The sequence below is a fragment of the Diabrotica virgifera genome, chromosome 1 (genome assembly GCF_917563875.1).
Source record: "Diabrotica virgifera virgifera chromosome 1, PGI_DIABVI_V3a".
NCBI classification, from domain to species: domain Eukaryota; kingdom Metazoa; phylum Arthropoda; class Insecta; order Coleoptera; family Chrysomelidae; genus Diabrotica; species Diabrotica virgifera.
Window position 1 is genome coordinate 36,880,482 of NC_065443.1, and position 542,686 is coordinate 37,423,167.

The window sequence follows — 542,686 nt, forward strand, 5'->3', positions numbered from 1 at the left end:
AAAAAAATAAATGCTTAATACTCCACAAAAAAAAAATAGAGAAAGTTGTATGCATGCATTGTACGCATGCATATTGTATATATACATTGGCTGGTTATTACTTTACCTTGGTTAGGTGTATTAAAAATATTTTTATTCTTCTTCATGTGCCTTGTCCGTTGTGGACGTTGGCTATCATCATGGCAATTTTAATTTCATTTGAGTCGTTTCTGAATAACTCGATCGATTTTTGTCCAAATCATTGGCGTAAGTTTTTAAGTCATGAGTGTTTTTTCTTCCGGGTCCGCGTTTGCTCTCTATTTTACCTTGCGTTATAAGTTGGAGTATACGATATTTATCATGCCTCATGATATGACCGAAATATTTAAGATTTCGTTTCTTAATTGTAAAAGAGATTTCTTTTTGTTTTCCCATTCGACGCAATACCTGTATGTTGGTGTGGGTCGCCCAGGATATTTTGAGGATACGTGGGTACACCCACATCTCGAATGCCTCTAGCTTTTTCATTAATGTTTCCATTATTGTCCAGGCCTCTGCGCCATATAGCAAGACCGGAAATAATAACATTTTAGCAGCCGCATTTTTAGTGGGAGAGATATTATGTCGCAATGGGTGAAAATATTTCTCATGCATGTTGTTAAATGTTGCTATGTCCTTTTCAACTCTAGATCTTATCTCGGTTGTTTCGTATTTCGAGTTGACAACTGTTCCAAGGTAAAAAATATTTTTGAACTTGGGTATTATACATTTTCATTTCAACAAATCTTTTCACTAAATTATTAATGATTTTAATATAATATAAAGTCATACCTACATCCACATGTAGTTATTTCAAGGTTTACTTTTACTGTATGTATTATTAGAATCCCGTTTTTAGGAATATTCCAGTTAAGGGATACAAATTTGAGGTCCCGAAACTTTTTCATTTACTCTTTAAGGGGGTAGGTGCAAAATCTTGGTCCAATGCTATTTAAATTCATTCATTTTTTTCGAATCCTGAAAAAACTAATAAGTATTTTTGAAAAATGTAAATGCAGAAAGAACAATTACATTATTACCAAGGGCCGAAAGTCTCTGGAAAACTTCTATAATGTTTATTTTATTAAGTTAGTTCTTTAAGTTAGTTATTTTAAGTTCTAGCTGCAACAAACCATTTCTTTTTCTGTTTTAAATTGGCTGGAACGGTAATAAAAATCTTGTCAGAACTGTTTTTTGATGTATTTACACACCCAGAAACAAAACACCACTTATTTGGCTTTATTTTTAATAATTAAATACGTAAAAAACTGCGCACATTCAAATACACTAGGCTTGTTCCAACTCGACACAAAACCATTCTTGAACGGTTCGTGAACCGCGCAGTAACGAAAAATGTGTTACTGCGCATAATTGTTCGTTATTGCGCATGAGCATGGCGGTTCAAGAACGGTTTTGTGTCGAGTTGGAACAAGCCTACTGAGTAAATAAGTATACAAAATCAAAGACGTTACGACTGCTGACGTCACAGACCGTAGCCTCGCTGCAGGGTACCGTTTTTCTAGCCTCCAAGAAAATCAACATTATGAACTCATTTATCTTAAAAAATATACATTTTTAAACAGTTTTATGATTGTTACGTTTTTATATACCTTGTAATGTATTGAATTTAACTATATTTAAAAATTAGTGAACATCCCTATTGTGTCATTAGGTAGTTGTAGTTGAGGACTGGATATCCACTATTCCCTAATAATATATTCTCCAGAGATTCCCCATTTTATATACCCATAATGCAAAAGTATTTAAAAACTCCTAAAATAGTATTTCCAATTGCACTTCCATATTATTGAAGGATGAGTATTATGGGATATATTATGTTGTTCTCTAAATATCTTTAAATGACAAAATAATTAAATTTAACGTTTTACTCTTTTCAATTATCTTATTTTAATTTTTATCAACAAATGGAATTTTATAGGTTATTTTTATATTTACAAAAATATTTCATGTCATTTGTCAAAATAAAAGATTCTTTAACTGCGTTTGCAATACCACTCTTTTAGACCCGTCCTGTATTTGTCCTTTATTAAAGTATTCTGCAATAAAGGATCCTTTATTTGCCGGTGGCAATAACTCTCTACTAACACGAGAATTTTACTGTCATCATTGCATGTGGTTGTCTTTTTAAAGACAAATCACATGCTATGATTTTTCTGACGGATATTCTTTATATTCTTTATAGTTAAAGTTGATTTCTTGTAATCGAATGAACTATTTTCCAACAAAGTCGTCCCAGGAACGCAACTCACATATATGACAATATCATTTTGAAGTCTTCTTTAAAATGTATAATATGTCTGAATTGTCAATATGAATGAGTCAGATAAAATTAAATTATTAGAAGAATTTGTTTGGCGCAACAAAAACAATATCTGTAATTTATTATGTTTTGTATTTTGACAACGATTTCCGAAGTGGAGGTCGAAACGTCAAATAAATTTAATTTCAAACTTAAATTGTGGTTCATTCCCAGTAAATTTCATAATACTTATGCCACAAGGAAATAGCTTTAAAACAATTTTAATAAGGTCTTGAATTAAAATATACTCAGTGACATTAGAAGTGTTACACCCAGAAGGAATCATTTCTGGAACTTAATTTGTTGGCAACATGGTACATTTTAATCAAGAATTAAACGATAACATTGGCAACACTTTTTATTGACATGTAATCAAAAAAAAATTAATAATGTGTTTGGAGACCCCCTAGCTGAAAGCACCCCTTTATACGTCTAGGCATTGACAAAATGAGATGATCTATGTCTGCTTGAGGCACCTGGTTCCAAACAACTTGAATTTCATGGATTAACTGTGCCAGAGTCTGTGGAGGATGGTGCAAAATGGACAGTGTCCTCCCCATCATATCCCACACATGTTCGAGAGGATTTAAACCCAGTAAAAATCCAGAAAACCAAGAGCAAAAAAGCGCCAGCTTCTTGGAGAAAGTCCAGAGTTCGACGAGCAATATGAGGACGCGCCTTGTCTTCCCGAAAAAGGGCGTTTCGACGGCCGACTAGATAAGGCAGTAAAGTGGTTTGTAAGATGTCATCAACAAATCAACATAACGCGCATCTGTCATACTGCCTCGAATAAACAAAAGTGGTGATCCGCTACCATAGGCAATAACCCCCCAAGTCATTACTCCCACTGTCCTGTGTAGATGCCTCTCAACAGCAAACCCGATATCTCGTCGGTCTCCACGGCGGCGTCTTATCATCTTATTGTAAAGAGAGAGTGTATACGTGAGCAAATTCTGAATCCAAGACAACTTACTGAAAAGACGAGTGAGTTTCAAATACCCAGGATAATATGCTTCGTTTACCAGAAGGCATTCCATTGTGCAAGCTGGGTAAATCTTTGGTCCATTTTAATAGAGATGAGTACACGGATACACCTGGTGGTACGGGTAAGAATCTGTCCCAGTCCAATATGGCAACATTACGACCATATCAGAAGTTCTCAAGCAAGTTCAGAGCAGAGAGCGGGGTTAGAGAAGGATGCGTTTTGTCATCTGACAATATTTATGGAAAACATGTAATAATGATGGCTTTAGAAGGATGGTTCATTGGAGTAACGGTGGCTAGCAGAATAATCTTTAATTTAAGATTTTCTGATGGTACTACACTTATAGCAGCAAATGAACAAGAAATGCTAGATCTCTTGCGAGGAGTTATCATTATTTCTATACGCGGCAGAAACTTGGACTCTGAGTGCACAATAACGCCAAATAATTGATGCCCTTGATATGTGGTGTTGGAGAAGAATGCTGCGCTTACATAGGACAGCTCATCGGGATAATGTTTCCATTTTTAATTAACTTAACATTAAAAAAGGCTCTCCAAAATATGTCAGGTCAGCAGCCAATTCTATAATTCTTTAGTCACGTGGTCCGCAGAGGTGACAATAATTTAGACAAATTAATCGTTTCTAGAGAAAATTAATCTTTCGTTTCTTTTTGTTTAATCAGTTTCTTATTCATAATTCGCTTAATTACTTTAGAGACTTTAGGTATCTTGCTGCATTACTATGATATTAACGCCTACATAAGGTTATTCAATTCGGCAACATTGTATATTTAGATAAAAAGCATCTGCGTTTTTCTACAACTTCTGTACACTTACCTGTAAAGAGGTTGCTGAAAATAATCCCAAACACCTGTCCCTAATTGAAAATTACCTGGGTAATACTAATCTGTATCTTTGTTTAACGAAATAGATGTCCTTTTCTTCGAACGAGCACACACCTGTACGGTCAAAATCGTTATATACGTACTATAATATATAATATACGTCTATGTAATTATAGTGATATTTTGTAATAAATTACCTGTAGTTCCAACATTGTAGATGACACGTAGTAGACTATTATAAGAAAGAAAAAAAAACAAGAAATATGAATTAAGGTAATACCTTATAATTTGGTTGATGGTTATGGAATTACAAAGTTAAAAGAAAGAGTTTTTCTTCAAAATGTATCGTGCTGTTAATGTTACGATTAGTAAAATATGGGTTTGTCTATTAATATGGGTATTTTTATTGATAGCCCAATAAATGACCGTTTTGGAGTGTAATTTTCAGGGGCAACTCCGAATTGCATGAAAATTTGGATTTAGGTTCTACTTACCCTCCACTTCAAAGTTGAATTTGTGCCGTTGGTTGCTTTTACTTGGGGGGTGACAGTCACCCCTTCTCGGTGGGTGAAAAACGCGTGTTTAAAATAAGCCCGGAAATGGATAAATTGACGGATTATAAGCAAATTTCGTTCCATAAAGTTTTTTACGTAAGTCAATACATTTCGAGTTATTCGTGATTGAAAATGTTGATTTTTCGACAAAAAAAAACTACGTTTTCAGACCGTTTTTCGCAAATAACTCAAAAAGTAAATATTTTATTGAAAAAAATATTCTTAGCAAAAGTGTAGCTTATAAAAAAGCGAAAACAATGGTGTATCAGTAAAGTCTATAAATTAAGTAATGGCAAAGTTGTAGCTCATGAAAAATACGTTCTTAGTCGTCTAATTCCAAATCGAATAATTCAACGCAAAATCACCGAAAAATTAAGCACTTTTCGGGAAAAGCTTATTAACATTTTTAAAGTATCTAAAAAAAGTTTTATATTTGTTTTTTACAAAAGTTTCTAGCAACAAAAATAAACGAGTTACACTGAAAAAAAAGTTGGCCCCTTTTTTCTGGTAAAAAAAATCGTGAAAACCTCCCTCTATTTAGTACCATAAATAAAATTAATCGTTACCCCTTTACCATGTATTTTAACTGTATGTGTATTGTTTATATGATCTGTAAGTTTGACTGGTTTGAAGTGTTTATTTAAAAAAAAAATAGGGTTTTATAGTAAAAAAAACATCCAAAAATTTTTGAAAAGTTTCATTTTTTCAAAATAACTTAAAAAGTATTAGTGATAAGAAAAATCTTAAACAGTAAAAAATGTAGGTTTTGCTATTTTAAATATGCTAGTTTCATGTTGTTTTTCCGTAAGACAAAAATTGGTTAAGATATAGCTGTTCAAAATTTGCATACACTCGTGATTAGTGACCCGTTCAAGCTTCTTCAAGTATAACCCTTTCAAAAATAAGCACTTTAAACCGTTGAGACTAACAGATCATATAAAAAATAGATAAGTAAGTAAATTGTTTGTAAAGCGGTAGCGATTAATTTCATTTGGGGAGCTAAACAAGGGGAGATTTTCATGATTTTTTTACCAAAAAAAAGAGGGCCAACTTTATTTTGAGCGTAACTCGCTTATTTTTAATGCTAAAACTTTTGTTAACAATTAAAACAAAGCTTTTTATGAACACTTTAAAAAAGTTTGAATGGGTTTTTCCCGAAAATTGCTTAATTTTTCCTATGATTTCACCTTGAAATATTCGATTTGGAATTAGACGAATAAGAACGTATTTTTCATGAGCTACAACTTTGTTTTTACTCTATTGATAGACTTTACTGATACACTATTTTTTTCGGTTTTTTATAAGCTACACTTTTACTAAGAATATTTTTTTCGATCAAATATTTACTTTTTGAGTTATTTGCGAAAAACTGTCTGAAAACGTAGTTTTTTTGTCGAAAAATAAACATTTTCAATCGCAAATAACTCGAAAAGTATTCACTTACGTAAAAAACTCTATAGAACCAAAGTTACTTAAAATCAGTCAATTTATCCATTTCCGGTCTTATATTGAACGTATGTTTTTTCACCCCCGAGAAGGGGTGACTGTCACCCCCCAAGTAAAAGCAACCAACGGCACAATTTCAACTTTGAAGTGAAGGGTAAGTAGAACCTAAATCCAAATTTTCATGCAATTCGGAGTTGCCCCTGAAAATTGCACAGTAATTTAATAGTTGTTTTTATTATTATAGTTATGAGTCCTGATTAGACGTAGTAAAGTTAGACGGCAGTAGAAAAATCAGCGTGTAGTTTGTGAACACAAAAAATATTTTTTTGTTATCAGTATTACTGATAGAGATGCATCATGTCAAACTAATTATCAAAAGACGTCCGAGGTGGAAGTTGAAAAGGGGACATCCATAAACTACGTCGTTGAGAAGAGGGGGGCTTGCTTATTTCGACGAAATACAACAGGGGGTGGGGGGTATGAGTGCACATTCGACGTCGTTTAATATATTGGTATATTTAAATTTGTCGCTATTGTCTCTATAAATATAATTTTTTACTATCTTTTACCAGCATTAAAGTATCAGATATTCATATAAAAACGTATAGTTGTTGAAATGAAATTGAAAATAAAACAAAACGTTTACGAATAAATACACCTTTGTTAAAATTAAAAAGAATTCTCTTATAAATACTTTTATCGCATACATTTCGTTTTTATCAGTCACAGCCTTAAAATAATATTAGGTAGTACTTTTGTACAGGACAACAAACAATAAGACATTGTTCTTTGGGTTTAAACAAGCGCTTCTATATATACAGAACAACGTCTGGAAGCAAACAATATTAAATTGTTAATTCATTTATGTGCTGCATACTGTGTGTGAAAAAATAGTTCTGAAAGAATGAATGGAAATAAAATGTTGTGTTCTATTTAGTTAATAAGTCGTATTTATACTTTTTAACTATTTAAGAGAAGATTTATAGGCAAAATCTTAATCCAATGCTATTTAAATGCATTCATTTTTTCGAATACTCAGAAAACGAATAAAAATTTTTGAAAAATTTAAACGCAGATTGAGAGATTACATTATTACCGAGGGCCAAAAGTTTCTGAAAACATCTATAATGTTTATTTTAATAAGTTACAGGGATAAAAAAAGAGAATATTTAGTCTGATTTTTAAGTTCAAAAATTTCATTCAAAAGAAACCTTTTGTTTATTCTAAGGGACTTTCAGCCCTCGGTAATAATGTAATCTTTCATTCTGCGTTTATATTTTTCAAATATATTTATTAGTTTTCTCAGGATTCGAAAAAATAATGCATTTAAATAGCATTGGACCAAGATTTTGCGCCTACCCCCTTAATTGTTCTTGTTATGATACATTCGCAAATAAAGTTTCAAGGTTGATTAAAAAAAACAGAAATAACATTGATTTTTTTTAAATCACTGAAAGGGGGGTCGTGAACTGCAATGACGACGTCGACATGGGGGGGGGGGTTCGTCTGTAAACGACGAATTACGACGGAGGGGGGAGGGTATTAAAAAGTTCAAATTTTTTACGACGTAGTTTATGGATGCCCCCAAAGTCAGTAAAATCATTTTTTAAGTTAAATTGTGCCTTATTTCCCATTTAGAATAATAAATTACATAAATACCACAAATAAATAGCTTCAGAACAATATTGTAGAAGTAATTGTTGAAAAAATTAAATTTTTAATTTGGTCCTTGGTTTTGTTGTGTGTTGCATATGTATTGTGTATGATATTTTCGATGGTTCGAACTTCGACTTCCTTTATTCCGCTATTGTTGGTAGGTTCTTGTTATTGACTTCTATTAGTATTTTTTTTATTGGCTTTAGGGTAAGACCATGCGGACAGAAACAAAGTAAGTAGTACATAATATAAACATAATACAAACAAAACAATTATACATAATATAAACAAAACATCAGGGTGGAGAGCAGGCTCCGACTATAAGCGAAATTCAGAATATCATCGATAAATTAAAAATGAACAAAAGCCCAGGAAGCGACGGCATAACGGCTGAAATGATTAAGTTTGGAGGAAATCAGTTAGTAGAGAAAATCCATAAACTAATTAATAATATATGGGAACAAGAAATACTACCTGAGGAATGGACAGAAGCAATACTGTGTCCTATTCACAAAAAAGGAAATATGGCTGATTGTCAGAATTATCGAAGCATAGCGCTGCTAAACATAACGTATAAAATATTCTTCTTCTTCTACGGCACTACAGCCCAAATTGAGCCTTGGCCTCCTTTATTTTTTGCCTCCACCCTTGCCTGTCTGTGGCTGCTCTTCTCCATACACGGACTCCTAAAAGGGCTTGTGCGTCGCTGTTTACTGTGTCTTCCCAGCGCTTTCGTGGCTTCCCAACCGGTCTCTTTCCTTGCATTCTAGCATTCAGTGCTCGTTTTGGTAGCCTATCCTCTCCCTGGTATAAAATATTGGCTATGCATATTAAAAACAGATTAACAACGAAGGTTGATAAAAGGAGAATATCAAAGTGGGTTCAGAAAAGGCAGAAGTACTGTCGATCAGGTCTTCACACTACGAGAAATACAGGCTGAAAGTTACGAATATAATAAAGACACCATGGTTCTTTTCATTGACTTTAAACAGGCTTTCGATCGAGTGAAAAGAAGCGAGTTATTCACAGCATTGCAAGACATGGACGTTTCTCCAAAGCTTATTAGAATTATAAAATTAACTCTCCAAAGAACAATGGATAAAGTCAAGATAAACAATACTATAACAGAAAGCTTTGAGGTCAAACAAGGAGTGCGGCAGGGTGATCCATTACCGTCTATAATGTTTAGCATATTACTAGAAAAGGTTATACAGGAAGCAAACATTAATAGAACAGGTCTGATCTACCACAAAAACATCAGTGCTTGGCATTCGCAGACGATTTGGTAATCTTGGCTAGGAGCAAAGTAGAACTTATCGAAACAGTCATGAAACTCGAGGAGAGGGCAGCAACCAAAGGATTGTATATAAATGAAGCAAAAACAAAGTATATGGAATGGACAAATAAGCAATTCGTTCGGGGGCAATACATAACAATGACAACAGCGAAGGGAACACAGTATAAATTCGAAGAAGTTGAGAGATTTGAGTACTTAGGAACTGTCTTCACAAGAGATCCTAACTGTGAAGAAGAAATACAAAAGAGAATTATGTCGGGCAACCGCGCTATATTTGCTCTTAATGGGTTGTTAAGAAGTAAAAATATATCACGAAGAGCAAAACTAAGAACTTACAAGACCGTAATAAGGCCGATAGTAACGTATGCTTCTGAAACATGGGTCACAACAAAAAAAACATCAAGAGTTGTTATTAGTTTGGGAGAGGAAAATACTGCGCAAAATCTTCGGTGGGAAAAACTTAAATGGACAATGGGTAAGAAGAACAAATAAGGAACTAACTGAGCTCTATCAAGATCCTAACATACTAGCAGTAATTAAGGCGCAAAGACTTAGATGGTTGGGCCATGTGGAGAGGATGATTCCATCTAGAATTCCCAGAATGGTACTATCTAGTGCATTGGCAGGGAAAAGACGAAGAGGAAGACCGAGGTCACGATGGAGTAATGGAGTTAGAGAAGATATGAGAAGAATTAACGTAAGGAACTGGGAAAGAAAAGCGACTGACAAAAGGGAGTGGAAAAGAATAGTACATCAAGCCATGGGCCTACTAGGCTCGTAGTGCTTACATATTATTATTATAAACAAAACATAAATAAACATAATATATAGTCGGTTCACTAAACTCAGACGCAACTGGCTAGATATTTTAGTGGATAATTTTTTTGTTTTTTGCCAATTTTGCAAAAATTGGCAAAATTACTAACTATTTAGTGATTATTAACTATTTAGTAATTATTTTTTGCCAATTTTACTAAAATTGGCAAAATTACCGACTAAAATATCTAAAAAGTTGCGTCTGAGTTTAGCGAACAGACTATATCTTATCTAAATTATCTAAATAGTAATCTAAGTAAAGGTTATCTAAGTCTGACCGACCTTTTTGTTAAGAATAGATATATTAATCTTAATAAACATTTTGGGATAAGGACAAGGGTTACACTTTTCTTATCCAAGGGTTTTTCTTATCATTTTTTATTAATTATTGATTACCTACATACCCACCCCACACGGTAAGGTATTTTAGTATTGGTAACCAAAGCCTGCTGCATTCTGCTGATGGGTTTGCTACACATTTTTCTTCGTTCAATAGGATGAGGACGGCTTCTTTGACTTTTCTCTTTTTTATGTCTGTTTCTTTCATGATTATTGATGCATCTTTCCATTGGACTTTGTGCTCCTTGTCCGAGGCATGTTTGCATGTCTGGGATTTCTCGAAGTCTCTGTTCTTGATGTATGTTTCATCCTCCTTTACCCTTACCTGATATTTATGTTGTTCTGAAGCTATTTTCTTGTGGCATTTTTACAATTTTAACTATTTATAATGGGAAATAAGCCACAATATTATTAAAAAATGATTTTTATTAACGTTTCGACGCCCAAATCGGGTGCCGTTGTCAAAATACAAAATACTGCTAATATAAACAAAAATGTTGTTGCTTAGTAAAAAAATTCTTCTAATAATTTATTTAATTTGACTCATTTATATCGGCAATTCAGATACATATGATACATTTTAAAGTAGAAGACTTTAAAATGATATTGCCAATATTTATGAGTTGCGTTCCTGGGACGACTTTACTGAAAGATAGTTCATTCGATTACATGAAATCAACCCCAACTCAAGAATATCCGTCACAAAAAAATCATAGAATGTGATCTGTCTTTAAAAAGACAACCACATGCAACGGTGACATTAAAATTCTCGCGTTAGAGATCTCATAGTAAATCACGAGGGAAAACCAGGAAAAACCTCGTGATACTATCCCGACATCGTAAGTATTTGGTCTTACATTTAATTTACTCTCAAAACTAATACCAAATTCTGACTTTACTATAATTTTGTTTAAATTATAAATAATATCAATAATACATGGATATATAAGTAATACTAAAATATAAATTATGTACTAACTCGACTATTGACTTACTAATTGTGGAATTTTCTTTCTATTGACTTCCTCTTTCAGTATGGGTATCCACATCCTACTGCATTCCACCGAGGAATTTGCGACACAATTGGTTTCGTTTAGCATAATTAGAGCCGCTTCTTTGATTTTTCTCTTTTTACTATCTGTTTCTTTCAGGACTATACTTGAATCTCTCCACTGAACTCTATGTTCATTATCCCATGCGTGTTGACATATTTGAGATCTATCAAATTCTCTATTTTTAATATAAGATTGATGTTCACTTATTCTAACGTTTAATGGTCTTGATGTTTCACCTATATAAAACTGTTCGCATTCACAAGGTATTTTATAAATACAATTTTTTGTCCTTTCTTGTTCATTGTTAGGTTTAGTTTTAGATAGAATAGATCTCAATGTGTTGGTTGTTTTGTATCCTTCTTTGAGACTAAAACATCGAGGAAAGGCAGGGTGTTATTATTTTCCTTTTCCATTGTAAATTTTATTGTCTCTTCTTGATCGTTTATAATATTCAGGAATGTATCCAACAATTGTGATCTATGAGGCCATATTGAAAACACATCATCTACATATCTCCACCATACAGTGGGTTTTAAATTTTGTTTAGTTTAGAAATGATATTAGTTTCGAAATCCTCCATAAATATATCAGCCAATAATGGAGATAAAGAGGAGCCCATTGTTAGACCAAAATTTTGTTTATAAAATTCATTATTTAGTTGAAAATAGGTATTATTAGTACATAATGTCAATAACTCCATTATAGCTGATACATTTAGTTTTGTCCTAGTTGTCAATGTATCATCATTCTCTAATTTCGTTTTGATTATGTTTAAAGTTTTATCTAATGGCACATTTGTAATGATTTAATCACATGGTTGATTTCATGTAATCGAATGAACTATCTTTCAGTAAAGTCGTCCCAGGAACGCAACTCATAAATATTGGCAATATCATTTTAAAGTCTTCTACTTTAAAATGTATCATATGTATCTGAATTGCCGATATAAATGAGTCAAATTAAATAAATTATTAGAAGAATTTTTTTACTAAGCAACAACATTTTTGTTTATATTAGTAGTATTTTGTATTTTGACAACGGCACCCGATTTGGGCGTCGAAACGTTAATAAAAATCATTTTTTAATAATATTGTGGCTTATTTCCCATTATAAATAGTTAAAACCTGATATTTAGTTGTCTTGCAGACGAAAGATTTTCGGAGTGTAAGTCGAAACGTCAAACATTAGTTAAATAAAAATACAATATTCATTACTAGTGTGACCAACTCCAATTTAGTCGAATCCGGGACAAAACTGAAAAACTACCTAAAATCCGGGACTTTTCAATGAAAATCGGGCTATTTTTTTTTAAATATAAAACGTTAATATCATCATTTTATTGATTTATTTAACATTTTTATGTTGAGAAAAATTTTTTTGATGGAATGGGTTGTAATGGTAATTACATTTTTGTTAGTTTTTTGACGTTTCGACTTCCAATCCGGAAATCGTTCTCAAAAAACGAAAAATTAGAAAATCAACTAATGTTGGATTTCCATGTAAATTAAACCTTGGGTTAAAATATAATTATGCCAATGGGATGATAGAGTGTCATGGAAATTAGGCATCGGACAACGTCGCAAGACGTTTTAAAACCGATTGATAGATAGATAAAATATAATTATCATTATTTGATATTCATGTTTTTTATCGTCTTTTCAGAAGACGATAATTAAAATACAGAAACTGGAAAAGGTCTAGAGTTTGAGTTTTCGTAGAACTATAATACGACGATATAAAATGCATACGTTTTGGATGTGGTATTAGTATAACAGTGTAGAAATTGTCGACTTTTTTTCGTCCCACCAATTCAATTTGATGTGAATTCTTAGAAGAATGATGTATTAAAAAATGGAATTTTATCGAAACGTTGAAAATTCGGATGGTCCGGAAGCCTTATCCGGGACGCCGGGACACGACTTCGTAATTCGAGCCATGTCCCGGATTTTTCGGGCTAGTTGGTCACACCAATAATTGTGGCTCAATACAATATAAACATAATAAACATAGTTTCAAAAGTTATGAAGGATCTAAAATTATGCTCATTTTTATAGTTGATTTTTTCATGAAAAGAGTAACGGATTCCACTAAATTTTTTTTATTATTTTAGATTTTTTTGGTATTTACACACTTGGGAAAATGTTTACTCAAACTTCTTTTTTGTACTTATACCCGGTGGAAGAAGAGAAATGTTTTTCTTATGTTAAATTTGAGATACCCTGTAAGGTGGACAAGGTAAAAGTGTGAGTATACTAGTATACATACATCGAAATCGTATATTAGTTTTATGTTTGTTTAACATTTTGTTTTTTGAATGTCCCTGATATATTTAGAAACAAAGAAAATAGACGGTTTCATTCTTTAATATGTATTTTAAATGAAACAAAAGTTTGTGACTCCCTATAAGAAGGAAATGCTACAAAGGTGGGTGGGTATACATCGAAATTATGTTGTAGTCTCATATTTTGTGAACATCTTATTTTTTTAGTTTCTCTGATATCTTAACTAGACGGTTTTACACTGTTATCAGTGTTTTAACAGACGACATGCGATACGTGAGGATGTCTTATCATATACTAAGATGAAATTATTTCCTGTATATAGTGCGAAAGGAACACAGTGTTCAAAGAAAAAAAATATGTGTAATGTACCTCTCGTTATTTAAAGAGCATCCACGTAGACACCAAATCCTTACTTACTCTCAAGAAAATTCCACCCGAAAACGCCACAGAGCCTCCATTAACCAATCTCGGCTCTATTATGTTGCGCTGTGCATACCGCTGACTTTGTCGACAAATAATTGTTAAGGTGTCGACTAGAATTGTTAAGGTGTCGACTAGAATTGTAAACGTCATGTGCTTTTCCGTTTTTAAAGTTTTGTTAACCGTTTTTTATAGTTAATTTAGTTTTGTTTCAGTTAAAACACGTCATGTTAAAGAATAAAAGCCTCTATTTTATTTGTTTCTAAAGATATCAGAGACATTCAAAAAACAAAATGTTCACAAAACACAAGGCTACAATACGATTTCGATGTATACCCATACTTATACCTTGTCCTCCCTACAGGGTGTCTCAAATTTAGCATAAGAAAAACATTTCTTTTCTGCCACCCGCTATAAGTTAAAAAAAAAGTTTGAGTAAACCTTTGCCCAACTGTGTAAATACCAAAAAAAAATCGAAAATAATAAAACAAAAATAGCGGAATCCGTTAATCTGTTCACGAAAAAATCAAGTACGAAAATGACCATAATTTTAGGTGATGCATAACTTTTGAAACTATATGTAGGTACTTAAATTATTAGATATGCCACAAGAAAACAATTTCTGAAAGGTGTAAGTGTGAGTAAAAATGTAAGTTATTGTCGGAGTTGTTTTTTATCTATTTTTTTTTTATCTACATACACCATTAATATCATCCCACCGGTTATATTAATAGACCAGGGCGCATCTGTAAAAATATTAGTACATTTGGACGTAGAGAGGTGACTCATATTTTTTTACAGAAATTGCTTGGAAATAACTCATATAATAATAATTGAGTTATCCTCCCACTCAAAAAGGTCCGGAACATTGTTTAAATAATGAAAATGTCAAAAAATTAAGGAAAAACTCGATTTTTTTTCGTCGTTTTTTGATTATAACTTTAAAAGTATTCATTTCTGAGAAAAGTTGTACTTACATAAAAGTTGCGTAATTAAATTTCCGACAATACAGCATTAGTTAAAAATTTTAAAAACCGTCACCCTTGTTGTAAAATAGCAATAATTGCGAAAAAAAAAACATAAAAAAACAAGTATTCGCATTTTACGTTTTTCAACCATTTATGCTACACATAGGACCTTCATGTTTTAACCAGAAAAACTATATGATATAATAAAACAATACTGTAAATTTCATTAAGATCGGTTCAATAGATTTTGCATATTAAATTTTGCAATCCAGCTTTCGCAAAAAATATTCATTTTTTCAAAATGTTGCAGGACTGAAAATAAAGCAGACAGCAAATTGATTTTTTTACATATAGAAGAATACTGTTCCTTTCATTTGTAATTTGCAGAATTAAAATCGGTTAACTATCGCGGCGTCAGGAATTTTTTTAAATAAACATTAATTTTTGGTGCTATGCGCAGGATAGCGGATAGTTTGCTCTGATTGGGCATTCCAATGACCTTTGATAATGATTGAAATTTTAATTTTTAGTACATTTCGATATAAATAAATAAATTTGTTTATTGCAAAATAAAAATACGTACTATGTCCTTTGAAATATTTAATTATTATAACAAAATATAGAGTAAGAAAATAATAAATTAGGTAAGGATTGGCAAAAATTTTGGTGGAAATCAACTTGTGTGAATCAAACACCGCTGTCCTGCGCATAGCACCAAAAATTAATGTTTATTTAAAAAAATTCCTGACGCCGTGGTAATTAATCGATTTTAATTTTGCAAATTGCAAATGAAAGGTACTGTATTCTTCTATATGTAAAAAAAATTCAACTTGATGTCTGCTTTATTTTCAGTCCTCCAACATTTTGAAAAAATGAATTTTTTTTGCGAAAGCTGGATTGCAAAATTTATTTTGCAAAATCTATTAAATCGATCTTAACGAAATTTACAGTATTGTTTTATTATGTCATAAAGTTTTTCTGGGTAAAATATGAAGATCCTAAGTGTAGCATAAATGGTTGAAAAGCGTAAAATGCGAATACTTGTTTTTTTATGGTTTTTTTCGCAATTATTGCTATTTTGCAACAAGGGTGACAATTTTTAAAATTGTTAACTAAGCCTATATTGTAGGAAATTTAATTACGCAACTTTTATGTCAGTACAACTTTTCTCGGAAATGAATACTTTAAAAGTTATAATCAAAGAAACGAAGAAAAAAATCGAATTTGTCCTTCATTTTTTGACATTTTGATTATTTAAACAATGTTCCGGACCTTTTTGAGTGGGAGGATAACTCTATTATTATATGAGTTAATTCCAAGCAATTTCTGCAAAAAAATATGAGTCACCTCTCAACGTCCCTCTCAAAACAGATGTGCCCTGGACTATAAGTAAATAGTTTATTTTGAACGTGTCGTAGTGTAATGGATATAATATATCTCACTTTAACATTTTGCTGCGATTTATATTACCTTTAAAGACTATAACTTAGTGCTCCCTTTATAATCAAATGTAGAAATTATACCCGCAGACCACATTTTAGTATCTTAAAAATGTTCTCTCCTTATACTTCGTACAAAAAACTCACCGAGCGGAGGTGGATAAACAAAGGACTGTGTTCGCCTCCTTGGACTTATATTACCCAAGACATGTTCAAACAACTAAATAAAAGAACTTGTACGAGTAAATGTAAATTAAATAGTTGTAAAGCATATTGCGGTTATTACTGTTGTAAATAATGTAAGCGTTATACGAATATTACAGGTTGCTGTGTTATATTTTATTCCCACGATAGCTGAAATTATTCACCTTCATATTCTTAGCTTTATCTTTCCAGCTCTTTAAAACTTTACAACTTTTTGAAGTAATACAACATCTCTCTCTTCAGTCCTGGCCCCCGGATGGAGTGTAGTGTTCATGGTGATGTCGTGTATTTTCCGTCTCTAAAGATCAAAAATCTTTGGAGAAAGACATTGGATTATTGATCTTTGGTGATTTCTTGTAAGGCGCATTTAAATCAAAGCGAACACGAACGAACGAACGAATTCGTTCGTTAACTTTATTGTATTTGTACAGCGAATCGAGCACGACCGAACGGATTCGTTCGCATTCACACATGTTCCAATCAATGTCGGTAAGTTAGCGAATCATCAAAGGAAATCGTTGTTCAATGTGGACAGTGGATAGACGGTAGCGAACGAATTCGTTTAGAAGTACTGATTTAATTTTTTATCTTTACAAACATTAGTTTGAGAGGGTTGTTTATTGTGTAGTCGTGAAAACATAATTTTGCAATATGGAATGGACCAATGAAAAGATACTTCAATTAATTGAGTTATATAGAAATGAAGAATGGCTATGAAACCCGAAATCGAAGCTATATAAAATAATAAAGAAAAACTGATGCTTGATATAACATAGAAGGAATATAACATTCTATAGGAATAATGGGTTGTGATGTCTCTGAACTAAAAAAATGAATTAGCATCTGGCATAAGCGGGTTCAAAGCATGAAGAGGGTTCGAAGTGGTTTGCTTTTAAAATCCTAATGTTTTTATTGGATAAATTTCAACCCAGAAAGACTAATGAGGTTAGCAAATCAAATTAATTGCTAAAATTAATTAAAAGCAAATTTATTTTGATACACCAATTTGACAATTTATTATTTGAACATAATATAGTTATAATACCAAGACCAAGCAACTTTTTCGAAGAATAATTTTAAGAAAGCTGGTTCTTTAATTATATTCTCTATGCTCCCTCAAACAGCGTATAATACCTGCTACCTGGCTGCTGATACAGATTGCGTTCATTAGTTCGAAGCACATTACAGGTACCTACCTACCTAAATATATTGAATTCAAAATTATTTTAAGAAGATAATTTTTTGTCATTATCTTATTGATAATGACAAAATGAATGTCTTATGAATTACTTTTGTCATTATTAGAAATATGAATAAAAATATTTTGTCAGTAATTTATATGCTAAAAAGTATTACGTTTGACCTGTGCTCTTGTGCGGAATGGAAGCATGGACGTTAAAGGCCAGTTCCATTAACAAATTTAAAGTGTTTAAAATGTGGTGCCTACGTCGAATGCTTAGAATGTCATGGACGGACAGACTCAGAAATGATTAAGTACTAAGAAGAGCGGGTTTACAGGATAGGGAACTTTTTAATTATGTTCAAAGTAAGAAGACTGCATACTTGGGGCATATATTACGAGGGGAACGATACACTTTTCAGCAACTAATACACAAATATAGAGGGTAAGAGGGGTCTGGGGAAAAGATGCCATGGCTGCGTAATCGCCACCGCCAGTGGACAAGAATCCACGGCTATGAAATGCTTTGCAATGCTGCTAAAAACAATAATTTTTTATAAACAAGACAATGTACGGTGGACGCCTACGCAGAAATGGATGGCATCTTAAGAAGAAGAAGAAATATGAATTTATAATTGCTAGACATTTGTGGACGTTTTATTTATCTCAAACTTTAGTTGATAATGCCAGATTTAAATAAAATATTAATAAATAAAACTATCATCAAAATTTTCAACAAAATAATAAAAAATACATGAATAAATTATTTTTGCGTGGGGAAATAATTTTTATTTTATTTTAATTAATAAAATCAAATTTTTAAATTAAATAATTATAGAATAGAGACAGGACAAAATGAAATTATTGAAGTCGTATCAAAATTTATACTTATATTATTTATGAAGATGACATATTTTTTTTCTTACAGAACACACATTTCATTTTATAAGTTATTATTGTACTAAAATTTACCCAACAAGAAACACGACAATAAACTTAAACACAATGTGTGGACTGGCCGATCTTAAATACATCTGCGGGCAATAGGGCTTTTCATCGATTGTCATTTGTTTCGAGCTTCTGTCATGTGTCACATAAAATTAATATATCTACGGCATACGTCTTTGGTTTGTATCATTGGTATATGTCAATAACGTATGACGTAGATATATTAATATTATGTGACACATGACAGAAGCTCGAAACAAATGACTGTGAATGAAAAGCCCTATATGCACTCCCGATCATCAACGAATGCGAACGTTCGCTTCAATGTAAAGCCGGGTGCAGACACGTGTAATGTAATGCGTAACGTAACGTGTAATGAAACGCGAATTCTGCGTTTGGACGGCACTGCGAGCATTACATGTACCATTCGCGCTGGCGCTCGCCGGGACCCGGCGCCAGTCGGTTTTTTCGTGAACACAAAGGCGCTCGCAGTACCAGTTTGGACGGCATTGGTGAAAATTGTACCGTTTGGACGTGAGGCGAGCAATCGCTTGACGAATCTACCTGCTTATATGATTATACCAACAAAACACCGGTATTTGGGATCCAAAAAAATTTTTCGAGAGTAAATAACTAATTCTGCTGTATGTATTTTAATAGGAAAATATGTACCTACATAAAATGCTTCATATCTACATATCGTATGCATTTCATGTTTATTAATAGATGCGTGCACAGAAAACTTAATTTGGTTTTATAATAAAATAGGTTACATTGCTGTATCATTGACATAAAAAGGCCTAAAACCATATAAATATATGTATGTAATATGTACACATTATAGTATGTACATCGTATGTACTATTATCATTATTATAATTATATTTAGTACATTTATTTCTGCTAGCCACCAATGATCGGTTATTAGAATATCCCAGTTATGGTATTATTTTTGATTGGCACGAAGGCTATAAAACAGTATTGCTACCACTGAGAACTTTTATAAATGAGCAGTGGAGCAATGTACAGGAAATAAAGTGCCGCATAGTAAAGGCAAGAACGGTGTTTAACGAAATGAGCTCCATCTTCAAAAGCCACAACATATCCCTAAATACAAAAATGAGACATTTGAGATGTTACGTTTTCGCTGTATTATTGTATGGAGCGGAGGTATGGATGCTTACAGACACCACTATTAAAAAACTTAAAGCATTTGAGATGTGGCTTTATAGATTACAGTATCTGGGACACTTTATGAGAAATCAGTATCGTTACTCCCTGATGCAGTCCATATTGCAAAGTAAAGTCAAAGGTAAGCGAGGACCCGGTAGAAGGAAAATATCATGGCTGAGGAATTTGGGAACATGGTTTCGAACCGCAGCGAGCAAGGTTATGATTGCCAATATGATTTCTTTCATAATAGGAACCAGAAGAAGAAGAATATGAATCTCTTGTTGTCAAAAATCTTAATGTTAGTGCCAGTCTATCTTGTTGTGAAATTGCAGATTTCATGACAGTATCTTGTCTTAATATTTTAGATGCAATCTACCTATGTTAATAAATATTCAAAATCAGTAAGCGGCATCCGGGGAAAGTTTTAATATTGGCCACTCATTTGCTGAGATTTTAGTTCATCAAGTAAACTAGATCTTTTCTGATACAGATAAAATACAAATCAGTTTTCCACCATTGGCGCACCGAACGTTATTTCCGGTCTTCAGTTAGTAAATATATACAAATAAAAGCAGTACCTACCTGCTGTCACGACATCCCTATTCGGCTGTTCGTAGCAACTGAGTGGAAACCAAGATTCGTTAAACGATTCGTATGGACGTTCGTGTGACGTCCACACTGTTGATGCTAAATTACACGTAATCTTACATTACACGTTACACGTGTCTGGACCCGGCTTAACACTCTTGGAACGTATTTGTGTACCATTTTGTGTGCCACTAGTGGTTTGCTAGATGTTTCGAAATTATCATTTCTTTTATGAAATATATCATTTCAACTTAAAAATCTTCCTCAGAATCGATATTTGACATAACATCGCTCTCTTCTATGAAAAAAAAATTATCCACATTTTTAAGATTAATTTGAAAAAAAAGAATTAATAATTATTTAAACGAAAATAAAGATTCGCAGGTACAATACACAGGTACACAGGTACAACATTAATAGCGTGGATTGTGGATTATTCTATTATTGAATCATCAGCTGATCTATAGCAGTGCCCAGTAAAATTGAAAACAATCCTAACTGCGCAAGTCAGTACAAATAGATTCTGCTTTGAAGCGATGGCCCTACTTTGTAGCGAACGAATGACCGAGCGAACACCTACGAATTCGTTCCTTCGTTCGTTCGTTCGTGTTCGCTTTGATTTAAATGCGCCTTAACTCATGCATGGTCATGGATATTCCTGTAATTTGGTCAATACATCTTGTTGCAGATCTTCCTCGTAATCTTCGGCCTTCTACTTTTCTTTCTTTCCATGCTTTCTGTGTCTGTTCTCATGACATGTCCAAAGTATTTTGATTGTTGGAGATGGACTTTGTTGGAGAGCCGTTTCCTGACCTTTAGCTCATTTAAAATTGAGTGATTTGTGCTTTGGTCGGTCCACGGAATTCGTAACATTCTTCTTCAACAGAACATTTCAGTTGCATCTATCTTTCTTCTTCCCACTTGTCTTAGTTTTCACGATTCACATCGGTATGTCAGTATTGTGAAGAGTAAGCAGTTGACCAACTTAATTTTTAGAGTTCGTGAAATTTGAGAGTCGTTCCATATGTTTCTTACAGCGACTTTTGCTAGTTTTATTTCATCCTCTAATTATCCTGTGTTTGTAATCAATGTTCTCAGATATGTGACCCCAATGAACTATGAGCTCAGAACTTCAAATCCTTCAATATCGGTTGTGTGTATTAGATGGTTGTTATTATTCTCTATCATGATTTTTGTTTTTAACCAGTCAAACTGCAGATCAAACATTTGACTTTTGTTTTTAACCAGTCATATGAAATCAATTAACTCTCCTTGATTGACTATTTTCAGGAAGGGCTGTGTCCTGTATGTGTATAAAAGGGGAAATTATAATAAAAAAAGTTGTAAGAATGTAATAAATAATGCAGTTGTAATAAATGCTGTGTGCACATGCTCCTCAAACAGAGTTTGGTGATGATAAAGGAAACGCTTTCTATGATCAATCAAGTAGGACTCACTCACATGTGAGACTCCATCAGACGAGAAATTCAGTATAAGAGGTGATTTTAATGCACATGTGGGCCAATCCAAGACATATTGTGAAGTAATATGGAGGACTGGACCTTGAAACTTAAAATGAAGCTAAAGATGATATATGTATATTTTGAATTAGCGACACCATTAGATTGTGGTGATTGTTACGAATTGTCAAAACTAGAAATGACTTTTTATTTGCAATATTCAGTGCAAAATATGTCACAAGATAATAGTTTTAGAATCATAACAAGTAGAAATTTTGAAACATTTTACTAAATATATTTATCAGAAATTAAATAATTCGAAATTGACTACAGTAATATTAAATTAGAACCATTTTGTTACTCATTTGGTATAATGAATGAAATGTAACTGAAATATTAACTTCTGCAGGACCTTGTATACTGCATACTAATACTTTGTAGGCGCTAAGTGGGTCAGAGAAGTAATAAGTAGAAGAGTGCCTTCTGGGCGTTAAAAGCTTTTGTTTCTGTGTTGAATTCGTTGGTGGGAAATTAATATCTCCTTTTTTCTTACGAGAAATTAAAAAAGATACCAATTCCAGAGCAAAAATGTGGGTTTGTAAAATGAGTAAGTGACTAGTGTAGTAAATAAGTAGGTATTTGTGCTTGCAAAAAAAGGAAAATGAGGATTTAAACTTGGAAGATATTTTAATTAAACTGCTCTAAGCTATATCAGGGATGCACAGACAAACTAGACAATTAAGGTAACTCTTCAGGTGACGGGTATAACTTTGACTTTTTTAAATGGGAAAGTACAGCATGTGACACCTACATTTTTTACCTGATACATTTTTTTAAACGCATTCATTTTTTTCGAATTCTGAGAAAAATAATTATTTTTGAAAAATTTAAACTCAGAATGAAAGATTAGGATATATTAGGATAATTATTACGGAGGGCTGAAAGACTAAACAAAAAGTTTCTTTTGAATGATATATTTGAAATTAAAATTCAGACTAAATTTTCTCTATTTTCACCCCTGTGACTTATTAAAATAAACATTAGAGAAGTTCTTAGGGACTCTCGACCCTTGATAATACTGTAATATTTCATTCTGAGTTTAAATTTTTCAAAAATAATTATTAGTTTTCTCAGCATTCGAAAAAAATTAATACATTTAAATATAAGTCGACCGAAATTTTGCGCCTACGCTCTCAAATAGATTTAGAGTATAGTAAAACCTCGATAGAACGGACCTCTATTTAACGGACTTCGGATATAACGGACAAAAAATTCGATCGAATGAAAAAAAAAATTTGAATGCAAAAAAATATGAAAATTCGAATTCTGGAAGAAAAATTAGCAAGGGCAAGGAAAGGATCGCGGCACTAGTTTGTACTCAAGCCGATGGATCGCATGGATTGACTGTTATAATTATTGGCAAATCCCGTAAATCTATGTAGAGTTGTCAAAGATATAATGCATCATCTGCCTGTTTCATATTATCGCGCTAATGGTAATCGCATCTAAGGCATGGTTCACCACAGATATTTTCAAAAATTGTTTTTTTTTTAGAATTTGTAACTGCAGTGAGAAAATTTCAAGAGAAGAAATTGGAAATACCGCCGAAAGAGGTGACTGAGGCCGAAAGAGGTTATTGATTTTAGTAACATTCCTGCTTATCCCCCTGAAAATATTCGTAATTCAGAAGATGATAACTTTAATTGAATCGTTTTTTTTTTAAATACATAGCTTATTCAACGCATGGATCAGTGAATAATGTTGGCAACCAAACGAGTATATTATAAAAAGTTTTGAGATGAAGTCGAGAAGTAAAAAAGTACCAAACAAAACTTAATTTCTTTCGTAACTTAGAGATTTGTACACTGTATCTAAAGTACTGCGGCATTTATTTTCAAAAAAAAAATTTTTGATTGATTTGAATCCTATTTTTATATAACGGACTTTAGGCTTTACCGGACATACCGTCCCCCCAATTTCAACCAAGATTTTATCCGTAATGCCTGTTTGTGTACTATATCGTTTGTGTCCGTAATATCGAGGTTTTACTTATACATTTTTGTAATCAGTATTTCAAAAGCTTTTAATACTTTCCCATTTAAAAAAATCAAAGTTATACCTGTCACTAGAAGAGGAATCGCGTAAAGTTCGAAACATTGATGTTATAATATACTTTGATTATTTTTTAAAAATCGACCTGTAGTCCAAGTAATGAAGCTTAAAATAGGACAAAACCTCGCAATTTTTACAGAATGGATCGATTTGCTTGAAAATTTGAGAATAAGTAGTGGATAGTCCAAGGATCAAAATCTATATCATGTCTAAAGGCGCTTTTACCATGGGGGTGGTTGCCACCCCATCTCAGGGGTAGAAATTTTTTATTATATTTTAATCGCAATAGTTGGTTAAAACGTTCATTCTAAGCAAAAAACATTCTATACATTTTTTTGATGAAATTGATAGATAGTTTTCGATTTATTCGCTTTCGAAAGTGTTAGTTTTTTATCGAAAAAATCAATATTTTTAATAAGTTTTCTGCTAATAACTCCAAAAGTTTTCGTTATATCTAAAAAACTTTACTTAACAAGAATGTACCTTTTAAAAAATTAAACAAAACCGTTTTTTTAAGTTTTGTTTAAGACCAATAGTAATCGAACTATACTTTATTATATGTTGGCTCTTCTTCGTCAAATGTTAAATATGGTAGTTTCAAAGTCAAAAGACGGGAAACTATGCATTTTTCAAGGACAACTTGTTGAAACTAATTTAAAGTACTTAAAAATATCTATCTCCAGAAATAAAAAAAGTCTCTAGCTCAAAAATTAAGTGACTTATAATGAAAAGAATGTCAGTCCCTATTTTTTTCAGCGAAAAAGTGATCGCAAGCAACCCCCCAATCACCACCCTAATTAAAATTAGTCATTGACCCTATTTGCTCTTTTTATTTATGTATTATTAATAGGTTCTAGAAATTTGACCGGCTTAGAATGATTAGTTTTAAAAAAAAATTGAGTTAAAAGCGAATAACGAATTTTTGTAGTTTGGAAAAAAGTTGCCTTTTCTTCAGAATACCAAGATTAGCATCAGAGATACGAAAAAATGTTTAAATATTAAAGTATAGCTGATTTAATTTCCAAGAACCTGGTTTGCAATTTTCTACGGCAAAAATTGAGTGAGCTATTGTCAATTAAAACTTGTAATAACATGAAAAAACCACCTTTACAAAACCTTTCAAAGTCACCTCTTTTTGCGACTGAGGATTTTAAAAAGAATTAATATTAATAAGCTTATAGATCTTGTAAAAACCTACAAAATTATTTCTCAGCCAACTTTCTAGGATAAAAAGTAAAAAAGTTACGGTTAAAAAATCAATATATTTTTTGAAAAAAAAAAAGGAGAAATCCAATTGGAAGCATAATAATGTAAGTTAGCGGTGTTTTTGGTCATTGGCCAAAAACATTAATTCCTTCTTATTTATTTAGGTATTATTAATAGATTCTAGAAGTTTGACGGGCTTAGAATGATTAGTTTTAAAAAAACTGGAGTTAAAAGCGAATAACGAATTTTTGTAGTTCGGTAAAAAATGCCATTTTCTTCAGAATAGAAAGATGAGCATCAGAGATACGTAAAAATGTTTTTCTATAAAATATAGGTTATTTAATTCCTAAGAACCTGGTTTGAAAAAAATTTTCTATGGCAAAAATTGAGTGAATCGTAATGAGTACGTATATCGAAAAACGTTGATTGTTTCTATACAAAACTTTCGATAGCGAATAAATCGAAGACTATTAATTTTATCAAAAAAATGTATTGAACATTTTTTGCTTATAATGAATTTTTTTATCAACTTTTGTGGTCAAAATATAATAAACAATTTTCACCTTCGAGATGGGGTGGCAACCACCCTCATGGTAAGAGCGCCTTTCGGCATCATATAGATTTTGATCCTTAAACTAGCCACTACTTATTCTCAAATTTTCAGGCAAATCGATCCATTCTGTAAGAATGGCGAGGTGAAAAACTTCGGTTCCTGGCCTACTGTCCGAGCGTTTTGCTTATGTGCTAAAAATAAATAAGTTAATAAGGGGCGCGGGGGGGGGGGGGGTAACACTTATTCCAGCGCACTGTATAAACTGTTCTTGTAGTACTGGTACTAGTTCATTATTTTCTGGAACATAGAAAAGATGTGTTTAATATGATCGCTCATGGGTAAGCTTTCATTTTTCCTACTATATCTAAAATAAAAAATTTGGAAAACATGTAAACTAGACTAATTAACAAAAGTGATGACAAATCAAAATATCACAATTGACTTAATGTACGATTCCGACATCGACTGCAGGCGGCAGACGGCAACTGCAGACGGCAGTTACAGTTGTTCCCATGACATACGTATTTACTTTGCACTATTAATTTGTATCATTATTAGCAACTGACGTTCTGCCGGACAGCAATTGCAGTTAGATGTCGGAATCAGTCTCATACAAATTAATAGTGCAAAGTAGTGACGTCTGTCACGGCGACAACTGCAACTGTCGTCTGCAGTTGCTGTCTGCCGCCTACAGTCGATGTCGGAATCGTACTTTTATTAGATGGAAGTAAGATCGTAATAGTGTCAAAGAGTATATTATATACCTAGGTCAGGGGTCGGCAACCTGCGGCTCGCGAGGCGCATGCTGCTCTTTGGATGTGAAGCTGCGGCTCTTTAGTTCCACACGCAAATATTATTTACTTTACCAAAATAAATAAATACCAAAATATCGCGATAAAACCAGTGCAACTGTTGATACGAATTACTTAAGCGCAGTTACAAAAAAAAAATTAAAGATGAATTTGCCGGCAGATTTGAACAATTCAAAACTAACAGAACCACTCTAGCATTCATAGTAAATCCTCGTCAACACAAATAGTAACGAAATCCACGTTGAGCCATTTGGAATAATTATTGATACTGGATCTTTAGAAATGCAATTGATCGATTAAAATAGTAAATCTTTGTGGAGTGGAAAATTTACAGAATTGAAAAGTACGTTGGAAGAGTTGGAGGTCCAGAAATGTATGTACGTAATGCAATAAAAGTAGACAGCTTTGAAAGAAATGCCGCGAATTGAGGGACCTATATTCGACGCATGGAATAGTCTTCCAGATTGCTAGTGCTACAGTGAGGTAAAGAAGTTTGGCATTTGGAGTGCTAACTATCTTTGGATCGACATATTTTTGCGAGAAAGCGTTCTCTTGCATGAATATAATTAAAAGTAAACTAAAAAGCCAACTAACAAATGAAAAGTTAGAGTCGTGTTTGGAACTTAAAACAACAAGTTATGAGCCAGATTTATTCAAACTTTTTAAAACCATGCAAAGCCGACGCTCCCATTGAGATTATTTGCTCAATTGTTTGTCATTGAAGTACAAGTTAGTGTAGTAAGTGAATATTTTTGTTTTAATTTTTTACTTGAATAAATGAAATGTAAGAAAATATATACATATGTGAAATACACTATATATATATACAGAGAGAGTCTGTAATTTGGAATAAATTCAATATCTCAAATACTAATTGTTTTTTTGAAAAATTCTCAGACCCGTCGATTAGTATTTCAAATTGTCCTTTTTGACATACAATAATAATGTATACAGGGTGTCCCAATTTAGAGATATGACGTCATCGTTGATTTTCTTAAATGGCAACACTATCAGTTTGATAGCTATTTTGATAGGGTGTGTAAAGGTATACACAACTGCAAAATATCAAATTTTTATTCTCTACCATTTACAAAATAATAGAAAATAACAAAGGTATGTCTGTAATTTGGAATAAATTCAATAATTAAAATACTAATTGTTTTTTGAAAAATTCTCAGACCTGTCGATTAGTATTTCAAATTGTCATTTTTGACATACAATAATAATGTATACAGGGTGTCCCAATTTAGAGATATGACGTCATCGTTAATTTTCTTAAATGGCAATACTATCATTTTCATAGCTATTTTGATAGGGTGTGTAAAGTTATACACAACTGCAAAATTTCTAATTTTTATTCCCTACCATTTACAAGATAATAAAAAATAACAAAGTTATGAAAAACAAGTAATCAAATAATAATTGAATTTAGTTATTTCAAATAAGCAAATACTCATATGTTGCCCTCAATTATTGTCAAATTGTCAATGGGCAACGTTATGAGCATTTGCTTATTTGAAATAATTAAATTCAATTATTAATTGATTACTTCTTTTTCTTAACTTTGTTATTTTTTATTATCTTGTAAATGGTAGGGAATAAAAATTTGAAATTTTGCAGTTGTGTATAACTTTACACACCCTATGAAAATAGCTATCAAAATGACAGTGTTGCCATTTAAGAAAATTAATGATGACGTCATATCTCTAAATTGGGACACCCTGTATACATTATTATTATATGTCAAAAATGACAATTTGAAATACTAATCGACGGGTCTGAGCATTTTTCAAAAAAAACAGTTAGTTTTTTAAATATTGAATTTATTCCAAATTACAGACTCTCTCTGTATACATATTATGAATAAATAGATTAATTTTTTTATCAAATAACTTTATTTATGCGAGTACTATTTATCGTTGAAAAAAAATGTGGCTCTTTAAAAACTTTGAAATTTTGTAAATTGTAAGTTTTGGCTCTTCCGACTCAAAAGGTTGCCGACCCCTGACCTAGGTCACACGATCAAACTAGGCAACAGAAACAAACTACAGACGTAACTAGTAGAATCCGACTGTCTTGGGCAGCAGTAGGAAAACTAAGTGATGTGTTGAAAAACAAAAAGATAACAATAAATCTAAAGAATAGGGTATTCAACAGTTATATTCTACCAGTTATGACATACGGAATGGAGACCGTGACACTTACAGAGTTGTCAGCCAATAGATTAAGAAAAACACAGATGACCATCGAGCTAGCTATGCTAGGAGTATCTCTGAGAGAACATAATACGAAACGAGGGCGTGCGAAGCAGGACGAAAGTGGAAGATGTAATTGGAAGAATTACACAAATGAAATGGAACTGAGTAGAGTCGGACACGTGGCACATCAAGACAACGAAAAGTAGAGGAGAAACATTGTAGCAACATAAAGTTCAACCACGACTTTATCCCTTATGCATTTGAGAGTAGATACTGAAAGATGAAATCAAAGATAATAAATTATGGGAAAACTGTGGGGTATTCTATTTTCAATTTTCATAGCAAAATTGAATTTTCTTTTGTAAATAAAATTGCATGTTCTGCGACGATTTTGTCCCTTGTGTCATTTTACGAATTGGTAAGAAGTATTGATTCTATTTTTAAAAACTTTGGCAAAAGGGATACTGGTACCGGGTCTAGGACATTTCGCCGTCGCCGTTTCGCCGTCGCCATTTCGCCGTCGCCGTTTCGCCGTCGAGCCATTTCGCCGTCGCCATTTCGCCGTCGAGCCATTTCGCCGTCGTCATTTCGTTGTTAGCATTCGTACTTATAATTTCGGGATGATTATTACTTGTATATAAGTTTTGAATGGTTTTCGAACGATTATATACTATTACTTTTGCATAATGAAGTTTTTTATTTTTGATACAGTAAAAACAATTGAAATTGAAATCCATTTTTTCAATATTCTTCATCACATCAGCATTTTATTTACACTGACATTTAGTATCAAAAAAAGTTAGTATGTTATCACGTTCTTGCGACATTTAGTATAAAAAAAGTTAGTATGTTATCACGTTCTTGTAAACTTAACCAATGCCTGGATGGCAACGGCGAAACGGCCGACGGCGAACTGGCTCGACGGCGAAACGGCCGACGGCGAAGTGGCTCGAAGGCGAAACGGCGACGGCGAAATGGCGACGGCGAAACGGCGACGGCGAAACGTCCCAGTCCGACTGGTACCATAGGGGTGTTAATTATGACCTAAACATGTAATTTTAATAGGTCAGTATCCTTGATTTTCTCCTTCACGCCACTTGCAAGTTTGTTAGTTTGCATGATAAGGAACCTGTTAAAAAAAACATAAGGCAAATGTTGCGGAAATTAAGAAAAATTCGATTTTTAGAAAAACGCAACCTGGTTCGACTCAATTTTTCTGCTTATCTCATATGACATTTTCAGTACACAAACAGTGCACAGGAATACAAGTGCACAGGAAGTACGAAAAACACTCGAAAAGCTGAAGAACAGAAAAGCTGTAGGTAAGGATGGAATACCAAACGAAGTACTGAAATATTGTGGAGCAGCAATGACAGAACAATTAACAACATTAATTAACAAAATCATAAAACACAATAAAATACCGGAAGAATGGAGAACGAGCGAACTAATTCTACTATTCAAAGAAGGAGATAAAATGCAGCCAGAAAACTACAGAGGTATCAACTTGTTAAATACTACCCTAAAACTAACAACTAAAATCTTACAAGACGTAATGAATCAGAGGATAAGTATAGCAGATGAACAACAGGGTTTTCGTACTGGAAGATCGTGTACAGATGCAATATTCGTCATAAAGCAAATTACTGAGAAATCACTAGAGTATAATAAACCAGCATTTCTATGTCTGATTGACTTAAAGAAAGCATTTGACAGAGTAAGACTCAAAAGATGTTATCCATCTTCTGTATAATAGAGAAGTCCCTCTAGATATCATAAAAACTATTGTGAACATCTACCAAAACAACAAAGTGGAAGTCAGAATAGATGGACAACTTACAGAACCTATAGATATAGGCAGCGGAATAAGACAGGGAGACTCATTGAGTCCTATGCTTTTCAATTTAATCATGGATGCAATCATCAAAAACGTCAACAAAGGAAGAGGATATAGAATGGGAAACAAAGAAGTAAAAATATTCTGCTACGCAGACGACGCAATATTGATAGTCCAAGATGAAGATAGTCTGCAAAGATTAGTCCACAGATTTAACATAAGAGCAAAAGAATTCAATATGACAATTTCATCTCAGAAAACCAAAACAATAGTAATCAATCGGTAAAGATCCAATCAAATGCAAAATAGAAATTGATGGTATCAGTATTGAACAAGTAATGGAAGTAAAATACCTTGGAATTATATTGTCTAGTTACGGAGACCTAGACAAAGAAGTGAGAAATCAAGTAAAAAAGCAAATAGATTGCCAGGATGCCTTAATAACACTATATGGCGAAACCTACATATTAACACTGAGATGAAGTCAAGAATTTATAAAGCCAGTGTAAGACCAATAATGACATATGCATCAGAAACAAGACCCGATACAGCCACAACACAAAGACTACTGGAAACGGCAGAGATGAGAGTACTGAGAAGAATTACAGAAAATACACTGAGAGATCGAAAGAGGAGCGAAGATATTAGAAGACAATGTAACGTACAGTGTATAAACGAATGGACACTAAATAGAAAAAAAGAATGGAACAACCACATAACCAGAATGGGGGAGACACGTGTGGTTAAAATAGCAAGAGATAAATCACCAATCGGTAGAAGAAGTATCGGCCGACCGCGCAAAAGATGGAGTGACAACCTTCCATAGAGGTATCAATCCGCCAATGAACAAGCAGAATTGCTTACAAAGAGGAAGAAGAAGAAGATATGACATTTTCAGTACACAAACAGGCATTATGGATAAAATCTTGGTTGAAATTCGTATTGAAATCGGACGGTCTATTAATGTAATTGGATAAAGCGATGTGCATAAATAAGAGTTTATTTCTTAATCAACCTAAAACGACATTTTAATGTTCTTTATATATCATATAAGAGGAAGTGTTTAGTAATATATAGCACTCTCGAGAGAAGCGCTATTCTCGGTATTTTTATTCCATTCTTCCTCTAACAACGCTATAAATACTTTTACTTCGAGTCGTTTGGGGTAGCTGCAGATAAATTTCCGAAAATAGCCATTCCATGCATACATGTCGATGTCGGGAAGGTCTACTCTACTATATCGTCGGGGAGTAAAATAACTTAATTATATCCCTCGTGTCCGTCTTAATGGATTTCACAGAGAGCGTTTGGTTTTGGGTAATATACGCTCAATGTACTGTCCTCCTTTAGATTGGATTGGATGAACTTAAAAGGGAAAATGTTATTTCTGTGGATTTTTTATTGTGGATAGTCTGGTTTCTGGTTTCAGTTTGTTGTTGGATAATACTCGTATTCTTTTAAATGTAGTTTCTTCTTCTATTACCTTAATAAACTTTAAAAGAATAGTTTTTTTATAACCCCTAATGGATTCTGCAATCTGCTGGAAGGGTAATAAGCGTTTGCTATGACAAAAGTGAGACTGACATGTAGAGTATTCCTCTAATAAGTGAAATCCTTTAAAACTAACTAAACTAGCTAAGACTGCCATGTAGAGTATTCCCCTAATAAGTTCCATTCACGAACATGAAGAGTACGATGTTATGATCTAGGCGAGGATACGATACGATGGTCTCCGTTATGAACGTAACATTCATAAGTCTACGCACTTCGTTGTCATCGCGTCATCGGGAACATTTGGAACGGTTGACCAACACGTTAGGGTTTGCTCACTACGGAGAACAATGGATTGTATCCTCGCTCCGACCCTTGCTCCCTGGTATTTATATTCGTGAATTCTCGCATTTAAAATAATGTATTTATTTTACATAGCGATCGAAACTATATTATCGATCGCTATGTAAAATAAATTCTATTCTTTTTCTATTAGCCTTGCGACATCCAATATTGGACATAGGCCTCCCCTTCGCTCCTCCATCTTTCTCTATCCTGAGCCATGTGCATCCATGTAAAATAAATAATACATTATTTTAAATGCGAGAATTCACGAATATAACGAATATAAATACCAGGGAGTAAGGGTCGGAGCGAGGATACAATCCATTGCTCTCCGTAGTGAGCACAACTTTAGGGTGCACTGACACTCTTTCAGTGTAACGACCACTAAATTGGTGTAGAATGACCCTATTAGGGATATAGAATGGTGTATCAACGATGGCTCGCAACTCGTAACACTTTGTTTTGAAATCGGTGAAGGATGTCAATTTTGGAGTTACTGGCGGTTCCCCAAAGTTTTATACCATAGGTCCACACAGGTTAGATTGGTTAGAAAATAGCCTTATACAACAGTAGTTAGTTGTCTAATAATAATTAAGATTAGCGCCAAATAGGCCAATACATTTTGCTAAAAAGACCTAGCTGTTTCTTTTGGTTAATATTATGCTTCTTTCTAGTCAGCCGTCTCGTCGGCGTCTCGCGTCGGTCCAAATGCATGCCAAGATATTTAGCATCATCAGCTTGTGGGAGTGGGCAGTAGTAGTTGATGTGTACTGGTGGACTTATTTATCTGTGTAACGGGAATGAAATGTGTAGATTTCCTTTCATTAACCCTGATACGCCACGTTTTTAGCCACTTTTGGTTTTTGTTTGAAGGTTCTTTGAGGTTAAAGCTCGGTCGTTATGAGATGTCACGACCGCCGCGCCGCCGCGTCAAGTGGTGGTTCTTGTTCTTGACAGATCAGCTGTATAAAGGCGCATTCTCACATTTCGATTTTAGTTGATCAACTATAGTGGATCAACTAAAATCGGTCAAGTTTTTGTACATACATTTCAAACAAAATTGAAGCAATTAGTTTAAATAAAATGGCGCAAACGGTATTTATACACAAAAGTATAAAATTATTAGTAGTTTACTGATTCAGCAGCTCACGAAAATTATATTAAGACGGAATAAAGAACATAAAAACGTCGTTTCTGGATACGAAATTGGATTAAAAGAAGAAATGAATGTGGTATTTCAGAAACTTTGCTGAAATAACTTGCTTTGGAAGATAGAGAAGGATATAAAAATCTGAACATAACACTCTCTGGCCACTTTAAACTCATTTTGTTGATTTGAAGGATAACTTTTTACGCAAACTGACGAGATAATAGTGATTCAAGTCGGCCAACAAACGTTCATACGCTGCAAAAGTGATTCAACTTGTCTGAAAAATGTCAAGTTGGACGATAAAGTTTGACTGGATCAATCTTTTGTCGAATCAGTAGAAGTTGATCGATTAAAATTGAAACATATGTTCTCACAGCTATTATCATTCGGGTTCAGTTGATCCACTAAAGTTAATCAACTAAAATCGAACCGTGAGAATGCGCCTTAAAGGAGGAATACTATTGGGACCGTGCAAGTTCGGCAAAGCGACACCTGGTTTCTACGCTCAGCAACATTATTCGCACTTTTAATTATATTTGCCAATTCTATTAGTCCTGTCTGCTGGATAATTTTCAAGGCCATAGTCCGAAAAAATAATAAGAAGAAAAAATAATATTCAGGTTATGTTATTAAAAGGTAAACAATTGTATGTAGTAAATAAAATAAGTTATTAAAATGCAGTACTGCAAGCAAAATACAATTAATTAAATTTGCCTTTATATAATAATTGCATACCATATCAATATTGTGGAACAATATTTAATTTTTCTTCTTCAATGACAGTAGGTATGAAATATACGTCAATTTGACAATTTCAATTGACAATATGAATTATTTAAGAAAGTTACAATATTTCTCCGCTATTCTCGCACGATCGTTTCTCGTATCCCCTCCAAGTACTTGCACATCGCGAATAGGTCCCAAGATGCTAATTTGAGGAACGCCAAAATATATTGGACGTAATTCAGTAATTTCACTCCGTTGTTTCACGAAGAAATATCTGTTTGATAGATAAGATTTTAATAGTAGATAGTAAGGATAGCGAGATAGAATAGTTCTTGGCAGATCAGCTGGATAAAGGAGGAACAAGATATGTCCCAAGACGCTACCTTGAGGAACGCCAGAATATATTAGATATAATTCAGTAAGTTCACTCCATTGTTTCACGAAGAAATTTCTTTCTGATAGGTAAGGATTTTAGTAGTGGATAGTGACGATAGGAAGATAGAACATTGGGAGCAGGCTTATTGGCCTGTATGCGGAAACGGCCTCCGGTTTTTTCCGGCCTTGGCGATTAAAGGACTTCGAGATTAACGAACCTCGTGTGGTTTGGGGTAGCTGCAGATAAATTTTCGAAAATAGCCATTCCATGCATACATGTCGATGTCGGGAAGGTCTACTATATCGTCGGGGAGTAAAATAACTTAAGTAATTATATTCCTCGTGTCCGTCTTAATGGATTTACAGAGAGCGTTTGGTTTTGGGTAATATACGCCGAATGTACTATGCTCCTTTAGACTGGATTGGATAAACTTAAAAGGGAAAATGCTATTTCTGCGGATGCTTATTTTTTTATTGTGGGTCGTGGGTAGTCTGGTTTTAGTTTTGTTTTTGGCAATACTCGTATTTTTTTAGATGTAGTTTCTTCTTCTATTACCTTAATAAAATTAAAGGAATAGTCTGTCTGAATTCTATATTTACCCATAGTATTTATTCCCCTTACTTGACACTATTACAGACAAGACAAGTTACTAACTTGACAGATTTCTTCTTTGCACGATATCTATTTGTTTCGTAATAAAATAAACATTACTTCTTCTTCTTCCTTCTTGTATTTAGGCTTTAGTGCCTGTTTCTTCTTCAATATTAGCCTCTTAAATTGTTTAAATTATCACACTATCTCTTTCTTGGTCTGCCAATACTTCTTCGTCTATTTGGTAACTTATCTCGTGCTATTCGTACTATCCTATCCTCTGCCATTCTACTAATGTGTTTTTTCCACTCCTGTTTCCGTTTTGTCACCCATCCATTTATGTCTTCTACATTGCATGATATTCTTATGTTTTCGCTTCTCTCCCTATCCAACAGACTTTTCCCTGATATTCGTCGAAGTATTTTCACCTCTGTTGTTTCTAGTGGTCGTCCCGTTTTAGATGTGTCAGGTCTTGTCTCCGCCGTGTATGTCAATATAGGTCTAATTGCTGCTTTATAGATTCTTACTTTTGTATCTTGTTAGGTGTTTGTTCTTCCAGATTGTGTCTTTATAAGATCCCGCCGCTTTACTTGCTAGAGGTAACGCTACTTATAGTACAGTTACAAATTATATGTATTGTAATTAAAATTACATGTTTCCGGACGCGAATTTACATATACTAATTCAGTCATGGGGGCGACTGAATTCGAGTAGGTTTTGTATGCAGAATATTAGTTACATATATTCTATACTATTACGGTCCACAAATTAACTGTATTGGTGTAGGATTTGTAAGCAAAATTTTTGAATATTATTGAGTAAATGTCTATACTGTTTCAGTCATGTAAGTAAAACTAATCAAGTATTTACTTAAGTGGATTTATTATATCATAAAATTTAGATATATTTTGATAAGTAAAATGAATAATATATATTTGGATATGATTAAAAATTAAAAACAAATGAATAATTACTGTACGAGTATATACAGTATGTCCGTGTAAGTTGGAACCATATGGAAAACTTTTTTATTACTGATTTTTATTACGAGAAAAAGGTATTCTTCGTAAAAAGTTCTGCGTGGTCTAAAACCTAAGATGCAATCATCTGATATCAATTTTTATCAATAGGATACGAGGAATGTCAAAAAATATGAATTATGAATTTATCTCAAGAGTAAAGTACCTTTATAAATATATGTCACAAATTTGAAAATTGTTATTACGAAAATTTGTTCGGACTTAAAAATAATGTTCTAATATGCAATTACATTCTTCTAATTGAAAGAAAAATTTAAATTTTCTCTCAAATTACAGATACCCAACATCATTTTTATTTATAATAACTCCGATATTATTAGTTTTACGAAAAAAAATGATTCTTTATAAAAAGTTTTGTATGGTCGGGAAACTAAGATACAACCATAATTTATCAAATTGTATCAATTTTATACTAGGTTTGTCAAAAAATATGAATATCGTTCAAGAGTAAAGTACCTTTATAGTTCACATTATTTCAATTTAAGAGATGTAATTGTATACTCATACATGTTTTTTAATTCTGATCAACTTTTTATAATAAAATTTTTCAATATTGTGCAAAATAAAGGTACTTTACTCTTGAGCGAAATTCATTGTTTGACATACTTCGTATAAAATTGATAAAATGTGAAATAGTATGATTGACGTTTATTTTGTAGAACATGCAAAACTTTTTATAAAGAATAACTTTTTTTGGTAAAATTAATAATTTCGGAGTTATTATACTTGAAATAAAATGATGTTTTGTATCTCCAAATTTCTTTTTTTCAATTAGAAGAATGTAATTGCGCATTAGAACATAATTTTTAATTCCAAACAACTTTCGATAATAACAATTTTTTAATATTGTGGAATATAAAGGTGCTTTACTATTGAGAGAAAATCATATTTTTTGACATATCTGACAAAATTTGATATCTGATGATTGTATTTTAGTCTTTATATAAACGAATACATCTTTATTTATATGTCCATGGCTGAAACAGTATAGACATTTACTCAATAATAATCAAAAATTTCGCTTACAAATCCTACACCAATACAGTTAATTTGTGGACCGTAATAGTATAGAATATGTAACTAATATTCTGCATATAAAACCTACTCGAATTCAGTCGCCCCCATGACTGAATTAGTATAGCTTTAGTAAATTCGCTTTCCGGACTGGGAACATGATAAGTCTGAGGCCGGCCACTCACGATATTGTGCCGTTGTTCAATTTTGTCGAATTTGACTAATTGACAAAAATTTTGACAATTTTAGTGCATCCAATAAAATCGTTACAATTTTACCACAGAGAAACGGGTTGCTATGCTGCAGTACTGCAGAATTGATATCATCGACGATTTTGTTGAACGACACCGCAGTATCGTGAGTGGCCGGCTTTACATATTTAATTTTTTTTATTTATTTAGCTAATGCCTCGACAACTATTGGCCATTGGCATGGTAGGTACGGTGAATTTTTGCAGTCAGGTATCCAGTGTCATGTGTAGTGTGTGTGTGTTGAGTAAGTGTCTTGTTACGTTGCAAAGTCGACGTCATTGTGTTTGCAAAGAGACGCTAATTGTATCCGAACGTCTGCGGTCCCTTCGGTGAGTACCGATCCCACAAGGACATAAACTATTTTCATTTATTAATTTATAATAAACGAAAAATTTCTGACCCTGGTGAGATTCGAACTCACGACCATTCGGACCTTTCGATCCAAAGGTAGGCGCTCTTATCACTGAGCTACAGAGGGGGTACATCTAATTTTAATCACAATAGTTATGGTGGATTATCAAAACTAAAATATTTAGTATGAAACATTCCACAAGAAAACAGTTCCAGAAAGGAATTAGATCTGACATTCTAAAATGGTTAAGATAACTTCAACTTTACACATATCTTAGCCTTAGCTGTGTTCTTTAATATTCTGCTACGAACAATAAATAAATAACTAGTTTGATTTTTTTGGGAGGTCCTACATCAAAAAATATTGTTGTAAGTTTGGCTATAACGTTTTAACTTCAAGATTGTAAATCGTTTTCAAGCAATTTCCAAGTAAATTTTCAATCGCTTCCAGTAAAGTGATATTAAAGAGTTAAGTGTATAATTTTGGCTACTTCTGAAGAAATATTTTAAAATACTTGTAAAATGGGTAGAATAACAATTAACGACGCTATTATTGGAAAATCTCCCAACGATTACTTTGAGTAATTATAGTAATTTGTTGTTCCACGTTCCACGACTCTTCCAACTGCTAATTCGGAGACAAATTGTGTAATCAAAAGGGGAACCGATCGATCATATTGAATCGTTTATTATTCTGACAGAGAAAATTTATAAATAGCCAACGGAAGTCAAATGCGGAAGCTAGCAAATCACTAACAGCAGTAATACAGCTATTCGTTTGCAATTGGTCGAGGAGCTGGTCCTTAGTTATATTTATTATTGCCTATAGTCATTGGGGATTTATTAGTATTTTTAAAATTAATGACACACTGATGTCAGGTGCTCTAATTCAAATTTATTAACAAATACATCAGCACCACGTAATTTGTCTGGCCAACTTGACAATACATTACACTATCATGTATTATTTTTTATCTTCATTATTCATTAACCTTAAGATTGTTAGTGTTTTTTGACTTCTATCTTGAAGGCAGGCTTCAGAAACATCCTGTTTTTGTTAAATCGATTCAAAACATACATAGATTCCTATCATTTTAAGGAAAAAAGCTATTGAATTTGGTGTCAGTAGTTCCTCTTCTTCTTCTCATCCTTTTATTGTCCTTGGAGAAACAGTCATACAGTCTTGAATCGTAGGTTACACTCTCTCTGTGTAAGGAAGAACCCTATTGAACTTGAACCAATTCCAGTCTTCTTTTCCTATTTTTAAGTCTTTTTTTTTAAGAAAAACCCTAGAATTTTGAAAGTTGGTACATTGGTTACAATTGTCAACTTTTGAGATTCCTCTTAGTATAAGGAGAAACCCTATTTAATTGGTGGTCTCTTTTCCTATGTAAGGAAGCAACAGCAGTCAATTTGGATCAAAAGGTATTATTAGGCCGTCCGCACATGGGGCGACGCTCAAACTACTCGACTCGATTCCAGTCACGTAGGTCTCTCCCCGCCAGTAAAGGTTCTTCGTTGTGGCATTGAACTCCGTACACGGAGCGTTTAGGATTGCAAATCTCCTCGTCTTGTACGATTCTCGTCGCTTGCGATCCGTAGTGCACGAGAAAGTTCGAGTGAGACGCACGTTTCTAGTCATATAGGTAGTTTATTTTATTTGTTTCCTTCGATTTTTGTTGTTTTTTGCGCTGAATGAAATTTTACTTTTATTTAAAGATCGGTGCATGTTATGTTCGTTGATTGTAGTACTACCTACTAACTTTGTGGAAATATATTGTTTGTAGTATAAAATTCTGAAAACATTGAACTTCTGCTTCTAGGTGTTTAATATAAAAATTCGTTGTGTAACGAAATGAGGCTCGATGTGGCAGAATAGATATAGCTTTAAAGGGGTAGTTACTTAGTTATGGAAGTTTCCTCAAACTAGGCTAGCTGGAAATTTAAGAGACTAAACAGTAGGGCTCAGGGGAGGATTAGGCCAATTTGCATGCCCTAGTAAGACGGTACCTTATGAAATACTGGAATGATAAAGAAAATAAATGAATATAAGGAGTAATGAAAAGAAAGGGAACTACTGACCAAGAAGATATTCAGAAGTAGTGTTGAGCGCCAGGGAAGGATTTTATAAATTCTTCTCCACGTGACCTATATTGCTGTACCTAACTAATACTATTAAAATGGTACTATTAAAATGGTAGGATAATAAAACATATAAGTATGTACAACCAACAAATTTAATGAAAAAAACCTATAACCCCTATATACAATTTTATACAAACTAGCTAATCAGTACCTGTTGTACTAGAAAAGTACGCTCCTGTCGACAATGAGATTACAATAAAAATTAAAACAAAGAACTTAATTAGTTAGATCAAGACAGTTATTGGGAATCACAAGTTATTTACCTAAACAAAAATGTAATACGGATATTGGTTACAGTATTGGTTGACAATCTCGTATCGGACCTAAGGGATAACCCTGAGTACAATACCTGTTAACTGAAATAAGGTTATTAAATAGGAATTAAAACCGTAGATATTGTATACAACACCTTAACATATAGTTTATAATTCCCGGACTATTTTAAATGAATGGTACGAACAGTGAATGATAAAACTTATTGGAAAAAAATGATTGAATATTACAAAATGGTGATTTTAGACAAAATGAGTTTATATGATTATTAAGGTTATTTCTAATTTATTGAAAAAAAATATTAATATTGCAAGGAGTTATTTAAAGAATTGAAAATGTATATTTTATAATAAAAACCTGTCGCTTCTACAAAAGTAGGGACGGAGGCTTCTCCAAACTCCTTGAGAGGTTGATGATGGGAGAGCCAGGTAGGTATCCTCCGGTTTCCAATCCTGGGGAGATACTCAACAACAATACGGATGGTCCGATGAGGAGGTACTTACTAGTACCGGTAAAAATCAATGTTGTTTCCAAAAAAAAAACAGAAAAATCCCAATCCAAACCAAAAGAAACCCCAAACTGATTGCTTATTCCATATCCAACAAAAACAAAACGGTGACTTAATTTCATTTTTCTCCAGTGGCTAAAATAATAAAAAAAACCTTGATCAGCTGATTGTCCTTGAGTATACAAGAAACAGGGTCTCGACAAAAAAGGTGTATCACCTTATCAGAACTTGACAGAGAAAAAATCTAAGTAAAAAATGAAGTTTGATGTCCATGCTTGAAGTTCATTGACCTTGATTATCCTTGAATGGAAAAAGCTTTTTAAACGAATATAAGAAAGTATTTGGACAAGTAAATGTGGATCTTGTAATCAAAGATTACTATATGGAGTTATATAAAGGAGAAAAGGAAAACGATCATTGATTCCAAACTTACTTTGAACCGGAAATATAATGAAAGATTTTTTTTTCTGTAGAAATATAAGTGCGATGGTATTGAAGTATTGCAAATATGATGATTGAAGAGTAATAATTCATATAAAGATAATATATGTAAGATATTGACAGTGAATAAAGGGCTATTTTTTTTTTCAAGGAAAAACCATAGCTACGAGACATTTATCTAATACATACCCATTGCTCTTCAAAAAGTATTGGAAACAAAAAACTCTTCTCCTCAAACTCTTCACAAAACCCAAAACAAAATAAAAACTTCCTCCAACGTAAATTAATCTTATAACTTTTTCAACTAAAAGGTAAATTCTTGCAATGGCCACCGGAGATTAGGAGATTAGATGTCTTCTGTACAAGAGTTGAAAATTAAGTGACGGCCTGCTCTCCCCGAAGCAATGACAAACACGTCAGCCGGAAGCCGTATCGACACACGGACCAACTTCTAGATTACGAATTCCCCTAAAAATCACCAACTTTGTCCAAATACTTATTAAAAATCTAGGCAATACCTACTACACGCTGAAGTATATTTGGTTGCATACTTATTGGGAGTTGCTTTTCCTAATAAATATTTTGAAATGCGTATTATAAAGTGACGATGAGTATCACTCAACGTTACAGTTGGGGAAATAGAAAAATGTCCTCAGTATAATGCTCATTGTATTCAAATTATAATAAAAATGTAACAATACCGTACTTTTCATAGTCATTTTGGTTGATATATAAAAAATGCGTTCTTCCTAGTCCTAGTTGGAAGATGTGAGCAAACTGAATCGACTAGTTTGCGGAGAACAATCGCTTGTGCCGCAGAGTTCGTACAAGACGAGCAAGACGCGCGAACTTCGAGACGTGTCTTCGATTGACCCATGTGCGGACGGCCTTATTCTTCCAAAAACTTATGACATTTCAGTTGTAGGACTGAGCTTCCAGGCCCCTTTTTACTTACTTCTTCGGATTTTGTTTAAATTAATTATTAATAGAAATATTTACATTGTTGAGTAAACTTCGTGATTGTAAGCCAAATGGACCAGCTACGTACTCTGTAATAAACTACTCATTCATAATCATTTTCTCGCATCTCGCAAGCTTAAACCAAAAAACGACGAGGTAAAATAATTTTTGACAGACCAAATGAACAACTGGACAAAGTCCAACAAAATACGCACCGTTGAAAGTTCACAGAACTTTTGAAAAAAAAATATTGATGACGCACTGATGTAGCCTCTTAACAACATGAAACAAACAATGTGAAGTCGAAGCATAAACTTGAAATATTGAATAAATTGGAAATACCTACAGATGCATAGCCATTATTTTCTCGGTCATGTTGTACAGAAGTACTCCAAAGGGTGTACAAATAAAAAGAACTAACATTGTCAATTACAACAAGGAACTTATGTTTGTTTTTGACACGTGAATATTGTTACAATTCATTATTCAAGAAAATCTGCGGGATATGAACTACTTTAGGAAGAGAAGTATGTTCTTTATGTCGTGAGAAAGTTCAGGAAATATCGCCGCTCCGGAATAAGAATGACGTAACTGCAAATTTTGCCAATCCCTGTTTATTGCGTAATTACTTAACTTCTAAAATACTGTATACAGATGATACAAAAGCGACAGAACTGTAACTAAGTGCTGAGCCACTTCAGGGTAGTTGCGTCGTTATTGAAATACGCACCATTTTAGACCTTGTTTAAGATGAACAATGACGCAACTGTAAATAGGGTTGAAAATAGGGGCAATAATTTAAGATAACGAAATTCGGACAAATAAGAATGAAAATAAGAGCCATCGATGTAACAATAAACGGTGTAATAAATATTTAAAAATAGTTTTTTTTGTACAGAAAAACGTTCAGATCAAGAATGATGCAACTGTAGATAGGGCTGAAAATGGAGGGATTAAATTGAGATAATGAAATTCGAACCAATGGGGATTAAACTAAAAGCCATCATTGTAAGAATAAACGCCATACCGATGATCCGGACGGTTGCTCTTTATTTAATCGCTATTTTATAATCTTTTTAAATATTTAAAAATTTTAGATGAAGAATGACGCAACTGTAAAAAGGGTTGAAATGGGGGGATTAAATTAAGATATTGAAATTCCAACCGTCTGGGATAAAAATAAAAGCCATCATTCTAACAATAAACGCCATACCGATGCTCCTGGACCATTACTCCTAATTTAATCCCTATTTTAAATATTATATATATATATATATATATATATATATATATATATATATATATATATATATATATATATATATATATATATATATATATATATATATATATATATATAATGGATTTCTACGGCTGTCGCCGCCTCTCTATACCCAGCTTCCAACTTTTTCTATCGTAACACATATCTTCATCAATTACCTCGAATCCATTGCCTCCTGAATATTGTCCCTCCAGCTTCTCCGTGGTCGTCCTCTTTTTCTTCTCTCCGGTGGGACCCACTCTAATATTTTTCTCGGCCAGCGAGTCTCATTCATTCTTTTAACGTGACCGAACCATGTCAGCTGTCTCCTTTCAATATCGTCTATTATAGTTTTTTCCACCTTCATATGTTCTCTAATTGTTTCATTTCTTACATGTTCTAATCTTGAGACCTGACAACTTCTCCTCAAAAAGTCAATTTCTGTGCTAAGTAGCTTCTTTTTCCTTCTTGCACTTATGTCCCAAACTTCTGCACCGTAGATTGTAGCGCTCTTCATTATACTTTCATATATTCTTCTCTTTGTTTCCTTCCTGATGTCTTTATCCCATAAAATTGAATTGAGGGATCTAGTGATGCTTCCACCTTTATTGATTCTGTGTTGTATTTCATCTTCACTATTTACTCGTTTGTTAAATATAGCTCCCAAATATTTGCATTGTTTCATACCAACAATATGTCCTTGTTCCAATGGTAGGTTTTCAATGTCTTCGTTTCCCACTATGAAGTATTCTGACTTGTCCATATTTATTACTAATCCTGCCTGTTGGTAATGTTCATTTAGCTTCCGTATCATATAGCTTACATAAGTCATCTTGATCTTGGGCTATAACAACTTGGTTCGTCCGCAAAGTATAATGTAAATAGGGAGTCGTCTCCCACTTTCAGTCCCATCGGTTTTACTGCTTTTGTCCACCTCTGTAAGGATTGGTCAAGATATATTTTAAAGAGAGTGGGAGATAGACAACATCCTTGTCGGAGGCCTTTTAAAGTACTAAATGCCTCAGTGAAATTTTTGCCGTTTTTGATTCTGGTGTTAGTGGTCTCATATAACATTTTAGTTTCTTGTATGAGTTTTCCCTCGCTACCGATGTCTTTCATTGACTTCCATAGTTCTATTATGGGGACACTATCGTAGGCTTTTTCTAGGTCGATAAGAGCGATGTGGGTTTCCTGATTTCTCTCAGGGTATTTTAAATATTAAAAATTCGTTTTTTTGCTCTCCCGAGAAATTTGGCTTTTTGCCGTTACGTCATTCTTATTCCGAACCGGCGATATGTAGTTCGTTTGCACTTCTATTCATGCATTAAGGAATCTCCAATATTCAAGTTGTCATAGTGATTAGCCCACTTTCATACCGAAAATATCATTTTAAGAAGAAAAAAGAGTCATGATAATAAAGTATAAAAGATCCACTATATTTAATACATTTTTTAAAATCGTATATTATTTTAAATACCGCGTACTGTACTGAATCTGTCTATTAGGGTAGAGGACTTCAATGTTGATGGTTCTATTATCCATCTCAGTCGGTAAACTAACGTTGTTAAAAGTTTCTGATTTGATTAACCTATACGAAAATACAGATTATCACTGGACACCAAATTGTTATGGCACCCAAACTAAACTCGAAAATGCTCGTTAATAAATCATAGTGCGTGCATGCAAGAAGTTCAAAAAGAATTGATGGTTGGATTGGTCGGTCTGACGTATGTTTCGATATTTTTATGGTCAGGATGTTTGTTGTTTGTTTGTTGTGCATTATGTAAGAGGGGGATTAAAATAATTAATCATATTAATGATTTTATTTACTTTAGATTACATAAATAATGGTGTGTCTGGAATTGTTTGATATCAGGGATTTTTTTAAATATCAAAAATGAAAACTGAGTGCGACAAGCCGCCTAATTAATTTTATTGTTAACACATCCCTAGAGTAAACAACAAGAATGTTTTAATCACAGGAATTATAAAAAATAATGTCATACAAATAAAAATAAGATATGCGGATGTACTAACCATAGTAAAAAACGGAAAAAAAAAACATTAAAAAAAGAATTTGACGAAAGATCAAGCGGAAAAGAATATCTTATCTACAGGGTTGGGATAAAGTATAGAACCAAAACCAACTACCTAAATCTCTTTAAAACAAAAAAAGGCGCTATTTTGCTATTAGTATCGGTGCTGATAGTATCCATCCATTATCTTTAAATTCAGATGATCGCAAAATTTATTAATCTTTCACTGTTTTTAATAACTTTTTTTTCTTCAAATGGACCGCTATTTACTTTCTTTTCGGTTCTATCATGTCACCTATACTACGGTCGTTCCCAAGATAAACTAGGACGCCTGTTTCAGACACCTCTTCGATGTGTGTGTTTGTAGAAATTAATTTCTAACCAATGGCAACTATGGTCTGAAACTAGTGGATTAGCTTACCTTGGAAATGAACGTAATATAGTAGAATTACTTTCTTACTATACTAAATTTACAATCAAGATGCAGTAGAAATAATCAAACCAAGACACGTTAAATGCTACTAGGAGCACTCCCGATTCATAATTTACAATGTATAAACTTTGGAAATCATGATTTGGGATTTACAATGTATATACATTGTAAATTATGATTCGGGAGTGCTCCTAGTAGCATTTAAAGTGTCTTGGTTTGTTTATTGATTTGACATTTTGAACAGCTAATAAGAACAGCTGAAGACAGAGAAGAGTTTGCAATTGTAGTAGCCAACCTCCATTGAGGAGACGGCACTTTAAGAAGAAGGTTTGTTTATTTCTTCTGGCATTCTTATTATTGGCGCACTAGTATCACAATACTGATTTTTAAGAAAGGACAAAGATCATGTCCGGACAACTACAGAGGAATAACTCTCTTAAATACGAAAATGAAGTTATTCACAGGCATACTCAAGGATAAATTGGAATCACAGATAAAGAACAGAGAAGAACAGCAAGGATTCAGAAAAGACAGGTCGACAACGGACGCAATATTTGTCATGAAACAAGTGAAAGGTGAAAAGAAGTCGATAGAATATAACAAACCTGCGTATATTTGCTTCGTAGACCTAACGAAAGCATTTGATAGAGTCAGACTTAGCGATATAATAAAGAAAATTAAGCAAAAAAGGATACCGGCAAACATTGTTGAAGTCATAAAACAAATGAACAATAACAACACGACAAAAATTAAAACAAACGACACCACTGCGGGCAACATACCAACACCAGGAGGAATCAGACAGGGAGACAGCCTCAGTCCATTTCTATTCAATATGCTAATGGATGAAATAATAGAAGATGTGGAATCGCTACAACTAGGATACAGACTCGGCCACAGTAGAATCAGTATAATGTGCTATGTAGATGATGCAGCCCTGATTGCAGAGGACAAGGATGACCTACAAAGACAACTTTATCGATTCTATCAAGCATGTAGACGACTCAACATGAGCATATCCGCGCAGAAAACAAAATGCATTACCATTGCGAAAGACCCAATTAGATGCAAGCTCGTGGTAGAGGGGAAACCCATAGAACAGCTAAACCCGTTCATATATCTAGGTTCAAATATCTAGTTATCAAGTTATCATGACCCAGCCAGAGACCTAAGAGGACAAATTAACAAGGCCGCTGTCTTGTCCGGATGTTTGAGAGATGTGATCTGGAATAACCCATATATGAGAATGTACAGCAAAGTTAGAATTTATAAAACTTTCATCAGACCTGTTATGGCCTACGGCATTGAATCAAGAGAAGACACCAATAAAAACAAAAGCATGCTACGAACAGCCGAAATGAAGACACTAAGAGCAATAGCAGGGAAGACAAGAAGAGATAGAATACGAAAAAACATCATCAGGGAACAATGTGGCGTGCAAGATGTAGTCAGATGGGGCAGGCAAAGATGAAGAGAATGGTTTAGTCATGTAAAAAGAATGGAGGAGCACAGACTACCTAAAATTGCGCTAGAAGGAAAACCAGCAGGCAAGCGTTCACCGGGGAGACCACCAAAAAGATGGAGAGATAGCTTGCAGCGTACCTGTCAAGAAATACTTCAACGTCGGAATTAACAGATCGACAGATCTACAACAAGTATAAGAAGTACAACAAGAAACTGGCGTGTTCTCGGTCCACGCGGCTTGTACGTCGCGGTTCAGCTCGAGTGTGCAGTTGCCTGATTATCATGTACTGCCGAACCGCCAGCGATAGCACACAGTTTGCTCGCAGCGTGCACGTGGCTTGAAATGGCGCAAATGTGCATCGAACCTTAGGCTTCATGCACGTGCATCGAGCCTTAGGCTCCATGCACACTTGCGTGTTTTCAAGTTGCGGGCACGCTGCAGTCGCTTGCCTTGTTTTTAAGCCAAGTTTCCCGTCAATACACTTTTGAACGGTTTCTCGGCGTCAATACACGCCAGAAATAAGCAGCTCTGTATCTATATTGAAATCCATCGCGTGGTCAACGCAACGTGTACTCACCGATTGTCTAGCACAGACTGCCAAGCTGCCGACTTGTTTGCAAGCCGCGTGCACGTGGCGGCGTAGCAGAAACTGGCTTGTGAATTGGGATCAGTAAGTTTTCTTCCCACTCTCTCGGCATTTTGTTTGTTCTCCATGTTTCTCTCATTATTTCCAGCAACCACTTCTTTCCTTCTTTTCCTATCCGTTTTATCATTTCGAGATCAATTTTATTTGCTCCTCTCGCTTTTCCTATTTTTATTCTACTTATCGCTTCTTCCATTTCTTCTGTACTTATTTCTTCCATTTGGTTTTCGTCTGCTGCTGTCTGTGCTATGGTTCCCTCTGTCTCTATTTCTTCTCTTTCATCGCCCATATATTTCTCTTCATAATACTCTCTCCACAGCTCTAGTATCTCTGTTGTATTTGTCTTTAGTTTGTTGTGTTTGTCTTTTACTCCTCAGGGTTCTTTTCTTTTCTTTCCTCTTAGACTACTTTATTCCAGAAGCATCTGTTGTTATCTCTGTAATTTTGGTTTAGTGATTCACCGAACTTCTGCCAACTCTCTTTTTTCCTTTTCTTATTAGTTCTTTCACTGTGTTTCTGTGCTTTTGGTATTCTTTTTTATCTTGTTTCTCTCTTGTACTATTGTATTTTTTCCATGCCTTTTTCTTTTTCCTCACTTCTTCCTGTATATCTGCATTCCACCATTCCCTTGTTTTGTTTAATTTTCTGACTGTTAGATTTCCGCATATCTCTTGTGCCTTCTTCATTATTACTTCTTTAAATTTTCCCCATTTTTCCTCCATACCCATTTCTATTTTCTTTCTCTCCTCCATTTTGAACTCATCAGTTTCTTCTCGATATCTCCTTTTCTTTTGTTCATCTTTTAGCTTCTTATTGCTATTCTGCTGTATTCTATCTGTTCTTGGTGTACCGGTTTTCGCCATGTCATCTCTGCCATTACCAGTCTGTGATGAGTTCCTATCTCTGCTCTCTGTTCTGTCCAGACTTGTTTTATATTTTGTTTCATTTCTTGCGTGTAGACTACATAATGCTTTTTGCATATCTGCCTTCTGCTACAAATGTATACTTATCTTGTAGTACTTGCTGTGTAAACGAGTTTCCTATTAATAGGTCATTTGTCTGGCAGAATCTGATCATTTTAATTCCGTTTCTGTTTAGTATCTCTTCACCATGTCTTCCCATGCACCCAAGTCCTTTGTTTTCATCTTTCCCTATCCTTGCGTTCCAATCACCCTATTACTATTCTTTCACATTTTTCTCTTATCTCGTCTAGGGTATTCTGTAGTTCATTGTAGAAATCTTCCATTTTTTCTTCTTCTGTTCCTTCTGTTGGTGCATATATTTGCACTATGTACCATTCCTCTTCCATTTCTATTTTTATGTACATTATTCTCGTCGATATAGGTTTGAAATCTGATATTATTTTTTCTATTGTCTCTGTGACTACTATGCCTACTCCTTCTTTTGCTCCAAGTTCTTTGTCTACCCCGGAGTGATACATGGTATAATTTTCTGATATATTTTCTTTTCCTCTTCCACATTTCTTTGTTTCGCTTATACCTATTATTTGCATTTTAAATTCTTCCATTTCTTGCACTAATTCGCATTCCTTTCCTCTAAGTGATGTTAAATTCCATGTACCAATTTTCAAGTTGTTATTTTCGTTTAATCTAGTTTTTGCGTCTTGTCCTTGTTTCATTTCCACGTCAATCGTGCTAGCTGTTTTTTCAATGTCCTTTTTCTTTTGTCCATTTTCTTGTTGATTGTCCTTTCCTTCTATATGTTTTTCTTTATCCAAATTCCATTCCGTTGTCTTTGCGTTGTCGTCATCATCTTTACTATCCCTCGTTTGTTGTTTCCTTAGTTTTTTGGAACAGATTTTTCTATTTTTTCGTTTACTCTATTCCATCTCCACTCGTCCCCATTTATTGTAACTTTCTTGTAACCTATTTTTACTTCTTTTCCCTTTTCTTTTTCGTCTTTAGCTAGTTCTCGGAGCTGTTTTTGTATTTTCCTCTCTTGTTTCGTCATGTCGTTGTTTAGGAAGATTTTTTGATTTCTTATGTTTTTTAGTTTATATTTGTTTTCCATGACTGTTTGCTTGTCTTCACCATTATATAGTTGGATGAGATAGTGGGATTCTCCTATTTTTATTACAGTTCTGATGTTTATTCCTAGCTGTAGATTGGTTTGTAAAAAGTTCTCCATGGCTATTTTGAGGTCTGTTTGATTTTTTGAATCAATATTTAGGCCGCTTAAAACAATATTATTTTTTCTTTTTTCTTTATCTATCCATTCCATATTCTGTTTTATTTGTTTTAATTCTGCTTTTATATCTTCATTTTCTTTTCTGAGCTCCTCGTTCTCTTCTTTTAACTTTTTCATTTCCATTGCATATGATTTTTGGTCTTCTCTTATTAATTTCATCTCATCTTTTATTTCTGCTTTCATCTCTTGCATCAGATATAGTATTTTCTCGAGTTTTTCATCACTTGTTTTGGTGGGTGTTCGATGCGTTTTCTTACTGTTTTGAAATATCTCGAAGTTTTCAGCCGGTCTTTTCTTGTTCTGATCGTCTGGATAGTCGTCTGAGCTCATGGTTTTCTCGAGAAATCCCTTGCAGATCTTGGGCAATATTGGGCGTCTCAGGGAAACCAGTCGAGAAGCTACTCCACCCCCGATCAGTCACCTAAGCTACCCTTTTATATACATGTCTCTAAAATTTTATTATCTTTCGTGAAAATATTTGTTTTTATTTCGGTTAAAATTTTCTGATGCCGCCTCTGTCTTCTACAATTAAATTTAAATTTTCAACTATCAAGAGCTCTGGGTGGCAGCTTGAACATTGAAATTAAGCGAAAAGCAATGTTTATTTATCAGAAAAACATTTTTTTCTGTTTTGTGACAGCAGTAGAATGTATTTTGAATTAAATAAATTACATACATTCTTCTTTTTGTGCTACTTAATTTAATTTAAAATTTTTTTTCTTTGACACCCTGTATAAATAATAATGTTAATGTTTATATTACTGGATAGTTAATTGAATAACCTTTCAAATGAGCTAGCAGATGACCCCTATTCCCTATTTAAAAATAAGGGGAGAGGGAAGTGGAAGGGAAAGGGTTGACAAATGACAGATATATGTACCGTAAAAATGTGTCCCCCTTAGATTAAAAATCGACCTGTTTTGTCATTTCTTGAAAATCTAATAAATACTGCCAAATATCGAGGTGGACTGTTTTCTTTGGCCCATCCTGTATAAAGAAGGAATGGTTCAAATCCCGTGATCCTTGCATCAAAAACAACCACGCTCACAAGAAAAGGGGAAGAACAACTAAAAATTTTCGAAATATGTAAACACAAACTGGAGGTGATGTAGGAGCAAAGATAAAACAACAAAGACGGGGTAAGTCGTATGACATCAAAGAACCTTAAAAAAATATTTAATTCTTTGCCCACATTACAACCAGTAATTTTCCAGTTCTTATAATCCTTTTCTGGTAACTAGCTTAAGCACCAATAACTCGCTTGTTAATTTCACTACAAAAAAAACAAAGAAGAATAAATTAGAAACGAAATTATCTTTGTCGCTGGCTAACCGTTTACAAGTGGCAGATGCTTACGACCTCACCCGCATGACCGTGACTGTATACGTAAATAATGAAATAATTTTCACAATTATTTACATCTAATAGAAAAATAACGAGTTCATAGGGTACATCGTTATTTTAATAACTTTAAAAGATGCGTAGTTGTGGATGTGGGAGTACCGTATAGGTACTTTACATTCGAACGTGTATTTATAAGGAAGTGGTACCTACAGGTCGCTGGTTATTACTTCAGGTAAAGAATATGTACACTGGTGAAAAGTACGTACGAGCTGTAAAATTTTGATTCACCAAATAGAGTTTTCAGTGAGGATCTCGAACTTTGAGTTGTTTACCTTCAACAAACATTTTCGTTCAAAACGTCTGATCTTTTCTTCGTTTGATTTGGTCATGGTCCACGTTTCGCAACCATATGTTAGTACAGGTCTGACGATGGATTTATAGATTTTGATCTTGGAACTTCCTGTAAGATTTTTTGATTTTATAAGCTTATCCAGTGCGAATAGACAGCGATTTGCTGATTGGATTCTGTCTTTTATTTCTTCAGCAACATCGTTATCAGCTGTGATTACGGCCCCCAGATACTTAAAACGTTGTACTCTTTCGAAATTGAAGATGTTGACCCTCATATTTTGTCCTATCCTGCCTCTTCGTGTCGTTCTATTTATACACATATAAATATTTCGTCTTCTCTTCATTAATCCTCAGCCCTACTTCGCTTGTTGCTTCTTCCACCTTGTTGAAAATGGCTTTTGTGGATAGGATGGAGTCTCCAACGAGATCAATGTCATCTGCATATGCTAGTAATAGCTTGGGACCTTGAACCGATAGCAGTTCTGTTTTTATTTCGGCCGACCTCATGGCTTTCTCTAATACAAGGTTAAAAAGTAGTGGAGATAACGCATCACCCTGTTTGAGTCCACTGTTGATTTCGAAGCTGTCAGACAGTTTATTATTTACACGTAGGATTTTGAGGATTTGAGGATTTTATATACCGTGTTTAAGAGTGAAATTCCTCTGTAATTCGTGCATTTTGTTTTGTCCTCTTTTTTGTGGATGGGTACTATGATGTTTTCCTTCCATCTTGCTGGTATCCTTTCTTTTAACCATATCTGTGTTATTAATTGGTGGATTTGTAGTGTTTCTCCACCATATTTCAGAAATTTTGCTGGTATCTCGTCCGTGCCCGGCGCTTTGTGATTTTTCAGCTTATTTAAGTAATTGCGGACTAGAATTAAAGATTTTTTCATGCCAGAGGCAGTGACGGATCAAGAAATTTGGCTTGAGAGGGGAAATTTGCCTTAGGGGGAACTTCCAATGAAAAACCAACCAAAAGACGTAAAAAATATAAAGTCAGATTACATAAAAGACACAAATAATAACTTGTAGGCAATAAGTCCCCTTAATTTTCCTAACTAGCATGTTTATTGGGTTGAATTTGTCTTTCTGTGGTTTAGGATGTCAGCTAATATCTTTTTATGTTTGAACAAATTTTTTTCTTTAATTTTGGATCGTGTTGGGGGGGGGGGGGAATTTCCTCATTTTTCCTCCCCGTAGATCCGCCACTGACTAGAGGGCATATTTAACATCTGTTTTATTGGGAATGTGCATGGTCGTGAATAATGTTTGCACGGCTGTATCATACTAGTGGTAGGGGAGCCCAAGCGGGGATTTTTGCAGTTACTCGAGCGCGTCAGATAATCATATGGGGAGAAATCTGATACCCTGAAGATGTGCCTCTACCATAGTATTGGCTCTAAACACAGAGAACTTAGTTAAGGGGGCCTTTCAAAATACTCGAAATTGTCAGATTAAGACAAGGTAAGTTAAGTACATGCAAAAGAGTGTATATTTCAAAAATCTGACGATTTAAGCGGGCGTAAGGGAATGGGTGAGTCAAAAAGTTTCACAAAAAAGCGAATATTTCGCGAAATGATCATCAGATCGAAAAACTAAAAAATACGTCTTCAATATTTTTCAAAAATCTACCGAATTTTACTAAACCTGACCCCTCGCGGAGAGGGGGCGGGGGAGGAATTGTGGCTTATTTCCCATTGAAAATAGTTGATTATAAAAATGCCACAAGGAAATAGCTTCAGAACAAAATCACAAAATATTATTAAAAATACGTAGTATAATATAATATAATAATTATTCGTTTCAACATTTAAAGGGTTTTTACCCAAAACATGTTGGTGGCTCAGACTCAGGCATGCACATTATTGGCCTTTTTAACACTGATGATGTAATGTAACCGTTCTGTGATGTAATGTAACTCTTATTTAGGGACTTTTAAATACACCTTTTACAAAGGATCTAGTATTTTTTAAAAATATATCGTTTTCTAATTTAGGTTTATGTACATGTCCCATTTAAACGTAAAATAGCTAATAATACCTTCAATACTAATAAATTATACTTACTCTAATCTGCGTATTGTAAATTATGCCATTTTATTAATATTATTCATCTTTTTGTTGAAGAATTTCACGTCAAATTAAGCAGACAATTATATTTGCAGAATATTCTGAATAAAATTATACAAATAACGACCAACGTTTGATATCTCGCTGAAGTAGGCGTCTCCATCGTAGATAGTCGCTAAAGAGATCTAAAGATATGAATATTGCATAAAACATATCGCTGCATATACATAGAACAGCCTTAACGCCTCTTAACTCTTTTCATAACTAATTTGCCGTAAAATCGCGAGATAAAGGCTCTGTATAAGACGATAAGAATCTCACATCACAATAACACCACTAGAAACAAGTTATTATCTCATGGAGCTCCGTCGAGCGTAGAATCATCTTTATTTTCGGAAAATTAGGCGTGAGACAATGTTTTGCTTTGTTTATGTACGCAATTATAAGGAACGAGAGCACATTTTTTAATTTATTGCGTTCAATTGGATAATGAGTGTGATGTGGATACTGCGTGCCGCAAGTATTTGCACACAAAATAATGAAGTGGATATCGACACATGCGTCATAAACATTTTCTGAAATAAATATGTTGAACAGTTTCACAGCACCAATAATTCATTGAATGCCCAAGTTGACTTCTATACCGAAAACCAAATTTTAATGTGTGAACAAAGTATTTCTTCTTCCTAAAAATAAAAAAGTATTTCTTCCAAAGTATTGTTATACTCTGTATTTCTCTCTTTTATGAGATTGATGAGCAAATTCTTAATTTAATTAATTACTCAGTTATTTTAATTACTCCTTATGTAAAACAACCAGATTTAAATTAAATTTTCTAATAAACTTTATTCTCAGGGCTATTTTATTTTTGATGCTTTACCTTTGGTTTGTAGCTTCTGGTATCTCTAGTTGCTTACTCCATCCAGGAAAAAACAGGGAAATTAAACACGCTCAATGTTATATAAATGTTAAAAAATATTATTACCATAAACATAAGATTTTAAAATATGCTAAAAATTTAGATTTGTTGCAACTATTTCTCCTCTAATAAATTAAGCTTTAATCCTGATATCTCCTCTGTTTTAACAAAAAAAAAAAATATTTAAATATTTCGTTATTTATTCTTACAAATTTTAATAAATTTTACTTTTTTCCTTTTGAATTGATTACTTATTTCTTCTTTAAAATTTGGAATGACTAATTATGTTATAGAACTGTTCAATACAAAAATTAAGCAAATATGGTGTGGATATAAACAAACTCTCTCCGTTTCACAAATGATTTGACTAACCTTTTTGTTTCTTCTCTACTTCTTTTCCCGGATTGCGTCGTCCTCGATTCTCCCACACGTACTCTTAGGATGTTGCGAAAGGTCCCTCTCGTCCAAACTGCTTCACAAACAAACAAACAGGACTCGCTCGAATTCTCGACTCAGTTTTCTTTCTGCTCGATATTTTGTGCAAATATATACCAATCGGCTACTAGCTCTAGACAGAAACAGGAATCTTCCTCGGACACAGGAAAATTAACTTCTCAAACCGGTCAACGATTTCGTTTCAACTTGATTCTGCTCGCAAAGGCCAACTTCACCACTTTACACTGACTTCTCACTTTTCAAAAACTGGACTGCTGTCTTCAGATATTAATTTCACAGTGCCTATTTTTTCTCTCGTCAAAATCAGACTCAACACTCTCATCCCTTCCATCCATCCTTTTCCACCAATCACCAAACATCCTTTCTACCCAATACACCCATATTATCATTTCTTGAAACGATTTAATTTGTATACAACTTTCCAATTTGTTAAATTCTGGGAGACGTCAAATTACTCTCGTTGCTAAACAAAAAGCCTTACATTCTAAAATCAATAAATTTGTTTACCGCTTAACCTTCTTCGAATTTTTTTATAAAATGTCTTATTGTCCATTGCAAAGCGAAATAAAACTGTATTGTCTACTCTGACCGCACCATTGTTTTAGTCCGTTTCAAAAACCCATTAAGAAAAACCACCTTCTTAACGATTTCACTATTCCGCGAAAACACTGATTACTCACGAAATTATCCTATTACAATTTTTGGTCATATACAGGGCGATGAAAATCTATAATTTCGTGGTCTTTGATATAAATTTATTTACTACATTTTTCCCACAAAAAAATTATACAACAGTATATAAGCAATATTGCTTGTTTATTGTAATCTTCCTCTATGGAAGATTATCACTCGATATCTTGCGAGGTCGGCCGATACTTCTTCTACCACTTGGTTGATTTGTCATTTTAACAACTCTTGTGCCCGCCATTTTAGTTAATATGATTGTTCCATTCTTTTGTTCTGTTTAGTGTTCACTCGTTTATACCCTGTACATTACATTTTTTTCCTATATTGTCACACCTTATTAGTAGTCCTGTCGCCAGTGGGGGTACAACGGCCTCCTTAATTCAGATGGACTTACCCAAGTTTTGTTTATGTATTTTGACCCGTAGAACACGAATTTTTTGGGTAACAGTCGATCCGGATGTCGATAAGATTGTTATAAACAACGAACTTGAGGAATCACATAACAGCGATTTTTTGCAAAACAAAACATTTTTTTGTATTTTTTGGGTCATTCTAAGCAAAAAATTGTTTTTACAAGTGTTTTCGTAGGATGCATAGTTTTCGACATAAACGCGGTTGAACTTTCAAAAAATCGAAAAATTGCAATTTTTAACCCGAATAACTTTTGATTGAAAAATAAAATAGCAATTCTGCTTAGCGCATTTGAAAGTTCAAGTAAAAATTCTATCGGTTTTGATTACTTTCATTGCTAAAAATTAATTTTTTTATTGTTAAACAAAGCTATAAACACATAGTGATTGAATCATGTTTTCAATGCATTTCTCATTTGAAATCGAACGAGTAGGCGCGCATACAGACAATTTCTACGTATATTACGTACATTAAAACGCATGCATTGGGCACGGGAAATACTATGTGTTTATGGCCTTGTTTAACAAATAAAAACTTAATGTTTAGCAATGCAAATAATCAAAACCGATAGAATTTGACTGAACTTTGAAATGCAGAAAGCAGAATTGCTATTTTATTTTTTAATCAAAAGTTATTCGGGTTCAAAAATTGCACTTTTTCGATTTTTTGAAAGTTCAACTGCGTTTATCTCGAAAACTATGCATCTTACGAAAAAACTTGTAAGACCATTTTTTGGTGAGAATCGCCCAAAAAATACAAAAAAATGTTTTGTTTTGCGAAAAATCGCTGTTATGTAACTCCTCAAGTTCTTTGTTTATAACAATCTTATTGACATCCGGATCAACTGTTACCCAAAAAATTCGTGTTCTACGGGTCAAAATACATAAAAAAACTTTGTTAGTCCATCTGAATTAAGGAGGCCGTTGTACCCCCCCCCCCTGGCGACAGGACTATAGGTTTCTCAGCGTGTTTTATGTAATTTCTGAGTATCCTTATTTCTGCTGTTTCCAGTATTCTCTGTGTTTTAGCTGTGTCGGATTTTGTTTCTGATGTGTACGTTATTATTGGTCTTATACGGGTGTGATAGATTCTTAATTAAACATTCGAAACGGATAGAAACTACAAGAAGAAAGTTTTAACTTTTCTAGGGACCATTTTCACAAACTCCACCAAATATTCCTATTATTTCCTTCCTTTGTAGTTTGTAGACTTCCAGAACGGTCTTACGGACCCGTATGAGCATTGTAACCCTCCTCTCACACTCTAAGAATTTGAACGTGCGAGCGCCATAACGCACGATGACATTCCAATGGTGGCTGGAGCAATCCCATGGTACATTTCACATTACACCGAACGTTCCAACCGCCGTGTAATGAGAAAGGTTCCGTATGATTGCTCAAGCCACCATTGGAATGACACCGTGCGTTCTAACCCTCACACGTTTCAAATTCTAATGTGTGAAAGGAGCGTTAAAGTAAGGGTTTCATTTATTTATTTATTTATTTATACAAACTGTTTCACAAATAAACAACACCACTCGCTCGTAATCTCTCCTCAATTTTCTCTCTGCTTGATATCTTATGCAAACTGATATAACCCAGCTACTCGTTCCAGACAGAAAACTGGAATCCCTTCGGACACGAGGAGATTGAATTTCTCAACTCGATCAACGATTTGTTTCAACACGATTCTGCTTATCACGGCCATCAACTTCACCACTTTACACAAACTTACTACTTTTCAAAAACTGGACTGGTCTCTTCAGATCTTCTTTACACAGTGAAACCTTTTTTCTCCTCAAACTCAGACTCATTACTCTCATTCCCACCATCCGTCTTTCCCGCCAATCACCAAAACATCCTTTCTACCCATTACATCCATACTTTCATTTCTTCAGAACAATTATCTTTGTATATAACTTCTCCGTTTTGTCAAAATTCCAGGAGACACCATCATGCTAAACAAAAAACTTTATATTCTAAAACTCAATAATTTTGTTTACTGTCTATCCTTCTAAGAATCATTTATAAACGTCCTATTGTCCATTCCAAAGCGAAATAAATGTACTTTCTAATCCTCCCGCATAATTGTATACGTCAGTTCAGAGAACGATTAATAAACCACGTAACGATTTTCACTTTCCGCGAAAACACTGCTTACTAACTAAATTATACTATTTACAATTTTTGGTCATATACAGGGTGATGAAAATCTATGATCTTGTGGTCTCTGACATAAATTAATTTTCTAAATTTTTCCTATAAAAATTATAGAACAATACATATTATTAACTTTTAGTTCTACATCTAATGTCAAATTATCACCAGGACAATATATATCGGCAATTTTAACCGCTCGAATGTAATTCGGTAAGATTATTTCATGAAAAAAACAGTACTTTTATAAATAATTTTAACTAATATTTTATTGATATCTTCATCTTACAATTTGCTAAGCTGTGCTGTTCACTTTGACAAGTTGAAAAACATTAGATGTGATAAATGTCACTGAATGTTTATTTAGGTACAAAGACTTGATTTTTTTTCACGAATAAATAAGAAAGTAATGCTCCAATTTGTTTTTCTTAAACCTGTTTCCATTCGGCAAGAGCCCTGCGGACTCTCGTATCTATTGCCAGGCAACAAGTTTTCCAAAAATTGACGCATTATTTTTAATTTATTCTCACTCTCTTGTGATATTAATGTTGAGAAGGTATCTCACAGAAAGTACATATTTAATGCTCAATGATAGTCTGGGCAAGTTATCGAAAAAAAGACAATTTTTGGGAAAAGTTGTTTAGTAGATAGTTATTTTACTGCTGGAATTGAATCTTACTGAATCTTAAAATTCGATTCCAGCAGTAAAATAACTGCTAAATCACTTTTCCCAAAAATTGTCTTTTATTTTCGATAACTTGCCCAGACTATAATTGAGCATTAAATCTGTAGGTACTTTCTCAACAATAATATCACAAAAGAGTGAGAATAAATTGAAAATAATGCGACAATTTTTGGAAAATTTGTTGCCTGGCAATAGACACGAGAGCCCGCCTGGCTCGAGTGACTATTGCCGAATGGAAACAAGTTTCAGAAAAACAAATTGGAGAATTATTTTCTTATTTATTCTTACTATCGTGTGATATTCGTAACATTATTTTTTAATACTTACATAAGAAATTCAAGTCTCTACCTAAATAAACATTTAGTGAAATTTATCACATTTGAAAATCACATTTAATGTTTTTCAACTTGTCAAAGTGAACATCACTTTGACAGTTTAGTTTAGCAAATATTCCGACGAAGATATCAATAAAATATTAGTTAGAATTATCTATAAAAGTACAGTTTTATTCATGAAATAATCTTACCGAATTACATTCGGGCGGTTAAAATTGCCGATATGTATTGTTCTCGTGACAATTTGACATTAGATGCATAACTAAAAGTTTGTTATGGTTCATTTTTGAAGTTATACGTCTTTAGGCGCGATTGGGAGTGAATTTTCATTATACTGCCCGCATGGGCACACATACAGTATGGCGTTTAGTTGATAAATCTTTCAAGTTATGTATAAATATATCAGTGCAAAAAAAGGTGTGAAAAGAATATATATATATATATATATATATATATATATATATATATATATATATATATTCTTTTCACACCTTTTTTTGCACTGATATATTTATACATAACTTGAAAGATTATATATATATATATATATATATATATATATATATATATATATTAGTGTTTTTAGTAAATATATTTATTATAATTTTTGTCTTTGGATTTGTCTTCCTCAAGAGTAAGATAAGTATTATTAAAACATTTATATTTATTCACGATGAAAAACAAAGTATCTGACCTCTGGTGGAATAAATTTAAACTACTATAAGTGGTATAAACAAACCAAAAATTGTTGATTTGAATAAAATTTGGTCACTATTAAGAAATTTTTAGTAAATTTCAGCATTATGAGTACATTAAAATATTTTAAATCAAATCGGTATTGTTCTGTTCCTCAATTGAATGTTTGTTTTTACCATTTATATCGGCCATTTTCCTGCATTCGACCTGCCCTCTATATTCCGTTTCAATCGCGAATCATACTTCACTTCGTCTGTTTGTTAAAGTGAATTGTCATTATGTCCGAGACGATACATACACAATACACATACCTCGTAGCGTGATTGGTATAGCATTCGGCTAGAGATCGAGAGGTCTTGAGTTCAAATCCGGACCATTCGTAGTCTTTTTTTTTAATTTTGGAAAAAAATTAGTTTAGTATTTAAATAAAATTAAAATAAACTGTTTAAAGTATATTTATTTCATTGAAATCATATAATAGAAGTATAACTTCTTACGTGCGTATAAAGTACACACACATTCTTTTTTTTTTTTAAGTTGTACTTTTTAGGCGCGATATGAGGGTGAATTTTAATATGATTGAAACCTTCAATGTGGGCGCAGTCGCATTATAACTTTGTTCTGATTAGATGTTCAAATGGCATGTCAAAAATTATTCAATATGGCGGCTGTGGCACAGCTGTGGTTTGATTATTTATGGTTGTTGCGTTTTGAAATTTGTGGGAAGAGAAATAACAAACAAAAGTTAGTTAATAGTTATACTGCCTTTTTAAATAGTTTTCATATATATTTTTGGACTTTTGGACTATTGTGGACAAGGAAAACACATTCTAATTTGGTAAGTAGTTTTTATTATAATCATATTGTAATTATACATTACATTTGGATTAGGTTGGAATAAATTTATTTTCTCAAGAATGGGGATTTTAGAGAGAAATCCGAAATTAGGCCCGATTTTTATTTTTAAATTATGATTTTTTGGCGTAGATTTATTTATCAAGTAGGTATGTAATGCTTTGATTTACATACTTAATTTGATTACCAACAAAAGTTCTACCAATCTTCATCTAATATCTAATATATTGTTTTCTTACTGTTTTGTTATATTTTAATTTAAACTACATAATTTGATTAAATTCAAAACAACTATCAAACAGTAAAACGTTCAGTTGCCCTATTTTTCCACATGACAAATAATGTGTGATTGGATGAGTGAGTCTAGGCTTCGATTACGAATCAAAGCGCCCCCAAATTCGCGGGTTCGAATCCCGATGCAAGTTTTTATTTTTTTTATACATTTTATGATTGTAAGTATATTTGTTATATAATTTTTTTTCAGAAAATGCGTATTTAAAATTTTTGCCAACAATTATTATCGTTCAGAAATCATTTTTTCTTTGTGACATTTTGCAGTGTGTTTGTGTGCGTTTTATTCTTTTATTTTTTAAAATTTTTGATATTGCCTTAATAAAAATTTTTGGAAAGTAGTACCTAAGTATTAAAATTAGTTTAATATTTAAATAAAATATAAATAAACTGTTTAAAGTACATTATATCAATTTCGTTAAAATCACATAATATGTAATAGAAGTATAACTTCTTACGTGCGTACAAAGTACACACACATTCTTTTTTTTTTTATTTAACAGTTGTCAAAACTGTAAAACTCGTTGTAATTAACAGAATACCTAAAAATTATTTCCACTATAATAACGTAAGTAGAAAATTCTCACTATAATAATAATCTGCTTGGACAGAATTAAACACGTGATGAAAAATCTTACTACACGATTGCAAATTAAAATCATTAAAAAATAACCTTAGATAAAAGTTCTGAACACTGGAAATTTACCGGAAAATTATTTTCGTATGAAGACATTCTTAGCACATATCCCATTAAAACAAACGTTTTACGGTATCTACAATGGTATGACAACTCTCTCACAACTTATTATGTAACTGTCCCGTAATTTGTGGTCATTAGTCATAAATTTCTATTGTTTTTATTTGTAAATAACATATTGTACAAAATTATCTAATTTTGTTGCAAATAACAACAAAACACAACCTGCCCCAATTTCCCAAATTGGCAGTCCTTATGTAACGCCCGGAAACAAAAAAAGTATAACAAGGACACGCTTGTAATAATATTTAATTCGAACAAAAGCAAGGAGAACATTTCACCTTCGTCTTTTATACAGTTTTACGGACTGTGGCTTTGTAATTACAGCGTATCATAGAAAATTATGCATAGAAAAATGAAAAAAAAACATATGCAGAAAATAATGTCTACTTCAAGCTGGTTTTATAGGTTTTTATTTGAAATTCGCAGTATTAAAATCACATTATTTTTATCAAGGTAGGTACTACTCAAAAAGGCAAGTATTTTGTTGCTGCTTTAAGATATCAGACTAGAGAATAAAAAACGACAGATTTGAGATCAGCTTCGATTGTGGCTTATCTGATTTCCTGTTTCTTTCGAATTCGAAATAAAATACATGGCGGTATTCTTGATACCACCTTATTTCCATAATAATGTCATTACATATTTCTATAGTTGACAACTATTTCAAAATCCGATACATTAAGACATACACATACAAGGTGCCCCAAAAGTAGCGGAACGGTCGAATATCCCAGGTGGGAAAAGCATTGATATAAATGATACTTTGCTATTTGATCAACTGGCACTATTAGCGGATTTTGTAAGTGAAAAAATTAAAGAATGAATTGATGAAGATAAAAAAAAACAACATCAGTGTTACGAAAAATGGGTTTGTCTTTTTAAAACGCATACCAGGCCAGATGAGAATTCTGAATTTTTGAAGATGCCAGTATGTGTTTGCGACCCCTGCCCCTAATGGTATTACTGAAAGAATATTTTCGCTTTTGAACATTCAATGGACGGAGGAAAGGAACAAGATGGGAATGGATACCCTTTCTGCAATCTTGCAGGTACTCAGACAATTTAAAGACTGTTGAGAGTTTTACAACTTTCTATTGGAAAAGAAACAGGCTTTAAAATTGGCTGGAAATAAAGAAAAATATCCCCAATTCAAATCCTAAAGATTTTTACTTTGACTAACAATTTCAGTCATCTTGATTAATGATGTTTTGAAGTATGTTATAATTAATACGTATTCAATGCAAAATTGTTGTTTTTATTTATCATACTCCTCACAATTTACATTACCGCCTCTGTGGCTTAGTGGTAAGAGCGCCTACCTTTGGATCGAAAGGTCCGAATGGTCGTGAGTTCGAATCTCACCAGGGTCAGAAATTTTTCGTTTATTATAAATTAATAAATGAAAAATAGTTTCTGTCCTTGTGGGATCGGTACTCACCGGAGGGACCGCAGACGTTCGGATACAATTAGCGTCTCTTTGCAAAGACAATGACGTTGACTTTGCAAAGTAACAAGACACTTACTCAACACACACACACTACACATGACTCCCCTGAGTTAGTGATAAGTTATAGTCTAAAAAATCATTATGAAATTGACTGGCCAGTTGGTTGTGAAAACCAGTGCCAATAAAACACAAAACACGCACATACACAATTTAAATTAAATTACATATTCATAGGTAAATTGAAAAAATTTATAGGTCTCAAATTAGCTAAGACTTTGTTAATATAAGAGCGGTTTGGCAACGTCGACGCCGCGATTTGCCTGTTTCCCCTATTTTACTTGATCTCACCCGAATGCCGCCTTTGAAGTCACCAAGAAAAACAGGGGGGAAACAGATAAACCGCGACGTCGACGTTGGCAAACCGCCCTATATGAGCAAGCCCTAAAAAGAGCATGTTTCAATGATTACGTCCCGATAGATCCCACGGACCCCCTTTTAGTTGGAGGGTATCGGCCCCAAACCCTCCCTGGATGTGTCCCGTTTTTTCAAGTTTATGGTTTGGTCACCCTAAGCTAAACACACTGTACTTATACCAAGGAGGAAAATTGAGCGTTCACGTACACTCCCTCAGAGTCGTCTCAAAGCACACAGGATAGGGGGTTGTTTTCTGTAGTTTCCTACCTTCATTGCACCTATACCTAGGTGAGGATCTAGTCACAGCTAACCTCCACACGATTGCCAAAACACAAAAAAAATCCAAAATTTGAAAAGAACCGTTTGTTTCTCCAGCTTGGGTTTTCGTTGCAGGCTTGGTACCGACACTAGGGGAAAAAGAAGAAAGAAAACCCAACGAAAAAGCTCGTCTAGGGGTTAGCAGGGGAGCGGCTGTCGTTTGCTCTTTGGCTGTCTTTAACTGTATCCCAAAATTTTTAACCACCATTCCGTGAAGAGGTGAGAAAGCCTAAACGCAGATTAAATAACGAGTCTTGCTTGCGACAAGAAGAAATGGCAATTATTGGGATGTGGTAAACGACAAACAGAATATGCTGTGTAAAGTCAGAGACAGATAAGTAAGAAATATGAGAACAATTCCTAAAAAAAAAAATAATATTCATCACTTTTTATTGTCATATTTTTTATCCACCACATACAATTAGTCTAAGAGCTGGGAGCGGATTTTGTGCGTGATAAGTAATATGAAAAAACTATACGGGGATATGTTGAATTAGTTGTGTACATGACCTTCACCAACGGTCGGAAACCAGAGTTGGAGCCGAGGGTGGTTATAAGGGGTCAAAGTCGCGGATTTTATTATTTCTTTTATGACGCTCATGATCGAGATAGTGCACCAAAATTTGGGAATAAGTAGGTCATCACGTACCTAAGTAAAATCTCTAGGGGATCAACGCTGCGTGGCCTACAAAGGGGTGGGGGTAGGGGTGAATATAAAAAATATAACGGGTTTTTTGCGACGTTCGTGATTGAGATAGTGCACCAAAATTTGGATGTAAGTAGACCATGACATAAATAATTAAAATCCCCAGAGCCGGAAACCAGAGTGGGGGAGGAAGGTAGTTATAAGGGGTCAAAATTCGGTTTTTTATTATTTTTTTTGTGACGCTCATGATCGACATAGCTCGCCAAAATTTGGGAATAAGTAGGTCATGACGTAACTAAGTAAAATATCCAGGAGTGGAATGCTGCGTGGTCGACAAAGGGGTGGGGCAGGGGTGAATATAAAAAAATGTAAGGGGTTTTTTGCGACGTTCGTGATTGAGATAGTGCACCAAAATTTGGAAATAAGTAGACCATGACATAACTAAGTAATATCCCCAGAGACGGAAACCAGAGTGGCAGACGAGGGTAGTTATAAGGGGTAAAAGTCGCGGTTTTCATTATTTTTTTTTGTGGCGCTCATGATGGAGATAGTGCACCAAAATTTGGGAGTAAGTAGGTTATGACGTAACTAAGTAAAATGTTCAGGGGCGGAACGCTGCTTGGGGTACAAAGGGGTGATAGGCAGGGGTGAGTATAAAAATATACGGGGGTTTTTTTGCCGTTCGTGATCGAGATAGTGCACCAAAATTTGGGAATAAGTAGATCATTACATTACTAAGTAAAACCTCCAGGGGCGGAACGCTGAGTGGGGGACAAATGTTGTGCCGGGTCACAAAAAAAATAATACACACTGTGACTTTGACCCCTTAAAACTACCCTCATCCCCAACTCTGGTTTCCGGCTCTGGGGATTTTACTTAGCTAAGTCATGGTCTACTTATTCCCAAATTTTGGAGCACTATCTCAATCTAGCACGTCGCAAAAAACCCCTTACATTTTTTATATTCACACCTACCCCCACCCCTTTATCGGCCAAGCAGCGTTCCACCCCTGGAGATTGTACTTAGTTACCTCATGATCTACTTATTCCCAAATTTTGGTGCACTATCTCGATCATGAGCGTCACAAAAAAAATAATAAAAACGGCGATTTTGACCCCTTATAACTACCCTCATGCCCAACTCTGGTATCCGGCTCCAAGGATTTTACTTAGTTATGTCTTGTTCTACTTATTCCCAAATTTTGGTGCACTCTGTCAATCACGAACGTCGCAAAAAACCCCTTATATTTTTTGTATTCACCCCTGCTCCACCCCTTTGTCGGCCAGGCAGAGTGCCACCCCTGGAGATTTTACTTAGTTACCTCATGACCTACTTATTCCCAAATTTTGGTGCACTCTCTCGTCATGAGCGTCACAAAAAAAAATAATAAAAACGGCGAATTTGACCCCTTATAACTACCCTCATCCCCAACTCTGGTTTCCGGCTCTGGGGATTTTACTTAGTACTGTCATGGTCTACTTATTTCCAAATTTTGGTCTACTATCTCAATCAAGAACGTCGCAAAAAACCCTTTATATTTTTTATATTCACCCCTACCCCCACCCCTTTGTCGGCCACGCAGCGTTCCGCCCCTAGAGATTTTACTTAGTTACGTCATGACCTACTTATTCCCAAATTTTGGTGCACTATCTCGATCATAAGCGTCATAAAAAAAATAATAAAATCCGCGACTTTGACCCCTCCTCGGCCCCAACTCTGGTTTCCGGCCGTTGGTGAAAGTTATGTACACAACTAATTCAACATATCCCCGTATAGTTTTTCCATATTACTTATCACGCACAAAATCCGCTTCTATCTCTCCGACTAAATATCTTACACTCTGTGTTAAATATCACTTTATACAAAACCATATTACAAACCATACGATTCATAAGTAGTGTTAAATTTGGCAAGGAAGAGTTTACATCAATCTTCATACCAACTATAGATATTATACACAACCTCAACGCAAAAACCTCATAGGCATGGTCTCATCGTTTGAAAGTGATTATTATTTTAATGGATATAGCGTGTAATAAACCCTTTTCGCGATTGGCCATTATACCATCGTGGGTTTGTTGTCCTTTTTCCACGCATCATATGCTCTTTGTTATCGCGGTATATTGACTAGGGGAGAGTGAAGATTTTTGGTCAACATTCGCTAAAAACATCTTAGAAGTGTTGTCATGGGAGGTTTCATAGAAGTGTTGGAATTATATAGTCCGGGAGTAATTTGAGATAATTTGAAAATTATTATAATAATAGACTAGATCAAAATAGGTCTAACTTACAATTTTATGTAAGGAAATCGTAGGTAATGTTAAATTTCAAGATAAATAAAACAAAATAAGCAGTTTGTTTTCGAAAAAAATACTTTGCAAAAGAAGTTGAATTTAGAGAGTTTACTATAAAACAATAATTTATTACAAGGCGGCTGCAGAGATCAAAAAAAAGATAAGCCGTCGCGCGTCGCGGGATGCCTGGAAGATATAAATATCGAAAATAACTGGATAGACTAGAAGAGACATGGAGTGTGAAAACATATTACTTCGAATACAAAAAAATAAAGAGATACAGGGTTACAGGATATTATTAATTATCCTTTCTCTGATCCAATTTTTCCTCAGTTGCCTGTCTTGCTTAAATATCTGGGAGTTGAGAACGATTATTGCAACGATATCGTTTAGGGAGTTATAGGAGATCTAACTTCGCTCGTTTACACTTTTCATTTTCATCTTATCTTTTATTAATTTATGCAAGATTTTAAGTTTCGCGATACTCATTTTATCGTTTTAATATACGTTTTAATATTAATATACGTTTTCTTAAAAAGCAGCTTACTATTGTAACATCAAGACTTTAAAATGCATGAATGCAAATTAACGCTATGAGGTGCAAAGTGGCCTAGCCCACAACCCACAATTTTTACCAAAACGCTTTTATTACATTAAAGGACATCGCACACATCTTATGGAAAATATAATGTCACCCAAATTCAATAAAATTTATACGAATAGATTCGTTTTAAATCAACGGTCAAATCTTATCATTGCGCCAACTCTATATTTTCAATAATAAGAGCAGAAATTGATATAAATAAATCTGAAATCAAATGGATACGTACCTAAGTTAGAGAGAGAAAAAATATTTTAAAACACCCAAATTGTCGGTACTCCATAAATCAGAGGATTAGTTTCACTAATTCGCTTAGGCCCAGCGGGGGGTTTAAGCTCTTTTGAATAGCACCCAGAGCAATAATGATGGTAACTGACACTTTTACTGACTCAAAAAATGTGATTTCGATAAACTTTAATTGCAATTTGCGCCGTAATTAATCATAATTAAGAGTTGGCGCAATGATAAGATTTGACCGTTAATTTAAAACGAATCTATTCGTATAAATTTTATTGAATTTGAGTGACATTATATTTTCCATAAGATGTGTGCGATGTCCTTTAATGTAATAAAAGCGTTTTGGTAAAATTGTGGGTTGTGGGCTAGGCCACTTTGCACCTCATAGCGTTAATTTGCATTCATGCATTTTAAAGTCTTGATGTTACAATAGTAAGCTGCTTTTTAAGAAAACGTATATTAATATTAAAACGTATATTAAAACGATCCATTATTTAAGTCAACGTTGAATGAAGTAAACACTTCTGTTGTATATAGGTATATGAATTTTACGACAAACAACAGAAGTGTTTACTTCATTCTACGTTGTCTAATCGAAGGTATACAGCCAACTACAGGGTTTACCCTTTTTAAAGCCTTATTTAAGTATTTTCAGGTGCAGAGTGCCTCAAGCAACCAATGCTCAACAATTTCATGCGTGTGTTCAACAACTTTCCAATGACTGTATAAATGGGCACATATCTGATATTGGCCCGGAGCTCAAAGTGTTAAGAAAGATCTACATACAGAGGAGAGCTATGCAGTATTGATTTGACCAAAAAATGACATGGAGAAGTGTACTTAGAGAAGCCGACCCTGTATAAAAACAAAAAGAAAGATAATGATGATAAACGGCATCCAGTGTTTTCTAAAGAAATCCGAATAGGGGAAAGGAAGGTAAGATGGAAGGATAGGGCAAAATGGAAATTACCTATAAAACCCGAACTGCGCAATGAAGCGCCCGGATCCACACTCACACAGATGCAGGTGAACCTCTTCCATTTACAAACGACGGCTCAATCAGTTCAGGTCAGCTAATGAGTGTAGACGCTTTCTTCTTATTTTCGCAGTTAAATATTACGCAATTATTGAATTTTTGTGATACGATTATTTAAACAAGGTGTATAATATTATTATTATGCATTTATACAAAGTATCTATTAGGTACAGGTTATCTGAATTGATATTTAAATAAGAGAAATAATAAAGCATTTTTAAAATATCGATATTATTATTGGAAAGCGGCATATGGACAAGATGGAAAATTACAACTTAGGGCAAGTTGGAAGATAATAGTTAGGCAAAAATAAAAGCAAGGAAATAGGAACTTGCGAGAATAAAAGAAAAGAGGAAAAGGGACAAAAACAGAAAAATTTAAAAATATTGTTAAACATTTAGAACAGTCTTCACAAAATGATGTGTTCTGTGTATGTGGTGAACGTTATGTGAAACCGCCCACAGAGGACTGGGTACAATATCCTGTATATAATGGTTGAGCACATGAATTGTGTACCGACACAGAAGATGGCAGTTTTATGTGTGTAAACTGTAAAATGTAGTGCTTTCCTCTACATTCCATCTTGCCCGAACAAGCTTTCCATCCTGCCCTCAGGGTAAGGGCAAGATGGAATTTTTGACATTATTTTTTAATTACTCATAAAAAAAATTCTACTTATTATTAATAATATTTAATGGCTGACTTTTGTAACTGTATAAGGTCTCTTTCAAGAATGATTAAAATGAAAGTTTTGTATTACGTTGTTTTATTTTTTTACACATTATAAAGTTAAGCCTTCCGTCTTGCCCTCCCTTCCCCTAATTTGAAATACATACACACACCCCAACTTATATGGAATCACCATGTATTTCAAAGCAATATTTATTTCTTTTGAAAAAACTTGTTATTGTTGCGAAGAATAACGGTTTTTTATTGAAAATAAATGGGTATTCTTTCATTTTTCCTACTGTATATTTCAATAATCACTATAAAATTTTATATTTCAGGATCTCTATTAGTCCCAATCATTGCAGCAGTAGGGCCACGTTTTTATTTTCACGGTACCAGTAAATGGAGCATAAATCGTTCAATTTTAAATGTTCAACGAAAACTTTTCGTTTATAAATTCGCAAAAGTGTGTGTGTTATTGCGTTGCCGCTCCTGAAATATCTAGAGGCCACCTAGCGATGGATTCCTATGTAGTTTTGTCTTCTGAATCCAAATCTGAAAACGGCATTTCTCTATCTCTAACCATCTTCGAGATAGCCGACCTCAAAGTCGTCATTGTGACGTCACAAGCCTCCTTTAAATTGTCATTTTCTTCCGACATAGAAACGTCAACTCTACTTTGTTTTCGTTTGACGCAACTAAACGTCAACATAAAATTGAAATGTCAGATAAACAAATTTTATTTATTTATGTTAATGTAATGTTAAATTACAGTTCACTATTTTCAAGAAAAACTGTTTATTTTATATTTATTTATTTTTATTAGATATCAAATCTATATTATACGAGGTATGTCAAAAAATATGAAGTTATCAAGATTAAAGTATCTTTATTTTTCACAATATTGAAAAGTGTTATTATAAAAAGTTGTTTGGAGTTAAAAACTATGTTCTAATATGCAATTATTACTTGTACATCCTTTATCCTAACGATAAAAAAATATTTGAACATTTTTCTCAAATCACGGATACCAATATCATTTTCATTCATAACTCTTTTATTATTAATTTTACGAAGAAAAGTTATTCTTCATAAAAAGATCTGCATGGTCTAAAATCTAAGATGCAATCATCATATATCAAATTTTATCAATTTTATTCGAGCTTTGTAAAAAAATACGAATTTCGTTCGAGAGTAGAGTACCTTTATAGTTCACAATATTTAAATTAGGATATAATTGCATATTAAAACATAGCATTTAATACTAAACAACTTTTCATAATAGAAATGTTCCACATTATGAATTTAAATACGTAAATAAACAAAGTTTTCGTTATGATAATTCTCGCATTTTCAGCTTGTTTTTTATAAAATTTGTTTTACATGTACTTCTTTTTATAATAAATGCTCATACAAATTTTCAAAACAATTGGTACAGTTATTTTTATTTTAGAAATTCCCAAAAAAGTTAATGGATTTCGTAATTTTAACTGGGATAGCTCCTTAAATTGCTTTTAAAATAAATAGTGTTTGACTTCGTGTGTTTGTTTTTTTAAATTCGCGCGAAGTAATAAGAAATATCAGATGATTCCATATAACTTTGGGTGTGTGTGTGTATATCTTTGAAACATTTACCCAAAACGTTTATCAAGTTTATCGACCTGCTCTTTGTATAGCTCTAGCTAAACGCAGGTTCCGTGTTAAATGGCCAATAATATACCGTCCCAATATTAGTTATTCCAGGTAGCTGATTCTTAAAAATCTTGTACTAATACTGATTTTACTCTGATTAGCACCTTTCTGCTAACTACAATGTATATGTAAGTAATTATCACGACGATAATAATTTACTTGGATGCCATATGTTTCTACTTTTTATTGCATAATGATCATTAATAATTAAAATATATCTAGTCTGAAATTGTTCGAAGATATATTGGTTAAATTTTATTAAGTACTGATTTGTTATAAAATAGATTTTTTATAACTTGAAAAAGGAATTTTTTATTGTTGTATATTATTCTATCATGTAATTGATGGATTCGACCGTTACTTGATGGAAGTTCATTTTATCTCACAATAAAACACTGAAAACTTTTGTTTTCTATACTTCCACAAAATTTATTATTTACAACTATGTGACTACAGCTGTTTCGGCAGAGTGCCTTTCTCAAGTGATATAATTTACAATGTGTTTGCCTTTTTAAGTCTCTAACTGAAGAGGTTGAGGAGTGGGGAGCTGTTTGTCTCGAGTTGGTCATTCAGAATTATATCTGTATTTTTCAGTTTATTAATTTCCATAGATTCTAAAAAAGATAGCTTAAGGCCTTTATTTTGGATATGCAGGATTTGAAACTCTTCATTGAAAGAATGATTATGATCTAGAAGGTGAAGTGCGTATGTAGAAGTGTCTGTTTTTCTATTGTTGAAAGCCCTTTTGTGTTCTGCTATCCGTTTGTCAAAAGTTCTGCCAGTTTGACCGATGTACGTTTTCGGACAGTCACCACAAGTTAGTTTGTACACACCACTCTGTAGTTGCTTTCTCTTTCGGCTTTTATTTTTAGTTTTTTTACTGTAGCATAGGCGGTTCAGATGGTATAAAAAGGGTTTTTTTAAATGCATCATCCTGTAATTAAAAAATTTGAAATTACCCTTAAATGAAACCTATACCAAAAAATCAGCCACTTATTTGTGACTAATTGCCGCAGGGTTTCATCTTAATTTTCATTACAGTTAGGGAAAAATATTTTTTTGAAACATCTTTTTTAAACATTTGTCAACTTTGGGGCGTCACCCCCGCTAAACGGTGGGTGATAGGAATATGCTGTCGGGAAATAAATAGTAGGAAATATAGTCTTCTTCATTTTACTATGAAGTAAATTTTTTGTAAAACGTACAGGAAGCGCTACGTTTCGCAAAAACCACAAATTACCTTCTTTAAAGGGATGAAAAGGGGGGTTCCGGGGAGAAATTTTTAAAGAAAATGTTGGTCTCATAATAAGCACCCCTTGATATAACAGAACAGGGTAGCGGATAGGAACTCCTTTGGACAGTCCTACCAGGGAAAGTGAATCAATCCCTGCCCTCCGCAGATTCCAGGAGTTTCCTGACCCGGGAAACTAGTACCTGCTTAGGGCCCCTTGTCCAGGGTCACGGATGAAGACCACAACGGTATCCACGGCGGAGAAGAACATCTTCGGTACGGTGTGTATGGCGGAAGTGGCGACCCCCGTTTTAGGGTTCGTATAAAATTAAAGGGCAGGCGATACTCTTAAGCTGCAGTGAAAGCAAACCGTCTAGGAGAAGGAACACTCCAAAATCAAACCCTGGCCCTCCAAGTTGGGGGTTGAGGCATTGGGCTAACCCCTCGGTACTCGTCAAAAATCTTAAAGGTTAAAAAATCCAAAATCCGGCCTCGGAACAGGACTGATATACGACGACGAAAAATGCTACGGAAAAGGACAATGATTTTTGCGACATGGAACGTCCAAGGGATCTCAAAGAAAACTCAAGAAGTCTTAGAAGAACTGAACAATATGAAGATAGACATAGCTGTTATTACGGAAACCAAACGGAAAGGTCAAGGATCGGAAAATCTAGGTAAATACGACCATTTCTACATCGGAGTAACAAAAGAACGTAGAGCTCAACAAGGAGTCTCAATTATGGTACACCGTCGCTTCAGAAAATACATAACATCATGGGAAGGCATCAATGAAAGAATGATAAAAATGAATATGTGTATAAAAGGATACAGAATGACGATTCTGGGAGTATATGCAATCAACGACGATGCTATTGTAAATGTGAAAGATAACTTTTTCGAACACCTGAGTGAAGAAATCACAAAGGTGGGAAACACCAGAGAAATAATAATCCTAGGAGACCTCAACAGCAGAGTAGGGAACAAGAACAACGACAAAGTAGTTGGCAGATATGGCGAAGATAACACAAACAATAACGGAGAAAGGTTAATAGATATCTGCGACCAGAATGGACTTAGAATAATGAATGGATATTTCCAGCATAGAAATATTCATAAATATACGTGGACTCAGGAAACACGCAACTTAAAATCAATTATAGACTATGTCATTCTTAAACAAAAAAGTCGACTGAAAACAACAGATGTGAGAGCATGTAGAGGACCAATTTGCGGCAGTGACCACTTTCAGATATTTCATTTCCACCGAAAATAGAAAAAGAAACGCAGCAAGGTAATAATTCAAATGAACAGCTCCAAGAAGTACGATACAATTTGAATAGTTTACACCAAGAAAGTGTTAAAAACCTATATAAACGTAGACTGGAAGAAAAACTAATTGAAACGGAAGATAATACCAGAAATGTGAATCAGTCATACGAAAACATCAAAGAATGTATACACGCCGCTGCCTTAGAAGCACTAGGGCGATATGAAAAAACCGTACATCGAAAACCGTATTGGTGGGATCAAGATATTTCGCAGGAAATAACAAAGAAAAGAGAATTGTATCAAAAATATCTGAACACAAAAAACGTGGAAGACAGAATACATTATAAAAGAATGCAAGCGAGGGTCAGGAGAAAAATATGTCAAAAGAAAAACGAACTCTGGACAAAAAAGTGTACCATGCTAAATACATACATAGGTGGAAGCCAAAGTTCAGAAAGTTGGAAACTATTAAAAAATTTAAGAAACGACTGAAAGAAAGACATTATTCAGTCCATATCACCACAAACTTGGGAAAGATACTTTGAAGATTTACTAACAGAGACAAGAGAGCCCTTCGAACAGATACAATCCAACGGTATACAAAGCGTCAGGTTGATAGGATCACCAATCAGAGTAAATGAGAGAGAAGTCGAAACCATATGTAAACAGTTGAAGAATGGCAAATCACCGGGCCCAGGAAATATAGCTCCGGAACTCATCAAATATGGACCTAAAGTTTTAATTAAGCGGCTAAGACAACTTTTCCAGCAATGCTTGAATAACCATGAAATACCTAAAGAATGGAAAGAGTCACATCTGAGTACTATCCACAAAAAGGGAGATAAATCAAAACCTGAAAACTATAGAGGAATTGCAGTCACTAGTAGTATCAGCAGAATATATGGAAAACTTATTAAAAATCGAATAGAAGAAGAATACCAAAATATGGAAGCCGAAGAACAGGCTGGTTTTCGCGCAGGTCGATCTACAATAGATCATGTTTTCTCCATTACTCAGATAATTGAAAAGAAAGTTGCTCGTGGCCAAGAAGTCTATCTGATGTTTGTAGACCTTAGAAAAGCGTATGATAGTGTCCCGCTGGTTAAATTATGGGAGGCACTGGAGAAAACAAATGTAAATATAGAATTGGTTGAAGCCGTAAAAACGTTGTACTACCAACAAACAACAAGAATTAAAACGGGAAATCTCATAACACCTTGATTCACAGTAACTAAAGGACTAAGGCAAGGATGCTGTATCTCACCAACACTATTCAAAATATACCTCGAAGCAGCACTCAACAAATGGAAGAAAAAATGTACGAATATGGGCATACCACTAACGGACTCAACTTTGTACACGCTGTGCTTTGCGGATGACCAGGTGATCATCGCACAGGACTCTGAAGATCTTAGTTACATGATGCGAAAACTATGAACAGAGAAAATGCTTAGAGCAACAGAAATGGACTTCTGGCGCCGTTCAGCGGGAATGTCTAGACGCGACAGAATAACAAACGAGAGAGTCCGAGAAATCATGGGGGTTACACATACTATTGTTGACGACATCAGGACGAAACAACTCAGCTGGTACGGACACGTAAGGAGAATGCCGGAGAATAGAATACCAAGACAAATCCTCGAATGGCAACCAAGAGGAAGGCGCAGACCAGGAAGACCTAGAAGAAGTTGGAGAGAAGGAGTTGATAGAGAAATCAGGCACAGAGAACTCGAGGACGATCTATGGAATGACAGAGCGAGATGGAGATTGGAAATCGGAAGACGTCGAAGAACGTTGTAAACCGATATTATATATATGATATAACAGAAAAAAATAAAACCGGACTTGTGTCCATTTTGCGAGGTTCAACCTCTGTTTCCTACATTACTTATATGGCATTTTCTAAATTATTGTGACTTTTTAAAAAAGAGAAAAAGTCAAAAAACAGTAGTTATAATTTGAAAATTTTTTGTCATATTTTACTTTTAAAACAAAATAATCTTCAAAGTCGAAATGAATATTTAAATGGCAAAAAGGACTCATTAACATAAAATATGTTTTTTGATATTATGGTTAGTTAGTTTGTTTTTTTCTTTTCCTGAAAAGCTATGAAAATTATTTAGTGTCCTTTGGTCATCTCCACAATAATTATTGTATATTTGCTCCAACCTAAGTGGTCACATTGCGCGACTCTCCCCTATGCATATTAACTACAGAACAGGTAAGTAAAGGTGTGGATCGCTCGATGTTGTAAAAGATTTCAGTCCATTGCAGTTCATCAGTGGGCAGCTGTGTAAAGAAACAGTACGGTTGTTCAGTTGTTTCGATTTTGTTTACACAGAAAATGAGGTTAATTTGATTTGTCGAAAACGAACAGTTATTCTTCTGTATCAAAGTTTGTGTCAATCTTCACTTTTCTGTCATGTTTTGCGGCGGTAGTTTTCGATCAAAGAGTGTTGTGGAAAATGATGAATACCGCGTGGTTAAGATCGATAAGAAAACAATCAAAATATTGAGAAGTGCGAGTTTTTGTGGTGCTAATAATGGTTTCGGGCGCAATGTTTATATTTCTCCACCAAGACTTACTTCTGGGGCAAAAACGGTAAGATTAGAAAAATTGTAACCAATAAATACAATAACTATGTACATATAGGTACTTACTCATTCCTTATAATGCGCAATCTACGTTTAGATAAGTTTATAATGTTCTATTAGAGATCTTTTACTGATTGCCACGTCTGGTCTCTACTTATATACGTAACTTCATAAAAGATGCTGCATTTGGCATAAATTCCTAGGACCTTAATATCAACATGTGTCATAAACTGATTGGCAAATTTACAAACATAAAATTGTTCTCAAGGTGTATTATAGAAAGAATCTTACATTTGATTATGCTTTTCGCCATATCTAACGTTTTACGTCTACTTTAGCAATAGTGTAAAGTATACTTAACAGAAATTTGTATAAAATCTACTAGGGCTTAATCTCTAGACAAAGAGTGAAAGACAATCACGTTTTTTAATAACGTATGTGTTCCAACATAAGATTATTAAGATTGGATCAATTATCTGATTTAAAAGATCCATCAGTATCTAGATTTGATTTGATATGTGGATAGACCTGGTTTAAAGAGGTCAAAATACCTATTATTCGTTTAAAAATTTTAATTATCAAAATACACTTAAATTATTTCTAGAAAAATCTCAATTCATATTTAGCAAACTTTAATAATTATGTATATAGAAAAAGAAACAATAAGTTTAATAAAATTAGAATAAATAGCTTTTCAACACCTTACATGATCCTGAAGCATAGCTCTAACCTAACCTAATTAACCTCTAAAATACCTCTAAATAGATAACTTTTAGCAAAGATCAGTTTTTGGATCAGTCATATAATAATAATATGTTCTTCAGGTTGTTTTTTTTATTTTGGTAGAAAGAGCAATATTCACTGTTTTGATTCGTCCAAGAATATACACTCAGAAGTTAGTATCAAGTATGGTTTGTTCAACAGTAAATGGTTGAGTGCAATTAGTGCGGTCGTAAATATTATTAAATTTATCTGACCTGACCCATTGTTAAGACCCACCCGGAGCGATAAGCAATCGAGGTAGACAGAGTTGGTCTTTTGACAATTAACACTGACTAGACGGTACTTCCATAATAAAGCAAAAGAAATTTTACCAGAAAACATATTTAAATTTTACCTGAAACCGGGCCTTTTATACTATTATCGGTTAATCCAAGATGTTTATAGTGGTAACTAATTGAACTCAACCATTTACTGTTAAACATACCATAAGAAAACCTATTGCTAACTTATTATCTTTTTTGCTCAGGTTGAAAATGCACTTTTGTTTGTCATTTCAGCTTCTTCATTTCTATCCAATCTGTTTATGAGCTAGCATTCATATCAAGATTATATTGTTGCTTGCTATCAGCTTCTATATCAAGTGTCTAGTCCCAAACCAGCTTTGACTCAAATTAAAAAACTTCTTGGGCTTTTAAAGCAGCTTGCCCCTCAAAATTTACACTTTTGCTATGTAGATATTTCTAGACACTCTTTTGCGCTGATGTATGACTGCATGATAGTTGAGGTGTCTATACAACATTTTGATGGGGATTTGCTAACCTATATTTAACCAAATCGAAATCAATAATTATTCTTCTGACGTTCTTTGTGTAGTGAGTAGCCTGTATTTGTGCACTCTTCCTACATGGATATCTCTTCTACTTTTCCTGACTTATACTATGGATTGTCTTCCAGATTTTTTTAACCTCTATATATTTCCTCTTCAAAATTTTCTTTTTTTTATCTACTAACTTCTGCTTAGCAACCAAGAAGCTCTAAAAAGCTTTACCTTCTGATTAGTTATGAAATCAAAAGAAACACTTGTTAATCTGCTGAGAGAACTTTTTAATAGATACCTAAACGGAGATAATATACCTGAATGCTGGATAGAAGGATGGATTACACCGATCCATAAAAAGGGGATAAGACAGACTGCAAAAACTACCGCTTCATCTCAGATACCAGCACTCTCAGTAGATTGTACGGAAAGCTTATAAAAACTTAAATCGAAAATTAATATGAACCACTTGAGCTGGAGCAGCAAGCAGGAGTTCGAGGTGGACGATGTTGCATCGACCACATCTATACTTTAAGGCAACTAATGCCAAAATGGCCTGGTTGCACCAACAAATCTTAAGCTCCAGCTTAGCCCAGCTCAGCTTATAAATAGAGCCGCTGTAAGTTTAACTTACATTGCACCATAATTTTCGATTCTTATTGATCCAATCTACGTGGCAATCCATTGTGGCAAGCTGAAAGTTGATCTAAGACTCAATGGTGTAACACGTATGTTTCGTAAGCTGAGCTTCCCATACGTAGTCATCCCATATAATCAGGAAGATTTATAATGAAAGGGTTTACGTACTTATATACGTGGATGATATTTTAATAGCAGCAAAGGATACACAGGTAATTGATACATTTGAAGAGAATCTAAAATGTAATTTTGAAATAACGAGTTCGGGATTATTACAAAATTATCTAGGTATGAAGATTGAAAGGTGCGATCAAGGGATATATAGTTTAAATCAAGCCAGTTATATTGACAAATTGCTGAACAAGTTTATGATGAAAGATGCAAAAGAGTCGAATATACCGCTGGATGTTGGATACTATAAGCTTAGCAGAGGAAAGCCGATGAAAAACAGTGAAATATAACAATAATTGATTGGTGGTTTATTAAATATTGCGGTAAATACTAGACCGGATATATTGGCAAGCGTCACCATACAAGTTAACAGAATAAAAATCCAAAAGAAGTTGATTGGAACGAAGCAAAGACAGTATAAAAATATTTAAAGAAGAATAATATTTTAGGACAAGGAACAGATAGTGCATTATACAGCTATGCAGACGCTGACTGGGCAGAAGACAAGGGGAACAGAAAATCAAATAGCGGGTAAATATTTTTATTACGGGGTTCGCCTATAAATTGGGGATGTAGAAAACAGAATTGCGTGTCTCTATCATCAACTGAAGCAGAGTACATAGCATTGGCTGAAGGATGTCAGGAAGCAATTTGGTTAAAACAGGTTATAAAGGAATTTGTGGGTTTAGAGCCGGAATTAGTTATAAACGAAGACAATCAAAGCTGTCTAAAACTTTTAGCAAATCACAAATTCAGTAATCGGATAAAACATATCGATACAAAGTACCATTTCGTAAAGGAATTGCATGAAAAGGCGTTGTTAACTTTAAGTATTGTCCTACCGAAGATATGATAGCTGATATGTTGACTAAGCCGCTGAATAGGGTCAAGTTAGAGTACTTAAGTAGTAAAGGGGGTCTGTTTGACTAATTCAAAAATAATTTTAGTTGCGAGGGGATCTTGGAATTCAACTTTTTCAACTCAACTCAATTCAACTCAAGGGAATTATTGGAGTCTTTCTTCGTGGGCGGGCTATTCTCCGAACTATTAGGTCGTATACACTCTTACGTAAAGATTGCATAAAAGTATCATGTTACAAGGGATGTGAATGCGAGAAATGTGTTTTAGTTCGGTTTGAGTTTGGTATTTTAGTCTGTAAGAATATTTTGTAGAACACACATCTTAATTTCTTTCTTTGTATATTATTGTTATAATACGGTTCGGTTAAAATAAATAGTTTTTACTTTTATTTGTACCTTTTATTATCTTCTATTTCTAATGTTTTTTCTCTCTAACGTTCTGTTGCACTTCATTATTCCACTATCAAGTTTCTTTGTACCTACGAGGCCCTTGACCAGATGTTTTTCCTAGTACTTCCTGCCCCACTCGTACAACTTTGCTGTTGGCTTACCCCTAGTTATGTTATTTATCGTATCTTTTCCCTCAAGTAGTTCTAGCATTCTACTCCTAAACACTCTTTCTAATTCCTTATCCTTTAACTTCCAGTTCTTTACTTTCTGGTGTCCTACTTGCATGCCTTTTCGCCTCACCTTTGTTTTCATATCCACTATCACCGGTCAGTGTTGACTAGCTACACACTCGCCTTTTTCATCACTTTACAGTTGGTAACCTCTTTTAGCTGACTCCTACACAGCACAAACTCTATTTGACTTTCCCTTCCCCCGCTGCTCTAGATAATGTATCCCGCTGATATGGTGTTACATCTAACGTAATTAGAACACAGACCAAAACAACTCTTGAAGTAAAAGATTTAAAGCTTTCTTCTTCTACAGCACTACAGCCCAAATTGAACCTTGGCCTCCTTTATTTTTTGCCTCCAACCTTGCTTGTCTGTGGCTGCTCTTCTCCATACACGGACTCCTAAAAGAGCTTGTGCGTCGCTGTTTACTGTGTCTTCCCAGCGCTTTCTTGGCTTTCCAGCCGGTCTCTTTCCCTACATTCTAGCATTCAGTGCTCTTTTTGGTAGCCTATCCTTTCCCATTCTTATCACATATCTGGCCCATTGCAATCTTTGTATTCTAATGACGTCTGACAGATTCTAGTATTCTCCTCAGTACTTTCCTTTCGAATGTGTCGATTTTTTTTTGGGATGTTTCTTTCAGGACCCAGGATTCACTGCCATAGCATGCTATTGGTCGAATTAAGGTTTTATAGATTCTCATCTTTGTCTTTCGGTGGACCCTTTTAGACCGAAATATATAGGAGAGGGCAAAATAAGCTCTGTTTGCCTGCGTTATTCTCTTCCGTATTTCTCCATCTTCTGATCCGTCGGCATATATTTCTCCTCCCAGATATGTAAACTTTCCAATAGTGTCAATGTCTTCTTCATAAAAGATTTAAAGCTACATAGGACAAACCATTGACGAGTGAGTTACTATTATAGATCAGATATTTTCGGATGATGAAATTATTGCTTTAAGTATCAAGTATCGCATTAGAGGACAAAGGAGAAAGAGATGTATGCATGCATTAGAACTAAAAGAAGGATGGATGACATGGAAAGGGACGAGTGGTGTGTTGTACCTATAAATTAAGGCCCTTTGGGTAGTTAACAAAACGGAAGAACAACGAATGTAGGTTGCAAAACAGTTTCATGGATGAATAGATCGATAATAAAAAATAAAATTAAAAATTAATTTATTAGGAGAAGTCTAGGTGTGACACCGATTGATAAGAATAATAGCTGAGTTTAAAGTTATTTCTAAAGAATAGGAAAGAAAGATAAAAAAATATTAGGTTGAAGCTGATAAATTTCTTACAAATTCACATAGTTCTCATCTCCACATTCCATTTGCGAAGTATATGTATTATTAATGTTACTAGTAATTTATTTACTTCTTTTAGTTAAATAATGACCCGTCGAAGACAATAATACAGCTGCCGTTCAGGCTCTCCATAAATGTAAATAGATCGCCTGTTTATGATACTAAAACATCCTGTTCATTTACGTAACACGGTACTTAGTTGACGTATATGCAGGTAATTCAAATTACACTTTTTATGAACCAGGTTAAAAACCGATCGAGGCAATACATGCAAATGTAATGCTCCAGTTTAGTGAAGAAATGGCTAAATATACGTGAGTTGTTCGACGTTAGTCTCACTGATCAACATCATTATTTAATAGTATAGTACTTTTTCTTCTTCTTTTCTTGGTGCCAATTCGTTACGAATATTAGTGATCATTCTGGTCTTAATTATTTTTTTGACTGATGTTTAAATATATTAGTTCTTGTTGTAGATAACCATTTCTTCAGGCTTTTTAACCATGATATTCTTCTTCTCCCAATTCCTCGCTTTCCCCAATTTCGCAATTTTAGTAATGTATATTTAGTACCGTTTATCTTTGTGTCCAAGATACTTTAACTTTTTCCTTTTAATCGTGTACATCGATTATTTTTATTTCCACCTTCCTCGTAGTGCCGTGTTGTTGACTATCTTATCTATTCGCCTGTATAGCTATATCTGGAAGGCTTCAAGTTTCTTCTCTATCGCTTCACTAAGTGTCCAGGTTTCAATTCCATAGTATAGTGTAATAAATAGGGTCATAGATATTATTGAAGATTTTGCACAGTACTCTTAAAGATTGATCATCAAAAAGTGTACGAAATTCAGACTGTACTCCGTCTGGTCCTGGAGCTTTCTTTTCTTTTAGCGATATTATGGCTGCTGTTCTTATTTCTGTCACCCGTATAGTTGGTCCGGTTTCCGTAGATATTGGGGACAATTCGTTTTTTTTGCTCTGGTGATAAAATATGGTAAAAGATAAAAACGGTAAAAATGGTAAAAGATAGTGAAAACGTTATCCAACTAACTAACTTGAGAATACCAGCAACCTCTTGAAACTTGTACTTTGTGGTTTTTCTTAATAATTTGCAGCATTTTTTCGACGTCGCGTCGCCGTTGTCGGGAATAACTGCCTCATTTATGATGATGGTACCTCGTTTGAATTCAGCAAACCAAAGTGTAATGGTTGTAATAGATTCAGCAGGGTCCCGGTAACACTTTTTGAGCCTTTGCTCAGTTTGAACGCTATATATGTTTGCTAATAACAATAATAAATCAACACACGGAATTGCTTTGAATCCATTGTTTATAAAAATCAGAAGAGGAACTCCACGTCAAGCACTGTAACTCGGTAAATAATAATCCGAATGATTTTAATAGTATGCTTTTGAAGTTAAATTTAAAAATAACATAATCAACGCAGCAACAGAATCAATTGTAGAGAGGACAGTAACGAATATCAACGTATCAAAAAAGAAAACCCCATGGTTTAGAGAGGTAGTGAATAAAATATGAAGAAAAGAAGAAAGGCTTTTTACAATACAGGACACAACAAACACAAAAGGCATACAACCACTTCAATCGAATCCGAAACGAAACAAATAGGTACTTTAGTCAGGCCGAGTTTCTCAAAACAGATGGAACACGACTTCTACGGAACACAAAAAAGTATGAAGAATGATCAGAGGACAAAAAAAGGAGATGAACGAATTAATAAAACCGAACACATTTAGAAGGAAATATGGGCAGACTACTTCTGATCTATATTTGCTAAATAGCCAAGTTCAAGGAACACAAAATTTTACGAAACCTCCAAAAAAATAAAGGAAGGATGAAAATTTGGGATAGGTAGTTGAAATTGTCTATTATTGTATAAAAAAAAGTTTACAATTCTACATCCCCTCCATTTTACAAAAATTGGAAAATAAGGGGTGAAAAAATTTTTCTCGGGGGTGAAAAAAAAATACGTTCAAAATAAGTCCGGAATTGGATATAGTAGAGAGTTATCAAGTAACCCTAGGAGAATACGGTAACGCTATTTTACTGTATACTTTACATGTTATTTATAACGTTACCGTATTCTCATAGAGTTACTTGATAACTCTCGAATGACTAATTCTAAGCAAATTTTGTTCTATAGAGTTTTTTTACAAAGTCAATACTTTTCGAGCTAGTGAATATGTTCATTTTTAACAAAAAAAACATGTTTTTGGACGGTTTTTCGGAGATAACTCAAAAAGTAAGTACTTTAGTGAAAAAAATATTGTATAAATATGTAGTAAAATTATAGCCTATAAAAAATTGAAAAAAAAATGGGTGTATGCGTGAGGTCTGCAGACACAGTAGAAGCAGAGTTGCAGCTAATGAAAAGTAGGTTCTTCTTCGTCAAATTCCAAATCGGATATTTTAATGTGAAATAACCAAAAAACTGAGCAATTTTCTGGGAAAATTCATTACAACTTTTTTAAAGTGTTTAAAAAAAGGTTTATTTTTGTTTTTTAAAAAAACTTCTAATATTAAAAGTAAGTGATTTACTCAAAATATTGTTGGTCCCTTTTATTTTTTTGGTAAAAAAATGGCGAAAATCACCCCCTAATTAGCTTCTCAAATAAAATTAATCGTTACCGCTTCACAAGTTACTTTATTTATGTATTATTTATATTATCTATAAGTTTCATTGGTTTAAAGTGCTCAGTTTTGAAAAAAATGGGGTTTAAAATAAAACATTTTCTTTTACTTTGAAAAAAATCGGAATTGTTTATGGAATTAACTTAAAAATTATTAGTAATACCAAAAATCTCAAAAAGTAATAAAATGTACCTTTTGCTTTTCTGAATATTTTTGATTTTTTGTTTTCTTGTTAGACAAAAATTGGTTATGCTAGGGCTGTTCCAAATTTGGCTAAACTCGTGATTAGTTACTCGCTCAACCCATTTTAACAACATCTTTTTCAAAAAGAAGCACTTTGAACCGATGAAACTTACAGGTCATATAAATAATACATAGGCAAAGTAACTTGTGAAGTGGTAATGATAAATTTTATTTGTGATGCTAATTAGGGGGTGATTTTCGTGATTTTTTTACCAAAAAATAAAAGGGACCAACAATATTTTGAGCCTAACTCACTTACTTTTAACGTTACAATTTTTTTTTTAAAAACAAAAATTAATCTTTTTTTAAACACTTTAAAAAAGTTAAAATGAATTTTCTCCGAAAAGTGCTTCGTATTTGGGTTATTTCACATTGAAATATTCGATTTGGAATTTGACGAAGAAGAACCTACTTTTCATTAGCTGTAACTCTGCTTCTACTGGGTCTACAGACCTCATGTATACATAATTTTTTTCAATTTTTTATGAGCTTTATTTTTGCTAAGAATATTTTTTTCGCTAAAATACTTAATTTTTGAGTTATCTCCGAAAAACCGTTCAAAAACATGTTTTATTTTGTTAAACATGAACATATTCACTCGCAAATAACTCGAAAAGTATTGACTATAGAGTGAAAAAACTCTATAGAACAAAAGTTGATTAGAATAAGTCATTTTATCAAATTCCGGTCTTATTTTGAATGTATTTTTTTACCTTCAAGAGGGGGGCATTCCCCTCCATTTTTGTAAAATGGAGGGGATGTAGGTAAACTTTTTCTTATATAATAATAGACAATAATTTCAACTAACTATTCCCAAATTTTCATCCTTCCTTTATTTTTTTTTTGGTCAGATTGTTCTTTGATCGGGCTAAAAGGGGCCGATAATAAATTACCAACACCTGAAGTTACGACAAACGGAGAAATAAACATCGAGGAAGGAGAAGTAAAGGAAGCATTAAGAACACTAAAAAAAGAAAATCTGCAGGAGAGGACAGAATATCGAACGAACTCCTAAAGTATGGAGGACAAGATCTGACTAAACAACTTTTAAAACTAATAAAAAAAATAATACAACAAAACAGAATACCACAAGAATGGCGATCAAGCATCATAATACCTCTCTTCAAAAAAGGAGACAAATTGGACACGGAGAATTACAGAGGAATTAACTTAATTAACTTTAAACACAACATTAAAATTAACAACCAAAGTGATCTTTGGTTTCTGAAAAACAAACTGAATGAAATTATAGCATTAGCAGAAGAACAAGGTTTTAGGTCGGGAAGATTATGCACCGACTCTATATTTATAACGACAACTTACTGGAGGTACATTGAAAAAAACAGTCATGTTTAAACAAAAAGAAGAAGAAGCTTTGGAATTTAAATATTTTATTTTTATGCGATTGGGCCATAATGGCTTGTAATAAAAATTGCATTTTAAATTTATATGATGGCGAAATGCTTTTCGATGAAGATAACTTCCATCGTAAAGTGTGTTTTGAAACAATACCTCGTTTGCGAGTTTGAGTTTCGTTTAATTTCAAGGTATTTGCTGCTGCAAAATATATTTGGGGACATGGATTAATCACCTTACAATAAAGATATTGCTAATTTGTAATATTGCTGGATTACTCATGTCCACTCTAGAAGGGACTAGATTAAAAACTAAATTGTTTTTGTTGAAAAAGGTTGTGTTTTCTCTGTTAGGTTACGTTGTTATCATACAGTTCTAGTATTCTCAAACTCTGTAAAATATAATATATTATAAGATATGTATTATCAAATATGTATTTCTAAGTTAAAATTTACCATAATACAGGGGTGGCCAAATTGTGGCTCGCGAGCCACATGTGGCTCTTTAAAGGATTATTTGTGGCTCTCAATAAATGTACCCAAATTAATTTTAATTTTTGTGTATATATATTTTTAATTTTTTTAAATATCTTAAATTACTGACAACAAATTAATATAAAAGACTAACTGTAACATCAGGACTTAGACAAGAAGACCCCTTATCAATGAATGTTGCTATTCAATTTGGCCTTAAAATATGTAATAAGTAAAATATCATCTGAGCTGACAGGCGGATTTGCGAATCGAGGATCAAAACTATTGTTGTCTTGTTGGCCTTTGCTGATGATCTAGATCTAGGTGCAGTCGCTCAATCTACAAGAGACATGACAGAGGTGTTTTTACAACTCAAGAAAGAAGCAGTTAGTCTGGGCCTTAGAATAAATGAAGAGAAAACTAAATACATGTTAGTAACCCAAAATCCAAGACCAAGAGTTAGGTAGAGCATAACTATTAATGATCACAACTTCGAAGTAGAAAAAGAGTTTAAATATCTAGGGGCGGTAATCACACATGACAACCACATATAGAGGTCAACCACATATAGAGGTCAACCACATAGAGGTCTTGGCAAGGATAGCTGCGTGGAACAGGGCATTGTACTCCCTATCATCATTATTAAGATATAAGCTGCTGAAATAATAATCTAAATTAAGATTGTGAATGTCAATTATTCGCCCACTTTATAATATGGAAGTGAAAAATGGACTCTATATCAGCAAGAAATAAATATACTGCTAGTTTGTGAAAGAAAAGTTCTCAGAACGATAATTGGCCTTCAAAGAGATGAATTGACAGGAGAGTGGAAGAGGTGCTGCACAGCTGAATTGGTGACTGTGTATAGTACTGAAAACATCACTAGACATATGAAAGCTAACCGGATAAGATGTGCAGGTCATGTGGTAAAATCAGAGTAAGGCAGAATGTTATTAATACAAAGAGTGTTTTTTTTATAAACCAGACTGTAGAAGATCAGTAGGTCGCCCCAGACAAAAATGGAAGGATGATGAAGAATCGAAGTATCCTGAAATAGTGAAGGCTGCTTATAGAATTATTTTCATATTTGAAACAACGATGTGAACACTTTTATTTCACTTTAAAATTTGTAAAATCCAAACACTGAGAGAAAAATTGAATACCTTTTTTATATATGTATATACATATTTACAAAAAACCTTTTTACCACATAGTACACAAAGTGTACCTTTTTTACACTTTTTAAATAATTTTTTAATTGCGGCTCGCGAAAAATTTTAAATTTTGAAAAATGGCTCGGACTATCAAGGAGCTTGGCCACCCCTGCCATAATACATAATACCCTGTATACATTTTGTCATTCTTTCCAACCATATTTCGTACATCGGCACCCATTCTCATCGCTTGCGACAGTCTTCTTGTGCTTTCTGCATCGTAAGTTTAGACACTGCCATTTATTATTGATAGCCTGCATTCGTAATCTTTCATTTTTGTATGCAGAAACCGGCAGTTCAAAGAAGAAAGAGAACGTGTACCGTTAATTCGCTAGATACAATCGATGTCTTGCTAGGCTAGAGAGGTTGTTGAATACTGGCGGGATGGACGGAACAATGATAGGCCCATTGGACGGAACATGACATTTACAAGACCCAGTTTTATTTATTTATTTGCCTACGGCCCGCCGGCAAGGGGGGTCAGGGAGGGTCCTGACCCCCCTTGCCGGCGAAAATTACAGCTTAAGATAAAACAAGGTTATTGATTTGGTCAAGATCGAAGGAGATTACAGTTTTTATTTACCGATTAATCTTTTTTTGTATTATAAGATTATGATTTGCCATAATGTCATCTGATTTATGGCCACTGGGAACTAACATAAACCATTTTCTCCATGTTCAACGCCCTCGATCCTCAGTGAATCCGCTGAAGAAAACCGTGGTGCAGTAGGGGATGGCCCGTTTCGGCGCCGGCGATTCGGCGCCAGCGATTCGGCGTCGGCGTTTCGGCGCCTGCCGGTTCGGCGCCCGCCGATTCGGCGCCCGCCGATTCGGCGCCGGCTGATTCGGCGACAGATACTTTGGCAAAGTGAGAGAGAAAAAAAATAGTTGTTAATGTATGATAGTCTGAAATTTTCTTTAACAAAAAATGTAGAGTCAGGAGAACAATTTTCGACATTTTAATTTTAGAAGATGTAAAATAATACCCGAAAGTTAGGTTTGGACCGAAGGGTTAGGTCTTCCTCCTTTGAAAATTGTACTGTATAATATATAATATATATAATATATTAATTTTTTAATTAATTATGTGCAATTAAATAGCTTACATTTACAAAAGTTGGAAAAAATAACATTTAATATATTTTTTTAGTGTGGTATAGATATAAATCAAGAGCCTCTTAAATTTCTAAAAAAGTAACGTAGGTATAATCTGGCGCCAAAACAGCCGACGCCGAATCCGCCGGCGCCGAACCGGCCGGCGCCGAACCGGCCGAAGCCGAATCGGCGGCGCCGAACCGGCCGCGCCGAACCGGCGGCGCCGAATAGTACTAGACCCGGTGCAGTAAATGTTCCTGTACATAATAATAATAATAATAAAGGTATTTTAGGAAATTTTAAGAAAGCACAAAAAACTATTTTACACTGTAATATACAATGTTTGCGTACCTCCTTCTTAGATCTGGAGGTCCTCCTCAATGAAGTATCAGCAGATTGCTTATGTATAAATGAACACTGGCTAGTATCTGAGGAACTATTTTCAATTAAAATTAAGAACTACAGAATGATTTCTGGCTTTGCAAGGACTGTGGGCTCTCATGGGGGTGTAAGTATATATATTAAAGAAACCTTTGATTCTGTTTCATTAAATCTTGAAAGTTTGTCTCTTGAAAAACATTGTGAAATAACAGGTGTACATTTGGTAAAATTTGATATTCAACTTGTCACTGTGTATCGTACCCCAGATGGTGATTTAAATCAATTCTTCAATACAATGTCAAAAGTTTTCAAAAAGTTAAATACAAATAAACCTCTTATTATAACAGGGGATTTCAATGTGCACTTCAATGAAAGGGATATTGCAGCCCTGGATCTGTGCAATTTCTTTAGATCCTATAACCTCAAAAAATCAATAAAATTTAACACCCGTTATAATAGATGTCTTGATAACATATTTACAAATATTAATAGTACCATGTTGCAATCCGAAGCTGTTGATCTTTCACACACTTCAGACCACAAAGGCATATTGTTTAAATGTGAAGTGTCCCAAACTACTTCTAAATCTAGAATAAGCTACAGGCCCATTACAGAGATGGGACTGGCCTCTTTAAATAACAATCTTTGCTTACAAAATTTTGAATTTATTGATAATGAATGTATTGATGTGGACTCAAGGTTTAAAATGTTTATCGATATTTTAACGCAGGCAATAAATCTGTCTTTTCCTGAAAAATCTAGGCTTGTTGAGCAAGGTAAACAATGTAAAAAAAATTCTTGGTTTAATGATGATTTGAAACTTATGAGGGAGAAACTACAATTTTTGACATCTTTAAATAAAAGTGACCCCGTTTTAGTGACAAAGAAAACACTCTCAGAATATAGGAAAAAATACAGACATGCTATACATAAGGCAAAGATTAAATCTAATGATGATTTTATATTAAACTCTAACAACCGTCAACAGGCTATGTGGTCCCTAATAAACTCAAGATGTAAGAATTTACCAATAAAAAATTCATCACTCAATGCAAATAGTTTTAATGATTTCTTCTGTGGTATTGCTGAAAATGTAATAAATACACTTAATCATACTGACCAATCATTCAATACATACCTTAGTTTTATACCTCATGCTCCTTCATTCGCCTCTAATCACTGCTCCTTCAGTTTGAGCCAACAAATTTGGAGGAAGTTGTAAAAGCAATTGAAGAATTAAAAAATAGCCAGAGCAAGGACCCGGATGGAATGAACACAAAAATAATCAAGGCAATTAAACACAACATTAGCTTACCTTTAACTAAAGTAATAAACTACTCAATTTCATCCTGCATTTTTCCTTCAGTGTTTAAAACTGCGAAAGTCATACCTCTCTTTAAACGTAAAGGTTCGGCTGATGATCATAATAACTTTCGTCCAATTTCTCTTTTGCCAATTCTTTCCAAAGTGTTTGAGAGAATCCTAAAGAAGCAGATCAATGACTATTTTGAATCTAATCGGCTTTTTGCAGTGCAGCAATTTGGATTTAGAAAAAACAAAACAACAACACTTGCTATCGATCATTTTACAGGCAGTATTTTGGAAGGATTTGAAAACTTTCTTGATACCCTTGCCTCGTTCCTTGATCTTACTAAAGCTTTTGATTGTGTCACTCATAGTATTCTTCTTAAAAAATTACATGCCTATAATTTTCATCCTATGTCTATTCAATTGATTGAGTCTTATCTATCAGATAGATTTCAATATGTGTTTTTTAACCAGCTTAAATCTGATAAAAAACCTTTGATGTATGGAGTGCCTCAAGGGTCAGTTCTAGGTCCAATATTATTTCTCATTTATATAAATGACTTGGGATTTTCACAAGAGGGCCCGGTAAGCACAGTCCTATTTGCTGATGATACTACATGCTATCAAAGTTACCACCCTTCCCAAATCAGTGATATTGATCTTGAGACCACAGAGAGCAATTTGTTCCAATGGTTTTTGGCAAATCGTCTCTCTCTCAATAACTCAAAATCACAAACAGTGAACTTTACCCTAAGACATAACACCATTACACATCCCATTTTAACAGATTGTTCACAGGAAGCTAAATTTCTTGGTGTTTATCTTGATCAGGGACTCACTTGGGAACGGCACATACTGAAACTTTCCCAAAAGCTCTCAAGCCAACTCTTTTTATTTAGAAACCCATCTAAGGTTACCTCCCTTCAAACCCTTCTTACATCATATCACAGCAACTTTCACTCACGACTAACTTACGCAATCCTTTCCTGGGGACACTATTGCCATATAGATAAGGTGTTTGGTCAGCAGAGAAAGTGTATTCGCATAATCACAGGTCAGGGTTATCGGGACGATTGTAGGCAGTCTTTCAGAAACCTGAGGATTCTCACACTACCTTCTGTGTACATTATGCAGTGCCTGTTGTATGTTCATCAAAATGTAGATCTGTATAAAACACAACAGCATACTTATCAGACTAGAAATCATGATGCCCTTGTACCAGACTTCAGTCGACTTGAGAGGACCAGAAATGGAACCAGATACCTAGCATTGAAATTTTATAACTGTATACCAATATCTATTAAAAGTCTTGATTTTAACCAATTTAAGAGACAAATTAAAAATTATCTTCTGATGGGTGCTTTCTACTCATTTGAGGAGTACTTCAGATCTAAATTTTGTTTTGTCCTGTAATTTAATTAGTGTTTAGTTTTTAAATTTTAGTAATAGGTTTTTTTACTGAAGTACTGTCAACTTTTAATGTAATTTTAGACAATTTTAATTATTGCTGACCTGTAAAAGTACATTTGTACATTATTACCAATAAATACTCTACTCTACTCTATGATTATTAAATAATAAATTTTTCTTGTTGTTTCATTCATTTCTAGATTAGAAAAGCGACTTAAAGATTTTGACCCTCCCTAAATTTTTTTCTGGTGGCCGCCTTGTTTTCCTATCCATGTTTTAAAAGAAACTTTTCAAGGAATTTTAAGATTGTAAACATTTTAGAGTGGTCTCTTTTTCACAAGCATAAATAATAGGTTTTAAGAAATGTACCAAATTGCGACAGTTTATGATCACTGTATTGTATAAGAATGATAAGTCATACTTTAAGGCGATCGGTACATAATTCGCAAATATTTTACGGGTATCCCTACTTTTTCTGTCTTTACACGGCAAATTAGGTGTAGTAAAATTCACACTGGTATGGATATGTAAACATTACTAGAATGTCATTCTACTTGAAAATGTCATCATTAATTTAAAGAGATGGCTTTTGAATGTTCTTGGATAACTGTTATTTTTATAATTGCCAATTATTAATTCAGTTAATAAATGTGATATTTTTTTCACTACCTATGTATTCAGTGATTGTAATAATTTATATGTACAACAAAAACTAATACTCAATCGAGAAAAGAGGAAAAGTGTTTAAGTGATTTTTTAATAATATATTGTTACTATGGAACCCTTACACTTGCATTTTGAACATCTTTAACAACAAAATACTTGGATCACAAAATAATATTATCCTGATGTATTCTCTGCTTGGATCTTCCACAAATAATACACAATAAATAACTTCTTATTAAGTTCACGTCTTAAGAGGAAACAGTAGCGATCAACAGGTAGCAACAAACGCGTTCCAAGATTGCGGCTCTAATTTTGAATATTTTGTCGAGATATTTGGCACACATATTCGTAATATAATAAAGAATGGCGGTACAGAGCCCAATTTCAGAAATATGTTAGTATGTGCAAATTACTATAACTAAATAAAATATTGAAAAAAGGAGCCTGTACCGCCATTAAGAAAGACAAAAAAATAAACTTTCTTCAAATAAACTTTTTTATCCCATGCCTAGATTTTGTGTAATCTTGGAACTACTAAAAATCGATTTTTTTATAACAAGAAATCGAACGTCACTGACTTGGCAATATTTCGCGCCTATGTGTATAAAAATTATTGTTTTTGATAGTATAAACGTCACTGTCAGTGTCGAATTACCGACGAATTGTTGCCTCACTTTTGAAGGTTCTCAGAACTTTCGCAATCGTGGACCGCGTTTGTTGCTATCTGTTGATCGCTACTGTATCACCTTAAATCAATTATTTATCAAATACACTATATATCAATATTATTTAATCAACAACTCAAAATATTCCCGATGATATGTCAAATATTTAAAATTGTCACTGATTGTCACTGTCTGACTGACAGTATGCTGACAATATTCTATTCGACTGAGTGCGTGGTATGACAAAGATAGATTTGGAAATATTACCAGAGAACAACAACCACATGTGGTTGTTCTTCTCTGATATTACCACGGACATTGTGTTCATTTTTTTCGAATCCTGAACAAACCAATAAATATTTTTGAAAAATTTAAAGCAGAATGAAAGAATATATTATTACCGAGGGCCGAAAGTCCCTTAGAATAAATAAAAAGTTTATTTTGAATGAGATATTTTATATTAAATATCACACTAAATTTTCTCTTAGATTTTCACCCCTGTAACTTATTAAAATAAACATTATAGAAGTTCTCAGGGACTTTCGGGCCTCGCCAATAACGTCAATCTTTTTAAAAAATTTTCAATTTTTCAATTTTTTAAAAATACTTTTTAGTTTTCTCAGGATTCGAAAAAAATTAATCCCCGTTTGAATAGTATTGCAGCCGAAAATACGTACCCATCCTCTTAAAGAGTAGCAATAAAATTTGTGGTACAGTAGTACGTTCTTTAAAGGTGAAGTATTGCAAAACCTCTAAATTTTAAAGAACCGCTTGGATTGACATGAAATTTGGCATACACATAGCTAACAAGTCAAAGAAGAAAAGTGATATTGTGCCGATATGTGCTTTTACCCTAGGGGTGAGTTTCACCCCTTGTTGGGGGTGAGTTTCACCCCTTGTTGGGGGTGAAAAATATTTGTTCGAAATAAATCCGGAAATGGATAAAATGACAAATTCTAAGCAACTTTTGTTTTATAAAGTTTCTTCACAAGTTAATACTTTTCGAGTTATTTGCAAGTGAATATGTTAATTTTTCTAAAAAAAACACGTTTTCAGACGGTTTTTCGCAAATAACTCAAAAAGTAAGTATTTGGTCGAAAAAAAATTCTTATCAAAAATATAGCAAGTTACAAAATTGAAAAACACAGTGTATATATTGGGTCACTATACCCAGTAGAAGCAGAGTTATAGCTAATGAAAAATAGGTTCATATTCGTCAAATTCCAAATCGAATATTTTAACGTGCCATAACCAAAAAAATTATGCGCTTTTTTGGAGAAAACTCATTTTAACTTTTTTAAAGTGTTTAAAAAATGCTTATTTCTGTTCAAAAAAAAATGTTTAGCATCAAAAGTAAACAAGTTACACTCAAAATAAAGTTGATCCTTTTTTTTGGTAAGAAATCGGGAAAATCACCCCCTTATTAACATTTCAAATGAATTTAATTGTTACCACTTCACAAGTTTTTTACTCGCTATCTATTGATCATATGATCTGTAAGTTTCATCGGTTCAAAGTCCTTATTTTTGAAAGAGCTGTAGTTAAAAGGGCTTGAACGAGTCACTTATCACGAGTGTATGCAAATTTAGAAACACCGAATCTTAACCAATTTTTGTGTTACAGAAAAACAAAAAAAAACAAAATATTTAGAAAAGTAAAGCCGACTTTTTTTATTGTTTAAGATTTTTGTTATCTCTAACAATTTTTAAGTTATTTTGAAAAAAAAAAGCATTTTTTTCAAAATTTGAATTTTAAAAAATTTTACTTTAAAACCAAATTTTTTCAAAAATAAGCACTGTGGACCGATGAAACCATTATGAATCATATAAACACAAAATAAGTAAAGTAAATTTTGTGAAGCGGTAACGATTAATTTCATTTAAGTTGCTAATTGGGGGGTAATCTTCCTGATTTTTTTTGCCAAAACAAAAGGGACCAACTTAATTTGAGCGTAACTTACATTTGATGCTAGAATTTTTTTTTAATTAAAAACAGAAATAAAGCTTTTTTTAAACACTTTAAAAAAGCTGTAATTTGTTTTCCCCAAGAATGCTTCATTATTTGGATATTTCACATTGAATTATTATATTTGGATTTTTTCGAATATGAACCTATTTTTCATTAGCTATAACTCTGTTTTCGCTAGGTATAGAGACCTAATATAAATAAACCATTTTTTTCACTTTTTTATAGGCTATAGTTTTGCTAAGAATATTTTCTTCGACAAAATGCTTACGTTTGAGTTATTTGAGTTATTAAAAGCCGTCCAAAAACGTGGTTATTTTGTTGAAAAATGAACATATTCACTTGCAAATAACTCGAAATATATTGATTTGTTAAAAAAACTCTATAAATCAAAAGTTACTTAAAATTAGTCAATTTATCCATTTCGGGACCTTTCTTGGACATATATTTTTTCACCCCCGAGATGGGGTGAAACACCCCCAGGTCAAAAGCACACATCGGCACTATATCACTTTTTTCTTTGACATGTTAGCTACGCGTAGGCCAAATGTCATGTCAATCCAAGCGGTTCTTTAAAATTTTTAGCAAAAACCGTGAAAGAATGTACTAATATGACTAGGGTTACCATAATTTATTAAGGCCAAATCCGGACAGGGGTAGTCCAAGGGGTTGAAGAAAATGTAAAATGTGAATTTGACTGTGTTGCTTCCTCTACATTGTACCTACATATATGCGAAATGCTTAGTTTGTACTGGGCTCAGAGATAGGATGTTGTTCATCTGTTCTTCTTTCGTACTTTTCAGAAGACATAATTTTTCTCAAAAGTGGCTTGTCATTTTTTATTTTATCATGGAATTCGGAACATGACATTATAGAATTTGCTTTAATATTGAGAAGCTCCTTTACAACAGGCAGAGATAATCTTCCTCTTTTAGCCGTCCATATAAAATTCATCATCAAAAAGATACGTTTAGTAAGAGGCGAAGTATCAGGCAGACAAAAGATGAATTCTCCTATTTTAAAAATATTCTTAAAGGAAACGTTGCTTTTAGAAAATGTTTCGAATATATCTAGCCATTTGTCATGAGTGTTTGGGGTTTCTTCTTTAGGTAGTAAAGTACATTTAGATTTCAGCTTTTTTAGAACTTAAAGAAGTGACTAGCGCTCATCAAATAATTCATCCACATCGACAGAATTCGGTACAACGCTGACTAAAGTTAAAGCGCTGTCTTCCATCTCTTTCCAGGTAGCCTTAACCATTTGATTTAGCGCAGAATGAAATTTCCCACCGTTGGGCCAAGTGTTTTCCATTTTTTTAGTAAAGAAAACAATCCGGACATTTCTCATATCCGGACGCCAATCCGGACATGTCTTTCAAATCCGGACTGTCCGGACGAAATCAGGACGTATGGTAACCCTAAGTATAACAGATCTAACATCAGAAATAAAAGGAGAGCGCTGCAAGTACGCATTGTACGTAATCTACTAATTTAAATTTTATAACTAGACCAGGGCGCATCTGTAAAAATATTAGTACATTTTGACGTTGAGAGGTGACCCAAATTTTTTTTGCAGAAATTGCTTGAAAATAACTCAAATAATAATATTTGAGTTATCCTCCCTCTCAAAAAGGTCCGGAACATTGTTTAAATAATCAAAATGTCAAAAAATAAAGGAAAAATTCCATTGTTTTCTTCGTTTTTTGATTATAACTTTAAAAGTATTCATTTTCGAGAAAAGTTTTACTGACATAAAAGTTGCGTAATTAAATTTCCTACAATATAAAATTGGTTAAAAATTTAAAAAATAGTCACCCTTGTTGCAAAATAGCAATAATTGCGAAAAAACCATACAAAAACAAGTATTGGCATTTTACGTTTTTCAACCATTTATGCTACACTTAGGACCTTCATATTTCACCCACAAAAACTTTATGATACAGTAAAACAATACTGTAAATTTCATTAAGATCGGTTCAATAGATTTTGCAATCCAGTTTTCGCAAAAAAAATTCATTTTTTCAAAATGTTACAGGATTGAAAATAAAGCAGATAGCAAGTTGAATTTTTGTTGCGTATAGAAGTGTATAGTATTTTTACTACAAAAACGTTATTACGTAGGTCAAAATTTTTGACGTAAGAGAACTGTCAAAACATTAGAATGTGACTTTTATAAAAACATGGCAATAATGAAAAGTCACATTCTAATGTTTTGACAGTTCTCTTACGTCAAAAATTTTGACCTACGTAATAACGTTTTTGTAGTAAAAATACTATACTGTACATTTCATTTGCAATTTGCAAAATTAAAATCGATTAACTACCACGGCGTCAGGAATTTTTTTAAATAAACATTAATTATTGGTGTTACGCGCAGGACAGCTGATAGTTTGCTCTGATTGGGCATTCCAATGACCTTTGATAATGATTAATACATTTTAATTTTTATTACATTTCGATATAAATAAATAAATTTTGTTTATTGCAAAATAAAAACACATACTCTATCCTTTGAAATAACACTTTTTTTAGCAAAAACTTTCTTTGTTCATATATTTTCACTTAGACACTAAAAATTTATTATTTTTAAACATATGCCACTAAGTCCGGTTGTTCCGTAAGTTCTCTTCCTGGGCTGAAATCATTTTAGAACATTTCTAATAAAACACTCTGTATCTCGGTAAAGAAAAATATTTTATTTAAGTGTTTTGGGTTAAATCTTCGTATTTTGTGTTAAGGTTTCTCCAGTTACGGTACAGACAATTCTTAATGAAACACCCCGTATAATAGTGCAAAGGAAAGAGAACACGGTTAGCACCTCTTGTTACTATGCAATGAATAAATATTTATTTTTTGATAAAATCGGTCGGACTCGGAGTAAGGACTGTACACCACCAATGTGGGCGGTAAAAATTTTATTAAGTTATGTAACTGATAAAACTCGTAACTGGTAAAACTGTGTAACTGATAACACAACGTGGTTAGACCACTACATAGTAAAATTACCACGGTACTGATCATAGCTCCATTAAAAGGGTGGACGCTTTAGCACCTGTGTGTTAAATTCCTTTGGACCGTGTCATTGCACCGACAATTCACGAGAAAAAACGCGCCGCTCCATAGGACAATTGAATTAGGGTACAGAGGTCATAAATTAGGACTCGGTGTTAGCTTAAGGATCATAAATATCAAATTTTGAGAGAAATTTCGCTATTTTACGTTGCGTTGAATCCCGTCTTCAGTTTTTATCTTTTTCTTTTACATTTTTCTATTCCGCAAAGTGCGCATGCACACGATTCGTCGAAATTCTTTTTAAGACTTTACCCTGTAACTGTATATTGATTAGTGCCCTAATTAATTCTTTTCAAACAGTTAAAATTTTACGAAAACATAGAGATTCTCTATTTATACCGCATAATTTAATTTTGATTATTCATATCGTGATTCCTCTACCAAATATAAATTAATGTTGGAAACTTTCACCCTATTAAACGGACCTAACCAAACAGTCACTGAACCGTATAGTTCCCAAACTAATTTTTTCAGTGTAGGGCTCTATTTATCGTACACTCCGTTTTCATTATCTAACTTTATTTTCTATGAGTCATGAATCAGTGCGATTCCCAGTTTTCCCTAGATGGGAAAACTATGACGTGGTGACAGTTGCTTTCTGCTTTCGAGGGTGTATCTCTTCCCCTTGTTTTCGAACACAGTTCCGATTGTATTTGCTTACATAAAAGGCCGAAACGGAACGCGGTGATTGTTCTGAAGTTTGCACAGAGGAGACAAGTTCTTTCTTTGTGATGTGTGGGCATATTGTTAAATTTAGCCAGTGAGGAATAAAAAGTTTTGTATATTACATCACCATAACGTCACACGAATAGATACGGTTACAAAGTTTTTTAAATTTTGTTTAACTGATCACTTCATCGTAAAGGATTCTAAAATTGAAAGAGCTCCTGTTCATATTTGATCATTGAGCATACTGGTTTCAAGGAAAACAATATCGCAATCGTCACAGTATAAAGAGGGACAGTAAAACCTCTTCCATGTCGGCACTTTGATCTCAAGAAGTAATACCGGCAGTACGCAATTGGTAATTCACCAGTGGTGGATGCGGGTTGTCCCTGTTAAAACTCGTACGTTTCTACGCGACTAGCAATGTAAGAGTGGTGGTCTAGCGACTGGGAACCTTGCGCAGTCGCCATGCGCGACTAAAGATTTTACTTCTAATTTTTCAGAGAGTGGTTCTACTGTCCCTCTTTATACTGTGCTATCGTTGAATCGTTTTTCTACATTATTCGGCTATCTCTTTTATGCCGTAGGTCCCATGTATGTACTACTCTTAGCACTTTGACTGCACGTAGAAAGAACACTACAAAGTCTAAAAAAACTTACAATACAAATACAGAATGCAGGTACATTTTTTTCGAAAAAGATTAAGACGTTTTCATCTAATGACCATCTGTAAAAAGCGAGTTCCCTCTGTACTCTGTACTCGTTGATAATAACAACTAAATTATTGTAAATGAGAACGAAATCAGAAAAAATATTAGCTGTACATTATATCAAAGTTGTTTGAAGATGACAGAAATAATAAATTACCGAATTCTACCGAATTTGTACTGGCGGCCCAGAAATTATGAAACGCGAGGTAAAACACACTCTAAAAAATGCTAAAATTAGAAAAGCTTCTGGTCCAGATGATACACCAACTGGAAACTGAGTTGCTGAAGCTAATATATGATGATAACATAAAAGTAGTAAGTCTTTTTAATGCGATATATAACACCGGAGTGATTCTCCACAGATTTGCTCAAATCCATCTTTGTCGCAATTCCTAAAAAACACGATGCGAGAAAATGCTTAGAATATCGATTAATTAGCCTAATGAGCCACACTATTAAGATTGTCCTAAGAATACTTCACAACAGAATTAGACGCAAACGCGAAGACATTCTATAAGTGCAGCATGTAAAATTTATGTAGATGCTGAAAAATATAGGAAGAGATGACAAAGATATTCGTGTCATTAAAAATTTGTACTGGAATTAAACTGCTATCGTAAAAATTGGAGATAACTACACCGATAAAATCTCCATACAGCTGGGAGTCAGACAAGGTTACATTTTGTCGCCAACATTATTCAACTCTGACCAGTTATTTAAAAGGCACTTGAGAGACAGCCATATGGAATAAAAAGCAACCGGATTAGATACGGAAACGATACAATAAGTCAGATAATATTGAAGGTCTCCAAATTCTGCTTGACCGTATTCACCAGGTAGGAGAGAAAATGGGCAAAAATAAACTCAAACAAAACTAAATTTTTAATTTTCAGTGGTGACCCACGTCCAGATGCAGAGCTTCAATTAAACGGAGTGAACGTTGAGAAAGTTCACAAAATGACATATTAATTTGGGAACTGTGATAACGGACCGACTAGTTCCAGACATAGAAATAGAAATAAAACGTAGAATAGCAATGACTAAAACTACTTTTATGAAAATTAAGTTATCTGACTTCGAACAAATGAATGTTCCGGTCATTTTTGAGAGGAAGCATAAGTGTAACGAGGTCGTTGCGTTTGTTGCTCCAGGTAACAAAAATTCAGCCGATGACAGAAGGTTCGCTTTTTAAGACATTTATTTAGAATCCAAACATTATAAATGATAAGATAATTAGTCTTAAATCTTAGTAACTACACGTTAATTTCGTTACTAAAATATATTTTAAACCTACTTATCGAACATTAGGTTCGGGTTGATGCGACGATATCTGGTACATGAATGAATACAACCGACGATCGCGTGGATTAGGAATAATTACATTTATTAATATGAAACGGACATATAAGGAGAGGAAAGCTCGCTCAGCTCGCCAGCGGAAAAGGCATGTAGGAAAATACGATAAACGCTCGTAAAAGGATAGGTAAAGTAGTAGTAGTAGGTTATGTTCAATGCCCTGAAATAATAATTGCTCCATTCTTCTTTAAGTACCGTCTCCCAATCGGAGGTTGGATATCATCGTCACTATCTTTACTTTATTTACCGCTGCTCTGAATAGTTCTGTGGAACTGAATTTAAACCAGTTCCTTAAATTTTTCAACCATGACACTGCTTTTGCCAATACTCCTTTCTCCTCCATCTTTCTCTGTCTTATCAGTCTTAGCGGTTCATATGGCTATCCGCTCATTACGTGTCCCAGATATAACTTCCTTTTATTTTGTTTATTCTTTCGTTTTCTTTGCTCATTTCTCGCAATACTTCCGTGTTATTTTTTTCTGTATTCATGCTATTCTAAGCATCCTTCTGTAACACCACATTTCAAATAAGTAGCTTCAATTTGTGTTCTTGCTTCAATATCCAGCTTTCAAGTCTATATTTCAGTATCGAAAACACGTAAAATCTCAGATCTCTTACTCTCAGTAGTTGTAATCTTTTTTTTTTTTTGGGTGAGAATCTTCAAAAGACCGTCTGGGAAGGTGTCCCAGGTGTGTCGGATTCAGTCCGTCACGCTTCACCGTGCCGAAACCGCCTACCGACTAAACTCACCTCCTCTTCCTCCAGCCGACAGGTCTGGAACCGCTCTTGGCGAGCATGTCTGACCCGTCGACCTTACTCATAACTCCCCCGGGCACTCTCTGCGTGCGCTCCGTAGATTAACTGGCCTCCCGTCCGCCCCGCCCCGCACAAAGACCGGCCGGTGAAGACGACCGTCCCGTGCAGCCCATGTGCAGGTGGGGCAACCGGGGTGCCCCCAATCCAACACGAACTAGCAAAAGGATACCAGTCGAAAGTTACGAGCAACTCCAAGTATTCGTGCTTTCATCAATTCGTACTCACACCCATACCCATTCATTCTACAGTTAAAAGTAAGCAGTCAGTGAGGTTGGGTGTAAAGGTCCTCCCCCACTACCTGAGACAAGACAAAAACAGACTAAATAACAAGACAAAACAGAAGGTAACATAACAGAAACAATACAAGGCGATCAGCATGGATCAGATGTAAAAAGTCCTCCCCCTGCTGACTACCGCTTACAACACGCAACACACTTGAGTAATAAAATTTGAGTAATTGAGTATAAAAATAAAAAATAAGTAAAAACAAGATAAAATAAATAAATAATAAAACTAATTAAAATAAGACAGACAGCGTAGGTTGGATGTAAAGGATCCTCCCCCCACTGGCTGCCCTCTACGACACAAAAAATAAAACGATAAAAAATAAATAAATAGACGGTCATCCCGCTTGCAGTCGCCTCTCTTTCTCCTATTTGTGCTTCATTGTCATCGTGACGAAAGCAATGATCAGGTCGAAGTCTCTCTTGCTATTGATAGCTTTATCAATTAGCTCGTGAGGCCCGCCTAGAGGGGATCCCAGTTCCAGCTGCAGCTCGGCACGCCCCGCCTGGTATGCAGGGCACACGAAGATGACATGCTGCGCATCATCCACTACTCCACACTCAGGGCATAGATCGTCCACGGTTTTCCCTATACGATGAGTAAATTTCCTGAACGATCCATATCCCGTCAAAAATTTTGTGAAATAGTAGCTGACGCGCCGATGCCGACACTCGTACCACCTCACCACATCTGGAATCAGGGATCTCGTCCAGGCCGCCTTCTCGACTACGGCTGCCCATTCCCTCTGCCACATCTCTAGACTTCTTTTCCTTTCTTGTGGACCTGAACCTATTGCCCCGTTGCCCCTCTGGTACATTCGGACTCTTTCTCTGGCCAGGATGTGCACCGGGACAGACCCAGCCACCACCTGTAAGGCAATTGTTGATACGGTTCTGTACGCGCTGCACACCCTGATTAGAGGTTTCCTCTGTGTCCTTAGAAGCACGTCTTTATATTTTTTCATTCGAAGGACCTGGTGCCACACTGGGGCTCCGTATAAAACTATGGATAAGACGGATTGTGCCATTACCATTCTCTTCTGAGATCCAGGACCCCCTATATTTGGCATAAATTTATTTAGTGTAGAGGTCCTTTCTTCTGCCTTCCGACATGCTTCTTGTACGTGCTGTCCGAATTTAATCTTGTCGTCGAAAATAATTCCAAGGTACTTAACCGTCTTTTGGGGTCTTATTACGGAGCCTTTGTATTCGAATATTATGTCATCTCTCTTTCTTGGTCCCCTCAAGATAATGGCTTCTGTTTTCTCTACTGCTAGCTTTAGATCATTTCTCTCTATCCAATCCGCGGTCTTCTGTATTGCTTCATTTACTTTTTGCATTATTCCCCTATTCATGTCGTCTTCGACTAGTAAGGCTAGATCGTCCGCGTATGCAATCGCTCTTACTCGCTTAGTAGTTGTAATCTAAGGTCTTTGTTGCAGAGAAGTGTTTTCATTTTTTACAAACGCATTTCTTGCTATTTCTATCCTGGCCCTTATTTCTATTGTTTGATCATTATTTTCTGAAATCCAGGTTACCAGGTATTTATATTTGTCAACCCTTTCTATTAGTACATTTCCCATGTATATGTTGGTATATTTGTTTTGTTACTTATTATCACATATTTAGTCTTTTTATATTCCTTTTTAATCCATATTTTTCACAGAAACTGTTTGTTTTGTTAGTAGTAGCTGCAGTTGTTCAGCAGAGCTTGCCATAATTACGGTCTCATCTGCATATCTTATGTTGTTAATAATTCTTCCGCTAATTATTATTCCTTTACTTTAAGAAACTAAATCTTCTTCAATAATGGATTTACTATATACACTGAATAGTAATGGAGCCATTATACATCCCTGTCTAACTCATCTCCTGATTTCATTTTCTGGACTGGGTTCGTTATCTATGACAATTTGTGCTCTTTGATTCCAGTAAAGGTTCATTATTATTCGTAAGTCCCTTTTGTCTATGTTTTTGTCTTTAGAATTTGGACTAATTTTTGATGTCATACTTTGTCAAATGCTTTTTCATAATCAACGTAACAAACTACTGTTTTGCCATTTTTGTCGTTAATTAATGCCATTTGAATTTCCTCTAATTGTCCTATACAAAACATAAAAGAGATCTTAACTAATCCTAAACTCTCTTTGCAACAGATTGTGTTGAAAATAAAAAGGCATACAATCAAATGAGATAATTTAGTTAAATACCTAGAAAGAACACAAAATTTATCGTGTATATATAGTTCATTTATTGTTTAGTTATACGTGTGTCTGCGTAACTTGGAACCATATGAGAAACTTTTTTAATATCCATTTTACGAAAAAAGTTATTCTTTATAAAGTGCTCTGCATAGTCTAAAATCTAAGACGCAATCATCAGATACCAAATTTTATCAACATTATACGAGGTATGTCAAAAAATATGAATTTCGCTCAAGAGTAAAGTGTCTTTATGTTTCACAATATCGAAAATTGTCATTGAGAAAAGTTGTTTGTAATTAAAAATTATATTATAATCTCCATTTACACTCTTCTAATTGAAACATTTTTTTAAAAATTTTCCTCAAATCACGGACGCTCAACATCATTTTTATTTCTGATAGCTCCGTTATTATTAATTTTACGAAAAATAATTATTCTTTATAAAACGTTCTGCATAGTCTAACAACTAAGATAAAATTATAAGATATTAAATTTGGTCAATTTTATACGAGGTATGTCAAAAAATATGAATATCGCTGTAGAGTAAAGTACCTACCTTTATTTTTCACAATATTGAAATTTGTTATTATAAAAAGTTATTCAGAATTGAATCGTTTATTTCAGAAAGGGGTCAAGTCACAAAAACCTGCTTTTGAGAAAAACAAAAAAAAACGTGTTTACATTCAACAAAAATTTTATTTATATAAAATAAAAATTCTCACTAATAAACTGTAGTGTTTGTCAAAAAGTATTGTATTTTTCAAAAATTGTATCTTGTTAATTTGTTTAAGAAAAAAATAAATAATTTTTTGCACTTGGCCCCTTTCTGAAATAAAGTTGGTGGTTACACAATTTTTGAGCAAGGAGTCATGCGTTGCATGGCCCCTTTCTGCACTAAACGCTAATTTCTCTGCGCTGCCAAAGCAACACTATGGCAGCAATTGATTCCTTTCTGCAACAAAAGCTGTATTTACGTTTAAATTAAAAAATTTCACCAAAAACTCATTTTGTCAAAATTAGTCACTTGACCCCTTTCTGAAATAAACGATTCAATTAAAAACTATGTTTTAATATGCAATTACATCCCTCTAGTTGCAATATTGTGAACTATAAAGGTATTTTACTCTTAAGCGAAATTCATATATTTTGACATACCTCATATAAAATTGAAAAAAATTGATATCTTATGATTGCATCTTAGTTTTTTGACTATTCTGACATTTTTATAACGAGTAACTTTTTTCGCAAAATTAATAATAACGGAGTTATCATAAATAAAAATGATGTTGGGTATCCGTAATTTGAGGAAAATTTTAATTTTTTTTAATTAGAAGAGTGTAAATGCATATTATAACATAATTTTTAATTAAAACAACTCTTCTTAATAACAATTTTTGATATTGTGAAATATAAATGCATTTTACTCTTGAGCGAAATTCATATTTTTGGACATACCTCGTATATTATTGATAAAATTTGATATCTAATGATTGCATCTTAGGTTTTAGACTACGCAGAGCACTTTATGAATAATAACTTTTTTTCGTAAAATTGATATCAAAAAAGTTTCCCATATGGTTCCAAGTTACGCAGACACACTGTATTAAAATAAAGTAAATTTCCCATTTATTCTTTCAAGCACGTATTCGTATCCGTAAAATTCTAATTAGACGCCCCTGGAAAAACTTTTAAACCGTTCATAACAAAGTTTTATGAAAGTACTTGTTTTATGAATGTACTTTTATTTACATTATTTGTTTTCTTAGTTGGTTATACACTTCCAATACCAGGAAAGGTAATAAATCCCAGTTCTATTGTCTGGTTCTCGAGTTGTTTGGGTGGCAAACCATGAGGTGTGATCGTCCATTGATGTTATTTTTGTACGTAGTTGAACTCTCTTTACAGTCTCTTCAAAGAAGATGTATTTACAGAAATCATAAACACGGGATGGCTTTCATATTTAAGCATAGATAGAACATTAATATTAGTAAACAATCGTAGTAGTAAAAGAAAACAAAAGATAATTAAATATACGGCCGAATAAAAAATTCTAGGCACTTCAATAATAATAATTGTCTGTAATTTTTAATAGCAATCGTTGAAATAACAATAGTGGTCAATCGTTAACGATTTTAAAGAAAAAAAATTAATAGACACATAAAAATCTCTAAGGAATACAAAGACTTTTTCTCGTATAGACATCAATTTTAATTGGATTTGAAAGAGTTAACTACCGTTTAATAAGTTCGTAATCGTATTAACACCTTGTACGGCAGTATTTAAAAAAAATCGAAATTTGTTTTTTGGAGAAAATAGGATATACAGTATTAGAATAATTCATATTTATAAGTAGGCACTAGCTTTTTAGTTCTAAAAATATATTTTTTCTCCTCTTCTACCATTCCATCTCTTTCTAGGCTGCCTTGTTCTTCTTCTGATAGGTAATTTCTCTTGGGCTATTCTAACTAATCTGCTTCCTGTCATTCTAATAATGTATTTCATGCTTGCTTTCTACCTTGTACCCACTCTTTTTTTGGTCCATCCTGTATATTTTTGATCTCAGTACAACTATAATGTTAAATATTTGTGCAGTTGCAGTCTTCTTCTTTGTCTTATTTTTCGTCTTCTTCGTAATATAAGATTCGTCTTCTTATATTACGCCTTAGATTTCTTCTTATCCGATCTTAAGACTAGTAGTAATTGTGACTGTGGACTGTGGAACTGGGCTGGACACATAGCTAGAATGTCGGATAACAGATGGACACAGCGAATAATATACTGGAGACCAAGACAAGAAGCATATCGAAGTAGAGGTCGTCCGCCAACCAGATGGTCTGATGACATCAAACGGATCGACAGAAACTGGATGCAGACAGCACAGGACCGAAATGCATGGAGAAGACTGAGGGAGACCTATATCCAGCAGTGGATAGATCCGTTTTGAATGATGATGATGATGATGAGTAATTGTGAAATTGACATTAACAGCAATTTTTGAGCTTATATGGACTGACGCCTGATGGTCTTCCTGCTGTCTTCCTCATCGATTCATTATGGTTTCAAGTTTATTTTTCGGATATAACTACAATGATATTATGCAAAAATTTATGTTGCATCGCAGATTTAAAATGCGTTTATTTCGAAAACGGTTGAGTTTAGCGAGATGAATGAGTATGCTTCATCTAATTTACTTACCGTTGCACGTCATCCGCGTCATAGCCCGTGACGTCACATGATACCAACACGAGATATTTAGGCGGTAGGTATGTTCTTTTTTAGAATCACTTTGCCGAGTACACTGGCATTACAGCCACTAGACATATTTTATTATATACGCGTAGAAATAATATTTAAAGATTTCTATTAATGTTAACTTAAAGAAATACACAATACATAATTATGTTTCATTTAATTTGTATAAATGGATTATAAAGCGTTTTTATGAAGCAAATTTGTTCGGAATACACTGTAGCTGTAATCGAACGAAGGTGATATTTTGGCATAAATTGGTAACATTTATTTTACAGTTGCGGTGATGACACTTCATATTTGTTTATATTCTTTACTGTAAGTATTTATTTCATCATATTTACTGTTTTTATTATGTACTTTAACGTAAGATTATAACTTAATTCTTGTTTTCTATTTCTAAAGTTTTTATTTATTTACATTGAATATTAATTTGTTTTGCTGTATAATCAATCCACTTTCGCAAAAATTATGTGATGTATTTGATTTAAAATGAATTCAAGAATTTTTTGTAATTGGGCAACAATGTCAACTTAGATCTCTAACGTAGATAATGACGTGCAACGGTAAGTAAATTAGACTTTATATCTTTTTTAAGCAAAAATATTAAGACAATGTAAGTTTGGATTCAAAAAATATGTAGAGTGGAGAATGAAAAAAATTGAACCTATTAAATGAGCGCTGAAAGAAGTATGTGGCGCCCTCTGGGTAATACATTATTTTTGGTGGAGAATTTAGATTTCTCGTTCCAAAAAACACCCGCTTACAAAAATTCGTGTTGTTACCCCATGTCTGCCGGAAAATATTCAAGAATGAATAAAATAAAAGTTTAACGCCCGGTTTCATAATCAGTTGTGGACTTTAAATTTTAAGTTGGTACTTTTATCAATGCAATTCATATGGGTAAATATCAACTTTAAAGTGAACTATAGTTAATGTTGATTATGAAACCGGACGTAACTTTGACACCCTGTATTTTAGTTATTAACTTTCGTACAAAGATAAGTTAGTTTAAATCGACCTATTTTAAGCTCAGGAATAAAAGGTTAAGCTATGTCCCATTCGTTACCAAACACCCTGTATATATGGACCCATCTAATATAATATTCTTATTCATCTGGTTGACAACTCATAAACATCCTGATATGCATCCCGCTCGATTTTCTTGTTTTTTTACACTATATTTAAGATTTTCCAGAAACTGATTCTTCCTGAATGGGAGTAGAGACTAATCCTAGAAAGAAAAGACCACTATTAGTAAGTCAATGACTTGTTTGTTTTAAAACATTTAAATTTTACATAAACAAAACAATAACATGTATATTTTAAAATAGCATAGGTACAATCGGAGTTTGGTGTTAATATTGAGAGTAAACTAAATGTAAAACCAAATACTTAGAATGCAAGGATAACTTCATTGGCTTAAAGTATCATGAAGTACATATTTCCTCACGATTTACTACTTATGCGATCACTACCAGGAAAGTTTTACTGTCATCATGACATGTGGTTATATTTTTAAAGACAAATCACATGCTATGATGTTTCTGACGGGTCTTTAGTCATCTAAAATAAAATGTAGAATACTGAGTTGTCAATATTTATGATTCAGATAAAATCAAATTATTGGAAGAAATTTTTTCCAAGTAACGAAAACAAAAAAAGTTTTTTAATTTCGTTGCATTTAAAAAAATTTATCTAGTAAATAAATTTTCATTCCTTCCAAGGAGCTTTGTCATTTCGGTACAAGTCTGTATGTATTAATAAATGGTGTCTTTCTGTTTGATTGTTCATTTTTTATCAAACTTTTTTTGTTACTAGTTATTTTATGGATACAAAACTTAATAGGTATACACCTAAACACGGCGCTTTAATTATAAATGTTTTGTCAACATATTTTGATTATAGTAGGGGAGGAAAGCGTTATGCTAAATGTGCAGTCACTCGAGCGTTATGGGAACCTATTGGGTTGTGAAGATTAGGTCCTAAAACCAAAAAAAGTTAAGTAAAGTTTTCCATTTTAGTGGGGACTTTCCATTTTTTAATTTAATTTTTCTTTTCCAACAATCGTTTTTTCCGATTATAGCGCCATATATCCTGAATTCGAAAAAATGTCTTCAATAAAAGTTGCTTATTTTTACGTAAGGAATCCAAATCTGCAATAAAAAATGGGAGCTCCTATTTAAGATTTTAAAGTAACCTCCACCCTTCCTTCGTGGGGGGTCGTTTTTGGTGCCATTCGCTAGATTTCTCAAAAATATTGAATAAGTGTATGTTGCAGTTTTTCGATCTGATGTTCATTTCGCGAAATATCGCGAGATTCGTATTTAAAATTTAAAATTTACCACCGACCCCTCTCCGTGGGAAGTCGTTTTTGGTATCATTTGATATATTTTTGAAAAATATTGAGCACATATGTTTCAGTTTTTCGATTTGTCGTTTATTTCGCCAAATATTCGCTTTTTTGTGAAACTTTATTACTCACCCATTTCCTTACACCCCGCTCAAATCGTCAGATTTTTGAAATATACACTGTTTTGCATTTCCTTAACTTACCTTATCTTAATCTGATGATTTTTTCTAGGGATGTATTTTTTTCACCACCTCCCCCCCCCCTAACTAACTCCCCTGTATTAAGAGCCATACGGCAGAGGTACATTTCCAGGGTACAAGGTTTCTCCCCATGTGATAATCTGACGCGCTCGAGTAACTGCAAAAATCCCCGCTTGGGCTCCCCTACCATTAGTATTCTACTGATTATTGATTCCACAATTTTTGTAAAGAAACAAAACACAATGATAATAAAAAATAGTTATTTATCTACTCTATGTCATATTATGTATAAGTTTTTAGTTTGTGAAAACTGTCATTATAGATAGCACTGCGTGAAGGATTTAAAGTGTGCGTGAAGTAACAATGTATTTTAAATGCGATTTACTTTTTCGCACTGTTTTAACCTTCGCGTTGTCATGGTGACAATCCTTAACTTTCGCGTTGTCATGGTGATGACAATATGAGCAATGAATTACAACAAAAGTTTTGACAGTTTTGTGGTTTGAAAGTAGTTAGAATTTTTAAATGTCAAAGTTCTAAAAATTGTAGAATAGAAATGAATTCCAGTGACGAAGAGGTACAGTTTTTTTATTTGCTTATGGTAGAGTAGATAAAATATTGTATGAAACTGTGCGTGAAGTACTTTTTGCGAAGTTACGCGATGTATGCGTGCATTCGCAAAATCGCGTGCGTTCGCAAAAAGCATACTTCACGAACTGTTTCATAAATTTCACGCACAGTTTCATACAATATTTTATCTACTCTACCATAAGCAAATAAAAAAACTGTAACTCTTCGTCACTGGAATTCATTTCTATTCTACAATTTTTAGAACTTTGACATTTAAAAATTCTAACTTCTTTCAAACCACAAAACTGTCAAAACTTTTGTCGTAATTTATTGCTCATTATGTCATCACCATGACAACGCGAAAGTTAAGGATATTTGAAAACAGTGCGAAAAAGTAAGTCCCATTTAAAATACATTGTTACTTCACGCACACTTTAAACACTTCACGCACTGCTATCTATAATGACAGTTTTCACAAACTAAAAACTTACACATAATATGACATAGAGTAGATAAAAACTATTTTGCAACGTATTTACGAGCTTTTATATTTTTCTTAGAGACAATCACGTTAACTTGATTTACTTTTTTGTAACGCTTTTAGCTGTAATTAGCTGTTAGTCTTTTTATTTTAGTCTATGTTGTCTATTATGGTCTTCGATGACACTTCTACGAAATCATAAGGCTCGAGTTAATAATGTTCAAATGTATTGAGCCTTATCTTTAAGAGCCTTATTATTAAATATGTATGAAAGTGTTCTATCGTCTCGTCTTGTGCCCAACTAAATCTGCAATCCGCAGATAGAAGTTAGAGTATCCAACAAATTATGTTATTTCTTGGGTAAATTTTTGGCTACCGTGTTCTTGGGTTTTATTAGAGTGTGGTCTACTCTAAGTTACTGTTATAATCTATAGAGAATGATTGTTAGCATTCTGCTAGTTCTTCCAGTGCAGTCGACAATTGACTTTATACTTCTTCAAAACATCTCTCCTGACCATCCAACTTGTTCTTCGTCAACAATTTTCCATCCACTCCTAAATGTAGATATCTTCCAATTGTTTCCATCTTTCTGTGTCTTTCCCCAAACATGCACTTATGCCTTATGTATCTACCCATCTCTTTTGAGGCCTTCCCAAGCTTCTTGTTATCCTTCTTGGTCTTCTTTCTAGAATTCTCCGTGTTCATCTGTTGTCATTCAACGCCATATGATCAATATAAACAAAAGGTCATTGTTCAAGGTATTAGGCAAGTCGTTGATGCAAATACAGTTGATGCAATACAGTATGCGGCAAAATAAACAGTACCTACTGAAATAAGTATTGAAATGTTTATGATTATTTATATATCTATAATACATGATATAGCCTTGCAAATATTATTCACGACGACAAACGATCCCGATAAAAGAGATGTTAAAGATGCCCTTTGGCCAGTGGCGGATCTACAGGGAGGAAAAATGAGTAAATTTCCCCCCTAACAAAGTCCAAAATAAAGGAAAAAAACTTGTCCAAACGTAAAAATATATTAGCTCGCATGAAATTGAAACTACAGAAAGACAACTTCAACCCAATAAACACGCTAGTTAGGAAAATTAAGGGAACATAATGCCTATAAGTTATTATTTATATCTTTTATGTAATCTGAGTTTATCTTTTTTATGTTTTTTGGTTGGTTTTTCATTGGAAGTTCCCTCCTAAGGCGAATTTCCCCTTCCAAGGAAAATTTCTAGATCCGCCACTGCCTCTGGCATGAAAAAATCTTTAATTCTAGTCCGCAATTCCGAAATTGCAGACGGTGGATTTGTCTGACTCCTTCAGCATTCCCCATATGTACGCATCTGGTGGCGTTAGTTCTGGTGAGTGGCAACTCCCAAAATGATCGCGGGTATTCGAAGAGACTCCCTGGCAGTGTGACAGGTTGTTTCGTCCTGCTAAAACCATTGTTAATTTTAAGTTTTGACCATTTTTGTGACTTTTTCCGTATTGCCGAAAATAGTACTCTAAAAATTTTTTCTGCAAAACTGAGAACCATCCTGAAATACCTAACATTAACATGATCTTCACAAACGTTATAACAACGTCCAGAAATCACTCAATACGCTTCGGCACATGACACATACAAATTTGAGGCATACGAATTTCAGTACTGTTTATTTTGCCGCATACCGTATTAGTTATATTTCACTTCCTCGAGATTGGTCATATTTTTTCTTCGGAGTTCTTCAGCGAATTTTCTTGCATTGCATGATTGATATTAAGTAAATTTACTATCTGCTATCTGTTATAATGCATTGAGTAAGTCAAAAGTAAAATACAATTTTCTAGATTTAAATAAAAATTCGTGAAGAAGATCCAAAAGTTCGAGGGGAAGAATGCATTCTTTCACTCTTAATTATCTCCAATAAAAGTCAATACGCCACTGCCACTGCTATATGATTCTCCCTTCCTGCAGGATGTTACTGTCATTGCTTGATTATTCTTTAGTTATTGGATTTATCTTTCTAATATTCTTCCTAATTCGGAAGAGCTTAATTTTCGTTAACTCCCTCATGATTCAACCTACATCGACCCCTCATGTCGTAGCCGTTGATACCCTGTTATAGGATTTGTGTGCCATATTGGAAGTCATGGGAGCAGGGTCGATAAACCGTATAAAGATTTGCCAGATGTTACAATGGCACGAGGCACGGGCGACAATAAATATGTTAAATAGGTTAATAGAAATGTTAATAAATTCGTGAATTTTGTCCTCATCATTTAACGCTTACTGAAAATTATACTCTTGAGAGCTCTAATTCCAAAATAAATTTTGATGGAGAGTTTTCTAAAATTCACTAATTTCTTGTTAAACAAAAAATTTGAAATGCTAGAAAAATTCAGAGATTAGCATAAAATTGTCCTTTGTTGACCATTTCAGCGCTGTTGATTTAGTAAACTGAAGGAACACGTGGCAAATTTTCTCCAAAAAAATAGTGACTCATGATTTGATTCTATTATTAGAAATGTATATGTTACAGTTCAAGTTGATTCTCAGTTAGAGTTGACTCCAACTAGTTGGAGTCAACTCCAACTGAAACGAGCAGTAAAAGTTGATTTTAAAAATTTAAATCAACTTTTACTAGTTGGAGTTGACTCTTCCTGGATCGATTCAGTAAATGTTGATTATACGAGAATCTCAAGTGCATTTTTGATGAGTGTGCGTTTCTTTGTTTTGACCGTTTCAACTACGTATTAGTATGGTCTGTAACGTCGCCCCCGTTAGGTAAATTATTCTAATTCGATTTTTTGCACAAACTTACTCAAAGAAATATATCCGTATAACAATCCTTATAACAAATACACAGGGTGTCACGCGGTACCGCAGTCGAAAAATTGTTTAACCAATTTTTGTTAACCAAATTCACAAAAATAATTTTTATCTACTCTATCTCATATTATGTAAAATGTAAAGGTTTTATTGTGTGAAAATTGTAAATATAGATAGCAGTACATGAAGAGTTTAAAGTGTGTCTGAAGTAACAATGTATTTTAAATGGGTTTTACTTTTTCGCACTGTATTTTAGCACACTTTCATATAATTAAACATCCTTAACTTTCGCCTTCGGGAGGAAATCAGACACGCCCTTGCAACGGCAACTGAAATGCTCACAAAACAGCGACCACGGAAGCAAAGATGGATGACAGAGGAAATATTGGATTTAATGGATGAAAGAAGAAAATGCAAACAGCACAAAGCAATGTACAAAGCATTAAATAGAACCATTAATCAAAAAATAAAAATTGCAAAAGAAAAATGGATAACAGAACAATGTGAAGAAATCGAAAACTTATATAAAAAACATGATGACTTCCATCTGTATAAGAAACTCAAAGAATTCGCAGGCACGACATACTCACAAGGACCAAATAATCTAATTAACGCAGAAGGCAAACTGATTTCAAGGCCTGAAGAACAAATAAACATGTGGGAAGACTATATAAACGAACTCTACTATGACATCAGAGAACCTCCTACATTAAATACCGAAAACGACGAAGGTCTTCCAATACTGAAGTCCGAACTGGAATATGCTCTACGTCAACTAAAAAACAACAAATCTGTAGAAAAAGATGAAATACCAGCTGAGCTATTGAAGTTAATCAACGAGGAAAACTTAGAATACCTTGAATAGAAAGATTGAACGACATCGGAGTCGACAAAAGAGATTCTAAAATTATAGAGGCTATTTATTGGAATCAGACAGCAATCATAAAGACCAATGGTAATACGACAATGCCAATTGAAAAACAACGAGGTGTTAGACAGGGTTGTGTGCTATCACCCGTACTTTTAACGTTATAGTTATACTCTGAGGTAATATTTGCGAACTCTTTATCGCACCCTTCAGAAGGAATCAGGATAAACGGTCAGAGAGTAAATAACATCCGCTATGCAGATGACACAGTATTAATGACTGATTCGGACCATAGTCTGCAGATACTGATGGATAGGGTTACTGAGAGTTGTGAAAAAATGGGGATGAAGATCAATACTGCGAAAACCAAAGTTATAAGAATATCAAGGAACAAAAATTTACCTCTTCCAATAAATATGTGAAACACCAACAGCTTGAATACGTAAGCCAGTACAAATATCTTGGTTGCTGGTTCAACAATCAACTTGATTATAAACAAGAAGTCAAGAGCGAGAATAGAGGTAGCCCGACAGAGGTTTATCAAAATGAAAAGCTTATTTTGTAACAGTAGCATTATCAGCCTTAGATGTCGTTTTCTGCATTGCTATGTGTGGTCAATACTTTTGTATGGAACGGAGGCCTGGTCACAACACAACACTGATGAACAAGTTGGACGCCTTTGAACTCTGGCTTTATAGAAGAGACTTGAAAATACCTTGGACAACCCACACCACCAACGAATATGTTCTGAGGAGAATAGGTACAGATAGGGAACTGCTAAAAATCATTAAAGTCAAAAAAGTTAGCTATCTGGGACACATAATGAGAAACGAAAAGTACCGCCTCACGCAACTGATCATCCAGGGTAGGATTGAAGGAAAACGGGGTCCCGGTAGGCGCCAGATTTCATGGATTAGAAATATCAGAGACTGGACCGGCCTTGATTCAACATCTTTGTTTAGAGCCGCATTGGACAGAGACAGATTTACCAGTGTAGTCGCTAACCTCCACTAAAGGAGAAAGCACCACAAGAAGAAGAACTTTCGCCTTGTCATGGTGATGACATGTGAGCAATAAATTACAAAAAAAGTTTTGACACTTTTGTGGTTTGACAGAAGATTGAATTTTTAAATGTCAAAATGGTGCAATGATGCATCTCACTCGCACTCACATTTATAGCTGCGTCAATACGCTCCTAGCGCTCATTGTTAATAATTAAAAATACATAACCGCTTAGTAATAAAATAATAACAAAAATTTCTTCAGTATCTTGTAGGGGGGTCGTTAAAATTTTATTTGGTGACTTTTGGACTTTCATAATAAAAATTTTTAACTGAGTTATTAAGCCTTGAAAATGGTCATTTTCGTATTTTGCAAATTTTAAATCGCGTATAACTCGAGAACAATAAATTTTACAGAAAAATCACAAAAGACCTCTTTTGCTCCGAATGACCCAAATGATGTAAAGAAAATTGTCGTAACTGAATTTTTTTGTGAGTTTGTTTAAAAAAATTGTTTAAACAATTTTTCGACCACAGTACCATCTGACACCCTGTGGATTCGTTATAAGGACCTCTTTTTGAGTAAGTTTGTGCAAAAAAATCGAACTGGAATAATTTACCTAACGGGGGCGACGATACAGCCTAGACTAATTTGAACATATTCAGTAACATTTAATTTCTAGAATCGGCTGTTTGTGTGAATCAGAATCAACTTTTACTAAATGGCATTGTGAAGAGTATACTTTTCCTAGTTGGAGTCTACTTTTACTAGTAAATGTTGAATATAAATCTTCATTTTATATTTATAATCAACTTTTACTGAAACCAGCCGTTAGAGTTGACTCCAACTAGTTGGAGTCAACTCCAACTGGATAATCAACTTGAACTGTAACATATACATATAATGATTCTATTATTAGAAATGTATATATGTAATAACTTTTTTAATAGTACGGGATCCGAATCTAGGTCAACCTTCACCCATATGTTTACCGGGTGAAACATTTTTTTATTATACTTCATACATAGACAAATACGAATTGCATGGGTTGCCTCTCAAAATATGGTCATAGCTATCCTTGTTAGCGTAGGGTTTGCGGTTGTAAACCTTGTATTTTGTGCGGCTCTAAATAAGACAATGATTGTTAAGGGCTTGTCCATATGTGGGCGGTTTACCTGTTTTACTTGATCTCACCCTAATGCTGCATTTGAAGTTTCACCCTAATACCAAGAAAAACAGGGGGAAAACAGGTAAACCACGAAGTCGACGTTGGCAAACCACCCGTATATGGACAAGCCCTAATATGTTGGGCAACATGAAACCCAACGATCAACAAGCGGTCTTGGCACCCTAAGAAACAGAAGGGTTTGAAATCAATATTTCAAGTTGTGAATTTTTTTTTGAGAGTAGGGTAGAATTATTATTTTATTTTTAAAAATTAGCGTATTCAGTATAATTCATAGAATATTAGAAAAAATAATTCAAGGAAAAATATTGACAAAAAGCCCACGTTGGCCAATTTTTAAAAGACACCTCAAAAAAATTGATTTTGCGGTGGACTTTAGAACTCATCATTAGATAATGTGAAAGAAGAAATTAAAAAAGATTTTATTAGCTCATGAGTTTCTCGAGGTAACGCTGTCAAGTTTATTAGTTTTAACCATTTTTGACTTTTTGATATCACTCAGAAGTCAAAACAACGAATTTTTTGCAAAGAAATTGTGAAAATCAACATATTTATTACTGTTAAACAAAAAATATGCATAAAACAATAAATTTCTCGACAGCGTTACCTCACGGAATGTCTAAAAGAAATAATATATACAAAATTTCAGGTAGATCGGTCAAGTAGTTTTTGAGTTACAATGTTCACCGCCGTAAAAAAAAAGAGTGTTTCAATTTCTTTAATGTCTGTCAAATCGTAAAGTGATGCACATCGGAATATGTTTTTGAATCGCGGAATAATTAACAAAAGAGGATGGGAACAGCTGTTGACAGTTGCTCACTACGTTCAAGCGCGCTGGCGCAAAGCTGCTGCAATTTAAGTCAAAGGTAGGCTGCAAACGAAGATTTATTTAACACTATATTATCGCGTTTGTTATTAAAATTCAATTATATAATATTAATTAAGATTATTTAATAATCTTTATTTTGATATATATTTTGATTGGTAAACAGATCAGTACAGTCACCTACATTTGCTTAGCTGTTAACACCGCTTGCCCGGTAGCCATGAACGTTAACACGTAGCCAATACCTCATACCCCTATTTTATATCTTTTAAACTTTTAGTTTCAGTAAAATTTGATTCCTAAACAAATGGGTGAAATTTGCTAAGCAAAGTTTTTTCAACTAAAGAAGGGGTATCGTTTGAAAATTTTGAAATTTTCTATTTCTTTTTACTTTAAATAAAAGTATATCGCTGGTACCTATGATTAATGTGATTCCTAATACATTTCCAGCGAAAATAATAACTCTTTGATAAGTATTGGCGATTACAATTTTTTTTATATGCGTGTCCGCGAAGATTATAACTGCCAAAATATTTATAACGAAAATATTTAGTTCATAATAGATGCCGACGAAAACAATTATTTCCCTTTCTGTTTCTGTGTTTGCCGACGAAAACAATTATTTCTGAGAACTTTTTACTAATTATAATTTTCGTGGACCCACAAACAGAAATGTTTTTTGCCGATACTCCTCAAAAAATAAATTTTTCCACCTACCTCTACCGAAAGTATACTTTTCCGGACCTGATTGTAGGGAGCAAAGTTGTACTTTTCCTCCCTAGGGAGGAAAAGTAAAAGTGACGTCATTCATGAAATATAACTTATTGACGCCCTGTACAATATCTATTTTCTATTACGTAAGTATCTATACATTTTAACGTTTATTTAAAAACACTGTATTTTGCAGAATGGTAAAAAACAGTAAATTGTTATTCTGATTTAACAATGTTTACATTAATAATTTGACTTATATTTGACAATTGACAGTTATATTGTACCTACTTGTTAGTTTTAGTTCTAATAAATTTTGTTGGTTAGTTACATAAATAAATTAAGTAAAAATGAAAAATGACTTATTATTTGAGGAAGGTGGAAAAACCATATGTATAACATGGGAGTAAAGTGCCTTTTCCTCCCTTGAATGATTACTGCCCTCCGCTACGCGTCGGACAGTAAACTTCATTCTCGGGAGGAAAACTAGCACTTTCCTCCCTTGTTATACAAATAGATCATTCCAGGGAGGAAAAGGCACTTTACTCCCATGTTATACATATGGTTTTTCCACCTTCCTCAAATTAATAACAAGTCATTTTTCATTTTTACTTAATTTATTTATGTAACTAACCAACAAAATTTATTAAAACTAAAACTAACAAGTAGGTACAATATAACTGTCAACTGTCAAATATAAGTCAAATTATTAATGTAAACATTGTTAAATCAAAATAACAATTTACTGTTTTTTACCATTCTGCAAAATACTGGGTGTTTTATAAATAAACGTTAAAATGTATAGATACTTACGTAATAGAAAATAGATATTGTACAGGGCGTCAATAAGTTATATTTCATGAATGACGTCACTTTTACTTTTCCTCCCTAGGGAGGAAAAGTACAACTTTGCTCCCTACAATCAGGTCCGGAAAATTATACTTTCGGTAGAGGTAGGTGGAAATAGCTATATTAGGGATTATAATTTTCACAATCATATAATCGAAAATAATGTTTTTCGCGGCATTCATTGAAAGTTCTATTCTTAACGGCATTTTTCGGAGTTATACTTTTCGTAGGCGGCGGCGATATGGCTTCAAGAATACTCTCTGAAAATGTCAGGTTCTTTGGAGTAAAATTACCGGAAATACAGCATGTTGAATATCACTACCTTCGATGAGGGGATAAAAAAGGAATTAGAATATTATTTAACAAGTTAAGACCTGAAAAAAACTTTTACAAAGCCAGAGAAAACATTTACAATGCCAGAAGAAAACAGTAACCACCTTTACCAAAGGATATAGTAGAAACTCAACAATACCTTAATAGACCTTGTAAATACATACTTGCATCTGTAAAAATATTAGTACCTACATTTGGATGTTGAGAGGTGACTCATATTTTTTTGCAGAAATTGCTTGAAAATAACTCATATAATAATATTTGAGTTATCCTCCCACTCAAAAAGGTCCGGAACATTGTTTCATCATCATCATCAGTAGCTCGACAACCCTTTTTGGGTCCTGGCTTGTTCTAGGATTTTCCGCCATTCTGTTCTGTTCCTTGCTTTGTTCTTCCAGTGGGTAATCTCAAGTGTTTTCAGATCTTGTTCCACTTGTTCCATGTATCTAAGTTTGAGTCTTCCCTTTGACCTTCTCCCTACTGGTGTTTGCTTCATTATGTGTTTCATTATGTGTTTTGGTGTTTCCCGGAACATTGTTTAAATAATCAAAATGTCAAAAAACGAAGGAAAAATTCGATTTTTTTCGTTTTTTTTTATTATAACTTTAAAAGTATTCATTTTCGAGAAAAGTTGCACCGACATAAAAGTTGCGTAATTAAATTTCCTACAATATAGGATTAACTGAAAATTTTAAAAATTGTCAACCTTGTTGCAAAATAGCAATAATATCGAAAAAACCATAAAAAACAAGTATTCGCATTTTACATTGTTTCAACCATTTATGCTACACTTAGGACCTTCATATCTCACCCAGAAAAACTTTATGATGTGATAAAACAATACTGTAAATTTCATTAAGATCGGTTTAATAGATTTTGCAAAATAAATTTTGCAATCCAGCTTTCGCAAAAAAAATTCATTTTTACAAAATGTTGCAGCAATAAAAATAAAGCAGACATTAAGTTGAATTTTTTTTACATATAAAAGAATACTTTACCTTTCATTTGCAATTTGCAAAATTAAAATCGGTTAACTACCACGGCGTCAGAAATTTTTTTAAATAAACATTAATTTTTGGTGCTACGCGCAGGACAACGGATACGTTCGCTCTGATTGGGCATTCCAATGACCTTTGATAATGATTGATAAATTTTAATTTTTAGTACATTTCGAAATAAATAAATAAATTTGTTTATTGCAAAATAAAAACGCATACTCTGTCCTTTGGAATAACACTTTTTTTAGCATAAACTTTCTTTGTTCATATATTTTAACTTAGAAAATAAAAGTGTATTATTTTTAAACATATGCAATTGTTTAAATAATTTTTAACAAACAATAATCAAATTAGTTTGATTTTTGTGGAATTAAAATATGAACATACAACAAAATATAGAGTAAGAAAATAATATATTAGATAAAGACTGGAAGAAATTTTGGTGGAAATCAACTTGTGTGAATCGAACACCGCTGTCCTGCGCGTAGCACCAAAAATTAATGTTTATTTAAAAAAAAATTCCTGACGCCGTGGTAGTCAACCAATTTTAATTTTGCAAATTGCAAATGAATGATACAGTATTCTTCTATTTGTAAAAAAAAATTAACTTGCTATCTGCTTTATTTTCAGTCCTGCAATATTTTGAAAAAATAATTTTTTTTTGCGAAAGCTGAATTGCAAAATTTATTTTGCAAAATCTATTAAACCGATCTTAACTAAATTTACAGCATTGTTTTATCATATCATAAAGTTTTTCTGGGTGAAATATGAAGGTCCTAGGTGTAGCAGAAATGGTTGAAAAACGTAAAATGCGAATACTTGTTTTTCTTTGTTTTTTTTTCGCAATTATTGCTATTTTGCAACAAAGGTAACAATTTTAAAAATTTTTAACCAATCTTATATTGTAGTAAATTTAATTACGCAACTTTTATTTTAGTGCAACTTTTCTCGTAAATGAATACTTTTAGGTATAATCAAAAAACGAAGAAAAAAATCGAATTTTTCCTTCATTTTTTGACATTTTGATTATTTAAACAATGTTCCGGACCTTTTTGAGTGGGAGGATAACTCAATTATTATTATATGGGTTAATTCCAAGCAATTTCTGCAAAAAAATTAGAGTCACCTCTCAACGTCCATCTCAAAACAGATCCGCCCTGGACTATGAAGACACTAGTATAATACTAAATAATACATTACAATGTGTTAGGAATAGGCGGACGAATGTCATGGTCATAAAATGAAGAATTATTAACCTAAACCGAAGGTTTAACTCAATCGGACGAATTTCATTGCAAGTCGCATTAATTTCATTACGCTATCACCGAATAGCTAACGTTTAGCCATTAGGTAGTTAAGAAGAAATCCGTGTATTAGCATAGTGAAGAGATAACGCTTTTGAATAAAGAACTGCTCAGTAAAACTTTATTATACCAACACCAACATACTTTTACCTAGTTTAAATATGACCTTGTAAATAATAACACAATGACCTTATTGTGTAATAGTTAATTATCTTGATAGTAAGACAAATTGCTGTTGAAGTTGATGTCTCTTTAATTTACTTTTATTGTTTCAGGTAAGCGAATGATCCAGTGTGGTACCAATCTTCGTAAGTAAAGATAATGAAAATGTCTAAATAAATTTTGAATATATAGGTTGGAAACCACTTATGGAATAAAAGTACTTTTCTACAACCGTGTTAAAAATGCAATTTTTAGCACTCCATACGAGCGTTAAAAATGCTACTTTAAGGCACTAGTGCTTTAAAATATTTTTAAGGCACTGCAGTTCGTATTGACCGTATAGACAATTTTGATGTAATGTCAAAAAAATATAAAAATGGAATGTCAGTCAAGTTCAAGTAAAAGTTTTTGTAGATATTGTACTGTAATTACGTTTGTAGAAAAAATATTGTATGATATGCGTGTTAAAAAGTACATTTTTAAGGCACTCATGTGAATTCAAACTTTCACATGCGTACCTTAAACGTGTACTTTTAACACTTGTATCATAAATAACTATTATGTCCTTGTTTTACATAATTATAAAAAACACTGAGACACGCCGATTTTTATATATAAATGTACGGTATGTACACGGTGATGCACGCAAGCCTTGCATAATCCATAAGCTTTATTATGAATGAAACACTGTGTATATTATATTTTTTAAAAGCTCCTTAACAACTTGATCTAAGGAAACTATATTATGAAGGGTCAACTCGTATTATGAGTATTACACAGTGAAATTTTGAAAATATACTGTGTGAAAACCACTTATGGAATAAATTGTTCACTTCCTTTACTCCGCTATTGTTAGTATCTTTGACTTCTTCCTTTAGTATTGTCAACCAAAATCTGCAGCATTCTGCTAATGAGTTTGCTACAAAGTTTTCTTCGTTAAGTGTAAAGAAGAAATCGAAGTGTTAAGTGTTCTTACGAAGAAAAATGTGTAGCAAACCCATCAGCAGAATGCAGCAGACTTTGGTTGTCAGTACTAAAATAAGAGGTCAACAACAACGACACACCAACGAGAGCGGAGTAAAGGAAGTAGAAGAACTAATCATCATACACAATTTATATTCAACACACAATACCTACACGAATACACACCAATGTACGAAATTTAAAAAAAACTTAATTTACACAATCACATCTATGATACGCAAACAAATTTACACAAAATTTTTTACTTACAACTTTCCAAAAATTTTTACTAAAACAATACTAAAAATAAAAAAAAACGTAGATAACACACGGAATTGAACCAGGGACCTCTCGATCTCCGGTCGAACGCGCTACCGCCGAGCCAAACTCCCTTTGCTTTGACAGCTTACAAGATTTCTCATACATACTGACAAATTCAATACATCAAGTGAAAAAATACTTTAAAATGTAAAGTAAATATACTTACTATTATTATAAAATATTTTATTCCCGAGGAAGACAAATCCAAAGACACAAAAATTATAATAAATAATAAATTTACTAAAAACACTAATATATTCTTTTAATTACTTATTTGCGCTGATACATACCTACATAATTTGAAAGATTAGCAACGAACTACATACTGTCTGTCTGTGCATGCGCCAGGCAAGTATAAAATTTCACCCTCGATCGTAAAGAAGTATAACTTCAAAAATAGTAATCAGAATCTGATATCTCTAGGTAGTCCAGGTTGTAGCTTTGCATTTGTTCGGAAAAATATTGCTTAAAAAGACAACATTATTGCAAATTACAACAAATTTGCAAGTTGCCAGGGTCAAAAAATTTTTTCCTAAAATTATTTTTTGCATCGAAATTTTTTAGGTTTCTTGGGTCATTCCAAATAGAAAAGGTCTTTAGTGACTTTTCTCTAAAGTTGATATTTTTGACATATAAGCGATTAAAAATTTAAAAATTGCGAAATCGGCCATTTTATACTTCGAAAACTATGTGAGCAACTGAAAATTTCAATGTTGCAAAGGTAGGTAGATATTCTTTAATCATCAATTGATGAAATGTATATGTAACAGGCGGAAATCATTTTAAGTTTAAAAAATTTTTGACCCATTTTGATCTTGGCAACATGCAAATTTGTTAATAGGGTACCTTTTCAAATAACATGGTAAAAAAATTGAATCAGAATATTTTTAACCACATATATTCACTCATATTACATATTACATGCATGGCACAATACTGAAAACCATTATTTGCGAAGAATATCACCCTACGAATCCGAAGCACAGTGTGGTTTCAGGGCCGGTCGATCTACGATTGATAATATATTCTGTCTAATACAGGTTATGGAAAAAGCCTAGAACGTGGACAAGACACATATACCTTTTGTCGACCTAACGAAGGCACACGACACAGTGCCCGTTGCCCGTGGAAAAATTGTGCGAGGTTTTGGACAATACACACATATCTGCAACTGTCATCAAAGCCATACAGTGACTCTATAAAGACTCTATGTCAAGGGTGGAGAGAGGTAACCATCTGTCAACTAGCTTCCAGGTAACAAAAGGTCTTTAACAAGGGTGCTGTTTATCTCTCATTCTTTTCAATGTATATACCGACGCCGACGGTGCTCTCAGATTTTGCACAGAAATGCAGTGGTATGGGTATACCAATTGGAGACATAACACTATACACTTTGAACTACGCAGACGACCAGGTGGCAGTTGCCCAAGATAAGGAAGAGAATATATGACGCGAAAATTGATGGGAGAATCTATGAAATGGGGTTTAGAGGTAAACATAAAGAAAACACAATATCTATACATCGGTAACCAAATACAACAGGAAGACCTAGATCTTGACGGAAGTGACTACATCAGGGGGTGTACAAAGTATATAGGGTGAGGCAGATAAAGGGCCTATTAGAAATATCTCGAGAACTAAAGGTAAGAGAATCATGAAAATTGGAATACAGGGGTTTTCAGGTATGAACTATTTAATGAAAATATTTTGGGCTCTTTGTTACTTCCGGTTATACCGGAAGTTGATTGTAACTTCGTTTTTTCAAATGGGACACCCTATATATTTTTACATTTTTGGATTCTGCTCGATGTCTTCTTTCTTAAAATATAGGTTTTGTAATATTATACAGGGAAGTTTAAAGGATAATTACGGTTTTTTATAAATTTTGTAGCAAACTTCACACCCTGTAGAATTGTACTCATTTGATATCAAAAACTCCATTTATGTTAAAGTAATTTTCAATATAGTCTATTACTATTAAAAATTATTAATATAGCGAAATGTTTAATTTTAGTATACAGGGTTGGTCGAAACTCGGAATGAGTATTATCTGAGTTTTCTTAAATGGAACACCCCGTATTTTAGTATTGTAATGAAATGATATTTTATAGTACTTTTTTATTTCTTATACCTAACTGCTTTAATTTGTAAGGTATTCGTAGTTCTTTAAGCCAAACATTAATTTCAACAAAAATTACGTGAAATTTTATTAGGTTTGCCGTGAAAATATTCAATCATAAATATTTTTTTGATAATAAGTACATGTTAATCTAGAATGATCCTTAATTTATTAATACTGGATGAGATACCAAAATGCCTACGTTGTTAAGATTGTTGGCGCATAAAATATTAATAAAAACAAACCATATTCTACCCAGTTGGCTATGGCCTGGACACTAAAGTTGATTAAACATTAGACATTATATTATTTTTATAGTTCCAGTTGCTTTGTTACCATTACTAATATAAATTTTTGTAATGGGGAAATGATTAGTAAAGTTTTTGTTCTAGGAGAGTAAGTATAATAAAAATGTACTACTAGCAATAAGAATTTATCATCTGCAACTCCCTGATACACGACAGCCAAGAAGAATACTTTTCAAAGTTTAAAGAGAAACTTTTCAAAGTTTGCTAGAGTAGTTTCGACGTACTAGACACTTTACGAGAACGTTCATACTAATATGCAGATTCTCAGTGACACTAACATTTAATTCATTTTAATATTTAAAATAATTTTTCTTCGATCAGATTTCTCGTAATCTAAATTTCCAGTTCGTTGAAACCGCTCTAGTAAATTTTGAAAAGTTTCTGTTTTTGGTGGTCATCTATCATGGAATTGCTGATGATAAACTCTTATTGCTAGTAGCACAATTTTATTTGTTATACTCTCCTAGAACAAAAAAACATCTGAATCAGTTCCTCATTAGAAAAATTCATATTAGCAATGGTAGCAAAGCAACTGGAACTTCAAAAATGGTAGAATGTTTAAGCTTATATTTAGTGTCAGTCATAGCCAACTAGATAGAATATTGTATGTTTTTATTAATATTAAACACACCAACAATATTAACTACGTAGGTATTTTGATATATCAACCAGTATTAATAAATTAAGGGTCAGTCGAGATTAATATGTGTTTATTTTCGAAAAATTATTTGTGATTGAATATTTTCACGGCAAACCTAATAAAATTTCACGTAATATTTGTTGCAATTATTGTTAGGCTTAAAAAAACTACGAATAACTTACAAATTAAAGCAGTTAGGTATAGGGAATGCTTAAGAAATAAAAAGTACTATAAAATATCATTTCACTACAATACAAAAATACAGGGTGTTCCATTTAAGAAAACTCAGAAAATACTCATTCCGAGTTTCGACCAACCCTGTACACTAAAATTAAACATTTCGCCATATTAATAATTTTTAGTAATAATAAACTATACTAAAAATCACTTTAACATAAATGGAGTTTTTGATATCAAATCAGTACAATTCTACAGGGTGTGAAGTTTGCTACAAAATTTATAAAAAATCGTAATTATCTTTTAAACTACCCTGTATAATATTACAAACCTATATTTTAAGAAAGAAGACATCGAGCAGAATCCAAAAATGTAAAAATATATAGGGTGTCCCATTTGAAAAAACGAAGTTACAATCAACTTCCGGTATAACCGGAAGTAGTAAAGAGACCAAAATATTTTCATTAAATAGTTCATACTTCAAAACCCCTGCATTCCAATTTTCATGATTCTCTTACCTTTAGTTCTCGAGATATTTCTAATAGGCCCTTTATCTGCCTCACCCTGTATATCTAGAGATTAAATTAACAAATAGTGAAAGAACGGAACCCAGTATAAATGATAGAGTAACGAAGGCTAGAAAGGTTACTAGAGCCCTAAACACTGTCTTGTTGCAACATAACATAACTTTAAATTCAAAAATGAGGATGTACGACGCTATTCTGAAACCAATTTTAACGTATGGCTAGGAAGTGTGGCAAATAACAAAAAGATCCGAAAATAAGCTGCTTACTACCGAAATGGATTTTTTTAGAAGAGCTGCCAGAATATCGAAATGTGACCATGTTCGAAATGAAAAGATCAGAGAAAAAGTAGGTAAGCAGGAAACAATAGTGGAAGAGGTATAACGAAACCAACTCACTTGGTATGGACACGTTCAACGAATGGGAGATGAAAGACTACCAAAAATTAAAATGAGATGGATACCGCCAGAAAAACGAAATAGAGGAAGGCCACCGACCTCCTGGAAACAAGGAATTACAAAAGCCATGTCAGAAAGAAATCTACAAGAAAGAGACTGGCTAGATCGACAGGCTTGGCGATTGAGTACCGGAAGGCGTAGAACGCTATAGATTACACATATACACACACATTATACATGCAATGCAACGGTTGAAAATTGTGTCGCGCCCGCTTGATAAGCAATTAAAAAACAAAGGGGTTTCCGATATTATATTGCAAAATACTCTTCGGGATTTCATCAATCGATGTTTAAGTAACATCAGCCTTGGTAACATTGAAATTTTCACTTTTTCACATAGTTTTTGAGGGTTAAAAATGGCCGATTCCGCAATTTTTAAATTTTTATTCGCTTATATGTCAAAAACTACCAAGTTTAGATAAAAATCACTAAAGACCTTTTCTGTTTGGAATGATCCAAAAAACCTAAAAAAACTTTATTCGATGCAAAAAAAAATTTAGGAAAATAACAAAAAAACGTTTAACAAATTTTTGACCACTTTTTGACACTGGCAACATGCAAATTTGTTAAAAGGGGACCTTTTCAAGCAAGATGGTGAAAAAAAAAATTAATCCGAATATTTTTCCGAACAAATGCGAAGCTACAACCTGGAATAAGGGTTATCACACTGAAATAATTTTTTCAGCCACAGCCACACTTTTTCTCTAGAGAAAAGTGACCTAAATATTGTCATTGAAGGTATAGAATTATTATTGAAATGGCAAAAATTAAGTGTGTAATATACAACATATACAGGGTGTTTGGTAAAGAAGGGGCCATGGCTTAAGCTCAGATTTTTGAGCTTAAAATAGATCGATTCAAGCTAACCTACCTTAGTACAAAAGTTGATAATAACCGAAATACAGGGTGGCAAAGTTAAACTTTTATTTTATTTATTCTTGAATATTTCCTGACAGGCATGATATAACAACACGAAATTTGGTAGAGGGAGGTTTTAAGGGACGAGAAATCTAAATTCGGCACCAAAAATGATGTATTACCCAGAGGGCGCCACATACGTCTTTCAGCGCTCAATTAATACGTTCAATTTTTTTTATCCCCCACTCTACATACTTTTTGAATCAAAACTTGTATTCTCTTAATATTTTTACTTAAAAAAGGTATACTACATTCATCTCGCTAAACTCAATCGTTTTCGAGATAAACGCAGTTTAAACTGCGACGCAACATAATTTTTTGCATATCATTGTAGTTACACCCGAAAAATAAACTTAAAGCCATATAATTTCCAAAAATGTATCGAAAATTCCTTTAAATGGAATTTGCGATGCAATGACATAAATATGAGAACTTGCACAATTATTATGGTTTCAAGTTTATTTTTCGGGTGTAACTTCAGTGATATTATGCAAAAAAATATGTTGCACCGCAGAATTAAAATGCGTTTATCTCGAAAACAGTTTAGCGAGATGAAAAATACTAAGTGAATAAAAATTTTGATTTAAAGAGTATATGGAGTAAGGATTAAAAAAATTAAACGTATTAAATGAGCGCTTAAAGACGTATGTGGCGCCTTCTGGATAATACGTCATTTTTGGTAGCGAATTTAGATTTCTCGTCCCAAAAAACCCCCGCCTACCAAATTGTGTGTTGTTTTCCCATGCCTCTCAGGAAATATTCAAGAATAAATGAAATAAAAGATTAACTTTGACACCCTGTATTTCGGTTATTATCAACTTTCGTACTAAGGTAAGTTAGCTTAAATCGACTTATTTTAAGCTCACGAATCTAAGGTTAAGCTATGGCCTATTCTTTACCAAACACCCTATATACATAAACAATACCAGTATTACTTTTGTCATTCTGAACTATACAAAACCGTGATACGCGAAAATGAAACAACTTCCCTTTTTCCATATTGTAAAGCTGAGTAAAGATAAACACATTCATGAGGTCTTTGTGCAGATCCTTAAATCTAAAACGCGAAATACAGAGGGATTCGAGGGATTAGGTCATAAATTTATTCCGAATGAAAGGGCTATTGAGGTTATGAGGTGTAAGTGCACAGATAGCGCCGGCAAGTGGTCGAGGGCCTTTTGTGACCCCTTAGGGTCATCAGTCGGTCATCAAGGAAGTGAGCAAGAGAAACTGCTGACACACAATTTATCTAATGGGGACATCAGATGAAGCATCAACAAGATATGATCTGGTATTAATTTTGGGTCTTGACTTAAAGACATATTTTTTTATGTATAGGTACTCAGCATCAAATAAATTACAACATAGTAATGAAATGCTTGTTTAAACAGATTTGATATAATCCAATAGATTTATTTCGGTAACTCCGCCTCCGGTAAGTGCTGGGTGGATTGAGTAGCTCAGTAAATGCCGGTGCCGGTCCCAAGCCCGGATAAAGGAGGAGGGTTGAGGCGATGGGCTAGCAACTCGTCCCTTGTCAAAAGAAATAAATGCTACAAATTTCGACAAAACGCCTCGGAATGCGGACGGATCAAAACAAAGACGACTAATGCAACGGAAAAGGAAAATGATATTGGCTACATGGAATGTGCAAGGACTTAAAACCAAACAAGCAGAAGTATTCAAAGAATTAGCGGAAAGAAAAATAGATGTATGTGTTCTTACCGAAACCAAGAAAAAGGGAAAAGGAAATGAAGAGATAGGAGAGTATATACATATCTTCAGTGGAGTGAGCAAAGATAACAGAGCTAAGAGAGGAGTCTCTATTGCTATTCGAAAAAATCTTAAAAATAATATTAAATCGTGGACTGAAGTAAATGAACAACTGCTGATGCTGGAAATGACAAAGAATGGGCACAATATCGTAATTGTCGGAGTGTATGCCCCAAATGAAGATGCAGATCCAGAAAGTAAAGACGATTTCTACGACAAGATGAATGAAATAATCTCTCAAGTTAAAGATAACTGTGAAATCTATGTACTAGGAGATTTAAACGGCAGAGTAGGTAGAGAAGAAAATAATAGAGTCGTAGGAAGATATGGGGAACAAATAACCAATGACAACGGAATGCGTCTTAGAGATTTTTGTGAAACAATGTCTCTCAAGATTATGAATGGATTTTTTCAACATAGAGACATCCACAAATTTACATGGATACAACCTACTAGGAATCTGCGCTCGATAATCGACTATGTAATTCAACGTCAAACTTCCCAGCTGAAAACCACTGACGTAAGGGTATACCGTGGATCAGAATGTGGATCCGATCATCGTTTACTTATGGCCAACGTGATAGTTAACTATCGCAAAAACAATAATACTCAGGTACAGAATATAGAAAAGGGACAAGAAGTAAGATCTCATAAATATAACCTAGAAAGCTTGAAAGAAGACTCAACGAAATTTCTATATAAATTACGACTGGCCACAAAATTACAAAATGTGGGACGAGAAAATATAACAGCGGAAGAATTATACCAGCAAATTAAAAAATACATTCATGAGGCTGCAAGTGAAGCTTTGGGGTATAAATACAAACATGAAATAAAAAATACAGAATGGTGGTCGGAGAATATGCAAACGTTAGTAAACAAGAAGAAAACTGCTTATCAGAAATGGATGTCAACAAGAAAGGAGGAAGATCACAAGAGATATGCAGCATTAAATCGAGATGTAAAAAGAGAAGTAGTGAAAAGTAAAAATGAGATGTGGGACCGAAAATGCGCAGAAGTGGATAGGTATATGGGTGGAACAAGAGTTGGGCAAGCGTGGAAGGTAATAAAGTCTCTCCAGAGGGAAGGAAAGGAAAAATCTAACATAAAGTTAATAGATCTTAAACAGTGGAAACACCATTATGAGATTTTACTGACAGAAGATAGATGTAAATTCCAAGAGATCGAAATGGAAGATTTAGTCGAACATACACAAATAGTTGAGATAACAACCGGAGAGTTAAGCGAAGTCCTCAAAAGATCTAAAAACGGTAAAGCAGCAGGACCTGGAGACATCCCAATTGAGTTGGTAAAGTACGGACCAAACATATTACATGAGATGTTGGTTCAATTATTTAATAAATGCTTAAAAGGACAAAATATCCCTGATGATTGGAATGTTGGATACATCAGCTCAGTATTCAAGAAAGGGGATAAACGCATATGCTCTAATTATAGAGGAATAACTGTTACCAGCTCAGTAGGGAGGTTGTACGGTCGAATAATAAAGAAAAGAATAGAATCAGAATACGAAGACATGGAAGAACAAAGTGGATTTCGTGCAGGAAGATCGTGCACTGATAATATATTCGTTCTGCAGCAGGTAATAGAAAAACGGAAGGCAAGGAATCTATCTACCCACCTATTGTTTGTAGATTTGGAGAAGGCATACGATACGGTACCTTTGAAAAAACTGTTTCAAACATTGACGAAGGTAGGTCTCAGTAGAGAGTATGTGGATGCTATCGCAAATATATACAAAAATGCAAGAAGTGTCGTTAAAGAAGGAAACTTTATATCTGACTCATTCCCTATATCAAAGGGACTTAAACAAGGATGTTGTCTGTCTCCGACTTTATTTAAAATATATATTCAATCATCGCTAGAGCAGTGGAGGAAACAAGTATCCGGAATGGGAATAGACATAGGCGGTGGTAAATGTCTAACAACTTTGTTTTTTGCAGATGATCAGGTAGTCGTAGCGAATGATGAGGAAGACATGGACTACATGTTTAGAAAACTAAAGAAAGAATATGAAAAATGGGGCCTCAATATGAATATGTCAAAGACAGAGTATCTTAAAATAGGGGATGATGAAGAAGATCCAGAGTTAGAAATTAGAACCACGAAAAGATGTAATGAATATAAATATCTCGGATCTATAATATCTAAAGAAGGCACTACCAAAAGAGACATCGAAAAGAGAACGCAGCAGGGCAAAAAAGCGGTAAACATTCTGAGCTCTCTACTGTGGTCTAAAGATATAAGGCAAGAAACGAAATTGACAATCTATCGTACCTTGGTAGAGCCTATTATGACTTATGGGGCAGAAGTTTGGCAGATGACAAAAAAAAGATAGGAAAAGAATAGAAGTAGTAGAAATGGATTATCTAAGGAGAGCGTGTGGTATATCTAAAAAAGATCACATCAGGAATGAAGATATTAGAAGGAGGACACATACTGTATATTCCAGTGTAGATAAAATTGAAACTAGACAACTAGTGTGGTATGGTCACGTGAAACGAATGAATGAAGATAGATGGCCAAAGAAAGCTTTAAATTACATACCACACCAAAGAAGAAGAAGGGGAAGACCTTCAGTTGCCTGGGAAGAAAATGTACGGCACATCATGAAAGATAGAGCCATCAAAGAAGACGAATGGATGGACAGAAAACGATGGCGGTCGAAATGCGAGAAGCGGCAGAGGCTGTAGGAACCTCGCTGATAGAGATAGAGAGAGATTTATTTCGAGTTATTTAGAATTTAGTTAAGTGATTGATCTGTTTTAACGTAGACATTATTCGTTACACTTTTCATTTATCATCAGTTTTCTCAATATTATGGTAAAATATACGAATTAATTTAAAATGACAACAATACTATATGTAAAGGGCTTGGCGGAAAAATTAACCCGGGAACAGTCGCGCTCTCTTCTGTCACATAAGCAGGAGCGCGTTAGATTTTATCTAACAATACGAATTTAAATAAGAATTGAAAACAAATTTTTATTTTATAATATTTTTATTTACTTGTGTTAAAAATATCTATTTCTAACAATTTTAAAACTAATTGGTTCTCACCAAAGCCATAAATTCCACAAAAAAAAAATAAAAAAAGTACACGCATTACTACAATCTTCCTCGAGGCACTTACGAGTGGAAAGCAATGTTGCAACATTATTGTTCATGAAGTTATCACGGAAAATGATAAAATGTTAGATTTTTTCTAACGGCGTGACTGTTCCCGTGTTGAAAAGGGTAGGAAATAAATACAAGATAACAGCAATATTTAAAACAACTAATACATGTGATCTGTCCTGTCCAAAAACAAACCTAACAACACGGAAAAGAGATCAAACAACCGCATAGGTATATAAAATACTCTGTGAATGCAACAATTTCTATGTGGAAGAAACGGCAAGAATACTAAGTATCAGGTTACACCGAAATATCTGGGACAATGAGCACCGAGTACAATGGCAAGATGCATTAATAATCATGAGAGAAAATCATACATGAAAAAAATCAAAGAAGCAGCTCTAATCAGCAGAATGTATCAAGCTCTGATTGCCAATACTAAAAAAGTTAGCGACAGGAATAGACCGACATTAGTGGGTTAACAAAGAGTCAAAGACACATCATCTACGAGTATACTGTTATGATCTACTTTTTATTACTTTAATATCACTTAATCTTTATTTGATTACTCCAATTAATTATTTAATCACTTATCCAATTGTCGCAAATCATACAAAAAAATTAATAAAAAATCTCAGGGTGCCTTTTTATAATACAAAAAAATATCTAAATTATCTTATGTTATACTTATCTTCTCTCGTGGTTTCAGTATCTCTTAGTTGGTTCTAATCGGGAAAAAATATTAGGAAAAGGAATTAAATAGAAATATAAAATAAGCATACAGAATTTTATTATCAAAATCAATACTCTAAAAATCGATCAAATTTAAAACCTGTGGACACAGCTGTCCGAATGAAATTTTTACCACTTAAATTTATTCTAGTTAAAAAAACAATTTATCGGTTTGTTCCCGATGACTTTGACAAAACAAACTAAACAAACAAATTTAGGTATTCGCAAATTACCTATACTTCCTATTTACTTTTTGAAATATTGGAATCTTAAATCATATGCTTTTACTCAAAATTTTAGTTTCCGAACATAAAAATATCTTTCACATAAATTGACTGACCTTTTGCTTCACTCACTCTGATGTCTTCTCTTGACCCAAAACAGCTCTCCCTCGTTGACTATGTTAGGCTACCCATCAAAGCCCTCTCCGTTCTCAAGCTTCAAATCTATCAGCATACCAGCACCAATTCTCCAACAAAACACAAACTCCAAAAATTCTCTCCTCTCCTTCTCACAATAATACAGAATCAAAGAGGTATTTCGTCTCAATTTGATCTGTCCCTCGTTCCACTTTTCAGCTCTATTCTCCACTATCAAAACACCCACTGGTACTTGCTATCTAACTATCCACGAAAACGTTGACTGCTCTTCAGCGATGCCAATCACATAATGAGTTCCTCTTTCCAAAACTATCTCAACATTCAAAACAAAACTTTCCCCATTCCAAAGTGCCTAGCCAATCAGAAACATTTATCTCCCCACCTTCTTTTTTTTATTTGAAAACAAAGAGTCATTCTCTCAAAAATATTCCTACCCAAACTTACGACCTTCCGGAAATTATCTAAATATTCCTATCATTAAACAAACATATTTAAAATTCCAAACTTTCTTTACATTAATTTCCTAAGAACTAATTAATGTGGCCTTGCCCTCGTGCATAACAAAACATCGTTATAATCTCCAAATACCCTGAACAATTATGGTCTATTCATATCACTTTCTTTCCTAATGTGTTCTATTTTTCAGGGAAAAAGCTTACTAACGATAAATCACTTCTTAAAAACTACTTATAATAAATAGTTACAAATCAATGTACAGGGTGGATCAAATTTATGTGCCCGCGTTATATTAAAAAAAAATTAAAAATTTTATTCTATCTTTGATTGATAGATTGATCCACAATAATACATACCTTATAAACCACTCATTTCCGAGGTGATATGATCCTTGATCCTTGCCTGGTATGGTGCTTTGCCTAATTTTAGTCTTTCTATGGCTTTCTCTAATTCCTTTCTTGTTCTGGGTTTCACTGGATATTCTTACGTTAGCTCTTTAAAATGTTCTATCTACCTTTTTATCATTTGTCTTTCTTAGTATTCTTTGTTAGTACGTTTCCATTCTTGTCTTTTATATTTGGCATCATTGACCCTCCCTATAGATTAGAAAAATAAAATTTTGATCAGCTCGTCCATGTAAGGTTAGGCCTGTTATTAGTCTAACCCGACTGGACTATCCCTGATATCTTTATTATCTACCACATACGGAAATTGTAGTAAGGAAAAAAGTTGGGCGTCTCACCAAAATGAAGCTACTCACGAAAAATTAGCTTGTTAGTAGTAAATGGTGAAAATAGGCCTGAGATCCCTGACTATTAGGTATCTCTTCCATTTGTCTTTTTTGTTCTTTATTTTCTCTCGTATTTCGTCCGTCCACCATTCCGTTTTCCTGATGTTAGTATTTGCTATTTTTGCCTTCCCGTTAGTTTCCTCAGCTGCTTTGGTTAGGCTGGTTTTGAGATATTCTCATTTTTCTTCTATATTTGTATTTTTTGCCCTACCTTATTCAAAATAATTATTATCTAATTTTTCTCGAAATTTCTTTTTATATCTTTCCTCTTTTAATTTATAACTTTTTATTTTTTCGATTACTATCCTTCGTTTCTTTTCTTCCTTTTCCTCTGTTGTTCTCATTCTCATTATTACTATTTAATGGTCACTACCAATCTCTGAGCCTCTTTTCCATTTGTTGCTGCTTACCAAAAAGTAATCTATGATTAATTTTTCGTTTCTGCTGTTTCGTACTCTCGTGTATTTGTGTACTACTACTACTACTATCGGTTTACAGTGTTTTACGATGCCTTCCGACTCCTAACCGTCATTGTTCTCTGTTTAACCATAGACCTGGAGGGATTTCTCTTTCCTCTAGTTCTTTTTCAATTCCCTCCCTCCAGTTTCTTCTCGGCCTTCCTCTTTTTCTTCTCCCTTGTGGTGTCCATTCCAAAATCTGCTTAGGGATCCTGTCATCTGGCATTCTCTGTACATGACCGTACCATACTAGTTGTTTTGTTTTTATTTTATCAATTATTGTATGTGTGACTCCCATCATTTCTCGTATTCTCTTATTTGGTATCCGATCTCTTCTTGATTTGCCTGCTGCTCTTCTTCAGAAGTCCATTTCTGTTACTAGTAACATTTTCTCCGTTCTTTGCTTCAGTGGCCAAACTTCACTGCCATATGTGATTATGCTTTTAAGTATGCTATTGTATATGAGCTGTTTGTTCGCTTTAGATATTGTCTGGTCCCACAGAATGCCGTTCATCATGGATATGGCTTTTCTACCCTGTATGTTTCTGTCTTTTATAGCAGCATCGAGTGTTCCTTCCATCGAGCATTTGTGTACTTCTTTATGTTTAAATTTTGTATTTGTTATAACCAGTTTATTGTCCATACATATTTCTATTATTCTTTCATAATTTCTGTATAGTATTTCTTCCCCTTCTTTTCTCATGAACTCCTCTATTCCGCTGTTGTTATTTCCGACTCTACCGTTAAGATCTCCCGTTACAATTATATTTTCTTTCCCATTATCAACTTGCATTTGGAGCTCCTCGAAAAATTCATCTTTCTCTTCCTTTCTTGCATCTCCATTTACTCAGTAGGCTGTTATTATTGTCCATATTTCCTCGTCCATCTGTGTTATAGTCTTTTCTTGGGCTTGGTCCCACATAAACATGTAACCTTCTGTAAAATTAATCGTTCTGTATGTTCATTGATCGTAGTAGATTTAGGTGACGACGACATCTGATCACAGTCCAAAATTTGTTAATTCTCAAATATTTAATTGCTACTCTATATACAAGAATTTTCAAATTCTGTGTTGATATTTTGATAAAATTTTTGTAACTGCTTAACTGGTTTCAAATATGAATAAGTAAGAATAGCTCTTTTTTGTTGACACCTTATCTGTATACTATTTATCTGTATACAACTATCTGCATATTATTTGCTAGCTACTTATGTTATCACTTTTTTCGGTTCCTGATTGGCAATATCATATTTTTCCGTTGTAATTTAATTTTAACATTGCAGTATTTTCAATAATATCAGTTCGGTTAGATGTGCTTCTATTTGGATGTGAATAATAACGCTTTTACAAAAACCTTTTAAAATAATGAAAAATTGTGTCAATGAGGCGGTCTAATATGTTCGGTAAGTGTTCTATGCTTTACAAAAATGCCTCTTTGTGTATTTATGTAAAAATCGAGTGATATTGAAAAATGTAAGTCATACATGCAGCTTTAAAAGCTATAAAATTATTTATTTGTTTTCCGAGTGACACTTTAAGACTTTTAATTTCACGACCCGATGAGGAGTTAAATTATGTCAAAGTGTCACGAGGGCATCAAGTCGATAATAATTTTAGAGAACGAGTGTAAATTGTCTGAGAATAAAACTGTCTTTTTAAATAATTTTAACTAATAGGTATTTTATTGATATCTTCACCTGAATATTTTGCTAAACCTGTTTCTTGGTGTTCTCTGTGACAAGTTGTAAAAAAATTAATTGTAATTAATGTCACTGGATGTTCATTTTTGCGTAGTAACGAAGTGCATCTAACGTAATGCTTGACGACGGGATGTTATCAAAAATTATCGGGTATAATATCATAAGAGAGTGAGAATAAATTGAAAATAATGCTAACGTAATGCTTGACGACGGGATATTATCAAACATTATCGGGTATAATATCACAAGAGAGTGAGAATAAATTGAGTAAAAATGAAGCATTATTTGCTAATTTATTCTTACTGTCGTGTGATATTCGTAAGATTATTTCATTCGTAGGAGGTTCTGACCAATAGAAAGCTACATAAATCTAAATTAAATCGATAATTTTTGATAATTTTCCGTCGTCAAGTATATTACGTCAGATGCCCTTCGTTGCTACGAAAAAATACATTCAGTGACATTAATGACAATTAATGTTTTAAAAATTATAAAAGTGATGACTTTCAACCGTCAAATTAATATTTATAACAACTGTGTGTTTAATTGTACTAATTTGTACTTACATAAATAAATTACACTAAAATTTTGGTGTTGAACACATTGAACAGTTTTATTCATGAAATAATCGCAACAAATTGCACTCGATCTCTAAAATTAATATAGAATTTTAGAGCTCTTGTGCAATTACTACTGATTATTTTTTAATAGGTACGTATATTATGGATATTTTCTTAAATGTGACAGTTGTCAAAACTAGGAAACTGGTTGCCATTAAACAGAAACAATCTACTTATACCCCAGGCTGTGGGTGAAAAAACGTGATATAATTCAGGAATTTTTGAAATTGATCAGGTGTTGTAAAGGACGATGCCAGGAATAACTTATTACTAAAATGTAACCAAAAATTTTGTGCAATTTTTTATTTGACGATTTTCATTTGTTAAATTTGCAATTTTTAAAGATTTTTAATTTTGCAGCTTAGGATATTCATTTTAGAGAAAAACATTTTAATAGAAAATTGTAGTACATTAAAAAACCTACAATTTGAGCTATGGTACGTTTAATTTCGTTAATACGTTATTGCAAAACAGCCTACCAAAGGTCCAAAATGGCCGTTTTTTGCAATTGCCTCATTTATTGTAAAAATAACTTATATGTATTTTTTTAGGCTTTAAAATGAAGATATTTCAATACTAAATATAAAAAAAATTGTAGTGCCCGATTGGGGAACTTGTTGCTTAGATATTATAATTTGTTTATCCCAAGAGGTCAAATGTCCAAGGCTATAAATTTTTGAAAAAAAAAATCGTACAGAGTTAATCCAAGATCCACTCTCCTTCTAAAGACTTATATTTTCATATTATGATATAAATAAATGCGTATAACATTTTTTAACCTCTTATTTCGGGTTTGAAAATAAGGGGGCAAATTTCGTTATAAACATTTAGAGCTGAAGCCGCCCCTGTACATCCTATGAGTTTCTAACTTGCAGTATATTGTTGCTGAAGACAAAATAAAGATAAAAACCGAATAAAAATTTTCTACGACCAACTGAAGCTGAGATAATTGTTTTTGTTTTCTTAAATCTTAGTGACTTTATTTATAATAATTAAGAAATTATTTCACAGTCATTCGCTAAAGAAAGACTTATATTATCTTAAAATAAAAATTATTTTAACGAAAAATTACATTTAATCATTAAAAATTAATTTTAAAATGCAGTGGAGATTTATTTATCGTTACGAATGTGATTTATTGCGTCGGTTGCCCTTAGCAACGGCTAGCAACTTATAATACACTGAATCACGGTTTTTGCTTTAAATTTTAAAGCACCGCTTGGATTGACACCGCTTTGTGATTTTTGGTCACACTAATAAATTTTAAGTTATTTAAAAAAAAAACATTTTTTCAAAATTAAAAATTAAAACAGATTTAGTTTAAAACCAAATTTTTTTAAAAGCCCTTTGAACCGATGATACTTACATATCATATAAATAATACATGAGCAAAGTAACTTGTGAAGCGGTAATGATTAATTTGATTTAAGATGGTAATTAGGGGGTGACTTTCCCGAGTTTTTTGACCAAAAATAAAAAGAGATCAACTTTATTTTCAGCGTAACTTGGTTACTTTTGATGCTATAGATTAAAAAAAACAGATATACATATTTTTTTAAACACTTTAAAAAAGTTGTAATGATTTTTCTCCAAAAAGTGCATGATTTTTTGGTTATTTCACGTTGAAATAATTCACTTTGAAATTTGACAGATATGAACCTATTTTTCATTAGCTAGAACTTTGTTTCTACTGGTCTAGAAATTTCATGCATACATCAATTTTTTTCAATTTTTAATTTGCTATATTTTTGTTAAAACTCTTTTTTTCAATAAAATACTTACTTTTTGAGTTATTTGTTAAAAACCGCCTAAAAACATGTTTTTTTTGTTGTTGAAAAATGAAGGTATTTACTCGAAAATAACTCGAAAGGTATTAACTTGGTGAAAAAATGTTATACAACAAAAGGTGCTAAGAATTGGACGTTTTATCCATGTTTGAACTTATTTTGAACATATATTTTTTCACCCCTTATAAGGGGTGAAACTCACCTCCAGGACAAAAACACACAGAGGCCCAATATCATTTTTATTCTTTATCATATTATCTATGTGTTTACCAAATTTCATGTCAATCCAAGCGGTGCTTTAAAATTTTAAGCAAAAACCGTGATTCAATGTATTATAAGTTGCTAGCCGTTGCTAAGGGCAACCGACACAATAAATCACATTCGTAACGATAAATAAATCTCCACTGCACTATTAAATTCATTTTTAATGATTAAATGTAATTTTTCGTTAAAATAATTTTTATTTTAAGATAATATAAGTCTTTTCTTTAGTGAATGACTGTGAAATAATTTCTTAATTGTTATAAATAAAGTCACTACGATTTAAGAAAACAAAAAAAATTATCTCGGCTTCAGTTGGTCGTAGAAATTTTTTTTTGGTTTTTAATCTTTATTTTGTCTTCAGAAACAATATCCTGCAAGTTAGAAACTCATATGATGTACAGGGGCGGCTTCAGTTCTAAATGTTTATAACGAAATTTGCCCCCTTATTTTCAAACCCTAAATAAGAGGTTAAAAAATGTTATAAGCATTTATTTACATCAGAAATTTACATTTATTTACATATAAAAATATATATATATAGAATATTGGATTAACACTGTACGCTTTTTTTTTCAAAAAGTTATAGCCTTGGACATTTGACCTCTTAGGATAAACAAATTATAATATCTAAGAAACAAGTTCACCAATCGGGCACTACAAATTTTTTTTATTTTTAGTATTCAAAGATCTTCATTTTAAAGTCTTAAAAAATACATAAAAGTTATTTTTACAATAAATAAGGCAATTGCAAAAAACGGCCATTTTGGACCGTTCGTAGGCTGTTTTGCAATAACGTATTAACGAAATAGGGATGTTCACTAATTTTTAAATATAGTTAAATTCAATAGATTACAAGGTATATAAAAACGTAACAATCATAAAACTGTTTAAAAACGTATATTTTTTAAGATAAATGAGTTCATAATGTTGATTTTCTTGGAGGCTAGAAAAACGGTACCCTGCAGCGAGGCTGCGGTCTGTGACGTCAGCAGTCGTAACGTCTTTGATCGACGACTAGTTTTGTATACTTATTTACTCAGTGTATTTGAATGTGCGCAGTTTTTTACGTATTTAATTATTAAAAATAAAGCCAAATAAGTGGTGTTTTGTTCCTGGGTGTGTAAATACATCAAAAAACAGTTCTGACAAGATTTTTATTACCGTTCCAGCCAATTTAAAACAGAAAAAGAAATGGTTTGTTGCAGCTAGAACTTAAAATAACTAACTTAAAGAACTAACTTAATAAAATAAATATTATAGAAGTTTTCCAGAGACTTTCGGCCCTTGGTAATAATGTAATTGTTCTTTCTGCATTTACATTTTTCAAAAATACTTATTAGTTTTCTCAGGATTCGAAAAAAATTAATGAATTTAAATAGCATTGGACCAAGATTTTGCACCTACCCCCTTAAAGAGTAAATGAAAAAGTTTCGGGACCTCAAATTTGTATTCCTTAAACTGGGACATTCCTAAAAACGGGATTCTAATAATACATACAGTAAAAGTAAACCTTGAAATAACTACATGTGGATGTAGGTATGACTTTATATTATATTAAAATCATTAATAATTTAGTGAAAAGATTGGTTGAAATGAAAATGTATAATACCCAAGTTCAAAATATTTTTTACCTTGGAACAGTTGTCAACTCGAAATACGAAACAACCGAAATAAGATCTAGAGTTGAAAAGGGCATAGCAACATTTAACAACATGCATGAGAAATATTTTCACCCATTGCGACATAATATCTCTCCGACTAAAAATGCGGCTGCTAAAATGTTATTATTTCCGGTCTTGCTATATGGCGCAGAGGCCTTGACAATAATGGAAACATTAATGAAAAAGCTGGAGGCATTCGAGATGTGGGTGTACCCACGTATCCTCAAAATATCCTGGGCGACCCACACCAACGTACAGGTATTGCGTTGAATGGGAAAACAAAAAGAAATCTCTTTTACAATTAAGAAACGAAATCTTAAATATTTCGGTCATATCATGAGGCATGATAAATATCGTATACTCCAACTGATAACGCAAGGTAAAATAGAGAGCAAACGCGGACCCGGAAAAAAAGAGACTCATGACTTAAAAACTTACGCCAATGATTTGGACAAAAATCGATCGAGTTATTCAGAAACGCCTCAAATGAAATTAAAATTGCCATGATGATAGCCAACGTCCACAACGGACAAGGCACATGAAGAAGAATAAAAATATTTTTAATACACCTAACCAAGGTAAAGTAATAACCAGCCAATGAATGTATACAATATGCATGCGTACAATGCATGCATACAACTTTCTCTACTTTTTTTTGTGGAGTATTAAGCATTTATTTTTTTAGCTTAAAGAAGACATGGAAAATTATATGGAATATACACTCAGTAAAGCTGTGGTAGATTTATTTTTTTACAAGATGCCAATAAATCATACACCATTGTTACATCTACACTACAGTCGGTAGTTTATACGAATCGGCTTTCTGAAAACCTTCTTCCGTTTTATTTGTTTATTTTTGTAAAACCCAAAATATGTCCTTACAAACAGTCTATCCACTTTAAACTAAACAAATTCACTATAAAACTCCACTTTAACCCTGATAAAACAAGAAGAGAACAAAATAAAATGACCTGAAACGTCAAACAGGTAAACAGTAACACTATGAGAATGGCGCGCGCTTGGGGTATGCAACTAGTGACGTCAGGCCAATAGAGAAGCGTTCTTGAAATTTAAAATAATGCTAGATTTCTAATAAAGATTTTTTATAGAAAGGCTTTTTCAATTTTGTTGAAATTTTGGACAATTATTCCTAGGGTGTTTCTTAATCGTTTTACATGTTTGAAATGACTTTTTAATTTTTTGTGAACATCCCTATTAAACTTGCTATAGCTCAAATTGTAGGTTTTTTAATTTACTATAATTTTCTATTTAAAAGTTTTTCTCTAAAATGAATATTCTAAGCTGCAAAATTAAAAATCTTTAAAAATTGCAAATTTAACAAATGAAAATCGTCATAAATAAAAAACCGCACAAAATTTTTGGTTACATTTTAATATAAGTTATTCCTGGCATCGTACTTTACAACACTTGATAGGTTTTAAAAATTCCTGAATTATATCCTGGAATCGACCTATTTTTCACCCACAGCTTGGACTATTAAAAAATTCTATCGGTAATTTTCTACAGCAGATAATTCTCAGTATAATTTTAATCTGATTGGACAGAATTAAACACGTGATCAAATATCTTACTATACGATTGGAAGTTAAAATCATCAAAAAATAATCGGGTATAATATCACAAGAGAGTGAGAATAAATTGAAAATAATGCGACACAGTTTTTCGAAAATTTGTTGTCTGGCAATAGACACGAGAGCCCGCAGGGCTCGAGTGGCGTCTTGTATGATGTATGATGTATGAGTGCGTCTTGTATGATGTCCTCAAACTCTAGGACTCTATCCTCTATATCCTGTGGGTTGTTTATCCTATGTTGGTTCCTGAGCATACCTGAACAATAGTTCATTTACTACTTTATTTACCCACCCTCAACGTTTACTCTTCACGTTTCAGCAATTATATTATCAAAAATATCATTTGTGTTGTTTTTGTTGTAAGTTTAGCTACATTTTTTAAGAAGTGAACTTTAGTCTAGTATTGATTTTCCCCATATATTCCGAAGCTTGAGAAAGGATCATTGACCGCACACCAAACCAACTATTGGCAAGTTTCAACTTGAACTTTCGTTTTTAAACAAAATCAAATCAAAGTATGCACCGATTGACTCCGATCTCGTCTCTTAGTGCCCTATTTGGACTGAAATTCGCGTTAGTGCCCCTGTCCCTTTACCTGCATTCCACCGAGAGTCTTCTTGAATTATTGATGGAGCTCGGCACCTTACCAAAAATAGAAATACCTGTTCTGAATCTCTTTTTTTACCAATTACTCCCGAACGAAATTTCGCTACAAACTATGGCAGGAATTCCTGTCTCGCCGCGTCCGACGTATAATTTTTCGATAAATCTACACTGGGAAAAATATTTGAAGATCAGATTTAACAATTTATTTTTATTCAGACTTTTTGCTTATTTCAGTCCTTTTAATTTTAGTCCGTCTAGAAAGTATCCGGAATTTTATATTTTTCTTATTTTTAATAGATTTCCTTTTCGTAACATTTTAAGACAAAAGTAATGCACCAAGTAGGTTGTGCCGATAGTAGGTTATGTCAACATCATCTGTCAAATATTGTTGTTTGTAAACAGACTTAAGATTTGTGAAATAATGTCGCAAGTTGAAAAAAGAAAAGTGGTGGAATATTTGTAAAGAAAGGGTGTCAGAAGCGTTAAAAAATTAGTGCAATTGACTGAACTCGGAAAAAGTGCCTAGGGTTTCGAAAATTAGCGAACAGATTTGGAAATCAACGAAGAATAAAAGTGTGCCCAGAAACTGTCCGCATGTCACTGAAAAGGAAAGGCTACATATCAAGAGATCCAAAAAAATCCCTACAATGACACCTCTGCAAAGGCAACGAAGAATAGATTTTTGTCAACGTTTTCGAGAAGATAATTTTAATAATGTCTTTATATCTGATGAAAGTTGTTTCCAGCTTGGTGCAAATCATCTAAAAGTCCTATCAAGGGAAAATGTTACCGTTAAAATTTTGAAATTTCCAAATACACCTCTCTGTATAATTAATGGTACTGTTGATAGTGCGAAATATTGTGACATCCTAAATGGTTTTCTTCTTGAAACGGCTCATGTTTTATATCCAGAGGGGTGGCGTTTTCAGCAAGATAATGCAAGATGCCATACTTCTGCTTATACTCAAGCTTGGATGCAAGAACACGAATTAGCAACAATTCCGTGGCCAGCAGCATCTCCAGATCTTAGCCCCATTGAAAACATATAGGGACTGATGAAGATTGAAGAAGGTTTGATTCGGTCAATTTTACAGGCCTGGAACACCATTACCGAAAATTATGGCCTTGACCTAGTTTCAGGTGTACCTGGACGTTTAGTTAAGTGTTTACATTTAAAAGGAGGTGGTATAAGTAAATGAGGTGAATTATTTGTTGAAATTTTTTATTTCATGTGATAGAAATAAATACCGTAAAATTATAATTTTGCTTTCTTTTTTCCGGATACTTTCTAGACGGACTATATTATATTTGATTTAAGTATGATTTGCCCTTTTTTATACACATGATCAAAAAGTTTTCTTACCAACAATTTTGGAGCTTATCGCATAGATGCTGCGATAGGTGATAGTTGAACTGTCCAACTTGTTAATGATCTTCTTGGTCTGCGGTCATCAATTGTTTCAATTTTTTTATTGTATCGTTTTGTTAAGTAATATACTAGAATGGGAAACAAAAGAAGTAAAAATACTCTGTTATGCAGACGACACAATATTAATATCCCAAGATAAAGATAGTATGTGAAGATTAGTCCACAATTTTAACATAAGAGCAAAAGAATTCAATCTGAAAATTTCGTCCCAGAAAACTAAAACAATAGTCATAAGTAAAGAACCAATCAGATGTAAAATAGAAATTGATGGCATCAGTTTTGAACAAGTGGAAATAAAATACCTTGGAATTACACTGTCCAGCTACGGAGACCTGGACAAAGAGCTGAGAAATCAAGTACAAAAGGCAAGTAGACTGGCAGGATGCCTGGATAACACTATATGGCGAAACCGACATCATTGAGATGAAGTCAAGAATTTATAAAGCCATTGTAAGACCAATAATGACATATTATGAATCATAAACAATATCCGATACAGCCACAACAGAAAGACTACTAGAAACGGCAGAAATGAGAGTGCTGAGAAGAATTACAGGAAATTACGCTTAGAGATCGAAAGGGGAGTGAAGACATTAAAAGAAAATGTAACGTACCTACAGTACACTTACAGTGTATAAACATATGGGCATCAAACAGAAAAAAGACTACCATATAAGTAGAATGGAGGAGACACGTGTAGTCAAAATAGCAAAAGATAAATCATCAATCGCTAGAAGTATCTGTTAACCGCGCAAAAGATGGAGTGACCACCTTCCATAGAGGTATCAATCCGCCAATGAATAAGTAGAATATATAAAGAGGAGGAGAAAGAAGAAGAAGAAGAAGAAGAATGCACTAGATTGCCGTGAAAGATCACGTAATATAATTGTAATTATAAATTGTAATAATCTAAATATTGTAACTCCTGTTACTTTGAGAAGGTTTCAGTGTACCATTTCTGTATAAGAACCAAGTAAATAAATTTCTTTGAAACGAAACAGACCATATTTTATCACTTATAACTTTGCATGCAGGTAGACATATCGCGTATGCACACATAACGCATCTTAATGCCATATTTTGATTTTACCCTTTGTCTCTCATCTTCTATTTCTTTTTTACTTTGTCTGAGTTCTCTTTTTATTATCTTTAAACCTTTGATTTCTTCTACTGTGTGAGTAATAACATTAGTATTATATATTTTCTTAGATCTTTTCCAATTTCTGCTGAAATTCTTTTATTTAGTTTTCTATATCATTCTTTATTTAACTGTAACCTTGTCGCTTACTTTTCATCGTATTTCCATTAGAGGTTTTTGTCTTCTTTAGCTGCCTGTTCTGGCCCACACCTGGACATAGACCTCTTCTTATGTTTTCAATATTCGCCTATATTCTTCGCTTTCTCTATTCATCTTGAGATCTCGGATGCCTTTTCTTTAATGTCGTCGGTCCATCTTTTTTGCGCTCTTCCTATGCCTTGTTTATGTGGTCTTGGTCGCCATTGGATTATTCTCTTTTCTCTGCCCATTTCCATTTAGATTTCGCGATAGCTTCGATAACATCTTTTACTTTGGTTCTTCTTCTTATATCTTTATTTCTCATATCAACTCTTTTGTAATTGTGCTAGTCTTTTTGCCTTTTGTGTCATTTTTCTTGCAAAACTTGAGTTGTGCTATTTTAACCGAATCTATTATTAATTTATTGTGATCGTCGATATTTAGGGATCTGAGATTATTACTCTGTAAAGTTTAGGCTATATTTTTTGTGTATGAATCTGGCTGCTATGACTATTCCAAAGTATGCGTTTGTAACTGCTTATCATCTTTGCTCTTTCTTTTTGTAAGTTTATCGTCACTTTGGCTCTTACTGGTCTTCCTACTGATAGTTTTGAGCACAGTTATATCTTGAGCTGTTCGTTTTTTGTATATAATAAAATAAGTAATTACCTTGGGTAAAACCAGAAATACTAATTGATCCGAGGCCGTTGAAGCATAACACTGATCCTGTTACTTTAGTGTTATACAGTAGGCCCAACAAATCAGAGCTAAGCCTACAATACTTCTAAAACTACCCTCCTAAAATATATTAGATATTTCAAGCGTTGTATATAGTTTAAAAGTATCAAGTGTCACTTGAAGAAAGTTTTCTAACGAGTTTTTAACAAGACCCAGTATATAAATCGCCTGAAGTGGTAATGCTTGCTCGAATAACTTTTGGAGTTACAAAGTATCGTAACGGAATCGATAAAAATACCCCGTTGAAGTTGTTCAGGGACCGAAAAAGTTTTTGTCTGATAAGATTCGTGGTTTTTAGAAAGTTACAGGAAATAAAAGTCTGTATTGTTTTTATACACTCACCGGCAAAATTAACCGCCTACCCTGTATTTCTTTCAATTTGCAGAAATTCAATTTTAGACCACATTTTATGAAAGTTACGGTTATTATTTCATTCATAGGAGATTCTGACCAATAGCTATAAAAATAAAAATTACAGCGATAATTTTTGATAATATCCCGTCTTCAAGCATTATGTCAGATGCCCTTCGTTACTACGCAAAAATGAACATTCAGTGACATTAATGACAGTTAATGTTTTACAATTTGTCACAGAGAACACCAAGAAACAGGTTTAGCAAATATTCAGGTGAAGATATCAATAAAATATTAGTTAAAATGATTTAAGAAGACAGTTTTATTCATAAAATAATATGTCACGAGTGCTCTCGTGACATTTTGACATAATTAAAACTGCTAAATTGTCACTCGGGAAACAAATCGATAATTTTAGATCTCTCGTGCAATTACTACTGAAAACCACCTTTGAGGAAAACAAAACAGTAAAATTTTTGAAAACAAAAGTTGTTAATCAAGGGATGCTAAGGAAAAATCCAAGTTTAAAAATCTTCGAAGAAAATTCAAACAAATATAATTTTATAAATCATAGTCTAATTAAAAAAATATAAGTATTAATAATAATTGCTGCCGCCTCTGGCCATTGAGACTTCTTGGAGACGGTTTGACAACCCATTCATGTTATCCAGGATATCCGATTGGGGGTGCCACTCCTCTAACGCAGCTGTCTTGAGCTCTCCGAAGGATGTACTCTTGCTCTTACCGGTTTTTTGAAGTTGTCCCAAATGTGTTCAATTGGGTTAAGATCGGAACTGAGTGCAGCCGTGGTAAAACTTAAATCTTGACCTCATTAAGGACACAGGTGAATCTTGCGGTATGGCAACGGCATTTTCATGCATTAGGCCCGGCGCAAATTGAACCTAAGCGAGACACAACCTGCACCGGCGAACTGCGTAGATAGTTCTGCGCATACCACTATCAGTTCATGCGTTCGCAGGTCTCGCTTGGGAACGTTTGTCATCGGCGTACAGTTTTCTTGGGTCGTGGGACGCGTGACTCAATTCTCAGTTGTGTTTTTGTTTCCGAGATGGACGTAGAAAAGCTGATAGAACTCGTTCGGAATTATCCCATGGTATATGATAACAGCCACGAGGATTATATGAGGACGAAATTGAAAGACGAGGTATGGGAGAAAATAGAAAACGAACTGAATACGAATGGTAAGTACAACTTACTGTGATAAATAAAAACATTAGTACATATAATCAAAACCCAACACCGCTTTATCATTAAAATTATGATAGCTTTACTAGGTACTCGTAGACAAAATAAACGGCGATACCAGATATGCCTGTACAAGAACACATTATTAGAAAAAAAGGTTACTTAAAACGAATAGGCCTGGATCCCGCGTAACAAAAAAAAGTTGATTAATAGCAAGCTGAAAATTTGTTAATAGCGTAACGGTTAGTCCTGTCGCCAGGGGGGGTACAACGGCCTTCTTAATTCAGATGGACTTACCCAAGTTTTTTTATGTATTTTGACCCGTAGAACACGAATTTTTTGGGTAACAGTTGATCCGGATGTCGATAAGATTGTTATAAACAAAGAAGTTGAGGAATTACATAACAGCGATTTCTCGCAAAACAAAACATTTTTCTGTATTTTTTGGGTCATTCTAACCAAAAAATGTTCCTACAAGTTTTTTCGTAGGATGCATAGTTTTCGAGATAAACGCGGTTGAACTTTCAAAAAATCGAAAAATTGCAATTTTTGAACCCGAATAACCTTTGAACAAGAAATAAAATAGCAATTCTGCTTACCGCCTTTAAAAGTTTGAGTCAAATTATACAGGGTGTCCCGAAAAGAATGGTCATAAATTATACCACACATTCTGGGGTCAAAAGTAGTTCGGTTGAACCTAACTTACCTTGGTACAAATGTGCTCATAAAAAAAGTTACAGCCCTTTGAAGTTACAAAATGAAAATCGATTTTTTTCAATATATCGAAAACTCTCAAAGATTTTTTATTGAAAACTGGTATGTATCATTCTTATGGCAGGTCCACCTTAAAACCAAATTATAGTGAAATTTGTCCACCCCATAAAAAATTTATGGGGATTTTGTTCCCTTGAACCCCTCCCAAACTTTTGTGTACGTTCCAATTAATTCATTATTGTGGTACCATTAGTTGAACACAACGTTTTTAAAACTTTTTTGCCTCTTAGTATTTTTTCGATAAGCCAGTTTTTATCGAGATGCGGCTACTTTTTTACTATATTTACATAAAAAAATTATGGGGGTTTTGTTCCTTTAAACCCCCCAAATGTTTGTGTACGTTCCAATTAAACTATTATTGTGGTACCATTAGTTAAACACAGTGTGTTTAAAACTTTTTTATCTCTTAGTCTTTTTTTGATAAGTCAACTTTTATCGAGATGCGGCTTCTTTTTCAAAATATACCAAAAAATTTAAGTTATAAATAAATTTTCAGATTATTAACAGGTGTCTATAATCATACTTAAATATATACAAATAGGTGGTGGATTCGACAAATATTCAAAATATCTCGATAAACACTGGCTTAACAAAAAAGTACTAAGAGGCAAAAAAGTTTTAAAAATATTGTGTTTAACTAATGGTGCCACAATAATAATTTAATTGGAACGTACATAAAAGTTTGGGGGGGGAGAGGGGGGGTTTAAGGGAACAAAACTCCCATAAAATTTTTATGGGGTACACAAATTTCACTATAATTTTTTTTTAAGATGTTGCTACGATAAAGATTCCTTATGTCCATTTTCAATAAAAAATCTCTAGGAGTTTCCGATATATTAAAAAAAATCGATTTTCATTTTGTAACTTCAAAGGGCTGTAACTTTTTTTGTGTGCACTATTGTATATAGGTAAGTGAGGTTTAATCAACCTATTTTTGACCCCAGAATCTGTGGTATAATTTATGACCAATCTTTTCGGGACACCCTGTATATGTTTTGAATATTTGCATTGCTAAAAATTTATTTTTTGATTGTTAAACACATAGTGTTTCCCGTGCCTAATACATGCGTTTTAATGCATGCTACGTAGAAATAGCCTCGCTTGCACTTTTTTTACCTCTTCTACCTACTCGTTCGATTTTAAATGAGAAATCATTAAAAACATCACTCAAGCACCAGGTGTTTATAGCTTTTTTTAACAATAAAATAATAAATTTTTAGCAATACAAATAATTAAAACCGATATAATTTGACTTGAACTTTCAAATGCGGTAAGCAGAATTGCTATTTTATTTTTTAATCAAAAGTTATTCGGGTTCAAAAATTGCAATTTTTCGATTTTTTGAAAGTTCAACCGCGTTTGTCTCGAAAACTATGCATCCTACGAAAAAATTTGTAGGAACATTTTTTGGTTAGAATGGCCCAAAAAATACAAAAAAATGTTTTGTTTTGCGAGAAATCGCTGTTATGTGATTCCTCAACTTCTTGGTTTATAACAATCTTATCGACATCCGGATCAACTGTTACCCAAAAAATTCGTGTTCTACAGGTCAAAATACATAAAAAAAACTTGGGTAAGTCCATCTGAATACAGGAGGCCGTTGTACCCCCCCCCCTGGCGACAGGACTAGGTGTCTGGTCGGACAAACTTTAATGTATGGGAACACCGGAACAGAGGAAGTTTTAATTGTGGAACAGCTTAAATATTTGGAACGTCAGACTACAAAAACTTCCCAAATGTATTTTATCGGACAGCAGTTCCAATTAATTTCTTACCCGTTCATTAAACGCTCATGCAAAAATTAGACTGCTATTTATCACTTGTCATAATTCCTGTCATTTCACTTGTTCTACGTGTCGGACTTATTAAATTGCCTAGTTGGTGATAAATACCAGTCTGATTTCTGCATGAGAGTTTAATGAAAGGATAACAAATCAATTGGAAGTTCTGTCCGACAAAATACATGGCACGTTTTCGTAGTATGACATTCCAGATTTTTAACCTGTTTCAAAATTAAAACTTTCCCTGTTCCAGTTAGTGTTGCCCAAAATCGGTCTTGGTCTTGCAGTCTTGGTCTTGTTCTTGCGTTTTCGCAAGACCAAGACCAAGACCAAGACCGCCTAATTTTAGCAAGACCAAGACCAAGACTTACCGTGCAAGACTTGAGCAAGAACAAGACTAAGCCTGCGAGACTCTTGCGTGTTGCAGTTAGAACTGAGGGTCGTTTTAGGGAGTATATAAGTTCGGCTATATTCTTAGATACTCTATGAGAAACAAAAAAATTGTATCAAAAATTTTGAAAATTGGACTTATGCGCATTACGAACAATACCATAAACAGACATAGCGAATCAAAATATCCATTAAAAGAACACTCGACACATTTGACATGTACTGAGAGGTCATTATTATAATGTAAAAATAAAATTTTTTAGTCATACATTCTTTCACAGCAGCAGTGGCGTAGCTAGCCCCACAGGGGCCCCGTATCAAAGATTTTCGCGGTGCCCTTTTCAAGAACTGATATAAGGTAGTGCTAGAAAATGTTCGATGGAACACCGTACTGTGAATGTGTACTCTTTTGTATGGTGTCTAAGGTTAGACTTTAACGGATACCCTTCTCAAAAACCTGGAAGCCTTTGAAACCTTGGTGTATCGGAGGATCCTACGAATAAGTTGGGTGGATAGAGTTCGTAACGAAGTTGTTATACATTGGAGGGGAAAAATTACGGGAAGTCATCAGAACAGTAAAAACTCGCTAACTTGAATATTTTTTGGCCATGCTATGAGGTGCTATGTGCTATCCGTATTATACTACGGGATGGAAGCGTGGACACTGAAGAAAATTGACGTGAGAAGACCGGAGACATTCGAGATGTGGATGTACCGAAGAGTGCTGAAGATCTCATGGGTAAATAGAATAACCAACGTAGAGGTAATGATACAGACGTATGCATAAGGAAAGAGAAGTACTTCTAACAATTAAGAGAAGAAAACTGAGACATATGCGACATGTGATGAGAGGAGATAAATATCTAATACTCCACTTCATTATGTAAGTAAAATCCAGGAAAAAGATTTATAGGAAGCTGATAGCTAATTTAACTCATGGCTGAAGAATCTTAGGGCATAGTTTGGATGTAGTAACAACGAATTACTTAGAGCCGCACTCTCAAAAGTAAAAATCGCTTTGATGATTGCCAACCTTCGAAGCGGAGACGGCACCTAGAGAAGAAGAATGCGCCACCCAAAGAATTATAATATACTCCATTTAAAATAAAAGGCAAAGGAGACGGAAGAAAAGGGTCAGGTCGAAGAAAAACGCCATGGCTTAGTTAAGAGAGTGGTTTGAGAAACTCCAGCTTCCATTTTCCGAGCTGCCGCCAACAAAATTACTATAGTCAATTTGATAGCCAACACTCGATAATCGAGCACGGCACATGAAGAAGAAGACATGTGTGAATAATTTTATTCCACTTTAAAATTCCTGAAATTCAATTACTCATCAGTACCAACTAACCAGCATCTGAAAGAATTACTAAGAAGTGCTGTCACCATTTATTCACTAAGATTTAAAGAATTATCAAAAGAAGTAAAATAAATTTATAATATCTAAAATTAGTACAAATAGGTTGTACTTTTATTTACACGTGTTCAATAAATATTCTGTACAAAATTCTGTAAAAAAATTTTTAACACCTCTTTTGCATAACTTTTTAATACGCATTTAATGACGGCTTCTAAAAAATTTCAAATTTCTATCGAAGAATATCAAGGAACTTGGCCACCCCTGTTACAGACGACAATTAGATAAGAATTAATTATTGTTTCATTAGTAGATAGAGATCTAGATCTAGTACTTACCTTTGCAATCTAAATCACTTTGAGAATCTGGTTGATGGAAAAATGAAGAAATTTTGGGTATTATCTTCTTCAAAACTTCTTCCTTTTTTTGTTTCATTTTTCTTTTCATCGCTCCACTCAGCTACACTCTTTTTATTTCACTAATTTTTTTCACTTCACAATATTTTCAGAATTTAAAATTTAAACTTTCTGAATCGACTGCACAAATTGAACCTAATAAACCTAATAAACTCTAATAAACCAAACTGAAAAAATAGATTTGAAAACAGATTCAGTTTTTTCAACAACACTTGTTATATATAAGCCAAGGGTGACTGGACAATGAAAAATGGGCTAAACAATAAATAGATTAAGTACACGAAAATATACCCAAAACAATACATATACACACTGTTCCAAATTGTCAAGGATTAAGCGATAACAAAAATTGCAATTTGGCCATTTTACAGTGTGTCACCGCCAACGGTAAATGAACCATGAAAAGTACCTAACTTGAAAACAAAAACAAAGCTTATTTGTTGTTATGGAATACGGCGGCAAATGATACAATATTAGAGATATCTATTACACGAAAAGGTCGACATCCAAACAATACACTGTTTCAAAGCGTTTTATTAGGGAAATTGTAGAATATTTTGTTCAATTTTTTAAATGGAAGTTTTGTTTCGACGAGCAGCGCCAATGCCCCGTATAATATGCCGGATATCGTGTAGACATAATACCGAAATATTATTTTAACGATATAGGACACTTCTCCAAGAAATTAACGCACTACCCATCTTTATTTATACGTCCATGGCACCACCTTTTAAAATGGGTCATTTTTAATGTCTCAAATTTCCTAAACCTGTTGTTATTTAAATTTAAGTGATTTTTTTTAATATTTGGTCTTATTCTATTCTTTATAAATATCGCAGTAATAATAGATATTTTTGCTAGACAGGTCAATTTTGTCAGTGTATACCGGGTGTACCAATCAAACTGTGTTTTTTCTCACTCTGTGGAATATTCTAGCATTATGCTAACTTATTATTCTAGCATGCAATAATAGCATACTGAAATTAAAGCCCAACTAAAGCCTCATATTTTCTTAACATTATGTTTTTTTATTCATTCACTTGTATTGGATAATAAAAAAGTTAGGTACTTTTTTAACTATCCATGTTTTTCATCAATACATAATGTTTTTAAATAAGTATGGCAAACTTTAATGGGTAATTCTGCACGAAAAACTAATGACAGTTTACTTCATAAACGTTTACTTTATAAATGCTTTGTTTACCAAATAGGGAGGGGTTGAAATTTTTCTTACAAACTGACGATTTATTTATTGCTCTAAAATCGGCTGAGATACGCAAATGAAATTTTGTGGGTTTTAAGAGGTAGTTTTAACTTTAGTTAGTTAGAACATAACAGCGATCACTTTAGATCGTGGGTTCAAACCCAACCCGGTGTCAGTTGTTTAGATATTTATTAATTTGGCTAGTCTTTACTATGGCTATGATATTCAAGCTTAAAATGTACCTCTCTGTTACGTTGTTCTAAGATATGCAATAGGATAATGGGCAACTGCGAGACTTGCAAGACTCTTGCTGCAAGACCAAGACCAAGACCAAGACTGGGAGCGCAATACCAAGACCAAGACCAATACCAGGTGTACTGGCGCAAGACCAAGACCAAGACTGTCTAAGTCTCGTCTTGGTCTTGTATTTGGGCAACACTAGTTCCAGTGTTCCCATACATTAAAGTTTGTCTGACGAGACACCGTTAATATATTAACAAATTTTCAGCTTGCTATTAATCAACTTTTTTTTGGTATGCGGGATCCAGGCCTATATTATTATTAAAAGAAAACAATTATTGTTAAAATACCTGAGAGCGGAAGAAATAGAGGATGAAGAAATGTTAGAAATGTTAAATGCTATAAGATTAGAAAAAGATGCAATATTTAAAAGAAGACAAGAAGAAGGACACTTTCAAATTTTTATAGTTTTAAGCAACTTTTGTTTTATAGCGTTTTTTCAATAAGTTAATACTTTTCCAGTTATTTGAGAGTAAATAATATGTTAATTTTTAAACAAAAAAAAACACGTTTTTAGACGGTTTTTCGCAAATAACTCAAAAAGTAGACATTAGATATATTCTTAAAAGAGCAGTTGATAATACTCATATTTCTTTCAAAGTGCCCAACAATCTGGGACAGTGTCTTACCATTTCCAAAGACCCTATCAACTACATGGATCGTAGTGGTGTGTATAGATTACAATGTTCTGATTGTGACGCTACATATATAGGTAGGACCTGTAGATCCTTATCTTCACGCTCCTTAGAGCACACCAAAAGAGAAAACACTTCTACTTTCTCTCAACATCTGGTAAAAAACAAACATACCCTTAATATCCCAGAAGATGTCTCGTTATTACATAATATTTCACAAAAAAACTTCCTAAAATTGGACCTGTATGAAGACTTAGAAATAGTTAAAGAGAAGCAGAGAAGTCCTAATTGTGTCAATCGCCATGTGTCATTTAACCGAGATTTTCAACCCCTACACCGTCAACTTTTTTCATAAACCACATCAGATACAATTTCCTCTTCTCTGCTACACCATTCATGACGACCACATACATCTATTTCACTCCCAGTTGTCGATAAGCAACATCTTACTTTAACTCTTTAATATTCATTTGTACCTCATCCTCTTACATCCTCATTATTTCACACCAGCTTTAATTTTCCAAAATTTAGCTCCTACATCACATATACAACCACATCCATCAGAATTGCGTCTCATTCCAGCCACCTGTCTTCTTAGCCTCATCTCATAGCTTATAGATTAGATAACTATTATTTCATAACAACACACTACACATCTTCCATGGTCCAATATCACAACATACTCTGTCAGACTTCTCATACCGTCCTACTCCCCCCCATATTTTACAACCATTTCATTTTTAACCAATTTGATGTCAGGTCTCTGGAGGACTCAGTTTCATCAAGTTACTTTAGTCTCATTTTCAGATAAAAATCAGATAAAAACAAAACAGTATTTTTACAATTATCATATCACTTTTTCTATCATTATACAATTTATGTGGGGTCGACTACCAAGAAAGTTATCAGTCATTAAACAATTATCATTTCATCAATACTCTTAAAATCGTACACATATGTACACATTACATACTATTTTGTGTTCCTAGTATAAGGCCTCTACCATTATTTGTCTAATCGTATTGACAATTTTATACCACTAATACAACACCTATTGGTATTGTTGACTGCACAACTTCCTGTAACGTAAACATTTCATTTCCCTATTTTGAATACTTAATTAATGCATTATTTTTAGGAAAAAAAATCTTTCATATTTTGTGAACATCTTTTATTTTTACTATTTGTAAATTTGATACTGTTTTTTATCTTAAAACATTTAAATTAATCTTTAATGTTGTGGCTGAAGTAATATTACAACTAGGTTACATTGACAGTTCTTGATGTCATTTTGGGTTGCTCTTGAATTCACTTGTCAGTTGGCCATTGAAATCCAATATGTGAGGTTTTCTCCAAAAAAAGTTCCAACCACGTGGGGAGAGTCCTTTGTTGCCCTGGGTAACATCCAGGTTTATCTATATCATCCAATGAATTTTATATAAATATGTAAAACATCCTTATTATTTACATTTAAAGGGTTTTTACCCGATACATTTTGGTGGCTCAGGCATGCAAATTTTCTAAGTATGACCTCTTGTTCTTGAAAACCTCTGTCAATTTTAACTTTTATCTCATTTAATTAGGTTATACTTAATTTTAGGGCTTTTAAACACTGATGATGGATTCCTTAATCCGAAAACGTTTTGTATTGTGACCCTTATTTAGGGTATTTTAATATATACCTTTTACAAGAAACTTGGTATTTTTCAAAAAGTAAGTATTTTACCAAAAAAAACAACTTTGGCAAAAATTTTGCTCATAAAAAGTGAAAAAAAAAGGTGTATCTATCTCTAGAATCAGTAAAAGAGGAGTTGTAGTTAATGAAAAATAGGTTCATACTCGCCAAATTCCAAATCGAATATTTCAACGTGAAATAACCAAAAAATTAAGCACTTTTTGGGGAAAATACAACGTCACAAATGATGGCGCATAGAGGCGGCTCTAGCCCATGTAGCGCCCGTGTGCAGTCAATGCCCAGGCGCCCTTTGGTAGACGCGCAGTCAAAATGGAATAGTCGAATAGGTACCTACGTTTTTTTCCTCATCTTTAAAGAGGGAGGGTCTGGAATCTTCATCTCAGACATGGGAAGACATATTAGTCCAGAACGTCGCCTGACTGACCTTAGTGCAGGATTCACTCTTCGTAGCCCTTGCAATAGTCCCTGAGGTAATTTAAAACGCCCTCTCGTCGCCGAGGCTATGCCGAATGCCTACCTGCCAAACCAGACCCTCCTCTGTCATCCAGCGCTCGACCGCTGCAAGGTCGACGTCACTTCCGAAGCACTTTACCTTCATTACTGTCATAAAATTTACACCTGTCTCTCTTTCCATTCTGTTCCTTTCTACTATCTATCTGTTGCACTCTAGCATCGTATGTGTAACAGTGTCCTTGTTTCTACAGTATAGGCATTCATCAGTGTCAGCCTTTCCGAACCTAGAGAGGTAGGCTCTAAAACATCCGTGTCCTGTGAGCACCTGCGTTAGGAAATACTCCAGGCGCCTGTGACTACAGTCCACCCAATTTTTTAGGTTCGGGAGTAGCATCATTGTCCACTGTGCCACATGCTCCGTGTTGTTCAATTCTTCTTGCCATCTTTCAATTGTCCTTTCTCTTTCCTGTCTTCTCTCGGCCATAGTGAGCTCTAGGTCTCTTCTCTCATATAGTTCTTTTCTTTTCACTACCAACACATGCACTGGAACACATCCAGTGATGGCCCACAAGACTGCGGCAGACACAGTCCTGTCCACTCGTGTCATGAGCCCCCTGTAGGCCTATATCTCTACCGCCTCATTCCAGACTGGTTCCGCGTAGAGGATGATCGACTGCACAACACCGTGCAAGGTCCTCCTCCTTTCGGATTTGGGCTCCCCAATGTTGGGCATCACCATTTCCAACGCAGCCGCACTGTTTGCAGCCTTCTGGGTCACCACACGCACGTGCTCCTCCCACTTTCCGTTCTGGTCCAACGTCACTCCTAGGTATTTTACGTGTTTCTTGGATATTAGACACGCCCCTGCACATTTTAGTTCCACACTTTGCCTGTTTCTTTTCCCTGTCAGAATGATGGCTTCGGTCATCTCTGCTGTGAGTTTCAGTCCGTGCTGTATCATCCATTTCTTCACAACGCCGCCTGCGTTCCGTACCCGGTATTTAAGATCTGGCTCGTCCCCCGCCACTACCAGCGAGGTCGTCCGCGAATGCGAAGGGAGTCGTACCCTCTCCATTTCCACAGTTCATCATCCCGTCATATGCCAGGTTCCATAGCGTCGGGCCCAAGGCAGATCCTTTCTCCACCATAATTCTTCTCTTTGAAAGATAGTCCGCTACTACGTTCATCAGGTATCCAGGAAATTCTCTCTTCTCCATTACCTTCATTACCTCGTTCCATTGCAGCGTATTGAATGCATTCCTAACATCGAACAACAACAGGGCCACCCAACGGTGTTCATCCCCTCTATTGCACAAAGTGTCGAATACACTCACCGTGCTTTTCCCTTTACAAAAACCAAATTGCCTCTGGAATAAGCCTCCCGACCTCCCAATCTTGCCAATGCTACGTCCCCGCAACATTCTTTCATCGCGCATAAGCGCCATAACAGACGGCGACTGTGGCCGGCCACTCTGTGGATCCACAAAAGTAGTTTCCGATGATTGACCGTGAGTTCTTATGTGGAGTGGACGTTGCATCACAGACGAGCGACTGTGGCCGGCCACAGTTGCCCGTCTGTTATGGCGCTAAGTGCCAATGTAATTTTTCATTAATCGTTTTAAAGCATATTTTATGTTGAAACAAAGTAAATGACCCGCTCTTTGGCGCTCGGCGCCCCCAACATCCCGGCGCATGTGTGCACCGCACACCCTGCACAATAGGTACAGCCGCCTCTGATGGCGCAATCCCTTTATATAGGTATAAAATTTTTTTATCATTCATTTCTTAAATCTACATAACATTATCATTGAAAAATGATTCAATATTTAAAAACCGTTAAGGATATCTGTGAATATCGCATTACCCTCAAATAAAATTTGTCATCATATTACATTTTAAAGCTTAAAAACAAAATATGTAGACGAGATATAAATATAATAGGTAAGCAGTTTTTGCAACGACAATCACAATCAGTGTTGTTTATGATATAGTATTGGCTGATAAAATAATTAGTTTTTAGCATAGTTCGCACCTTTGGGGAAACACTGCCGTACATCAATGCAAATTTGTTAATTGTTGATAATTTGAGAAAACGTATTTAAAGTTCTGAAAGTTAGTTGAAGCCAAAAATGAGATGCAAATTACAAGAGGAAGTAGAAGTTTATTGTCCACAGTCTTAGTTATTAGGATTTTAGGATTAGAATTTTTCTTAAACATCACTTCAAAGCCGCGTGCCTGAAAGGGGATAAAATTAGCAAATATCTCATTGTTTCTTAAAAAATTAGCAAATAGGTATTTCATTGTTCCCCGAAAAATTTCATAATTTTACCATTGCATACTAAAGTTGTGTCACGCACAACTGACAATCTGACTTTGTTTGATATACATACATAGGTTAATACACTTCATCTAGCGCAATAGGGAAGAGTTATAATTCTTTGTTTCTCCAGACAAATACGAATATTAGGAATGTCGTAGTGTTGATAAATATTTTTTTGTGAAAAAGTTGCAATTACGTCAGTGTTTCTCCAAAGGTGCGAGTTGTTACAGTAAACTGGTTTTGACTATAGAAAAATTCACTCATGCAAATAATGCGTTGTTGGTGTGGTAGTAATTTATTACACAGGTAAAATCATAATTGGAGATGTTACTAATATTTTAAATACATCAGATACATCAGTATTTTGTAATCAGTATTAATTTGTACTCAGTAGCACTGAGAACCGGTATCAAAAGTAACCGTTACACGCCCGCACTGATTTTGCCCATCTCTATTCGTTACAGCGACAGCCAACGGTTGGGTTGGGTTGTGATCAATATGCGGTGCGCTAGAAAAATAACTGCACGGGTCACCCGTCCCGCCGACGCAGGTTGTGTCTCGCTTAGGTTCAATTTGCGCCGGGCCTTAATCTAAAGTTTTCACCAATGAACGGTACGAAGGGTATGACATGGTCTTGGAGAACTTCTTCTACGTATCTTTGAGCATTCACACTGCCTCTATCGAAAGTGGATATTATCAAAATAAGATCCGTACAATCTTAGTAACAGATACCTCCCCAAATCATTATTTACCCTCCTCGGTAAGACACTGTTTCGGTTATAGTGCATGCATGGTATGAAAGGGAAACATTTCATTTTGACGCCTGTAGACAAGCTCTCTTCCGTTCTGATCTGAGAACCGTATGTTTTTCGATTCCGACACAGTCCAGTTAGCATATTCTCGCGCAAAATTAAGTCTAGCTTTACGGTGTTGTGGGAGCAGCTGTAAGGGCCAGCCGGACGGAAAGCACAACGCACTCAAATTTCTTTCTGTTAGTCTTCTTATACTGGTACATTCACTCACACTAACATTTCTCACCTCAAAAAGACGCGTACGAGCTTCAGGAGCAGTACAAAAGCGATATCTCAACACGTTGCCGACAATAAAGCGACCATCTCGAATGGCAGCTATGTCAGTGGCGGCTTTTGGGGGTAGGCAGGATAGGCCGGGCCTACCCAATAATTTTAAGAGCTTTGAAATAGAAAAAGACATATTCAAAAATTATGTTAAAGCATGTAAATAACTTTTAAATGTATTAAATCACTCAATACATTAGCGTCCGTTAAGACAACTTTGTTATTACCACATTCACAGAAAGCATCGAATTGTATTTTACGCTTTGTTTACATGGGCGGTTTGCCAACGTTTGACGCCGCGGTTTACCTGAAAAACCCAACCGCCGCGGTTCAAGTTTAACATAGAAACAAATGCAACCGCTCAACATCGTACACATGCAACCTTTCCGTCGTCAAATCGCGGCGGTTGTAAGTTTACTAGGGAGGAATGAGACCGCCAGTCAATCGCTCTCATGTGTACGAACCGCGGCGGTTGGGTTTTTCAGGTAAACCGCGGCGTCAAACGTTGGCAAACCGCCCATGTAAACAAGCTGTTAAATATCATAGGCCCGCTCGGAGCTGGCCGACTCCGCTCACATAAGATCTCCGTACAAAAAGCGTTCCAAGTGAAGTAGCTTGCCGGACAACGATTTTTATATTGTCGTGTTATGCCTGGTGTATAGGCCCGATTCAAACTGGCCTTCGCCCACTTCACACTTCGCCGGGCTTCGTTGCCGATAACAGAATTATCGAATTGTAACTGACAAATTTGCACAAAGCAAAGAGAGAAGAATAAACCTGCTCTATAAATAATAAAATATGTAAACTATTTGTATATTTTAGTTCATAATTTGATTTAGTTTTTAAAATATAATTAAATGTAAATCTGTTACAGTTACCTTCTAAGTATTTTTATAGTGTGGGAAATAGAGGTTGAACCTCGCAAAATGGACACAAGTCCGGTTTTATTTTATTTCTGGTATATCAAGGGGAGCTTATTGTGAGGCTAACTTTTTCTTAAAAAATTTCTCCGCGGAACCCCCATTTCATCCCTTTAAAGGGGATAATTTGGGGTTTTTGCGAAACGTAGCCCTAATTATAGTAAAATGAAGGGGACTATATTTCCTACCATTTATTTCCCGACAGCATATGTCTATCACCCACCGTTTAGCGGGGGTGGCGCCCCAAAGTTGACAAATTTTTAAAAAAGATATTTAAAAAAATTATGTTTCCCTAACTGTAATGAAAATTAAGAAGAAACCCTAGGGAAATTAATCACAAGTAAGTGGCTGATTTTTTGGTATAGGTTTCATTTAAGGGGAATTGCCCATTTTTTAATTACGGGGTGTTACATTTTAAAAACCCCCTTTTTCTCATTACCTATGCATTTTTTTTAAAACAAACTTATACAGAATTAAAGACCACTATTTTCTCAACAAATAAGGTCCTATGCATTTTTTTCGTATCAGCAAACGTTACGGCACAGCAAACGGCGCCGCAAACCTCAGAAATGCTTTGGCGTGCTCCAGTTTTTGTTTTTTTTTTCGTCACCTATTCATTTTATGGATAACGTACTTATGGAAAATAAAAGAACACACTGTCTGATACACATTATGACTTATGCATATTTTATTTTCTTTGCACCTTAAAACCACAGTGGTGGCACAAAATCAATTTTTTATTATTTTCTTAATTAATTCTCCTTTTTTTGGGTGGTTCCGGGAAAAATATGGGGGTGCATTATACAAATTTGTAAATAACACTAGTACATCGATAATCGCTGAAAGTTTTTTTTACTCTAGCATAGGCAGTTCAAATTGTATAAAAAGGGGTTTTTTTAAAATGTAACACCCTGTAATTAAAAAATTTGCAATTGCCCTTAAATGAAACCTATATTAAAAAATCAGCCACTTATTTGTGATTAATTGCCGCAGGGTTTCTTCTTAATTTTCATTACAGTTAGGGAAAAATATTTTTTTAAAACATCTTTTTTAAAAATTTGTCAACGTTGGGGTGCCACCCCCGCTAAACGGTGGGTGATAGACATATGCTGTCGGAAAATAAATAGTAGGAAATATAGTCCTCTTCATTTTACTATTAAGTAATTTTTTTGCAAAACGTACAGGAAGGGCTACGTTTCGCAAAAACCACAAATTACTCCCTTTAAAGGGATGAAAAGAGGGTTCCGGGGCGAAATTGTTTAAGAAAAAATTAGTTGCATAACGACACCCCTTGATATACCAGAAAAAAACCGGACTTGTGTCCATTTTGCGAGGTTCAACCGCTGTTTCCTACACCTACACTATTATACATAAAAATAAATTTATATTTGCATATTATGTATTATTATACATAGCTATATGTAATTTGCTGGCTTGGCCTACCCAAAATTTTACCCCACCAGCCGCCACTGAGCTATGTACGCATTTGATCCCGCTTGGCGGCGCTAGTGTAGTTGGAGGTCAACGTTTTGACAATTCGTGAAGTTTGTATATGGTGTTTTTGATTACTATTTAACAAATAATAAATTATGGCCGATAAATACGGATCTTGGGCTGTTTGTGCGTTGAAAAACGAATTGAGGAGAAGGCATACGAGAGTTACTGGAAAAAAGGAAGCCCTTATCGAATGATAAACTATATTAATCATCGTCTCAATGTTTGATTTCTATAGCTTAGAGGGTATAGATCTGAGGGTATTTATTTGGTATTGACTCACTCTCCCCACGAGTCTAGTGTGTATATGTATATGATATCTGCCTTACTTTTTTATCAATTTAAAATTCCCAAATAAGTGCGCTCAGCATTAATTTTTGTGTCTATCTCATTTAAAAATGTGATATTTTCAAAATATCGCCGCCATGACAGTTGCGCATTTGGGGTAAATTTGGTTTAAGGATGGGTTGAGCGCAGATGATTCTGCAATGTTGCCTTATTTAAAAAAATATATAATTCCTTATAGAAATATAGAATGTGTTAATTTAATTAAGTATAATTATTTGGGTGTTCGTCTAGGTAAAAGGCGACCTTAAATTTAAGGTGAAATTAGAAAAAATTAGGGTTAGTTTGATCAGGTTTTAGTCATTAAAGAATATTTGAATGGTACTAGGTCACTTTAATTTTCAGTTAGTAACTTGTTTATATTATTTTTGATTAGGTTAGGTTTGATCAGGTTATGTTTTAGTCATTTTAAAGCATATTTTAAAGATAATATGTCACTTAAATTTTCAGTTATTAACTTGTTTATATTATTTTCGATGACGCTAGCTTAGGTTTGGTCAGGATATGTTTTAGTCACTAAAAAATATTGAGAACTTGAGAATTATTTCAAATTATTATTTCATATTTTTCTATATTATTATTTCAAATATTTTTTTTTATATTGTCACTTCATAAAAAGCGATTTTAGATGTGGCAACAGTGTGATGTGAATGTATATAAAATTGCATACCTTAATCCATGCGTTTATAATAAATTTTGATCTGAATTTTATAGTGAAGTATTCTATTTTTTACAGTCGAATCTAGGGGCAATATATAATCTGTTTCAACAATTTTTTTTGCAAATACGTGCATTTATTTCCGCACATATTTATCGCTTCTTATTGCTACAATCCACTTTTTCTGATCAGAATATCTTTGGGAAACCTGTGTCCTGATGTTCTTGATGAGCACAACTGCACAAGCATAACATTGAGGGATTTTATGCTCTTAAGTTTAATTCACACAGCGAAACAAATATGCAATATTTACTTAGAAATAGATTGATTTAAAGTGTTGACGTAAGTTGAGGTGACCTCCAACTACACGAGCGCCACCTACGTTGAGCTTTCCAGATTAGCTGCCATGTAGTGCATCGATGTTGGTCTTGACCTTGCTTGCGGGTGTATCAACATGTCTCCCGAAATCGTATGAGAGCATCCTGTACCATATTTTCAGACCCTACATCCTTGGGAGAGCCCAGACGGCTGCACAATATCCCCAACCTGATATCCAGGATATCATGAATGGATTGCCGAACCTCCTCCAAGAAATCATAATGCAAGAGGCGGCAACATCCATTATTAGGGAGCGGATTTATATGCTATCAATTTTGATGAAATATGCGCATATATATGCGATAAAAAATTACGAAATATGCGCAAGATACGCACAAAAATTCAAAAAATGTGCATTTCGAGAAACCACAAATTTTCTGTTTTATTCTATTCTAGGGGGTTCTTTTATAGGGGGAGCGGCAATCTTATTAATTATCTTTCAAATAAAATCATTTTTTTATATATGCAATTTATTCACATATTTTACAAAAACTGCTACCAATAGTTATCTATTTAAAATAAAACAACAATATCACTATAAATATATCTTCGACTATAATTCACTACAATATGTGTTTTTCCAAATTCTTTACGAGGAAACATATTGATCAGATAAAATATTTTTATAACTTGAAAAACTCCTTTCAACATCAATAGAAGTATTTGGGGCGTATTTAAAATAACTTGTTAATTTCCGTTAGAAAATCGTAAAACTATGGTTAAATTGTAAATTCTCTTAACAATAGAGGATTTAAAAGAATCACCAGAATTATAGGTACCTACTAAATATAATAAAAGTTAGTAAAATTCGGATTTCCGGGTAAACGATCCTTCATCACTTTAACGTCCTACAATCATTTTATAACGGCGTACTATAAGCACTATAAGTACTTTGTGTAAAGATCGGGTATTTTCTTCGTCTTCTTCTTTTTGTATAGACATGACTCTGTCTGTTATTTCAATGTGCCTCTAGTAAGTTGTCGTTCCATCGTTTTCGTGGTCTTCCCACTGATCGTCTTCCTACTGGGGAGCCGTCTCTGGCTGTCCTGACTACCCTATTTGTTGTCATTCGGCTTATGTGGTCATTCCATTCTATTCTTCTGTTTCTTACCCAGTTATTAATGTTATCCACCTTGCATCTCCGTCGTATATCTGTACTTCTAGCTCTGTCCCATAGAGTATAGAGTCTTACCATCGATTTTTCGAAGGGTTTTCATCTCCGCTGTTTCGAGCAATCTTTTTGTCCTCTCTGTGTCGGGTCGGTTTCTGCCGCGTATGTCATTATTGGTCTGATGACTGTTTTGTAAATTCTGCCTTTCATTTCTTTTCAGTTATTTTTATTTCTCCTTATTGTGTCATTCAGGCAACCTGCGGCTCTGTTTGCTCTATTCACTTGTCTTACTTCTGTTTCGAGCCTTCCGTAGCTAGATAGTGTGATGCCTAGATATTTAAACTCCATCACTTGTTCTATTATCTGACCTTCAAGCTCCAATTTACATTTTATTGGATCTGCTGTTATAACCATGCATTTTGTTTTTTTATGAGGAAATTAACATGTTAAATTTTCTGGCGATTATGTTGAATTGGTGCAGCATACGTTGTAAATCAGATTAGTATTGCATCGTCCTTTGTACTGCTTGCTACTACTTGCAAAGTACTTTGTGTAAAGATCGGGTATTTTCTAAGAAAAAATGAAAGGCAGTGAATGAGCCGTCTCTCTTCAGGTAGTTTTCGAATTGATAGATACGACAGCCTGTGCGGGGAAATATTTTGTGTCGAATTAAACAATTTAAAATTTTTTTGGACTTAAATGTTTTTAAATAGGCACAAAATATGCATGTTTCTTTAAAAGTATGCACCATTTAGTAAAGTTCTCAAATATGCGAAATATGCATGCAATATGCATTTAGCATAAAATCCGCTCCCTATTTATAAATACTCATATTTTTTTTTAATTGGACTACGATTTTCAAAATTTGGTTTCTTTGAAATATTTTTGAATCATTGTATACCTCGTTGTGGTTGAAATAGCCGTTGTTAATTCTTAACTGAAGTTGGTCGCACAAGTCTATAAGTTTATAAGTCTATAAGTCTTTCGCCATTGCCGTTTACTATTTCTTCGCCCAAAGGTCCTATTATGTTGTTGTTTTCCATTTTCCCGTTCGACTATTGATGTCTCCTAATATAATTATTTCTCTAGTGTCATTAATTTTCGATATCTCTTGATGTAACATTCAAAGGAACATTTATTTTTCACTGACGTGAGAATATACCTATTTGACACACCATATACTGCAAAAACAGTGAGTTTATGTTGTAAGATGTTTATGTTTACTCGTATGATATTTTCATTTATTGCATCCCAATCTGTTATTGTATTCTTTAGTGTCTTTCTAATTAATACCGATACACATCTAACTTGCATGTTTATCTTTTGTGACGCCACTGTAAAGATGAAGGTAACTGCCAATTATTTCGATACCGCTTCCTTTCTTCTTTGTTTCAGTTTGTGATACTATTTCTAACTTGTGTTTATCCAATTTAACATCCATTATCAATACTCATATTTTTTTTAATTAGACTATGATTTTCAAAATTTGGTTTGTTTGAAATTTTTTTGAATCGTTGGATTTTTGCTAAGCATCCCTTGATAAGCGACTTTTTTTTCAAAAATGTTACTGTTTTGTTTTCCTCAAAGATGGTTTTCACCGTATCTTTCATAAAATGTGGTTCAAGATTGATACGCTCTGCAAATTTAAAGAAATACAAGGTGGGCGGTTAATTTTGCCGGTGAATGTATTTTTAGTTGGTGCTTAGGAAATTTAGTGGAACTGAAGTGGTTAATTGTGAAATTTAATATTTTTGTAGTACATAAATAAGGATTGTTATTAATTTTTATGATAATTATTGTGTGATAAGTAGATGAGTTGTTTGTTTTAACCTTGGCACAGTGATAATTTGATTACTGTTATGTTTTCCGTGGTTGTTGATTTAGTTTTATATTATCTCCCACTGCTTCCTATAAACTTAGTAATTTCAATTAGATAATTGTCATAGGCGCTTTCGCGTAATTTTAATGAATTAATTATTTAAACTTATTTTGTAATACATATACTGCGTGCACTTATTCTTATTCTTGGAGCGAAAGTATACTTATAGTTCAGAGAAATAAGGTTTTTGTCTGGACACTTGAGTTTGAGCAGCCAGGTTGTAAATGGGGTTTTTGGGTACTATATAACTAATAGATTATACATACAAAAATGCCCGTCACAATTCGAACGAGAATTTTAGTTATTAACAAATAAGGGTCAAAAATGGCAGTTTTTTCGTTTAAATAGCTACAGGTAAAAATAGGGTTATTAAATATCTTATTCGGAGTATTCATCATTTATTAGGTGAGCAAAGGTTTAAAATGTCAGTTTTTGAATTTTGGTCCGATTATTTGTTGCTTCGATAATTGCAAGATAAGACTAAAATTATGAAAATAAAAAATTTGCTATAACTTTTCCGAAAAGGAATTTAAGAGTTTCATATTGCATGAAAAGTTGAGACAACCAGTACATATCATGCCCAAAAAATTTCAGGACGATTCGTCAATTAGTTTAAATTTTATTCAATTTGTTTATCCCAAAGAGCTTTTTTTGCAACGTTATTGTTCAGAAAATAATAATGATAGAGTAATTCTGTGGAAATCACATGAAAAAAGAACACTTATATTTTCAAAGTATTTAAAAAAATCAATAAAAAGTCATTTTTATCATTTCGAAATTTTTTTACTAAAGTAGAGTCATTTTTTGCTTAAAAACAATTTGAATAGCTTTGTTAATATTGACAGTAGAGTACATCGTACTTCTACTATGGTATTTCAAAAGCTGGTATTTTTACACGAATTTCCAAAAAAAACTTTTGGCCTAGGTTAATTGTGGTCAAAGTTTGGCACTTTGATTATTTAATTCTCAGTTACTTCTATATACCTAAAATTCTCCTGTAACAGTGTTAGTTACGATACTCCTCCGAAACGGCTTGACCGATTTTTATGAAATTTTACACGTATATCCTGTAGGACTGAGAATATGTTTTAATCTATTTTTCATACCCATAAATTATAATGGGAGGGGTTGCCACTCTGATTTTTTTTTATTTTCTTGTCAAAATATTCGCGGTTGAACTTTCAAAAATTCGAGAAATTGCAATTTTTGAACCCGAATAACTTTTGATTGAAAAATAAAATAGCAATTCTGCTTACCGCATGTGAAAGTTCAAGTCAAATTCTATCGGTTTTGATTACTTTCATTGCTAAAAATAATAAATTTTTTTATTGTTAAACAAAGCTATAAACACATAGTGATTGAATGATGTTTTCAATGCATTTCTCATTTGAAACTGGCTTTATAAATTCTTGACTTCATCTCAGTGTTAATATGTCGGTTTTGCCATATAGTGTAAAATATTCGTATTCTGTTCAATTAGTTTTTGGATTGGTTGTTTTTGTTGAATGTTTTTTTATTTTTGTTCCGATTATTTTCATGATTTCAATAGATTCCATTGATTTCCTGTTTTCTGCCTTTAAAAATTTTCTTTTTCTTTATCAACGTTTTTATCAAAAGTAAGAGTTTTAAATGCCTAGGATCGGTGTTGCCGAGTAATGGGGAAATAGATGCAGATACATACAATAGAAAATTCTATAAAACAGCCATCAGACCGGCTATGATGTACGGAACCGAATGCTGGGCAGTTAAAAAGAAAGAGGAATGCGAATGCATGTGGCGAAAATGAGAATTCTTAGATGGATGAGTGGAGTAACAAAAAAACGATATATAAATAAGGAATCAGTATATTAAGGGAAGTCTTGGGGCGGTACCAATTGATGCCAAAATAAGGGAGCATAAGTTAAGATGGTTTGGTCATGTTCAACGTCGAGACAGTAATCCTCCAATACGAAGAAATGTTGAACTGCGAATTCCTGGAACAAGCAGGAAAGAAAGACCAAAGAAGATTGGGGGGGAGAGGGGACGCTTAGCCAGTCCATGTCGGTATGGTATAAGGGATTGATGTTGATATGACCCAAGATAGAAAGTTATGGAGAAATGCAATTAGGGAATTTAGGACTCCGCATAGGGATAATGGCTAAGAGAATGACGATACTAAGAGCAATAATAAACAAATATAAAAGAGCAGTATACTTATCTTATTAAATTTATTAGTTGCTAAGGTTGGTTATGCAATTTATTTAAATGTTGTTATACATTTTTTCTGTTATATTTCTTTATTTTTTATTTATATTGACGATTTATATAATTTCAGTAAATTATATTTTTTTTCCTTGTGATATTTTTAAATTATATTTATTATTGTTTTTTTTACCTCTTTGTAAGCTTTGTCTATAAAATTGTACAATTTTCAATGACAATAAAGCATATTTCTGTTCTATATAATATTGCCTTTATGTTGACCATACCAGTCTTTATACTTCTTACTTTTAATTTAACGGCAATAAATTGTCTTTGAATATTTGTTTAATGTTATCTATTTTATAGGAACTGATATCGCATTGAATTATTTTTTTCTTATCACTCCCCGTCATGAGATATTTGAATAAAACGGTGGTATAATAATATCCCAGTCCAGAAAGAATGATTGTATCGATTTATTAAAGTAGTCTCGTAAATAAACATGTCAGTCTGATAAACTTTTGATATAAATTGACTAGAGTAACAATAAAATTATTTAAAGAGAAGATCAAAGCGCCCGCTGGCGTCTAGACGTACCTTTCCCAGTGCCACGCCTATGTCTAATCTCGTCAAATTTGAACTCTGCACGACCATGGGACCATGGTGACTAATTCTATTTCATTACTCTCTGTGGTTCGTGGTTTACTGTTTCTGTGTCGTGTTCAGCGTGAACCTCGTTGTATGTTTTGGTCCAGAAAGCGACCGGATTCCGAATAAGTCAATTATAGTCAACCAGTTTAGTAATCGGCTTAGTATTTGGTAAAAAACCGCATTTATAATTTATGAAAAAAACGTAGTAGGGGGATTGAAATAATAATATACTTACCAGCAAAATTAACCACCCATCTGGTATTTCTTTCAATTTGCAGAAATTATCATTCTTGGACCTCATTTTATGAAAGATATGGTGAAAACCTTCTTCTTCTTGTAGTGCCTATCCGTTTCGGATGTTGGCGACCATCATGGCAATCTGTACTTTGCACACTGCTGCTCTGAAAAGATTTGTAGTGGTTGTGTTGAACCACGTACGTAGATTTTTCAGGCACGGAATCCTTCGCCTTCCTGCTCCTCGCTTTCCCTCTACTTTTCGCTGTAAGACCAGTTGGTGAAAACCACCTTTCAGGAAAACAAAGCAGTAAAATTTTTGAAAAAAAAAGTCTGAAGGGATGCTTGTCAAAAATCCAGTGTTTAAAAATCTTCGAAGAAAATTCAAAAAAAACAATTTTGAAAATCATAGTCTAAAAAAATATGAGTGTTAATAATCGGTGTTGCGGTCTCTGGCCCTTAGGTCTTCTTGGAGACGGTTTAGCAATCAATTCATGATATCCTGGATAACCGATTGGGGAATATTGTGCCACTCCTTCACCGCAACCGAATTGAGCTCTTCGAAGGATGTAGGGGCTGGTGCTCTTGTTCTTACCCGTTTTTTGAGGTTGTCTCAAATATGTTCAGTTGGGTTAATATCGGAAATGCATGCCGGTCATGGTAAAACTTAATTTCCGACCTCATTAAGGTACTCACGGGTAGGGATGGCAACGATGTATCGATAAATTAAATTTATCGATATATTTTAAAATTTTATCGATAGTTTTATATCGATATTCAACTTTCGATTTATCGGAAAATATATCGATATTTGAGATTCAATATATCGCCCACACAAGATTAATATGCCATATCGGCAAGATATAAAATTATAATAAAATCTTATAATATAAATCATATCCTTATTTTTTTGAGACGCTAGTATGTTATAGGTACTAAAGAAACAAGTAATTGGACTTCGTAAGTCCTAGGTTTTCACCCAAAGTAATCGAAAGTAGAACTGGAAGACGATATTTGAATTTTACGTGTAACTTTGCGTGGATTGATATACGAATTTACTAATTTTGAGTCATTTTTACTAAACTTTGACATTTGTCACCTCATTTGTAATTCTACCCGGTATAATGGCGGAGGAGTTATATTGGCGGTCGTACAGACCGACAGAAAGATTGCCTAGGTCAAATATCTCACCTTTAGTACCATCCTTGGATTATAAGCTTTCATTTGACACCTCATTTATCATTCTAGCTGGTATAATGATGGAGGAGTTATATTCGCGGTCGGACGGACCGACGGACAGACCGCCTAGGTCAAATATCTCACCTTTAGTACCATCCTTGGATTATCAGCTTTCATTTGACACCTCATTTGTCATTCTACCTGGTATAATGACGGAGAAGTTATATTCGCGGTCGTACGGACCGACGGAAAGACAGGCTAGGTCAAATATCTCACCTTTAGTACCATCCTTGGATCATAAGCTTTCATTTGACACCTCATTTATCATTCAAGCTGGTATAATGATGGAGGAGTTATATTCGCGGTCGTACGGACCGACGGAAAGACAGCCTAGGTCAAATATCTCACCTTTGGTACCATCCTTGGATTATAAGCTTTCATTTGACACCTCATTTTTCATTCTACCTGGTATAATGATGGAGGAGTTATATTCGCGGTCGGACAGACCGACGGACAGACCGCCAAGGTCAAATATCTCACCTTAAGTACCATTCTTGGATTATCAGCTTTCATTTGACACCTCATTTGTCATTCTACCTGGTATAATGACGGAGGAGTTATATTCCCGGTCGTACGGACCGACGGAAAGACAGCCTGGGTCAAATATCTCACCTTTAGTACCATCCTTGGATTATAAGCTTTTATTTGACACCTCATTTATCATTCAAGCTGGTATAATAATGGAGGAGTTATATTCGCGGTCGTACGGACCGACGGAAAGACAGCCTACGTCAAATACCTCACCTTTAGTACCATCATTGGATTATAAGCTTTCATTTGACACCTCATTTGTCATTCTACCTGGTATAATGATGGAGGAGTTATATTCGCGGTCGGACAGACCGACGGACAGACCGCCAAGGTCGAATATCTCACCTTTAGTACCATCCTTGGATTATCAGCTTTCAGTTGACACCTCATTTGTCATTCTAGCTGGTATATTGACGGAGGAGTTGTGATTACAGACAGACGGACGGACAGACGGACGTGGATAATACAAAGTTTTCACATTTTTTCAAAATTGGGTGAAAACAATATTCTACTACACTACTACACTATTAGACCAGTAAGCATCTGTGAAAAAACGTCTATTTTTGGATGTGAAAGGTGGCATTCGGATTTTTGCAGATAAAGTTAGGTGACACCTTCAGTAATAATAATTGACTTATGCTCCTTCTCAAATATGCCCGGAACATTAATAAAAAAATTAAAATATTTAAAAATTTCGAAAAACGTCGATTTTTTCTGCTTTCTTTGCTTATAACTTTAAAACGATTCGTTTTGGAACAAAGTCGTACAGAAATAAAATAAAGATAATTGAATTTTGTATGATATACGACTGGTCAAAAATGTCTGAACGTATTACCTTTTCTGCAATATAGCAATAAATACAAAATAAGGGGGCAAAATACGCCTGTTGTTATTCAATGTTTTTAACCACTTTGGTGGCGCTTAGTAGAACCTTAGTAATTCGCTTAGGAAATTCTTTGTATAGTCTGTTCGCTAAACTCAGACGCAACTTTCTAGATATTTTAGTCGGTAATTTTGCCAATTTTAGTAAAATTGGCAAAAAATAATTACTAAATAGTTAATAATTACTAAATAGTTAGTAATTTTGCAAATTTTTGCAAAATTGGCAAAAAACAAAAAAATTATTGACTAAAATATCTAGCCAGTTGCGTCTGAGCTTAGCGAACCGACTATAACATACTTAAACCGTGTACCAAATTTCATTAAAATCGACCTAATCGATTTTGCATAATAAATTTGCAATCTAAATGTTTTTAAAAAAGTTCAAATTTTTTAAAATCTTTCTGAACAAAAAGTAGACCATTTAGAAGTTGTCTAATTTTTTACATATAAAGAGGTGCTCTACCTATCTAATACACTTTACAGAATTAAAATCGGATTATTTAAGGGGCCACAGCAATGTTTTAAACTTACAAACAATTTTTTGGCTTATAAACAAATAGCTTGGTTTAATAATAAAGAAATTAATTTTTAGCAATGCAAATAATTAAAACCGGTATAATTTGACTTAAACTTTCAAATGCTGTCAGCAGAATTGCTATTTTATTTTTTAATCAAAAGTTATTCGCGTTCAAAAATTGCAATTTTTCGAATTTTTGAAAGTTCCACTGCGTTTATCTCGAAAACTATGCATCCTACGAAAAAACTTGTAAGAACATTTTTTGCTTAGAATTACCCAAGAAATACAAAAAAAATGTTTTATTTTGCGAAAAATCGATGTTATGTAATTCCTCAAGTTCTTTGTTTATAACAATCTTATCGACATCCGGATCAACTGTTACCCAAAAAAATCGTGTTCTACGAGTCAAAAAATACATAAAAATCTTGGGTAAGTCCATCTAAATAAAGGAGCCCGTAGCACCCCCTCCTGGTCACAGGACTAATTTGTTTGTAAGCCAAAAAATTGTTTATAACTTTAAAACATTGCTGAGGCTGCTTAAATAATCCGATTTCAATTCTGTAAAGTGCATTAGATAGGTGGAGTGCTTCTTTATATGTAAAAAAATTGACAAATCTTTGTATGTTCTAGTTTTTGTTGTGCAAGATTTTAAAAAATTTTAATTTTTTAAAAAAGTTTAGATTGCAAAATTATTATTCAAAATCTAGTAAGTCAATTTTAATGAAATTTGGTGTACGGTTTTAGCACATTACAAAAATTTTCTAAGCGAATTAGGAAGGTTCCAAGTGTAACCTATATAAGTGATGGAAAATCATTGAATAAGGACAGGCTTGTTTTGCCCCCTTATTTTATATTTATTGCTATTTTGCAGCAAGGGTGATAAATTAAGACATTTTTAACCAATCGCATCTGATAGAAAATTTAATTATCTTTGTTTTATTCCTATACGACTTTGTTCCAAAATGAATCGTTTTAAAGTTATAAGCAAAAAAGTAGAAAAAAACGAAATTTTTTGAAATTTTTAAATATTTTATTTTTTTTTTTGTTAATTTTCCGGGCATTTGAGAAGGAGCATAAATCAATTATTATTAACGAAGTTATCACCTAACTTTATCCGCAAAAATCTGAATGCCACCTCTCACATCCACCTAAAAACAGATCCTTGGTCTATATAGAAATATCATAAATCAAGATTTTCGACCAGTATTATTTTATTTGAATGTCGTATACCCACCCTTGCCCTTGTTGTCCAAGTTGCAGGTAGTACAATATTTTTTAAAACTTTTAACAATGTTTTTCAAGAGGACAGGCTATGTAAACCCTAATAAAACGATCTCAAATTTACCATTTGTCACGTTCACGTAGTACGTTCTTTAAAGTTTTAAAATAATTGTATTGTATTGACAAAAACCCTAAAACTCAAGATGTCAATATTACTGGTGTTGGAAGGAGCAACTGCTACCAAAACAAGGAACCGCTTAGCAGGCAAACGGTTGTCAAAATTAATATTTTTGAATTCACTGCCACAAGAATTAAACTTATTTTGAATATATATATTCATAAATACATAACATAAGACATAAATTTAAATAAACATACATATAATTATAATTTAAGTAATTTTTAATATAATAGTTTTAAAAATTCTGTATTGATACTGTATGTAGGTACTTCTTTACTGATACTCTGTATGTATTAAAAATATTAAAGGATTTTATACGTAAGTGCATCTTTACTTTTAAATTTTGAAGAAAATCTCATCCTTTTGTTTATTATTTTGTATAATTTACTTTTTTAGTAGTATATTTTAGTAATTCTTTTATTTTATTTAATTATATAAGAATATATCGATATATCGCACCTAACGATATTTTTTCTCTGATATATATCGATATCTTCATTCGATGTATTATATTTATGATACAATATATCGATCTACAATTTGTTTTTGCCATCCCTACTCACGGGTGAATCTCGCGGTATGGCAACGGCATTGTCATAATGTAAAGTTTTCACCAATTAACGGTGCGAAAGGCATGACATGGTCTTGGAAAACTTCTTCCACGTATCTTTGAGCATTCACACTGCCTCTATCGAGCCCAATTGGATTCGTACGAGCTTCATGAGAGATACTTCCCCAAATAATTATTGACCCTCCTCGTAGTAAGCCACTGTTTCGGTTATAGTGCATGGAGCAAACCATTTATTTTGACGCCTTTAACCAAGCTGACGTACATATGGACCTCTTAGGTCTATTCTGTTCTGATCTGAGAACTGTATGTTCTTCCATTTAGCCACAGTCCAGTTAGCATATTCTTGCGCAAAACCAAGTATGTGGCGTTGTGGGAGTAGTTTGAAACAGTCCCACGAAAGGGCGTCATTTGTATAACATGAAAAGGTAATAGAACTTTGACAAGATGTTGATATGTCATATAAGGGGATGTTACACAATGAAGGCCACGGTCGCTCAAGTCTCAGAGATCTAATGGGGTGTGGATTCTTAAGGGATGTTATAGTATACTCGTATTAGCTTAGAAAAAAAATAAAAGAAAAATCGAAATAAGGATGTTAAATTAAAATAAAATAAAATATTGGGCGCCACTGGTTACTTAAAGGGAACCAAAAATTATACAAAAAATAGAAATAAAGCAAAGAAAGATAAATCAAAATAAAACAAAAAACATAGTCAAATAAAAAATATATAAAATACTTTAAAACAGCAAATATGGTGTGACTTACCTTGTCTACTCTATACTATACTCAGCAAATTCTTTATTGTTCTTACGATTCAAGAGAGAAGGAAAAGAGAAATAATAAGATTGTATTTAGCAAATAAAACATTACTTATTAAGACAAAAAAAAAATAAATTTTCGAATCTGTGATCTCACGGTGTTACAACTGAGATCGAGATTACCAATTTAATAAATGAAAGAAAAGTTCTACATAAAAAAAATACCTTGTAATCATTGTCCTTGAATCTTCCTGTGGTTGTCCAAGGCGCGATTTCACATCACAAAAGTCACTCCACAATATTAATAGATACAGCAACAGTACATATTTGATGAACCATAGTTCGTAAAAAAAATTTATATAGAAAATTAGCACTTAGGTACTCGAACAAAAATATTTAAAACAATCTTGTTATCTAGTTCAGCGGTTCTCAATCTTTTTGAGTCATGTACCACCAAATATTTTTTTAATATTTTTGGCACCACCTAACTGAAATACCTATCTACCATGGTGATCTAATTAACTATAATATTGGTGCTGATTTTGGCTATTTTTGCGTTTTGTGTACCACCTCAAATAATGATATGTACCACCAGTGGTACATGTACCACAGATTGAGAACCGCTGATCTAGTTCATTAAACTGGATCAAAAATACTAAAATGAAAGCAAACTTCGCTTTAACTAGGGTATTTGAACACGAAAAGAATTCTGCATAATCCCTGGATCTGACTGCATAAAAAAAGGAATACCAAAAATGGTATTTATAAATTATCGACAATTCGCTTGACAGCAACGAAAATTGCCGGAGTTCCATTTATCACACCACACTGCATCGCCGCGCTGAGTTCTCCGCCGGCCTGAGAACTGGTAACTACATTTTAACGTCACTGCAACTCCAAACTAGACTTTAGAACTCTTCTTGGTGACGGACCCAACAGAACTCCCTAACTTGATCTTCTCAAACTCTAACCAAAATGCCCTTTGCAAAATCATCACAGGATCCATCCCATCGACCAATTACAGATTCAAAACGCTCATAATCCAATCTCAACCAATAAGGAAACCAAAATCATACTACGCCAAACCCCTAATTTGACGCCATGCAAAATTTCTCCACCAATAAGAAACCTTCCATAATCGGTAAGCGATTTTTTCTGGGCTCTAATAGAGAATGTTATTCCCACGAAAAACACTTAAGTCAGCAATTTCGCACGTGTGCTCAATGGGTAACACTTGTTGTTTACTCAAAGCTATTATCTCTATAATATAAACACTTTTCAGTCTCAAAGCCGGCAGAAATACATTATTAGAGAATTTATGATCTCCTCCGAAAACCATCAAAACCTGTTTGAAGCATTGTCGCCTCCTCTGTAGAATATAAACAATTTGGGGTACTTTAGATATCTACGCCAAATTTCAGAGAATCGTACGATCAACGAAACAAACATCCAACATCGTGAGAAGTGAATCAAGTCATACGAAAGATCTGTTAGGAACTACGATTCTTCGATTCAATATACAGGGCGTAGCGAAAGTGTTACAAATGTAAACTAGATTGAAATTTCAAATAACTTTGGTATACAGGGTTGGAGCAGAAATACAACGAATTTCGGACCGTTATAAGTTGTGTGGCGCGAGCTGGACGGAAAGCCCTCAAATATCTTTCTGCCAGTCTTCTTCTAATGGTACGTTCACTCACACTATTTATCACCTCAAAAAGACGCGCACGAGCTTTAGGAGCAGTGCAAAGGGGATTTCTTAACATGTTGCTGACAATAAAGCGGTCATCTTGAATTGTAGTGCATCTATGTCGGCCTTATCCTGGCTTGCAGGTGTATGAACCCTGTCTCCCAAAATCCTATGAGAACATCCCAAACCATATTTCAGCCCCTACATCCTTCGAAGAGCCGAAGACGGCTGCGGTAGAGGAGTGGCACAATATTCCCCAATCTGATATCCAGGATGTCATTGATGGATAGCCGAACCTGCTCCAAAAAGTCTTAAATGCAAGAGGCAACAACACCCATTATTAATAGTCATATATTTTTTAGACTATCATTTTCAAAATTATTTTTGTTTGAATTTTCTTCAAAGATTTTTAAACATTGGGTTTTTGCTAAGCATTCCCTGATTAACGACTTCTTTTTTCAAAAATGTTACTGTTTTGTTTTCCTCAAAGCTAATTTTCACCATATCTTTCATAAAATGTGGTCCAAGATTGATGATTTCTGCAAATTGAAAGAAATACAAGGTGGGCGGTTTTGCTGGTGAGTGTATGTTGTGTCAAAATAAGTTATTTTGACACCAAAATATTTCCTTACTTATACTACCTCGGCTTAATAAGAATGTCTTCTTCTTCTATACGTGCCATTTCCGCGACGAAGGTTGGCAATCATCACTGCTATTCTTACTTTTGACACTACAGCCCGAAAGAGTTCAGTTGAGCTGCTCATACCATTCTCTGAGATTTCTCAGCCAGGACATTTTTCTCCTACCTATGCTGCGCCTTCCTTGAATATTTCCCTGCATAATTAATTTTAGGAGTTCATATCTGTCACCACGTGTTATATGACCCAAGTATTGAAGTTTTCTTATTTTGATGGAATTCAGTATCTGCCTGCTGTTCTGTATTCTCCTTAGTACTTCCTCATTGGTTATTCTGTCTGTCCAGGAGATTCTTAGTATTCTTCGATACGTCCACATCTCAAATGCTTCCAATCTATTGAGGCATTGTTTATTGAGAGTCCATGTCTCCACACCATACAAAAGAACAGAAAATACATAATATTTTAGTACTCGCTTTCTAAGATTTAGGCTGAGGTCTCTACTACATAATATTTGTTTCATATTAGTGAATGCACTTCTATCCTTTTCTATTCTAATTCGGATTTCTTTGGTATAATCGTTTATTGTTTCACTAATGTTTGTCCCTAAATAGTTATAATTCTGAACTCGTTCTATCGTTTTATTATTTACGTGTAGATTGATGTTTCTAATATTTTTCTTCGATATAACCATGAATTTCGTCTTCTTTATGTTTAGTGACAGACCAAATTTCTTCACTCGTCGCAACAACCTTATCTAAAATTTTTTGTAGATCTGTATATAGTTTCTGCTATCAGTATTGTGTCATCGGCGTATCTAATTTCACATATGGGTAGGCCATTTATTTTTATGCCTGCTACTTCATCTCCTAATGCTTTTTTAAATATTTCTTCTGAGTATGCATTAAACAGTGATGGCGACAAGACACAGCCCTGTCTAACGCCTCTTTTGATTTTTAGTTTATTGGTGTTTAAATTATTTAATCGTATGACAGCTTCTTGTTCATAATACTAATACAGATTATTTATTATTCTTACATCCCGTGTCTCGATGTTCGTTGTTCTCAGTAGTTTTATTAACGGATTATGTTTCACCGTATCGAATGCCTTGTTATAATCTAGGAAGCAGACATAGATGTCCTGGTTTACTAATTAGCACATTTACTGCAAATAATGCTTCTCTGGTTCTTTGCGCATTTCTAAAACCGAACTGAGTTTTGTCAGTTTGTCTAACTTTTTGTATATTCTACGATGCATAATCTTTAGAAATACATACTTTGAATATGTGTGGCACATTAAACTGATGGTAGGGTGTTCGGAACATTGTCTGGCGTTTCTCTTTTTCGGTATAGTCACGAATGTATAATGGTGTAAATAATTAGCTATGTTATCTAATACCAACAATTAAATACAAAAGTATCATTTACGTCGTTTATGGTTGAAGGTCAAGATGTTCCTTATTGGGACCGTTTGCATCTTCTTGGCCAAACAAAAAATTCTCACAGTAATTAATTATATTAAGAAAGTAGTAAATTTTGTATACTCCTTATCTGATTTTGAAAACACAGATAATCTTCTAGCACAGAGTTTCCCAAACTTTTATCTCTCGTAGACCTCTTGTCGTGTTTTCAATTTTAGATCGACCCCTTGATATTCACTTTGAAAGATTAAAATTTCTAACAGTAGTGAAGTACTTATAGTGTGAAAAAGTAAAAAAAACACATTTTTACACATTTATTAATGAAATTTGAATCAGATTATAGTAACAATTAATCGAAAAAAAAAATAAGCAAAAAATAAATTCATTTAATGGGCAGGATGAACTTGATGGTTTAATAATAAAGTATCAACATTTGGCATTAATGTAGTTAGATTTAATCCCCAATCTGATCGGTTAATGATGTCCAGTTTCTATATCTAAAACCAGAGGTGTAACCAGGATGATCCTAAGGGGGGTTACATCTACCTTGAAGGTATCTGGGGGATATGGAATAATAATGGTGTTAAGCATATAGAGCTCAAAGTACATCCAAAAGGGGGGTTATAACCCCCAAAACCAACCCGTGGTTACGCCTATGTCTAAAACCCCTTTCTACTCAGTGGCGGATCTAGACATTTGTCTTGGGAGGGGATATTTCCCTTAGAGGGGAACTTCCAATGAAACACCTACCAAAAGACGTAAAAAAATATCCCAACCTACATAAAAGACATAAATAATAACTTATATGCATAAAGTTCCCTTAATTTTCCTAAATAGCGTGTTTATTGGGTTGAATTTGTCTATTTCTGGTTTAAGTTTCATGTCAGCTAATATATTTTTATGTATCAACAGTTTTTTTATTTCCAAGAAAATTCATGAGAGCCTATATTAACAGTTCCATTAATTTTTAGACGCTTTGTCTTGTTACCTTGTTTGCTGACATATCTAGTTATGAGGTTGTTTTAAATCTCAAACCAGTTTTGATTTTTAATCAAAAAGATTAAGAGCTTGGATGTCTGAAAAATTATAGATATTTATCTACTGATTCCTGTTCTGAGACATGCCTGGTACTATAGCTTCCGTGATGTCTATTTCCGCCTCATCCAATGCGGTCTGAAATTTGGTTTTGCTACTACTACAGCTTTTCATATTATTATATTTTAGATCCATTTCATATAAGACTTAAAAGATACAGACATAATTCCTAATATCGTAAGTTACCAGTAAGTACGTTTTCATCACCATTATTCCATAATTAAATTATATCGTATTGAAAATCGTAATCATCTCCTTGAAATAATAATAGTACATTATATACCGCGGGACTGAAGTAGTACATTTAATCCTGAAGGTAAAGTTTATGGCCCGACCGCAGGGAGGGCCATAATTTACCTGAAGGATTAAATGTACTTCAGTCGCAAGGTATATACGATACTTTTCGTACTTCCGGTATGATTTTATTAATTATTTCAATAATTTCAATCAGTTTTTTCTCTCTTCAACTCATTTAATAAACTGTCTTTAAAATAAGTTACCATAGTAACATTGCGTTGTGACAGTTATAATTTAGAAACATTGTCATTACTAGTGTCATTGTAAAGAAACATTGTTATTGATAATTATTGGTATCATGAGTGAAGAAGGTGTATCTGATATTGATAAAAGAGCAGCCGAAGTAGGTGAAGAATTGTTACCACCGAAATCTAGAAAACTATACGAGCAGCAGTACGATGCTTTTAAAAAGTGGTGCCGCTTAAAAAATGTGAGACAACCTACTGAAAATGCGCTGTTAGTCTACTTCGATGATAAATCAAAAGCGGTTTGTGCCTCAACTCTTTGAATTACTCAATGCTGAAATCGGTTATTAACATTAGAGAAGATATTGATATAAGTAAATTTCCAAAATTATTAGCTTTTTTGAAGAGAAGAAATGAGGGATTTAAGCCAAAGAAGTCAAGAATTCTCACGTCTGAGCAGGTTAAATTCGTTTGTTTGTGATTTAATCGTTCCGGGAGTTTCGTCAATATTTAATCCCGGAGGGATTAAATGTGACACTTTAGTACCTGTCACAAGGGAGTGAAGTTGTCACTTTAGGCCCGGAAGTACGAAAAAACTATTTTATAGAACTATATAGGTTCTACTTACCGTCCACTTCAAAGTTGAACTTGTGCCGTTGGTTGCTTTTATGTGCTTAGGGGGTGACAGTCACCCCTTCTCGAGAATGAAAAAGCGCGCATTTAAAATAAGAATACAGAATAATAGAATAAAGTACGGAACTAGATAAATCGACTAATTCCAAACAAGTTTCGTTCTATAGAGTTTTTTAAGTAAGTTAATACTTTTCAAGTTATTTGCGATTCGCAATGTTTATTTTTCGACAAAAAAAAAACACGTTTTCAGGCGTTATAATACAAAAACTAAGTATTTTATCAAAAAATTTTTTTTTCAGCATAAAAATGTAGCATATAACCAAACGAAAAAAGGTGTGTATTCGTGAAGTCCATAGATCCAACACAAGCAAAGTTGTAGCTCATGAAAAATACGTTTTTATTCGTCAAATTCCAAATCGAATATTTCAACGTCAAGCAACCAAAAAATTAAGCACTCTTTGAGATTTTTCGTATCACTAATACATACTTTTTGAAGTTTTTCCAAAATTTTTAGAAATTTTTTTTTACTATAACACCAAATTTCTTCAAAAATAAGCACTTCAAACCGGTCAAACTTACAGATCGTATAAACAGTACACATACATAAGTAAAAGGTAAAGCGGTAACGTTTAATTTTATTTAGGGTGCTAAAAAGGAGGAGAATTTCACGATTTTTTTAACCAAAAAAGGGACCAAAAAAAACTTTATTTTGAGCGTAGCTCATTTAGTTTTGTTGCTTTATAAAAAATAAACATTTTAAAAAATTTTAATAGATTTTTCCCGAAAATTGCTCAATTTTTTGGTTATTTCACGTTGAAATATTCGATCTGGAATTTGACGGATATGAACGTATTTTTCATGAGCTACAACTTTGCTTTTACTGGGTTTATAGACTTCATTAATACACGACTTTTTCGTTTTTTTATAAGCTACACTTTTGCTAGGAATATTTTGACTAGGAGAAAAATAAACATTTTTAATCGCAAATAACTCGAAAACTATTGACTTACGTAAAAAACGCTATAGAACGAAAGTTGTTTAGAATTAGTCAATTGATACATTTCCGAACTTACTTTAAATTAAACGTGCGTTTTTGCACCACCGAGAAGAGTAATGTCGCCCCCTCCCCAATTAAAAGCAATAAACGGCACAAATTCAACTTTTAAGTGGAGGGTAAGTGGAAACATAATCCAAATTTTCATGCAATTTGCAGTTCACCCTGAAAATTACACTCCAAAGAAAGCGGTCATTTACTGAGCTAATTCCAAATATCAAAGAAACAATAATTAGTAAATAAATCTATTTGTCGGCCCTTAATCATTAATTTTACAGTTCTAAGATTAGTGATAAATACGAGTAATTTTATTACACCACCATAAAAATATTAATGTTCGTAACTAAACAGGTCGACTGTATTCTCTAAGTGGAATCGGCGATTCTTCATGAACGAAAACAAGCGTTCGCACTGTTGTGTTTGTTATGCATCAAGCATCAAGTTCAGTCGCTTCGAGTTTGGAAGACTGAGTGCAACGAAAACGCACCCGACAAACAACAAATTCCCGTCATTTAGAAAACGGCGTGAGATGGAGATGGTGCCTGCCCTCACATGCCTCGGCTAAAAGATAAAGATGGTGCGATCGTCTTTCTTTTCAAGTCGTTAAGAATTCTCACCTGAGTGTTATTTTTGTGTGAAAAAGTGCGTGAATTTGTGTAAACATGTCTTGGATTAGGAGATCTAATTCTAAAGTGGCTGCTAAAAAGGGAAACGAAAACGATGATGATAGCAGCTCAACGTACTCAGACGATTCGGTATGTAATTTAACGATATAAGAAATAAAAGATGCTTAATGACATAATTAAAAAAGCTTTACTACATTATCTTCAATGAATGATTCCAGTGAATATGATTTATTCTAACCTACAAATCTCTCCTAAATAACTTGTGCAAGCATTACTGCTAAACAGTCCAAAGGTTAAGGCATTTATTGTAGTCGTACTTAGTCCGTAGTGAAAAGAAAAACAATTTGAAAAGTTATTGGTATAATAAAATTAGTTTAGGTTATTAGGTTCAATGTCATAAATCAAAATTGATAATTTGTAAAAATCTGTGAGTACAATAATATTTTTTTTATTTAGCTTAATCCCTTGACAATTAATTGGCCATTGGCATGGTACCTACAGTTGAGTATTAAGTTTGTAATCAGATAGTGTAATGTGTAGTGTGTGTTGAGTAAATGTCTTGTTACTTAGGAAAATTGACTTCATTGTCTTTACAAAGAGACGCTAATTGTATCCGAACGTCTGCCGTACCTCCAGTGAGTACCAATCCCACAAGGATAAAAACTATTTTCATTTAAAAATTTTCAATAAATTAAAAATTTGCTCTCCGGCTGAGATTCGAACACACAAACGTTGGATCCAAAGGTAGGCTCTTTTACCACTGAACCGCAGAGGGGATTAATAATCTATTATAATACTTAATAATAAATAATTACTAATGATCTCTCAGTCTCCAGACCAATCGATTCAATTCATTGTAACATAACCTTTATATACAGGGTGTCCCAAAAGTAGTGGAACGGTCGAATATTTCGCGAACTAAACATCGGATCGAAAAACTGAAAAATGCGTGTTCAATCATTTTCAAAAATCTATCCAATGACACCAAACACCAACCCCCACTACACCCCCTGGAGGTGGGGTGGAGGGTAACTGTAAAATCTCAAATGGAAACCCCTAGTTTTTCTTGCAGACTTGGATTCGTTACGTAAAAGTAAGCAACTTTTATTCAAGACATTTTTTCGAACTGTTAATAGATGGCGCTATAATTGAGAAAAACGATTTATCCTGATACCATAGGTAAATTATAGAAACGGTCTAATATCTCGCGAAATACACTTCCAAATGAGAAACCAAAAAAGAGGTTTTTAATACTTTTCGAAAACCTATCGAATAACACTAAACATGACCCTCCAACCCACCCCCTGGAGGTGGGGTGGGGGTAACTTTAAAATCTTAAATAGCAACCCCCACTTTTTATTACAGATTCGGATTCGTCATGAAAAATTAAGCAACATTTATTCGAAACATTTTTTAGAATTGTTGATAGATGGCGCTTTAATTGGAAAAATACGATTTATTAGCGCCATCTATCAGCAATTTTAAAAAAGGTTTTCGAAAAATATTAAAAATCTGTTTTTTGGTTTCTCATTTGGAAGTGTATACAGTGGAACCTCGATTATCCTTCTCTCCATTAACCGTCACCTCTGTTAACCGTCAGGGTCCGTACATCATCAATATTATTCATTTTGTTAGCATTGAGTTTTGAGCATTGCGATGAGCCAAACGAAATTCCTTGAAATGTACAGTGATGCTACCATTGGATTTGCACAAACAAAGATTTGTGTAAAGAAGCCAGAGAAGGTGCATCGCACATGCAACAATTCATTGAGTTGAATTCTCGACAAGAAGAAGACTATAAAATAGATTTTATGATCTTACGCGGATTAAGAAATTCTTCGTTGCAAAATTTGAATTAACAGTAAAACAAACAAGATTTCAGAATATTCTAAACCAAATTAATTGGATTGGACGAACACAAATCCCTCTTATATTATTAAACACAACATACAAATAAAATTTGAGAGTTGTACTATGAATGTGTTTCAACGTTCTGTTAACCGTTTTTTCGATTATCCGTCATACCCTTGGTCCGGTGCCCTGACGGATAATCGAGGTTCCACTGTATATCTTTATATAATACTATATCTATAATTTACCTATGGTATCAGGATAAATCATTTTTCCCAATTATAGCGCCATCTATCCACAGTTCGAAAAAATGTCTTTAATAAAAGTTGCTTACTTTTACGTAACGAATCCAAATCTGCAAGAAAAACTATGGGTTTCCATTTGAGATTTTAAAGTTACCCCCACCCCACCTCCAGGGGGTGTAGTGGGGGATGGTGTTTGGTGCCATTGGATAGATTTTTGAAAATGATTGAACAGTATTTTTCAGTTTTTCGATCCGATGTTTAGTTCGCGAAATATTCGACCGTTCCACTACTTTTGGGACACCCTATATATGTTTTTAAGAAATTAGATAAAAAATATAAAACAGAAAATATGAGGTTTATAATGGAGAATAATATTCTCCATGTTGTGAACCTCACACATGTTTTGAAATCCTATAATATAATAATTCTTCATTATGTTTATAATTTCTTGACTTCCATTTATTGTAGATTAAAGAACCTTTTAAATTCTGGTGATAACCAGAGCAGCTTCCATGGCTCATCTGATCTGATTCTAACGTCGAAAGTTTTTGACAATGTCAAAATGGAAAAATAAAATCAATTTTTGTAGCAGTTCATCGACCAGTAAAAGTTGAATACAAATATAACATTCTTTAATTGCAATGTTTGAAAGATATGTGTAATACAGTTTGTATTTTATATAAAGACATTTTTGACATTTTTGGAACTAGCTTCGAATGTTCTTTTTCAGTAGCTGTTTACAACAACGGTTCGGTGTAACCAGGATGATCCTAAGGGGGGGAGGGGTTACGACTACTGGAGGGTCTCTAGCTAGGGGATATGGAATAGTAATTATGTTAAGCGTATAGAGCTCAAAGTACATCCCAATGGGGGGTGGTCACAACCCCCCAAAATCCCTCCTGGTTACGCCCCTGGTTTACAAATCCCAAACTCAGATTTGTCATGGTTATTTGTTTGCACTTTCTACACATTAAAGATTTTATGTTTGGTATGCCACGATTTTAGGTTTTTTATACTAATGTCCGTTCCACCTTGACTTTACAGTATAGGGAATATAGGCAATTTATGAGAGTTTTTAGCGCGGTGATGCTGATTTTATCAAAAAGAATTTGTAATCGAATATTAGAGAGATTAAATTCAAACTTTTTAGAAAGACAATCTACAATTTTAGGATTCGTATGTGTTTAAGTTTATTTGATATACTATAGTTATTACGCACATGAATCCTAAAATTGTAGATTGCCTTTCTAAAACAGTTTTAATTTAATCTCTCTAATGTTCGAGTTCTTAAGACGGCCCTGGTTCGAATACAAATTATTTAGGATAAAATCGGTAGCACAGCGCTCAAAACTCTCATAAGGTCTGTGGTGCCTATGTTCCCTATACTGTAAAGTCAAGGTGGGACGGACATTAGTATTCTACTGCCTTTTTACTAAGTATAGTCGGATTCATTGTATGTAATACAAACAATCGCTAATTATATCCTATCGCTTTTATTACTTATAGAGAAGAGATTACTTAGCTTGTACACTCAATAATTTGACGCTCTTACTACTGCGCCAGCAAGGCGTTAGAAAGTTTTAACTTTTAGTATACTATATACAACGTCTAGTTATCTCCAAAGGCGAACGGCAAATCATTCATAATCAAATGCTCCAATGTGTTGAGCAATATTGGAAGCTGCTCTTTATTTCTCTATCTATCTCAGATTTGAGGAAACCAAAGGTACCAAGAGGTACTTGCTCCACTTGGTACACTTTTGGAGTGTTATTTATGTGTGAAAAAGTGCGTGAATTTGTGTAAACATGTCTTGGATTAGGAGATCTAACTCTAAAGTAGCTACTAAAAAGGAAAATGAAAACGCTGATGATAAGGTAATTTAATGATATAAGAAATAGAAGATACATACAAGATATAGTACGGTGGGGAAGACAGAGACGACGAGAGTGAAAGAGACCAATACGAAGGCCATTTAAAACGTGGCGAGATAGCTGGCAGTCAACATCACAGCTACGAATACAAGCTCAAAATCGGTTAAAAACAGGCCAAGAGGCCTAATATAAGAAGAAGAAGAAATAAAAGATGCTTAACGACATAATTAAAATAGCTTTTACACTACATTATCTTCAATGAATGATTCCATTGAATATTATTTATTCTAACCTACAAACCTCTTCTAAGTAACTTATCAGCTCCATAAATTTATATGTGCAAGCATTACTGCTAAGAGTCCAAAGGTTAAGGCATTTATTGCAGTCGTTAATGAAAAGAAAAACAATTGAAAATTTATTAATACATGTAATAAAAGTATGTAGTGTAAGTTATTAGATTCAATGGTAATCAAAATTGATAATTTGTAAAAAAATCTGTGAGTAGGTACATAATACTTAAATAATAATATTAATGATCTTTCAGTCTTCAGACCAATCAATTCAACTCATTGTAACAATTAGGTACACAAAAAATTAAAACTTTCTTCATTGTTATTTTTGAGTTTGTGTATGTGTGATTGTATTTCTTCTTTGGATGATGGGGGAATTTTTCTTCTATATTTCTATATTTAAGAGTTTGAATTTTTTGAAACCGTTCTTTTGGTTCTGGGCAGTTTAATACACTAAGCACCAAAATTAACGCACCACCTTAAAAATGGGACATTTTTGATGTCTTGTATTTCCTAAACCTGTTGTCCAGGGCACAAAATATCCATGATATTTATATAAATATCAAAATATCGGATATATATGATATATATCCAATATATATCCAAAATGTGATATTTATATGATATTTATGATATTTTGGAAAACATTTCAATAGAGAAACTAAATTGACCAAAATAAGACTCTAAATGTAGAATGTAACAATATAGAAGATATATTTTTACTTTAAATAAAAAATACAAAAATATAAACGTACGTATGGTAGTATGTTACATAAACAGAAAACAAAATGATACGAGTATCCAAATAACAACTAAACTATTAAGGTGAAACAGTAGCGATCAACAGGTAGCGAAAACGCGTTCCAAGATTGCGGCTGTAATTTTGAATATTTTTTCGAGATATTTGGCACACGTATTCGTAATATAATAAAGAATGACGGTACAGAGCCCAATTTGAAAAATATATTAATATGTGGAAATTACTCTGTAATTAAATACAATATTAAAAAAACGAGCCTGTACCGCCATTAAGAAGAACAAAAAAATACAGTTTCTTCAAATAAACTTTTTTATCCGATGCCTAGATTTTGTGTCATTTTGGAACTACTAAAATTTTTTATTTCATTAGTATGTAGTTCCAAAATGACACAAACTCTAGGCATCGGATAAAAAAGTTTATTTGAAGAAACTGTATTTTTTTGTTCTTCTTAATGGCGGTACAGGCTCGTTTTTTTAATATTGTATTTAATTACAGAGTAATTTCCACATATTAATATATTTTTCAAATTGGGCTCTGTATCGCCATTCTTTATTATATTACGAATGCGTGTGCCAAATATCTCGAAAAAATATTCAAAATTACAGCCGCAATCTTGGAACGCGTTTTTGCTACCTGTTGATCGCTACTGTTTCCTCTTAAAAACATTAACTTAAACATACAGGGTGAGTTTTTAGTGCGGGATCGGTCGATAACTCCATTATGGTATAAAATATCGAGAAAAGTTATTTAAAAAAATGTAGGCAATGATATTCTCCACGCTTGGAAAATATGTCCATTTCTACAGGGTGATCAGTATATCAAACATGCGTGGTATATCAAACATAATTTTTTAAATGGGACACCCTATATATTTTTTCATATTTATATTCCCCTTATGATTCTTGTTCATATAATATATGGTTTTGTATTACCATACAGAGTATTTAGCAAGTTATGACCATTTTTATTTCGAAATCACTATGAGATTAACACCCTATATATAAAGAAGTAATTCGTAGACAAGAATTTGTTTTATGTAATAAGATAAACAATATACTGTAGTTTTTAAATTAAGTCCAATTCACATCATTGACGAATATTTGTATACAGGGTGAACTACAAAACCAAATTACGATTTTCTCTATTTTTTTAAATGGATCACCCTATATTTTATTTTTCAAAATTATTGTATTTAATATACTCTTTCATTTTTATATAGCATTCCCTATATCTAAACTGATTACTTTCCAATATATTTTTACTTTTCTTCAAATTTCGGGAATACATTCAATTTTTCTAGTAGAAATAAGTTAGTATTGAGTGATAATTAAACAAAATTATTTTTATTAGATAAATAACTAACACAAAATATAAACCATAGCAATATGCAGTGCATATACCAATAAATGTGATATTAAGAAATTATCATATTTCCCTAATATACAAGAATCGTAAAATTCCTACAAAAAAAAACTGTGTATTGTATATAATAATATAACAAGATTATTTTTATTCAATAAATAACTTATATGAAAAATAAATCAAAACAATATACAACTGATGTAACAGTTTTTAGATTGGTATATCAACAGCATTCTAAGCCAAGAATTTTTTAGTAGAACATTCATTTTTATAAGCACTTTTAAACTACAAAACAAAATCACGATTTTCTCAGTTTTTTTAATAGAACACCGTATATTTTATTTTTTTTTTGAAATATTGTATTTATCATACTCTTTCATTTTTATATAGCATCTCCTATACCTAAACTTATTAGTTTCTGAGATATTTTTAGTTTTCTTCATTTGCCGGGAATACATTCAATTCTTATAAATATAAATAACTTGCCAAATAAGTATTATGTAATAATATAACAAATATTTTCATTCAATAAATAACTAACAAAAAAATAATAAACCATAACAAAATTTAATGAATGTACCAATTAATGTGATGTTAAGGATATAAGTCTAAAGTAAATGTTGAAAATGACTACTTTCAACGTCTATGCAATTGTGTAACCGATATTCAAATGACCGAGCCACATTTCTAACATTTTTGTAAGTCAATATTATTAAAAGCTTCTTTTATTCTATTTTTCATATCATCAAGCGTTGTTGGATGCTTCTGGTATACAAGGTTTTTTATATAGCCCCACTTGAAAAAAATCAATTTTGGAAGAACTGAAGCACCGTCGGTCGTATAAAAACCTCAACCGTCAAAAAATGTGGACCAATCACATAATCTCTAACAATATCACCTTAAACATTTATAGATCACCTAGTTTGAGTGTTAACACATTTCTAACATTTTTGTAAGTCAATATTATTAAAAGCTTCTTTTATTCTATTTTTCATATCATCAAGCGTTGTTGGATGCTTCTGGTATACAAGGTTTTTTATATAGCCCCACTTGAAAAAAATCAATTTTGGAAGAACTGAAACACCGTCGGTCGTATAAAAACCTCAACCGTCAAAAAATGTGGACCAATCACATAATCTCTAACAATATCACCTTAAACATTTATAGATCACCTAGTTTGAGTGTTAACAAAGTAGGGATTTCTTGATGCATATTAATGAAATTTAATATGAAAATTATATTATTAATAACTGCGGGTCACAATCTGCAATTAGGAATCAAGTAAAACCGTAAAGATATTAAGTATCAAGTTCAGAACTCCAAATTATTTTTAGAGTATTGAGTCTAAGATTTTTCCAAAAGTACTGAAAAGAAATATAAGGTATGTGGTATTTTTGAAAAGGTAATTGAATTACCTTTAAAATAAGGTATCACTCAACCCCCCTTTCCACTAAAGATTTTAGGGGTAGTGTCCACTAAAACATTCCACAGTTCTACTGTCGCCAATAACCACTTATCGAAGAATTTATAGCTAAAGATCCCTTTGGCGGTTCAAAATAATATAAACATATCGAGGTCCCTCAGATAAAAGAGATATGAATATCCATGAGAATCGAGAACGAATTACGTAATACACATTTCATCTCTACAGATTTGTGAGAATTCAACAATCTGAAACACAAACATGATTTTAACGAATTTAGAATACAGGGTGAAGCAAAATGTTACAAATGATTTTCGCACCGTTACAGATGGAACCTTAAGAAGAACAAGAGTGTTTGCTTCGCTTATTCGATTCTTCATAGAATTTTGTTTTTTTTTTTGTTACACTGGCTATTAATATTTGCTACCAAATATTTTATATTATTTGTCTCTTGGCATAAAAATGTACGTTAATTGGTATCTTTAAAAATACTAGAATTGAGTGACTTGAAATCCTCTTAATATTTCGTAATTATTCGGTGTTTAAATGCTTTTTTTCTATTATATTTTGATGCATGTAAAAAATACACAGAAAGCAGAGGTCGATGAGAGAAAAAAAACTCAAATTAAAAACACAAACATGGTGTTATTTTCAATTATACTTTAAACAAACCGATCCAAATATACTTTTATACGAAGTGAATAGGTACCCCGTATTAAAAAATAAATAAAACATTTTACCACTTCGGAGAAATATTCGGAACAAAGAATTGTACGATTTTGAGATAAAAATCCTTCGAACAAATAAAGCTGTAATTAATAACCCGTCTTTATTGTTTTAACCGAATGCCTCGGAACATCTTCACTTGATTAAATATACTTTGAGTTTCATATTTTTAAGGTCAACATCTCTTAAATTGAAAGCAACTGGGAGTGTAATCAATTTCCGCTATAAAATAAAAGAAGAGCCCACACCCGACACAATAAAAAGGGTTATTTCGAAAACAGTTACAGATAGTAATCCTGAAAATACTAATTTTAAACATACCAAATTGTGTATTGCTTTTCTCTTCCTCATCGCCTTCTTGTATGGCTATCCATAACATTGCTTACAGCTAGTCCTTAATTCACTTCACATAGTATATCAAATATATATATATATATATATATATATATATATATATATATATATATATATATATATATATATATATATAACGTATCTCCTAAAAGATTTGGCACAAAATATTTATGGGATATTTTTTAATAAAGAAATTTATTTAAATACTATAACTACTTAGTTATAGTATACTATAGTTAACTAAACTATACTATCAAATTATGTAGAGTGACCCGTTCTGCTCTACTAGAGGCAAATTTTTCTTCTAATGTTGAAAAATTATGAAATAACAGTGATAAGATGAAATTCTTCGAATGTCTCACTAAAAAGCAAAAAATAAAAAAAATTTAAAAAATATTCGTCATGTTCGTCAAAGAAAAGCGTGGCGCGTCTTCATCGAATAAACGGTTTTCGCACCATGCTTTTCTTTAACGAATGTTTTAGATTTTGTCAATTTTTTTTATTTTTTGCTTTTTAGTTGATTTTTTTTATATGTTTAATTTTAGTCACTCGTAACTAAAGAAAAGCGTTTCTTAAAAATATTTTTTCCATATTTTTTTATTTTTTACTTTTTAGTCTTACACTTTTCAAACATTAAAATATAGCGTCGTCATGTTTATTAAAATATGTATAAAATATATTTATGATGTACAAACATGAAAAGTAGCCGGAATCGGCAAATAATTTGAAACTTTATTGTTTACCTATTTATGAAGCATAACGTAAACAATTAACGTAAAAAGTGAAATTATGTATAGTTCATATAATTAGCTACAATCTAAAAAGTTTCAAGTTTCTTCATTTAAGTTTCAAGCGTTTAATTAATTAATACGACAAAACGATTTCAAATGTTAATTGTAGCACAAAACGTCTCTACCGGTGGTTTTTCTAAGACTACGATAAAAACACGAATTTTTGAATTCGAGTTTTGGTTGAAGTTTTGTTTCGTATCGTATTGAAAATTGACATGAAAAAACGCCGATTTATACAGGGTGTAACAAAAATACAGGTCATAAATTTAATCACATATTCTGGGACCAAAAATAGTTCGATTGAGCCTAACTTACCTTAGTACAAATGTGCACATAAAAAAAGTTACAGCCCTTTGAAGTTACAAAATGAAAATCGATTTTTCCAATATATCGAAAACTATTAGAGATCTTTTAGTGAAAATAGACATGTGGCATTCTTATGGTAGTAGTATCTTAAGAAAAAATTATAGTAAAATTTGGACACCCCATAAAAATTTTATGGGGGTTTTGTTCCTTTAACCCCCCCCCCAAACTTTTGTGTACGTTCCAATTTAATTATTATTGTAGTACCATTAGTTAAACACAATATTTCAAAAACTTTTTTGCCTCTCAGTACTTTTTCGAAAAGTCAGTTTTTATCCAGATATTTTGAATATTTATCAAATCCACTACATATTTGTATATGGCTAAGTACGATTATGGAGACTTGGTAATAATATGAGAATTTATTTATGATTTACATTTTTAGGTATATTTTGAACCATATTAAAAAAGAAGTAATATCTCGATAAAAAGTGCCTTTTTAAAAAAATACAAAGAGGCAAAAAAGTTTTACAAACACTGTGTTTAACTAATGGTATCGCATTAAAAGTTTAATTGGAACATACACAAACATTTGGGGGGTTTAAAGGAACAAAACCCCCATAAAATTTTTATGTAAACATATTAAAAAAGAAGACGCAACTCGATAAAAACTGCCTTATCGAAAAAATACAAAGAGGCAAAAAAGTTTTAGAAATATTGAATTTAACTAATGGTACCACAATAATAATTTAATTGGAACGTACACAAAAGTTTGGGGGGGTTTAAGGGAACAAAACCCCCATAAAATTTTTATGGGGTGCACAAATTTCACTATAATTCTTTTTTAAGATGTTCCTGCCATAAGAATGCCACATGTCCATTTTCAACAAAAAATCTCTAATAGTTTTCGATATATTCGAAAAAATTGATTTTTATTTTGTAACTTCAAAGGGCTGTAACTTTTTTTATGTGCATATTTGTACCAAGGTAAATTAGGTTCATTCGAACTATTTTTGGTCTCAGAAAAAGTGATTTAATTTATGACCTGTATTTTCGTTACACCCTGTATATAAACAAATATATGAGCGTTCAAAATTTGAAACTTTATTGTTTATTTATGAAACATAACGTAAACAATTAACGTAAAAAGTGAAATGATGTATAGTTCATATCATTAGCTACAATCCGTAAAAGTTTCAAGGTTCTACATTGTAAAAAACAAGAGAATTTAAGCATTTTCCATTAAAATCGTTTTTTTTTATTTAAACAATAATTGTTAATTATTGTTAATTATAACGTTTTACGTTAATTGTTTACGTTATGTTTCATAAATAAACAATAAAGTTTCAAATTTTGAACGCTCATATATTTGTGTATATATAAATCGGCCTTTTTTCCTGTCAATTTTCAATACGATACGAAACAAAACTTCAACCAAAACTCGAATTCAAAAATTCGTGTTTTTATCGTAGTCTTAGAAAAACCACCGGTAGAGACGTTTTGTGCTACAGACATTTGTGCTACAGACAAAATTTGCAGACATATGCATTAGCGGGAACAATACACGAATAGTCAATAAAAATTTTATGTTTATTAATTATTAATAAACATAAAAAAATGTTTATTGACTATTCGTGTATTGTTCCCGCTAATGCATATGTCTGCAAATTTTCATTCATTTGCATCGAAAAAAGGCAGTCAAATTAAGGTCTAAAGATTTGATGCCAACTATTGAAGTAAAGAAAAGCGTTTAATAAGTACCTGAATTTACACAAGAACAATGAGTTAATTTTATATCTTTTGATTGAAGAAGATCACAATGATTTTTAGATTTTGCATTATAAAAAAAAATAAAGTCAACTAGGGCTCTATTTAAAAATAGACAATTTAAAGGAAATTATTTAATACTCATTAAAAATCATCTAATGGACAATGAAGTTGTGAAAAGCTCATTTGGAAACAGCAAAATACGTGCTGTCGCTTTGCGGTCGGCGACACTACTGGTTCTGGTGCAGTAGTACTGCGGCACAGTATAAAGAGGGACAGTAAAACCTCTTCTATGTCGGCACATTAACGAATGTGATTTTTTGGAAAGAAAAAAATGATAAGCAGTTCAAATTTGTTATCAATCTAACAAGGATTAAACATTACATACAAAAAATATAAAAATTTTCGCATTTGTCAATGCGCTGATTTAGGAATTTCTAAAAAAGAGTTATTTGGCTCTCCTGAAAACTACCACTTTTTACATTCAATAGTTGGAAATGGCAGGGACGATATCTAAACTACTTGTGCCACATAGCCAGAAGAACGAGGGCCATGGAACTACTGGTGGTAGAAGGCTGAATACGAAGAAAAAGATTCCCAATGGGTGGGAAAAACCGACATGGAGCCATCCATCTGACACAGGATCGTAACCAATGGGACAAAAAGTTAACAATATTATTCAGAGTGTCACCACGCCCTAAAAAGGGCTCAAGGAATGAGGAGGATATAATAATTATTAATTTAGCTCTATAGCGAGATCGATGCGGGAGATAGAAATGTCCAGAATATTTAATAGATTGGATATATTATGTAACAAGCATTGTGTACGGATGACAAGGTGGGATGTGGGATCAATGTATTCGATAAAATGGAATCTAGCTTTAATTAAATGGATTGGTTGGTTAATTCTAAATTTTATTATGAAATCGAATCTATAATATAAAGGAGTCAATGGCAAAATATAAGCCTGTAGAAAATCTTGGAAGATCTTTTAACAAATTAGACAGAAAATCTAACTGTCGCCAAAATTCATCAAAGCTACCAAGAATTTTTTACAGAAGAAGGAACACAGTAAGAGTAGATTTTATATTATATAAATTCGGGTTCAAAACGTCCTCCGACGTTGTCCGATGCCTTGTTGCCAATATCTTGTATCATTGCAGTTTTCATCTTCTAATCCTCGTACACTCATTGATCGTCTTACTCCTTGTATCCACGTCGTTCTTGGCCTTCCTCTTTTCCTGTTGTCTGTAGGTATCCACTTCATAATTTTCTTGGGCAGTCTCTCCTCCTCCATCTCAGTAGCTTATATTTTTCTTTTTTGGTGTTCCTTTATTCTCTTTATTCTGTTTCGGATCCGTATACCAATGTGTTCTTAATCATGGTGTTGTATATTCTCATTTTTCTTTATTTTTTCCCTATCTCGGTACTCCACAAAACTCCGTTCGATGATTTAATTATCGTTCTTGCTTTATTTATTCTGCTCTTAATTTCTGCATCGTCCGTACCTTCCTTGTTGAAATTAATTCCCAAATACTTGTATTTATCACATCTAGTTATTTTCTGATTATTGTCCAATATCATATCAGTTGAATCCTCACCTAGGCATAAATATTGTGTTTTTTCTACATTCATCTGCAGTCCCCATTTTTCGTATTCTTCCTTCAGTTTGCGAGTCATATATTCCAAATCTTCTTTATCGTTTTCACATATTATCTGATCGTCTGCAAACTGAAGGGTGTACAGGCAGGTGTTGTATTCGATTTGGATGCCCATTCCACTGTATTTTCTTTTCCATATTGTAAGGGTTTTGGCGACATAAATCTTAAACAGACTCGGTGATATGCAACATCCTTGTCGTAGACCTTTGTTGACTGTAAAAAATTCTGTTATTTTGTTTCCTAATTTTACTGCTGATTTCATGTCACTATAAAAATTTTGGACAGCTTTTATGAGAGTAAAGTTTATGTTGGAGTTTTGCAGTACTACTACGAGTAGATTTTCAAATAGAAATTATCTAGTAAATGGAAGAAACACATTTTAGAGGACAGGGAGCATTATTAAATTACGTGATCCATCCATCTCGGTACGGATTCCTTAAAATCGTTTTGGTATAACATTGTACTCTATGACAGCGGTTCTCAATCTTTTTGTGTCATGTACCACCAAATACTTTTTATTATTTTTTGGTACCACCTAACTGAAATACATATCTAACTAGGTGATCTATAATAGTGGTGCTGATTTTGGCTGTTTTTGCGTTTTGTGTACCACCTCAAAAAATTAAATGTACCACCAGTGGTACATGTACCACAGATTGAGAACCGCTGCTCTATGATAAAGCGTACTATACCAAGTTTTCAACTATAATATGTGATGATTCATTAAAAAGAGCAGCGATATCAATGCTTAAAACAAGCATGAGCATGAAGTTTAGTTGGAAGTAAAAGGTTTTTCTGTATCGACGAATTAGTCCAGGGTAATAAGGTTTTTTCCATGACACTCGAGCAGCCAGGGTACTGAAGCGTTTTTTCGACAGGTAATACCTATAAGAGCAAATTGTAACTATTTCCTGCGTAGGATCTGGCGGCCATTTTTATTTATAAACAAGTGTCAAAAATGGCATTTTTCCCTTTTTTTTCAAATCAATGAAAACAGTGAAACTTATGGCTTTTTAGTACAAATATCTTTGAGATTATGGAAAAAGCTTTAAAATGACGTATTACACAGTTTGATATATTGATTTATTGTTAATATAATTGCGAAAAAAGGTCGGTATTGCAAAAAAAAAATTAATTTCGCAATATCTATTGTAAAAATTAGTGTACAGCTTTGAAATTTTTGTCATATAAGGGTTCTTTGGTGCTTAATATGTGATAAAAATTTCAATGCGATTTATTAAATTGTTTAAATTTTATTCAAATTGTTTATCCCAGAGAGCATTTTTTTTTGAAATAACATAAGTCAGAAAAAAATGACGTTAGGACCATTCTACAGGTGTCAAATGAAAGAGCATGAGCTGTTTTTAACTTGGTTTAAAAAAAGCAAATAAAAAATGCATTTATTAGTAATAAATAATTATGCAAAAGTATCGTAAATCTTTCCTTATAAACTTTTTATTTTGTTATATAAGAAATTATATATATTTATTACAATTTTTTATCAATTATGATATAAATAACATTACTTAGTAGTTGTGCACTTAAAACAGGGTAAAAAAGTAAATTTTTTTGGAAAAAGTTATTCAAAAAGTTTATAAGGACCGATTTACGATACTTTTGCATAATTATTTATTACTAATAAATGCATTTTTTATTCACTTTTTTTAAACCAAGTTGAAAACATAGCTCATGCTCTTCCATTTAACACCTGTGGAATGGTTCTAACGTCATTTTTTTCTGACTTATGTTATTGCAAAAAAAATGCTCTCTGAGATAAACAATTCGAATAAAATTTAAACAATTGAACGGATCGCTTTGAAATTTTTATCTCATATTAAGCACCAAAGAACAATCATTTGACAAAAATTTCAAACCTGTACACTAATTTTTACAGCAGTTATTGCAAAAATATTTTTTTTTGCAATTCCGACTTTTTTGGCAATTATATTAACAATAAATGAGTATATCAAACTTTGTAATATGTCATTTTAAAGCTTTTTCCATAGTCTCAAAGATATTTGTACTAAAAACATCATAAGTTTCACTGTTTTCTATTGATTTGAAAAAGAAGGGAAAAATGCCATTTTTTGACAGTTAATTGTTTATAAATAAATATGGCTGCCAGATCCTACGCAGGAAATAGTTACAATTTGTTCCTATAGGTATTACTTGTCGAAAAAAACGCTTCAGTACCCTGGCTGCTGAAGTGTCACGAACAGGGTATATTTTTGTCTTATTACCCTGGCCTAAATATGTACAGAAGATCCAGGTATTGCATTTTCAATTGCATGCTCGTGTTGTAAATGTAAAGTCCGAAGCAACGAAGGGTGCATTTGGTACAACAGTTCATGGGTCCTGAGTCATGGTCTACTAAAGAGTTGGGAAGTGATTTCAGGGATGTTCCATAATTCTTCTCCTTTCCATAAATTACCAAACTTTTTGGACTCATCTCAGATGACCTTTAGATGAATAGCTCATATGAGGCACATAATGCCTCATTATACATAAGTTACATTTACCAGTTTCAGTGGTCAAATGGTGCCTGGTGCTAAATTTACGATTATTTAAAACATCCATGTTATTTAAAACTAATTATGTCAATGTTTCCATTTCTCTAACATTTTTGAAGGGTTTTTACCCATATATTTTCAATTTTGGTGGCTAGCATGTGAACATCTTGTTCAGCACTGATGATGATCTGTAATATGTACAGTGGTACCTCGACATACGAGGGTAATTCGTTCCGTAACCTTGCTCGTATGTCAAATTGCTCGTATGTCAAAGCAATTTTCCCCATTGAAATTAACTGAAATGTCATTAATCCGTTCCAGTACCAAAAAAACACTTTATTGTATTTGTTAAGTGTTTTTAAATAAGAAAAATGTCAAGCGCTTAATTTTCGTTATTTGTCTTCGCTTTTTTCGTCACACTTTGCTCATTTTCATCTGCAGCTCGTTTAAAAAAACTGTCCAAAAAGGTTTGTTCTCTTTCATAAATCGCTCGTGCCTTCTCACATATGATGCTTTTTGTTAAGGTTCCTCCTTGATGCTGCTTCTCTGTCACCCACACCATCAGTAGTTTCTCCATCTTTTCGTGGAGAGAGGTCCGGAGCTTGGAAATTATTGTAACGCCCTTAGCTGGCATTATACCCTTTATCACCTCCTTCAAGTTAGAAGTAGGTAGTCAAAAACAGGCGAATTTTAATAAAAAGCGGTTCCTCGTATCTCAAATTTTGCTCTCATCTCAAAGCAAAACATCGCTCGCTCGGCGGCTCGTATCTCAAAACACTCGTATATTAGGGCGCTCGTATATCGAGGTACCACTGTATATCGAAAACGTTCTGCATTTGTGATGTAGCCATTTAAGGGAATTTTTAATAAATTATATACCTTTTACAAAGGACTTTAATTAACAAAAATTTATGTAATAAAAAAATGAGTAAGTACAAATTGTAAAGTAAAAGTGCAATGTAAATTTAGTGTGTTCTTACATTATATCTATCAAATAATCTATATTATTCTTTCATTTTGGGTTTTTATTAGTATCTCAACAGGTACATAAATAAAACTTCCAATAAAACCTTCGTCTAAATATCTCCAGATAAACATCTTTGTCCCCAAGAAGTGACAACTGGTGGATTCTAGCATATACACAAAGATGAGAAAAGGGGCAGCTATTCTAATTTCGTCGCGTACACCACAGCGGGTACACACTGTTGCCATATGTGATGTATTCTTAATATTGTAAAAAGCTATTCTGATGTTTACAAAAACCCCAAGTAGGATTGTAGCATAAATTAAGAAATTCAACACTGTTGTGTTGACTAAAAATAGTATCTTTTGAATGTTGTTTATTCTTTTCTACCTAATGACGGTGCAAATATTATACAGTTTTTATAATATTTTCTAAAAGAACCCCGCTCCCCCCCAAGTTTTGTCCCCATTTTTTGTCATTTTTAATGCATTTTGATTAATATTAGTCTCCCCAAAATATTGACAGTATGATGGATAGTCAAAGCAGCTTGAGCTTGTTCTATTCGGGACCTTAGCTATGGTCTTAATAATGAAAACAAGAAAGTCTGGTTTGAAAATACCGATTTTATTTTATATCTATCCAAAATTATCCTATCTTTGTTTGATTTTCCATATGCACATATATGGCTCACGTCCAAATCTGCAGCAACTTGTCTTAAAAACCAACCTTCTTCGAGTTTGGCAATTGCTCTTGCTTTTGTGCATCATTCAAATTCATTATAACCATTTTGGAGAAGTTTAATAATTGGTTTGTTCTAGCAAACAGTCAAACTGGTCAGAAACCGTCAGCAAACAGTTGGTCAGTGAGAGAACATAATACAGTCACCAGTGCTATCCCCTCTACTCGCGCTGGTCGACTATTCGCTGATGGTTTCAAACCGTTTGAAACTGATGCTAGAACAAACCTGATAGGTTATTTTATGTTTCAACACACGCGAAATTTTTGACAAGCATTGTCTTTTTGACTTTGACATTTATGAAATCCGTACGACACTGCAATTTTACAGTATTACAATATAAAAATTACGGTGTAAACTATTCAGTGATCGTAACTGTACATTGTTACATCATGTATATCACTTTTCAATTCTTATTGAATTGTGTAAACAAAAATTCCGGAGTATTCCTTTAATTCTGTTTCCAACTAAATCTGGCAACGTCGTTTAACATATGTCTTTTCTATTCGAATCCATTGGAGTCTTTGAGGTGCCTTGCTTAACTGTGATAAGTTATTTATAGCATAGTATTTGATAAAATACATTCAAGCTTATAAAAAACTCATTGTTAAGCTATAAAACCAACAGTTAATTACGATATTATAAATGATATTTATTACAGATAATTTTAAGTGTTTTGTAGAAATATTATGTTGTTTAGTCATTATTCTTTCCTGTCTTAAATATGCAACAAAGTCGGAAAATTTGTCCTATTCACATTCGCATACTAATACTCCAAAGGGTGTCCCAAAATGCATCCAAATTTAACTTTTTTTATAAGTATGTAATCAAAAATTTTTGTTGATTCATATACTGTAGAACGTAGAACATAGCCGTTGCTGGTAAATAACCATTCCATTTTCTTAGCCAAGCCGTTCCGGCACTGTTTAGGTTTTGTAAACAAAAATTAGCAGTGCGTTCCGACACTGCTAATTTTGCCATAACACCACTGGGCTCAATGTCATCCGAAGTCTATGAATTTTGATGACAAAACTATAGATTTCAAAACTTTTCAAAAATTTCCAACGGCACTAAATCGCGTGATCTGGTTGGCCACTTCTAATTACTAAAATAAGAAAGTCAAAGTTTTAAGTGTTCTAAGTGAAAAATAAGACAGTTGTGCCTTCGCATTGCAACTGAATAAAAATGTATACATTTTTATTTCACCAAAATAACAAATTACCAAACCCTGAAATGAAATATGCAATACCTACTTAATTGAATTGTTTTTTATCTTCAAGTTTTATCGTTCCTATCGGATATTGGCAATAATAAAGGGTATTTTGGCCTCATTTACCGATAGTCTAAATTCAAAGATTGGTTAATTCTCTCAAATTACTTTTCTACAGCTTTAGCTCCTTTTTATTCAATTTTTTTTGTATTGTTATTTCAAGTTTCTTTCATAAGGTGCTTCAAATTTTCTTCTTTTCAAGTTTAGATCATTTTTGATTCATTCCATATTTTTAATATCCGACAGTGGCATTAAATTCCAAAATTTACAATTTTTGTATGCTGATCTGTTGGGAAGAATCATAATGTGATGCTAAAAACGTCTCAATATTCTTAATCTTTGGGGAATATTTGCTTCTCGGTTGTGAAAATGTCTTTATAATTTCCATACTTATTTCATTGTTTTGGTTGTAGTTTTCTCTTATACATCTTCATATCTTTTAATATGGGCACAAATATTGCATTTTCGTAACAGTCAGTGACATAAGATATTGATTTCTCAGTCGCATTTTCAAAAAATTGTCCGATATTGGCTACAACCCAAAATATTAACAAACAAGGCGATGACGATTGTGTTTTGTCCCTCCGTCTGTTCTATATTTTTTCCCCAATTCATTTCTTAATCATACTGAAAAATGTTGCAAGCCTTTGCATCATCACTCTGAGAGAGAAGAGAAATATCATAAGAACACTAACGCAAGTCAAGAACACTCTTTTATTTTGTATTATTTGTTATTAAGCTATTCTATTGTGATATCTTAGCATACTTCAAAAATTGACAAAATAGCGTCATTTTTATTTTATTGAAAATATTTCTCAATATGTGGTAGGATATCCGGGCGTTGAGATAGTTATTGTAAATATTGTTAATGGAAAATAATTTTGAACTTTGACCACAAATATAACGAGTTATAAATATCTTTACACAATATACACATTTTGTTTGTTGTTACTGTATCGATTTAGGACTGACTCTATTTTTCTATTGCTTCTTTATTATAGTGCCTTTTACAATACTGTATTATACATTGTTGGCTAACTAATGTCCGAGCAATTTAGAAAATAGTACATTGTTTACCGGGTAGGAAAAGCTTAACATTCCTGGACGACTGTGAAGATTGCTAAGTCGAGGCGTAAGCCGAGACTTAGCAACACAGAGTCCAGGAATGTGGCTTTTCCTACGAGGTAAACATACTATTTTTCCGCAAATCGTTTAAAATTCGACAGATATTGATTGATTTAAAAAAAACGCGATAATTTTATTCCCAAATAAATGGTGCTTTGAAATTCCTAATAAAATTACTTGGGTTACTATGGAAACGTATTGAGGTTGAATTGTCAAACTTGACGCTTATAAATTTAATTGCTGGTGTTCTCGAAAGTAAAATGATAAGTGATGATGAAATTTCCATTCCTGGGACTCCTCCAGAGCTGGTTGAGGCAGTGAATACTGCTTCATTAGAATTATTGCCAAAGAAATCAAGAGAAAAGTACGAAAATGCATACAGACGTTTTATGGATTATCGCATGAGTAAAAATACGAGTTCTTTCTCAGAAAATGTTGTAATGGCATACTTCCTAGACCTTTGTTTAAAGATGAAATGTTCAACATTATGGGCCAATTATTCAATGCTGAAGTCAACCCTTGCACTTAAACACAATGTAGATATATCTACATACTCAAAACTTCGTTCTTTATTGAAACGGCAAGCTCAAGGTTATAGGGCAAAGAAATCTAAGATTTTAACGAAGGAAGAAATTGAAAAATTTATCCAGGAAGCTCCAGATAAAGAAAATTTAATGATTAAGGTAATTTACAAGGTTTTAATAGCAATGTGTTTTCTATCATTTATGTAGAACACTAACAACTGTACGGAAATATCATTTCCTTACAGTAAGGAAATGACATTTCCTTACAGTAAGGAAGTCCTGACTTTTTCTTCAAGAAATTTTGACAGGAATGTCAAAATTTCCTGGCGATTTGCGGAAAAAATCTTTTTTTAGACATCTGAGTCATATATATAGCTCATGCATGCACCTATGAATGACTTGCTTAATTACTGACATAAACATTTTTATACATAAAAATTATTATCACAAAGAAGAACTGTTTACCAAACTTATTTTTATAGCTGTTTGTTTGAATTTACGATTTTTCGTTTGTTTGAATTTACGATTTTTCTAGTAAATTTTCAGTCGTTGCAGTTTGACTCATATGCGACACTTCACTATAGTTTGTCATCAGATGCATTGATTCGATTCCATATTTTTTATTCCGAATATTAAAAATGTTTACTAAATAGTTTGTTATTGTACAGAGAACATTCACTGTTTCATGATCTCAGCAACTTGTCATTTTAGTCCAAGTAATGAAGCTTAAAATAGGCCAAAACCTCGCAATTTTTACAGAATAGATCGATTTGCTTGAAAATTTGAGAACAAGTAGTGGATAGTCCAAGGATCAAAATCTAGATGATGCCGAAAGGCGCTTTTACCATGGGGGTGGTTGCCACCCCATCTCAGGGGTGAAAATTTTTTATTTTATTTTGACCGCAAAAGTTGGTAAAAACATTCATTCTAAGCAAAAAACGTTCTATACATTTTTTTTATAAAATTTATAGTTTTCGATTTATTCGCTATCGAAAGTGTTAATTTTCTATCGAAAAAATCAATGTTTTTAATCAGTTTTTTGCTAATAACTCAAGTTTTCGTTTTATCAAAACAACTTTGCTTAACAAAAATGTACCTTTTGACAAAATAAACAAAACAGTTTTTTTTTATTTTCTTTAAGACCAATAGTAATCGAGCTATATTTTATTATATGTTAGCTCTTCTTCGTCAAATGCTAAATATTGTAGTTTCAAACTAAAAAGACGGGAAAACTGCATTTTTCGAGGATAACTTGTTCAAACTAATTTAAAGTATTTAAAAATATCTATCTACAGAAATAAAAAAGTCTCTAGCTCAAAAATTAAGTGAGTTATTATGAAAAGAATGTCAGTCCCTATTTTTTTCATCGAAAAAATGATCGGAAACTTCCCCCTAATTACCACCCTGATTAAAATTAGTCATTGACCGTATTTGGTTTTCTGTATTTATGTATTATTAATAGGTTCTAGAGGTTTGACCGGCTTAGAATGATTAGTTTAAAAAAAAATGGAGTCAAAAGCGAATAACGAATTTTTGTAGTTTGGTAAAAAATGCCCTTTTCTTAAGAATAGAAAGATTAGCATCAGAGATACGAAAAATATGTAAATCTAAAGTTGTCGCTTATTTAATTCCCAAGAACGGGGTTAGCAAAAAATTTTTCTATGGCAAAAACTGAGTGAGCTATTGGCAATTAAAACTTGTAATAACATGAAAAAACCACCTATACCAACCCTTTTACAGTCACCTCTTTTGGCGACTGAGGGTTTTAAAAGGATTTAATATCAATAGCCTTAAGTATAGATCTTGTAGAAACCTACAAAATTCTTTTTTACCAAACTTTCTAGGCTAAAAAATAAAAAAGGTACGTTTAAAAAATCAGTATATTTTTTTGAAAAAAAAAAGAGAAATCCAATTGGAAGCTTAATAATATAAGTTAGCGGTGTTTTTAGTCATTGGCCTTATTCATACTTCTTTATTTATGTATTAGTAATAGATTCCAGAAGTTTGACTGGCTTAGAATGATTAGTTTTTGAAAAAATGGAGTCAAAAGCGAATAACGAATTTTTGTAGTTTTGTAAAAAATGCCATTTTCTTCAGAATAGAAAGATTACCATCAGAGATACAAAAAATGTTTAAATATTAAATTGTAGGTTATTTAATTCCCAAGAACTTGGTTCGAAAAAAATTTTTCTACGGCAAAAATTGAGCGACTCGTAAATGAGTAGAATATCGAAAAACATTGATTTTTTCGATATAAAACTAACACTTTCGATAGCGAATAAATCGAAAAATATTAATTTTATCAAAAAAATTTATAGAACATTTTTTTGCTTAAAATTAATGTTTTTATCAACTTTTGCGGTCAAAATATAATAACAAATTTCCACCCCCATGGTAAAAGCGCATTTCCACCCATTTTTGTGGATTGTAGACTTTTTCCTGGCTTCATCACCAACACATTGCAAAAAGTTACATTTGCTGTATTTAAAAATGGATTTATGTTTTTCTAAATGCCCTGGTCTAATAAAAATCAAAGCTGTTGTTTGTAACCGCTGCTTTGAATTCTATAGTATAATAAATTTCTGAATATACACTTTCGTGGGTTTCTCTCTGTAAAATTATTTTATTAATTATTACTGAGTTAATTGAAATACGAGTAAAAGACCATGCCCCCATAGCTTCAACGACATTTATTTCCTTCCCTTTTCAAAAAGTTTGTTGTTAACATTTATAAATGTTGGTCGATATTTCAACGGCGACAAAAAGGAGCAAAAAACCTGCTACCATCTTCTATCCATCATAAACAGGATGTAGATACGTTTCGTTATCATATCGCGGGGACGCCTCTTCACGCTTTTCAATTGTTTGAGTTATCACCAAAGTTTCAAACACGCAGGAGAACTTTTTGTCGATAGATTTTCGCATCTCGCCAAAATCTCCTTTCTATCGATCCCCAAATTTTAATCAAATAAAGTGGTATTTTTGTTCCCGGTCCACAAGAAATGTATTATGGCATTTTAATATAATAAATTTGAATTAGCAAATTAATATTGCTGGATAGCGGTTTATCTGTGAGACCTAATTTTTTTTAAATATCTTTGAAAAAATACGAGTCTAGCAACATAGGTATTTTTTTATATAAGTATTTTAAATTATAAAAATTTCAAATGGTATTGTTGATGTATGTATATATGTATTTGTGAATTGCATTCCTGAGATGACTTTAGTTTGGGATAGCATATTTGCAGATACAAATATGTATATCTAAAAATGGTTCAAATAAAAGTTGTATATCATAAAAAGTTCTTTAAGAGGAAACAGTAGCGATCAACAGGTAGCCAAAACGCGTTCCAAGATTGCGGCTGTACTTTTGAATATTTTTTCGAGATATTTGGCACACTTATTCGTAATGTAATAAAGAATGGCGGTACAGAGCCCAATTTGAAAAATATATTAATATGTGGAAATTACTCTGTAATTAAATACAATATTAAAAAAACGAGCCTGTACCGCCATTAAGAAAAACAAAAAAATACACTTTCTTCAAATAAACTTTTTTATCCGATGCCTAGATTTTGTGTCATTTTGGAACTACTAAAATTTTTTATTTCATTAGTAGTTCCAAAATGACACAAAATCTAGGCATCGGATAAAAAAGTTTATTTGAAGAAAGTGTATTTTTTTGTTCTTCTTAATGGCGGTACAGGCTCGTTTTTTTAATATTGTATTTAATTACAGAGTAATTTCCACATATTAATATATTTTTTAAATTGGGCTATGTACCGCCATTCTTTATTATATTACGAATACGTGTGCCAAATATCTCGAAAAAATATTCAAAATTACAGCCGCAATCTTGGAACGCGTTTTGGCTACCTGTTGATCGCTACTGTGTCACCTTAAGGGCATAGGTGGAAAAGTCGCCCGTCAAAATGTTCAACGTGTTTCAGATATATTCAATTTTTTTTCGAATCCTGAGAAAACTAATAAATATTTTTAAAAAATTGAAACGCAGAATGAAAGATTGCATTATTACCGAGGGCCGAAAGTCCTTTAGAATATCCAAAAAGTTTCTGTTGAATGAGATATTTGAAATAAGTCACACTTAATTTTCTCTTTTTTCACCCCTGTAACTATACTTATGTAAAATAAACACTATAGAAGTTTTCAGGGACTTTCGGCCCTCGGTAATAACGTAATATATCATTTTGCGTTTAAATTTTTCAAAAATTCTTATTAGTTTTCTCAGGATTCGAAAACAATTAATACATTTAAAACACATTGAAAGTTTTGACAGGCGTCATTTTGCGCCTATACCCTTAAAATAGTTTCAAAAATTAAAATACATAAACAACTGACCAAGATAACTGCAAAAAGACCCTTATTTTTGTCGTAATTAAATTATTTTATATAAATTTTATATAATTATTATACAGGGTGTCCCGAAAAGATTGGTCATAAATTATACCACAGATTCTGGAGTCAAAAATAGGTTGATTGAACCTCACTTACCTATATACAATAGTGCACACAAAAAGAGTTACAGCCCTTTGAAGTTACAAAATGAAAATCGATTTTTTTTCATATATCGAAAACTCTCAGAGATTTTTTATTGAAAATGGACATGTGACATTCTTATGGCAGCAACATCTTAAAAAAAAAATTAAAATGAAATTTGTGCACCCCATAAAAATTTTATGGGGGTTTTGTTCCCTTAAACCCCCAAACTTTTGTGTACGTTCCAATTAATTCATTATTGTGGCACCATTAGTTAAAAACAATCTTTTTAAAACTTTTGTGTCTCTTAGTACTTTTTCGATAAGCCAGTGTTTATCGAGATATTTTGAATATTTTTCGAATCCACCACATATTTGTATATGGTTAAGTACGATTATAGAGACCTGTTAATAATCTGAAAATTTATTTATAATTTACATTTTTAGGTGTATTTTGAAAAAGAAGCCACATCTCGATAAAAGGTGACTTATCAAAAAAAGACTAAGAGGCAAAAAAGTTTTAAAATCACTCTGTTTAATTAATGGTACCACAATAATAGTTTAGTTGAAACGTATACATACATTTGGGGGGTTTAAAGGAACAAAACCCCCATAAAATTTTTATGTAAATATGTTAAAAAAGAAGCTGCATCTCGATAAAAACTGGCTTATCGAAAAAATATTCAGAGGCAAAAAAGTTTTCAAAATGTTGTGTTTAACTAATGGTATCACAATAATGAATTAATTGGAACGTACACAAAAGTTTGGGGGGGTTTAAGGGAACACAACCCCCATAAAATTTTTATGGGGTAGGACAAATTTCACTATAATTTTATTTTAAGATGTTCCTGCCATAAGAATGAGCCATGTCCGTTTTCAATAAGAAATCTCTAATAGTTTTCGATATACTGAAAAAAATCGATTTTCATTTTGTAATTTCAAAGAGCTGTAACTTTTTTTATGATCACATTTGTACTAAGGTAAGTTAGGTTCAATCGAACTATTTTTGACACCAGAATGTGTGGTATAATTTATGACCATTCTTTTCGGGACACCCTGTATAAATATTATTTTATAATAATTATTTTATTGTATATACATTTTATAAATCATATTAACTTTGTTTTTTGCCTAATGACGTGTAACATAACCATTCAAAATTGTAGAAGTTAATGAGTTATTAAAGTGGGCTAAATTTCAAACAGATCAACCGGATAGTTTATTAGTTATTCAATTTGTTTATCCCGGAGAGGGATTATTTAAACAACTGTACTTGCCCAAACAGTCGCTCTTGAGGTATTTTGTAAATCGCAGTCGATTCTTTGTGGTTTCGTTTTTAAGGTATATTAAAAAACTTCAACTTCAACATTTTATTAAATTTGCGGATTTAAATTAAATTAAATAAATCAATAAAAAACAGTGCAAGTTCTTTAACTTATAAACATTTATAATAACTATAACATTTTCTGTGTTGAAACGCTTGTAAGTAGTGTTATATTTTTTATTTCGAAATTACTGATTCTATTATTATTATTTCTATTTTTTAACAACACTTATATTTATTTTAATAAAAACACTTACTGTTATATTATTTTATTTACAAACACTTTACTTAATAAACACTTAATATTTATAATTAATAAACTTAGTTATTTGACGAAATTATTATTGACGAAAAAAGAAGAAAGTATGTAATTTATTTAACTCAAAACACATTATATTGCTGTCAGAAAATAGAAAAATTAAATGTTCAAACTGCCACGGGGAGGTGGGAGGCTGTTTGTCATTATTTAATTTAAGCCAAAAGAAATGTTTATTTGTGAAATAAACATTTTTGTTTATTTTCTGACAGCAGTACAATGTATTTTGAATTAAATAAATTACATACCGTTTTCTTTTTTCGTCAATTAATTTAATTCAAAAATTATTTTTTTTGGTCACCCTGTATAAATAATGATATTAATGTTTATATTACTCAATAGAGAATAGAACACCCTTTCAAATGAACTACCACACGACCCCTATTCCCTTTTAAAAAAATATTGATTACGACATCACGCCCAGATGGATGACGTCACTAGTATGATATAGTGATGGATAGTCACTATATATCAAAAAATTGTAATTTCAAAATAAAAATCTACCTGTTTCGGCATTTCCTTAAAATCTAATAACTACTGCCAAATATCGAGGTGGACTATTTTCTTTGGCCCACCCTTTAAGTAGGTATACATACATAGTTATCTATTTACAAATACTTGTATGATTCAAAAGTCCCGCGAAAAATTGAAAAATGTACATTCAAAAATATGACATGCAAAATTACGCGGACGATTTTATAAATGACTGAAGAACTAATTCAAAATCTTCTCTATTTATACCATATTTACAGTTTTCTAGAACAATGCGAATACAATGATTGATACGGAATAAATTAAATACAGATAAAAACGAAGGTCCCCTTTGAATTTTAGAAAGGTGTGTCCAGCTCGTAAACAAATTCGGAGAGTCGGATGAATTAGGCAGGTCGGTAACAGTAGACTCAATGAAAAGCTGGTAAAAAAACGCTTTCAAAAAAAAAACAACCAGCTCAGACCCTTTAACCCGTTAAAGTGGTCGTATTACTCGTAAAATACCGCCCCGGAAAAGTGGAGGGGAGGTCCGCAATAATATCTCGGCTTGTTACTGGTCATGTAAGGTTATGTTTCTTTGGAAAGTGTGTTTTTCATCAGCTTTTCATTGAGTCATACTCCTCTAGAGTGACTGTTTGGGCAAGTACAGTCGCAAGCCCATGGGTTTCCTGAATAAACAAATTGAATAAATTATAAACTTTTTGGTGGATCTGTTTCAAATTTAGCACGCTCTAAAAACTCATCATCTGTCACAATTTTGGGTGATTATGTTACATGCCATTATGCAAAAAACAGAGTTATTAAGATTCATATATTAGTGCCAATATAAGAGTTTGTCGCAATTATCTCGGTAAATTATTTATCTGTTTTAATTTGGAAACTCCATAAATGAAAGAACTTTTTAAGATCTACAACTTTTATTTGAACCATTTTTGTCTGAAATGTATAATGGTAGGGGAGCAAAGTATGCTAAATGTGCAGTCACTCGAGCGCTTTGGTGACCTATTGGGTTGTGAAGAATAGGTCCTAAAACCAAAAAAAGTTAAGTAAAGTTTTCCATTTTAGTGGGCGCTTGCCATTTTTTAATTTAATTTTCCATTTTCAACAATGGTTTTTTTCGATTATAACGCCATCTATCCATAATTCGAAAAATTGTTTCGAATAAAAGTTACTTATTTTTACGTAAGGAATCCAAATCGGCAATAAAAAATGAGGGCCCCTATTTAAGATTTTAAAGTAACCCCCCACCCCACCTCCGCGGGGGGTCGTGTTTGGTGCCATTCGCTAGATTTTAAAAAAATATTGAACAAGTATATTTTACAGTTTTTCGATCTGATGTTCCTTTCGCGAAATATCGCGGGATTCGTATTTAAAATATTAAATTTACCCCCCACCCCTCTCCGTGGGAAGTCGTGTTTGGTATCATTCGATAGATTTTAAAAAATATTGAGCACATATATTTTAGTTTTTCGATCTGTCATTCATTTCGCGAAATATTCGCTTTTTTCTTGTGAAACTTTGGGACCCACCCATTTCCTTACGCCCCGCCCAAATCGTCAGATTTTTAAAATATACACTCTTTTGCATGTACTTAATTTACCTTATCTTAATCTGACAATTTTGAGTTTTTTTAAGGATAGATTTTTTATTTCGGGCCCCCGTTAACGAACTCCCCTGTGTTAAGAGCCAATATATGGTAGAGGTACATCTGCAGGGTACCAGGTTTCTCCCCATATGATAATCTGACGCGCTCGAGTAACTGCAAAAATCCCCGCTTGGGCTCCCCTACCATAAGAAACCTTTTATAGGGAAACATGATGTGTTCACGGAATTGTTATTAGCTACCCCGCAAATAGTTTTTAAAACCTTCAATTACCTGTATAACATTTTTTCTCTATTGGCTGACGTAGGTATATTTAAGTCTTACTATATAGTATAGTTATCATAAGCTTATGCGTATAGGTATTTGACATAATACAGGGTGTCCCGGAAAATAGTGCGTTCCTTAAAGGTATAGGTAGAAGGCACCATGTAGAACAAAAAACTCTTATAACATTTTTTTCTAAATGCAACCGTTTGACCAAAAAATTAAAATGTATTTTGGTATCCAAATTTAAATCTGACAACTATGTGCGGTAGGTACGCAAATTTAAGCATAGACAGTCCCATGTAAATAGATAGAAGATGATAGTAAACAGATAGTTTTAAAGAATCCTGTTTAGTGTCAATGCCGAAAATGTTTTCGAATAGTGAGTGTATTACCTATTATGTTATTACCTATGAATGGTGTTTGTGAAAGGTTACTTGAAACATCTATTCGGTATATTAATTATTTTCAAGTAAGTACAACTTAGTTATTTCAGTTCACAAGTAAACAAATTACTGAGACATTATCTGGTGTATTTAAGTTCCACTATAAACTATTAAAACTATGTAATTCAGTTAAAGCCCTCAGCAATACTCAGCATTCAACCCATTTAAACCTTACTAAATACATAATACTAGTTTAGTTAAAAGATGTGTTTTTATGTTAAAAGATGTGTAATTCGTTTAAAATTATGCAATAGGTATTTCAATACATTTCAAAAGAAAATAATTTTAGTAAACAAATAGTAAATACATAAGTAGTATTACCTACTATTAGGTTGGATTATTTTAAATACTGTTAATCACAATCACAAACGAGTTCTTATTATGTTATTATGCCGTAGTGCGTACGATGTTGCCAGTTTATTAAAATTTCCAAACATTAAAATACAGGTATATGGAAAACAATGTTAACTTTTTTTTGGAAACGCTTAACTTTAGAAAAAAAATGGTATAGGACTTTTTTGTTCCAAATTGTGTATTCTCTCCATACCTTAAAGGAACGCACTATTTTCCGGGACACCCTGTAGAATGACATAAACTAAGAATAGTAAGGGTTTTCATTTCAATTAAAATAGTTTTGAATTAACGACAGACTTCCACCAACACCGCGATTTATGATTTATAAACTAAAATTAGTGCACTGCATATATTCACGTTTGACGCATTGGACAAATTAAAATTTCCGTATTTCATAGAACTATATGCAATAAAATCGCCATAAAGGTTTAAATATATCATGGTAACAGGAAGTTTCAACAGTTTCTCGTTTTCACAATGTACATACTGACTGATATACTTACACTCGGTGACTGTTCTCTGGCGTCTAATTGCATTAAAAATGATATGTTAGAGACGGTTGGTAATACCAGTGTCGGACTGATTACAGTTTTTCCACCAACATAGATTTTCATTAATTTGATACAAAGTTATCAATCTTAACAGGGATTACAATGTGTTTTATTGTACAACAATAAGTTCAAATTGCAAAGGTGCGTAATCCTGAGGTTAGTTTCGTAACGTAAACCAACGCAACTGATGCAATGGGTGGGGGAGAATAAGTTCATAATCAAAATCTAAATAAGAGAATCCAAAAATAATATATTTAGGGTGATGCTTTAGATATAATTTGTTACTCACAGAATAGTGGGAAGTATTTAGATACGTTTTAAAGTTTTATTGTGGTTTTGATATTTTCTCTTCTGTAAATAGTATATAAATAACAATGCTTTTGTTTGTTTATTGATATTTCAATATCAGATTTTATTAAACTAGCTAATAGTTTTAAAGTTTATTTTATTACTGTTTTTGTTGAGTATTTTCTTTTATTTTCTTCCTCCTACTTTTGCACCTCGACTGACCTGTTCTTTATGTTTTTCTTTTTTTCTCTGTTTTTTTATGTTATTTTCTCTAGATTGTGTATAAATAGACCGTTTGGTATATTTATAAAAGATAAATAAAATATCTTTTGTGTCTACCTTATATCTAATATCCATATTTCAAGTTTTCGGATAGACTTTAGAGCTTTCTGTTGAGCCTCTTTTGAGTCGAAACCTACTAATTTTGCCGACCACGCTCTTTCGATGAGTCAGTCCCTTTTAGTCCTTGCAAAGCACCATCTCGGTTTTTATTTGTTTGTTCGAGGTTCATTCTTGTTTCATAATAAGCTACAAAATGAATAGTCGCTAATGGAAGAGCCCCGCATGTGTTTAAGAAGTAAATACAGCTTGGGTGTAAAATAAAGTGTAAAATTCTTATTTGTATTTCCGCTATTCTATTGCTCATCTTTTAGTTATGTCGGTTAGTGATCGATAATGTATAAGATTTGTGTATTACCGTTAGCAAACATTCAAATTCTAAAGCAATACTTTCATAGTTTTAGAATTTAGAACATAGTTTGTAGGGGATTGCAATTAGAACGAAAATATGCATTGTTTCGGAAAAATTCAAACAAGCCTATATTTTTCTAAAACTTTTTTTGTTAGTTTATATACATGTTATAGTAAAAAGTTCTACTCGCGAATTTGGCCGCTAATTGTTTATTAATTGTTTAAACAATAACAATTGTTTTGTATTAACAATTTTAAAAATATCGTTAAGTTCATCATTTTACTTTGATCAAATATGTTTCTATTTTGTTTGTGATTATACTGAATCCGAATATGGCATTGCAATTTGAAAATTCTTATACAGAAGCTCTTATACAGTATGTCTGCGTAGCTAGGAACCACATGGAAAACTTTATTATCAATTTTACGAAAAAAAGTTATTCTTCATAAAATGCTTTGGATAGTCAAAAATCTAAAACTCAACCATCAGATATCAAATTTTATCAATTTTATACGAGTCATGTCAAAAATATGAATTTCGTTAAAGAGTAAAGTACCTTTATATTTCAGAATATCAAAAAATGCTATTATGAAAAGTTGTGTGAAATTAAAAACTATGTTTAAATATACAATTACATTATTCTAATCGAAAAATTTTTTTCAATTTTTTCTCAAATTACGGATACTCATCATCATTTTATTACAATTATGATAACTATGTTATTATCACTTTTACGAAAAAAAACTTATTCTTCATAAAATGCTCTCCCTGGTCTAAAATCTAAGATACAGCCATCAGATATTAAACTTTTTTAATTTTATACGAGGTATGTAAAAAATATGAATTTTTCTTAAGAGTTAAGTGCCTTTATTATTCACAATATTTTAATTAGAAGGATATAATTGAACACTAAAACAAATTTTTTAATTCCAAACAACTTTTCTTAATAACAATTTTCGAATTGTGAAATTTAACGATACTTTACTCTTGAGTGAAATTCATATTTTTTAACATACCTCGTATAAAATTCATTAAATTTGATATTTGATGATTGCATCTTAGATTATATACGATGCAGAGTATTTTATAAAGAATAACTTTTTTTCGTGAAACTCATAATAAAAAAGTTATTAATAGGTTCCAAGTTATGCAGACATACTGTATAAGAGCTAAAAAAAATTTTTGTGCTAAACATTTATTATTGTTGAAGTTTATTATTAAATGTATTTTAGGTAAGTTTTACAGAAAAAAGTTTTGATCACTTTATATAAACATTTTTTTAGCTGGTAATTTTCGGTTTTTGTATTACATTTTTGTTATCTTTCTTAATTTTCTCAAAAACAAATAGTCTATTTCATTACGAAAGTAAAATAATTTAGTGCATTTTAAAGATTACATCCTAAGCTTTAAAAAAGCACTTATAAAACTGTAATAGATCTGTTAAAACTTGAGTAATACCGTCTTAAGGTGGTGGTAATTCTATAAAACTACGAAGATTTCAAAAATTACATTTTTTAAGACGTCATATCATTTGAATTAAATTTTTGAAATTTTTTTTGAATGAAACATCATTTAATAAGATGCTTGAAAGGTAAGTTGTGCAAAATTGAGAGTTTTATAAGAAAAATTGTATTAGTTACACATTTTTAAATCATTTTTAAACAAAATTCATGTAAGGCTTACTTTCCGCCCCCACCGTACTTATGCCCATACATTTTATTTCTTTTTATTATAACCATAAGATAGCTTAATTATTCTTCTTTTAGGTTCAATTTGTAAAATTTCATTTGATCCATTAGTTAAAGAATTACATTAAAATAACTCAAACGTGCACTTCGCCGTACGCTAATTTACAGTGCGCCAATGTTTGTGAGAAGGTGACTAGCGTTATAAATAAAAAATTATAGAAGATACAGATTTAATTTTAGAAAATTCTTTATACAGGGTGTCCAGAAACTCTACCGACAAACGAAGACAGGAGATTCCTCAGATAATTTTAAGATAATTTAACCCAATTCACCTAGTCCGAAAATGCTTCCTAAGGGAGCTAGAGCTCTTTGAAGATGGCGTCATGTAATTAGTTTTTCTTAAATACCTCCAGAACGCTTCTATTTAGAAAAACGAAAATTGGTATACATATTTACTTTCCAGAAATGAATCGATTTCATCCATTGCGAATTTCAAGTACAGGCCATAGGCGTCCGTTTTGGGTAGGGCAACCGTTATTTTATCGCCTAACTTTTTTGTCTTTAATTTTTAAGCATTTTTGACTCTGAATTATTTAATTCTGAGTTATTCTAGTACTAAAAGGTACTCTTAGTTTAAGTCGATAGGATACACCGTTTTCTAGAAAAATCGATTTGAAAATTTTTCGTTCCTTGAATTAAAAAAAAAGATTAAAAAAAAACTATTTAGAAAGATGAAAACTGCTACATTTATTTATATTCCAGAGATTAATCGATTTCATTAATGGCGAATTTACAGTACCGGTCATAGGCGTCCGTTTTGGGTAGGTCAACAGTTCTTTTATAGCATACCTTTATTGTCTTTAATTTTTAAGTATTTTTGACACTAGATTATTCAATTATAAGATATTCGAGTACTAAAAGTTACTCTTGCTTTAAGTTGGTAAAATACATCGTTTTTTTTTTAATTTTTTTAACTTTTTTTTTCAAATTCCCAAAACTAAAAACTTTCAAATCGATTTTTCTAGAAAACGGTGTATCCTATCGACTTAAAGTAAGAGTACCTTTTAGTACTAGAAGACCTCACAATTTATTAATCCAGTATCAAAAATGCTTAAAAGTTGAAGACAAAAAAGTTATGCGATAAAATAACCGTTGCCCTACCCAAAACGTACGCCTATGACCGGTACTAGAAATTCGCAATGGATGGAATCGATTCATTTCAGGAAAGTAAATATGTATACCAATTTTAGTTTTTCTAAATAGAAGCATTCTGGAGGTATTTAAGAAAAACTAATTACATGGCGCCATCTTCAAAGAGCTCTAGCTCCTTTAGGAAGCATTTTCGGACTAGGTGAATTGGGTTAAATTGTCATAAAATTATCTGAGGAATCTCCTGTCTTCGTTTGTCGGTAGTTTCTGGACACCCTTGTATAAGGTTTTTTTTTGTAAAATTTTCTGAATTTTTCAATGGTCAAGTCAGTTTTGTTCTAAAATTTATATTTTCGGAGTTATTTAAAAAAAACATCAAACTTCGTAGTTCATTTGTTTAATAAAAAATGAAGCACCCACTTCTCGAGTAGAACTTTTTGATAAGTTGTTTATTAAACATTTCTAAATGAAATTACAAAAAGTTCTATCTTGTTTGATTTTTTCCGAAGTGAAAATCTATATATTATAGTTAAAACATTTTACTACTTTTGACTTTTTATAATAATTTTTTATTTTTTTTGCAGGTAAGTCACACTGTTGCGGGCTTCACGTAAATATCTGACTGTTGACTGCTTCAATGTTCGCGTAAGTGTATGTATTTTTTTGCAAAAAAAGAATTATTTAATATATTGGAAACATTTTCCAATGTTTATTTAATTTAAATTAATCTATTTGTGCTGATGTGGTATTATTTCCTGCATTTTATAAACAATTCATTTTCCTTCAGATCGTTTCCGGCAATTATTTATGCAAAATTTGTGAAATAAATTGATTACTAGACCATAATTTGTTCGATGATAATAATAATATGGTTCATAATAATGCAGATAATTTTAGGTAATAATATGAATTTAATCTAGTTTTGTTTAAACGCAGATAAACTAATTAGAGTATTATAATAAAAACCAATTGATTGATTTCAAGTTTCATAACGAACATATTCCCGTAATAGTGCGCTGCAAACTTATTTTTATATGATCAAGCCAATATAAATGTTTACTTATACAGGGTGGGCCAAAGAAAACAGTCCACCTCGATATTTTGCAATAGTTATTAAATTTTAAGTTAAATGACGAAACAGGTCGATTTTAGTTCTAAGGGGGACACATTTTTAGGACATATACATCTGTCATTTGTCAACCCCCTCTCTTCCAGTTCCCCAACCCCTTATTTTTAAATAGGGAATACACCATGTGCCGCACATCATTAAAAAGGCATTGAGATGGAGGATTCAGACATAATGATCGTTCACGATTTTTTTTCGATATTAGCACCTTCTTTGCAAAAAACTGGCAATATATTTGAAGAATAACACCTATTAAAAAAGTAACGTAACGTCTATGGTTTGCTAACATGTAATTTTTCCTTTCACGTCACATTTACTTTTGATCTGACAGAAAAAATGACATATATATTAGCAAACCATAGGCGTTACGTTTCATTTTAAGAGGTGTTGTACTTCAAATTATTATTATTATTATTATTACATAGAAATAAGGGCTGGGGTCATGGAGACCCATAAGCCCATTTACAAGAAAAATGAAATAGTACCTACATAACAAAAATTAGCTTCGCAAATAAACTATAGACTAATAGATTGTGCACAGCACTGATCAGTTTACAAACAAATAACTGTCTAGTTGGTTTTTGAAAACAGTAATAGATGGAGAATTTATAATTTCCGTTGGGAGACTGTTCCATATACTAAAAATGCGATTACACAGAAAATGTTGGCGCTTTATCGACGAAAAGGGTTCCTTCTTCACTTTCAAACTATGTCCACGTAGTCTGCTGTGATCGTCTAAAATAAACAAGTGTTGCAAATCTCCATATCCATACTTTAAAATTCGGAAGGTGATAATTAAGTCACCACGGAGTCGACGAGCTTCAAAAGTTGATAACCCGGCTAAAGAAAGTCTTTGTTGGTAATCTGGCCTTCTTCGTTTGAAACATAGTCTGGTGGCCTTCTTTTGAATATTTTAAATGAATTAACAATTTTTTGCAAAGACGGTGCAAATAGCGAAAAAAATCTTGGACGGTCATTATGTCTGAATACTCCATCGAAATGCCTTTCTAATGATGTGCTGCACATTGTATATTCCTTATTTAAAAATAAGGGGTTGGGGAAGTGGAACGGAGGGGGTTGACAGATGTATGTATCGTAAAAATTTGTCCCCCTTAGGAGAAAAATCGACCTGTTTCGTCATTTCCTTAAGAGGCAATAGTAGCGATCAACAGGTAGCAACAAACGCGGTCCAAGATTGCGGCCGCAATTTTGAATATTTTGTCGAGATATTTGGCACACATATTCGTAATATAATAAAGAATGGCGGTACAGAGCCCAATTTTAGAAATATGTTAGTATGTGGAAATTACTCTATAACTAAATAAAATATAAATCAAAACGGGAACTGGTGTATGTTTTCAAAGACTGATAGTGTGTAAATAAATTTATTAAAATCAGCTAAGTACTTTCAGCATTTTTAATGCCATCATCAGAGCTATCGTCTTATAGTTGTAAATACCTCAAATGAAGAGAAAACTTCGAACAAACACATTCTACTATTAAAAATTAACCCAGGGATCTAACCACTGGTCAGGGTTAAAACCCTTGTATGTATAAAATATCACATTTAATGTGTTTTTTTAAAAATGGCTACCATTTTTACAATCAACAGCTGTTACTGACATTGTCAGTAACAGCTGTTGATTGTGAAAATGGTAGCCATTTAAAAAAAAAACACATTAAGTGTGATATTTTATACATTATACATTATACATTACCACTGTTGCCAAAGTTTCGCAGACCTTACGAAAAAAGGTATGGTACTATCTCCAGAAGTTATATTCATGACGCGCTACTGAATGCTCTTAATCTAGTAACTAGGTACACTGCCAAATATCGAGGTGGACTGTTTTCTTTGGCCCAACCTGTATATTTGAGTACTGCACATTTTAAAAACAATAGTTTACATATCTTTATTTTATTTTATTTATAAAATAAATGTAATTTATTTTATTTATAAAATATTAAAATTATATTTTGATCCGTACGGGCCAGTCCCTTTCTGGTTGGTTATTAACGCTAAATAGTAGACGATTAATACGCATTTTTCCACATTCCTCTGCACTTACACTGGTGTAATTATCTCGCAATGGGCTTCGTATATGCGAACTATTCATTACTTTGAGCTGTTTTTTCAAAAGCTGAAAAACTGGTAAATAAAACTTGTTTATTATAGTTGTAAAAGTGTCACGAGATGTTGATATTGAGAAAAATGAAAAAAAAAAAATACCAAATACCCTAACATTTCGATACACCAGTTCTAAAGAGTAAGTCTGAATTTTAGTGATTTGAAGTTAAGTATTGGAAAGTACTTCAATAACCAATATTATGAGTTCCAAAGGGTAACAACTCTATATGGTAGGGGAGCACAAGCGGGGATTTTTGCAGTTACTCGAGCGCGTCAGATTATTACATGGTGAGAAACCTTGTACCCTGAAAATGTACCTCTACCATATATTGGTTCTTAATGCAGGGGAGTTCGTTATCTATTCTTAGAAAAACTCGAAATCGTCAGATTAAGATAAGGTAAGTTAAGTACATGCAAAACAGTGTATATTTCAAAAATCTGACGATTTGAGTAAGGAAATGGGCGAGTCCCAAAGTTTCACAAGAAAAAAGCGAATATTTCGCGAAATGAATGATAGATCGAAAAACTAAAAAATGCGTGCTCAATATTTTTCAAAAATCTATCGAATGATACCAAACACGACTTCCCATGGGGAGGGATGGGGGTAAATTTAAAATTTTAAATACGAATCCCGCGATATTTCGCGAAATGAACATCAGATCGAAAAACTGCAAAATACACTTATTCAATATTTTTGAAAAATCTATCGAATGACACCAAACACGTCCCCCCACGGAGGTGGGGTGGGGGTTACGTTAAAATCTTAAATGGGAGCCCCCAGTTTTTGTTGCAGATTTGGATTCCTTGCGTAAATAAGTAACTTTTATGGGAGCGTTCAAGTATTACGTAACGCGATTTTTGAATATTTTTGACCCCTCCTCCCACCCTACGTAACGCACTGTAATGGGCGTTTAACTATTACGTAACGCAATTTTTGAAGATTTTTGACCCCATCCCCCTAACCCGCGTTACGTAATACTTGAACGATCCCTATTCGAGACATTTTTTCGAATTATGGATAGATGGCGCTATAATCTAAAAAACGATTTTTGGAAATGGAAAATTAAATTAAAAAGTGGACAGTCCCCACTAAAATAGAAAACTTTACTTAACTTTTTTTGGTTTTAGGACCTACTCCTCACAACCCAATAGGTCCCCATAACGCTCGAGTGACTGCACATTTAGCATACTTTGCTTCCCTACCAATAATAACGTTCTGTGAAAATGTCACACATAATATATTGTGTCATAAAATGGTAATTATTTTAGTTCCAAAGTGTAACAATTCGAGTTGTTACCCTGTTTTCTCGTAACTAATAATTTTCGGTTTATGTACACTTTTCGAACTGGTGTATCGATATGTTTTATTCTTTTAAATTTTCCAAACGTGTACACAATCTATAGAATTTTGATCTAAAAAAGAGATCATCATCATCGGCTCTACAACTCTATACTAAAATCACAATAAATATGCACTAGAAATAAATGAACAAATACACGTTGAAGGTTACGAGGAGTACTCCCAAATCATAATTTACAAAACATATGTTACAGTTCAAGTTGATTCTCAGTTAGAGTTGACTCCAACTAGTTGGAGTCAACTCCAACTGAAACGAGCAGTAAAAGTTGATTTTAAAAATTTAAATCAACTTTTACTAGTTGGAGTTGACTCTTCCTGGATCGATTCAGTAAATGTTGATTATACGAGAATCTCAAGTGCATTTTTGATGAATGTGCGTTTCTTTGTTTTGACCGTTTCAACTACTTATTAGTATAGTCTGTAACGTCGCCCCCGTTAGGTAAATTATTCTGATTCGATTTTTTGCACAAACTTACTCAAAGAAATACATCCGTATAACAATCCTTATAACAAATACACAGGGTGTCACGCGGTACCGCGGTCGAAAAATTGTTTAACCAATTTCAGTAAAGTCAGTCAGTAAAGTGACTCTTTATCGAACGAGTCTGATATTACGAGCACAGGAACAGACGCGTTCGATAAAGAGTATTGAGGTGGTGCGTACAAAATTGTATCGTTAATCATAAAAAACATTAACACTTACTTACAACTTTAAGGAATTTTTTTTAATTTTAGACGAAATAAAAAATTAGTTTGACAGTAATGACAGTAATGACAGATAACTTTTGCATGATGGCCGGTTTTGATGTTTAATCGATAGTTATCAATATTGTATACCTACCTAATTTCTAAATCTGTAAAGTTTTGATTTATTTTGTATGAATATAATTGCGAAACACTACAGAATTTTACTTTTTGACATAAATTTTATTAATAATAAGATAAATTTTGTACAATATTTTTAATAATTAAAGTAAATAAATTTTAATTTCACTCAAATAAATAATCGATTGCTGCCATTGATCACTTACATTCAATCTCGGTTAATTTGATTAATTATCGCGGCAGGTAAAGTAACATTCTTCTTTCAATACAACAAAGTGTTACTTTACTGCCGAAAATGAGGGCAAATGAGTACAATAATGAATGATTTTAGTGAAGTTTGGCGATAAACAATGATTTTAAACAAATTCGCAAAAATACATAGTTTTTTCACTTCGTACAATTTTTTTTTAGATCCGTTGGCCTTTTTTTCTCTAAAATTGACTGTTGTCGAGTTATTAGCGACTTAAAATTTGAAAAACGCCAAAATAACCATTTTCAAGGTTTAATAACTCGGTTAAAGATAATTACTGTGAAAGTCGAGCGAGCGGCCGTGGAGTAACGACATAATCGCTGGCCTCATATGCCAGTGCACGTGGGTTCAAGCCCTGCTAAAGACAAACCATTTTCATTTTCAATAATGACACGAGCCGTCTCACCGTGCCTCGGAGAGCACGTTAAGCAGTCGGTCTCCCTGGGCTAGTGTACATCGACACTAGTTACTTGAAACAGGGTTAAAGATGTAATTGGCGCCGGAACTGTCCGAAAGGCAAAAATGCCATACGATATTATTATATTATGAAAGTCAGAAACTAAAAAAAACAAAGATTAAAGCTACCTCTATAAGATCCAGAAGAAATTTTTGTCATTATTTCATTAATAAGATATTATTTTTAATTATCAACAATGAGCGCTAACCGTGTATTGAGGCGGCCGTCAATGTGAGTGCGAGTGAGATTCACCATTGGATGGCTGGAATGGTGCATCTCTTTAGCACTCACCATTGACGGCCGCCTAATACGCACTTAGCGCTCATTGTTAATAATTAAATATAAAGCTTAGTAATAAAATAGTGACAAAAATTTCTGCTGGATCTTGTAGAGGGGGCTATAAACTTTGATTTGGTCACTTTCTGACTTTCATAATAATGGATTTTAACCGAGTTATTAAGCCTTGAAAATGGCTATTTTCGCATTTTTCAAATTTTAAATCGCGTATAACTCGACAACAATCAATTTTAGAGAAAAATCACAAAATACCTTTTTTGCTCAGAATAACCCAAATGATCTAAAAAAAAATTGTTCGAGGTGAAAAAATTATTTTTGTGAATTTGTCTAAAAAAAATTGTTTAAAAAACAATTTATCGATCAAGGTACTGCCTGGCACCCAGTAGATTTGTTATAAGGACCTCTTTTTGAGTAAGTTTGCGCAAAAAATTCGAATCGGAGTAATTTACCTAACGGGGGCGACGATACAGCCTAGACTAATTTGAACATATTCAGTAACATTTAATTTCTAGAATCGGCTGTTTGTGTGAATCAGAATCAACTTTTACTAAATGGCATTGGGAAGAGTATACTTTTCCTAGTTGGAGTCTACTTTTACTAGTAAATGTTGAATATAAATCTTCATTTTATATTTATAATCAACTTTTACTGAAACCAGCCGTTAGAGTTGACTCCAACTAGTTGAAGTCAACTCCAACTGGATAATCAACTTGAACTGTAACATATACATTGTAAATCCCAAATCATGATTTACAAAGTTTATACATTGTAAATCATGATTCGGGAGTGCTCCCCATAATATTCAACGTGTCTTAGTTTGTTTATTTCTAGTGCAGCTTTATTATGATTTTAGTATAGGTGAGGTTTAGCCGCCTTTACAATTACTCCACTGTTACCCGTCTTGTGCTGATATCTCCCATTGTTGTACTCCCACATCCTTCCATCTTTTCTTGGGCAACCAACTAACCTTTTACCATCGAGCCTTTCCCAAAATGTTCTATGGAGCAGTCTTTGATGAGTCATTTTTGTACATGTCCCGATCATCTTGTTCACGGTAAAAAAGAGATTCTCAATAACATTAACAGGAGTTCTTCATGATTGTTTATTCTATAGTTTAATTAACCCATTTTTAATTACCCATAAACAATTATATTATGTACATTTTTTTATATGTTACGGTTAAAACGCGAATATCGGGTAATACTAGAATTATCCAGATAGAGTTAGTGTTATCCAAGCATAGTGGGTAAAGCTACATATTTGTGAATATTTCGTTATATTCTGAACTTATCCGGTTAATCTTCTTCTTCTTGTGGTGCTTTCTCCTTTAGTGGAGGTTAGCGCCTACACTGGCAAATCTGCCTCTGTCTAAACTAAGATGTTGAATCAAAGGCCGGTCCAGTCTCTGATATTTCTAATGCTGGCCACTCACTTACGGATATCGAAGAGGCCGGGCGACTGACAGGCGGTTAATTGAAGCCAAAATCACCACATACACGCAGTTTTCGTAAAGGTGTTGGCACGCTCGATCACAAAACTGCATGTGTGTGGCATCTCAACAGCAGTTCATTAACTTAACTACTCAAATAACGGCCTTCAGTCCTGGCCTGCATGCCATGGCCTCTTCGATATCCGTAAGTGAGTGGCCAGCATTAGCCATGAAATCCGGCGCCTACCGGGACCCTGTTTTCCTTCAATCCTACCCTTGATGATCAGTTGCGCGAGGCGGTACTTTTCGTTTCTCATTACGTGTCCGTCCAGCTGGTTAATACTGGGATATCCCGTTAATACTATACTATATTCCTGTTCAAATAAATAACCGTTTCTAATTTGGAGTGTAAATGATAATATGATTTTTATCGCTGTTAGTTGTATCAAGTTCTTAATGGTTAGTTATATTATCTTTTGGACAATAATTCCGCAGTAGATTCTTAATGAAGAAAAGAAAGCAACTAAAATTTAAACGTAAGTAGTGTATAGTACTTTGGTATAACTATGCTTTATCTATTTGATATTGGATTTGGATATACTATCTAGAAACACCCGGATAAATCAAGAAGTTATCAATCTCCTTTGCCTTTTATCCAGCCAATTTCGGGGTTTACCCGTAACCCATATAATATACTGGTTGAAATAAAAAAAAGCAAAAAATATTAGAGAAACATAGGTAGAGCCCGAAGTTTATTCGTTTACAGTTATACTAAACTGATCAACGTTCGTCCGTACATTGACTTCGATAAAAAGAATAATTAAAATTTATGTATATTAATATCTACAGACACTTCCTCGTATATAATAATAGTAGCGTATTCAGATGATGTAAAAATGTCCCTTATATATGCTTAAAGTACCGATAACAACTCCGGTTCATTACCACACAAAGAACCTTTGTAGCTCCTAAAATGGTAACCTTTATTCATATGTTTCCGATGACTCTTGCATCCTATACAGGGTATCACAAAGAACAACACTTTTTTGCAGTTATTACTGTACTCTAATGCAAGTTATTTGCCTTTCGTTGATGAGAAAAAATGTATTACTGTACTCTAATGAGATATTTGCGTTTCCTTGATGAGAAAAAATAGATTGATCTTGAAGACGTTAGTTATGCAAAACTGAAAATATTGTAGAATTATTTTAGGATCACTGGTGTTCAGTTGACAACAAAAAGTGAGTTTTAGTTATGCCTTTTTGTGAGATACTGTCAGACAAGAAAATGGTAAAAATGTTAATATAGGAATAGGAAAGGAAGAAACCCCGAAACAAAATTCTATTCTGTAGGATAAAACACTGGAAAATGAACCAAAAGGATATAGAAAAGACATCGGACTCTTTTCAACGATCAAATAAAGTACAAACAAGAAAAAGTAATATAAAATTGTTAAATCTTAAACTGCAAAAAGGCCTGCTACATTGTACTCTGTGCTCCGTGTTCCAAGCATGTCTATAAATATCTGCGATTTGTCGAAGTCGTATGTTCTTGATATATGTTTCATGCTCGTTTATCCTGACACTTAGTGGTCTGACGGTTTCTCCCACGTAGAAATTCTTGCATTCACAGGCTATTTTATAGATGCAGTTTTTTATCTTTCTTGTATGTTGTTGAGTTTGGTTTGGGTCAGGATAGAGCTCAGTGTGTTGGTTCTTTTGAATATTGTTGTGATGTTGTACTTGTTTCCTATCTTTTCAATTTTTCTGACGACTTCTTTATGTATGGTATTTTTGTCATCCCTTCTTGTGTTTCTTGAGTGGTTGTAATGTTTTGTTTTTTCCTCAAACTTTTGGAATTCCTTGTTTATTAATGACAAGGGTAGTAATTTTTTCGCAAAACCTTTGATAGGATTCACCTCCACCATATTATGGACCGTTTTTCTTGTTTGTGTACAATGTTTTGTTCGAAATCCTCCATGAATATAATATCTACTAATAATGGAGATAAGGATGACCCCATAACCAATCCGAAATTTTGCTTATAGAAATCGTCTTATCACTATTTTTAAGATATTTTATATATCTTGAAAATCAGTGTTACTAGCTCCATTATAGCTGATATATTCAGTTTTGTTTTTGTTGTCAGTGTATCGTCCCTTTGTAGTTTGCCTCTTATTATTTTTAAAGTTTTCTCCATTGGTCATCATCATTCTCTTTGCCTTATCCCTATGCGGGGTCGGCTTCCCTAATTGCATTTCTCCACACAATTCTATCTTGGGTCATATCAATGTTAATCCCCTTTACCAACATGTCCTGCCTTATCGTCTCACCCCAGGTCTTCTTTGGTATTCCTCTCTCCTTCCAGGAATCTGCACTTCAGCTATTCTTCGTATTGGGTAATTAACGTCTCGACATTGAACATGACCAAACCATCTTAACCTATGCTCTCTCATTTTGGCATCAATTGGTGCCACACCTAGACTTCCCCTAATATACTCATTTCTAATTTTATCCTTCTTTGTCACTCCACTCATCCATCTAAGCATTCTCATTTCCACCACATGCATTATTATGGTCTTATGGCTGTTTTATAGAATTTTCCCTTCAGCTTCATTGGAATTTTTCTGTCACACAACACACCACTTGCTTCTTTCCACTTCATCCATCCAGCCCTAATTCTACTGCACGCATCTCTATCTATTTCTCCATTACTCTGTAATACCCATCCTAGGTACTTAAAACTATTGCTTTTCACAATCATTTCACCATCCAAAGATACCATTTTATTTGTAGTAACTCCATCTTTAAATGAACATTCCAAATACTCTGTTTTTGTCCTACTAAGTTTTAAACCTTTTTCCTCCAGAGCTTGTCTCCACTGTTCCAGATTTTGTTCTAAGTCTCTTTCACTATTTCCTATTAAAGTTTTCTCCATTGGTACGTTGGTGAAAAGACTGGTAATGTCAAAACTGACTTTAGCATATTATTGGTATTGTTATCTATTTCTGCTAGTTTTTGCAAAAATTTCTGTGAGCTTTTGATAAAAGATGTTATGTCGCTAAAGGCTGTACTACACCAAGAAGGAACTTTGGTGTTCTGCTGCAAGGATAATCCATGCTGCTACAAATTGGTCTGAGGTGACATTTTCTTTGTGAATTTCTTTGTAGAACTCCGTATAAGTGTGGTGTCCTGCTGTAGTGTGGTGTTAATGCTATTTTTTGGTGAATTCCTTAAAGTGCAGTGTCTTATATTATATTTTGTTTTCCAGTGATTTGGTTGAGATCTTTGAAAGTTTGGGATAAGGTCCATTTTTGACCAATTCTTGAATTTTCTCTTGGTATTCACTTTTGTTCATAATTACAGTTACGTTGCCCATGTCATCTGGTAATATTATTATGGATTCATATTATTTTAGATCTTTGATTTTTTTTGAGTTCCTCTGTACTAAAATTTGCTTGTGATTTTGTGTTTTTTTCAGTTTCTTTTGCATACTATTGTATATTCTTCGTTTTCTTGTGTTGGTAGTAATTGACAGAGTTATTCAACTGCACTGATTATCTCTAGTTCAGGAACTGCTGGGAACAGCATAATTTAGAACTTTTGAGAGCATCAGATTCTCTGTTGCGTTCAACTGTCTTTTAGACAAATTGACAACTTTTGTACTGTTTGCATTGTGTCCTATTAGTTTATTGTGTTAGTTGTTAGTGATGTTTTGTGCGAAAAGATTGTTTTTGTTAATATGTGTGTAAGGTTACGTTCACTACGGAGACCATCGTGTGGTATCCTAGCCTAGAGCATAGTATCCTACTCTTCATATTCGTGAATTCTGGCATTCAAACATTTATTTTACATAGCGATCGATAATATAGTTTCGATCGCCAGGTAAAATAAATGCATTATTTTATATGCGAGAATTCACGAATATGAAGAGTAGGATACTATGCTCTAGGCTAGGATACCATGCGATGGTCTCCGTAGTGAACGTAACCTAAGTAATGTGTTATTCTATTAAAATCAGAATTTAATATTTTATAATAGAGAGAGTTTTTAACACTTATGTACAACTAACTTCCTATTTTAAAGGAATATAAATTGTGTAAATATACTTGTGATATTGAATTAAATGAAAACATTATAATATAATATTTGATTTAAGGGGGTAGGCGCAAAGTCTTGGTCCAATGCTATTTAAATGCATTCACTGTTTTCGAATTCTGAGAAAACTAATAAATATTTTTGAAAAATTTAAACGCAGAATGAAAGATTACATATGATTACCCAGGGCCGAAAGTTCCTTAGAATAAACAAAAAGTTTCTTTTGAATGAAATATTTCAAATTAAAAATCACACTAAATTTTCTCTTCTTGTTTCACCCCTGTAACTTATATAAATATTATAGAAATTTTCAGGGACCTTCGGCCCTCGGTAATAATGTATCTTTCATTCTGCGTTTAAATTTTTCAAAAATACTTATTAGTTTTCTCAGGATTAGAAAAAAAGGAATGCATTGAAATAGCATTGGACCAAGACTTTGTGAGTATTCCCTTAAAATTTCGTTTTCTATTTCTTTATTAAACAACTTAGATTTTTGATATTGTATGTTAAATCATCCTGTAAGTGATAATCAAAGACTAAAATTTCTAGGCGTCTTGCTATCAAAGAAGTTATAGATAGGTAGTTACGAAATAACATGAAATAACATGTGGTCCTGCTTTCAATAACAAACGTCTAACGAAGTTATTTTGGTATAATACGCCTTTTGGCCTAAGTGTATTTATATCAGCTTTGGGAGCGCATTAGGCCAGACATCAGTAACAACTGGTTTTCTTGTGTAAGAGAGTGTGTCTTTACGAAAATTGTGATTATTTATGCTTTGTACTTGTCAAGATAGTGTGCTATATATTACGGCATTTTTAACACAATACATGAGAGTACGAGAGTGATGTACTGTCAGAGGAGTGCCTCACATTCTCACATAACCTATATATTTTTCCGATCAAGAAGCAAACTATATGTTATGTTAATGAGTCAGGCTACAAATTTTTTCAGAGGAATTCTTAAAAAAATGTCGAGTAGATGTATCGTATACCTAAAAAAATATGACATTTTGGCTTCAGAAAGGAAGAAAAATAATACAAACATTATAGTCCTGTCGCCAGGGGGGGTACAACGGCCTTCTTAATTCAGATGGACTTACCCAAGTTTTTTTTATGTATTTTGGCCCGTAGAATACGAATTTTTTGGGTAACAGTTGATCCGGATGTCGATAAGATTGTTATAAACAAAGAAGTTGAGGAATTACATGACAGCGATTTCTCGCAAAACAAAACATTTTTTTGTATTTTTTGGGTCATTCTAACCAAAAAATGTTCCTACAAGTTTTTTCGTAGGATGCATAGTTTTCGAGATAAACGCGGCTAAACTTTCAAAAAATCGAAAAATTGCAATTTTTGAACCCGAATAACCTTTGAATAAAAAATAAAATAGCAATTCTGCTCACCAGCTTTAAAAGTTTGAGTCAAATTATATCTGTTTTGAATATTTGCATTGCTACAAATTTATTTTTTGATTGTTAAAAAAAGCTATAAACACATAGTGTTTCCCGTGCCTAATACATGCGTTTTAATGCATGCTACGTAGAAATAGCCCCGCTTGCACTCTTATCTCCTCTACCTACTCGTTTGATTTTAAATGAGAAATCATTGAAAACATCACTCAAGCACTAGGTGTTTATAGCTTTGTTTTAACAATAAAATAATAAATTTTTAGCAATACAAATAATTAAAACCGATATAATTTGACTTGAACTTTCAAATGCGGTAAGCAGAATTGCTATTTTATTTTTTAATCAAAAGTTATTCGGGTTCAAAAATTGCAATTTTTCGATTTTTTGAAAGTTCAACCCCGTTTATCTCGAAAACTATGCATCCTACGAAAAAAATTGTAGGAACTTTTTTTTGGTTAGAATGGCCCAAAAAATACAAAAAAATGTTTTGTTTTGCGAGAAATCGCTGTTATGTGATTCCTCAACTTCTTGGTTTATAACAATCTTATCGACATCCGGATCAACTATTACCCAAAAAATTCGTGTTCTACAAGTCAAAATACATAAAAAAACTTGGGTAAGTCCATCTGAATACAGGAGGCCGTTGTACCCCCCCTGGCGACAGGACTATTACCAGATTTAATCTAGAAGAAAGTTTATATTGATTTCCCACAAAATGTGAAAAAAAGATAGGAGGAACACGCTGGAAACAAAGCACAAAACAGAAGCGAATGGAGGAAACTGGGAGAAGCCTATGTTCAAAATTGGACGAATTGAAGGGTAGAAAGAAGTCAAAAATTCACAAGGAAAGATTTTTCCTGTAGCTGGCTGTATACAACGTATATAAACGTATATAATTTTTATTAAAATCCTTTCAGGGGCTACATCAAATCACATAACGTTTTCGATATAAAAAATCATCATCAGTGCTAGTATAGCATAATCATATACTGAGCCACCAAAAATACTTTGGTACAAACCCTTTAAATGTTGTAAAAATGTGTTAATTTTACATTGTTAATTAAAATTTCAAACGATGGATGAAATTGTTAAAGACATCCCCACATCACGTGGTTTGCTGATCAGATGGATCTATCCTTACATTAGGAACGTTAGATGGCAACTACGGTAGGTACCTACTAATATTGTAAATATTTGATCTTAGTCTAACTTCATACAAATAAGAAAATAAGGATAGTTGTGAAGAAACGAAGATAGTTTGAATATACAAAAGCATGTTAACGTCTTTTGTATTCGATAATCTCGTGAATTATTTCTACAAATAGAAAGAACTTTTATTCTGGAACTCAAAACTAAAACTGAAAAAATATAGTGTTCCAGACTGAAATGTTGCCCTCTCTATCTATGCGACAAAGTTGTCGGAATCAAAAATTCCCCTCCCAAATCTAAATTATTAAGAAATTGTAAAGAATTATTTTCAATGGGAAATAAGCCACAATTTTACCAAAAACAATGATTTTATTAACGTTTCGACGCCCAAGTCGGGTGTCGTTGTCAAAATACAAAATAATACTAAATTAAACAAAAATGTTGTTGCTTCGTAAAAAATTCTTCTAATAATTTATTTAACTCATTTATATCGGCAATTCAAATAATATTTTAGTAAGTTTTTACATAAACAGTTTATTTACAAATGTGCCATTAGATAAAACTTTAAACATAATCAAAACGAAATTAGAGAATGATAATACATTGACAACTAGGACAAGACTAAATGTATCAGCTATAATGGAGTTATTGACATTATGTACCAATAATACCTATTTTCAACTAAATAATGAATACTGTAAACAAAATTTTGGTCTGGCAATGGGCTCTTCTTTATCTCCATTATTGGCTAATATATTTATAGAGGATTTCGAAACTAATATCATTTCTAAACAAAATTTAAAACCCACAGTATGGTGGAGATATGTAGATGATGTGTTTTCAATATGGCCTCATAGATCAGAATTGTTGGATACATTCCTAAATATTATAAACGATCAAGAAGAGACAATAAAATTTACAATGGAAAAGGAATATAATAACACTCTGTTTTAGTCTCAAAGAAGGATACTGGATATGAGACTCAAGTGTATAGAAAACCAACACACACCAACAGATATCTCAATTACAAATCAAATCACAACATCAACGTTAAAAAGGTAATCATTAAATCCTTATACGATAGAGCCAAAATTACTACTTGTTCTAACGAAATTTCGTTGTTAGAAGAAAAACGATTGTTAACATATGTTTTATTAAAAAATGATTATCCTTTATGGTTTATAAATAAGGAATTGTCAAGATTGGATCGAATAGAACAGAACAACGTAGAGCGGGATCCTATAACAGCCACAAGAAATAATACGAGGAAAATATCAATACCATAAAAGGACTATCCGAGAAACTTAAAACAATAGGAAATAAATTCAACATTTCAACAACATTCAAAACAACAAACACGTTGACATCTATTCTATCTAAAACTACACCTAACAATGAACAAGAAAGAACAAAGAATTGTATTTATAAAATACCTTGTGAATGCGAACAATTTTATTTAGGTGAAACATCAAGACCATTAAACGTTAGAATAAGTGAACATCAGTCTTATATTAAAAATAGAGAATTTGGTAGATCTCAAATATGTCAACACGCATGGGATAATGAACATATAGTTGAGTGGAGAAATTCAAGTATAGTCCTGAAAGAAACAGATAGTAAAATGAGAAAAATCAAAGAAGCGGCTCTAATTATGCTAAATGAAACCAATTGTGTCGCAAATTCCTCGGTAGAATGCAGTAGGATGTGGTTACCCATACTGAAAGAGGAAGTCAATAGAAAGAAAATACCACGATTAGTAAGTCAGTAACATATCGAGTTAGTACAAATAGCATATATTTATATTAAAGTAGGAATTTGGTATTAGATTTGAGAGTAAACTAAATGTAAGCCCAAATACTTACGATGTCGCGATAGTATCACGAGGTTTTTCCTGGCTTTCCCTTGTGATTTACTATGGAGTCTCTAGCACGAGAATTTTACTGCTACTGTTGCATTTGGTTGTCTTTTTAAAGAAAGATCACATGCTATGATTTTTGTGACGGATATTCTTGAGTTGGGTTGATTTCATGTAATCAAATGAACTATCTTTTAGTAAAGTCGTCCCAGGAACGCAACTCATAAATATTGGCAATATCATTTTAAACTCTTCTACTTTAAAATGTATAATACATGTCTGAATTGCCGATATAACTGAGTCAGATTAAATAAATTATTAGAAGAATTTTTTACTAAGCAACAACATTTTTGTTTAATTTAGTATTATTTTGTATTTTGACAACGACACCCGACTTGGGCGTCGAAACGTTAATAAAATCTTTTTTTTTTGGTAAAATTGTGGCTTGTTTCTCATTGAAAATAGTTGATTATAAAAATGCCACAAGGAAATAGCTTCAGGACAAAATTGTAATGATCTTAATAAACTAAGACAATAGGGAGCTTCTGCAAAGAGTCATACTAGCAACAAATTTTCATCTTCAAGTGACATCTCCGCGACGGAGTTTGGCAATCATCATCAACAAATGGACAAGGGCAAATCCTTATGAAGGAAACTGCTAGCAACACTGGCTCGAGGCTAGTGATTAGTCCGGTGAACTTCAGCAGACAAGTGCTGAAAAGGGTCACAGATATGCTGACTCGACGCTGTCAATTGAAAAAACATATCTACAACAATAAGTTAATGGTGCAGGTTTATGCAAGGTGACAAAAAAACCTGCTCTATCGATTAGTATACACAGCTAAAAGAAATTCATAAATAATGAGAATCTTTAAACTCTCTGTTAGAGAGTTGGCTGCTTTTATTAAGTACAGAACTCCTTTTAGTGAAGTTTAGTGAAAGAAAATTGTTAAACTAAGGAACACGCAAAATGTCTGGACAAGTAGTGTCAGGGTTCATGTAAGAAGAAGAAGAATACGCACTGATATAAAATTTGATAACATATTTATATTTTCAGATCAATATGCTTCATATAATTATGTAAATAAAATATGCGTCTTGGATAGTTGCCGTCGTTTTCTGTATAGGATAGCAAGGATGTTGTCCTTGACCAACCAAACACACAAAAAACATTACGTTTACACAAAAAGTTTATTGGCTGAAGGAGTAATAACCTTTTGCATGTCGTCACCAAGATATAACATTCATAAAAAGCAATTATCTACCAATGTCGTAACGAGGATGACAAAAAATGGGGTTACACCAGTTCTTACAAGAGATTATCAGTGTGGGATAAACAACGCCAACTTTAAGTTGGCGTTATTTAATTATTTTGACCGGCCTACGAGATATAAGCGTATTAATATCGTCATTTAAACCATCGTGTAGATTCAATCTTAATCTGAAATAATTTAATATGGAAGTTAAATGAGACAGGCGCTATTTCGTGTACGCTATTCTTGTACTAATATATCTTTTTTCATCTACATCGAAAGTTCAAGAGAAGTATTCGAATGTTGTGTTAGTAATCAGTAATAATTTCGTTATTTTTTGTTGATTTTGTGATTTCCAGTATATTCTTCCACCTTTATGTTTTTTTCTTCGTGAGGATGTAGTGGCTTCATGTATGTAGTTTGTTTGACTATTTCTGTCCAGTTATCTTTCTCATATGCTTGTTGTTTTGCTTTCGAGAATGACTAACCAGTCATGCTTATTTGAACAGACCACAGACCATCATACTGGAGATCTTTTTCTGGATCTTTTGCCCGCTAAGTTGCATTAAATTAAACTATAATTCGCTCGATGCCTTCTCTTATTGTTGCTAGTAATGCGTCTGAAATATCTCGACCAAAATATATCAAGTATATTTTGGTTGATAATAATTATTGATAATAATTATTATCAACCAAAATATACTTGATATATTTTGGTCGAGATATTTCAATTACAATTATTGTGAGTCTGGTTTTTATTTTATTTGAAGTTCTTCTATTATTGAATTATTTGTACGATGTGTATTGTCTATAGTCTATAGCAGTGATACTCAACCAGCGGCCCTCTTGCGTTTTTTATGTGGCCCGAATGCTAACTTAAGGGTTCTGTAAACGATCAAATTATTTTGAACTTAAGTAAGATAGTTGATGGTGGCTTCTAGCATTTATTTGCGCCACATCAGGAAAACTTGGCGAACTTAATAGTCGTTTATAAATTAAAAGGTAAACATAAAATTATTTCGCAGTTGAAGAATAAAGTATTTGTTTTCGAGCACAAGCTAAAGATGTAGGTACATCGAGGAAATTAATATAAAAAGTCTGTATAACTTTTTGACATTGGTAAAAGGTCAACAAGATGGAATTGATGTCTCTCCAGGAAACTTTGCTACTATTTCTAATTACTTAGTTTTCTTGAGCGGTGAATTTCAAGAAAGATTTATTGATTTGCGAAAAATTAGGAAATAAAATATCTTCTATTAGTGGAAAATCCCTGGCACTTAGAGGTAGCCGATACTTCACAATTTGCGGCATTGGAATTTAATAGCGCAATGTTGTCAGATGAACTAATTGATTTTAAAGATGATACAAATCTGGAGGCAATTTTTAATGAAAAAAGAGACGCAAATCAATATTGAGAATGCTGGAAATTAGTACCGAATAACTTTAAAACTCTCAAAAGTTGCGCTTACGTATTTTTCACGTTGTTTGCTTGATCATACCTGTGCGAATCTTCATATTCAAAAATGAAATATGCAAAAAAATGTTTCAATTGCTGAATAGAGCATTGAATAACCTTCCAAATGAGCTAGCACACGACCTTTATTCTTATTTAAAAAATCATCGATTACGTCATCACACTCGGATGGATGACGTCACTAGTATAACATATATGTCAAAAAATTATAATTTAAAAATAAAAATCGACCTGTTTCAAGATTTTTCCTTATAGTCGCCAATTTACGAAATAACAAATTTATTCCTTTCATTTGTATCATACTGTATATTACTTCACCTAGATTGTGGCCCGCAAGCTGTGGCAATAGCTACTATGTGGCCCAGGAAAAAAATGGTTAAGTATCTCTGGTCTATAGTATGCGCAACAATCTACGGTAGACCCAAATTTCAAATGCCATATTACGCTTCGAATAGGCTTTTTTGATGGCCATGTTTCGAACTAGGTGGCGATATGCAACATGAATGCTCGAACAAGGCATAATTCTGTGTTTGTTGTAATGTCAGTTTTCTTCCATATTTTTGTGAGTTTGACTGTTGCCGATCTGGACATTGTGATGTGTCGATGAATCTTCTCTTCGCATCTTCCACAGCACTCGTGATACCGGAGCCTAAGGGTACGGCCACAAAGGCGCACGGCACTTCGCACCGCACAACGCACAGCACAATACCAGGGGTCGTATTTTCTAATTCAATCGAATTTGTTCGCATACGAGTTAACTCGAATGAAAAATTTCGTATACGAATATGAATCTGTATTTTTGAACGTCCTTCGAAATTTTATACGTATACGAGAAGAATTTGCACCTGCAACACTGCAAATTCGAACAACATTGGGCTTAACCTTCATCTGAATAGTCACAGTGTTGCCATACTTTTTTTGTTTATTTCTTATATAATTTCAATCAATGGTATAATCACATTATTAAAAAAAAATAGCCAAAATATTAGCTGGAATCGAATCTTAAGCTTGCATAATATTAGTAATATCGGTTTGCAAAGTCCACTATTCTGTTTATTATTATTTTTGTATCCAGTATTTACACTGATATTTTAATAGTTTTTTGGTGTTTCGAAACGATTTTTTAAATGCCCGTTTATGCAATGTGATAGTATGAAAAAATTAAGAATTTACACTGATATTTTACTATTTACCTTTCAAAACTTTACTTTTTTGGGTGTTTCAACTATTTGTTAAATAACTTTATACAATAATGGGACAGTATGAAAAAATTGTGGATATGGCAACGGTGTCATATGTCAAGCTTAGAGCTTAGATCCAATGCTAGAATACGTACATAAAGTTAGGTTAGGTTATATTATTCAATGCATTATCGTACAGTATGTCTTTTCTTTCTATTAAAAAATTATTTTAAACCTGCCATTGAAAGAAAGTTCAATGTAATAATATTGTATACAACAACGATTAAAAGGACATCGCACACATCTTATGGAAAATATCATGTCACTCAAATTCAATAAAATTTATATGAATATATTCGTTTCAATTTAAGTCAATTCTTATCATTGCGCCAACTCTTAATTTTCAATAATAAGAGCAGAAATTGATATAAATCATTCTGAAATCAAATGGGTAGGTACATAAGTTAGAGAGAGAAAAAATATTTTAAAATACCCAAATTATAGGTACTTCATAAATCTTCTTGGGCTATTAAGCATCTTATTATAATAGTTTCACTAATCCGCTTAGGCCCAGCGGTGTTTAAGCTGTTTTGAATAGCACCCAGAGCAATAGTGATTATAACTGACACGTTTATAGACTCCAAAAATGTGATTTCGATAAACTTTAATTGCAATTTGTGCCGTAATTAATCATAATTAAGAGTTGGCGCAATGATAAGAATTGACCGATAATTTAAAACGAATCTATTCGTATAAATTTTATTGAATTTAAGTGACTTTATATTTTCCATAAGATGTGTGCGATGTCCTTTATCAATGACAACTGAAATGACCTTGAAATGACAACAACAAAACAATTCGTATACGAGCATCCAAATTCGAATGGTTCATACCCATCGTATACGAAAAAATTCGTACACGAAGTATTCGAAAATACAAGAAACTGGATTTCGAGCGAAATTCTTCTAATTTCGTATGCGAAATATGCTCGAATGAATTCGAAAATGGGACCCCTGGCACCTAGCCTCACGGTTATTAGACTTTATTACGGTTGCCTTGACCGACGGTGGTGGGGAGACTTATATTTTTGACTTTACGTCACAAGAGTTCCCATTCTCATATTTTAAATGATTTTCGATCATTGAATGTGTGTTATTGTGTATATATGTGTATTTTTTGTGTTATTATGAAATAATACGACAAATAGTACAAAAAAAAAACACATTTTATCTTATACCGGGTGGTGAATCGTAAAAAGGACCATAGGAAACTCAATGTAAAATTCTAAATTGTTGAATTCCTGCTTCCCTAATTATTTTACATCAAAAGTCATGAGAGAATACTTGTAGAGAATTAAAATCTGTATTAAAATCAAAAGTTAAAATTGTTCTACGATTTAAATGCATTCCAAAATTTTGAAAAATATGATACATTTGCCACAATAGGTATGCGTGTAAAAGTTAGGCCACACGTTACTATTTAACTGACAGTGCTCACACCATTGACTGAATAAAAAATCTTTATTATTAATACTTTCTCCGCAACTGAGGGTATCTTATCAACTGTATTGTTTTTAAACAATAGATGATAAAATAAAAATACATATTGACAGTTCAAAAATGTGAACATTATTGCATTGTGTGTGGCCTAAGTTTGGGCTGAAAACTAAAATGTATTACATTTTTACAAAATTTTGGAATGTTTAATTACGTAGACCAATTTTAACAGTTGTTTTCAATACAGATTTCAATCCTCTACAAATAGTTTCTAATGTCTTTTGATGTAAAATAATTAGGGAAGCTGGAATTCAACAGTTTAGAATTTTACATTGAGTTAATGCAAAATTTTGACGCATGTCAAAATTCTCAATGTGTTTTAATTGTATTCATTTTTTTCGAATCCTGAGAAAACTAATAAATATTTTTGAAAATTTTAAACAGAATGAAAGACTACATTATTACCGAGGGAGGAAAGGCTCTGAAAACTTCTATAATGTTTATTTTAATAAGTTACAGGGCTGAAAATAAAAGAGAAGTGTGATATTTAATTTCAAATATTTCATTCAATAGAAACTGCTTGTTTATTCTAAGGAATAAAGTAATCTTTCATCCTGCGTTTAAATGTTTCTAAAATACTTGGTTTTCTCAGGATTCAAAAAAATCATATTACGATTCAAATGACAGTACACTCTCGTGACGTAATCGCACCCTTAATGTTCATTGGTTAGTCGATTTAGGCAACCGTAGTAATGTCTAAGAACCGTGACCTAGCCTAACCTTTGCTTTCTTTGCACATTAATGGCCGTATTGACGCACCGTGCACCGCACATTTATTCTATTTTTTTAATCATGTCGTCGTTATACTTTACATCGTCGTTACATCGGACGTAGAAAGCCTTGTTTTAAATTTCAATTTTAAGACAAGGTGTTTTTGAAAAGAACAAACAAAAATGGCGGTGCATCATCTAAATAAGAACCTAATTTACTATGGCGAATTCATTTCTTTCCTTCTTTCCTTTCCACAGTTTTGTTAAAACCAAACTATTGTGGCGACATTTGCTTTTTCTGCTCCAAATTGGTATTTGGAGATTATGAGATTACAACTATTAGACAACTAGTTAATTTGTGAGAAATGAAAATTTACAGATCTAAACAATAAAGCTGAACATTCTCGTGGAACCATTTTCTGGTAACATTCTTAATTTCAGCCTTTTACAATTTATAAGGCAATGAGACGACGAATAAAGGAGACGAAAGGGACACTACAATATGCAGTCATATCCGTCTATTCGTTTAGGAGAAATTCCAACAAAAGTTGAGTCCGTGTACTTAAAATATGAGTACAATGAAAAATTAAAAACAGCTTATGTTTCATTTCGCTTCAGAGATGATCCACCATCCCCATCCGTCCGTTTCGATCTCTCCAGACCTCTTGAGCGGGGCTATATGAACACCTCTGAATCGAAACGAAACCAAGCTGCCTATTTAAGCAGAATTATAAAAATAGTTCTGCGTATCGGACGCTGCAGCGGTAGCGACATCTATTAGAGAGAAATGAGAAGTCCCAGATATAAACAATAAATTTGAAAATTTTCGTGGAACCACTTTTTGGTATTATACAGTATTCGACAAAATAAACAGTACTGAAATGAACATTGAAATAAAAAGAAAATAATCGTTTCGTTTTGATTCAATTCGAGTCTCTTGCCATCCTCTGACATCTGATGTTTCGGAATCTATTCCTTGTCAAAGAGGCTTTACAAGAAGACTGAATTGAACCATAACGAAACGAAGAGGAAGTGCAAATATGTATTAAAATATTTGCACCGGAGTATAGTTAGACTGTCCTCTAACGGGAAATAATGAAATGAGTGAAAAATAATTTCGACCGCGTCCAAGTAATCTGTTAACCGAGATACACTAGTACCAAGAGGCGCCGTTAGGAGAACACTCCAATAATGCGTCGCAGATTACTTTTATGAAACGTTGTCATTTTGTACTCTAAAACCGAGTAAGGTAAGACAAAAAGAAAATAATCGTTTCGTTTTGATTCAATTCGAGTCCCTTGCCATCCTCTGACATCTGATGTTTCGGAATCTATTCCTTGTCAAAGAGACTTTACAAGAAGACTTGACAAGGAATAGATTCCGAAACATCAGATGTCAGAGGATGGCAAGAGACTCGAATTGAATCAAAACGAAACGATTATTTTCTTTTTGTCATACCCTACTCGGTTATAGAGTACAAAATGACCACGTTTCATATAAGTAATCTGCGACACATTATTGGAGTATTCTCCTAGCGGCGCCGCTCGGTACTAGTTTATCTCGGTTAACAGATTACTTGGACGTAGTCGAAATTATTTTTCACTCATTTGAACATTGAAATGTTTATGATTATTTATATATCTATTATACATTATTCGCCTTGCAAACATTATTCACGACGACGCACGTTCCCGATAAAACAGATGTTAAAACTGCCCTCTTGCCAGTGGCGGATCTACGAGGAGGGAAATTGAGGAAATTCTCTCCTAACAAGGTCCAAAATTAAAGAAAAAAATTGTTCAGACATAAAAATATATTAACTGACATGATACCGAAACCACAGAAAGACACATTCAACCCAATAGACAATTAGCTAGTTAGGAAAATAAGGGAGCTTAATGTCTATAAGTTACTATTTATGTTTTTTATGTAATCTGAGTTCCCCCCTATGGCAAATTTTACCTCCCCAGGCAAATTTCTTGGTCCGCCACTTCCTCTGGAATGAAAAATCTTTAATTCTAGTCCGCAATTCCGAATTAGCAGACGGTGGATCTGTTTGACCCCTTCAACATTCCCCATATGTACACATCTGGTGGCGTTAGTTCTGATGAGTGGCAAACCCCTCCCGAGTGGTGAGTGTCCCATCCTGCTGAAACCCTTGTTGATTTTAAGCTTGGACCGCTTTCTGACCTTTTCCGTATGACCGAAAATAGCACTCCACCATAAAAATTTGTTCTGCAAAACTGAGAACCATTCTGAAGCACCTAACATTATCACGACATTCACATACGGAAACCACTCAGTACGTTTCGGCGCCTGACACGTACAAATTTGGGACAGCTTGTATCATAGTGCATCCTACGTACCTACAGCTGAATCTTATGTTTGTGCGTCACAGTGTTGCCATACTTTTTTCTTTATTTCTTTCATAATTTCAATTAATGTTAAATGTACCTACAAGGATATTAGAATAATTTTATAAGAAGGTTTAAATTGAAGCCAATTTTAAAAAAAATGTGAAAACTTTCGTCTGAATGAATTATCCACTTTCGTCTGTGCGTCCGTCCTCTGTCTGTCTCTTTATAAACTCAACTCCTCCGTCATTATACAAGGGAGAATGACAATAATGCGATGTCAAATGAAAACTTATAATCCAAGGATGATACTAAAGGTGAGAAATTTGACGTAGGCTGTCTGTCCGTCCAACCGCGAGTATAACTCCTTCGTCGTATACTTCGTCCTAACCTCAATATAAATAATACCATTAATAGATAAATATACAAGGTATATTTATTATTAATTGATATGAATAATTAATTATTAACATTAATTAGTAGTAAACATACCTTGTGTATTTATCTGTTAACGGTATTATTTATATTATTTTAAAGTGCGCATGCGATTTTCGGATAATTTATCACTGACTAAGGATGGAACGAAAAATTTGAAGTGATTTTTTATTAGTTATATTTGCGGTCGGACGGACAGACGGACAGACAGTCTATGTCAAATTTCTTACCTTTAGTACCATCCTTGGACTATAAGCTTTCATTTGACACCTCATTTGTCATTCTACCTGGTATAATGACGGAGGAGTTGTGTTTACGGACAGACAGACAAGACGGACAGACGGACGTGGATAATTCAACGTTTTCACGTAAAAGCAAAAACATAAAAAACTTTACTTACTTACTAAAACTATTGGCAACGGTCTTACATGTATTGTGTGTTACAACGGATGCAATGCCAAAAATTTACACATAAGTATTAGGGTGCACTAAGATACAAACTGTCCCAAATTTGAGGCATACGAATTTAAGTACTGTTTATTTTGCCGCATACCGTACGAGAATTTTAAGAACATTATAAAAAATTAAGCTTATTTTAAGGTATATAAAAGATCATTATAAATAGTATCCCCTTCAAATATACCAATAAATACTTAAAAGAAATACACTTTCCGGAACTAAATTTCTTTTTCAGCTCCAGTTAGTAGCTACACTGTAGGAATAAGTTAATAATAAATAGTATTAAGTAACCTATTAGCAGTGTAGTTATGTACATTCGGTCGGGTATTACGCTACAAAGAGAATTTAAATACAAAAATAAATCGTGCCGTATTTTCCGTATAAATGTGGCTTATACTTATTTTTCACGAGTTACTTTCCATTAGGGTTTTCTTTATAATTTTCTTCGCTGGAATATAAATGCATCTAGCCATAGGCGGCTCGGTGTATAAATTTTTTTAAGTTAATTATTTTAGAATAACAGACCTAAAAGACGTATTTTAGAGTTCTTCCCTCAATTCCTATATTGTTGTATATTACTATGTCTGATGATTGTCTTGTAAATTATTGTTTCTTTGGATACATATTTGCATTTAATTATCATTCTAACACTCTATATTCTTGTTTTCTTTGGTAGGCATGTTAATCTTCGTTTGTACCTCGACTTCAATTTTAACACATATAGGTACACTCATTTACTTTTTCAAATTCGATCATTTTTTTACATTTTTCCAAAAATCGTGTTTTCCATAATCATATACTTATTTTTTTCTTACTCTACTTACAGACAAAATTCTTGTGCTTTCTTTGTTATCTTTTTTGTGATTCCCTGTAGTTTGGAATATCTTTTATTGTTATCACTGTTATGGTTGGTATAAAAAACAATAGTAGATTATCTGGCTAAAAAAGCAATAATAAAAGAATCGGCTTTTCAAATCTAACATTTTCCCATGGGAGATTGAATATCTTTAATCAGGTTTATCAAACATACGAAATGGCAGGGATATTACCTACAACAATTCAGACAGAAGGCAAATATAAAAACATCCAACCTACACTTCCTATCAAGACATGGTTTATCAAACTTTCCAACAGAGGCTTCATTAAAACTATTTGTCAAATAAGAAACAATCTCTGTATGACTCGTCTACAAAAAAATAGGACTTGCGAATAATGATGAACGTACAATGTGTGGAACTAGCTGATCTGCGACATATGTTGTTAGAATATCCTTTACATTTCATTAAAATATCAAATTTTTTATAGCAATCTCATTAAAGTAAATATTCAATTATCTTCTAATTTTACACATCGTTTAGAGTCGAAGAATCTACATATATAATACTTATAGGAATTTTTACAGTCATATTAACTGACTAAAATTGAACCTCTGATGAAAAAAAATAGAGAAAAAATAATCAAAAAAAAAATAAATAATTAAAAAAATAAAAAAAAAACATAGGTAATAATGATAAAAAACTTTACTGTTAAATAGAAAATGCTATACAATAGTTTTAAATGTAGATACTAAACCTATCCTAAGGTATAGTTGCTAATTAGTATTAGAGTAAGATATTTTGGGAAAACCTTAATCTTAAGCTTATTACAAAACCATTTGTATGAGAATTATGTGGTTAAGTTTCCGATAAAGGTAGAAATGAATCTATTGTACTTTTAATTACTATTATACCTGCTATTCAGCATGTTTACCTATCGAAAATTAATGATACTACTCAAATGGCTTTGTAATGGGATTAAAGGGTTTTCTCAAATATTATGTTGGCCAGTATACTGCACTATGGATGGGCGCGTTAGTGGGTTTCCTTTCCTGTTCACTCGTAGTCGCATACTCATTGTTACTTAATTTGACTGAGGCTTTGACTAAAAAAAAAGAGGAACAACGAATGCATGTGGCAATGAGAATGCTTAGATGGATGAGTCAAGTGACAAAAAAGGTTAAAATTAAGAATGAGAAATGAGTATATTAGGGGAAGTTTAGAGATTACCAATTGATACCAACATGAGAGGGCGTAGGTTAAGCTGGTTCGGGCAAGTTCAACTTTGGGACGTTAATCATCTAATATGAACAATGGCTGATTTGCAAGTAGTTCCTGGGAGGACTAGAAAAGGCAAACCAAGGAAGACCTGGGGAAGACACTTAGACAGGGCATGTCGGTAAAAGGGATTATGATAAGACCAAAAAAACTGGAGAAATGCAATTAGGGAAGCTGGCACACATATTGATAAAATGAAAGACAATGATGATTAGTAATATCATTGATTAAGAACTACCCAGGTGTAGGTTATTAATCAATGGTAATATCAATCCAACAATTTGTGAAAGAGATTATCAAAGTTATTATCAACAAAATAGTGCGTGTTTTTCACTTCCTTGTATGAATCAGACACACTTTGGTTAATTCCGTTAATATGATTTTTAACTCATGTTGTTGTTGATGTGTACTTCGTAAGTTGCATCAGACTTCAGTAATTTTCTTGGTATAGATAACTAGTAGACATCTATTTACCTTGGTTGAACGATATCGTACTTCACTGATGTGTAAATGCACTCTCTTTTTATATCGCTGGAAAGCAAACACATGCTTAAGACATATTTAAATTTACTCTGGCGCCTTCGCACAAACCACAGACTGTTTTATGATCCGTGAGCTTGACCCAAAAATTTATAATCTTGTGACAAAGCAAAGTTAGATCTCGATTTCAATTTTTATAACAGATGTAAGACATTTATTTCTATAAAAAAATTTGGACGCACATGTACGGCCATCGTGTGGGTTGGTGTGTGTCGTAAAACTGTAAAACTGGGCATTATATTCTGTGACAACATCGAAATTATATCGCTAATATAAAATATAGTCTATGAAATTGAAGATTAGGTGTAGTAGTGGGCTTTTGTTTTCTTTCTAACTAAAAATATTTTTGATTATAATGAACTCACATATATGTAACCCATTCAGCTCTGCTCTTTATTCTGAGCTTTACCTTTATGCAAATTCTCTACCTTGTACCGAAGCTGTATTTGCGTCTTGTATTTAATCAGCTTGCTGATTTATTAGTTATATTATTATGAGTCAAATCCATCAATCGCCAAATCCACCAATTAATAACACAGATATGGTTAGAAGAAAAGATACCAGCAAGATGGAAGGGAAACATCATAGTGCCCATCCACAAAAAAGGGGACAAAACAAAATGCTCGAATTACAGATGAATTTCACTCTTAAACACGGCATATAAAATCCTCTCAAACATCATTCTGAGTAGACTAACCCCTTATGCTGAAAATGTCCTAGGAAAATATCAAGCCGGTTTTAGGGCAGACAGATCCACAGTAGATCAACTATTCACGCTGAGACAGCTTCTAGAAAAGGGATGGGAGTATAACAGACCCATACACAATCTCTTCATAGACTTTCGACAGGCATATGACAGCGTAGAAAGAAGCCAAGTATGGAATGCCATGCCGGAGTTCTTAATACTAAAGAAACTCATTCGGATGACTAAAGTCTGTATGGAGGATGGAATATCAAAAGTACGTGTAAATAATAAACTGTCTGACAGCTTCGAAATCAGCAGTGGACGCAAACAGGGTGATGCGTTATCTCCACTACTTTTTAACCTTGCATTAGAGAAAGCCATGAGGTCGGCCGAAATAAAAACAGAACTGCTATCGGTTCAAGGTCCCAAGCTATTACTAGCATACGCAGATGACATTGATCTCGTTGGAGACTCCATCCTATCCAGAAAAGCCATTTTCAACAAGGTGGAAGGAGCAACAAGCGGAGTAGGGCTGAGGATTAATGAAGAGAAGACGAAATATATGTGTATAAATAGAACGACACGAAGAGACAGGATAGGACAAAATGTGACGGTCAACACCTTCAATTTCGAAAGAGTACAACGTTTTAAGTATCTGGGGGTCGTAATCACAGCTGACAACGATGTTACTGAAGAAACAAAAGACAGAATCCAATCAGCAAATCGCTGTCTATTAGCACTGGATAAGCTTATAAAATCAAAAAATAAAAAGAAGTTCCAAGATCAAAATCTATAAATCCATCGTCAGACCTGTAAGTACTAACATATGGTTGCGAAACGTGAACCATGACCAAATCAAACCAAGAAAAGCTCAGACGTTTTGAACGAAAAATACTTAGAAAAATTTTCGGATCTCACTACGATATTAACACAAACCACTATAGGATCAGAACCAACTTCGAATTAAAAGAACTCTACAATGACACCGATATTGTCCAAGAAATTAAATCACAGAGACTAAGATTGGCAGGCCACGTGCACAGATTTCATAACGAGAGACTTGTAAGACTGATATGGGAGGAGATTCCTACGGCCAAAAGACCTCTCGGACGTCCCAGAATGCGATGGAGAGATAACATCCAAGCAGATCTCCGAAAAATGAACATCCCATTTGACCCTAGGTTGATGGAAGACCGAACAAATTGGAAGAACGTTGTACAGTCAGCCAGGACCCACCAAGGGTTGTAGCGCTACGTGATGATGATGATGATGATTATTATTATGAGTCTTTATCATTTACTTCTACTACTACGCCGTAGTATAAAACTCTAATAGAGTCTACGGCTTGGTCTGGAATATACTGGCGTCTGATCGGCCTATGGAGGAGCGGTACGGCAAGGGATAAGGGCTTGCGGCTTGGTGATACTCCTCCATAGATCCTTACCGAAGGGCATTGACCCCTAAGAACGGTGCTTATACAGGGTGTTTCATTAATAATTGTCCATATAGTAACTGGAGAAACCTTAGCACAAAATACGAAGATTTAACCTAAAACACTTAAATCAAATGTGGTTCCTTACCGAGTTACAGGGTGTTTTATCTAAAAATTTAAAAATTATTTTTGCTCAGCATTTTAAAACTATTCGACGTATCCTTTTCATACTTGGCAGGAAGTATAGGTACTATACAAACTACTAAATTATGTTAAACAAACGTTTATGGCTATTACCAGAGGCGTAGGACGGGGGAAAGTGAAAGGTTGACCCTTTCCAAATTCTACGCCACTGGTGAAATTGCTATTTTAGTTCAACTTTTGGATTCTCCAATACTTTCTATGAAAATAATATACTCTTCATTCGTAACGATAAAGTCATTAGTTTTCGAAATATTTGAAGTTAAAAATGAAACGACACGGTTATTTTGATCAGTGTATTGTGTCGCTTCATTTTTAATTTCAAATATCTCGAAAACTAATCATTTTATCGTTACGAATAAAGAGTATATTATTTACATAAAAAGTATTGCAAAATCAAAAAATTACACTAAAATAGCAATTTCGTAAGTGGCGTAGAATTTGGGAAGGATCAACCAGTCACTATCCCCTGTCGTACGCCTCTGGTAGTAGCTAGAAACGTTTATTTATCTTAATTTAGTAGGGTGTACAGTACCTACACTGTCTGCCAAGTATGATAAGGATACTTCAAATAGCTTTAAAGTACTGGGTACAAATATTTTTTAAATTTTAATAAAATTTATCATATCATAAATTAATCAAAATAACTGTGCCGTTTCATATTTAACTTCAAATATCTCGAAAACTAATGACTTTATCGTTACCAATGGATAGTATATTATTTACGTAGAAAGTATTATATAATCTAAAAATGGCACTAAAATAGTAATTCCTCCAGTGGCGTAGAATTCGAGAAAGGTCAACCATTCATCATCCCCTGTCGTACGCCTCTGGTAGTAGCTAGAAACGTTTGTTTATCATAATTTAGTAGGGTGTCTAATAGTCGCACTTTCTGCCAAGTATGAAAAGGATACGTCGAATAGTTTTAAAATGCTGAGCAAAAATAGTTTTTATATTTTTAGATAAAACACCCTGTAACTCACTAAGGAACATTTTATTTAAGTGTTTTAGGTTAAATCTTCGTATGTTGTGCTAAGGTTTCTCCAGTTACTATACGGACAATTATTAATGAAACACCCTGTATATCATTTACTTCTAATGTAAAACATCTAATGCGGACAGTTAGCCCAGCTCACGGCGATCCTTCGTTCTGCGAAGGATTGTCGGATGCAACGGTTTCTATATAAAATAGTGCTGATTGTTTAACATTTGCTAAGTTATATTTTTGTTTGTGGTCTTCTGTATCTGTAGAGTGGGTAGGGCTAGTCAAATTGCACAGCACGATTGACCCATTGGCCGATTGCGCATCCTCTTAGAGAACTGTCGTCTTTAGCTCATTGTGCATCCTGTCATTTCCAGGAAGGTGTACAAGTCACCAGCAGACATCTCTCTTATGTGGGCAGGTGTCGGCCAGGGCTCACCGAAAGCATACTCTTGACATGGGATGCTCTCGACGTGAGAGTGACATTTAGCAATTACCACGATTGTTGTAGTTCACCAGCCAAAAAGGTTGCCACCTTTTTAGCTACTGGTCAGCAATGCGGTTACCTCTATTTCCATTGTTTCCTTTAACCTACCTCAGGATAATGTTGTTCCCATCCAAAGCTTGGGCTAGTGACTCATGGCACACCATAACTAACCCTGATGTGAGTTTGTGGTCTTGTACTTTTATTTGGCATCTTATTGGTTAACTTTTATATTAACACCTCAAACATTTTGCCTGCTGATTTATTTAATCTACCTATCTATCTATTTAAGGATTTTTACAGCTGTCGCAGCCTTCCTTCTTTCACCAACGTCTCCAGTCGTTCCTGTTCTGCCATTCTCCGTCTCTAAGGTCTCGTCTTTCCATGGCCTCATCCACTTCATCCCTCCATGATCTTCGGGGTCTACCTCTTGTTCCCTTTCCTATTGGGCTCCAATCCGAAATCTTGGATATCCACCTTGTACATCTGCTCTGCTCACATGCTCATACCAAATTAAACGTTTTTCTTCGATGTAGCTGAGGATGTCTTGTTCTAGTGACATTCTTCGTTTTATCTCCTCATTTCTAATGCGATCTATTCATGTTACTCTGCAGCTTCTTCTCATGAACTCCATTTCAGTTGCTGTAATTTTGGACCTGTTTCGTTTGTTTATTACCCAATTCTATGCTCCATAGGTCATTATACTACGTACCAGGTGTTATATATTCTCTTCTTTGTATTTCTGGTAATCTGTCTATCCCACAATACCCCGTTCATCTGTTTAATTTATGTTCTTGTCTGTGTTAATCTGCTGGTTATCTCTTGCTTTGATATATTTAAAACATGTCTAAAAGCCAAGGAGGTCGAAGAGCTCAAACGGTAGGGCTTGAAAGGCTAGTCGACCTAAAAAAAAATAATACATTGGGTAAAAGCAGAATTCAAAATCTCCGGTTGAAGCGCAACACAGTTTATATGCACCAGATAGGAGAAATCAGTGCAGATTTTGATTTTTCGTACTACTCGAACTTGCACTCAGATGAACAAACAGTTTTGGCACCGATCACGACAAGGCACTTTCCTTAGAAAGTCGTTAATCAACCACCTTTGGAAAACATTCGGAAACACTAAAGACTTTCGATGTTTGCTCTTTCTAGCTGGCAAGCGCTATAACATAACATTCCTTGTATAACGCAGGCCCAAAAAATAGTGGACTACGCTGTTTTACTCCTATGCTGCCCTAGGGACTGAGGCACTCCTGTCTTGTCACTTCTATCCTGCTATAAGGGAGATTATATTATTTTTGAACTAAAAATCATCATCAGTCTCTCTCAATCCACTGCTGGACATAGGCCTCCCCTGTTTGTCTCCAAAGCGTTCTATCTTGTGCATTCTGCATCCAGTTTTTTGTTGTCTTTCGTAAGTCGTCTTGCCATCGTGTTGGTGGTCTTCCTCTGCTACGTTTATTGGCTCTTGGTCTCCATTCAACTAGTTTGCGAGTCCATCTTCCGTCCTTCATTCTGGCAACGTGTCCAGCCCATTTCTATTTTAAGTTACAGCTTCTTTCAATGACGTCTATGACTTTGGTCTTAGCTCGTAGATCTTCGTTTCTAATCCTGTCTCGCAGAGTGGCCCTATCATTGATCGCTCCATTCTTCTCTGCGCTACTCTTAGTTTTTGTGCGTTTTTCTTTGTGAGCGATAATGTTTCTGCACCATAGGTCATCACCGGTAGCACGCATTGGTCGAAAACTGTTTTCTTCATGTTAATTGGAATGTCACTCTTAAAAATGTTCCTAAGAGCTTCGTATGCTGCCGATCCTTGTATTATTCTTCTGGATACTTCGGTTGTTTGATTGTCCTTACCTGTCTTAATTTCGTGTATATATTTGTTTACCAGTTCTATTTGTTCATTTTGTATTTCAAGGTGTTTACTTGGTACTAAGTTCATCATATATTTTGTTTTTGTTATATTTATTTTTAAGCCTATTTTATGACATGCTGTACTAAGTTCTTCCAACATTTTCTTTATTGGTCCCAAATCGTCTGCAATCGGAACTATATCGTCTGCGTAGCTTGCGTATCTCTCCGTCCACATTTATTCCTTTATCACCCCATTCGAGGGTTTTGATCGCTTTTTGTAGAGCCGATATGAAAAGTTTAGGTGACAATGACAACGTATCCCCTTGACGGATACCTCTTTTGATTTTTATTTGGTTGCTGTTAGCGTGTAGTTGTATCGAGCTTGTCGCATTTTTATATATTACATATTAGCCTCGAATATCGGCTATCAATGCGGCTCTCGTTTAGTGCTTCTATAACACTGTCGAGTTCTACTGAGTCGAATGCTTTGTGGAAATCTACGAATGCTAAAACTAAGGGCTTGTTATATTCTATGGATTTTTCGATGAGTTGTTTTATTGTTTGGAGGTGATCGTTGGTTCCAAAGTTTGCTCTGAATCCAGCTTGTTCTCTACTTTAATTTCTTGTCTAATCTTGTGGTGATTACTCTCGTGAAAAGTTTATAAAGATGGTTTAACAGAATGATTGGTCGGTAATTTTCCAGATCAGTTTTTTCTCCTTTTTTGTGCAGAAGAATTGTTTTGGCTCTATTCCATTCAGATGGTATGGATTTCTTTGTCAAACATAGATTAAAGAGATCTTTTATTTTTCTCATTAGAGGTTCACCGCCATTCTTAACAGCCTCGATCACTATTCCATCGTCTCCTGGTGATTTATTGGATATCATTTTATTCATCGCTTGTCTAATTTCACTGAGAGTTATTTCTGGCATGAGTTCAGAGCCTTGATTTAATATTGTTTTGCTTATTGCATCTTTTAGCTGTGTTTGGTTCATCCGTCTGCTTTTATAAAGTTCTCCATAGAAGTCTTGTTTAAAGCTCCTCTCTATTTGTTGTTATTTCGCCCTTTTTGTTTTTTAATTTAATCTGACTTTTTCCATTATTGAGCTTTCTTCGCAGACTTTTTAGGCATTTATTATTTTCTATAGTTTGTTCGATTTTTAGTGTATTATACTTTCTTAAGTTCTTTCTTATTGCTTTCTTGACTTCTCTGTTTATCTCTCTCTTTTGCTCTCCATTAGGATCATTTCTTTCTGTAATAAGATTTCTTTGTTTCATTAAATTCCTGGTGTCAGTACTAAGTTTTTCTTCGTTCTTATTTCTTGGACAGTGTTTTCTCATGTTTTCTCCAATGGCTTGCGTAATATGAAGTAATATGATATGAAGTAAAAATACGTTGTCAAAATTTAGAACAAAATTATTTTGTGATATTATGTATACCTGAAGAGAGTTCAACAGTTGAACAAAAACCCTCAAGGTCACTTGTCAATGTGATTGACAAGAAAATTTAAAAATAATTTACCACAAATCAGGATCTGATTCATCTAAAGATGTCTTTAGTAAGACATTAGTAATCAAAACGAAAAATTTCGAACACTTTAACAAGCTGAGAATATTTAAAGAGCTGCACATACTACATCTAAAGCAGTGTTTCCCAAAGTGTGGGTCGCGACCCCCTGGGGGGTCGCAATGAGGTACTAGGGGGGTCGCCGGAAATTTCCAAAATAAGACAAAAACACTACTTTGTTAAATCATGTATTTTTATTTTAATAAAGCCGTAAATAAAAATTAACTAATATATAATAAAATTAATTATATATATATAATTAATATATTATAAAATTAAATAATAAATTTCTTATAGAGAAAAATGTAAATATTTCGAAAATTATTAACTTTAGGCCTATAAGACCTTATACAAATTTTTCATCTAATCTATCTAATTAGCCTTCTTCGGTCCATCTTTGGACATAGGCCTCCCCAATCCTTTTCCATTCTTCTCTGTCTGTCGCTACAGTTATCCACCTAGAGCCCACGTGCTTCTTGACATCATCTGCCCATCTCATTTGTGGTCTTCCTCTGCTTCGTTTATATTGCCACGGTCTCCAATTTATGAGAATTTTGTTCCATCGGTCTTCCTTTTGTCTTATAGTGTGTCCGGCAAATCTCCATTTCAACTTTGCAACTTCTTGTCTAACATCCCTAACTTTGGTTTTCTCTCTTATCCACTCGTTTCTCTTTTTATCCACTAGTTTTATGTGCAACATCTGCCTTTCCATTGCTCTTTGCGTCTTTATGATCTTGTCCATGTTTGCTTTTGTAAACGTCCACGTTTGGGAACCGTAAGTGAGAACAGGGAGTACGCATTGATTGTATACCTTGGTCTTAAGATGTTGTGGATATCTTTTGTTTTTAAGGATGTAGCTTAGTTTTCCAAATGCCGCCCATGCCAGTCTAACTCGTCTTTTGATCTCTGCTGTTTGGTTTTCCTTGTTAAGTTTTATAATTTGACCCAGATATATAATCATGAACTTGTATATATAATCATGAACATATATATAATCATGAACCCAGGTATATAATCATGAACTTGTTCTATTTCATCTTGTCCGATCCTCATTGTGATGTCCTCATCTGTATTTGTTATGATTTTGGTCTTGCTGTAATTCATATTAAGGCCTATCTTTCCGGCTTCTATGTCCAGTTCTTTCATCATTTCAAACAATTCTTCTTTTTTATCGGTTATCAATACGATGTCATCGGCGTACCTTAGATGGTTCAAGCGTTGTCCACAAATTTTTATACCTTTTTCTTCCCATTCTAATCTTTTAAAGATATCTTCCAGAACCTGATTGAAAAGTTTCGGTGATATTGTGTCACCCTGTCTTACGCCTCTATTTATTTGAATTGATTGTGTTCCTTCGTATACTTTAATTGTTGTTGTGGCATCTTTATATATATTGGCTATTAGGTCTGTATATCTGTGGTCAATTCTGCTGTTATTTCAAATTTTTCATATTTTTAAATAATATATTCAAAAATGATTTAATATACAGGGTGTTCCATTTAAAAAAATACAACTTTGGTTCATACCGTCATTCTGACTCACTCACTATTCTGACTCATTGAAAATAATTTTAAATTATAGACCTCTTTGATACACATTAGTTTTGTTATAAACATTTTTTGTATATCTCATAGTTTAGCCGTAATCAAAGAAGACCAGAGGTTTGGCGCACCCTGTACATACTTACATTTCCAGTTTATGCCGAACATCAAAACCTCGAAAAAGTAGTGAAATGGCTGGAAAGCGTTGGGTGATTGCTATTACACGAGTCGGGAGGATGATTGAGGTAAGCCCCTTCCGGACCGCCGATACTCCTATATTCCAAAACTGGCATGCGGCTACTATAAAATAAACCGAATATATTCGCAAATATAGCTGAAAGTTTGTTTAGGATTTTGCAAACAGCGCCATTTGGTAAATGAATTCTATATACATATTTAGGACGTAAAAGTGTACGTAGGTCAAAAGGCGCGAGAATTTTTTTGAAATTTCATCACTATTGGACGCGCTGGTTAAAAATTATTTAATATAATACATTTTTAAAAGAAAGCAGTCATAAAAATAAATTTTGAATTACAATTTTACATACTTTTAATATTGAAAAACAGCTTATGTTTCATTTCGGTTCAAAGGTGATCCACCATCCCCATCACCTGTGAATCGAAATGAAACATACTAAGCTGTTTTTTAATACAGTAAAACCTTGATATAACGGACCTCAATTTAACGGACTTAGGATATAACGGACAAAAAAATCACTTTTTCTATTATATTTTGGATTAGTTTTAATAGTTCTTTGGTCAGATCTTGTCCTCCGTACTTTAGGAGTTCATTCGATATTTTGTCTTCTACTGATGATTTTCTTCTTCTAATTATCTTGTTTAGAAAAATTGTAAGAACTTGCAATTTTACGACGCCATAGTTTTATCAGTGATTACATAGAAATTTCTTAGAAACAATACATGCTTCTCTTGATTATTGTCATTTTACAACATTAACATCAGTAAAAATCCATGCCTACCGGCAACTTCCGCAAGCTAAAGTAAAAAGACTGTCGATAAAGATCTAAGTTTGTGATTGCTTGATCCTCATATCTCGAGAATTAATCTATTTGCAGGCGTGTGTGAGTGCATTTTCACGCAGGAGTGGTCATGCATACAACAATGCATTGTGCGGGTAAAATTATGAATACATAGTAAATAAAACTCTGATACAATACATACACACATAGTGAGCTTTTGATTAGTTTTGAAAATATGTTCTAATGAACATAGTCCATTTACTCACGGTTTTGCTGTAAATTTTAAACATCCGCTTGGATTGACATCAAATTTGGCATACACATAGCTAAGATGTCAAAGAAAAAAGTCCGGAATTGGATAAACTGACTAATTATAATCCACATTTGTTCGATAGAGTTTTTTCACTAAGTCAATACTATTCGATTTAATTGCGAGTGAGTATGTTCATTTTTCAACAAAGAAACCACTTTTTTAGACGGTTTTCGCAAATAGCTCAAAAAATAAATAATATTTTATCGAAACATTTATTCTATAGCTTATAAAAAAGTGAAACAAGTAGTGTATAATATGAAGTCTGTACATCCAGTAGAAGCAGAGTTGTAGCTAATGAAAAATAGGTTCTTATTTGTCAAATTCCAAATCAAATATTTCAACGTGAACTAACTAAAAAATTAAGCACTTTTGGGGAAAACTTATCAGAATTTTTTTAAAGCCTTAGTTTTGTTTTTTAAATGTTTCTAGCATAAAAAGTAAGTAAGTTGCGCTCAAAATAAAGTTTTTTTTTTGGGTACAAAAAATCGTAACAATCACTCCTTAATTAACATCTAAAACGCAGTTAATCGTTACCACTTCAGAAGTTACTTTCCTTATACATATGTATTGTTTGTATGATCTGTAAGCTTCATAGGTTCAAAGCGCTTAGTTTAAAAAAATGGTTTAAAGTAAATTTTTTTTATTTCGAACATTCCCTTTTTTTTCAAAAGAACTTAAAAATTTTTACTTAGTGATACCAAAAATCTCAAGGAGTAAAAAAATATAGGTATTGCTTTTCTGAAGTTGGTTTTTGTTTTACTGTAAGACAAAAAGTGGTTAAGACATGGTTGTTCAAAGTTTGCATACACTCGTGATTAGTGACTCGTTCAAGCCCTTTTAACTACACCCCTTTCAAAAATAAGCAATTTGAACCGATGAAACTTAGAGATCATATTTATAAACAACACATAAATAATGTAACTTGTGAAGCGGTAACGATTAATTTCATTTGGGATGCTAATTAAGGGGTGTTTTCACGATTCTTTTTTACCAAAAAAAAGGAACTTACATTATTTTGAGCTTTGAGCTTTAAAAAACAAAAATAAAGCTGTTTTTGTGCCAAAGTTGCAATGATACCAAAACAAAAATTAAGTTCTTTAATGCCTCTGTACCAACAAATCTTGAGCTCCAGCTTAGCCAAGCTCAGCTTATAGATACGGTCACTTAAAGTCTCACTTAGGTTGCACCATAATTTTCGATTCTTATCTATGCAATCCACATGGCAATATATAGTAACAAGCTGAAAATTGATTCAAGACTCCATGGTACAACGCCTATGTTTCGTAAGCTGAAGTTAAGGAGCGTCTTAAGCTTAAGATGTGTTGGTGCAACCAGACATTAAACACTTTAAAAAAGGTATTATGAGTTTTCCCCGAGAAATGCTTGATTTTTTGGTTATTTCACGTTGAAATAGTCGATTTGTAATTTATAAATAGAAACAGGCTGTTTGACTTGTACACACTTCTATATAAATCAAAACGGGAACTGGTGTATGTTTTCAAAGACTGATAGTGTGTAAATAAATTTATTAAATCAGCTAAGTACTTTCAGCATTTTTAATGCCATCATCAGAGCTATCGTCTTATAATTGTATCTACCTCAAATGAAGAGAAAACTTTGAACAAACACATTCTAATATTAAAATTAACTCAGAGATCTAACCACTGGTCAGGGTAAAAACCCTTAAATGCACAAAATAATCACATTTAATGTATTTTTAAAAAATGATTATTTTATGCATTTAAGGGTCTTTACCCTGACCAGTGGTTAGATCCCTGGGTTAATTTTAATATTAGAATGTGTTTGTTCAAAGTTTTCTCTTCATTTGAGGTAGATATAATTATAAGACGATAGCTCTGAGGATGGCATTAAAAATGCTGAAAGTACTTAGCTGATTTTTAATAAATTTATTTACACACTATCAGTCTTTGAAAACATACACCAGTTCCCGTTTTGATTTGTAATTTGACGAATAAGAACCTATTTTTCATTAGCTATAACTCTGCTTCTACTGGGTCTACATACTTCATATTATGTAAGCTATTTTTTTCACTTTTTTCTAAGCTATATTTTTTCTAAGAATATATTTTTGGATAAAATACTTTGTGAGTTATTTGCGAAAATCTGTCTAAAAACGTGATTTTTTGTAGAAAAATGAACATATTCACTCGCAAATAACACGAAAAATATTGACTGAGTCCAAAACTCTGTACAACAAAAGTTGCTTAGAATTAGTCAGTTTATTTTCTTCCGGACTTATTTCGAACGTATGTTTCTTCAGCCCCAAGAAGGAGTGAAACTCACCCCCAGGGCAAAATCACACATCGGCACAATATCACTTGTTTTTCTTTGACATGTTAGCTATGTGTATACCAAATTCCATGTCAATCCAGCAGTTCTTTAAAATTTGGAGGTTTTGCAATATTTTACCGTCAGTGAATGGACTAACGCATAATATAATCAAATTGTTGATTTATGTTTAAAATTAAGTAAATATTTTACTATTTGCGGTTACAGTGGTTTAATCATCGCGACATGCTCTGTTTATATTAATAATTAATAATAAATGAACTCATATTGTCTCTATTTCCAAACTTATTTTATAGTCCAGGGCGCATCTGTTTTGAGATGGACGTTGAGAGGTGACTCAATTTTTTTTGCAGACATTGCTTGAAAATAAATCAAATAATAATATTTGAGTTATCCTCCCTCTCAAAAAGGTCCGAAACATTGTTTAAATAATCAAAATGTCAAAAATTTAAGGAAAAATTCGATTTTTTTCTTCGTTTTTTGCTTATAACTTTAAAAGTATTCATTTCCGAGAAAAGTTGTACTAACATAAAAGTTGCGTAATTAAATTTCCTACAATATAGAATTGGCTAAAAATTTAAAAAATAGTCACCCTAGTTGCAAAATAGCAATATTTGCGAAAAAACCATACAAAAGCAAGTATTCGCATTTTACGTTTTTCAACCATTTATGCTACACTTAGGACCTTCATATTTCACCCAGAAAAACTTTATGATACAGTAAAACAATACTGTAAATTTCTTTAAGATCGGTTTAATAGATTTTGCAAAATAAATTTTGCAATCCAGCTTTCGCAAAAAAAATTCATTTTTGCAAAATGTTACAGGACTGAAAATAAAGCAGATAGCAAGTTGATTTTTTTTTTGCTTATAGAAGTTTAATGTACCTTTCATTTGCAATTTTTAAAATTAAAATCGATTAATTATCACGGCGTCAGAAAATTTTTGAAATAAAAAATAATTTTTGGTGCTACGCGCAGGACAGCGGTGTTCGATTCACACAAGTTGATTTCCACCAAAATTTCTTCCAATCTTTATATAATCTTATATTATTTTCTTACTCTATATTTTGTTGTATTTTAATATTTTAATTCCACAAAAATCAAACTAATTTTATTAGTGTTTGTGAAATATTGTTTAAACAATTGTATATGTTTAAAAATAATAAACTTTTATTATTTAAGTTAAAATATATGAACAAAGAAAGTTTTTGCTAATAAAAGTGTTATTTCAAAGGATAGAGTAGGTGTTTTTATTTTGCAATCAACAAATTTATTTATTTATATCGAAATGTAATACAAATTAAAATGTATCAATCATTATCAAAGGTCATTGGAATGCCGAATCAGAGCAAACTATCCGCTGTCCTGCGCGTAGCACCAATAATTAATGTTTATTTAAAAAAAATCCTGACGCCGTGGTGTTAATCGATTTTAATTTTTCAAAATTGCAAATGAAAGGTATAGTACACTTATATATGCAAAAAAATTTTCAACTTGCTATCTGCTTTATTTTCAGTCCTGTAACATTTTGAAAAAATGAATTTTTTTTACGAAAGCCGGATTGCAAAATTTATTTTGAAAAATCTATTGAACTGATCTTAATGAAATTTACAGTATTGTTTTACTGTATCATAAAGTTTTTCAGGATGAAATATGAAGGTCCTAAGTATAGCATAAATGGTTGAAAAACGTAAAATACGAATACTTGTTTTTGTATGTTTTTTTCACAATTATTGCTATTTTGCAACAAGGGTGACTATTTTTTAAATTTTTAACCAATTCTATATTGTAGGAAATTTAATTACGCAACTTTTATGTTAGTACAACTTTTATCGGAAATGAATACTTTTAAAGTTATAATCAAAAAACCAAGAAAAAAATCGAATTTTTCCTTAATTTTTTGACATTTTGATTATTTAAACAATGTTCCGGACCTTTTTGAGAGGGAGGATAACTCAAATATTATTATTTGATTTATTTTCAAGCAATTTCTGCAAAAAAATTTGAGTCACCTCTCAACGTCCAAATGTACTAATATTTTTACAGATGGGCCCTGGTCTATTATTCATTTTTGGTTGGATAAAACTCACAAGGTATGTGTGTTTTAAGGCTAATCTATCTTAGAACGGGACGTGGAAAGCACGGGCCGTAGAACAATAGAGGGAGCGCGTCCCCGTTCCGTTTTACTATAACTAATTGTTTATAGCTGCCGTAAACAAAGTTATTATTGACAATATAATTGCCAACGTTCGATAATCGGAAATGGTACTGAAAAAAGAAGAAGAAAACATTTTCAATTTATAAATTACAATTTTACTTATTTTACATGCAGGCACTAAAATGACAACAAAAAATCTCTGCTTACAGTACTAGAAAATAATACTAGTTTTTCTTTCAATTTAAGTTCCAACCCATTGAACGTCGGCATTCGGCATTCTGAGGTATTGAAAAAAATTAATCTCGTCATCCAACAGATGAAGTAACAGTGTAAGACATTCCGTTTCTTCATTCTTTTTTCCAAGCATCATCTTCCCAATATTTGGCGAGCATGCCATGTTTGCTCATTCCCTTCCGATCCCGCACCGACCAGATTTTTGAAGAAATATCGGACCGGAATATGATCGAACGGTGTGTCCACTCCTTTATTCCTCTAGATTTATTATTAGATAAACTATTTAAAATCAATTAATATTAGACCAAATCTACTGCTAGTTTTTTTTAAACACGAAGGTTTAATAACGTCTTTCACATTAATTTGATTATTATTACCAGCCCTAACCATCATCCTCTCAATACCCTCTAAAAAGTATATTTCATATTTGAAAGGGGTACCTTGTCGTAAATCAACTTTTAATAACGGCTTCAAAATCTATTAGGCACGCGGTTGTTCGTTTCCCTCTATCCCTATCCCTATCCGTATCGTAATACAGTGAAACGATATTCGTTTCGACTTGGATTCCTTGCTATATGCTTGCTATAAACCGACACTGCTCGACAAGGCGTGCTTTATCTTTCTAAATTTCTGCCGTTCTTGCTGCTTAAACTTAGACCAGTTTTCACGGAAAATAAACTTTCTTCATTCAAAATATTTGGAGAAAAGTTTTGACTTTAAAGAAATCATACCATCGTTCAGATCGTTACCAGATGGCCTAAGAATTAAAACTAATTTTAAATCTGAATCCTAATTGTATTATTAGAGACGGTCTAATTAATTTTTATGACAGTATAATTTAAATAAGATAATGCATATCTATTTGACGAGTTTAATAGTGATAATGAATAAGACTTGTTCAATTTCTCACATGCAAAAATAATCTTATTCTTATTAATTCTTTAACCCAACCCTTCCCAATGGGGCTTTTCATCGATTGTCATTTGTTTCGAGCTTCTGTCATATGTTGTATAACCTGTGTATAATATTAATATACACGGATTATACGACATTTGACAGAAGCTCGAAACAAGTGACTGTAAATGAAAAGCCCTATACCCTTAGCTACCTATATACAGACATTGTGCTCAGACATTGCAATTCCTCTATCGCTTGCCAGCCGCCGCTAGAGACAGTTCACTCCACTGCTTTCTCCGCTTGAAAGCAAAATACTCTTCTTCGTTGATCCGCAAATTCAATAGAAGTGCATATAACCCGCCGAAGGGTAAAGACTCTCTCTTGTGTTAGCTTTCGTTGGCAACACATCTCTCCAATACAAGACGATAATCCGATATAGACAAACCGTTAATCCGCTAAAAATAGTTAAACCTCGTACGAGAGGCAACCGCGTGTGAAACCGGTATATGTGTTTGCTCGAGACGCGGGTGAACAATGAACAAAGAGTGACTTTGGGTAAGATTTTCTACGAATTTATAATATTGTCTGTATTATCATATTTCCTGTCTAATATACTTTAAACCAGGAGTCACCAATTGGCGAACAGCGGTCCGCATCCGGACTGTAGGCTAGTTTTGTGCGGATCGCCATTAAATTCAGAATATAGTGTATGGCAATTTTGAAAATGTTTGGCCATAAAGTTGTGTAGGTACTATGTTTGGCTCAACTTATGTGTGCGAAGCCGCCTTTTCAAGAATGAACTTTATTAAAAATCGTTACAGATATCAGGCAATATACCCTCAGAACTAATAAAATATGGAACTGAAAAACTATATGAACACCTGACAATACCTTTCAAAACTGCATAAACAAAGTAGAGGTTCCAGCTGAATTTAAAACCTCTACCATTTCAACTTTACATAAAAAAGGAAACAAACAAAACTGCGACAATTACCGTGGAATAGCAGTTACTAGTACCATTAGTAAAATCTATGGGAAAATGATCAAAAATAGAATAGAAAGAGAATACACTGATATGGAGGCAGAAGACAGGCGGGTTTTAGAGCTGGTAGATCGACCATAGACCACCTTTTTTGTATCACTCAACTTACAGAAAAAAAGGTTGCTGTAGATCAAGAAGTCCACTTTTTGTTTGTTGATCTAAAAAAGGCCTACGATAGCATCCCCCAAAACAAGTTATGGAACACTCTAAGACAAACGAACATCAACTCAAATCTCATAACAGCAGTGGAAAAACTATATGATAACGCCAACGCCAAAGTTAAAATAGGAACGAATGTTTCCAAAGGTTTTGTAGTAGACAAAGGACTGAAGCAGGGATGCTGCCTATCGCCGACACTTTTCAAAATATATCTGGAACAAGCATTAAAACTTTGGAAGCGGAAGTGCAGCGGCATGGGTATACAATTAAATAATAACAACCTGTACACTTTATGTTTTGCTGATGATCAAATTGTGATTGCCAACGATTATGACGATCTGGAATACATGACTCGGAAATTAATCGAAGAGTACAAAAAATGGGGATTAGAAGTTAACATAGAGAAAACAATGTACATGAACATCGGTGGCAACGAACAGAATCTAGTTTTAAACGACGGACAACACATTAAGTACAACAATAAATATTCTTATTTAGGAGTAGAAATCACAGACGACGGCAAATCAGATCAGGCTATAAAAAAACGAAACACTCAAGGTAGAAGGGCCATATCTCAACTAAATAGTATTATTTGGGATCAACATATATCAAAAAAAAAAATAAACATCGAATATACAACACTATTATAAAGAGCATAGTAATGTATGGAAGTGACGTGTGGCAGTTAAAGACAACTACTGAAAGAACACTACAAGCCACGGAGATGGACTACTGGAGACGTGCCGCAGGAAAATCAAAACTCGAAAGAATTAATAACGAACGTATACGAGAGATTATGGGAGTCACACATACGATTGTCGAAGATATAAGAGTACAACAACTAAAGTGGTATGGACATGTGCAGAGAATGCCAGAACACCGTCTGCCAAAACAGATTCTACATTGGTCACCACATGGAAAGAGAAAAAGAGGCCGACCCAGAAAGAGCTGGAGAGAAGGAATAGACAGAGAGATCCGAGAGAGAGGTTTAGACGAAGACCTTTATGAAAATAGAGATGCATGGAGACTGGGCATCGGAAGACGTCGGAGGACGTTTTAAACCGATTATATATATATATATATATATATATATATATATATATATATATATATTTATGCACAGATATCAAAGTGAGGTCCTGACATTACGCACACTTAGTGAGGACCGGTAGAAAACGTAGACATAATCGTTTCAACTCTTCATAGTGACCTTGACAAGTAAATAGCAATTAAAAAATGACGAGTATACACAAAAAAAATTACGTATATGTGCCCCGTATTGTTCAAGTATATTGCCACCCAAGTGAGGCCATTATACGCAGCTATTAAAGTGAGACTGTATATACTTTTTCGTTATGCGCACAAAGTGAGGACAACTTCACGTGTATATTTCCTTACAGCTCATCAAGTGAGGACCATACAGTGTTGTCGATAAATATGAGATTAATCGTTTCTACTGCCTTTTTCTGTATAACACAGTAAGAATTATTATTGTTTCGATGTTTCAGTCACTTGTAGTTATAAGAAGATGTGGACTCTCAGCATTAAATCACGGTAGCCTTATCGGAGACTAGCGTTAATAAAGAAATAGTTTTATATTTTTTAATAATTTACGTTAAAGATGGATAGGAAAGCAAGAATTTTGAAAATAGCGTTAGTTGAGAACAATAATAATCAAAATGGAGGATACAGTGATAGTTCAGTTATGTGAAATTTATATTGAACTTAACATATAAATATAAAAGCCCGACTTTTGATCTAAGGGGAACACAGTTTTTACGGTACATACATATATGTCATTTGTCAACCGCCTCCCTTCCATTTCCCCCACCCCTTATTTTTAAATAGGGAAGAGGGGCGTGTGCTAGCTCATTTGAAAATATATTAAATTCTCTATCCAGTATTATTAACATTGACATAATTATCTATACAGAGTGTATTTTAGTATAGGTACTGTTGCCCCTGTCGATTTTCATTTTGAAACGACAATTTTCCAACCTTAATTTTAGTATACAAGATGATTTACTTAATTTAATTAAACTTAATGTACCTTTTTTACTGACTTAATTTTACAGTTATTCCACTAGATGGCAAATACAGTGAATATGTGCATATGTTTTATTTCGAATAATCATTTTAAAATAGTTTTAGTTTTCTATTTTCTCTGAAAATTGTTGCAAGCTTCTTGTTCTTATACTTAAAATCATGTCACTACAAATTTATACGAGACTACATATTAAGAGTATAGAAAGTATTATAATATATGACATACATGCTTTTTTCCATTTATTGAAGATATTTCACCTTATCCTGAAACAATGCAATGTGACCAAGTGTCCTCAACTAAAAAAATATATCCCACTATTTTGATATTAAATGTATATTTTGTACTATAAACCGTATTGAAATAGATTGCAACATGTGTGTGTGGTTGGGATATTGACTGCGAAACCTAAGGCTTCATTCGCCTAATCATATTTACCTTTGATTCTTATAACAATAAATAAAATTGATTAACATTTTATATCAATATTATTAGTGTTTTTAAACAATATCAGAATGATATATCAGTATGATAAAGTCAAGATAAACAATACTATAACAGAAAGCTTTGAGGTCAAACAAGGACTGCGACAGGGTGATCCATTATCGTCTATAATGTTTAGCATATTACTAGAAAAGGTTATACAGGAAGCAAACATTAATAGAACAGGTCTGATCTACCACAAAAAACATCAGTGCTTGGCATTCGCAGACGATTTGGTAATCTTGGCTAGGAGCAAAATAGAACTTATAGAAACACTCATGAAACTCGAGGAGAGGGCAGCAACCAAAGGATTGTATATAAATGAAGTAAAAACAAAGTATATGGAATGGACAAATAAGCAATTCGTTCGGGGGCAATACATAACAATGACAACAGCGAAGGGAACACAGTATAAATTCGAAGAAGTTGAGAGATTTGAGTACTTAGGAACTGTCTTCACAAGAGATCCTAACTGTGAAGAAAAAATACAAAAGAGAATTATGTCGGGCAACCGCGCTATATTTGCTTTTAATGGGTTGTTAAGAAGTAAACATATATCACTAAGAGCAAAACTAAGAACTTACAAGACCGTAATAAGGCCGATAGTAACGTATGCTTCTGAAACATGGGTCACAACAAAAAAACATCAAGAGTTGTTATTAGTTTGGGAGAGGAAAATACTGCGCAAAATCTTCGGTGGGAAAAACTTAAATGGACAATGGGTAAGAAGAACAAATAAGGAACTAACTGAGCTCTATCAAGATCCTAACATACTAGCAGTAATTAAGGCGCAAAGACTTAGATGGTTGGGCCATGTGCAGAGGATGATTCCATCTAGAATTCCCAGAATGGTACTATCTAGTGCATTGGCAGGGAAAAGACGAAGAGAAAGACCGAGGTCACGATGGAGTAATGGAGTTAGAGAAGATATGAGAAGAATTAACTTAAGGAACTGGGAAACAAAAGCGACTGACAAAAGGGAGTGGAAAAGAATAGTACATCAAGCCATGGGCCTACTAGGCTCGTAGTGCTTACATATTATAATATCAGTTTTCTAATATTATCCAGTTCCATATCCAGTTCCGAATCCAGTGGTTATATTTCTTCCGTATTGTTTAGTTTCGCTTCCAGTGATTGTATTTTTTTTCTGTTTTTTTTTTTAAATATTTATTTATTATTTTATTGCTATATTTTTTTATTGTGCTCATAATAGATTGCAACATTGTCTACAGACATGAATGCAGTAACAATAAATAAAGAAATCGGAGATCCACACCCCGGATTTGAAATCGAAACCTCTGCTTTACGAATCCGAGATCCGAGGTCTACCCACTAGGTCACTAGGCTATCGCTCTTAGACAATATTTTTTCCTGAAACGGGGAACTTTTAAAGCCGGGTCTAGACTATGTAACAAAACATGCTAATAACAAAGTTGTACAACAAATTTGTTGTACAACTTTGTTATGTAAATTGTTATAATATAGCATGAGTATCCAGACTATATAACAAAAAACAAAACAACAACATGCGCATAAATTTTGCAGCATTTTAGATGGATAGCTGGTAGGTTAGGTAGTATATAAAATTGCGTCATATAAGTATGGAGGATCTCTTCATAGCAACAGCAGCTTGTGTAATATTGTGGAGGCGACACCGGCGTGTTAAATTAATATTTTAGATGTGTCCTTCATTAGCAGCTCGAGCAAAATATAGGTAGTGGTACAGCTCTTTTAGCTGATCTGGAAAGAGATAACATAGACCCATCGACAGGAGACATTAAATGTGATGGCAGTTTTAAAAACTTCTTAAGAATAGAAAGTTCTGATTTTGAATTTCTTATAAATGAAATCGGCCATAAAATAGGCAGGAAAGACATTTCGAGATGCAATTTCAGTAAGAGAAAGATTAACAGTTATATTATTAGCAAAGTATATTTTTTAAACTTTTTACTCATTGTTTCAGAGAGGAAGTATAACATTTCTGTAAAATTTAATTCCTCAGTATTATCGTCTTCACCTGTTCATGATTGAGTGTCACTGTCTGTTTGAATTGGTGTAGCTGGAGAAGTAGCGGATGTAGGTGTAGTGGACGGAATAGAAAGGCTCAGATATTTTGTATGATTGAGTGCCTGTTTGAGTAGCTGATGAAGCAGTCTGCATCTGTGTAGCGAATGAAGTGAATGTTACAGGTTTTATGTCTGAACACTCTGCTCTGTAGAGAATAGTATTTATGTCAAATTTAGAGTTGATTTGCACCGATTTGCTGTTAAGGTTCCGCGTACTGCTTTTCTTTTGTTGGCTTGAGTTATAGGCGTACGTGCATTAGTTTTAACTACAGTTTCTGTATCTATTTTCACTTCTATTTCAGTCTATTCATCGTGTTTTTTATTTGTTTTTTAAATCAATAAATGTAGCTCATCCCATAGCAATCCCATAATACTCGTTACTTACGAAATAGCTCAATTAAATGAGTAGTCAGTTCTTTCGACAATTTCATCGCGTAAATAACCCTACGTGAACAGAGCAAAGAAAAATCTAGCACAATCACTCCAGAATGAACAAGGCGATATGACTCCAACGGTTGCTGCTCGCGTAGGTACTATGCCAGAGAAATGTTTCAATAACATGTTTTTAGGTGTAGATCAGTAGCGGTGCGGTTTTATAACTTTCTTTGATGTTTACCGATATCTGTTGGATAACATAAAACATGCTATATAACCAGAAAAATGTTATACAACACTGTGTTTTAAAACTTGTTTATTTAAAATTTTGTAACAAGTTACAAAACTTTGTTATTTAACATGTTTTGTTACATAGTGTGGACCCGGCTTAACGGTAACTTCTTATAGGTAATACACTACAATTTCTGAAAATTTTTTCTGAAATCTATCGAATGGTACCAAACACGACCCCCACGGAGGTGGGGGGGGGGGTTACTTTAAAATCTTAAATAGGAACTCCTTTTTTTTTATTTCAGATTTGGATTCTTTGCGTAAAAATAAGCAACTTTTATTCGAAACGTTTTTTCTAATTACGGATAGGTGGCGCTATAATCGGAGAAAACGGGTGTTGGAAATGGAAAATTAAATTAAAATATGGAAAGTCCCCACTAAAATGGAAAATTTTACTCAACTTTTTTGGTTTTAGAACCTAATAATCACAACCCAATAGGTCCCCAAAGCGCTCGAGTGACTGCACATTTAGCATACTTTGCTCCCCTACTATATGTATTATAAATAATATGCGAAGTAATTATTAACCCAAACAACCATAATTCAACTTTTATTTACTAATAAAGAACTGGACGAAAGTGTCACATCAGCTTTTATGAAACACATGAATATTTACATAAAAAAGTAAGTGATCTGCTTGATATCGATATTCCCAAAATCATCTAAAAATTGTTTATACTTGAGTACTTTGAGACTCTTGTATGAAATGTGAATACCGAAATACGATTAGGAATCTCCATTATGTAATTTTTAAATAATACATAATTCTTAGGAAATGAAAGGTATTATAAAAACCTGTTAAAAAATACTACCTACTGAAATTTTTTGATGGCAATAAATGATGAATTGGTTTATCGAATTTATTTTTAAGGTGATACAGTAGCGATCAACAGGTAGCCAAAACGCGTCTAAGATTGAGGCTGTAATTTTGAATATTTTTTCGAGATATTTGGCACACGTATTTGTAATATAATAAAGAATGGCGGTACAGAGCCCAATTTGAAAAATATATTAATATGTGGAAATTACTCTGTAAATAAATACAATATTAAAAAAACGAGTCTGTACCGCCATTAAGAAGAACAAAAAAATACACTTTTTTCAAATAAACTTTTTTATCAGATGCCTAGATTTTGTGTCATTTTGGAACTACTAATGAAATAAAAAATTTTAGTAGTTCCAAAATGACACAAAATCTAGGCATCGGATAAAAAAGTTTATTTGAAGAAAGTGTATTTTTTTGTTCTTCTTAGTGGCGGTACAGGCTCGTTTTTTTAATATTGTATTTAATTACAGAGTAATTTCCACATATTAATATATTTTTTAAATTGGGCTCTGTACCGCCATTCTTTATTATATTACGAATACGTGTGCCACATATCTCGAAAAAATATTCAAAATTACAGCCGCAATCTTGGAATGCGTTTTCGCTACCTGTTGATCGCTACTGTTTCCTCTTAAGTAAAATATGTCATTTGGATATTTTTTTAAACTCGATAGATCCTAGGGACATGTCGGTAGGATCATCACTTTTGGGAGTTTTGTGAATATCCCAATTGACAACGCAATATACACCGACGCCGTCTACAACGAGCGACGAATCAGAGATGCCAGATTGGGGCACTTTCGCCAATTTTTAGGGTAATTTGAAAGCACATGGGAAAATTTTTATAGGTTGAATTGGTTGGGGAATTTTTCGGGAGGAAAATTGAGCAAACTGAATTGCAATATAAATGTATGTAACATATAACATTATATTAACATTATAACCTATCGAGTATTTGCTTCTGATTAAAAAAACCGAAAAATGGTTTTTGGAACAACCGCTTTTTTTGACCAGTTATAACCGCCAGGTTAAACCGTAAGTAAAAAACCGGTATAACCGAAAACCGGTTTTTTGTTTAACAACCGCCATCCCTACCTTGGTTGCTACAAATACAGTTCGCTGGAATAAGTTTTACCCCCCTTATTAACTTACTTATTTTTAGCACATAAGAAAAACGCTCGGATAGGTCGATTTTTAAAATAATCATAGTATATTATAGCGTCAATGTTTCGAACTTTACGCGATCCCTCTTCTTCAGGTGACAGGCACAACTTTGATTTTTTTAAATAGGAAAGTAAGTACATCATGTGACACCTCATTTAAAGGCTTTTTTCTACAACCGTGTTAAAAATGCAATTTTTAGAACTCCATACGTGCGTTAAAAATGCTACTTTAAGGCAGGGCCGGTTTTAGGGTTCTGAGCGCCCCTGGCAAAATAAAATTTGGCGCCCCTTCATTTAAGAATATACAAATTTACTGCAAATATAAAAAAAATAGGAAAAAATCAAAATTTTACCATAAAGAACTATGTAAAAATATATTTATTTAAAAAATAGTAGGATAGTTATTACTTATAACTTATCCAACATAGGGCATAGTATAGCGAGCACATTTTAAGTTCAAGCGACGAAGAAGCGAGGTAAAAGATAAATGCACATTATCAACAACCAGCAAAAAATGTGTATAAATAACTATTTAGATCAGGGGTTCCCAAACTTTTTTGTACCACGCCCCCTTTTGTTGAAATGAAAGTTTCTCGCGCCCCCCTCCTTTACAATAAATTGTATGCTCCTAAATAGGAACAAAACAAAAACAAATAAGAATTAGCTTGAAAACAAAACATTTAATTATTCTGCCATGAGATACAACAATATCAGTTTCCATAAAATCCAAAAATTATTAATAAAAGAAAAATAGATTAGGTTGGTTAGTGAGAGGGATGTGCTTGCATTTTATTTACTTGTATGCCTATTCGTGGCCGAGTTTTAGTAAGTGCACAACACAAGTCACTAGCAACATCAAGTTTATTCCGATACTTTGTTTTAATTGCCACAAGTGTTGAAAATCGCACAAATAGTTACTTGAAAAAGGCAAATATAAATGAAGAGCTTCCCGTGATACACTAAGATACACTTTGAAACATTTTAACCAAAATGAAGGTTTGTCCATTATAACAAAGTATTTGGCAGAGGAATCATGCAAAAAATCATTTGGATTTATTTGCAAAGCATCTTCTTGAAGTGACTCAGGCAGGGAGTCTATGTTGACATGGAATGGATCAGTTGACATTCTGTAAATAAAATTGTCACAAGTGTTTGGGAAGTATTTCTGGAACTCTTCAATTAGGCTCTCCAAATGATTTGATATTTCGATTTTCAAACTTGATCCTTCATAAATATCCTTGAAGCGTGTTTCTTCTGAGATTGGCTCTACTTTAGAGAAATTTGAATAATTTCAGGGGTTTACTGATATTTTACGACTCCAAAGTTGAGTAACTAAGCCTCCATCACAATGAGTAACTACTATATTTGAGTCTCCACCCTGCAGTTTTAGGTTAAGGCTGTTCAACGAGTCAAACATGTCTGACAAATAAGCCAATATTACATGGGTACAATGTTTTTAAAGGCCATGTTTAGCTCATTTTGCTTTTGATGTTCCCAGGTGATTACTTCATCTCAAAGGTCAAATAATCTTACCAAAATGTTTCCTTTTGAGAGCCATCGTACTTCTATATAAAGTAGTAGTGTTTTGTAATCACTTTCTAAATCTTCACAAAGAGTTTTAAACAGTCGAGTATTCAAAGCACTGTTTTTTATGTACTTCACGACTTTAATACACAACTTTAAGACAGCCATAAGTTCATTTGGAAGGGTTTTTTCTGCCAAGGCTTGTCGATGTATAAAACAATGTATCCCAATCACATCAGCATTTTTCTCTATTACTAATTGCAAATAGCCTGAGCGAAAACCAAGCATTGAAGGTGCGCCATCTGTACATAAACTGATCAGTTTTTGTCAAGAGAGTTTGTGTCATGTTTGTCAAAAAACTCTCACACTGCTTTCATAACATTAATAGCTTTTGTCGTGGTCTTCAGTCTCCAACTCTGTAGAAAAAAGTAGCTCGTCTTTCATTCTTTCGTTTTGAATATACCGAACATAAACAATTAACTGATAACATTGTACTATGTCAGTACTCTAGTCTAGCTGAATAGCAAAAAATGGCGATTATTTTACTGCATCAACTACCTGGTTTTGTATGTCTTCGGTCCTATCATCAATGCGGCGTTTCACAGTATTGTCAAAAAGAGGTACAGTAGAACCTCGATTATCCGTCAGGGCACCGGACCAAAGGTATGACGGATAACCGATAAGACGGTTAACAGAACATTAAAAAAAAAAAATTAAAAATTCATAGTAGGTATAACTCTCAAATTTCATTTGTATGTTTGACAATATAAGAGGGATTTGTGTTCGTACAAACGAATCAATTTTAAATATTCTGAAACCCTTGTTTGTTTTACTGTTGCTTCACATTTTGCGGCGGCTGAATTTCTTAATCGAATAAATGGGTAAATGGGTTCTTAAATGAATAAATCTATTTTATTGGCTTCTTCTTGTTGAGAATACCACTCGATGAATTATTGCATGTACGATGCAGCTTCTCTAGATTATTTACGCAAATCTTTGTCAGTTACAGTAGGTTCATCGACATATCTATAGTCAAATTTCAAGTCTGTGTCAGCTTCCGAATCTGTTTGGTCCGCCTTCGTTGCCATTTCAACGATTTCTTTATTTGTCAGCAATGGATAGCTGTTTGTGTCCTCATCACAAATGAACTTAACTTTTTTTTCATTAAAATTTTTGCTTACGTAATCAATACAACGTTTGTATGTACCCTGACGGTTAACAGAGGTGACGGTTAATGGAGAGACGGATAATCGAGGTTCCACTGTATTTGAGATAACTTTTGCTTACTCTGCGTTACCAGACACAGTTTAACAACCGGTTAATTTTGAGTTTTAGAAAAATATATTTATTTATTTATTAAGCTCAACAGGCCGTGAAGGCCTAGGGCTGAAAGATTTAATTTTTCCTTACAATTACTATTACATATTTATATATAATGCTATATCCTATACTACTATAATATATACAATATTACATTTGTTTGTATAAAACACTTAATACTACACTTAACATTATAGTCTTTCCATACATTTCTTCACCACTTCCTTCCATTGTTTTCTGTCCAAAGCTTTTTCTTTCCAGTTTACAATATTACTTTGTTTTAAGTCTTCATATACGCTGTCCTTCCATCTCCTTCTTGGTCTTCCTATTCTTCTTTTTTGTATTGGCTTACGTAATAGAACCATTTTTGGCATTCTCGCCTTTCCCATTCTTTCTATGTGTCCTAAGTATCGGATTCTCTGTGCTTTGATTGCCGTCGTTATTTTTGGTTCATTATATAGTTCTTCAAGTTCCTTATTATTTCTTCTTCTCCATTGACCGTCTATTTTCACGCCTCCATATATTGCTCGTTGTATTTTCCTCTCCCATCTTTCTAAAAGGTCTATTTCTGATTTTTTAAGCACCCATGTTTCACATGCATATGTAGCTGTAGGTCTGATAACTGTTTTGTAGATTCTTATTTTTGTTTTTCTTGACACATCTTTGGATTTCATTAATGGACGCAATGCTCCATACTTTTTGTTTGCTTTTGCTATTCTCTCTTTTATTTCCCCTTCCCCATGTCCCTTTTCATCTACTTTTACACCCAGGTATGTAAATTCTGAAACTCTTTTAAATGCGCATACATTTTCTCCTTCTATCTCCAATGTGAAATTGTCTTCATTTTCTTTATCTGTTTCTCCCATTATCATGTATTTTGTCTTTTCCTTATTTATGAGAAGACCAAAAGGTTTGGCTTGTTTTATTATATTGCTCATTAATTTTGTTAGCTCTTTCTTACTTGTCGATAATAATGTTAGATCATCTGCGAATGCAATACATTGGTGGCCATTTTTAAAAATCGTTTCCTGTGTGCTTATTTTACTTTTCCTGATTATTCCTTCCAGTATTACATTAAAAAGAGTCGTTGATAGTGGGTCTCCTTGTCTTAATCCTTCCTTTGTTTCAAAATTATTTGATTTATGTCCCTTCCATGCTATTTCGTTTGTGGAGTTATCCATAGTCATCTTTACCATCCTGACGATTTTACTTGGTATGCCCATTTCTTTCATTAGTGCGTACATCTGTTGCCGCTTTACCGTATCATAGGCCTGTTTAAAGTCGACGAACAGGACGTATACTGCTATTTTATGTTCGTAGCACGTAGTTTGGATTTCTTTTAACGCAAATATTTGGTCTGTCGTCGACCTATTACTTCTGAATCCTGCCTGATATTCGCCCAATATCTTTTCCGTGTATTGATTCAGCTTTTTTCTTAAGATGTTTGTCAATATTTTGTACACGACTTCTAGCAACGCGATACGTCTATAATTTTCACATCTCATTTTATCACCTTTTTTATGTATGGGGCATATCCTTGCCCTGGTCCATTCTCCTGGCATTCTCTCTGTTTCCCATATACTTTTTATCAGGCTATGTATCTCCTTGTGTAGTCTTTTTCCTCCTGCCTTTATCATTTCCGCCGATATTTCCGTTATTCCTGGGCTTTTATTGTTTTTTAGCCCTCTTATTTCATTTTCTATTTCTTCCCTCGTAGGTGTTTCTATTACTATATGGTCATCTTCAATTTCCTGGATTGTTCCCCTGGATTGTTTAGTTATTAGAAAAATAACTAAATTTAATTTAATGTTCAACTTGTCTCGCGCCCCCCCTGATATGACCTCACGCCCCCCAGTTTGGGAACCCCTGATTTAGATGGAAAATAAGCCACAATTAAATTGAAAAAAATAATTTTATTATCGTTTCGACGCCCAAATCGGGTGTCGTTGTCAAAATACAAAATACTACTAAATTAAACAAAAATGTTGTTGCTTAGTAAAAAATTCGTCTAATAATTTATTTAATCTGACTCATTTATATCATTTAATGTGTATAAATCTTCTACAAGACCAAAAAACATGTTGATTGTGCGCAAGATATAGCTGCATCCCCAATAACTAAATTGAGGGAGTGGCATCCACTTAGCATAAAATAGCATGCGGATATTCTTTGCAAACGCGAGCTTGTACATCTTTATTTTTTCTCTTCCTTTTAGAGCCGTTGTGATATCCTTGGCCTTACAATCATCTATGCAAATTCAAATAAAATCATTCATTATTTTTTTATTATCTCATGAGCTTTTTATTATCTCTATGACTCGATACCTATAAAACCAAGCTATGGTTTTAGGTATCGAGTTACTAGGACAAACAATATGCTGCATACTAAAATTAAACCCGGTACTGTGGGATAAGAACATCAGTATAAAAACAAAAAGAAGAATATAATATAACACCATGACAAAAAGTATTCTGAATAATGGGTGTGAAAATTGAATAAAAAATACGAAAACCAAATGCAAAATAAGAGCAACAGAGATCGAATACCTAAGTAGAAGCTGTAGAAGGGATAGAATAAATAACATAGAGATTAAGAAAATAATGGTAATGAATTCAAGGGATAATAGACAACATAGAACAAAAGAGATTAACCTGGTACGGACATGGCAGAAGAGCAGACCAAAATCGTTGATAAACAGAATAACAGATTGGAGCCCGATAGGAAGAAGGAAGAGAGACAGACCCCGAAAATCTTTTAGAGATAAAATGGACGAAGCAATATTAGAAAAGAAACCTGCAGGACTGGAAAAACAGAAAGAACTGAAAATAACGGTCAAGTGAAATAATACAGGAAAAACTATGGAAATCCAGGGTGGTCAAGAAAAAACAGGATGTTTCTAAATAAATGCGACAAACTTTAAAGGGTAATTCTACATGAAAAATTAATGACAGTTTGCTCTATAAGCGTATGTCAGCAAATACTTCGTTTCCGAGATATGGGGTGTTGACATTTTTCTTACAAACTGACGATTTCTTTATTGTTCTAAAACCGGTTCAGATATGCAAATGAAATTTGATGTGTTTTAAGAGGTAATTATTGCGCATTTTTTGACATAAAATTAATAATTTTATATCTACTGTTGAAATGGTGTGAATTTTTTTTAAAGAAAAACATAGTACGCCACTGAGATATTTCAAATAACAAATCATTTTGGAATTACTCGTTCAATTTATGATATATACAAAAATCTATTATTCCTTTTTTTCATACGTCGTTCGTGCCGTTTTTATGCAAAAAGTGAAACATCTTAACGCGTACAAAGTATTCGAAATAAATTTCTATATATTCATATTATGAAAAAGAACTTCTCAATTCTAATTCATATAGATATACCTGGTTTGTTTTTTTTTATTTCAAATTACACACCCACGGACACACGACAATGTTGATAAAGCAAAGTTTACAGAACAGGAAGACAAAACTATTTAACCATTGAGGCTATAATGACAAGCAGCAGTATAATAATATCACTGACTATTCATAAATTTGTTGATACTTCGTAAATCTGATCTTCGTGTATTTTAAGTATGTATGTATAACATTGTAATACCATAAAAGTGATAGGTATTACCTGACAAATGACCTTTAAAAGCCATAACAATTTTTAGGTTGCATTATTTTTATTAGAGAATTTTTGTGAGCTAGAAATAGTTTTCTTATTGTTACAATTATTTAATATTAATTGTCTTAGGAGTAATCTTAGCCCAAAGATAATCTATAAAGTCCAAAAAAATAGTGAATGTAAAAAATATTATATTTTTTTTTTGTTTAGCTAATGCCTCGACAACTAATGGCCATTGGCATGGTAGGTACGGTAATTTTGAACAGTTAGGTACCTAGTGTCATGTGTAAGTAGTGTGTGTGTTGAGTAAGTGGCTTGTTACTTTGCAATGTCGACGTCATTGTCTTTGCAAAGAGACGCTAATTGTATCCGAACGTCTGCGGTCCCTCCGGTGAGAACCGATCCCACGAGGACAGAAACTATATTCATTTATTAATTTATAATAAATGAAAAATTTCCTACCCTGGTGAGATTCGAACCCACAACTTTTCGGATTTTTTCGATCCAAAGGCAGGCGCTCTTACCACTGAGCCACGGAGGGGGGTAAATATTATATTTATATATCAGCGTCTCTCAAAATTTGGCGCCCCCAAATTCTGGCGCCCCGGGCGGTCGCCCGGCTCGCCCGCTCCTTTATCCGGCTCTGCTTTAAGGCACTAGTTCTTTAAAAATTTTATGGCACTGCAATTCGTATTGATCGTATAGGCAATTTTGATGTAATGTCAAAAAAATATAAAAATGGAATGTCAGTCAAGTTCAAGTAAAAGTTTTTGTAGATATTGTCCTGTAATTACGTTTGTAGAAAAAATATTGCATGATATGCGTGTTAAAAAGTGCATTTTTAAGGCACTCATGTGAATTGCAGAACTCGCTGTCGCTCATTCTGCAAACTTCCACATGCGTGCCTTAAACGTGTACTTTTAACACTTATATCATAAATAACTATTGAAATACTGATTACAAAAATTTATAGTATTTTAAGCCTTTCTGAGAGCATATGCGCAAAAATTTCGCTCGAATTATTTTTAAATGCGTTCATTTTTTCGAATACTGAGAAAACCTTAAGTATTTTTAAAAAATTTAAACGCAGAAAGAAATATTACTGTATTATCCATGGTCGAAAGTCCTTGAGAACTTCTATAATATTTATTTTAATAAGTAACAGGGGTGAAAAAAATAGTATGATTTTTAATTTTAAATATATATTACAAAAGAAACTTTCTGTTCATTATAAGGGACTTTCTGCCCTCGGGAATAATGTAGTCTTCTATTTTGCGTTTAAATTTTTTAAAAATACCTATAGTTATCTCAGGATTCGAAAAAAAATAAATGCGTTTAAAAAGAACTCGACCGAAATTTTGCGCCTACGCTCTCAAAAAGGATTAAAGTATTAAACATTTTTGTACTGTTTCAATTTATGCGACGATTGACGATCCACTGTTTTAAAGATTGGTTGAACAGATGTTGCCAGTTGTATGGTCCTCACTATGTGTATCGTAAGTTATTCAACAGGGCATAGAATATACATGGTTAGAAAATATACGCCAAAGTCAGCGCCTCTATGCGGAAAATCTCTGAACTAAAAATTGATGTGGACCATACAAAGTGAGGTCCCACTTTTTTTTGTAAAAAAACAGTGTTTGCTATCAGTACATGTCTACGAAAAAGTCTTACATTGATTGACTAAGTGAGGTCCGTATACTGGACCTCACTTTGTACAGGACCTCACTTCAACCGCAGTTTCTTTTGATATGTGGCTCACTTCATACGCTGGGAGTAAATATATATATATATATATATATATATATATATATATATATATATATATATATATATATATATACCGATATCAGCTAACAGATGAATATCTCTTTCTATAACTCGTATGTAAATTATTAGTTTTCAGGTTGCCAAGTGCCTAAATTGAAGTTTATACATTCGATTTCAAAATTATAACTAGTAATCCGGGCTTATTTCAATATAGACAGTTGTTCTTTAATTGTTAATTATGCACTTATACATATTATACGTACTTATGCGAAAAATTCCCAACAAATACTTTTTAATTAAATTTTTATTTAATAATAAAATTAATTATTGTCAATGTGCTAATTAAATACGCCAATCATAATATAGTGCGACGCGCTGCCACAGTGGCTTTTTAAGGATCGAGCTATCCATAAAACTACTTCCACGCTACAATACTATTAAATGTCTCGTATCTATGTAAAATTTAACCAGATTGACTGGACCATCGTGCAAAGTCCTTATACAGTAACTTTTGTTATAGACGCTAATGAAAATGAAAATGATTTACATCGTTTATTTTAGCCTTTCCGTTTAAATCCATCAAAATATTAAAAAGGGAGGTTGTAGTCCCTGTTGCTATGTAAACAATAGGGGTGCCACCATCACCAAATAATGCTAATAATAGAAACTCGTAAATACACCCTTTTAAATACATATTACAAACGCAAAATATAAATAATATATATCAAATGAAAAAATAAAAAGCCTTTGAATTTCCTGGGAACGACTTTATTAGGAAATTATTTAATACTAAAATATGTCGTCACCATGAGTAAATGGTAAATGCTAAAAGGTGGAAAAGGCCTAATCTTGCATGGCGAGCTACCCCAAATTTTATTATTCGAATCTTTAGGGGGTCAATAATGGTATGAATTTAAAATCGCGACTAAATTCCACCGCCGCCCTTAGCCGCCATCTGTTTCAACTGTTTTAATTCAATATCTCCGCCATTTTAAAGTTTTCGGCAAAAATGGTAGGTACTCAAATTGTTGCAAATGCTATTTCCTACAATATCTTCACAACAAATTTTTTGTGCAGTGATATTTTCCGAGTTAAGGGGAAAATAGTGACAAGCATACTTATTAAATTATCTTATTTATTGGGATTTTCCCATTGATTTTATCTTATTTATTATTAACTTTACGACATAAATATACAAAAACAAAAATAGAGAGAATTATATTTTATATACTTTTGATCTGCTTCATTTTTTTTTGCTAAAATCAATATTTAAGATCATATTATGTATATGATAAAGGCGCGAGCGTAAGAGCTTGAGGGGTTTGGTTTTATAGAAATTATTTTTGCTCAATATCTCGGCCATTTTCATTTTTTCGACAAAATGGTTGGAACTTATGTGTTGCAATAGCAGTTACAATTGTATTCCGCAGATGTTTTTCAATCAAAATGGATAGTGTTTTGTGTGTGGAGAAGCTACAACCGAAAATAGTGTTCAGTGTACAGTGAAGAAACGTAGTGCTTAAACTCTTATCATTAAGCAGTATTCGTGAAATGCCCTAGATATATTGAGAAAAACAATTCGTATAAAACCAATACGCAAATTTTACTCTATAGCCGTAACCGCATCCGTACAACCTTAAATACTTACTTCAGCAAAGAAACGAAAGACACCATACGGAAGACGAAGAAGAGGTAGACCACGAACAAACTGGAGAGAGGATATCCGCGGTAAAATGGAAGAATGCGCTAAAAACTTGAAGTGACTCACTGTTTACGTAAGAATGGACTCCATCCCTTTATTTCTAAGCAAACATTTTTATTTCTTCCCTGACTGTTAACATTTTTAGTTCTATATGAAAAACATCATAAGGAAATAAATACTGAGCATCGACTTTGAGCTACACATTAGGGTGGGTCGGTTCTCTAGCCCCCGCCCGACCCCTAAAAAAAAATGAAATTTTAATTCTTACATCAATGAAACCTGATGCTTCAAACGACTAAAAATAGCTTCAAATGGACTTAAAAAATACTTATTTAATTTTAACAACCTTAAACCCCACCGCCAGGTAAATTTGTCCAGGTCCAGAAGGATCCCTAATACTAAGCACTCTACGCCTACTACACCGCCTACCTTTGACTGTAATAGACCGAACTGGATTATCGAGTAGAAAAAGAGCAATGATCGCTAGTGCAGTTCTTGAAGATATTTTTTTTTGTAAGCATTTATTAACAATCAGAATTACATATTCTATAAGCTAATTTGATAACAAGTACAATAACATATATCAATGTATTATTGTACACTAAAATGGCGTTATGAGGTACATCACCCAGCAGTTTCACCTCAGTTTCAGCGAAGATCTATGGGCCATAATCTTCGCAATCTTCTGTTGTTTAGTGGCTGCAGTAATGGTAATATTAATTGGTTGGGGTGGTCTTCCAATTTCTCGTGATGTCTGTTGGCTCTTTCTTGAATTACTGTGCTGACTAACGGAATGTTTAGGTCTGTATGAAGGGTTTGATTGGAAATGTACCACGGGGCATTTGCGATGGTGCGTAGAATTTTTGATTAAGTTCTTTGGATAATTTTTGTGTTTGATTTGCTGGCACAACTCCATAGTTGTATACCGTACGTCCATATAGGTTTGATGACTGTTTTATAAATCAGCAGTTCGTTCTCAATTGGGAGTCGAGATTTTCTACCTATAAGCCAATTAATTTCTTTCACTCTCAACTCAATTTTTTTCTTCTTCTTTAAAATGTGTTGTTTCCAGTTTAATTTAGAATCAAGATGAAGCCCCAGGTATTTGACGATGTTCTGTTGTGGTATGTTGACTTGATTAAGGCTAATATTTGGGCATTGGTCTTTCCTTAGTGTGAATGTTATATGTGTTGACTTAGTTTCGTTAGCTTTTATCTTCCATTTCTTTAACCACTGTCCAATTTGGTTTAGGTGTTCTTGAAGTTTTAATACTGCAGCTCTTGGATCCTCTTCAGTTGCAAATATTGCTGTGTCATCAGCGAAAGTTCCAATGGTGGTTTGTGGAGAGGTTGGTAAATCGGATGTGTACAGTACATAAAGAAGTGGACCCAATATACTACCTTGTGGGACTCCTGATTGAATTTTGTTACGGTTTGATAATTCATCCTCCACTTTAGTTTCAAATTCTCTGTGATTTAGATATGATTTTAGAAAGTCAAAGTATTTGTTGGGTAGGGATTTTTTGATTTTATAAAGTAATCCTGGGTGTCATACCTTATCAAATGCTTGGCTGATGTCCAGAAAGGCTGCTGTGCAATACTGTTTATTGTCCAAAGCTCTATTAATTACATTTGATATGCGATGGCATTGTTGCACTGTAGAATGACCTTGCCGGAATCCAAATTGGTGTTCTGGGATCCAGTTTTGGAATTCTAGGTCGCTCATAATTCTTTTAAGTAACAGCTTTTCAAGAAGTTTTGACATTATTGGCAGTAGACTTATTGGGCGGTATTGAAGATATTGGATTGATATCCAAAAATGACAAGTCTGTGTAATAGACAAGTCTAAATTAGATCGACAAAGAAAAAGACCACGACTTGATTAACAAAAAAAAAACATAAAGGATGACGCTAGTCTGCAAGCTCTCTATTTTGATGGTCGCAAAAATCAAACCCTTCACATTCAAGAACAGGGAGAATCGGCATCTAGAAAAACCACTGTCGAAGAACATAAAGTGTTATTGAAGGAACCTGGTAGCGACTATATAGGGCACGTAACACCTCAAAATGGTACTGCAAAGACCATAGCATCAACGATTTTTAACTATTTAACAGAAAATCAGGTGTCAATTAGCGAGTTGACTACTGTTGGCTGCGGTGGTACTGTCGTTAACACTGGGCCTTACGGTGGTGTAACACATTTTATGGAATTGCGAGTACGTCATAAACGACCCTTGCAATGGAAAATGTGTCTAAACTACATACAAAACTACATACATGTGTAAAAAACTACATACAAACGAATTGCCACTGCGACATTTGGTTAGATATCTGGACGGAAATACTACAGAACCTCTATCATTCTCGTGTTCTATCGACAAACTTATTGAAACTTATGAGCGATTACCTGCTGTGTGCTACAAAAAATTCAAAGTTGAGTTGCCTGAGGTAAATTTAAAAGAACTAAGCAGCAATCAAAAATATTTATACCAGATGTGCACTGTCATATCTTCCGAAACCTGTCCAAATAATTTAGCGAATAACCCTCCTGGCAAATTATCTCATGGAAGATGGCTAACTACGGCGAATCGTATCTTGAGGGCTTACATTGCAGTAAAGAATCCGCCGCCTATTATAGTTTAAAAATTTTAACAGAGTATATTCTGCGAGTATATGCTAAGGTTTGGTTTTTAATAAAAACTGTACCAGTGAGTACATTTGGAACTCTTCACCTTTGGAAGCTAATAGAATATTCCAGATATTTAAGTGACGAAGTAAAAGCTGTAGTTGACACTGTGATCCAACGAAATAGCTTTTATGGCCATCCTGAAAATATTTTACTAACGATGATCTTTGACTCACGTAGTCATATAAGAAAATTAAGATACAATAGGATATTAAAGTGCAGATTGAAAGCGAAATAAAATCTTATAACTTTGAATAACACTGCGAGAAAATTGGAAATTCCCAAGTTCAATAATTTTGAAGAGGAATCCTAGATTGATTGAATAAATTGGCAAGAGTGCAGATAATCGGAGCCGCTAATGACGAAAAATCTGGCTGATGAAGACATTTAAGAATTTATTAAGACTGGCACATCCTTTCACGTGTGTACAAATGTTGACCATTGTTTCTTATTGTATGCTAATCGGCTTGCTTCTGCTATTGTTTTCCCCTTCCTTTGGATGATTTTAGCGACTACTGTATCCCAATCTTCTCTAGGTCTTCCTCTACTTCTTTTCTTTTGTATCCTGGCTTCCCATATTTTCTTCACCGGTATGTTGTCTTTCATTCTTTTCATGTGTCCCCACCAACTTAGTTGTTTTTCTTCAATATACTCAAGTACAGATTTCGTCTTAAGATCTGTGCGTATATCTGTGCTTCTTATTCTGTCTCTCATTGTCACTCCTCTAACTCTTCGTAAATACTTCATTTCTAGGGCTTGTATCTTGCTTTTTAGTTTTCTAGTTAGTATCCATGATTCACAGCCGTATGTGAGCACTGGTCTATATATGGTGTTGAATACAGTTAGTTTGGTTTTTCTTGTGATTTCCTTTTTGTTTAAGAAGCTATTTTTTATTGCATGAAATAGTTTTGATGTTTTACTTATCCTCTCTTCAACATCTTTGTCCTGCCTTCCATTATTTTCGATTGTAACGCCCAAGTATTGGAAATGGTTTACTTGTTCTATTGCCTCCTCATTAATTTGCATATTTATTACGACTGGTTCTTGCGATATTACCATGGTCTTCGTCTTATGTGTATTTATCTTCATACACTGTTTACATAATGCGTGATTCCATGCTTGCAGGTTATTTTGCAGGTCTTCTTCTTTTTCTGAGATAACTACTACATCATCTGCGAATGCACATTCCGAAATGGTTACGCTATGGAGATTCCTGTACCCTACATGCAATTTCTTTAGTTGTGGTGTGCACTCTATCATGATTTCGTCCATAAAGATGTTGAAGAGGGTTGGGCTCATGACACCTCCTTGCCTTAGTCCTTCAGTTGTTTCGAATTCTGTTGATTTCATGTTTTTATGTATTATGTAGTTCCTATTTCTCTTATAAAGACTTTTGATGATTTCAACTAGTTTATCGTCAACCCCTCTTCTTATCAAGCTGTCCCACACAGTTTGTCGTTTCACCCTGTCGAATGCCTTTTCCAGGTCTATGAATGCCATATATGCTTTCTTTTTAGACAGTAACGTTTTTTCAATTATTTGTTTTACCGTGAAAATATGGTCTTGCACTCCTCGTCCCTTTCTAAAGCCACTCTGTGCTTCGTTTAAAGTAGTTTCTGTAATGTTTCTCAGCTTTTTTTCTAGTACTGTTTCATAGACTTTGAGAGAAGAACATAACAGTGTAATTCCTCGATAGTTGTTACAATCTTTGTGGTCTCCTTTCTTATATATCGGCACTATTACTCTTATCTCCCAGTCCTTCGGTATTGTTTCTTTTTTGCTTGCTTCTTTGAATATTTCAGCTAATTGTTTTACGCCTTTCATTCCCATGTACTTCAGCATTTCCGGTGGTATATGGACAGGGAAATTAATTTGTTAATTTAATTTTTTTTTGTTTTTTGAGGGGGCTGGCTCAAATAGTGACGAAAAAAATTTGTACAAGATAATTTTACCAATAGCAACTTTTTCAACTACAGGCGTCTTGAAATTAAAAAAAAAGTATAAAAACGACCCACCCTACTACACATCTCAAAACATTTTGGTTTAAGACTGCAAACAATATCTTAACAAAATATTTGCAAATAAACAATATTTTTAATTTGGATTACAGGTTATAAGGGACTAAGAGACGTGAGGAAGTTAACAAAAAAGAAGGCACTTTTCCTAGGACCTAAATCTTTTTGCAGTATAATCAAGTCATGTAAGAAGTGGATGACAAAGTATTGGCATTATAGAGTTAAATAGATTAGGGTTAGGTACACAAAAGATCATTGTTAATTCGACATGCAGAATGACTAAATAGCCTATGTAACATGTAACCTTACATAATTTACAATCACCAAATTTCTTAGAAAAAATATTTTTTTAAATACACTCACCGGCACAAAATTCCGCCACCCAAAATTTTTGATTAAGTTTGACAATCTATAACTTTATTATTTGTACTCCGATTTTCAAGATTCTTGCACTAGTTTGTAGGTACGTGTATTGGTGTCGTTCGTTATTATTCCGGTAACAACAAATTTTTGCTTAGATGGCATTAAACGGGGTATAATGGAAGCGTCGTAATTTCTCCTAACTTTAAAAAATTCTGTGGAAAAATTGGAGGGCTGATTTTGTTTCATACTCCTTTTGTGTTATCCTGGAGGTATCACTAAGGTTTTTTTTTTGAATTATCCGAATATCTCTTTTATTGTAAGAGCTGTAAATAAAAACTTGCTTTGAAGGTTTATTTCATTAAAATTATCAAGCGCACTAAAATTAACAAAACAAAACAATTCAATAGCGGGTAGGCCCACCTCTTGCAGCAACGACTGCTCGCAATCTGTTTGGCATCGAATAAAGATGTGTTATCCTTGCCTGGGGAATAGCCTGATATTCCTCTACGAGCCATAACTGTACCAAATTTTCTGAAGGCCTATGATGTCGGCGAATAACTTTTTTTAATTCATCCCATAAATGCTCAATAGGATTGAGATCTGGGCTGCTTGCGGGCCATTCTAATATCAATCCAACCTGTATTTTATGAGTCAATCAGTGTTTGACACAGAATTCACAGTTTGACACTTCCATTTTTCCACAGAATTCTTTAAAGTTAGGAGAAAATACAATGCTTCCATTCACCCCTGTATAATGCCATGCAATCAAAATTTTTTTGTAACCGGAATAATACCAAACGATATCAATACATATACCTACAAACTGCTGCAAGAATCTTGAAAATCGGAGCACAAATAATAAAGTTATAAATTGTTAAACGTAATCAAAAATTTTGCGGGGTGGAATTTTGTGCCGCGGTGAGTGTACATTTTTGTTTTATTTATCCTATTTTGACTAATTACCGTCCTGTAAGAGAAAAAAGTTAATTAATTTAACAAAGGCATTTTGTTTTAAATAATGATATAATGCAAATTTCACCGCAGAATCTGGAACATCCTGTCGAAAGATGGGACGCCTCCGCTCTTAATCCTTCCCATACTCAAAAATATGTTACGACACCAATTGTCATGTTTATATAATACTTGAATGAGTGAAGCAAGTGTGTGGTTCGTATATTGTTTTAAGAAATTGAGTTCAAGCGTCCCACTGAGAAAATCAACAGTTTGTACACAGATATCGCTCCCTCCTACAAGGAATGCATCATGGCCGACGTTATGGTACTAAATTAATATAATTTTATTAGGATCGAAGAAAAATTGGTACCCGCATTTCGGTTACAAAGCGCAATTTGACTAATTTTTATTAAACGCTATATCCTCTATTCGTCGAAATGCACCAGATGTGCAGACGGGAGATTTATTATGTTATCTTCACTAGTAATTATTACAAATTCGCGACGATTATGATGGAGAGGTAATAAAACCAAATTATGTCCTTAAGTTATAATTGAAAGGATAAAACTACACCCGTATTACAAGAAGAGTGCAGTAAACACCACGGTGTGAAAACACCGGAAATAATAATTATTACTACACGGATATGTGTTAAGACAGAAATATTAAATATTAGATACCTATATTGACTGCCCCATATAATTACAGAATACTTTTCTGAAATATAGAATATTCTAGCAGAAGGTATAGAAAACAATAAGTGGGGTATTATTTTCATTTAACACCATCAAGACGATGGCTGCCTAAGAACAATGGTAACAAACATTATACTGGTATCTGAGTTTGCATTCGTAGATATCAGTACATATCTGATGGGAAAATCGAGAGTTTACATACTAGAATAGGAGTTACACTACTTCTTGTCTGTAAATATTAGCAAGTATGTAATGATTACAAATATTTATACCCTTCAGGTTTTTTATTACATTTTAGAAGCTGTCCCTCCATATTTCTCTATTTGGGGCTGCTCGTCTTGTACTCGCTTAGTTTGTATTCAGTTATTCACTATTTTCTCCAACTACACTGCCTGGGGTAATTACGGGGAGGATCGAGTAGCTCTGCGGTACCGCAGCCGGTCCCAAGCCGGGATAAAATGTGGATTAGCAATCAACCAATCGAAAAAACTAATACTGCTCAAAGAAATAATTCTGACCAAACAATTATTAAAACTAATCCAAAAAATGATAGAACAAAACAGAAATGGAGATCAAACATCCGAATACCTCTTTTAAAAAAGGGAGAGAAATCTGACAATATTGAGCGTTCCAAACCATTTGACAGTTCGGGACCTAAAATCAAAACGGCAAAAGAAGTTTTTTTTCCAATTTTTCCAAGAACTGTGGTTCTCGCATAGGAATACACCCCAATTATCTAGCGATGTCTATCTACAACGAACCTCCACAACACAACTGTTAAAAAAGAAGAAAAAGACCTCCCCAAAACAATTTTTTATTGTGAAATTATAACATAGGTTATGCCAATTATATTTATTATAATTGGATTTACAGATTGCTAATAAATTGGTTATTATTTAGAATATTTACTTTTTCATTCAACAGTGTAGTTGCATTTGAATCAGCTTGAAATAGCGTAATATGTCACCCACATAGAAATTTTTACCACCCTGTATACACGTGTTACACTACAGAATAGTTATTACACTATAATAGAAAATTAATTCATCCTCCGACCTTCTAGGAAAACTTCTGGTGAATCAATTCGATTTTTTATTCTGAATTAGAATTCTCAATCTTTATTCAGTGAACATGTGCCTTACATGTGTGGAATTTTCAAACGAAAATGGTGTAAACATTTTCTGTTTGTATCTAATGGTCTGTGGTAAAAAGGCTTGAGAAAGATCTCTTCTTATTTTTAGAAAGGGGCACTAAAAAATGTGTTCGTTCATTTCTTTTTGACTTTTTGCCATAAAAACGCAAAAAATTATATTCTACCAAACGTGAATACGACTTTTATTTTATTTTACTTTTTTAAGCTTTAATTTAAAAAGCTAACAAAGGAAACAGCAAATTCTGATATTCTTCTTGCTAGTAAATATTATAGAATTATTATTTTAACGAACATACAAGAGTTCAACGTTTTTATTTTGCTGTAATATTTGGATCATATGATGAAAGCATTTAATTGTGTTGTTTTTATATTGGTAGATTCTTTGACAAACTTTGAAATTAAACTGAGTTGTATACGAGTAGATGTTTTAATACAATTTTCAAATAATAGAACTTCCGTTGAAGTTATAGCTGTTTTATCATAAAAATCCTTTTTATATAGGATCTCCATCTATTCCATATCTTTTTCATATATTTTCACATTAAGTATTATTATTCCTTCGATGTATTTCTTTTTTCTTCATTATACCCCGTCGTAGTGTGCTATCATTCTTCTTCCACAATTTTTATCATTATTTTGAAAACGTTTAGTTCTTTCTGTCTTAGTCTGATCATGGTTGTCTTTAGAATACATATTTGTCTCATAGCTATTTTAATCGCTTTAATAAATTATTCTCCAATACCGAAAGTTATAATTGTGTAGAATTCTGTGAAGTACATAAAGTTATAATTAAGTAGACTTCTGAATCCTGTGCTATTTATCTTTAATTAATGAATATCCAATTATTCTAGGCTAAAAAATATGCAATTCAGATTCTTTTGATGCTGAAATTAGAAACCGCTTAAAAGAGGAAAGGAACATTTTGACGCCTGTCAAATTTTCAATGTATTTTAAATGTAATCATTTTTTTTCGAATCCTGAGAAAACTAATAAGTATTTTTGAAAAATTTAAACGCAGAATGAAAGATTACTGTATTACCGAGGGCCGAAAGTCCCTTAGAATGAATAAAAAGTTTCTTTTAAATGATATATTTGAAATTAAAAATCATACTAAATTTTCTCTTAGTTTTTCACCCCTGTAACTTATTAAAATAAACATTATAGAAGTTTTCAGGGACTTTCGGCCCTCGCTAATAATGTAATCTTTCAGTCTGCGTTTAAATTTTTCAAAAATACCTATTAGTTTTCTCAGGATTCGAAAAAAATGAATCCCATTTAAATAGCGTTGAAGCCGAAAGTTCGTACCCATCCCCTTAACCAATACAATTAACTAAAACCAAATACTATTGACTGTAATACATCCAACTCACACAGAAATCTGGAAGCACGTTGCCACTAGCGCCACTGTCGGCTTGCGGTGAAACTACGTTGTGACAACGTAAAATTTGACGTAAACATTCAAATTTAATTTTATAAATTTTTGAATAACGAGCTAATTTTGCAAAATTAAATTAAAATAAAAATAGTTCAAACACTTATACAAAAACAATAATAAAGCAATTTTATAAATGTAAGGTTAGATTGCTCTGGTTATCACCGCGGACCACTAGATGGCGCTATTTTTGTGCTTCCTCAAATGTAATGGGAAATGTCAATAGTTGTATGTATTACAGTCAGTAGTATTTGCTAAAACTATCGAATATATAAAAAGTTATGAAATAAAAACAATAAACAGGAAAACAAATACTGCTAAACTGATTTATAGTTTCGAGATTAGCTCTAATACTGAACTTAATGGTATGGATGAATAAAGCACACTACACGACAAACTTTAAATGGAAGGACAATTTTTGAAACTGCAGACTAAGCAGGAGATGAACTAATCATTAGGCAGACCATGTATTCACCTTATTTAGACAGTCAGACAGCACAAGATAGGATTGTCCGGAAATCTATCACCCGTTATGCAATAGAATATGACCAACTGTTAGTCAACCAAATAGCATTTGAAGCATACCTATAGAGATAGATATTGCATTCTCTCTGCACCCATGTTGATTCTATTTTTGATTCTAGCCGTTGAGGTTTCAATAATTTGTTTTTGATCTGTACGTGTTTTATGAATTTTGAAAAGTACTTCCACTGATGTAAGTTTTCCGTCTGAATATAGTCATCGGATCAAAATATGTTGTGCACAATTGTGTAATATTCTTGGTTGTTTATTTCAAATGCGCGTTATTTATCCAGTCTATCTACACTACTATTTCTCCCCTTTACATAAATGACCCTTCTAATACCTATCGTTTTTTTAGCTTTCTTTTCCTATTCCTGTTCCTCTCAGAAACTTGACACTCGCGATTCTTTTCATGATTCTTCCTTTAAAACGGGCGATTTCCTTATTGAAGATATCCTAACCAACTTAATCTGAGTTCTGCTGATTTATCAGGGATCACATATTTCATCTAGACAACATCAACAATACCAGGATATTCCAATAGAATTCGAAAATCGGGATAAATTATATTTTGAAGTGGTTCAAATAAAACATTTTGACGGTAATCCTCTATTTGCTAATTTGAGTGACTTTGCATTGTCTGTGTTAATTTTACCTCTGTCAAATGCAAGTTTTGGAAAACAATTTTTAAAAGTAAATATAAAGACGAAGTGCAGGAACCGCTTAGTAATTAGTAATAGGCACTTTATATGGCATTGTGCAGTCATCCCAATTAGATTATGTATCTTCAAAACGTCAAAAACGTCAAAAGACTTTGCATTGTCTGTGTCAATTTTACACCGTCAAAAACAATGGTTAAAACTATTAATACAACTAATTTATATAATAAAGAATCTGATGATGAACTGCAAGAAGTTGAGTGAACTGAATAGTGAATATTTTTTCACTGTAAGTTTTTTTGATTTAAATAATTTGTTTGTTTATTGGGTCAGGATTAAAGAGAGAGATTAATTTATTATTTATGGTTATACGTACGTATAGTCCAGGGCGCATCTGTTTTGAGATGGACGTTGAGAGGTGACTCAAATTTTTTTGCAGAAATTGCTTGAAAATAACTCAAATAATAATATTTGAGTTATCCTCCCACTCAAAATAGTCCGGAACATTGTTTAAATAATCAAAATGTCAAAATATGAAGGAAAAATTCGATTTTTTTATTGGTTTTTTGATTATAACTTTAAAACTATTCATTTCTGAGAAAAGTTGTACTGACATAAAAGTTGCGTAATTAAATTTCCTACAATATAAAATTGGTTAAAAATTTAAAAAATAGTCACCCTTGTTGCAAAATAGCAATAATTGCGAAAAAAACCATACAAAAACAGGTATTCTCATTTTACGTTTTTCAACCATTTATGCTAAACCTAGGACCTTCATATTTTACCCAGAAAAACTTTATGATATAGTAAAACAACACTGTATATTTCATTAAGATCGGTTTAATAGATTTTGCAAAATAAATTTTGCAATCCAGCCTTCGCAAAAAAATTCATTTTTTTTTAATGTTGCAGGACTGAAAATAAAGCAGATAGCAAGTTGAATTTTTTTTTGCTTATAGAAGTGTACTGTACCTTTCATTTGCAAAATTCAAATCGATTAATTACCACGGCGTCAGGAAATTTTTTAAATAAACATTAATTTTTGGTGCTACGCGCAGGACAGCGGTGTTTGATTCACACAAGTTGATTTCCACCAAAATGTCTTTCAATCTTTATCTAATATATTATTTTCGTACTCTAATTTTGCTGTATTTTAATATTTTAATTCCACAAAAATCAAACTAATTTTATTATTGTTTGTGAAATATTGTTTAAACAATTGCATATGTTTAAAAATAATAAACTTTTATTCTCTAAGTTAAAATATATGAACAAAGAAAGTTTTTGCTAAAAAAGTGTTATTTCGAATAATAGAGTATTCTTATTTTAGTGTTCTTATTTTGCAATAAACAAATTTATTTATTTAAATCGAAATGTAATAAAAATTAAAATGTATCAGTTATTATCAAAGGTCATTGGAATGCCCAATCAGAGCAAACTATCCGCTGTCCTGCGCGTAGCACCAATAATTAATGTTTATTTAAAAAAATTCCTGACGCCGTGGTAGTTAATCGATGTTAATTTTGCAAATTGCAAATGAAAGGTACAGTACACTTCTATACGCAAAAACAATTTCAACATGCTATCTGCTTTATTTTCAGTCCTGTAACATTTTGAAAAAATGAATTTTTTTTGCGAAAGCTGGATTGCAAAATCTATTGAACCGATCTTAATGAAATTTACAGTATTGTTTTATTATATCATAAAATTTTTCTGGGTGAAATATGAAGGTCCTAAGTGTAGCATAAATGGTTGAAAAACGTAAAATGCGAATATGTACTTGTTTTTGTATGGTTTTTTCGCAATTATTGCTATTTTGCAACAAGGGTAACTATTTTTTAAATTTATAACCAATTCTATATTGTAGGAAATTTAATTACGCAACTTTTATGTTAGTACAACTTTTCTCGGAAATGAATACTTTTAAAGTTATTATCAAAAAACGAAGAAAAAAATCGAATTTCCCCTTCATTTTTTGACATTTTGATTATTTAAACAATGTTCCGGACCTTTTTGCGAGAGAGGATAACTCAAATATTATTATTTGAGTAATTTTCAAGCAATTTCTGCAAAAAAATTTGAGTCACCTCTCAACGTCCAAATATACTAATATTTTTACAGATGCGCCCTGGTCTAGTATAACAATTTGAGCACTTCTTATTAGTGCATATTTCCAATTTTGAGGTACTCGTTAAGTAGTAGCTTTTATACATTTCAGTAGCACTGCATTGGAATATTGATTAACCTTAAAACATGGAAGTAGTAATTTTTATATAATCGTGTGTTTGAAAACAATTTTTAATAATGTTTTTTTTTTGTTTCAGGTAAGTGACTTAACCTTAATGCAACGTGTAATCAAAAGTAACATATATGTCGTCATCAGGGAAGCAGGTAATAATAATTTGCAACAGTAAAATTGTCGGACTAAAAATTTAATTTTTGATTGTTTTGATATACGAGTACTCGATTACTCGTAAGTAATTATTAGCATGGCCGCCGAGAGGGATGAGCGGGCCCCGGAAGAAGGTAAGAGCGGGCCCCCGGCAAGAAGTGAAGAGCGAAAGAAATTATTTAATTTTTATGGAAATAAAATTATTAATAATAAATAATAAGAAACATTTCAAATATAACTTTCATTAAATTTTGATTAAATTTTGATTTATAGTGAAAATATTTACAATAAATACCGGTGCTTTTCGAGTTTTTTGATTGGCAAAGATGTCTATAATTTTCGAAAAATCACATGATTTTACCAAATCATCCAGTTAACTGATCCTGTTTCATTTTAGATCTCATAGCATTTTATGATAGAAAGAAAACTAAAGGATCTTTTCCCCTTTTGCGACTTCCACCGGTATTGTGCAATATATTCTTGGCGCTATAACGACGTTAGGAAATAATGATTCCAATTTGGGATGTTTAATTTTATTAAGTAAATCTATTGGAGAAAGATGAAATTCACAAATATTCTCCTTGTATATCGCTCTATCGTCTTCTTTATAAACTCGCACAATATATAAATTTTTTTCTTTATATTGTCGTTATCTTCATCTCAGAATGTCCATAAAATGTTAAATAGCGAATGAATTTCAATTGCTGCATTAAATCTACTGGTTAAGTTGCTTATTATACAATCTATGACAAAATTAAATATTTCACAGCGAAATATTGCGTCGGTTTCAAAATAATTATCAATCGCCTCAATACTAGGCCCTACATTTCAATATAGAGGTAAAGGTCATATGAAAATATAGCCTACTATTAATTAAACGCATTATGCACGTAAAGTGATGAGAAAAAAAAACGGGAAAAATTGCGTCTTTGGTCTGGTCGAAGCCGGGCCCCTTACATCGCCGGGCCCCGGTAAAATGTACCGGCTGTACCCCCCTCTCGGCGAGTAGTGGCGATTAGTATCTAGAAAAAATCATACATGTAATTCTAACGCTTCCCAAAATATTCGTAAACAATTGGAGTGATTTTTTAAATATCATAGTTGAAAAGTAGAAGTGCACGGCAAAAGAAATGCAAATTAATGTTTTTAACTGTGACAAGACATATCGTAACGCTACAGTTCGTAATCCCAGAAATGGTAACGGACAAATCGTAACGCCGTCAATTCGTAACGGCGACACTTCGTAACATCGACAGGTCGTAACTATTCGTAACGGTATATTTCGTAACGTCAAAACTAGGGGTCGCCAAGTTCTTGAAAATTTCAAGATCTTGTCTTGATCTTGTCTTTATTTCAAGATAAGATCAAGACAAGAAGTAATTTTGGATTTCAAGACAAGACAAGAAATTTTGTGTCAATACCAAGATTTCTTGTCAAGAAAACAAGAAATCTTGAAATATCTTGACTAATAATGAAAACTCTAAAACCTATATCGGAATTGATAAGCCATGAATTAAGGCAGATAACACTTCTTATGGAGTCAACGTCTAGCCGATTTCTTTGCTTTGTTATTGTTAAAGCTACTCTTGAAAATAGTTTTTCCGCAGGTACAGATGTTGCTGGCGTTCTGAGAAAATCCTTGGTCATTTTTAATAATGTCGGGTAGACATTTTTGTGTCTTCATCTCCAATCAAGTATATTCTCAAAATCTTCTGACCTACTGTTATTTAAGTAGGTATTTTTCAATTTCATGCTTCCAAGATTGTAAGTTATCATTATCAGCTTTCTTAAATAGGCAAGTACAATATAAATCAAATTCGTTATCTTCTTTTTTAGGAATAAGTGCTGGCTCTGGTATTGGATTTTGTAGATCATTCTTGGATTTATTAAAGTAGGTAGCTTTAAATATTTCTTCAAATTTTTTTACTGCATCTGATTGTAGAAGCTTTCCCCAAGATAAAGAGGAAAATGCCTCTACTTTATACCGAGAATCCAAAATAAGAACTATACAGTACAATAGTGTGTATATTTAATTAGTTTTGTTATAGTATCAGTATTTTATCTCTCGCAGCTTGAATGCAGTAAATTAATTGCTCACAGGTAGCGTTTCTATCAATGTTATTATCAAGTTCATGAGCCCATATTCATATTTCCAGTTTGTCTAAAATTAAGTTTATTGCAATTACCACCAATGGAAGTGTGCAATATTTTTCCCCTTCGAGTATTGAAGAAAGTGTTTTAAAGCTTTTCAGATACTGAGAAAATTTAGTGATCAGAACCTATTCTTTATCTAATATCTTGCAATGATTTAGAATTTCGATGTTATCGCAAAATATAGTTACAGCATTTTTTACACTTAAACCCGTGTTAGCATTTCGAAAGGTAAATGCCATTTTGTAGACAAATCTAATTTTGGCATAGTGTTATAATTTATAGCCTCGCAAGCACTGTTAAGTTTAAGTTGCATTTGCTATGAGTTCTTGATTTTTTTTACAAGGTATTTAATTTTACTTACAGGAGAGTTGAAATCTAAAACAGTACCATTTATATTATTTTCTACTTCGATCTCATCCTACAAATAATCAAAATCCTTTTCGATGTCTAAACTGCTTCGATTTGGTGCAACAACTTTTATGAAATCCTGGACAGCTAAGTTTAGAATATGTGCGAAACATACAAAATGCTTATTTTATTAGCACACAACGCAATAAAAAGGTTGCCGAAAAATCACAGGACCGGGCAATCAAGAAATTTCAAGATCTTGATATTTCTTGAGTCAAGACAAGATATAAGATGTCAAGAAAAAGCCAAGACAAGATTTTTAAAAATTTCTTGATTTTTTCTCAAGACAAGACAAGACATTGATAACAAGACAAGAATTCTTGTCTTGCCGACCCCTATTCAAAACTGAATTATTCTGTTAATTAATAATATTTTTGGAAAGAAATCCTCTGTAGAAGGTATAACATTTTTTTATTAAAAATCCCTTAAAAGGGCTACATCACAACAAAACGTTTTCGATTTTTATAAAAAATCATCATCAGTGTTCGATCTAAAAATAAGTATAACCGATTTAATGAATATAAAGTTAGTATTTAGATTTTGACAAAGGTTAGAGCAAGTTGGTTATACTTACAAACTGGATGCTAGCTGAGCCACAAAAGAAAATATCTGGGTAAAAACCCTTTACATAAAATATAGATGCCTTAAAAGTGCATACTTCAATAAAAAGGCCTGTGATGGTCACATGGCAAACAGGATAATGCCCTAAGGTAAAGTATACAGGTTTCCCAACACGTGGGATCCAAATTGAGTTGATCACATTTCACGTTTTTTTACAGGGTAAATTCCACGTCACGTTGTCCATCTGTCTTTTGACACCTTTCAGAAACATCACTCATTTCGCATTCAGTTGCCATTAAGTCATTGAAATGTGATCAACTCAATTTGGATCCCACGTGTTGGGAAACCTGTATACTTTACCTTAGGGCATTATCCTGTTTGCCATGTGACCATGACAGGCCTTTTTATTGAAGTATGCACTTTTAAGGCATCTATATTTTATGTAAAGGGTTTTTACCCAGATATTTTCTTTTGTGGCTCAGCTAGCATCCAGTTTGTAAGTATAACCAACTTGCTCTAACCTTTGTCAAAATTTAAATACTAACTTTATATTCATTAAATCGGTTATACTTATTTTTAGATCGAACACTGACGATGATTTTTTATAAAAATCGAAAACGTTTTGTTGTGATGTAGCCCTTTTAAGGGATTTTTAATAAAAAAAAAATTATACCTTTTACAAAGGATTTCTTTCCAATTTTGTGATTGATGGTATACAGCCAACTACAGGAAAACTTTTTCTTTTCCTTGTGGATTTTAATAATATTTTGTTAACGTGGAAACCAACTTTTATTACAGTTGCAATTATTCATATTACGTTTTTCGAGAAATTTATTTTGATAAGTGTATCTTAAAATAAACATAATCTACCTGTATAATCTACCAGAAGAATTTTAAAAAATCTATAATTGTCATATTTACAAAAATATCAAAATATGCGTGAGATATATTTAAAAAGAAGTGGTCTTAAGAAAGTACTACTACTTCTAGTGTAGGAAAGCATGCAAAATACATTCATTCAGTAATTGGTAAAAAAAACTAAATGTTGACGTTATGAATTATACCGTTACGAATAGTTACGATTTGTCGATGTTACGAAGTGTCGGCGTTACTAAATTGTCCGTTACCATTTGTGGGGCTACAAAATGTCGCGTTACGAGATGTCATGGAACCGTTTTTAACCGACAACACGGTAGTGGTGAACGATGAATATTATACTTTGTAAATCTAATAACAATAATTTTATACGACAGCGCCATGAACAAGCATTGACTAGAAAATATAGAGAAGTAGTGATCTTATAACTAGTGAAAAAAAAGACTACTCTGTCAAGGTATTTTGAAATAAGCAGTTCAATAAATAATTACATAAAACTTTAAATCAGCTTTTCTTGCACCGGAAAACAGAGCACGTGAGCGTGGCAAAAATCACTATTGCGATGAATATGACACAAAATATTTTCTACCAAGAATTTAGCAAATGCTCCCCTAGCGAATCTGCTCCTTTTAACTTCCTTCCGATTTTCCTTTTGCAGTTTTGTGATATAAGTATACAGATATTCATTTACTTGTTCCAGTACGTTTGTTCTACTGCAATATTAAGGTCTTCATTTTGGTTGGTCATAGTTATAGTTTTGTCAGCGTTCATCTTTAATCTTTAGTTTCTTACTCTACACTTTACAGATACATCCTTTAATTTCTTACCAGGCACGGTATAAGTAGAGAAGGTTCTCTGGTATAAGTAAGATATATTATATCCTACCATAAAGAGTACAGAACAACTATGTAAGGGATTATCAGTAGTAATTACAAGAGAGCTCTAAAATTATCGATTTGTATCCCGAGTGACACTTTTAATTTATGTCAAAAATGAAATTTTGAGAAATGAAAAATTGAATTTATGAAATTATGTCAAAGTGTCACGAGGGCAAAACAAATCGATAATAATTAAGAGCTCAAGAGTAATTCGGTAAGATTATTTCATGAATAAAACAGTTTTTTTAAATCATTTTAACTAATATTTTATTGATATCTTCACCTGAATATTTGCTAAACCTGTTTCTTGGTGTTGTAACCAATGTGACAGTTGTAAAACATTAATTGTCATTAACGTCACTGAATGTTTATTTTTTCGTAGCAAACGAAGGGCATCTACAGTAATACTTGACGACGGTAAATTATCAAAAATTATCGCTGGAATTTTTATTTCTGTATGAATGTGAATTTCTGTATTTCTATGAATGAAATACTCGGAGAGATTTTAATGAATAACAAATAGGAAGTGATACGTTTTTTATAACCAATTAGGTACTTACTTAAAGCTTTTATGAAACTTTAAAGCTAGTTAAAAGTTTGAATAGACTCTTTTGAATTCATTTTTCTCCTTGTTTGTGCTATATTTTAAGTAATAACTCTTCTAATTTATTTAAGTTCAGTTTAGTGTCAAAAGTTTAAAAACCCAAAAAACCGCTTTCCGTGGAATACTTTAAAGTTTGATAAACTTTTAAGGGCTCTTTAATAAAATCCGGGACTATACTACATTTTCATACCCAATATAACTTGAAATGTACCCAAGAGATAAGTTATAGTGCCATAAAAACAAACAGCCAGCTCTTCATATTATAAAATGAACGATTTGGACCATTTTACTACGATTCTACTAGCGTAGAAACAGGGAAATCGCATAGAGAATTATTATATCAGTGAGGGATATGATGTTTGATCGATATGCGTTTGCTTCCAAATGTGGTAATAATTTTTTGATAATTTTAGAAACTACAGCTTGAAAATTAAATCATAATAATTATATCAATATCAAACTCTTTTGGATTGAAATTTACAAAAAAACTTGTGATAGGTACTTTGTTTTTTTCCTTTTTTGATCCCTGTTCTGTTAAATTGGTATCTCTTAGCACCCGTTCTATACTCAGATTAAGCACGGTTTAAAGCAAGGGTCCCCTGATTTGGTTTCGAAACCATCAGAGACTGTAAAAGTAGAATTTGTGACTGATATGCTATTTCGAAAACCACATTGATATTTTCCTATTATTTGTTGTGTGTAAATACAATACAATATCAAGGGAAAAATTAGTTGAGAATTTAGCATAATTAAGAACATACATAATATGGTGGGGAACTTAAGGCTTCCTGAAAGTTGTAATGCCGAGATAATTAACACTCATAAATCGAACTTTAAAAATAAATTAACTACATATATATTTTCTTTATTATTCAAACATTTATTTATTTATTTTTTGAAATGTCAAATATGCGATTTATTTTACTGTTTATGATTCTCAACAATATATTTGAAAAATAAGATGTCACAAAGTAACAAGTCCGGGACGATATTTTTGTGCATAACCATTATATTAAACATAATATGTCCCTGCTTAGTGACTTCGTTTATTGTTCAAACCGCTTATGATGCTAAAAGCACAAACCGCAAATACCGAGAGTACAGAAGCGCATTTAAAGAGCCATTTTATTTTTCATGCAAGACTTCTTTGCATCAGCTGTCGACAGCTCTAAAAATAGGTCTCCTCAATAACAACGTTCATTAAAATTTAACCCTTTATTTGTTGACTGCAATAGATTACTGTTATTAGTTCCAGTGATAATGGACAGTGAACAACATAGTTCCACGCCCATCATTTAGTTGGGTAAAGGTCACAAATTAGACACAAAGGCACCAGACCATGGAATCGTGTTGATTTAGAGAAAAAAACATCACTTTTTCTTGGTAATAGGGCAATGTACCATGAAAATTGCATTGTGGAGATAGCAACAACGTTGCCATGTATTTTTTAAGTTTGTAGTTTGTAAAGTGTATTGTAGTATGTAGTCCCAACATAGCGTATAATCGATCTATGATCTGTGAATAAAATATTGTTGCTCTCTCTGTTTATTTTCGACAATTCTCTTTTTGCAGCCTTTGGGTCCTTTCCAATAGATCTATGATGCCTTGGATTTTCTGTTTGATGTCCTATACTAGTAAATTTTGCTGTTAATAAACATACTTACACTAATATCTTTTAGATTTGAGTTTTCTTCTTAAAACAGTTTCCTAGAGCTTCGGGCTTTTTCAATACGAGTTTTTATTTCGTAGCTATGATCCTAAGTATCCTTAATATTGCAGCCCGAATGGATATGTTTAGATGTAGATTTAGTCATAGAGCATGCAAAAGAAATTCTCTTCTTCTTCTTTCTATCATAATCTATTATGCTAGTAGGCTACTGCCTGTTTATTGCCATCAATGTCCATGACTACCATCAAGTCTTCCCTGGACGGTGAGGTCCAGCATTCTCGCCACCGTTTTGGTGGTCTACCCTGTGGTCTTTTACCTACTGGGTTATTCGTTTTTGCGCTTTTAACGAGTCTGCTGTCCTCCATTATCTTTATATGCTTGTTCCAATATCTGTGTCTCTTTCTGACCCACCTTCCTATGTCCTGTATTTCACAGTTTTGTCTGATGTCTTCACTTCTTATTATGTCACGTAGAGTTTTGCCTTGAATACTTCTTAGTGTTCTCATTTCAACTGTTCTCATCATTGGTAACGTTCTATTTGTGGCTGGTCTTGTTTCTGCCGCATATGTTATAATAGGTCTTATTGTTGTTTAATATATTTTGACTTTGCTTGCAGTATTTAGATATTTGTTCTTCCATACGATTTCTTTCAGGCATCCCGAGATTCTATTTGCTTTCATTGTTTGTTCTCTGACCTCTTTTGAGAGATTTTCATAGCTTGTTATTTCCGCACCAAGATATTTGAAGTGATTCACCTGTTCCACAGTTTTGGAGTCAATTTCCAATTTACATCTTATCGGTTCTTTGGAAATTACTAGGCACTTAGTCTTCCCGGTGTTGATGAGCATATTAGTTCTTTAGCTTTAGTATTAAATGCATACAGTAGCCATTGGAGATTGTGTTCAGAACCGGCGATAAGGACAGCATTGTCAGCAAACAACTCTAATAAAATAATGTGTTACCCATCTTAAATCCAGCTGTTCTGGGAAGGTTTTCTATTATTTTGTCCATTATTAAATTAAATATGAAAGGGCTCAGTGAATCGCCTTGACGGATTCCTGTGTTTATAACTACCTATGTCTTCTGTTGTCAAATGTCCTACTATTAATGTTGTTCTGAAGCTATTTCCTTGTGGCATTTTTATAATTACGTATTTTTTTATGGAATAAAAATAAGTCCCAGGAACGCAACTCATAAATATTGGCGATATCATTTTAAAGTCTTCTACTTGCCAATATAAATGAGTCTGAATTGCCTGAATTGCCAATATAAATGAGTCAGATTAAATAAATTATTAGAAGAATTTTTTTACTTAGCAACATGTTTGTTTTATTTTAATAGTATTTTGTATTTTGACAACGAAACCCGATTTGGGCTTCGAAACGTTAATAAATTCATTTTTTAGTAAAATTGTGGCTTATTTCCCATAAAAAAATACGTAGTCCTACTATTATTTTTGTTTTACCTTACATTACATTTGTTTTACATACAAGAAATTCTCATTATTAAAAAAAGTTTCTTGTTTGATCGAAATAATTTCGATTTACAACTTTGTAAAATAAAAATTCGCACAGAAAATTTGTTATAATATAGGTCCTTTTACAATTATTGAACCCATCAAAATGAAAACCTGCTAAATCCTAAATTTTTCGTTTTCCCTTTTTTTACACATTTTCAAAGTTCAAGTATACATTAATCTACAGGTATGTATAAGGTTTGTGCTCAAAACCTTCTAAATCCGCTTTAAAACACCAGTGTAATGTTGACGCTAGAATAAAATCTTGCTATGTTCATTACTTTTATGAAGAAATAAAATATTTCTGTTTCTTGTATATTTTGTATGTTTTCCTATCAAAATGGTTCAATACTCACTTTTGATGCATTAATTGAATGCTATGCTGGAACAACGTTGTAAACGCCAAATCAGATTTTGTCGACACCTCGAGGAAAACACGTTATAATATTGATAATATTTAAAAAAGGAATCTTTATGAGCATAATATTATAGACTAAAGGATGCATAAAGTAAAGTCTCGTAATACTCATCACAGTCAGCAGTACATTATTTTGCTCATACAGTACGTTTTTCTATAGAGTACCCACATTTGAAACTATTGGCGGTTACAACGTTGTTCCAGCATAGCATTCAATTGTAAAAGTAGTTGAAAATGAGGAATTTGGACAATACGGCCCCGTATGAATAAAAATGAGAATGTAGTATAATATACTACACATTTTGGAGTACATACTCCACGTGATAGTATCTACTCTTATGTACGGTGACTAGAAACTTATCACATCAAACTAGTTTTATTCATATGAAATGGAGTATAAATTTATACTTTATGCTCATACTCATGAGAACATACTCGTGAGTTTATACTCCTTTTTTATTCATACCACAAATTATGTGGGCTTAGAATCAAAATCTGCTAAATTGAAACTAAAAGTACAAATTTCTAAAGATGTAAGGGCATGCAGAAAAATGATTATATACCAAAATAGTGTGCCATTTTATGACATTTATTGATGCCCCTTTGATTGAGAAATGCCAGATACTTTTTGTAAACTTTACATTTTTAATGTTTTTTTAGTCTCCTGGACAATTTCAAAACATGGATTTAGCGGGTTTTGATTCTATAGGCAGGCCTCAATTATTGTCGAATATCTTACTGTCATTAGTAGGTTATTTAAGAAATAAAACTTACCACGATCAGGAACATGCCACTTTATTTTTACAGTATAAATCTATTTCTGTTTTAATTATTATTAAACTTATTATTACTATTTGTGATACTTTCATGTCAAAAAGATTATTAGAGCCGTAGAGATTTGGTATCTCTTACAGTACGTTTTTGGATTTGACCTTTCCTCCACATATTTTCTTTATAATTCTACACCAAACGATATTACCGTACCGCATTACAACAAAGCAACTCCGAAGTTTTACACCCATGCATAAACTCCATGCTAAACATTTTAACGAGGATACATCTGCTGAGGATAAAATGAGTTACTGAGTTCTAGGGTGTTTCTGTTTGCTTGGAAAGTGCCCGACTTGGTTTTCATTAGTGTGTTTCTGTTTTCTTTGTCAGTGTGTTAGTGATGTTGCTTCTAATTTGTTTTGAGGTTATGGTTGTATAATTGCTGTTGACGGTGTCAGTCGCCCCGATGTGTTTTGTGGTTAAATTGTTTTCTGAAAGTTATAAGGGAAGTATTGATTCGGTTATACATCCTTGAGAATTTAAGTAGCTTTTTAATTGTCATTGTTTCTATTTTTGATTTCTGAGGCCGTTTGGTCGTTAGAATATAATGCGTTTATTTTCTTAAGGTACTAGTACACTTTAGAAAACCAAAAATAATAATTTTTTCAAGAATTTTTTTCTCAGAACCTTTATTAAAAATGAACATAAAACGTTTTACATATTAATATCTAACTCTTAGAAAGTACAAAAAATATATCTTTTATCATTTATGCACGGACACTAATATTGAGAGGGCGCAAAAGTCGAGGCCTCGAAAATGATGGCGGACAGTTAACCCATTTAGCGCCAAAGGTGCGAAAACGCACCATTTTTTTGTAGATTTTTTTTTTGACAATTTCGTTAATTTTTTTTAATCTTTGTATTTTTTAAGCAACCAAAAGATATAATAATTGTAACCAAATTTAATTTTGTTTAATTTCCAAACTCATACTTTCATCACAAAAATATTTTCTAAATGTCCGACATTTTCAATCCTTCGACACAACTTTATTTTTACTGTAGTAATTTTATTGGCATAACACTTTTGTGGTCAAATAAATTAAAACATTATTTTTTTAACCTATTTGTACACCAGTTGTTATAAAAATACAAAAAAATATTTTCTTAGTCATCAAATCTCGTGTTTGAAAATAATGGTTCGATAACGAACCATTGGCGGAAGTCGACATATAATCCTATCTGATCATGAATAAGTTTAAGGTGATGCACAGGCAGTAATTTGTTGGTATATTTCTTTATTATGTGTAAAAACACGTATCCACTATGCTTGCGCTCCTAGCTCCTGCAACTGCTCCACATAGTGGACACGTTTGGCGCTCCCGGACTGTGCAATTGTGCGCACTCTGCCTCGGCGCTCCAATCTGTGGCGGTTTATATGTAAGGGAGCGCATACCGTATCGATTGGATCAGTTGCAGGGAGCGCGGAGCGCAAGAAGTTCGTGAGCATAGTGGATGGTTGGCGCTCTCGGACCATGCAACAGTGTGCGCTCCGCCTAAATGGTCCAATAGGTGGCGGTTTATATGTAGAGGAGCGCATACATTTAGATGGGAGCAGTTGCAGGGAGCGCGGAGCGCAAGAGGTTTGTGAACATAGTGGATAATTGGCGCTCCCGGACCGTGCAATAGTGTGCGCTTCGCCTCGGCGGTCCAATAGGTCGCGGTTTATATGTAGAGGAGCGCATGCCGTATCGATGGGAGCAGTTGGAGGGAGCGCGGAGTGCAAGAGGTTCGTGAACATAGTAAATGGTTGGCGCTCCCGGACCGTGCAACAGTGCGCCAACGACCGTGCGGCAGTGCCTCGGTGGTCCAATATTACGAACGTAGTGGGTACGTACCTTAAGAAAGACGGGTATTCTGGTATTCAGTTTTGTTATAATCTAGGGTGTGCGAGGGGGGAGGGGGCTACATAAGGGAGGTTGTGTAGTGTTGTAGACAACATGTCGATTTGTCGAATTTATGCAACTGGCACAGTGCAAGTTACAGGATTGGAAAGTGTAAACTGGAAATATCTAAAATAATTTCTAAAAAGATAGAGGGCCGTTCGACTTCGTTTTTAAGAAGGAAGCTGAAGAAGGTGTAGGCAATGTTCTAACCATACTATTTTTGTTTATCAAAACTTCCAGGTCCATTTACACTCTAAATGTTTTGAGACTTTTCACAAAAAAATAAAATTGTGTATTTCAATTTTTATATCTCATTTCCGCCAAAGGTTCGAAAACGAACCATTTTGTTGTTGTGACACCTGCCATTATCAAAGTGTAAAACAATTTTTTTACGAATGTTTTAGTTTATTTTACTCTAGTTAATCAAATATATTACATATAATTGCAGTATTTCTTTGCTTGGCGGTTAATGGGTTAATCTCAGGATTGGGATATCCGAAATAAAAAAATCGTACTGCATTTGAAAAAGGAAGGTTTCTTACGTGACAATTTACCACAATTTAACCAAAAAATAAAAAATAAATATTTTTTAACCATGAAAAACTAAAGAAAAACAGGCAATTTTTTCACAAAATTTTTTCAAATTTCCGTAAAATCTTTTTTTTGCGGATTTTTTCACTATCGGTGGTAAATTGTCACGTAAGAAACCTTCCTTTTTCAAACGCCGTACGTGTTTTTTGTTTCAGAGATCCCAGTCCTGAGATTAACTGTCCGCCATCGGAACTACTTTTTTTCGAGGCCTCGACTTTGGCGCCCTCTATAATATTAGTGTACGTGCATAAATGCAAAAAAAATATATATTAAAAATATATTTTTTGTATTCTCTAAGAGTTAGATATTAATATGTAAAAAGTTTTATGTTCACTTTTAATAAAGGTTCTGAGAAAGAAAATCTTGAAAAAATGCTTATTTTTGGTCTTTTAAAGTGTACTAGTACCTTAAAGGCTTAAAAACAGATTCATCTGTGAGACTGAGACTGTGTCGTCTAAAATGATATGAAGGGTGGTATGTCATCGAACGCACCTTAAAAGAAACAATGGGAAATTCTAAATTGTTGAATTCGTGATTTCCTAATTTTTGCATCAAATGTAATTATTAAAAAAAGCATAGAATAATGAAAACCATTGTGTTGAAATTTTTCTACAAAGTAGAAAATAGGGAAGTACGATTGGAAAATAGGAATTACTGTATTTGACATTTTCATATAACTGGTCGGAAACCTTTTCGATGCCATTTCGTAGTCGTCAAAAATCATAAAACGTGTTTTTATCGGTTTTTGTTTTAGCAAGTACCACCAGTGTAAATAACTGAATATTTACAAGTTTTTGCTGTCGACGTAGACCAAGTTGCATTCTTATGAATAAATTTTGTAACATCTTTATATTGAATTCTAGACTTGCTGTTGCATACATTTCGAGTTTTAAACAGTTTCTAGCTATCCACTTTATAGACCAGGGTATTTAGCACAAAATAAATCGATTTTTAAACACAGCGCCTAGAGACTTGCAACTTTTTGCATTGTGCTCAGGATGACGTCAGAAAAAAAGTCTACTATAGAAAATTGGGTGGAAATGCGTAATAGCACTTTAATAAAATGCATAATCAAAGTACATAAAAGACATCCAAAAGTGGCTTGATTTTGTTATTCTGGGGGTTTTTGGGGTCACTGAACATCAATACGCCATCAGAACCGACCCCCGAAGCAACTGTTGCTCAGAGTTACTTCTGGCGATTCGAGTGTTTTCTGCACTTAATTGATGCAAACAGATTACTCGGAGGTTTCTGGGATCGTTGAACATGAATACCTCATCAGAACCGGCCCCCGGAGCACCTAGTGCTCAGGGTCACTGCTGAGACACGTCATCTGGAGTTTTGCGAGTTTTGGAGTCACACGAAACTCCAGAAGATGACGTGCCTCAGTAGTGACCATGGGCACCAGGTGCTAGGAGGTCGGTTCTGATGACGTATTAGTGTTCAACCATTCCAAAAACACCCGAATAATCTGTTTGCATCAATTTAGTGCCGAAACCCCTCGAAACTCCCGATGTCGTGTCTTAGCAGTAACCTTGGGCACCAGGTGCATCGGGGGGTCGATTCTGATTGCGTATTCGTATTCAGTGTCCCCAAAAATCAGTGAATAACAAAATCTGGCCCTAAATATACTTATTTTGACATGTTTATGTACTATTGGATGCATTTTATGCACTTTACAGTATAATTATGCATTGCCACCCATTTTGGTATAGTAGACTTTTTTCCTGACGTCATCCTGAATACAATGCAAAAAGTTGCAAGTCTCTAGGTGCTGTATTTAAAAATCGATTTATTACGGTGTTTGTAGTGCTAAATGTACTGGTCTATTAGTAATGTGACATCAATACTTGCTGTCCTATAATACATCTTCTCATTTCTTCAATAGCCGGTTTTGTGTTATGCTTTTTTTGTAATTTTGTAAAGAATTTAAATTTTTTGAAACTAATTTAACTAGTTAAGTTTAATTAGTTTTAAGTTTAAATAGTATTTATCTACCATGAAAAAAAAAAGAAAATAAAAATTAAAATTGAAACAATTCAAATCAAATTAAATTGATTATTTCATTCATAGGAGATTCTGACCAATAGAAAGCTACAGAAATCTGAATTAAATCGATAATTTTTGATAATTGCCCGTCGTTAAGTATATTACGTCGATGCCCTTCGTTGCTACGAAAAAATACATTCAGTGACATTAATGACAATTATTAATGTTTTAAAAATTATAAAAGTGATGACTTTCAATCGTCAAATATTTATAAAAACTTTGTGTTTAAGAGCGTTCAAGTATTACGTAACGCGATTTTTGAAGATTTTTAACCCCCCCCCCCCTCCCCACGTAACGCACTCTTATGGGAGTTTAACTATTGCGTAACGCAATTTTTGAAGATTTTTGACACCCCCCCCCCAAACCTGCGTTACGTAATACTTGAACGGTCCCTTACATAAATAAATTACAATAAAATTTTGGTTTTGAACAGTTTTATTCATGAAATAATCGCAACAAATTGCACTCGAACTCCAAAATTAATATAGAATTTTTGCTTTCGTGACACTTTGACATAATTTCACTCGCCTTTCGCTCATGAAATTAAAACTGTCAAAGTGTCACTCGGGAAAAATTCAATAATTTTAGAGCTCTTCTGCAATTACTACTGAAAATTTTTTTGTTGTAATTTTTGTATTCATGCAATAAACAACTATAAAATGACGTTTATATAGTATACTACTAAATTAAAATGCCGTCTTATACCATAATAATAATTAGTACATCTCTAAGCGGCTTACAAACCATGAATACACAAGTAATTATTATTTATGTAGTTTTATAAAATCTTTCGGTGTATTGTAACGGTAACATCTAAAAAGAATCTCAAGATTTGCAAATGAGGAATCGTGTGTTTACGTATTTCTTTGCCCTTTCTAGGTTACCGATCTATCTAAATTTGACGTCTACTTTAAGTTATACATTAAGGTATGTACCAGCCATCTACTGTGTAACCGATCCTTTGTCATGTGCCCGTCTATTTGTCTAAAAGCACATACCTACCACTCCAGAATACATAACGTCGGTGATACGGCAATACGTCCTTTGTCAAAAATTTCGGTTATTTGGTTTATCTAACCAACAGCGTTATTATGACCTTGACTATGCTCCTGCAATACGTCCCATGTAAATATCCGATTACAAACTAGATTTTAAAGCTATTGCAAAACGTTATAAGTCGGCCGGGCGGCTTGACTGACTGCAATATGTTCTACGTGACAACGTATTTTGGTTAAAGGTAGTGTTGAGAGTGCAGCTAGCGCTGATAAATATTGAAAGGTACCTGCGTATAATGTCAAATATGAATCGAGCTAGGAAATTGGTTAGTTTGGCTCTAGATTCTAGATTAACATCAGCAGGCAATCCTAGATGAGAACACCGGAGAACTGAAAAAAATTCAGATCTAAAGATTTATCTGACGAAAGTGTATAGAGTGATCCAGAACCTAGCTGGCTCAGAATACTCCTGATGATATTAGCCTGCATTCCGCTCTATCGGATTATAGCTCTACTAAAGAAGAGTTGGATCCTGTTACTGGTGATTTATTTATAGTTGCAACTAGCAATGGCCGTCAGAAAAAAACGTCCAAGGAGAGGGAAGGGTGATTCAACTAAGTGGAAACGTGCAAAAAATGCTTTATCTAGGCTTAAGAGTGAATTTTACCTGGGCTTTCAGAAAAACTGCGACGGAAAATATAAACAAACCAGCATAAAACCAAAAGTAAGTAGAAGAAAAAAGGAAAAGGGGGAACAGAATTTCTCAATAGCTTGCCAAAAGTTGAATCACTGTACTGCAGAGTTTCGCAGAATATTTGAGTCCTGGAAATAAAAAAGTGATCTATGCGTTAGTGATCTCGTGGGACGTCACTATGATACAGTGGAACGTATAATAAAATATAAAACTGATTTTAGCATGGAATGGTCAGATGTGCCTAGAAGACCCATGCAATTGAACATCTCACCAAATAAAACACTCTTATATTCAAGCACCATTACCCATAGAAACATTAAAATTTGTTCATTTACAATAAATGAAATCATTAATATAGTCGGTTCGCTAAACTCAGACACAACTGGCTAGTGATTTTGGTAAGTAATTTTGCCAATTTGGTAAAATTGACAAAAAAATTATTACTAAATAGTTAATAATTACTAAATAGTTAGTAATTTTGCCAATTTTGTCAAAATTGGCCATAAATAAAAAAATTACCGACTAAAATCACTAGCCAGTTGTGTCTGAGTTTAGCGAACCGACTATACCAGGTAATCATCACCATAGGAAGAAAACAAGTTTCTCGATTAAAAAACATTCGTGAATGGACTAAAGATGTCAAATACAGGACAACTATTCCATATTGCAGAAGATCGAGAAGTCTTCGCGATGGTGATCGCCATTTTAGTATGGCACCATTTCTATAATAATCACATCGATGCCTAAATTCATGTACCTGTTTGCATAGTTTATGTTAATATCACCAACAGCTAAACTTAGTTTTTTATTTGCACATGTTTTGTAATAAGTAAAGATTAATTCTACTTACTTATTTCCGTTTCTCTTTTAATCTTTGGGTTTATTTTAACTTAGACCACATCATTTGCAATAGGTTCTATGTCAGCAGCCTTACCTATATGGGTAATATCTATTTATGGCAATACGTTTTATGTGGTCGTAACTCTTTCCACATTAATGCCTTAAAGATAGATATTATTATTTTCAATATATCCCAAAAAACAAGATAATAATACCATAAAATAATATAACAGTTTTGAAGAATTTTCCAAATATCATGTTTTTAGCCTCTCCTGAAAATTTTTAATTTTTGACATAGGACGTATTGCCGTATCACCGACGATAAACAACCAGTCATGTTAACTAAATCTGGCAACGCAGACCTGGACTCGCATTTAATGGTTCATGGATTTGGCTGTACATTGCGATTGTATTGAAATATAGCATGTACAGGGTGATCGTTACTATCCTATTAGCCACTAGTAATAAGCAGTGTTTTGTTGTGAGATTTTATCGTAGATCAAATCTGCTGATAGGAGTAAGGTCGCGTGGCCGAAGTGGGAAAGGGATTTTGTTTAACCTAAGGGAGAGACCACACCTCGCTGCAGTAATGATTTTTTGTGCGCTACGAAACCATTAAGTTCGAAAGCTATTAAAAAAACATTTGAGTCTCGATAATTGTATTCAATTAGCACCTTCAGCGCTCTTTAATTAAGCCAAGAAGTTTACTTATATTTTAGTAGCTTTAGTTTTAAAGCTATAGCTTTATGTGCCTTATTAAAGCTTGAGGATTTTTATTCTCTTAAAAATAATACATAACTATGTACCATTAACGGTTTGTACCAATATTCAATCTTATGTCTGTGCTTTGTGTCAAAAAAATCAAGCAGCACACAACAACTGCCTTAGAGAAGCTGCAGACGTATTTACCCAGATACGTTGCTGAACGGTTCCTATTTCGAGACCTAAAGCAAATAAGGATACGGCCTTAATATTAAGCATTCAATATTCTGTAAGCCAGAACAAAATTCGCTGAGCTAGAAGACCACCCAAACCGGGTCCTGCGAGTGATATTATGATAATATGTACCACAGATAAAAGCACAGAAGACCCATACAGCAAATATTAACCAACATATATGTCTAGATAACCGTAGCTCTATCAAAAGAAAACAACGAGCTCACCTTTGTCATCTCAGTGTATTTACTAACGTTGATTTTATACGTTTCAGACAGCACTAAAAGAAATCTACAAAAAACGACTGCGGCCACCAAAGAATTTAAAAAACACTAACAAAAGGCGCAAGCCACAAAAAAGTACTAAACGGACAAGATGGGACCACATCCTCGAACGCCGAGTACCGAACTGGACGTAGCCCGGAGCGAGGACTCGAGGCCTGAGCTATGAGCAAGCAATACAGATCGATGATAAGTCGATAACTAGATAGCCGGAATAAAGAGCCTCACGCTGGTCTGTATTGTTCGGGGTAGGATTTTGTGTGGGAGTCCTTGTACCCAGGACTCCCTCATGATAAGCACTTTGCTGAGAGAGAGAGGAGCCCCTTATAGCCTTTAGCTCAAGCTCATCAGAGTGCTATTGGGTGTGAAGGGTATAGTCTTGAGGATTGAGGCGGAGTGGAGTGATGGCCGCTTACAGGAATTAATCTTCCTCGCCCCAATGAATTGTATCACTAGTATCACCCCAAGTGTCATTCTCAAGAAATGTGAAACTCTCTCAAGCTGGTTTAATGCTTGCTTGTGCCTTGTTTTAGCCGCGGGTGGCAGGTTGTCTGTACAAACCATTTGTAGAGTGCCGTTTTCTTCTCTTGGGGACCGTTCAAGTATTACGTAACGCAGGTTACGAGGTGGGGGGGTCAAAAATCTTCAAAAATTGCGATACGCAATAGTTAAACTCCCATAAGAGTGCGTTACGTAGGGGGGGGGGATGAAAATCTTCAAGAATCGCGTTACGTAATACTTGAACGCTCCCTTAGAATTATTTTGGCTACGTCTTTGGACTTACTCCAATGTTTCTTAGCCATGAAGATGGGCCTAGAGATGCCTGGGCCGCAGCGTCCATCTACCTTTCTTTGCAAAATTAATTTAGGAGTGCAGTATTTGCTTTTTCTTGATACGGCTAAGGTAGAAAATATTTTTTTCTGTAGTTCTTAAAATTCCTTTGTGAGTTAGATTTGCGGTCCATGGCTTTCGCAATAGTCTTCGTAGAGTCCACATTTCAACTGCTTTCCTGTTTGCGATTCCGTGTTTTAACCTTAACAGACAACATATTTTTTGTTGATCGTGACGCGTAGATACTTAAATCGCGATACTATATAGTCTTTTTGCCGATTGTTACGATGGTATTGATTATAGACTGTCTCTCTATTATCATGAATTTGGTCTTAGCAGCGTTGATTCCAAAAAATTTACTTAAGTCATAAATCGTCTCTCTCTTATGTGCTGAAGATTCTCGAATGTTGGTTTTGGAATTGCTGTAAGCTTATATCGTATAATTATTGTTCATTGATGGTATCGGTCAATGCTTCCTTCCGCCGTTTGGTTCCAGTACAGTTCTTATATGATTCTGATTTATATTTGGCGTATATTCCTATCTCAAGTATTGTATTTGTTAGGATCTCTCTCACACAGACACTCATACTCGTACAACGCCAGCCTCGGGGGATGTGTTTAATGATGTCGAAAACTTTCTAATACTCTATGAAGCTTAGAAAAACTTACTTGATAGACAAGGCGAAAACGGCGGGTTCATTGGAGAAAATACTCCCATGAGATTTTTTTACATAATCACATTCGTGAGATATTCCAGAATAAGATTCAAGAAGTCGCCCACGCGAAAAGTGGTCCAAATTTTTTTTAACAATTTTTTTAATCAAATTGCAAAAATGAATATTTTTGGCCCGGAAATTTTTTTTTAGGTTTTTTGGACTATTCTGGATAAAAAAGATCTCTAATAATTTTTCCCTAAAGTTGATAGTTTTCGAGGTAAAAGCATTTTAAAATTGAAAAAAACGAAAAATGGCGATTTTCAAGGCTTAATAACTCGGTTAAAAGTTAGTACTATGAAAGTCAGAAAGTGACTAAATCAAAGTTTAAAGCCCCCCTTACCAGATCCTGAAGAAATTTTTGTCATTATTTGATTACTAAGCTGTTATTTTTAAGTAAAAATAATGAGCGCCATGCACGTATTAGGCGGCCGTCCGTGATGAGTGCGAAAGAGGCACTCTTTTTATTCAGGCAGTCCAATGGCAAATCTCACTCGCACTCACATTTGCAGCCGCGTCAATACGATCTTACCGCTCATTATTAATAAATAAAAATAACAGCTTAGTAATAAATGAATGACATAAATTTCTTCAGGATCATGAAGGAGGAGCTTTAAATTCGATTTAGTCACTTTCTGACTTTCATAATAATAATCCTTAACCGAGTTATTAAGTCTTAAAAATGGCCATTTTCGCGTTTTTAAGAATTTTTTTCGCTTCTAACTCGAACACGATAAACTTTAGATAAAAATTACAAGAGACCTTTTCTGTCCAGAATGGTCCGAAAAATCTAAAAAAAATTTGTCCGGGCCGAAAATATTGATTTTTGCAATTTGATAAAAAAAAATGTTAAAAAAAATTGGACCACTTTTCGGGTGGGCGACTTCGTGAACCTTATTCTGGGGTGTCTCACGAATGTGATTATGCAAAAAAATCTCATGGGAATATTTCTTCCAACGAACCCGCCGCTGAAATAAAAAAATGATAATTTCTACATATCTGCATTCATTTGGGTGGCTTTTTTACATAGATAATAGGTTTTTTCTAGTTTTCTCGGAACCGGAAGTACAAACTCTCAGTTGCATGTTTTTCTCTTACATAATTTTTATTGCTGAATGCGAATTCGTCATAAGTTTTTCTGTTGCGCTACTAAGGGTCGGTATTTCCAACCGCACTTAAGCCAAAGCTTACTTTAAGCCTGAGCTTAAGCTTAGATATCTGTATTTCCACTTCAATTTGAGGCTTAAGCATAGGCTTAAACCAAATAATTTTAAGCTCGCGCTGGAGTTGGTTTAAGCCTTTGCTTAAAATTTGTTTTCTGTTTTTGAGGTTATTTCTATAGCTTAATAATTCTAGAGTTATTTTGAACACCAACTTTTTGCGTAATAACGTTATTATTGGATTATTAACGATTATTAAAATAAAATTCTTACTCCATTTGGAAGGTATAGGCACATGAACATTATTTATTTCTGCAATGCTTGGTATATTTATTTTACAAAAGTAAACTTACATTCCAATTTGACATTTTAAGGAATATAAACAAAATTACAAAGTAGGATCTTCAATTGCTTATGCAAAATAACAATAAAACATATTAACCAGAGAAAATATAGCCAATATACTAACAACACATGTAGCATGTACACAAAATTAAGTGAAGTAAAAATGAATGAGATAGATAAGTACAGATGACAAGATAAAATTAAATCTCGACAGTAGTTGTTTTTACCTCAAGAACAGTTAGTTCTGGCATTTTGACGTATTCAGAAGTACCAAACCAATTACCTTGACAGTTGAGGACCAGTTTAGTTAAGGAAATGATGGAAATACGGTATCCAGCTTAAGTTTCTCATTAACTTTTGACACAGGCTTAGCTAAGCAAAAGCTTAAGTAGGTGTTGAAATACCGGCCCTAAAGGACTGTACAAAACTAAAGGATAGAAATTTCTTTTAAGTTTGAGGACCAGTTTAGTTAAGGAAATGATGGAAATACGGTATCCAGCTTAAGCTTCTCATTAACTTTTGACACAGGCTTAGCTAAGCAAAAGCTTAAGTAGGTGTTGAAATACCGGCCCTAAAGGACTGTACAAAACTAAAGGATAGAAATTTCTTTTAAGTTTGGTCTACAAATAAATAATTGGTACCTTCGAATCCACATGGAGGAATCTGACCACAGATTATAATTTCACCATAATATAAGTATTATTGTAGTGTCGTTTATGTTTATGCTATTTAACAAATCATAACAATTTCTAGTTTCTACTGACGGTATTTTCATAATAAGTTTATGACATATTTTATAAAGTGCAATATTTTTAATCGTACTTTTTAAAGTACGTTAATCTTATTTTCTTTTTTTGTTTCCTCTTGTTAAGTGCGTTATTTCTTTCTAAAAATATATTTCATCAACCGAAAGCACCGAGCTTGTTAAAAACAGTAATCGCAAATCGCTTCCCGTACTTTCCCTTTTTCCGTTCCTCTCTTTCGAAGCCATCAATTCATCAGTATCTACTGGAAAGGGTAAGTTTTTAGACCCAGACAGTCAAAATCAGACAGTCTGGCAGACAACAAGATGACGCATCCCTTCTCTCGACACTCAGATAATGCGGGTGAGTCATCAGCGTCGGGGCGCGTCGCTGTGCTGCCGGAAATGCACCGCTTCAGGGGCGAATAATGAGGGGAGTTTGAATGTCACTTAATTTTTGGTATATTGAAATGATACGTTGCGCTCGGATGGTTTTGTTTGCCGAAAGAAATCGTTACTTCTTAGCTTGTGTAAAAGATTGTCGAGTTTGTAAGACGACGCCACTCAAGCAGAAAGCCTAAGAGCTATTCAGCGAAAAAAATATAGTCAAGAAGTATTACTATACATAAAGAAACTGCGAAGGTAAAAAGTGATTTAGAAGTACATGTTGCGGAAAATTAGTAAGTCTTGTCATAAATAGTACTATTAAAGATATAATATTATCTTTCTTCCTCTTCTTTTCGTGTTAGTTTATTCTACAGGAAAACAGTTTCTTCTATTAAGCTACTACGATATAATAATAATAGAACTATATTCTGTACTAGCTCTATGCAGGCGCGGTTCTAGAAATTCATAATAGGGGGGGGGGGCAGACTTACCTCAAATATCAAATATTATATTTTCCAGATTTAGCCATACGACTCACACTTACTCTAAGGATAAAATACACCATATAATCCCAGATACCTACGGTATCAAAAATATTGATAGACAATTCACGACTATTACTCTCACTGGTCGTTCTTAACCATAAAGATTAACCTTTCTACCATCAATGGGTAGGTACGCATGGATTATCTAGTAAAATACAAATTTTTATATCTTTATTGTATCGCAAATTTGAAACGTGACCACACGTAACTTTTCATGAGATAAGGTTTATACCCAGTGTAATGTATTTGCATTTTAAAATATCATTTTTGTTATTCTTTGAATTGAGAAAAATATTTCAGTTGTATGGTTCCACCGGTACCCAAACAAATGCGCCTGCAGATTATTTTTCAGAGAAGGGTGTTTTATTAGATTTTCTGGCTTCTTTCAATTCTTTGGAAGCGGTTGTCGTGTAATTTAGTGTTGTACTGATGGTTTAAAGTTTAGAGTTAACAGAAAAAAATAATAAATAATAAAACAATACGTATAGACTAAATACAATATAGAGGTCCATGGACCCGTTGACCCCCCCCCCCCCCTGTATCCGCGCCTGGCTCTATGTTTCATTATATTCCTACAAAAGCAACGAACACAAATCAACTTGCACATAGAACACTGTCATAATGGATTTAACTCATTTCTTCCTACAATTGTTCAAAATTTGTAATTTTATTTAAATAAACTAAAAAAAATAGCCAAAGGCTTATAGTGAGTTAAAGTCAATGAAACCAAATCTGTACATATAACATTTACTAAACTAAATAAAAGATGCTGTGGGATAGAGCTAGAAGTGCAGATATACGAAGGAGATGCAAGGTGGACAACATTAATAACTGGGTGAAAAGCAGAAGAGTAGAATGGAACGACCACATAAGCCGAATGACAACAAATAGAGTAGTAAAGACGGTGAGAGACGGTTCTCCAATAGGAAGACGATCAGTGGGAAGACCACGAAACAGATGGAATGACAACTTACTGGAGGCACATTGAAAAACAGACAGAGTAATGTCTATATAAAAAGAAGAAGAAGAAATAAAAGTGTGTCATAATACCATCTTAGCAAGAACAACTAGAAATGTCTAGGAAAACATTTTGATTGTCGACTAAATCGAGGAAGCAGATCTGGAAAAGTGGAAAGCTTCTTCTTCTTTATATGCCTCATCCTTTAAGGACATTGGCAATCATCATGGCCCATTTTACTCTATGTGCAGCGGTTTTGAAGAGTTCTATTGTGGTTTTTCCACTCCACAGCTTTAAATTTTTCAACCAGGGCATGCGTTGTCTCCCCGGTCCCCTTTTTCTTTCCCTTGTATAAAGGACAGAGAATATAAAAGGTAATATCTCCATATAAAAGGGCAGAGAATACTTAGCATTTCAATAGTCTAGTTCTTATTTCTATTTACCAGTTTTCCATTGCATAATACTGTCTTATTGAAAGCGCTTCTGACAATCTTAATGGGTCATTTTATTTCGAGGCTGCGGTCTTATTGTTCATTTTGCCCACATCAAAAATAATTGTAGTATCTGGGTACTTTCTCTAAAGATTTACTCTTAACGTAGATTGTTTCGTCTTCAATCTTGTTCGTACTGGCAATCATGATTTTTGTTTTTTTGTGTTCAGAACCATTCCATACTTCTCGCAGTACTGCGTAGGGCGATCAATCAAAATTTGCACTTCTGCTGTCTACAAGAAGTATTGTATCGTCTGCATATCTGAGATTATTCAGTAATGTTCCGTTAATTGACATGCCTTCATTGATCTCTTCTAGGGCCTCTTTAAACATTTCTTCTGAGCACATATTAAACAGTAGAGCGGATAGTATACATCCTTGTCATACTCCTCTTCTTATTGGAATCTCTTTAGATCTACCCGAATTATGGCTTTCTAATGTCGGTATTTTGTAATGATTTATCATCCTCTATTTCTTTGTTCCGTAATATGTTTGCAAGCCTTCTGTGTTGTATTTTGTCGAAGGCTTTGTCAAAGTCAACCAGACACATGAATACGTCCCAGTTGACATCTCGACACCTTTCCATTAGTGTTTGTATAGTAAATAATGCCTCTCTACTTATTGGAATCTCTTTAGATTTATGTTCATCATCATCACTGGCTCGACAACCCTTTCTGGGTCTTGGCCTTTTCCAGGATTCTTCTCCATTCTGATCTGTTTCGTGCTTTTTTCTCCAGTTTTTTATTCTCGCACAGTCGTCGTCGTTTGATCAGTCCGGCTTTTCTTCCTTTCACGTTCATAACTCGTAGTTTTAACCCAACCAATATCACGTGCTACGGTAATTACAGAGTCTAATTTCTCCGGTAATGTTAAAGCACGAACCTTCTCTTTTGTGAGTCTCTTTCGACCCATATTTGTCAGTTTAATTTAGAATTTGACGATCTCAAACGTTACGCGGTAAATGAGAAGAAGTTTAACACTGACTACCCACACAAAGCCAACTGTTTACAGTGCAAACGTGCAGAATACCCTAAATAAGCCAAGCAGTCCGCAAACTACAAATAATTGCCGTTGCAAGTACGCTATCCCCCTCTCCTACCCTCCCCTCCAAGCGCAGACAGAACGCATGCAAATTGTCTTCAAATTTGGTGATTTGTTTGGCAATGTAAAGATTTTTTTTGCCGGCACTGTACATATACTGGACAGATCCTTGATATCGGTCTTGTTATTGATACAATTTTGATCTTTCTTTGTGTAAATCATCTTGAATATACATCTTTTATTACCTATACAAAATCTGTACATTTTCAAAATCAAAAGCGTGTTTATTTTCTATAGACTGCTTGGCTAAGGATGCAGTGTTTAAACAAAAAGTAGTGCAACAGTGCATAATTAAACCACACAGATTCTTTATATTCCAAATTAAAAAAACATATACATATAACTTGGTACTATTCAAAATATATTTGATTTTCCCTAAACCGGAATCTCGTAAAGTTGGAATTTATAGCCCAGAGCCTTATCAAAGGATTGCTTCCAGAATTTTACACAAAAATTAATGGTCCGTGTAATGGTTGCCTTTATGCTGAATTATTATAGAACCTTTGTCCCTTGCCGTCGATCTTTATGCATTATACGACCACCATTGCTGATGGAACGTACATGAGACACTTTTATGGTGTGTAAATTTAGTGTTTGTAGTTGATATATCTTATTAACGTCGTTATCAATTTATACATCCATCGTACCATGAAATTATGGTGTAGGATTTTGGATTTATTACTACTCGTAGCATTGATATATTTTTTTTAGTTGTGAAAACATAAATTTCTGTCGTTGATTAACAACTGTCTTAATAATAGCACTAATTTAGATAGACAAATTTATATTCGAAGAAAAAATTGTAATTTCGAAATTTTAAGAATCTGTTGTTAGCTCGTTTTCGTCAAAAAATTCTGGACATACTAAAATACAGGTACACCCATGGACAAAAATATTGCATATTTTGAAATTATTAGGATTGTCGCAGTGTCATAGGAATATTTTCTATTCCGAATGCTGTGTTTTAACGTATAAATGCTCGGTCGGACTTAAATCTGATATGGGCTATACAGTGGTCAATATAGCTTTTAAAGTGAATCTCAGCAAGGCAAGTATTCACTATTCTAGCGACATGAAGACGGGCGTTGTCGTACATTGGCATGAATCTGTCATCTGTCATATCCAATATGGATTGCAAACGGCAAAACGTGATCTTTAAATTGATTTTAACGTACATATCAGCTGTCATTCACCCAATCACCACCATAATTTCGGTAAGTCCTTTCGAAGAAATACCACTATAACATTATGCCACCACCACCAAAATTAACGCTCTGTAGGAGGTTACATACTGGGACCCATTTGCGACAATGGTATTATGCAAAAATTAGCAAAGTATACAAAAATACAAAGATTGCGCTGGGCAGGTCACCTTATAAGAATGGATAACGACAGAACACCTAGCAGAACGCTTAGCGGAACCAGTGCCGGATTTAGTTCATGGACCGCCGGGGGCTAAGTCATACTATACCGCCACTGTTCACTAGGTATAGATGTGTCTTAGGTTAACAATTCATTAAAACTATTTTAATATTATTACGTAATTTATTACAAATATACAAAAAAGCCACAAAGACACAAACTCACAACTTATAAAGTAAATTAACATAATTATTTACAAACAAATTTTCCTGGACTTCCTATTTGCAAACAGGTCGATGATTTTATTAAAATCTAATTTTGTAAGCAGATCATTATTAATATATTTAAAACGGCGAACGAATTTCATGTTTCTTCCGTCATCGTATTTCTCAAATCATTTTTGACCCGTTTTAAAGTGGAAAATGATCTTTCACCAGTTGCGTTAGTAACCATCAACGATAAGAAGAATAAGTGATATTTCTAAGTTTGGGAAGGTTGCAATTATATTATTTTTATGCATAAGCTCCATCACAAAAGTAGCACTGTGAGTTGATCTTTCTCATACTCAATGAATTTCTTGAAATAAAATATTTAAGATGTTCTAAATGAACGAATGACCTTTCATGACTGTCACATTTTTCTTTAGCCTTTTTCCAGTCGTCAGATCCAGTAAAAAAGGAAAAAGTGCAATTTTCGCTTGAAAAGAGTCGACAATATAAGTAAAAAAAGAGCCTGTGCTTTTGGAATAAACTAACCAGTCACGCCGAATTTTTTCACCATTCTTTAAAACTTTATAAAATAGTGATTTAGTGCAGTACCTGTTTTGTTTTCCTATTTTTCTTTTTGAAGATTCGAAGTCTAAAGAATTAAGACCCTGTGTTTTGAATTCTTTCAGCAGTTCATCTTTACAGTTTCTTGGCCAGAATTTTGGATCTTGTAAATCAACTCGATTAACACCACTTTCGACTAGAATTTGACGTTCAGGAGAACTCTTTTCAGGATGTAACACGATATCATAAAGTGGGTCTGAATTTGCTGTGGATGAATCATCTCGACGTGATGAAGATCCTGCTGCAAATTTTATTTTATTAAAAAATGAACTAAAACAGTCAAATAAACCTACCTTCTAAAACATCTGAAACTGTTGCAATTGGATCGTCTTGAAAAGAAGTGCTCGTTGGTATACTGTCTTTGTCTTGCCTGGATTTGGTAAAAAAAAAGCTGAATCTTGGGGGTTTTTTTAATACTGCATTTAATTTTTGTTGTTTTTCTAACTTTTGTCGTTTTCAAAATGCACCTCCTTCCTTTCCGCTCATTTTTTAGAAACGTCACGAAAACACTTCACTAATAAACAAGTAAAATTTGAGACTAGTCTCGAAAACTGCGCTAACACGACTGACGACATGGCGTGTTGGAGCCGGACACGCTGCGACGCTGCCGCCAGCGCAGTGGCGCTGGCCGATTTCCCGGAAACATGAAACGTGTTTTTGTGCGACCTGCTACGGCAGGCACGGATCTTATCGGTGACGAGACGAAGTTTTATTACCATGCTATTTCAGAAAATCAATCCCATAAATTTGAAATATCCACATATAGAATTAAAACGTGATGGGTACCGCCTCTCAAAATTTACCGCCGGGGGCTAATAGTCCCATAGCCCCCCCTTAATCCGGCACTGAGCGGAACTATGGTGGGACGTCGGCCAGTAGGAAAACCAAGGAAGATGTGGATAGACGAAGTGAGAACAGATGCTAAAGAGATATTTAGGGTGGACAACTGGGGCAGAGCAGACAGAGATACTTAAACGCGGATGCTGGGGGAGGCCAGGCCCGACTTGGGCTGTAGCGCCATAGGAGAAAGAGAGAGGAGGTTACAGAGGGTATAAGGAATAGGTAGGGCTCATACAGTGTAGATGGAGTCACGCATCTCCTGGTTAAACAATTTGAGAGCTTGGTTTAACTGCACAGAGACAAAGACAGAGAGGTAGAGAGAGATTTATTTCTAAATATTGTCTTATTTCAACCCAGCTGTTTGTAAATATTATATCACTTAACAAAGGACCACAAATAGTATCCTATAAACTATTTTCCAGACAGCTAATGACAAAGAAGTCAAATTATACGGTAAATTCAAACGAGAGCAATATAATCAATTATATATTTTCACGGCTATTAATTGTTTATAAAAAATATTTTGCAACGTTATTTTTATACAGCTTTTATGAGCAATTACTGATTCTTGTTAAACTAACGATGTAGTAAAACAGTAACTCTAAACTTAAACAATCACTATATTTACTGCGGCATGGATTCATGGGAAAGCATTCTACAACTTTTGTATAATTAGTCATCATTAAGCATCTTCAAATACATAATACATCGTATTAGGCAAACGTTCCAGGAACATGAACATTAATTCAAAGGATATTTGCTTACTTAAAGGATGTTACTTACATTAACAACTTGTGGTAACAATAATCAATTTAACACTAATTAAACAGTTGAATAGCGTCCACAAAGACCGCAAATTACCGGTGATGCAAAACTAGAAATGAATGTCGTAGACGTGAATATAATAGAAAATTTTTATTGTGTTGTGTATAATAGTGGATAGTACAAATACATTTGGCGGTTCTCAAAACGGTAAATCGCTGGTATGAAATATTACATGTTTTCCGACAATGAACTTCGTGTTGGTTTCGAACAGTTCAAGAAATTAACATTGAAAGAAACGAAGATAAATACTTTATGGTTGTACTACCTCAGGCCGTTTCGCACAAGACGTTTTTATAACCATACAACACATTTTTATACCTGTACAAGATTGAGTATGATACCTAAGCGATATCGTTCTATATAGTAACTTAAAACTGAACATGTGAGTGTGTTCTCCGCCGCATACAGCGTTAACGTCATGCCGGTCATGCGTTGCTGTATGCTGTATCCGCTGGAATGGTTGACATGGAGGGAATATGACATGTCGACAGTGCTTCACATGGTGGCATAATTTATAAGCCGTCCCCCCACGGGCGATAAATTCAGTTTTTTTCTTCACTATATTATTTTCTTATTTTAGTAATGAAATTCATCTCTTCTCATCAACCAAATCCTTTGGAAATACAAAGAATCTACATATCTCTTTCACTCTAGTGTTTACAATCCGGGGCAAAGCACATTATCATTTTTATAATACAAAATGTAATGGTTCACAAAAGTTCCTAACCTTTGCTTGGTGAATATCACTAAAAACTATATATTTCATAGAAATTTAAGATCGAATTATTCAGTTAGAGGAAGCAAAATTTCCACTTTATGGGAGTTAAAAAAGGTGCAGATTGAGCAAATCCTGGCTTTTCAACCTTTGTTTACAAATAACAATATGACAGTCGTTACATCACACTTCCGCTGTCAGCCTTAAAATCAGACATTTTCTATCATATAAAGTATTTATAGCAAATTTGTAATAATCTATTGATACATTAGTACAAAATTAATAGTAAAATTTTAAATAATCTTTCGTTTTTGTAAATCTCACATCAAGCATACACATAAGATCGTCTCCAGCGACGTTAAAGTGCACCACGTAATCTATCCTATAATCATAGTTAACGCTATCAGCAGATATAATAAATAATGAATGTGCTCTTTTAGGCGAAGCAACGAACCACTAAAAAGCCCAAAACCTAGGAATTTAGTGCAGTAAGATGAATCGTCATATTCAACATCACATTAGAGAAAATAATTAGAGAGTCAAAAGTCAACACCAGAGGAACAATAATAACAAAAAGTGTACAAATATTGGCATTTGCAGATGATATTGATATCATAGCTAGAAGCAAAAGAGAAATGATAGAAGCATTTAATGCTATAGAAAGAGCGGCACAAAACAGTGGCCTAAATATTAATGAAATAAAAAGCAAATACATGAAGGCCAGCAAATCGACAGGCCAAAGAAACCTACAGAATCTGACAATAGGAGACTATAACATCGAAAGCGTAAAATTTTTTACATATCTAGGTTCACTAGTTACCGTAGGTAACAATGTCAGCGAAGAAGTTAAGAGAAGAATACATATTGCTAATAAAACAAATAATGGACTCGTTAAACATCTAAGATCTAACAACATCACGAGAAAAACCAAATGCAAAATATACAAAACCCTGATAAAACCGGTCCTTATATATGGATCAGAGACATGGACACTGTCGAAAAGCCATGAGAACTTATTAGGTATGTTTGAACGAAAAATCCTTACACATATATAAGGGGGTGAAAGAAAATGACGTATGGCGCAGAAGATATAATTTTGAATTATACGCAGCATACAACGAACCCGACGTCATAATATCCATAAAGATCGGACGTCTGCGCTGGATGGGCCATGTTGAACGAATGTTGGAGACCGAAACACCAAAACATATACATATAATGAAGCAAACACCAGTAGGGAGAAGGTCAAAGGGAAGACCCAAACTTAGATACATGGAACAAGATCTGAAAACACTTGAGATTACCCACTGGAAGAACAAAGCAAGGAACAGAACAGAATGGCGGAAAATCCTAGAACAAGCCAGGACTCAAAAAGGGTTGTCGAGTTACTGATGATGATGATGAGCTTAGGAAGTCCAATAGCTTGTTTTTAACCGTTAATTGCGGACTTAGAGTTATTTGACTTTATTACTATCGGTCAGTAGTATTTTGCGTATGGATTTTCCCTAATAATTTCTTCATCTTTTATATTTGTGTGTTGGTTTCATTCTTTCTACTTTTTGGATTATCTGTTCCAATCGCTGTCTTTCTTCCTGGTCTCGTTAGATTGAACGTGTTTCTAGATGTACAGCATAACTCTGTCATCTTTGTGTTACAAGTAGGTATGTCTTTTGACCATTTACTATTTTCCAGCTTGATGGGCGGAAAGAGAATCCTTAGTTTTTTTCAATCCATGTTGATGTTGCTGTCCATAATAAGTAATCCGTACTATTATTAGCTATAGCTTTGTTTCTTGTCTTTAATGTTTTTTGTTTTTACCTATTCTACATCATTGAAAAAATGGTGAAACGTTGAATTATCCACGTCCGTCTGTTCGTAATAACATCTCTTTAATAATCTCTTAATCACCGCTATTATAGAAAAAAAAATAAGGTGTCAAATAACATTACCTACTTATGGAGAATTCTCACGACGAGGTCGAGGCGCGTGTTGAAGCGAGCTTCAAGTGGGTCCTAATTTAAACGTCGGCAAAGAGAGATATAATATATATAATAGTGGAAAAGAAAGAGAACGCAGATACCCTACAAGACGGTAAAATTAGTAATATTTACTTTGTGATAAAATGTCCCGAATATGTCCCGAAGAATACAGGCAACCAAAAAGTTGACCGTCCTCAGTGGTGGAGATAAAAATATTAGTTGGTTTTTTTAATTCTCACAATGATAAAAATTAGAACAAAACGTAGTTTGACCATAAAATTACCACGCCACTGATCGTACCCTCGGCTGACGAGACATCCACACTATCCACAGGCTAATAAATTTTAACAATTGGTGTTATTTTAAGGGTCATAAATACCAAATTTTGACAGAAATTTCTCCATCTCTTCTTGGGTTTAATCTTTTTCACGTTGGGTTGAATCGCGTCTTCAGTTTTTATCTTTTTCTGTTACATTTTTTTATTTCACTCATAATGTCGCAATAGGGCATTTAAATAGGGCAATACAGTAAAGGTCGCCTCATATTATAATGCACGTCGCGTTTTCGGCACGTAGCGTTTCGTTTGCGAAAAATATAATTTAATGGTTTTTAAATTGAACCATTCATATTGTGCGTATAAGACACGTAACGTAGCGTATAAGACACGTTATGTCTGCGTTCGGTTCATTCGAAAACAATATTTTTCGGATGTTGACAGCTACGGGTCGTTTTCCCCTCGTTGTTTATTTAGGTATTTCTTTGAATTTGATACAGAGTATTTAGACCGGTCAGTATCGTCGCCCTCGCTAGCGAAATTATTCCTATTCGATTTTTTGCACAAATTTACTCAAAGAGAGGTTCTTATAACATATCCACAGGGTGCCAGACGGTGCCGTGGTCGAAAAATTGTTTAAACAATCTTTTTTAAACAAATTCACAAAAATATTTTTTCATTCGAGCAATATTTTTTTAGATAATTTGGGTAATTCTGAGCAAAAAAGGTTTCTTGTCATTTTTCTCTAAAATTGCGAAAATGGCTATTTTCAAGGCTTAATAACTCGATTAAAAATTATTATTATGAATTTCAATAAGTGACCAAATCAAGTTTCAAACAACTTCTTCAACGTCCTGAAGAGATTTTTGTCATTATTTTATTACAAAGCTGTTATTTTTAACTATTAACAATTACCGCTATAGTCCCAACTGTATCGTCGCCCTCGTTAGCGAAATTAGATTTTTTTGCACAAACTTACTCAAAAAGAGGTCCTTATAACACATCAACAGGGTTCCGGGCGGTGCCGTGGTCTAAAAAGTGTTTAAACAATTTTTGTTAAACAAATTCACAAAAATAATTTTTTATTAATAATTTAATTAAACCCAAATTAATAATAATTTGAGTTATTCTGGGCAAAAAAGGTCTCTTGTGATTTTTCTCTAAAATTGATTGTTGTCGAGTTATATGGCCATTTCCGCATTTTTTGTAAGATACGTTTTTTGCTAAGAATAACCCAAATTATCTAAAAAAAAATCGTTCGTAATGAAAAAATTATTTTTGTGAATTTGTTTAATAAGAATTGTTAAAACAATTTTTTGACAAGGGCACCGCCCGGCACCCTGTGGATGTGTTTGTTATAAGGACTCTTTTTGAGTAAGTTTGTGCAAAAAAATCTAATCGAAATAGTTTCGCTAACGGGGGCGACGATACAGTTGGACTATAGCGCTAATTGTTAATAACTAAAAATAACAGCTTTGTACTAAAATAATGACAAAAATCTCTTTGGGACCTTGAAGAAGGGGTTTGAAACTTGATTTGGTCACTTATTGAAATTCGTAATAATACTTTTAACCGAGTTATTAAGACTTGAAAATGGCCTTTTCGCATTTTTCAAATTTTTAATCGCATGTAACTCGACAACAAATGACAAGAGACCTTTTTTGCCCAGAATGACCCAGTTTATCTAAAAAAATATTGCTCGAAATGAAAAAAATATTTTTGTGAATTTGTTTAAAAAAAATGTTTAAACAATTTTTCGACCACGGTACCGCCCGGCACCGTGTGGATATGTTATAAGGACTTCTTTTTGAGCAAGTTTGTTTAAAAATATCGAATCGGAATAATTTCGCTAGCCGGGGCGACGATACTGCCCGGTCTAATTTAAAAAGTAGTTTTCGAGGCAATTTGTCATGTAAACATGTGTTGTGACAATAAACACATCTACACCGCACCAAACTGAAACCAACGTAAACGTTCTATGTATGATAATGGCTGCGTTCACCAGAAATAATCGGTTTAAGTTTCAACTTAGGAGCTGTGTTTCAGCGCTTTAAAACTACGTTCAATCTGGTGGATGGTATTTTTCCGTTTGACTTTCATAGTTGGGTTTGTTTTGTGTTCTCGCATGTTTTATGAATTATGAACTTAACCTAAAACGAGATTCGTTGTTTTTGTTTATTTTTATATCGTGTTATCGTTCAACCATAACTTGGACAACACAAATTTAATTCAAAAATGGATAATATAGCCACCTTTATTGTTGTTTGATAATGAAATGAACAAGAAATAATTTTTAGTGCTGCTGGCTGTGCTGGACTTGGCAGAACCATTGCACAACACACCCCCGAACCATTGGATGATGATGAAGTTTTCCCACCATAAATAAATAATAATTGTCACGAGAAATATGAATTATGTTGAAAATATTGTTCCTCAATACACAGATTTACAATTTCGTGAGCGTATACAATTATGTATCTCCTAAGTTTCAATTACTTTATAATTAAAACCATTGTAAAAGTAAATATTTTCAAATCAGCGCGCCATTACAATATATTTCTTAAACACGTTCAATATTGAAGCGATGCAAATACTACGTTCAATAAAATGGCGACCGCTTCGTCAACACGTTGAAGTTTAGCCTAAATTGACATGACGTTCACACGAAAAATCTTTAACAGTTTCAAAGCGCTGACATAGCGCACTGGTCTGGTGAACGCACCCAATGTGAATGGGCAGTCCGATTGCCGGTCTGCAAACGCTACGTGCCGAAAACGCGACGTGCATTATAATATGACGCGACCTTAAAGGCAAATAATTTCAATATAGTTCAAATATTTAGTTCAGGTTTTAATTTCACTGCTGATTAAATCTTTTGAACCGGCTTTATTTATAAAATTATTTGCTTCGACTGAAATATAGAACATTCATTCCGTGGGGTGAAAACCTAGAACTTCGAAGTCCAATCCCTTGTTTAATTTTGTAACTCCCACTTTAGTTGTTGAGTAAAAATAATGTATTTTTTCTGCCATTAAAAATAGGCGTTTGTTAGTAAAATGAGTTTTACAGGTTGTAAATTAATGAGGGTTTAAAATACACTTTTAAATCAAGTTCTCAAATTTATTGATCTAAAAATTGCTGTTTTAGGTTAAATAAATAATATTTTACACCCACTTTTAAATCTAAAACGTTTTTTCTCCCAACTTAATTATATTTATAATAGTCGTAACTCATCACGGTTATCTTCACGTTCGTTTTCTTTTTTTTGTGTTGTCGAAAAGATTTATCCAATCTATTAGATGGATTTGTAGCACTCAAAATATACTAGCCTTTCTTTTTATAACCCGGGGAATGACTAAAGAATGTCGGATCCTTTAAATAACCCTCTAAAAAAAGACTGGAAGAGAAAAAAGCCGTAAAACTATTTTATTATATTGTCCGATCGTGCCGGAGAAAAAAGAAAAAAAAAGAACTCTTTTGTAGATTGAAACTGGTATTTTGAAGGATTCCTTCAAAGAGGATTTGTTCGGTTTCCTAAAAAGAATTTTTAAAGTCCCACAAAGACATTTAGAAGATTATTTTTATTGTAGATATCTTAAACACTCATATAAAACATCGTCTCTAAATGATCCGAGCACTTTTAGATATCAAATTAATTTTCAAATCGTTTCAAATATTCTAGTTTGTCACCTTTGAATTCTTGTGTCGTTTTTGTGTATCTATTTTTGTTTTAAGTTGTTTTTTTTTAACTACGTAATGTTGTAAACTTTGAAACATTATAAGTTACTATCCCATGTTGATCTTTGTAAAAAATCTTTTTAGATTTGTTATTTCAAAGGTCTTTTCCATGGTATCATAAGATACCATGGACTTTGTCTGTCCATGGTATCTTCAGGATCCTTCTGTACAGCCACAGCTCAAAAGCTTGAAGTTTCGATAGAGTTTCCGCGGATCTAGAAATTCATAATAGGGGGGTCAGACGTACCGCAAATATTTTATTGTCCAGATTTAGCCATACGACACACGCTTACTCTAAGGATAAAATTCAGTCATCTCGATACCTACGGTATCAAAAGAATTGAGCTCTGGTTGACCGAAAAAAATAATAAATAATAAAAAAAATACTTAGAGACTAAATACAATAGGGGGGGTCCATGGACCCGTTGACCCCCCTCTGTATCCGCGCCTGTCCACGTGTAATATGTCCGAGATAGGTACTCCAATTTTCTGGTTTGGATTGTATTTAAGACTTCCATTTCTTTATTCATCTTTCTCAGAACCTCTTTGTGTGTGACGTGTTCTGTCCATGATATTTTCAGAATTTTTATATATACCCACAACTCGAATGATTCCAGTTTTTTCATTGATGCCGCATTCAAGATCCAAGCTTCCATTCCGTAAAACAGAGTTGAGAAAATGCAGCACCTAGCCAACCTTACTCTTAGCTCTAACTTTAGATCTCTTGTGCAGACCTCAGATCTCATTTTGTTAAAATTCGCTCTAGCCTTTTCTATTCTTATTTTAATATCCTGGAAGTAATCATTTGTGGAGTTGATCATTGTTCCAAGATATGCATATTGGTCTACTCGTTCGACATTTTTTCCGTTTATGAGGAGATTCTCGTTATTTCTTTGAGTTTTAAATATTCTCATAAATTTTGTCTTCTTGATGTTCATTGTTAGACCTTATTCTTGGCTATATATCGCTATTCTGTTAACCAGAACACAACGATAAATTGAAACAACTCGATCGATATCGATAAATTGCTCGGATTTATCGCGGTGTCTAAAGGCTGCCTTAGAAAAACGTTGCATATCAGCTCGTTTATATGCAATCAAGAAGTTGAAAAAAATTAGAAAAATAAAGAGTTTGAAAAAATATGTAATTCGTGACTATAAAAAAATCGCTTACCTTATTTATTCGATCTAAAAGTCAAAATTACATTCTTAAAAAAAGTTTTAAAAAGTTCCTCCTCCTTCTCAGTCCTTGAGCTTTTGTCGGGCGTAGTTGTACTCTAAATATTGTTAGCTTGGCTGCGATGCTGTGCCAGACAGACGGCTCCATGTAGGGATTCTCCCACCCACCAGAGTCTTCATTTTTGATCTTGCCATCTTGTTGGTAATCTTCTTCTTGGTCTTTGGCCTTCTACCTTTCCTTCTACTACCAATAGTTCCATAGTTACAATAAGAAGTTACAAAGTTACACAAAAAAATCAGTGTGTTAATGAATTGTACATAAAAGAAATGAATCATTTTTATTTCTAACCTTTTTATATTTGAGAAGATACAGTATAAATAAAACCAAAAGCATGCTACGAACAGCCGAAATGAAGACACTAAGAGCAATAGCATGGAAGACAAGAAGAGATAGAATAGGAAACAACATCATCAGAAAACAATGTGGCGTGCAAAATGTAGTCAGATGGGGCAGACAAAGACGAAGAGAATAGTTCAGTCATGTAAAAAGAATGGAGGAGCACAGACTACCAAGAATTGCTCTAGAAGGAAAACCAGCAGGCAAGCGTCCACCGGGGAGACCACCAAAAAGATGTGAGTGATAGCTGGCAGTCTACCTCTCAAGAAATACTTCAACGTCGGAATTAACAGATCGACAGATCTACAACAAGTATGAGAAGAAGACATTACAAATGGTAATATTAAATTACTAAAAAAATTAGGAAGTTCTGTTTAAGAGTTCTATTGTAATGAAACTTTTATAGAAGTTCATGCAGTTTGTGAATGTGTAATTACTTTGGTAATCGAACTATAATGAGCTATCTATTGTTGATAGAAGAAAGGTGAAATAGTCTAAATTTTTCGATGGTTTGGCTTGCTGTTTATCAGAAAACAACCAGAAAGTGGAGTCCTTCTTCTTCCTCTTTATAAGCTTTCTGCTTGTTCATTGGAGAGGATTGATATCTCTATAGAAGGTTGTCACTCCATCTTTTGTGCGGTCGGCCGATACTTCTACCGATTGGTGATTTATCTTTTGCTATTTTAACCACACGTGTCTCCCCCATTCTTCTTATGTGGCTATTCCATTCTTTTTTTTCTATTTGGTGTCCATTCGTTTATACATTGTACGTTACATTTTCTTCTAATGTCTTCACCCCTCTTAACATCTATCAGCGCATTTCCTGTAATTCTTCTCAGTAGATACTCTCATTTCTGTCGTTTCTAGTAGTTAGAAATTGGAGTTAGAGTGGACAAAACAGATAAATTGGTTCACACCATCTGACTTAATATTAGTACTATTAGTACCTATATTAAGAACTACACTCACATTACAGGAAAAAACATTGCCATAAGTTTCGGATGATTTTGAACTTAAAAATCAATCATATCAGTTCTGGTCCAAGGAATACAGAAATAAAAAAGTCCTGGTTCATTTTGAGCTTTTCAAGATTACTCCTGAGCTCCCTGTGACACTGCGGATATGAAATAAACACACAGCTAAAATATTCGGGGGCCATTTTAGGAAAATCTTCTAATTCTTATAATTGCCGGCGTAACATATCAGCATTGAAATTATACCCCACAAATTCACACCACAAATTCGCACCACAAATTAATTGAGGGGGCGTTCAAGTATTACGTAACGCTATTTTTGAAGATTTTGACCCCCCCTCCTCCCCCCTATGTAACGCACCGTAATGTGGCGTTTAAGTATTACGTAACGCAATTTTTGAAGATTTTTGACCCCCCCTCTCTCCTCAACCCGCGTTACGTAATACTTGAACGGCCCCTGATTGGTTGAGAATGAAGGCATAATATAAAAGAGGGTTAAGCGGGAATCACTTAATAACTTTCTTGGATGGACAAGAGATTTAATTGGTTAGTGTAAACTTGAGAAGAATATGTTATACTATACTCTCAGAACTGTTCATAACACAAATATTAACTCAAGAACAGCACGGTCAGATTCTTTGTAGAACTAACACTAACATTAAAAATAACCATTATACAGTATGCGCCACGCTAGTAGACACACGGGTAGAGGAAAGTAACCAAATATGGAATACTGGCCTAATATGGAATACCTTGATTTTTCCGAAAATATAAGTGGAAGCGCACTACAAGACCATCCTCTATTTCAGTCGCTCTCTTTATTATCGTATTCACACCTCTGTGTCAGATGCGCGAACGATACGTGTCTGACACGCGCGTTTTGTTTTATCGTCTCGCAGAAAATTTCGAAGGTAAATATATTCAACGAGTATTATTGGTCATTATGCATGAATACAGACTTGTTATGCTATGGCGTATAACAATAGTACCTTTATTTTGATATTTTATGACCTTCTGTAATTAAAACATTACTACTTGAAAAAATGTTGACACTAGTTTGAACTAATGTACAAATCCAAATATCGACAGTCGTTGGTGCCTAATTATGGAATAGTGGATTAAGTGTAAGTGGGCTCATTATGATTGTGCTGGTCCAGAGTTTCATACATGGATCTGTGATGTCTGCAAGTGAATTAAGCTACTTCTTTCATTTTTCACAATTTTCTTATTTAAATTTATGTGATCTCAGATGTTTATGTCTATTTTTGTTATTGATATGTTGGTTTATGCCTATATTCCATATATGGGTACCTATTCCATATTTGGTTACTCATTTGGGATTTTGTTTTTTTGTTCGATTTTTTTTGTTAATTAAGATATTTAATAGAAGGCTTTTAATTACTATATAAAAATGTATGAATGATGTGTCATAACATTAAATTGTTTTCATTTCTATAAAGGTATTATTTTATATCCCCAAAACAAAATGGTATTCCAAAATTTGACGACTTTCCTCTACCTAATTGCTAGGCTTATGGGCTAATCCGGCCCGTTCTTACATGTGACTTTCATATGTCTGTCATACCATGTGACAATAATAAACTTCAAATACAACTGTTCTAAAAACTGTCAACTTTCTATGTTTATATGCTTTTTCTGACGTTCAGACGTCACTAGACAATTCTGGGTTATTCCATGGCATCTCGAATATTCTCCAATTTAATACTTTTTCTTTTACGTCAAGGGCCTTTTTTATGTAGGATCAATCTACGGAACTGTCGTAACAGTATATTAAATTAGAATTGTTTTTCTGTTAGGTTTTACTAGCAAAAGAATATAATAATAATACTAAGATACTTGCAGTTAACTCAATTAAACTAACAAATTTTTGCTAGTCTAATTGTTTACTTTTGTGAACTGTTTACTTCTCGACATAAAAGTAAACAGTGCAACAAGTGAAGGGTCCTGAACTGTATTAGCTCAATGCGCCCGTGTGTCTACTAGCGTGGCGGTTACTATACGGACTCTGTAAGAAAATTGTATGAATTAGAAATTTTTCAATAGTAGTTTTTTTACTTTTGTACACTGACATTTTATTATCTTCATCTCGAATAATCTAATCAGAATAAAATCTTCCTTGGCTCTATATTTGACTATTTTGTACATGTTCCTTTTCGTGTTTTTGGTGTAAAGGTGATCGTATGTATATATTTTTCGACACTTTTGTTTGAGCTAATTTCGCTTTCAATTTTTGCATATTTTGAAAGGCAATATTACATTTTATTTTGTTTTGTTTTGTTTCCTCTTTTTAAGCTTTGAAAACTCGTACATCTCTCGTCCATGGTTATTTGCTCAAATCATCCCCTTAAAACTGATTTTGAACCGTAACACAAAACATTTTCATAACAAACTGGCGTTTTGAGCTTAACCAGCAACCAACAAACAATTATGTATTCTCTTTTGCACAGCCTCGCTGTGAATAGTCGTTAAATTTTACATTCCGTTATACTTAGCGATAAAAAAGTTTTTCCATTTCCGGATTTTTATTGAATTATACCACCCTCGCACTTTTTGGAATGTATTAGAATTTCATTTATGCACAAAAAACATTAGAGGGTATTTGTAAACCCTAAAATTTTCTTGTTAAAACTTTATAGGATGCCAGAGTTTAGTTTAAAAGAATAAATAATAAGATATGTTGAGATTAATTAATAGCCCGTATACACGACAACGATTTAACGTAGCGATTTGACTGTGCAGTGGTATCGATTTATCGAACGTGTGCGATAAATCGATAATCGAGCGCAGATTTTTAACCAAAAATCTGCATCGATTTGCGTCCATACGTTCGATAAATCGACACCAACGAACTGCACAGTTACATCGCCACGTTAAAAGCCGGGACACACATATCCGCATCGCGCCCGCACCGAGCAGTGACAGTGACAGTGACAGCTGTCTCTGCTCGGTGCGGATATGTGTGTCCCGGCCCGGCCTTTAATCGTTGTCGTATGTACGGGCTATAACAGTGGTGGAACATAACTGAACATATCGCTGTGAACATAAGTAATAGTCCAAGTAATGAAGCTTAAAATAGGACAAAACCTCGCAACTTTTACAGAATGGATCGATTTGCTTGAAAATTTGAGAATAAGTAGTGGATAGTCTAAGGATAAAAATCTATATAATGCCGAAAGGCGCTTTTACCATGGGGGTGGCTGCCACCCCAGCTCGGGGGTTGAAATTTGTTATTATATTTTGACCGCAAAAGTTGTTAAAAACGTTCATTCTAAGCAAAAACCGTTCTATACATTTTTGAAGTTATACTTCTTTAGGCGCGATTGAGATTGAGGGTGAATTTATATTGATCTGCGCGCATGCGCACACCGACAGTTTGGTATTAGTCTTTATACGGGCTCTGATTGGGTGTTGAAATGATCTGTCAATAATTGTTCAATATGGAGGTTATCGGTAAACAAAAATGTTGTATAATATATTAGTTTTTATTGTTGTGAGGACAGATATAAAATCAAATTTATAATTATAGTGACTTCTTAAATAGTTTTGAAAAGCCACAGGTACGTAATTCTAAATGTTTCAGTTGTATTCCAATAAAAAATTATCTTCATACCTATTTGGAAAATGTAAAAAAAATAATGTACTTACCTAGTACTTGCTATGCTATACCCCTAGTAGGCAATGCTTTAATTTACATAATCTGATTACGAACAAACTTTCTACAAATTTTCATCTAATGTATCGTTTTCTTACTATACCCTATTCCACGAACATACGCCTGTTTTGGAATACTTCGACAACGAATATTTTACAGTGCAAAATAAGAAGAACGAAAGTAAATTGCAAATTACATTGTTGTTTATTGGAATAATTATTAGCGCCATTTACTTTCGTACTTCTTATGTTGCACAGTAAAATATTCGTTGTCGAAGTAATCCAAAACAGGCGTATGTTCGTGGAATGGCCCATATACATATTGTTGTATTTTAATTCGACAAAAATCAAACTAATAAAAATTCATATAAACAAAATGTCAAAAAGTTGTCAACAAGTTTTCTGCTAACAACTCCAGAAGTTTTCGTTTTATCAAAACAACTATACTTAACAAAAATGTACCTTTTGAAAAAATAAACAAAGCCGTTTTTTTATTTTCTTTAAAACCAATTAGACAAGGCGAAAACGGCGGGTTCATAATTACATTCGTGAGACATCCCAGAATAAGGTTCAAGAAGTCACCCACGTGAAAAATGGGCCAAATTTTTTTTCTTCAAATTGCAAAAATCAATATTTTTGGCCCGGACAATTTTTTTGTAGGTTTTTTGTACCATTCTGGATAAAAAAGGTCTCTTATAATTAGGGATCGACAAGACAAGAATTCTTGTCTTGACAACAACTTCTTGTCTTGTCTTGAGAAAAAATCAAGAAATTAAAAAAATCTTGTCTTGACGTTTTCTTGACATCTTATATCTTGTCTTGGCTCAAGAAATTTCAAGATCTTGAAATTTCTTGATTACCCGGTCGGGTGATTCGACGGCGGCCTTTTTATTGCGTTGCGTGCTAACACGGCCTCCAGTGCCACTGGGGGAGTCCCTGATCTACATTTGGTTCCTGACGAACCCAAAATTGATGTGTAGTTGCATGCTTACAATAAGCATTTTGTATGTTTCGCACATAATCCAAGCTTAGCTGTCCAGGATTTCATAAAAATTGTTGAGCCAAATCGAAACAGTTTAGACATCGAAAAGGATTTAGATTATTTGGAGGATGAGATTGAAGTAGAAAATGCTACTATAAATGCTACTACTTTAGATTTTAACTCTCCTGTAAGTAAAATTAAATACCTTGTAAGAAAAATCAAAACTCAGGGCAAATGCAACTTAAACTTAACTTTAACAGTTACGACATTGTAAATAATTGGAAAATGTTAGATAAAGAATAGTTCTGATCAGTAAATTTTGTCAGTATCTGAGAAGGTTTAAAACACTTCAATTCACTCTTCAATTTTCGAAGCGGAAAAATATTGCACACTCCCATTGGTGGTAATTGGAGTAAATTTACTTTTGGACAAACTGGAAATATGGGCTCATGAACTTGAATAATAAAATTGATAGAGACGCTACCGATCAGCAATTAATTTACTGCATTCAAGCTGCGAGAGATAAAATACTGAAACACTATAACAAAACTAATTGGATATACTGTATTGTTGTTATTTTAAATCCTCGCCATAAAGTAGAGGCATTTTCCTCTTTATCTTGGGAAAAGCTTCTATAATCAGAGGCAGTACAAAAATTTGAACAAATATTTAAAGCTAACTACTTTAATAAATCTTAATACTTAAATGAGCCTAGGTCAGAAGATTCTGGAATATACATACATCTTTGATTGGTGGAGAAGACACGAAAATATCTACCCGTCATTATCGAAAATGGCCAAGAATTTTCTCGGAACGGCAGCAACATCTGTACATGCTGAAAAGGCTATTTGCAAGAGCAACTTTAACAATAACAAAGCCAAGAAATCAGCTGGGCGTTGACTCCATAAGAACTGTTATCTGCCTTAATTCATGGCTTATCAATTCCGATTTAAAAATGGGCAAAAATTGTCATTTAAAATAAAATCTAGTTTTTATTATTAGGTAGTCAAGATATTTCAAGATTTCTTGTTTTCTTGACAAGAAATCTTGGTATTGACATAAAATTTCTTGTCTTGTCTTGAAATCTAAAATTACTTCTTGTCTTGATCTTGTCTTGAAATCGATCAACTTTAGAGAAAAATTATAAGTAGCGGTCGCCAATTTCTTGAAAATTTCAAAAGAAATTTCAAAATTTCATTAAATTGCTTATAACTCGAAAACGATCAACTTTAGAGAAAAATTATAAGTAGCGGTCGCCAACTTCTTGAAAATTTCAAGATCTTGTCTTGAAATCAAGACAAGATCAAGACAAGATCTTGAAATTTTCAAGAAGTTGGCGACCGCTACTTATAATTTTTCTCTAAAGTTGATCGTTTTCGAGTTATAAACAATTTAAAATTGAAAAAAACGAAAAATGGCGATTTTCAAGGCTTAATAACTCGGTTAAAAGTTATTATTATGAAAGTCAGAAAGTGACTAAATCAAAGTTTAATGCCCCCCTCCCCCCCCCATACAAGATCCTGAAGAAATTTTTGTCATTATTTTATTACTAAGCTGTTATTTTTAAGTAATAATAATGAGCGCCATGCACGTGGAAGGCGGCCGTAAATGTGAGTACAAGTAAGATGCACAATTGGACTGCCGGAGTGGCATCTCTCTCGCACTCAGCATTTACGGCCGGCTACCACGTGGATGGCGCTCAATATTATTACTTAAAAATAACAGCTTAGTAATAAAATAATGACAAAAATTTCTTCAGAATCTTGTAGGGGGGGGGGGGCATTAAACTTTGATTTAGTCACTTTCTGACTTTCATAATAATAACTTTTAACCGAGTTATTAAGCCTTGAAAATCGCCATTTTTCGTTTTTTTCAATTTTAAATTGCTTATAACTCGAAAACGATCAACTTTGGAGAAAAATTATAAGAGACCTTTTTTATCCAGAATGGTCCAAAAAACCTACAAAAAATTGTCCGGGCCAAAAATATTGATTTTTGCAATGTGATTAAAAAAAATTGTTTGGCCCACTTTTCACGTGGGCGACTTCTTGAACCTTATTCGGGGATCTCTCACGAATGTAATTATGCAAAAAAATCTCATGGGAATATTTTTCCCAACGAACCCGCCGTTTTCGACTTGTCTAAATAGTGATCGAGCTATACTTTATTATATGTTAGCTCTTCTTCGTCAAATGCTAAATATTGTAGTTTTAAAGTCAAAAGACGGGAAAATTATGCATTTTTCGAGGATAACTCGTTTAAACTCATTTAAATTATTTAAAAATATCTATCTCCAGAAATAAAAAAAGTCTTTAGCTCAAAAATTAAGTGACTTAATGAAAAGAATGTCAGTCCCCATTTTTCTCGGCGAAAAAGTGTCTGGAAGCAAGCCCCTAATCACCATCCTAATTAAAATTAGTCAATGACCTTATTTGGCCTTCTTTATTTATGTATTATTAATAGGTTCTAGAAGTTTGACCGTCTCAGAATGATTAGTTTTTAAAAAAATGGAGTTAAAAGCGAATAACGAATTTTTGTAGTTTGGAAAAAAGGCACTTCTTCAGAATAGAAAGATTAGCATCAGAAATACGAAAAAATGTTTAAATATAAAATTGTAGCTTATTTAATTACCACGATCTTGGTTTGCAAAAATTTTTTCTACGGGCAAAAATTGAGTAAGCTATTGACAATTCAAACTTGTAATAACATTCAAAAACCACCTTTACCAACCCTTTTAAAGTCACCTCTTTTTGCGACTGAGGATTTTAAAAAGATTTAATATTAATACGCTTATAAATCTTTTAAAGATTTACGCATCTTCTAAGATAAAAAATAAAAAAGTTACGGTTAAAAAATCAATATATTTTTTTGAAAAAAAAAAGAAGAAATCCAATTGGAAGCATAATAATGTAAGTTAGTGATGTTTTTAGTCACTGGCCTTATTCATTCTTCTTTATTTATGTATTATTAATAGATTCCAGAAGTTTAACTGGCTTGGAATGATTAGTTTTTAACAGACTGGAGTTAAAAGCGAATAACGAATTTTTGTAGTTTGGTAAAAAATGCCATTTTTAAATAAATATGAAATTGTAGGTTATTGAATTCCCAAGAAATTGGTTTAAAAAAATTTTTTCTACGGCAAAAATTGAGTGAATCGTAAATGAGTATATCGAAAAACATTGATTTTGTCGATATAAAACTAACACTTTCGCTAGCGAATAAATCGAAAACTATTAATTTTATCAAAAAAATGTATAGAACATTTTTTGCTTAGAATGAATGTTTTTATCAACTTTTGTGGTCAAAATGTAATAAAAAATTTCCACCCCCGAGATGGGATGGCAACCACCTAAAAAAGCCGTAAAAGCGCCTTTCGGCATCATATAGATTTTGATCCTTGGACTATTCACTACTTATGTATTCTCAAATTTTCAAGCAAATCGATCCATTCTGTAAAAATTACGAGGTGAAAAGCTTCGGTTCTTGGACTATAAGTTTACAAAAGTAAAATTAGTTTTTCGTATTTGTGGTGAAAATCACTTATGTAGGTCGTCTTCGAAAGTACCATCACGTTTTCTTGGTTTTTTAAACATATCTTGACACCACTTTTCGAGTCTAAATTAGAAAAATTTTTATATTTGTTTTTTTGGCCTTAATTTTGAACATTTAGCCACGTACCTAATTACAAAAAATATCACTGAATACAAAAATGAAAGTTTTCAAAGCAGTTTATAGACCTGTTCTGACTTTTGGCAGTGAATCATGGGTGCCAACCGAACTGCAAAAGAGCAAGATACAGGCTATAGAGATATGGTTTTTTAGAAGAGTTAAAGGTGTTACCAAAATGGTAGATAACGAGCGAACTGAAAACGCAATCCGAACAATACACATTGGAGTTTATAGAACAGAGACAGCTGAGCTGGTGGGGTCATTTACATCGGATGAAAGGTACCATACCAGTAAGAAGAATGTCCGAAGCAAAAATATTGGAAAACAAAAAAAAAAGAGGAAGACCAAGACAGACATGGGATGAAGAAATTGTAAAGATATTGGAGAGAAGAGGAGTGACATGGACAAACGCAAGGATGATGACACTAAACCGTTAACAATGGAAGAAATTTGTTAAGAAGTAAATTAAACCTTACACCATTATATTGTAGCAGAGTAATTGGAAAATATTGTAAAAGATCCATCAAAATTGTCTAGTTCTAATCCACTCTATATATCCTTTGAAATATATATTTGCAATTCAGGTGTTATGTAAGATTTCAACGTATCTTTCATTTATATTTAATTCTTTCATGCAACCACAAAACAATTCTTTAATTTTAATTCTTATTATTCTTTTTTCTAGGTAAGTCAACTACATAATAGCAGTTCAATAGAAAATCTACTACCAGTAAATCACGTAAGCACTATTGCAGAATTTATTGAAAATATTGTCCATTTTAGTCTAGCTACAAATTATTTCTTCAGCACAATTTTGAGCGTAGGTACAAAATTTCGGGACAATGCTTTTTAAATGCATTCATTTTTTCGAATCCTGAAAAAACTAATACTTTAGTATGTTTTAAAAATTTAAACGCAACATGAAAAATTACATTTTTACCAAGGGCCGAAAATCCCTGAAAACTTCTATAATGTTTATTTTAATATAACTTACAGGGGTGAAAAAAAAGAGAATTTAGTGCGCTTTTTAATAATTTTCAATATCCCATTCAAAAGAAACTTTTTGTTTATTCTAAAGGACTTTTCAAACATATTTATTAGTTTTCTCACGATTCGAAAACTAATATAACCCGGTCTATATAGACATTTCAAATAACAAAAATTGCCAGATAGCCAAATTTTGGTGGAGAGCTAGGGTATACCATAACAAATAAAGTTTAAAAAGTCCCCATCGATCCCATGTGTGCGTCAAAAGTTATTCGGGGTCAAAGGTCAAAATTTGAGATTTTTTGGATTTTTTTCGAAAACGGTAAGTTTTATCAAAAAAAAAACCTTAAACCAAAGTTGTAGATTTTAAAATTCTCTACAAAAATAGTCCTTACTATTTTTTTCCTAAGAGTTGCCATTCCTGAGATATCGCGATTCAAAGAGTCACATTATACATGATATGCACACGTTTCCACACCACCTGTGAGGTAGTGTACTCGGCGCGTTTTTTTTACCGTGGTTTCCCCTGTAGGCCTACTCCACTAACTGTTTTGACAATTTTAGGATAATTTAAGGAAACAATACCGGTCAAGTTCTAGATATTACCTTATTATTGATATTGATTATTGATATTGCTATTGATTATTAGGTTAACTATTGTTTTGATTTCTTTAGATATTTTAATCAGATTCATATTCTTGAAAGTCTACTTCAACAGTCAAGTCTTCTTCGATTTCATCTTCTTCCTCTTCCTCTTGCTGGATGTTTAAAAATTGTTCAAATGTGACTGAGTCATTGGTCTCTTCATTAACATCACAGGAGTCTTCCTCTGTTGTACTAAACTAGACATTTGAGCAAGACTGACCTTGGCAGTTGGTACACACTAGAGAACACAGCAACCCGACTTTTTTACATCCACATTTGGCACTACAACCTTTTTTGCAATTGCAAAAAATAGTGTTAAGGAGTTTTTCTAGAGCAGGTGGGAGTAAGGTTTTAATCGGTTCCAGAGTATTATCTATTAATTTCCAACCCCAGTCTTCTGGATTCAGTTCATTGCCTAGCCATGTTTGAACTTGATAATATACTCGATACAAATGTTAAAAAGCAGATGCTGATGTTGGAGGAAGACATGATAGTTGTACTTGTTTCTTGTTTCGCGTATTTTTTACAAAAGTTAAGTATCGGTATTTATCAAGACAAATAATTTTTTTTGGAGCTCCATAAACCGCAAGAAGAAAGCTGAAAGAAAGCTGAAATATTAACTGACAAATTAACAGCTGCGAATATTGAAGTGAAACAGCAATTGAAAAATTTAAGGCAACAAACACAACAATTGTAGTTGGTGAAGGTGTTGATTTGTTGGTACTGATTACTGCAAGGACTCCAGTAGATAAAGTTCTTTATTTTCTGAAACCTAGAAGGGCTCAACAGCGAACAGAGATATATTCTTCGAATAGTTTATCGGCTTATCCCAAATGCCAAAAGTACATTTTATTTTTACATGCGATAACCGGCTGCGACACTACGTCCGCAATGTACAGAAGGGGCAAAACGTCAGTACTTAAATTATTCGAAAAAAATAGATTTGACTGACTGCTGTAAAGTTTTTACAGAACTTGATTCTACACCACAAACAATAATTACGGAAGGAATTCGCTTTCTTCTTGCGGTTTATGGAGCTCCAAAAACAATTATTTGTCTTGATAAATACCGATACTTAACTTTTGTTAAAAATACGCGAAACAAGAAACAAGTACAACTATCATGTCTTCATCCAACATCAGCATCTGCTTTTCAACATTTGTATCGAGTATATTATCAAGTTCAAACATGGCTAGGCAATGAACTGAATCCAGAAGACTGGGGTTGGAAATTAATAGATAATACTCTGGAACCGATTAAAACCTTACTCCCACCTGCTCCAGAAAAACTCCTTCACTATTTTTTGCAATTGCAAAAAATGTTGTAGTGCCAAATGTGGATGTAAAAAAGTCGGGTTGTTCTCTAGTGTGTACCAACTGCCAAGGTCAGTCTTGCTCAAATGTCCAGTTTAGTACAACAGAGGAAGACTCCTGTGATGAAGAGACCAATGACTCAGTCACATTTGAACAATTTTTGAACATCCAGCAAGAGGAAGAGGAAGAAGATGAAATCGAAGAAGACTTGACTGTTGAAGTAGACCAAGAATATAAATCTGATTAAAATATCTAAAGAAATCAAAACAATAGTTAACCTAATAATCAATAGCAATATCAATAATCAATATCAATAATAAGGTAATATCTAGAACTTGACCGGTATTGTTTCCTTAAATTATCCTAAAATTGTCAAAACAGTTAGTGGAGTAGGCCTACAGGGGAAACCACGGTAAAAAAAAACGCGCCGAGTACACTACCTCACAGGTGGTGTGGAAACGTGTGCATATCATGTCTGTATAATGGACTCTTTGAATCGCGATATCTCAGGAATGGCAACTCTTAGGAAAAAAATAGTAAGGACTATTTTTGTAGAGAATTTTAAGATCTACAACTTTGGTTTAAGGTTTTTTTTGATAAAACTTACCGTTTTCGAAAAAAATCCAAAAAATCTCAAATTTTGACCTTTGACCCCGAATAACTTTTGGCGCACACATGGGATCGATGGGGACTTTTTAAACTTTATTTGTTATGGTATACCCTAGCTCTCCACCAAAATTTGGCTCTCCGGCAATTTTTGTTATTTGCCAAGCATTTTGATGTCTAAGTTGACCGGATTAAATAAGTATTTTTGAAAAAATTAAACGCCGAATGAAAGGTTGCATTATTACCGGGGGCGGAAAGTCTCTGAAAACTTCTATAATGTTCGTTTTAATAAGTTAAAGGGGTGAAAAAAAAAAGAAAAAAATTATTATGATTTTTAATTTCAAATATCTTATTCAAAAGAAACTTTTTAGTTATTCTAAGGGACTTTGGGCCCTCGGCAATAATGTAATTTTTCATTCTTCGTCTAAATTTTTCAAAAATTTTATTAGATTTTTTAAGATTCGAAAAAAATGAATGCATTTAAAACATTGGCACGAAATTATGCGCCTACGCCCTTAAATATTTAAATAATCTTGGAGCTCTTGACAAAAATTGACACGTGGATAATCAACTAAAAAAATCTGTACTTTTAGACGGTCCAATGCTTACTGTTTTTTATCCTTGCCACAAGTCTATCTCAATAATTTAAACCTTATATTTATAAACATATAGATAAATACATATATGTATTTAAATACTGGAAAAACAAATTTGTCAAACAAATGTATAGAAATTTGCTGGACTTTTTTGCAATTACCATCTTCACTTTAATATATTATCACGTATTTATAATTACTTTTGTTTTTTCGCTAATTCACGTTTAAGACTGTGGGTTCTAAAGAAATATTAAAAGTATACAAGGACTGTTATGCAAATTCTTATTAAAAGCAAATTACATTTTTTTATAAAGATCATCATCAATGGTGCTACAGCCCTGTAAAAGAGCTTCGGGCTTCGACCTTTCCAAGTCTATTACGCCATTCAGTTCTAAAAATCATTACTGCTAAGTATTCTTTCTGATGTTTAATTATTCAGTTGTTCATTATGTGTACCTTTCAGTGGAGAACTTTGTTCACTGCAAGAATTCTGTTCTAAAATAAATTAAGTATTGAATAATTCTACAACCATACCCTTTGCTGTTCGAAATATCTTACTGATTCTTGAATGCAAGATCTCAAGTGATTGTAGCTTTTAGTAATAATTAGCATCAACATCAGCAGATAGGTATGGGAAGTGATCATAAATTGGTATTGTGCAAAATCCTAATGAAAACACATACAGAGTGGGCCAAATAAAAGGAGCCACCCCGATATTTGGCAGTATTTATTAGATTTTAAGAAAATAAAAAAACAGGTCAATTTTTGATCTAAGGGGGACACATTTTTACGATACAAACATCTGTCATTTGTCAACTCCCTCCCTTCCACTTCCCCCACCCCTTATTTTTAAATAGGGAATAGGGGTCGTGTGCTAGCTCATTTGAAAGGTTATTCAATTCTCTATTCAGTAATATCAACATCGACTTAAAAATGTATACAGGGTGTCCAAGAAAAATTATTTTGAATTAAATTAATTGACACAAAAAGAAGAATGTATGTAATTTATTTAACTCAGAGCACATTCTACTGCTGACAGAAAGCAGAAAAAAATGTTTTTTGATAAATAGACACTGCTTTTTGCTTAATTTTAATGTTCAAGCTTCCACCCATCTGCCTCTTGGTAGGTTGAATATTGAATTTAAGCAACAAACAGTGTTTATTTATCAAATAAACATGGTTTTCTGTTTTTTTATCAGCAGTAGAATGTATTCTGAGTTAAATAAATTACATACATTCTTCTTTTTGTGTCAATTAATTTAATTTAAAATAATTTTTCTTGGACACCCTGTATAAAGTTTTATGTCAATGTTGAAATTACTGAATAGAGAATTGAATAACCTTTCAAATGAGCTAGCACACGCCCCCTATTCCCTATTTAAAAATAAGGGGTGGGGGAAGTGGAAGGGAGGGAGTTGACAAATGACAGATGTTTGTACCGTAAAAATGTGTCCCCCTTAGATCAAAAATTGACCTGTTTTTTTATTTTCTTAAAATCCAATAAATACTGCCAAATATCGGGGTGGCTCCTTTTATTTGGCCCACTCTGTATATTTGTGATAACAAAATACCAGAATATACCACAAAGATAAAAATCGAAAGTTTACAGGATGACTCCCCAAGATACCTATTCCAAAAAAGAATAAATAGCAGAAATAAGCAGAGGCATGTCACAGAAAGTGATGGAGTCGAAGAAAGCTGGGCAAAAAATAAGTAAAGAAAAGAAAAAAGCTTATCTGAACTACTACGACAATAAGAAACGAAACACATGTACTTGTAAGAAGAATAAAAATAATCACTGGCAACGTTTTTAGAAAGAAATGGAATATGATTTTGATGGTCTGCAAAAGAAAATATGGCGCGTTATGAGTGGTCAAAGAACGGAGGTAAAGGAATTAATAGAACCAAAACACATAGAAAAGTTGCAGAACTGAAAAGCTGCATGTAAAGACGGAATACCCGAATACCAAACGAATTACTGAAATATTGTGGAGCAGCAATGACAGATCAATTAACAACATTAATTAACAAAATTATAAAATGCAATAAAATACCGAAAGAATGGAAAACTTGTGGACTATTTCTACTACGCAAAAAAGGAGATAACAACAGCCAGAAAACGACAGAGGTATAAACTTGTTAAAATATTACTGCTCCAGGCTGTATCGTCGCACATTGGTTCCAAATGCTGAAAACGTAGTCATGAGGCGAAGAAAAAAGTTCCTATCTAGGGATTTTCATGTTTACAGTTGTTTTCTCATACTATCGTAAAGTCGTAATACGCAGGTATAAGGATCAGACTGGATGTATTGTGGTTCACAGCTCAGGAACAAGTGAACCATGTCCGAGGTTATTTTGGCCGACAGAGAAAGTCTAAAAGAACGCGTATATTGAAAACGCTGTAAAACTTAAGTTTTAATAACAATAAATGCTTTAAATTTGTTACTACATAAATAGTGAAAATATACTTGAAATAATCAAAATTTTGTAAAGATACATTCAAAAAGTACAAAATTCTGCATAATTCTGCGAATAATGTTTATTAGTCTTAAAATATATTGTAAGAAGATACAGAATCACTTTGGTTTAGCTGCCTATAACTGCCTATGCATTGCTGGCAGTTGTTTGAATACAAAAGTGGAAAATGACGCATATTACATGATTCTGGCGATTGTGGAGTATTTATGGGTGGTTGTACATAAGTAATAGGTACTGAATATTGTACTTCATAATCAAGATGTATTGGTGATCAGCAATTTTAAAAACCCCTTATAATATAAATTTTTAAACACATATGCATTTAAAATAAAATTTTCGAAATTCTTTCGGCTATATTGAATCCGCCATTTTGTTTTAATAAAAAGTAATGTTAGATTTGTAATCAACGACCTTAAATTACCAAATTTGACAAAAAAATTTGCGTTTTGATTGATACTTTCAATTTCTTTCCGCCATGTTGGATCCACCATTTTGTTTTTCAGAAAAAATAATGTTATATTCGTAATCAGCGATGCCAAAAATCCCTAAGAACGAAAGTAATTCCGAAATGTATAAACAATATACGCTTTTAAAGGTTCATGACCACGTTTTAGGCATTTGGAACCACTGTGCGTCGCCCCCGTTAGGTAAATTATTCCGATTTGATTTTTTTGCACAAACTTACTCAAAAAGAGGTCATTATAACAAATCCACAGGGTGCAGGCGGTACCGTGATTGAAAAATTGTTTCAACAATTTTTTTAACAAATTCACAAAAACGATTTTTTTCACTTCGGACAATTTTTTTTAGATCATTCGGGTCATTCAGAACAAAAAACGTCTCATGTGATTTTTCTCTAAAATTGATTGTTGTCGAGTTATACGCGAGTTAAAATTTGAAAAATGCGAAAATGACTATTTTCAAGGCTTAATAACTCGGTTAAAAATTATTATTATGAAAGTCAGAAAGTCACCAAATCAAAGTTTAAGCCCCCCCTACAAGATCCTGAAGAAATGTTTGTCATTATTTTATTACTACGCTGTTATTTTTAATTATTAACAATGAGCGCTAAGAACGTATTAAGGCGACCGTCAATGTAAGTGCGTGTGAGATGCACCATTGGACGGCCGGAATAGTGCATCTCTTTCGCATCGCACTCACCATTGACGGCCGCCTAATACACGCTTGCGCTCATTGTTAATAATTAAAAAAAATCGCTTAGTAATAAAATAATGACAAAATTTTCTTCAGGATATTGTAGGGGGAGCTTTAAACTTTGATTTGGTGACTTCCTGACTTTCATAATAATAATTTTTAACCGACTTTATTAAGCCTTGAAAATGGCTATTTTCGCGTTTTTCAAATTTTAAATCGCGTATAACCCGACAACAATCAATTTTAGAGAAAAATCACAAGAGACCTTTTTTGCTCAGAATGACCCAAATGATCTAAAAAAAATTTGTTCGAAGTGAAATAAATTATTATTGTGAATTTGTTTAAAAAAATTGTTTAAACAATTTTTCGACCACGGTACCGCCTGGCACCCTGTGGATACAAGGACATCTTTTTGACTAAGTTTGTGCAAAAAAATCGAATCGGAATAATTTACCTAACGGGGGCGCCGATACAGCCTAGACTATACATTAAAATTTTTGAATGTTATAGCTATAATATGTACTTTCATATTTATTATTTCAAAAGAATCTAAAACAGCAATTTTATTTTTCTCCCATGGCAACACATTGGATTTTATCATATATTCCCAGTTTTAGCCCTCGTATCAACACAGGCATACGTTCGAAAAGAAACCGACCAATAAGCTTAAGTTACAGACAACTAAAAAAACACTGCCTTTTGCTTGTATAATTAAAAAATACTAAAATTACTCGTTGTTAACACACCATTTTGTGCTCTTGGAGTCAAAGCCCTTTTTATTTCTATTATACTCTTATGGCTCGTTATGACACGAACTTCGCAGACCTGTCTCCTACAAAAACTGTAGTTACTTCATTATTACTTGTTGTATACAACATTCGTCTGACAACTTGATCACGACTTTTGTGTAATCTTTTCCCTAGTCTTTTATGACTAAAAATCCTTCCTGTGACGAGGTGGACAGCCGTTTGCCAATAATTGATTTTTAGATACCTATTTTTTATTATTTTCTTTTTCGCGTCAAATATTATTTTTTTATTACAAACTTCAATCCTGGATAAAATTTATACATGACAAAATAAAAAGCCTGTGGAAAAATTGATAACGTGACAAAATTTTGGGGTTCACATCTTTTCCTTATTATACATATATACATATTTATTAGTCTTCATAATATGAATACAAAACGGAACTAGAAAATACACGGTACGAAATTATAATTATTGAAGTTATCACCTAACTTTATCAGCAAAAATCCGAATGCCACCTCTTATATCCAAAGATAGAGGGTTTTTCACAGATCCGCCCTGGTCTAAATATCATTTTATTAAATTAGGTATAACCAAGATGTTCTGGTTCATCATTGAGCTTCAGTCGCTCGGATAGTTTGATTAATGATATTTCTCCACCGGTCGTGGTCATCTGTTACATATAATATTGTCTCAGTATACTGTTTGTCGAGAAGCTTTTCGTATAAATGTCTGCCCATCGCTGTGGAGATCTGTCGCATTGGTGTTCACTCTGAGGCCTTTCTTGGACCACCATCCGCCCCATTTTGTGATCGCTTCTATGGATATGACCAAAAAACTTAAAAATTCCAGAGTAAACAGTACTCAAGAGACGTTTATTGGGTTCTTAAAATGACTTTTATAACATTCTAAATGCTTAATAGGAGCTACTCAATCTATTTTTTTGCTTGGCTATTAAGCCAGTCACACGTGATTATTTATGTGTAATGAAGTTTACTATTTTATTTGGGAATAAAGCCATAATTTAAGTTTGAAATTAAATTTATTTGACGTTTCCATTTCAACTTCGGAAATCGTTATTTTTTGATAACACAAGAAAATAGCTTCAGAACAATGTGTGATGAAGACTATGAGGCTCTCTTTACTCTCTCTAGCAATATAATTAATACAATGGCAAAATATGAAAAGTCCCATAATGTGACGAAATCCATATTCCCCTGGTAGTTACAGATTGTAATAGATTGAACAGACATGGATAAACTTCTTTTCATGAGCATTTTTCAGTGCGTCACAAATAATAGAAAAAAAGGTAAGTCCGTGATAATATACATTTACGACATTTATTCTAACATGACATTTTAGTTAAATCTGACAGTTGTCAAATTTTATTTGAAATTTGGCAAAAAAACAAATCAATTGTGTTTATTGCATTTCTAAAATGGTATTTTCTTTGATTTGTATAGTCTTATAGATTGTACAGATTATATTCGTAGATATTATATGTATAATTAGTAAATAATTTTTTTCGATTATAGCGCCATCTATCGACAACTAGAATAAATGTTATAAATGTCTGTAAGGGGACATGCATAAACTACGTCGTTGAAAAGGGGGAGGGGGGGTCTTTGCTTATTACGATGGTATACGACAGGGGGAGGGGGCATGAGTGCACATCCGATGTCGTTTGATGTTCACGGATATAAAAAAATTACCCTATTTTAGAATTAAAAAGAATTAGTAGGTATATTACTTTTATCGCTTACTTTTCATTTCGTTTTTATCACTCAGAACCTTAATAATATTGCTAGCAGTTTTGTACAGAATAACAAACAATAAAACATTGTTCTATGTATTTAAACAAACGCTTCTATAAAGAACAACGTCTGGAAGCAATAAATATTAAACTGTTCACTTATTTACTGAATACTCTGTGTGAAACAATTCTACAAGAATGAATAGAAATAAAATATTCTATTTTATTTAGTTAGTAAAGTACATTGTATTTATACTTAATAAAAAAAATGGTATTGAAATCAAAACAAAATAAGTATCAAGATTTATATGATGCAGTTAAGAATGCATATCGGAACTCTGATAAAAGTACAGTACAGTACTAGTTGTACAGTAAATTGACATACAAAAGTATGCGGATATTAATGAACTACATAGTAAGTAAATAAACTTTGATAGCTAACTTTACAAAATCCAGAAATATCATGGAATTTTAAAAAAATCACTAAAAAGGGGGGGGTCATGAGTTGCAATTGCGACGTCAATATGAGGGGGGGGGTAACTGTAAACGACGCTTTACGACGGAAGGGGGGGAGGGTATTAAAAAGTTCGAAATTTTTACGACGTAGTTTATGGATGATCCCTAATCACAGACGTGCCTTTTTTCTGTCACATACAATTTAATGCGTTAGAAAGAAATCGAAAAACTGTGACGCACTGAAAGATGTCTATGAGAAAAAGTGTACATATTATTTACTATTCAATTTCTTATACAGTGATGAGTGGGCTAAGATACGGTAAAATAACGCAAAAGATGGAAAACGTATTAAATTGTGAGATATAGTACGTGATAAAGCTAGTTCTACGTGGCTAGTTGACTATTTATACGTATGGCGTCGAAAAACATTTTGTTTTAATTTCCCATGTTATAACAAATGATTGAATAAAAAATTATGACAGATGCTAGTAAAAAAACATTAATTAGTAGCCATTTTAATTACAAATCAAACTAATAACTCAAGTAAAATATTTTACTAAACGTCATTTAATAATTATGACTGAAGTCAACTAGGTCTTAAGCTAACGTCTAAAGGTGGGGAAGTGGTAATGTAATATAATGTAAATTTATAGGTTGCTATCGATAATTTCCCACCTCTACTAGTTTTATCTCTTTTTTTCACAACGTATGTTTTCCATATTTTTTTTTTGTTATTTTGCCGCTTCTTAGCGCACTCATCACTGTATAGATAATGGATGATGCACTCATCACTATGGAAGCATTTAAGTAGTGAAACAACAGCTCATTTTCGGTGGAAACGGCCTAGAACCAGTAAAATTCCTAATATAATACATCCTCCAACAATTAATGCAATCTCCAAATGCAAAACAACAAAGCAATCTCCAACCGGTCTTTTAGTGGAAACTTCCATTATGGCAAGATATGTCACATTGAAAGTGTTGCATGCGCGGCAACGATATGTGGTTGAAAGACCTTTCTCTATCCCGTAACAGTTACTTATTAATATCGGACTGCCCACCTCTGTTTGTAATCGAGTGGAGATGTGTTATTGACAACTGTTAAAATAAAAATAGCAGGGAACATCTGGCGGTGACCATTTACTACAATGAAGAACCGGAAACATGTACCACTTATCCCGGGGAATATTCACATCCGGTGGGTTTAAAAGGAGTGTGTAATCTTTCAATTTTGGACTGTCTATCACTGATTTGAAGTTACACAATGAACGTAATTATGCAGTCCTGAAAGATCTTTAATTATAATAATTTTGTAAGGCCCCGACTAAATTGAGATTTCTACCATGTTATTACATATTATTATGTATTAAAACTTTTTAATTATGATTGTGTGATTTTTTAGAGTATTCTCTTTTAAAATTTCTTGAATTACAAGTACAACGAGCTTCCCAGTTGTCATTCATCAAGTGAAATTGTCAACTGCTTGTAATATAGCTGGAAATTCTTGTTGTAAACAATATCATGGTAGGGGAGCCTAGCTGGGATTGTTGCAGTTACTCGAGCGCGTCAGATTATTACATGCGGAGAATCCTTGTACCCTGAAAATGTACCTCTACCATAGGGGAGGGGGGGCGAAAAACAATCTATCCTTAGAAAAAAAACTCAAAAAAAGCTCAAATTGTCAGATTAAGATAAGGTAAGTTAAGTACATGCAAAACAGTGTATATTTAAAAAATCTGACGATTTGAGCGGGGCGTAAGAAAATGGGTGAGTCCCAAAGTTTCACAATAAAAAAGCGAATATTTTGCGAAATGAATGACAGATCGAAACACTAAAAAAATACGTGCTCAATGTTTTTCAAAAACCTACCGAATGATACCAGACACGACCTCCCACGGAGAGGGATTAGGGGTCAATTTAAAAATTTAAATACGAAATAACCATCAGATCGAAACACTGAAAAATACACTTATTCAATATTTTTGAAAACTTTATCGAATGGCACCAAACACGGCCTCCCACGGAGGTGGGGTGGGGGGGTTACTTTAAAATCTTAAATGGGAGCCCCCATTTTTTATTGCAGATTTGGATTCCTTACGTAAAAATAAGTAAATTTTATTCGAGACATTTTTTCGGATTATGGATAGATGGCGCTATATTCTAAAAAAAAAAACGATTCTTGGAAATCGAAACTTAATTAAAAATGGAAAGTCCCCACTAAAATGAAAAACTTTACTTACCTTTTTTTGGTTTTAGGACCTACTACTCACAACCCAATAGGTCCCCATAACGCTCGAGTGACTACACATTTAGCATACTTTGCTCCCCTACCATCAAAGGAAGTAATGTTCATCTTATTTTTATGAAGTCCCCATTTTACAACTACGTGACTTCCGTATGTATAATGTGATATTTTTCAGACTTTTTTCATAATTATAATTTTCATTCAATCACATCTAATTCATCTAATTTATTAAAAATCTGTCTTCGACTAGCAATAATGTAGAAATGATAGTCTTCTCTTCTGACTTTTTTCCTACTCATATCTCAATTCTTTTTATTATATTTTTGTTTTTTCTGTATTTCAAGTCCTCAATTTTTTATTTTGTCCACTTCGAATTTTTCCAGAAACTTGAACCAGAGTGTGCCAAAAACGGGCACTTCGCGCCATATATGCGTATGGAAAGAAAGACTGATCATATAATATGTATGTCCTGACTCTCGTGTCAGATATAATTCTGATTTAAAGTCAGAACAAGGATCCAGATAAAAAATAGAAAATATATTGAATAATCGATAAAATAAAAGAGTATCGTTTTTGAATTTGGACTGTTAATGCCGATTTATTGAGAAAGCTTGAATCTTTTGAGATGTGGCTTTTTAGGATACCTTTAAAAATACCACGGCAGATTATGTTACGAACGACATGGTGTTACACAGAATGGGAACTTTTGATCACCGTTAAAAGAAGAAAGACAGCACATTCGGGGCACATACTTTGCGCACATATGAGTTGTTGTAGCTGATTGTAAAGGGTAAAATCGAAGAAAAACGGAATCCTTGTAGACACACTTTTAAGAAAAGACCTTTTCTATGTACATAATACCTGTGTTTTCTATTTTCACGATTAGTTTGCTATCGTTATTTTTCTTCTATATCTTTTAATAAGAATGTGTATTTCCAACATTTACTTTAAGTCCTTAGAATCCATCATGATTTTATAATTAATTCTAATCCATTTTACGTGGCGATAAATGCAAGCAATTTATTGTGACGATAAATTGATACGATTAATTGATTTTTTAAAGCTGTTTAGACGCTGTGATATATTGTCGCGATTGATTATAAACTGACACAACTCGATCGTTACAATAAATTGATGCAATCAGATACCAACTCCAATTCCGATAAATCGCTGCGATGTACATTTTACACACAACGATAAATTGAAGCAACTGGATCGATATCGATAAATTGCTCGGATTTATCGCGGTGTCTAAACGCTGCCTTATTAGAACACATTGAATGACAAATAAGGTATCAAATGTGGGCTTATAACCCAACAATGGTATTAAAGGTGAGACATTTACCTCGGGCTTCCAGTTCCAGAGTTGCAACCGGAAGTACTGTATTAAACTGGTCGAAATAGTAAAAGCGATATATTCTTCGACGCTCCTTAGCGAGGTGAGAACCAATATATCACTTCCGCTTAAAAATGGCCAAAAAAAAATTATATATCGATATATCGTATCATATGATACATCGAATGAAGATATCGATATACGATATATTATCGGAAATAATATATCGATACATGCGATATATCGATATATTCTTGTGTAATTAAATAACATAAAAAATAATTGTCCTGAAGCTACTTTCTTGTGATAGCTTATGCAATTTACTATTTTAGTTAGGAATAACTCACACTTTTAGTTTGAAATTAAATTACTTTGACGCTCGATTTCCACTTCGGAAATCGTTATCAAAATCCTCCTCCTCTATCTTTTATCCTTCGTAAGGATGTGGTGACGTTATGGTATTTGACGAATGGTTGCTATCCATTCTTCTCTCTCCTGGGCGCGGTGTGTTGCCTCAGACAGAGAGTAACCGGTGGCGCATTTTATTTGGTCTGACCATCGGAGTGGCGATCTTCCTCGAGTTCTTTTACCCTTTACCTTGCCTTTAACCAAAAACTTGGTTATCAAAACCTTGTTATCAAAATACAAAACATTAAATTACATAAATTTTGTTTTTGTTCGTCTGATCATTTTTGGTAGTTCCAGCTTGAAATGCTTACTTTACTTTGTTGTCCCATTTATGATTGACTAAGTTGTTAGATATTTTTTATGCAGTTCAGTAGCAATATGTTGTGGAAAATAAAAATTGGGCAATTGAGGCGAGAAATGCCACGGTCCTTTGGCAGAAAAATCAGGCAATCGAGAATTTTATTGAATTTGGACACCGTATCTGCAAAAATCAGAATTAAGTGAACCGATTAAAAATTTTTGATGGTTGATACGGATAGAAAAATTAAGTTGTACGAATATCTAAAACAAAAACTATACTTTTTTTTTCAGTGTAATAACTACAATGTATATTTTTTCCAATATAATTGAATAAAATCATTTTTGTTTGTAACTATTATAACAATATTCCACGGTATTCGTTTGGAATTCTAGTACAGAGGTATTTCCAGTCAAGCTTCATGAGTTAAAACTTTACCAGTTTACTACCTTTCAAAGTGTTCATTCTGTGGAGCCAATTATGTGCAAAGACGCAGGAACATGTCACTATAGGACGAAGGAATTAAACAGGAAGACATTTGAATTTATAGTTCTGTAGGCAAAATAGTCTAAGACGTAAAGTTCGGTTCAACACAATGTCAATCATACGCTGTTTCCGTTGTAGGCCAGTCTAATTCATTCCACTGCTTTCATAGTCGAAAACTGCTTCTACTTTTTCTTATGTCCAAGTACCTTAACTTGTTGTATATTTATAATTACTTTCTTCTTCTTCTTCCTCGGCTTTTTCCCATTATGCGTTCGCCGTTTTCGTCCTCCACAGCACTCTATTCTTCCAGTCACCTTCTCTGAGGTCTCTATTTAGCATAGCATTTCCTAATTTTTCCATCTCATAACAGGTCTTCCTGTCCGCCTTCTTCCCAGCGGGTCCCAGTCCAATATTCTTTTCGGCCACCTGTGCTCTGGCATTCTTTGTACATGCCAAAAAGCAGGGCCCCCGTAAGGGTTACTGGCGCCTGTGTGCAAAAAAAATTTTGACGCCCCTTAAGGCATTTTGGATCATGTTGTTTTTATGTATTTTTTGACGGTAGGTAGGTAGGTGCTTGAAATAAAGCAAAAAAGTGAACTTTAGAAGTCATATTCATAGTCCATTCACCCACGGTCAAATATTAACACCTTGGCATAAATTTGGCATACCATAGCTAACATGTCAAAGAAAAAAGTGGCATTGTGCCGATATGTGATTTGCCCTGGATATGTGTTTCACCACTTCTCGGAGATGAAAAAACATACGTTAAAAAATCCGGAATTGGATAAAATATCTAATTTTAAGCAACTGTTGTTGTATCGAGTTTTTTTACTTTTTTGAGTTATTTGCTATAAATAACTATAATAATACGTTCGTCCCACCTTGACTTTACAGTATAGGGAACACAGGCAATGCAGTCTTTATGAGAGTTTTTAGTGCGGTGATGCCGATTTTATCAAAAAGAATTTGTAATCGAACATTAGAAAGAATAAACTAAAACTATTTTAGAAAGGCAATCTACAATTTTAGGATTCATATGTGTAATAACTATAGTGTATCAAATAAACTTAAACGCATACGAATCCTAAAATTGTAGATAGTTTTTCTAAAACAGTTTTAATTTATTCTCTCTTATGTTCGATTACAAATCCTTTTTGATAAAATCGGCATCACCGCGCTAAAAACTCTCAAAAGGACTGCATTGCCTATATTCCCTATTCGCGGTGTGCAAGTACTTGGAAGGGAAACGAGAAACGACCGTGCGCGAGTCGCGGAGAAATATTGCAACTATCTTAAATAATTCATATTGTCGATTGAAATTGTCAAATTGACGTATATTTTATACCTTCTGTCATTAAAGCAGAAAAATTATATATTGCTCCAAAATATTGATATGTATGCAATTATTATATAAAGGTAAATTTAATTAATTGTATTTTGCTTGCAGTACTGCATTCTAATAACTAATTTTATTTACTTACAATTGTTTACGTTTTCTGTACATAACCTGAATCTTATTTTTTCTTCTTATTATTTTTTTGGACTATGGCCTTGACAATTATCCAGTAACCAGGACTAATATAATTGGCCAATATAATTAAAAGTGCGAATAAAAGTACAGAGCGTAGAAATAGGGGTCGCTTTGCCGAACTCGCACGGTCCCAATACTGTAAAGTCAAGGTGGGACGGTAGTAAATATGTTAATTTTTCAATAAACCGACAATAAACCGATCGAAATGGAGAAACCGACATATTAACACTGAGATGAAGTCAAGAATTTATAAAGCCAGTGTAAGACCAATAATAACTTATGCATCAGAAACAAGATCTGCTACAGCCACAACACAAAGACTACTGGAAACGGCAGAGATGAGCGTACTGAGAAGAATTACAGGAAATATACTGAGAGATCGAAAGAGGAGAGAAGATATCAGAAGACAATGAAACGTACAGTGTATAAACGAATGGACACTAAATAGAAAAAAAGAATGGAATAACCACATAAGCAGAATGGGCAAGACATGTGTGGTCAAATTCACAAGAGATAAATCACTAATCGGTAGAAGAAGTATCGGCCGACCGCGCAAAAGATGGAGTGACAACCTTCCATAGAGGTATAAATCCGCCAATGAACAAGCAGAATTGCTTATAAAGAGGAAGAAGAAGAAGAAGAAGAATTATATGGCCGAAGTATTCCGTTTTCCTCCTCTTTTTTCCTATTTCTAATTCTATTCAATTTGTCAACTTTTGTTTTTTTTTGTTTGCTTTTTTCCAAATTTTTTTGCAATTTTGGACCCAGGGTTGTGGCGCCCCTAAAGGATGGCGCCCGTGTGCATTGCACACTTTGCTCATATGGTAGCGGGGGCCCTGCCAAAAAGTTGGAAAACAGAGCCCTGCAATGGTACTGGCATGCACAAAGAATGCCAGAGTACATAGATAGAGCAATTTACATTACCAATAGCGTTTATTTATGATTTTAGTCAGTTAATGTTTGTTACACTTCGATAATTTTACATTGCCAAATAATCGTACAAAGTAGCAAATGGCAAAGGAATAAAATAAAATTAATAGTGATGATTACTAGTTAAATTATTTGATTTCTACATGCATATTAATAAGTAAAGAGAATATAAAATATACGAAACACACACACGTGGTTGGGATTTGGAGGTTAAATATGAAAAGATGATTATGTATAAAAAACTGTGAATGTAGGAATATAATGAATACAAGAAAATAGAATAATGAATTTCTTACCCCAAGAGAGATGATGGTCTGATGAATAAAGTGAAGGTTTTATTTAAATTCCATGGGTTTTATAAAGTATGATTTTTCCACCTCCAAAAATAATTGTCACTGCCATTGAAATGACAGCTTGAAGTATAGAAATATGGATAAGCATGTTCCGTATTGTGACTGAATGATTAGATGAAAAGAGAGATAGGAAATAGAGAATAACGAAAGAGGGCCCCAAACAAGTTTTTACCGGGGAAAACAGGTAAAACCAATATTGAAGATTATTATTAATGAAATATTAAAGAAAATACAATAAAATAATTATTTGAAAATAAAATAATAAAGATGTGGCGTTTATATCGTTACAACATAGTATTGCTTCGTTGAAGTTGTTTCCAGAACCATTTCGTGTTCTGAATCTGGCCTATCCTCGGAATTATTGTCAATGTGACTTCCCGGCTTTCTCGTCGGAGGTGTCATTCGAGATTCAAGCGAGATGAAGCCGTGGGGCTCGTTTTCGAGAGATAAACGACGTGTTTAGTACACATTTACAGTTTACTGTTTTACACTTTATTGAGTTTAATTAAAATCAGATTATTTAAATTCGCCTCCGAGCCGATGAATCCGTTTTGTTATTAGTAGAGCGGTAGTTGTTAAAGAGTTTATGGATGCTGTTCGATAAAAAGAGGGACTGAAATGGAAAACGGTGTTGTAGTACGAAATATTTTTTTGAAAAGTACACATAGACCAAGGTATTTAGTAAAAATAAATCGATTTTTAAATACAGCACCTATCGACTTGCAACTTTTCACTTTCTGTTCGGGATGACTCCAATGACGAGGAAAAACGTTTACAATAGAAACAGAAAATGGGTGGAAATGCGTAATAATTATGCAATTATTGCATTTGCAGTGCATCAAATGTATATTAGACCAGGACTAATCTGTAAAAAACGTGTATTTTTGGATGTGAGAGGTGGCATTCGGATTTTTGCAGATAAAGTTAGGTGATACCTTCAGTAATAATAATTGATTTATGCTCCTTCTCAAATATGCCCGGAACATTAATAAAAAAATTAAAATATTTAAAAATTTCGAAAAACATCGAATTTTTTCTGCTTTCTTTGCTTATAACTTTAAAACGGTTCGGTTTGGAACAAAGTCGTAGAGAAATAAAATAAAGATAATTGAATTTTGTATGATATACGACTGGTCAAAAATGTCTTAAGGTGTTACCTTTTCTGCAAGATAGCAATAAATACAAAATAAGGAGGCAAAATACGTCTGTTGTTATTCAATGTTTCTTAACCTCTTTGGTGGCACTTAGAACCTTAGTAATTCGCTTAGAAAATTCTTATAACTTACTCAAATGGTCTACCAAATTTCATTAAAATCGACCTAATAGATTTTGCATAATAAATTTGCAATGTAAATGTTTTTAAAAAAGTTCAAATTTTTTAAAATCTTTCTGAACAAAAAGTAGACCATTTAGAAGTTGGCTAATTTTTTTACATATAAAGAGGTGCACTACCTATCTAATACACTTTACAGAATTAAAATCGGATTAGGGGAGTGCATATAGATTTTCACTACGGAAAAAATCAAACAAGATAGAACTTTTTGTAATTTCATTAAGAAATGTTTAATAAACAACATATCAAAAAGTTCTACTCGAGAAGTGGGTGCTTCATTTTTTATTAAACAAATGAACTACGAAATTAGATGTTTTTTTAAATAACTCCGAAAATATAAATTTTAGAAAAAACTGACTTGTCCATTGAAAAATTCAGGAAATTTTACAAAAAAAAAACTTTTATTAAAAAATTTTCTAAAATTAAATCTGTATCTTCTATAATTTTTTATTTATAACGCTAAAGTCACCCTTCTCGCAAACATTGGCGCACTGTAAACTAGCGTACGGCGAAGTGCACGGTTGAGATATTTTAATGTATGTAATTCTTTTACTAATGGATCAAATGAAATTTTACAAATTGATCATGAAAGAAGAATAATTAAGCTATCTTACGGTTATAATAAAAAGAAATAAGATGTATGGGCATAGGAACGGTGGGGGCGGAAAATGAATCTTACATGAATTTTGTTTAAAAATGATTTAAAAATGTGTAACTAATACAATATTTCTAATAAAACCCCCAATTTTGCACAACTTACCTTTCAAGCATCTTACTAAATGATGTTTCATTCAAAAGAAAATCTCAAAAATTTAATTCAAATGATATGACGCCTCAAAAAATGTAATTTTTGAAATCTTTGTAGTTTTACAGAATTACCACCACTTTAAGACGGTATTACTCAAGTTTGAATAGATCTATTACAGTTTTACAAGTGCTTTTTTAAAGCATGGGATGTAATCTTTAAAATGCACTGAATTATTTTATTTTATAAATGAAATAGACTATTTCTTTTTGAGAAAATTAAGAAAGATAACAAAAATGTAATACAAAAACCGAAAATTACCAGCTAAAAAAAGTGATCTAAACTTTTTTCCGTAAAACTTACCTAAAATACATTTAATAATAAACTTCAACAATAATAAATGTTCAGCAAGAAAAATTTTTTTTAGCTCTTATACAGTATGTCTGCGTTTTTTTATTATCAGTTTTACGAAAAAAAGTTATTCTTTATAAAATACTGTGCATCGTACATAATCTAAGATGCAATCATCAAATATCAAATTTAATGAATTTTATACGAGTATGTCAAAAAATATGAATTTCACTCAAGAGTAAAGTATCGTTAAATTTCACAATATCGAAAATTGTTATTAAGAAAAGTTGTTTAGAATTAAAAAATTTGTTTTAGTGTTCAATTACATCCTTCTAATTAAAATATTGTGAATACTAAAGGCACTTAACTCTTAAGAAATTCATATTTTTTACATACCTCGTATAAAATTAAATAAGTTTAATATCTGATGGTTGTATCTTAGATTTTAGACCAGGAAGAGCATTTTATGAAGAATAACTTTTTTTCGTAAAACTGATAATAAAATAGTTATCATAATTGTAATAAAATGATGATGAGTATCCGTAATTTGAGAAAAATATTTTTCGATTAGAATAATGTAATTGTATATTTAAACATAATTTTTAATTTCAAACAACTTTTCATAATAGCATTTTTTGATATTCTGAAATATAAAGGTACTTTACTCTTTAACGAAATTGATATTTTTGACATAACTCGTATAAAATTGATAAAATTTGATATCTGATGGTTGAGTTTTAGATTTTTGACTATCCGAAGAATAACTTTTTTTCGTAAAATTGATAATAAAAAAGTTTTCCATGTGGTTCCTAGCTACGCAGACATACTGTATAAGAGCTTCTGTATAAGAATTTTCAAATTGCAATGCCATATTCGGATTCAGTATAATCAAAAACAAAATAGAAACATATTTGATCAAAGTAAAATGATGAATTTAACGATATTTTTGAAATTATTAATACAAAACAATTGTTATTGTTTAAACAATTAATAAATAATTAGCGACCAAATCCGCGAGTAGAACTTTTTACTTTAACATGTATATAAACAAAAAAAGTTTTAGAAAAATATAAGCTTGTTTGAATTTTTCCGAAACAATGCCTGTTTTCGTTCTAATTGTACTCCCCTAATTTAGGTATATACAATGCTGTATCACAAAAAATAGAAAGCATCACACTTTGATGAACTATATCTTGGTTACCGTTAGTCCTACAATATTTTAGTGTAGATCATTTTAAAGTACAGAACAAAATAATCTTTGGGACCGTTCAAGTATTACGTAACGCGGGTTGGGGGGGGGGGGTCAAAAATTGCGTTACCCAATAGTTAAACTCCCATAAGAGTGCGTTACGTAGGGGGGGGGGGGTTAAAAATCTTCAAAAATCGCGTTACGTAATACTTGAACGCTCCCTTTTTATAATCGTCAACGAAGTTAAACGAGAATTTTAGTCCAGAAAGCCACTGCGCATCCGCTAGGAAAAATATTCTGATTCGGATTTTTTGCACAATCTTACTCAAAAAGGACTCCTTTTAACAAATTTGCATGTTGCCAGGACCAAAAGGTGGTCAAACATTTTTTAAACGCTTTTTTTTCGTTTTTTTCTTAATTTTTTTTGCATGGAAAACAGTTTTTTTAGGTTTTTTGGATCATTCCAAACAGAAAAGGTCTTTAGTGACTTTTCTCTAAAAATGATAGTTTTTGACAAATAAGCGATTAAAAATTGAAAAATTGCGAAATCGGCCATTTTTAACCCTCAAAAACTATGTTATTTGAGGGTTAAATATGGCCGATTTCGCAATTTTTCAATTTTTAATCGCTTATTTGTCAAAAACTATCATTTTTAGAGAAAAGTCACTAAAGACCTTTTCTGTTTGGAATGATCCAAAAAACCTAAAAAAACTTTTTTCCTTGCATAAAAAATTATTTTAGGAAAAAACAAAAAAAAAAACGTTTAAAAAATTTTTGACCTCCTTTTGGTCCTGGCAACATGCAAATTGGTTAAAAGGAGCCCTTTTTAAGTAAGATTGTGCAAAAAATCCGAATTAGAATATTTTTCCTAACGGATGCGCAGTGGCTTTCTGGACTATTTAAAAGAAAACGTAAGAGAACCATACCTTCCATAAAATTAGTCCTAGAACCTTCTATAGTAGATATACCATTTTAATAATACTTGATTTTTCTTTCTATTAAATGCACCATTGCTTACACAAAACTGCTTAGAAAAAAGATATAAAACAATTTTTGCGAAAAAAAAAATGGGAAATTTTTTCAAAAATGGTGCGAATGGCGAACTTTGAAAACTCGTATCTCGGATACTATAAATCCTACAGACGGGAAGAGAAAGAGAAGGAAGAGTAGAGGGTATTTTTGTGACACAATACATACAGTGATGACGTTTGAGTTGGAATAAATTCATTATCTGGAGAATGGACGAATTTGAAGAGAAATCCTGAGACAGGTCAATTTTTATTTTTAAATTATGGCTTTTTGGCATATATATCATACTAGTGACGTGACGTAATCAATGATTTTTTTAAATAAGAGTAGGGGTTGAGTGATAGCTCATTTGAAAGGTTATTCTCTACTCTATTCCGTAATACAAACATTAATATACAGTACAACCTGCCATATCCGGACCTGTCATATCCGGACCTCCCCATATCCGGACGGTTCTGCGCCTTCCGGATCTACCGAAATCTACCGAGAAAGGCAGTCCTGCTGTTGGACAACGCACTAAAAGAAGGACTAAAAGATGGCGAAATAATGTATTATAGAATCTATAAAACGTGTCTATCGACGAAAGTTATCGACGGCATTGATTACTGGAATGTATGAAGGAGAAAACGTTTCAGAGACTGTAAAAGAAGTAGTGGTCTTGATATCCGGATTTTTTCATATCCGGATCGGAATGTCGCCACATTGATCCGGATATGGCAGGTTTGAGTGTAATTATATATACAGGGTGTACAAAAGAATTATTTTATTAAATTCATTTACACAAAAAGAAGAATGTAAACAATTTTATTTAATTCAAAATACATTTTAATGCTGTCATGAAAACACGTAATATTGTTTATTTCACAAATAAACATTGCTTTTCGCTTAAATTCAATGTTCAAACTGCTAAGAGATCGGTGGGTGGCAGTTTTAACATTGAATTTAAGCAAAAAAACAATGTTTATTTGTCGAATAAACAATTCTTTCTGTTTTCTGACATCACTCAAATGTATTAGTTTATATTACTCAAAAGTTTATATTACTGAATACAGAATTAAATAACCTTTCAAATCAGCTGTCATACGTCCCCTGCTCTCATTTAAAAAAATCATCGATTACGTCATCACGCCCAGATGGAGGACGTCACTAGTATGACATATATGCCAAAAAGTCATACAGTAGAACGTCAATAATCCGGATTAATTGGGACCGGACCCCATCCGGATTATCAAATTATCCGGATTATCGAAATTACCTCAAAGAAAAGGCCAGTATACACATTAAAGTACAACAAACGTTTTAAAATTTTATGTTTTCTATTGTACAGTAAAGTGTCTAGAGGTGAAATTAATCAAAACATTTTTTTATGTTTAAACACTGTATTGTAATTAATTTATAATATCACCATTTGTACAGTAAAAACATCAGACGCTATTTGGGTTTTAAAAAAATGTGTAAAATATTTTTGAACTGCGGTAGAGGTTCGTTTTTCGCAGCGAAGTTCTTAATTTATTTTAAAAGAATCAGATATTTTTGCTAGATACAAATCCGGATTATTGACGGTCCGGATTTTTGACGTCCGGATTTTTGACGTCCGGATTATCGACGTTCTACTGTAATTTAAAAATAAAAATCGACCTGTCTCAGGATTTCTCTTTAAATTCGCCCCTTCTCGAGATAATGAATTTATTCCTTTGTCCTTTGAACTCAAACGTCCTCACTGTATACCTGTATCCCCGTGGAAAAAAATTATGCTACATAAAACAAAATTGAGTTAAAATAAATGGAAAAAATCCAATAGTTGAATACTTTCGTGTTGTTTTTGCTTCGTTTTTGAATACACTTTTTGTTGAAAAAAATATTTTTGACTTTCGAAGGTGACATTTGATAAGAAATTGCATAGAATTCATCCTAATACACCCTAGTACATAGGGACTAATTCACCCCTTTCTCAAAAACGCACCCCTTTAAATGGTAGCACTCCACGGTTTTTTCATATTTGGGGTTCCATTGACCATAATACCATATTACGGTACATATTATGGCACAATAACACACTTTTAACGTTGTAGTTTCTTTCTAAAGTACATAATCAATAGCCTATTTGTCTTAGAAGGCAAGTATGATGCATTTTGCATAAAAACAAAACTTCAAAACACTACACAATTTTTTTGAACAACCTTTTTGAACCTTCGCCCCCCTTAAAAACAAAAAATTGTTGCGCCCCCTTAATTTTCCTAACAATATAATTTCATAATGTGGGGCGCGCCCCTGATATAAGTAGTCTTACCGGTATGTACTTATTAGAAAAGTAGGTGTTTCAAAATAAAGCTTCGTTCACCCGCTAGATAAACGACTAAACGATTACCTTCTAATGCTGCAATTTATGTGCAGATACATCAAAAGGAGTAGATATTTTTCATTTTTCCCTTAGACACCCACGTCACTGCAGGAAGTGATTTATGAGCACGTAGAAGAGATTCTCAGATGAAAGCTGTTTGGCGCATATCATCAAGACTAGCGGGCGAGTTGAATGAATTCAACAACGAGCCATTGTGCAATTTCAGGGTCAGAATTACAACAGCGGAATGCAAAATCGGTCGATAACACACACACGTCGTATACTATTATGTCCTACACGTTGTTAGGCGGTTTTTGACGAAAACTGTTTATCAAATCTCGTTGATATATTATCACCGATATATTGGGCTTTCGAACGTTGACACTGTGTTTAGTAAAACTTGATAGATGCTCTACAAGCTTGCTTCTTTTTTACAGTATGGTAATATTTCCATTCGTTGCTTTTTAAACTCATTGATTCTTGGTTCGAATATATTTTTTAAAATTGCAATAATGTTTTTTCAATGTGATCATTTCTGGTTAAACTGTATAAAAACCGACAAAAATAAATAATTCAAAATTAAATATGCGCATTCTCTATGGAAGCTTGTCACTCCATGTTTTACGGGGTAACCCGATACTTCTTCTGCCGATTGGTGATTTAACTACGGTGACCATATCTTTTTAAAGAAAAATAAGTACAAAAAAAATGGATTAAAAACGCAAAATGTATCTTGTTATTGGACAAATATAACTTTTTGGCATTAAAATAAATAAACTATGTAGCTAGACATAACAAATTATATCAATTAAACTAAACATAACACATTACATTAACTTTTAAAAAGTTACAAGCCTGTAATTAAGAGTTTTTAGATGAGGGACCTGGAATAGCCTAATCTTCTTCCGGTTTTCTGTATCATTCATATTTTTCTGAACTTAAAATGAATTTAAGAAGGTCCGGCTTCGACTGAAGTAAATGAAACATTTCATACAAGTCTCATCAAAATTTGCGTACACCAGCATCGCTGCCTTGAGAGTGGATATGGACATTTGTAACTTTTCCGACGTCCAATAATAATTATTTATTACAGAAAATAAATGCTCGATATCCGCACTACATAGTACCCGGAAGACAAAAAATAAATTCGCTTAATATTTGTAAGTTTTTCAGTTTGAATTGATCTACACACTTAAAAACTTGAAGCCATCGATCCTGACTATTTTTTTCTTCTCTGTTCCACTCAGCAATTTTTTCACTTGTAGCCACGTCTTTCGAAATTCCCAGTTCGTCAAAGAGTTGATCTTCGTTTAAAATGGTTGCCTTGATATACAATTTAGAAGCTTCGAGAGAATAACAACCATCGTTTCATGTTATTTCACTTCTTATGCGAGCTCCACACTCCCGCCGAAGTCGATCGAGGTTCAACAAGTACGAGAGTGTAGACGGCCACCTTGTGTAACTTTGCCTTACTTCGTTCTACTTCCATTCTCTGTTGGTCTGGTCAAAGGGATCTTTGTCGGTATCGCAGCGCTCTTTTTCGGTATCGCACTTCCTCGCGAAGTAGAACGAGTGTGTAGAGAGGGTACTTCGAACTTCGGTCAATTTTGGCGAAGTAACTTCGCCGAGAATGTGGAGCCCGCTTTAGATCTATGCTTTTGAACAGTTTAAATTCATGAAAATTTGTACTCCAGTTTTCTAGGTAGGTTACACATTTTGTGTAAAAATGTTTCACTTGCGCAGTGAAGTTTTGTGTGCGACCACCGCACCATAATCCTGATGTCTCACACACTTAAAATGTTTTTAAAGATCATTCATAAACGCATTTACCAAACACTTGATATGGATATTGAAGAAACAAACTTTGGATTTACACTACTAATCCAGAGATGCTTGGATGTGAACCAGGATATGTACGTCCGTTTCATAGATTACAACAAGGCTTTCGATAAAGTCCGCCACAAAGAGCTAATGGACGTCCTCAAAGCAAAACAATTACAATACAATGACCTTTGAATTATAACAAATCTATATTATAAACAGCAGGCACACATACGCATTATCGAACACACATCAGAAGAGTTCGAAATTAAAAGAGGAGTGCGACAGGGGTGCGTATTGTCACTACTACTATTAAATGCATACTCTGAAGAAATTATGAAAAATGTTCTTGAGGGAGAAACAGCAGGAATAAAGGTACCTAAATGGAACGCCAATTAACAACATTAGATATGCGGACGACACTATCATAATAGCGGACAACCTCCAAGACCTCCAAAAGCTAATAAACAGGATAGTTGAGTATGGAGAACAATATGAATTATCAGTAAACATCAAGAAAACTAAATTTATGAGGCTATCAAAAACCTGACAAAAACCCAAAATAATGATAAAAGCCTGACAATTAAAGGTAAAACTTTAGAACAAGTTGAAAACTACAACTATCTTGGCACAATAATTAATCACACAAACGATTACTCTAAATAAATCAAAGTTCGAACAGAGAAGGCAAGAACCAACTTCAATAAAATGAGAAAGGTAGTTTGTGCAAGAGAACTGAAATAATTAAGACTTGAGAGTTAAGCTGGCAAGGTGTTATATTTTCTCGACTCTACTTTACGGGATAGAAGCATGGTCAATTAACACGTCGACTACTAAAAAGTTGGAAGCATTTGAACTGTGGGTGAAGGTACCTGAAGAATAGCATGGACCGAGCCTGTAACAAACAACGAAGTCAGGAGAAGAGTGAACAAAAGAATGGAAATATTGGAAACCATCAAGACCCAAAAGCTGCAATACCTGGAACAGTATACAAATAAATTTGTTTAAAAGTAGTAAAAGATAAAAATATTCATTTTTTAGAAAAAATAAGTACATTCGCGTGTCCTTAGAAAGGTTTTAAAGTACATTAGGACAATATTTAAAAATAAGTACTGTCCTACTTAAATAAGTACATATTATGGTCACCGTAGATATAACTCTTGCTATTTTGACCATAGGGTCTCCCTCTTCTACTTATGTGATTATTCCATTCTTTTGTGTTTCCAGTAGACTTTTGTATTGTATTGCATAATATGTCATTACTGGTCTTACAATTGCTTTATAAAATCTTCATAGCTTTTTGTATTTTTCTCTATGTTGAGTCTCACTTCTTTGTCGAGGTCTCCATAGCTGGATAGTTTTTTTCCAAGATATTTTCTTTTTCATTACTTTTTCAATACTTATGCCATCAAATTCTATTATACGTCTGATTAGTTATTTGCTGATTACTATTGTTTTAGTTTTCTGAAATGCGATTGTCATATTAAATTCTTACGCTCTTATATTAAATCTGTGGGCAAGTCTTTGCAGACTACCTTCTTCTTGAGCTATCAAGATTGCGTCGCCTGCGTAACAGCGTATTTTTACTTCATTGTTTCCTATTCTGTATCCTCTTCTTATGTCGACACTTTTGATGATTTCATCCATGATTAAATTGAAGAGCATAGGGCTCAATGAGTCCCCCTATTTTATTCCGCTGTAAAGGTTCTGTTCCATCTATTGTGACTCCCATTTTATTATTTTGGTATATGTTGTTATTATGTTTGTTCGTAGTACGATCCAAACGATCAGAAACCGTTGCCAACCATCAGACGCATGCGCAGTTAACAGTTGGCGTTGCGCAGTTAACAGTTAGAGTTCGTAGACTACGAACGCGCATGCGTCTGATGGTTGGCAACGGTTGCTTATCGTTCTACGAACAAACCTAGTTTTTATGATATTTAGGGGAACTTTCCTATTATACAGCAAATGTATTACTTCTTTGAATCTGTCAAATTATTTCTTCAAGTCAATCAGACACAGAAATACTGGTCTATTATATTCTGGTGATTTCTCAGGATATTAACTTATAAAGGAAAAATCCCAGTTGTTGGCTGTATACCACAGTTTAAAAAAACTCACAAGGTGGTATAAATATAAAACTTTTTAAAATGATTTAAAAATTTCTCAACGTTTTCGGTCTTATCAGCCTTACTTGAACATTTGCCAAAAGCCGCTTGTAACTTGTTTAGACATCTTCGAGGTTTGAATGCTTCGTTCCATGTTAAAAATTTCTTAAACCGACCATGTTAAAAATGCAGAAGTTTATGCACATAACAGGTACGTGTACTTCTGATACGTACATATTCGGTCATGATTTGTAATGGAAGGGAAGATAGAAGACAGACGTTGTCGTGATGTACAACAACTCACAACTCACCTGGCTACTTAGAATCAAAGAATGAACAAGATTAGACCTTAGAATATAATAACAGCACTAGTAAAGAAGAATTTGGAGAAGTAATCGATACACTTCATTGAGAAGATATGAAAAGATACATGAGCTAAGTAATTACTGGATTAAATACAGAAGTAATCGAAAACACTTACCAACTAAAATTTTTAGATGTGGTCAAAATGGTACTGAATGCCATGGTAAGGGAAGAAACAAATTTAAAGTACAAGTATATTATTACTAATAGATAACAGATATTACATTAAGGCGATTATAAGAAGTAAGATAATTTGTAAATAAAAAAATAAGTGCGATTTGTACAGATCTGATAGAAAACACAGAACTGTGACATGTAGATGACTGGTTGTTTGGAACATAACAAACCATAAATATCTTATCAAAATATGCAGGATCTGAGTAGATTAGTGAGTACATGAGTCGAAGTCGAATCATGAGCTGGACAGAAAAACAAACAATTAAATATGCTATACTAAATTTGAAATTAAGATGCAGTAGAAATAAACAAACCAAAACACGTTATATGCTACTAGGAGCACTACCCAATCATAATTTACAATTCATAAACTTTGGAAATCATGATTTGGCATTTACAATGTATATATGTTACCGTAAAAACCGATTTCAGTTAAAACCCGAATTTACTAGGAAAAACTAGTTTTAACTGAGCGCTTTAGACAATTCTAGATTTAACTAGTGAAAACTAGAACTCTCAAATATTTTCAGTTAATTCTAGTTGAGACTAAACATATTTCAGTCAAAACTAGTGTTTACTAAACTTTTCAGTAATTTCCAGATTCAACTAAAACTCGGAAAATAATTTGCTACCCCGGTTGTTTGCAAATAATTTCTCTAAAACGTAAAATACTGAACAAGATCGTAAACGTAAAAAACGCTAGTCCTTTTGACCACGTTGTTGTGTTATTGTCTTGCATCCAGACTGCTAACATTTGCTTGATGTTTTGGTTAGCTCGCTCGACTGAACCTTGACTCTGGCTATTCCTTGGTTTTCCATGAACTAATTTTACCTCAGACCAGAATGACCTTACCTCATTTATAACTGCATTACCGAACTCTCGGCTAAATGCATGGCGCGCCATGCAGTTAGTCAAGAATATTATATCCGTTAATTGATAAGCAACTTTTTCCGCCCTTTCACTTTGGAATGGTCTCGAGAAAACAAATTTTGTTAAATGGTCTTGATAAACCATAATAGACTTGTAGCCGTGATCCTCTTGTGATTGCATATCGATCAAATCTTCCTAACAGCGACTATTTATTTTTGAATGCAATATACGTTTCGACAAAAGACCCCTCTAAGTTTTACTCTTCTTCCGCTGGCAGATTTCACACATTGGTATAAAATTATTGAACTGTGTTATATGTATTTGCGTATTTTCTGGCGGTTTCAGCCTTCAACCTATCCCAACCTCCATAACCAATAGCAACGTGGGCTGCTTCAATGATATGAAAAATGTCTTCAGCAGGTACATACATAATATTGAAATTTGTTCGGGATTTCTAGTTTTAACCGAATTTAGCAGTCAAATCTAGTTTTGACTAGTTAATAGAATTGTCTAAAGCGCATAGTTAAAACTAGTTTTTCCTAGTAAATTCGGGTTTTAACTGAAAACGGGTTTTAACGGTAACATATACATTATAAATTATGACTCGGGAGTGTTCCAAGTAGCGTTTAACGTGTCTTGGTTTGTTTATTTCTACTGCATCTTGATTTTAAATTTAGTATAGTTTAAAATCCAAAATGGATTTGCGAATACGGAATACGCGACTAAATCGGATCATCCGATTGGTATGTACTGTAATAAATGGCAACTTACACCTAGTTGTCACTCATTAATTGATCTCTACCAGAAGATGTTTAGACGCAAGAATACCGGAATATAGATAAACAGCAATTTGTAAAAAACTGCAAAAGACTATGTTTTGTACACACTGACAAATGAATGGATTGAAAAGAAAAGTACACGCTTTCGGCCTACAAAGGCATCTTCAGAGCTCTCCTACAATATAATGCCTGAATGTAAGTAACTATTTAAATGTAAATTGAAATTGATAATATCTATAATGAAATATCTCTACGTCATAATATGTCGAATCAAAATTCTTGTTCACTTCTTGGCTTTTTAAGGTAATACTGAACCCTATCGCTCACCTCTTTTAATCAAACTATCGTTGTCTTAATATTAAAATACGTATTGTCGTCATATTTCAAAATGCTTTTAACCTAAATTTTAATAAAAAATTTTCCTCATCTATCATCGTTTTAATAACCATTTTGGTCTCGTATAAATTCTAGCTTAAGAAACGGAATATGAAAAAGTTTAATCAAGCAGATCTATATATACATACTGGTTCGCCCTAAGCGAATTTCATTTTAAATTCAGGTCACATATTGACCTAGCGCACATTTCTTTTGCATAATATCATATCGATTTTGATTGCAGGATAACTTCTATGCAAAACTTCATGCAGCCGATATGAAATGCAGAAGTTTATAGGGAGCACTTGAATTGAAAAAAAAACGAGTTTGAATATGGTTCAACCTTTGTTCTGGCGGATAGTTTTAGTTTTATTTTGTAAAGTCATAGTACAGAACGTCATTTGTTATCTGAGAAGTGCTCAGTTGCTGCACTGATTAAAAGTTTTGTTATATATTTTTGGAAAATCTAAAAGTTGCAAATATTTTAATTCTCTGTTCCAAAAAAATTTAAAGTTGAAAATGAAATTGATGTTTACAGCGAAGAATTACTTTTTCCACTAACTTTTTAGAATCTAGAGTGAAGTCCACAAAAATTCCTACTTTAGTCGTCTTACATTCTATGATCAGCGTAGATTTTAAATTTGAGTTGAGTTTTTGGAAGAAATATCTTAATTTTTTATCTTAATCTTAGTAAAGTCTTCAAAATTAAGAGTGTATTATTTCGTATACTGGAAAATAGATTGGATGTAAAACTCGATTTCTATCAGTCTGAAGAACAAGCAGGATTTGGTTCTGGCCACGAAAAAAACGATCATCTGCAGTGCGTTAAAACTGTAATCCAAAAGTCTCTCGAATATAATAGACCACTTTTTCTTATTTTTGTTGACTCCCACAAAGCATTTGGCATAGTGGAAACAGTCGCTATCTTAAAAGCACTATCAGAATGCATAATAGACCACAGGTATGCGAATACATATTATTCAAAAATATATACGAAAATGCGCCAACAAGTGTAAACCTAAATTGCTTGACTGAGAAGATTAAAATTGGCAAAGTGGTGCGGCAGGGAGATACTTTGTCGCCAAAACTATTTATAACAGTTGTGGAGTACGCATTTAAACGACTTAAGTGGGAATCAAAGGCTATTAGCATCGATAGAAAGATATTAATTCATCTCCGTTATGTATTGTCAATATAACTGTCAAAGTTTAAATACATAATTCAAAGTTTCTCTTCGAATTTTGTGATTTAACCACAGATTATTTAACTTAGATAAAATTTGTTCAGTCCATTCTTGTATCGACATACCAAAGTAATTTAGTACAGCACAAAACACCCTGTTCGGGACGGTGACAAGCCCAGTCCAGGAAAACTAATACACAGGTACGCAAATGATGATAAATATATTTTTCGAAATATGTTTCCATCCGGGATAAATACAGAGTTTAGTAATAATTCAATAACCAACCCACAAATGTATCAACAAGTCAACACACAAGGGCAACTAGCCATGAATGTACAAACCACGCCATATCTAATATCGATGTCGCAACCAGCACCAACTAAACCAATGCCACCTAACTTGTACCCTCCACTACCACAGACACAAATTCGATTAGTGCCGATCACATATCATAGTTCTGCTTCAAATTATCAATTACAACGATTGCCATCCACCAGTGAAGAAGAGGAAGAAAACAACGAACCAGCTAGCAGCAACGATTGGCAAGAAATTAGAAGCTCAAAAAGAAGAAAAATCAGAAAAACAACAGACAATTCAAACAGTACAAATATTATTGTAACAGAAAATAGATTTGAAGCGCTAGAAAATGAAGTAATCCCTCCCAAGGAGAACAACACAGCTAATCCTCTACCAATTTTCATACACGGTGTACAAGACTATCAAAAAATGGTACAAAAAATTAAGGATGTAGCAGAAAGGGAAGAATATCATGCAAAAAGTTTAACTAACAATGTCGTAAAATTAAGTTGTGGCACGCCAGATACATATTATAGAAAAATGGTTAGATATTTTAATGAACATAACATTTATCACCATACATATCAGTTAAAACAGGATCGAGCCTATAGAGTTGTAATAAAATACCTTCACCACTCTACTAACACCGAGGACATAAAAAACGAACTCCTAAAACTGGGTCATAAAGTTCGAAATATAATAAATGCACAACACAGAATTACTAAAGAGCCACTTAATTTGTTCTTCGTGGATCTCGAACCGGCAGCAAATAACAAAGATATTTATAACTTAAGGGGGCTACAGAATAGAGTTATTGAAATTGAACCTCCCCGAACAACCAAAAATCACATAATACAATGCATGAGATGCCAATCGTACGGTCACTCCAAGTCATATTGCAATAAACCATTTGTATGCGTCAAATGCGGAGGAGCCCACAATACCACAACTTGTAAGAAGACTAGAGAAACTCCAGCAAAATGTGCATTATGTGGTGGGGATCACCCCGCAAATTATAAAGGATGTGAACATTACCAAAAAATTTATAATATTAATAACAGGTATCATAACAGAGGAAACGTATTAAATCCAGCAATAAATCAAATACATACACAACCCAGAATATATACACAACCCAGGATTCAGAATCAGTATGAAAGTTACGCTCAAGCTGCAGCAAATAATCAGAACAATAACGAAGATACAGCGAGTATACTTACCAAATTTCTAGAAGAGTTTAAAAATTTATTTAACCAGCTAATGCAACAAAACAGTATGGTGCTCAACATGATTTCCATGCTAGTAAATAAAGTAAACTAACAATGTCTAAGTTCATAAGAATTGCCCAATGGAATGCCAATGGTCTTCCTAATCATAAAGAAGATATAAAACTATTTCTGGAACAAAATTTTATTGACATACTACTAGTAAGTGAAACCCATTTTACAGACAGAACCTACTTCAAGATACCTAAGTATAAATTATATTACACAAATCACCCAGATGGTACAGCCCACGGAGGTTCAGCCATATTGATCAGAGAAACTATAAAACATTATGAAATGCTAAAATACGAAACAAATCACATTCAAGCAACATCGATAAAAATACAAACTCTTCCATATGATATAACTGTCACAGCAATTTATTGTCCGCCCAGGCATAGACTTACAAAAGAAGATCTTCTACCCTTTTTCGAAACTCTAGGGCCAAAATTTATAGCAGGTGGAGATTACAACTGTAAACATACGCTATGGGGTTCACGCCTAACAACCACCAAAGGCAGAGAGGTAGCAAAAGTTATCCAGGATAAAAGCTACTCATTCCTATCGACGGGATCACCGACATATTGGCCAACCGATCCAAATAAAACACCAGACCTATTGGATTTCTTTATTACAAACGGAATATCTCAATCATATACAGATGTAGTACCAAGTTTTGATTTATCATCAGATCATAGTCCCATAATTGCCACAATTAGGACAACGGTGATAATCAAAAAACCAACACCTCGACTGCATAACTTCAAAACAAACTGGGACACATACCGGCTAATCATAGAACAGGAAGTAAATCTACTAGTGAGATTGCAAACTCCCGAACAAATAGAAACAGAAACTAATAATCTAATCAACTTACTTCAAAATGCTGCCAAACAGTCTACCCCTCAACCTGGACAAAAAAAATTTTCAACCTACATTCCTCTTGAAATAAAAAGACTAGTAGCAGAAAAACGAAAAGCCAGATCAATTTGGCAAAGAACTCACAGACCAGACGATAGGACAATTTATAATAACAAAACAAGAAACTTAAAAACAGCTCTAGAACAGATGAGAAACAACTCATTTGAAAACTATGTATCAAACCTTTCGCGTCAAGATAACTCTATCTGGAAACCAATCAAAAACAAAAATAAACCAATAAATACTTCACCTCCAATTCGGAAAAACTCATTACCACCAGGACCATGGGCAAAAAGCAACAAAGAAAAAGCTGATTTATTTGCTGAACATCTAACTGAAGTCTTCAAGCCACACGACAATGACCAAGTACAAGAAGTAGAGCAGGAACTAGCCTTACCAATTAATCAACGAGAGCGACTAACTTAATTACACCGAAGGAGATCAAAGATGAAATTAATCATTTGAATGAAAAGAAGGCACCAGGCACTGATCTCATAACAGCAACAATGCTAAAACAACTTCCTAAAAAAGGTATAATCAAGTTATTGTACATATTAAATGCAATCTTAAGACTTAATTATTGGCCTATTTCACTAAAAATTGCCCAAGTAATTATGATACCGAAACCTGGTAAAGCTTTAACGGATGTTTCATCATACCGCCCAATAAGTCTACTGCCAATAATGTCAAAACTTCTTGAAAAGCTGTTACTTAAAAGAATTATGAGCGACCTAGAATTCCAAAACTGGATCCCAGAACACCAATTTGGATTCCGGCAAGGTCATTCTACAGTGCAACAATGCCATCGCATATCAAATGTAATTAATAGAGCTTTGGACAATAAACAGTATTGCACAGCAGCCTTTCTGGACATCAGTCAAGCATTTGATAAGGTATGGCACCCAGGATTACTTATAAAATCAAAAAATCCCTACCCAACAAATACTTTGACTTATTAAAATCATATCTAAATCACAGAGAATTTGAAACTAAAGTGGAGGATGAACTATCAAACCGTAACAAAATTCAATCAGGAGTCCCACAAGGTAGTATATTGGGTCCACTTCTTTATGTACTGTACACATCCGATTTACCAACCTCTCCACAAACCACCATTGGAACTTTCGCTGATGACACAGCAATATTTGCAACTGAAGAGGATCCAAGAGCTGCAGTATTAAAACTTCAAGAACACCTAGACCAAATTGGACAGTGGTTAAAGAAATGGAAGATAAAAGCTAATGAAACTAAGTCAACACATATAACTTTCACACTAAGGAAAGACCAAGGCCCAAATACTAGCCTTAATCAAGTCAACATACCACAACAGAACATCGTCAAATACCTGGGGCTTCATCTTGATTCTAAATTAAGAAGAAGAAACAAATTGAGTTGAGAGTGAAAGAAATTAATTGGCTTATAGGTAGAAAATCTCGACTCTCAATTGAGAACAAACTGCTGATTTACAAAACAGTCATCAAACCTATATGGACGTACGGTATAGAACTATGGAGTTGTGCCAGCAAATCAAACACAAAAATTATCCAAAGAACTCAATCAAAAATTCTACGCACCATCGCAAATGCCCCGTGGTACATTTCCAACCAAACCGTTCATACAGGCCTAAACATCCCGTTAGTCAGCACAGTAATTCAAGAAAGAGCCAACAGACATCACGAGAAATTGGAAGACCACCCCAACCAATTAATATTACCATTACTGCAGCCACTAAACAACAGAAGATTGCGACGATTATGGCCCATAGATCTTCGCTGAAACTGAGGTGAAACCGCTGGGTGATGTACCTCATAACGCCATTTTAGTGTACAATAATACATTGATATATGTTATTGTACTTGTTATCAAATTAGCTTATAGAATATGTAATTCTGATTGTTAATAAATGCTTACAAAAAAAAATCTTCGTTATGTCAATGACATTGTTCTCATAACAAACGACTTAGGATAAGCTAGAGTTACGCTACAATACAACTACACAGCAAGTAACAGAGAGTTGGTTTAAAGATAAACTATGAATGATGACCAATCTCGATCCCAATGAGCTAATAGAAATCGGGAAATCGCCCATATAACTTGGGAAAAATCAGGAATAAATAATTCCATGGACCATGGACTGTAATAGTGCAGTCACTGAAGGTGGATATGAGCTATTACCTTTGATTTCGTTGAACCTCCATCGATTTTCATGAAAATTGGTGAATGGTTAGAGGATACCTCAAGGAACAAAAGTAACATGATGCCAACTTGTGTTTTTACTCTGGGGGTAGATGCCACCCCTGTTCGGAGGTGAAAATTATTTTATCAAAAATAATTCCATAAGTCGATAGAGGGACAAATTCTAAGTAAAGTTTATTATATCAAGTTATTAACATAGGTCGATACTTTTTGAGTTATTAAAGATCAAATATTTTAATTTTTTATAAAATAACAAAAACTAAGTTTTTATAAAAAGTTATAATTACCAACATTTTTTTTTATTTGAATTTATGTGTCTCGGCTGCAATGGCCATTGACACAAACAATATTGGTTATACAATAATTAATTACAATAAAGACTTAATTACCAAAATTGAAGATAATACAAAAGCGAATAAATACCTTAACTACTTGAAAAAGCTTCTGATATTAAATTTAAACTGAGTTATAGGTGACTGAACTGCGGTGCGTATTTTTTCGGCGACTACTCAAAAGTATTCAGTGTTAAATAACGGGAAAATGATGCATTTTATAACATATATCTACTTACTTAACACTTGTCAAAGTACTCAGAAATATTTAAGTAAACCGGCCAAAATTTTTGAGGCCATTACTTAGGCCAGGCTAATATGTATAAAGAAAGGCTTATAGGGATTACCATAAATTTTAATTATTGTGGAAATGGTGTATTATTTTTCATTTTTTCCTAAAAAATCGAAAGGGTTCTCTTATTTTCATCATAACTTGCTTAATTTTGGAAACATCTTCTGCAGTTCATTTGATAGGTATTCCTGAGTACTTTGACAAGTGTTTAGTAAGTATATTTTATTAAGGGCCGGTTGTTCGAACGCTAATCAACAATGATCACCATCAAATATTTAATTACTCTCACCAAAACTGTCAATGTCAACTTTTATTGGGTTGCTGAAAACATAATTGATTATAATTATGAGATTAGTTAATCAATTAACATAACAATTATTAACATAATTGATTAAGTAATTTCATAATTGTAATCAATTATATTTTCAGCAACCCAAACAAAGTTGACATTGACAGTTGGTGACAGTAATTAAATATTTGATAATGATCATTGTTGATTAGCGTTCGAACAACCGGCCCTAAGTGTATCGTTTTTCCGTTATTTAAGCTTGAATACTTAGATTTGAGTACTCGACGAAAAAAATATACATTCCTTACCTATTAAAACCATTACCACTTTGAATTAAAAAGTTTTTTAAGTAAAGAGTTTATTTGGTTTTTATTATCTTCAATTTTGTTAATAATAACTTTTTTGTAAAAACTTATTTTGGAGTTATTTATGAAAAACCACTTTAAAACGTGCATTTTTTTCATGTAAAATTAAAAACTTTGATCTTTAATAACTAAAAAGGTATTGATTTATCTTAATAAATTTTAACAAATTTTACTTATAATTAGTCCCTCTGTCGATTTATGGAGTTATTTTGAATAAAATAATTTTCACCCCCGCGAAGGTGTGACATGCGCAAGTTGGCACCATGTCACTTTTTCTTATTATGTAACTATTCATTAGAAGTAACTTCTAACTGTTCACCAAATTTCATGAAAATCGATGGAGGTTCAACGAAATTTGAGGTGAAAACCTTCAGAGACTGCACTATAAACCCAGAAAGTAGTGTAGTTTTACATTACATAAAGTAGTTTTATTGTTGTGAAGAATGTATATGTTTTTATATCTAATTTTCACATTTTAATTCATCACATAAACTCTTTAGGCATAAAATTCAATCAGAGCAATCCATTTAAAATTCAAATCAAGAATGAAACATTCATTGTATAACTCGGAAATGGTCGACGGTACATAAAATCTCATTTAATATTAATTTCACGGCAGTAATTGTTAATATTAGTATGCTATTCAATTTCTTTCTCCTCGATTGCACATTTTTCACCCTTAATCGTGACTATATTTCCTGGTAATTGTCTTACGACTTCGCCGACGGATCAGATATATACGAAAAAGGAGTATAAACAAGATTTTTTGCGGAGATAAAGTCGGAAGATTTAGGTCGAAGAGGTCAGTTAATATAACCTTACGTTTAGCAGTGCCGGATTGACGATATTGGAATTATTTCGATCCTTAAAAGGTCAGATGAATATGTACTGCGTATGTTAATACGAAGAACACCTAAATGTAAAATCTTATTAAGTATGCCCGTATAGTCAGTTGTTACAGAAAGGTAATACTTCATTACTGAAGAAGGCAGTAAAACATCAGAGCCTTAACTTTTAGTATACAGCTTATGTTCACAAATTTTTTCTTGTCATTCAAGTACAATTTCATATATTCACATGCTGTATGTGTATGCTAAAGGTTTATGCTTATTTAGTCTTACCATATTAGTTTCTGTTTTTTATAGAAGTGCATCGGAGGTTTATATGGATGTCCATAAATCATTATATTTTTTGCTCGTTTATGTTTAGCTGATTACCCTTTCACGTACGGCATTTTGTTTATCCGTCACAAGGTTTCTTGTGTAATCAATCTGCGTTAAATCTAAAGTTGTGCTCACGACGAGGTGCCGACCCTCGCTCCCTGTCATCCCTCGTACTGCTCGTACCATTAGGGATTGCAATCCAGCAGCATTTTCAATCCAGCTGGATTTTTGCAAGGTTGGCCTGAATCCAGCTGGATCCAGCAAAATGTGGAATCAAAATAAAAACATGATTTTAATGTTTTTTGTCTGTATGCTAAATTTCGAAACAACAGAAACATGGATTATTTAATTTTATGTAAGTGATACCTTAAAAACATAGGCCTAACCTACTTCGCACAGAACTGCACATACAGAGTGAGTTTTATGTATGGAAACACTCAATTATCTCAAAAACGGCTTGGACGATTTTTATAGATTTTGGTAGGTAGGGGTTTTCTAATGCGGCCGATAATATAGTGCTAATTACATTGTTGCCATATTCTCCGTTTTTCTGTAAATCTAATGAACTTTCTTATTTCAAATAGAACACCCTGTATATTTTTTGCGTTTTGTAGTCCTTAATAAATACTGATTATTTTTCATGTTATATTCTCTATACCTAAATGCCATAATATCGGAGTTATTGCTACATTTATTTCCAAAAAAATATTTTAAACAAGTTATAAAAATCAATTTTTTTGGCCCGGGTAAACACTATTTTAGGTTGTTTGGATCACTGGGAACAAAAAAGATCTTTTGTAATTTTTCTATAAAATTAATCGTTTCCGAGTTATAAACAATTTAAAACTGAAAAAAATCGAATAATGACGATTTTTAAGGTTCAAGAACACAAGTAAAAAATATAATTTTTGTAATTAGAAAGTACCTAACTTCAAGCCCAACTCTTCTTCTAATAGCATGCCGTAATATTTTTTGCCTCATTTTATTCTATAATATTGCTTTTTAATTTTTAATGAAGTGCATATGGGAGTACGGGCGATCGGGCTGCATTAACAACTAAAAAAACAATGTTTTAAAATGAAACAATCTCAAATTACTTATCGGTAACTAATAAAATAAGGCTTGAGCTTGAATTTAGGTACTTCGCAGTTTCAAAAATAACATTGTTAATTTGTGTTCTTGAACCTTGAAAATCGTCATTATTCGATTTTTTTTTCAGTTTTAAATTGTTTATAACTCGGAAACGATTAATTTTAGAGAAAAATTACAAAAGATCTTTTTTGATCCCAATGATCCAAATAACCTAAAATAGTGTTTACTCGGGCCAAAATAATTGATTTTTATCATTTGTCTAAAATTTTTTTTAAAAATAAATGTAGCAATAACTCCGAAATTATGGCATTTAGGTATAGGGAATATAACATAAAAAATAATCAGTATTTCTTAAGGAATTCAAAACGCAAAAAATATACAGGGTGTTCCATTTGAAATAAGAAAGTTCATTCGATTTCCAGAAAAACGGAAAATATGACAACAATGTAATTAGCACTATAATATCGGCCGCATTAAAAAACCCCTACCTACCAAAATCTATAAAAATTGTGGAAGCCGTTTTCGAGATAATTGAGTGTTTCCATACATAAAACTCACTCTGTATAGCCGGTTGCGGATAAAGCCCTTCCGGCCTCTGTGCTGGTCGTTTTAAGGTCATCAAAAAATAGTCATTGACTCGTGACAAACGATCGCCTTTCACTCCTTCGGGCTCATAAACCGCCATATCCTTTTCCAAAATCATTTCGTAATCTTTTTGAGAATCAGTTTTTTGGCTATAAATGTTTCCTCTTTCTCGTTTCAATTCAATCTCAAGTTCCTGTTCCAAAGTAAAATTCACAGGCTCCGGATTAGTTGGCCCATCTTCTTCTATTATCTCTTGCACTGGCTCCACAGTTACTTGTTTATTTATACGAATCAACAAATTTTTCATCTCTTGTCGCATTGCATTCTTTTTCGGCATGGGGAAGTAACCAGGATTGTTTAGTCCTTCGTCATACTTTTTTTGGTTTTGTAAATACACTAATGTATCTGTAATCTCATCGAGACGCCGTTCCATGATTCTGTTGCGTAGTGCTTTCAAGGGCAAGTCCTGGCTATTTAGTTTGTCTAGTTTGTCTACAAATTTCATAGTTGTGTCGGCCGTTATCAAAGTGGAATCTATTCTGTAAAGAGCTTCTACAGCCGGTTAAAAGTGGCGATTAACTCATTGATTATTGATCACTCGCCTGCAGAGAATTTTATCGCAGAATCAATGTATATCAACGCTTTATCGATGCAAACTTTTAAGCTATAGAAACTTTCCAGCATACTGAGTTACTGCCAGCGCGATAGAATGGCAAGTTGCCAACTAACGGCTTTGAATAAAAAGGTTATGAAGACAATAAGTAACTTATAATTTCGAATTTGACACGTTTGCGGATCCAGCTAATCCAGCATGTGAAAAAAGCACTGGATCCAGCTGGATTGCTGGATGCCGGATCCAGCAATTGCAATCTCTACGTACCATATTATCGATCGCCAGATGCATTATTTTAAATGCGAGCGTTCACCAAAATGAAGAGTAGGATACTAAGCTCTAGGCTAGGATACGATGCGATGATCTCCGTAGTGAACAAACCCTAAGGCTATATCTAAGGAGTAAAACTGGTTAAATCAATATCTTTAATTACTATTATCCCAAAACACTTCATTCGTTGGGGAATTCTTCTTCTTCATGTATCATGTCCTTTCAGAACGTTGGTTACCATCATAGCTATTTTAATTTTATTCACTGCCACTATAAATAAAATGTTTGTATTAACACCATACCAATCTCGCCAGCACTTCAACCATGAAGGCTGAACTGCGTTTGTCTGGTATTTTCCCTTGTTTAATATTTTGTTAACAACTTATATTTAGGACCTCTCATTACACGTCCGAAATACTCCAGCTTTCTCCTCTTGATGCTTTTTATAATCTCGGTAGTCTTGCTGAGACGTTCTAGTATTGTGGAGTTTCGAATTTTCTCCACCCAAGAAACTTGTTTCTCCGTTGAGGAATGATTTATGAAAGTAGACTGTGGGGAAAGAGATATTAAAATAAATTATTTTATTCATTTGCCATGTAGATTACTAGTAACATGCAACAAGCAGTCTGGGGTAATACACCAACTATAACCTTAAGAACCGAAGGCAACAATTATTATCCTAAATAAATAAGGGATATGAGAGCTAAAAAAAGAATAATACGACCTAGATGACATCAAACGAGAAACCCTGCGGAAAAAAGTGTACCGAACAAGGCTACTCAGCAAATAAAGCGTGAAATCCAGAGTATTTAACAAAAGTCCATTGCAGATTTTCTCAGGGAACTAAATACTGATCACACCATGTGTTACTCCCTTTGGAAAGCAACAAAACGGCTTAAGAGACCGATCATGCAGAACTCTCCTCTTAGAAACAGCGATGATAGTTGGGCAAGCAGTAGAACAAAAAGCTACAAAAGAATTTGTAGATCATCTAGAAAACACATTCCAGAAACATAGTGTAGAAAAACTTCAAGCTAAAATTGATACATATAAACATGGATAGAATGAAAATAAGCACTGTTTCTCCTAAAGAACTATGAGCAGACCTGGCTTTGACCTCATTAGAGGTGAGGTCTTGAGGCAGCTACCAAACGAAACAATTTTTTAAAACTAACCCACCTCTTGATTGCCTCATATAAACTGAAATATGTGCCGGAGCTCGGGAAAATGGTAGAAGTGATGATGATGCCCAAACCTGGCAAACTACCTACAACACGAAGTACCCACATACCATATCCCTACATTCCGTGATATCAAAACTTGATGAAAATTAGTTAGTGAAAAAGGGTAAGTCAATAATCGAAGAAACAAATTCCATCTCATCATTTTGCATTTTAATAGAAATCTGTTCTATTATCAAGAAAGTGCACAGGATCAGTAATACCATAGAAATGGCACTCAAAGAGAAGACAGTTTCCTTCACCATTATCATTAGATATGGGGCAAGCTATTTACAAAATGTGGAGAATGTGGGAAAAAACTGGAGAATTATGTTAATTGATTTCACCAATAGGAATCAGCGCATTCCAGTCAGAATAAATGGTGTCCAAGTTCCGTACGAAAATACTGCAACATATCTGGGCATCACTATTGATGCAAGGTTTCGATGGAGAGAACATATCAAAAAGAAAAGACAATTATGTAAGAATCAGATACAAAACATGCATGAATGCTTGGGATGACCGCTCTAATAACTGGCAAAATAACACAAAAGATGGTAGAGGTGGAAATTATCGATATAAACGTATAAATTAACATTACATTACTTAATTAGTTTTCCATCTTTAGACGTATCGGATGAGTATGACAACTCTCACTGTAACAGGAGAATTTTGTAAAATATTCCTGTTACAGACGTCTAAAGGTGGGAAACTAAGTAATGTAATGTTAATTTATTCGTTTATATCGATAGTTTCCATCCCTACTAGTTTCATCTGTTTTTATTTGACAATGTATTATGTTTTCCATCTTTTGCGTTATTTTGCCGGTTAATTATTAGCGAGCTCATCACTGCATAACAAGTTACTCCTGTACAATTAGATTCTTAAACCTGTTTGGAGTTATGGCATACAACTATGGAGCTGTACCAGCAAAAGTAACATTCCGCTCATTTAACTCTTTGAGAACAAGGTATGCTGAGGAATATCTTGGTACTTGATGCTCCCTGGTACATTAGGAACAGTACGTCCACACCGAGAGAAAAAAATTCTTGACATAAAGAAACTTTATTTATATTTAAGAAAGATCGACTTGGCATATTGCCTAAGAAATATATCTTTGTATGTAATATATAATTTTCTAAAATATTTCAAATACATTTTACTATAGCCAAAGAAATATATCTTAAACATGATTGAACTATCACTTTCGGGCAAACTTCGAACCCATTTATCAGAAAGAAATTACACTTGATGTTAATTAATTTTATTAGTCATAAAAATATATTTTCTTGACATTACAAAACTATTCTTTCTGAGCAATAATATTTCTTAGTAAGGAATATTATTATCTTACTATTAATAATTAATGTATTTAATGTTAAGAAATATATTTCGCAGATATAAACGTATATTCAGAGTTAAGTTAATATTTCTTGAAAATAAAGTGATATTACATACGGCGAAATAAATCATTGTGTTAAGGTAAAATCATTATTTATTAATAAAAACAAGATATAAAACGTTATTATTACATACAAATATTATCTCCACTCTTAAACCACTGGCTTCTACACAACAATAAAAGGATGGAGAGGCAAATCCAACTTCCTCAAATTTTCCTTCTTTTGTTAATAGCACTTTGTATATCAGCAATTCACTAAAACAAAATCGTTATGTAGAAAGAGTAAACTTACTTTAATAAATTTTTTTTATAAATAATAGCTATTTATTTTGACAAATTTAGGAAATACAAAAAAAAAACAAATACACGGCTTTACACAAGAACTATTAATACTAATAATAATTAATCATATTTAGTTCAAACATGGCATTATTTAACATACACATCTTTGTTTATTTTTTCTTTTTGTTAATGAAATATTAATTATTTATCTGTATAATATTAAGTCACACAATAAACATTGTTTAGCTAAAACCAGAGGGAAAATACAACCAATGTAAAACATTGAAGCAGACATAATAATATGTAATTTTCTTTATTTTTATAATCTAAAAGAGACAGCATACCTAATCATTAAGAAATTTTATTACGGGAAATTATTAATAGTTTACATCTTAAGTCATTTAATACATATTAACTAATTCACGGTTTTCGGCAATAACATTTCTTAACCATAAAAATATTTCTTTTAGGCTAACTGATTTCTTTATCTCAAATAAATGAACATAAAACATCCTCAGCGTTGCACCCGCCATGTTTGATATAGCGTTGTATTGTATATTTTTTTAGAAAACGATACATTCAAGAAACCTATTATAGTTGATACATAAGTATACACATTTTTAAAAAGGTACTTACATGTATAAAGTTCTACCATTTCTGGAAGGCCCCGCAGTTGGTTAATAACTCCTTTCTTAATATTGTTCTGAAGCTATATATTATATCATTCTGTTACAGCTTTAAATTGTGGCTTATTTCCCAGTTAGAATAATAAGCTCCTTTATTTCAGAGTTGTCCAGCATTATACCTAAAAAGCAAATAAAGATACTATTATGTTTATTTTATAATTATTCGGATACGCAACAATATTATTATTACATCTTAAATTACTCAATTTACTTTTATTTAATACCTATATGTACGTACCTTCAAAATATCCGTTAATTTTTAAAGAACACCAATAAATCCAAAATCCATCTATATGAACATGAACATATCACGCCATTTTGACAAACACTGACGACTAAATCATAAATAGTTAATCTGCGCAATTCTTTTGTGGAAGAAAATCTCTTTGTAAGTAACATTTTGGCATTAATGATAAAGTTTTTATTTTATAATCATAATTACTACGGAGGGTATTTCTGACGAATTATTTCTTGCGGTTTAAAATATTTATTTGATTGCAAGAAAATTTCTTGTTCACAAATATAAATATGGATTAACTTAACATTATATTTCTTATACATACTGCAAAATATTTGTAGTTTTCAATTTAAGAAACAAAAACTTTAGGATAAGAAAATTAAAATGTAACCATTAATGCATTTCTTAGTATTGAAGAAATTATCTGTAAGAAATTATTGAGTTGTGTTTAAAAAACTAGTTTCTTTATATGTGAACCGGTATGTTTAAGTTAATAGGATATGTTAACTTTTAAGAAATATTGCTCAAAGAAATCAGTGTTTTAGGAGAAAAGAAATTGTTCTCTCGGTGCACAAGATCTAGTGATTGGTACGGTTCAACAGACCATCTCCAAATATTCCCGAGACAATGAATTTATTTGTTCAGTGTGTACAAAACATATCACTCTTTGCAACTAATTATAATTACAAAAGAATAAACTACATGTAATTTAAAAATCTATTGCGTGATCATTGAGTACATACAGAATACGTAGAATTACCCTGTCACATTATTACTAATATGAAATCAACAATTATTGTAAACGCACTGGGAGACCTATAATGACGTATGGATGAGATACAAGACAAGACACAGCCAAAACTGAGCGGATATTGGAGAAGACTTATATAAAAATTGGAAAGAAATCCTTTGTAAAAGGTATAAATTTTTTTTATTAAAAATCCCTTAAAAGTGCTACATCACAACAAAACGTTTTCGATTTTTATAAAAAATCATCATCAGTGTTCCATAAACTGGATGCTAGCTGAGCCACAAAAGAAAAATATCTGGGTAAAAACCCTTTACATAAAATATAGATGCCTTAAAAGTGCATACTTCAATAAAAAGGCCTGTGATGGTCACATGGCAAACAGGATAATGCCCTAAGGTAAGGTATACAGGTTTCCCAACACGTGGGATCCAAATTGAGTTGATCACATTTCAATGACTTAATGGCAACTTAGCCATAACCCAGACATCCAAAGTGAAAGTTATCCTCCAACACCAAATTGTTCTATATGGTCCACATATTGTTCAGAAAAAAAGTCACACCATTTTGAGCGTCGGGTTTGGGGGAGAGGGGGGAGAAATCGGTAAATTCGTAGTTTTTTACGTTTTTCGTCAATATTTCTAAAACTGTGCGGTTTAGCATGAACAACCTTCTATACAAAAATGTTCTTCATTAAATTTGAAATAAAAAAAGGTCCTATGCATAATCCCTCTAAAATGAACGGTTCCAAAGTTACGGAGGTAGTATAGTATAATTGGTCCAAAAAAAGGCCCAACCCAGACATCCAAAATAAAAGTTTTCCTCCTACACCAAATTGTTCTATATTCTATATGGTCCACATATGGTTCAGTAAAAAGTTTCAAAAAAAAGTCACACCATTTTGAGCGTCCGGTTTGGGGGGAGATGGGGGAGAAATCGGTAAATTAGTAGTTTTTTTTTACGTTTTTCGTCAATATTTCTAAAACTATACTTTAGCGTAAACAATGTTCTATACAAAAATGTTCTACATAAAATTTAAAACAAACAAGGTCCTATACATAATTGTTATAAAATCAACGGTTCCAGAGTTACGGAGGATGAAAAGTGAAGGTTTTTGATACTTTTTATATTTTTTGGGCAATTGATGATGATTTTGGGTGGTGAGGTTGAGGTTTCTTCAAGGGCTTATCACTAACATACCATCGGCCACTGAAATAGCAAATTTGATTTATAAAACACAATCCTGTTAAACAAAATCAGTAGAAAATTGCCCAAAAAATATAAAAAGTATCGAAAACCTCCACTTTTCACCCTCATAACTTTGGAACTGTTGATTTTATAACAATTATGTACACGACCTTTTTTGTTTTAAATTTTATGTAGAACATTTTTGTATAGAACATTGTTTACGTTAAAGCATAGTCTTAGAAATATTTACGAAAAACGTAAAAAAACTTATACAGGTCTTTTTTGAAGTTATGATTTAATAAAAGTTAATTCATATTTTGATCTGCACCTATCTTTCCGTGTTGATTTCATGGCGTGTTCAGTTACTTCAAGTATATCATTTTTACTATTTTTACTGTAAAATAGCCGCAACTTTACTTTAAAATAAATTTATTTTGACGTGTCGATTTCCACCTCGGAAATCGGCCTTTTTTGTACATATTTTGAAAACGATTTTCGACGTGGAAATCGACACGTCGATTTATCATAAACTGACACAATCGTAAACTTGTAAAATAGTATGATATAATTGATCTAAAAGATGGCATAACCCAGACATCCAAAGTGAAAGTTATCCTCCAACACCAAATTGTTCTATATGGTCCACATATTGTTCAGAAAAAAAGTCACACCATTTTGAGCGTCGGGTTTGGGGGAGAGGGGGGAGAAATCGGTAAATTCGTAGTTTTTTACGTTTTTCGTCAATATTTCTAAAACTGTGCGGTTTAGCATGAACAACCTTCTATACAAAAATGTTCTACATTAAATTTGAAATAAAAAAGGTCCTATGCATAATCCCTCTAAAATGAACGGTTCCAAAGTTACGGAGGTAGTATAGTATAATTGGTCCAAAAAAAGGCCCAACCCAGACATCCAAAATAAAAGTTTTCCTCCTACACCAAATTGTTCTATATTCTATATGGTCCACATATGGTTCAGTAAAAAGTTTCAAAAAAAAGTCACACCATTTTGAGCGTCCGGTTTGGGGGGAGATGGGGGAGAAATCGGTAAATTAGTAGTTTTTTTTACGTTTTTCGTCAATATTTCTAAAACTATACTTTAGCGTAAACAATGTTCTATACAAAAATGTTCTACATAAAATTTAAAACAAACAAGGTCCTATACATAATTGTTATAAAATCAACGGTTCCAGAGTTACGGAGGATGAAAAGTGAAGGTTTTTGATACTTTTTATATTTTTTGGGCAATTGATGATGATTTTGGGTGGTGAGGTTGAGGTTTCTTCAAGGGCTTATCACTAACATACCATCGGCCACTGAAATAGCAAATTTGATTTATAAAACACAATCCTGTTAAACAAAATCAGTAGAAAATTGCCCAAAAAATATAAAAAGTATCGAAAACCTCCACTTTTCACCCTCCGTAACTCTGGAACTGTTGATTTTATAACAATTATGTACACGACCTTTTTTGTTTTAAATTTTATGTAGAACATTTTTGTATAGAACATTGTTTACGTTAAAGCATAGTCTTAGAAATATTTACGAAAAACGTAAAAAAACTACTAATTTACCGACTTCTTCCCCATCTCCCCCCCCCAAACCGGACGCTCAAAATGGTGTAACTTTTTACTGATCAATATGTGGACTATGTAGAACAATTTGGTGTTGGAGGAAAACTTCTACTTTGGATTAGGTTAGGCCTTTTTTTGGACCATTTATACTATACTACCTCAGTAACTTTGAAACCGTTCATTTTAGAAACATTATGCATGGGGCCTTTTTTATTTCAAATTTAATGTAGAACATTTTTGTATAGAAGGTTGTTTATGCTAAATCGTATAGTTTTAGAAATATTTACGAAAAACGTAAAAAACTACGAATTTACCGATTTCTCCCCCCTCTCCTCCCCCCCAAACCCGACGCTCAAAATGGTGTGACTTTTTCTGAACATTATGTGGACCATATAGAACAATTTGGTGTTGGATGATAACTTTTACTTTGGATGTCTGGGTTTGGGCCTAGTTATACCATACTAAAAATAGAAAATTGTATTAAGATGCTACAAGAAAATAACTTCATAAGTAATAATAGTCTATTTTAAGTTTTATATAATTGCAAATGCGGTGCTGGCCATGAGACTCGTATTGTTTTACTTCAATAAACCTGATTGATTTGCTCCTAGGTAAACATTCCTGTTGTAATTGCATACAATTTCTGCTTTCGTATATTCGACATAAAGTTGATTAAAACACTCGGATCAATTCCCATGCAAATAGACCGCAAAACGTGATTATTTTTAATATTTACTGTGTAATTAATAAAACTTTATCGGATTCAATCAATTATATAAATCCGCCATGATATTTTCGTAATTGTTTCAGTCTGGCAACGCTTGTATTGTAAATCGAATTATAGGATTTGTTTTTGTCTGCTTGTTGGTTTTAGGATCTATATTCAGGATATCATTCTCCATTTACATTTCCTAGTTCCTAGTTCATTCAATTAAATTTCCTGTACAGAAATGCACATCTAGAAGTTGAGACCGAATTATGTATTAGAAACGGCCATAAAGCTGCTCTAAACTAATAAGTATATTTTGCCTAAAACTATGAGAAATAATTAAATCGTGTAGCAAAAATCCTTGCATAAAAGGCAAAAGTAAAAAAAGGAGAAAAAATACTTTCAGGAAACAATTAATTGATCAATAAGGCGCAAAACCTAAAATTCAAAATTTAAAATGTAAAAGAATTGTTGTACAGCAATTAGAAAATTTGACAGACTGACAGCTCAGTTCAGCTATCCAGTAAGAAAAACTTTTGAAAATGAGCAGTGGAAAAATAATAAACCAAAAGTAGACACGTTTATATTCAAGGAACACTCATATCTGAAATCTGGAGAAAAATATTAATATACGAAACAGAATTAAAGTCGATAATAATAATATAGATGTAGCAAATTAGTCAGCTTCTTAATCAATCAGGGAATATTTTCTGTTAAAGTTATTCATAAGGAAACAGAAGTGAAAATTATCAGAGGAGTCTGACACAGATGTATATTATCACCTCTCATATTCAATATTTTATTTAGTTCGAAGCATGGAAAAAGAAATTCTGTTTTGACAGTTTGAGTTATGCCGTTGATACAGTTATCTTGGCTAATACTAGACAGGAAGCTTACTGAATAAAGTAGACGAGGTTAGTAGAAAATATGACCCATAAGTGAATATCAATAAAACAAGTTTTTCGGAATCCTCCTGTTATAAACTGCTCTTCCTGCAGCCGATTGGATTATTAGCTGCTATTAGGGTCTGACTCGACCATTACCATGAAACAAGAGCTGCAATAATTGAGAAAGCAAAGATTACATTTATTTATTCGATTCATATTTATATTTGTATATTAATATTATATTTATATGTAAAATATTAAAATATATTTTATTTATTCTAATCATATTTATTTATTCTAATCTCATCTCGTAACGAGAAGTACTTCAGAAACTTCACTGTCAAATTATTGATAGATTAGATAAAATTATATGAGCTGTTCTTTAATTCAGATAAGTATAAAGAGAAAATATGGACAAAACATTAATACTCCAGGCTGTGGGTGAAAAATAGGTCGATTTCAGGATATAATTAAGGAATTTTTGAAACCTATCAGGTGTTGTAAAGGACGATGCCAGGAATAACTTCTACTAAAATGTGACCAAAAATATTGTGAGCTTTTTTTGTTATTGCGATTTTCATTTGTTAAATTTGCAATTTTTAAAAATTTTTAATTTTGCAGCTTAGGATATTGATTCTAGGGAAAAACTTTTTAATAGAAAGTTGTAGTAAATTAAAAAACCTACAATTTGAGCTATGGTAAGTTTAATTTCGTTTATTGGTTATTGCAACACAGCCTGCGAAATTTCCAAAATGGCCGTTTTTACAATTGCGTTATTTATTGTACAAATAATTTTTTTTTATTTTTTAAAGCTTTAAAATGAAGATATTCCAATTCCAAACATAAACAAAAATTGTAAGGCCGGATTAACGAATTTGTTGCTTAGATATTATAAATTGTTTATCCCGAGAGGTAAAATGTCGAAGGCTATAACTTTTTGAAAAAAAATCGTAGAGAGTTGGTGAAACATCCAATCTCATTCTAAAGAGTTACATTTTTATATTCTGATGTAAATAAATGCGTAAATCATTTTTAAACTTCTAATTTTTGTGTTTGAAAATAAGGGGGCAAATTTCGTTATAAACATTTAGAGCTGAAGCGGCCCAGTACATCCTAGGAGTTTTTAACTTACAGATTATTATTGCTATAAACGAAACGAAGATTTATAAAAAAATAAAAAATTTCTACGACCAACTGAAGCCGAGGTAAATGTTGGGCTTGAAAATAAGGGGGCAATTTTCGTTATAAACATTTAGAGCTGAAGCGGCCCTGTACATCCTATGAGTTTCTAACTTACAGATTATTGTTGCTGAAGACGAAACGAAGATTTATAAAAAAATAAAAATTTTCTACAACCAACTGAAGCCGAGATAATTGTTTCTTTTTTCTTAAATCGTAGTGCCTTTACTTACAACAATTAAGAAATTATTTTACAGTCATTGACTAAAGAGAGACTTATATTATCTTAAATAAAAAATAATTATAAAATATAGTTACATTTAATTATTAAAAATTATTTTTAAAATCGGTGCTTTTGCGAGCGGCCGAATTTTGCAAATCGCCCGGCTTGCTTCAAATCCGCGCGCTCGGAAAATTTTTACGTGTATTAAATTTTGACCGAAAACAATTTAATAATATTACCATTATAATATACAGTCTATTTACCACTGTATTTGTTTTTCTTGATAAACTTTTATATGTAAAATCTCATTTCTGAAGAAATAATATTACAAAAATGATACAATTATATGAAATATATATATTTTTAATGTTTTTATTGGTATATAAATATAAAAATAATAATGTTACTTCTTATTATACAATATAAAACTTTTTCTTCTTGTAGTGACTATCCGTTTTGGATGTTGGCGACCATCATGGCAATCTATACTTGCACACTAAATCGGTACTGCTGCTCTAAAAAGATTTGTAGTTGTTGTGTTGAACGACGTACGTAAATTTTCTAGCAAGGCTTCGCCTTCCTGGTTCTCAGTTTCCAAATGGGATTTGCCAAATTGCCATTATGGTCGCCAACATCCAAAACGAATAGTCACTACAAGAAGAAAAAGTTTTATATTGTATAATAAGAAGTAACATTATTATTATTATATTTATATAACAATGCTAAAATTAAAAATATAGTTATACGTATCATTTTTGTAATATTATTTCTTCAGAAATGAGATTTCACATATAAAAGTTTATCAAGAAAAACAAATACAGTGGTAAATACACTGTATATTATAATGGTAATATTATTAACTTGTTTTCGGTCAAAATTTAATACAAGTTACGTAAAAATTTTCCGAGCACGCGGATTTGAAGCGAGCCGGGCGATTTGCAAAATTCGGCCGCTCGCAAAAGCACCGATTTTAAAAGAAATTTTTAATAATTAAATGTAATTATAGTTTAAAATAATTTTTATTTTAAGATAATATAAGTCGTTCTTTAGTCAATGACTGTAAAATAATTTCTTAATTGTTATAAATAAAGGCACTACGATTTAAGAAAAAATAAACAATTATCTCGGCTTCAGTTGGCTGTAAATTTTTTTTATTTTTTTATAAATCTTCGTTTCGTCTTTAGCAACAATAATCTGTAAGTTAGAAACTCATAGGATGTACAGGGCCGCTTCAGCTCTAAATGTTTATAACGCAATATGCCCCCTTATTTTCAAACCCAACATTTAGCTCGGCTTCAGCTGGTCGTAGAAATTTTTTATTTTTTTATAAATCTTCGTTTCGTCTTCAGCAACAATAATCTGTAAGTTAAAAACTCATAGGATGTACTGGGCCGCTTCAGCTCTAAATGTTTATAACGAAATTTGCCCCCTTATTTTCAAACCCAAAAATTAGAGGTTTAAAAATGTTTTACGCCTTTATTTACATCAGAATATGAAAATATAACTCTTTAAAAGGAGATTGGATGTTACGACTCTCTACGATTTTTATTCAAAAAGTTACAGCCTTCGACATTTTCTTGGGATAAACAATTTATAATATCTAAGCAACAAATTCGCTAATCTGACCTTGCAATCTTTTTTATGTTTGGAATTGAAAGATCTTCATTTTAAAGCTTTAAAAAATAAAAAAATATATTTGTACAATAAATAACGCAATTGTAAAAAACGGCCATTTTGGACCTTTCGCATGCTGTTTTGCAATAACCAATAAACGAAATTAAACTTACCATAGCTCAAATTGTAGGTTTTTTAATTCACTACAACTTTCTATCAAAAAGTTTTTCTCTAAAATTAATTTCCTAAGCTGCAATATTAAAAATCTTTAAAAATTGCAAATTTAACAAATGAAAATCGCAATTAAAAAAAAAGCTCACAATATTTTTGGTCACATTTTAGTAGAAGTTATTCCTGGCATCGTCCTTTACAACACCTGATAGGTTTCAAAAATTCCTGAATTATATCACGTTTTTTCACCCACAGCCTGGGGTATAAGACTAGCAAAATTTTAATCTACAGGACACTAAAATAGAGTTGACAAGTTTTGAAGTTGTCTGCATTATTCTGAAGTAATGTGAAGTAAATCATATATCTTAACGTATGTCATAAAAGTTTTGGCACAAAATTCATTGGCTTTAATTTTAACAAAAACAAAATAATATCAAGTTGCCTTTAAAGTTTGTTTACTTTGTCTACTGTCAGTTGCAGTGCCGGTTTAACCTAACTTCGGGCCCTGGGCGCTGGAGGTTTAGGGGCCCCATTCATTGTTATTCGTTGTCAGTTTTTTAACAAGAAAACACATGCATTAACTAGAAAGGTTTATTGTAAAACCCATCAAATAATTTTTTTTAAACAAGCAAGAAGAATAGCAAACGTAAAAAATTATCCCGGGCCGGCGTAGATCAGGCGGTAGTATGCTTGACTCCCTTGCTGGTAGGTCGGGGTTCAAACCCCAGCGTCGGCAAGAACAACTAGACATTTTTAAAATGTCTATAGACCCCAGGTCGACTCAGCCTTAAATAAAATGACTACCTTGGATAAAACCAGGGGTAATAATAGGCGGTTGAAGCGTAGCACTGGTGCTTTTACCCTCCTTGTATACCATAGGCCCTAGATATAGCAGACTACCCTGCTATAATCCCAAAGTCGTGTCAGCGATATAAAACAAGAGAAATAATCCAAAAAATACATTTAAAAACATAAATCAAAAACAGAAAGTTTTACAAAACAACACATGACAAACAAAAAATATATTTTAAAAGATACATAAAGAAAAAATGCATTTGGAATTTAACAGATGTTAACAGATGTAACAGATGTTAACAATTGTTTTTCTTCTAAAAATGAATTTTCGTTTTATTAAAAAATGATTATCCCATATCGTTTATAAATAAGGAATTGTCAAGATTGGATCGAATGGAACAGAACAATTTAGAACGGGATCCTACAACATTCACAAGAAATAATACGAGGAAAATATCAATACCATATGTAAAAGGACTATCCGAGAAACTTAAAACAATAGGAAATAAATTCAACATATCAACAACATTCAAAACAACAAACACATTGAGATCTATTCTATCTAAAACTAAACCTAACAGTGAACAAGAAAGAACAAAGAACTGTATTTATAAAATACCTTGTGAATGCGAACAATTTTATATAGGTGAAACGTCAAGACCATTAGACGTTAGAGTAAATGAACATCAGTCTTATATAAAAAATAGAGAATTTGATAGATCTCAAATATGTCAACACGCATGGGATAATGAACATAGAGTTCAGTGGAGAGATTCAAGTATAGTCCTAAAAGAAGCAGATAGTAAAAAGAGAAAAATCAAAGAAGCGGCTCTAATTATGCTAAATGAAACCAATTGTGTCGCAAATTCCTCGGTAGAATGCAGTAGGATGTGGTTACCCATATTAAAGGAGGAAGTCAATAGAAAGAAAATACCACAATTAGTAAATCAGTAACATATCGAGTTAGTACATTTAGTATTTTAGTATTATTTAAAATTTAAAATATCAAGTCAGAATTTGGTATTAGTTTTGAGAGTAAACTAAATGTAAACCCAAATACTTACGATGTCGGGATAGTATCACGAGGTTTTTCCTGGTTTTCCTTCGTGATTTACTATGGAATCTCTAACGCGAGAATTTCAGTGCCACCGTTGCATTTGGTTGTCTTTTTAAAGACAGATCACATGCTATGATTTTTTGTGGCAGATATTCTTGAGTTGGGATTGATTTCATGTAATCGAATGAACTATCTTTTAGTAAAGTCGTCCCAGGAACGCAACTCATCAATATTGGCAGTATCATTTTAAAGTCGTCTACTTTAAAATGTATAATACGTGTCTGAATTGCCGATATAAATGAGTCAGATTAAATAAATTATTAGAAGAATTTTTTACTAAGCAACAACATTTTTGTTTATTTAGTATTATTTTGTATTTTGACAACGACACCCGACTTAGGCGTCGAAACGTTAATAAAATCATTTTTAGGTAAAATTGTGGCTTATTTCCCATTTGAATATACTTGATTATAAAAATGCCACAAGAAAATAGCTTCAGAACAACATAAAGAAAAAAAATAGATCACTTTTTTTCTTGACTTGGCATTCGCAAACTGCCATATAATATTATCACAATTCAGTTTCTCCAGTTCATCATTCTCTATATACAATAGTGATAATGCGTCTAGGTTTTCTTGATCCAAATTTGACCTTAAATATGTTTTTATTCTTTTTAAAGCCGAAAAAGACCACTCGCCTAACGCATTAGAAATTAATATCGCCAAATAAATTTGCAGTTAAAATATTGGGAAAAGTTGCCTTTACATCCTGGATGACAAATTTTTCATAAAATGTATGATTTAAATTTTGGCATAACGTTACAAAATGAGTAATTTCATTATTCTCTTTGGTTCTCTTTGGTTTCAGCAACATCTTTTTTATATTTCTCGCATAAAGTATTAATTGACGTCTTGACTTCTTCTTTATCTAGCGTAAAAGAACATCTAAAAGCTGATGTTACATCCTTGTAGCATTCAATTGACTTTAAAAGATCTTGAGTAATATTGTCGCATATAACATTAAATACTTCAATTCTGAATATCTCTTGCACCTTTAAAATGATTTGACTTTAACCTGCTTCTTCGAAAAATGTTTTTATTTTCTTTATTCTTTGAAGGTCAGTTGTATAGTAGATGTTTGAGATATCCTCGCCTTCGCAAAAGAAAGTTTTTGCTTCTTGTTCAATTTCACTAAACTTATTTCTTACGTCTCCAACAAAGCTCAAAAGAGATGCCATTCATTCAATACCCCAATTGACACGTTCTACGTTTAAATCCACAGTTTCTAACGTTTTGCTTGTTGCATTCACTCGTTCCAAACTTCTTGCCCAAATCACTGTCAATACAGCTGTCTCAAAAGTATCCATTTTATTGTACAGTGCCTTGGCTTCACTTCTATCTGCTGATTTTTCATCTCTAACTGCTTAACTGGAAAAAATATGTTTGATGGATCCGTAGTTTCTAAATACATAATGCATTTACAGCGCGTCAAATCGGGCGGGCCATCTAGTTTCAATTAATCTTTTTACACAACATTTGCCGCTTTCTTTCAGTAAATTCTACCTTTCAGGAGAAGCCGAACAAAAACGTGTAGATACTTTGAACAGTTCTGAAATAACTAGTTGCTTCCAAGATGGATTCACATGCAAAATTCACTACAGTTCGAGACATCTTTCTGACAACTTTCTGTAGTTTTTAGAAAAGGGCCCCGCCACAAACATCGACACGGGGCCTCTGTGGGGCTAGGCTACGCCTAGGTGTGAAGAGATGTAACAATAGAACATAGGCGTTTGCAGTGTATTGGCGTATCTGCGTATGAGATTATTTTAGGAAAATATGTAGATTATTTAGCGACTTTATTTTTTTATAATTAAAAGGAACAGGCCCTTTCGGCCCCTCCGGGGCCCGGGCTCGTGGGCGCCCGCTCCATGCGCCCAGTGGATAAACCGGCACTGGTCAGTTGCGATTTATTTATTTTCAAGTTCTCGCTTTAAGATGACGTATAAATTAGAAATACGAAAAATGATCTACAAGTTGGTTGGGCGGGTACCCAAAGCTAAAATCTGTCGAATATTCCAGATTGAAAACATTTCACGCAGAACCATTTATAGAACAATAACGGAGTGTGAGAAGAGAATATTGTCTGAATCTACCAAAAAGTGTAAGACCACAGGAGAGGTCCGAGAGATTGGTAATAAGAGTAAAACACCAGGTTGGAATGTCAAACATACCAGGTTGGAATCTCAACTAGGAGATTGGCTCGTCAATACAGATCTTCTATATCAGACGACGATATCGCTGAAATCGAGAAGGAATTGATTTAAATACCGAAGAAGACGTAAGTGCCCCAAATACTTTCAAGCACAACTCCTTCGTATGCCAAGATGCTACCATCAGCTGAGACGAGTACACTTTTCTTCTTTTTGTAGTTCCTATCCGTTTCGGATGTTGGCGATCATCATGGCAATCTGTACTTTGCATACTGCTGCTCTACTGCTCTACACACCTCTCTACTGCAGTACACTTTTACAAAGAAAAAATCATTATTTTGATGACGAAAACTATTTCACTTAGATTAGTTAGATCACTTAGATAGAGTTATTCTGAAATAAAGGGAAACGACGGATTTTATACGGACAATGTAGAGGAATGTCCTAACAATGTTAGATACCAACATAACGCAGAATTTGCAGATAAAATCTTTGTCTGGAGCGATTTCTATCAGGGGCTTATCTTGACCTTTTGTGTGAAGAGTAATGGGTGAAGCTTTAAAGAGTCAGAGCTAAATTGATAACTGCTTTTCCAAATTGCTTCAGTTTGCCCACGAACATCATGCCTATGACCTATGACGATATTATGTTTTGGCCAGACCTATCATCAAGCCATTACTGAGATACCCAAAACTGGCTTCGAAGCACCACATACCCTTTATTCCCAGAAACGATAGTTCTCCAGACTTGCCTCAGGCTGGCCCAATAGAGGATTTTTGGGCTTTAATGTCTAGGAAAATTTATCATGAAGACTAGGAAGCTAGGAAGCACAAGAAGAACAATTAAGACGGATAATTTACGAAAAACTGAGAGAAATTGATCTGAATTCCATCCAGGACCTCATGAGAGACATTGGAAGAAATTTGCGTCTAGTAGAACAGAATGGGCCAGTCCACATAATTCGATAGCATAGGTTGTTAAGTATTGTTATAATAACTAGATAGTGTTTTAAATAAATTTCTTCATTAAAGAAAATCCGATGAATATCTTGTGTCAAAACTTTCAGTGCATACGTTAAATAAAAAGACAATATTTAACTTAAAACATTTTTGTTGTGCATAAAACATTTTTAATGCGATAATTCTAAAAGTTATAGTAATAAAAAAACGTAATAAAACGTAAAAATATACTTTATAAAATATACTTTTTCATACTCATATGATTCTGTTACTACACAAACCATCCAACACAGTTTTGCAAAATCCACTCATCATTATTAATATTGAAATTATACGAAATTTCTCAATAACTTCGCACTTGACAAAGTCGGAATGATTTAGTTTGAAAACATTTTTGTCATACAAATCGATATTATTTATTCATTACACGTTCTAGCACCCATCCATCACAGTCAACCATACGAAATCGACTCTCAACACCCCAACATGGGTTCAAACTTTTCCATATAACACCCCTAACCTATAATTAACCCCTGAATGGCTTAAACAATTCCTGTATTTTCCGTTTTTTACACCCCCGGCATACGAATACGAGCGAAATTATACGAAGGGGAATAATAAAGGTACAAGATGGGAACAACTGGGTATTACGCTATAAAAAAACACTTATGTTATTGAATAGAAATGCCATTTTAAATTTCAATATAGTGGAAATTGGTTCGATCAATCTCTCTAATTGTGAATGTAAAAAAGGTAAATTATTGGGAACACCCATTTAGACAAAATTACTTAATAGGTTTGGTGGATGGAATTCACACAGAATTTAGTAAATGACATTAAATCCAGGAATCTTAAGCCCCGTCCTCACGGGTAAACATTTGTGACGAACCAGCTGTTCGTCGCAAATTGTTGCGTGCTTGAAGTAAATTGTGCTAGTGTGGACGTGTTCGTCGCATAGATCCGACGAAAGAATTTTCGACACACACGCTCCATCGATTGTCAATTTTTGAGCGAAGATCAAAGGATTTGGGTCGCATATGGTTTGCAGTGTGGACTTTGCGGTATTTAATCCACACAACCTATGCAAAGGCGCACAACGAACGATAAACAAATTTTCGATGGTCGAGCAGTTAAATCTGTGACGCAACTTCTTGCAACGAACCACTAATTCAATACGCACGTAAAAAATTACCAGTCAGGACGCGGCTTTACGAACAATTGCAAAATAATTCATATTGCCAAATTGTATGAAACATTGCAATGTGCGTCATTAGATCAGGAAATCCAGAGTGTATGTGATAGTTTTCAAACGTCATATTTTATGCAAACTGGTGGTTTTACGATAACAGTTTTGTTGGCAATGGAATCTTCTGGCTCAGGTTTTCGTGCAATAACTACTTATGTTGCCGGAATCGACGGTTTTACATGTCATCCGACGAACGGCGGTGGCTTAGTTAAATTAGAAATTGAAAAATTTCTGGTGTCGGTGCCGGGGATCGAATCGGCAAGCCAGTAAGTACCATAGCCGGTTAGCTAAAGCTACCACTCTGTGGTACGTTGACATTGCAGGTAATTAAAAAGCGGATCTAGCAGCAACAAAAGTCTATTTCCTGAACAGAGAAATTCAAACAATAGTAGATCTAAAGAGGTATAATTAGACTACATACTCTACGAAAATTAAGACCAATTTGTTTCTGTAGTTCTGAGTTCTCTGCAATCAAAAATTTTTCACCACAAACTGCTATCAATAAAAAGATAAAGACAAATCTATTATTCCGAGATTGAGAATAGGACGAAACACATCATATTTATAACGACATACACTCAAACAAACTTATATGGAATCACTATGTATTTGAAACCTGCAGCTTTTGGAAGCTATATGTGTAAATAATTTAGTTGAAACGATAGGAAGAGTTGGCGTGCCCAAAGACTATATAGCAGGAGAAAGTTACGGGATGCCGAGTTAACCAGGCAATACAAGATTGATCACGTAAATTGGTGTCTTCAACACCAAAACTGGAACATTGGAAATTGGAAAAGTGTGCTATTTTCAAACGAAACTATTTTCAAACAAAAGTAGGATAGGGGGAGGAAGACAAGCAAGAACGGAACATTTGACAAATTCCAGCAATCCACTTTTGTACTATAGTAACTCTACTTATTTTAATACAACACATTCTCATCGTCAACATCAGATTCAGCATTACTGAGGCGATTTTTCAAGAAACCAGGTAGGTATACTATTAAATTGCTAACGAATAAATAATTCAAGAAATATAAATAACAAAAGATATTGCTTACACTGCACAAAATTTCAGTTTTTAATGAAAATAGTGGTTGGCATTAGTAAGAAATATGGCCTAGAACTCAACACCAAACAGATCAGATAATTTAGCAAAGAAAAAATATTGGGCGCAGAAGTTACCATCAATGAAGAACTTAAGAACCTCTTCGCAACATCCACCACAGGTCTATTCAATGAAGTTATAAATAAAACTATTATTGTCAGTGTGATTATCAACATTCGTAATGGATGGGCACTGTAATAAGAAGTTAAAATGTGGTGGATCCCGTAGATTTGTTAACGAAAGCAATGTTTCTTACAAGTCATTAAGCCTAATGGAGGAGACCGAAGAATTCGCAAGGAATGACTACCAAGTGCCATGGGGAAATACAAGTGGGAAATAATAGAAAGGGGAGATATCTATTTATTTAGAAGAATAATCCATCTCTTTCCCTCCACTTTTCCGTGTATTATAAGGCGAAGTGGATGGTATTTAGGTACTCTAATTATATGGCCGAAGTATTCTGTTTTTCTCCTCTTTATGAGCAGACGTTCTGAATTCATCATCTGGAGAACATTTTCGTTGGAAGTGTGCGAAACCCACCATATCTTTAGGATTCGTCGATAGCACCACAATTCGAATGCTTCTAATTTATTTAGCATTGTGATTTTTAACGTCCATGCCTCACAACCATACAATAATATAGACCACACGTAACATTTTAGGACCTTCTTGCGAATCTTCATCTAGAGGCTTCGGTTACATAAAACTGGTTTCCAGGTCATAAAAGCCTTACGTGATATTTCAATCCTGGTTATTATCTCTTCATCACAATCGTAATTTACATTTAACTAACTGCCAAGGTATTTAAAATGGTTTACTCGTTCTGTCTCCTCTCCACCAAGAGAAAGCACGCCTTGATCTACATTTATCTTTCCAACTGCCATCCACTAAGATTCATAATGTCCAGTTATTTTAAGAAACTGGCGTAACATTCGAGGGTGTGAGTGACCAACTAAATGAGATATCAATCATCAGAATTAAAGAGATGTTGCGTGCTCAACGTCTTAATTTTCTCTGATCGTGTATCGATACTAGTTAAATACCTGACCTCATTCCTACTGTTGATCACCGTTTTCTTATCCTATTTATTAATTTTTCCTTTTTAACTAGTATATTACATCCTGGTGCCATTCATTTTTATTTGACATTCTGTTTTCTTTTACGTTTAAAGACCGTTCTAAAAATACATTTTGTGGAAGGGCTTATGGAACGGTGATCCCGAGTAGTTCCCGGTGTAAATAACACCCCCGTCTCTAAGTTAGGCGGCTGTGGACGATCCCTGGCAGTGTGACGTCACACGCGGAAGCATCTCGTCGTCGCCAGAGTGTGTTATCCGTCCATGCCGTTTTGCCGGTCTCGCTATTGTCCATTTTGATTCGATTTTCTCTCGTTTTCCATTTCTCTGTGCGGGAAATGACATTTGTCTAATATTTTGGTCGACATGGATGTGAACTACGCTTCGACCTTGATAGTGTTCATCGGCTTCTTCCGCTTTCATCATGCAGTGGTTAAATAAGATGTCAAAGGTGGAATGAGTGATGCGAGAGTATGTTCAGGGGGTGGAAGTTCGGAAGTAAGGTAATTTTTTATATTGTAATTCAATTTATAGTATAATTTATAGTAACGTAATTTATTAGTGCCATTTTATCTCTTTTATATTCTCCTTTCTACACTCTTCCAGTTATCACGTTGAAACAATCGTAAATTAATTATTAAAGTGAAAAATCCCGTATTGTCAATTTACAAATAAGTATTTTTTTATAATATTTGTTTTAATTGAAAACTATTGTATGCCAATCTAAGTGGTTATCATTATTTCAAATTATTGTGAGAAAATGTAAAATTACAGTGGTTTTAAATCTATCTAATCGTTGTTGATCTTGAAAAAGTCTTGATCAGTATACTAAAACTAAAAAACACAATTGCCTAGTGGACGAAATAAAGTGTTTCATTCTTATTAATCAACGCATATTTATACTTACTTAATACACAATCAAACATACTTACAAACAAATCTACCCAATTAGCAGCATACGCAGATGATATAAACATAATGAGCAGAACAATGAATGCAGCGGAAGAAACCTACGTTGAGTTGAAACAGAGTGCAGAAGCAGTAGGGCTAGCAATAAACACAAATAAAACAAAACTACTCATACAAACCAGATCAAATAGACCGGCGCAACAACACTTTATTGACGATATAGAACATGTGAATAGATTCACCTACCTAGGAATGGATCTGGTTGCAAGCAATGAAGAAGAACCGGAAATAAATAGAAGGCTTGTGCTGGCAAATAAAGCCTATTTCGCGATGGGCCACATATTCAAATCGCGAGACGTACACCGGAAAACAAAACTCCGGGTATATAAAACAATAATCAGGCCCATAGTAAGTTATGGCTGCGAAACATGGGTGGTGACACAGAAATCTGCCAATGCATTAGATGTGTTTGAAAGAAAAGTATTACGTAGGATACTGGGCCCAATAAGTGAAAATAACAACTGGCGAATTAGGTATAATAGAGAAATATACGAGCAATATAGCGAACCAACTCTAGCACAATACACTAAACTGCAGAGATTACGGTGGGCAGGGCACGTGGTCCGCATGCATGAGAATAGAATCCCCAGAAAATTGCTGAATGCAAGAATGCAGGGAAGAAGACCTGTTGGTAAGACCTAAAAAGAGATGGGAAGACGAAGTCGATGAGGATGCCAGGAACTTCCTGGGAACGCGTTCATGGAAAAGAACAGCGGTAAATCGAAATGATTGGAGAAGCTTGTTGAAGGAGGCCAAGGCTCGATTTGGGCTGTAGTGCCATTGGATGGGATGGGAATACACAATCAACAAATTAATATATTGTAGATTTATTTTTTTTATTTCCTTTTAATATTTTGCGATTTCTCGTGAAAAATAAATGTGTGAAAAACCTGTTTGAAAAATTTCATGTTATACCTACTTGATGTGACCATAAGCCTTCTTAACTTGGGAGTAAGTCATGCTTAATTCTCTTGTTTACTTCGCTTCATAAAATGTTTCCTGCTGCTACCCAGGTCAGTTTTTGGGCTGGATTTTTCAGAATTATACGTACTCTGTTTTAATTACTCCAACGAAATCTTTTCTATATTTACACATGGATTTTCGATTTTCTCGTTCCTTCTAGATCTTTTCTATCTATTATTTTTTCTCTAGTTCATTTTGTAGTTTTTACAGAACAGAACACTACATTACCGCAGTAGGTTGATTTGATAAACCATTGCTGTAACCCTGTTGTGAGCTTGTGATCAATTTTACGTAAGATCAACATGGTACACATGTATGCAGGTAAATTTAAATTAAGTTAAAATTAAAAAAATATGCTTATTCCCTGTTAAAAAATGTATGCTTTATACATTCTAAAATTTATAGGATACGGAATAATTTCGTCCGAAACTAATCAAATTTGTCATTAAGCCTGGTGTATGCGCGATTTTAGACTTTATAGTTTGTATTATCTATTCTTTGGTCAAATCTATACTGGAAAACTTCGTAGCCATATGCAAACCATGAGTGCTAATTACACCAATTTTTGTAGAGGTTAATAGCATAATAGTTATTGGGCTGTCTTAATTGGATTGGACTTATCCGATACAGGCATGTTATTCCACAAATATCTATATCTGGATTCCACGAAGGCAACGCGGAAAGTAACGTATCATATTCCAAAGGGCTTGCCCTTCATACAATTTGCAACTAAAGTAAATGGTATGTAAAAATTGGAATAAATCCTTTGTAAAAGGTATAAAATTTATTAAAATCCCTAAAGGGCTACATCAGAACAAAACGTTTTCGATTTTATTACAAAATCATCATCAGTGTAAGACAGTCTGGATGCTAGCTGAGCCACCAAAGAAATATAGGGGTAATAACCCTTCAAATATAAAATGTATGCTTTACAGATGCATATTTACTTAAAATGCCTTGTGATGGGCAAAAGGCAACAGGAATAATGCCCTAAGGTAAGGTATTTAAATTCCCAACATGTGGGATGCAAAAAAATTGAGTTTACATTTCGATGACTTTATGGCAACTCCCATCTGTAAAGCATACATTTTATATTTGAAGGGTTATTACCCCTATATTTCTTTGGTGGCTCAGCTAGCATCCAGACTGTCTTACACTGATGATGATTTTGTAATAAAATCGAAAACGTTTTGTTCTGATGTAGCCCTTTAGGGATTTTAATAAATTTTATACCTTTTACAAAGGATTTATTCCAATTTTTGTGATTGATGGTATACAGCCAACTACAGGAAAACTTTTCTTTCCTTGTGGATTTTTTAAATGGTATGTAGTAGTAAATGGTGTATAGTAATGATATTCTTTCCTTGTTACTTAAATTGTTTATAGTGAAAATAATCCAGAGACAGCTACAAAAAAATAGATGTTCGTCTATTTTTTTCAAACATCAAAGAACACATTCTTCACCATCGATTAATTAGAGTTCCGAAAATGGTCAAATTTGTCTTAGAAAACACTTTAAAACTAGGTCTCGGTCTAATTTATCGGACTGGCTAACTGATACTCAATTTTTATCCGACAGTGCTATATTTGGATAAAGTCATCCGACTTTGGACATCCGATTTTGGATATCCGACAATGCTTATACTGAAATGATGGCATCTCCTGAGGTAAAATATGCCGGAAGTAAAATGAGCCTCCGTTCGGATTTCCGGGTGAGGACTATCTCAGGGGGAACACGGAACACCATTGAAGGTTAGAAAAATCAGAATAGGGTCGTGGAATCTTGGTAGTCTTACAGGTAAGAGTCTGGAGTTAGTGGATGCGCTCAAACGAAGGAGAGTTCAAATTGCTTGTATTCAAGAAACTAGGTGGAAAGGACAAAGGGCGAAAGAACTAAGTGAAGGATACAAATTGTGGTATGCAGGGAGTAGTAACAGTAGAAATGGAGTTGGTATAATTGCTGATAGTGAAATGAAAGATAACGTAGTGGAAGTTGTAAGAACGAGTGATAGAATGATGTCAGTGAAATTTGTAATTGATAAAGAGGTATTGAATGTTGTGTATGTGTGTGTATGCTCCTCAACCAGGTCTGGGTGAGAAGGAAAGAAGAGCTTTCTATGACCAATTAGGAGACGTCCTGAGTGATACTCCGTCAGAGGAGAAAGTTATAATAGGAGGTGATTTCAATGCGCATGTGGGCCAAGCCAAGGCAGGATACGAAGCAATACATGGGGGATTAGGCTTTGGAACTACAAATGAAGCTGGAGATGATATGCTTGAATTATCAACAGCACTAGATATGGCGATTGTTAACACATTCTTTAAAAAGAGAGAAACTCATCTTATTACGTACAAAAGTAGACAACATCAATCCCAAATATACTATTTCATGATAAGGAAAGAAGACATACGTGAATGCAAGGATTGCAAGGTAATAGTTAGTGAGACAGTAAGCCAACAACATAAGCTGCTTGTTCTGGACATTGAAGTAAAAAGTGAAGCTAACCCAAAATATCGGAGAGGACCGCAAAAAATTAAGTGGTGGATGATAGAAGATGAGAAAGAAGGTATATTCAGGGAAAGAAGGTATATTCAGGGAAAGAATAGTAGACAAAATATGTTGGAACATGAAAGGAAGCCCTAATACAATTTGGAGAAAAATGGCCGGTAGTATTAGAGAGACTGCTATTGAAATACTTGGGAAAACGTCAGGAAAAAACACCATACCAATTTCGCAAGTTCTTCAACCATAAGGTTCTACTTCATCCTGGACTGCGTTTGCCTGCTATTTTTCCTTGCATGATATTTTGTAGCAAATTATATTTGGGACCTCTCATTACATGTCCGAAATACTCCAGCTTTCTCTGCTTGATGCTTTTTATGATCTCAGTAGTCTTGCTGAGACGTGAGACGTTCTAGTATTGTGGAGTTTCGAATCTTCTCTACCCAGGAAACTTTTAAAATTCTTCTATAGCACCACATTTCGAAAGCCTCAAGGCGATTTAGATCGATTTTATTCACAGTCCAGGACTCGACACCATAAAGTAAGACCGAGAACACGTAGCAGCGAAGTAGGCGGATCCTCAATGCCAATTTTAGGTCTCTGTTACATAACACTTTGGACATCCTTCTAAAAGCGGCTCTAGCCTGCTCTATCCTAGATCTAATTTCGCCGTGACTTTCTGCGTTACAATTTAATTGCTGTCCAAGGTAAACGATTTTATCAACTTGCTCAAGTTTGGTATTATTTACATATATAGACGGTTTTATATGCTGATGTTTACTTATTACGAGTATTTTGGTTTTCCGTATGTTCAGATGCAGACCTGTCTCCCTACAACTCTCAATGCCACTATCAAGTAGTGTCTGCAGATCTTCTTGACTAGAAGCTAGGAGTACTGTATCGTCCGCATATCGCAAATTATTAAAGACTTCACCGTTCACAAGTATTCCTTCTTGTTTTTCAGAAAGTGCTTTTCTGAAAATTCTTTTGGAGCAAACGTTGAAAAGCAGGGGTGACAAGAGGCACCCCTGCCGTAGTCCTCTTTTAATATTAAGAGACTGTGATTCCACACCATCTACTAAAACTGATGTTTGATTCCAATATTTTGCAATTATTAGAACATCTCTGCCGTCCAAGCCAATGTCTTTTAGAGCTTCGATCAATATAGAGTGCATTTCCGAGATTGTATTGTAGAAACGGATTTCGGTCAGAATGCTCAACAAAGTGGCGGTGTCAACGTTTGGTATAATTTATCATATCCAGGTAAGTACCAAAATTTAAACAGCCACTGTACCCGATTTTTAAGAGGTAAGCCATAAGGTATAATATTGTTTAAATGCGGTTTTCTCAAAACTTTATTTTGTGAATTAGTGGATTTTTTCAGTACGCCCACGTATGGCGTTTTCCCAGTACGTTTGGATTAATTTGGCCATTAATCATTGTAAATTAGTCATTTTATAATTTACAGTAAACACTTGCATATTAGTACAGTTAAAATAATAAGACGATAAATATTAAGCAAGAGAGATTAAACCTTTTTTCTGCTTTTAAGGACAAAAGCAAGTTCATTAAGGGAAACGAATTCAGAATTATTTTGCACATCATTTGAAACATTATTTGTTTAAAACATCTCATTGTTTATGGTAAAAAAGTATATTAATTTGTCTGGACCTAATTACGGTTCTGTTGATATCTGAGAAGACTTCGTCCTCACACAATGTTACGAAACTGAATTTTGTTATATACGGTTTAAATTTTCTAGCCGATTTCCGAATCTACTATACACTATACAGTAAGGAAGTACAAGCTAATAGAAGTGAATTTCTCGCGACGCGACTGTTTAAAAATCCTTGTAGTTAAGAATGTACAAAGTTCATCTCGCTGAAAACCTTTTTTTTTCCTCAGAAAGCCGTATCCGTATTTTCCACGCACGAATTTCTAACTATGTATTTCTACTTGACGAAGCGTCCAACATTTTGTAATGTGCGAAAATAACTCAGGAAATAGCTCGAAAACATGTCCACTGTATTTTAGATTAAAGAGTAAACATTCGCTAAATAGAAATTGTTTCTGGTAAAATGTGTCCCACACCCACTTGTACTCATCGTTATGAAAATGACAAACACGAATATGAAATTAAAATATGTGTCAAGGACGAGTTCATTGCTGATGTTCTAGTATTATTAATTTATCTACAGCAGGACCTAACTGGCGCATTAACTTTATCGTTTAATCATAATCACAATAATTAAAACTGCTTCTATACCACCTTAAAAACAAATAGGACTAAAAAGCTCTCAACATGAAGTAAAAACCACTTCTATGTAATTGGTATATTTATTAAAATTTAAAAATCCCAGTGGATTGAATAAAATGTCCAATTCAGAACGTTTTCGGACCTATCAGTCCATCATCAGTGAATCTACAATAAAATAAGTAATCCCACTATTAAAATTGAAAGATGGTTGAAATTTTGAAAGTTAAAAAATGTGGTTATGATTACTTACTTGAATACTTGCTAAATAGCCCCAGAACCAAACAATAGTTGAATTTATAATTCGATCTACATTATGTCAAAGTAATATTAAACAGGTGAAACGCCGATGTTAAAAGATATAACCTCCGGGAACATGGTGAAACCCTACCAGGAAACTTAAACAACCATCTTAGGCCAACGTTGACTACCAAGTGTCAAAAGTTTGTAAGGAACTGTTGAGGTTGTTGAGTTTGTCAATGTCACCCCAACATTGACAGTAAAGAAAAAGGTAGTCGATTTTCAAAGGTTTTTAACTAAATGTCATGATCCAATTCATTGAAAATATGATAAAGATTGTAGTATCTGAAAATGTCTAACATTTAAATCTATTGTTTTTTGAAAAGAAAATTGAAGGAAGTATGAGCTGCTATTAATAATGATAAAACAAATTATAAAAACAGATGATGGTGAGAGAGGAGAAAGAATGAATTTTAAATTGGAATATTATTATAGAAAGGAATTAACAGGTTGGCAAAATTATTTATATCTATATTGTATTGGTGGTTGTATATGTAAAAGGGAAATTATTTTAATTTAAATGTAAATGAAAATTGTTAAAATAATGGATTGGAGTTAGGATACAGTCAATATAAATGGTATGGAATATGTAAATGAAAAGGATTGTAATTATTATGAGACATTTTTAAAAAATTTGAGGGAATCTTGTGACAAAGTGGGGGTATGTGAAATTGAAGATAAAGAAATGTATGATTATAGCTGAGTCCAGTTGATACAAAAATGAAATTAAAATGAAATTAATATTGAAAAAATGTACTGAATAAAATAAAATTAGTAAAACCAAATTAAGAAAACGAATATTGATATATGTAATTTAATTGTAATAATAACGGGTCTGAATGTGAGAACTGAAATTAAGTGATGAAATGTTAATTGGAGAGGTCACAACTTAGTCACCCCCCTTTTCAAGTTTTTTTCCTCTTTCCCTTACTGTTTCCAAACTCCTTTACACACACTAATCATTACTAACTACATGAACCCCTATTAACCTAAACCTAATTAACTATCTTCTCACTTCTCTTTCATTTCATTACTTTATTCAGTTTAACTTCCACACCCCCTCTTTTCTCAATCCCTCTCTTTCCCTTATTACACTTGTCCTTCTACCTTACATCACAGTCCTCTACTTTTTGTCTTTGACTGTTTCCAAATATATTTTACCTCTCCAATTAACATTTCATCACTTAATTTCAGTTCTCACATTCAGACCCGTTATTATTACAATTAAATTATATCAATATTCGTTTTCTTAATTTGGTTTTACATACTAATTTTATTTTATTCAGTACATTTTTTCAATATTAATTTCGTTTTAATTTCATTTTTGTATCAACTGGACTCAGCTATAATCATACATTTCTTTATCTTTAATTTCACATACCGCCACTTTGTAACAAGATTCTCTAAAATTTTTAAAAAATGTCTCAGAATAATTACAATCCTTTTCATTTACATATTTCATACCATTATATTGACTGCATCCTAACTCCAATCCATTATTTTAACAATTTTCATTTACATTTAAATTAAAATAATTTCCCTTTTACATATACAACCACCAATACAATATAGATATAAATAATTTTGCCAACCTCTTAATTCCTTTGTATAATAATATTCCAATTTAAAATTTATTCTTTCTCCTCTCTCACCATCATCTGTTTTTATATTTTTGTTTATCATTATTAATAGCAGCTCATACTTCCTTTTTAATCAATTTGATCAGTTTAATTTTATAGTATACAGTCAAATTAAAATAATTTTATATTAAAAAAAAATTGTAAAACACAATTTTCTTTTCAAATAACAATAGATTTAAATGTTAGACATTTTCAGATACTAAAATCTTTATCATATTTTCAATGCATTGGATCATGACCTTTTGTTAAAAACCTTTGAAAATCGACTACCTTTTTCTCTACTGTCAATGTCACTCCAAACAGTTCCTTACAAACTTTTGACACTTGGTAGTCAACGTTGGCCTAAGATGGTTGTTTAAGTTTCCTGGTAGGGTTTCACCATGTTCCCGGAGGTTATATCTTTTAACATCGGCGTTTAGCCTGTTTACTATTACTTTGACATAATGTAGATCGAATTATAAATTCAACCATTGTTTGGTTCTGGGGCTATTTAGCAAGTATTCAAGTAAGTAATCATAACCACATTTTTTAACTTTCAAAATGTCAACCATCTTTCAATTTTAATAGTGGGACTACTTATTTTATTGTAGATTAACTGATGATGGACTGATAGGTCCAAAAACGTTCTGAATTGGACACATTTTATTCAATGCATTGGGATTTTTAAATTTTAATAAATATACCAATTACATAGAAGTGGTTTTTACTTCATGTTGAGAGCTTTTTAACTATATGGTATACAGCCAACCTAGGGAACTTCCCTTATTAGTTTAAATAGGACTAAATTTTGAGTTGTGTTGCTTGCCGGATGGGTTCTAATAATTATTGGTTTAAATTCGACTTTTACAAAATGGTGATACACTTCCGGGATTGGTAACTCAATTGTCATTTATCTTTGAGGTTTACTGACCCTTTTGTTGATTTTTTTCTCTTCGTATTTTCGTGTTAAGTTTCATTTTATATCTGGTATAAATCAAGTATTGTTGTGATTGACGGGTATTTTTAGTCATCATCATCATCATGCAACCTCTTCTGTCCACTGCTGGACATACTTAGGTCTCTCCTATTTTTCGCCACTCTCTACGGTTCTGTGCGTCGTGTTGCCATTTCTTGGATATTCGTTAAATGTCGTCCATCCAGCCTGTCGGTGGTCGTCCTCTGTTGCGTTTGTCTTCTCTTGGGCGCCAGTCAATTAGTTTTCTGGTCCTTCCTGAGTCTTTCAGTCGCGCTATGTGACCTGCTCAATTCCATTTCAGCTTGGCTATACGTTCGACGACATCAGTGATACATGTTCTTTTACTTAGGTCTTGGTTCCTTATTTTGTCTTTTTTTGTCACGCCGAGAATCGATCTTTCCATGCGCCTTTGTGCCACTCGCATTTTTAGTGCTGTTGTTTTTGTGAGCGTGAGAGTTTCTGCTCCGCATGTCATAATAGGAAGAACGCATTGGTCAAATGTCTTCCGTTTCAGAGCTATCGGGATGTTGCTCTTAAAGATGTCTCTTAATGAACCATACGCCGCCCAAGCAAGTGTTATTCGTCGTTGAAATTCGCAGGTCTGATTATCCTTGCTTATTCTGATTTTATGACCGAGATTGCTGTACTCTTCTGTCAATTCTACCACTTGATTTTGGATGGTTAGGTGTTCGCTGGGAACTAAATTTGTCATAAATTTGGTCTTACTGATGTTCATAAAATCCTTTATAAAAGGTATATTTGTTAAAATCCCTATACAGGGCTACATCAAAGACATAACTAGTTTTCAATCGGTTGACCGATCATCATCAGTATAATCTCAGAATCTAACATGCTAACCACCAAAGTAAAAAATATTAAAAATGAATAACCATTTTCAATTTCGTTGCAAAACGAAAATACAGCCGAACCATATTCCAGTCCAATCAGAGAGTGCTGCAAGCACCTCTACCGGTTTCGAAACTTATTAGTCTCTCATCAGGAGGCACATATGCTGCTCTCCCCGATCCAACCAAAACAAACCCCAGCGTGCAGTCCCGAATTGCAACGAACGAAATGGCATAGATGCCCTAGCGGCAACTGCTAGCAAAAGACTAAGTTTTCACTCTAATGGCATATAACATATCCCACCAGAATGAAAACAATGTATGGCTTGCAAATTGTAGAAGCCTCGGAGGTGTAACCAGAGAAGGTTCCCATTGTTTTCATTCTGGTGGGATATGTTATATGCCATTAGAGTGAAAACTTAGTCTTTTTTTTAAAAAATATTAAAAAGATGTGATTTTGAACATGGATGTATAAAATATCCAATGTTTTACGCTCGAGGTACCAATGAGCTTAATTTGACTAATTCACATCATGGCTGTATGGAAGCAAGTGAAGACAAGAAGCAAGTTACTGATGTTCATATTTAGACCTATTGTTGAAGATAGCATTTGTTGTGCTTCACCCAGATCTTCGGTAATAAGTACTATATCCTCGGCAAAGCGCAGATGATTGAGCATTTCTCCATCTATTTTTATTCCTCTATTTTCCCACTTTAGCATTTTAAAGGCATATTCGAGGACCGTTATAAATAATTTAGGTGAGAGAGTGTCGCCCTGTCTCACACCTCGCTTGATATGAATTTCTCTGGTGGTATCATGCACCTAGTATTTTGACAACGACATCCGATTTGGGCGTCGAAACGTTAATAAAATTAGTTTTTCAATTTAATTGTGGCTTATTTCCCAATCAAAATAGTTAAATATTTTTACATTGCAATCATAATGCAGATACTTTTATAACTTTAATTATTATTGCCAAAATCATTCAGGTAATAATAAAAGTGCAGTTTTTGCTGGACGTGCAGGACAAAGTGCCAGTCTCATTCCGAGTCCCATTCTGTAGCAAAAATAGCTGTCACATTTGTCCCGCGGGACAAAATGCGGGATATGTGCTGAAGTAATTTAGGTATGCTCATCTTAACTGTTCAAAGCCTTTTTTGTCTATTTCATTCATTCGCCGTTTCAGTAATTTGCGGTGGTACAAACTTTTTTCATTTTCGCTTTATTGAACACATTATGATACAAGATAACAATCTTATCAACCTACATTAAGAATGCAAGCGGCTTTATATTATTTAAACCATAAATTATCTTCATATTTTATAAACACAATGTAAACACGGTAAAAACTTGTCTGCTATCTATGAAAAATAGGTTAATGAATTACATATTCCGCCAACAACAAACCGTTATCGATCGTTTCACCCCAGCGCAGAAAAATAATAAAAAAACTAATTGTAATTAATGATGTAACGTTCATAGTCTTCAAATTATATATAAACATACGTATGGAAATGACAATACAAAGTGCGTTGAACTAAAAGATGTTGAACCATTATACAGACAAGATAATGAATTGTTGTTGATTTTTTTCGTTAAACGTCGCCTGTGAGTCGGAATATAGTCGTCAACGTCGCCGTAGGAAAAACAAATGGATGGTTATGGCAGTAAAATGTCCTCTTATGGTTATACTTAGCACAAAACGCTTGTATTTCTGTTGACAAATGCCATGGGAATTGTATTTGAGGAATTGTAACTTAGGCCAGGGTAATAAGACAAAAATATACCCTGTTCGTGACACTCGAGCAGCCAGGGTACTGAAGCGTTTTTTCGACAGGTAATACCTACAAGAGCAAATTGTAGCTATTTCCTGCGTAGGATCTGGCGGCCATTTTTATTTATAAACAATTAACTGTCAAAAAATGGCATTTCTCCCTTTTTTTTTTCAAATCAATAGAAAACAGTGAAACTTATGACTTTTTTAGTACAAATATCTTTGAGATTATGGAAAAAGCTTTAAAATGACATATTACAAAGATTGATATAATCATTTATTGTTAATATAATTGCGAAAAAAGGTCGGAATTGCAGAAAAAATTATTTTCGCAATAACTGCTGTAAAAATTAGTGTACAGGTTTGAAATTTTTGTCAAATGAGGTTTCTTTGGTGCTTAATATGTGATAAAAATTTCAAAGCGATTCATTTAATTGTTTAAATTTTATTCAAATTGTTTATCCCAGAGAGCATTTTTTTGCAATAACATAAGTCAGAAAAAAATGACGTTAGAACCATTCCACAGGTGCAAATGGAAGAGCATGAACTATATTTTCAACTTGGTTTAAAGAAAGTGAAAAAAAAATGCTTTTATTAGTAATAAATAATTATGCAAAAGTATCGTAAATCTTTCCTTATAAACTTTTTGAATAACTTTTTCCAAAAAAATTAACTTTTTTACCCTGTTTTAAGTGCACAACTACCAAGTAATGTTATTTATATCATAATTGATAAAAAATTGTAATAAATATATATAATTTCTTATATAACAAAATAAAAAGTTTATAAGGAAAGATTTACGATACTTTTGCATAATTATTTATTACTAATAAATGCATTTTTTATTTGAATAAAATTTAAACAATTGAATAAATCGCTTTGAAATTTTTTTCACATATTAAGCAATAAAGAACCCTTATATGACAAAAATTTCAAAGCTGTACACTAATTTTTACAATAGATATTGCGGAATTAATTTTTTTTGCAATTCCGACCTTTCTTCGCAATTATATTAACAATAAATGAGCATATCAAACTTTGTAATACGTCATTTTAAAGCTTTTTCCATAATCTCAAAGATATTTGTACTAAAAAAACCATAAGTTTCACTGTTTTCCATTGATTTGAAAAAAAAAGGGAAAAATGCCATTTTTTGACACTTAATTGTTTATAAATAAAAATGGCCGCCGAATCCTACGCAGGAAATAGTTACAATTTGCTCTTATAGGTATTACCTGTCGAAAAAACGCTTCAGTACCCTGGCTGCTCGAGTGTCATGGAAAAAACCTTATTACCCTGGACTAATTGCCGGTTGTGGTTATAATTTAATGTGGCCATTATAGTCCTGTCGCCAGGGGGGGTACAACGGCCTCGTTAATTCAGATGGACTTACCCAAGTTTTTTTTATGTATTTTGACCCGTAGAACACGAATTTTTTGGGTAACAGTTGATCCGGATGTCGATAAGATTGTTATAGACCAAGAACTTGAGGAATCAAATAACAGCGATTTTTGGCAAAACAAAACAATATTTTGTATTTTTTGGGTCATTTTAAGCAAAAAATATTTCTACAAGTTTTTTAGTAGGATGCACAGTTTTCGAGATAAACGCGGTTGAACTTTGAAAAAATCGAAAAACTGCAATTTTTAAACCCGAATAACTTTTGATTAAAAAATAAAATAGCAATTCTGCTTAGCGCCTTTGAAAGTTCAAGTCAAATTATGTCGGTTTTGATTATTTGCATTGCTAAAAATTTATTGTGTTATTGTTAAACAAAGCTACAAACAACTAGTGCGTGAGTGATGTTTCTATGATTTCTCATTTAAAATCGAACGAGTAGGTAGAATAGGTACTAGTGCAATCAAGACTATTTCTACGTTACATGCGTTAAAACGCATGTAAAAGCACGGGAAACCCTACGTGTTTATAGCTTTGTTAAACAATAAAAAAATAAATTTTTACCAATGCAAATAATCAAAACCGATATAATTTGACTTAAACTTTCAAATGCGGTAAGCAGACTTGCTATTTTATTTTTTAATCAAAAGTTATTCGGGTTCAAAAATTGCAATTTTTCGATTTTTTTAAAGTTCAACCGCGTTTATCTCGAAAACTGTGCATCCTACGAAAAAACTTGTAGAAATATTTTTTACTTAAAATGGCCCAAAAAATACAAAATATTGTTTTGTTTTGCCAAAAATCGCTGTTATTTGATTCCTCAAGTTCTTGGTCTATAACAATCTTATCGACATTCGGATCAACTGTTACCCAAAAAATTCGTGTTCTACGGGTCAAAATACATAAAAAAAACTTGAGTAAGTCCATCTGAATTAACGAGGCCGTTGTACCCCCCCTGGCGACAGGACTATTACTATATAGTGTGTCAATTTTAAAAGGTACCGTCCTGTGTACGATTTGGTCCCTATAGAGAATCTAAACATATGCAAAAACCCATCAAATTTATTTGTGAGGGGGGCAAACTAAATTACATCAATCATCTAGCAGGGGCTGACACAAACCCCGAAATCTTTAATGGAAAGGTTCAACTACCTTTTCAAAAATACCACATAGTGTCCCCGAAAATAGTGCGTTTCTTTAAGGTATGGATATAATACAGAATTTAGAACAAAAAAGTTCTATAACATTTTTTTGTAAAGTTAACCGTTTCCAAGAAAAAAATTACATTGTTCTCCATAAAAGTGAATTTTTATTTTCATAAATTTGAATGACATGGTAGCCTAGAAGAACTTGCTGTGACTGTGAAAATTTAACCTAATTACCCCTTGTTTATTTACTTTGAGGTGTGATTTTTGGGGTTGTTGGCATCGTAGGTACCTACCTGCAAAATAATAGATATGGGTTTGGTTGATATTTACATTATTTTACTTACCAGATTACTTACAATATTTTACTTACAAAAAACAAAGTTTATGGTTATTAGTAAACAGGCAGCCGTAAATAATAATAACTATAACGTAACAATCGGTAATGACTCAATTGAACGAGTAAGTAATCTTGTATATCTGGGTACTCATATTAATGAAAGCTGGAACCCTAGTACAGAAATAAAAAGTAGAATTGCCAAAGCAAGAACAAGTCTTATGAAATTTAAGAAAATCCTGTGCAGTCATGATCTAAATTTGGAACTTCGCATAAGAATGGTCCGATGTTATATATTCCCAGTACTACTTTACGGGGTCGAAGCATGGACACTGACAGAATCGCTTTTAAAAAACCTAGAAGCATTTGAAATGTGGGTCTACCGCCGTATCCTGAAGATCAGTTGGGTAGAAAGAGTCACAAACGAAAGGGTTTTGCAACGTTTGAATAAAAGTTGCGAAGTAGTGAACACGGTTAAAAGGCGCAAATTGGAATACTTTGGTCATATAATGCGTCACCCAGAAAAATATGACATACTTCACCTTGTCATGCAAGGTAAAATAATGGGAAAAAGAAGTGTGGGCCGCCGTACAACTTCTTGGCTTAAAAACCTACGCCAATGGTTTGGGAAAACTAGCACTGAACTATTTCGTGCGGCTGTAAATAAGACAATGATTGTTAATATGCTGGGCAACATGAGAGCCAACGATCGACAAGCGGTCTCGGCACCTTAAGAAGAAGAAGACTTACCAGATGCAACTGACTTACAAACCTACTTTTTAATCTTTAGATTTTTGAGTTGCGCGTTATTGCCAGACTTCAATTTGCATATCAAAATGTATTTTCGTTTTTTGGTCAAACGGATCAATTTAGAAAAAAATGTTATAAGACTTTTTTGCTCTACATTGTGCCTTCTACCTATACCTTTAAGGAACGCACTATTTTCGGGGACACCCTGTATTTATTTTCAGTATTTTTGAAAAAATCAACTGAAACAGTACAATATATTAAGTAGATATTGACTTCAGAATTTCAAATTTTTTTTTGGACTATTGAACTCCGATTTTTTTTTATTATTTTATATTTTGAGTATTTTTTTGGAGTATGTTTGGAAAAAATCAAGTAAAATCGTAAAGTATCGAGTTCAGAACTCCAAAAATAGAAGGTACCGCTGTTTATAATTTGGTCCCTATAGAAAATCTACAAATATGCAAAAACACGTAAACTTTATTTGTGAGGAGGACATTTTATAGACCAATTTTTAACTAAATTACATCAACCCTCTAGCGGGGGCGGACACAACCCCAAAATATTTAATGGAGTGATTCCTCATTTTAAACGTTATTCAACCACCTTTTAAAAAATAGCACATACCTTATAATATATTTATTTTTAGCACTTTTCGAAAAATCAAGTGAAACCGTAAAGATATTAAGTGTCGAGTTCAGAACTCCAAAATTTTTTTGGGTTTTTAACTCCAAAATTGATTTTTTTAAGAATTAAAGTATTTTGAGTATTTTTTGGAGTAATTTTTTAAAAAACGAACAAAAACTTACAGATATTAAGTAACGAGTTCAGAACTCCAAACATTTTTTGAGGTATTGGATATTTCCCCGGAGCTTCCGGGGAAAATTTTCGTCGATAGAAATCGGAAAAAATATTTCTGTGTAGAATTAAATTACGGTGAATTTTGATTCGGGTGTTTTTGGTTTAAAGTTAAAATATTCGGAGTTGCAGAGCAATAATTGAAAAATAGCAAGATTTCAGAGCGCTAATTTGTAACTAAACAAAATAGCACACTTTCTGCGGACTTTGCAAACCGATATTACTAATAAGCAATAAAATAACTTCTAAATGTATTTCCTTTGTTTTTTCCTAATTTGCCCAGGCTATTAGTAAATACCGCAGGAACGCCATGTAACAATGTTGGAGCAGCTTCTTTTCAGCATGTAAAATATTAAGTGAGAATAAGAACGACATCTATACTAGGTGACGTCTGTTTATTCTAATTTCGTGGGCGTGCTGGAAAAATCCACTAACTCACAAAAGTAAAGTTTTGAGAAAACCGCATTTAAACATTATTATACCTTATGGCTTACCTCTTAAAAATCGGGTACAGTGGCTGTTCAAGTTTTGATACTTACCTGGATATGATTTTGAAGGATGTTAACCACAGGTGGTGTGCACATACATGTATATAAAAATATTTGGAAAAACATTATTTTATTCATGAAAACTTAGAAAAAGATGGAGTTAGTTGATTTTCTTTGTCTTTGAATATTCCGATATATGCACGGTGGATGACGAATTTGGAGATGTACGGTTTTTCCTGTTAACATATTGATGTTTGTGGATTTAATGGTATTAAAATGTCCAAGTTGAAAAAAACGGAGTTGGATTTTCCCAGTAAGTACGCCCACGATGTAGTGGGCGTATTAAATAATGTATTAAATCTAGGTACTTTTGATTGATCTTTCTAATGTATAAAATTTTAAATAATCACATTACAAAGTTTGATGGACGCGTTGGTAAAGCTGAGCAGTTCCCTACACATAGCTTCGAAAGAATATTGAAATATCTAAGAGGACCATTTTTTAAATATTTTCAACTGCCTTTTATTTTTCTTTCCAATTCATATTGATATGATACTGGCGGACATACTTTTTCTCTCGTTGTATCTTCTGCTGATCTATTTTTATTTAAAGTTGTGTAAACGAAATGGCCTATTCTGCTCCTGATTTTCGTTTTTATATTTTAACAACAAAACAAACGGTAATTTAAAAGATTTTTTCTTGTAATTTTTTAATCCACTATATTTTTAACGTTCTAATTTATGATAATTTCAGAGAAACAAATAAAGGCTTTTGTGTTCCAAATTGATCCAATTTACCAAGTTCTTATAGATACGTTTTGCGTACCACCAAAATTTAATAAACCAATTAATTAACTTGTAATAAGCTTTCATGGAAAGATCAATGCCCTGCGACAATTCGTACAATATTAAATTATTCTAAGAACAAACATAATAGACATTCATCCGAAAATGTATATTGTTATATTTCTATTTGATATGAAAATTAAAATTTGATAATTATAGACAAAATTCAATTTAATATAAAATATTTTCAATTTTCTCAACCACGGGCATATAAATTTAGAAACAACCTGTATACAACAAATTGTTATATTTAATTTTAAGAAGTGATTAAATAAGACTCAAGTGAAATCGTTAATAGGTCATTATCGTTGTTCGCCGAAGGATCGGTCATTAGCCGATGCTAAATAAGACTAAGTGGAAATAGAGAATAGGTCATTAAAATTTGTATATAGTAGAAAGTAATTTTAGAATGGGAATTAACTATTTTCTTTGAAATCCATTAAGCATATTTAGAAAGTTTAAAAATTGGTTTTTGAGGAATACTGCGAATGAGAGTTGGTGGTGGAAGTTTGATTTGTGAATCTGGAAGGGATATTTAGAAAGTAGGGGAATGAATGACAAATAGAGATCAGAATGTTTTGAGCTGTCGAGAAGTGAAGTCGAGTAGTAGACGGTAGTGTACGGAGAGTGAGAAAGCCGGTGTAGTTCCGTGAGTGTGGATTATCGATCGTAGAACGAGAGGTAGGCCAGGTTGAGAGTAAAAGAACCTCCTTGAGCCAAGAGTTCCCGGTAGCTGATTGCAGTTTCGAAAAAGGTAGAACACAGCATCACGACAGAAGCAGGAAACGAGAGCTATACGAGCTAGTTTCAGAGGAGAACATTACTGGAAGCCAGGACGAGGTTTTGATTGCAGCCAAGGATAGCAGGAAACGGGTCTTGTGTGAAGACATTCTCAGAGCACCAGAAAAAGGTCAGTCTCATTTGTTTGGACATGAATGTATGGGTTTTTCGTATTAAATACCACATTTAAAATTGAAGAAACATAATCAATAATATCAGAAAAGCTTCATCAAACTTAAATAGAATTGTTGCTAATAAATCATAATAGTTAAATGTTAATAAAAACTTTCAATTGGAAACAAAAAGGAAATAAGATTCCCATGTGTAAATGTTATGTTTAAGAATAATAAGATATAGCAAATATTAAGCAGTGATTGCCATTTAAATAAAATAAACAATATTTTGATTACAATTGTAACCCATATGTGTTATTATTTTACTCTTTTCTTTCCTATCCCGATTAGGAACCATTAAGAAATACTTAGAAGCCACGTATGTAAGTACTTAATTTTATAAAAAGCCCTGAGATTGAAAACACATTGATATGTGATCTGGTAAATTAATTAGATTAGTATTAAAGCATTGATTAAATTAAATGACATATAAAAATATTATCTCATATCAATAATCAAGATCACAATAATATATTGGCATCATCGTGAAATACATCTGCACTACAATGTATTCTCGCCTCTCGGTATCCCGCTTTCGTTGTTTTATTAACCTATTAGTTCACCCCTGCCAGCCATTTTATAAATTAGACAACAGGTTTATGAGTCACTTTGCCTACATTGTGTAATTTTGAACGATATCTAAATATATTATGTTGTTGAGATAAAATTAATATCTACAACAATAGGACGAACATGAAGAACGTCCTAAAAGAGAGATGTACAACTACAAACATAGGTTGCTGGTTGAAAAATATGAGACTTTTACCTGTAATATAGGGATGTCTTAACACTATTGGTTCAAAAACTTTTACAAGCGGGTACTAACAATTTATTGTAGAAAAAATATAAAATGGAGCACAACTAGGAAATAAAGAGAAAACATACATATAAACAAATGGATCATATAGAATATAGAGGAAAACAAAATACTATAACTATAATAATACAGCCGAACCATATTCTAGTCCAATCAGAGAGTGCAGCACGCACCTGTACCGGTTTCGAAACTTATTAGTCCCTCATCAGGAGGCACATATGCTGCTCTCTCTGATCCAACCAAAACAAACCCCAGCGTGCAGTCCCGGATTGCAACGAACGAAATGGCATAGATGCCCTAGCGGCAACTGCTAGCAAAAGACTAAGTTTTCACTCTAATGGCACATAAAACAACATAATGCTATTCTACATCCCACCAGAATGAAAACAATGGGAACCTTCTCTGGTTACACCTCCGAGGCTTCTACAATTTGCAAGCCATACGGCTGCTGAGACTAAGGAAGATGAGGGAATTCTACAATTTACAATTCACGTCCCATCTGCTCAGCGCGGTAAAGTTCCAACGAGAATGGTTCCCTTCGTACTCCAATCAGAGTAAATGTAAATCAGAGTAAATGTAAATTAAAAATGAATAACCATTTTCAATTTCGTTGCAAAACGAAAATACAGCCGAACCATATTCTAGTCCAATCAGAGAGTGCAGCAAGCACCTCTACCGGTTTCGAAACTTATTAGTCTCTCATGAATAACCATTGAAAATGGTTATTCATTTTTGATTTACATTTACTCCGATTGGAGTACGAAGGGAACCATTCTCGTTGGAACTTTACCGCGCTGAGCAGATGGGACGTGAATTGTAAATTGTAGAATTCCCTCATCTTCCTTAGTCTCAGCATCCGTATGGCTTGCAAATTTTAGAAGCCTCGGAGGTGTAACCAGAGAAGGTTCCCATTGTTTTCATTCTAGTGGGATGTAGAATAGCATTATGTTGTTTTATGTGCCATTAGAGTGAAAACTTAGTCTTTTGCTAGCAGTTGCCGCTAGGGCATCTATGCCATTTCGTTCGTTGCAATCCGGGACTGCACGCTGGGGTTTGTTTTGGTTGGATCAGAGAGAGCAGCATATGTGCCTCCTGATGAGAGACTAATAAGTTTCGAAACCGGTAGAGGTGCGTGCTGCACTCTCTGATTGGACTAGAATATGGTTCGGCTGTATTTTCGTTTTGCAACGAAATTGAAAATGGTTATTCACTTTTGTAATATTACACAGACGGGAACTATTGAAACTCGTACTAATAGATTGCTCTTTTAGCAACAATGCACAATCTTTGCCAGATTGTGGAGAGCACATGAAGTGAATTGTACAATGTGTACAAGGGAATTGTTCATGAACTCGTGAGACACTGCCAAACGGAGCTGTTGTTTGGCCAACTCAACGTCTTGATTTGCTCTTTTAAATGGAGTATAATCCGGGGCGTGTTTTATTGACGTGCAACAGAGAGGTTATTTCGGCTTCTTCTTAACTTCGGCGTTATCGAAATGCCTCCCACTTTTTCAGGTAAATATTTTCATACATGAAATGCTTCCCAGGTACAATCGAAATGCCTCCGTTTCGTTAATCATTTAAGCTGATATTTTGTCTATTTAATCTTTGTATAATGACACAATGTTGCCAAATCATAATTTAAATAGATAGTATCTATCTATTTTAATTTTTCTAATTCTTAATGCAGTGTACATAAAATTTGTTTCACATAAATATTTCACAATACGACATATTTCTTTTTAGAAAAGAAAGTTGTTACCCGACAATCTAATATCCAGCTTTTCTGGGTAATTCCAATTCCGATTCTAATTTCTCCCATATTTATAATTCCATAAATAGGTACTTTTACCTTAATCTTTGTGTTTGTTTATATTCTCTGGGTAATTCCAATTCCGATTCTAATCTCTTCTTAAGAGGATCGGTACGTATTTTCGGCTGCAATGCTATTCAAATGGGGATTCATTTTTTTCGAATCCTGAGAAAAATAATAAGTATTTTTGAAAAATTTAAACGCAGAATGAAAGATTACGTTATTAGCGAGGGCCGAAAGTCCCTGAAAACTTCTATAATGTTTATTTTAATAAGTTACAGGGGTGAAAAACTAAGAGAAAATTTAGTGTGATTTTTAATTTCAAATATATCATTCAAAATAAACTTTTTATTTATTCTAAGGGACTTTCGGCCCTCGGTAATAATTTAGTCTTTCATTCTGCGTTTAAATTTTTTAAAAATATTTATTGGTTTTTTCAGGATTCGAAAAAAATGAACACAATGCCCTGGTAATATTTTCCAAATCTATCTTTGTCTTACAACGCACTCAGCCGAATATAATATTGTCAGCATATATTGTCAGTCAGACACTGACAATCAGTGACAATTTTAAATATTTGACATTGCATCGGGAATATGTTGAGTTATTGATTAAATATTATTGATATATAGTGTATTTGATAAACAATTGATTTAAGACGTGAACTTAATAAAAAGTTATTTATTGTGTATTGTTTGTGGAAGATCCAAGCAGAGAATACATCAGGATAATATATTCTGTGATCCAAGTATTTTGTTGTTAAAGATGTTCAAAATTGTAAGCGTTCCATAACAATATATTATTAAAAAATCACTTAAACTCTTTTCCTCTTTTCTCGATTGAGTATTAGTCTTTGTTGTACAAATAAATTATTACAATCACTGAATACATAGTTAGTGAAAAAATTATCACATTTATTAACTGAATTAATAATTTGCAATTATAAAAATAACAGTTATCCAAGAACATTCAAAACCCATCTCTTTAAATTAATGATGACATTTTCAAGTAGAATGACATTCTAGTAATGTTTACATATCCATACCAGTGTGAATTTTACTACACGTAATTTGCCGTGTAAAGACACAAAAAGTAGGGATACACGTAAAATATTTGCGAATTATGTACCCATAGCCTTAACGATTCCACTTTTACCTTAATCTTTTTGTTTGTTTATATTCTCTTTTGTAAATTGTGCTAATGGGCAAAATGTTGTATAAATACTTGAAAGTTGATTAGTTCCTGCATCAGTCAGTTTGTCTATTTCAAGCTTGTCAGTTCGTCGATTTCAAGATCAAATTGTGTTTAAGTCATAAGATCCGAAATAATGGAATCAACGATAAATGTCAGTCAAAAGGGCAAACCTTTACTATCAATTGATGGTTTTACATTCGGTTTTCAAAAAATGTTGGCCAAAGATACAGTAAAACGGAGGACATGTACTAAAAAACCTGCAAATCATTTGTCAAAACACAGGGATGTGAAAATACGATAATTGAATCAATATCACATCATAACCACGAGAAGTTGTCTGCCGAAGTTTACAATAGAAAAGCCGTAAGCAATTCAATAAAAAGCACAGCCGTGGAAGATCTTAGCGAAAAACCAATGAAGCTTATCTGTAAAAAACTTAAGAAGACAAATATAGAGACTTTTACTATCAATGATATCAATAGGGTGTGACAAAATTTATGTTATCCTAGAACCACAAATAATTTAATTAAACTTCCCAAAAATATATCTGAATTTCATAAAGCTCTTGATTCATCTTCTATTATTACAAATAGAAATGAAAATTTTATAATTAAAAATGACAAAGATATTCATATTGTTATATTAACATGTTTTTCAAATCTTCGTTTTCTTTCGACTGTTTCCAATTGGTATGTTGTTGACGGAACTTTTGAATACTGTCCTCGTTTTTTCACTTAATTGTTTTTAGTATACATTGCTTGAAAAATGGACATTATATTCCTCTTGTCTTTTGTTTGCTTCAAGATAAAAAGTCATCTTCATATTATCTCGCTTTTAAATATATCATAAAAGAATGTTTTAAAATTAATTGTCCTGTATCCCCTAAACTTCAGACTTTGAAATTTCCATTCATAATGGTATTCGTAGGCATTTCCTGAAGCAGATCTTCATGGATGTCGTTTTCATTTGGGTCAGGCATGGTATAGAAAGGTTCAAGCACTGGGATTAGCTCCAGAATACCAGAAAAAAGGTGTTGACTCAACCGAAATTACGCATTTTCTTATTTATATTTTTGGTCTTTAATTCGTACATCCTGAAGATGTTAGCGATTTTTTTGCTATAGATTTGGCAGAAATTAAACCAGTCGGTGAAAGAGTCACCCAGTTTTGTGATTATCTTGTTGATAATTACATATCTGAAAATTCGACATTTCCTCCACATTTTGGGCTGAACACTCTTCATCCTTACATTAATAATTTTATTGATACACATAATTTTACAATTTCAAATAAATACCTACATTAAAATGAATTCTGTTTCGACACCAAAAAAAATTGTTGCGGAAAGTACAGCAAAAATAAATTTTCTAAATGAAAAAATTTTAGAATTAAGAGAATGTAAAATAAATAGATTAGAATTTGTCAAAGTAGTATCACATAAATTTAGGAAAAATATTTTGTAATTTTATATTTCTATACACATTTTGTAATATTTTCCAAATAAGTTTTTTGTGATGTTATTTTTAATAAATCTATAAAATGCTTATTATGTTTTTGTATTTTTTGTTAAATTATTATTAACAAAAAATAATGATTATAAAACTAATTACATAATAAGTTAGTTGAAATTTATAAATACCGCCTAGTGTCAATAATGTTTAATACATAAAGGTTGAAAATAAAATAAATTAAATAACAAAATACCAATTTTGCCAAAAATTTACAAAGGGACGAAGATGTGGCAACGTCTCAACTTCACATAAAGATTAGAAGCATGTAATTTATTTAAAGCTTGGCAATTTGTATGTGACCATTTTAACGACAGGTAAGAAACCCTTTTTCGGGAGGCATTTCACATGCGGCCCTTAACTTAGGCTTCGTACACATGCAGGCGCTTAACGCCGCGTTTTACCTGATAAACGAGCGCTTGCATGTGCTCGTGGAGGGCGGGTGCCCGGTACTTGAAAAGTCTTTTGAAACACATGTCTTTTTAGATACGCATTAAAACTAAGTACTGGCTGTCTAATATGTTTACAATGTTGATAGTGTTTCAGTCAAAGATGGAATTAAATATATTATGAATTAAATATATTTTAAATAGTTTTACATGTTCGAAAAATTATTCGAATATATGTTTTCAATAATATTGTTGATGTCTTTTGAAAATACAATTGTAAATGTTTTTTTCTCTTTTTAGGGTCTAGATCCCATCAATTCCACGGCACACTTGCGACCACTAAACTCCGAAATTACCGCTCCTAGGATAGACAGTTATAGGTTTTCCATGGCCAACCTAGAAGATTCCCAAGATGTAGACCTTGATGCCATCCTCGGAGAACTCTGCGCTCTGGAAACCGTTTGCGAACGAGAAATCGGCCAAGCGAGAGAAAAGCTACAATCAGGTAATTTATCAAATCAATTATCGTTTTACTTACAAACTATCTATCGCCTTCGAAAGAATTGGTTTCTTGTAGATTGACCAGACAAATTAAAAAAAAAACTAATTTGTTATTACTAGACTAATTCAGAAGTTGAAAAGGTCCTATTATCAAGGGTATTGATACTCAGACACATTCATACTTGGGTCATTGCTACTGAAATGTACATTTTCAATTATAAAAAAATTATAAATTAAAAATTTAAAAAGCCAACTATGAAAGACCTTCATAGAACAGGAAAATCTAAATATTAATACTCTAATAACAGGTAAAGCTTAAATTTTTTTATATTGCTTATATTTTTAGATTTTGTAATGTTTTGGTTAACACAAGTGAGACAGTAATTAACAAAAGTGAGAAAACAAGAATCTATATTAATATAACGAGTTTCAAAATAAAAATTTTATTCTGTTATAAAAATGCAATGTGAAATTATAAAAAAACTTTTAAGGACTGTCGTGATGAACCAGGCTGTGGATTTTGTTGAGGTGTAATATCTCCTACAAATTCCTCAGGGACTGGAGTGGATGGTGGGGTTATTTCATTAAGCTGAGCTAAAAGTCTTTCTCTTCCTTTTTAGCATAGTACGATTTTTTACTTTTTTCTCGCCAACATTTTCTAATCTTCCTTTGCTCTCGTTCTGATAATTCATCAATTGTCTTTATAGGTCTGGATCCCGCGTGTGAAAAAAAAGTTGATTAATAGCAAGCTGAAAATTTGTTAATAGCTTAAGGGTATCTAGTCGGACAAACTTTGATATATGGGAACACTGGAACAGGGGAAGTTTTAATTGTGGAACAGGTTAAAAATTTGGAACGGTCAGACCACGAAAACGGCACATGTATTTGGTCCGACAGAACAGACTTAAACTCTCCGAACAGAGATTAAACTCTCTTGCAAAAATCAGACAGGTATTTTTCACCAAATGGGCGTTTTAATGAGTGGAACATGTAGAATATGTCAAATGACAGGAATTATGACAGGTGATAAATACCAGTCTGATTTTTGCATGAGAGTTTAATCTCTGTTCGGAGAGTTTAAGTCTGTTCTGTCGGACAAAATAAATGTGCCGTTTTCGTGGTCTGACCGTTCCAAATTTTTAACCTGTTCCACAATTAAAACTGCCCCTGTTCCAGTGTTCCCATATATCAAAATTTATTCGACTAGACACCCTTAATCTATTAACAAATTTTCAGCTTGCTGTTAATCAACTTTTTTTCATACGCGAGATCCAGACCTATTACTTTACCGGCTTCTTTTCTAGCTCTATATCGTTCTCTAGCCTTCCGTTTTTCTTCTTCATGCAATGCCGGATTATTTTTAATTTTTTCTCTGAACTTACGCATCGCATTTTTTGATCTTTCCCTTTCATTGTTTTTCGCCGACTTTGCCATTTCTACAAACTGTCAGTAGGTACTATATTATTAAAAAAATCTATGTTTATTTTTAAAAAAATAAGTTTTAAGCAATGGTTTAAGCAAAAAAATAATAATATTTTGTAACAATTTAATCAAACCTCATTTATGTTAACTCTGTCTCACTTTCGTTAACACATAAATTAACGCAAGTGCGATTAACGAAAGTGAGGTTTTATGTTAAACTTCCCGCCAAATCCCTGATAAATTGTTTAGATGGTGACGCCTTTTTAAGAATAACTACTTTGCTTAATTTCCTAGCATATACAGTTTACAAACATTACTAATTAAAAAATTTTCACAAAATATACTTATTAACAAAAGTGAAACATTATGCTTACCGTCTGTGGGTCTTAACTCCGTTTTTCTATTAATATTTGTTAAATTTCACAGAACAACCTACTACTACTACATTGTTTGATTTGCTTGTCTGGATAATGTTCAGAAGAAATGCGTTCAATGTGCTTCCCCGTTTAGGATTTTGTCCTCTTCAGGGTTTGAGGTGGATGTTTAGTGTTGGCAGCAAAAGCAAACAGTCCGAAAAACACACTGGGGCAAGCGCCGTGTCCTGGTGTTCTTGGATCCTGGGTTATGCCGGACGGTGGTGTCCAGAAGGCTAAGAAGTCAACAGAGAAGAAAGTTTGATGGATTGTTGTTGGTTCCATAGACATTTACGTGTACTGTCCGTGCTTTGCTCTCGACCAGTCTCCCTAGAAACCATTGTACAACGACAGGCGAACCTGCGTCCCTCGTCGGCGGTCAGGAGGTGGCTTTGAGCGCAGCGTGGACAGAGTGCGTTCGAGTGGAGAAAATAGTTGCGGCTATTTTCTTGGGACGAACAGGTATAATTGTGCAATGAAGTTGGGAAACCGCAAAAAACCAACTTCTCCCTGTTCGGGGTAGGGAAGAGGAAATGTTAGAGGTGGGTACGGAAGGCTAATGGGGTAGCCTCAAGGATGTTTTCGTACTCCACCGGGAGTTCGTCAATGCATGTTTGCATTAGAGCGGACGGTACATGAATCTTTTTGCGTTTGGGCTTTCGGTGGAGTACGTGGCCGGAAGATGAACAGGAACATTTTAGAGATTCTTGTGTGTCGGAAGGGGGCCGTTGATTACTTTGATTGTGAAGTTCCTGTTCAGAGAGTTTATTCTCTCGGTGATTTTGGGGGTGTTCGAGATGTTATGGATTTCGTTTGAGGGATATCGCCAGTGCTCATAGTTACATCTACGCAAGACTCTACGTTCTGTCCTCAACAACCTCTCTTGTTTTTGTCTTGAGCAAAGAGAGTAGATACACGATTTGTACTCCATGACGGGTCGAATAAAGGTCCTGTAAGTGTGAATGAGAGTCTTCTTGTGTGTCTTGCCAATTTTTCCAGAGAGAGCGTTGAGAAGTCTGGCCCTGTTCCTTACCCTATCTAAAGTTGCCTTTAGATCTGCGTCCCAGTTGAGAGTCCTGGTAAATAGTACTCCCAAATAGTTTACAGTCGGGCTAACAACAAGCCTTTCTCCCAACAGTCTCAGTGGATATTGGTCGTCTTCATTGCGTATGATTCTATTTGACACAGAAGGGGCGCGAAACACAATTGTTGTTGTTTTGTTCGCGTTCAGCGTGACTCTCCACTTACAACACCATTCGCCGACGCCGTCCAACAGAGCCTGGGCTCTTCTGAAGAGGAGTCTTGGGTTGTATCGAGAGGTAGTTGAGAGCAGAGTCGTGTCGTCTGCATAGAGAAACAGCCGAGTACCTGGGATATTTTGGTTAGTGATGTCGCTGTTGTAGATGATGTACAACAGCGGCGCTAGGACTGAACCCTGGGGAACTCCAGCTTGTGGAGTGAAGGGGGTGGACTTTTGATCGCCTATTTTAACTCTGACAGTAGGGTTGTGGAGGTAGGAGTGTACAATTTTGGTAAATTGCAATGGTAGCCCGATGTCCAGAAGTTTCCGAACAAGCCCGTCATGCCAGACCTGGTCGAAAGCCTTCTGCACATCCAGAAATGTGGCTATGGCGAATGAACCATCGTTGATGGTTTGAGTAACTTTGGTAGTGAAATCTATTAATGCATGTTTAGTAGATTTACCTGACTGGAATCCATATTGGAATTTTGGTATGATATTGTGGTTTTCGAGAAAGTTATTGAGCCTCTCTTTTAGGATTAGCTCAAGAACTTTACCCAGAGTATTGATTAATGAAATTGGTCTGTAGGATTCCACGTCGGTTGGGGGTTTGCCTTTTTTCAAAAGCATGATGGTGTTGGCCACTTTCCAAGGAGTAGGAAAGTGGCTGTTTTTGAGACATGCATTGAATATTTTAGTTAGAAGAGGAATGATACTCTCTGGAAGTTTTTTGAGGCACCTTCGGTTGATGCCATCAGGTCCGGGAGCGCTGTTTTTGCCAATTTGGCAAAAGCTCTCCGTTTCCCTGTCAGTGAGGGGGTCCATGATAGGATCATAGACTGGAATGTAGTGGTTGAGAGTAACATTTACTATGTATTCTGTGTTGAATTTAAATATGCGATCAAAGTTCGGGTTATCTGGTGTTTGAAAATTGTTTTGAAGCGAATTTCTGAATGCTTCGGCTTTCCCTTCTGGGGAATTGACTATGTGATTGTTGACCAACAGATGGGATGGTTGAGATAGTTTTTGTTTTGTTAGGACTTTGAATTTTTGCCAGAATTTACCTCCGTCTCTGTAGTCCAGTTTTGAGGTAGCATCTTCCCACCGGCGAGCCGTTAGGACAGATATCTCCCTCTTTATCCTAGCACAGATCCGGTTGTACTCTGTTTTGATTAGTGGGTTTCTGTTGGCCTTGTATTGACGTAGAAGACGTCGTTTTTGTTGGATTTTGGCAATGATGTATTGTGGAAGTGCCGGTGATGTATAGGTTATTTGTTTGAGTGGAATTGCGTGCGTGATCGCCTCAGTGATGAGGTTCTCGATATCAGTTGCACTGGTGTCGATACTATCGTTAGTATCGAGTTCGCCTAACATAGGGAGATTAGAACAACCTACCTCTCTCAAGGCTTTTATTCAACTAAAGAAGACTTAATGTCACACTATTAGCGCCATCTAACTGAATTTATGTGAAATAATAATTCTATTAACGAAAGTGAGAATTAATGATGAGGACACCTATAAAAATCTGATTTTAAACTATAAAATAAAGTATTTTTTATAGGGGATGATAAAACTAAGAAATAATGTCAGCTATTTTATCATTCTCTGTAATTATTTATTTTACATATGTTAAAATGCCGTTTTTTTTGTTTCAAAGCTTATATTAGCAAGGTGGGGACATTAACGAAAGTGAGAATTGACTCCTTTAATTGCAAAAAAATATAGGATTGGTTTTATTTGTGGGATTTAAATAATCATAGGAAGTTAAGTTCTAATGCACTTTATTTGAGTGTAATATTATGCTAATTATTTTTTCTTATTAAACCTTATTTTTGCTTAAAGGACATCAAAATGTATATTTTGAAAGCAATGAGGGTCAATCCATGCCAAGTGGTCCAATATAAATTAAGTTGGTTGCTTGACTATTTTTAATATTTTTTATTTTTTTACCTTTTAAACTTCAGTCTATAGAGAGTACAAAATTGCATTCATTTTATTTTTAAAAAATTTAGTTTGCCGATGACGGCCATTTTTGTTAAAGCGTGTCGATCATTTTCACGGAAAACATGGCTTCGCTCTTTAGCCAATCTTTTTTCTGAGGTTTGTCCTAGAACATTAAATGAAAAACCAAACTTTTTAGAAAAGTATGTTTTAAAAAACGGCCTATAGCATTAGTTAATTTCAAACTACCCTTAAGGCCTTAAATGAACCTCAAAGTTTGAATAGGTAAACTGATAAAATTCCATTTTCAGAATTTTTTTAACAGCATAAGGCAAGCTGATATTGTTTTGTAATTTTTTTCTGCAAAAGATATACGTACATACTTTAAATAAAAAAAGTTTGAGCTTTGAGACTTGAGTAAATTTTTTCAAAAAAAAATCTCAAAAACGTAATCTTTTGAAAAATCTCAAAGTTTGACCCCTTATATCTATGATGGGCACGGATGAAAAAATTTAAAATTTGGCTGAATGTTAGCCCCTAGCAAGTAGAATAAGGAGTAAAAATTTGGAGTTGCAGACTTACGTCATATAGGAGTTACAGGCCTGAGAAAATGGTCAAAAATCAAAATGGTCAAAATTTGAGCGTTTGCGGGCAGGGTAATTAAAATTCAAATAAACTATCTAATGAAATAAAATTAATCTTTTTTTACCAGATTTCACAATGGATACAAATTTATACAGGGTGGGCCAAAGAAAAGAGTCCACCTCCATATTTGTCAATAGTTACCTATTAGATTTTAAAGAAATGCCGAAATAGGTCCATTTTTATTTTTATTATATTGCAACTTTTTGGGATATAAATTACAATTAAATTACAATTTTTTTATATATATTTCATACATCTCCATGACGTGTTATCGTCAGTGACGTCATCCATCTAGGCGTGATGACGCAATCGATGATTGTTTTAATGGTAATAGGTGTCGTATGTTATCTCATTTGAAAGAGTGTTCAATTCTCTGTTCAGTAGTACAAACAATAATATAATTATTTATACAGGGTGGCCAAAAAATAATTTTTGAATTAAATTAATTAACGCAAAAAGTAGAATGTATGTAATTTATTTAACTCAAAATACATTTTATTGCAAATTATTGCAAATAAACTTTGCTTTTCGCTTAAATTAAATGTTCAAACTGTCAAAAGGTAAGTGGGAGGCTGTTTGTGATTTAATTTAAGCGAAAAGAAATGTTTATTTGTAAAATAAACATTTTTTTTATTTTTTGACAGCAGTACAATGTATTTTTAGTTGCCACAAGACCCCTATTCCCATTTAAAAAAATCATCGATTACGTCATCACGCTCTGATGGATGACGTCACGTAGTATGAAATATATCCCAAAAAGTTGCAATATAATAAAAATTAAAATGGACCTATTTCGGCATTTCCTTAAACTCTAATAGGTAACTATTGCCAAATATAGAGGTGGACTCTTTTCTTTGACCCACCCTGTATAAATTTGTATTCATTGTGAAATGTGGTGAAAATAGATTAATTTTTATTTCATTAGACAGTTTGTTTGAATTTTAATTACACTGCCCGCAAACACTCAAATTTTGACCATTTTGATTTTTGACTATTTTTTTAGACCTGTAACTCCTTTATGACGTAAGTCTGCAACTCCAAATTTTTACTCCTTATTCTACTTACTAGGGGCTAACATTCAGCCAAATTTCAAATTTTTTCATCCGTGCCTATCAGAGATATAAGGGGTCAAACTTTGAGATTTTTCAAAAAATTACGTTTTTGAGATTTTTTTTTGAAAAAATTTACTCAAGTCTCAAATCTCAAACTTTTTTTATTTAGAGTATCTACATATGTCGTTTTCAGAAAAAAATTACAAACCAATATCAGCTTGCCTTATGCTGTTAAAAAAATGCTGAAAATGGAATTTTATCAGTTTACCTATTCAAACTTTGAGGTTCATTTAAGGCCTTAAGGGTAGTTTGAAATTAAATAATGCTATAGGCCGTTGTTTTAGAGCATACTTTTCTAAAAAGTTTGGTTTTTGATTTAATGTTCTAGGACAAAGCTCAGAAAAAATATTGGCTAAAGAACAAAGCCATGTTTTCCGTGAAAATGATCGACACGCTTTAACAAAAATGGCCGTCATCGGCAAACTAAATTTTTTAAAAATAAAATGAATGCAATTTTGTACTCTCTATAGACTGAAGTTTAAAAGGTAAAAAAATAAAAAATATTAAAAATAGTCAAGCAACCACCTTTGGACCACTTGGCTTGGATTGACCCATGACCCACTTAGTGGTGGAATAAAAATAGAATAATAATAAAATTTATAGATAAACTTTGAACACTGGCTTTATAGAAGAATCTTGAAAATACCTTTGGATAACCCACACCACCAACGAAAATGTTCTGAGGAGAATAGGTACAGATAGGGAACTGCTAAAGATCATCAAAGTTAGAAAAGTTAGCTACCTGGGACAAATAATGAGAAACGGAAAGTACCGCCTCGCGCAACTGATCATCCAGAAGGCACTATAGGCACTGTTTCACAGAAAAAGCTTCTATCCTTCCTCTTTAGAATAACGTTTGGTAGAAGTCTTTAGGATTCATGATATCCGAGATACGATTTTTCAAATTCCTCCACTCATACCATTTTTGGGCCATTTTTGCCGTGCCGCTGTGATGTCTTTTTGTCTCACTTAAGACTACACCATCTAATGCCGGATACATACATGCGGTATTCGGTGAGTCTCGAATAGCAAATAATATTAACTATAATCGCTATGGGTTCATGGTTTCACATAACGAATAATCTCAACGCGATTATTTCTATCGTCAATTCGTCAGTAGGAGTAGGTATACACTAGTGATGTAACGAATATTCGTATTCGCATTTGCGAATATTCGCATATTTTTGCATATTCGCATATTTTTGCATATTCGCATTCGTATTCGCATTCGAGAAATGTGTGCGAATGTTTTGCGAATATAAATATCCGAAAAAAAAAATAATTTGAAGATAATATTAGGTTAATAACATCAAAATCTGTTAATTTCTCATATATTTTTATTAAGAAAAGGTAACTTTACCTTGTATAATCACATTATCAGCCTTCACTTTATTTTATTATTTGGTATTATGTAGTAAAGCTTAAGATTCAGATTGATTTACACTAAATATCAATTAACTTTTCATTATAAATTTAGAAAACATGTCAAAAATAGATACAAATTAAAAAAAAATACAGAATATTCGCATCCGCATTCGCGAATGTCGGTAGCAGATATTCGCATTCGCATTCGTATTCGCGAATGTTCAAAAAATGACATTCGTTACATCACTAGTATAGGTACACTATACACGAATCAAAGGAGATCAATAACACCGAGTAGTCACGTATACATATCTTGTTCCCCAATACAAATAAACATTTTCAGAGTAGTTCGGTGAATTATTCAGTGAATAATTCGCCGAATAGTGATTTACTGAATATCGCATGTGTGTATCCGGCATTACGCATATTTGCCAAGAGTCTCAAATAAAGTCTGTTCGCTAAACTCAGACGCAACTTTCTAGATATTTTAGTCGGTAATTTTGCCAATTTTAGTAAAATTGGCAAAAAATAATTACTAAATAGTTAATAATCACTAACTAGTTAGTAATTTTGCCAATTTTTGCAAAATTGGCAAAGAACAAAAAAATTATCGACTAAAATATCTAGCCAGTTGCGTCTGAGTTTAGCGAAACGACTATAGCTGATGTTTGCAGTGGCGAAGCTTGATGAAAAATTTTTTGTAGACAATTTTTCCATATTTTTGTTATGAACTTAATTTAGGTCGTTTTTGACTATTTTTCAATTTAATTTTATCTTCTAAGTTAAGCGCCGAAAATAGGTTCTCTTTTAAAAACACGACGGGTCGAAATCACTGAATCCATGATAATGATATAGTATTTAAAAAAGAAAATTAAGAAAATAGATCTATTGATATTGAACGCTCTTAAATCATCTGTCCGACCAAGACAACTAAAGAAACATTAACCTTTAACTACACGCGCTGGCGTATTTTGTACGCCAGATATAAGAATTCTACTGCAAATATATTTAAAAATTTAATTTTTGACCTTGTTTATCTCTCTAACCTATCACTAGAATGTACTTTACAATTTGGTTTTAGTTTCGTTATAATTGGCGTTCTGGGAAGATCGTAATTTACAGGTTATTATTTGTTGTTTCCGGTGGTGGACAACATACGCCACGTATATATTAATATAAGTAGTAATATAAGTACATACTTCAATTGTTTTTTAGTCATTATGGCACAAAATATATTTTTAAATATATATAAAACGCATCCGTTTCCAACGCAACCGGACCGACCTGTCACACTATGCGTTTAGTCTGGTGCAGTTTGTAAGCGCGTACTGATAACTCAAAACGCATCCGTTTCCAACGCAACCGGACCGATCTGTCACACTTTGCGTTTTGACCGGATGCGGCGGAAACGCATCCGGTCAAAATGCATAATCTGACATCGGCCTAAAGGTTTAGAATTTGTTCCGTTTAGTTTTAATTTTTCTGTAATAATAGTGCAGGATTTTAGTATGTTTGGCTAATATTAATTATTTTTAAAGACATTTCTAAAAATATTCTGGGGATTTTTCTATTTGGGTAGACAATGTCTACCTTGTCTATTCTTAAGCTTCGCCCCTAAATGTTTGGTACTTACACCCTGCACATTAATCCCCTTGCTGGGATCATTTTATACGAGGTGCAACCCTGCTCCGAGGCTTGGTATTTTTTTGCACTAAAAAAACTTTTAACGGATAACGAGTCCCAAGTCCGGTGCTCCAACCTTCAACTTGGAGAACCAGAATTTTGTTGAGACTTTTTCCCCTTTGCCGGCATGGTTCCAGTTTTAAGGCGCCAGTAACTCGCTGTTTACCCCCTCTTGTTTGCTACATAACGCACTTCGCATTTCGAAGTCAAAAGCCTTTGGGGACGTGAGAGTAGAATACTCAACGCATAACACTAGAATCAAAATCTGTCATCATCTACAACGTCCAAACAAGTCCTGGCGACAAAAGTCACCTAAAACAGGACTCCCAGAACATCCAAACAAGAACACACACAACTACTACATCCCACAGGACGTGATTCGAGACTAGGACAAGTTCTATTTCTAGAACTCTCGACGGAAACAGTGGACAATAGGAGTTGTACTGCCTTCAATATTCTGTACCAACCTCAAACCACCTTTAAATTTATTTGTAACAGAAAAACCTGAAGCTCTTTGGTCGGCGGTACCTACCGGTATTGTAGTTATGAAAGATGGTCTATATCTCTCACATTTGAAAGCATAGCATTCAATACTGTACTAGTTTGACAGAAAAGTACGCACCACAGCAGTTTGAAAATTGCTGAAAGAGTTTTATTTTTAAATCTTTGATATAAATAAACGATTATATGTCGGAAGTTACTGGTAGTTGGTAGTCCAAATTCTTTACTGTGTGAGGTACGAGGTAACCTAACCCAAAAACATAGTTTATAAAAATCATACCAGAGATACTGGAGTACGAAGCTCAGATCAATATTGTATGTTGTAAAGGTATTTACAGATGAATACTGTCGGTTGTTATTTTCAATGTTTTCATTAATTGTTTGATAGCTTTACTGTATCAAAAATATTAACTATTTTCTTGAAGAGTAATCTAAGAAAATTTTCATCTAATAGATGAAACATTATTTCGGGCATATCATTTGGTTAACTTGATTGCTGTGAAGTAAAAGTACTAATACATCTTTAGATTCTGCCAAAAAAACTGTAGGTTTGTTCCAACTCGATACAAAACTGTTCTTGACTCGTTACGCGCATGCGCAATAACGAATAATTATGCGCAGTAACACATTTTTCGTTACTGCGCGGTTCACGAACCGTTAAAGAACGGTTTTGTATCGAGTTGGAACAAACCTTGTGTTACCAGTTAAAATACATACAAAAGGTCGTTTCTATGCAATTATGAAAATATACTTAGTCAATAAGACAACATTGACGTCTAAAGTCTAGAGTCTAAGTGTTTCACGTACTAGAGTTAAGGCAATGCTATTGGCAAATTGGGTTTGTAAACTTTAATAATGCCAGAAAATCATGGCATGCCCATTTTATAATAAATACCGCATACATTTGCAAATTTATGTGCTTATTTAATGCAAATATTTATAATTTCAGATGCTCAATCATTGTCACAATTTGAAAACAGAACGCACAGTAGATCCCTATCAGAAGCCTCGCGCGTAAAGATCGACACAGAAGACAATCTAATCCTTAAAAATGATTCAGGCAGGACCGAATCTCCAGATAACGATTCTGCCTTCAGTGATACTGTTTCTATGTTGTCCAGCGAATCATCTGCCAGCAGTGGAGGTAGCGGAGCCAAACCACAGACTTTAAGGCTTCAAAATATACAACAGGTAAGTTGTTTCCTGTTATTAAAGTGTCAGTTCCTTATGGAAATTCTTGGATCTTTTGGATCTTTTATTGTGGTTATTTTGAGACGAGACATTTCACAAAGAATTATCTTTTTTGTTACACTAGAGAACGGAAAAAAGACAAGAGTGTGAGCTTCCACAACAGAACAGTTAGAACCCTATTTGTTCTGTTGTGGATTTTCCTATTTTCTGTTTTTTCTAATCGGAAGAATCGGAAGAAAAGTGACACAACTTAGAAAATACATATCTAACTCCAATATTATCTTGTTAAATTTACTCCAAAAACCCTATACCTACTACCAGGAAAAGTGTCACATAGATGTTTACTTCCAACTTCGTAAGATGGCGTTAGTGGTATTATTCTTTTGGAGGTAAAATGAATATTTTTGTTCCGGAATATTGACACTTTTCTATAATTGATGGATTCGACCGTTACTTGATGGAAGTTCATTTTATCTCACAATAAAACAATGAAAAACGTTTGTTTTTCTATACTTCCACAAAATTTATTACAACTATGTTATTACTAGAGCTGTTTCGGCATCACTTGAGAAAGGCACTTTGCCGAAACAGCTCTAGTAATAACATAGTTGTAATAAATTTTGTGGAAGTATAGAAAAACAAACGTTTTTCATTGTTTTATTGTGACACTTTTCTAGTTATGCTCTGACGTTGAAAGTGAACGTATCGTTATTTATTGCGAAAACCGTTGTATTTCAAAACATGTCCTAGGTATTTTTCGGCATGTGACGGAAAATTACCAATATTTTAAAAGAAACGTGACAATTCAAAATGTTGATCTTTTTTCTTTGTTAAATCCGATATCATATTTTTTAAAAACAAAAGATGTAGATCTTTGAAACGCACTCAGTGGTCAAAAAATCGAAAGTTAATGGTTTAACGACCACTCGTACGAAATCAGAACAGATGAAATAGAGAATGTGGAAAAATCCCCTTACGAACAATTCACACATCCACTATTTCGGGCTGGAAAATTTTTTTTGAATAGAATCAAAGATCCAAACACCAGTTCTTAGAAATGTGTTTCGCCCTCTTCAACCTCTCTGGGCTCATCAGTGAAGATGAGAGGTTGAATATCTTCAGACACATTCCAATCAAAAAACAACATTAGAGACCTAGACATGGCAGGAGCGTAAATCTACGATGAGCCCAGAGAGGTTGAAGAGGGCGAAACACATTTCTAAGAACTAGTGTTTGGATCTTTGATTCTATTCAAAAAATTTTTCCCAGCCCGAAATAGTGGATGTGTGAATTGTTCGTAAGGGGATTTTTCCACATTCTCTATTTCATCTGTTCTGATTTCGTACGAGTGGTCGTTAAACCATTAACTTTGGATTTTTTTATCACTGAGTGTGTTTCAAACATCTACATCTTTTGTTTTTAAACATCTATTTTACTTTAAGTAATTAGGGAATTAAAACTTGAGACTGTCATTGTCAGATTTGGCGTAGATTTACGCTCCTGCTATGTCTAGGTCTCGAATGTTGTTTTTTGATTGGAATGTGTCTGAAGATATTCAACCTCTCATCTTCACTGATGAGCCCAGAGAGGTTGAAGAGGGCGAAACACGTTTCTAAGAACTGGTGTTTGGATCTTTGATTCTATTCAAAAAAATTTTCCCAGCCCGAAATAGTGGATGTGTGAATTGTTCGTAAGGGGATTTTTCCACATTCTCTATTTCATCTGTTCTGATATCATATTTTTTATTATTTTCATTCTTACACAATTAGAAACATTCACTTATTCATATTATTCCTTTTTAAATGAAGTAAAAGTCAGACTTACTCTCAATCTTTATTATAACTTCCGACGACCGGTTTCGCTCTTTAAAATATGTAGAGCATCTTCAGGTCAAAGGTAACAAGTTACAAAATGCTACAAAAAAAGCATTTAAGATTATTCCTTTTTAATTCATAAATTTAAGCAATTACCGTTTAAAACTGACAGTTAAATTAAGATCTAAAAAATCCATTTTTGTCTCCCCCGAAAAAAGTTGTTTTTTGAGTTGTGACACTTTTCTTTCGGACGAGCGAAATGTAAAAGCATTACATTAATGCACTAAATAAACTAGATCCAATATTTCCATCCACTCATAAAAATATAATGATGAATGCAATAAAATAACTAACAAATGGACGATATACAAATGTAACCTGAACTCTGAAAACAAAATAGGTAAAATTTCACAATAGCTATTTGGTTGAAAGTTGATGCGAGGCAATTTAAAAAATAGTTTGGATTTTTTATTTTGTATTAATGTAACAAAAACTGCAAAGGATACACAGAAAAACTGATATCCACATTCAGATTTAACATTAAGGGATATGTAGGGAAACATGAAACCAGAAGTTTTCGTTTGCGAAAAAACTACAAACTATGATAGATTTTTTTTTACTATACCTATGATAGATTTAGACTTTATTTAATATGTGATTTTTATGCCTTAATTTTTTAGGCAATAGGAACTCTTCCTATTAGTTCCCCGTTTTTCTCAACCCCGGTTACCATTTTTAAGTATCCCTTCTTACTTTTGTGGCACTATATTTTGTATATTATGTGTATTTGTTCATTGTGTACAAAGATTAATTTATTTTAATATACTTTAAGAGAGTAACAACAAAATATACATTTTACTATGTATATTCACACTTCCATTATATTTTTGTGTAATCGATACTTTTCTATTAACAATTATTTTTAATTTTAGGATGACGCTTCAAGACTTAAAGCGGAAAAAATCAAGATGGCCATGGAGAAAATCAAAGAAGCCAATATTCAAAAGTTGTTTTTAAAAGTGTTTACTACAGACGGTTCGGCAAAGTCACTACTAGTAGATGAAAAAATGATTTGTTCCTATGTTACTAGGTTATTGGCAGATAAAAATCACGTCCAAATGGAACCAAAATGGGCAATCGTTGAACATTTGCCTGACTTGTATATGGGTAAGTACAGGATAATAATTCGAACGTTTTATAGATACAATCCTGTTTTCTTTGCATTAGCTGACATTGATCTAATATATGAACAGTAGGTTGTCACTTCCCCGTGTCTTCCCTTGTCCGACAATCTCACACAATATATTACTTTTATTTATTTATTTACCCAAACGAGGTATAACGAGATCTGTATCAACGAAAACTATTTAAGCCATCTTTAGTGCCCAAATGATGTACCTACTTATAATAGTAGCAACTAAGGGAAAACTAAGAGGGCAGGCACGTAGCCAAGGGAGGGGTCCATGGGGTCCGGACCCCTCCCAAAACTGCCTCTGTTTTGGTACCAAGGCAGCAAGTTTATCCCCAAGTTGTTATTATGATTTGTGAAAAAGTGAACGAAATTATTATTATTATTTTGTATTAGGATTATTTCTGTATTTATTCAGTGTACGGATCAACTTATTATCCAATAGAATATCCAATATATCTAAATATAAATATATCTAATTTAACACTCAGATTTACCAAAAACGAAAGAATTCTATTATAATTTCAAATTCTTTTACCTGAATTTGCCTCTACAGAAAAAGCAAAATTGCTAGAAAATTTGTGTCTCCATTATAGTCTAAGATCCGAATAGGAGGTCAAAATGTACCCATCTGCTTGCCGGATGAAACATTTTTTTTATTAAATTTCATACATAGACAAATATTTCTAGCATGGGTTGTCTATCAAAATCGTGTCATAGCTATCCTTAAAGGGGGGCCGAAGGGGTTGAAATCAATATTTCAAACACATTTTTTTTAAAGTTTGGTAGAATTATTTTATTTTTAAATTAAATAGGCATGTTCAGTACAATTCATAGATGTCTTATTTTTTGTTTAACAATAATAAATAATATGTTGATTTTTACCATTTTTTGCAAAAAAAATTCGCTGTTTTGACTTCTGAGTGATTTCAAAAAGTCAAAAGTCGATAAAACTAAAAAAACTCGACAGAGTTTATTACCTCGAAAAACTCATAAGCTAATAAAATCTTTTTGAATTTTTTCTTTACCATGATCTAATGAAGAGTTCTGATGTCCACCGCAAAATTCATTATATTTTGAGGTGTCTTCAAAAATTTGCCACCGTTGGTTTATTTTTCAATATTTTCCCTTGAATTTTTTCTTGAATAATCTATGAATTATACTTAATTTTATTTTATGATTTTTAATATGAATTATTAATTATATTTGGTTTAAAAATAGAATAGTTCTATCATACTTTAAAAAAAATGTGCTTGAAATATTTATTTCAACCCCTACGGCTCCCCCTTAAGGATAGCTATGACACGATTTTGATAGGCAACCCATGCTAGAAATATTTGTCTATGCATGAAATTTAATAAAAAAAATGTTTTATACGGAAAGCAGATGGGTGCAAATTGACCTATATTCGGATCTAGGACTATAAATGGAAATTAAACAAAAAGTACGTAAAAACAATGACTAAAAAATATGATAGTACAGTCACTGAAGGTTTTCACCTGCGATTTCCTTGAACCTCCATCGATTTTGATGAAAATGAGTGAGTAGTTAGAGGATACCTCAAGAAATAAAAATGACATGGTGCCAACTTGCGATTTTACCCTGGGGATGGATGCCACCCCTTCTCAGAGGTGAAAATTATTTTATCGCCAACCGTTACTAAAGTCATTCATTACTGTATTCATTTGCTCTCATTTGCGGCAGTAAAGTAACAGTTCATTTTATTGAAAGAAGAATTTTTCTTTACCTGCCGCTTTAAAAGACACCTCAAAATATAATGAATTTTGCGTTGGACATCAGAACTTATCATTGAATCATGGTTAACCAAAAATTCAAAAAGTTTTTATTGTGAGTTTCTCGAGGTAACGCTGTCAAGTTTTTTTAGTTTTATCTAATTTTGACTTTTTGATACCACTCAGAATTCAAAACAACGAATTTTTTTGTAAAAAAGAGTGAAAATTAACATATTTATTATTGTTAAACAAAAAATAAGCATACAACAAAAAATATCTCGACAGCTTTACCTCAAAGAATGTCTAAAGAAAATATATACAAAATTCCAGGTGGGTCGGTCAAGTAGTTTTTGAGCTACAATGTCTACAGCCTTTGAAAAAAGGAGTCTTGAGGAAAACGAGTTTAAAGTATTGTCAACTTTTATTTTCAATTTCTTTTTTGTCTTTCAAATCGTAGAATGATGCACACCTTAATATATTTTTGAATCGTGGAGTAATTTACAAAAGAAAATAAAAACAGCTGTTGACCGTTGTTCACTACGTTCAAGCGTGCTGGCGCGAACCTGCTGCAAATCGAATCGAATCTAGGGCTATTTAACACTATCTCACTACCTCCCTACCTTCGACTCGTTTTATAGCAAGTTCGTGCCAAAGCGCCTGAACGTAGTGAGAAACGGTCAACAGCTGTTCTTATTTTCTTTTGTAAATTACTCCGCGATTTAAAAACATATTTCGGTGTGCATCACTTTACCATTTGACAGACAAAAAAGAAATTGAAAATAAAAGTTGACAATACTTTAAACGCGTTTTTCTCAAAACTGATTTTTTTAGGCTGTAGACATTGAAACTCAAAAACTACTTGACCAACTCTCCTGGAATTTTGTATATATTTTCTTTAGCCATTCCTTGAGGTAACGCTGTCAAAATATTTTTGTTTTATGCTTATTTTTTGTTTAAGAATAATAAATATGTTGATTTTTACATTTTTTTTAAATTCGCCGCTTTGACGCTGGTGATATCAAAAAGTCAAAAGTCGATAAAACTAAAAAACTCGACAGAGTTATCTCGAAAAACTCATAAGCTAATAAAATCGTGATCAACCAGTTCTAACATTGATGATGATATGTTATATATCAAAAATATTCTGTGATTGATGTAGCCCAGAAAGGGATTTTAATAAATTTTATACCTTTTATAAAGGATTTGTCAATAATTTTTTTTTTAATTTGGGTTGTGTTTGGACCCCCCTCAAGCACATTTCCTGGCTACGTGCCTGTAAGAGGGATATCAGACCTAGAAAAAATGTCGCTAGAGAAATTACTGACAATAAATCTAAAGGAAAAAAAAATCACATATACAGAAGACATATCAGTAATTACTATAGGCGGAACAAACATAACCGTGTCCTACAACTACTTCTAGATAAAAATCTGGATATGAAAGAAATTACTGTACTCAGAAGAGATCGTTTAGGAAGCAGATATTTTACACCTATTAATGTTTATTGTTTGTTAATTGCAACAGTTTTATATTCATGGCTTTTCTTGATTGTAACGTCTACTGTCATTGGTAAGATCAATTTTTGAGGCAATCATTAAGTAAATCATGACGGCACAATTCTATCTGAATTACAGATATACCTAACACTTCATAATAATTAACACCTCGCAGATATGCCACTGAATACGCCCGAGCTTCAGATTGCTCTGCCGTTGGATGAGTCCGATAGTTCGAAGCGAAAATATGTCATTTCGTCCACCTACCATAAATGGCGTTTGCTTTTAATACTTTACTTTACTTTGTCCGGCCATATAATTCATAGAATTTCGACCCAATATTGTGCTACGTCCGTTTCATCTTTGTTGGCGAGTCACAAATCTTCAAGGGTACACCAATGACAACAGTTTCTGCATGGAAAAATTGTTCTATATTTTGTATCTCTCCACAGTCAGAGTTCACATCATCTTGGTCTATTTTCCCCCATCTTACCATGTTTGCTTTTACTGGAGCTAACCCCGTTCTTATCCTATTCATAGTGTTCCTCGTTTTAAAGTCTAGAGATTGGCCGGTCTATTGAATCTGGGGAAGAGAAAAATACTTGGGCGGTTCATCCTGCACTGTTCCAGGGAAGCCTTTCCTGGATTTTAGTTGCTTTCGTGCTGTTAGAGCTCTGTATAGGGCATGCTGCTCGTCCGCGTTTTTTTAATTATTTCTATATGCTCTGCAACATTTCTGCGTGTTGAGAGTTCTGCACAATCTGCAGCAGATTTGATAGTGGCGTCGGTTTCATTCACCACGTTACTATCCTGCATGTCTCATTCAGCTCAGTATCAACTTCTTTGGTGTGGGCAGATCTGCCCCAAACGTAGCACGCATATTCAGCAGTTAAAAAACACAGTGCCTGTGTAGTTCTTAAGACGATAGGACATGCACTTCATTTACTTCCCGTTCGCTTTCTGAGTATGCTCCTAGTTGTTACTTTCACTGTCGTTTTTATGCAATGTGTTTGTAGGTGAGGGACCGGTCCAGAGTTACTCCAAGATATTTACAACCAAGGTTGGCTATGTGTTCGAATGTATTACCATTCCACGCCATTTGGAGTTTTTGTTTAGCTTCCTTTGCGCGAAGGTGGAAGGCGCAGACTCGAGTTTTAGAAGGATTGGGTCTCAGGGAATTCTGCAGGTAGCACTCCGTCAGTGTTTTAAGGCAGTTTTGAGTTTTTCCTCAACCTCTTCAGAACTGTTTCCTTTAGCACATATTGCGAGTTCGTCAGCACAGAGGAAGTACTTGGTTTCAGTAGGCGTGGGTTGGTCGTTTGATCGGTGGTACATATTGTTATGATCTGCTTTCTATTACTTTTATATTAATTATTATTTACTTGATCAATTATTTAATTAACGCAAATCATACATAAAAATTAAGAAAGAATCTCAGGGTGCCTTTTTATAATATAAAAAAATGTCTAAATTATCTTATGTTATACTTATCTTCTCCCGTGGTTTCAGTATCTCTTAGTTGATCCTTATCGGGATAAAATAGGAAAAGGAAATAAATAGAAAAATCATAAATAAAAACATACAATTACCTTTATTATCAAAAGCAATGTTCTGTAAATTTATCAATTAAATTCTGTGGGCATAACTGTCCAAAAGAAACTTTTACCATATAAATTAATCTAATTCAAACAAATATTTATCGCTTTGTTCTTGATACCATTAATAAACCCAGCTAAACAAACAAATTTGGTATTCGCAAAATTACTTATACTTCCTATTTAATTTTTGAAATGTTGGAATCTTAAATTCATATGCTTTTACGTAAAAAACAATCGGTTTAAAATTATAATCCTAAATAACTTTCACTTCACTTTTTATTTACAAAAATGTTTTTAATTCTTCATGGAAAACTTCATTAAGGAGAAACCACCTTGCGTGACAACTAACTTCTAATAAATATTTACAAATCAATATACAGGGTGTATCAAATTTATGTGCCCGCGTTATATTAAAAAATAAAATTTTTATTCTATCTTTGATTGATAGATTGATCCACAATAATATATTGAAAAGTATTGCTACTAAAACACTTACCTGCGGGAGGCCGTTCTTTTGAACTCTCTACCTATTTACTTTGCCCTCCAAAACGTATTTTGTGCAGTAAGGAATATACGAACTTAACCAGATGGTGGTCATTGAGAGTGTCATACAATTTGGAGAGCAAAGGCTTGTGCCTTACTGGTCTAGGCTCCTCTCAAATCTACGAAAGCAGCACCTGTTATGTTTTATTCGAAGCTCTCTTCAAAGTGTTCTGTTAGTGCGTGGACTTGACTGGTGCAAGATTTGCCGGGTCTGAATCCTCCTTGGTGTGGAATGAGGTTCTTGTCGACATTTTTTTTTCTTTCTGGCCAGAGTGAGTCTCTCATATAATTTGAAAAAGTGACACAATAGGGAAATAGGTCTGTATGTGCTGGGATTTTTTGAGTCTTTTCCTGGTTTTAACAAGGCTATTTACTTTAGATCTTCTCAATGATTTTGGAACTGCGCAGGCTTTACAGCACGTATTATAGACTTGCAAGATCTTTTTTTTGCTCCTTGGCTTAGATTAGATGCTTTATTTGTTCACTGATTATATAGTCCACTCCTGTAGCTTTCCCATTTTTTAACCTGTTCATACTGTGGTGGAGTTCTTTTAGTGTAAGAGGAGTTCGTAGTTGGATTGTCTTCTGATTCAGTCTTGTTTTAGTGTTCGGGTCTTTATATCGGTTCTTAGTTTTCACAAGGAGTTTGCTGTTAATGTTTGCTGTTAATCATGACTGTATACCTACTTGAATTTATTTCCGAGGGGAACAGTTTGCTCGAACAAATCTTGCCTTTTTATTTTTCATGTATTGGCATACGTCTATATTATTAATACTTATTTACGTTTTAGAGAGATTTTATGAAGACCACGAACTATTAGTAGATAACCTTCTGCTATGGACCCGGGATTCGAAGAACAAAATTTACTTTGTAGAAAGAGAAGATAAAATTAAACTATTTCTACAGCCCGAAAGGTTCCTTTTGTCACCTTCAGACAAAAAAGAAAATCAAGATTTCGATGAACACTCAAGAAATATGCTTTTAGAAGAGTATTTTTCTTCAAACAATCCTCCAGAAGTTGAAGGACCGCTTTATCTCAAGGCCGATTCAAAGAAAGGGTGGAAGAAACACCATTTTGTGCTAAGAGCATCAGGTTTATACTATTATCCGAAGGATAAGGTTAAATCGGCTAAGGATCTCGTATGTTTAGCAACTTTTGACAACAATCATATTTATTATGGGTTGGGTTGGAAGAAAAAATATAAGGCTCCGACTGATTTTTGTTTCGCTGTTAAACATCCAAGGTAAGATTAAAGTAATTATATTGAAAGACATTTTATTTTTAAACTAACACCACTAACTAGTTTTTATTCATAATTCCTAGAAGAAATTCTATAGAAGGCTTCGTCCTTTCAGTAAGGCTATCCCCTATATCGTCAGCTTGGTGCAAGAATTAGATTGTCCTGTTTTCAGTTCAACCCACGAAGGAGGACAAGGACAAACCTATTAACCGGGTGCTACCGTATCAGTGACTATTGTATACAGTGGATGATTAAGAAACAAAAATCTTAAAATGAAATTGGACACCTTACATAGGATGAAAGACAACTGTTGAATGGCCGTCCAGAGCAAATAAGAAAAGTAGAGACAGTTCTCAAATTAGATGGACTGATGACATCAAAGGACATCAAGTGAACCGCTGTTCACGAATGGATGCAATAAAAACAAACAGAAATAAATGGACACACCTAATAGACCTGGATCCCGCGTACCAAAAAAAGTTTATCAATAGCAAGTTGAAAATTTGTTAAGAGCTTAACGGTGTCTAGTCAGACAAACTTTGATGTATGGGAACATTGGAAAAGGGGAAGTTTTAATTGTAGAACGTGATTTATGATTGTGAAAGCTAGCAGGTTGTTTTTAAGTTTATTCAATAACAAACTTTTAATAATATATGAAAAAATGTTTATGCGACAAATATGTTGGGCGTTTTAAGTCTGACACGTAGAACATGTCTAATGACAAGAATTATGTTGGTGATAAACAGTAGTCTGATTTTTGCATGAGAGTTTAATGAAAAGGTAACAAATCAATTGGAAGTTTTGTCCGACAAAATACATGGGACGTTTTCGTAGTCTGACGTTCGGCTAGAAAACGGTGGAAAGATACAGTCAAAGAAGATCTAGAGAAAATGGGAGTGCGATAATGGGAATTAGTGGCACAGGACCGACATGAAAGGCAATAGTAAAGATGGCAAAGACTCACGAAGAGTTGTAACGCCATTGATGATGATGATGACGTTCGAAGCCTGTAACCTGTTCCACAATTAAAACTTCCCCTGTTCCAGTGTTCCCGTACATCAAAGTTTGTCCGACTAGACACCGTTAAGCTATTAAGGCCATCGGTACATAATTCGCAAATATTTTACGGGTATCCCTACTTTTTCTGTCTTTACACGGCAAATTGCGTGTAGTAAAATTCACACTGGTATGGATATGTAAACATTACTAGAATGTCATTCTACTTGAAAATGTCATCATTAATTTAAAGAGATGGCTTTTGAATGTTCTTGGATAACTGTTATTTTTATAATTGCAAATTATTAATTCACTTAATAAATGTGATAATTTTTTCACTAACTATGTATTCAGTGATTGTAATAATTTATATGTACAACAAAAACTAATACTCAGTCGAGAAAAGAAAAAAAGTGTTTAAGTGATTTTTTAATAATATATTGTTACTATGGAACGCTTACAATTTTGAACATCTTTAACAACAAAATACTTGGATCACAGAATATATTATCCTCATGTATTCTCTGCTTGGATCTTCCACAAATAATACACAATAAATAACTTTTCATTAAGTTCACGTCTTAAATCAATTATTTATCAAATACACTATATATCAATATTATTTAATCAAGAACTCAAAATATTCCCGATGCCATGTCAAATATTTAAAATTGTCACTGATTGTCACTGTCCGACTGACAATATTCTATTCGACTGAGTGCGTTGTATAACAAAGATAGATTTGGAAATATTACCACGGACATTGTGTTCATTTTTTTTGAATCCTGAAAAAACCAGTAAATATTTTTGAAAAATTTAAACGCAGAATGAAAGACTATATTATTACCGAGGCCGAAAGTCCCTTAGAATAAATAAAAAGTTTATTTTGAATGAGATATTTTAAATTAAATATCACACTAAATTTTCTCTTAGTTTTTCACCCCTGTAACTTATTAAAATAAACATTATAGAAGTTCTCAGGGACTTTGGGCCCTCGCTAATAACGTGATCTTTCATTCTGCGTTTATATTTTTCAAAAATACTTATTAGTTTTCTTAGGATTCGAAAAAAATGAATCTCCATTTGAACAGCATTGCAGGCGAAAATACGTACCCATCCTCTTAACACATTTTCTGCTTGCTATTATTAAATGAAATATTAAAATCTGCTTTTTTTGGTACGCGGGATCCAGGCCTATAAGGGAGGCTTACATCTGACGATTTAGGAATAGGTGTTGATGATAATTATACACAAATTGGATGGTGAGAGGTATAACATTCTGCGCATATAAAAAGTTAGCCAAACGAATAAATAAAATTTGTATAAAAAAAAGTAGATTCGATAGTCGAGATGATATAGCCAATACTTATACCAGGGATAGTTACTAAAAATACCACATATTTATGGAAGAAAAAATAAAACCAGTAAATAGAGGTTAGATAATACTAATCCCATATTATCGTTTTTTGTATTTATCTTTCTTTAACACAGACTCACTGTTTTTTTAGGTTACAAGAACCAAAATCCACAAAGTACATAAAATACTTATGTGCAGAAGACCAAAACACATTAGAAAGGTGGATGGTTGGGATGAGGATAGCAAAGTTCGGAAAACAGTTAATGGATAATTACAGGAGTTTGATTGACGAGTTGGCCCAGGAAGATTTGGATATTTTAGCACACGCAAGGAGTTGTTCAGTTAGTTCTATAGCTGTTCAGTCATTTCCTTCTACAGTCACAACACCAACACAAGGGTAAGTTTCTTACAAACTTTTATACAGCCAAAATATTGTATACGCTGTGAGCTCGTACATAGAGGGGATATTTACAAATTCGCGAGCGCCAGTAGTGACAAATCTGTAAACGTTTACCGGAAATTTGACATAAATGTCAAAGTGATTAATTTAAAATTAAAATTAAAAACATTAATTATAAAAAATATTAGTTGGTCAAAGCTGTGATATATATTTTTACCTTAAATATACTTACGTTTTAAATACTGAATTTAAGTTTTTTTAATGTTCCGTAATATGTAATTCTAAATTAATCAATTAATCTTAGCGCCATCTACACGATAATTGTGAAAGTATCCGAAGTAATAAATTCATATTTTATCAATAGAACGTCAAAATGATTGGCAAAATCGTAAAAAAATCGATTACAATTTAATTACTTTTTTGCGTTGTAAATATTAAGCGATAACAATTAAATAATAAATTTAAAAATTACCGGTGAAGGTTGAATTAGTAATCCGCTAGGAGCGACACCAGCGAAGCTCAGAGCGTATACAGTCGGAAAAATGAAAGTAGACCCAAGAACGATCACATCGATCACTTATTTTGTATTTGCTGTCTTTTTCTATAACCGTTGATTGAAATATTAATACGGGTATAATATTAATACCCGTATTAATATTTCAATCAACGCTATAACAAACGTTTGTTATTAATTTATAGAAAAAGACAGCAAATACAAAATAAGTGATTGATGTGATCGTTCATGGGTATTCTTTCATTTTTCCGACTGTATGTGACCACATTTTTAAATGTATAACTTGGGAGATACATTAAGTATTATGAGAATACACTTTCACGGAACACTGACATTATAACACCTAGACTGCGCGCTGCAATCTAGAATTGTACCACCAGTATGACAGAGAAAAATGTTTGTATTTAGGATATGCATCTCGTTCTAATCTAAATTATATGCTTTTAGTTAGTAGATTTTCATCCATTCTGTTTATATGTTGTGTCAATGTAGTTCTTTATTTTCTCATTGATTTAGTAGATTTTCAGTTCTTGTCTTGCATTAAAGGGGTAAGCGCAAAATCTTGGTACAGTGCTATTTAAATGCTTTCATTTTTTTCGAGAAATCCTGAGAAAACTAATAAGTATTTTTGAAAAATTTAAACGGAGAATGAAAAATTACATTATTACCGAGGGCTGAAAGTCCCTGAAAACTTCTATAATGTTTATTTTAATAAGTTACAGGGGTGAAAAAAAGAGAAAATTTAGTGGAATTTTTAATTTCAAATATTTCATTCAAAAGAACCTTTTTGTTTATTATAAGGGACTTTGGGCCGTCGGTTATAATGTAATCTTTCATTCTGCGTTTAAATGTTTCAAACATATTTATTAGTTTTGTCAGGAATCGAAAAACATAAATGCAGTTAAATAGCATTGGACCAAGATTTTGCGCCTACCTCCTAAATATAAAGTCTTGTAGCCCTGCACTAGTCTGAGAAATTTCATATCTTTCACTCTTTCAACTACTATTACATCTCTCTACTATTTTATTTCCTTTCTTCACAGTTGATCCTAAACTCACAGCTATGGTTACCTGCGTGTATATTATTGTTTTTAGGATCTTTGACTGACCAATTAAACCGTCGATTATCACTTTTATGACCATCGCAGTCTTCAGGGCGTTGATTGCTATTGCAGCATTGTCTTCTTCTTAAAGTTCCCTCTCCTATCGGAGGTTGGATACCATAAGGGCTATGGTCACTTTGTTTGCTGCTGCTCTGAACAGTTGTAATGAACTACAGTTAAACCATTCTCTAAGGTTCCTCAGCCAGGAGATGCGTCTTCTTCCTATGCTTCTTCTTCCTTGGATCCTTCCTTGCATAATCATTCTCAGCAACTCGTATTTTTCTCCTCTGGTAATGTGACCCAAATATTCCAGTTTTCTAGTTTTGTCTGTAAAATATAAAATGATCTTTTAATTATTGTTTTTTTTTTAATTTAATCAATTTTATGTGCAATTTGATAACTTGATTGCATAAGAATGAGCTTATTCCAAAAATCAACATTCCCAATCTTTAATATAATCTAAAACTAATTTTAGGTACCAAAGTAGTGAGGCTGGTTATGGAACCCAAAGCGAAACTTACTCCACATCTACCGATTTAAGTTCGGGACGACATAGTAGAGCTAGTAGTTCCAGTTCCAGCGGATGCATGTCGGATGGTGCACCGTCCAGTTGTGAAAACGCATTTGACTCTGAATTTCCAACAGGTAAAATATGGAAAGAACTCTTTCCTTACTACTATCAACCAGAATAATAAATTGAAAAGCACTATATAATATAATATATGAATAACCTGTATCTTTACCCGGGAGTAGTCACGCCGCCAATAAATTCATTTCCTCGAAAATGGGCGACTCTGGAGATAAATTACAAATCAGGTCGATTTTTATTTTTAAATTATAATTTTTTGGCATATATATCATAATGTTGTTCTGAAGCTATTTTCTTGTGGCATTTTTATAATCAAGTATATTCAAATGGGAAATAAGCCACAATTTTACCTAAAAATGATTTTATTAACGTTTCGACGCCCAAGTCGGGTGTCGTTGTCAAAATACAAAATAATACTAAATAAACAAAAATGTTGTTGCTTAGTAAAAAAAATTCTTCTAATAATTTATTTAATCTGACTCATTTATATCGGCAATTCAGACACGTATTATACATTTTAAAGTAGACGACTTTAAAATGATATTGCCAATATTGATGAGTTGCGTTCCTGGGACGACTTTACTAAAAGATAGTTCATTCGATTACATGAAATCAATCCCAACTCAAGAATATCCGCCACAAAAAATCATAGCATGTGATCTGTCTTTAAAAAGACAACCAAATGCAACGGTGGCACTGAAATTCTCGCGTTAGAGATTCCATAGTAAATCACGAGGGAAAAATTTATAATAAAATTTAAATAAAATAATAATTTAAATAAAAAAAATTTACTATGGAATCTCTAACGCGATAATTTCAGTGCCACCGTTGCATTTGGTTGTCTTTTTAAAGACAGCTCACATGCTATGATTTTTTGTGGCGGATATTCTTGAGTTGGGATTGATTTCATGTAATCGAATGAACTATCTTTTAGTAAAGTCGTCCCAGGAACGCAACTCATCAATATTGGCAATATCATTTTAAAGTCGTCTACTTTAAAATGTATAATACGTGTCTGAATTGCCGATATAAATGAGTCAGATTAAATAAATTATTAGAAGAATTTTTTTTACTAAGCAACAACATTTTTGTTTATTTAGTATTATTTTGTATTTTGACAACGACACCCGACTTGGGCGTCGAAACGTTAATAAAATCATTTTTAGGTAAAATTGTGGCTTATTTCCCATTTGAATATACTTGAATATATATCATACTAGTGACGTCATCCATCTGGGCGTGATGACGCAATCGATGATTTTTTTTGAATAAGAATAGGGGTCGTGTGATAGCTCATTTGAAAGGTTATTAAATTCTCTATTCAATAATATAAACATTAACAATATTATTTATACAGGGTGCCCAAAAAATTTTTTTGAATTAAATTAATTGAGACAAATAGAAGAATGTATATAATTTATTTTATTCGAAATACATTTTACTGTTGACCGAAACTAGAAAAAAATGGTTATTTGATAAATAAATATTGTTTTTCGCTTAAATTCAATATTAAACCTGCCACCCACCTGTCTCTTAGCAGTTTGAACATTTAATTTAAGCGAACGGGGTCGTGTGATAGCTCATTTGAAAGGTTATTTAATTCTCTATTCACTAATATAAACATTAACATAATTATTTATACAGGGTGCCCAAATTTTTTTTGAATTAAATTAATTGACACAAAAAGAAGAATGTATATAATTTATTTAATTCGAAATACATTTTACTGCTGTCAGAAAACAGAAAAAGTGTTAATTTGAAAAATAAACATTGCTTTTCGCTTAAATTAAATGTTCAAACTGCTAAGAGGCAGGTGGGTGGCAGCTTTAATATTGAATTTAAGCGAAAAACAATATCTATTTATTTTTTCACTTTCCTGTTTTCGGACAACAGTAAAATGTATTTCGAATTCAAAAAATTATATTCACTCTTCTTTTTGTCTCAATTAATTTAATTCAAAAAAAAATTGGGCACCCTGTATAAATAATTATGTTAATGTTTATATCAGTGAATAGAGAATTAAATAACCTTTCAAATGAGCTATCACACGACCCCTTTTGCTTAAATTAAATGGTCAAACTGCTAAGAGGCAGGTGGGTGGCAGCTTTAATATTGAATATAAGCGAAAAACAATATTTCTTTATCAAATAAACATTTTTTCTGGTTTCGGATAACAGTAAAATGTATTTCGAATTAAATAAATTATATACATTCTTCTTTTTGTCTCAATTAATTTAATTAAAAAAAATTTTTTGGGCACCCTGTATAAATATAGTTGTTAATATTTATATTATTGAATAGATAATTTAATACCCTTTCAAATGAGCTATCACACGACCCCTATTCTTATTTAAAAAAAATCATCGATTGCGCCATCACGCCCAGATGGATGACATCACTAGTATGATATATAATATGCCAAAAAATTATAATTTAAAAATAAAAATCGACCTGATTTGTAATTTATCTCCAGAGTCGCCCATTCTCGAGAAAATGAATCTTCACTGTACCTATATCTTCAGAGGCTTATATCTTAAAACCATGATTTTTTGGAGCTATGCGCCCATTGAGTCTTTTGTTCTACACATCAAGGACTACCAGAACCCAAAGTTTCAGAGCATTTGACAGAGAGCCATTTCCCATAAGGTTTCTGCGGGGTCCTTTAGTAGCTCATTGAATCCTGTAATAAGGATTTATTTTTTCATGTTCCATTTATCGTCAACGTTGCTTTATCAGAAAATTAAATATTGTAATAAAAGAACCGGTAATCCATAAGTTTTTCACCAATGATTTTATAAAAGTCAAGCCTAGTGTCAAGTAGGTACAATCTTGGAAGGTGTGAATAAATTTCGATTTCAATAGATGAATACGTTTTTCTGAATATTTTCTGAAAGAGACTCTAGCTACAATCAATTTTTGCCGCTGTTTTTTTTTCGTGTAGACGTAACTTTGGATTTTATCTTACCGAACAACTGTATAGATATTGCAGTAGCTGAAGCATCGTCCTCATTGGACGCCTTTATTTTTTTTGTCTTTCAACAGATCCTGTCTCGTTGAATTTCTTTAATACTTTTTTAATCCATTCGGCATAACGGATACATCTGGATATTTTTCGTTAAATATTTTAATGGGATACGTGTCAATACCATAGTACTTTACAAAATATATTTTGTTGAAAAGAATGACAATTTTAAAACTATTTACCGCAGTTGACAGTTACTTAGGTATATTGGAAACGTTACTCAGAAGACTATTCATGTAAATGTCACTCACTAGAATAAAAAGAAGCAGATTTTGAGAACTTATAATTTATTTCATTTTATCGGGCTTTAGATGAAAGCAAAACTTTTGGAATGTTCTTTTCGCTAAAAATAAAAACACAAGTTTTTCCTCATCCGTAGACACACTGTATAAAAAGTGCAAAACTGATTCCGAACGAGGCCCTAATACAGTACGTACATCGTTCAGCTGGACATAGGGAATATACATGGAGAGAATTGTGACAACTGCGCTAACCTGTGTTAGTTGAAGCTTCTATTCGAGTACGAGTTTTTGGTGCAATAGAGCTGTTAGAATGAAGAGAATGAGTGACTTTTGAAGCAAGGCTGTCCATAAATAAATCAAAAACAAAGTTTATCTCATTCCCTTAGGCCAAAAATATTCAACTACTACATCATATTTTGACGTTTATTTGTGTCAGTCGAAATGAGTTTTAAGGTTGATGCCCTTTAATGCTAACAACCAAATTGTCATCGAGAGAGCTCAGTTGCCACAAGTATTTCAATATAATACAATGTATGTATTTATGTATCTAAATATATACAATGAATGTTCCCTATGTCCAGCTGTACGATTTACATACTGTATATTTATAATCAAACGTCTTATAGCAATTCGCAAGGAATTTAACCTTAAAACCCATATATATTTCATCGAATCGAAAAAAATCTTTCGACCAAGTCGCTCGAAACAAGTCTTCTTCTTCTTTTGGTGTCGCCATGACTCTTGTCTGTTGTTTCAATGTCATCCATTCTCTTTGCATGCGGGGTCGGCGTCCCTAATTGCATTTCTCCATAAGTTTCAATCTTGGTTCATATCAATATTAATCCCCTTTACCAACAGGACCTGTCCAATCGTCTCCTCCAGGTCTTCTTTGATCTCCCCTCTTCCAGGAACCTGCAGTTCAGAAATTCTTCATATTGGGTGACTGACGTCTCGACGTTGAACATGATAAACCATCTTAACCTATGCTCTCTCATTTTGGAATCAATTGGTGCCGCCCATAGACTTCCCCTAATATACTCATCCCTAATCTTATCCTGTTTTTTCAATTTATTGAAGAATAAGTTATTGTTCCATAGTTTTCGTGGTCTTATCACTGATCGTCTTCCTATTGGAAAACTGTCTCTCGCCGTCCTTACTGCACTATTTATTGTCATTCAGCTTATGTTGTCCTTCCATTCTACTCTTCTGTTTCTTAGCCAATTATTGTTGTTCCCTACCGTGCATCTAGGTCATATATCTGTACTTCTAGTCCCATAGTGTCTGAACATCGATTTTTCGAAGTGTTTTCACATGTGCTCTTTCTAGCATTATCTTTATCATTTCGGTGTCAAGTCGTGTTTCTGCTGCGTATGCAATTATTGGTCTGATGATTGTTTTGTAAACTCTGCCTTTTATTTCTTTTCCGATATTTTTATTTCACAATATTGTTTCATTGCTTGCTGTTTGTCTATTCACTTGATCTTCCACTTCTGTTGCTGAGCTTTCTATTGTCGAAGTAAGTATGGGAAGCATTTTATGATGACCACTATCCTCGACATCTTACAATCGGAATCAAAAAACTGTCAAGAAATAGACAGCTGGAATCGAAATGAATAAGGATTGAGACAAGACTGCAACCTTTCGTCGTGTCACATCAACATAATAATTATGTTCGAAGACGTCCTCAAGCACTGAAAATCGGAGGAATACCACGGTATAGGTACCACTTAATCATATTTTATATTCACTTCAGCGCCCATTATTTAAGAATAAAAAACATTACAAGAAACCGAAGGTAAATTGAAATTAAAATCCCTAGAGAAATGTTGACATCAGCATTTGTGTGTTTGTCAAAGAAAGTGAATGCCAAAGAATGCAGTGACTACCGAACCATAAGCTTAATGCCACATACCTTGAAAATTCTGCTGAAAATTATCCACCCCAGAATACACTCTAAATTGGAGCTGGATATTAGTGACACTCAATATGGGTTCCGCAATGGTATGGGTACCAGAGAGGCATTACTCTCCTTCAACGTGCCGACACAGAGATGTTTGGATGTTAACCGTCCTCTTTACGTCTGTTTTATAGACTACAATAAGGCGTTTGATAAAGTAAAACATGATCGTCTCATGGAAATTCTGAAAACTAAAAACCTAGATGAAAGAGATTTAAGACTAATAACACACCTCTATTCCAATCAGCGAGCAATAGTAAGAAGTGAAAAAGAAACATCTGAAGAAATTGAAATAAAGAGAGGAGTCAGGCAAGGCTGCATACTATCACCTCTATTATTTAACGCTTATTCTGAAGAGGTAATGCGAGAAACTCTGGAAGATGAAACAGTCGGCATAACAGTAAATGGAGTCTTAGTTAACAACATCAGATATGCAGATGAAACAGTAATAATAGCCGATAGTTTACAAGACCTGCAAAGACTCATGAGTAACATAGTAAGGTGTAGTAGGAGTATGGACTCTCTCTCAATATCAAAAAGACGAAGTTTATGACAATTCGAAAAAACAACCATAATACTAACAAAATCTTGATAGTAGAGGGCCAGCAGATCGAAAGAGTAAAAAAGTACACTAGGAACACTTATAACAGAAAATAATGACTACACTGCAGAAATCAAAGTCAGAATTGAAAAAGCACGTTCTAATTTTATGAAAATGAAAAAGGTCCTATGTAGCAAAGATTTAACATTAGCTCTTAAAGTAACCCTAACAAAATGTTACGTATACAGTGTACTATACTATGGAGTGGAATCATGGACGTTAAATGTAGAGACAATGAGACGACTTAACGCCTTTGAAATGTGGACCTATAGAAGAATTATGAGGGTTTCCTGAGTAGATAGAGTTACGAACAACGAAGTACTGAGAAGAATAGGTAAAGAGAAGGAAGTTGAACTTACAATTAAAGAAAGAAAACTACAGTATCTCGGACATGTGATGCGGAGCGAGAAGTATGGCATGCTGCGACTCATAATGCAAGGAAAGATAGATGGCAGAAGAAGCATCGGAAGAAGACGAATTTCGTGGCTGAAGAACCTGAGAGAATGGTTTGGATGCAGCTCAAAACAACTATCTAGAGCTACTGCCTCAAAAATTAAAATAGCTATGATGATTACCAACCTCCGTAGCGGAGATGGCACCTGAAGAAGAAGGTAAATTGGCAATATGCATCTTGAATACGGATAAGATACACGATAAAAATTTAAATTGATGTGGAACAATGAATAGAACGTTACATAAGAGTGAGTATTGGATCCATTATAAAAAGCACAAAAGTAGAATGCAGACAGCACGAATGAGACTTAAAATAGGAGTTAAATCCTGCGCAAGATTGAATCTAGTAAGAATAGTTTTGAGCTAAATATACACGCTACAAACGACAAGATAGTTGATTACAATAGTACTGGAGGCAAATGTTTACACGATGGAAAACAAACGATTACAAAAAATAATCACGTAACCATTGTTAATAAAAAGTAGGCAAAGTTCAATATCTGTATTGGAAAAGAAAAAATTAATTGTTGTGGTTTGGGAACACAGGTCAGGAGCTATAGCGCAAGAGAGAAAATAAATAAAAACTAAAGTCAAATTTCATTGTATAAATTTTTTAAGTTGTATGTTTATAGTTAGGAGAAGGGAATAGAAAAATAATTTAAAAAAATAATTTTCTTAAATTTAAATTAGGCGAATAACCAAGCTTTATTTATGGATTAATGTGGATTTGGAACTTTGAAACTTCTGATACATTAAAATTTCTGACATTATAATTCCGTTTTGTTAATGATCTTTTTATATTTCTAGGCACAATAAAACGCAAACCTTCAATGAAACCCAGTCTTCCTCTGACAAACATTACCCGCCAGCTTAAAGAGGTCGGTGAAACTCGCGATGAAACAGATGCAACTCCTCTTCCTTCTAGTCCTATAACTTACACAAATTCTGGTACCTTAACTCGTACGCACAGCAGACGAAAATCCAACCAATCTGACGACTCCTCCAATACTGGTACTCTTAAAAGACAGCATTCTTACAAACAGAGAGGATCGGTTGAGTCTATGGGAAGTAGAAGCGGAAATTCGACTCCACTTTGTGGAACACCAGTTCGAGATCGGGTGTCTCCGTTTTCTGAAAGGAATGGTGTTTCGCCGTTTAATGAGAGAAATGGAAATCTGGTAGACTATTCTCCAACCAGCGGTTATTTGCGGGGTTCAGTTTCACCAACCAGCAATCTGCCTTCTTGTATGGTAAGTAATACGTGTGGTCTGCCTTTTTAAAGAAAATGTCGAAAAATTAAGATAAACACTTAAAATATTGTTTCCGGAATTTTCAAAAATTTATTATTCTTTTCTCTTTCACTCTTTGTTTGTGTATTTTAGTTAATGGTATCATAACTTTTCTTATCATATTAGTGAAGAGAGTTGTTGAGTTATAAATAGATAAAAGAGCGTGTGTGTGAATGGAGAGACAGTGTGAATGACAAAAATAAAGTATGTGTGCGTGTGCGACATGGAGCTTGTAAACGCGATAGAGATAAGTATTTGAGTGCGTATGTGTGTGTCTGTGTGAGAGAGATAGAGATAGATAGAGTGAGAAGGAAAGCGATGGAGAGTGACTAGGGAGAGAGAGAGAGAGAGAGAGAGAGAGAGAGAGAGTTAATTCGTGCACGATAGTGCATGTGTGTTGAAGTACGTAAGTACGCTCACTGTTGCGCTCACACGCATGTTTTCTTTTGCCCCGATACTCATTTTCTGGCAATTAGACGCTATAGCCCGCACATTTCGCCGGTCCGGAATAAGAATGTCGTAACTGCAAAAAGCCAAATTTTTTCAAATCAAAACGATTTTTAAATATTTAAAATAGGGATTAAATGAGGAGTAATCTTTCAGGGGCATCGGTATGACGTTTATTGGTACAATGATGGCCTTTATTTTTATCCCTAATGGTTCTAATTTCATTATCTTAATTTAATCTTCCCATTTCAACCCTTTTTACAGTTGCGTCATTCTTCATCTAAAAATTTCAGTATTACCATTAATATTAATTCCCTTTGCCCCTGCCTCCCTAAAAAAGGCCTCCACATCTGAAAGAAAAATTGAGAACAAAGTCGGGCTTAAGCATTCTCCTTGAAGAACACCTTCCGTTATTTTATATTGTCGTGACAATTGTGAATTTGAGCGAACCTGGAAGGTAGCCGATGCGTACAGGAATCTAATTAATCTAATAAATTTGATAATATTAGGAGAATCAGAAGTTGACATGACCCGCAAATTACGAATATTGGACACCTACACCTCACAGAATAAACTGACTATAAACACTTCCAAAAGCAAAATCTTAGTCTTCTCGAGGGGTGGCCATTTCTCCAAAGAGCGAAGATTCCTACTAAATGGTCAAAACCTTGAAAGCGTTAATAAATTTAATTATCTGGGTGTAACGTTTAGTAGTTCCTCGTTATTTCGAGAGATGGCCGTTACTACGATTGCTAGAGCCAAGCAGTCTATAGGAGCAGTAATGAACCTCTTGTCTAATGCAATAGTAAATTCATGGGAGACGAGAATTACATTATATAATTCCATTATTTTAAACTGTCTTTCTCAGTGTATATCTGTCTGGGGTCTGCGCTACTCAAATACTCTAGAACAAATTCAAACTAATTTCTTTAAGAGACTGCTGCATCTACCAAAAAATACCCCCAATACTTATGTTAGGCTAGAAGTTGGCCAAGTTCACTTAAAATACTTAATTTTTAAAATATCACTAATTGGCTTGAGAGAATTTTACTTATGGACTCCTCTAGGTATCCAAGAATTTGTTATAACCGTCTTCGTCAGCTATGTAACAATAATGACAATAATGAGAATTATAACTGGGTAGTTCAACTAAAAAATTATTTTTCTGAAATTGATGCAAAAGAAACTTGGGAAAATTTATCATGGGGGTTACTGAGGCATCAAAGAAACGGTTTGTTATTAAAAATGAAAGAAAAACTCTTCCAAGATGACCTATCAGCATTAACAAGTTCTCGCTATTCTTTGTACTATAAACATTTCTCACACAATAGGCAACCGCAAAGCTATTTACAAATAAAAACTCCCATATATATTACAAGACTTTATTCACAAATCAGACTTTGCTCTAAACTTTACATAAAATTTTATTATAAAGGGATTTCGTATCACATCGACCAAACTGAAAATTGTTCAATATGTAATTTACACAAATTAGAGACTCTTTCCCACATCTTGTTGGAATGTCCATTATACTCGTGTTTTAGATCACCCCTTATTCGATCATTTGTAGAGAATACCGAGAGCTTTTTTCTGTTTTTAAATACAACCGATTCTCCCACTGAGATTAAGGAACTGTGTACATTTTTTATTAATGCACTCAGATTGCGTTCATTTATATTAAATGAATAATTGTAACTAAATCTCCATTAGGCGTCGACTATTTATGTGTAATAATTTGTACTCAATCTCTTGTTATATGATTTTTCATTAGAAACAATAAACATATCTATCTATCTATCTATCTATCTATCTATCTATCTATCTATCTATCTATCTATCTATCTATCTATCTAAAAATTTTTAAATATTTAAAATAGTGATTAAATAAAGAGTAACCGTCCGGATCCTCGGTATGGCCTTTATTCTTACAATAATGGCTTTCGAATTTCATTATTTCAATTTAATCCCCCCAATTTTGAACCTCATCTACAGTTGCGTCATTCTTGATCTGAAAATGTTTCTGTACAAAAAAGCTATTTTTAAATATTTATTATGTCGTTTATTCTTACAGCGATGTTTCTTATTTTCATCGCTATTGGTCCGAATTTTATCGTCTTAATTTATTCCCCTCATTTTTAACCCTATTTACAGTTGCGTCATTCTTCATCTGAAACAAGGTCTAAAATGGTGTGTATTTCAATAACGACGCAACTACCCTGTGGTGGCTCAGCACATAGTTACAGTTCTGTCGCTTCTGTATCATGTGTATACAGAGTTTTAGAAGTTAATTACGCAATAAACAAGAATTGACAAAATTTGCAATTACGTCATTCGTATTCCGGAACGGCGATATACCCTTTTCTTGCAGAAATGACGGTACCACACTTCGCTATGTGCTATTCTTTATGCGGCTACGCTGTATGCGCCCAAATATTTGTCCTTTTTGAAGTGTGTCAAAACCGACAACTGGGCGGATAGGCGTATTTGCTATTTGTGCTTCTGCGTTATGCGTGCGCATCAAGCGAATATTGACGAATGAACAATCCACCTCTTTCTTACTAATTCATTTGCACACACACGAATGCATTTCGCATTCAAACGTGTGACTGTGAAATAAAATGATAGTTGAAAGACTGATAAGTTTTGTACACACTTGAATGAATGAAGAAAGTGGAAAAAAAGACAAGTATATTAAAGTGTGTAAAAATATTTAATTTCCTTAGCTAAGCGCTTTCGACATATGTGTCATCATCAGAGCTAATGCTACAATAAAAAGTTAAACTAATGAGTAAAAAGATGTCTAAATACAAAGTTTTTTAACTTGTCAAAGTATATAAAAAAGTACCGGCTACTTCGAGTTGTAGGTGTTTGCATTACGAACATTGGTCTGCTGTGCAAGTGAGAACACATGCAACACATGCAACATGTGAGAACTCCAGAGAAGTCAAATTTTGGCTATCATGTTAAAACTACCAACCATTCCTTCTCCCCTACCAAAGATAACCAAATTTTACATAACATTCCATCTAAAAACTATAGACTAATGAATCTGTTTTAAGATCTTGAGATCTCCAAAGAAATGAAATCTAATCCTGATTTTTGTGTTAACACTCAGATTAATTTGAATTGCAATTATAAACCTTTATTTAAATTACACCTTTAACAGTGTAGTAGTGACCTCATACAATTTCTGTCCCAAAAAACTTTTTGTAACTTTTTTGACAACTTTGATATGTTATTGATTAAATTTAAACTTAGGAAATCAGGAGACTGGTGGTTTGGTCTGTATATACATTGAAACATTGACAGATATTTACATATTATTTTATTGACAAACATCAAAACCTTCAGAAACTTATCACATATCCTCTAACAACAAAATGTGTTCATTAAAAAGTATATTTTGTGAAAAAACTTGACTTCCATCGAATTTTGCCTTTTCATCTAAGACAACCCTAAAGGTAGTAAAGACAAAATATACAACTATCTTCTTTCTTTTGTCATGACCATGACACAGTGTATATATGTCTTAAGCCACTAAGTCATCTGTTTAATAGATACTTTTAGGGCCGGTTGTTCGAACGCTAATCAACAATGATCATTATCAAATATTTAATTACTGTCACCAACTGTCAATGTCAACTTTGGTTGGGTTGCTGAAAACATAATTGATTATAATTATAAGATTAGTTAATCAATTAACATAACAATTATTGACGTAACTGATTAACTAATTTCATAATTGGATGTAGATATAGAACAGGGAACCAAGCATCATCAAGTAACAACTGAGAAAATCAACAAAATTGATTGTCGTCAGTTAGAATCGATTATTTTGAACAACGGTTATTTTAAGATATTTTAGGTTACGTCCAATGTTAGTATAGGTAACTTATACTTTTGTTGTCTGAAAGTAGTTTAAAAAATATCATTCATAAAATAAATATGCTACTTGGTGAATTTTAAAAAAATTAAATTTCAATATTTTTTATACAATTCTAAAAAGAACCAGTCACTTGGTTCCATGCATAAATAGGATTATTTTTTTTTATAAAGAAACATAAAATATATTGAAACGAATGGGTTTCAATGAACACAAGAAATTGTCAAGTCACTAAATAAAACAGATTTATTTTCCAACAAAGTAATGTGGTTCCTTGTACAAAATCGTAAAAACAATATTTAATGCTAAAAACAGGTATCAATAAAGGCAAAAGAAAATAAAAAAATGATAATTATTATTTTTGATAGAACTTTAACAAAATCTGCCTCATTATTCAGTTTCAGTTTCAAACTCAAAATCAACGTCACCATCATAACCATCTACATCATCTATAATAGCGTCATTAGCAAGCAATGATGCAAAAAAGTTTTGCTCGTTATACGGTAACCAGTATTTTTTTCAAACTGACTATAAAAAAACGGTATCTAAATATATTTTGATTTATTACAAAACACCAAAGTAATTATGTATTATGTAATTTGTGTTCATCGAATAAGATGATTAGAAATATTATCGTGCAAATCGTACTTAAAAAAACATCTTAGAAAATACGGAAACATTTAGGTACATACCTATATATACATCACTTCGGATTCCATAAATATCATATTTCTGAACAATGAACCAATAAGAAGAGAATCCATATTATTCCTACTAGACATTTTAGAACATGGAACCAAACAACAATAAAAAGTACCAAACCCCCACATTTCACTTAACTTCATTATTAAAAAAGGAACCAGGTAACATATTCGAGGTTACAAAATCCATATAAAAATGTAATAATTTGTAAACTTACCTGCTGTTTATTATGTGAATTGGCTTTTAAAAGATTTACATATTTCTTTCCACGCGACATTCTTATAAACTTTCAGATTATTTCGAAATCACTAAATCGTAGTCTAAAGCTGTGGATCTTTGTTCTAAAATTACTATTTCGCGAACCTGTACAAGAAAATAGACCTTTCGTCAACAGATGGCTCTAGGGGTATTATTTAAGATTTATATTCTGTAGCTGGGTGCAGGGGTATTGTGTCAATCTATTTAACGACAGAAACCAATATTTCAAAATTTGGCGGTTGGTTCCCTGTTCTATATCTACATCCAATTGTAATCAATAATTATGTTTTCAGCAACCCAATCAAAGTTGACATTGACAGTAATTAAATATTTGATAGTGATCATTGTTAATTAGCGTTCGAACAACCGGCCCTTAGACAATCAAATTATTATTGTAATTGTACAGACATCTAAGGTACATTTTCTTTACATCAATTTTTCAATTATCCTTGTAAAATAATTTTTCAATAATTTTTATTTGTAACGTCGGCTGTCAGATGTCAACACCGGACAGATGAAACATTTAAAATCCAACGTCTAATCAATCACTGTCAGTCAACTGCTCGCATCACTTAAAAATGGTTCGATGATACTGTACCATGACAAAATTTATATGTTCGTAACGTCTAAGTGGTTGTTCTTACTATTTTATTATTTTAATTAAAATCAAGTAATCAAAGAAAAATAATATTTCATCATCCGGAGTTGCACAGCAGACCAATGTTCGTAATGCAAACAAATACAACCCGAAGTAGCCGGTACTTTTTTATATACTTTGACGTAAGTTAAAAAACTTTGTATTTCGACATCTTTTTACTCATTAGTTTAACTTTTTATTGTAGCATTAGCTCTGATGATGACACATATGTCGAAAGCGCTTAGCTAAGGAAATTAAATATTTTTACACACTTTAATATACTTCTCTTTTTTTTCACTTTCTTCAAATAAAATGATGTCTGTTGTAATTACGTGATTCTTCTCGTACTAACACGCTGAAAACTACATGATTTTTCTCACATAAACACTTTTACTACTCACACGCTCTCTACCTTCATATATACGCTCTGAGCTTCGCTGGTGTCGCTCCTAGCGGATTACTAATGCAACTTTCACCGGTAATTTTTAAATTTATTATTTAATTGTTAACGCTTAATATTTACAACGCAAAAAAGTAATTAAATTGTAATCGATTTTTTTTAAGATTTTGCTAATAATTTTGACGTTCTATTGATGAACTATTACTTTCTTACTTCGGATACTTTCACAATTATCGTGTAGATGGCGCTAAGATTACTAGATTAATTTATAATTACATATTACGGAACATTGAAAAACTTAAATTCAGTATTTAAAACGTAAGTATATTTAAGGTAAAAATATATACCACAGCTTTGACCAACTAACTAATATGTTTTATAATTAATGTTTTTAATTTTAATTTTAAATTAATCACTTTGACATTTATGTCAAATTTCCAGTAAACGTTTACAGACTTGTCACTACTGGCGCTCGCGAATTTTTAAATATCCCCTCTACGTACGAGCTCACAGCGTATAGGTACGCTCTGTTGTCGCAAACATATATCATTTACAAGTTACCTCCCGTTCACTCACGCTACACAGCTCTCACACCATCTTTCCGTTAGGATGTACTTTCCCTCTCTACCTTACTTACACGTTCGCTCACAAAAGCTTTCTCATTAAGAGAAGTTTTCGCACGAGTAGTTGGATTTATTAGAGCTTACTTAATATTTTTCATTGTTAAAATGTCAGCCTGCAACAGCTGAGTTTTTTTTCTACTGAAGATATTATTTATACAGCCATTTATACCGTAATTATTAATATATAACTTTGTAAAATGTAAAAAAAAATTATTCATATTGGTTTTAACAATATTTTTGCTAATTTTGTTCCATTTTTTTAGACGGACTCCATTACTTCTCTACCACCACCACCCGAAACGAATGGCGACGTTATATTAAACAATTCTCCCAACTATTCGCTTCCGCCTCCTCCCCCTGAAGTGTATAATTCGAACCTCTCCCTCGACAGTCTTCCTCCCCCTCCAAATCCCAATGACCTACCTCCAATGACAGGCGCAGAACTAACAGGTAGCCAACTATCTCTTATGTCATTACCTCCTCCACCCGGCGAAGATACCGGTACGATAAGAAAAAGGAACGGAAGCATCACACCTGTTAATGTACTAAGTCCGGAGAGGACTCCTACCCAGGGAATGTCACCAGATTTGACCCCTACACACTCCAGGTTGAATACACCTGTTTGCAGCCCTCCACTGTCAAACTCGGGTAGTGGATGTAGTACGCCAGTACAGAGTAACCCTCCTATGAACTTCAGTATGGCCCACAGATCACTTAACCAAGAACAAATAGTTTATGGAACTTCTCCTCAGTATAGACAGTCCAGCCCTATACCAGGGGTTAATGCTTTTAATAACAATAATGGTCTGAGATCATCAATTAGGCAGACTTCATTACCCAGGCAGATATCCTCCAACAGCATAGCATCTACTAACAGTTCAGGCTCTTCGGGAAATACATACCAGAACTCCCCTAGTATTCAACGAAAAGTAAATTTCCAAGAACCGACGAGCCCCAAAAAGACTGGTAAAAAGATTAGTTTTAATTTAACTCCACAGGAAGTACCTCCACTACCCAAAAAACCACCCCCACCAAAGAGGGCGGAAACGACGAAGTTGACGAGCCCGAAGAAATTAGTGGATCCTCCGATGGATTTTTTAAAGGATTTGCAGAGGGTTATGAGGAAAAAATGGCAGGTGTGTATTACAAACTTTAATTTTTCGATTGAACTAAATATGATTTGATCTTTATTTAAATAATATAATAATTATTAAGTACTTTAGAGTTTCTTAAACAATCTTTCATCCAAAAGTTTTGTTCCAATTCTTAATATTTTTTAGATGTAACCATGTCTCAACAATTGTTTGAGTATTATGTTAACACCAAATGCGACAGTTTGTTTATTGAAGTAGCCATTCAACCAAAAATGAGCTCAGTCGCTATATTCTTATGAACATTGAGATCAATAGCAATCTTGTTTTGGACCCATCCACCGAATATACACTCAGTTGTCGAGACTTCAATTATTGGACCAAGAGTTGGCAAAGTCGGAAAAAAAATTATTTTAAGACAACTGGTTCATTAATATATTATTCCCTATGCTTCCTCGAACACCGTACCGGCCATCTGGTTGCTGATACAGGTTGCGTTCATTACTGCGCAGCGCATTTGTACAGGTAAACATATCGAATTTAAAATTATTGTAAGACGAAAAATTATTTTGTCATTACTTTTTAAACAATATTAGAAATATGAACTATAATTGCCAGACATTTTTGTGGTTTAAAGTAATGATAAAAAAATATTTCGTCCTAAAATAATTTAAATTCAATATACAGGGTGATTGATGAGTGTGATAAAGCTCGGTAGATCCGCTATAGTAATAGATAGCAATAAAAGTTGATAACAGAAATTGTAGCCAACTTTCAGCTTTACATTTCGAAATTAGTTAGAATGTTACAGGGTGTTCGATAACATAGTGGCAAACCAAACTTATGTTTTTTTTTTAATGGAACACCCTCTTTTATTTTATATTCGAAATTCTCTTAACTTTCCCATCACAAAAATATACAGGTTTGTTATGTTATATAGGGCTTTTACAAAGTTATAACCAATTTTTTATGAAAAACGTAATAAGTTCAGCTCCCTGTATAAATAAAAATAAGCACAATAGCAATGGTTTATTGGTGCTATATTTTTTTGTTGATTGTCAAAATTTATAAAAATGGTTGATATTGCTAATTTTCCTTATATCGAATACAGGGTGAGTAAAAACGCAAGTACATTCTTTTCTCAGAAATTTTAAATGGAAGACCCTGTATTTTATATCACCATCGAAAAGTATCATTACCTTACTTTAATTTTTGTATAATATTCCCTATGCCTAAATTTGTTAGTTTTCGAGATATTTTCATTTTTCAGAGCAAGTTATTAATTAAGGTGTTCTATTTAAAATTACTGAGAAAATAATGTACTTGCGTTTTGACTCATCCTGTATTCGATATAAAGAAAATTAGCAATATCAACCATTTTTATAAATTTTGACAATGAACAAAAAAATAAGGCACCAATAAACCATTGCTGTTGTGCTTATTTTTATTTATGCAGGGAGCTGAACTTATTACGATTTTCGTAGAACATTGGTTATAACTTTGTAAATACCTGTATAACATAACAAACCTTTATATTTTGGTGATGGATAAGTTAACAGGATTTCGAATGTAAAATAAAATATAGGGTGTCCCATTTAAAAAATCATAAGTTTGGTCTGCCACTATGATATCGAACACCCTGTAACATTCTAACTAATTTTGTAATGTGAAGCTCAAAGTTGGCTACAAGTTTTGTTATTAACTTTTATTGCTATCTAATACTATAGCGGATCTACTAAACTTGTGTGCTGCGTAGTAATGAACGCAACCTGTATCAGCAGCCACATGGCCGGTACGGTGTTCGCGGAAGCATAGGAAACAATATATGAAAGAATCAGCTGTCTTAAAATAGTTTCTCGAAAACGTTGGACCTCTTAGACCATATTGAATGAGTTGGATTTTGAAAACCCACAAATATTAAAACAGATTTTTAGCAAAATTAAAAAAGAAAAAGAAACGATAAGTGGATGGACGTAGATCCAATTGATATGCCAATGTACAGTGGAATTTTAATACAATTGTGTCAAATAATTTATCTTCCAGATAAATAACACATGCATTAATGATTATGTTTTTACAGGTAGCACAGAAGTGCAAACTAGAACCCGACACCACTCCTCACGAAGTACTAGGTTTCCGTGATCCCCCCGTTCTTCTACCAGACTACAAAGAGCACAACGTCTCCAATTGGGTACAAGAACACTATGGACCCAATAACGTCTACGAGAACATATACAGAGACACTCCCGATGCCGTAGTCGAATACGCCACAAGTCCTATTCACGGTCGAAGCGACGCCAGGTCTTCTGTGTCTTCGATGGAATTCAAATCGAAAAGACCTCCACCCCCGCCCCCCAAACGTAGTGAAACAACACATTTAAGTACCCCAAAAACTTACTGATGTTGCGTGTGTTAATATAACTTGCGGAAAATAACCTCAAATGGGAATGTTGTAGGTTTTTACTATTGATAATGGGTCAAAGAGGCTACTTTAACAACTATAATAATTTTAAGTATTGAGCTGGCGTTCTAGCTATAAACTTCGATGTAAAAAATTGTTGAATATAAGTCATTTCTAAATATTTTGCATACCTCTTTTGGGATACTGAAACGATTGTATATGTACATTTATTTTTATCCCGTTTATTAATTTTATTGTTGTTAAACATTTAGGTCAATAGATTTAGAAAATAGATTCGTATAAATACATATTTTTTATCAATTATACTCACATCCAACTTCAAATTACCTAAAATATAGACCAAACTGAAGTGTAAATGTAGGAAAATTTGAGAAATCTAATGGCTACAAGAACATCTTGGGCACGAAATTTGAGAAATGTATTTGGATGCATTTGGCTATAAAGGAATTGTTCTATTAATTTTGTAAACAATGATAGGACTGCTGATTTATTAATATCCAATTGCGAATGGCAGGGCTTATAATAAATAAGAAACGGCCAACGGTAAATACAAAAAACAGAATTAGGCTTAAACGTCGAAATTAAGGCTTATTGAGGTATTACAGAAACATAAAAATATCAAGCAAGGAAAAATACAACGACGGTTTAAAGAAAGGGTACCATTCAATGATGGTATTAAAACTATAGGCGGAGAAATTAAACAGTGGATTGCTACACATATACAGGGTGCTTCATTAATAATTGTCCATATAGTATCTGGAGAAACCTTAGCACAAAATACGAAGATTTAACCTAAAGCACTTAAATAAAATGTGGTTCCTTACTGAGTTACTGGTTTTATCTAAAAATTTAAAAACTATTTTTGCTCAGAATTTTAAAACTATTTGACGTATTCTTTTCATATTTGGCGGAAAGTGCGACTACTATGCACCCTATTAAATTATGATAAACAATCGTTTCTAGCTACTACCAAAGGCGTACGACAGGGGATAGTAAATGGTTGGCCCTTCTCAAATTCTACGCCACTGGAGGAATTACTAGTTTAGTACCATTTTTAGATTCTCCAATACTTTGTACGTAAATAATATTTATACTCCTCATTGGTAACGATAAAGTCATTAGTTTTCGAGATATTTGAAGTTAAATATGAAACGGCACAGTTATTTTGATTAATTTATGATATGATTCCTATGATTAAAATTTAAAAATTATTTGTACCCAGAACTTTAAAACTATTTGGCGTATCCTTATCATACTTGGCAGAAAGTGTAGGTATTGTACACCCTACTAAATTATGATAAATAAACGTTTCTAGCTACTACCATCTGGGTACCTACTACCATCTACTATATCTGGGTACTCATATTAATGAAAGCTGGAACCCTAGTACAGAAATAAAAAGTAGAATTGCCAAAGCAAGAACAAGTTTTATGAAATTTAAGAAAATCCTGTGCAGTCATGATCTAAATTTGGAACTTCGCATAAGAATGGTCCGATGTTTATATATTCCCAGTACTACTTTACGGGGTTGAAGCATGGACACTGACAGAATCGCTTTTGAAAAACCTAGAAGCATTTGAAATGTGGGTCTACCGCCGTATTCTGAAGATCAGTTGGGTAGAAAGAGTCACAAACGAAAGGGTTTTGCAACGTTTGAATAAAAGTTGCGAAGTAGTGAACACGGTTAAAAGGCGCAAATTGGAATACTTTGGTCATATAATGCGTCACCCAGAAAAATATGACATACTTCACCTTGTCATGCAAGGTAAAATAATGGGAAAAAGAAGTGTGGGCCGCCGTACAACTTCTTGGCTTAAAAACCTACGCCAATGGTTTGGGAAAACTAGCACTGAACTATTTCGTGCGGCTGTAAATAAGACAATGATTGTTAATATGCTGCACAACATGAGAGCCAACGATCGACAAGCGGTCTCGGCACCTTAAGAAGAAGAAGAGCTACTACCAGAGGCGTACGACGGGGGATAGTGGCTGGTTGACCCTTCCCAAATTCTACGCCACTGACGAATTTGCTATTTTAGTGTAATTTTTTGATTTTTCAATACTTTTTATGTAAATAATATACTCTTCATTCGTAACGATAAAATGATTGGTTTTCGAGATATTTAAAAAATAACCGTGTCGTTTCATTTTTAACTTCAAAGATCTCGAAAACTAATGACTTTATCGTTACGAATGAAGAGTATATTATTTTCATAGAAAGTATTGGAGAATCCAAAAATTGAACTAAAATAGCAATTCCGCCAGTGGCGTAGAATTTGGAAAGGGTTAACCATTCCCTTTCCCCCCTTTTTCGTACGCCTCTGGTAATAGACAGAAACGTTTGCTTAGCATAATTTAGTAGTTTGTACACTACCTATACTTCCTGTCAAGTATGAAAAGGATACGTGTAATAGTTTTAAAATGCTGAGCAATAATAGTTTTTAAATTTTTAGATAAAACACCCTGTAACTCGGTAAGGAACCACATTTTATTTAAGTGGTTTAGGTTAAATCTTCGTATTTTGTGCTAAGGTTTCTGCAGTTACTATATGGACAATTAATGAAACACCCTGTATAACTGAGATGAAAGTTTGCCAGGGACAGATTAAGGCCATAGTTTTGTTTACGAAAGCAATTCACGAACCTGCCAACAAGAAAAATGCTCGACTAAGTAGTATATGATACCAGTAAAAATAAAAGTCCAAATTCTACAAAAATTGTAAAATAAACTTTATTGGAACATATTGGTCACTGACTAATTGAATAATAGTTAAGCAATGATAATGAACAATCTTCTTAGATCCTTAATCCGACATCCACCTGATCTGGAATGAAGAATGACTATTTCGTGGGGAAACTATTGGAATATAGCATAAAACGGGGTTCTAGAATGGTTCTTAGATGATTGAAAAGCGAATCAGAGTAGCTGGAAAATGGAAATTGCTTTTCTTTGCTTTAATTTTAGATTTTCGGAAGTGAAGATATTAGTATTTACCATAAGGTAAACATTTAGAAAAATAATGACGTTACATGATGTATAAAACTGTATAAACATATTATATCTCTATCTTTAGCTTGATCATGTGATGTAAATCTCCAGTAATCCCCAATGTATCCATTTTACAGCCTCGTTATTCCAAACTTTAATCCAAACTTTTCTACAACTTTTATATTGCCACTGGGAAATTATTTTAATCCTGATTTCCCTATTTATTGCGAAAGAAGTTAGCTGAAACCGCAACAAATGTAATTTATGCTAACACATTTTGCAATTGATTTGAAAGAGTAGATAACTTTTCTAACTAAAACAATTTAATGAAATAAATATTTAGAAGTTTGTAGTATGCTTCGTACTAGGTGATTCAAGAGAAAATGGTGAAAAGTTCTTTATACACTAGTGAAAAATAAGTTTTATAATTTTTATTTAGAATATGCATTTTTTGCTCTACTCTCGATAATATTTTTTTAGTTCAATACCTTTTACCCAACATGCCTCCAATATTTGAATTTTATTCCTATAGACTATAGAGCAACAAAATATTTTTAAAAAAATTGGAACTTTGTAAAAGGTATAAAATTTTATTAAAATCCCTTTAAAGGGCTACATCACAACAAAACGTTTTCGATTTTATAAAAAAAATCATCATCAGTGATAGATAGATTGGATGCTAGCTGAGCCTCCAAAGAAAAATATTCGGGTAAAAACCCTTTAAATATAACATGAATACATTAAAGGTGCATACTTAAATAAAATGCCTTATAATGGATACATGGCAACAAGGATAATGCCCTTAGGTAATGTATTGAATTTCCCAACACGTGGGATGCAAATTGAGTTGTTTACATTCCAGTGAGTTGCCATTAAGTCATTGGAATGTAAACAACTCAATAATTTTCATCCCACGTGTTGGGAAATTCAATACATTACCTAAGGGCATTATCCTTGTTGCCATGTATCCATTATAAGGCATTTTATTTAAGTATGCACCTTTAATAGCTATGGAAAGAGCAATGTTAGGTATACGACTGTCAGATAAAAAGAGGAGCGACTGGGTAAGATCAAAAACAAAAGTCGAGGACATAACAACAAAAGTTGCCAAACTTAAATGGAGCTTTGCAGGCCACACTGTTAGACAAAAAGACCAACGTTGGAATGCCACGATACAACATTGGAGACCTTACCAAAGTAAACGACCGAGAGGAAGCCCACAGATGAGATGGGTTGATGATATTAAAAGAGTAGCCGGAACGAATTGGAAATATGTTGCTCAGGATAGAGACCGATGGAAGGAGTTGGGAGAGGCCTATGTCCAAACGTGGACGATAGAAGGCTAAGAAGAAGAAGAAGAAAATGCACCTTTAATGCATACATGTTATATTTAAAGGGTTTTTACCCGAATATTTTTCTTTGGTGGCTCAGCTAGCATTCAATCTATCTAACACTGATCATGATTTTTTTTATAAAATCGAAAACGTTTTGTTGTGATGTAGCTCTTTAAAGGGATTTTAATAAAATTTAATACCTTTTACAAAGGAGTTTTTTAAATTTTTGTGATTGGTGGTATACAGCCAACTACAGGAAAAAAATTTTCTTTTCCTTGTGGAAAATATTTTTAACCCAAAAATTTGTGAGGTTTAGTCATTGATGGCAAGTCAGGGGAGCAAATTTTGTGAATAGACATGAAGCTTCAGCAGTTCCTATTTCAAATCTTCATTCTGCTTTTTCATTTCTGTGTAGTATTAAAATACATTTATGACGAAATAGAAATGAACACTGCCTTCAAGATTTCCAATCTCTGATAGGAGCGATACAACAAGAAGAATATTTAATCCACACTATTTGTCTGATCAAATTCTCATTTTTGCATTGTCCTGTACTTACTAACAAAACGGTAATTTAATTTATAGTAGTGCCATATTTGGGCTAGGCTGAGAACTTTTCACCTGCCTCTCGTATATGCTTAGGACATTCTACAACATTCTAGAAATACTGGAACTACCTGCATTAAAACTTTAAAGTATTATGGTCTAGAAGTAGCTAATCTTTGAGATCATCTGTTTTGGCATATCAGTTCCTTGTATACTAAAGACCATATTAGGTATTAACTGTGTAATCAACTCAAGCGTCTGCTTTTTTGGACAATTTTATAACGAGAGAGATTAAAAGGCTCCCTATAACATAATCCGATAATAAGTGTGCCATTGCTTCTACTAGTCAGAATTGTATTTTGTCGGCAGGATTTGTAATCATCAGCAACATAATTTCTATGTATTCATAAGCATAAGATACAACGTATATTTTATGTAACGTGCCTTTTAGAGAATTTTTTAAAAAATTGTTCCGCATAATTCCAAGTGTCCAAACATACGGTTATCTGCGATATCAATAATATTTCCTTAATACACGGAATTAGCTGAATTTAAGATAATTATGAAAATTAAACATCAAGAACGCTATTCTTAACGCCCAAACACCTATTATTAAGGTCGTATGATATGATTGAAGTAGTTATATCGCTGGTTTCCCTTATAAGTCACATAATAGTTCATACTACACTATTTTGATAGGTGCCGATAAGAATTGCACCTTCTAGTCCAAGAGGCAGCGCTGAAAAATCTCTTTGAATTTACTCAAGCTAGATTTTTCACAGTTGATTACTGTGATTGTGTAGATAAACATACTGCGGCCGGTCAAGCTAAACGTAGAACAGGGGTTACTGAGAGGGTATCAAAGTTGCTTTCCTACGAAGGTAATTATTTCCATTTACTAAGGCTGAAAATCAGTACACACATTCTAAATTAAATATAAATAAAAGTTACTATAGTCGGTCAGCTGTATGACGGGACAGAGCCGGTCGGTCGGCCCCCAGTGAATGTACAAGGTTGTTTACTATATTTTGACCCCCTTGTAAACTGCTTTATTTACAGAATTAGAAAAAAATGTAAAATACAAAAGTTATTCAATTTTTAAATTATGATTTTTTGACATATATATCGTACTAGTGACGTCATCCATTTGGGCGTGATGACATAATGGTCTATTTTTTTAAATGGGAATAGGGGTCGAGTGCTAGCTCATTTGAAAGGTTATTCAATTCCATATTCAGTAATATAAACATTATCATGATTAATTATACAGGGTGTCCAAAATTTTTTTTTTAATTAAATAATTTAAATTTTTTTTTCTCTGGTTCTGGCCTTGGTTTAGAACTAGAACCTTTAGCCACTTATCACTAACTCAGGTGTAATGTGTAGTGTATGTGTTGAGTAAGTTTAATTAATAATTCAAAAAAATTTTGGACACCCTGTATAAATAATGATCTTAATGTTTATAGTACTGTATAGAGCAGGGGTGGCCAAGCTTCTTAATAGGCCAAGCCATTTTTCAAAATTTGAAATTTTTCGCGAGTCGCGATTATTTATACAATTATTTAAAAAGTGTAAAAATGGTATTTTTTCCTCAGTGAGAAATTTTTTTTCCCGGTGTTTGGATTTCACGAATTTTAAAGTGAAATAAAATGGTTTACATCTCTGTTTCAAATATGCAAATATTTTTATATGCAGCGTTTACTATTTCAGGATACCTCGATTCTTCATCATCTTTCCATCTTTGTCTGGGACAGCCTACTGATCTTCTATCGTCTGGTCTATCAAAATACACTGTTTTTGACACTCTGTCTTCCTCTGACTTTACCACATGACCTGTCCATCTTATCCGGTTAGCTTTTATATATCTGACGATTTCAGTACCACACAGTCACCACACAATTCACTTGTGCGGCAGCTTCTCCACTCTCCTGTCAATTCATCACTTTTAGGGCCAAATATCATTCTGAGACCTTTCCTTTCAAAAACCAGCAGCATATTTATTTCCTGCTGATGTAGAATCCATGTTTCACTTCCGAATGTAATAATTGGGCGAATAACTGGCATGCACAATCTTAATTTATATTGTCTTTTTGGCAGCTTGGATCTTAATAATGATGATAGGGAGTATATTGCTCTATTTCACGCAGCTATCCTTGTTGAGACCTATTTTTATATGTGGCTGTCATCTGTGATTACCGTCCCTAGATATTTAAACTCTTTTACTACTTCGAAGTTGTGGTCATTAATAGTTACGTTCTGCCTAACTCTTGGTCTTGGATTTTGTAGTTTGTATTTCGTCTTCTCTTTAATTATTCGAAGGCCCAGACTACCTGCTTCTTCCTTGAATTGTCAAAATACCTCTCTCACGTCTCTTGTAGAATAAACGGCAGCTCTAAATCATCAGCCAAGGCCAACAATACTTTTGATCCTCGATTCGAAAATCCTCCTGTCAGCTCAGATGATACTTTACTATTACATATTCTAATGCCAAATTGAATAGCAACGGAGATACGGGGTCTCGTTGTCCAAGTCCTGATGTTACACCTAGTCTTTTAGATTTTTGTTAATCATTTAAGACATTTAACACAAAAATTAAAAGTAATTCAGATACATTTATTGAGAGCCACAAATAATCCTTCAAAGAGCCACATGTGGCTCGCGAGCCACAGTTTGGCCACCCCTGGTATAGAGAATTGAATAACCTTTCAAATGAGCTAGCACACGACCCCTATTCTCATTTAAAAAAATAGTCGATTACTTCATCACGCCCAGATGGATGACGTCACTAGTACGATATATAAATATGTCAAAAAATCATAATTAAAAATCGAATAACTCTTGTATTTTACATTTTTTCTAATTCTGTAAATAAAGCAGTTTACAAGGGAGTCAAAATATAGTGAATAACCCTGTACATTCATTGGGGCCGACCGACCGGCTCTGCCCCGTCATACAGCTGACCGACTATAATAACTTTTATTTATATTCAATTTAGAATGCGTGTACTGATTTTCAGCCTCAGTAAATGGATTTAATTACCTTCGAGGAAGCAAACTTTGATACCCTCTCAGTAACCCCTGTTCTACGTTTCGCTTGACCGACCGCAGTATGTTTCTCTACACAATCACAGTACTCAACTGTGAAAAATTTAGCTTTAGTAAATTCAAAGAAATTTTTCAGCGCTGCCTCTCCGTCTATTCATTATGAACACCGGTAATGATTTGACCGAAGTTACGAATCGTTGCAACAATGTTGAAGCATCTGTGTGTGCTTTAGGTTATCTGTTAATGTTTGTTTTTCAATCATTATCTTTTTTTCATGTCATCATCTTATACGACCAAAATCTGCAGTTTTTCGAAGGTTTAAAAATCAGTATCATTTTACATTTACACTTAAATCTAAAAATTACAACCATTTCCTTACTTGTTAAACATTTTATTTTACCTAACAACACACTGAAAACTTTGGTTTTCAAAACTTCCACAAAATTTATTATAACAATATAACTACAGCTGTTTCGGCGGAAAGACTTTCTCAAGTGATTTATTTTACTATGTATTTGCATTTTAAAGTCTCTAACTGAATATGTTGAGCAATGGGCAGCTGTTTGTCTCAAGTTGGCCATTCAGAATTATATCTGTATTTTTAATTTACTAATTTCTATAGATTCTAATAAAGATAGGTTAAAGCCTTTATTTTGAATATGAAGAATTTCAAACTGTTCATTACAATAATGATTATGACCTAGAATTTGAAGTGCGTACTTAGAATCTGTTTTTCTATTGTTGAAAGCCCTTTTTTGTTCTGCTATCTGTTTGTCGAAGGTTCTGTCAGTTTGACCGATGTAAGTTTTCGGACAGCCACCACAAGTTAGTTTGTAGACACCACTCTGTAATTGCCATTAATTTTCGTCAAGTAGGTAAATAACAGTCGAATGCATCAATTACTTTATTTTACGTGAGATCTTTAACATGCAGCTGATGATTATAAAGCTTGCATTTTATATTAAATGTTATCATTTACAGTGTTCTGACATGTATTTTACAGGAAGCAATATTTACATATATCTATATACCCGCTTTCAACATATACATTAACTGTCTGAGATATCTAAGGTTAGTGTTGAATATATTGTATTTACACTTCATGCTTGATTTTTTGAGTAACATTTGGAAGAATGGATATTTGTCTATTTATATTTAAATTTATCATGTAATATATTGGGCAGTTGGCAGACAAATAGTAAACATGATAAACAGGATAAACACGAAGAAAATAGATAACAATGTTGAACATTCTCTATTCATCATAGGACAAATATGAAATTAATACAATTATAGCTAATTACATACCTACATGATACTAGGAAATAAATTTACAATTATTAAGAAGTCACAACTGATGGTCGATTTAAGAAACTGGTAAAGTGAACACTTCGAATCACTTGTATTTTTGTCACGTGTCATATGTCAAGCATATAGGTATGTCATCTGTCGTAGGAATAGCTTTTGTCATATGTCATTTATAATGTCATTAATGACATACAACAAAGAAAGGAGAACATAATGGAAAGTTTATTCACGAATAATTTTTGTTGTTTTGATAATAGTGTTGTTTTTATAATATCAAATAATATACATACAAAACATCTACAGCTGACTTCTCAGTCTGTACAGCAGACGCAGATAATAAAGAGATAATAATTCAGATTTGCAAGTAACCATTAACTATTTGAAGTCACTCACATATTAACTGTCCACATTTGATCTGCATTCTATAATCGACTTCTATACAATCCATATATTTCCAAATTCTTTCGTTACTCAATGCTTTACAACCTATTTACTGTTCTGCGTCAAACATTTTGATTTCATGTTAATTTATGTTAAAAATCTGTCTAGTTCATATATATGTACCAATATTCGGGTCAATTTTTCGTTACAAGGATGGTTGAAAGGGCCAAGAAATTGAAATTTGAGTTTATTTTTCCCAATTTATATGTACACGACTCAAATGCCAGCTAAAAGTCTGCACCGGGATGTGATTTATTAAATTAATTGTGCCATTTTTTCTTGAGTGAACGTCAAGAACATTCTTAACTTAGTTTTTAATCTTAGACAAACTAAATTGCGAGGAATCCTTTTTGTATATATTTAAAAATTGTAGTTAAATTATTTATAAATAAAAATGTCAAACATTGATGGTGCTTAAAAACTATCTGTCGAATCTGTATCGAAATTTAAGAAAATATCATTGAGGTAAATTGGTAATAAAACAGTATAGAAACACCACACATTAAGTATCATAATGATATAACTTTTTGATCATTTTTTTTGTAATAATACTCTGCTATTGCTTTATCTTTAGATTCCATGTAGGCGTGAAGTCACTCATTGAGTACATTTCAGTGTCCTCTGTGCATTAAAGTGAGGAAGCCTCTTTCATTTACACATGTTCAGTTATAAAATATTTTTAAACTTTCCAGAAGGTCATAATTTCCAGTAAAGTAACAAATACTTACAGAGTTCAGAGAGTGTTCATGGCACTCTCTGAACGAACTGAAATATAAGGCATCTCTTGGTTTCGTTTTACAACGAAATTATTATTTTCTATTAGTTTTATTCCTAACTGAGTATGCGGGATCAATTTTTCGTTGGAATTTTGCCACGCTGGACAGGCAGGAAGTCATCATCATCATCAGCCTCCCTCAATCCACTGCTGGACATAGGCCTCCCTGTTTGTCTCCAAAGTGTTCTATCTTGTGCTTGCTGTACCCAGTTTTTTGTTGTCCTTCGTAAGTCATCTTGCCATCGTGTTGGTGGTCTTCCTCTGCTACGTTTATCGGCTCTTGGTCTCCATTCAACTAGTTTACGAGTCCATCTTCCGTCCTTCATTCTGGCAACGTGTCCAGCCCATTTCCATTTTAAGTTACAGCTTCTTTCAATTACGTCTATGACTTTGGTCTTAGCTCGTAGATCTTCGTTTCTAATCCTGTCTCGCAGAGTGGCCCCTATCATTGATCGCTCCATTCTTCTCTGCGCTACTCTTAGCTTTTGTGCGTTTTTCTTTGTGAGGGATAACGTTTCTGCACCATAGGTCATCACCGGTAGCACGCATTGGTCGAAAACTTTTTTCTTCATATTAGTTGGAATGTCACTCTTAAAAACGTTCCTAAGAGCTCCGTATGCTGCCCATCCTTGTATTATTCTTCTGGATACTTCGGTTGTTTGATTGTCCTTACCTATCTTAATTTCGTGACCTAGATATATATTTGTCTACCAGTTCTATTTGTTCATTTTGTATTTCAAGGTGTTTACTTGGTACTAAGTTCGTCATATATTTTGTTTTTGTTATATTCATTTTTAAGCCTATTTTATGACAGACTGTACTAAGTTCTTCCAACATTTTCTTTGTTTGTCCCAAATCGTCTGCAATCAGGACTATATCGTCTGCGTAGCTTAGGTGGTGTAGCATCTCTCCGTCCACATTTATTCCTTTGTCACCCCATTCGAGGGTTTTGATCGCTTTTTCTAGAGCCGATATGAAAAGTTTAGGTGATAAAGTATCACCTTGTCGGATACCTCTTTGGATTTTTATTTGGTTGCTGTTAGCGTGTAGTTGTATCGAGCTTGTCGCATTTTTATACATATATTACATATTAGCCTCGAATATCGGCTATCAGTGCGGCTCTCGTTTAGTGCTTCTATAACACTGTCGAGTTCTACTGAGTCGAATGCTTTGTGGAAATCTACAAATGTTAAAACTTAGGGCTTGTTATATTCTATGGATTTTTCGATGAGTTGTTTTATTGTTTGGAGATGATCGTTGGTTCCAAAGTTTGCTCTGAATCCAGCTTGTTCTCTACTTTGATATAGGTCTAATTTCTTGTCTAATCTTGTGGTAATTACTCTCGTGAAAAGTTTATAAAGATGGTTTAACAGACTGATCGGTCGGTAATTTTCCAGATCAGTTTTTTCTCCTTTTTTGTGCAGAAGAATTGTTTTGGCTCTATTCCATTCAGATGGTATGGATTTCTTTGTCAAACATAGATTAAAGAGATCTTTTATTTTTCTCATTAGAGGTTCACCGCCATTCTTCACAGCCTCGATCACTATTCCATCGTCACCTGGTGATTTATTGGATTTCATTTTATTCATCGCTTGTCTAATTTTACTGAGAGATATTTCTGGCATGAGTTCAGAGCCTTGATTTTATATTGTTTTGTTTATTGCATCATTTAGCTGTGTTTGGTTCATCCGTCTGCTTTTATAAAGTTCTCCATAGCAGTCTTCTACTATTGTTAAAAGCTCCTCTCTATTTGTTGTTATGTGGCCCTTTTTGTTTTTTAATTTAATGATCTGGCTTTTTCCATTATTTAGATTTCTTCGCAGACTTTTTAGGCCTTTATTATTTTCTATGGTTTGTTAGATTTTTAGTGTATTGTACTTTCTTAAGTCTTTTCTTATTGCTTTCTTGACTTCTCTGTTTATCTTTCTCTTTTGCTCTCCATTTGGATCATTTCTTTCTGTAATAAGATTTCTTTGTTTCATTAAATTCCTGGTGTCAGTACTAAGTTTTTCTTCGTTCTTATTTCTGGGACAGTGTTTTCTCATGCTTTCTGCTTCTCATGCTTTTCTGCTCAGGCAGGAAGTGAGATGTAATAAAGTTTGTACATATTTGTTACTCTTTGCTTCTAGTTTCTTAGCTAACTGATTTTTGCCATTTTCTTTACTTCCTGTGTTTTTCCATTTGAATTTTTAAAGATTAATCATAGTAAGAGTTTGTAGGTTTGCAATACTAGCGCATATTTAATTCTTCTTACTGTGTATATATTTCTTTTTTTTTTCTGAAACAGTGAGATCATTGTCTGATACACATCCACTTTTTGATTGGTTTATATATTGTAAGAACATCAATATTATAAGATTATGTACTTGGTTTGAAGTAAAATGAGTCTGGCAGTAGTAAAAGCTGGTTTTTTGTCTGATTTGTGAATAGTTATTCAAAAAAATATCATCACATAATATAACAGAACCTGTATATTGTAATTATTTTGTGGTACTTCTCATTGATTGAACTTGTTTACATGGTTTTCTCTTTTTTTTTGCTCGTGATAATATGTACACTCTTTTTGATACATGATTAACTCTAACTATATCAATTATATTAGTGTGTATGATAATCTCAAGTTTTTTAACCCTGATTTTGGATGGAAATTACAAATACATATTCGGTGTTTTATCTGTTTCTAATTCAACACTCAAGTGTCACATGCAGTAGGGCTTTTCATCGCCGCCTGTTTTCGTACACTTGATCTTTGACATATACTGAAACAGGTCGACTTTTATTTTTAAATTATGATATTTTGGCATATATCGCATACTAGTGACGTCATCCATCTGTTCGTGATGCCGTAATCGATGATTTTTTTAAATAAAAATAGGGGTCGTGTGCTAGCTCATTTGAAAGGATATTCAATTGTCTATTCAGTATAATAAACATTTATATAATTAAAAATTAGAGTGAAAACTTAGTCTATTTATATAATTATTTATACAGGGTGTCCAAAAAAATTTATTAAATTAAATTATTTGACAAAAAAGAAGAATGTATGAAATTTATTTAATTCAAAATACATTTTACTGCTGTCACAAATCAGAAAAGAATGTTTATTTCACAACTGAACATTGCTTTTTGCTTAAATTAAATGTTCAAACTTCCAAGAATGAGGTGGCTGAGGGAGCTGGCTTGAACATTGAATTTAATCGAAAAGCAATGTTTATTTGTGAAATAAACATTTTATTTTGTTTTCTGGTAACAGTAAAATGTATTTTTAATTAAAGAAATTACATACATTCTTCTTTTTTTTGTCAAATAATTTAATTAAAAAAATATTTTTTTGTACACCCTGTATAAATAATTATGTTAATGTTTATATTACTGAATAGAGAATTGAATAACCTTTCAAAAGAGCTAGCACACGACCCCTATTCCTATTTAAAAAAATCATCGATTACGTCATCACACCCAGATGGATGGCGTCAATAGTATGTCATATATGCCAAAATATTATAATTTAAAAACAAAAATCGACCTGTTTCGAGATTTTTTCGTAAAGTCGCCGGTTTACGAAATAACGAATTTATTCCTTTCATTTGCACCATACTGTATATACCAATGTCGTATGAGCTATACCTATACGTAATAGATCAAGTGTACGAAAAACATGGCGGCGATGAAAAGCCCTATTGACGAGAACTTACGACACAGCAGTGCGTCATGAACATTGAAATATTTAACAAGAAGACGCATCATTTCTTAAGACTTATCCTTAGCTAATATCCAGTGAAACATTGTTTTGATTGTATAATTTTTGGTACGGATTTGGCGGATTTTTTAGTTAAAAATTTCAACAGACAGACGTAGCGAAATTTGTGTGTTTTATAAATTTTATAACAATTTTTACCTAAATTAGTTTAAAAATATTTATACGATGATTATAAAGTTACAGGGTTTAAAAATGTCAGTTATTTATTTCGTTTTGTTTGAATATCATCCTTTATGGTTCAGATCCAGAATCTTACAAAAGCTTGGAATATTTTGTTAAAAGTATGATTTCTTGGATACCTACCTATTTTTAAAAGTTTGTAACTATTATTGCGTATGAATCATATTTAATAATCTTAGTTATCGAGAAGTTTATATGACAGATTTGCATGAAGAATGTAGCATTTAATGGGTATAAATTCCCAAAAATCTAAGCAGTTAAAAATGTCACATCAAACATCATTTGTCACACATATTAGTGATATTAGTTTTTTGGAATTAGAGTAAAGGAAAAAATATGTAAAGTTGAAGCCAACTCAAGGTTTTAGGGCCACGATGATAATAATATAGAGCATCCATAAATAAATAATTGTGTATGATACCTATGTATTTAATGGTTACAAACGTTCAAAGAGCTGACTTTAAAATCGAAAACGGCAGCAGTGTCACTTCTTGAATGTCATCTGTCACCCAGTCCATAATTCAAGTTCTTTTAGTTTTTTTATTAAATGGAAATTAGAGCAAATGGAAACACGTTTCTTTCTCACCTTGCTATGTTAAAAAAATATTTTTGTTATTTTGATCACATCTTTATTGTAAAAATCGATTGCTATCGAGTTTTAGAATTGTCTTATTCTAACTATCGTTTAAAAAGTTACTCGTCGATAACATTCGAGACTTACAAAGAACCGGCCAATGAATCTTACAATCCTCTTCTTATTTCATTCTTTAAGATGGCAGCTTCTTAAAAGTAAGAAAATATAAAGTGATATAAATTTTGGAGCATTTCTAGAGTGTTTCAAATTTGCGCTACTCTTATTTTTTGTCTCCAGTACCACTATTTTCCTACTCTACTCATAAAATTCTTGAATCATGTTCCAATGATCATTTACATCTTTACAAAGGAAATTCTAATTTTTATATATTTCGGCTTAGACTTGTGTAAGAACATTGTTTATTTTTTGTTATTTTAAACTATACTAATCGATTTAGTTTGGGGACCTTTTGGGATTTATTTTATGATAATAATTTATAATTGGAATAAAAATTATATTGATTTTAGAGATTCTGGACGTGGATCAATCAATTATTGTATGTAATACTTATGTATATAGCATTAATCGTTCTGTTAATATAAAATGCGGGGCGATTTCTTGTAAGTGTAATATAATGATTCACAATTTTTATATAATCTTTATTGATCTCTACAATGCCATTATTATATATTTTTTGTATGTTTTATACTAATGTATGTTACGAAATGTAGTTACTCTAGTTATGTATGTAGACAAGTATATATACCTATTTCAAGAATATTATATTTATATATGGGTTTTTTGATACGATAAAAAGATGTGTGCAATTTTGGGTTCGGTTATCATCATTACAATACGATTATCTACAGTAATTCAAACTAGGATATCTTAGAGATACATTAACAAAAGTCCAAAGTCATATACTTCATGTAGAGAAATGTATAATAAAATGAGTTTAAACAAACAATAAAAAGATTTTTCTACAGGAGGTCATGTTATATGGATAGGCACTTGGAGAGTCACCACGATAGCGAACTATTCTTTGTCGATCGCTAAATAAATAAACTTACGTGCATAGAAATCGGCCCACTTAAAAATTTGGTGATTTTGGATGTCTCATATTTCCTAAACCTGTTCGCCGATTTGTGATTTTTTGAATATGTTATATAGTCTAATTTTTTAACAATGCCACTGTAATAAGTTGCTAAACAGGAACATTTTCATTGTATACCGGGTGTACCAATCAAACTGTGTTTTTTTCTCAAAGTTCGCATGACCCTGGGGAATATTCTAGCATTTATAAAATACTGAAATTAAAACCCAACTATAGACTCAGGTTTTCTTAACATTCTGTTTGTTGATTAATTCATTTATGGTGAATAATAAAATAGTTAGGTACTTTGACAACTAAACATGTTCTTCATCAATACAAGGTGTTTCTAAATAAGTGCGACAAACTTAAGGGGCAATTCTGCATGAAAAAATAATGACAGTCGGCTTTACAAATGTATGTCCGCAAATGTTTCGTTTCCGAGATACGGGATGTTAAATTGTTTCTTACAAACTGACGATTTATTTATTGCTTTAAAACCAGTTGAGATATGCACATGAAATTTGGTGAGTTTTAAGAGATAGTCATTGCGGATTTTTTGACATAAAATTAAGAATTATATATTCACCATTAACGTGCATACGGGTAATATGATCGGTCATATTACACGAATGCGCGCTAATGGTGACTATTAAATTCTTAATTGTATGTCAAAAAATGTGCAATAACTACGTCTTAAAACCCACCAAATTTCATTGGCATATCTCAACCGGTTTTAAAGCAATAAAATAAATCGTCAGTTTGTAAGAAAAATTCAACATCACGTATCTCGGAAACTCAACATTTGCGGACATACATTTATGAAGCCAACTGTCATTATTTTTTAAGGCAGAATTACCCCTTAAAGTTTGTCGCACTTATTTAGAAATACCGTGTATTGATGAAGAACATGTCTAGTTGTTAAAGAGCCTAACTTTTTTATTATCCAACATAAGCGAATGAATCAAAAAACAGAATGTTAAGAAAATCTGAGTCTATAGTTGAGTTTTAATTTCAGTATTTTATAAATGCTAAAATATTCCACAGGGTGATGCGAACTTTGAGAAAAAAACACAGTTTGATTGGTACACAGGTATACAATGAAAATTTACCTGTTTAGCAACAATATTACTACAGTGGTATTAATAAAGAATCAGGCTATAACATGTTAGAATCACTTAAATCGGCCAACAAGGTTAGGAAATCTGAGACTTCAAAAATGACCAAATTTTTAAGTGGGCCCATTTCTATGCACGTAAGTTTATAATATTTTTTTGTCTTTTACTCTTCAAAGTTAGCTTTTTTTTCTTTTTTTTTTGTATTCCACGTCGTTCCTGCTCTCTTTATTTAATTCCATCTCTACTTGTGAAGTATTGGGTGCGTATTGGCCAAAAGTGTACTAGTGCTGACTGGCAGGGTCAGCGCAAAGGAAGCCAACAACATGCGGGGTTCCAAACCAGTCTCCCATCCAAGATTCAACTGCACTCGACACTGCTTGACTTTGGTAATCGGAGGAGAACCGGTATATTCAGTGTGGTATGGCCATTGCTATTGTTTCTGCTCTAAGAACTCTAAACTCATTGTCACTAGGTTCTTACTTTGAATATGTCCTTGGCAGCTTGGCTTGCTACACTCTCTTACATTTTCACTGCTAAGTGATTCCCCCAATATATTCATTTCTAAGTTTATTATTTGTCACTTACATCTAGCTGGTTACCAGCATGCACCGTTTCCTCTGTGATTATATTAACGGAGAGGTATAGTGCCAGTCGAGATATTGTTTTTATGGTTTTAACTTATATTGTGATAATCTACCTAAATTGTAACCCATCACAATCCTTCCTTAATGCTATTCGTCTGGAGCAAGATATTTACAGACTGTAAGAGGGCTTATAGTGGGCTACAATTGTACAGAGATTTAAAAGCCAAACCGCTATATCTTAACTTGCACTACATACATGAGAAAGTACAACAGATGATATTTCAGCAGAAGTCAGCGTAAGAAAAGCGCCTCATGCTACTTCTGGTGTCATCAAGAATGTTACCAGTAAAAGCACTATTCCATTTGGTAGTAATCGCCTAAAATTAACTGAACGTTTAAAAGATAGGGGAGAGTCTCAAGAGTGTTGAACAGGGGAGGATACATCCCTGACATAACAGGAATATTTTCCTCTCATCGGGAGTCATGAATGGCTAAAAGTACACAACTCTTGAGACTAGTTTTTTACTCACTTGTAACACTTGCAGCAACAACGGATACTGTCAAATTGTGTCGTAATGATTATTTCCGAACATACATTTTACTTGTCTTGAGCACAAACAAAACGGCGTTGTAGACAGTTTTCAGAGTTTTTACTTTATTATTGCTATTGGTTTTTGTTTTAATAAACCATTTTGTACAATGTGTATAATTCACATACATATATAATAATGTTAATATTTTATCCTTTTTTGGAAAAACTACCTTTTTTAAACTTTAAATAAACAAATAATATAAACCAAATGTTTTATTGCACTCATTATCTTTAAGTGTTTATACCTAATCCTGTCAAATTATATAGTCTAAAATGAAATTTATTATCGAAACCCCTAAGAAAAAATGTAAATTTAGACTATGGTAGGGGAGTCAAACCCTACCATATAAATATAGGCTCTTAATACAGGAGCGTGCATTGGCGGGCAGTCCGTAAAAAATATATGCTTAGAACAACTCAAAAACGTCAGATTAAGACAAGGTAAGAACATACATAAGACAAGGAACATGAAGAACAGTGTATATTTTAAAAATCTGACGATTTGAGCGGGGCGTAATTGGGCGAGTTATAAAGTTTCACAAAAAAAGCGAATATTTCGCGAAATGAACATCAGATCGAAAAACAGAAAAACACGTGTTCAATATTTTTCAAAAATCTATCGAACGATACCAAATACGACACCCACGCAGGGGCTGGGGGTAAATTTAAAATATTACCTACGAATCCCAATGTTTTATTGCCGATTTGGATTCCTTACTAAAAAATAAGTAATTTTTATTCGTGAAACTAGCTGACCCGGCGAACTTCGTACCACCTTAGAAATATATACAATTTACTAAAGTTCACATGCTTTTTAGTTCCAAAAAATTGCGCTTTGTTTATCGTCATGGTAAAAGCCAAGGGCACGGCAGATTGTAGATATCTGAAATCAAATGGCAAATCTGTTGGAATCATCGGAATACGCGGGACAAAGACATCCTCTTCTTTGTATTTCTCCTTGGTGATTGTGGCCCAGCAAATTAGTAATAAATTTACTTGAGAGTTACATTGAGAAAGTAAACTACCAATTAATTGCCACTACTACTTTCGATACATAAACAACTATATTGCTGTTTACTGAGTAAGAAGTGACACCGTTAGACGCCTGGTGGGATGACTGGTCTTTCAACTGATAATAATTATTACTGGTCAGTTATCGAACTCGGTTAGAAATTATTAAGTTACTAATCTGGCTATTAACAAATAAGAGTAGGTCATAAAAGGGCAAAAATTCAGTGGTGTATGTATTTTTTAATTATTCTTGTTCCTTTGACACCATAAACCTGGATTGGTCTCTGCCTGTATAGTTATGTCCTTGTCCATTGTCGTACATTCATAGTTTTCAGGTCGTCTTCAACGTCAAACAACCATATGGTTCTAGGCCTTCATTTATTTCGTTTTCATGTCGACATCTATTGTAATATTTTCGTTATTGTTTTTGTATCTTCTTGTCTCTAGACATATACCAGCCATAACAGTCTTTCACTTCTCACAAATTTTACAATATCATACCCTCCATTGAATTCATTAATTTCGCCGATTCTCGATACTCGCGGAGTTGGCATTTAGGTTCATGACTTTAATTAAGATCATCATACGATCAAATGCATAGTTTGCGAGTCTATAAGGAACATTCATACATACATACATACATACAAACATTCATTTTTATTTATATAGAAGAGGTAATATTTATATGGCTATTAAAAAATAACGGTTGGTGATAGAAAAGTGAAAATTTACGTTTGTATGTATCTTTTGATTCCACATCATATAAAATTAACAAAGAACAGTTTGTCTAAAAAAATAAAAAATAAGTATGGGGGGCAAAAATAATTATGGGGGGCAAGTCCCCTTTTTACTTAGATTGGTCGTATCAACTCAGAAACCATCCCGGGTTCATGTACAACAATTTCAATTAAGATCATCATACGAACAAATGCATAGTTTGCGAGTCTATAAGGAACATACATAGGTACATACATACATACATACAAACATTCATTTTTATTTATATAGAAGAGGTAATATTTAGATGGCTATTAAAAAATAACGGTTGGTGATAGAAAAGTGAAAATTTAGGATTGTATGTATCTTTTGATTCTACATCATATAAAATTAACAAAGAATAGTTTGTCCAAAAAAATAAAAAATAATTATGGGGGGGGGGGCAAGCCCCCTTTTTACTTAGATTGGCCGTACCAACTCAGAAACCATCCCGGGTTCATGTACAACAACTTCGATTAAGATCATCATACGATCAAATGCATAGTTTGCGAGTCTATAAGGAACATACATACATACATACATACAAACATTCACTTATATTTATATAGATTTTTTCGTGGATAGATAGCGCAATAATCGGCAAAAATCTTTTTGGAAATGAAAAATTAAATTAAAAATGGAAAATCCCCATTAAAATGGAAAAATTAACTTTTTTGGTTTTAGGACCTAATCTTCACCCAGTAGGTGGCCATGACGCTTTAGTAAATTCAAATTTAGCATCCAAGCCTCCCCTACTATTATAACTATTGCAACTGGCTGAATGACTAACGTCTATGCCATTAAATAAAAAAAAAATACTATTACAACAAGTTACGAATGTAACAATGGTAATAGTTTAAAAATAAATAGATAATAATGGCTAATGGCATAACTTGGACACCCAGAAGGTCAAGCAAATCAGTTCGTGAGGTCAGTGAGGAGAACAATTCATGACATTTCTCTAGATTTCTATTTACATCGACCTTGAACTTCTTTTGATATATCCTTTCCAATCTTCCAATCTCGTAGGCCAGGCTTAACTCGTCTATCCTCTCTATGAACTCGACTGCATCCAAATGTTTCTTGTGGAAGTGTATTCCACTTCCGTACTTGATTTAGCAATTCTGATTGCCCAATTTGTTTCGGTAAGTCCTATAATTGTCTTCTGATGACCGAAATTTCCTGGGCCAGAATGTCGGATTCAGCTTCTTTGGAAGTTTTGAATTTTGGGGTTGTTCCTGTCGCTTCCCCGCGATCTTTAAAAAAGGTTTTGAGTCTTGATATTAACTCGTCGACGGTTCCTTTGGAATTTAAGTCGAATTTTTCGGTTTCGTACTGCAATTCCTCTTTGGAAAGACGATTTATCCACGACGTGCCTGTCGTGGCACCTGTTACTGAGTCTGTGTCTTTGTCTGTCGGAATTTTATAAAGTTTCGGGCGTAAATTTGAGACGTTTACTTGAGTATTGTTCAAGCAATCTATATAGTGTAATGGGTAAGATTATTGTAGCTTTGGGTTGTTCTTCTTTAATATTAGGCCGGCAGCTGGTGTTTTCTGGTAATTAAATATGTAGTTAAAAATATTTATTTATACTTAGGTAAATACCGTTAAAGCAGGACATAATATTGTGTTAAAATTAATTTTATCAATTTTTTAATAACATTTAACCTCACAGGGACCTCCCTCTTACCGCATGCTTGCATTAATAACTGATGTAGAATAGCTTTTATAATTAATCTTGTTATTGTTAGAATTACTGATACTAAAAGAACTTTATAAAAACACAGTTAGATCTAAAATTACTTTAGGTATACAGTTCAAAACTTTTAAAATTCAGCACAAAATGCAAGCATGTCCCCGCTCTTTTTTTATTAAAAATACAAAATCTAAAAATATTTTTTTAACCGAGTCTTTTCATTAGTACACTTATGCTTGGAAAATGAATTAAACAACACAACAATTAAAATACTGATACACTTAACTCATTTTCTCCTTCTTCCGTATTTTCTTCGTCACTATCATCGCCCAATTCAATAATAAATTTATTTCCACCATTAATGTGGAAGTGCCCAATCTTCTTATAATATTCTTCTACTTTGATCACTTTGGCGATTCTTTTCTGCCAGTTTACTTTGGTAATATTGGCTATCTCAATTACCTTTTTGTCAAATTTAGGAAATGTATTTGAACGCCTTATACTTGGTTTTAATTGTCCCCAAATTAACTCAATAGGATTGAAAACACAAAAGTAGGGGGGAAGTCTCAATATAGTTTGTCCATGCTTTTCGGCAATACTCTCTAGAGCGTATAATTTTCTAAATTGTTTCGTGTGTAGAACTTCAATAAGTTGTTTTTTTTTGTGTAAAAATCTTCGAAATACAAATAATTTTCCATTAAAAAATTTTGCAGGTCAGCTTTGAAGATGTATTTGGTATTTTAGTGAGCTGTCGGGAATGATAGGAACCGTTGTCAAGCACTATTACGCTGTTTTTCTCCAAGTTTGGGATCAGCGAGTTTTCAAACCAAACTTCAAAAATGTCAGCTTCCATATTCTTGTGGTAGTCAACGTTACAATCTTCCATTTTTTCCCACATAATTTTAAAGCATTCGGAACCCATCCCTCACTTCCTCCGCAATTTTATTTGCAGGCATTTCTGGTATGCACATGCTTGAACCATCTGTCCATCCTTTCTTTACTGTATCGTGGGTATCATACCAAGTTTCATCTAAATAATAAATTCTCCTATTTTCTTGCCTATATTTAGTAATTTCTTCTAGGTACATATTACGTCTGTTGACTATTCTTTGGCTTTCCATAATTGCTTGACGTTTATTAATTTTTTTGTTAACTTAAAGCCCATCTTGTTATCCAATTTTGAAGAGTTTTCTCACAGCAGTTCATATTTCGACCGGTTGTTTCCAATTTCTTTCTTATTATTTCTATTGTAGGTATTTCATTGCTTTTGTAGCAGTCATATATTGTGGTTTTGAATAGTTTTACGAGTGAAGGATTTAAAGGTCTTGAAAATTTGTAGTCACATCGTTTCTTGCGATGATAGGGTTCATTTTTAACTATTTTATATACATTAGAAAGTGGAATTTCTGTTAAATCAGAGGTGGCTTGTGCCAATAATAGTGTTTCATCGAAGCCGAATTTCGTACGTAGATTTTTGTATACATTCAAACATACTTGCTGTGTTTCTGCATTTAAATGCATTCGAATCTTCTTTACGAGCTCTTTTTTTTTTTAGTAATTACATTCACACTAGCACTGGCAATTTCTACAATATCAGCGTTATCGTACGCGATATTTTCATTATCCCACGGGCGCCACATCACTATTCACATTAATTAAATTACAATAATTAACACTTGACACTCTCCAAACGAAATACTAAACCAATATTCAAAATAATTACAGCAACAAAACACTCGTATCACTTAACACACGTACACTCCAGTACTAACACACTGCTAGCTACCGAACTAAAACTAAGATTTTGCACGAAACTTGTGAATAGATATGCGGGAGGTCTGACCGTAAAAACACAGATGCTTTGAAAGGGCCGCTTCTTAAACGTTTGACCTAATATCTATATTTGAAGAATATCATATTTCATCGACTTAAAGCTATTCCACAGTATTTTTTACTTGGACTATACTTTTTCACTTCTGCTCGGGCGCCAATTTGTGACGGGTAGTTCTTTCAGGACACCGACTCAGTAAAACACAGGTTAAAAATAAAGTAAATATATTCAGGATATTGATATACAGTTCAAAATTAAAAATAAAATAAAATATTCTATCTTCGCCCCGTTACGGAGAAAACTCCCTTGATGGATGTCTGCAAAAGAAAAATTATATTTATTACTATCAAAAGAAAATATCCTTACACTTCACTCCAGTGTAAGGCACAAACAGTCCCACAATCAAAATATTAATAATTATACGGACACCCCATACAACTCCGATCGGAACTGCCGGTAGCTGTTCACTAGGGTGGTGCGAAAAAAAGTCAAATTGATAATCCCGTATCGCTATAGTGCGGAAAAGTTGCGATTGGTAATTACAAGAAAAACAAAACAAAAATTATTAAAATCGGACTTTATCTTCCGATCCCGCAACGGGCCTAAAGATTATGAAAAAAATGAAATTTTACCTTTTTTTCGGAAATTTTTATTAATCCTCCATGTACGTTTTATTTATCGCTATAGTAAAATTTATTTACAGTTTGCATGGTTGAGTAATAAAAACAACAGTTTTACGCATCTAACGAATATCTTCCGATCCCGCAAGGTCAATCAAAATCTATAAAAAATTGAAATTTTCGATGATTTTGATAAATTAAAAAACATTTAGTTATCTCATTTTTCTCCTACATTGTGAAGTTTTTCGCTTGTTTATATATTGTATGACAATACTTAAACAACCCAGAACTCACAACGAGGAGGTGGTTGCACTTCTAGCTCCACACACACCCTTCTCTCCAACCAACCAATAAGTGTGATTTTTACATTATTTACATAGTAAATTTTCTTTTCATGTTTGTATCCAGCTTTTGAACGTCAACTTTGTATTGTGATTTGGTGGTAGAATCTGGCAGCATGGACCTTGATTTAAGTGTTACCCTTATGAATCCATCTCTTGATTGGGGCCCACATACATTAGACCAGGGGTGACCAACTTAATCGGACACGAGATCTACTGTCTGTCTTTCTAATTCTCTGCGATCTATCGACTAGGAATTTTCGTAATATTTAGGACGGGAATGGGTAGGTAGGTAGATAATTTTTTCTTGCCATCGATCGACTGACCTAGGGGTCGCGATCGACGGGTTTGCCTCCCCTGCATTAGACGATGCTTCCGTGACCAACTTTAGGCACCTCTCATCAGCTTGCGTGTGTCAGGGATAGTTTTGTACATTCCAGTCTGGTATGTCGCCCGATGTAATGCAAGAACTTATATCTTCATTTGACACTTCGAAGAAGTGGTGGAGAAGATAGTTTTGCAACAGTCTGCAATAGTTTTGCAACGTTATATTCCAGTCTATTATTTCAGTTTAGTACCGTGCTTCAAAATTTCAAGTACTAGGGAGAAAGGAAACACATTAGAGAGCTAGGGCTAAGGAGAGTGTTAAAAGCCGGATAGATTAAAGCCAAGGACAAACGTATTAGAAATTTCATCCCTCCTACTTTAAATTTTGAAGCACAGGACCACACTGAAATATTAGATTGGAATGGTACAAAACTATCTTCTCCACCAGTTCTTCAAAGCGTTTCAAATGAAGATCTAAGTTGCTACATTATATCAGGCAACACACCAGACTGTAATGTACAAAACCATCCCTGCCATACACAAGCTGTCTAGCGGTAAGTAGAGTTGGTCACGGAAGTATCGTCTAATGTATGTGGGACCCAATCAAGAGATGGATTCATCAAGGCAACCCTTAAATCAAGGTCCATGCTGCCAGATTTTACCACCAAATCAAAATTCAAAGTTGACGTTTAAAAGCGGGACACAAACAAATGAAAAAGAAATGTACTATGTAAATAATGTAAAAAACACACACTCATTGGTTGTATGGAGAGAAGGGTGTGGGTGGAGTAGAAAGTGCAACCACTTTCTCGTTGTGAGTTCTAGGTCGTTTAAATATTATTATACAATATCTAAACAAGCGAAGAGCTTCACAATGCAACAGAAAAATGAGATAACTAAATGTTTTTTATTTTATCAAAATCATCAACAATTTCAAATTTTTATAGATTTTGATTGACCTTGCGGGATCGGAAGATAAAGTCCGATTTGAATAATATTGGTTTTGTTTTTCTTGTAATTACCAATCGCAACTTTTCCGCACTATAGCGATACTGGATTATCAACTTGACTTTTTTCGCACCACCCTACTGTTCACTCCACAGCTACACGGATCCCGTTCAATTACGATCGGCGGATCTCTTCAATACGGAGTTCCACCACCCAGGTTGGCCTGCCTGTACACTACACTGGCTGGCCAGGGAGTCTAGAGCTGATCGCCTCAAGACTGATTATTCTTGGTCGATAGTCTCCTTAAATACGCTCCCGGCTGCTATGCCTCGGAGCAGAAGTGGAAATGAGTGAGATATCGGGTTGCGCGGGTGTCGAGACACTGTTAAATAGGTAGTAGAAGAAGAAGTATTGACACCTAATTTAATAGAGTTTTTGCTTACACAAACACCAACGTTGTATCACGTTTCAACACTCGCATCTTTTTGAAGTTATACTTCTTTAGGCGCGATTGAGATTGAGGGTGAATCTATATTGATCTGCGCGCATGAGCACACCGACAGTTTGGTATTAGTCTTTATACGGGCTCTGATTGGGTGTTGAAATGATCTGTCAATAATTGTTCAATATGGAGGTTATCGGTAAACAAAAATGTTGTATAATATATTAGTTTTTATTGTTGTGAGGACAGAAATAAAATCAATTTTATAATTATAGTGACTTTTTAAATAGTTTTGAAAAGCCACAGGTACGTAATTCTAAATGTTTCAGTTGTATTCCAATAAAAAATTATCTTCATACCTATTTGGAAAATGTAAAAAAAAATAATGTACTTACCTAGTACTTGCTATGCTATACCTCTAGTAGGCAATGCTTTAATTTACATAATCTGATTAGGAACAAACTTTCTACAAATTTTCATCTAATGTATCGTTTTCTTACTTTATATATTGTATTTTAATTCGACAAAAATCAAACTAATAAAAATTCATATAAACAAAATGTCAAAAAGTTGTTCAGTTTGTGTATATTCCCACATGACGTATACGCGAAGTTGATGCAGTTTGAAATCGCTTCGACTCTCGTACGGCGGGATACACGGGAAGTAGGTTCAAGCCCAATGCAAGTTATATCATTGTTTTTTATTTTTTTTATAGATTTTATGATTGTAAGTATATTATTATATATATATATTTTTCAGAAAATACGTATTTAATTAAAATTTTTGGCAACAATTATTGTTCAGAAATCATTTGTGGCATTTTTCAATGTGTTTGTGTGTGTTTTATTTTTTATTTTTTTAATTCTTAGTATTGTTTTAATAAAAATTTTTGGAAAGTAGTAGAGAAACTGTTTAAAGTATATTGATTTCGTTGAAATCATATAATAGAAGTATAACTTCTTACGTGCGTACAAAGTACACACATGCTTTTTTTATTCAAGAGAAACGATATTTATATTGGCACAAACGGACCGACTACTACACGATTTCGATAAGTATTTATCTTGTCTTTTAAGATAATATACACCTTAGTACACCTTTAGAGAAAGCATCAAGTGGAATTTAGAAAATTAATATTTAATAATTACCCATAACACAAAAATAATACTTTTTACTTGTGGTTTTAAGCCTTGATAATCATTTTTCGTTCTTTTTTCAATTTTAAATTGCTGATAACTCGAAAACGATCAACTTAGAGAAAGGTTACGTGATCCAAATGATTCAACACATCTGTCCGGATCGAAACAATTTTATAATTTATTAATAATAATAATAATAATATTTCATAATAGAATAAAGTCATTTTTTAATTACCAATTAATTATAGTCTGGACAAAATTATAGCGGGCACTCCTTATTTTTTATAAGTCTGAATATACTAAATTACATATCACACAAATCGGACCCGGAGAATTACAGAGGAATTAACTTATTAAACACAACATTAAAATTAACAACCAAAGTGATAAACAAATTGAATGCAATTATAACATTAGCAGAAGAACAACAAGGTTTTAGGTCGGGAAGGTCATGCACTGACGCTATCAGGCAAGTTCAAGAAAAAACGTTGGAATACAACAAACCCGCATATTTATGTTTCATGGACCTTAAGAAAGCATTTGACAGGGTCACATTAAAGGACGTTATCCAATTGTTATACTCGAGAGAGGTACCTCTAGGAATAATTAAAACGATCCAAAACATCTACCAAAACAACACGATGAAAGTAAAAGTGGACGATGAATTAACTGACCCAATTGAAGCCGGCAATGGGATAAGACAGGGGGATTCCTTGAGTCCTTTATTGTTCAACCTGATCATGGACGAAATAATAAAAAAAGAGTGTGTGTGTACTTTGTACGCACGTAAGAAGATATTCTTCTATTATATAATAGGTAATTTAAACGAAGTAAATATACTTAAAAGGTTATTTGTATTTTATTTAAAAATCAAACTAACTTTCTTATCTACCACTTTCAAAATTTTTTTATTAAAACAACCAAAAATAAAAAAAAATATGAATCGCCCAGGAATTGAACCCGCAACCTTCCAATCTCAGTGCTAACGCATTTCCCACTACTACAGCGAGGCCCTAGAAATAGACATGTAAGTTTCGGATATAATTACACAACACGGCGACATATAGTGTAAAAATGTTATGCTTACATAATATTTTATTATTTTACTACAGGGAAACACAAATCCAAAAACACAAGAATTATAATAAATAATACATTTCCTAAAACCGCTAATATATTCTTTTAATGACTTATTTGCACGGTTACAGATACATACATACCTATCTTGAAAGATTAGCAATGAACTACATACTGTCAGAACTACATACTGTCAGTGTGCGCAGGCGCGCGGATCATGTACACTTTTTCCCTCAATCGATTCGCCGCTAAAGAAGAATATCTTCAAAAAAGTAAGAACTAAAAAAGGATACCAAATGGGACAAAAACAACTTAAAATAATCTGCTATGCGGACGATGCAATACTAATCTCTCAAAGTGAAGGTGATTTACAACGTATGCTGCACCAATTCAACATAATCGCCAGAAAATTGGAGCTGGAAGGTCAGATAATACATGGAGTGATAAAGTGATGGAGTTTAAATACCTAGGCATCACACTATCTAGCTACGGAAGGCTCGAAACGGAAGTGGAAGATCAAGTGAATAGAGCAAACAGAGCCGCAGGTTGCCTGAATGACACAATATGGAGAAATAAAAATATCGGAAAAGAAATGAACGGCAGAATTTACAAAACAGTCATCAGACCAATAATGACATACGCGGCAGAATCTTGACCCGACACAGAGAGGACAAAAAGATTGGTCGAAACAGCGGAAATGAAAACCCTTCGAAAAATCGATGTTAAGACTCTATGGGACAGAGCTAGAAGTACAGATATACGACGGAGATGCAAGGTGTATAACATTAATAACTGGGTAAGAAACAGTAGAATAGAATGGAATGACCACATAAGTCGAATGACAACAAATAGGATAGTCAGGACAGCAAGAGACGGTTCCCCAATAGGAAAACGATCAGTGGGAAGACCACGAAAACGATGGAACGACAACTTACTAGAGGCACATTGAAAAAACAGACAGAGTTATGTCTATACAAAAAGAAGAAGAAGAAGAAGACATATCAAACAATTTTTATCCATTAAACAGATCGGTGAAGGTCGTTCTTATATGGATCCTCTACTAAATTATGAAGATTTTCTCTATTCTTATGACACAAGTCAAAACTAATTAGAAAGTGAAAATTATGGTGGCACAAAGTGGCAAGGCCAACGACTAATCAGTTTCTTCCGAAAAATCGAATTCTATGAGTGTTAAGATCACAATCTTATCAGAGGACTTACAATAACATTAAGAGGGTCAAGTGGCCCAAATTACCGTGTACTTAGTTATTCAAACATAATTCGAAAACAATAGCTGTGATACTATCTAAAATTTTTAAAATTCAAATTTGCCGACAAAAGATAGCCGGCAAGATTCATACATTGAGGTACCTATGCAAATATAATATTGTAATTAATTATCGTACGAAGATCCTGGATGATTTACTTTGTTAGCTCACATTAATATTAATAATCATAATATGTAAGCACTACGAGCCTAGTAGGCCCATGGCTTGATGTACTATTCTTTTCCACTCCCTTTTGTCTTCTTCTTCTTCTTCTTCGCGCGACTAGGATTACTCCTGTATGTCTGCCTCTTATTCCGTTTCAGTTGTTGCTGACTGTACATTGTCTTTCCACCTTTTCGGCGGCCTTCCAACGGGTCTTCTGCTATACGGCTTGTTGTTTTTACAGATGTTCGCTAATCTATCTGGTTCCATTCGATTTACATGTTCGTTCCAGTTTTTCTTTCTTGTTTTTATCCACCTGCTAATATTTTGAATTTTGCAACGTTCTCGTATACTTCTGTTGCTTTGTCTGTCTCTTAATGATATGCACGCTATTGATCTTAATACTTTCATTTCGATATTGTTGATTTGTTGTTTCGTATTTCTTGTATCGGTCCTTGTCTCCGCTGCATATGTTAGGATAGGTCTTACTGTTGTCTTGTATACTTTTATTTTGCTTTCCGTGGTCAGATATTTGTTTCTCCATATGGTTTCTCGGAGGCAACCACTTACTCTTGCCGCTTTGTTGCTTGTGTTTTGGTCTCTGTTCTTATATTCCTGTCACTAGTGATCTCTACTCCTAGGTAATTGAATTTCATTACTTGTTCTACAATTTTGCCGTCTATTTCTAACTTGCATCTACGCGGCTCTTTACTTATCACTATACATTTAGTTTTTTCTACCGATATTCTCATATTAAATTTATTTGCTGTGAGATTGAAAGTGTGGAGCTGCCTTTGTAGGTCATCCTCGTTATTAGCAATTAGTACTGCATCATCGGCATAGCATAGTATCGTGATTTTATGCGCTCCCATGTGGTATCCATGTCGTTTTCTGACTTCGTGAATTATTTGATTCATCATCATATTGAATAACAATGGGCTGAGCGAGTCTCCTTGGCGGATTCCTCCTTTTAGTTCTATGCGTTCTGTTTCTCCTGTTGACATTATAACTCTGGTCTTGTTGTTCTTGTTAATTTCCTTAATTAGCCTTATTATCTGGTGGTCTATTTGTTCAGCTTGTAATAAATTTAAGATATCATTTCGCCTCACCCTGTCAAAAGCACTTTTTAAATCTACAAATCACATGTATGCTGGCTTTCCATATTCAATAGACTTTTCTACTATTTGCCTGATAATAAAAATTGCATCTATTGTGCTGCGGTTCTTCCGGAAGCCTTGCTGTTCATCTGCCATATTCTCTTTTTCCTCGATTTTATCTTTTATGACTGCCGTCAACAATTTTAATGTGCTGTTCATCAGACTAATGCCTCTATAATTTTCAGGATTTTTCGAGTCTCCCTTTTTGAGTATCGGTAGCAGGAGACTTTCCTTCCATTCCGCTGGTACTACTCCGATATTTATTATATCGACAAATAATTTTAGGAGCCATTTGAGTAGTGTTCTTCCTCCATATTTTAGCAGTTCATTATTTATCTTATCAAGACCAGGTGCTTCTCTATTTTTAATTTTTTTATTCGTTCTTGTAGCTCTTCTTCTGATATTAGTACTCTATCGTGGGTTTCATTAATGTTTATTTCTCTGTTCTCTTCTTCTCATTCTCCATATAATTTCGCGAAATGCTCAGTCTATTGTGTCTCCGTAATGTTATCTATCCGTATAAATTCATTCATTTCTGTTTTTTGTCTCCTTATAATCTTCCACACCTTTTTCTGGGATCCATAGAGGTCGTATTCCATATCTTTGGTAAATTTCTCCCAGTGTTCCTTTTTGATGTTATCTATTTCTTGGTTTACTCTATTCCTGATTGTCACGTAGTCGTCTCGTGCCTCCGGTGTCTTCACTCTTTTGTATGTTAGGAAAGCTTGTTTCTTTTGATTTGCTAGTGCTTTCACCCTTTCGTCGTACCATGGAGTTTTGTATTCACGTTTATTTTTGTTGACTTTTCTTTTACCTAAAGCTTCTTCTGCTGCTTGTAGGATACTTTTTCTAATAATTTTCCAGGTTTCTTCTATATCCTTTTTAGTCTCTAGGTTATGGCTGTTTAGCTTTTCTGTTAGTCTGTTTCTATACAAGTTTTGTGTCCCTTGGTCTTCTAAGCTTTCTATGTTTAACTTTTCTTCGACTTTTGTATTTCGTTTGCGTTGTGTGTTGATTTCTATATTTATTTTCCCTAGTACCAGGCCATGGTCGGATCCTACATTGGCGGACGATAGAGTGCGCACATCTATTATATCCCTGGGGTGTATTTGTCTGTTTGTTATAATGTAGTCAATCATAGAGTTACGTCCTCTTGTATCTGACCAGGTGATCTTATGCTGTATTGGATGGTCAAAGTATGTGTTGTTAATTCGGAGGTTATTCAATAAACAAAGTTCTAGGAGTCTTTCTCCGTTGTCGTTGAGCGTTTCTTCATTAAATCTTTGTGTAGCTCCAGCCACAGGTATGTTGCCGACTCTGGCGTTTAAGTCGCTGAGAATTATTGTTTTACTACCGGCTATTGTGGTGTCCAGTAGATCTTGGAGCTGTCCATAAAAAGCATCTTTTTCTTCCTTGTTTTTGTTGTTATCTGGGGCATATACGGGGATAATGTTAAGTGTCGTATGGTGAAGTATAAGGCAAACCAGCATCATGTGTTCGTTGATGTATCTTATTTCTTGAATGCTGCTGCTATATTTATTGTGCATTAAGAGGCCTACTCCTGCCTGTGCTCGTTTGTTTTTATCTACTCCGCTGTACAGGAGCATAAACTTGTTCTTATTGACATTTCCTTTCCCTTTCTTTTTTGTTTCATTCAGGGCACATATATCAATGTTATGGAGCTCCAATTCCTGCACAACTTCCTGTTCCCTTTTGTTCCACGATGCGATGTTCCAAGTGCCAATTCGTAGTTTATTTGGTCTCTTTGTCCTTTTCTTTGCGTGTGTCGTCATCTGTGTGTCCGTCCAATTCCGAGGCTTCTGTTCGGTTCTATGAGCGTTAATTCTTTTTACAGTAGGTAGGCTGCTAACCTTGCTCACCAATCCCCTTTTCGGAGGACCATTTCTCCCTTCCTCGTCGGCCCTGACCTTGCCTTCCATTGGGGTTGGTTACCCAATCTCCAGCAAGGTTGCTCAGGTTTTCCAGGGTTCACCCATGCAGCCCAAGCTGCACTTCGTGGAGGTGAGGGAAGGGATTGAGTAGGAGAGGCTAGAGAATGCTAACTGGAAACAGCATCTTATATTGCGCTTCACTACCCCTTTGAACCCCCCTTTTGTCAGTCGCTTTTCTTTTCCAGTTCATTACGTTAAGTCTTCTCATATCTTTTCTAACTCCATTGCTCCATTTTGAATTTGGTCTTCATCTTCGTCTTTTGCCTGACAATGCACTAGATAGTACTATTCTCGAAATTCTAGATGAAATCATTCTCTTAATTACCCTTAATATGTTAGGTTCTTAATAGTGCTCAGTTAGTTCGTTATTTGTTCTTCTTGTCCATTGCCAATTTAAGTTTTTCCCACCAAAGATTTTGTGCAGTCTTTTGATGTTTATTCCGCTGCCAAACTAATAACAACTCTTGGTGTTTTTTGTTGTGACCCTTGTTTCAGAAGCATCCATCACTATCGGCTTATTACGGGCTTGTAGGTTCTTAGTTTTGCTCTTCGAGATATATGTTTTCTTTTAAATAACCCATTGAGAGTATATATAGCGTGGTTGCCCGAAATAATTCTTTTGTGTATTTCGACTTCACTGTTAGGTTCTCTTGTAAAGACATATCCTAGGTACTCAAATCTTTAACTTTTTCGAGAGTTAATTTTATCATTCTAATAAGCTTTGGAGACACATCCAACATCCATATCTTGCAATGCTGTGCATAGTTCCCTTCTTTTGACTCGATTGAGAGCCTGTTTAAAGTCAATGAAAAGAACCATGTTGTCTTTATTGTATACGTTACTTTCAACCTGTATTTCTCGTAGTGTGAAGACCTGATCCAGTACTTCTGCCTTTTCTGAACCCACACTGATATTCTCCTCTGCTTTTATCAACCTTCGTTGTTAATATGTTTTTAATATGCATAGCCATTATTTTATACGTTATCTTTAGCAGCGCTATGTCTCGATAATTCTGGCAATCAGCCATATCTCCTTTTTTGTGAATATGGCATAATATTGCTTCTGTCCATTCCTCAGGTAGTATTTCTTGTTCCCATATATGTTTAATTAGTTTCTGGATTTTATCTACTAACTGATGTCCTCCAAGTTTATTCATTTCAGCTTTATGCAGCGCTTCCTGGGCTTTTGTTCATGTTTAAATTCTCGATAATATTCTGAATTTAGCTTATTCTTCGCTCTGTTGGTTTTGTGTGTTATTTGCTAGATCCATTGCTTACTCGCTATTATCATCTGTCTGTTCAGCTCCATTTAAAAGCTCATCAAAGCACTGCTTCCAGCGCTCTAATATCTCCGGTTCTCCCATAATCATTTCTCCATTAGCTCACATTAATATTATTCTATATAACTTTGGTTATAACCCAATTGCATAAACATAATTAAGGAAGTGAAAAAAATTGTATATCAGAGTGTGTAAAAGGAGTTTATGACAAATTTGTCATCATTAGAGCTAATGGTCAAGATAAAAAGAAGTACCACTACTTAGAGTCGTATGTGTGAGCATCTTATTAAACATTATAAATATATATATTAAACAATAAATATATTATAGTCATGTACATATGCACCAATTGTCTCCCGTGCAATCCTTAACAGAAAAAACATGAAAAAACTGCCATACAAACGTCACAAACACATTATGTAAAACTTTGTTCATAGCGTGATCTTTTCACCCAACTATCATGGCCGAAAAGAAATAGTTGACCATTCATCTCTAGTAGTAGTAAGTCAACTATTCCTCTTCAGCCATGGTGGTTGGGTGAAAATCCCACGCCATGAACAAAGTTTTAATGTATTTTTGGCATTTGTGTGGCAGTTTTTTCATGTTTTTTTCTGTTTGGGGGTTGCACGGGAGACAATTGGAGCATACATGACTATAATATATATTAGAAAACAAGTAAAATCCTTTTACAAATGGTATATTTATTAAAATCCCCAAAAAGGGCTACATCACACAACTAGTTTTCGATCTGATTACAGATCATCATCAGTGCTGACCTAAAAAAATAAGTATAACCTGATAAGTTAACGCAAAGTTTTTGAAATTTTGACTACGGTTTTAAAAAGTTAGAAGTTATACTTTAAAAACTTTTAATTAAATTAAATTAAATTTATTAAAAATAGGAATTTAATAAATATACCTTTTATAAAGGATTTTACTTTTTTTGTAATATACGGTATACATATTGTGACCAACTCCAATTCAATTGAATTCGGGACAAGACTGAAAAAAATACTTAAAATCCGGGACTTTTCAATGAAAATCGGGCCATTTTTTCTTTTTTAAATATAACACTTTAATATTTTATTGATTATTTAACATTTTTATGTTGACAATGATTAAGCCACAATTGGTTATAATGATAATTATATTTTTGTTAGTTTTTGACGTTTCGACTTCCAGTCATTCTCAACAAAGGAAAAATTAGAACATAAAGTGATGTTGGATTTCCATGTAAATATAAATTTAGGCCTTACACGCCTAAGGTTATATAGGCTATTACAACCAATTGTGGCTTAATCTCATCAAAAATATAATTGCCAAACAGGTCACAAGAAAACAGCTTCAAAACATTTAAAAATCAATCCATTCATATTTTAAATTGACCTCAACAAACAAAATATGATGTATTCTTGCAATGTAATTCATGTAATTCTTTACATTGCTTATTTTTTAAAATCGTAATTATTGTCGATTTTTTTTCGTCCCAACAATTTAATTTGATGTGAATTCGTAAAAGAATAACGAAAAAATAGAATTTTACGAAAAAGTTGAAAATTCGGATGGCCCGGAAGACTTTTCCGGGACGCTGGGACACGGCTTCGTAATTCGGGCCATGTCCCGGATTTTTCGGGCTAGTTGGTCACACTAGGTATACAGCCAACTACAGGATAATATACAGGTAACAAAAATACAGGTCATAAATTTAATCACTTATTCTGGGACCAAAAATAGTTCGATTGAACCTAACTTAGCTTAGTACAAATGTGCACATAAAAAAGTTACAGCCCTTTGAAGTTACAACATGAAAATCGATTTTTTCCAATATATCGAAAACTATTGGAGATTTTTTATTGAAGATGAACATGTGGCATTCTTATGGTAGTAGTATCTTAAAAAAAATTATAGTGAAATTTAGACACCCCATAAAAATTTATGGGGGTTTTGTTCGTATAAATCCCCCCAAACTTTTGTGTACGTTCCAATTTAATTATTATTGTAGTACCATTAGTTAAACACAATGTTTTAAAAATTTTGTTGCCTCTGAGTTCTTTTTCGAAATGTCAGTTTTTATCGAGATATTTTGCATATTTGTCAAATCCACCATATATTTGTATAGGTATGGCTAGTTACGATTATGGAGACGTGATAATACAGTAGACTCGCGATTATCCGAGTCTCGGTTATCCGAGCCCCTCGGTTAACCGAGGCAAAAGTCATAGCTGGTGAGTTACAACTTTCATCCTTGGCGCAACATCGCCTCCTCAAAAAGAGGAATGAAGCTTACGCAAAAATCAATCACAGACTTTTTTAAACAGTAATATTGATAAGGTAAATGTTTTTATCTTTTATAGATAGTACTGTATTGTCACTAAAATATCCACAGATGGTTATTTACATGTTTTTCTATCAACACAACCAATCTCAGTGTTAACCGAGTTTTTCCGTATCCGAGGTAGTCACTTTCCCAGTTACCTCGGATAATCGCGAGTCTACTGTAATAGGAAAATTTATTTATGATTTACATTTTTAGGTATATTTTGAACCATATTAAAAAAGAAGCCACACCTCGATAAAAGGTGCCTTATCGAAAAAATACAAAGCAGCAAAAAAGTTTTAAAAACACTGTGTTTAACTAATGGTATCGAAGTAATAGTTTAATTGGAACGTACACAACCATTTGGGGGGTTTAAAGGAACAAAACCCCCATAAAATCTTTATGTAAACATATTAGAAAAGAAGGAGCAACTCGATAAAAACTGCCGTGTCGAAAAAATACGAAGGGCCAAAAAAGTTTTAAAAATATTGAATTTAACTAATGGTATTACAATAATAATTTAATTGGAACGTACACAAAAGTTTGGGGGGGTTTAAGGGAACAAGACCCCCATAAAATTTTTATGAGGTGCACAAATTTCACTATAATTTTTCTATAAGATATACCTGCCATAAAAATGCCACATGTCCATTTACAATAAAAAATCTCTAATAGTTTACGATATTTTCGAAAAAATCGATTTTTATTTTGTAACTTCAAAGGGCTGTAACTTTTTTTATGTGCATATTTGTACAAAGGTAAGTTAGGTTAATTCGAACTATTTTTGGTCCCAGAATAGGTGATTTAATTTGTGACCTGTATTTTTGTTACACCCTGTATATTGTAAGGCAGTTAGAATTCTAATGTTTAAAAATATGCTCATGTATTGATATAGAATTTTGTTCACTTCCTTGATTCAGTTAAATGTGTACAAAATTTATCAGTCTTTCAACTACAAACAATTACCTACTATTAGAAATTTTGAAGTAAAATAGAAATAGGTCGCAAAATTGAGAAAAAAATGAAAACGATAGAGAACTTGGTACAGACAGACGTTAAAGCAGCAGACTGTTATTAAAACGAAAATAACAAAGATTCAAGAAGAAAAAGTCAAAGAAATGGCAAGTAGAGATAGATAACAACAAGAAACAACAACGAAATAATTACATGTACAGAAGTAGAAGACAACCTAGCGATTTCGAAAGAATATATTCAGATACTTTTTGACGACGATAGTCCTTGTGGTCGACCATCTATAGATAACACTTTAAATCACATGTTTTGTTCCATGTAATATTTCGACTATTTTTGCATTTTGACGAGTAAAATTCAAATGTGCAATCACAAATAGTCTATGATTTAGGGTTATACATTTGTTTCAGTGTAGCTCATTACAGATATTCAGAGCAGCTTCTAGTGAAGTTACCATTGCTATCATGAAAACGAACCACCGATAAGAGAACCAACTTTGCGAAGATGTATTACAAACTAAACTTGTTATCAATTACTACACTATTATATAAGGAATATTAATTGCTCTGCGGTAAACATCGGCAAATACGTCAAAAATGTGATAACCTGGTAAAGGAAAGATGAGGTCATTATTTTATGTAATAGTAATAACTTGTTTTCAAAATAAAAAGTACATTTACGTCTCAGATTAAAGGTTAATAAAAACTTTTATCAAAATAGTTTCGCATCGGCTTAAAAAATTAAATTTGAACCTTTATTCGAAAAGATAATACTTATTATTTTACGTATTAATTAATGTTATGTGTATTATTTACGTGCATAAATAAAGTTGTTTAATAGACCTAAAATTCTCTCCCCTGTGGCGCTACAGCCTAAGTCGGGCCATGGCCTTCCCAGCATCCTCCTCCAAGTATCTCTGTGCCCGGCTGATATCCTCCCTCAATATCTCTTTAGCATCAATTTTCACTTCGTCTATCTACCTCCTCCTTCGTCTTCCCACTGGCCGAGGTTCTACCATAGTTCCTTTATGCGTTCTACTAGGTGTTCTGTCATTTTCCATTCTTCTGAGGTGGCCTGCCCAGCGCAATCTTTGTATTTTTGCATAATTTAATATACAAGGTTCTTTGTAATATTGGTATAACTGGTGGTTGAACCTTATTCTCCATATACCATTGTCGCAAATAAGTCCCGATAACCTCCTTATTATTTTTCTTTCAAAAGTATTAATAAGGTTTATTGTCTTTTCTGTCATGATCCATGTTTTTACGCCATATATGTTTTTACTGGTCGTATGATGGTTTTATATTTTTTAAACTTAACTTCGCTATGGATGTCTTTGAATTCAAACACCTGCGAGGGAAAAAAGTATGCTTTGTTATCAAGCCGATTCCCATGTTATTCTCTTAATCTTATTCCATTCTTCTTGTATTGTTCCCTCTAAATGTTCTGGGAGTTCTCTATGCGGTTCTTCTTGAAATTGCTTTTTTATTTCTGTCTTTGTGTGATTGTTCTTCTCCTGTCTATTTATACGGCATCTAAATTTTATTTGAAGAAGAAAGTGACCCGAGCCACATACCGCTCCCCTCATGGCTTCCGTATCTATTACGTTTGTTGCCGCCCTTCTGTGTATTAAAATATGGTCTATCTGGTTGGTTGTTTGACCATTCGGTGATAGTCATGTGGCCTTGTGGATGTCTAGTTTAGAGAAAAAGGTTGAGATTATGAACCTGAATATAAAACCTGAAACAGTAAATCATATTTTGCATAAGCTAGGCATCTATCTTCCACGGTCATGTACTTTTTGGAGACTAGCAAAATTTTCCACATACATAGGTAGTATCGATCCTTCAGACTTGTATAAGCCGGTACAGGATTCCAGTATTGTGGAATGGGCATTACAAATAAATGGAAAATGTACAATAAGCAAATTGGTTTTAGTACGGATGGATAGATAACAGACGGCTTTCAGACTGGAAAAGATAGGAGGGACTGTCTCGAAATTCCAGACGATGACGTGCGTATCAGTCACCCTTAGCACTAGGTGCTCCGAGGGTCGGTTCTGGTGTCATATTCGTGTTCAGCAACCCCAAAAACCTCCTAAGTAACCTGTTTGTATCAATTTAGTGCCGAAAACCCTCGAAACTCCAGAAGATGACGCGGCTCAGCAGTGATCCTAGGCATCAGGTGCTCCTGAGGTCTGTTCCGATGACGTATTCGTGTTCAGCGATCACAAAAAACCTCCAGTAATCTGTTTGCATCAATTTGATGCCGAAACGTCTCGAAACTCTGATTTTGACATGTTTATGCACTTTTGGATGCATGATTAAACCCATTTTTCTATTGTAGACTTTTTTCTTAAGGTCAACCTGAACACAATGCAAAAAGTTGTCTCTAGGTACTGTATTTAAAAATCGATTAATTCCGGTGTTTTAAGTGCTAAATGCTCAGGTCTAATATTAGCTAGGTAATTAATAAATAACGTAGCTAAGGAACAAAATAAATTGTAAAAACATATATATCGTGATTAATTTTAGTCTGATCTGTTTTTCATTCGTTTCAAAATAAAGCTTGTTTTGATTATTCGATTTAAGGAGTGATTATACATATTAATATAGTATATAATAATACCTGCTAAATAATTAAAAAAATAAACTAAAACAAAATTGTAACAGCAATTTGTTATTTGCTATCAACATCTAAAAAGTTAATAACCCAGCTTAAGGTTAATATAAAGAGTTTATTAGCTTCTGTGTATAATGTTATTGTATTTCATTAATTTAAAAATAATATACAGTCGGAAAAATGAAAGAATACCCATGAACGAACATATCAAACACGATGTATTTTCCTGTCACCGTGTCACACAAAAAATTGTCCAGCGCAAGTACATGTAATAATTATTATTACATGTACTTGCGCTGGGCAATTTCCAATTTTTTGTGTGACACGGTGACAGGAAAATACAGCGTGTTTGATATGTTCGTTCATGGGTATTCTTTCATTTTCCCGACTGTATATAAATATATATAATAAAATAAAAAAAACTGAATGACTAAAAAAATATATGTTTCGAAGTGTGTAAAATTTATTAATTCCTAGCTAAGCGCTTTTGGCTTACAGAGCCATCTTCAGAGCTATGGTCAAATCTCAATCAATGGTCAACAGCCAATCAATGGAACCAACCTATGGTCAATTTCCAAAAAAAAATTTTCAACACAAAAAATGGGATCCTTCTCTTGTTGTACTTAAACTGGAAACCTCAGAAGAGAAAAACAATAAGGATAGTAAATACAATGGAACAATATTACAAAAAATAAAAACGTACGAATATGATACCTAGCAGCATTGTGACTGATGCCTAATTCTAATATATTAATAATAGAGGACTCGACTCAGTCATTTCGAACCAGGCATTCACAAAAAAAGGAACCTTTTTGCTGCTTTTATTGACTATAAAAAGGCCTTTGATTCAGTACCGCATGAATGTCTAATAGATATATTGAAAATATACAAAGTCGATGATAACATAGTGACCTTTTTAAGGCATATAATGAGAGATTGGAAGACTAAAATTCACCTCCAAATACCTGGTGAAAACAATATCGAAACCGAAAATATCACAATCAACCGGGGCCTGTTTCAAGGAGACTCGTTGAGTCCATTGTGGTTCTGTTTAGCTTTGAACCCCCTTTCCCAGCTATTAAACTCCACTGACTCAGGTTTTAGCATTAAAATCAATAATACTGTGGTAGCGAAGCTCAATCATCTGTTGTATATGGATGATTTGAAATTAATGGCTTCCACTCAAGAACACCTAGAAGAGATGCTAAAAACTGTAGGAATATTCTCTAATGATATTAGTATGCAGTTTGGTCTAGACAAGTGCCGTGTTTTGAATATAGTCAGAGGAAAGGTACAGCCCGGTGGATTCGATATGCAAAATGGCCAGACCATCGAGGCCATGGGCGATAACGATATGTACAGATATCTTGGAGTAAAGCAGGCGCGGAAAATTGACCATAAGCAAATGAAAACTGAGATAACTACTGAGTTTATACGAAGGATAAAACAGCTGCTTCGTTCACAGCTTAATAGTAAAAATTTGTTTAAGGCACTAAACACCTACACTTTTTCCGCGCTTAGCTATTCATTTGGTATTGTTAAGTGGACAAAAATAAATATAGAAAATCTTCAGCGAAAAGTACGAACACACCTCACAAAGGCACTAAAACACCATCCTAAAAGTGCAGTAGAAAGAACGACATTACCACGGAATTTAGGAGGAAGAGGACTTATGGATATATGTGAGCAATTAGATAAACAAATTGCTAATTTAAGAACTTATTTTCAGATGCAAGCTGAGACATCTACTCTACATCGCACTATTTGCGCAGTAGATGACACAACACCGATCAAACTGAGGAAACCAGAAATGCGCATAAACCACCTCACCTAAAGACGAAAAAATGCGCACCTGGATGGGTAAACCTCTACACGGGCGACATCCCAATGAGGTCAGCCAAGACTATGTCGACAATACAGCGTCGAACTATTGGTTGACATCAGGAAGGATGTTCCCTGAAACGGAGGGTTCATTACTGGCCATTCAGGATCAGGTTATACCAACCAGAAATTACCTGAAATATATCATCAAAGACCCTCAGATTCAAAACGACAGATCCCGATATGGATGTCAAGCCCAAGAAACCATCCAACATCTTACAGGGGCCTGCCAGGCATTTGCTGCAACTGAATACAAGGAACGGCATGACGCAGTGGGAAAAATCCTTCATCAAGAGATAGCTATCAAGCTGGGACTTCTCCAAACGGACCGTCTCCCGTATTATCAATACGTCCCCGAGAGTATGCTTGAGGATGGCAACTACAAGCTATACTGGGACCGCACTGTGCTCACAGACCAAACAGTGGCACATAATAGACCAGATCTCGTACTAGTTAATAAATTAACAAGACAGACAACACTAATTGATGTGGCGATACCTAACAACAATAATCTACGTAGTAAATTTACTGAAAAGATCGCCAAGTACAGAGATCTGGAAATTCAAATATGAAGGCAATGGAGAATGCAAAGTACCCAGACGATACCGATTATTATGTCTACTACTGGAGTCATTCCGAAGACCCTCCTCGAAAGCATAAAAAAACTGGGTCTAAATGAACACCTTTATAAGTCCATGCAGAAAGCTGTACTACTCGCGACGGCTAGATGCGTACGAAAATTTCTGGGAGAAACTCCAGCATACTAAGTCACCTAGGGCTCGATAACACGGAAAGAGTCCCACCAGAGCTCAATCCTTTTGATACCGTAGGTATCTGGGATGAGTCAATTTTCCCCTTAGAGGGAGTGTGAGTCGTATGGCTAAATCTGGAGGAAATAATAATATAATAATAGAGGAAATAAATCTACGCGATTATACTACACAATTTAATTCAACAATCCTAGGACACAAAGACGTAAAAATGGAGGTCAAGACAAAAATTCGCAATATTATAACAATGCCAATAATACCTAACATACGCAAGCGAAAACTGAAAAATTCATAAAGCATATGAATCAAAAAATCGAAATAAAACATTTACGAAAAATGTGCGGGAAAAAAAATGGTACAGGATAAAAAATGAAGATACTTATCAGACAAATGATAAAGCAGAAACCTATTACTGAATACATTAAACAGAAGCAAAAATAGAAGGAAAAGGAGAAGGGGAAGACCCAGAAGAAAGTGGATGTATCACATCGAAGAAATAGGAAAGGAATGAAGGGAAAAATATTGAAGAATTAAAAATGATGGCCAAAAATAGAAATACATGGAAAAAGTGTTAAAAAAATGTGAAATTAATCACCAATATAATAGCACAGAGATGCAGATTAATGAAAGGAAAAGTGAATTATAACTATTGTAATTAATAAGGCATCTATTTATCGGAATCCACGTGCAGACTATCAATGTAACTTGAAATATTGTGTCTGCTGGTAAAGTTTATTATAAAAATACAAACACAAGACACTGATAACCCCTGTTCTCTCATATACGGTGACATTGAAAGTGCAACATGAAGGAAATTATAACGGATCTTAACAACATTTTGACACATATAATAATAGCATGTTGGAATAGTATGTAGTAATGAGAGTAAATATTGATGAACATCTATTTCCGTTCTTTTATAGGGATTCTTTTGTGATTTAGTGCCTTAATTTGAACTGTTCGGAAAACTACAGATTGTAAAAAATGGCTATTATGAGAGAAATACTATTCGGCACCGTTTTTATACCCCTAGCTCAGTGGCTCAGGAATAACTAGTTACTACAAGCCAACGCTACTTTGCGATCGGTTTTTTGTAGGCTCATTGGCTCAGGTCTTTTGATTCTGGACGAAGACATAGGGCGTGAGATTGTATTGGTGTTAAAAATGTGTCCAGTGGGATCAGAAATTTAATTATATGGTGTGCTCAGCGATCAGTTTTAATAGAAGCGGAATATATTATTGGTTATGTCCAAAAAAAGAGGAGTAAAAGGAACTACAACGCTATAGACGTTTTATTGATGATTGATTATTGATTTTGACATATATGTCATACTAGTGGCGTCATCCATCTGGGCGTGGTGACGTAATCGATGATTTTTTTAAATCAGAATAGGAGTCATGTGCTAGCTCATTTGAAAGGGTATTTAATTCCTCATTTAGTAATATAAACATTTACCTAATTATTTATACAGGGTAACCAAAAAAAAATGTTAAATTAAATTATTTGACAAAAAAAAGAAGAATGTATGTAATTTATTTAATTCAAAATAAATTTTACTACTGTCAGAAATCCAAAAAAAAGTCTTTATCAAAAACAAACATTGCTTTTTGCTTAAATTAAATTTTCAAACTTCCAAAAGGCAGGTGGCTGGCGGGAGCTGGCCACCGAGCTGAATTTAACCGAAAAGCCATGTTTATTTGTGAAATAAACATTTTTTCTCTTTTCGGACAACAGTAAAATGTATTTTGAATTAAATAAATTACATACATTCTTCTATTTTTTGGTCAAATAATTAAAATAAAAAATTTTTTGGACACCCTGTACAAATAATTATATAATTGTTTTTAATTATATGTATAAATGTTTATATGTCTTACTGAATAGATAATTGAATGACCTTTGAAATGAGCTAGCCCGCGACCCCTATTCTTATTTAAAAAAATCACCGATTACGTCATCACGTCCAGATGGATGACGTTACTAGTATGACCTATATGAAAAAATATCATAATTTAAAAATGAAAATCGACCTGCTTCGGTATTTTTCCTTAAAGTCGACGGACCACCAAATTTGAAAAAACCGCGGAGTGCGTTTAAAGGGGTTCGTTGTAAAGAAAGAGATAAATTAGTCCCTATGTACTGGTATGTAAAAAATTGTTCAACATAAAATTTTCTATCGAAAAATGCCACTTTTTAAATTCAAAAATAATTTTTCTTACAAAAAATTTTTGTTTTTTGCCCCATAACTGTTTTCTACGGGGATATAGGTATCGGCATTGCTTCACAGAAAAAAAACTTCTGTCATTCCTTTTCAAGATGACTTTTGGAAATTCTTTAGGATTCACAGTATCCGAGAAATTTTATTTAGCAATGTATATGTTACCGGCCAAACCCGATTTCAGGACAAACTAGTTTGGCTTAGGCCAAACTAGTTTGTCCTAAGTGCGTTAGGATAAACTAGTATGGCCTAGGAAAAACTGGTTTGTCCTATCGCGCGTAGGCCAAACTAGTTTGTCCTAGGCCAAACTAGTTTATCCTGATATAAAGACGCACATTTCAGGCCAAACTAGTTTATCCTGAATTGTATGTTTTATATCAGGATAAACTAGTTTAGCCTAGTCTAAACCAATTTAATCTAGTCGAAAGTTATTGATTACAGACTGGTTGCTGATTTAAACGTAAGTTTAGAAGACACTATTAAGAGTTGTAAGACTTTTAAGTATTTAGGGTAAATGATAAACCGAGATGGCACTTGTATGAAAGATATAGAAATGAAAATAGTGCGGGGAAAGAAGCCACGAAAGCACTCCATGGAGTGATATGGAAGAACACTCTAACTAAAGAAAACAAAAAAGGATTTTTCAGGGCATAGTGCTGAATACTACCCTACAAGAGCAAAAGAATGGCCAGTGACAACAATAATACGAAATAAAATACGAACAGTTGAATTGGAGTTTATGTGAAGGTCTCTAAAAATCACCAGGTAGGATACAATAAGAACAGAGGAAATATGAAACGGAATAGAAGTAGAATGCTCAATTAAAAAAAGTTGTGGTAGTGAAGGTAGAGCCCTGAAATGGTACGGGCATGTACAAAGAATGCCGGAGCACAGGTGGCCGAAAATATTACTGGACTGGGACCCGTGGGGAGGAAGACGGAGACAAAGACGTCAGATGGAAAACTCACATAGGAAATGCTATGATAAATAGAGACCTCGGAGATGGCGACTGGGAGAATAGAGTGCTATGGAAGACGAAAACGGCAAACTCATAATGGGAAAAAGCCAAGAAGTAGAAAGTAATTCAGCGAACTAGTACTACGTAATATAAATAATAAATAGAATAAAATGCTTTGTTCTTGGAAAAATAATCATTTTTATTAAAATTATAATTATTCGTAACAAACAAACAATAATATTGAGTTATATTCGCGGTCGGACGGACAGACGGACAAACAGCCTAGGTCAAATTTCTCACCTATACTACCATCCTTGAATTATAAGCTTTCATTTGACACCTCATTTGTCATTCTACTTGGTATAATGACGGAGGAGTTGAGTTCACGGACAGACGTACGTGGATAATTCAACGTTTTCACATTTTTTCAAAATTGGTGAAAACAATATTAATTCGTACTCGATTTTATTCGTAAGTGTATCTTTTCTTTTAATTTTTGGAGAAAACCTCATCCTTTTATTTATTATTTTTTATATTATTTGATTACTTATACAAGAATATATTGATTTATAGCATGTATCAATATCTTCATTCGATGTATCATATGATACAATACATCGATGCCATAATTTTTTTTTACCATCCCTGTTGGGACGTGATTTGGGAATTCCCCGCATGTAAAAGTCCTTACATGTTCGCTAAATTACTTTCAACTCGGCTAAATTGGTTTAGACTACGCCGTACTAGTTTATCTGAAGTGTGAGTCTTTATTATATCAGGATAAACTAGTTTGGCCTAGGCCTAGGCCAAACTAGTTTGGCCTGAAGTGTGTGTATTTATATCAGGATAAACAAGTTTGGTCTAGGACAAACTAGTTTGGCCTACGCGCGATGGGGATTTGTCCTGAAATCGGGTTTGGCCGGTAACATATATAATACCTAAATGTACAAGAAAAGAAGTTATAACTAAAAATTAAAAACATCCGTAAAAGTTTGTAAAAATAGTTCCAAAAATCGCAACTTGACGAACTATTTCTTGGCCACTGTTAGTTCTAATATTTTACAATAGACTCTTTTAAAGTACAGAAAATAAGCTTTCTTTCCTATTTTGGTACCAAATGCATATACCTAAATGTACAAGAAAAAAAGTTAACAAAACTCGTTAAAAATAGATACCTTTGAAGAATCTTATCTTACTTAAAATTAGTCCTAGTAACTTTTGTAAGAGACTATTTTAAGGGTAGGGGAGAGTTGGATAAAACGGGATAGTCGGATAAAAGGGGATACCTAGCCCAGAGACCGAACAAGTGCTGCTATCAATCGGACACCGACGAAAACTTGTTCTTAGTCGTCATTTTAACATTCTCAGTTCGTTTTACCTCGATGCCACTATTTGATGAAAAGTTGTGTTTAGAATTGTTTGACTTTATTTTTTTGGTACTTTGCACTTTTAAGTGCGTTGTTTTCTGCATTATATAGCTTACATATTGATGTGATCTTGATTATTGATATGAGATAATATTTTTATATGTCATTTAATTTAATCAATGCATTAATAATAATCTAATTAATTTACCAGATCACATATCAATATGTTTTCAATCTCAGGGCTTTTTATAAAATTAATTACTTACTTACGTGGCTTTCAGTAATGTTCTCCTCTGAAACTAGCTCGTATATCTCTCGTTTCCTGCTTCTGTCGTGATGCTGTGTTCTACCTTTTTCGAAACTGCAATCAGCTACCGGGAACTCTTGGCTCAAGGAGGTTCTTTTACTCTCAACCTGGCCTACCTCTCGTTCCACGATAGATACTCCACACTCACGGAACTACACCGGCTTTCTCACTCTCCGTACACTACCGTCTACCACTGGACTTCACTTCTCGACAGCTCAAAACATTCCGATCTCTATTTGTCATTCATTCCCCTACTTTCTAAATATCCCTTCCAGATTCACAAATCAAACTTCCACCACCAACTCTCATTCGCAGTATTCCTCAAAACCAATTTTTAAACTTTCTAAATATGCTTAATGGATTTCCAAAAAAAATAGTTAATTCCCATTCTAAAATTACTTTCTACTATTTACAAAATTTAATGATCTATTCTCTATTTCTACTAAGTCTTATTTAGCATCGGCTAATGATCGAACCTTCCGCGAACAACGATAATGACCTATTATCGATTTCACTTGAGTCTTATTTAGCATAGGCTAATGATCGAACCTTCCGCGAACAACGATAATGGTACGCGCCATTCACTTTGTTTGTTCTAAGCGCATTGTCCCGAGTTTCGTTTAATCACTTCTTAAAATTAAATATAACAATTTGTTGTATACAGGTTGTTCTAAATTTATATGCCCGTGGTTGAGAAAATTGAAAATATTTTATATTAAATTGAATTCTGTTTATAATTATCAAAATTTAATTTTCATATCAAATAGAAATATAACAATATATAAAAATATAATTCCGGTGACTATTACATTTAATTAAGCACTCATTAACGAATATTCTCATGTGTCGTCTATCTAATTTTAGTTTCACGTTTAGGCAGGAGCCATTTTTGTTTTGAAAAATGTCTGAGTGGGACAAAACAGGACACTCATAAGTTGCAGGGCCCCTGCAAGGCTGACTGGCGCCCGCGTGCGGGACATATTTTAGCGCCCTTTAAATCTATTATATAAAACTAATAAATATTTTTGAAAGAATTAAAGGCAGAATGAAAGACTACATTATTACTGAGGCCGAAAATCCCTGAAAACTGCTATAATGTTTATTTTAATAAGTTACAGGGGTGAAAATAAAAGAGAAAATTTAGTGTGATTCTTAACCTGGGAGCAGTGGCGCTGTTAGAAAAATCTAACATTTTTATCTTTTTCGTGATAACTCAATGAAAAATTTTGCAACATAACTTTCCACTCGTAAGTGCTTCGAGGAAGAGTGTAGTAATGCGTGAGTTTTTTTTTTCTTTTTTTTCATCTTCTTTTTTTGGAATTTATGGCTTTGGTGAGAATTAATTAGCTTTAATAATCGTTAGAAATAACATTTTTAACATAACAAGTAAATAAAATACTATAAACTAAAACTTTGTTGTAAATTCGTATTTAAATTCGTTTTGTTAGATAAAATCTAACGCGCGACCGATTACGCGACAGAAAAGGGCGCGACTCTTCCCGGGTTAATTGCAAATATTTAATTAAAAATAAACTTTTTATTTATTCTAAGTGACTACGGCCCTTGGCAATAACGTTATCTTTCATTCTGCGTTTAAATTTTTTAAAAATACTTATTAGTTTTCTCAGGATTCGAAAAAAATGAATACATTTAAAACACATTAAAAATTTAGACAGGCGACATTTTGCGCCTTTCCCCTTAAATTTTTTTGCTACATTAATGAAGCACCCTGTATATTAAATTAAAAATATACATTTAAGTAAATAAACAATAATATTTGGTTATTTCAAAGTTTTCAAACAAATTTTATATAGGTTGTCTGCATAACTAGGAACCATATGGGAAACTGTTTTATTATTAATTTTACGAGAAAAAGTTATTCTTCATAAAAAGATCTCCATTGTCTAGAACTCAGAATACAACCATCAAATATCAAATTTTAGGAATCTTATACGAGGTATGTCAAAAATATGAGTTTCGGTCAAGAGCAAAGTACGTTTAGTTTTCACAATATTGAAAAGTTATTATGAAAAGTTGTTCAGCATTAAAAACTATGTTTCTATAATATGCAATTACATCCTTCTAATTAAAATATTGTGATCTAGAAAGGCACTTTACTCTTGATCGAAACTCATATTTTTTACACATATCTCATATTTATAAAATTGATAAAATTTGATAGGATTTGATGGTTGCATTTTAGATTTTAGACCACGCAAAGCTTTTTATAAGAACTTTCATACAATAATTGTACTTTTCAACAACGCCCTTTTCGTTTATTAGAACTAATGTGATAAGTCTTTTATTATTAATAATTAGCCCTTTTCATTTATTACAAATGTGATAACTCTTTTATTATTATTAATTAATTAATCATTAATAATAAAGGAGTTATCACATAATAAATGAAAAGGGCGCGAAAAAAAATTTTCAATTAAAAGGATGTAATTGCATATAAAAAATAGTTTTTAATTAATTCCAAACAACTTTTCATAATAATAATTTTCGATATTGTGAAATATAAGGTACCTACTCTTGATCGAAATTCATATTTTTGATACTCATATAAGATTGATACAATTTTATATTTGGTTGTATTTTAGTTTTTAGACTATGCAAACTATTTTATGAATAAATTTTTTCCGTAAAATTAATAATAAAAAAGTTTCCCATATGGTTCCAAGTTACGCAGGCAACAATGTCTTAATTTTCTTTTTTTTTTTCAAAATACATTGTAAATTGTGGATTTTATTAGAGGAACCCCGATTATATTTAAAATGAATTATTATTATTCTATGTAATGATTATGACACTTACCATTTTCACAATTATTAATTTAATTTCCACACCACTTAAAATAATAACAAATAAAAAAATTGTCCAATATTTTTTACACGAAAACAAAAGTTTAAAATCAGGGCAAAATTGTCCCAACGGATACTGAAATAATAGTCGTAATTAATAACTTCAATATAAGATAAAATTTTTAACCTTTCACTGCAGGAAACCACCCTTCACCAGTAACAGTAACAGTAAATAATGTTTGTGCCTAATAGACGAGAAGGGAAAAGGTATTATCAAATACATAATCATAATTCATAGAGTATATGTTTACTTCGAGTAAAAGATTCACTTTAGGAGTAAAACTGCTTGATCCAGCAAGCTGTGTTTTTGTAGGAGTAAACTGCTAATTTGCATTTTATGGGTGTTAATGATTTATGTTTCTACTAGTCAAGGAATGTGATTTGATGTTTATTTGACTATTTTGAGCGTCGATTTAGTTTACACCATGAAATCGATTGGATGGTATGCCAAGCGGAATTCAATCTACTTCAAAGAAAAAAATTAGGAAGGGACAACAAAAGATATTTTTAACAGAGTAAGTTCAACATTTCAGGACGGGAATAATTATTTTTTCAGTTAACACAATATTTGATTTTTAAGATTTCTCTAGCTGTTCATGAAATAATTAAAATTGTATATAAAAAATGATTATCTCATTTAAAATAAATATTTGTTATTTACCAAACCTTCGGTTTGGCGCCCCTTTGGGGTTACGCCCGCGTGCGCCGCACGCGTTGCACGCCTGGTCACGGGGGCCCTGATAAGTTGGATAAAATGGGATACAGTTTCTTATGTCCCTTTTTATCCACCTATTTATTTGTTGGCCTATTAATTTTTTAAATAGCGATATGAAGCGTGCTCTCATTTCGCAGAAACGAACAACAAATTTTTATGTGATTTTTGTTCTGATATATGTACCTGTACTAAATTTAAAATCAAGATACAGTAAAAATAAACAAACCAAGACACGTTAAATGCTGCTAGGTGTACTCCCCAATCATAATTTACAATGTATATACATTGAAATTCCCAAATCATGATTTCCAAAGTTTATACATTGTAAATTATGATTCGAGAGTGCTCCTAGTGGCATTTAACGTGTCTTGGTTTGTTTATTTCTACTGCATCTTGATTGTAAATTTAGTATAGTCCTAAATAAAGGTCTTATTTCCAATTTTCCAATAAAACATAAAAAAGCCTATTTTTAAGTTTCTGACTACTGAAGATATTGTTTTTAAAGAGTAAATTTTGCTTTGTAGTCTTATGTCTACTTCATTATACTTTTTAGATAATTTCATACAAAAAATTAAATATTGTGAACCTATCCCGTTTTATCCAACCATAGTATGCTAAAACGGGATGTGTAGGACTTTAATAAATATATTTTTTTACTATTTTCCAGTCATTAAAAATAGCTAAAAATATGTTTTTTGTATGCTTCAATAAATGTTATACCTATAAAAAATAATAATAATCACATATTTTCCTTAGTAAAAATAAACAAGAATGGTATCCCGTTTTGTCCAACTCTCCCTTATATACATATCGTCGTCGTCACGGCAAAACTCATTAAGTCCACTTTTGTCAAAATTGAGTTAAGTGTCCTGATCGATTCACAATATCAATTTTCATAGTCTGGCAAAACTAGCGAAGTCCTAGAAAGTACCTAGAGATGGTTGCCTAAGTCACTGAATATGCACAAGTCCAAATATATCATTGTGTTGTCAGGCAGAATTCACTAAATGTGCGTTTTCTCAGATCTATTAATTTGGACTTAGCGACTTTGGCCTCGACGACGACGATATATACACCATTTTTAGGTGTCACCGCCCTTCCGGTAGGGATCTATGGAGGAGTATCACCGAGCACTTATCCCTTGTCGTACCGCTCCCCCATAGCCCAATCACACACCAGCTTCTTTCAGACCAAGCCGTAGATTCTTTAGAATTTTAGACTATGACGTTAGCCTTTTTATTCTTCTATTCACCGGCCGGGGCTCGAACCTCGATCGCATATTCTCTAGATTTGTCGATCAAGCATCTCAGACCGTTAGGCTATCTGCCCGACTATTTTAGAAGTAACTATTTTTACTTTATCGTACTATATACGTAATGTATAATAGATAAAGTTATAGGATCGTGCAAAAAATATTTTTTCAGATTTCACTTTTTTTCGACGTTTTGAGTCCCCCTGAGTCTAAAAAGCAAATAAAAAAAACATGTCGGAAGTATGTACGTACGTAGGTACGTATGTACGTACGTACGTATGTCGCCACCACCCAGCAAAAACTACCGGACCGATTTTGATGAAATTCGCTATGAGTAAGTTTAAGAGAATTTTGTCGAGAAACTAAGCTTTAAAAAAAAACCTCTCAAAGGGGGGCCGAAATAGGGGGGTTATTTAGGGTCCATTTTTGCAAATTTTGACCGAAATGAATGAAATTCAACTCAAAGTAAGCTCATCCATAGGTAAATAAAAATACGGAATTTGACATTTCCAAATTCAAAATGGCGGCCAGCATGGCCGACCGCCCACCCGACACATTTCCCTACCTATCTAAAAACTTGTTTAAGGTAAGTTTAATTTGAAAAAGTCGTTATATAGCGTAAAGATGGGGCTATAAGAAGGATGCTATCGTTTTTCAGAAAAAGTTACAGGTTGCCTATATTTAAGGGGTGAAAATTTGACATAAATTTGAACTAAATTTTCTCAAAAATGGCTCCAAGAAATTTTTTTATTTTTTGATATATTTTTGATATCCTATCAGTAAATTGAATTACATTAGTCAGATTTCTTAACTCCCCATAGGAGGGGAGCTATGAATTTTTTATAAAAAAATATTCTAGTGCCCGTAACTTCCTTCTTAATAGAAACTAAAATTTGAAATTTTGCAGACATATATGGCACTTTAATATCTATTATCACAATAAATTTTACCAAAAATATGGTTTCCGGTTGAACCGGAAATGAATAAAAAATCTTAATTTTTTTAGATACGCCCTGTATATTTTTACATATTTTGAAAGAATCCAAAATTACCTTTTTAATGACATAAAACTCGTTGCTGTAGCTCAAAAAATCTAAAAGTTACGGTAACTAGAAATTTTGCTATAATCTTATGTGTGTCCTCTCTCACGCGATCATAGCAGAGCATTATTGTAGGGCAGTGAATGAGGGTGTTTGGCTCCGAATTCCATCCTACTACACTGATGTACTTGATATTTTCACAGTAACTAGGGAATAGCTCAAGAAACAAAATCTACCCTATATACTATAGCGCTTTTATCTTGGGGCGGTTCCCACTTCTTCAAGGGGGTGGAAAATTTGTGGCTAAAGAACCTATTTCTAAGCAAAAACTGGTCCATACTTTTTTTTGAGAACTCAATACTTTTTTAGTTATGCGTAGATTTTTTGTGAATACCTTAAAAACTATGCATAATAAATAATAAAGAGATTCGTTCCTTCGTAAATGTTCTATTTATAATACAAAAAGAGATATGGTAGGTGAAAATAGTTTGTTTTTTGGTGCATGCTCAAATTGGTGTATTCAACTTGAAATAACAGAGGAACGGTAGGTTTTAGGTGTATAATGCTACCAACACCTTTTGTAGTGTTTGAAAAGGCCTTTAAAACGAGCACCGTTAAATGTCGGTTACATACAAACTAAGCGAGATATGGTGCAAAAAATATATGACTAATGTACTTTAAGGAAAGCTGAATAGTATTGTCCCTTTCGTGAGCATTTTTCAGTACGTAACAAATGATAGGAAAAAGGGTAAGTTCGTGATAATACACAATTATGACATTTATTATAACATGACATTTTAGTTGGATGACAGTTGTCACAATTTATTTTCAATTTGGAATAAAAACAAATCAAATGTGTTTCTTGCATTTATAAAATGGTATTTTCTTTGATTTGTATAGTCTTATAAATTATACAGATTATATTTGTAATATTATTATCTAATTAAAAAAAATATTTTTTTATTATGGCGCCATCTACCGACAACTAGAATAACTAGAATAAATGTTATAAATGTCACCGACGAAATGTAATCACCGACGTGCCTTTTTTCTGTCACATACAATTTAATGCGTTAGAAAGAAATCGAAAAACTGTGACGCACTGAAAGATGATCATGAGAGAAAGAATATATACATTTAACTCCCTATCCACCATAATTTAAATGCATTGTTTTTCTTTTGCAATATCTTTTAATATAGTGTTATTTCTACTTTCAAAAAGTTGAACGGGTTTAAAATGAATGGTTTTTGTAAAACATGTGATCAAATTATAGAATGAATTTTTAAATTTTCTTAAAACTCTTCCTTTTTCTCCATGTAATCCGAAAATAAAAATATTTCACCCCTGAGAAGTGGTGGGAACCTCCCCCATGATAAAAGCGCCATAGTATATAGAATATACTTTGAATTAGGAGATTAGGCTACTCCCAAAATTTCATTAAAATCCATGCAGTAGGATATAATTCGGAGATAATATCTTGTTCTTAATCTCGCGCATTGACTGGCTAATCGAAATAGAATGAAATGCAAATATTGTAAACTATTAGTTTCTCAGAAAAATCAACTAATTTGAAATGAAAGTATGACTATAATATTCTATTGATTTATGCAATAATCTATACATCTATAGTGTGTCCCAGAAATATGGCATCGAACATTTTCTCAAATGCCGGAATTAATGATGCGTAGAACGTAGAACCATAAAATACTTTCAAGTACAGAATGTGTTTCTAAAATATCAAAATAACGAGTAATTTTGTTATTTTTATAGAATGCCAGTATCTAGTACGATAACGATAATAGATCGGTACGATAAAGTTCTCGGGCGGCCTTCCGTCCAGCGTTTTTTTTCTATTATGTACCTTTGCATGTACCTAAGAATTGTGAAGAAAAAAAATATAGAACAATGTTTGCGAAAAAATGGTGAAAATGGCCCAAAAATGATGTGAGTGGCGACACATCATATAACACCTGTATAATTTTTACAATGATTTTTACGAAATACATATGTGTAAATAAAAGAAGTGATAATTTTAATGATACTTATTGTTATGTTATCTGATGTTATTTATTTATTAGTTTATCCTTAAAATGAAATCACTTGATACCATCTTAATTGTATTTTAATTTAACTAATCTGTGGCACTTAAGAATAATAACAGTAATACTTAATTGTTATTGAAATAACACCTCATTAGTAGTACGTTCTTTAAACGTAAAATATTGCAAAACCTCTAAATTTTAAAGAACTGCTTGGATTGACATGAAATTTGGCATACACATAGATAGCAAGTCAAAGAAAAAAATTGATATTGTGCCGATGTGTGTTTTTGCCCTAGTGGTGACTTTCACCTCCTTTTAGGGGTGAAAAATATATGTTCGAAATAAGTCCGAAAATGAATAAAATGACTAATTTTAAGCAACTTTTGTTCTATAAAGTTTTTTCACCAAGTTAATACTTTTCGAGTTATTTGCGAGTGAATATGTTAATTTTTCTATAAAATAACCACGTTTTCAAACGGTTTTTCGCAAATAACTCAAAAAGTAAATATTTGGTAGAAAAAAAATTCTTATCAAAAATATAGCACATAAAAAAGTGAAGAACTTGGTGTATAAATTAGGTCACTGTACTTAGTAGAAGCAGAGTTATAGCTAATGAAAAATAGGTTCATATTCGTCAAATTCCAAATCGTATATTTTAACGTGCCATAACCAAAAAACGAAGCATTTTTTGGGGAAAACTCATGTTAACTTTTTTAAAGTATTTAAAAAATGTTTATTTTTGTTTTAAAAAAAATTTTTTAGCATCAAAAGTAAACAAGTTACGCTCAAAATAAAGTTGGTCCCTTTTTTTGGTAATAAATCGAGAAAATCACCCCCTAATTAGCATTTCAAATGAACTTAATTGTTATCACTTCACAAGTTTTTTACTCGCGTATGCATTGACCATACGATCTCTGCCACCGATCTGCGGTCCAAAGTGCTTATTTTTGAAAGAGCTGTAGTTAAAAGGGCTTGAACGAGTCACTTATCACGAGTGTATGCAAATTTAGAAACACCGAATATTGACCAATTTTTATCTTACAGAAAAACAAAAAATACAAAATATTCAGAAAAGTAAAGCCGACTTTTTTTATTGTTTAAGACTTTTGGTATCTCTAACAATTCTTAAGTTATTTGGAAAAAAAGCATTTTTTTCAAAATTAAAATTTTTCCAAATTTTCTTTAAAACCAAATTTTTTCAAAAATAAGCACTTTGAATCGATGAAACTTACAGATCATATTATTAACACAACATAAGTAAAGTAACTTGTGAAGCGGTAACGATTAATTTCATTTAAGTTGCTAATTGGGGGGTGATCTTCCTGATTCTTTTTGCCAAAACAAAAGGGACCAACTTTATTTTGAGCGTAACTTGCTAGCATTTGACGCTAGCAATTTTTTTATAAAAACAAAAATAAAGCTTTTTTTAAACACTTTAAAAAAGTTGTAATGTGTTTTCCCCAAGAATGCTTCGTTATTTGGATATTTCACATTGAATTATTCTATCTGGAATTTTTCGAATATGAACCTATTTTTCATTAGCTATAACTCTGCTTTTGTTAGGTATAGAGACATAATATATACACCGTTTTTTTCACTTTTTTATAGGCAAGCTAAGAATATTTTTTTTCTACAAAATGCTTACGTTTTGAGTTATTTGCGAAAAACCGTCTAAAAACGTGCTTAATTTGTTGAAAAATGAACATATTCACTTGCAAATAACTCCAAAAGTATTGATTTGGTGAAAAAACTCTATAGAACAAAAGTTGCTTAAAATTAGTCAGTTTATCCATTTCAGGACTTAATATATCTTGAACATACATTTTTCACCTCCGAGATGGGGTGAAACTCACCCCCAGGGCAAAAGTACACATCGGCACCATATCACTTTTTGTCTATGACATGTTAGCTATGCGTATGCCAAATTTCATGTCTTTAAAAATAGACTACCCTATATACTATACTTGATCATTTTTATATAATACGGTACTTACTTTTTTTCAAAAGATAGCTTCTGTAAGGTCAAATATATAGATTATTTAAGGTTTGTCCACGTATAATCGAAATGCCGATTGATATATAAAATATATATCTTGTTTAACCATTTCTTTTTAAATTTTTCTGTCTTCAGTTTTGTTCTTCCAGTTGACAACGTATAGCTTCTTAATATCCTTTTCTTCTTCATCTTTCCATCTGTCATTTGGCCTTTCTCTTCTCATTTGGCGTCTAATTTTACTGGATAAATTTTGCTTCTGAACTCTGCTTATCTTTAACTTTAACTACCCCAGCTATACTACTTTCTTTGTAGTGCGCAAAATAACTGGTAAAATAACGCAACAGACGGAAATCATAATAGGTACGTTGTGAAATAAAAAGAGATGAAGCTAATAGAAATTATCAATAGAAACCTAGAAATTTACATTATATTGATATCTAGTTTCCCACCTTTAGACGTATCGGAGGAGTTTGACAACTGCCACCGTGACAGGACATAAAATTCTCCTGTGATAATTTGACTCCGATACGGTGGGAATCTATCTATATAAGTGGGAATATATTTATATAATGTAAATTTATAGATTTATATTGATAATTTCCCACCTCTACTAGTTTTCATTTTCGTTTTCATTTCATTTCTTTTTATAATACAACGTATTAAGTTTTCCGTCTTTTCCGTCATTTTGCCGGTTATTAGCGCACTCATCACTGTATATTCCCTTTTAATTGGGTAAACTGGGCAATTAAGCTACGAACTGCTACCTCATCCATCGTATTCTTCAGATTTGGCGCTGTGCGACTTCTTTTGTTTCCAAACTTGAAACAGTCACTCGCCAGGCAGAAATTTGAGTCGAATGAGCAGATCATTGCCTCCACGGGAGCCTACTTTGGAGATCTAGAGAAAACTTATTTTTCAGACTGGTTAATGAAGTTGAAGCATCAGTGGGTGAATTATAACAAGCTAAAAGGAGATTATGTTGAGAAATAAATCGCCACTTGTCCAAAATTTTCGTTTGTCTTCTGTAGGCTAAGTATTTATCGGACCGCCCTCGCACTTACCAAAATGCCATGTACCAAAATAGGTAGTACTTGGGGCTATAATGGGGCCCCTTGCCTATAATAAAGCTATTTTATTAGAATAGAAAAAGAACATAGTCGGTGATCGTCAAACTCAAAAATTCGCAACAAAACGTGGAAAACATCAAAGAACACCATATTACCGAAACTGTTCGTTGCACTGTTGGAATATCCATATATGTAAAAGGGCAAATCCAAGGGTAAGAACAGAACAAATGGGTCGCGGTGGAGGTGGAGGTGGGGGTCGCGGTCGATGTCAACATCCATGTAAAACAAACACATTGTACTAAATGGAAAAGAACAGAGCAGGTAAGTCGCGGTGGAGGTTTAGCGCGATGCCATCCAGGAGGTTTACATCGATGATTTTGAAAATAAAATGAGTTTTTTTACATGTCTACTGCGGGGTCTACAAGGATGCTTCCCTGAGATTGGTCCGTTCGAAGCCAAGTGGTCATTACCTGCGCTATCTGAGTTGATACTTTCTATATAATCCCTTTTTTGTATTCAGTTTATTTTTGAATTTCTAAAGTAATTAAATTCAGTAAATTTTTGAAATATGAAGGAGGATCTGATTATTTACAGCTGACATTTCATCACTATCATCATTTGACTGACACAACATCGCAAAAGCACAGTCTTTTTGTCATTCAAATTTCATTAAACTACTTCACTTTATAGTGGTTCTAGCTCGACTGACAGCGCAGGTAAACTCCTTGCTATGTGCGACATGGACCGCGACTTATCTAGTAGCATCCACCGCGACCTACACCTCCACCTCGACCCACTTGTTCTGTTCTTACCCTAACCAAAGAGATAAATATAAACGGAGAGAAGCTTAGTCATCTGAGGTTTGCAGAAGATATTGTTATAATAGATGATAGGGACGGCGTTATGCATAACTCGACCAAGCGCCAAAACATAGTTTTGAGATAAATGGCTTCAAAGTTTTTCGTTTCTTAAAAATGCATTTATTAACATATTTGCACAAAATTTTAACAGAAGAATATTCACCTATAACTCTTTTTGGTTGCAAAGTTTCAATATAATCGCACCTACCATATTCTCGAAAAAAATAAAATGTCGCTTGGTCTACTTATGCTTTAAATATATTTTAAGAAGTTTAGCTGTTATACATTACTAGACCAACTACCATTGTTATGTCATTTGATCTATTAATGCAAAACAAAATATTGCGATATGCCTCTTGCAATCACTAAATAAATAAACTAGTATTTTTTAAATTTATATATTAAACGTGTATTGCTACAACATAATTAATTCAATTATCATTAAATATATTTTTTGCATTTTATTGCTCTAAATTTATTTTACCATTCAATAGCGTTAAATCCAATGCAGTTAAAATTATATCAATAAAAATTGGAGTATACAGAGCTTTTAAACAGGGGAAAATAAAAAAAAAAAAGAAGTTGCTATTTGTATAAAAGCGTATAAATATCTAAATACATAGCAATAAAATTTTTTCTACTTTTTTTCTTGTTTTAATATTACATCTATACCTTTTTTTATTGCCAAGACTGTGTTGTCGTTGTAAAATTATATTTATTTATCTATTAACTTGCAGTAGGGACCATTGACAATTCATAAATTAAATTTTGTTGAATTGTTAAAAATCTGTTAAAAATAGCGGTACATAGATACCGTTTTTTTAAGGCTCGGCCAATGTTAAAACATTGTAAAATGAGATTTATTTTTTAATAACTTGCAGTCCCAACCGTCCCAACCATTGACAATCGATATGAATTGAATTTTGTAGAATTTTCAGTATTTTGTTTTTATACAAAGCGTTAGGGTATTTGAAGCAGTCTGAAGTGAATCGTGTTTTTTTTATTCTTAGAACTATGTATTTTATGCCTTATATATGGAGATTTTATATAGATTATTTGTATTTTTCAATTTAATTATATGTACATAAGCACAACATTTTCACTTTAAAAAAATTCGATCATTTTTTGACCGAAACTTCAAAATTAATGTGTACATTAAGGGGTACAAAAATGTTATTCTGGTCAAACGTTTAGTTTAGCATAACCAGACCAAAGACGCTTAGTCGGCGCTTAGTCTACTATTGCGAAACTAAGAATGGCCGTTATGGATATAGTCTTGTTATGCAAAACTAAAAACCCTTAATAGACAGAATGTCGCGTGGTTTAATTTTGTTTTTCTTAGTAACCGTTAATAAGACAATAACGGGGATTTTTTCCAAGATAGTTTTAGTTATGTGTCACCAGAATCCGCTGTTATCTCGATTTTAAAGAAATGGCGCTTGATCGAGTTATGCATAACGCCGTCCGATAGATAGGATCAAGCAACTTTTAAATCAACTCTACTTTTTCTTTTTAAAAGGGGGATTAAAAACCAATATGTCTAAACTCCAGATGACAAATGTTGCAGTCAGTGAAAATATATATGCAGTAATAAGATCCATAGATCAGGTAATGCCCTATAAATATCTAATTCACGACATTCGAGTTGGTAAAGATAATCAATCCGTTGACCTTCTCCGTCATATAAGACTGACTTAAGCAGCCTTCTGAAAGTTGAACTATGTTTTCAGATCATCCGACTTCACAATATGGCTTAAAAGAAAAAATATGTGTGTTGCCGGTGTTGATTTACCGAGCGAAAACGTTGACTATGGTAAGGAAAACAGTGCAAAAGATCCGTATAGCTCAAAGGACGAAGGAGCAGTTTATATGTTATAGGAGAATAGCAATATTGGGTAGTGTAACTGGGCAGGTCACGTAGCTCTAACGACAGATAACAGATGGACAAAGCGGATACTAAAATGCAGACCGAGAGATGATGTTTACCAAACCACAGAATAACTAACCACACAGAAGCAAAACTCAGGCCGAAAACGGTAACACAATTTTCATGCTCATGCGTCACGTAACTGGTGCAACCGCACTTTTGCGACTGACAGTGACAGTTGTTTTTAGTTAAATTTTATATTTATACGTTTTATTTTATATTATACGTTTTATTTTATATTTATATGTTTTATTTTATAGTTTATCTATATTCTATAGTTAAATTTCATATTTCATATTTAATTAATAACTACTTGTCAAAAATATCACATCATTTGGAATGGTCTATTCCTTAGAACATCAAGTTCTATTCTGTAACTGGTGCACAAGGTCAAATATTTCGGTCCCCACAAAATCAATGGAAACGACAGTAAGATTCGCTTCTGTGTGGTTATTTCTTCTGTGACCAAACTAGAGGTCCTCCATCAACACGATGAACTGAAATGTTGCCAGAAAAATTGGATGCAAGATGTACAAAATTGAAAAAATATGGAAAATCATGAAGGAGATTTATGTCCAACAGTGGAGAAGAGGATGATGATGACGCCTGCAGAAATATCATTTGACAAAAGAAAAATACGGTAATCGACAATAGGACTTGCCCATTGACTATTTTGTTAAAAACCCCTAGTCTGACACTATCCTTGATTTTTGTCTTAACTTTAAATGGTTTTATACAAGAATTAAGTTTTGCTTTTGTACTATTTATTGTTTTTTGTGAATAACCACTCTTTATGTGAGTACCCAACAGATTAAAAGTTTACCACATATAGGTAATTACTTTACTTATTTATTCGTGGCTTTACACATCATATTCTGTGTACTTGTCGTATATATTTTCTTCAGTGAGGTCTCTTTTTTCCACTGCTGTTTTTATTTGTCAGTTCCACTGTAATCTGGAACGTCCTCGATTCCTCCTTCTGTTTGGTTTCGGTTAACGGTATTTTTGTCTCGTGCATTCTTCGTATATGTCCATACCAGAGTATTTTTCGTTTTTCTATTTCATTATTTAGTGTCTCCTTCACATTCATTAGTTCTCTAATTCGTTCATTTCTCACTTTGTCCATTAGTGTTAATCTGCAGCTTTCTCCTCCAAATTATCATTTATATTGCATTTATTTTGTTTTTAATTCTTTTATTTAACACCCACCTCTCTGACCCATACAATGGGCAGCTTTCACTATTGTTTTAAAACGTTATTGTTTAGCTTTACTTGTAATATCGTCGCTCCATATAATCGAGTGTAATTGTCGGGTTATTATTTTTCCTTTTCTTATTTTATTTATTATATCCTTTTCATCTGATCCTACATTTTTTAAAGATACCCCCAAGTATTGTCGGATGATTCATTTGTTGTTTTATGGAGTTGTTATTTATCTCCAGGTCTTCTGCACTAGGTACTTGATGACCAATGACCATGTATTGTCAGAGCCGTCTTTCACCTATTAGAGGCCTTGGGCATATTAGGAAAATGGGGCCCCTTGCCTATAATAAAGCACTATTTTGTTAGAATAGAAAAAGAACATAGATAGATATGCAAAGTTTTAACTTTATTTTTATTCCTTTATTGATTAAAGATTATGTATTATGAATAGATAATTAAAATAATAGAATACACACAAAGTACTTCGCATCCACGATTATTGGTTATCTCCGACGCCTCTGAGGTGCACAAGGAGTTTCGAGAAAGAAGAAAAAGAAGATTATTACTTATAAGTATCTATCTATGCTGATGGAACAGGCACCCTTCTAGATTTGAGTTGAGCAAAATCGTTAACCACATCTTCCAAATCGATGTTTTCGAGCATATCATATTTTTTCGACATTAGCGACAATCTGTTTAATCTCTTGAAGCATTGTAGCTCTTAATTCATTTCTTATTCGTGTTAATTTGGATAAGGAGCGTTCCCCACCTTCAATTTGTTACCATCAAGCATAAAAATATTTTCAGTGCCATTTTTACATTAGGAAAGACGTCTTCAATTTTGTTCTCTTTTAAAAGATAATAATTTCCAGAATAGTATAAGTTTCTTCATTTTTACTTTGATCAATTTTCAAGTATTCTTTTAAAAGTAGACATTCCATTTCTAACTCTTTTTCATTTACGTCTTCATAATAATTTCAGCAAATTCTTTGCAACTTTGTCTCAACTCTTCGGAAATCAGAGCTTTCAAGCAAAAAATTAAAAGCATTGACTATTGTTCTTATACGAATTTAATCGCTCGACGGTTAAACTGCAAAACCTCGTAAGTCAGTTTTATCTAACTTTAGAGGAGAGACTAAAAAAATTTTGGCTTTTTTATTTAACATTCAGTTTATTCGTTTTTTGTGTGTAGGGTTCTTTTTAGGTAACGATTACATAACCATGAAGTAAACTTCAGTAATATTGTTTTTTTTTGTCAAAAAGTGACTTACGAGTATTTGCAATTTAAAATCCTTCAACTATCATTAAACTTACGGGGTTTTATCTCATAAAGAGGCTACTTACGAGGTTTTGTCACTTAAAATCTTACTTACGAGGTTTTTGTAAATGTTGCTAGTAAAATTAAATTTTAATATTGACTTACATGCTTTCGTAGTTTAAAAGATTTGTAAAACTATAAACCAACAAAGTATAAAAGTCATAATGGACCAAAAATCGACTTACGAGATTTTGCAGTTTAACCGTTTTAGACGAACTCCCAGCGTATCAATTATAGAGATAAATGTTTGAACTATGAATCTTTCTTTACCATACAGTTGGACTGATGGTGCAGAGTCATCAAAAATAGTCTGGCGTGAGCTTCTACGTCTGGTTATTTGAGATTGGTCTTTATAGTCAGATTCCGGGTATTTTTCTTTGGCGGATTCGAAGTACCTAATCAAATTTATCCCTGAGGCTAATTCTATAATCATCGAGTGCAGTAAACAAATTAATTGAAACGTCCAGTATTATTGTTTCTTTTTGAACATTATTACTTCTTCTTCTTCTTCTTGTAATAGGACTATGTCCTGTTTCTTCTGTTACAGTCTTTGCTGCGATCCGGAGCTCCAACTCTCGTACCATCGTTTTTTGGGTCTTCCTATGGGTCGCTTGGTGTTGGGCTTCTGTGTTTTCGCCCAATGCGCCATACGTTCAGGGTCCATCCGATCTACGTGGTCTCTCCACATGCGTCGTCGCGCTCTTGTCCATCTCACTACGTCTTGAACGCCTAGCTCTCTCAATGTGTCTTCGTTTCGTATTCTATCTCTGGGTGTGATACCTCTTATGGATCTTAGGGTTTTCATCTCTGTTGTTCTCATTATTTGTTTGGTCTTTGTTGTCTCAGCCCTTGTCTCAGCTGCGTATGTCAGTACGGGTCTAACACATGTCTTATAAATGCGGACTTTGCTTTCGGTGCTCATATATTTATTCCGCCAGATTATATCCCTCAGGAAACCAGATATTCTCGCTGCTTTCGTTGCCTGCTGTTTTGATTCTTGCCACAGATGCCTGTCGCTAGATATTTCCACACCTAAGTATCTGCAATCCATTACCTGTTCGATTATATGGTCGTCCACTACTAATTTACATCTAATTGGGTTCCTGGATATTACCATCGATTGGGTTTTCTCTTTGGATAGTGTCAGGTTATACTTTTCTGTGGTTATTTTGAATTTTTGTAGTAGGCGTTGTAAGTCATCTTCGTTTTCGGCTATTAAGATTGCATCATCTGCGATTATTACTTGTTTTACTTGTTTATTATTAGATTATTACTATTGTAGATTATTACTTGTTTTATCTATTCTTTCTAATATAATGCTATAAATTCCTGTTAATATAATAAATTCTAGCTTTTCAATTTTTTTGAATAGACTAAGGGCTTCTGCTCTAGTTTCTTGTGCCTGTTTTATATCTGTAGCGATGGATATCAAAGCTTCTATAATTTCTTTATGACCTCCATGCAAGGCTCTCACAGCATCAGCTCTGGCTGACCATCTTGTTTGTGAAAGGATTTTACTTTTTTTAAATCTAAATATTCTGTCAGTATACCAACGGTAAGTAGAGTCTGAAAAAAAACTTATGCAATTTCTGAATCATTTCAAAGAACTGTGTCATCTCTGATACACACCCAGCGACATGAGCACCTACCAAGTTTAGTGAATGTCCCGCACATGGTAAAAAGGCGGCAAATTCGTATTTATTTTTGATTCTTGATTATAGACCAGAATATTTTCCCGACATATTTGAAGCATTGTCGTAGCTTTGTCCTGTACAATCTTTAAGAATATCATGACTATCTAAAAAATTAAAGACGGTTTCAGCTAAATAATCGGATTTATGCTCATTAAGAGGTATACATTTCAGAAACCTTTCAACAGGATCACGGTCTTTTACGTATCGAACTATAAAAGTTAACTGGTCAACATGTGACAAATCGGGTGTACTATCAACGCTAATGGAAAGATATCTTGCTAATTTAAGTTCATGTATAATTTTTTTAGGACTTTTTTTTTAAATGAACTTCAAGAAATGGATCAAATTCACTCAGTATCTCCACACATCCTAAACAATTTCCATTGTTGGGAGACCCTAGGATTTCATTGTCACTACGAAACGGAAGACCTCTTGAAGCAAGAAATTTTACAACAAAAAACAGATACAATTCTTTTAAGAACATTTCTCCAGTCATCTACTTCTTTTTGATATTGAGATAATAAATCTGTGTCTACTCTACCAACGCTTTACTTCATACCAGATATGTCATCATTGGAAACCGGACATTAGGACAATTTCATATTTGTTTTGTTGCATATTTTGCATATAATTGCTTTTTTACTGTTTCTGCATATTTTGTAATATTTGGCATATTATAGCATATTTTCTACAAAATCTGATATAAAAATTCAAAAAAGTAAATAAATTTTTATAGTTTAGTTCCTAATGCCAGAAGCTCCTAAATCGTCCCCGCCGGCCAATCCACTAGTTACAATAGGTAAGCATCTGGGTATTATTTATTGTAAGGAAATAAAAAACAAATTACAATGTTTATAACTTGAAAATTCTGAAATGCCGAAAAATAGACGTGCATTATTATCGATGTAGGTACCCTATTATAAAAAGTAAATATTAACTGTTCCATCCGGCTGTCTCAGCTATATTCTAAAATTACTTGTTAATTTAAAGATTCTTTTACTTTTACACCACAGTTGGGTGTCGAACAATCGGATTTTGACGAACAAACTAACATTGTCATAGAAAAGTGTGAAGGAGGTTTTAAAAAATACTTCGTTAAAGTCCGAACTAGCACTTAAGTCTAACTACTAATTCATAGGCGGTATTGTTTGAAAAGTGGAAGCGTAAGTAATTACACTTTCTGAATCTGTAGAATTGGTGGAGAGATTTCAAAAAGAAATGAAGGCGCAAGAGGAAATATTGGTGAAATTATGAAAAAAAGTGTAACGATGTATTTAAAAAAAATATGGTTATTTACTGCTAATAGAAATGGCAAACATGTTAAATGGTAATCTCAGTGTCCTTGTTAAATTAGATCCTGAGTTAATTAGTACCATGAACTAAGCACCAATAACATCCGTAGATGTAGAAATGTCATTATTTAATTACAAATATACACTATTATCTGACAGAAAACATAATTTTTTGGTAGACGAGCTGGAAAAGATAAGCTACAACAGTACTCTTAATTCATATAATGTACGTTATTGTTATTAATTTTACGAGTACATATATACTTAGTGTGACTAACTCCAATTCAGTCGAATCCGGGACAAGGCTGAAAAAATACCTGAAATCCGGGACTTTTCAATGAAAATCGGGCCATTTTTTTTTCAGAAGACGATAATTAAAAAACAGAAACGAAAAAAGTCCACCGATATAAAATGCATGCGTTTTAGATGTGGTATTAGAATTAAACTTTAGAAATTGTCGACTTTTTTTCGTCCCACCAATTCAATTTGATGTGAATTAGAAAATTTCAAAATAGAATTTTACCAAAGCGTTGAAAATTCGGATGGCCCGAAAGCCTTGTCCGGGACGCCGGGACACGACTTTACAATTCTGGCCATGTCCCGGATTTCTCGGGCTAGTTGATCACACTATATATACTAGATGTTTGCAAATGTTTATGTAAATTGAATTAACGTAATAAAATGTCATTTGAAAAAGTTTTTTAATGCAACTACTGACTGTCATCATTTTTTGTTTTTTTTTTGTAATTTATATAATTAATATGTGTATAAAAAATATTGCATATCTAAATAAAAATTATGCATATATTTGCAAAAATGCGTGCATATATATGCGAATATTTTGTAAAATTTTAGTGCATATTATGTCCGGTCCCTAGTCATCATAGAAATGAATTTAAAAATTTGCAAATATATGCATAATTTTTATTTAGATATGCAATATTTTTTATACACATATTAATTATATAAATTACAAAAAAAAAACAAAAAATTATGACAGTCAGTAGTAGCATTAAAAAACTTTTTCAAATGACATTTTA

At 33.3% G+C, this 542,686-nt stretch overlaps 1 protein-coding gene and 2 long non-coding RNA genes across 7 annotated transcripts; 1 reads left to right on the plus strand and 2 right to left on the minus strand.

Moving 5' to 3' along the window:
* The first annotated feature begins 76,577 nt into the window (after positions 1-76,577).
* Positions 76,578-474,909, plus strand: LOC114335880 (ras-associated and pleckstrin homology domains-containing protein 1-like). 4 transcript variants are annotated; one of them, XM_028286171.2, is made up of 10 exons: positions 76,578-76,895; positions 430,308-430,512; positions 441,780-442,021; positions 444,768-445,002; positions 451,186-451,639; positions 454,141-454,386; positions 456,482-456,651; positions 463,678-464,120; positions 471,373-472,245; positions 474,281-474,909. In XM_028286171.2, the coding sequence occupies exons 1-10, from the start codon at positions 76,716-76,718 to the stop codon at positions 474,599-474,601; spliced, it is 3,369 nt and encodes a 1,122-aa protein (XP_028141972.1). In that variant the 5' UTR covers positions 76,578-76,715; the 3' UTR covers positions 474,602-474,909. The 4 variants fall into 4 exon arrangements, with proteins under 4 accessions (XP_028141972.1, XP_050505510.1, XP_050505449.1 ...); XM_050649553.1 differs by lacking the exon at positions 76,578-76,895 and adding an exon at positions 137,922-138,034; XM_050649492.1 differs by lacking the exon at positions 76,578-76,895 and adding an exon at positions 185,473-185,779.
* LOC126883898 (uncharacterized) lies at positions 108,764-179,902 on the minus strand. The gene is made up of 2 exons (XR_007697753.1): positions 178,241-179,902; positions 108,764-109,040 (listed from the first exon to the last, which is right to left on the minus strand). It is a non-coding gene; the product is annotated as an uncharacterized LOC126883898 (long non-coding RNA).
* A 23,548-nt stretch (positions 474,910-498,457) lies between the features above and the next one.
* LOC126883945 (uncharacterized) lies at positions 498,458-501,655 on the minus strand. 2 transcript variants are annotated; one of them, XR_007697787.1, is made up of 2 exons: positions 500,930-501,655; positions 498,458-498,567 (listed from the first exon to the last, which is right to left on the minus strand). It is a non-coding gene; the product is annotated as an uncharacterized LOC126883945 (long non-coding RNA). The 2 variants fall into 2 exon arrangements; XR_007697794.1 differs by lacking the exon at positions 500,930-501,655 and adding an exon at positions 498,883-500,921.
* Positions 501,656-542,686: the final 41,031 nt, after the last annotated feature.

Coding starts and splice junctions, on each gene's coding strand:
- LOC114335880 (XM_028286171.2), top strand. CDS start 76,716: ATGTTTTGCGGCGGTAGTTTTCGATCAAAGAGTGTTGTGGAAAATGAT. Junction 454,387..456,481: donor GTCACAACACCAACACAAGG/GTAAGTTTCTTA, acceptor AACTAATTTTAG/GTACCAAAGTAGTGAGGCTG. Junction 456,652..463,677: donor TGACTCTGAATTTCCAACAG/GTAAAATATGGA, acceptor TTATATTTCTAG/GCACAATAAAACGCAAACCT.